Source organism: Hyperolius riggenbachi, chromosome 10, assembly GCF_040937935.1.
Source record: "Hyperolius riggenbachi isolate aHypRig1 chromosome 10, aHypRig1.pri, whole genome shotgun sequence".
Classification (NCBI taxonomy): Eukaryota; Metazoa; Chordata; class Amphibia; order Anura; family Hyperoliidae; genus Hyperolius; species Hyperolius riggenbachi.
In genome coordinates, this window is record NC_090655.1 from 232,084,649 (window position 1) to 232,532,148 (window position 447,500).

Sequence of the window (447,500 nt, forward strand, 5' to 3'; positions counted from 1 at the left end):
AATTCTGGGAGACTTTAACGCATGGGTCGATACACACTCTTCCCAATTTGGAACTGAGCTACTTCTCTCCATGAATGAACTGGGCTTCTCTCAAGCCATCAACCTCCCTACCCACAAAAAAGGACACACTGCTGGACCTCATTTTCCATTCAGAACTCCTAATATCCAATGTGGAAATTGATCCAGTAGTTTGGTCAGACCACCACACTGTCCACTTCTCCTTTACAGCACCGGCTACAAAACGCCAAGTGAAAGAACTAATAAAATATCGTTCCTTGAAAGGTTTGACACCCCAACACCTTCAGACAGCCTCAATCTAGGCGGACTGACAGATCACAACTTAGGCCTTGAATCCATGGTCCTTAAATATAACCACGATGTCTCAGCCGCTTTTGACGCCATAGCTCCATTAAAAATAAAACGTTCTGCACCATTACATCATGCTCGCTGGTTTGACAACTTTATAAAGGAACTAAAGAAACAGGGACGCAGACTGGAACGAAGGTGGCGCAAACACCAGTCCCCTGATGACAAACTTTCCCTAACTGCTCGCCTCAAAAAATATCAAACGGCGATTAGCAAAAAGAAGTCCTTATTCCTGTCTCACGAATTGCAAATGCAGCCAACAGACCTGCCCAACTATTCCGCACGGTTGACAGTCTCTGCAATCCATCTTGCAGGAAATCCAGCATCAGACCTTCACAGGAACTGTGCGAGAAATTTGCCCACTTCTTCTCAGACAAAGTCTCCTCCATACGATCTGCCATTCATTCACAGCCCAAGAAACCCATGCAGAGCTATATAACAGGTGCAAAAATAGCCTACCACCATGGTCTGATTTTAAAGTAATCACTGTAAAAGACATCTTGGACATCCTCTCAAACCTTCGCCAGACTACCTGGGATCTGGCCCCACTAAGTTCATGTTGAAATGCCCTGAACTTATTACACCGGCATTCCACAAAATAGTCAACGGTTCCTTACAAGAAGGGTGGTTTCCCTCTACTCTGAAAGAAGCAATCGTCAGGCCACTACTCAAGAAACCATCCTTAGACCCAGATGCTCTAAACAGCTACAGACCTGTCTCTAACCTCACCATTCTGGGAAAAGTTATTGAAAAGGCTGTCTACCTCCAACTTGAAGACAGGTTTTCCAGAAACAACATCCTTGACCCTCTTCAATCTGGCTTCAGGAAATATCACAGCTGTGAAACAACCCTCACCCAGATTTGCAATGATCTGCTCATTGCAAGAGACAAGGGTCAATGTTCCATCCTGATTTTGCTCGACCTCTCAGCGGCTTTTGACACAGTCGATCATGGAATCTTGCTCAACAGGCTACAAGAGTACTGTGGCATAGATGGCATTGTTCTCCAGTGGTTCAACTCCTTCCTGGCTGGCAGAACACAAAGGGTAGCCTTAGGGCCCTTCCTCTCCAACCCTGTACCACTAAAATACGGTGTACCTCAAGGCGCAATATTATCCCCTTTACTTTTCACCATATACATGCTGCCACTTGGAGAAATCATACAAAAACATGGCCTGACATATCATTGCTATGCTGATGACACCCAGCTATATTTGTCATTCAAACCTGGCATCACAGTCCCTACTCCACAAATAAACTCATGCTTAGCTGAGCTTCAGGAGTGGAGGAATATGAATTGGCTAAAACTTAATGCTGACAAAACTGAGGTACTTGTTATCGAGGGCCAGGGCTCAACAGCAAAGCAGCCCCAGTCTCAACCAACACCGCTAAGGATAGGGAGCTCAGACCTGAAAAACTCAGACTGTGTGCGCAGCCTGGGAGTACTGATAGGAAATTAAGCTTCAGGAATCAAATCTCAGCTGTTGTGAAACATTCCTTCTTTCATCTAAGGAATATTGCAAAGATTAAACACCTAATTCCTTCAGAGGATCTTCCAACCCTAGTCCATGCCTTTGTCACATCAAGGTTAGACTACTGCAACGCCCTCTACACAGGCCTGCATAAGAAAGACTTACGCCGCCTGCAATTAGTACAGAATGCCGCCGCAAAGCTGTTAATGAGCCAACCCCGCCATTGCCACATAACACCAACCCTGAGCTCACTCCACTGGCTACCGATAAAATGGAGAATTCTGTTTAAGATTGGCTTACTGACATTCAAATCCTTGCACAATCTGGGCCCTGGATACCTGGAGGACTTGTTGCAACTGAATCACACCCCCCACAATCTTAGATCAAAAGGACGCAACACTATGGTCACCCCCAGAGTCCACCTCAAAACCTTTGGAGACAGAGCCTTTTGTCATGCTGCCCCTACACTTTGAAACTCCCTGCCACACCCAATCAGGACAGCTCCATCCCTGGAAGCATTTAAGTCTAAACTGAAAACCTACCTCTTTAGTCTGGCATTCATGAACATCTGACTATCTCCTCCTGTAACACAACCCAGCCTGCAACTCTGTATTAATCTGAGACACAACTATGCGCTTTGAGTCCTATGGGAGAAAAGCGCTTTACAAATGTTATTGTATTGTATTGTGTGTCTCTCTGTGTACAAGAGGCAGTGTGTGTCTCTCTGTGTACAAGAGGCAGTGTGTGTCTCTCTGTGTACAAGAGGCAGTGTGTGTCTCTCTGTGTACAAGAGGCAGTGTGTGCCTCTCTGTGTACACGAGGCAGTGTGTGCCTCTCTGTGTACACGAGGCAGTGTGTGTCTCTCTGTGTACACGAGGCAGTGTGTGTCTCTCTGTGTACACGAGGCAGTGTGTGTCTCTCTGTGTACACGAGGCAGTGTGTGTCTCTCTGTGTACACGAGGCAGTGTGTGTCTCTCTGTGTACAAGAGGCAGTGTGTGTCTCTCTGTGTACAAGAGGCAGTGTGTGTCTCTCTGTGTACAAGAGGCAGTGTGTGTCTCTCTGTGTACACGAGGCAGTGTGTGTCTCTCTGTGTACACGAGGCAGTGTGTGTCTCTCTGTGTACACGAGGCAGTGTGTGTCTCTCTGTGTACACGAGGCAGTGTGTGTCTCTCTGTGTACACGAGGCAGTGTGTGTCTCTCTGTGTACACGAGGCAGTGTGTGTCTCTCTGTGTACACGAGGCAGTGTGTGTCTCTCTGTGTACACGAGGCAGTGTGTGTCTCTCTGTGTACACGAGGCGGTTTTATTGAATTTTCAGCAAAGGACTGAAAATACACACACACACACACACACACACACACACACACACACACACACACACACACACACACACACACACACACACACACACACACACACACACACACACACACACACACACACACACACACACACACACACACACACACACACACACACACACACACACACACACACACACACACACACACACACACACTATACAGCGCTGCTTAATATGTCAGCGCTATATAAATACTTAATAATAATAATAATACGTATTAGAGATAGTTGGTGTTTGGAGCAGGGAGTGTCTCCTGTAATGCCTAATAAGCAGAGTTTTAACCGCACCGCTCAGGCCCCGCTGGGCCGATTTGCATAATTTTTATTTATTTTATTTTTTTTGCTACACGCAGCTAGCACTTTGCTGTGTGCAATGCGATCGCTGCCGCTACCCGCCGCTATTCGCCGCGCCGTGGCCGCCCCTCCCCCCAGACCCCATGCGCTGCCTGGCCAATCAGTGCCAGGCAGCGCTGTGGGATGGATCGGAGTCCCCTTTGACGTCATCCCGCCCGTTGCCATGGTGACGGGGGAAGCCCTCCAGGAGATCCTGTTCTTTGAACGGGATCTCCTGATCTCCGATCGCCTCCGGTGATCGGAGGGGCTGGGGGGGGGGGGGGGGGATGCCGCTGAGCAGCGGCTATCATGTAGCGAGACTTTGTCTCACTACATGAAGAAAATTTTTTTAATTTTTTTTTTAAATGGCTTTGCTGCCCCCTGGCGGATTTTGATAAACCGCCAGTAGGGTTAAATCAAGTGTGACTGGTAGGTTTAAGGAGTCCCTTATAAAATGCATTACAGATTTCCAATATTGATTAACCATAGGACAGGACCATGTACAATGTATAAAATTGGCATTGGTGGATTTGCATTTAAAGCATCTGGTAATTGGTGACAGAAATTTTCGTTTGGCTGAAGGCTTGTTCAACAAATACTGGAATTGGCAGAGCCTGAATCGGAACATTGCACAGGGCTAATCTGCTTTACAAACTAATAATTGAAAGTGATTAATTGCACACAGGTCTGGTTCAGATACTGCTGATTATGGTCACCATAAATTGGGGAAAAATGAAGCAGAGTGCCATGTCTAAGTCAAGGCACACACACACAGTTTTGATTGGCCAATCACTGGCCACTTTTACCACCTCCATGTAGTATGAGGACCAACAGATTTTGAATACTATGGGCAGATTGTGCAGGTAAACACTCACACTATATGGACATGGTAAAATTGGCCAATCAAAATTTGATGTGTGTACGCACCCTTAACCACTTGAGGACCTAGGACTTTCTACCCCTTAAGGACCGGCCACATTTTTCCATTCAGACCACTGCAGCTTTCACGGTTTATTGCTCGCTCATACAACCTACCACCTAAATGAATTTTGGCTCCTTTTCTTGTCACTAATACAGCTTTCTTTTGGGGCTATTTGATTGCTCCTGCGATTTTTACTTTTTATTATATTCAGCAAAAAAGACATGAATTTTGGCAAAAAAATGATTTTTTTAACTTTCTGTGCTGACATTTTTCAAATAAAGTAAAATTTCTGTATACATGCAGCGCGAAAAATGTGGACAAACATGTTTTTGATTAAAAAAAACCCATTCAGTGTATATTTATTGGTTTGGGTAAAAGTTATAGCGTTTACAAATGGTGCAAAAAGTGAATTTTCCCATTTTCAAGCATCTCTGACTTTTCTGACCCTCTGTCATGTTTCATGAGGGGCTAGAATTCCAGGATAGTATAAATACCCCCCAAATGACCCCATTTTGGAAAGAAGACATCCCAAAGTATTCACTGAGAGGCATAGTGAGTTCATAGAAGATATTATTTTTTGTCACAAGTAAGCGGAAAATGACACTTTGTGAAAAAAAAAAAAAAAAAGTTTCCATTTCTTCTAACTTGCGACAAAAAAAAATGAAATCTGCCACGGACTCACCATGCCCCTCTCTGAATACCTTGAAGGGTCTACTTTCCAAAATGGGGTCATTTGTGGGGTGTGTTTACTGTCCTGACATTTTGGGGGGTGCTAAATTGTAAGCACCCCTGTAAAGCCTAAAGGTGCTCATTGGACTTTGGACCCCTTAGTGCAGTTAGGCTGCAAAAAAGTGCCACACATGTGGTATTGCCGTACTCAGGAGAAGTAGTATAATGTGTTTTGGGGTGTATTTTTACACATACCCATGCTGGGTGGGAGAAATATCTCTGTAAATGACAATTTGTTAATTTTTTTTACACACAATTGTCCATTTACAGAGATCTTTCTCCCACTCAGCATGGGTATGTGTAAAAATATACCACAAAACACATTATACTACTTCTCCTGAGTACGGCGATACCACATGTGTGGCACTTTTTTGCACCCTAACTGCGCTAAAGGGCCCAAAGTCCAATGAGTACCTTTAGAATTTCACAGGTCATTTTGAGAAATTTCGTTTCAAGACTACTCCTCACGGTTTAGGGCCCCTAAAATGCCAGGACAGTATAGGAACCCCACAAATGACCCCATTTTAGAAAGAAGACACCCCAAGGTATTCCGTTAGGAGTATGGTGAGTTCATAGAAGATTTTATTTTTTGTCAAAAGTTAGCGGAAAATGACACTTTGTGAAAAAACACAATTAAAATCAATTTCCGCTAACTTTTGACAAAAAAATAAAATCTTCTATGAACTCACCATACTCCTAACGGAATACCTTTGGGTGTCTTCTTTCTAAAATGGGGTCACTTGTGGGGTTCCTATACTGCCCTGGCATTTTAGGGGCCCTAAACCGCGAGGAGTAGTCTAGAAAACAAATGCTTCAAAATGACCTGTGAATAGGACGTTGGGCCCCTTAGCGCACCTAGGCTGCAAAAAATTGTCACACATGTGGTACCGCCGTACTCAGGAAAAGTAGTATAATGTGTTTTGGGGTGTATTTTTACACATACCCATGCTGGATGGGAGAAATTTCTATGTAAATGGACAATTGTGTGTAAAAAAATCAAACAATTGTCATTTACAGAGATATTTCTCCCACTTAGCATGGGTATGTGTAAAAATACACCCCAAAACGCATTATACTACTTCTCCTGAGTACGGCGGTACCACATGTGTGGCACTTTTTTACACCCTAAGTACGCTAAGGGGCCCAAAGTCCAATGAGTACCTTTAGGATTTCACAGGTCATTTTGCGACATTTGGTTTCAAGACTACTCCTCACGGTTTAGGGCCCCTAAAATGCCAGGGCAGTATAGGAACCCCACAAATGACCCCATTCTAGAAAGAAGACACCCAAAGGTATTCCGTACGGAGTATGGTGAGTTCATAGAAGATTTTATTTTTTGTCACAAGTTAGCGGAAAATGACACTTTGTGAAAAAAAACTATTAAAATCAATTTCCGCTAACTTGTGACAAAAAAATAAAAACTTCTATGAACTCACCATACTCCTAACGGAATACCTTGGGGTGTCTTCTTTCTAAAATGGGGTCATTAGTGGGGTTCCTATACTGCCCTGGCATTTTAGGGGCCCTAAACCGTGAGGAGTAGTCTTGAAACGAAATTTCTCAAAATGACCTGTGAAATTCTAAAGGTACTCATTGGACTTTGGGCCCTTTAGCGCAGTTAGGGTGCAAAAAAGTGCCACACATGTGGTATCGCCATACTCGGGAGAAGTAGTACAATGTGTTTTGGGGTGTATTTTTACACATACCCATGCTGGGTGGGAGAAATACCTCTGTAAATGGACAATTGTGTGTAAAAAAATCAAAAGATTGTCATTTACAGAGGTATTTCTCCCACCCAGCATGGGTATGTGTAAAAATACACCCCAAAACACATTATACTACTTCTCCCGAGTACGGCGATACCACGTGTGTGGCACTTTTTTGCACCCTAACTGCACTAAGGGGCCCAAAGTCCAATGAGTACCTTTAGGATTTCACAGGTCATTTTTGTTTCAAGACTACTCCTCACGGTTTAGGGCCCCTAAAATGCCAGGGCAGTATAGGAACCCCACTAATGACCCCATTTTAGAAAGAAGACACCCCAAGGTATTCCGTTAGGAGTATGGTGAGTTCATAGAAGTTTTTATTTTTTTGTCACAAGTTAGCGGAAATTGATTTTAATAGTTTTTTTTTCACAAAGTGTCATTTTCCGCTAACTTGTGACAAAAAATAAAATCTTCTATGAACTCACCATACTCCGTACGGAATACCTTTGGGTGTCTTCTTTCTAGAATGGGGTCATTTGTGGGGTTCCTATACTGCCCTGGCATTTTAGGGGCCCTAAACCGTGAGGAGTAGTCTTGAAACCAAATGTCGCAAAATGACCTGTGAAATCCTAAAGGTACTCATTGGACTTTGGGCCCCTTAGCGTACTTAGGGTGTAAAAAAGTGCCACACATGTGGTACCGCCGTACTCAGGAGAAGTAGTATAATGCGTTTTGGGGTGTATTTTTACACATACCCATGCTAAGTGGGAGAAATATCTCTGTAAATGACAATTGTTTGATTTTTTTACACACAATTGTCCATTTACATAGAAATTTCTCCCATCCAGCATGGGTATGTGTAAAAATACACCCCAAAACACATTATACTACTTTTCCTGAGTACGGCGGTACCACATGTGACAATTTTTTGCAGCCTAGGTGCGCTAAGGGGCCCAACGTCCTATTCACAGGTCATTTTGAAGCATTTGTTTTCTAGACTACTCCTCGCGGTTTAGGGCCCCTAAAATGCCAGGGCAGTATAGGAACCCCACAAGTGACCCCATTTTAGAAAGAAGACACCCCAAGGTATTCCGTTAGGTGTATGGCGAGTTCATAGAAGATTTTATTTTTTGTCACAAGTTAGTGAAAAATGACACTTTGTGAAAAAAAAACCAATAAAAATTAATTTCCGCTAACTTATGACAAAAAATAAAATCTTCTATGAACTCGTCATACACCTAACAGAATACCTTGGGGTGTCTTTTTTTTTCTAAAATGGGGACACTTGTGGGGTTCCTATACCGCCCTGGCATTTTACGGGCCCAAAACGTGAGTAGTCTGGAAACCAAATGTCTCAAAATGACTGTTCAGGGGTATAAGCATCTGCAAATTTTGATGACAGGTGGTCTATGAGGGGGCGAATTTTGTGGAACCGGTCATAAGCAGGGTGGCCTTTTAGATGACAGGTTGTATTGGGCCTGATCTGATGGATAGGAGTGCTAGGGGGGTGACAGGAGTTGATTGATGGGTGTCTCAGGGGGTGGTTAGAGGGGAAAATAGATGCAATCAATGCACTGGGGAGGTGATCGGAAGGGGGTCTGAGGGGGATCTGAGGGTTTGGCCGAGTGATCAGGAGCCCACACGGGGCAAATTAGGGCCTGATCTGATGGGTAGGTGTGCTAGGGGGTGACAGGAGGTGATTGATGGGTGTCGCAAGGTGTGATTAGAGGGGGGAATAGATGCAAGCAATGCACTGGCGAGGTGATCAGGGCTGGGGTCTGAGGGCATTCTGAGGGTGTGGGCGGGTGATTGAGTGCCCTAGGGGCAGATAGGGGTCTAATCTGATAGGTAGCAGTGACAGGGGGTGATTGATGGGTAATTAGTGGGTGTTTAGGGTAGAGAACAGATGTAAACACTGCACTTGGGAGGTGATCGGACGTCGGATCTGCGAGCGATCTATTGGTGTGGGTGGGTGATCAGATTGCCCGCAAGGGGCAGGTTAGGGGCTGATTGATGGGTGGCAGTGACAGTGGGTGATTGATGGGTGGCAGTGACAGGGGGTGATTGATGGGTGGCAGTGACAGGGGGTGATTGATGGGTGATTGATAGGTGATTGACAGGTGATTGACAGGTAATCAGTGGGTTATTACAGGGGAGAACAGATGTAAATATTGCACTGGCGAATTGATAAGGGGGGGTCTGAGGGTAATCTGAGCGTGTAGGCGGGTGATTGGGTGCCCGCAAGGGGCAGATTAGGGTCTGATCTGATGGGTAACAGTGACAGGTGGTGATAGGGGGTGATTGATGGGTAATTAGTGGGTGTTTAGAGGAGAGTAAACGCTGCGCTTGGGTGGTGATCTGATGTCGGATCTGCGGGCGATCTATTGGTGTGGGTGGGTAATCAGATTGCCCGCAAGGGGCAGGTTAGGGGCTGATTGTTGGGTGGCAGTGACAGGGGGTGATTGATGGGTGATAGGTGATTGGCAGGTGATTGACAGGTGATCAGTGGGTTATTACAGGGAAGGATAGATGTAAATAATGCCCTGGCGAATTGATAAGGGGGGGGTCTGAGGGTAATCTGAGCGTGTAGGCGGGTGATTGGGTGCCCGCAAGGGGCAGATTAGGGTCTGATCTGATAGGTAACAGTGATAGGGGGTGATTGATGGGTGATTGATGGGTAATTAGTGGGTGTTTAGAGAAGATAACAGATGTAAACAATACATTTGGGAGGTAATCTGACGGCGGGTTTGCGGGCGATCTAATGGTGTGGGTGGGTGATCAGATTGCCCGCAAGGGGCAGGTTAGGGGCTGATTGATGGGTGGCAGTGACAGGGGGTGATTGATGGGTGATAGGTGATTGACAGGTGATCAGTGGGTTATTACAGGGAAGAACAGATGTAATGAATGCACTGGTGAATTGATAAGGGGGGGGGTCTGAGGGCAATCTGAGCGTGTGGGCGGGTGATTGGGTGCCCGCAAGGGGCAGATTAGGGTCTGATCTGATAGGTAAAAGTGACAGGTGGTGATAGGGGGTGATTTATGGGTGATTGATGGGTAATTAGTGTGTGTTTAGAGGAGAGAATAGATGTAAACAATGGATTTGGGAGGTGATCTGATGTCGGATCTGCGGGCGATCTATTGGTGTGGGGGGGTGATCAGATTGCCCGCAAGGGGCAGGTTAGGGGCTGATTGATGGGTGGCAGTGACAGGGGGTGATTGATGGGTGATTGATGGGTGATTGACGGGTGATTGACAGGTGATTGACAGGTGATCAGGGGGGATAGATGCATACAGTGCATGGGGGGGGGGGGGGTCTGGGGAGAATCTGGGGGGTGGGGGGGGGTGATCAGGAGGGAGCAGGGGGCAGGGGGGGGTATAAAAATAAATAGCGTTGACAGATAGTGACAGGGAGTGATTGATGGGTGATTAGGGGGGTGATTGGGTGCAAACAGGGGTCTGGGGGGTGGGCAGGGGGGGGTCTGATGGGTGCTGTGGGCGATCTGGGGCGGGGGGGGGGAGAAAATCAGTGTGCTTGGTGCAGACTAGGGTGGCTGCAGCCTGCCCTGGTGGTCCCTCGGACATTGGGACCACCAGGGCAGGAGGCAGCCTGTATAATACACTTTGTAAACATTACAAAGTGTATTATATTACACACTTTATACACTTTGTATGCGGCGATCGTCGGGTTAACATCCCGCCGGCGCTTCCGTATGGCCGGCGGGATGTTGCGGCGAGTGAGCGGCGACAGGCGGAGGCGGAGGATCGCGTCACGGATGACGCGATCGCTCCGCCCATGCCCAAACAAGGACCGCCGCCATTTGTCAATACGGCGGTCCTTGCGGCGTCTGCTTCCCAGCCGCCATTTGCCTATACGGCGGTCGGGAAGTAGTTAAGCCTGGTACACATTTTCAGTTATGATTGGCCAATATAGCATGAGCATCCACAAATATTGAATTGTGCAGGTAAACTCTCTATTATACTATACAGAGGTGGTAAAATTGGTCAGTGATTGGACAATCATAATTGAAAGTGTGCAATGGGCTTTATACCAAACTGCTCTCCCCACCATCCTCTCTACCGTCATGTTCACCTGTCGTGGTGAGATCAGGTATTCCTGTATCTCTAACACTGGCATATTCTGCAGTACTGCAGTGGTGTGATGAATGTTGTTGTCAGGGAGGGGCCACACATACATTCCTGCAGTAATAGTAATGCGTGCATCATCCAAAGTTAGCAAGCCGCAGCTGACTGCCTGATATAGAAATCGCACTGTGCAATGTTTGGATACAAGACGCACACTTTTTTTTTTTTTTTTTCCTCCTTGCATATGAGAACCGCATTAGATGTGAAAGAGCCCATTGATTACCATGGGCTGTCATATCTGGTGCGATTCTGCCTGCAGGGAAACTTTGTGATCCCCCTCAACTGTGGGGGGCCGACTATTTCCTCCTACAGACACACAATTTACTAATAGCAAGATGTTTTGAATCAGGATGATACCATTTATTTGGCTAACTTAAAAGAATAAGAGTAAGCAAGCTTTTGACTTTGCAGACTTGCATCCTGTTTGTTTGGGCTAGTTGAAAACAACAAAAACACAGGGACACCAGGAGCCCTAGTTGAAATGCTAGGGTCACAGATAGTTACATACAGCAAAAGGAGGTGCCCATAGGATGTATATAAGTCTAATAGATCTATATGCGCGATAGATAGATAGATAGATAGATAGATAGATAGATAGATAGATAGATAGATATCTCTCTATATATAGATAGATAGATAGATATCTCTCTATATATAGATAGATAGATAGATAGATAGATAGATAGATAGATAGATAGATAGATAGATAGATAGATAGATAGATAGATAGATAGATAGATAGATATCTCTAGATATCTCTAGATATAGATAGATAGATATAGATAGATAGATATCTCTAGATATAGATAGATAGATATAGATAGATAGATATCTCTAGATATAGATAGATAGATATAGATATAGATAGATATAGATAGATAGATATAGATAGATATCTCTAGAGATAGATAGATAGATAGATAGATAGATAGATAGATAGATAGATAGATAGATAGATAGATAGACAGATAGATAGATATCTCTAGATATAGATAGATAGATATAGATATCTCTAGATATAGATATAGATAGATAGATATAGATAGATAGATATCTCTAGATATAGATAGATAGATATAGATAGATAGATATCTCTAGATATAGATAGATAGATATAGATAGATAGATATAGATAGATAGATATAGATAGATATCTCTAGAGATAGATAGATAGATAGATAGATAGATAGATAGATAGATAGATAGATAGATAGAGATATCTATCTATCTATCTATCTATCTATCTATATCTAGAGATATCTATCTATATCTATCTATCTATCTATCTATCTATCTATCTATCTATATCTATATATATCTATATCTCTATCTATTATAATATAATATAAATAACTAGGTAAGAAGAAGATACTCTTACCTGCTACGAAAATTGAAGACAATTGTGTAAAATATAATAATTTTTTTTTTAAACAAATTATTATATTTTACACAATTGTCTTCAATTTTCGTAGCAGGTAAGAGTATCTTCTTCTTACCTAGTTATTTATATATATATTGTGCATATAGATCTATTAGACTTATATACATCCTATGGGCGCCTCCTTTTGCTGTACATAAACATCCTGTTTGTTTGCAAGCTGATGGTACAAACAGCTATATGTATGCAACATCAAAAGGAGATGCATAGATTTTTTCAAGCATAAAAAACAAAACAAACGATGTATCCCAAATTGATGTTGCACGTATATAGCTGTCTGTACCATCAGCTTGCAAGCAAACAGGATTGAAGCCCGACGAAGGTTGCAAAGCCGAAAGCTTGCTTACGCCTATTCTTTTAAGTTAGCCAATAAATGGTATCATCCTGATTCCAAATATCTTGCTTTTACTGAATGGCTAACACGGTACAATATCCTACTGCTACTACAATTTACTAATATGATCCCTGAAATTAAAAGGACTCCTGAAGTGAGGGATATTGGAGGATGAATACTGGAATACCAGTTGCCTGGCATCCTGCTGATTTTTTTTTTGATTTTTTTTTTTGCATTAGTAGTGTCTGAATCACACACCTGAAACAAGCATGCAGTTAGAACAGTCAGAGCACCTGATCTGCGTGCTTGTTCAGGGTCTATGGTATTAGGCCTCGTTCAGACTATACGCGCTGCCATGTGCATTTTGGTGTAGAAAGCCGTTCTACCGTTCCCATCATATGCGCTGTTGTGAATGGGATCTGCAGCGCAGTGCATAGTAGCGCAGATGGCGTGCGATTGTATGCGTTGCGTTCCGATTGCACAGCCATCTCTGCTAAATGATCTGAATGAGGCCTTAGAGGTAGAGGATCAGCAGAATAGCCAGGAACACCACATTTAAAAGGAAATAAATATGTCTGCCTCCTTATCCTTTTCACTTAAGGCCGGATCCATAGTATAAGCGCTTTTGTGAGCGCTTGCGTTTGATTAGCGCTTGTTGAGCACTTGTTAAAAAATTGCTCCCAATCAGTTTCTTTAAAATCGCAGTAAAAATTGCAGTGATCGCGTACACGAAAAACATACGTGATCGCTGCAATTTTTCCGTGACTTTTTTACGTGCTTTTTACCGTGATTTTAATAAAAGTGAATGAGAGCGATTTTTTTTCCTTAGCACTCAGCGATCGCTAATCAAACGCAAGCGCTCACAAAAGCGCTTATAGTGTGTATCTGCCCTTTTTACAAAGCTTTTGTTATTGCTGAAGATAATCATTAAGTCCTCAGTTTGGGTTAAATAATATGCATTTGACAGTTTAACCTGTGTACTTTTTTTTTTTTTTTTTGTGAAAATGTAGGGCTATACCTGCTCTGCCAGTTCTGAGTCTTGCAGCTGTATTTTTTCACGAAGCCAGTCTGCAACAGGCACCCTTTAGTCACATGATATAGTTCTTTCTGCTGAGCCACACCTCCCTGCTGTTTCATAGGCTGTTGTGGCCTTGCAATAACTGTGGGACAATGAAATGAGCAGGCAGGGCAGAGTTTGCCGGGAAGGAGATGAGGATATTGAAATTGGAGAAGCAGGAATCTTGTGTGTTTTTTGTTTTGTTTTGTTTTGTTTTTTTACCAAAATGTTAACTTTTTAAAACACTTTAATACATAATTCATGCAAAGCAATATTCCATTACATAAGTAGCTATGCTGTAAGTGGGGATTTAATGCGTGCATTTGGGAGGTGGTAAAAGGCTCCTGCAATGTTGGATGGAGAATGCTTATCACTTTGATCACTTGATTTCAGGAGCAACTCAACACAGATCATGAAATATGTATAACATTTTATTTTTGACGGAGTATGGAATATGATTTTTTTTTTTTTTGCATTGATCTAGTAACAGAAATCTACCAGAGAGATGTACAGGTTCTCTTTGTTCCCGGGATTGTCCTTAGGAAGATCCCACCAACCCCCACCATTATCAGGTAGGTGGAACCGAGGTTCTAGAACTCAAAGTGCTTTAAAGGAAAACTAAGCTGAGAAGGATATGGATTTTTCTTTTTAAATTAATACCAGTTGCCTGATTCTCCTGCTGATCCTGTGTCTCTAATACTTTTAGCCACAGACCCTGAACAAGCATGCAGATCAGGTGCTCTGACTGAAGTCAGACTAGATTAGCTGCATGCTTGTTTCTGGTGTGATTCAGCCACCACTGCAGCCAAAGAGATCAGCAGGATTGCCAGGCAACTGGTATTGTTTAAAAGGAAACGTCCATATCCCTCTCAGTTTAGGCTCCCTTTAAAGGGGAACTGAAGAGAGAGGTATATGGAGGCTGTCATGTTTATTTCCTTTTAGACAATACCAGTTGCCTGGCAGCCCTGCTGATCCTCTGCCTCTAATACTATTAGCCATAGCCCCTGAACAAGCATGCAGCAGATCAGGTGTTTCAGTGGTTCAGACTTATAAGTCTGATCTGACAAGACTAGCTGCATGCTTGTTTCTGGTTTTAATCAGATACTACTGCAGAGAAATATACCAGCAGGGCTGCTAGGCAACTGGTATTGATTAAAAGGAAATAAACAGGACAGCCTCCATATACCTCTCTCTTCAGTTCCCCTTTAAGTCTTTATGAGATGGCCATCTTCTGTGTAGTCCGTTCCTGAGATATCATTTAAGTATGTTATTTTATACCCCTTTTTGTTTTCAAGGTAAAGAACACCATGTTTTGAAAGTTGAGGTTAAAGAAGAAGAAAAAGAGACGTATGTGAGGAGTGATCAAAACTCTGTGGAGGATGGTGACATGATGACAATTAAAGTGGAAGAAGAGGAGACCTATGTGAGGGGTGATCACCATTCTATGGGGGAGGGTGACATGATTGTAACTATCAAAGAGGAAGAAGAGGAGACCTATGTGAGCAGCAACTGGCAGTCTATGGAGGAGGGTGCAATGATGACAGCAATGAAAGAAGAAGAAACATATGAGTTGGGTGATCAGCAGTCCATGGAGGAGGGTGTAATAAAGTGGACAATAAAACAGGAGGGGACCTTTCTGGATATCAACGCAGGCAAGTATTCAGCACAAAAACTATTTAAATGTATTCTTCTAATTCTTCTAAAATATGCAGGTCAGCAGAAGGTGATGGAAATTCTACCCCCCCCCCCCCCCGACCTTCCTTACTTTGTATTCACTTACTCCCCTCTCTGACCCATTTCACTGTGCTACTCAAGGATATTCCCTCCCTCAAGCACCACTCCAATGCTTCTGTGTCTTACAGGGAGTAGTAAGAAGCCTAATAAAGAGGGTCTCTTGGGGTGGTGCTCTGAGGACAAGAGAGTAGGTGGTCTCTGGGGGCGGAGGCTCTGAGGGCAGAGAGTAGTTGGAAGCCTAGTAAACTAAATCCCTGGGGGCGGGGGCTCTGAGGGCAGAGAGTAGTTGGAAACCTAGTAAGGTAGGTGGTCTCTGGGGGCGGAGGCTCTGAGGGCAGAGAGTAGTTGGAAACCTAGTAAGGTAGGTGGTCTCTGGGGGCGGAGGCTCTGAGGGCAGAGAGTAGTTGGAAGCGTAGTAAACTAAATCCCTGGGGGCGGGGGCTCTGAGGGCAGAGAGTAGTTGGAAACCTATTAAGGTAGGTGGTCTCTGGGGGCGGAGGCTCTGAGGGCAGAGAGTAGTTGGAAACCTAGTAAGGTAGGTGGTCTCTGGGGGCGGAGGCTCTGAGGGCAGAGAGTAGTTGGAAACCTAGTAAGGTAGGTGGTCTCTGGGGGCGGAGGCTCTGAGGGCAGAGAGTAGTTGGAAACCTATTAAGGTAGGTGGTCTCTGGGGGCGGAGGCTCTGAGGGCAGAGAGTAGTTGGAAACCTATTAAGGTAGGTGGTCTCTGGGGGCGGAGGCTCTGAGGGCAGAGAGTAGTTGGAAACCTATTAAGGTAGGTGGTCTCTGGGGGCGGAGGCTCTGAGGGCAGAGAGTAGTTGGAAACCTATTAAGGTAGGTGGTCTCTGGGGGCGGAGGCTCTGAGGGCAGAGAGTAGTTGGAAGCGTAGTAAACTAAATCCCTGGGGGCGGGGGCTCTGAGGGCAGAGAGTAGTTGGAAACCTATTAAGGTAGGTGGTCTCTGGGGGCAGAGGCTCTGAGGGCAGAGAGTAGTTGGAAACCTAGTAAGGTAGGTGGTCTCTGGGGGCGGAGGCTCTGAGGGCAGAGAGTAGTTGGAAACCTAGTAAGGTAGGTGGTCTCTGGGGGCGGAGGCTCTGAGGGCAGAGAGTAGTTGGAAACCTATTAAGGTAGGTGGTCTCTGGGGGCGGAGGCTCTGAGGGCAGAGAGTAGTTGGAAGCGTAGTAAACTAAATCCCTGGGGGCGGGGGCTCTGAGGGCAGAGAGTAGTTGGAAACCTATTAAGGTAGGTGGTCTCTGGGGGCGGAGGCTCTGAGGGCAGAGAGTAGTTGGAAACCTATTAAGGTAGGTGGTCTCCGGGGGCGGAGGCTCTGAGGGCAGAGAGTAGTTGGAAACCTATTAAGGTAGGTGGTCTCTGGGGGCGGAGGCTCTGAGGGCAGAGAGTAGTTGGAAGCGTAGTAAACTAAATCCCTGGGGGCGGGGGCTCTGAGGGCAGAGAGTAGTTGGAAACCTATTAAGGTAGGTGGTCTCTGGGGGCAGAGGCTCTGAGGGCAGAGAGTAGTTGGAAACCTAGTAAGGTAGGTGGTCTCTGGGGGCGGAGGCTCTGAGGGCAGAGAGTAGTTGGAAACCTAGTAAGGTAGGTGGTCTCTGGGGGCGGAGGCTCTGAGGGCAGAGAGTAGTTGGAAACCTATTAAGGTAGGTGGTCTCTGGGGGCGGAGGCTCTGAGGGCAGAGAGTAGTTGGAAGCGTAGTAAACTAAATCCCTGGGGGCGGGGGCTCTGAGGGCAGAGAGTAGCAGTGTCTGAATAACACCAGAAACAAGCATGCAGATAATCTTGTCAGATCTGAAAATAATGTCAAACACCTGGTCTGCTGCAAGCTTGTTCAGGGCCTATGACTAAAAGTATTAGAGGCAGAGGATCAGCAGGACTGCCAGGCAACTGGTATTGTCTAAAAGGAAATAAACATGGTAGTCTCTATACTCCTCTCACTTGTCTTTTATGTCCATTTTATAACAAAACTGTAGCTAGTTATCCTGGAGATCATGCAAAATGCAGGGCAGCACATGGGGATGGAGGGATGAACTAACAGGACAAGGCTCCATGTGAAGGGGCAGCTGGTGTGGGAACCCCTCTGACAGGAAGAGATGTGCACCCCATTATCTCTTCCCCAGCACTCCTGTCACACACACATACCCGAGCTCTGTGAAATCTGTCCCTGCTAGAGCCACATACATGACTGCTGCCTGCACACAGGAGAATGAATGTTTTATAACTATATCTTCCCAATAGATGGACAGGATGTGGGGAGCCCCTCGGAGGGACGTCTCATCTCACCACCAGATGATAATGCAGAAGATAATGGCGTCACACAATATTCTGCAGGAGGAAACCCCATTAATGGAAATACACATCACAGACTTTACCATGAGGAGAGATCACCGGATCCCTCTAATCCTGAGGAAGCTTCTGACACATTGCATCCTGACACTCCAGGCCTACATTTGAGATTTGCTGATGCAAATGGGTCGTCTGATCCATGTAATGATGAGGAATCCTCTTCTGTCACATCAAATACTGTTACCCCTACAGGTGATAAGCAGAATATATGTTCTGAATGTGGGAAATGTTTTAGAGAGAAACAACTTCTTGTGTTTCACATGAAAAGTCATGCAGCTGAGCGTCGATATGCCTGCTCAGACTGTGGGAAATGTTTTTTCCATAAACAAAACCTTATTACGCATCAGAAAAGTCACACAAGAGAGCGTCCATTTTCTTGTTCGGAGTGTGGGAAATGTTTCATTCACAAAGGAAATCTAATCTCACACCAGAGAAGTCACACAGGGGAGCGTCCTTTCTCTTGTTCAGAGTGTGGGAAACGGTTTGTACTCAAGAAGGGCCTCATTCAGCACAATAGAACCCACACTGGTGCAAGGCCTTTTTCATGTTCAGACTGTGGGAAAACATTCACTGAGAAGAAATCCCTGCTTTACCACCAGAGGATTCACACAGGCGAGCGCCCTTTTATATGTTCAGAGTGTGGGAAAGGTTTCATTTGTAAAGGAGAACTTAACAAACACCAGAGAGTCCACACTGGTGATAGTCCTTATGTGTGTTCTGAGTGTGGGAAATGCTTCATACAGAAAGGAGACCTTCTTGCACACCAGAGGAGTCACACAGGCGAGCGTCCCTTCTCCTGTGTAAAGTGCGGCAAATGCTTTAGTCATAAAAGAAGCCTTCGGAAACACCAAATATTTCATACAGATGACCGGCCGTTTGCATGCTCAGAGTGTGGGAAAGGTTTTATCTGTAAAGGGGATTTCCACAAGCATCAGAGAATTCACAAGGGCGAGCATCCCTTTTCATGTTCAGAGTGTGGGAAAGGCTTCCTGAGTAAGGCACATCTGTTTACACACCATAGAATCCATACGGGTGAGCTGCCCTTCTCATGCTCTGAGTGTGGAAAAGGGTTCCTGAGTAAGGCACAGCTCTTTACTCACCAGATAATTCATACAGGTGGGCATCCTTTTTCCTGTTCAGAGTGTGGGAAGGGGTTCCTCAGCGAGTCACAACTTCTGACACACCTGAGAATTCACACAGGCGAGCGGCTTTTTTCCTGTTCAGAGTGTGGGAAAGGCTTCATTCGTGAAGGAGAGTACCGCAGACACCAGAGGATTCACAAAGACGGCCATCCATTCTCGTGTGTGGAGTGTGGAAAAGGGTTCTTGAGTAAAGCCCGTCTTCTGTCACACCAGAGAACTCACACAGGCGAGCGGCCTTTCTCATGCTCAGAGTGTGGGAAATGTTTCATTCAGAAATCGCACCTTTTTGAACACCAGAGAATTCACACTGGGGAGCAGCCTTATTCCTGCCCTGATTGTGGGAAAACCTTTACGTTCAGAGGAAGCCTAATTTACCATCAGAAAAGGCAGGCTTGCTGATGCTGGTGATATATCTGCACTGCTGTTTCATAGGTTGAATATTTCAGGAGGACCAAGGTTGTAAATTAATAAGGGTCAAAGAGCCCTTAATGAAAACCTCATCCTTTGGGATGCAAGGATCGGCTCAATCATTAGATTCCTAAAGCTCCACCCCCCTCAGCTGCTCTAAGCGTTGCCATGACCCACCTACAACTTAGCAGCCACCTGTTAGAGCGGGGTTGCCAAGCTAGAGGTAGGCTGCAGCAGTGCAGGTGGGCTTGGCCACAGAGCTCAGGAACACTTCGGGCCAAAACTGCCATGCTGAGGTAGGGAGAGGAGTTTCAAGATAACAATTTAGTGGTGAGTAACCCTAATACTCATCAATCCTTTCAGCACTAGTGCTGTTTTTTACATTACGGGTTTTGTTATTTTTGATCTTGGTACTTTTCAATAGAAAAATCTATGCAACAGACTCAAGTCCAGGCACAAATACTGCTTAAAACATGACCTGTACATCACTTCTTCTCAACATTAATCATCCTTTATCTATTTATACTTGACTAATTCCACCAAGGTTTGCCCAATGTCCTCTGAAGGTTGCCTTAACTTCTAACGTAACACCATTCCTGGGCAATTTCTATTTTTTTTTTTGCAAGCTTTGATTCGCTGCACATCTGGCATGTCACTGGCATCACACTGGACTTGCATTGTGCAATTTTTTTTTTATGTGACTCTTTTTTTTTTTTTCTGTAGAAAAGAAAGTGTGTGTGTGTATTTTTGGTTTTGTTTTTTCAGAATGGATGTGCAATTCAAGTCTTAATGTAAGTCTATGGAACCACAGAAAAATAAGAACCTGAAGTGAGAGAGATATAGAAGCTAACATTTATTTCCTTTTAACAAATACCAGTTGCCTGGCTATTCTGCGGATTCTCTGCCTCTCATACTTTTAGCCATAGACCCTGAGCAAGCATGCAGATCAGGTTTTGCCAACAAAAATCTGATTAGCTGCATGCTTGTTTCAGGGGTGTGATTCAGACACTACCGCTGTCAGAAAGATCAGCAGAACAGCCAGGCAATCTGCATTGTTTAAATAGAAATAAATATGGCAGCCTCCATATACTGATTGTTTCAGGTTCCCTTTAAACAAAAAAGAGGAAAATGGTCAGGGAAAAAATATGTACATTTTTTTTTCATAGAATTAATCATATACACAAATGGATTCAAAAGAAACTTCAACCCAAAATTGAACTTAATCCCAAGCAGTAATTGGTTCCCCCTTCCCACGAGAAATCTTTACCTTTTTTCAAATAGATCATCAGGGGCATTTTGTATGGCTCATTTTTGGTGAAACCCCTCCCACAGTGTGATGTCATGACCATGGCCCTGACAGTTTGCTGTCTGTTGCATTATGGGAAATAATGACTGCTTCCAACTGCCAAGCAAACAGTATCACCCTCTGTGCATGACTAATGTTATAAATACATTTTGCTACTTACATTATTTTCGCTACAGTTCCTGTTTCATTTCTTAATAGAACAAAATCATTTGATATAGTCCTAACAAAAAAAATGCGTATACATCAGAAAGTTGAATGCTAAAAAGATATCCAGATGAGTTGATGGATAATTAATGAGGATAAAAGCAAACCTAGAAAAAACAAAAAGGAAGTAAAAATGTACATATGTTTTTTTTAAATAGTACAGCATGGTGCATTATGTAACCAAGTCGAAACTGGCAGTATAAGGAGGGGAGCAATACACCCAGGGGTCAGTATCATTTTAAAGATCCAGCATTAAAGTATACCCAGATTGAGGAGGAGGGAGGAGGGGGGGCTAGAGCTACATATCTCCGTATTGGTGGAGAGCCTTTAAAAACACACCCTATTGTTGCAGCAAAGGATCCCTCTATAGCTATTTGACTCTTTGCGAGTAGAATTTGTTTCTTCTGGCTGTGGATGAGCACACCCAGACTAGCCTTGCACAAGCATGCCCAGTAGAATAAACTGCTCGTGCACAGAGGGAATAAAAGCTGTGCACATGCAGCTTCATTCTACTGGGCATGTACGGACTTTACTTGCACATGCCCAGTTCAGATGTGTTGGTGTACATCCAGGAATAAAGCCGGAAGAAACCCATTCTGCTGTTTTTCCTTTATGTCAAATATGTTCAGAGGGACCCAGTGCTGAAATGGTGGGTTGCAGGAGGATCTAGGAAGCGCCTGGGCTACCCAGAGGCTTTCTGCTACTGAGGGAAGTATGTATTTTTTTTCTTTTAATTTAGGCGTACTTTATAGATCTTAGGGTACATCTGCACACACATTAGATTTCCAACCGAGACGACCTGAAGCAGACATCTCAGCCCAATTTAGTCTATTGTGTGTATGTAGATTTAAGCTTGTAGAAATTAAAAGGAACTCAATATATCAGCCTCCATATGTCTCTCACTTCACATTCCCTGTAAACAATGCACATTGCCTGACTGTCCTGATGACCCTCTGCCTCTAACTCTTTTAGCCATAAACCCTGAACAAGCATATGCAGATTAGATGTTTCTGACTGAAGTCTGACTGCATTAGTCACATGCTTGATTCAGGTGTGTGATTCAGACACTTCTGCAGCCAAAGAGATCAGCAGAACAGCCAGGAAACTGGTATTGTTAAAAAGGAAATAAATATGGCAGCCTCCATATCCCTCTTACCTTAAGTTCCTTGTAAACCTTAGTGACTGAAAAGTGACATTATAGTGATAACCTGGCGGGTGAAATCATCTGCTGGGTTCATCTGTCTTTTGCTGACTGTTGATGAGATCTCCCCAATACAGATCCATGCTGTGTTCTTGCTTACATCTGGGTCTACCAGTTTCTGCATTCTCCAAAATATCAATATGTTCAAGAGGGGAAGGGGGACTCCTTGTCATAAGTACCCCTGAATTGAGGGAAAAAGTATTGAATGAAGCTCATGGTGGTCTAGATTGCCTCCTCCTGAGTGTGATCCATAGTGGAGGAAAAGGTGTCAGTCCATCTCGGTGAGAAGTCACATGGCTGCTAGGCAACGCTTACCAGGGGAACAGAAAGTGACTTGTAGTCACTTTTTATTGGGCTATCAGACAACGCGTTTCCCGGAGAAGACACCCTATGTTTCTTCAAGTCAAGAGAGTTCATGGTAAGCGTTGCCTAGCAACCGCGTGACTTCTCATCCCTCCTTACAGCCGCTAGCAACACTGTGACGGGCTAACATCTTTTTCTCCACTGTGGATTCCCTCCAAGGAGACCAATGGTCGTGTCTAGCTACAATGCGCCTCCCTTCCTGCATCCTGGACTCCTCGCTGAGGTCTCGTGCCTGCTGCTGACTGGAGAGCCCGTTCCCCGGCTAAGAGGGACACAAGCTGACTTATCCTTGCCAACAGCCACTAAATTCCAGGTGAAACCTGTCCTGGATAGGACAGTGTGATTGCAGCTTTCTGCCAGTCACAGAGTGCTTTTTTTTGTTTGTTTGTTTTTAGCCATGTTTATTGGACCACAGAGCTGCATGTGAGCATGTGGATTGCCTGATCGCACCAAAAGGGGATACTCCAAAACCCCATTCTATCGCTACACGTTTCCTGACACTATTACGGCGTATAACGCCAGCTGGGTATGGGGAGAAGTGATTAAACTTTTTTTTACAGGAAAAGTCGGAAAACTTTATAGAGCATAAAGGCTCCATTGAAGTCTGCAAGCTTGATTGTTCTATTGCATTTTTCTCCCAGTTTCTTTTTGCCAGGTGCTCTACCTGACTGTTGCATTGCATCCTCCAATCTGTCAGCAGTGTGTGAATCAAACACTACTGATGCAGGAATGATCAGCATGTTGCCAAGTAATTGGCATTTTTTTTTACAGGAAATAGATATGGCAGCCTTCATATCCCTCTCACTTCAGGTGTCCTTTAAACCAGGTGTCCTTTATTAAAAGTTTCCAAGCAAAAGAACCATTAACACCTGTAAAATCCCCTCTGATGAGGCCTAAAACACAAAATAATGTTACGGCGGTTAGCCTGATGGGGGAGCCAAGTTTTTTTCCCCTCCTAGATATAGCATTTTTCCATCTTGCTTTGTACCCCATGCATGTGCCTGTACTCTGTCACTCTGCATGCATAGCTTACTATATTACATATGACATCACTCTCCCACAATGCTCTTGGAAGGCACGCCTCGAGATTTATGCCTTAGCAGAGTCCCCTGAAGGACACTCCCAGGGATGTAAAATAATAATGTTAATGTATTGTATAATATGAAAGCAATCTGTACATGCAGACTTGGAATTTAGGTGTAGGCCCACTTTTATCAGATACCCTCAATGAATAGCGAGACTTTTCTTTCTTGTTGGGTGTAGAGGTTCTTCCTCTTCATCAGTGGCTGGATAGTGTACTGGTTAAGGGCACTGCCTTTGACATGGGAGATCAGGGTTTAAATCCTGGCTAGGGTCAGTACCTATTCAGTAACGAGTTAAAGACAAGACTCCCTAACACTGCAGGGTGGCCTCTTGAGTGTGTCCCAGTGGCTGCAGCTCTTAAGTGCTTTGAGCCTGACAGGAGAAAAGCGCTATACAAATGTACATATTGTTATTCAGATCATTCCCTCTCCTTTTTGCTGTAAGCTATGTGATATTTTCTTCTGTATTTTGCTTTGTTGTTCTGTTGTATGGATTAGATGAAATAATAATAATAAAACAGATGTGTGTTCTGTTTTTTGTGCCTGAATTGTGTCATTGTTCTGCTGGATTCACTGCGAAATAAAGCCACGTATTATTTCCAGGAAGTGTTCCCAGTCGTCCTGATGGGTTGTCACACACTCCATGCCCAGTAATAAGCCCCACTCTTCCTCATTTAATATTATTTTGTAATAAATAGAGATGGTCAGTGAGATCCAAATTATTTCAAGTTGATGCAGCATTATGCAAATTTTGTGTGCAAAGTTATGCAGCTTGAACATGAACCAATCAAATCCTGCTGAGGTAAAATTTGATTGGTCCATTTTCAAGCTGCATAAATTTGAATATGAAATTTTGTATAGTCTTGCATCAACTCGAAATTATTTGCATTTCATTGACCATCCTGTTAGCTCGATTTCATCGGAGGCAGCTACAAGATGACTTAGCAGAATAATCTGCAACCCAGGTTAAAGTTCTCCCCCAATCCAAGTGAATACCCTCTCCTCCAGCTGGGAGATACAGAACCACAAACACTTAAATTGGTGGAACAGCATCTGAAATCTTTATTTACAGGTCAATCTTATATACACCCTGATGTTAGGGAAAAACCAGATTAGACCGGAGTGCACATAGAAAATATTTGAAACAATAGCATAGACATGGTACAGACAGCAGAGACAATAGGATTTGTTATTCTGTAAACAACTGGCAGAGGTAGACTTTGTTACATGTGTTAATTTCTCAATAGACCAGGTTTTTTAACAACAATGCATGAATAGGTCTGAGTCTTCAGATCTCTGTCACAGTGGCTTGTATGGTAATATACCAACTGGGTATTGAAATACAGGTTTTGTATTCAGGTGCCTGGAACTTCTAGAGTGTTAATTATTAATGTATCTGTAAAGCACTGTCTGGAGGAATGTGCTGCTGACTAGTTGAAGCAATGATGTCATTTTTAAGAAATTGTGATGTGCTGTATATATTTTAATATCGGGGTGATTTAAGCAGCACATTATTACAACCTTTCAACCCAACCTTTGATCCCAACCAAGGAAAGGGCGGGATCACTTAGATACTATGCACAGCTCTATGTATGTTAGAGATCAATGAGTTAGTGTTGTCATTGGTACACAAATACAATATACAGTTTAAAGGGTTACACAACTACAAGATGAATTAACAGTAGTTAGCTTTGCTAGTATATCATCCTAATCTAGCCCTGCATAACTTAATGGAAAACTGAATGTGGTAAACTGTAACAGGTTGCCTAAAGCCACACCTCACCCATAAGGTTAGAACTCCTTAATGCATTTTGGGAAAAAAAAATGATCCTCGAGTGGGTCCAGGAAATGTCAGTTCATTATTGCAGAGTAGAATATTGTTCATTTGAAGGGTGAAGGAGGACGGTGAATTCATCACCACAAGCCCTCATGATGAATGCAGATGTTTTTCTGCCAAGCTCTCACTGTCTCGGGGCAAACAGACAGTGGCGGTTGAGAGCTGGCCGTGTAATCACCGTGGATACACCCAGTGCCTTTTTGTTAGCAGTTTCATTGTATGGCATTGGGCACCCACAAAAGAAATGGAAACAGATTTATAACAAGGATGTAGCAATTGCAGCCAGGTTGTAGAAGGCAGGGAAGGGCAGACTCAACTTCTCATCCCAGTTGAGAAACCTCACAGTTGCAACAGCAGAGGCGGAGTTCTTCCCAAAGGATGACACAAAAGAAAGGCTTGAAGCAGCCATCACCAACACAGGAGGAGGGCAGGTGCAGGAAGGGCTCATCCTTACAGCAGAGGGTCATCCTTCTAGGGCTGCATCAGTGCAGGAGAATCAGATCAGATGATCTCCAAAGTATTCCATAATCAGGTGATATCACAGGTAGGTCTCCAAGCGAACAGGTAATAAAGAACACTTGTGCAAGCAAAGTAGTAAAGATGAGTCAGACAAGAGTTCAATGTTTGTCAAACTGCATGAGCCAAGTAAATGATAGCTCAGTCTTGATCAAAGCAGTTATGTAGAGGTCCTCAATGGTAATAAGAAGTTAAACAGCTTAGTGGCTGTGTGCAACCTATTTACCACATGCGTAGCTATGTAACAATATTTTGGACAAAGGTTACTCTCTCTATTCTCGTCTCTATTCAAATTTCTTTTACTAACATCATACTTTCTGTAAATCCTAGTAATATAGAGTTCTGACACTTAAACACATTTCTCTGACCTTGCTTTATACAGCACAGTGTCAATACAAACAGACATATGGAGACAATTACAATCAAATCAACCAATAAGTATTTTACATGACATATTTGTCTCCACCCTCTCCAGGCATGTTAGAACACTGATGTGGGCCGGGTTATGAGGCTGTGTGATTCAGCCACTTGCAGGTTTAGTTGGCCCCCCATCTCACCCTGTGCACAGTGGGTGGTACAGGGAGTCAACGTCTGTTGTTCAAAATCCTCCCCAAATGCACCAACACCAGGGTTCGTTTCCCACACCCCTCAGATTGTAACCAGATACAGACCAGAAACCAACAAAGAAATTGCTGTAAAAGCATGTTAGAATTTTACCCAATTACAAGTGAAAAAAAAAATATAAGTATGTCACTTTGCTTAAGGGACTCATCACCACTAATTTCATACAAGTATTCAAACATTCACACAATTGTTTGCATTATTCTTGGCAATATGAATGGAAAACCTAGAATGAGCATCAGTTCTAGTAATTTGAGCAAGATGATTTTGGACACAATCTCTCTACATTACATTCATATCGGCATGAGTGCAAACTCAAGCTAAAAGTATTACATTTCATTCAAAGCAATTCCTACTTGAATATTTACAAACCCAATTAACCCATTGACAGCAAAACTGTTGTGTGCTTTGAATTCTCAGGTATATGCAAAAATACCTGACAAAAAAAAAAACCCACATGAAAAACAAAAAACTTCAGATGGAACATGCCTTTTCGTATGTTAATTTTTTATAACCAACTTTAAATTACAAATTTTAAGACATGTTACATCTGGTTCACCCGAAATAAATTGTTTCCTTTGCAAAACACTAAATTCAAAACATCACAATGGCCAGCAACTTTGTGCATGGGTCATTCATTATATGAGGTGAAAACCAATTACACATTCAATCTCACCTGCCTTGCTTCAAGACAATTTACAAACCCTCTCCTATAGTAGACAAAGAAAGACAACACATGCACATTTACATAACCACAGTCCGCATACCTTTTAGACTCCAACAATAATTTAGCTTTTGACTTTTCTGACTTTAGAAAAAAACGATCAATTTTAGACTCCAACAATAATTTAGCTTTTGACTTTTCTGACTGTAGAAAAAAACGATCAATTAAATTAAGAGGTTTATTCCTAACTCTAAAAAAAAATATTTGGATACTCTCTGTGCACAGACACATACACAAACAGACAAACAAGGATCTCCTCTCGTTTCTGTTTCCTGCCACTCTCCTCATTGCCCCCAGTCTTTTCAGGGAAGAGGAAAGAGAAAAAACAAAAGCATTAACACAAGTATCTCCCAATACATGGAGGGAGGGGGTGGAAACCTGCAACAACTCTGAGCAGATGTCCAGAGATGCATATTTAAAGTACAACCTAGCTGAAAAAGTGCAACCAGTCATACACAAGCAATTTAAATCACAGTTCCACAGAAACTACAGTGAGAGGAGATAGACAAACACATTTATAGTAATTAGAAGAAAAGGCTCAGAAACATCTAGTAGCTAGGCCAGAACATTTTGGAGGGACTGATAAAAAAAAGTTATCCTGCGGCCGCAATGCCCATTCAAAATGTCCTGGTCCAGAGAGACACCTGCAACTGCTGAGTGTCTCCGAGAAAAAAAAAAATGAAACTCCTAAATAGAGTTAGTCAGAAATAAGATTCAAAGCAAATTGTGGAACATGATTCTTTCTAAAACTTACAAATCTATATATCCGCATTAAACAGCATCACAGAATATGATACATCATAAATCAAAAATAACCCTTGGGAGTCCCCTTACCTTTGAGACTTTTCCATTATGCTAAGCTAACAAATCTATACAGTAACATGCAATCTTATATAACTAAAATTCACTTAAGCGACTATACAACAATATACAAGGTTTAGAGAGAATATTCACTTAGACACACAGTACTGCTTTCTTAATTGGGGCATCAGACCCGCTATTTACTTTAGGAATATCAGATTCCTGGGAGAGGCGCTACAGAAGCACTTTCCCTCCGGGTTCTATTAATCCGCTCTGACAGTATAGGGTGGTAATCAAAAAATAGAATTACTCACCCGATACTGTATATGGCGGATCCAACTTCTCGAAACCAAACTGTTAGCTCGATTTCATCGGAGGCAGCTACAAGATGACTTAGCAGAATAATCTGCAACCCAGGTTAAAGTTCTCCCCCAATCCAAGTGAATACCCTCTCCTCCAGCTGGGAGATACAGAACCACAAACACTTAAATTGGTGGAACAGCATCTGAAATCTTTATTTACAGGTCAATCTTATATACACCCTGATGTTAGGGAAAAACCAGATTAGACCGGAGTGCACATAGAAAATATTTGAAACAATAGCATAGACATGGTACAGACAGCAGAGACAATAGGATTTGTTATTCTGTAAACAACTGGCAGAGGTAGACTTTGTTACATGTGTTAATTTCTCAATAGACCAGGTTTTTTAACAACAATGCATGAATAGGTCTGAGTCTTCAGATCTCTGTCACAGTGGCTTGTATGGTAATATACCAACTGGGTATTGAAATACAGGTTTTGTATTCAGGTGCCTGGAACTTCTAGAGTGTTAATTATTAATGTATCTGTAAAGCACTGTCTGGAGGAATGTGCTGCTGACTAGTTGAAGCAATGATGTCATTTTTAAGAAATTGTGATGTGCTGTATATATTTTAATATCGGGGTGATTTAAGCAGCACATTATTACAACCTTTCACATCCCTAATAATAAAATAGAGCAGATTCTTCAAGGTATTGTCCTCCCTTTTGCACGCATACTGAACAAAAAAAAAGCATTTCCATCTAGCACTCCATTTCTTGCTCCACTTGTTGCAATACCAATATTATTATTGATTTATAAGTGCCAACATATTCCGTACAAAGTAAGAAACAAACATGGGGTACAAAGTAATACAGACAATGATATACACCAATATATGAAATACAGAATTGGTAATTACAAAGTAAATATGAATAATGTTGTAACAAAATCCAAGACGCAAAAAGGTAAAAGACACCTGTCCACAGAAGTAATCCATTAACCAGATTCCAAACTAACCACTATGGGCAAGATTAATGAGCTCTCCAAGGAAGTCGGGGACAAGATTGTGGGGCTGCTGAAGGTTTGGCAAGACTTTAGCCAAGCAGCTTGCTGAGAAGGTGACAACGGTTGGTGTGATAATTTGCAAATGTAAGAAACACGAAATAACTGTTAATCTCCTCCTTTGGTCTGGGGCTCATTGCAACTCCAAGAGGTGAGATCTTGCATGGAGTATGAGAACGGTGATGAAGTAGCCCAGGACTAAATGGGGGGGGGGGGGGGGGGTGCAGTACAGATGTGCTTTCGTATGGGAAAGCCTGGAAGACAGAAAGAACTGCTTCCATTTAGTGCTATATAAGGAAGTGGCCCTAATGAAAGAGAGGAGGTAAACTTCAGCTATAGGACACATGGGCCATCAGGGTCAATTTTGTCAACCATACAGCTGAAACACCCCATTGGAGGTTTTTAAATCAGTAAACACCGGGAGAGGTCAGTGTTATTGTGCCAGCATGTGCTAACAGAGTCTGGGATCTCCTGCAACTGCTGACAGAGGCCTAAGGAAATGCACCTTGCCACCTCTGCTGTCACTCCATGCAGCTCTCTCTGAAAGGGAAAGCAAGAATTTTTGAATCAGGATGATTACATTGATTGGCTAACGTAGAAGTAAAGGAGTAAGCTTTCAGCTAATAAGCCTTCTTCAGACTTTGTTCCTGTATACTAACAAGATTTTAGAACACACAGCTTATATACACTGAGCAATAAAAGGACAAACACATTATTTTGCAAACATTTATAAATGTCAAGTTAAGGCATCTAATGACATTTATTTATGTTTGAAAATTAATGTTTCTCTTTCTAATGTCCAGTGTATATAAGCTGTATATACTGATACAGGAACAAAGTCTGAAGAAGGCTTATTAGCCAAAAGCTTACTCCTTAACTTCTTAGTTCGCTAATAAATGCCATGGTATCACCCAGATTTAAAATTTCTTGCTTTCAGGCCTCATTCTTGTGCGCTTTTTTCCCCTTCCGAGTGCTCCCCTGCGTTTCTGGTAAAAGCACTTTTCTAAGTGCTTTTCCAGAGCAGTTTTGTAATTCACTCCTTGATGCAAGTCAGGAAGTGAACTCTTTGACCCGGAAAATAATAAATACAATGTATTCTTAAAAACCGAGAACGCAATTTCCCAATAAAGTGGTTTTGTGAGTATTTAGCGTTCTTCCTATACCTTCCATTATAGCAAAAACGCCGCAAAACCGATACAGGCACCACTTTGCTGAACGCACAGCGCACGAACCGCACCGATATGAACCTTCCCATAGAGATTCATTGCAAAAGCGTTTTGTGGGTGATTTTAAAAATCACATGCGCTTGAAAAAGTCCAAAAATGCCCCCAGTGTGAATGAGCCCTCACTGATGGCTAACACGGTAGAACACACTACTTCTACTCTGCAAGGTAAAGCTATCCTGTGCAATGATGCCTGCAGTTCCTCTAATCTCCACAAGATGGTGATCTCACTCCTACCAACAGGAAGACACAGCTAGGAAGCTATAGAGAGGGAGGAAGTAAAGAGAGGAGACATTGCTGGGACTGGTAGCAGAGAAGGTAATATATTGTATTTTATTGTCACCCAGAAGCCCCCAATAGGATCCGTAGGCTACCACCAACAGCTGCTGCACAGGAATTTCTTATATTTATTATATAGCATTAGCAAGTTCTGTAGCTCTATGCAGATATCTCAGAACCATGCTCATCAGTTGTCCCAGAAGCTTGCACTCTAACCCCAATTTGTATTGATTCTGACTAGGGTTGCCAGGTGTCCGGTTTTAGACCGGACAGTCCGGTTTTTGGCCGCTGTGTCCTGTCCAAAAAGGCATGTTAAACCGGACAATTAAGATGTCCGGTTTTATGCCTTTTGCCACTTGCCGCCAGTAACTCCGAAACATCCGTTCATCAGCCGTTTCGGAGTCACAGAGATCATTCTGCCCGATTAGCAATAGGGATTCGGGAAGCACTACTGTGGATATGGCACCGCCCCTGTTTGTCATCACATCACAATACTGAGATCCGCCTCCAACATGGCGGCCTGTACGGCTCCGAAGTTGCGACATGGTGATGTACGACATGCCGCGCTAACTTGTGTGCGCATGCGCAGTGTCTGTAGTGAGGCTGTCTCCTGATGGTGGGAGCGGGGTTTTCCTGCAGTTTGTAATTCGGCAAAACTGTGCAGGACTCGTCACCAGCAGTATGGCGTTCAACTTCGGATCTGCTACAGGGGCCAGCACTAACCCAGGTAGGAAGATAGTGAGAGATGGGGACACAAAGCTCGGGGGGTGTTGTACAGAAGCAGCACGCTGTCACACATCATGCTTGTCAAACCTTATGTTACTGCTGTCTCTCAACACGATTACAGCAATTGAAATACAGTTTGATTATGAAGTCAGTGTAGCCCGTTTTGGGTAACAGGCCCGCCACCCGTCCGCCAGCGCTGCGCGACCGCTGATTCGCTGCCTGGCTGTCAAAGGCACAGCCAGCCAGCTTACGCGGCGTAAGTTACGCCAGCTTAAGTACCGCCCCCGAGCCCGCGCTTCCCGACGTTGCTACGTGTAATGCTTGTGCATTTACTGGTGAAAAGCGGTCTCTTATTATGTGCATTTACTGGTGAAAAGTGGTCTCTTATGTGCATGTACTGGTGAGGACAGTTAGTGACATGGCTATGTACTCTGTAATGTGCTGCAGAAGATGTCAGTGCGATATAAATACTGTAAAAAACATTTTTTAAAAAGCCCATTGCTTAGCCCCACTCTACATAAAAGTGCGCTTCTGACTCCGCCCCTAACTCCACCCCCTGTCCGGTTTTCTCCATCAGCCGACCTGGCAACCCGAATTCTGACAAGCTGTTGCGTTGCTAGGATCTCCTGCCATAGAGCCAATGGCCTCAATGCCCCCCTCTGAGCACTGCATGTATAGTAATCACAGGGTACAGACCAGGGGCGGACTGACAACACATGGGGCCCCCGGGCAATAGGAGATTATGGGGCCCCCATACCAGTGTTTCCCACCTTTCACGTTATATTTTTACAGACTAAGATATAATAATTTATTGACAACAGTAAATATGTTATATTGTGATATTGTACACTGACAAAACCGCCAAAAAATGGGTGTGGTCACGCAACAGAATGTGGGCGTGGTCATGAGTGGGGCAAAATATACATGACCTTAGCAGCGGTGTAAAAGGTCTGCCGGGGAAGTTTGAACTCTGCCATAGTGTTTCCCCCCAAAATACATGTAATCTGACAGCATTTCACCAAAAATCCATGCAATTTGGCAGAGGTTCCTCCAAAATACAGATAATATGGCAGTCGTTCCCCCAAAATAGACGTTATCTGGCAGCAGCGGTTCCCCCCAAATACACATAATTTGGCAGCGGATCACCAAAAATCCATGTAGCATAGCAGCAGTGGTTCCCCCAAAATACACAGAATCTGGAAGCAGCAGTTCCCCCATTATACACAATCTGGCAGCGGTTCCCCAAAAATACACAATCTGGCAGCTGTTTCTCAAAATACACTTAATCTGGCAGCAGCAGTTTCCCAAAAATAGTTAATCTGGCAGCAGTTCCCCCAAAATAGGTGCCCCCAGTATAGGTAACCAGGTCAAAGGGTATCCCCAGTGGAAGTATCCAGGTCTATAGGTTTTCCCAGTGCAGGTATCCAGGTCTATAGGTGTCCCCAGTATAAGTAGCCTAATCTACAGGTGTCCCCAGAATAGATAACCAGGTCTATAGATGTCCCCATTTAAGAAAGCCAGGTCTATAGATGTCCCCAGTTAAGATAGCCAGGTCTATAGGTGTCCCCAGTATAGGTAGCCAGGTCTACAGGTGTCTCCAGAATAGGTAGCCAGGCCTATAGGTGTCCCCAGTACAGATAGCCGGGTCTATAGGTGTCTCCTGTATAGATAGCCAGGTCTTTAGGTGTCCCCAGTATATGTAGCCAGGTGTATAGGTGTCCCCAGTATAGCCAGGTCTATAGGTGTCCCCAGTATATACAGCCAGGTCTATAGGTGCCCCCAGTATATACAGCCAGGTCTATAGGTGCCCCCAGTATATGTAGCTAGGTCTATAAGAGCCCCCAGTATATGTAGTCAGGTGTATAAGTGCCCCCAGTATATGCAGCCAGGTGTATAGGTGCCCCCAGTATATGCAGCCAGGTGTATAGGTCTCCCCAGTATATGCAGCCAGGTGTATAGGTGCCCCCAGTATATGCAGCCAGGTGTATAGGTGCCCCCAGTATATGCAGCCAGGTGTATAGGTGCCCCCAGTATATGCAGCCAGGTGTATAGGTCTCCCCAGTATAGCCAGGTCTGTAAGTGCCCCCAGTATATGCAGCCAGGTGTATAGGTGCCCCCAGTATATGCAGCCAGGTGTATAGGTGCCCCCAGTATATGCAGCCAGGTGTATAGGTCTCCCCAGTATATGCAGCCAGGTGTATAGGTCTCCCCAGTATAGCCAGGTCTGTAAGTGCCCCCAGTATATGCAGCCAGGTGTATAGGTGCCCCCAGTATATGCAGCCAGGTGTATAGGTGCCCCCAGTATATGTAGCCAGGTGTATAGTGGCCCCAGTATATGCAGCCAGGTGTATAGGTGCCCCCAGTATATGCAGCCAGGTGTATAGGTCTCCCCAGTATAGCCAGGTCTGTAAGTGCCCCCAGTATATGCAGCCAGGTGTATAGGTGCCCCAAGTATATGCAGCCAGGTGTATAGGTGCCCCCAGTATATGCAGCCAGGTGTATAGGTCTCCCCAGTATATGCAGCCAGGTGTATAGGTCTCCCCAGTATAGCCAGGTCTGTAAGTGCCCCCAGTATATGCAGCCAGGTGTATAGGTGCCCCCAGTATATGCAGCCAGGTGTATAGGTGCCCCCAGTATATGTAGCCAGGTGTATAGTGGCCCCAGTATATGCAGCCAGGTGTATAGGTGCCCCCAGTATATGCAGCCAGGTGTATAGGTGCCCCCAGTATATGCAGCCAGGTGTATAGGTCTCCCCAGTATAGCCAGGTCTGTAAGTGCCCCCAGTATATGCAGCCAGGTGTATAGGTGCCCCAAGTATATGCAGCCAGGTGTATAGGTCTCCCCAGTATAGCCAGGTCTGTAAGTGCCCCCAGTATATGCAGCCAGGTGTATAGGTGCCCCCAGTATATGCAGCCAGGTGTATAGGTGCCCCCAGTATATGCAGCCAGGTGTATAGGTCTCCCCAGTATATGCAGCCAGGTGTATAGGTCTCCCCAGTATAGCCAGGTCTGTAAGTGCCCCCAGTATATGCAGCCAGGTGTATAGGTGCCCCCAGTATATGCAGCCAGGTGTATAGGTGCCCCCAGTATATGTAGCCAGGTGTATAGTGGCCCCAGTATATGCAGCCAGGTGTATAGGTGCCCCCAGTATATGCAGCCAGGTGTATAGGTGCCCCCAGTATATGCAGCCAGGTGTATAGGTCTCCCCAGTATAGCCAGGTCTGTAAGTGCCCCCAGTATATGCAGCCAGGTGTATAGGTGCCCCCAGTATATGCAGCCAGGTGTATAGGTGCCCCCAGTATATGCAGCCAGGTGTATAGGTGCCCCCAGTATATGTAGCCAGGTGTATAGTGGCCCCAGTATATGCAGCCAGGTGTATAGGTCTCCCCAGTATATGCAGCCAGGTGTATAGTGGCCCCAGTATATGCAGCCAGGTGTATAGGTGCCCCCAGTATATGCAGCCAGGTGTATAGGTGCCCCCAGTATATGCAGCCAGGTGTATAGGTCTCCCCAGTATAGCCAGGTCTGTAAGTGCCCCCAGTATATGCAGCCAGGTGTATAGGTCTCACCAGTATAGCCAGGTCTGTAAGTGCCCCCAGTATATGCAGCCAGGCTTGTAGTGTCTCCAGGAGGGGAGACAGCCAGTGAAGGAGGGCGATGGGCATAGCAGCGGAGAAGGGGGGAAGTTCCCCCCCTTCTCTCACCTTGGGGCCCCCCTTCCTGGCTCTCCCCTCCGTAATCTGCAAAGTGCAAACAGCTGGAAGCGGGTGACAGCGGGCGGAGACTTACCGCTGTTCAGCCACCGGAGGGAGCGCTGATCTGTGTGCCGCTAGTCTGGGCTTCTCAAGCCCACACTAGCTGCACACAGATCAGCGATCCCTCCAATGGGTATCCAAAAGGTATCCCCAGTGGAAGTATCCCGGTCTATAGGTTTTCCCAGTGCAGGTATCCAGGTCTATAGGTGTCCCCAGTATAAGTAGCCTAATCTACAGGTGTCCCCTGATTAGATAACCAGGTCTATAGATGTCCCCATTTAAGATAGCCAGGTCTATAGATGTCCCTAGTTAAGATAGCCAGGCCTATAGGTGTCCCCAGTACAGATAGCCAGGTCTATTGGTGTCTCCTGTATAGATAGCCAGGTCTTTAGGTGTCCCCAGTATATGTAGCCAGGTGTATAGGTGTCCCCAGTATAGCCAGGTCTATAGGTGTCCCTAGTATATACAGCCAGGTCTATAGGTGCCCCCAGTATATACAGCCAGGTCTATAGGTGCCCCCAGTATATGTAGCTAGGTCTATAAGAGCCCCCAGTATATGTAGTCAGGTGTATAAGTGCCCCCAGCATATGCAGCCAGGTGTATAGGTGCCCCCAGTATATGCAGCCAGGTGTATAGGTCTCCCCAGTATATGCAGCCAGGTGTATAGGTGCCCCAGTATATGCAGCCAGGTGTATAGGTGCCCCCAGTATATACAGCCAGGTGTATAGGTGCCCCCAGTATATGTAGCCAGGTGTATAGGTGCCCCCAGTATATGCAGCAAGGTGTATAGGTCTCCCCAGTATAGCCAGGTCTGTAAGTGCCCCCAGTATATGCAGCCAGGTGTATAGGTGCCCCCAGTATATGCAGCCAGGTGTATAGGTGCCCCCAGTATATGCAGCCAGGTGTATAGGTGCCCCCAGTATATGTAGCCAGGTGTATAGTGGCCCCAGTATATGCAGCCAGGTGTATAGGTCTCCCCAGTATATGCAGCCAGGTGTATAGGTCTCCCCAGTATAGCCAGGTCTGTAAGTGCCCCCAGTATATGCAGCCAGGTGTATAGGTGCCCCCAGTATATGCAGCCAGGTGTATAGGTGCCCCCAGTATATGTAGCCAGGTGTATAGTGGCCCCAGTATATGCAGCCAGGTGTATAGGTCTCCCCAGTATATGCAGCCAGGTGTATAGGTCTCACCAGTATAGCCAGGTCTGTAAGTGCCCCCAGTATATGCAGCCAGGCTTGTAGTGTCTCCAGGAGGGGAGACAGCCAGTGAAGGAGGGGGATGGGCATAGCAGCGGAGAAGGGGGGAAGTTCCCCCCCTTCTCTCACCTTGGGGCCCCCCTTCCTGGCTCTCCCCTCCGTAATCTGCAAAGTGCAAACAGCTGGAAGCGGCTGACAGCGGGCGGAGACTTACCGCTGTTCAGCCACTGGAGGAAGCGCTGATCTGTGTGCCGCTAGTCTGGGCTTCTCAAGCCCACACTAGCTGCACACAGATCAGCGATCCCTCCAATGGGTATCCAAAAGGTATCCCCAGTGGAAGTATCCAGGTCTATAGGTTTTCCCAGTGCAGGTATCCAGGTCTATAGGTGTCCCCAGTATAAGTAGCCTAATGTACAGGTGTCCCCAGAATAGATAACCAGGTCTATAGATGTCCCCATTTAAGATAGCCAGGTCTATAGATGTCCCCAGTTAAGATAGCCAGGTCTATAGGTGTCCCCAGTATAGGTAGCCAGATCTACAGGTGTCTCCAGAATAGGTAGCCAGGCCTATAGGTGTCCCCAGTACAGATAGCCAGGTCTATAGGTGTCTCCTGTATAGATAGCCAGGTCTTTAGGTGTCCCCAGTATATGCAGCCAGGTGTATAGGTCTCCCCAGTATATGCAGCCAGGTGTATAGGTCTCCCCAGTATAGCCAGGTCTGTAAGTGCCCCCAGTATATGCAGCCAGGTGTATAGGTGCCCCCAGTATATGCAGCCAGGTGTCTAGGTGCCCCCAGTATATGTAGCCCGGTGTATAGTGGCCCCAGTATATGCAGCCAGGTGTATAGGTCTCCCCAGTATATGCAGCCAGGTGTATAGGTCTCCCCAGTATAGCCAGGTCTGTAAGTGCCCCCAGTATATGCAGCCAGGTGTATAGGTCTCCCCAGTATATGCAGCCAGGTGTATAGGTCTCCCCAGTATAGCCAGGTCTGTAAGTGCCCCCAGTATATGCAGCCAGGTGTATAGGTGCCCCCAGTATATGCAGCCAGGTGTATAGGTGCCCCCAGTATATGCAGCCAGGTGTATAGGTGCCCCCAGTATATGTAGCCAGGTGTATAGTGGCCCCAGTATATGCAGCCAGGTGTATAGGTCTCCCCAGTATATGCAGCCAGGTGTATAGGTCTCACCAGTATAGCCAGGTCTGTAAGTGCCCCCAGTATATGCAGCCAGGCTTGTAGTGTCTCCAGGAGGGGAGACAGCCAGTGAAGGAGGGCGATGAGCATAGCAGCGGAGAAGGGGGAAAGTTTCCCCCCCCCTTCTCTCACCTTGGAGCCCCCCTTCCTGGCTCTCCCCTCCGTAATCTGCAAAGTGCAAACAGCTGGAAGCGGCTGACAGCGGGCGGAGACTTACCACTGTTCAGCCACCGGAGGGAGCGCTGATCTGTGTGCCGCTAGTCTGGGCTTCTCAAGCTCACACTAGCTGCACACAGATCAGCGATCCCTCCAATGGGTATCCAAAAGGTATCCCCAGTGGAAGTATCCAGGTCTATAGGTTTTCCCAGTGCAGGTATCCAGGTCTATAGGTGTCCCCAGTATAAGTAGCCTAATCTACAGGTGTCCCCAGAATAGATAACCAGGTCTATAGATGTCCCCATTTAAGATAGCCAGGTCTATAGATGTCCCCAGTTAAGATAGCCAGGTCTATAGGTGTCCCCAGTATAGGTAGCCAGGTCTACAGGTATCTCCAGAATAGGTAGCCAGGCCTACAGGTGTCTCCAGAATAGGTAGCCAGGCCTATAGGTGTCCCCAGTACAGATAGCCAGGTCTATAGGTGTCTCCTGTATAGATAGCCAGGTCTTTAGGTGTCCCCAGTATATGTAGCCAGGTGTATAGGTGTCCCCAGTATAGCCAGGTCTATGGGTGTCCCCAGTATATACAGCCAGGTCTATAGGTGCCCCCAGTATATACAGCCAGGTCTATAGGTGCCCCTAGTATATGTAGCTAGGTCTATAAGAGCCCCCAGTATATGTAGTCAGGTGTATAAGTGCCCCCAGTATATGCAGCCAGGTGTATAGGTGCCCCCAGTATATGCAGCCAGGTGTATAGGTCTCCCCAGTATATGCAGCCAGGTGTATAGGTGCCCCCAGTATATGCAGCCAGGTGTATAGGTGCCCCCAGTATATGCAGCCAGGTGTATAGGTGCCCCCAGTATATGCAGCCAGGTGTATAGGTGCCCCCAGTATATGTAGCCAGGTGTATAGGTGCCCCCAGTATATGCAGCCAGGTGTATAGTTCTCCCCAGTATAGCCAGGTCTGTAAGTGCCCCCAATATATGCAGCCAGGTGTATAGGTGCCCCCAGTATATGCAGCCAGGTGTATAGGTGCCCCCAGTATATGTAGCCAGGTGTATAGGTGCCCCCAGTATATGCAGCCAGGTGTATAGGTCTCCCCAGTATATGCAGCCAGGTGTATAGGTCTCCCCAGTATAGCCAGGTCTGTAAGTGCCCCCAGTATATGCAGCCAGGTGTATAGGTGCCCCCAGTATATGCAGCCAGGTGTATAGGTGCCCCCAGTATATGTAGCCAGGTGTATAGGTGCCCCCAGTATATGCAGCCAGGTGTATAGGTCTCCCCAGTATAGCCAGGTCTGTAAGTGCCCCCAGTATATGCAGCCAGGTGTATAGGTGCTCCCAGTCTATGCAGCCAGGTGTATATGTGCCCGCAGTATATGCAGCCAGGTGTATAGGTGCCCCCAGTATATGTAGCCAGGTGTATAGGTGCCCCCAGTATATGTAGCCAGGTGTATAGGTGCCCCCAGTATATGCAGCCAGGTGTATAGGTCTCCCCAGTATATGCAGCCAGGTGTATAGGTCTCCCCAGTATAGCCAGGTCTGTAAGTGCCCCCAGTATATGCAGCCAGGTGTATAGGTGCCCCCAGTATATGCAGCCAGGTGTATAGGTGCCCCCAGTATATGCAGCCAGGTGTATAGGTGCCCCCAGTATATGTAGCCAGGTGTATAGTGGCCCCAGTATATGCAGCCAGGTGTATAGGTCTCCCCAGTATATGCAGCCAGGTGTATAGGTCTCACCAGTATAGCCAGGTCTGTAAGTGCCCCCAGTATATGCAGCCAGGCTTGTAGTGTCTCCAGGAGGGGAGACAGCCAGTGAAGGAGGGCGATGGGCATAGCAGCGGAGAAGGGGGGAAGTTCCCCCCCCCCCTTCTCTCACCTTGGGGCCCCCCTTCCTGGCTCTCCCCTCCGTAATCTGCAAAGTGCAAACAGCTGGAAGCGGCTGACAGCGGGCGGAGACTTACCGCTGTTCAGCCACCGGAGGGAGCGCTGATCTGTGTGCCGCTAGTCTGGGCTTCTCAAGCCCACACTAGCTGCACACAGATCAGCGATCCCTCCAATATGTATCCAAAAGGTATCCCCAGTGGAAGTATCCAGGTCTATAGGTTTTCCCAGTGCAGGTATCCAGGTCTATAGGTGTCCCCAGTATAAGTAGCCTAATGTACAGGTGTCCCCAGAATAGATAACCAGGTCTATAGATGTCCCCATTTAAGATAGCCAGGTCTATAGATGTCCCCAGTTAAGATAACCAGGTCTATAGGTGTCCCCAGTATAGGTAGCCAGGCCTACAGGTGTCTCCAGAATAGGTAGCCAGGCCTATAGGTGTCCCCAGTACAGATAGCCAGGCCTATAGGTGTCCCCAGTACAGATAGCCAGGTCTATAGGTGTCTCCTGTATAGATAGCCAGGTCTTTAGGTGTCCCCAGTATATGTAGCCAGGTGTATAGGTGTCCCCAGTATAGCCAGGTCTATAGGTGTCCCCAGTATATACAGCCAGGTCTATAGGTGCCCCCAGTATATACAGCCAGGTCTATAGGTGCCCCCAGTATATGTAGCTTGGTCTATAAGAGTCCCCAGTATATGTAGTCAGGTGTATAGGTCTCCCTAGTATATGCAGCCAGGTGTATAGGTGCCCCCAGTATATGCAGCCAGGTGTATAGGTGCCCCCAGTATATGCAGCCAGGTGTATAGGTGCCCCCAGTATATGCAGCCAGGTGTATAGGTGCCCCCAGTATATGTAGCCAGGTGTATAGGTGCCCCCAGTATATGCAGCCAGGTGTATAGGTCTCCCCAGTATAGCCAGGTCTGTAAGTGCCCCCAGTATATGCAGCCAGGAGTATAGGTGCCCCCAGTATATGCAGCCAGGTGTATAGGTGCCCCCAGTACATGTAGCCAGGTGTATAGGTGCCCCCAGTATATGCAGCCAGGTGTATAGGTCTCCCCAGTATATGCAGCCAGGTGTATAGGTCTCCCCAGTATAGCCAGGTCTGTAAGTGCCCCCAGTATATGCAGCCAGGTGTATATGTGCCCCCAGTATATGCAGCCAGGTGTATAGGTGCCCCCAGTATATGCAGCCAGGTGTATATGTGCCCCCAGTATATGCAGCCAGGTGTATAGGTGCCCCCAGTATATGTAGCCAGGTGTATAGTGGCCCCAGTATATGCAGCCAGGTGTATAGGTCTCCCCAGTATATGCAGCCAGGTGTATAGGTCTCCCCAGTATAGCCAGGTCTGTAAGTGCCCCCAGTATATGCAGCCAGGTGTATAGGTGCCCCCAGTATATGCAGCCAGGTGTATAGGTGCCCCCAGTATATGCAGCCAGGTGTATAGGTGCCCCCAGTATATGTAGCCAGGTGTATAGTGGCCCCAGTATATGCAGCCAGGTGTATAGGTCTCCCCAGTATATGCAGCCAGGTGTATAGTTCTCCCCAGTATAGCCAGGTCTGTAAGTGCCCCCGATATATGCAGCCAAGTGTATAGGTGCCCCCAGTATATGCAGCCAGGTGTATAGGTGCCCCCAGTATATGCAGCCAGGTGTATAGGTGCCCCCAGTATATGTAGCCAGGTGTATAGTGGCCCCAGTATATGCAGCCAGGTGTATAGGTCTCCCCAGTATATGCAGCCAGGTGTATAGGTCTCCCCAGTATAACCAGGTCTGTAAGTGCCCCCAGTATATGCAGCCAGGTGTATAGGTGCCCCCAGTATATGTAGCCAGGTGTATAGTGGCCCCAGTATATGCAGCCAGGTGTATAGGTCTCCCCAGTATATGCAGCCAGGTGTATAGGTCTCACCAGTATAGCCAGGTCTGTAAGTGCCCCCAGTATATGCAGCCAGGCTTGTAGTGTCTCCAGGAGGGGAGACAGCCAGTGAAGGAGGGCGATGGGCATAGCAGCGGAGAAGGGGGGAAGTTCCCCCCCCCCTTCTCTCACCTTGGGGCCCCCCTTCCTGGCTCTCCCCTCCGTAATCTGCAAAGTGCAAACAGCTGGAAGCGGCTGACAGCGGGCGGAGACTTACCGCTGTTCAGCCGCCGGAGGGAGCGCTGATCTGTGTGCCGCTAGTCTGGGCTTCTCAAGCCCACACTAGCTGCACACAGATCAGCGATCCCTCCAATGGCTGAACAGCGGTAAGTCTCCACCCGCTGTCAGCCGCTTCCAGCTGTTTGCACTTTGCAGATTACGGAGGGGAGAGCCAGGAAGGATGGCCCCAAGGTGAGAGAAGGGGGGGGGGGAAACTTCCCCCCTTCTCCGCTGCTATGCCCATCACCCTCCTTCACTGGCTGTCTCCCCTCCTGCTCAGGGTTCTCTGGCGGGTGGCGGGCCCCCCCCCTGACCACCGGCCCTCGTTCCGTGCCCGAGTGCCCTAATGGTCAGTCCGCCCCTGGTACAGACCACCAAACTGGTTTTCTTGAACTGGAATTAGAAATATGTGCAGCCCCACCCCCTTTTGGGGGGGGGGGAGCAAATGGACTCACTGGATCTACCACACTAGACATGTCTCCAAGTGCAGGTTCTGCTTTATTCAATAGAAAACTCAGGACTAATCTTCTATAGGGGACCAGGCAGGGAACAGTTCTCCAATCGCTGCACCCTCTACAGCATGAAACGTTGTAATTGGCTGAACAGTGTGGGTGTAGTTTACTACACTCTATCTGAACCTAGTAGTTCAAGAGGGTGCTGTCCACCCAATCACATTAGTGGAATTTCCCTATGAGGTTTCCTGCTGGGTACCCTAAACTAGACTAGCGCCGAAAGCTCCCTAAATGGAGCACACTTGTTCAAATCGCATTTGTGTCCTCTGCATGAGAAATCGCATTACAACTGAAAACCAATGTAAGTCACAGGCACACTGTTTTTCTCATCGACAATGAATAGCTACTGTGGAATAACGCATGTGTTTAAACGCAGACAAAAGCACATACTGTCTGGAAGAAAAAATGTTTGCGGAAAAACTAGGTTGTTTTCTGCACTGATAAGTGTGCTTTCTGTCTTAGAGGTGAGCAGTGCTGGGGATTATGGGGCATTATTCAGTAACAGCAAGGGGTGTGTGTCTGAGTGGTTACTGTATCACTGTGTGTGTCAGCTTCCTATAAGCGGTCAGGATGTCACGGTCTTATTTCTCCATGCAGGAGTTGCAGTATTAAGAATTAAGATTGGCACAAGTATTACTCAGGAAAGCCAAGATGAAGAATCAGCCGCCCCTCACATCACCAGGTAAGACAAGACTTCCTTCTTGGCTGTAGATCAGCCCATTTCATTGTACTAAGTAGAGGGAGATTGTATTTCTTCTAAAGGACAGAGCGGTATGGAAGGACCACCTAGATCCCCCATAATATGATAATCACATAGAGACACAGTGCACATCCTGCTGGAGGTGGTGTAGACACACAGGGAATGGAAATGATTTGTATGATCAAACAGTATTATGCTATGTGACCTATTTGTTTTATATGTGACTTCTGTGAGGAGGATTCTGGCAAATGCAAGAAGCGGGAGACATTCCGTGATTGAGTTTTATGAACTGGTCTGTGAATCAGTCAGCCGTAGTAGTCGGTGAGCGCAATGTGTTACTTACTCTTGAGGCATGACGGTGTATGGAGACACGGTTTAACCACTTGCTGTCCCTAGGACGTGAAAATAAGTCTGTACACTCTCCTTCCTACAAAATCTTTAAAAAAGTGAACACTGTTTATTTATCTCTGACCTGATAACATCACTACAGAGTTGAAAAGGATTTACAGCAAACCCCTCTCCTCCTCCCAGGGAATTCAATGGCAGAGTAAATTAGTAAACAAGTCTGAAATACACATTCCAGGAGCAGATTATGTACATTGCTTAATTGTTACATCTAAAACATTATCAAAACAAATGAACTGTTAAAATAAACAGGAGGGATAGACAAATAAAATGTGTGGGTTTAATGTACAATCGAACGGTTTACATTAAAGCTATAATGTATGAAAGTGGATAAATTCTGTATTTGTTCACCTTTTTCCTTTTAAAATGCATAGGTAATGACAAATATGAGCCACAAAAAGCCTAATTTGTCCTGAAAATAACAATATATAGATCATTTAGTTGTAATAATTATTGATAAAGTTATTGCCAAAGTAATCAGGGCTGAGCTGAACTGTGAAAATTACCAGGGTAGTGAAGTGGTTAATCACAAGCATGGAGGAGATATAAAAGCACCTTGTGAATTGACAATACCACACTATTGTGTCTTTTGTTCTATTTTATTTTTTTCTGATGGAATCTAAAAGTAAAATGAGGCAACGGGGCCCTGTCCGTAAAGTGTCGAGGTTCAATCATTTAATTGTTGGGACTTCATTATAGGGCTGGTTTTTAGCACATATACAGTAATTACATACATATATTTTTAGATGTGTATTCTTTTCTGTTGAGCACTGTACTACATATACAATTGTCAACATAGAAACAATGTATTCAGTCAGTGTGTGTTTCCTACAGATGGATCCAGTAACAGAAACCCACCAGAGAGATGTACAGGTCCTCTTTATTCCCAGGCTCATTCACAGGAAGATCCCTCCATCCCCCACCATTATCAGGTAGATGGAACAGAGGAAGTGACTCCAAACTATACAAGATAATTATCTTCTATTTTTTATATGGGTGCATGCCATTAATTCTAATTAAAAAAAAATTATGTTCCATTCATATGTTGCTTTAGAGTGAAGAGCACACTGATTTGAAAATTGAGGTTAAAGAGGAAGAAGAGGAGACCTATAGGTGCGGTGATCAGCAGCAGTTTATGGAACAGGAGGAAATTATGAGAACAATTAAAGTAGAAACCTACGTGAGGGGTGATCAGCACACTGTGAAGAAGAGTGAAATGATGAGGACAATCAAAAAAGAAGAGGAGCTACATGTGAGGAGTGATCATCAGTCTTTGGAGAAGGAAGAAATTATGAACAGAATTAAGGAGGAAAAGGAGATATGTGTGAGGAGTGATCCGCAGTCTGTGAAGGAGGGTGACATGATGAGGACAATTAAAGAAGAAGAAGATATTTGCGTAAAGGTTGATCAGCAATCTGCTGAGGAATGTGAAATGATGGAGGTGAATAAAGAAGAAGAGATGTATGTGAGGCGTGATCTACACTCTGCAGAGGAGGGTGAAATCACACTGACAATAAAACAAGATGCATCAAATGTGGATATCAGTTCAGGTAAGAAATTTAAAAAAGCTGTAATTATTCCAAAAAAATAAGTCATTCAGTTGTGCCTGAGAGTTTAAAGGAAATATCAGGCATTTTATTGGAAATTAGATCTACTTACCTGGGGCTTCCTCTAACACAGGCATGGGCAAACTTGGCCCTCCAGCTGTTAAGGAACTACATGCATTTGCCTTTATGAGTCATGACTGTGGCTGTCAGACTACTGCAATGCATTGTGGGACTTGTAGTTCCTTAACGGATACCACAGTCGAAAAAAAAGTTTGCAGCGAGACTAACGGCGGCAGGACTGGCTAACGGTATGTAATTTTAACCCCCCCACACACTGCTGCAAACTTTTTTTTCGACTGTGGTATCCTTTAACCTCCCTGGCGTTCTATTAAGATTGCCAGGGCGGCTGCGGGAGGTTTTTTTTTAAATAAAAAAAAAACTGTTTCATGCAGCCAACTGAAAGTTGGCTGCATGAAAGCCCACTAGAGGGCGCTCCGGAAGCGTCATTCTGATCGCCTCCGGCGCCCAGAATAAACAAGGAAGGCCGCAATGAGCAGCCTTGCTTGTTCTGCTTACCTCGTCGCCATAGCGACGAGCGGAGTGACGTCATGGACGTCAGCCGCCTCCGATCCAGCCCTTAGCGCTGGCCGGAACTTTTGTTCCGGCTGCGCAGGGCTCGGGCGGCTGGGGGGACCCTCTTTCGCCGCTGCTCGCGGCGGATTGCCGCAGAGCGGCGGCGATCAGGCAGCAACGCGGCTGGCAAAGTGCCGGCTGCATGTGCTGCTCTTTATTTCACAAAAATCGGCCCAGCAGGGCTTGAGCGGCGACCTCAGGCAGTGATGGACGTATATAGTCGTCCATACCGCTAAGGAGGTTAACAGCTGGAGGGCCAAGTCCCACAATGCATTTGCCTTTATGAGTCATGTCTGTGGCTGTCAGACTACTGCAATGCATTGTGGGACTTGTAGTTCCTTAACAGCTGGAGGGCCAAGTTTGCCCATGCCTGCTCTAGCCCCTTGAAGGCTATGTGTTCGTACCCCCGAGGTCCCGTTTGTTTCAGATTCCGACCCGGCAAAGTTGGTATCTACTGCGCCTGGGCACAAACCTCCCGGTCACGTGAGTGTGATTGCGAGTGTTGTGGCCACCTGCTTGCGCAAGCAATACCTGCTTCTCTGAGTCGGAATCTGCAACGGACCCCGTCGTATCACACGGATGTCCCCAGTACAGAGCTGCCTTAGATCGCAGCACTGTACGGAGTAAATAGACAGTGGTTTCGCTGTCTAACAATCTCCTAGTGGCGATCGCCAGTGGGAGGCTAATGACGGAGCTGAGCTCCATCATCCAATCGGAGATGCATGCGCATCGGCGCGCGTGATCTCCTGCAAACCCCCGCCCGAGGACTTTACGCCGTTCGGCAGTCCTGGGGCTGCCGCTGCGGCCATGCCCGACGGCGTGACGCAGTCAGCAACAAGTTAAGGGAAACCTGAAGTGAGGGATATGGAGGCTGCCATATTTATTTTCTTTTAAACAATACCTGTTGCCTGGCTGTCCTGCTGATCATTCTGAATCAGTACTACTCATCAGTAGTGTCTGAATCACCTGAAACAAGCATGCAGCTAATCCAGTCAGACTACAGTCAGAAACGTCTGATCTGTATGCTTGTTCAGGGTCTGTGGCTAAAAGTATTAGAGGCAAAGGATCAGCAGGATTGCCGGGCAACTGGTATGGTTTTAAATTACAGGTTTTAGTTCGACCATAAAATTATGGACACCAATTTGAGTATAGAAAATTGCTTTACACTTGCTTGTTCTATTTCTTCACAGTTAACCCACGTGTGGGCTGTTTATCTTCCACCATGATGATCTTCTTTTTTTAAATTTGATATTTGCCCAGATTTGATCAATAAAATTCAAACAGTGCATACATCTGGTTTTGGCTTCAATATTTCTGTATCATTTTACTGACTGCAGGATTTTGGGTAAAACCCCATAATTAAGTTTCCAACAAATGAGGAGATACTGTACACTATATGAAAGACCCATCTCCATTCCTCAGTATAACATCATAGTGCCAACAAATGAGGAGGAGACACTGTACACCATATGAAAGGCCCATCTCCATTCCCCAGTATAACATCATAGTGCCAACAAATGAGGAGGAGATACTGTACACCATATGAAAGGCCCATCTCCATTCCTCAGTATAACATCATAGCACCAACAAATGAGGAGATACTGTACACCATATGAAAGGTCCATCTCCATTCCTCAGTATAACATCATAGCACCAACAAATGAGGAGATACTGTACACCATATGAAAGGCCCATCTCCATTCCTCAGTATAACATCATAGTACCAACAAATGAGGAGGACATACTGTACACCATATGAAAGGCCCATCTCCATTCCTCAGTATAACAGCATAGCACCAACAAATGAGGGGGAGATACTGTACACCATATGAAAGGCCCATCTCCATTCCTCAGTATAACAGCATAGCACCAACAAATGAGGAGATACTGTACACCATATGAAAGGCCCATCTCCATTCCTCAGTATAACATCATAGTACCAACAAATGAGGAGGACATACTGTACACCATATGAAAGGCCCATCTCCATTCCTCAGTATAACATCATAGTACCAACACATTAGGAGGAGATACTGTACACCATATGAAAGGTCCATCTCCATTCCTCAGTATAACATCATAGCACCAACAAATGAGGAGGAGATACTGTACACCATATGAAAGGCCCATCTCCATTCCTCAGTATAACATCATAGTACCAACAAATGAGGAGGACATACTGTACACCATATGAAAGGCCCATCTCCATTCCTCAGTATAACATCATAGTACCAACACATTAGGAGGAGATACTGTACACCATATGAAAGGCCCATCTCCATTCCTCAGTATAACTGAATAGTTCAAGCTAACAGTAGCCCAGCACCTGGCACCACACATATCAGCACTCTACAGTCCTGCTGCCTGCACACAGGAGAATGAATGTTCTGTAACTATTATTATTTTCCCAATAGATGGTGGACAGGATGTGGGGAACACCCCAGAGGGACATCTTATCTCACCTCCAGATGATAATGCAGAAGATAATGGCATCACACAATATTCTCCAGGAGGAAACCCCATTACTGGAAATACACATCACAGACTTTACCATGAGGAGAGATCACCGGATCCCTCTAATCCTGAGGAATCTTCTGACACATCACATCCTGGTACCCCAGATATTCAAGCAGGATTTCATGGAGTACATAGGTCATCAGATCAGGGTAGGGGTGTGGAAACATCTTCATTACACATAACTACACCTACAGGTACAGATCAAAGATTTCCATGTTTGGGTTGCGGTAAGAGTTGTAGTAATAATTCAGATCTTGTTTTACATCAGAAAGTGCATAGTGGGAAGCATCCATATTCATGTTCAGAGTGCGGGAAATGCTTTATTCAGAAGTCACACCTTCTTGAACACCTCAGAATTCATACCAATAAACACTCTTTCTCTTGTTCAGAATGTGGGAAATGTTTTACACGTAAAACAGGTCTTGTTAAACACCACAAACTTCACACAGGTGAGCGCCCTTTCTCATGTTCAGAGTGTGGGAAGGGTTTCATTGAGAAAAAATCCTTTCTTAATCATGAGAGAATTCACAGAGGAGAACGTCCTTTTCCATGTTCAGAGTGTGGTAAATGCTTCACCGGGAAAAGATCCCTTCATAAACACCAAAGAACTCACACAAATGACCGTCCATTTTCATGCTCAGATTGTGGAAAATGTTTTAATCAGAAAAAAACTCTTCTTAGGCACCAAGGAATTCACACAGATGAACGGCCGTTTTCATGTTCAGAGTGTGGGAAATGTTTCACTCGTAAAGAAACCCTTCTTGCTCACCAAAGAAGTCACACAGGGGAGTATCTGTTTTCATGTACAGAGTGCAGTAAAGTTTTTATACGTAAAGGAGATCTTCAAAAGCACCAGAGAATTCACACAGACGAACGCCCTTTTTCTTGTTCAGAGTGTGGCAAAGGTTTTACTCGTAAAGGAGACTTTCACAAACACCAGATAATTCACACAGGCGAGCGTCCCTTTTTGTGTTCAGAGTGTGGGAAAGGTTTCATTTGGAAAGGGGATTTTCACAAACACCTGATAATCCACACAGGTAAGCGGCCTTTTTCTTGTTCGGAATGTGGCAAACGTTTTATCGATAAGGGACACCTTCTCACCCACCAGAGAATTCACACAGGTGAACGTCCTTTTAAATGTCTACAGTGTGGGAAATGTTTTGCTCAAAAAGGAACCCTTCTTACGCACCAGAGAACTCACACAGGTGAACGACCTTTCTCATGTTCAGAATGTGGGAAAGGCTTTTCTGAGAAAGGGCACCTTCTTACACACCAGAGAATTCACACAGGGGAGCGCCCTTTTTCTTGTTTTGAGTGTGGGAAAAGTTTCACAGAGAAAGGTAGCCTTTTCAGGCATCAGAAAATTCACATAGGCGAGCATCTTTTATCATGCTCAGACTGTGGAGAGAGGTTCATGAATAAAGAAGCTCTTTGTATGCACCAAAGAACTCACACAGGTCAGAAGGTCTTTTCTTGTTCAGAGTGTGGAAAAGACTTCAGTCGTAAAGCTAATCTTCTTGTGCACTAGAGAAGTCACACAGGTGAGAAGCCATTTTCATGTACAGACTGTGGGAAATGTTTCATTCTTAAAAGAGACCTTCTTAAACACCAGAAAGTACATGCCGGCTAGTGTCCTTTCACTGTATAAATGCAGTATATTAACAAGCTACATTACGCTGACATAACTGTAATCATCCTTGTTACCTGTTCCCTCCTCTGAACCCCTCCATATATTTCACTGGGAAAGCTGCCTTCCATAGCTGTTAGCCATTACTGAGATTGGAGTGTTTTCCCCCAACAGTTGAATAGCCATCAGCACCCCCACAAGTGTGACAAGTCATCCTCTCTCTGGAATGAATGTGCCCTTGAGGTAAACCGAGCAAAGCAGTCAGGGTGTGAAAGATGCAATACTCTTGCATCCTGCTTTGTGCAGAGGAATCGCCACCAGGAGACTTTATATGCGCCGGGAGACTATGCGCCTGCGCATTCTGCTCCGGCCCACGTGGCGGTGATTGACAGCGCCGCTCGCTCAGGCGCAGTACAGGCTGACCTCCAGGTCAGCCTGACGTCATCGCCGGGGAACGGGAGCGAGCTCGGCGAACGGCTGCGGGGAGAGCTGCGGCAAGGGACATGCTGGGTGCTTGGGGCTGGAGGAAGCTCCCGGTAAGTAACACTTACTTTATCCAAGGTACCCTGATGACTCCTTTAAGGAGAACTCTGAAGGCCAAACTATAACTGTTTTTACAAACTAAGCTAGTAAACAGCATTGAAATTGTATTTCCAATTACAGAAATAGACTTTAAACCTAAAATTGCAGTATGAATCTCCCTTGTCCTCTTGTTACCTATTCTGCCTTTGCTCCTTTAGAAAAAGTCAGATCAGAGTGTTGCACTGCAAGCTTTGCCTCTGACTGTTTTATCTTCTCTAAACAACATTCTCTGCCTCTACCTACTGTGCCTGTGATAAGTCTTTTCAGCAGTAGTCAGGTTGGAGAGAGGAAGCGGAACACTCCTACAACACAGACTTTTGCTGAGCACCAAGACGCATACATTCTTTGTTATATGCAATGCTGGAGGGGAGGGCTGGAGGACACAGGTGTAGTACAATCTGTATAATAAACCGTGTGATTGATTGTAAACGTTCTTCATGATTTTTCTTTGTCTTTGTTATCTCTACTTGTTACTATTTTGTATTATTTTGCTTTGTTATTCTGTTGTATGAAAAAGAATAATAAAAAATAAAAAAAATAGATCAGACCTGCGTTCTACTTTTGTGCCTAAATTCTGAAACAGGAAACAAACCTGTCTCTGTCCCCATCAGGAAAAACTTCCTTTGCTTGCTGCCTAGACAGGAAGTGGATAAATCATTCTGATAGAGATGGTAACTTTAACTGGAATAACATATAATTATAGTAAATCTCAAGTGGAAATAAATTTTTGAAATGATTAATTGTATTTGTACTAAATGTAATATAACAAAACTTGTTCTCATATTTTTATTTTAATTTAAGGGCTTTATATTTTAGACAGCGGAGACACGCTGTTGCGTCCCCTATTTAGGATCGGGTGGTGTTAAAACTACACCACCACATCTAGCTTAAGCAGCTGCAAGTGCTACATATTTTTAACCACACATGGCCATGAACCAACCTGTGTGTCAACTTTTTACTGCCTATAAAGTTATCCTACCTGCCTGTGGCCCATAATAATGACATCTATACCAGGCACACATTCATTATTTTTTTTACCATCATACCATTAACTCCAAAGAACAATACCATCAGTGTATGGCAAATACAGACGGATTACGGATTAGTTCCAAATGTAGCGAGCAGTACAGACTTCAGGGTATTTCAATCAGCCAAACAAAACCAAATAGGAAAAAATTATAGCTCATTCAATTTAGGTTATACTCAAGTAGATTGGGGCAACTAACGGAACAGACAGCAAGCAAATAATATAAATTGTATATTTCCACATTCACAAATGACAAGATTACAGTGGGAGAGCTCTGCATAGCTTAGTTGTCTTTATCCTACACTCACTTGGCTCTGACATTGACCTGATGAAGTGGGCTTCCCTCTGTAACAATATCTCATCAATTGACCCTCCTCTAGAAAGATACAGAATTTTAAGAAGGCCTGCTACCTGTAAACAATTTGCATCTGCATTATGTAGAGAATGAACATGATCTATCATGTGACGTGCTCCCATGCCATTCCCTATAGATTCCCAAATCTCTGATACCCTCTCTGTCTGAGATGTCTAGAGAGTAACTGAGTACGTGGTATACACCTGGCCTCTCCAGAGCCTGGCTAATCGACTTAGCCTGATATCCCCTCTAAATGAGGTTGTCTGCCAATTCACATGCCTGAATCTCAAACTCTTCCGGGTCAGAGTTGTTTCTCTTGAGCCTGAGGAACTGGCCATACGGGACGGTGTCCTTTACATGTCTGGGATGGTAGCTGTCAAAATGTAGGAGACTACTGTGGCAGTGGTTTTTCCTGTATCCCTTAGTGGCGAGACAATCACCTATCACTTCAACCACGAGGTCCAGAAACTCAACCTTTTTGACACCAAAGTTGGCCACAATCTCCATGTTGATATCAATGGAGTTTAACCATCTCATAAATTCCTCAAATTCTCGCTGGCTACCATCCCAGACAATCAGGATGTCATCCATGTATCTTTTCCACAAGCAAAGAGAGTGCCTATACGGGTTGGAAGGGGACCAGATGACCCTTTTCTCCCAAACTGATAGAAACAGATCCCATAGCTGTTCCCAAGAGCTGTCTGTACCATTCCCCATTAAACTTAAAAGTATTATGTTCAAGTGCAAATTTCAGACACTCACAAATGTATTCGGCATACTCTTGATCCAGAATGTGGTACATTGCATCCAGCCCCTTCCCATGAGGGATCCTACTATACAGGCTCACTATGTCAACAGCGGCAAAGTGTAGGCCACTCTGCCACTCAAAACATTCAATCACCTGCAGGATGTCTACTGTGTCCCATACAAGAGACTTAACAGCCAAGGCATGGTCTTAACCTCATATCCAGGAATTTTGACACTTCCGTAGGTGAATCCACATTGGAGACGATAGGTCGCCCTGGGGGGTTCACCATTGTTTTATGTACTTTGGGCAGAGAGTACCAGACAGGAAACCTGGGAAAAACACTCCACAAATAGATCTTCGCCTATTTTTTTTTTTTTTTTTTTTTTTTTTTTTTTAGATAAAAAGCCAAGTTCAACCTCTCTTCTCAGAAGCATGGGAATTTAGACTTATCTTTTTCAATAGGGTTCCCCCTTAATTTTTCATAAATTGAGGAGTCCCCAAGTTGCCTGTCTGCCTCCACCATATACATCTGCACAGGTAAGACCACGATATTCCCTCCCTTATCCGCAGGCTTGTAAATCAAGTCTTTGCAGGATTTTAACCAATTCAAGGCATGTCTTTCCTTCTCGGTTATATTGGGTTGATCGACTGGATAAAGACATGACCTGACCCCATATTAATTTGGTATTAACAACAAAAAAAGAGTGACCGCCACTCAACGAACTATAAAAATACAAATCTTTATTGGTTAATAACTCATCCAATTCCCAGCTATTCCCCAAACTTCAAGACCTCCCCCCCATAAAAACTGCATCGGTAACTCTTTCAGGAGCGCTCCTAACCTCACATCCATCACCAGTTACACCACAAACACACAATCTAGATCGGCCGATCTTATGACTGACATCCTGTGGAAACTATGAGGTACAAAGGAATGTCCACTTCCACTGGGCTATAGACACCAACTCGTCTGGTACCTTGATCTTCAGCAGATCACCAAGAACCCAAAATGCAACTTCATTAGCAAGACAAAGTCCGCTTCTTTAAATCGCCTTCGTGGCCGGATTCTGCCTTAATTAGAAGCCGGCGGCTGAATGTTCAACCCAGCCCTGCCCGGCCAGCATTAGACAATACCAGTCATTCAAAACAGGTGCTCCTCTTCAAAGACGGCCACAAAGCGTAAACATAAGCTTTTACCTTTATGCTTGAATGTGAGGAAATTGTTCATGGATATGTTGCGGCGTCCCGCAACACCAGGTACCCGGTATGTGCTGCCCTGCGGGCGGACATTAGACTTGCGGTATCCGTGAGGTAAAGGAGCGTCCCATCAACCTTTTGCAGTAAGCCACGTGGGCGTGGCTTACTGCAAAAGGTTGATGGGACGCTCCTTTACCTCACGGATACCGCAAGTCTAATGTCCGCCCGCAGGGCAGCACATACCGGGTACCTGGTGTTGCGGGACGCCGCAACATATCCATGAACAATTTCCTCACATTCAAGCATAAAGGTAAAAGCTTATGTTTACGCTTTGTGGCCGTCTTTGAAGAGGAGCACCTGTTTTGAATGACTGGTATTGTCTAATGCTGGCCGGGCAGGGCTGGGTTGAACATTCAGCCGCCAGCTTCTAATTAAGGCAGAATCTGGCCACGAAGGCGATTTAAAGAAGCAGACTTTGTCTTGCTAATGAAGTTGCATTTTGGGTTCTTGGTGATCTGCTGAAGATCAAGGTACCAGACGAGTTGGTGTCTATAGCCCAGTGGAAGTGGACATTCCTTTGTACCTCATAGTTTCCACAGGATGTCAGTCATAAGATCGGCCGATCTAGATTGTGTGTTTGTGGTGTAACTGGTGATGGATGTGAGGTTAGGAGCGCTCCTGAAAGAGTTACCGATGCAGTTTTTATTGGGGGGGAGGTCTTGAAGTTTGGGGAATAGCTGGGAATTGGATGAGTTATTGACCAATAAAGATTTGTATTTTTATAGTTCGTTGAGTGGCGGTCACTCTTTTTTTGTTGTTGCTGATTATGTTTGGTGACCTGCCTTCCCCTTAATTGGGTGAACTTACCAATAAGGACCTGTGCACCAGATTACACAATTTTTTGTTAATTTGGTATTAACCTCCTTAGCGGTATGGACAAGCTCAGCTCGTCCATTTCCGCTGGAGGGCGCCGCTCAGGCCCTGCTGGGCCGATTTTCATAAATTTTTTTTTAATACACGCAGCTAGCACTTTGCTAGCTGCGTGTCTACCTTGATCGCCGCCGCTTGCCGCTGATGCACCACTACCTGCCGCGTTAGAGTGCCCCCCCCCCCGCCAGACCCCGTGCGCAGCCTGGCCAATCACTGCCAGACAGGGCTGAGAGGTGGATCGGGACTCCCGATGACATCACAACGTCGATGACGTCATCACGATCGTCGCCATGGCGACGGGGGAAGCCCTAAAGGAAATCCCGTTCAGAACGGCATTTCCTTATGGGAAGGCAGTGCGGCGGCGGCGGCGATCGGAGGGGCTGGGCGGACACTGCAGGGAGGGGGGAATCGTAGCTAGCGCCAGGCTAGCTACATGATAGAAAAAAAAACCCTAAAAAAATAGTGCTGCGCATCCACCCTGGCGCGTTTAATACAACGCCAGGGTGGTTAAACAATACCAGTTGCCTGGCATCCTGCTGATCTTTACAGCATAAGCAGTGTCTGAATCACACACCTGAAACAAGCATGTGGCTCATCTAGTCAAACTTAAAGGGAACCTGAACTAAGTAAAATTATTTAAAATAATCGCGGCGCTCAGGAAGTAATCCTCATACACACCTTGTTTAACAGACATTCATCTGCATATCTGACAATCATCTGCAGATCTGAAAATCCATCCTGGTTGATCTGATCTGCAGATGAATGTCTGTTAAACAAGGTGTGTATGAGTATCTGCAGATATCATAGACTATGAATAGACTATGAATGCATTTTGCAGGAATGGATCTTTTGCAGGAACAGATCTTTTGCAGATAATGATCTTTTAAATGTGTACAGCATCTTTGTGTGGAGCATCCTGCAAAGATTTTTATCTGATGGGGAGTTCAGCACTATAGAATAGACTGTGTAGGTGTGGCTCTTAAGGGGCCCATACACCTAACGATTTTCCCGCCGATATACAGCCGTTTTGATCACAGTGATCGAAACGGCTGTGAAATCTCCACGCACACCGCTGACAGAACGATCGATTTCCGTCCGAAATCGATCGTTCCTGTCTATTCCCGACGACCCATCCGTGCGGAAGATTTTTTCGGTCGCCGGCGGGTCGGGAGTGCGTCGTTAGCGGCATTCGAATGCCCGACGACCGACGCAATACAGCGGTAATACATTACCTGCTCCAGCCGGCGCAAGTCCCCTGGTCTTCTTCTCCGCTTCGGGCTCCAGAGCTACACAGAACTTCCTGTCCCGGCAGGAAGTTTAAACAGTAGAGCGCCCTCTACTGTTTAAACTTCCCCTGGACAGGAAGTTCAGTAGCCGGAGCGGAGAAAAAGATGACATGGGAGAGGCTGCTCTGCTGAGAAGCTCTGAAACAACAGACAAGTGTGGCTGGTGTGTGATCTGTGTGCACCGTGCAGTCGTCATCATCGGTTTCAGGCTGAAATCGATTCACAATCTGTTTGCAGTAAAGGTGGCCATATGATCCCTCTCTGATCAGATTCGATCAGAGAGGGATCTATCTGTTGGTCGAATCTGATGGCAAATCGACCAGTGTATGGCCACGTTTATACTACATGGAAGGGGGTAAAATTGGTCTGATATCTTTCAAGTGTGTATGTAGCATTAGTTCTGTGTTATATTTAACATTACTAAAACACATACAATTAACCTCCCTGGCGGTACGCAGTTTTAGAGGCTGCGTCCGTGGGAGTTTGTTTTTTAATAAAGTGGTTTTTTTTTATGTTTTAGCTAGCACTTCGCTAGCTAACTATGTCCCCCAAGCCCGCCGCACCTAACTAAACCCCCCGATCCCCGCCGGCAATATTTATCCCGCGAGAGCCGCAGCTTCACCATTCAGCTTCACTCGTTGCTATGGCAACGATCAGACATGACGTCTGACATCATCGACGTCACGCGCGGTCCCGATCCTCTCCATAGCGAAGCCTGAAGCTGATAGGGAGGCTGCGCCATTGTGGGATCCCTGGGGGGGGGGGGGTATGTATTACTTCGGCAATCGGTGGAGAGCGGTGAAACTTGGGGGACATAGTTAGCTAGCCAAGTGCTAGCTTAAACATATACAGGAAATTTTATTTAAAAAAATCCTCCCGGGGCCATATGATCCTCTGCACCGGCTAGCCTGAGCGTAGCTCGGGGTTACCGCCAGGGAGGTTAATCATGTCATATGTTTATTTTTACCCTAGGTTTCCTTTATCTGCACTATTAAACACTCAGCAGGGAGATGGGCTGGATCAGGTGATCTGTTTGTGCTGGGGAAGGAACTCCCAGTCTCCTAGCCATGCTGCGGCTTTCAATATATGCATTGTGAAAAGCACTAAGCTGTAATAATGGACAACGTTTTGCTATTTAGTTAGTTTCAATGGATTTTATTGGAAAAAATAATACTTAACAGGTTTACAACAGATGTATCCACATGTGTAACACACAATAGTTTCTACCTTCAACATTCCAAACATGAAATGATATGTCACAAATATGAAACCGTCTTAAAGTGAACCAAGCTCCAATTTTAGCACCCAGGGCATCTCAATCGCACATTAAAACATGCATGCCAACAATGGGGATCATCATTTATAAAAAAAAAACTTCAATTTTACCTTCCTCTTTTTACATTTAAAAAAGTTTAGCAGAGGCATTTTTATATATTATACTTCTCCTACTTCTGAGGCCTGCGGGCAGATAAGGACTGCTGTAATTATTCTATTGCAAACATTAGCAAAAAACAAGGAGCTGGGGTAGGTGGAGATATTGGACTCTATGCTTCAAAGAGTGTAGAGAAGCCACAGATGCTATCTTCACACCTTTCCCTGGATAAATAATGGGCAGCTCGAAGGGGAGAGGGGAATATGGCAGCTCCTACGGCTATTAAAAACCAGGACAAACTTCAGAAGAAAAAAAAAGTGTCGCTTGTTTCCCTTTAAAGCGAGTTTGAAGTGTCAATAAAAAAAACATAAAAACAGATACTCACCTAAGGAGAGGGAAGGGTCTAGGTTCTATAGAGCTCTCTCGATCCTCCTACACCGAGCACGAGTGTTCCCAAAGACGGCCGCTCCGTACTGTGCATGCGCTAGTGCGCGAGAATGTGCGCCCACGCATGCAACGTATAGAGCAACCGTGTTTGGGAACACTCGGGCGCCCAAAGATTGCTGAAGCCTCCCTCAGCAGCGGAAGTGAGCAGTCTCTGACCCATCGATCAGAGACTAACGGGGGGATTCAGCGCTGGAACGCGGGGATCATAGAAGGACCGGGAAGGCTCTATAGGACCCTGAGCCTTCTCTCTCCTTAACCCTTTGGGGACCGCTGATAGTAAATCCTATGCCGTACTTGTGGCTGTCTAAGCCCAATGCGGCGTAGGAATTACGTCGCCTGCCGTTTCCGCTCCCGACGTGATCGTGCGCACCCGAGAGGGGAGATTAAGGTGTCATATAACAGCTGACATCTCCCCTCAGTGATCAGGAGCCATCGCGATTGGCTCCTGATCATGTGATCACTACGATCACCGGCGGATCGTAGTGATCACCATTAGAGCTGCGGCAGTCTGAGAGGCAGAAGAGGATCCACTCGCCTTCCTAACATTTCCCCGGCGATCGTCACATACCTCCGCTCTGCCCAGCCTCTCTGCTCGCTCTGACTTAAGTGTCAGGTCCCGGCTTGATGACGTCATCAAGCCGCCATCCGGAACTGAGAGTCAGTGCAAGCAGAGATGCTGGCGAGAGCAGAGCCCCCCACATGTGAAATGGCCTGGTCCTGAAGAGGGGGGTAGGCAGCCAGTCCCCAGAAGGTGAAAGGGAACCAGAGACGAACGTTTCACACAAAAACATATCAGTCGATAGCTTGTAAAGAATAAATGCTCTACCTGATAATCTCTGGTGTGCCTTTTTGAGTGTTTTTTTATCTATTATTGCTCCAGGAAAAATCCAATATGGTCGCCGGCTCATATCCCTTCTACTTCCGGGTTATGAGTATTAATAAGTGCTGTCTAGGCTCTGTAAAACTATAGACAAAAAGGGCTGCTGCAGCCTTTCATCTGTGTGCTTTCAAATGTTATTATTCTGGTATGCTGTGTGACTGCCTGTAGGAAGTGTCTCTCATAGGAATTAAACTGCACAGATAATAATGATGACGACTGCACAGTGCACACAGATCACACACCAGTCACACTTGTCTGTTGTTTCAGAGCTTCTTTCTCAGCAGAGCAGCCCCTCCTATGTCATCAGAGCTCTGAGTATGCAAAGCAGGAAAGCTGAGCCAGGAGGGGGCGGGCTTGGACTTGAAAACACTTCACAGAAGACTAACTCAGCTATAATGATTCCAGGTCAAACCTAGACTGAATGCTCAGTCGGGGAGTCTTATCACAGCTGTTAACAGGCAGATTGAGCAGAGAAGAATGAAACTAAAAGCAGGGTAGGTGTTTACTGTCATGTTCCCACTGATAAATGTAATAAAATACATGAGGGTGCTTAGTCTCTGGTTCTCTTTAAGTGAGTGTGTTTGTTGTTTTGTGGACATTTTAGACTCCCTTTCCTTTAAGTAATTGGCAAAATAACAATTAAAGAGGAACTGTACTGAAAATAACGTAATGAATACAATTGCTTATTTTTTTTTTTTTTACAATATTCATTTATAAATGATTTAGTCAGTGCTTGTCCATTGTAAGATCTTTTCTCACCCCGATTTACATTCAGGTGGCGACATCTTTAGTCCTGTCAGGTGATCTCTGGTGAATGGCCTTTCAGAGTGTCCTATGCACAGAGGGAGATACTGCTTGATTGGCAGTCGGAAACAGCCATTATTTCCCACAATGCAACAAGGTTCACAGACAGCAAACTGTCAGAGCCATGACATTACACTATGGGAGGAGTTTCACCACATTATCAGCCATACAGATGTCCCTGCTGAACTATTTGAGGAAGGGTAAATATTTCTTGTGGGAAAAGGAGGTATTGCCTAATGATTAAGATGAAGTTCAATCCTGGGTTAAAGGTCGTGTTTAAGGATCAATTTATCTCAGTCACCTGGCAGTAACCCCTTCTAGCTCGGCAACCAAGAACGACACTCTTCTTGATAGCTTCTGGTTAAGTTTCTAGGTACTGATTAACCAGTCTTCGCACACTGCATTCCCTGCTGGGCTGCAGCGCAACACCTTATAGAATACCAACAGCAGTCCATAAACAGTTAATCCGAAAACAGTCCGACATAACATCTACTGTATATAATCATAAAAAGAGAAGAGAGAAAATAACAAACATGACAGACATGTAAGAACCTACATCCTAACTGCAGCCTGTAAGGTAGCAAGAGGGAAAAAGGGAGAAAAGGGAAGGAAAAGAATTGGAGAAAGGCCCCCCCCCCCCCCCCCCCCCCTCCTGAGACCCTAAACTTCTTTCACCTATCATTATTCTTACTGAGGTATTATTTACATGCCAAAGATGGAGGCGGGATCACATGGTAGTACAGTAGAGTCCTGTAATCCAGAACGCAATTAAACCGAAGTCTCAACCAACCAGCACAAATCGCCGGCAGTACTCACATTTAGAAGGCTAATTTCTTAGGCTGACTGTGGGTGCTGCTGTGCTTAACCACTTGAGGACCTAGGGCTTTACCCCCCTTAAGGACCGGCCACTTTTTTTCCATTCAGACCACTGCAGGTTTCATGGTTTATTGCTCGCTCATACAACCTACCACCTAAATGAATTTTGGCTCCTTTTCTTCTCACTAATAAAGCTTTCTTTTGGTGCTATTTGATTGCTGATGCGATTTTTACTTTTTATTATATTCATCAAAAAAGACATGAATTTTGGCAAAAAAAATGATTTTTTTAACTTTCTGTGCTGACATTTTTCAAATAAAGTAAAATTTCTGTATACATGCAGCGCGAAAAATGTGGACAAACATGTGTTTGATTAAAAAAAAACCATTCAGCCTATATTTATTGGTTTGGGTAAAAGTTATAGCGTTTACAAACTATGGTGCAAAAAGTGAATTTTCCCATTTTCCAGCATCTCTGACTTTTCTGACCCCCTGTCATGTTTCATGAGGGGCTAGAATTCCAGGATATTATAAATACCCCCCAAATTACCCCATTTTGGAAAGAAGACATCCCAAAGTATTCACTGAGAGGCATAGTGAGTTCATAGAAGATATTATTTTTTGTCACGGAAGTAAGCGGAAAATGACACTTTGTGACAAAAAAAAAAAAACTTCTAACTTGAAGTGTTTACTTTCCAAAATGGGGTCATTTGTGGGGTGTGTTTACTGTCCTGACATTTTGGGGGGTGCTAAATTGTAAGCACCCCTGTAAAGCCTAAAGGTGCTCATTGGACTTTGGGCCCCTTAGCGCAGTTAGGCTGCAAAAAAGTGCCACACATGTGGTATTGCCGTACTCAGGAGAAGTAGTATAATGTGTTTTGGGGTGTATTTTTACACATACCCATGCTGGGTGGGAGACAAAAAATAAAATCTTCTATGAACTCACCGTACTACTAACAGAATACCTTGGGGTGTCTTCTTTCTAAAATTGAGTCATTTGTGGGGTTCCTATACTGTCCTGGCATTTTAGGGGCCCTAAACCGTGAGGAGTAGTCTTGAAACGAAATTTCTCAAAATGACCTGTGAAATCCTAAAGGTACTCATTGGACTTTGGGCCCCTTAGCGCAGTTAGGGTGCAAAAAAGTGCCACACATGTGGTATCGCCGTACTCGGGAGAAGTAGTACAATGTGTTTTGGGGTGTATTTTTACACATACCCATGACCAGGGCAGGGCCCAAATGGGATGGCCCGCCCTTACCTTCAAACACACCCATAACAAAAAACGCTGTGACACCAATTGGCGAAAAAACGGCCACAGCTTTATTAAATTTCAGTTAACAATTGTATAAAAGCTCGCGCTCTGGAAGTCCCTTGACAAATGCCTCTGCTTCTTTCCTTGAATTAAAACACTGTACCAGCCACTAGCCTACCAAATTCCATCTTATTGTAATCCACATTTATTCCATTGTGCCATTGGCCAACCTCTGCTGATGTTGGCTCCATCTAATTGGCTCAGTGGGTACTTCCTTGAAGGTAGAAAAGCCGGCATTGTCAAGGGGCCCGCCTTCCGACAATTCCTCCGGCCTTCTACCCTCCTTTGGCCACCGTACCAGCCACCAGATCTTCGTCCAGCCGACTTCTGTATCTGACTCAGTGGATACGTCCCTGGGGTGAACCAGGAAAAGAGTGGGGGGGGGGGGGAGGTACCCTTTTGCACCATCCCTGTATCTCACCAGCCTACCAGCCAGAGCGACCTCTCCAGGGCACGCTCTGCTCCAAACATTGTTTACTCCTTGGCTCAGCGGCATGACCTGGCTCAGCGGATACGTCCCTGGGTGAGATCCCGGGAAATGAAAGGGGGGTGATACCCTTCTGCACCACCCCTGTATCACGCCTGCTACCACTCATAGTGGATGGGTACTTCTTGTGAAGACATACAGGCATTGTCAGGGGGCGTCCACCTGCTGTGACGAAAAGGTTAGTGATACCACATACCATGAGATATACATATTGCACTAGATGGAGAGTATGCCTCCCTTCCCCTGCCAGACCACCAGCGACGTTCTGACCGGTGATCATAGCGCGGGTGGGATAACATGTGCTAAAAGAAAGTGTGTATCCCTTCACCCCCTAGACCAGGGTTTCTCAACACGTGGTACGCGTACCCCTGGGGGTACGCAAGACCACTGCAGGGGGTTCGCATCGTTCTCTCCCCATTGTCTAAAGCTACATTGAAATATTCGTAGCACTAGCAGTCTCAGTCTCCCTGTTCCTCGCACAGCACTAGAGATGCAGGCATGTGGCCCCGCCCCTTCCCCCGACAGGCAGACTCGCAGTGAAGTTCCAGGCTTGTTCCAGCCCTCTGCTTTGCCTTCTCTGCATCAGCGGCTGGTCTGCAGTGGTATGTTAATGACAGGACATGTTTGTAGTGCGGAGAGTCGCTATGAGAAGTGTATGTATTGTTGTTTTTGCCTTCTGGTCCACTCTTTTTCTGGGAGTCAGTACTTTGTAGTATGACCCAGTACAGTGTGTATATATGTATGTATATATATATATATATATATATATATATATATATATATATATATATATTTCTTTCCATCTCCAGAGATTAAAGCTGCTGCTCTCATCTGTCACTGCCTTATCTCTGTGCCTCTCCTTCTCTGCCATAAACCCCCCCTCCTCGGGATTCCTGTTTACACACCGGACACACAGACAGGACCTCAGCAGTGCAGACACATGCTGGAATGAGATCTTGTATTGTCCTTTCCAAAAATATTCATCCAGGCAATCCACAAAATACACATTCTGATGTAATAAGTTGGATGCAGTCAGAGCTCCAAGCATTTTTCTGAGGGACAGTCTGTCTTTGGAGCACCCAATCCTTCTTTATTCCTTTCAGGACTGATGTACATTTTCTACTGAAAAATGTGTCAAAAGTAATTCTGAGACTTAAAGGAGTTATCAGGCATTCCAAAAGAAAATAAGTGGGACTTACCCGGGGCTTCCTCCAGCCCCAAGTTCCCAGCATGTCCCTCACCACAGCTCTGCCCGCAGCCGTTTGCCGCAGCTCGCTCCTGGTCCCCGGCGCAGATCGGCCTGACGTCATTAGCGCTGACCGGAAGGCAGAGGCGTCGAATGGCTGAAGGGAGAGCTGTGGCGAGGGACATGCTGGGAGCTTGGGGCTGGAGGAAGCCCTGGGTAAGTAGCACTTTTTTTCTTTTGGAATGCCTGATAACTCTTTAATGGGAAGAAAATATTTTTTACTTCCCTGGGTCTTCCTCCAGTCTCCTGTAGGGTCCCTCACCATCCTTCTGGTCCCCTCTATTGTGCTCCAGTGAAGAACGCGATCCAGCTGGGTCATGGACTACTGCACATGCATGGTCCAAGCTGTGTGCACTCTCCTATCGCACTTCACAGGCCAGAAGCTTTCTGCACAAGGGCAGGTACAGTCTTAATGAACTGTGCACAGCAGTCACAGGAGCGCAAATATTTCTTGCGTGTAGCCCGGACTCAGCTTAGTCATGGACTTTACAGTGCTGTCAGCAGCAAAATGGTAGGTCCCAGCCTCAGTCAGCACCCTCACCTGTCTCTCACCACCCATCACCCTCTACTAGCACACTCACCATCCATCACCCTCTGCCAGCCGCAGCCAGCACATTTACCTGTTCCTCACCACCCATAAGCCTCAGCCAGTACCCTCACCTGTCTCTCACCACCCATCACCCTCTGCCAGCCACCTCACCTGTCTCTGATCACCCTCACCAGTCTCTCCCCATCCAGCACCCTCAGCCAGACTCACCCAGCACCCTTATCCTCCCAAGCATGTGTGTTTGTTTTCATCATATAGCTTGCGCAGTCGCTGGGGGTACTTCGGGGAGACTGAGTAGCAACAAGGGGTACTTGGTTTAAAAAAGTTGAGAAACACTGCCCTAGACCACCAGCGACGTTCTGACCAGTGACCATAGGGTGGGTGGGTGGGACCGATTGTTGTACCCAGTTGGATCTCTCCTGCAACAGACTGAACTCGCTGCCTGCCTCCAGTTTTGTTCCCCTCACCTGGCCCACCTTCTTTTGACACCTAGCTAGGTCTACCGCCCTCCCCCTAGCCATCTGATCTCCCACATCCCCCAGCCAGACCATCCCTGGGCCCGCCCTGTCATGTGCCCTATCTCCTATGCTGCGCTCGGCTCCCGGGGCTTCTTGACCAGGGCAGGGCCCAAATGGGATGGCCCACCCTTACCTTCAAACACACCCATAACAAAAAACGCTGTGACACCAGTTGGCGAAAAAACGGCCACAGCTTTATTAAATTTCAGTTAACAATTGTATAAAAGCTCGCGCTCTGGAAGTCCCTTGACAAATGCCTCTGCTTCTTTCCTTGAATTAAAACACTGTACCAGCCACTAGCCTACCAAATTCCATCTTATTGTAATCCACATTTATTCCATTGTGCCATTGGCCAACCTCTGCTGATGTTGGCTCCATCTAATTGGCTCAGTGGGTACTTCCTTGAAGGTAGAAAAGCCAGCATTGTCAAGGGGCCCGCCACAGCACTTCGGGCCTGACCCTCAGGGCCGAATGCCCGCCCACCTATCGAGCGCGGCTTCCAATGCTTCCCTAAGCCCAAACAGAAAAATGTCATGACCTAGATCGTTGAGGTGCACTCCGTCGCCATTAAAATGTCCTGCATGACTTTCTAATAGCCTATGGCCTACTGCTATCCCTCCTACCCTGCAGATAAACTTTGACATATCCCTGTTTATTTTTGTTCTGGTGCGGTTCATCACTCGTGGGGGGACTGGGGGCCGCCACCTGAGTCTGGGAATTATTTCTGACCATACTAGCACTATGCCGCTTGCCATCCCCCGCACCTGATGACAAAGGGATTTGATTTCCTGCAATACCAGGTGTTTTGGGTTGTGTCCTATGTCATTGCCCCCAATATGTAATATTAGGATGTCGGGGCAGCCTCTCTTTTGGGCCAGGTTGGTGAACCTTTCTGCTAACCTGCCCACTGTCAGACCCGAGAACCCAAACCAGTGCACCTCAACGTCACGATTTACCTGTCCGAGGTTCCGGCCCCCTTCCTTCCTCCTGGCTCGACGCTCTGCCCTTACCACAAAGGAATGGCCCATAACCCAAACCTGACGCACCTAATTTCCTGTAGAGACAAATTATTATAAACAGACACAGCCAATTATCTGTCATGCCATGCGCATATTACATATTCACATCTCCTGTTATGCCTGGAATATATGTATATTTTTTTTTTCCTTCCCTCTTTTCTCCCCCCCCCCCCCCTCTCTCTCCCCTCCCCCCCTTCGTATGTGTGCCGCCTATACTGTCTCCACCAGCTGAGGTCGGATGTATGATTTGAATCTGTGGGACTCCCACCTCCCGATTTTCTTGATTAGTTCCTCGCCCAAACCCCATCTTGTGGCTTCCGTTGCTGCGCCGATGCGAAACGAGTGCGAACCATATTCGCCCGCCGTGCATCCGATGTGTGTTAGGCATTGGCGCAGTACTGAGCTGAATTGAAATCTAGATAGCGCTGCGCCATTACGGTGAATTAGGAGCGGGCCTGCCCTCTCGGGCCGCTGCTCCATAAAGCGCCTGTATGCCCGCACTGGGCATGACTTGCACGCTCCCACCTTTCCCAATTGCAGGGTCACCCCCCTGGCTCCCTGGTCCGTTTTGGATTTCGGTATGTGCACCAGCAGCCTGTCATTCGCTGCTGACACATCCCGTAGCTGTAGGCCCCCCTCCCTGTCCCTCCGGGGGCTCACGAGTTCCCCAATGCGCAGGGCACCATAGAACGCGAGGGAGAAGGCTAGTTGAAATAGGCAGACCTCGTACCAGTCGCGGCATGCCGTGCCCGCGGCGCCCATTAGTTTTTTAAGCAGTGCGTGTGTGATCGGCCGCCGCTTGTCTGCCAATGTCCATCTCCGCTTGCAACCCTTTGCTATCCGCCGCACCATGAAACCCTTCGTAAGGTCTACCCAGCCCCTTAATTTAAACAGAAACGCTAGCGCTGCTAATACCCTGTCTACTCCTGCCGTGGATCTCGCTGTGGTGCATGTATCGAAAAGGAAACACATCATTAGATCTTCCTTAGTGGCGAAAGCGCCGCTGTCATCAAAATACGCCTCCATGGCCACCCACCTGTTCCACACCCTGGAATATGCCTTCCAGGTGGCTGGTGCTAGGGACTGTCTTACTCAACCTGCCATCTGCTCGAGGCGATGTCCCACAGATGCGGGGGCATCGGCATGGGGTGCTCGTCTGCTTCTGGCGCCAATTCGCGGAAACGATCCAGCTGGAAACGAGACAGCGCGTCAGCAATCCCGTTGTCCACCCCCGGGATGTGCACTGCCCTGAAAATAATGTTGTAGCGCAGGCATTGCAAAACAAATTGGCGCACCAGATTGACTACCGGTGGCGATTTGGATGTCAGGTTGTTGGCCGCAGCCACCACCGCTGTATTATCCGTGTAAAACTTAACTTTCTTGTTCTGCAGGGAGGGGCCCCGTACCGTTACCGCCACTACGAGCGGGAAAAACTCCAGAAATGCCAAATTTTTTACCAAAGGGGATCCCAACCAGGCCTCCGGCCACTGATGAGTCACCCAGTGCCCTTGGAAGTAAGCCCCAAAACCCCTGCTGCCCGCGGCATCTGTGTACAAATGGAGTTCCTCATTCGTACTCCATTCCTGACGCCACAGGGTCCGCCCGTTGTAACTGGCCAAGAAAGATTGCCACACTCTGAGGTCATCCTTTGCCTCTCGAGTGAGCCTGATAAAATGGCGTGGGAGTCGCGCCCCTGATGTGAGGAAAGCCAGTCTCCTGCAGAAAATTCTGCCCATGGGCATGATTCTGCAGGCAAAGTTAAACTTACCTAGCAATGACTGCAGCTCCTTCAATGTTATCTTTTTGAGTTCTACGGCCCGGCTGATTGAGCGAGCGAGATCGCTGATTTTGTCCGGGGGGAGACGGTACTCCATGGAATTGGTATCGATTTCGATCCCCAAAAATTTTATCACCTCGGTTGGGCCCTCTGTCTTCTCCGGGGCTAGTGGGACCCCGAAACGTGAAAATATCCCGTTTAGCTTGTCCATCACGTGCTTGCATTCCCCGGTCCCCGGTGGCCCCACGCACAGGAAATCATCCAGATAGTGCACCAGCCCCTTGGATTTGCTCTCCGCTAGTACTACCCATTCTAGAAATGTGCTGAAAGCCTCGAAGTATGCGCACGAGATGGCGCAGCCCATAGGCAAACAGCGATCCACGTAGTAGCTGGCGCCGACCTTGCACCCGAGGAGGTGCAGACTATCCTGATGCACTGGAAGCAGGCGGAAAGCCGCTTCGATGTCTACCTTCGCCATGAGCGCCCCGCGGCCCATACCCCGGATGAGCGCTGCCGCTTTATCAAAAGATGTGTAGGTGACTCTGGCCAATTCCACATCAATCCCATCATTCACCGATGCCCCAAAGGGGTGCGATAAGTGATGGATTAACCGGAACTTCCCGGGTTCTTTCTTGGGTACCACACCCAGTGGGGATATTTTCAGGTCTGGTATTGGGGGCTGGGGGAATGGACCCGCCATCCTCCCCAATGAAATTTCTTTTTCTAATTTCAATTTTACCACCTCAGGGTATTGGTAAGCCGACTTAAGATTTCTGCAGTTGTGGTTCGATAGCTTTGCTGCGCATGGTATGCGGAACCCGTCCGCAAAACCCCGCTTCAGCAGCTCAGCATGTTCCCTGTTGTGATACCTATCTAGCCACGGGACCATTGCCTCGACGATCACTGGGGTCTCCCCTTTTTGTATTGGCGCTCTCTCCCCCTTGTGCCGTATTTGGCCTTTTAAAGCATCTTGTAGTGGGATGGTTATTTCTGTTGCAAAAGGTGCACTCGTGCTTGTACCTGCAGCCCACCCCCCATTGACAGTCTCCATTATTGAACTTAAAGCAAATTCCCCGTTTCTTAAGGGCCGACGGGCCGGCCCCGCTCTGAAAGGGGAAATGCTGTCCTGAACTCCCATTCCCTAACACCGATGGTTGTAACCTCTGCGTGGTCATAATCGTCAACCACAAAGTGACGTCTCTCTGGTCCCACGTCATGGCCGGTCTTACGGCCATGCGCTGCCGTAATTGATCATCGTAGCGCAACCAGGCCGTTCCCCCGAAGGCCCTATATGCTTCCCTAATGTTGTCACAATAACACCAGAGTGCTGGGCCCTGTTCTGGGAACTTCTCTGTTATTATTGTGGACAAGATAGCGAAGGCCTGGGACCAATTTTGGTGTGTTCTGGGGATAAGCCTATACCGCCTCCTCTCGTCGTCTTCCTCTTTCCGATGCTCCCTACCCTTTTCCCATTTGTCTATCTGGTATTTGTCTAGCGGGAGCAGTGTGAAGATGTCGATGTACTGTCTTTTTTGGACTTTCTCTTTTGTCTCTAGTGGTACGTGGGCTGCTAGCGGCCCCTCGTAACAGAGGTAAAGTGTGTTTTTTGCGCTGTCCGACACGGGTGGGTCGCGAGCCCCCCGGCCGCTGCGCTCATTTTTCCTTGCGGGGCGGTTGCTGTGCCGGTAGAAATGCTGTCGTTCGTGACCGGGCTTTGGTTAGGGGCCGCCTGCAGAGCCCCCGACAATTGCGGGATGCTCTGCAGGAGGGTATTTGCCTGCCTAACTACCTCCCTTATTGAACTTAACCAATCCACCGACTCCCCCCTTACATCATTATTATGCATTGTAAGACTTGTGAGTTCACCTGCTGTGCTGTGTGTACCCTGCGATGTGCTTGCACCGATCTGCGGTGCTCCCTGAGCTAATTGCTCCACGGGTGCGGCTTGCGTAGCGACTCCTCCCTGTGGCCCCTGAGCCATCTGCTCCCCGGGGTTACGCTCCTGATGCGCCTCCTGAGCTACCTGCTCCACAGAGGTGTTCCTGGATGGGACCTGTAACGGCAAGAGTAAAGAAGCAACCCCCTGCGACCACCCTGCTGGGTAGCCAATATTGTGCGCCCCCTGAGTCGTGTGCGGGTGGGCCTGGCTGCCTGCCTTCTGAACCGAGCGCGGTTGGGCCCGATACTCACCTCCCGCATGCTTGCGTCCTTGCTTTCTGGGGGGTTTCTGCCTGGCTTGCGCTGGGGGCCCTGGGACCGCTGGCTGGGGCCTATCCCAGGCGGGTGGGGTGGGTGCCGAAAAGTGGGGGGAGGGGGCCTGCTGGGACCTGACCCCCTTGCTAGGCTGTTCTGTTGGGGCTGGGCGGGCTGTGTATCCCCCCTCCCCATTGGAGCATGCTTCTTCCCCCCCAGAGGAACTGTCATCCCCCTGTCCCCCCTGCGGTGGGGGCTGTCGGAGCTTGCTGCCACTTTGGGGGGGGGGCTATCCCCCCTTGCGTAATGTGGCCCTGCACAGCTATGCGCCCTAACGGCTCTGACCCCCTTTAACTGCACTGCGTGTTGGGGCTGCACTTTTTCTCTTTTAAGCCCCTTACTGGCATGGCTGTGGTGGGAGGGTGGCATAGGCTCCCAGGCCGTTAGCGGTGACCCCGCAACGGCCCCGCTGCCTGGGGCACTCTTTGTTAGGCTGGAGCGCTCCGGCCGGCCGCCGCCATTTTGTTGAAGCCCCGCCGCTTGGGGGGCGCCATTTTGGTGGCGACCGCTGCAGGATGAAGCGGCGCCATGTTGTTGGAGCCCGTCCGTATTTTATCATGATTGTGCATTGTATTGGTACTTTGATCATTATTATATGAGTCATATCACCATGACATCCTAACTGTACCCCCTGCGATATGTTTTACTTGCTTTTAAAGGGACAAGTCCCTAATAAATTGTTCATACTTTATTGAGCTTTTTTGCATGGATTTATTATGATACCTTTTTGCTATATGGATGCTTTTCTTTTATATGGAGTTGGAGCCCGTCCGGGCGCATTTCCGGCCCGATCTCGTCCGGGCCTCCAATGCGGAGATGCGCCAGGCATGCGGAGGGGGGACAGGACGGCTCCGCTTCCAGCAAGCGCCGCTGAGCCGGTATGCGGTGCCCGGCCGCCCTCAGCTGGGTAAGCTTACGCCGCTTAGGCGGCGCGGGGGGTAGATCTCGTTCGCTGGTCCCCCTGTCGTCCCGAGCTGGGGGCTGGGCGGGCTGCTCTGGGACCTGGTGCAGAAGTCGGAGCAGCCAGCCCTCGCCCTGGTCGGAAGGTAAGGCCCGCAGTCTGCCGAGCAGTATGCTAAGGCCTTCCTCCATTGCCCCGGGACGTCTAGGGGAACAGCGAGCAGCGGAAACGGCAGGCGCGCTGGGAGCGGGGAAGGGGGATCGGGAGGCCCAGTAGAGTGATGTAGGGAGGGGGGTTGAGGAGGGGCTGCGGATGAGCCTAAGCAGGGACTGAGGAGAGGTAGATTGGGCTTAATTGCGCAGGGGGTTGGAGCACCCTGTGATCCTACGCTAGGACCCTGACTAGCTCCCTGCCTGTAGCCAAGAATGAGGAGTGAGGAGGGGTGAGGATGAAGCTGCAGAACTTACCATATCCAGGGGACCAGCGCTGTAACCGATTGTTGTACCCAGTTGGATCTCTCCTGCAACAGACTGAACTCGCTGCCTGCCTCCAGTTTTGTTCCCCTCACCTGGCCCACCTTCTTTTGACACCTAGCTAGGTCTACCTAGCCATCTGATCTCCCACATCCCCCAGCCAGACCATCCCTGGGCCCGCCCTGTCATGTGCCCTATCTCCTATGCTGCGCTCGGCTCCCGGGGCTTCTTGCTGGGTGGGAGAAATAACTCATTGGACAATTGTGTGTAAAAAAAAAATCAAAAGATTGTCATTTACAGAGGTATTTCTCCCACCCAGCATGGGTATGTGTAAAAATATACCCCAAAACACATTATACTACTTCTCCCGAGTACGGCGATACCATATGTGTGGCACTTTTTTGCACCCTAACTGCGCTAAGGGGCCCAAAGTCCAATGAGTACCTTTAGGATTTCACAGGTCATTTTTGTTTCAAGACTACTCCTCACGGTTTAGGGCCCCTAAAATGCCAGGGCAGTATAGGAACCCCACTAATGACCTCATTTTAGAAAGAAGACACCCCAAGGTATTCCGTTAGGAGTATGGTGAGTTCATAAAAGTTTTTATTTTTTTGTCACAAGTTAGCGGAAATTGATTTTGTTTTTTTTTTCCACAAAGTGTCATTTTCCGCTAACTTGTGACAAAAAATAAAATCTTCTATGAACTCACCATACTCCTAACGGAATACCTTTGGGTGTCTTCTTTCTAGAATGGGGTCATTTGTGGGGTTCCTATACTGCCCTGGCATTTTAGGGGCCCTAAACCGTGAGGAGTAGTCTTGAAACCAAATGTCGCAAAACGACCTGTGAAATCCTAAAGGTACTCATTGGACTTTGGGCCCCTTAGCGTACTTAGGGTGTAAAAAAGTGCCACACATGTGGTACCGCCATACTCAGGAGAAGTAGTATAATGTGTTTTGGGGTGTATTTTTACACATACCCATGCTGGGTGGGAGAAATATCTCTGTAAATGACAATGGTTTGATTTTTTTTTACACACAATTGTCCATTTACAGAGAGATTTCTCCCACCCAGCATGGGTATGTGTAAAAATACACCCCAAAACACATTATACTACTTTTCCTGAGTACGGCGGTACCACATGTGTGACACTTTTTTGCAGCCTAGGTGCGCTAAGGGGCCCAACGTCCTATTCACAGGTCATTTTGAGGCATTTGTTTTCTAGGCTACTCCTCACGGTTTAGGGCCCCTAAAATGCCAGGGCAGTATAGGAACCCCACAAGTGACCCCATTTTAGAAAGAAGACACCCCAAGGTATTCCGTTAGGTGTATGGCGAGTTCATAGAAGATTTTATTTTTTGTCACAAGTTAGTGAAAAATTACACTTTGTGAAAAAAAAAAACAATAAAAATCAATTTCCGCTAACTTTTGACAAAAAATAAATTCTATGAACTCGTCATACACCTAACAGGATACCTTGGAGTGTCTTTTTTCTAAAATAGGGTCACTTGTGGGGTTCCTATACCGCCCTGGCATTTTACGGGCCTAAAACCGTGAGTAGTCTGGAAACCAAATGTCTCAAAATGACTGTTCAGGGGTATAAGCATCTGCAAATTTTGATGACAGGTGGTCTATGAGGGGGCTAATTTTGTGGAACCGGTCATAAGCAGGGTGGCCTTTTAGATGACAGGTTGTATTGGGCCTGATCTGATGGATAGGAGTGCTAGGGGGGTGACAGGAGGTGATTGAGGGTGTCTCAGAGGGTGGTTAGAGGGGAAAATAGATGCAATCAATGCACTGGGGAGGTGATCAGAAGGGGGTCTGAGGGGGATCTGAGGGTTTGGCCGAGTGATCAGGAGCCCACACGGGGCAAATTAGGGCCTGATCTGATGGGTAGGTGTGCTAGGGGGTGACAGGAGGTGATTGATGGGTGTCTCAAGGTGTGATTAGAGGGGGCAATAGATGCAAGCAATGCACTGGCGAGGTGATCAGGGCTGGGGTCTGAGGGCGTTCTAAGGGTGTGGGCGGGTGATTGAGTGCCCTAGGGGCAGATAGGGGTCTAATCTGATAGGTAGCAGTGACAGGGGGTGATTGATGGGTAATTAGTGGGTGTTTAGGGTAGAGAACAGATGTAAACACTGCACTTGGGAGGTGATCGGACGTCGGATCTGCGGGCGATCTATTGGTGTGGGTGGGTGATCAGATTGCCCGCTAGGGGCAGGTTAGGGGCTGATTGATGGGTGGCAGTGACAGGGGGTGATTGATGGGTGATTGATAGGTGATTGACAGGTAATCAGTGGGTTATTACAGGGAAGAAGAGATGTAAATATTGCACTGGAGAATTGATAAGGGGGGGTCTGAGGGCAATCTGAGCGTGTAGGCGGGTGATTGGGTGCCCGCAAGGGGCAGATTAGGGTCTGATCTGATGGGTAACAGTGATAGGTGGTGATAGGGGGTGATTGATGGGTAATTAGTGGGTGTTTAGAGGAGAGAATAGATGTAAATACTGCGCTTGGGTGGTGATCTGATGTCGGATCTGCGGGCGATCTATTGGTGTGGGTGGGTGATCAGATTGCCCGCAAGGGACAGGTTAGGGGCTGATTGATGGGTGGCAGTGACAGGGGGTGATTGATGGGTGGCAGTGACAGGGGGTGATTGATAGGTGATCAGTGGGTTATTACAGGGAAGGACAGATGTAAATAATGCCCTGGCGAATTGATAAGGGGGGGTCTGAGGGCAATCTGAGCGTGTAGGCGGGTGATTGGGTGCCCGCAAGGGGTAGATTAGGGTCTGATCTGATGGGTAACAGTGACAGGTGGTGATAGGGGGCGATTGATGGGTGATTGATGGGTAATTAGTGGGTGTTTAGAGGAGAGAATAGATGTAAACACTGCGCTTGGGTGGTGATCTGATGTAGGATCTGCGGGCGATCTATTGGTGTGGGTGGGTGATCAGATTGCCCGCAAGGGGCAGGTTAGGGGCTGATTGATGGGTGGCAGTGACAGGGGGTAATTGATGGGTGATTGACAGGTGATCAGGGGGGATAGATGCATACAGTACATGGGGGGGGGGGGGGGTCTGGGGAGAATCTGAGGGGTGGGGGGGTGATCAGGAGGGGGCAGGGGGGGGGGATAAAAAAAAAATAGCGTTGACAGATAGTGACAGGGAGTGATTGATGGGTGATTAGGGGGGTGATTGGGTGTAAACATGGGTCTGGGGGGTGGGCAGGGGGGTCTGAGGGGTGCTGTCGGCGATCAGGGGGCAGGGGGGGGAAATCAGTGTGCTTGGTGCAGACTAGGGTGGCTGCAGCCTGCCCTGGTGGTCCCTCGGACACTGGGACCACCAGGGCAGGAGGCAGCCTGTATAATACACTTTGTAAACATTACAAAGTGTATTATACACTTTGTATGCGGCGATCGTTATGTTAACATCCCGCCGGCGCTTCCGTATGGCCGGCGGGATGTTGCGGCGGGTGAGCGGCGGAGGCGGAGGATCGCGTCACGGATGACGCGATCGCTCCGCCCATGCCCCTACAAGGACCGCCGCCTTTGGGCATGAGCTGGTCCTTGCGGGGTCCACTTCCCGGCCGCCTCTGTGCGTTAGGCGGTTGGGAAGTGGTTAAAGACTGGTTCCACGGCTCCAAGGTTAATATACTTTCAATTTAAATAGTTTAACATTTAATAAAAGAGTTCATAGTATGTACAGTGCTGCCCATAATTACCCATACTCCTGGGAAATTTTGACTTAAAGTTCCTTTTATTCAAGGAGCAAGTCATTTTTTGACGGGAAATGACACGTGTCTCCCAAAAGATAAGACAATGTGCAATAGGCATTATTGTGGGGGAAAAAAAAAAAAATTCTCAGCTTTTATTTACATTTGAGCAAAACGTGTCCTGTCAAAAATTATTCATATCCTTCTCAATAATCAAAAGAAAAAGCCTTAATTGGCTATTACAGCAATCAAATGCTTTCTATCAGAGGCGGCCTTTAGGGGTGGCAAGTTGGGCGATCGCCCCAGGCCCTGCACATGAAGAGGGCCCCGCATGTCATGCCCACCATACCGTGCTCATTTTGGTGGTGGTGAAAGAAAGGTCTACAGAAGTCTAACTGTTTGTGTTCTGAGCAGTGTGTCATTTACAAATACTCAGATTTTCCTATTTTGTTTTACACACCTTATATTTTGCACCAACCCCCCTTTTATTGCTCAGGTTTTCGTCTTCAGCATGCTTTACTGTACTATGCCATTTGCATTTTTGTAATGAATTTCTGCACTGACAGGAAGCTTGCCAAATGTCAGACTAAGGTAGCCTGCAAGAGCCTCGGCCTGAGGACCCCACGGGCATTTAGGTTAGTCAAGCATGAACTGGAACTAGAGGGGGCTCAGGCTGGAGCTTCCAGACTGGCTGGGGATTAGTGCTAGGTTTCATGGGGACCTAGGGATAGGTAGAGGCTGGCTGGGGAGCTAGGGATAGGTATAGTTTGATTACATTACATATTTTAATTGTTCCTATATTGAGTGGCTTAGTTTTTAAACAGTAATAAGGCATACTGCTTTAGAGGTGGACAAGTCCGTGACTGTGCTGATAAGGTACATGGCCTTCACTAATGGCTCTAGGCCCCGCATATGACACTCGCCCCAGGCCCCGCGTACTCTAAGGCTGCCTCTGCTTTCTATAATTGCAGACTAGCTTTTTGCATGTTACCACAGGTATTTTTGCCCATTCATCTTTAGCAATGAGCTCCAAATCTTTCATGTTGGAGGATCTTCTTGCCATCACCCTGGTCTTTAGCTCCCTCCAGATTCTCAATTGGATTCATGTCAGGACTCTGGATGGGCCACTGCAAAATGTTAATGTTGTTGACTGCTAACCATTTCTTCACTACTTTTGTTGTGTGTTTTGGGTCATTCTCATGCTAAACTGTCCACTGGTGCCCAAGGCCAAGTTTCTCTGCAGACTGCCTGATGTTGTATTTGAGAATCCTCATGTATTGCTCTTTTTTCATGGTGCCATTTACTGTGATTAGGTTCCCTGGTCCATTGGCTGATAAACACCCCCAAGGCATTATGTTTCCACCACCATGTTTGACAGTGGGGATGGTGTTCTTTGGGTTAAAGGCTTCTCCTTTTTTTATGCCAAATGAAGGAAACATCATTGTGACCAAACAATTCCATTTTTGTTTCGTCTGAGCATAACACAGAAGACCAGAAGTCTTCTTGTTTGTCCAGATGAGCATTTGCAAAGGCCAAGCGAGCCTGTGTGTGCCTTAGCTGGAGAAGTTGTGTCCTCCTTGGTCTGCATCCATGGAACCCAGCAGTGTGCAGTGTCCGTTGGATTGTCTGCCTTAAGACATTGCCACCAGTCGAACCCATATTCACTAGGATGGCCTTGGTGGTGATCCTTGGATTCTTTTTCACCTCTCTCACTATCCTCCTGGCTACCACAGGTGTCTCTTTTGGCTTCTGACCACGTCCTCTGAGATTTTCCACAGTGCGGAACATCTTATATTATTTAATAATACTTTGTACTGTAGCCACTGGAACTTGAAAACATTTAGAAATGGCCCTGTTGCCCTTTCCTGACTTGTGAGCAGCCACAATGTGCAGTCGCAGGTCCTCACTGAGCTCCTATGTCTTAGCCATGACTGTCCACAAACCATCTGCAGAGAGCTGCGGTTTCCACCTGTTGAGTAGAATAAAACAGCTGTTCCCAATTAACCAGGGTAATTAGGATGCTTTAGAACAGCTTGGACTATTTGAAATGGTGTAGAACTTTGGATTTTACCCCCCCCCAATACTGCCTCTTGTACATTGTCTTATTCTCTTTTGGGGAGACACATATGTCATTTCCTGTCAAAAAATTACTTGCTGGTTGAATTAAAGTAACTTCAAGTCAAAATTTGCCAGGGGTATGATTAATTATGGGCAGCACTGTATACAGAGTGGGGTATAGTACTGTATTAGCTAGTCCTTTTTTTTTTAACATTGAGTCTCAACCAGCTAGAAAGAGCATCAGCCAATCCCCAGTGGTACCAGATAACCAAAACTCTACTGTAATGAGTGTGCAGCCTCCATATCTCTCTTACTTAAAGAGACTCTGTAACAAAATGTTGAGCCTTATTTCTTCTATCCTATAAGTTCCTATACCTGTTCTAATGTGCTCTGGCATACTGCAGCCTTTTCTAGTTGCACTGTCTCTGTAATAAATCTTATCTTCTTTCCTCTGTCGGGCTCAGGCTGGAATGTGTGGAATGTGCAGCGCTGCTTGTGATAGGCAGAAGCTTTACACACCCTCTCTAAGCTCTCCTCTCAGCCTATCACACTCTGGTTAGCAGCCATGTCTTTTGTTTGTAAACACTGCCTAAAACTGGAAATTACAAGCCAGGATTGCAGCAGGGAGTGGCAGAAAAAGCACAGAGGGGCCCAGGAGAACATAATGAATAGAATGGTATGCTTTTTATTATAAGAATTTTAGAGTACAGATTCTCTTTAAGGCATGCTTTAACTGACAGCTGGATAAATTAAGCAGTTGTAATGTCATTGTTAAAGTGGACCCAAATTAAAAATACAAGATTTCAGAAATAAAATCTATTTTCTAAATTATAATAATAAATAGCAGCCTTTTTTCAGCTGCATGATGACAAATATAAAATATTTTACATTTATTGGAGGAACCCCTCCCTTCCTTTCAAATTGCCGGCATTTTTCCGGCAAACTGGTGGAGTAGATGGTGTCTGGCAATGGAGGAATTGCTAATGGCTGCCCCCAGTATAACCCTAGCTATGAAAAAAGAAGGGTGAAAAGCATGCACTGAAATGCTCATAGGTTTGAAGGAGTGTTTATTTATCTATGTATGTGTCAGAGTGGCGCAACTAAATGTTTTTAATTAAAAAAATGTTTGGTTTGGGTCCGCTTTAACTAACTATAAATATGATTGGCCCCGTGCAAATGCCATGGGGTAAAACGCTTCCAATGCCCTGAACACAAAACACACCAGCCTACATCAGTTTCATGGATAATCCAATAGTAAATTAGAAAAACTTTCTGAGTGGAACATCCTCTGCTCGCTGGACATAAAAAGGAACGGCACCTGTATACATTTTCTGGTGTTCTTGAGTTAGTCCATCTTCACTCTCACTGTGAAAAAGAAGACTCACTTTTGTGAACTGTCTGATGTGTAAGAAGAGCGGATTTCTGCTTAAAGTTTTTCCCACTCTCTGAATATGAAAATAGTTGCTCACCTGTGTGACTTCTCTGGTGATAAATAAGGTTTGCTTTCTCGTTGAAACGTTCCCCACACTCTGTACATGGATAAGGACGCTCACCAGTGTGAATTCTCTGGTGGGTGAGAAGCCAAAATTTACGCGTAAAAGATTTGCCGCACTCTGAACAGGAAAATGGACGCTCCCCCGTGTGACATCTCTGATGTCTAACAAGGTCTGACTTCAGTCTGAAACATTTCTCACAGTCTGGGCATGAAAAAGGCCGCTCGCCGGTGTGAATCCTCTGATGTCTAACAAGGTCTGACTTCAGGTTAAAACATTTCCCACACTGTGAACATGAAAAAGGCCGCTCACCAGTGTGACGACTCTGATGTCTTACAAGGTCTGACTTCAATATAAAACATTTCCCACACTCTGAACATGAAAAAGGCCGCTCACCTGTGTGACTTCTCTGGTGTGTAAGAAGACCCGATTTCCAATTAAAACACTTCCCACACTCCAAACACGCAAAAGGCCCCTCATCTGTGTGACTTCCTTGGTGATTAAACAGACTTTCTTTCTGAGTGAAACCATCCCCACACTCTGAACATGTAAAAGGGTTCTCACCAGTGTGAACTGTTTGGTGTGTACCTAGAGTTGATTTTTGGGTAAACAGTTTCCCACACTCTGAACATGTAAAAGCCTTCTGACCTGTGTGACTTTTCTCATGTGAAACAAGTGGTTCCTTTTCAAAATGGTCCAATTCAGATGAGGGAAATTCCATTTCATTAGTTTGTGTGAGAGTACATGGTTTACTAGATAATTGTCCAGAATTAGACTGATCAGATGGCCTGTTTGTCTCACAAGTTCTTGGGTGGACTTTTGGGGTACCAGGATGAGATCTGTCAGAAGATTCCTCAGGATTAGAGGGATGTGGTGATCTCACCTCATGGTAAAGTCTTTGATGTGTATTTCCAGTAAATAAGTTTCCTCCTGGAGAATACTGTGTGACGCCATTATCTTCTGCAATATCATCTTGAGGTGAGATAAGATGTCGCTCCGAGGTGTTCCCCACATCCTGTCCATCTATGGGGGGAATAATAATTGTTATACAACATGCATTATCCTGTGTGCAGGCTGCAGTCATGTATGCGGCTCCAGCAGTGAGTGATGTCACAGAGCTCTGGCATGTGTGACAGGAGTGCTGGGGAAAAGATAATGGGGTGCACATCTCTCCCAGTCTGTAACAGGGGTTAATGTTATTTCTAAGGTTGTGTCAGGATAGCTACACCTGAGAGATGATTGATCCTCTACTGCACTCAGCGCCAAACTGTTATCTAAAGAATCAAGTCCTGAATCTGAATATTAACTTAAGTAGACTATGGTCTGCAGCAGACTTAAACACTTGCGAACTCGCTGTCTCTGGTCCCTTAAGGAACTTAGGGTGTGATCACTAATTTGCTTACAGTGATCATGGGGTCAGGAGCAACTACCAAGATACAGAGCTCTGGTGTCAGTGTGACAGCAGAGTGAGTGGGTTGCAGCGGCACGGGAGCAGTGTGTGCGCGCAAACACAGAAGATGAATTCTACGCCCTGGCAAGGATACACAGGCAAAACCAGGGTGAAGACTTTAACTAGCGTGGTCCAGAAGTAGTTAAATTGTGGCAGTGCCCCTGGCAAACTGCAGACCTTTCTGGACCTTTTCTTCTACAGCAAGAAAACAAGCAAAATAACACCTAAAATCATTGTCATGCGTGTGCCCAGGTTGCCAGGAATGCATGGACCTTTCATATATTTTCACCTCATTTGCTGGGAACATGTTATACTGAGAAATGGAGATGGGCCTTTCATATGGTGTACAGGATCTCCCCCTCATTTGTTGGTACTATGATGTTATACTGAGGAATGGAGATGGGCCTTTCATATGGTGTACAGTATCTCCTCCTCATTTGTTGGTTGTATGATGTTGTAAGAAGGAATGGAGATGGGCCTTTCATATGGTGTACAGTATCTCCTCCTCATTTGTTGGTGCTGTGATGTTATACTGAGAAATGGAGATGGGCCTTTCATATGGTGGCTGGATAGTGCAATGGTTAAGGGCTCTGTTTCTGACACAGGTGACCAGGGTTACATTTTTTGCTCTTACTACTCAGTAAGCCAGCATCTATTCAATAAGGAGTTCTTTGGGCAAGACTCCCTAACACTGCTACTGCCTACTGAGTGCGCTCTAATGGCTGCCTCACAAGCGCTTTGAGTCCGACAGGAGAAAAGCTCTATACAAAAAAAAAAAAAAGGAATTATTATATGGTGTACAGTATCTCCTCCTCATTTGTTGGTGCTATGATGTTATACTGAGGAATGGAGATGGGCCTTTCATATGGTGTACAGTATTTCCTCCTCATTTGTTGGTACTACAATGTTATACTGGGGAATGGAGATGGGCCTTTCATATGGTGTACTGTATCTCCTCCTCATTTGTTGGTGCTATGGATGTTATACTGAGGAATGGAGATTGACCTTTCATATGGTGTACAGTATCTCCCCCTCATTTGTTGGTACTATGATGTTATACTGAGGAATGGAGATAGGCCTTTCATATGGTGTACAGTATCTCCTCCTCATTTGTTGGTACTATATTATACTGAGGAATGGAGATGGGCCTTTCATATGGTGTACAGTATCTCCTCCTCATTTGTTGGTACTATGATATTATACTGAGGAATGGAGATGGGCCTTTCATATGGTGTACAGTATCTCCTCCTCATTTGTTGGTACTATGATGTTATAGATGTTATACTGAGGAATGGAGATGGACCTTTCATATGGTGTACAGTATCTCCTCCTCATTTGTTGGGAATATTACTGAAACTGACATTATTTTGCTTGTATACCATTTACAGTGGTGTGAAAAACTATTTGCCCCCTTCCTGATTTCTTATTCTTTTGCATGTTTGTCACACTTAAATGTTTCTGCTCATCAAAAACCGTTAACTATTAGTCAAAGATAACATAATTAAACACAAAATGCAGTTTCAAATGATGGTTTTTATTATTTAGTGAGAAAAAAAAACCTCCAAATCTACATGGCCCTGTGTGAAAAAGTGATTGCCGCCCCCCCCCCCCTTGTTAAAAAATAACTTAACTGTGGTTTATCACACCTGAGTTCAATTTCTGTAGTCACTCCCAGGCCTGATTACTGCCACACCTGTTTCAATTAAGAAATCACTTAAATAGGAGCTATCTGACACAGAGAAGTAGACCAAAAGCACCTCAAAAGCTAGACATCATGCCAAGATCCAAAGAAATTCAGGAACAAATGAGAACAAAAGTACTGTAATTGAGATCTATCAACTGGTAAAGGTTATAAAGCCATTTCTAAAGCTTTGGGACTCCAGCGAACCACAGTGAGAGCCATTATCCACAAATGGCAAAAACATGGAACAGTGATGAACCTTCCCAGGAGTGGCCGGCCGACCAAAATTACCCCAAGAGCGCAGAGAAAACTCAGGCCACAAAAGACCCCAGGACAACATCTAAAGAACTGCAGGCCTCACTTGCCTCAATTAAGGTCAGTGTTCACGACTCCACCTTAAGAAAGAGACTGGGCAAAAACGGCCTGCATGGCAGATATCCATGGCACAAACCACTTTTAAGCAAAAAGAACATTAAGGCTCGTCTCAATTTTGCTAAAAAACATCTCAATGATTGCCAAGACTTTTGGGAAAATACCTTGTGGACCGTCGAGACAAAAGTTGAACTGTTTGGAAGGTGCGTGTCCCGTTACATCTGGCGTAGAAGTAACACAGCATTTCAGCAAAAGAACATCATACCAACAGTAAAATATGGGGGTGGTAGTGTGTTGGTCTGGGGTTGTTTTGCTGCTTCAGGACCTGGACGGCTTGCCGTGATAGATGGAACCATGAATTCTACTGTCTACCAAAAAATCCTGAAGGAGAATGTCCGGCCATCTGTTCGTCAACTCGAGCTGAAGTGAACTTGGGTGCTGCAGCAGGACAATGACCCAAAACACACCAGCAAATCCACCTCTGAATGGCTGAAGAAAAACAAAATGAAGACTTTGGAGTGGTCTAGTCAAAGTCCTGACCTGAATCCTATTGAGATGTTGTGGCATGACCTTAAAAAGGCGGTTCATGCTAGAAAACCCTCAAATAAAGCTGAATTACAACAATTCTGCAAAGATGAGTGGGCCAAAATTCCTCCAGAGCGCTGTAAAAGACTCGTTGCAAGTTATCGCAAACGCTTGATTGCAGCTATTGCTGCGAAGGGTGGCCCAACCAGTTATTAGGTTCAGGGGGCAATTTCTTTTTCACACAGCTCCATGTAGGTTTTGAGTTTTTTTTCTGACTAAATAATAAAAACCATCATTTAAAACTGCATTTTGTGTTCAATTATGTTATCTTTGACTAATAGTTAACGGTTTTTGATGAGCAGAAACATTTAAGTGTGACAAATATGCAAAAGAATAAGAAATCAGGAAGGGGGCAAATAGTTTTTCACACCACTGTATATTCTAGTCTTAGCGATGTGAAAACCTCCTGATTCTTTTTCACCTTCAGTCAATTTACACATCCTCAGTAGCAAGTGGAAATGTTACTATGTTAATGTTATTCAATGTTCATTACTCACCTGTATTGATATGCAGATGACATCCCTCCTGTTTAATTGCCCTCATCCTGTCGCATTTCTCCACGGACTGATGATCAACCCTCACATAAGTCTCTCCTTCTTTTTTAACCTCAACTTTTATATCAATACACCTTTCATTCTAAAACCACAAAATGATTGAAAACAACATTAAGAAGCTAAGAGCACAAAGATGGTCAGAATAAACAGAAGAATGTTTTTCCTCACACAGCATGTAATGTCCCTCAGTCACCTACCTGATAAAGGTGGGGGATGGTGGGATCTTCCTGTGGACAATCTGGGAAATAAAGAGGACCTGTACATCTTTCTGGTGGGGTTCTGTTACTGGATCCATCTGTAGGAAACACTCCGATTAATTCATTGTATCTTTGTACTTATCTGACGATGGGGGATCTAGGTGGACCCTCCATATTTCTCTCTTTTACAAGAAATGAAAGTCTCCTGGTGAGACTTACCTGGTGGTGTGAGGGGCGGATAATTCTCCATCATGGCATCCCTGTAGTGATCTTTGTGTCCATCTAGATACTTCCACTCCTGCACAAATAGTGACATCCTGAAGAAATTGAACCTCACGCACACAATGGGGTCAATTCACAAAACTTCTCATAAATGACTTAATTTTCTCCTGATTAATAAAAATAACCTTTCAGCACATTTACAAGCAAAATAATCACTCAAAGTAAATTGTTCCCGATTAACTTCACTTCAATATTACTTTTCTTAGCTTTATTATATTGGTTTTTTTCTTTTGCTATTTGGGAGCTTTAAAATGTAACATAGATAAGGTCAAAACAGATAAAAAGAGGTGAAAAAGCTTTGTGAAAGAATATCCATTGATGCAGTCACCATCGGACCCATCTCTTTTTGTTACTAGTAAATGCCCCATAATTCCCAGTACTGCTCACCTCTCCTGTCAGCAGCTCTATCATCTTATTTATGATCTCCAGGATCTCCTTCTCGTTATTTCTCCCAGGTATCAGGTAGTTAGGTGGAGGCAGTGTGACATGGGATGGGCCCTGGGGGTGGCGGCTGGGGGTCAATAGCTCACTAGATGTCTTCTTCACTACTTCATATTCCTATATAACAACATACAGTATCAACAACAGCCATATAATCCTCCTCACCTCTCCAGTCAGGTGTCTCCTTCATTAAAAGAGATAAGAGTGAAGTCCTCACCTCTCCAGTCAGTAGATAGATGATTTCCAATGTGAGGTTTAGCATCCTCTCAGTCACATGACTCCGGTCCTCCTCCTCCATCCTCACTTATGTGGTAATTTATACAAGAAGCTCTTCTCCTAAGATCAATCATAAACTGAGCATTACCTAAGCTGCAGGACTCAGGACTATATTAGGGTGGGAATATACAGTAATGCATATGCTGGATAACGCTTATTATAATACAATACACTATATAATAATAAAGCCCCTGGCCAGACTAATTTTTTTTAAGTATTTAGATTAGCAATCAGATTTAATTATATTGAAACAGTGGCAGCCAAGATAGGCAGACTGACTAGCAGTGTACAGAGTGCCTGCTGTTTATCCAAACTCCTCCCCCACCCTCTAGGATCCCACTACTTGTGCATTCACTCCAGTGTCACAGCTTGAATCCCTCACATGCTGATGTGTTGTGGGTGGCAATAGCTGTCCATGCCTCTTCTCCTAGCAGTCACACGGGTGAGATGGAGATTATAATGCAGCAGCCATCATTTCTTTTAGCAAAATGAAGGTACAGACAAGAAATGTATATTGCCGATGTGGTGAAAGATTTTGCAACCAGTTCCAATAATTTATAGGTATTAGTATGAGAAAGTGCAACCTAACCATTCACTTAAAGCTATACGTGTCAGAAAATGCAACTCAAACTAACCCTATTCTTACACAGAGCCCTCCCCTACCGATGCCTAACTAACCACGCACCCCCTCTGCCGATGCCTAACCTTAACCACCCCCCTGCCGTTGTCTAAACCTAACTAACCTTAACTGCTCCCCTCCAGCTGCAAACCCGGCATAAAAAAAATAAAAAAATAAATAATTGGTTAGGTGCCAGCAGTTGCAAATAACTACAGCCAGAGTAACTGCAAGAAGCTGCGCATGTTATGCACAGTCCGTGCAGCGCGCAGGCGCTGCACAGCAAGTTGCAAAATCTGTTGGGTCATGAAATCTTTCACCACACCAATATAGTGGGAGGACTCAGCAGATTTTTTAACAGTATTTAAATGTCACAGTGGCTGAATCCGGCATTGTGCAGCAAGTAATCAATGTTTTTGCTTTACTTCCTTACATTGAGCTTTGATTGGCAGATAAAGACATCCTGATCTGTGAATCACAATGATTTCCTGCAACTGATGTACATTAGAATATCGTTATACTGTAGTAAGCTCTGATATAGTAAACCTCTGGGTTTCAACTATCATCTATATGCAGATGACGCCCAGATTTACCTCCATACCACTGACCTCTCCACCACCACCATGGAGTAGGTATCCTCTGGCCTCTCGGCTATTTCATCCTGGATGTCTGCCAGGTTCCTAAAATTAAACTTGGATAAGACTGAACTCCTAATCTTCCCGCCCCGTGCTGCCTCACCACCCACTGACCTTTACATCACTGTCAATGGCACAATCATTCATCCAACCACACAAGCCTGCTGCCTGGGTGTCACCCTGGATTCGGCCCTCTCCTTCACCTGCCACATCCAAACCGTAGCTAGGGCCTGCTATTTCCACTTACGCAACATCTCCAAGATCCAGCCTTTCCTGACCCCAGACACTGCCAAACTCCTTGTCTATGCCCTAATCATCTCCCGCCTGGACTACTGCAACTCCCTCCTATCAGGCCTCCCTCAAAACCGCATAGCCCCCCTACAATCCATCATGAACGCAGCAGCCAGACTCATCTATTCCTCCCACCGCTCTGTCTCCACGACTCCCCTACGCAAATCCATTTATTGGCTTCCAATTCACTTCAGAATTAGCTTCAAGATCCTATGTTTGGCCTACAAATCCATACACAAGTCCTGCCCAACCTACATCTCTGACCTGGTCAGCAGATATACACCTGGCCGCCCACTTCGCTCCTCCAACAACCTCCTCTTAACCACCCCACGCATCTTGCACTCCCATGCACGACTGCAGGACTTCACTAGAGCTGCCCCCATCCTGTGGAACTCTCTCCCACTGCCCATCAGGCTCGCTCCCACCTTCAAAAAAGCACTCAAAACTCACTTCTTCAAGGAGGCCTACATTAACTCAACACTGCCCTAATCCTTTCTGCCAATAACTTCTTGCTGCACCCCCTCCTTTTGTGTCACCAACCCCTCCCTCTAGATTGTAAGCCTTTGGCAGGGCCCTCTCCCCTTGTGTATCATACTTGACTGTGTGCACTTTACCTAGAATTTGGAACTTGTAATTTTTACCACTACCACTCTAGTTTATGATCTGGCATTGTACTACTGTCTGCATTGTGTTGTGTATCTTTTTGCTATTACCTGTATTGTTGTATCTATTGTCTATTACCTGTATTGTTCTGTCACCCCTGTTATTGTCTGTAACCCTATTTATTGTACAGCGCTGCGTAATATGTTGGCGCTATATAAATCTAATAAATAATAATAATAGTAACCCCAGGTCCCCATCATGTGCCTGTATGAATATACAATCAGAGGTATAACAACAACCCAGGGCGCCTCCCTGCAAAATTCTCATGGGCCGCCAGGGATCCATTCCTCCCCCCACCCCACTAACAGCCTTTGACCCGACATCATTGCAGAGTAATGCAGGGAGCAGAGTAATACTTATCTGTGTGTCTCCTCCATGCATCACAGCCACACACACTCTGCTGCCATTTGCTGGCTCCCGATCACGTGACTCACATCGGTCATGTGATGCAGAGCTGGCGAATGGCAGCATGTATGGGCAGCTGTGATGCATGGAAGAGACTCCCAGTGCTGGAGCAGGTAAATATTAGGCCACAAGGCTATTCTAGGCGGCTGCTAGGGCCTGGAGAGAGTCTAGAGGCCTGGTGGATGTTAGCCCCAAATCACCAAACTAAAAAAGTCAGGTGACCATCAGCAGTGCACAAAAAGTGCTATCTTGCCTAGGGCCCTATTTGATCTTAATCCTTTTATGTGCTACTCTGCATGTGGGTGGGAAGAGGAGGGAGGGGATGCTGACCCCCAGAGCTATCAGCACATTTTTCTGTATCAGTTTCTATGTTTGTGTATCTGCAGGCCAGTCACAGTCAGAATGTGCCAATGCAGATATTGCAGGTAGACCGATTCCTTTTACTGTGAGATTATAAGAATACCATAGCGCAAAATTAAATAGAGAACAGAGGGAGCAGGCATGTTTAGTGGGTTCTCCTCATACCCACTACTCCCCCAGTTCTCCTCCGCCCCCTACGGTACTACCTACCGACCCCCCAAATTTACTTCCTGGTCAGGGTGGTTGGGCTGACTGCGCAGGTGCTGCCTGGAGGCCGGAAACGCTTGCGCACTGCTCCCAGTGAACAAGGACGTGAGCCGCCGGGCAGTGCCTGCGTAGTCAGCCGCGACCACCCCAACCAGGAAGTAATTTCGGGGGTCGATAGGCAATACATCAAATTAATCTGAGCTTTTTAAAACGGCACCCTGTGGTTGGCTGAAATCTGGGGTCCAGCATGCCACAATGATATATTTTCTGGATCTGTAGAACTACATCCAGCACAGCCAGGCCCGTTTTTAGGAGCCGTGCAGCCGCCCTGAGCGCTATTGGGAGGGGGGCGCTGTAATGGAGGGGGGAGCCGCAGCCGCATGGAGAGCAGCCCGACCTCTCCCTCCCTCCTTCTCCCCGGGCTGCCCTCCGTTCTGCCCCCTCGGAGTGCAGAGTGAGCGCGCAGGGAAGCGATATACACAGCTACTCACCTCCCTGGTTCCAATCGCCGCTCACTAGCTGCCGGTCTCCTCTCTGCATAGCCGCTGATACACACGCTGCTTCCTGCTAAACAGGAAGCAGTGTGTGCATCAGCGGCTGGGCAGAGGAGGAGACCAGCGGCGAGTGAGCGGTGATTGGAACCAGGGAGGTGAGTAGCTGTGTATAGCGCTTCCCTGCGCGCTCACTCTGCACTCCGAGCGGGGAGAACGGAGGGTGGCCCGGGGAGAGGGAGGGAGAGGTCAGGCTGCTCTCCCCGCGGCTGCGGCTCCCCCCTCCATTATGGGGGGCACCTACCTACCTACCTAACCTATACTGGGGGGCAGCTACCTACCTCACCTATACTGGGGGGCCGGGCACCTACCTACCTCACCTATACTGGGGGGCAGCTACCTAATCTAACCTATACTGGGGGGCGGCTACCTACCTCACCTATACTGGGGGGCCGGGCGCCTACCTACCTCACCTATACTGGGGGGCAGCTACCTAATCTAACCTATACTGGGGGGCAGCTACCTAATCTAACCTATACTGGGGGGCAGCTACCTAATCTAACCTATACTGGGGGGCAGCTACCTAATCTAACCTATACTGGGGGGCAGCTACCTAATCTAACCTATACTGGGGGCAGCTACCTAATCTAACCTATACTGGGGGGCAGCTACCTAATCTATCCTATAATGGGGGGCAGCTACCTATCTAACCTATACTGGGGGCAGCTACCAATCTAACATATACTGGGGGGCAGCTACCAATCTAACATATACTGGGGGGCAGCTACCTATCTAATCCTATACTGAGGGGCAGCTACCAATCTAACCTATACTGGGGGGCAGCTACCTATCTAATCCTATACTGGGGGCACTTAGTTATCTAACCTGTATTGGGGGCACCTACCTACCTAGCTTATACAGTTATCAACTATACTAGCTACCTATATTGGAGGCACCTACCTAACTTATACTGGAGGCACCTACCTATCTAACCTATGCTGGGGGCAACTATTCTGGCTACCTATATTAGAGGCACCCACCTAGCTAACCTGTACTGGGGGCAACTATACTGGCTACCTATACTGGAGGCACCTACCTGGATAACCTACACTGGGGGCAACTATACTAGGGCACCTATGCCTGGCTACCTATACTGGGGGGACCGATGCTGAGTGCAACTAGACCTGGCTAACCTATACTGCGGGCACCTATACCTGCCTCGCCCTGGGTGCATTTTAGCCTAGAAACTGCACTGAGCACATCATTGGATTTGTAGTACTACAGGTCTCAGCATGGTCCAAAAATCTTTCACTATCGCTCTCTGTTGCATCTGTGGAACTAAAAGTCCCAGCATGTTCGTCACTCCTCCTCTCACTCCTAGATTTCCAGAACTACAAATCCCAGCATGTCCCACTGACCTTTATCCTGTTCGTGCAGCTACAGTTCCCAGCAAATATTATCAGCGGAAAATATGTTATCATTACCTCCCGTGCTGCCAGTTCCAGCAATGGCTCCTCTAAGCATCCTGCCTTTTCACTCTCCGAACCGGGATTAGCTGTGCATGCTCTGCTCCAGGCGTTTCTGCAAGATCGCCATCTTCTGGAGAATACGAGAACTGCACAGGAGCTCCATGAAGCGTTAAATGGACTGAACGTTAAATAGGAATGACATCTATTATTTTAAGTTTGTTTTGTACTTCATAAGTCATCAGCTTCAGAAGTTGTAAGCATTTTCTCTAATTGGCTGAGTAACCTGGTTGGGACCACAAGAGGTTATCTGTGTTTTATCAAATATATGAGTGGTATACATGGGCACAGGAAGTGTGTCCCCTTTATTTTCTTCCCTCAGTGTGAGCGTTACTGTTGGTTCCCCTGAAATGTTTGGCTTGCTTCTAGCTACCATTGTTTTATTTACAGTTCATGTGTGGAAGGCCCGGTTCACATTGGGCAATAAAGCCAAACGGATCCGGTAAAAGGATTCAGTTTCCGCTTCACTGGATCCATAAGGCTTGGTCTACATTGGCAAATGGAAGCGTGAAAACAGATCTGATCCCCGGTCGATCTGGGCGGGTAAGGGAGGGTTAAAAATTGAGTACATTTGAAATCGGCGCCGGTAGACTTGGGCGCAGGACACAGCCGGTATATGGCTTCCTGCTTCTGCACAAGTCCGGGCCGTTTTAATTACTATTCCCCCTCCAGGCCGCCATGGATGGTAGGGAATTAAATAATTCGGTTTACAGCTATTGCTGGAGGCCGAATTATTGTGATTTTTAAGCAACCTCGGCTCCGTCTTCTGATGGTGCCAACGTTACTCAATGAGCGCCGCTATAGACTGATTCCTATTATAGTCTATAGCGCCGCTGGCTGCGCCCAAATCTAGCAGCGCCGAAAAGCACTGCTCCATTAAAAGTTACCCTGGCTTCCGTCCTCAATTGTAGCTGAGCGGTAGGGAGGTTTTCTTCCAGACTTCTACCCGTCATGTGACTACCAGCTTCCTCGTTCCGGGATGAAGGAGGAAGCGTAGTCTAGTCACATGATGCGACTTGAGACACAATTGAAGCCAGAAGAAGACGGAAGCCTGGAAGAAATCCTACCTGCCGCTTGGCTACAATTGAATACGAAAGCCTGGGTAAGTTTTAACCCTCCCTAACTAGGCCCGGTTTGTGTCCCCACATCCCCCCAGATCCCCCCCTGTGGATTTTGGCCCTTGGAACGGTCCGTTTCTTCATTAGTGTGAAGAATGGCTTCACAATGGCTGTTCCTGTGTCCCCCTATGTGGTCTGTGTACAGTTAGCCAATGGGAGCAGCTTAGTGAGGGAGTAAGGGATGGGCACAGCATTTGCCACAGACTGAAGTCTCACTCCATATGCTTACCCACCCCACACACACAAACTACCTACCTGATGCTTACCCACCCCACACAACCAGAACCCAAAGATGGCCACTTCGGGATCTGACCAGCCAATGTGGGAAGTGGCCAGGTAATGCAGCCCAATTCAGGAACTCTGGTGACATTTTTGAACTTTGGCTGTTCAAAACACAGTGATAGGACCCTGTCGGCCAAGTCCCAAAGAAGGCTTTACTGGAGAAGGAGAAGCTGTTCTTCTGTTTCCGCTCTGCACCTAAAGCCCCTTCGCTTAGTGTCCTTTTGTCCCTCCAGCTTGGCTATCAGAGCAAGGTTCATGACAGATGCCCACCTTGCCCAAGTTCAGATAGCCAAACTTTGCAGCTAGCCCACCACCTCCTCTCCACTTGGCACTTACACAGCCCAGTGGGTGGAGTAGACGGGACAAGGAAGAGTCACCACACAGCTGTAGCATGTTTGGAAGAGAAGGAGCAGTGTTGGCTGCCTTTTCACTGGGTGCACAAGATCAACCTGATTCCACCACTCTATGATGGCTAATCCTCCTCTCCCTGCTTCCTCCAGCCCCTCTGCACAATATGTGGCTGGGATTTCCTCCTGTATCCACTCCACCTTCGGTGCTAACCTACATTCCCATGATTTTTCTGTCCACCTCCCTAACCCTTTTGCCTATGCATGTAGGCTGATTTGACGTTCAGGTAGAAACTATGGTACACCTGGCTCCTCTGTTCCATCCCCCATTCCCTTCAATCTGTGTATGGCTGGCTGCTCCTCCTGACCTCACTCCACCTCCGGCCCCTCTGTTCCATCCCCCAGTCCCTCCACTCACTGTATGGCTGGTTGTTCCTCCTGTTCCCTCCATTATGTGTCTTCCTGTCTCTCTGCTCTGTGTGTGGTGGATGTTCTTCAGTCTCCAGTCTCTCTGCTCTGTGTCCTGTTCGCCTCTGTCTGCAGCTGTTCTTGTCCTTCCCTTCGCTCATTGCCACAGTGCGCTCTCACCATCATATTCAGGACTTGGCCTTAGGGTCTTACCATTAGTTCTGGCCAGGTTAAATAGAAAAAAAGAGCCCATTGGCCACATTAGTCAGTCACTTCTCATATTGGCCATCCAGATCCTGAAGTGACAAAACTTTGGGATCTGGTTCTAACACACAAATTAAAAGTCAATTTCTAAGCAGATAAAAATAATTTTAAAGTTAGACATAAAGCAACTAAAGTAAAACAACATGTAAAAAGTTTTTACAAGTTTGCTTTTCTGCAAAGGATTTTGACACAAGTTCACTTTAAACAGTTTCCAGTCCTCCCCATAATAGCTGCCCCAGTACTGTACAGTTTGGTGGAAGAAGGTTTTCGGATGTCCAGGATGACATCAAAGGCGTGGAGAAGGTTTCGCCTGCAGAGTCCAAGCTGCAGTGACATCAGAAAGCATAGGAGGTACAAACTGCAGAGTGACATCAGTGTGCGGAGGAAGTCTGAGTGTGATTGCAAGGCCCAAAGAAGCAGTCCAACACAAAGCGCTCCTGTATGTGACATTTGCATGACTCCGATCAAAGTTGGAGCCTGCCTTGCCATCAATCAGGGGTGTTGACCAATAATCTGGTCTAAACTGGGGATTGGCCAATATTTTGTATAACATGAACAGAACAATTTGCACACTGTACTTCTGCTTGCTTGAAGATTTATGTGCCTACAATTTGGTGGTAACAGGTACTGTTGCTTCTAAATTGTATGCACCTGCTTTTACCTCAATCAAACAAGCAGAATTCAAACAATGTGTAGATTATTCTGTGCGTGTTATTGTATTGTGGGTGGGCGGCTGGCCAGCCATTTATCTGTTTACCTGTTTGGGTTGACACAAGCTTCGGGGAGATTATCTAGTGAAGCACCTTTATTTTCTTATAATATTAGCACATCATTTTTTTCATTAATTAAGGACAGAAGGCGGGGGAGGTCCAGGTGTGAGGCAGGCTGAGGAGGAGGAGGAAACATCTTGTGTCCTATGAGAAAGAGAAGTAGCCGATAGGCCCTGAGGAATACTTGCATATCTCCAGCTTGTGTTCCTGTATGCAAAGTGTGGAGCTATAATCCAGCAGGAAGAGGAATTTCCTCTCCTACACTAAACTGGCATCCCTATTCTTCACCATTTATTTGGGAATATATAGAATTTAATTTCCCCCAGGATTCATTGCCGGACACTATTTTCCACGACTCAGATTTGTACTACAGTCAACCTCCTCATGCAAACTATGTATAAACCTGTACTGCTCTTCACCTCTTATTGGCTAGTTCAAGTCACATGGCTACCGAAAATATTGGATATAGAAAAAAAAAAGCACATGGAAATTTGGTTGCCCAATAATCACAATACTTAAATATCAGTACTTTTATTTTACACTTAATACACTACACTACTGTATTATTATTAAATTGTAAAATATCAGTATTAAATACCTATATTTTACTATGGCTAAACCCAACACAGAACCCTCCTGCGTGATGCCTAACCCTAAACCTCCCACCCCACAAACTACCCAACTGACGCCTAAACCTAAACTCCCCCGCACAAAGTACCTGCATGGTACACACACACACGCGCACTCACACGCACGCTCACACACACACGCGCGCTCACACACACACACACACACACGCAATCACACACACAAACGCGCGCTCACACCCACGCGCACTCACACACACTACCTACCAAATGCTTACACACACACACTACCTACCAGATGCTTACCCACCCCACACAATCTACCTACCTGATGCCTAACCATAAACTCCCCCTACACAAACTATGTGCATGGTGCCCCCCCCCCCCACACACACACACATATATACTACCTACGTGATGTCTAACCCTTAAATCCCCCCTGCACAAACTACCTACCTGAAGCCTAACCCTAAACTCCCCCTGCACAAACTACCTACCTGAAGCCTAAACCCCCCACACAAAGTACTTACCTTATGCCTAATCCTAAACTCCCCGAACAAACTACCAGCCTGATGCCTAATCCCCCACACACAAGCTTCCTACCTAATGCTTACCCACCCCACACAAACTACCCACCTGATGCCTAACACTAAACTCCTCCTGCACAATCTACCTACCTGAAGCCTACCCCCCCCCCCCCCATACACACACAAACTACTTACCTGATGCAAAACCCTAAACTCCCCCTGCACAAACTACCTGCCTGGCCCATAATACTAACTTCCACCCCCCTGCACAAACTACCTGCCTGGCCTCTAATACTAACTCCCTCCTCCCTGCACAAACTACCTACCTGATGCCTAATCCTAAACCCCCCCCCCCCCCCCCACACACACACACACAAACACACACACACACACGCCTAACCTCGACCTCCCACTGGGAATTCGCTGCCCCTCCCTTCCACCACAAGGAGAAAAAAAACATAATTTTTCAGGTGCCGCCATAGACCCCTATTGAAATATTGGCATTGAGGCATAATTAGGTCGTCTGTGTTGCCAGCTATTTATCGGGCACTGTGGCCGCTCCGATTACCCTTCAATGCCGATATTTCAATAGTCGCCTGAGGCGGCGCCCAAACTTCTGGCGCTAGCAAGCACCGAAATTGCCTGCTTCGCCCCATAGCTATCACTGACACATGCAACCACCCCCTCCCTCCCAACCCCATCCAGTAATAATAATAATAATAATAATATTTTTATAGCGCTTTTCTCCCTGGGGACTGTTCTCCTGCGTTCTGCAGTCTCAAAGGCTCAGGAGGAGAGGTGTAGTTTTAGCCATTTTTTGAAGCTGTCCAGAGAAGGAGCCTCTCGCACTAGACAGGAAAACATCTGTCCAGCCCAGATCTTCCCAAAACCACACATGCCTTTTATTCACACTGTCATGATTGCTTCCTGTATACAATTGTATTTTGCAAAGCAACGTTTTAATACAATACATGAAATGTACAATGCAGCATCAGTTTGTACATGATCCCCTTCAATAGAGTTCAACAATCATCAGTATAGCTTCTCTTTAAACAGATCCAGTCCCAAGCCGGCATTAGTGATCCCATGACAGCAGAGATGGTCAGTGACATAACTGTGCCTTGCAGGGCCGGTTTAAGCAACAATGGGGCCCCTGGGCAAAATAAACCTGGGGGGCCCCCCAACAGATACCCCGGAGCAAAAATTGGCATTAAGGGACCTTTTTTGCAGCTGGTATAGTCAGGGTTTGAAGCCCCAATCGGTCGGAGCTCCACATTCTGGCTACCCCAGCCTGCATGGGGGACAAGGGGTTAAAAAGTTTCAGGTGGGGGGACCCCGCATAATTTTTTTTAAAAAAATTCCCACACTGTAAACATAAAAAAAAAAATTGGGAAATTAGGAAAAAAATGCCAGGGATCTTCATACAGCCATATTGCGGCTGTATAGCGATCCCTGGCCAAAGCGCTGCGGCTGTGTATGGACCCCCTGGAAACCCCGTCAGGAAATGTATTGCTCTTTTGATACATGTAAAATTACACTACCGTTAGGTACTAAAAGTGACATTTACCGCATTTAAAAGTATACTTTTTTCCTTCAAAACTTTAAAATCGATTTTCTCAAAAACTATAAGGTCTTTTTGAAAAATTGTTTTTTCCTCTTATTCCCAATGATCTCCTTAACATATCCTGCAAATTTAGGGTTTCTAGAATTTAAGGTGGATTTGCTATTAACCATTAAAGTCGGCTGGTTTTTAAATGTGTATTTTTTTTCCTTTGAAACTTTAAAATCGATTTTTTTCAAAAACTATAAGGTCGATTTGAAGTTTTTTTTCCTCTTGTAGCCACTGGGGGCCCCTACAAGCTCTGGGGCCCTGGGGCAGCTGCCTCCTTTGCCTCTATGGTAGCACCGGCCCTCGTGCCTTGCATGCTGATTGGCTCAGAACTGGACCAATCAGTAGAAAGTGCATTTTATTAGCCCAATTCCAAAAGCCATACAATTTTCATTAAATCTGCATGCAAGTAGGAATTATTAACACCCCACTGACCATCTCTCCCTGACAACTTCTACTCTGAAATGGCTTTACCCTCCCAGAACAGATGTTTGTTCTGACATTTAATGATACTGTCTTTCCACAATGGAGGGCATCTCATGCACACAGGTGTCTTTGTGCTCAATTTGCTAGTGGATTTCTCAGCAAGAAACTGTCACTTTACTGCTGCAGAAATGAATACTCCAGTGCAACTGTCAGTTGCCATGGCAGTGTAATAGTGGCAATCTACATTAATTGTAAGTTACAAAATAACCTCATGGTGCCTGTACACTTATCCCTGCTGCTTCTTGATGTGGTTTTTCTTTCTTTCTTTTTTTTATTTTGTATTTGCAATTCTGCATTTTGTGATATTTGTTTTTGTTTTGCATTTAACCTTTTTGGTGTGTTTTAAAGCAAATGTACACATTCGGATTATTCCACGGATACTAATGAGTTAATTTCCATAAAATGGTATGTAACCAGCTCCACATTTGTATGCTATTTCCATTGACTTGCATTGCATGCGATTTGCATGTCCATTGTGAAAAAAAAGTATACATGATGTGAGACTTTTTTTTTTTCTGCAGAAAAGTCAGAAAATTGCAAAACAACATGGCAAATGCATTAGATGTGCAGCGAACGCAAATTCACAAAAATGCAATTCGCAGATGAATTCTGTTTGAAAGGGGCCGTTGTGGCAGTCATGATTGGGTATACAGGGACAGGAGAGGGTTGATCCAAACACCTGTTCTTTGTGTTACTGCAGCTGGAAGGACCGCCCTACAGGGGGCAGCACAATGGCTAAGTCGTCATCACTCCCACCTAGCTGTCTCCATTGTGGTGGCGGAACACAAAGTCCCTTCCATACAACGTTTCCAGACACCACATACGTTCTGAATATTTGAGGGGCACAATGAAAGTCTATAGAAATAGACTTTCAGAAAAAATTGGACATGGTGGATTTCCTGCTGGTCCACCTCATCTTGGGCTCAATGACAGAAGATGGCCCAGGCAGGGACACATTTTGTCACCATGACCAGTAATTGGTACTTTTGTGTGGAAACCCTGATAGCGACAGTGTGGGAACACCCTGCACTGTATGATAAAGCCCACCTAAGACCACATAAACATAAAGCAGGGGTAGGGAACATATGGCTCGGGAGCCAGATGTGGCTCTTTTGATGGCTGCATCTGGCTCACAGACAAATCAGGAAGGGTTCATTCACTAAGCTGCACTGCTCAAGCATCAAAGCTTAGAGTGACAGTGCATGTAAAATTTTCAAGGTAGGCACGCTACTGCTGTAGCGTGCACTACTAACTTACTCGCCCTCCTCCCAAAACTAACGGCTGCTCCAATTGTCCCACCCTGTACCCTGTCAAGTCCAGTGACTTTGTAGGACGAGATGCTCGCTCTTTGATTGGCCCAATAGGCTGTCTGTCACTTGAAAGGTAGCCTATTGGGCCAAAGTGCAGGGATCTTGTCCTGCAAAGTGAATCAACCCCCAAGTCAGCTAGCTAATTGTACAAGCTGTTAGTCAATATTTCTTCTGTCTGGCTCTTGGAAAAATTGCTGATGTTGCTAAAACCCAAGAGAAGCTGAAGACGTGTCGGACACGTCCACTGCCCATGGATCAACTGTATACACATCACCATGGCAACAGAGACATGAGCCCTCTGCTGTGCACTGTCCAAGTTTGAAAAATATTGTATGGCTCTCACGGAAATATATTTTAAAATATGTGGCGTTTATGGCTCTCTCAGCCAAAAAGGTTCCTAACCCCTGCTTTAAAGAGACTGTACAAATACAAAGTCCCCCTGGGGGGTACTTAATTCGGGAACGGGAAGCCTCTGGAACCTACCGAGACTTCCCCTGTTCTCTGTCCCACGATTGGGTCACTCTGGCCCACGGAATGCACAGCCGACAGTTTGTCAGGCTGTGCAATATTTACCTTTCCCTGTTCCAGAGGGGGCGCTGTTGCAGCTCTCAAATAGCCGATCTCAGTCAGGTTCGCTCTAATGCGCAGGCGCAGGAGACTTGCCCCTGAACAGTAGAGCAGGGCCGACTGGGATCGGCTATATCTGCCTATTTCCGAGCCGTTACTGCGCCTGCCTGGAACCGGGAAGGTAAATATTTACATGCCTGCTATTCAGGGAGCTCAATCGCTGCCACCGTGGGATGGAGTAGGATGGGGGAAGCCTCGATAGGATCCAAAGACTTCCCCCTCCCGAGGCGAGTACCCCCCAGGGGCATTTTTTTTATACAGATTCTCTTTAAATACTGTATGAAAAAAGCAGGACATTGTCACCAGGTCTCCTTTGCTAAAAACCCATGCCAATAATAATGGATACAAACATTTTATTTTGACAGGCACAGCAGATCCATTAAAAATGTACATTGGATTTGTTGTAAGTTTACCAATATTGCAAAATTTGAACTCTGCTTGGAGATTAGAAAAAAGTTTTTAGGGGCTCAGAGCTCTATGCTATTACAAAATTTGCACCATTTATTGACCTGATGAAGCAGCTGTTGGCCATGAAACGCTTTGTCAGTGTTTGTGCTGAATGAGTGTGCTGAATCTTGTGTTCAGTGAATCTTTCAAGGTAAGCTAAGACTTATCAATTATTTTACATTGTTACTAGTTCCTATCTATTGTGATCTAATTTCTTTTTTCAGCACCTCTCGGGGTTTTTCTTACTGTTCCTGTCTCTGTCCTGCACTTTTTATGCAAATTTTAATGATGCAACATTTTTATGCATAACAACGAAGTTAACTTACATGAGATTTTATATCATTAAAGTGACTCTGAACAGTAACTAAAATAAAACATTTTTTTTATTTTAGGTACTGTTCAGAGTCACTTTAAATTAAAATTTTCATGCAAATTTTCTGCATTTCCATTGACTTACATTGATACGCAAACTGCATGTCTGTTGCGAAAAAAGCCACCAAATATTTTTCTGCAGAAAATTTTCACAAATGCAATGCCATTAACTTGAATTAGATGTGCAGCGAGCACAATATCACAAGAACACAAATTTCACATGAATTCTGGGGCCTAACTCCGACCTTGTGCGAGTTCCCTGCTGTATTCTATAGGCAGCACTGTGGCATAGTGATTAGCACTCTCACCTTGCATAGCTGGGTTCCTGGTTCGAATCCCAGCCAGGTCAACATCTGCAAGGAGTTCTCCCGGTGTTTGTGTTTCCTCCAGGCACTCCAGTTTCCTCCAACATCCCAAAAACATACAGATAAGTTAATTGGCTTTCCCCTAAATTGGCACTAGACTATGAAGCATGCACTACTCTCGATACATAGATAGACCTATGACTATGGTACAGACTAGACTGATAGTGATAAGACAATATACTCTGTACAGCGCTGCGTAATATGTCAGCGCTATATAAATACTAAAAAATAAATCATATTTAGCTAGACTTCCTAGTGTTTGCCATGGGCACTACCTTACCTAGATACGCCATGGCTCCTCTGGGCCATGCATGGTTAAATCTATGCATTGTTTATGGACAAATAATCCTGACAAGATGTGGACTTAACTCCGCCAGATTCATGTACCTCCGATATCTCAGCTGTCTTTAGACAGCAGAGTTCCATGCCCCGATCAGGAGGCAATTTCATTGGCTCCTGTGATCACTTGAACCAATCACAGTGATTATAGGGTAAGAGCTCTGGTTCCAAAAGGGGCAGATTATTTTTAGTATTTATATGGCACTGACATCTTCCGCAGCGCTGTACAGAGTATATTGTCTTGTCACTTAACTGTCCCTCAGAGGAGCTTACAATCTAATCCCTACCATCATCATATAGGTCTATGCAAGTATCGTGCAGTGCATGTATCACAGTCTAGGGACAATTTTAGGGGGAAGCTAATTCACTTATCAGTATGTTTTTGGGATGTGGGAGGAAACTGGAGTGCCCACTGCCTGGGGCAAACCCACGCAGACACAGGGAGAACATACAAACTCCATGCAGGTAGTGCCCTGGATGGGATTCGAGCCAGGGACCAATTTACTGCAAGGCGAGAGAGCTAACCACTATGTCACCCTGCTGTCTGATGGTGCCTTCCCTAGCCTGGCAAGCTCGGCAGCGAGCTCTCATACATACCTGTCCCTGTGAGGGATAGAAACCACTTCTTCCTCCACTGCAGATGCGACATACTCCTGGCATGTCTTTTCAGTTCTGATCACGATATAACATGTGATAGGGATCCAGGAGACCATGTCAGCGTTACAGTGCCACCCGGTGGTGATGGAAGAATCTCTTCCACCACCCTTCTTCCACCACTGGGTGGCGCTGTAAACCTGACATGGTCTCCTGGATCCCTATCACATGTCATATCATGTGATCGAGTCCTAGAGGACCTGCCAGAAGTTCAGAGCCAATGGGGTGGAGGAAGAAAAGAAGCCATCTGGAGCAGATAAATATAAACTCTTACTGCCATGCACTCATTTGGCTCCACTAGGCAGCCAAACAAGATATACCGACAGAGGCTGCCACTGCACTCGCAGCTTCAAATTAAGCATTTCGTTTAAAGCTGCCATTGGGTTAAAACAGGCTGTTCTTTAATATTTACCTCACTGAAACATTACCCGTCCTCTAATTATAGAGGGAGACATTCCAGGCGTCATATCTGTGGTGGCAAAGAAGTTCTGACAGCAAAGTAACAATTCCCAGACTGACGTGGAAGAGAACGCTCACCTGTGCAATTCTCTGATATCGAGAAAGCCGCACCATTCCTCACACTCTAAACATCGACAAGAAAAATAAATGGCTACCTATTTGAACTTTGTAGTGTTCACAAAGGTATTCTCTCTCTGAATCATTTCCCACACTCTGAGGGGAAAGGAGAATATTCACGTGCGTATGAATTCTCTGATGTCCAACTTCAGGGTGAAACATTTCCCAAACTATGATCACGGTAAGGGACATTTACCTGTGTTATATTAGCAAATTCTCTGCTGATAACTAAGCTTTGCTGATTGAGTGGGATATTTCCAGCACTCTGGACATCTGAACATAAAGGACGACCACATGTATGAATTCTCTGGTGTTTACGAAGGTATGTTTTCTCACTGAAACATTTCCCACACTCTGAGCATGAAAAGGGCCGCTCGCCTGTGTGAATTCTTTGATGTCTGTACAGGTCTGAGTTCAGCGTAAACCATTTCCCACATTCTGAACAGGAATAAGGTCGCTCTCCAGAGTGAATTTTCAGATGTCTAAGGAGATGTGATTTTTGGGTAAACCATTTTCCACATTCTGTGCATGAAAAAGGATATTCCCCAGTCCGAGATTTGTGAACTCTCTGGTGATAAATGAGGTTTGCTTTCTGAGCAAAGCATTCCCCGCACTCTGAACATGGAAAAGGACGTTCACCTGTGTGAATTCTTTGGTGTGTAAGAAGAACCGATTTCTGACTAAAGCATTTCCCACACTCAGAACATGAAAATGGACGTTCGCCGGTGTGAATTCTCTGGTGTCTAACAAGATCTGACTTTACAGTAAAACATTTCTCACAGTCTGTACATGAAAAAGGACGCTGGCCTGTGTGAATTCTCTGATGCCGAAGAAGATAGGACTTCAGAGTAAAACATTTCCCACACTCCGTACATGAAAAGGGACGGTCAACTGTGTGAATTTTCGGGGGTGATTTTTTAAAGTTCTCACATTCAGGTGAAGGAAGTGGTTTTTCACCTTTTTGTGGAAGAGTACATGATTCACCAGATGATGCCCCACAGTTAGCCTGATCAGGTGACCTATTTGTACCAGGAAATGTTTGCTGGATATTTGGTGTAACAGGATGTGATCTGTCAGAAGAATCCTCAGGATTAGAGGGATCCGGTGATCTGTCCTCGTGGTAAAGTCTGTGATGTGTATTTCCAGTAATGGGGTTTCCTCCTGGAGAATATTGTTCAACGCCATTATCTTCTGCATCATCATCTGGAGGTGAGATAAGACGTCCCTCCGAGGTGCTCCCCACATCCTGGCCATCTATTGGGGGGGAATAATAAAATTAACAGATGATGAATTTGACTGTTTTATGTTTAAAGAGAACCTTAACTGAGAGGGATATGAATATTTCCTTTTAAACAATACCAGTTGCCTGGCAGTCCTGGTGATCTCTTTGGCTGCAGCAGTGTGTGAATGACATACCTGAAACAAGCATACAGCTAATCCAGTCTGACTTCAGTCAGAGCACCTGATCTGCATGCTTGTTGAGGGGTTGTGGCTGAAAGTATTAGAGACACAGGATCAGCAGGAGAGTCAGGCAACTGGTATTATTTTAACCTGCCTGGCGTTCTGATAAGATCGCCAGGGAGGCTGCGGGAGGGTTTTTTTTTAATTAAAAAAAAACTATTTCATGCAGCCAACTGAAAGTTGGCTGCATGAAAGCCCACTAGAGGGCGCTCCGGAGGCGTTCTTCCGATCGCCTCCGGTGCCCAGAATAAACAAGGAAGGCCGCAATGAGCGGCCTTCCTTGTTTTGCTTCCCTCGTCGCCATAGCGACGAGCGGAGTGACGTCATGGACGTCAGCCGACGTCCTGACGTCAGCCGCCTCCGATCCAGCCCTTAGCGCTGGCCGGAACTTTTTGTTCCGGCTACGCTGGGCTCAGGCGGCTGGGGGGACCCTGCAGCGATCAGGCAGCACACGCGGCTGGCAAAGTGCCGGCTGCGTGTGCTGCTTTTTACTTGAGCCAAATCGGCCCAGCAGGGCCTGAGCGGCAGGCTCCGGCGGTACTGGACGAGCTGAGCTCGTCCAGACCGCCCAGCAGGTTAAAAGGAAAAATCCATATCCTTCTAAGTTTAGGTTCCCTTTAAAGCAGAAACAAAACAAAAAGGGTTAGAGTGAGAAATAGACACACCTTCCACAATAAGAAGGAGTCACTGAAGACAGTATATCCCATTCCCTAGTCTAATGTTTATGTGCTCCCAAATAGTGAACACTGCAAATCCAGCGCAGGAGATTTGGGCATAGCCAGCACCACCATAGACCGTAATATGAATTAGGGCTATAGTGGTGCACACTGAGTTACTTTAGTGCCGTCAAAAGACGGAGCTGAAGTTACTTTTCAAACACTGTAATTCGACTGCCAGCAATAGCTGGAAGCTGAATTACATTATTCCCCACTATCCACATGGACCTGGAAGGGGAATAGTAATTAACACCGCCGGGACTTGTGCAGGAGCAGGATAAGCCATATATCGGCTGTATCCTGCGCCCAAGTCAACCGGCGGTGATTTAGCTTGTACGCCCCAAATAGGTACTTTCTTCACTTCTCCCTCCAACCGCAAGTGGCACCTGTTTTTGTCCAGGAGGCCATCAAAGAGTTCACTAGGAACAGATGCTTTTTCTTAACCGTGATCATTGTGCTCATTATACCCATTTCAGAGAATACCAATACAATCACAACAATACTCTTCTGTCTTCTACTACCTACCTAGTACTTTCTGGCAGACAAGGGCTCCTACTGCCAAGAACGTACTTAGGACATTTTTTGTCATTTCCTGGTTTGTTTTCAGCAACCATCCACTGCTGCAGACAGCATGTAAAGCTCCTAGGCAATAACCTCTGGGTCTCTGATCTCAAGCAGAGGCTCTTGATCGCCTGCCACATGACCCCAAGCACACACAGTGGGAGAGACAGAGCTATAATCTGCATTCAGCAGCTGTAACAGTGTAAAAAAATATCCAACATCCCTTTAGACGGACTGTCTTCTCCAGTCTTCTGATTCTATGTGTATGTGAGTCCTTTCCCTGCACCTCTAATGGGATACAGGGAAGCCTATCTTTATGTACTCTTCTCCTGCAAATGTATAACTTGATACATCTGAAGACCCACAATTCATTAGCAGGACAGGGGGACACTTCCTATTGACTGTGGCTGCTACTGTCTGTTATTCAGCACACTTGTAGGAGTCCTGGGTTACTTTGAGCTTTTTAGTAGGAGGGCTTTTTGGTCTCTTTTAGCCCCCTTTACATTCCTAGTGGTTTGGGTCACCCCGAGCTGCTTGGTTACTCTGAGGAATTGTGCAAAATACTGCTTTATTATTGAGGAGTGTTCAGGACAAGTGGGATACACCAATACATATCTGGTATCGTTGGATTCAGCAGAATAGTGGCTTTTACAAACAGTAACATTTTTGTCAGTAAATTTATGTCTTTAAAAAAAACAAACAAAAAAACAAAAAAACAAAAAAAAAAAACAGAAATTTATTTATCATATTTCACTCAAAAATGTTGTTATATCTCCAGAAAAAGTACTACATTTTGTTTCAGTGTTCAAGCCCAATTCATTGTGGAAAAAACAATATATAATATGTCCTATTTCATGTTGGTTTTTTGTCAAAAATCTTATTTCGTTCAAAATGTCTAAAAGCTGCTTGGCACTGGCAGTGGATGTTCGTGTTTAGGACAAATCAGCTGGCAGGGAAGGGGTTAATAGGTTATGGTTTCCTTGCCTAATCCAGTTGAGCTGTTGCCTTCTAAGCACTCTTCCTTCCTTTTGGAACCTTCTAAGGGCTGGTGCACACCAGAGCGGGTCTGGAGTGTTTTTTAAAAACGCCTGCAGGGGGAAAACCGCTTGGCTAATGAAAGTGAATGGGATGGTGCACACAAGAGCGGTTGGTTTTTTTCCACAAACGCAAACTTGGGGGCTGCAGCATTTTTTAGATTTCTAAGGCATTTCTGCTACACAAAAACACTCCAAAAAACACTAGGCATGTTTAGAAAATGTCTCTAAACATGTTTAGAATCGCTCTGAAATCTGCTTCAAAAACCTCTAGTGTTTTTCAGATGTGCTACAGGTTTTTGGTGTGCACTGGGCCTAACTCTGGGCCAGTTGTTCCACTACAATCCTCATGAGCTATTTGACCATGATACACTTCCCAGCTGGCTAATACTTGGGCTGATTTCCTGATGGCGGTAAATCCATGTGTAAGTTATTATCGTACCTTCATGTAAACTGAGTGGTTTGTAGAAACTTTACTTTCTGATGCAGATTCAGTTTCTGCTCATCCAGTGGATGCAACAACTGCCAACCAAGGGAATCTGAAGTGAGAAGAATATGGAGGCTGCCATACCGTTTTTTTTTTCCTTTTAAACAATACCAGTTATCTGGCAGCCCTGCTGATTTATTTGGCTGAATTGGTGTCTGAAAAACACCAGAAACAAGCATGCAGCTAATCTTGTCAAATCTGACCATAATGTCAGAAACACCTGATCTGCTGCATGCTTGTTCAGGGTCTATGGGCTTGCGGCTAAAGCAGCGCGGCTTAATGAGCCGTAGTTTTCCCCATGCACACCTTACATAGCAGTGCGCACTGCCATGTAATCAGTGTGCCTTCCTTAGTTACACGCCTTGCTTCCTTAGCAATGCGCGAAGCAATTGGCCATAACATTAACTGCGGGTGACCCCGCTTTTGTGAAGTATCACTGCCGCGATACTTCACTCACGCCCGCTACCGCATGTAAAACTGGCCTTACATTCTGAGAAGATCTATGGACTCTTCTACACCATTCGGCAACCTGCACATCCAGTTGTAGAATGAAAAGGAAAATGTGATTTTTTTTTTCCGGCATTTTTACTCACCTATACAGATATCTGGAGAACATTCTTCCTGTTTAATTGTCCTCTGTATATCACCCTCCTTTGTAAACTCCCACTCACTCCTCACATACGATTCTTCTTCTTCCTCTTTAATTTCAACTTTTACAACAACATGGTCTTCATTCTAAAACAATGAAATGACAGATAACCTCTTTATAGGAAGCCGTGATGGATTCAGACAACACTGAAGAACAATATCTCATGTAGCATCAACTTGTGGAAATATAGAGAGAAAGTCAAGAGCCCCCTGTGCAGTATTTTAAGACCAAGAGTGACGTTAGACAAAGTATACAGAGTTATACTCACAAGTGTAGGTTACCAATAGGCAACCACTCTTTGGGCGGGAGGGGAACTTAAACCCCTCCCCATAAGGAGATGAGGTGCCACGATTGTTATGTGATAAGCAGCAGCTGCTCCTGTTTTCACTGAGGAAGTGGGCTAAGACCCACAAAACGCATCACAATTTTTTGGGAGTAAATAATAAAAGAATTTTGATGACAGTATCTTGCTGACTCTTCTATGGGAAGGTAAGTTTTACTTACCTGTTTTCACTGTGTTAACATATTTTAATCTGATAGGCACCTCTGTTTCACCCGTATACATATTTTGTAGCATCAACTCCGTTTTTAACTTTGGCATCAACCTACCTGACAATGAAGAGGAATGATGTGATCTTCCTGTATATGATCCTGGGAATAAAGCTGACTGCTTCTCCTATTATCCAGTGATGTGAGGGGTGGCTTTTTCTCCACCATGCTGTCCTGGTAGAGGTTCTTGTTTTCCTCTAAATACTGCCACTCCTGCATGGAGTAAACACAGTAACATCCCCTATAAGAACCTGACACACACAATGATACAGTCACCATCACAACACACCCCTTGCTGTTACTGCATAATGTCCCTCAACCCCTTTCAATTCATTTTAATGATCATCCATGTACCCCAACACTTTTTTCCGGGGTGCTGGGGGGAACCTGCCCCTGCTGCTGGCATCTGGAGGGTCTGTACCTCCTTGCTCTAGAGTGAAGAGGCAATCCAGCATTAGGGGAAAAGGCAGGGCCAGCACCAGCTCACGCGCTGTAGCTCTTCCCTTTTGCACACGCACCAGTGTAATAATAGTATTACACGGCGCAGCGTGCGACTGAAGGAGATCAAGGTGTCGGACAAAACTTTGGTTCACATAGGGTGATGCTGTGCTGGACCAGATTCAGCAATAAGTCCAAATGTGCCCACATCAAATTTACATTATGTAGTACAGGCAGGGGATGGAACTGCTGGCGATCAGAGTGTGACGCTGTGCTGAATTTTATCTAGCAACAGCACCACCTAGCAGCAGAAAGTTTTACTACGTTGGACATTGGAGCTATGCAGGAAAATGCCAATGTGGCACATAGTCCGACACTGGAGCGGAATGGCTTAATATCCAGCACTGCTCACCCTTCCTGTCATCAGTTCAATTATCTTTTGGATGACTTCTAGAATCTTCTTCTCCTTGTTTCTCTCAGGTGTCAGGGAGTTGGGTGCAGCCACTGTGATGGTGGGAGGGCCATGGGGGCGGTTGCTAGGGGTTCGTAGCCCATCAGGTGTCTTCTTCACCACCTCATAATCCTGTGTAATAACATACAGTAATGGCAGTCACCATGTGCATTCCCAGAATCCTCCTCACCTCTCCTATCAAGTGTATGTTTTATCCATAAATAAAATGGACATCATGGGCTCGAATGTATAGCATGCCGGGGTATGCATTTAGCGCGCCATGTGACGCGCACAAAGGTTTACGCGCGCAATGGTTTATGTGTGCTAACAAAGTTTTGCATGCGTTACCACTACACATCGCATGCATTGTGCCGCGGTAACGCGCGCATAACTGTTAGCATGCGTAAACCATTGCGTGTGAACCTTCGCGCGTGTCACATTGTGTGCTAAATGCATAGCATGTCCGTGCTATGCATTAGCACGGCTTTGTGAATCGAGCCCCATGTGACCCTTACACACTGCCAATCCCTTCTGCCCTCAGAAACGTGTTTTATTAAGAGTGATGGGAGTGGTGCCATGTGACAATTAGAGATTGCCATTGAGGGGAAAATAGTTCCAGCTTGCATGAAAAATTAACACTATGGAGTAACATACTACAGGGGAACACTATGTAATGAAGACCACTATATGGGGGAAGCTGTAATTGGGGGAGTACTATAAGAGGGAAGGTGGAAATGGGAGAGCATTATAAGGGGGAAGCTGTAAATGGAGAGCATTATAAGGGGGAAGTTGTAATTGGGGGGAGTACTATAACAGGGAAGGTGGAAATGGGAGAGCATTATAAGAGGGAAGCTGTAAATGGAGAGCATTATAAGGGGGAAGTTGTAATTGGGGGGAGTACTATAAGAGGGAAGGTGGAAATGGGAGAGCATTATAAGGGGGAAGCTGTAAATGGAGGAGAACTATAAGGGGGAAGCTGTATTTGGGGGGGGGGGAGTACTATAGGAGAGAAGGTGGAAATGAGAGAGCATTATAAGGGGGAAGCTGTAAATGGAGGAGAACTATAAGAGGGGAAGCTGTATTTGGGGGGGGGGGGGGGGGAGTACTATAGGAGAGAAGGTGGAAATGAGAGAGCATTATAAGGGGGAAGCTGTAAATGGAGAACTACCTATATGGGGGAAGCTGTATTTGGGGGGGGGGGGGGAGTACTATAGGAGAGAAGGTGGAAATGAGAGAACATTATAAGGGGGAAGCTGTAAATGGAGGAGAACTATAAGGGGGAAGCTGTATTTGGGGGGGGGGGGGGGGTACTATAGGCAAGAAGGTGGAAATGAGAGAGCATTATAAGGGGGAAGCTGTAAATGGAGAACTACCTATATGGGGGAAGCTGTAAATGGGAGAGAACATCTGTTTGAGCAATATGGGGTAGCAGTATAGGAACACTATATTGGTGGAGTATTGTATGGGGGACACTATAGTAGAAGACACTACAAGGGGAACAGTATATGCGGGAGCTCTAGAGTGGGTGACACTATGAATTATAATTGGAAGTCTATAATGGCCCCCCAGCACACTTACAACATCCACCACTACAGTGCTCCAAGCAGGTGAAGAGTTCTTGCTCATTTGCCTAGATTCCTGTACTTTTATTTTGTACTCATTATCTGGTCCATACCACAGACCGGTGTAACCAAGCCCACTTTTTGTTAAAACATGCAGCATCATTTCTTCTTTCACAGCAGAAAGCTATGCCTACCACATACAGAGTGATGTCAGGTCTGTGACCTTTCCAGACTTATCCTCACCTCTCCAGTCAGATGTGTGTTTTACTAAAGCACACTTTAATTGGAAAAAAGTGATTTTTACTTAAATGGGCCATCTTCCAGCCCCCTTCAGTCTGTCAGGTCCCCGTTTCCTTCAGGTCCCCACGCTTGTGCCGCTGCCGCCTGCTCAGAAAGATCTGCTGCACAATCGCAGTCCTGTCTGCACGCCTCCTCAATCACGCTCCTGTCACTCGAAGAAAGAATTGTACCGGGCATAGCTGTGACTAGAGCTCCAGTCGTAGATCTTTCTGAGGGGGCAACAGCAAAACGGAGGGTAAAAGGAAAACAGAGGGACCTAACAAACTACAGTGGGCTGGAAGAAGCCCCAACTAAGTAAAATTCCTTTTTTTTTTTTCAATTCAGGAATGCTTTAAGAAATATAGTAGATTTCATGTGACCCTCCCAGAATCCTCCTCACCTCTCCAGTCAGCAGGTAGATGATCTCCAGCGTGAGGTTTAGTATCCTCTCAGTCATGTGACCCCATTCCTTATCCATCCTCATTGATGAGGTCATGTGCCCTTTACAGGAAGTGCTTATCTGTGATGCAATAATAAACCGATAATTATCCATGCTGTAGGGCACTGGACATTGCTAGGATGGGATATATTACGTGCTGCACAACATGGTGGAGGTGGACTAGTATCACCCTTGTCTGCAGAGTACTGTTATCAATCGAATGGGTCCCTCCCCGTACCACTAGATCAGCAACCTAAAGTAAACCTGTACTTAAAAAAAAAAAGAGCACGGGGGTGGGGGTGGGGGGGGGGGGGGATGTACCTCGTGAGGGGAAAACCTCTGGATCTTAATGAGGCTCCCACTATCTTCCCCCTTCTGCCCCGATCCAGCACTGGCAGCCCCTGAAAAGTGTGGACTCCAAGACCATAACAATCCTGTGAAAGCCTCACACAGGAGAAAATAGCCGACACTGATCGGATCCGCTCTACTGCGCAGGCACGAGGTGTTTGCACCTGTGCAGTAGAGCAGATCTGATTGGGCTCAGCTATTTCTGCCTGAGCCTGATTACAAGCCACAAATGTGCCTGCGCGAGGCTCTCTCAGGTTTGTTAAGGTCCTGGATGGTTCATAGGCCCGGCCCAGAAACTAGAGGACAGGGGAAGCCTTTAGGATCCAGAAGCCTCCCCCTCCCGAGGTAAGTACTTCCCCGGGGCTTATTTTTTTACAGGGTTTTCTTTAAGCTTCTAAAACTTTTTATAAGTACCTCACAATATATTGCAGCGATAGGGCTGCATTTGGGGAGGCCATGCTATATATTGTGGGGGGTTATGCTCAGCAGTGTAGCAATGGGGGATGAAGGTGGTGTGACCGCACTGAAACCTCTGGACTAGAGGGGCCCACAAGGCATTCTCCTTTAATCTCTATTAGCTGTTTATTTGTGTTATGCTGGCAATGTTAAAGTGTACCTGGGACAAAATGATGTAAAAGTTTTATGCATTCCTTGAGCTTCCTCCAGCCCCCTCCACACAGATCACTCTCTCTGAGTACATTTGAAATCGGCGCCGGTAGATTTGGGCGCAGGATACAGCTGTTATATGGCTGATCCTGCTTCTGCACAAGTCTGGGCCGTTTTTCTTACCATTCCCCCTCCAGGCCGCCATGGATAGTGGGGGAATGAAATAATTTGGCTTCCAGCGATTGCTGGAGGCCAAGTTATTGTGTTTTTTTTAGCAACCTCGGCCCAGTCTTCTGACGGCGCCGACGTTACTCACTAAGCGCTGCTATAGACTGATTCCTATTATAGTCTATGGCAGCGCCGGCTGCGCCCAAATATACCTGCACCGAAAAGGACTGCTCCGCTCTCTCGCCGCCGTCTTCTGCCTCCTGGATTCTCTGGCAAATGTCTCATCATCTTTGGTCAGTCGGGACCAGTCAGCGCAATCGCAGTCCTATTTTGTGTGATCCCCGCCACTGAGAGCATTCTGCGCCTATGCAGTAGTACTGTGCAGGTGCAGAATGCTCCCAACGATGGGAGCGCAGACGGGCCGTGCATTTGCAGTGCCCCGCAACTTGCTGCAGATAACAGGGCATTTACTGGAGAATCCAGGAGGCAGAGGACAGCTATGAGGGAACGATGTGCATGGAGGGGGCTGGACAAAGTCCAAGGTATGTATAAAACTTTTAAATGCTTTTGGCTCAGATTTACTTTAACAAACCATACTCCTCCCCCATTTACAACCTCTGACACAGCAGCTGTCCTTGGTAGGTTTTGGTGCTCCATATCAGTAATGCATAGAGTGCTTAAAGGGGAACTGAAGTAAGAGGTATACAGAGGCTGCCATATTTATTTCCTTTTAATCAATACCAGTTGCCTGGCAGCCATGCTGGTCAATTTCTCTGCAGTAGTGTCTGAATAAAACCGGAAACAAGCATGCAGCTAGTCTTGTCAGATCCGACTTTAAAGTCTGAACCACTGAAACACCTGATGCATGCTTGTTCAGGGGCTATGGCTAATAGTATTAGAGGCAGAGGATCAGCAGGCCTGCCAGGCAACTGGTATTGCTTAAAAGGAAATACACATGACAGCCTCCATATACCTCTCTCTTCAGTTCCCCTTTAAGTAGCCCAGTGTAGAACTTACACTGGTGCACATAGGTCTATAGCTACACCACTGGTTATGCAACATTTTAATTGTATGGGCCATGTTGTATATTTTTGAGGTAATGCACTCCATGATTTACCTATTGACTCACCTATTTCTTACTGGCCACAACCCCAAGAAATAATCAGGGCTGTAGAGCCACAAATCTTAGCATGTCTCATTAACATCTCCTTTGTTTTTGCCACTTGAAGTCCCAGCAGAAGGGATCAGTAAAGAATATTCTATTACCTGCTCTGCTGCTGCCAGTCTCAGCAATGTCTTTTCTCTTTTTCCTGTCACTTTACCTCTAACCTGGAACTTCCTGTGTGTATACTCCGCCTCTTCCTGCATGTGAGGTTTCCACCTTCTGGAGAATATGAGAACTGCAGCAAATAAAAACCTATATTTTAAGCCAAGGAGAATTCCACAGCAATGTTATATTAAAGGGGAACTGAAGTAAGAGGTATACGGAGGGTGCCATATTTATTTCCTTTTAATCAATACCAGTTGCCTGGCAGCCCTGCTGGTCTATTTCTCTGCAGTAGTATCTGAATAACACCAGAAACAAGCATGCAGCTAGTCTTGTCAGATCTGACTTTAAAGTCTGAAACACCTGATCTGCTGCATGCTTGTTCAGGGGCTATGGCTAATAGTATTAGAGGCAGAGGATCAGCAGGGCTGCCAGGCAACTGGTATTGCTTAAAAGGAAATAAACATGGTAGCCTCCATATACCTCTCTGTTCAGTTCCCCTTTAAGTAGGAATAACATTTCTTATGTATTGTTTAATCACTTTTACATTTATTTTGTCCTTCACAATTCATCAGCTACAGAAATTTGAATCTATTTATCTAGGCAACTGGCCACATCACTTATCTGGAGTCTGGAGGCAACTAGAGAGAGACTTATTATGATTTCCACTTCTTCTCCAGGCTGTTCTTTAACACAAAAGGATGCCCATGTAAGCAGATTCTTTTACATATTCTGGTATATTCTATTATATTCTAGTGATGTTCACTATTCAGTGATGGAGAACTTTTCAGAGCCCGAGTGCCCAAACTGCAACCCAAAGTACGTTTATCTCATCCAGGATGACAGCGTTTACAGTACTAAAAATGCTGTTTCAGCAATCCTTCAAGGCATATTAGATGCAATAGGAATAAAGTATTCTAGGATTCATTGCAAGTAACTAATAGGGATGAGTAAAAATGTTGATATTCTTTTCAAATTTATTTTTGTAAAAATAATGTAAAAATTTGAATCTCAAGTAAAAATGCTTTTGAAAATCATTTTGTAACAAGTTTGTGATTTTGGTCATTTTTGCAAATTTTCGCATTAAAGGGAGTGGGGTTTTTTTTGTGATTTTTCTGATTAAGGCCAGTTACACACCAGGACGTTGCGTTTAGGGGACATTATAGGGCACATAACGTGCCCCTAACGCAACGCCTGGTGGTGTTGGATGTGCGGCATCACGTGGTCCCGCCCGGCCAATCACCGCACAGAGCGGCCGCTCCAGGAAGTAAACACTGCACGTCACTGAGTGCAGTGAATATTAATTAGCCATGTGCCCGGCCGCTCTCCCCTCCTCCCCAACATGACTGAGCATGTGCAAACAGTCTAACGCGGCTTAGCCGCGTAGAACGCACAGCATGCAGCACTTTGCCGCGTTACAATGTAACACAATGTAACGCAACGTGGGCAGCGTGAACAGCCCACTTGTGTTACATTGCTGTGCATTGGGGGAGTGTTACAGGCTGCACTAACGTGCGCCTGTAACGTCCCTGTGTGCAAGAAGCCTTAAAAGAAAGATTTTTTTACGTTTTCCACGAATTTTCATGTCGGAAGGAAAAATCTGTTTCCTTTGACCATATTGCAAAAATATAATGTATTTTCACAAATATATTCTTGAAATTGAAAATAGCCTTTTGATGGGCAGATTTACAAGCAACACTGGTAACTAGGGGTATGATTGTATTAACATAAGACAGAGTACCTCAACGTACCTATAAACAGATTGCATTGAATCACGTTCTAAAACTAGTGTGTGAATGTGGAGGTTTCTACACAAGTCTCAGGTGAGAGAGGATAGCACTACAATATAGATGGGCCAGCCTCTGTGCCCAGTGATGGTGGTGCAAAGTTTCCCAATAGTATCACTTCTCTGGCCTCTGTTAGTGAGCACCCCACATCAGCCATGTGATGTACATACAGCTTTCGCCCAGACACTCCAGTTATTCAGCTGATTTGCCAGGTCATCAGGTGAGGCGCCCCTTCTGTGACTGGTGCTGGCAGTTAAGAGGAAAAATGGAGGCGGCGCACAGGCACAGGGTGGGCAGGAAGGCATTGGTCTCCTTGGCAACCCTTTTTTCTCCCATTTTGGGCCAGCCACACACCATGGCCATGGTTCTTGCCATTTGAAGAGAAAAAAAAAAAAAGAAGAAAAATCGAGTGTCCAAAATAGAGCATTATGATAAATATTCATTTTGTATGAATGAAAAGGGTACCACTAAGGCAACCAGTGTAATTGCAGGTGGGGAGATTAGACCAGTCCCCACTCGATCTCTGTAGATGTGGAAGATTAAAGTTTACCTGAACTCTTGTACAGGACAGAAGGAAAAAGGTAGATAAATGCACCCTGTGTGTATTTATAGAGTTTAGCCTGTTTAACCCCCCCATTTGTGTCTAATCACAAATTGTAATTTGATCCATCCTCCCCTGTGTCACATGACTGCCTATGGCAGATCAGCAGATAAGCCCATTTGAGAGCACAGTAAACAATATATCTGCTTCCATGAATCAGAAAGTAGAAACTGCAGATTTATATCAGCTATAACAAATACATGTTTTTGTTTAAAGGTTATTATGCTGTTGTGTATCTTTTAGAGCAGAGAGGACATTCTGAGTTCAGGTCCACTTTAAGGGGTAACACCCCTCCATCCAGGGTGGACTCAAAGTAATAAACAGTATTTGAACAGAGGTGCCGGATGAGAGTAAACCAGTTTTAAAAAGGTAGATAGTAGTGGACTCACCTCCTCAAATAGACTAGTCTTGGCTATCAAAACTGCCTCCAGAGGAGCTCCACTCAGTATTAAGCGAAACATGATATATTAAAGCATGCCTGAATTGACAGGGATATAGAGGCTGCTATAACCTCCACTACATGAAAAAAGTTAAACCAGGCCTCACTTGCCAGTATCAAAAATTCTTCTTTATTGTGAACAATTCAATCAGGAATGTGTATCAAATCCACTATAATAAAACCCATTAAAATCACCATAGGAGCTTCAAAAATGCCACAGCATACCCCCGCTTCCATACCTACTCCATGCACGCACACACGCCATTCATTCCATAAGCAGACAGTTTTGTGCACCTGTGACAACCATCAGCTCTGAATGAATGCAAGTACTGATTAAAACGCTATTGCTTAGGGCATATCAACCATTTCTTGACTTAGATGGCCAGTAAGAGAAGGCGCTGTTTCTGACTCAAGTAGTTGAACTAACAGTCCCAGTTCATTAGGGCAGCGCTATATGCATCAAGTAGGCAGTCCGGTTTCAAACATAAATCATTCGAGCTCTAAGGTGCATAATTCATCATGCTGGGTTAGTAAGTCTCTATATCAATAGCGATTAGTAGCTTTAGCATAGCAACAAATCATCATAGCTTGCATAGGCAGAGTGTCCAGTCCATAGTAGTCACCAACCTTACTTAGGGGGTCACCATAACCCTGGTTCCGTCACTCCCCTAGGGGTATGCGGTACCTCCAATCCAAGGATGGCTCACAGACTGCACAGTCCTGTCAGTGGCGGCTGGTGCTATTGATCTACCCGCACGCACCTGTGTATCAGTGCTCCCGCAGGGATCAGAGTTTGAAGCGGAGTGGAGTTGAAACGATGGGCCTCATGTAGCTCCACCCACCACCAGGGATATAGAGGCTGTTATATTTGTTTCCTCTTAAACAATGCACATTGCCTTGCTGTCCTGCTGATCCTCTGCCTCTAATACTTTTAGCCATAGACACTGAACATGCATGCAGATCAGGTGCTCTGAAGTCTGACTGGATTAGCTGCTTGCATGTTTCAGGTGAGTGATTCAGACACTACTGCAGCCAAAGAGATCAGCAGGGCAGACAGGCAACTGATATTGCTTAAAAGGAAATAATATGGCAGCATCCATATACCTCACTTCAGTTGTCCTTTAAGTTTAACATGATTAAATTTACGTCACGCCTATGTGGACATTGTTTAGACTCATATAGATACATTAATTGTATATTGTCAGTAAAATATTTAATGTTTCCTATAAAGTCTATGCAATTTGGGCATGTTTTATAATACTGTTACAAGTTGTGCATGAGACGTTTTCCTTAGAAGTTTTCAGAGCTTTTACAGATTTTATTTTTTTTATCGTTTTATATAACTTGGACACTTGTCATTCTAATGTAATATGTTTCTGAGGAGTTGCTCTTTCACTGGACAACAGTACAAGTTGTTACTATAATAAAAGTGACCTCAGGCAACGGATAGGATCACATATGCTCAGAGCACAATGTTTCTCAAGAGGCAAGGAGAGTATAAGCCAGAAAGCTATAAAAATGTTCATTTGTTTTGGAGTTGGATTCAGCAGATCAGTTGATTTGGGTAACATAATTGGCAAAAGTTTAATAGATGCTTATTAGTATCGGTAATTGGGCACCCAGCCTGTCTATTGGGCACTCAATGTAGTAGTAATAACTGATTGGTACAGAACTAATCAATTGAATACTGGGTAGGGAAGGAATAGAGGCGCAGATCATCTTGGAGGAAGGTAAAGGTACATACACACATCAGACTATAGTCTTTGGAAAATAACAGATCACAGACCAATCTTACGACCCTTCATGTAATATGAGGCCCAGTGCGCACCAAAACCGCTAGCAGATCGTCAAAGCGCTAGCGGTTTTGGGAGCAGAGAGCCAATATTTGCTGGGTGCACACCGAGCGGATTTTGTATGTGATCCGCCGGCCACATCCGCGTGGCTAATGTATCTCTATGGGCTGGTACACACCGGTGGTTTGAGGTTTTAAGCAAACCACAAACGTGCAGCAAGAGGCTAAAAACCTCAAACCGCCGGTGTGCACCAGCCCATAGAGATACATTAGCCACGTGGAGTTTCAAGCGGATGCGGCTGGCGGATCCGCCCAGTGTGCACTGGGCCTCAGAGCCATACCTTCACAGTCTTTTCTATGGAGCTGAACACCCCATCAGAAAAAAATCTTTGCAAGATGGTGCACACAAACATGCTGCACACACTCAAAAGATCTGTAGCTGCAAAAGATCTGTTCCTGCCAAAAATCCATTCCTGCAAATTGCAATGATAGTCTATGAGATCTGCAGATCATCATACACACATGATTTAACTGACATTCATCTGCAGATCAGATCCACCAGGATGGATTTTCAGATCTGCGGATGATTGCTTGATCTGCAGATGAAGGTCAGTTAAATCATGTGTGTATTATGATCTGCAGATCTCATAGACTATCATTGCAATTTTCAGGAATGGATCTTTGGCAGGAACAGATCTTTTGCAGATACTGATCTTTTGTGTCTGTACAGCATCTGTGTGTGCAGCATCTTGCAAAGATTTTTTTCTGATGTGGAGTTCAGCTCCATAGAAAAGACTGTGTAGAGTATGGTTCTCATACTACATGAAGGGTGGTAAGATTGATCTGTGATCTTTCATTTTCCAAAGACTATAGTCTGATGTGTGTATGAGCCTTTAGTGTCAGGCATTAGGGGTAGAGTAGGGGTGTGTGTGTGTGTGTGTGTGATGGTTTAGGCATAAGACACTAAGATGGGAGGGAAGATATATAAAAAAAAAAACACTTATTTTGCAACAGAATCAGTGTACAAACTTCTTGGAGAACAAATACATAACAGGGACATTCAGGTTATGAAGGCACTGATATGCAAACACGCATATACAAACATCATGTATACAACTTGTTACTTATAGTAACAATAACCTTTGCCCGTTTTAAGAGGTCCTTCAACTTTTTGTCTTTTCATTCTAAACTACAAATAAACTTTATCTAGCGTTAAACAAATTACAGGTCTGTTCAATTGTCAAAAGGAGCATCACTACTCAGTTTCCTCACATCGTGTTTGGCTATATACACTTATGTCTGAAATAGGAGGGGAGAGTTCAAGTAAGAATAGGTGTTGGGTAAATGTATAGAAACATATTGGTAATGTCAATTATCGATATCTTTAGAGACTTTACTAGTGGCACCACCCGATGCCCAACTCATGCAGCAACTCCGCAATACATACTCAGATTCAGAGATTTGTAACTACTGATCCAGGAGTGTTCCTTTATTTATTTATTTTTTTTTACTTAAACTTTCACAATTTCTTTAACAACAAAAACCACATTGGAAAAAGGTTTTATTTTTATTTTTATTTTTTTACACTCTTAAAAATAATAAAATGAATACTACATATACTAACATTTGTGTTTTCATTAGAAACATGTTGTACCCTCTTTCCTGCCAGTCCACATTTTTTTACATTTTGGCACTGCAATTATTTATCTGTATTATCTCATTTCTTTCATATGTTAACCAAACAAAATCAAGCATTATATTTTGAACAGAAATAGGGCTTTTTCAATCTTTTTTAATCAGTTATTTTAAGCGATATATTAATTTTACCATATGACTATTTTATTGGATTTACACCACTAGCATTTCCCCATTGGTGCTCTGTTCAGAGAAAGACCCACATCACCTACTGTTGTGTCCAGTAACACAGCCCCTGGACCTATATACTATATAACTTGAAGGATATTATTTCCAGCCATTCTTCCACTCTATATCTCAGCTCAGTTTTCATGTGATTGTTTATTTTATGATACTTACATGTTTGTGTTTTTATCTGATGATTTGCTCATCAATTATTATATTAGAAATTGCAAGAAAATACCAGGGTAGCATGGTGTGCGATTTACTTATGCTCTTATTCACTTTAGCCCCAACTCAAAAACAAAAAAGCAGCATACATTGCATTTGGGAATTAAAAAATAAAAAATAATCAAATCCCATTAAATTTATTTATATAGCCGTGGCATCCTCTGCAGCACTTTACAGAGTACATAGTCTTGTCACTCATGGGGATGATATGCAAATTTATACAGCTTGAAAATAGGCTGAATGAAATAAAGGTTTGATTCGATTTATTTTCAATTGGCATACATTTGGATCTCAAAAAAACAAAACAAAAAAGACAATTTTGCATCTGCTCAGAATTATTCACATCTTAAAGTGAACCTCCAGACTAAAAATCGACTCAGCAGCACTGAAAAGGCCTGGTGTTTCTGTAACCGTTTCACAGCATCAGAACTTTGTTTCTCTTATACAAGCCTCATTTTTAGCTGTACAGAAGAAAACTGCCCGGGCAGTTTTCCCCTTATGCTGTGCAAAGCATGATGGGATTTCTGATGTTGTTCTCGTTCTGCTGTTTTGGTGCAATTTTTTTTTTTTTTTTACATTTTGAAGCCTAGTGCCTGGGAGGAATTATCAGGACACAGGACAGTTGGAACTGTGTCTCATGCTCCCTGTCCCCTCCTTTCAACCAAGAAGATGGCTGCTCCCATGACAAAGATGGCAGCCCCCATGAGTCACAAACATTTGCCTGTTCTTTTAAAACAGGGTGGGTAAAAGATTATATTACCTATCTATTCTAATTAACATAACTAATGTAACTTAATGACAGTATGTTTGTTTAGGCTGAAGTTTCCCTTTAACCATGCATAGTCATGCAGCGTCCCTCAGAGGGGATTACAATCTAATCCCTACCATGTGTGTTATGTTAATCTAATGCTACATACACGCTTGAGATAAAAGTCTTTGGAAAAGGCAAGATCACAGACCAATTTTACCCCATTCCATGTAATATGAGAGCCATACTCTACACAGTCTTTTCAACTGAGCTGAACTCCACTTCAGATAAAATCTTTACAAGATGCTGCACACACAGATGCCCATACACACTCAAAAGATTATCTGCAAAAGATCTCTTCCTGTAAAAGATCCATTCCTGCAAAATGCATTCATAGTCTGAGATCTGCAGATCCTCATACACACCTTGTTTAACTGACATTCATCTGCATATCTGGCAATCATCTGCAGATCTGAAAATCCATCCTGGTGGATCTGATCTGCAGATGATTGCCAATTAAACAAGGTGTGTATGATGACTGCAGATCTCAGACTATGAATGCATTTTGCAGGAATGGATCTTTTGCAGGAACAGATCTTTTTGCAGATAATGATCTTTTGAATGTGTACGGGCATCTTTGTGTGCAGCATCTTGCAAACATTTTATCTGATGGGGAGTGCAGCTCCATAGAATAGACTGTGTAGAGTATGGCTCTCATACTACATGAAATGGGGTAAAATTGGTCTGTGATCTTGCCTTTTCTAAAGACTTTTATCTCAAGTGTGTATGCAGCATTAGTCTGATGCTACGTACACACATGCGACAACGATCGTTCGTTGAGAACGACGAACGAACTTTTAATTGATGAAAGAACGACCTAAGTAAAGATAGTTTTAAAAGGTGTGTAATGATCTGATCGTTAGAACGAATGTTACATCACGTAAAGCAACTATTGCGCCTGCGCATAAAAATGAGAAGTTTCACAGAGAAATAGTGAAATGCGCATGTCAAGCCTAGTACGAACGACCGTTTCCAACGATGTACTACTTTTGCAAACGATCGTCGTTGGTTAAAATCCGCCAAGACAGAACTTTCTTTTGTAGCGATTTGGCTCGTTCGTCGTTTGCCTTAATAGTCGGTGGTTCGTTTTTTGTAACGATCGTCGTTGGTAAAGATCGGGGAACGATCGTTACAAACGACTATAGTCGCATGTGTGTACGCACCTTAAGGCCAGATGTTTGGGTGGGAAGCCAATTAACTTATCTGTGCATTTTAAGATGTACAAGGAAATCAGAGTATCTGGAGAAAACACACACAAGCGGCGTACGAGAGGAATCAGCACAGGAGACATGGGCGCAGTATACAGCCTATATGGCTTATCCTGCTCCTGCACAAATTCCCATTGATATTAAATACTATTTCCCCTCCAGGCCACCATGGATGATGGGGAATGAAATAATTCGGCCTCCAGCAATTGCTAGAGGCCAAATTATTGTGTTTTAGAAGTCTGATGGCGCTGAAGTTACTCACTGCTGCGCCCAAGTCTCCTGCGCTGGAATGAAAGTGATTGCACAAGCGTGGGGTAAAACACATACTCCGTGCACACAGGTTCAAAATAGAGAGAATTCAGATTGCAGACTTGCAAAGTACAGACTGCTTAGAACCACCATCTTGCTGTAGAAGTAGAGGCAGGGTTTGTTATTTTTCATAACTGCAATAACTCATTGGCATGTGACATGCTTAGGAACCAAGTATAATGATGCTTTTACATGCTTATTTATAAGAAAGCTTAAGAAAATAAAGATTTCTTATTAATTCCTGAAACAAATAAGGCTAAACTTAAAGGATTGTCTTTTTCTCAGCTATAGCAGGATTTTGTTTTAAGTTTGTGTCGGCACAGCTGTCCTGACTTGTAGGCCCCATATAACAGGCACTAAGCTTTACTGTGGGTCCTGGCCCCCTACTGACCCCCACTCTCTGTTGTGGAAACATTTCCCACACTCTGAATATGAAATCCATCATCAACCTATGTGCGTTCTCTGATGTTTCCGAAGGCTTGAAGAATGACGGAAACATTTGCCACACTCCAAACAAGAAAAAGGACGCAAACCTGTGTGAATTCTCTGATGAATAGTAAGGGTCCCTTTCTGTGTGAAGCTCATCCCACATTCTGAACATGAAAAGGGACGATCACCTGTGTGACTTCGTTGGCGACAAAGAAGCTTTGCTTTCTCAGTGAAACATTTCCCACGCTCTGAACATGAAAAAAGACCCTTATTCGTGTGACTTTTCTGGTGATTAAGAAGGTGAGGTTTCTGAATAAAACATTTTCCACACTCTAAACATGAAAAGGGACGTTCACCTGTGTGAATTCTCTGGTGTGTCAGAAGCCCTGATTTCCGAGTGAACCATTTCCCACACTCTGCACATAAAAAAGGATGCTCGCCTGTGCTATTTTTCTGCTGAGCAAAAAGGTGTGTTTTCAGAGTAAAACATTTCCCACCCTCTAAACATAGAAAAGAACTATTCCCTGTGTGGATTTTCTGATGTCTATGGAGGTCTGATAATCCCCCAGCATTAGAGGGATCCGGTGATCTCTCCTCATGGCAAAGTCTGTGATGTGCATTTCCAGTGATGGGGTTTCCTCCTGCAGAATATTGTGTGACGCCATTATCTTCTACGGGAGAGATAAGACATCCTTCCGAGGTGTTCCCCATATCTGGGCCATCTATTGAGGAAATAATAGTTACAAAACAGACTTGTCCAACTGTTTGGATTTCCAGCAAGAGGAGCACAAAACATGGAGCAAAAATAAAATTATGAAACAAAAAATATTCATATCATAAATCCCTCTTTTCCCTATATAACAAGTGCAGTGTCATACCTCCCCATATAACAAGCACAGTGTCATCCCCCCCATATAAAATGCAGGGTCACCCCTCCCCCCCAATATAACAAATCCAGTGTCATTTCCCCCCCCCCCCACCATATAACAAATATCACCATCCTGCCTCCAGCATAACAACTGCAGCATACTATCCCGCTTATAATGAGTATAATCATCATAGTCCCCTATACAAGAGGGTCCCACCACCTAACAAATACAGCCTAACAAATACTCCATATAATAGGTGCCTCTATCACATCATGGTCTCCATTAGCCCAATTCCAAGCTTCTTACATACAGCTAAGGTAAACTGCATTACCTCAGAGAGAAAAAAGGGGGAGGGGGGAGAAGTCATCTCCTCACTGACAATCCCTGTAAACCAAACGTGCTTCTGAATGCATGGATGGCTTTTCAGGACCACTATGAAGACATGATTTAACCTGAAGTAATGTGTTATGAAGGATACTATGCAGACAGTATATATGCAGAAACTCTATAGTTGCCTGCATAATACCTGTTACCGTAGTAACGACCCCATTACCCATGTACCATGGGTTGTGCTAATAGCTTAACTCGTAGTACGCTGCTGGTGGAAGTGATGGTAATATTGCCATGCGCGGTCTGCACACAGTACTATTACTGCTGCTTCATGCATTCACCCCATGTGTTTGTATGTAGGAAAACATGCACGTTTTTCACAGCAACTAATGTTATTGCAGCAGAGATCACACAAAGAGGCAATGAAGTCTCTTAAAAATACTTTTTTTAAATCACAAAATATTGTTTAACTAAACCGCCGCATCCACCCCGCTGTACACTATCTAAATTCCCCCCAAACTCGCCCTCCCTCTCCCCTGCAAAATCCACAACTTTCTTGGTCGTGGATTTTGTTGCTGTTGGAGGCAGAGCTATGAGCCGCGGCTCTGCCTCCATGCCCGTCTGAGCAGCGGATCTCTGCCTTTCCCCGCCCCTCTCAGTGAAGGAAGACAGAGAGGTGCGGTGGAGAGGCGGCAATCCGGACGCGCTGAGAGGAAGAGCTGCGGCTCATAGCTCTGCCTCTCACGGAAGAGCTGCCTGGATTGCCCCCCAGCGAGTTAGGGGGGGGGGGGATTTAGATAGTGTACAGTGGCAGGAATGCGGCGGTTAGTTAGGGCTAACATGTTAAGCAATGTTAGCCCTAACTAAACCGGGGTGCCCATACATGGTACAATTTTTCATTTTCTTTCGATTAGATAATTTAGTTCGATTATTTTGTTAGATCGAATATATAGATTTTTCCAACATGTCTGATCCGATGTTTATTGAAAAAGAACCATGTTAATCAATGAGCTGAATCACACTTAGGGTGGTTCCCATATGCGGCAAAATAAATGTATCTGCACATGTGCAATCCTCATTGCTTACTGTCAGCTGACGTTGGAAACAAATCATCTGCAGCATTTATCACGGACCCAAGTGTGATCTCTCCCTCAGAGAAAATGTACACAGTTCTGTACTGCTGAAAGTTCTTTTCAGTATGCGAAAAATGCTATCAAGCGTGAACTGGACCATTGGTTCGCAAAAAACAAACGTGTAAATACTGCCTAAACTCTAAAAGGAGAATTGGTGAAAAAAATATGCTAATGCATTCATGCGTCAAAAAAAGGCACCTGGAAACTTTGGGGGCCCAGAGAAGACGATCTTAGAATATTGGTAAGTTTACAGATATTGTACTATTACAGTGGGAAAATGATAGTAAAATATTGGTAATCAATAACAATATTTTACTACTAAAAACTTAGAGAGACTTAAGTCTAAATTAAAAAAAAATAATAATAATGAGTTGAACTTATCTGGGGCTTCTAGCAGCGGCGACTTCCGCTAAGCTGGCCGGTCGCCGCTTCTTGGTGGCTACTGTGCATGCGTGGTCCTGAGCCACGCGCACCATGATCAAGCTCCCATGGTTGGGAGTGCTCTGCACATGCGCAGTATCAATTTCTGTGTAATGCACATGGTCAGACTGCTCCCAGCCGCAGGAGTGCAGTGAGGAAGCAAGTGGCTGGCCAGCTTAGCGGGTCACTGCTGCTGGCCGGAGGGACTTGGACCCTTGATGTAAGCACAGGAGGACTCCAGGGGGGCTGTAAGTAGCCCCAGGTAAGTTCAACTTCATTTTTTTTTTTTAGTACACTTTAGATTTCCTTCAACCCCATTCTCACTCTGAACCATCCCACTGGTGATTCCTAACCATAACCACAACCCCCCTTGGCTTAACCACTCTCCCCCAGCTTGCCTAACCTTAACAACTCCCCCCAAATGTAATGTTTCATTGTAGTGTTACTCACCTGTACTGTTATCTAGATGGCATTCCGCTTGTGTAAATGTCCCCAACTTCAGGTCACCCTCCTCCACAGACTGCTCATCAACCCTCACATAGGCCTCCTCTTCTATCTTATCAACCCCAACTTTCCAAACAGCATCTTCATACTGGAACCACAAAATAATGAATGCATCAAGAAAGTCTGAAATGCCATGTAACATGTAGAAATAAACATGTGCATCTATAAAACATATAATGTTTTCCTGTTGTGTGCTGCAGCCCCTCTGTAATTATCTATAATACAAATACTGATGAGAATTTTGTTTTGTGCAAATTTTTCTTTTTCCAATTGTAAGATCTAATAACCCAGGTCTATAAAATCACAGTTTATCTGCAGTCAGACCTCCAGTTAATGTTAATAAAACTGTGTTGCTCAGACATTAGGATAGCAGGGGACAGAGAATGTTCAAAAGGTCATAAATGTCTCTCTGTATGGTAGAGATGAATTGAAGTGCAGCAGCAGATTGCAGCTAGAAAGAAACATCTAATTGAGCTCATTTCACAATCTATCATCTTTTGTTCCACTTCACAACTTTATTTGTAGAACAGCTTAAATACAGCTCCCCCCCCCCCCCCCAAGAAAAGTCAAATCTTTAAACCTAGATCTTAACTTTCACAAACTTTCAAAAACAAAGAATATGGTATCCCAGGAACGCCTTATCTAGTATTAAGGCTATAAATACTGAACTCCAATACCCTTTGTACCATTTACCTGATAATGGTGGGGGTTGGTGTCATCTTCCTGTGTAAAATACTGGAGATAAAGAGGACCTGTACATCCCTCTGGTGGGTTACTGTTATCAGACCCATCTGCAAAAAAAACAAACACGAAAAGACTGAATACACAGTCTATATGACATTATCAGATAATGGGGAATGTAGGTGGATCATCCATACTGCTCTCTCCTTTACAAAAAATTAAAATGTCCTCTTACCCGGTAATATGAGGGGCGGCTGATAATCCATCATGACATCATTGTCGAGATCCTTGTGTCCGTCTAAATACTGCAATTCCTACATGGAGAAATAGACAGGACATCCTGACACCCTGAACCCTGACACACAATTATGCAGTCATCATACACACAGGCAAGGGTAGCTATATTCATCTCTCTGGGACTTACAGCACATTTGAACTGAGAGGGATATGGAGGGTGACATTTCCTTATTTAAAAAAAAAAAAAAGGCACATTGCCAGGCTGTCCTGCAGATCCTCTGCCTGTAATACTTTTAGACCAAAGCAATCGATTCGATCCGCACACTAGTGATGTGCCACAAAAGCTGCAAGTTTTTACGCATTTCACATTCTCCAGTGCTTACTCATAAGGTTATGAATAAGCACTGAAGAGTGTGAAACACGTTAGCGCATGTTGCTTCTATTGTATTTCAGATTAATACATCTCCGAGTCAGCATCATTGGGGTGCGGATCAATTGCTTTGTTCTGTGGATTGGAATGGCGGCCGTTGATGCATACACCTGGCGAGTCTGGATGGCCATGTGAGCTCAGCTGATTCTGTTCTTCTCTAATGCTTTTAGAAATGGACCCTAAACCAGTCATGGCTAACCTTGGCACTCCAGCTGTGACAAAACTACAAATCCCATCATGCCTTTGCCTCCCGAGTTAGGCTTAGAGATGTCAGAGTATTGCAATGCCTCATGGGACTTGTAGTTCCACCACAGCTGGAGTGCCAAGGTTAGCCATCACTGCCATTAACAAACATGCAGCTCAGGTGTTCTGACTAAAGTCTTTACCACATGCTTGTCTCAGGTTTCTGATTCAGACACTTTCCCACAATTCCCAGCACTGCTCACCTGTTCTACCAGCAGCTCAATCATCTTGTGGAGGACCTCTAGAATCTTCTTGTTGTTTTTTCTCTCAATTGACAGGAAAAGAGGTGGAGGCACCGTGATGGGGAATGGACCATGGAGACGGCTGCTGTGGGTCAATTGCCCACCAGATGTCTTCCTCACTAGTTCACAATCCTGTTTAATGACATACAGTATTAGTAATTTCCATGTGAATTCTCAGAATCTTTCTCACTTCTCTATCTTGCTATATTCAGAGCTCCTATTTTGTCATCTGGCTCCCATCTGTTATGTCTCCTAACCTTCTGCCTTGTGTTCGTCCAACTACCACCTATCTCTGACTACAAATTCTGCTAAAAAAATTGACAGTCTATGCATTACTAAAACTAGAGACACCACTGTGTTTCAGAATGCTTCAAGTGCCCACCACCTGGATTTCAATGCGCTTACCATTGACAGCAGCCTGAATTACAATGTCCGATTGTGCATACTCGACCCCAGGCCTGGATTTACCTCACAGGCTCCTTAGACTTCACCCTCCATGAACCTACAAACCCTGCTGAACTGGACTGCAGGTGTGCTGGTTGGCCCAGCTGTCACCTCTCCCTTACCTGTCATAAGTAGCTACAGGTGCCCCTTACTATTAGGTAGCCAGAAACAGGGTCGTTTCTTGGGCAGTGCGGGTAGGGTGACCGCCCTGGGCACGGACCGGCAAGTAGAAGAAGAGGGGAGCAGACAGAAGGACATAAACGGTAGGGAGCTGGTGACATGCGGTGCAGCCAAATGGAAGAAGAATGAATATTACCAGTGCAATCACCTTCTTCGACTCCTCCTGGGCTGCCTGCGCCCGACGTCATCACGTCAACACCGCGTGAGGACACCTGATGTCCTGTAGCAGTACTGCAGGTTGTCAGTGCGCGGCGTCCATGGAGGAGTCAGCTTTCCAGACTCTTCGCCTGTGTGTTTTCCTGGTCCCTACTTCCTCCTGGATGAGCGGCTGGTCACTAGTAAGTAGGTGGATCTACTTGTGACCTGTGGCTGTGTGACTGTCCCTAAAGAGTAAGGGTTCGCGAGTCCACGGGAAAGGGGGTGCAATTTGTACACCCTCGCCCTCAGTGAAATTTAGCCTAGAAACTGCCCTGGCCAGAAATACCCTTAATATTAAGTAGCTAGCAGTGCCCCCAAGTATTAGGTAGCTAGGGAAACCTCAGTATTAAGTAGCTAGAGGTGCATCTAACTGAAGAGAGATCTAATCAGTGAAAGGTCTAGAGCAGGGTGAGTAACCTCTCATGTACACTCATCAGGACTCTGCATAGGGAAGGAGGGGGCGCTCCAAGAGGGGAGTGAGCCGCCTTTCCATCATCCATCCATCCATTCCATCTATAGGCACGTGCCTACAGTGCCTTATGTTAAATCCGGACCTGCTCGACCCCAAGGACATCCTGTCCGCTTCCTCAGGTCTATAGTTCAGTGTCTTAAGGCAGCTGCATGCATGGACTTGGTGCACCTGTGTTAGGCCAACCTAACCCATGTGCGCAGCTGCATTAAGACAAAAACCTATACCTACAGGTAAGACTGTTTCATTAGCCACTCAGAATTGATTGCATAAAACCCTTGAGGTTTATATAGCGGGTTCTTTAGGGTTTTTTTGGGTTGGAGGATGTGATCCAAGCCATGTCGGAGAAGATTTCCTATCTGTGAGGAAACTATTCTCCACTTACCTGATACGGTGGTTGCTCATCAGCATCCTAGTTTTGTAAGTAGTATTAGTGTCATTTGTTATCCCATTGGTTGAAAATACTACATTATTTACCATCCCAGTATGTGAGATTCATCACCCAAATTTCAGCCACCCCATACCCTTCACTCAGTGTAGACTGTAAAGCCCAGAACTTTTATTCTAAAAAGGTAGCTTTCAAACTATCCAAAAACAGGTTATGTGGACCCGTGATGTAAGTTTACTGTTTTTTGTGGGAACTTGATTTTATGTTTTTTGGATTAAGTTTAAGGACAACCAAGGTGACATGTGGCATGTTGAGATAGACATGTGTATGTACAGCACCAAGCCCACAAATAACTAGGCTGTGTTCCTTTTTTCCTTTCTCTGCCTGAAAGAGTTAAACATCAGGTATGCAAGTGACCGCTTCTGTCAGGGTTGGCACCGGGTCGGACTGGGTCAGACTAGCATTACCCTAACTGATCATTACAGCTATAAAACTTTTTTCTGTCAGTAAATGGCTTCTGAGCGCAGGAAAGAGATACAAATGGTCAATAATTCATAGAATTGAGCTCTGGCATACTTCAATGAATGGGTCATTGAGAAGAAACAATGAAACAGTAAAAATGTAAAAACTAGAATTATAAAATAAAACTGTAAGATATATAAAAAAAATGTTTTAAGAGGAGGAGGATAGATACAATTGTTTTTCTTATGAGTTACATTTTCACCTTGGATATAAGACAGCCTTCTGACAATAAAAAGTTCTGAACTTAAGTTTATACTTACACCTTTTTGTATTAATATCATCATCTTTCTCACACATTGGGACACATGGGAGAGAGAGGGAGAGAGACTGATCAACCACAAGGCAAACCTAGGCAGTTGCCTAGGGCCTGAGAGAATCTAGGGGCCTGTGGGAATTCTAGCCTCAACCAAATCTTAAAAAACAAAAACACAAACAGGTGATCACCAGCAGTGGGCAAAGACTGCGGTCTTGCCTAGTGCTCCATTTCATCTGAATCCTTTTCTGTCCGGAGAAATTGGTCATCATTTACCTGGCGATATCCTTGGGATTGAATATGTGCAATCAGACCTTGGAATTCAGGCTGCTGTCAGATCAAATGCTTTATAGATCTTTGTTTTATTAACAGAGAGGAGTGATTATATGTGATATTCCCAAATCCCCCCCACCTCTCCAGCCCACTCTCTGTTTTATTAATTGAGTGTTTGCCTTCTTAAAACAGAAGATATTTGCAATAATTGAGCTTTTAGTGAGTGACTGTGGTCTCCCACAATGCATCACTACTTAATATGGAAATTATCTCTTGCAGGCTTGCATCCAGAACCGCTGCTGTATAGCAAACATATGGCTTATAAAATTTACAGAGTTACATCATCCTAGTAGCTTTGGGTCCTGCTTGGTTATTCTGTTATTAATTGAGATAAGAGTGATATCATAACACTCAGAATCCTCCTCACTTCTTCAGTCAGGTCTGTGTTTTATTAATAGTTACAGAAGTGGTGTCATGTGACCATCCCAGAATCCATCCTCCTCACCTCTCCAGTCAGCAGGTACATGATCTCCAGGGTGAGGTTTAGTACCTTCTCCATCATGTGCTTCTGTTCCTCCTCCATACTTGGTCATGCAATCTTTGTGGGAAGCTTTTCTCTGTGGAGGGATAATAAAAATCTTTCTAAAATTTAAGCGTAGTGATTCTGTGGTAGCTGCTGTACCACTCCCTTCTGGAGTCTGGACTTGGCTGCCGATATACTGTATGCTTAACCCCTTTTCTGTGTAAAGTAGTTACGCCCATCCACAGCTGCCTTTGCACTATTTCATTTGGATGCCAGGTTTGGCATCAGTCTAATAGACATCAATGCAAAATATTAGCACAATGCACCCCTTAATAGATAGACAGACAATCAGCTAATACTTACAATAAGCAGAGAAGCCCACACATCCTATAAGAGGTCGCATCTGAATGACGAACAGCTCATTTATGCAGAACCTCTAATAGGCTAACTACACACATTTCATTCAAAACAGATGCAATTCATATGCACTAATGACCCTAGTTTCCAAATGAACTGAAAATTAACATGCAAGCTTGAATACAGGAAGAGTACACCTTAAAGAGAACCTGAACTGAAAATAAGAAGTCAAAATAACCATACACAGGTCATACTTACCTCCTGTGTAGTCTACTCAATCTCTTTCTCTTCTCCTGGGCCCCATTCGTCCACTGTGATCAATGGAATTCCCCATCCTCCATTTTGAAAATGGCTATTACCCCATAACAGCTTCCTGGTCAGCACACTGTTAAACTGTAATATCACCCACTTGAGCCATAGGGAAACATTGACATTACCTTGCACATTCAGTTGTAACTGACAGCTGCTTATATACAACTGACAGCAACTGGTATATTTCAGTTCAGACAAAATATTGTCAGAACTAGAGATGATCTGAATGGTTCCAGGCGAACTCTAGGTGGTTCGCGATCGCATGCGAACTTTCCCGGAAGTTCAGTTCGCCTTCATAGTGCATCATTAAGGTCAACTTTTACCCTCTACATCACAGACAGCAGGCCCGTTGTAGCCCATCAGGCTACACTATCTGGTATAGTGGTGAGCATAGCTGCCTTCAAAGCAGTTGACCTGGGTTCGATTCCTGGCCAATGTATGTGAGGTTGCCTTTGACATCCTACAAATCCCTAAGCAAGCTAATTTTTCTCTTGGGTATATCACAATGGTACATGCTAGGCTGGCTTCAGCATGTAGTGTTGGTGGTATAGTGGTGAGCATAGCTGCCTTCAAAGCAGTTGACCTGGGTTCGATTCCCGGCCAATGTATGTAAGCTGGCTTTTGACATCCTACAAATCCCTGGAAGACAAGAGGAGAGAAGGAGGAGGGTGGAAGTTTAGGCCTGCAATTTAGCATTAAATGTGATTTCTGCCCTTAAAACACTGCTTTGCATCAAAATCAAATTTCTGGGACTTTTGACGTCCATCCCACTCAACCATGTCTCCCTCCAGGTGTTAGACCCCTTGAAACATCTTTTCTATGACTTTTCTGGCCAGCATAATTTTTTCTAATTTTCCAAGTTCGCCCCCCATTGAAGTCTATTGCGGTTCGCGCGAACAGAACTTTCGCGGTACTTTCGAGAACCAAAAATCAGAGGTTCGGGCCATCTCTAGTCAGAACTAGAAGGGATCACTGTAAGAAGAAAATGGTGAGCTTCTGAGAGGAATTGACAGTGAGATTAGTATGTAATATTAATTTGCAGCTACATCATGTGTTTATTTTACATAATTTTACTCGCGTCAGGTTCCCTTTAAGCTAGGGATAAGAAAACAAGGTCTCTTGCCTAATCAATCTCTCCTAACCTACCCACTCCTCAACCATCCCCAAGCCATTGTGTCCACTTACTGCTGAACTCTCCTAAATCCCGCCTACTCACTTCTCACCTACCTTCATAGTCACGGTGTCTAGCCCCCTTCTGGCCTGTCCGATCTGCTGCCTACACTAAATTACCCCACTGTTTTCCCACAGGTTATTCCTCATCTATACCAGAGCTTCCCAACCCTGTCCTCAAGAACCACCAACCGTATGTATTACAGAAAACCACAAACATTCACAGGTGGGGTAATTAGTGTCTCAGCAGAGCTTATTATCTAGCTCTGCAGATTTCCACAGAACTTGGTAGTACTGGAAGACAGGGTTGGGAAGACCTGATCTACACCTAACATCTATACTATCAATGCCCAATTCACTGTCACCTACCCAATTTTTATTTATCCCAGCACCACACTGCGAGCTGCAGATTTACCTATCCTACCAACCCCCCCCCCCCCCCCCCCTAACTTTCTACCGGTCCTGACTATGCAGGAGCTTCCTAAATCTGCAGAATTCCAATTTCCAAGTTTCCAATCGGAAATAAGCCTTTCACTGCAGAAATTGGAATTCCGTGAAAGGCTTATTTCCGATTGGAAATATACTTTGCTAAAAAAAAGGTCCATACATTTGCATAAACTCTGAAATATTTGCATCTCATTGATCATCCCTAAATATTAAGCAATCCAATACTCTAATATTACTCCAATCCGGTACTAGGGATGATCAGTGAGATGCAAATATTCCGGGTTCATGCCAAGTTATGCACATTTTTATTCAAATATTTGCAGCTTGAAAATAGACCAAGCCATTTAAACCTGGGTGGAACTTGATCCATTTTAAAGCTGCTTATATTTGCATAACAATTTACATAATTCTGTATGAACTCAGAAATATTTGTATCTCATTATACCCTGTGAGATAACAGTACCCTGGGGCAAAGCATATGCATTAAAGAGATACTTGAGTGAAAACAAAGTGAAGAGATAAAACAATTGTATCTATCCTGCAACTCCTAAAAATGACTTTTAGATATCCCACAGTTTTATGTTTTACCAGTATTTAAAAAAAAAAATTGTTTTTTTCTCAGCTGAATGCAACAGTCTGTCTGTGTCTCAGAGTGCTCAAATATATGGACTAATGACTTTTCTCTCTATCCTCTCCTGGAAGTATTTTATGGCTTTAATGCTTGGTACACACTAGCAGTGCTTTTCTAAGCACTTGTAATTTAAATATCTTGATAATAGAATGCTATGTGTGTGATCCCACTTGAAGGATGTGATTTTTTTTTTTTAATCCCTCACAGCCTTACATTAGCAAGAGCTTTTCAAATCACTAGCGCTTAGAAAAGCCCTGCTAGTGGGTCTCAGGCCTTATTCTTTTTTAGTAGTCCGACTGGGTCCCGACTGGAGAAAAAGTTGCATAGTAGAATATTAACTCTTTTTAGGAAGAGAAAAAAAAAAAAGAAGGCACAATAGCATATTTATTTGTGTGCTATGCACTTTACATACACATGTCTATCTCATCATGTCACGTTTCCTTTAACATGATTCTGGTTGGGGGGGGGGGGGGGGGCGCATTATTACTATAACTTATCTGAAACCTAAGGGTCCTTTTCCACGGGCAGATGATAGGCAGTGAAAAGCAGGGATGAGCTTCTGATGAATTCCAAATGGGTTTAATTCAGAATTCATCTGCATTATTACTGTCTCACCGTGTTCCAATTTGTGGTCATTGACTACCACGCTTCCTCCTTCAACCCGGAAGGGAGGAAGCAGTGGTAGTCATGCGACCTTGAATTGGAAGGTGGCGTGTGATACGATGTGATGGGCCGAAATTTCACATCGAAATTCGCATCATAGTGCGAAATTCCAGGGAAAATCGTAATTGATTTCGTATGTAATAGTAGTATTTCATAATTTCGCATAATTTTTTTGCGCAATTTTACAAAATGTTGTGCCGACTTTGGAAGTTAATAGCACAGCCCCATACATGCTATTGCTACCAAAATTGGTACATATGTTAAGGAGAATAGCGGGTACAAGCTGAAAAAAAATAATTTTTCAAAAAAACGTAGTTTGAGAAAATTAAAAATGCAAAGAAAAATGTTTTTTAAACCGTCATTTTTCCAAGTTTAAAAAACATTTTTTATTTGCATTTTTTAAAATCGATTTTCTCAAAAACTATACGGTCTATTTGGAAAAAATGTCCCTTGTACTTACTATTCCTTTTAACATAGGTAGCAATTTTGGTGTTAATAGCATGTATGGGTGCTTAGCTATTAACCTCCAAAGTCGGCACAAAATGACGCAACATTTCGGGAAAGTTACGTGAATTTTTATGCAAAATTATGAATGACTACGAAATCAATTTAGTTTGCAAATCATAATTACGTAGAGGCGTAATTGCGAAAATGTACGAAATCGTAGTTTTGCTGATTACGATCATCACTGAAGTTAACCCCCCACTCAGGTGCAGTTATTATCCAGATGAATTCCGAATGAAACCCATTTGCAATTCATCAAAAGCTCATCCCTGGGGACAGAGTCAGGACAAGGTCCTCCAGCAACCAAGGCTGAGCCACCAAGGAGTGCCCCTCCATCCCTCTCACCTCAGCCTTTCCACACTGATTGCTATTGGACTAAGAGGCGCCCCAGGGCCCCCAACACCTTAATCTCTAGTTATCTGGCTTGCAGTCACTGCCATGTAGCCCCTTTTCTTATTTCGCTCTGCTTCATACACAATAGGGGAATGATAGCTGAGTGAATTGTGCGCCCCCTCCTACACTGCGCCCTGAGGCTGGAGCGTCTCTCCCCTCTGTCCTGCCTGGGGAAAAGCCTCTCAGACTCTCACAACTGCTTGCTGCTGCCTGGTATCTGCTCAACGCTGCCTGGTAACTGCTTGCAGAGCACAAAGTTCAACTGCCCGTGGAAATGGGCCCTAAAAATGGTAGAGTGTGCTGTGTTTGTAGCATCCAATCATTTTAACAATTTCCTCATGAGGTTTCCCTGCTGGGTCACCTAAACCCATACTAGTGCCCAATCTTCTCACACAGCTTTGTCAGTATCACATTTGCTTGCACCGTGAGCAGCAAAATTATGTGGTGCTAAGTAACCAACGCAGCTCTGCCCACCTAGTCTGCTGTTATCTCACTCAACTAGGCGGCTTCTCAACATGTGACAGAGAGCAATTATTCATCAGATGTAGCTACAAAAGTTCACATAAAAAGGTGTACAATGTGTTGTCAAAATGATTGTGCAAACCCGTGGCTCAATACAGTCCAATGGAATCTGTTTAACTACATGTCCCAGCATCATGTCATACCAGCCTTTCTCTGAGGCCTAGATGTCAGCAAACACCTACCTCTGTGGTATGTACAACAACAAGCCTAGCTCCCAACTGTCTGTCTTTTGGGGGGAGTGTGTGTATTTCTCTACTAAAAAAAAAAAAAATTGTGTTTGACTGTAAACTTTATTCTCATCCTTTAAATTGATATTTTAATGGATGGATAGTGTAATGGTTAAGGGCTCTGCCTCTGACATGGGAGACCAGGGTTCGAATCTCTGCTCTGCCTGTTCAGTAAGCCAGCACCTATACAGTAGGAGACCTTAGGCAAGTCTCCCAAACACTGCTACTGCCTATAGAGCGCGTCCTAGTGGCTGCAGCTCTGATGCTTTGAGTCCGCCAGGAGAAAAGCGCTATATAAGTGTTTGTCTTTACTAATTTTAAAATGTCACTATGAAGGAAAATGAACCAGGATAGAAAGGACCAGTGTGGTCTGATTTATAAAACATTTTTCTTATCTAATCTTTATGGTATACTTGACTAGGGGCATGGTGGGGGCGTGAGCAGGGGTGTGGCAGGGGCGTGGATTAAGTGTCCCTCTTTCTTATCTCAAAAAGTTGGGAAGTACGCTATAAGTCCAATCTCTCCCCACTGGGTAGAGGTAAAACCCCATATTGTCCATTGCGCTCTCTGTGTTGGATGTAGGTATGATCAATAAGATGCAAATAATTTCATAATTTTTAATTGCATTAAAATCTCATGTAAATTATAACAGATCTCTCAGCCCCCTGCAGCCATCCTGTACCGCACCTGTATATTTAAAGATCCTCTGGTACCCCGCTGCGGCTCCGTTTCTTCACCGCCAACTTACAAGTCAATGGCCACTGCACCTGCACGGCCCTGGCCGTGCACATCCTCATTCACCCTCTCAGGTCCAGGAGCATCATGCACAGTACAAGAAAATCTCTACTGTGCCTGGGCAGGACGCTCCCAGCGACGGGAGTGCGAATAAAGACAGCTAGGGCCACGCAGGCACAGTGGACGGTGACCGGCAGAAGAGAAAGCAAGCCATGGCGGGGGACAAGAGGATCATTCCAGGTATGCGTGGGCAGAGGACAGCTGCAGGTGGCTAGCAGAAGCCCCAGGTAAGTGGAATTTTTTTTTTTTAGGCCTCTATTTCACGGATTGTTTGTTTATAGGCAGTGAAATGTCTCTCTCAGAATTTCTGGCTGCTGCTTGCTGAGCACACAGTTCAACTGTCCGTGGAAAAGAAGCCTCAGGGATTTTCAGGTCCACTTTATATGCAGTTTGAAACCAATCAGAATAACTTCCTGGCAATTTTTATAGGTCCAAGTTCAAGTAGCATAACAATTTACATGAAATCTGAATGCAAGGAGATTTTGCATCTCATTGATCAGCTTTCGGACTCTTTTCCACGGGCAATTGAACTGTGTGCTCAGCAAGCAGTTACCAGGCAACAGTGAGCAGTTCCCAGGCAGCAGTGAGCAGTTGTGAGGCCCAGTACACCAAAAACCTCTAGCAGATCCGCAAAACGCTAGAGGTTTTTGAAGCAGATTTCAGAGCGATTCTAGGCATGTTTAGAGAGGTTTTCTAAACATGCCTATCATTTTTTGGAGCATTTTTGTGTAGTAGATTTCATGTATTGTTACAGCAAAGCCATTACTGAACAGCTACTGTAATAAAAACGCCTGGAAAACCGCTCAGATCTACCATTTTTCAGAGCGGTTTGAGCTTCTCCTATACTTTACATTGAGGCAGAAACGTTTCTGCAAACCATAAAAATGCTGCAGGAGCCACATTTGCTAAAAACCTCAAACCACTGGTGTGCACCATCCCATTGAGATACATTAGCCAAGCATTTTCCCAAGCGACAGCATTTTTTAAAACGCCACCAAAAACACTTGGTGTGCACTGGGCCTTAGAGTTTGAGAAGCATTTCAGTGCCGATCTACAGCCCGTAGAAAAGAGGCCTTAGTTAGATGCATAGTTAGGACTACAAGACCTGCATGTTCTGCTAGAAACTTTAAATCTTTAAGTGACTCCCTGCATGCCCTACAGTCCCTTTTGCTCACATCTGTGGAACTACAAATGCCAACATGTCTAGCTGACTTCTCTCTTTACTAGTACTAGCAATTGTGTTCAGCACTAAAGTGATTACCTGCTTTTCTGCCAGTTCCAGAAATGCCACCTCTCTACTCCCTGCCACTTCACCTCTAACCTGGCAATTTCTGTCAGTGCTCCGCCTGTGTGTAAAAGGTCACCGCCTTGTGGACAATTAGATGCAAATAATTCCCAGCTGATGGATTATGTGAATTCTGTATGCAAATATAGGCAGCTTGCAAATTGACCAATCAATTTTTACCTTGGCAGGATCAGGCCTCCTTTCCAAGAATTGTTGATAGGCAGTAAAATTAGAGTTGGGCGAACAGTTCGGCTGTGTTAGCCGAACTGCAGCCGAACTGTTCGGCTGCCCAACCTGTCATGTCGCCGTGGCTCTTACTACTTCCGGGTCGCAATGACCCGGAGTAGTACGTCTGCGCTGGCCCGGCGGAGCGCATCCTAGATCGCGCTCCCGTTGCCGGGCACTCTCTGCGCATGTGTGTGACGTCATGAGTGACGTCACACACATGCGCAGAGAGTGCCCGGCAACGGGGAGCGCGATCTAAGACGCGCTCCGCCGGGCCAGCGCAGACGTACTACTCCGGGTCATTGCGACCCGGAAGTAGTAAGAGCCACGGCGACATGACAGGTTGGGCAGCCGAACAGTTTGGCTGCAGTTCGGCTAACACAGCCGAACTGTTCGCCCAACTCTAAGTAAAATGCCTCTCAAACTTTCAACTGCTCACTGCAGCACACAGCTCAACAGTTCGTGGAAAGGAGGCCTTAGTTGGTCCACTTTTAGGCTGCTTTCACAGTGGGACGTTACAGGCGCACATTAGAGCAGCCTGTAACGCAGCCCAACTCACAGTAATGAAAAATCAATGGGCTGTTCACAGTGCTCACGTTGCGTTACAGTGTAACGCTCGCCGTTCAATGAAAGTGCAGCATGCTGTGCTGGTGGTTTTAGCTGCGTTAAACTGTTTGCACATGCTCAGTAAGGGGAGAGTCTGCTATTGTTCCCAGCCACATGGCTAATTAATATTCACTGCACTGTAGTGTTGTCCAGATCGTTCGGATCTTTGATCCGGATCTTTTTTGTGAGTCGAATCATCCGGATCATCACAATAAATGATTTGGTTCACAGTGGATGTCTGGAAGAAACAGGAACTGTAGCTTCTGTGCACAAGCACGATCTTCCTGCTGCATCGTTCCCTTCCCCACTAGCACCCTCAATGTGCCCTCATTCTCCTGCACCTCTCACTCTGCTGCACCCCTGCTTCCCTAGTAAAATGATTCAAAGATCCGGATCTTTTCAATGATCCAATTCGACTAATCTGAATCATTGAAAAGATCCGGACTTCCCAGGATAGAACCTAAACGGCGCACCAAAGCATAACGCGGCTCAATCTGATGTCCAACTTAAACACCACCATGCGTTGCTATAGGGGCACATTATGCGACCTTAACGTCCCCTAAAACGCAACGTCTTGGTGTGAAAGAGGCCTTGGTCCTCTTTTTCACAGGCAGTTGTGAGAGTATGAAAGGCATTTCACTGCCTATCAACTGCTTGTGAAAAAGAGTATTAAGGCCTCTTTCACACTAAGACGTTGCTGCTGCCTGGTAACTGCTTGCTGAGCATACAGTTCAACTGTCTTTTCCATGAACTGTTGAGCTGTGTGCTCAGCAAGCAGTTACCAGGCAGAAGCAAGCAGTTGTCAGGCAGCAGCAGGCAGTTGTAAGAGTTTGGGCTCTATTCATAAAACATTTGCGGAAAAAAAAATCTTGGAGGGAAAACACCGTATCGGTATTTTAGACTTTTGTGTGCTAATTTATAAAAATGTTTACACTTGCGACAAAAGGTCGGGGAATTCCCGCACTAAACTAGCAGTACTAGCTGAGTTGTTACATTTTCTCTGTGCAGAGACAGTGTTACTATACAAGAGGCAGCCCCAGCATCCTTTTACATGTACTTTTTTTTTAAACTGCCTCTCCTTGCCCTGAATCTTCTCTGAAGCTGTCTATTAGTCTTTCTAAACAATCTATTAAATTGCCACAGCTTAGAAGAACTTCAAGAAATGTTCCACACGCAGGCTTTCTGATGTGAAATGTATCTGCAAACAGGTACCCATGGGTTAAAAAACACAGCCTTGGTATTCCGGGATGCATTTTTTGCTCTGCTCTCACTGCTGCTGCCTGGGGGAGATCTGTCTCTAGCTTGGCTATTATCCACTGGCTTATCGCATTATCTAAACATCCGGGATTCTTCGTTCACATTCTGCCTGTTCTAATCTTTATGCATTAACCTTCAGTGACACTTGTGATAATCACCGCATAAGGCGGTAATTTCCCGCACTGCTCAGGGATTGTAGCTTTTCATGCGGAAACAGCTTTTATGAATGGACACTTTCCTAAATGGTCGGGAAAGTCAGCTGTTTTGAGCATTACCGCATGTGGGAATGCTTTATGAATAGAGACCTTTGAGAGGCATTTCACTGCCTATCAACTGTCCGTGGAAAAGAGGCCTTAGTGGAACAAAGTGACAACTGCAGAGCAATGTGACTTACCATTTAACTCTAAAAGTATTATTTATAAGCTATAGGCACACTATGGGCTCTATTCTCAAAGACTTCCCGCATGCGGTAAAGTACATGCGGGAAGTTTGCAACCAAAATACCGTCAAGTTGACATTCTCAAAATGTTCCTGCATGTTTTTTCCGCATGCGGAAAAAGTGCGGTAAAAGTGCGGGATTCATGCGGAAAAATTTCCGCAAAAGTCGGTATTTTCCGCAATAAAAAATCAATTCTCAAAAATGTTCAGGCGCATCATTTCGTCGTTATTTACCGATTTTTTTCATCACCTACAAGTAGTAGGTGATATATTCCGCATCCCATTGACTTTAATGAAGTGTGGAGGCTTAAGGGCTGTGCTTGCTGGACTTTAATTTTTTTTTTAAACACTTTTTCATGCAACCTTTTTACCGCATGATTCCTGCATGATTCCCGCATGAATAATGGCTGTTTCCGCATCTTTTTTCCCGCATGCGGAAAACATGCGGAAAATATTAGTGAATGTGGAAAAAATGCGTAGTTTACCGCTGGCGGGAATATAGCGGTAAAATTTTGCAGGAAATTTTGGCTCTTTGTGAATAGAGCCCAATACACCAGTGTTATCAACTTTGATTACTGACACATACAGGTTAAACTCGAAAAATGAGAATATCGTGTTAAACTTCATTTATGTCAGTAATTCAACTTGAAAGGTGAAACTAATATATGAAAGACTTATTAAATGCAAAATCAGCTATTTAAAGCCTTTATTTATTATAATTTTGAAGATTATGGCTTACAGCTTATGAAAACCCCAAAATCAACATCTTAGAAAGTTAGAATATTGTAAAAAGGTTCAGGCTAAGTTCACAGTGGGACGTTAAAGTCGCACGTTAAAACAGCATTTAACGCAGAATAACTCACTGCAATGAAAAATCAATGCCCCGTTCACAGTGCATACGTTACGTTAGTGACTAACGCTGCACGTTAAGTAAAAGTACTGCATGCAGTGTGTTATACACGTTATTAGCTGCATTGGACTGTTTGCACATGCTCAGTAATGGCTTGGATGCATACTTTTCATTGCCTGTATTTTTTACTGTATCTGCTGTATGCGACGGTAACGAGGCGTTGCCACTTTTTGGGCGCGTTGCGTTGTAAGCTTGCGGTGCGACTTTAACGTGGCATCAAAACGCAACGTCCCACTGTGAATCTAGCCTCAATATTCTATGCTCTATTCACAAAACTTCTCATAAATGTCTTATTTATCACCTAATTGATTAAAATAACCTTTCAGCACAATTACAAGAAAAATAATCACTCAAAGTAAGTTGTTCCTGATTAACTTCATTTCAATATTACTTTTCTTATCTTAATTATATTATATTTTTGCTATTTGGAAGCCTAAAATGTAACATAGATAAGGTGAAAACAGAGGGAAACAGGTGAAAAAGCTTTGTGAGGCCTCTTGCACACTGCAAGCAATTCAGATTCAGATTCCGCTTTTTAATCTGTTTTTACTTCCGATTCAGATTCAGATTTGCAGTTTGCTCCTTGCACACTGCAAATCTGAATCTGAATCGGAGGTAAAAACTGATTAAAAAGCGGAATCTGAATCTGAATTGCTTGCAGTGTGCAAGAGGCCTGAACCATGCCCAAAGTGTCAGACTCTAATTAGCTAATTAATAAAAAAAAAACACCTGCAAAGGGTTCCTGAGCCTTTAAATTGTCTCTCAGGGCTCAAACACAGTGATTTGAAAAGCTAATGCAATGCTATGGGGGATTTTTAGAAAATCATATTGCTCAAGTGGGATCACACCCATAGCATTACATTAGCAAGGTCTTTTCAAATCACAAACACTTATGCCTCTTTTCCACAGGCTGTTGAGCTGTGTGCTCAGCAAGCAGGCAGCAGTGAGCAGTTGTGAGAGTTTGAGAGGCATTTCTCTGCCTATAAACAGTCTGTGGAAAGGAGGCCTTATAGTAGGGATGATCAATGAGATGCAAATTCTTCTGAAATTATGCAAATATTTATGCAAATGTATGCAGTTTGAAAATGGACCAATCAATTTAGGCCTCTTTTCCACAAACTGTTGAGCTGTGTGTTCGGCAAGCAGTTACCAGGCAGCAGTGAGCAGTTGTGCGAGTTTGAGAGGCATTTCACTGCTTATCAAACTGTCCATGGGAAAGAGGCCTTACAAAAGGCTTCAGGTGGGGCTACAGCTTGGTTCAGAATTAGGCCAATTTTCCATGGACTGTTGGGCTGTGTGCTCAGCAAACAGTTACCAGGCAGCAGTGAGCAGTTGTGAGAGTTTGAGAGGCATTTCACTACCTATCAACAGTCCATGGAAAAGAGGCCTAACGGACGGACATAAATTAACTTTTGCATGATATTTAAATTTTATTTTTGAGTTTCACCTGTAACTTAAATCTGCCTTCTTAAAGTGGTTTGAAACCCAGCATTTCTTCTTTGCTCTAAAAGATTGTTTACACTCAGGATATAATATACTGCCACATTTGTTTTTTTTAGTAGAACAGCATTCAAAGGGTTAAAACACAGGACTTACGGTACTTTTTCTCCTGCAGGGAAATCCGCATCTGAACTAGTGATAACCTTATCTTGTGTTTACATTCTTCACTTGCTACAATTAACTACTTAAGGACCAAGCTAATTGAAATCTACGCCTTGTTTTGTTGGCTACCTGGCTGCCAGGGTGCAGATTCCAATTCACCGCCGCAGCAGTCATCCGCCATTTTCGACGATCACGCCGCAGTCTCCCCACCGCAGCTCACTTGCTCTGCCTGTCTCTATGACGGCAGAGCCATGTGAGCCGGTCAGGATCCGAATTCATTGGCTCCTGGCCGTATATATCAATATAAGCAACTCCCATAGGCTTACATTGATAAACACGGTTAGGAGCCAATGAAAGCGGCTCCTGACCGGCTCACATGACTGTGCCGTCATGGAGATGGCAGAGTGGGTGTCCTGAGGATCCCGGCGTGCGGTGTGGATGGCGGTTGCGGGGTGTATATGCGGCAATTTTGTCGGTATTCCATCGTTATTGTACCAGTGGTCTCTGGTTCTTAAGGGGACAGAGACCGCTGGTACCACCCTGGCGTTCTGATTAAATCGCCAGGGTGGCTGCGGGAGGGTTTTTTTTAAATAAAAAAAAAACTATTTCATGCAGCCAACTGAAAGTTGGCTGCATGAAAGCCCACTAGAGGGCGCTCCGGAGGCGATCTTCCGATCGCCTCCGGCGCCCAGAATAAACAAGGAAGGCCGCAATGAGCGGCCTTCCTTGTTTTGCTTATATCGTCGCCATAGCGACGAGCGGAGTGACGTCATCGACGTCAGCCGACGTCCTGACGTCAGCCGCCTCCGATCCAGCCCTTAGCGCTGGCCGGAACTTTTTGTTCCGGCTACGCTGGGCTCAGGCGGCTGGGGGGACCCTCTTTCGCCGCTGCTCGCGGCGAATCGCCGCAGAGCGGCGGCGATCAGGCAGCACACGCGGCTGGCAAAGTGCCGGCTGCGTGTGCTGCTTTTTATTTCATTAAAATCGGCCCAGCAGGGCCTGAGCGGCAGCCGCTGGTGGTGTTGGACGAGCTGAGCTCGTCCAGACCGCTCAGCTGGTTTTAAGTGGTTAAGTAAATATTCTCTGTGCAGAAACCTCTTATATGGTTCCGAACACAGACAGCTGCTCAGAAATCATTACTGGGTACATTACAATATAAATACACCAGTTATGAATAAAATGCACTGGCAGCGGTCAGAGCAAATAAACTGAACTTTGAAAACTTATTTCGAAATGAGTAATAGGTACTTATCTGCTAGCTGGGCGCATCCGGCAGGTGGCGCTAATTACTATTCCTCCTCCAGGCCGCCATGGATAGTAGGGAAAGATGTAACTCTGGTGGAGTTTTGTCGCCACCTGCCGGATGAGCCCGGCTAGCGGATAAGTACCGAATAATAATACTTGTGCACAAAAGCAAATATGTAACTGTATGGGTTATAAAAAGTAGGAAAACACATTTTTATTATTGAATATTATGTCAGAGTTTAATACCACTTTAAGGGCTCTTTTCCATGAAAAGTTGAACTGTGTGCTCAGCAAGCAGTTGCCAAGCAGGTTGAGAGGCATTTCACTGCCTATCAACTGGTTGTGGAAAAGAGGCCTCAGTCTCGTTCAGAATAAATTAACTTTTGATGATATTCTAATTTTTTGAGTTTCACCTGTATGAATTATTCAGATCTTGAGGCCAGGTAGATGCAGTGTAAGTACTAATTAGGTGTTAGTAGTCCCAGGACCTGTAGAACTTAAAGAGACTCTGTAACAAATTTTTCAGCCTTAGTTCTTCTATCCTATAAGTTCCTATGCCTGTTCTAATCTGCTCTGGCTTACTGCAGTCTTTCCTAAGTGCACTGTCTCTGTAATAAATCAATGTATCTTTCCTCTGTCCTGTTTGTCGGGCTAAAGCTTGATTGTGTGGAATGTGCAGGGCTGCTTGTGATTGGTAGAAGCGATACACACCCTCTGCAGGCCCCCTGCATACTCTGAGTGACTCACACACTATGCTTAGCTGAGCCTATTAGAAGCTGGTTAGTTTGTTTGTAAACACTGCCTAAAACTGTTAATTACAAGCCAGGATTGCAGCAGAGAGTGGCAGAAACAGCACAGAGGGGCACAGGAGAAAATAATGAATAGAATGGTATGCTTTTTATTGTAAGAATATTAGAGTACAGATTCTCTTTAAAGCCTGGTACTGACTTTCAATTATGATTGGCCAATCACTGACCAATTTTACCCCATCCATGTAGTATAAGGCTTAGAACACATTAGCATTACGTTACTAAGCGCTTGTGATTTAAAAAGCTCTTGCTAATGTAATGCTATGGGTATAAAAATCCCCCATAGCATTGCATTAGCAGGAGCTTTTCAAACCACTAGCGCTTAGAAAAGGCTCCTAGTGGGTTTTGAGCCCTAAGGGTCAACCGATATTGACTACTATGAGCAGATTCTGTAGGTAAATCCTCACACAATATGGATGGGGTAAAATTGGTAAGTGATTGACCAATCATAATTGAAAGTCTGTACCAGGCTTTAGGCCTCTTTTCCACGGACAGTTGAACTGTGTGCTCAGCAAGCAGTTACCAGGCAGCAGCGAGCAGTTATCAGGCAGCAGCAAGCAGTTGTGAGAGTTTGAGAGGCATTTCACTGCCTATCAGCTGCTCATGGAAAAGAGGTCTTAGGGGCATACAGAGATGTTTTGCATATTTATCAGTGATGTATCATGGTATTTATTTCTTGCTCACATAAAGCTAAATGATTGCAAATACATTCTGTTTTAGGCCTGTTCTCCACTGACTGTTGAACTTTGTGCTCAGCAATCAGTTACCAGGCAGCAGTGAGCAGTTACGAGGCAGCAACAAGCTGTTACCGGGCAGCAGTGAGAGTTTGAGAGGAATTTCACTGCCTATCAACGGACTGTTGATAAGAGGGCTTAAGAAGGCAGATTTAAATGGTGGCTCAGGCCCAGTGCACACCGAGCGGTTTTTGATGTGATCCGTCTGTCAAACCGCTCGGCTAATGTATCTCAATGAGATGGTGCACACCGGTGGTTTTAGGATTGTAGCAAACCTCAAAAGTGCCTACTGCTGCATGTTTGCAGAAGCGTTTCTGCCTCAATGTAATGGATAGGAAAAACAAACTGCTCTGAAAACCGCTATTTCAGAGCAGTTTGCCAGGCATTTTTGTTACAGAAGCTGTTCAGTACAGCTTTTACTGTAACAATTTGTGTAATCTGCTACACAAAAACACAGCCAAAACCGCTAGGCATGTTTACAAATCCGCTCTAAAGATGTCTAGAATCACTCTGAAATCTGCTCCCAAAAACGCTAGCGTTTTGCAGATCTGCTAGCGGTTTTGGTGTGCACTGGGCCTCAGTCTGGTCCAGAATTAGGGCCCTTTCACATGAGCAGTTGATAGGCAGTGAAAAGCCTGTTGAACTCTAAGAACTGCTTGCTGTTGCCTGGTAAATGCTCGCTACTGCTTGGTAACTGCTTGGTGAGCACACAGCTTAATTGCCCATGTGAAAGGGCCCTAACTGACATAAATGAACTTTTTCAGGATATTCTAATTATTTGGAGTTTCACTGGTAATTTAAAGACTCAGGAACCCTTTGCAGGTCGTTTGGATTAATTAGCTGATTAGAGTCTGACAATTTGAGCCTAGAATATTGAACCATTTTACAATATTCTAACTTTCACAGATTTTAATTTTGGGGGTTTCATAAGCTGTAAGCTTTAATCATAAAAATGATAACAATGAAAGGCTTGAAATATCTCACTTTGCATGTAATGAGTCTATTTCATATATTAGTTTCACCATTCAAGTTGAATTGAGAATGAGCTCGCAACTTGAAGAAGGAGCATGTCGCTTTGAAACAGCGGGCTGTAGTTTCCTAGTTGGAAGCGCTGCCAACGTCTCCTGCTGTACAAAACTCATGTAAGTATACTTATGGCTAGCTGCATCCATGTGCATAAATTTGCATTCAAATTATAGATTAGGACTAGTACATGATTTACATCTGATTTGCATTCAAGGCATGTATTTAGCCCTGTGGGGCTCTGCATGCCTCTGTTGGTCTACAAATCAGTTGCAGGCAGCCTATGAGCGCTGTCATTTGTTCGGAGCAGTGCTTTTCAGCACTGCTAGATTTGGGCGCAGCCGGCACCTCCATAGACTTCAATAGGAATCATTGCTATTGAAACGCTCAGTGAGTAACGTCGGCTCCGCCAGAAGATGGAGCCGAAGTTGCTTAAAAACATAATAATTCGGCCTCCAGCAATCGCTGGAAGCCGAATTATTTCATTCCCCCACTATCCATGTCGGCCTGGAGGTGGAATAGTAATTAAATCGGACCGGACTTGTGCAGAAGCAGGATCAGCTATATACCGCTGTATCCTGCGCCCAAGTCTACCGGCGCCGATTTCAAATGTGCTCCATTTGTTTGATGTCTGAAATTGCCTTCAGCCTATTCTGGACATGTGATTTTTATTGCAAGTTTAATAAAACAGCTACTTTTCACTAAAGTGGTGCTGCTGCTGCTGCTGCTGATATTGTTTTTAACAAATAAAGGCTTTAAATTTCTCACTTTGCATGTAATGTGTCTATTTTATATATTAGTTTCACCTTTTGAGTTTAATTACTGACATAAATAGACTTTTACAAGTTTAACCTGTAAGCATAGTTTATTTTTCTTTCTCTTTTAGTGAGGCGTAGTTCACAGTGCTCAGTTGCGTTGGCGAAAAATCCTGTCAACTGACTGTCCATGCAAATCTATGAGGCTGTTCATATTCCTGCATTGTAACAGATCACGTTATTCTAACTCGCTGCTTGCAGGCTTTGTATTAAAGTCTATGTCCAGTCTCCTTTGCAGTTCACACTCATTTTAACATGTGCATTATGCAATGGACCACTGTGAACCTGGTCTGAGAGGGCTTTGTGATCTCTTTGAGCCCCTTATACTTTCCTAGTGGTTCTGGGTTACCGTGAATTATCTGGGTACTCTGTGCATTTTAGGTCTGTAATAATAATAACGAGGGATGCTCAATGAGATGCAATTAATTCCGAGGACTATTCAGTATTATGTAAATTTGGAGTGCAGCTTGCAAATAGACCAATTAAATCCGACCACGGTTGAACAGCAGGCATGTTAGGAATGGTCAGACAATTCAGGTCGGTAAGAGCATCTTTCCACGAGCAGTTGATAAGCAGTGAAAAGACTGTCAAAATCTCACAGCTGCTTGCTGCTGCCTGGTAACTGCTTCCTGTTGCCTGGCAATTTCTTGTTGGTGCTTGGCAAATGCTCACTGCTGCTTGTTAACTGCTCACTAAGTGCGCAATTTAGCTGCCTGCGGAAAAGGGGCAAGAGCGACTGATGCAGCACACAGGAAGGGCTGGTGCACACCAGAGCGGTTCTGAAGCGTTTTTAAAACGCTTGCAAGGGGAAAACCGCTTGGCTAATGAACGTGAATGGGATGGTGCACACTAGAGCAGGTAATTTTTTGCACAAACGAAAACTCAGGGGCTGCAGCATTTTTTTAGATTTTTGAGGCGTTTCTGCCTCAGTGTTAAAGTATAAAAAAGTGGAAAACAGCTCTGAAAAACGCTAGATCAGAGCGGTTTTCCAGGCGTTTTTGTTACAGAAGCTGTTCAGTAACAGCTTTTACTGTAACAATATTAGTAATCTGCTACACAAACGCTCCAAAAAATGCGAGGCATGTTTAGAAAACGTCTCTAAACATGCCTAGAATCGCTTTGAAATCTGCTTCAAAAACCTCTAGCGTTTTGCAGATCTGCTAGAGGTGTTTGGTATGCACTGAGCCTTAGAAGGCAGAAGGAGAATTGGTTCAAGCCTAGGAAGTAGGCATACATTCAAGTACAGATAGAGGTCAATGGTGGGCATCAAACTGGCATATGTCCACCAGGACCAGTCCAATGCAGCAGCAGAAGGGAGGTCTGACAATCCAGGTCAGCAACAGGTTTAGGGAGCAACAGGAAGTTCCCCAGTGCAGCCTTTCAGAGTACTTCTGGTGCTTAGGCAAACTGATGCACCCATGTACATGGGTAGACACACCTGAGCATGTGCCATTAGGCATGATCTCCAGCACACATGCCCACATGCAAGTGTAGGACAAGCCACGGCTTGGATGGGTGAAATAAAGATCCTGCATGCTCTTGTTTGTAGTGCATTAACATGCATTGGGGCAGGGGAAATTTACTCAGGACTGCCACTGTACTGGGTTAGCTTAGTGGCTCTGGACCAAGAAAGGCCACTATTATTATCTGGGGACAGACCTGCTTAACTGTAGTGTTTGGTAAATTTGTCTGTTTTATTTGGGGGAAAACTGCCTGGTTATGGTATTTGGGGGGGGGGGGGGGGGGGACATGCTTGCCTAGCTGAGTTATTTGGGAGACGAGCATCTTATTTACTTTAATAGGCAGACATACCTGCTTAAGTATGTTTTTTTTGCCTGCCTAATTTTGTTCTCCTGGGAAAACAGCCTTCTTAATTTATTTAGGGACAAGCTTTTTTTGCTTTTGGAGGGCTGCATATATCTGTTATTTAGATGACGTGGTCATGAAACTAGGTTATTTTGGGGACATGTGAATGTAGGATTTCCAAAGTGGTTGTGTAAAATTGTAAAATAGTACTGCATATACACTGTCTAGAGCCAGATCTACCAGTAGGCACTGTAGGCTCGTGCTTACAGGCGGTTACTGGCTGAAAGTTGGCTCACTGGCTGCCCAATATGCCCCCACTTTTCTAACATAGGAGTTGGCATGACAGTTTTTAGGGGGGGGGGGGGTGATCTGTAATTACAACTCTGCTGTCTAGTTTAACAGGTTTCCTGTGGCCATTTATATGGTAGTTACTGCCTTTTTTCTCTTCAGGAGGGAGGGAGAGGGGAGGCCCAAGCAAAGTTTTCTTTGGAGAAGCCAACTATTTTCTAGTTATGGCTTTCTTTATGCCTGACGTGCTGGGAGTTATGTCTGTGTTTAATCACTGAAAGTTTAGAATTTGATGGTGGGGAAGCTGGTGTCACAGAATGATGGGCATCTTGGCCCATATGCAATTCACTTTTGCTCCTGACTTTTCTCCTAGGAGATATCTTCAAACTTGTCAATAAGATGCCCTTTAAACCACCAGCAAGCAAAAAAAAAATACTCAAAATAATGTTTATAGTACTTTCTCACCAATTTTTTGGTACTTTTCAATTGCAAAGTGCTGAAAAGCTATTCTAAATGGAAGGTGACAAATTATCTTCTAGGAGAAAACTTAGGAAAACGTGTGGGGGGTATTATTGGATGTAGAATTGAGTTTTTTTTTTTTTCTTGGGTGGGGGGGCTGCTTGTGCATAACTGATTTGGGTGGCTTTGTAGGGGTATATGTGAGCTCTGTACATTGTTGCTGTAGTGTGCTACTTCCATTCTTTGGCACCCAAATGGTCCATGCCATTTGGGTGGAACTGAAATGCAGCTGAATGAGAACTTGACACATGGTAGAGTTTAACTCACTCTGAAGTGACTCCATGGGGGAATTGCCTGTCAACCACTGGTATCGAGTGATAACAAGTGCCCACGGGAGTAGCTGACATTAAAACTAACCCTTTCATCTTACAGGATTTTTCTTACATTCCATAATAAAATGCAGGAGAAAACCATGACAGGAATGGAAAGAGAAAATAAATATACAAGTATTTTAAAAGTTCCAATTTCATGAATGTTTAAACTCCATATATTTACCAGATATATTTTTAATTATTTAATGCACTATCAGATTTAGGCCATTGGGCATTACACAGGTTTTAGGATGGGTAACTGTGGGGGGGATTAGTACAGACCAGTGGCATAACAATAGACCCCCCTTTTTTTTTAAATTGCCTCTGTTTGCCCTGAATCTGCACTGAATCTGTCTATTAGTCTTTCTAAACAATCTATTTAATTGCCAGAGCTTAGAAGAACTTCAAGAAATGTTACACTAACAGGGTTTCTGATGCAAAAAACATATGAAAACAGGTACCCAATAGGTTAAAAAACACAGCCTGGGTATTCTGGAAAGCCTTTTTTTGTTCTGTTCTCACTACTGCTGCCTGGAAGATCTGTCTACATTAACTTTGCGGTTATCCGCATGCTTATCGCTTCTTCCAAGGGAGTGGTATTCTCCGTCTCAATACCGCCTGCTCTAATCTTTATGAATCGACATTTAGTGACGTGTTGAGATAATCACCGCACAAGGTGGTAATTTACCTCAATTTGAGCTTTTCATGCGGTAACAGCTTTTATGAATTGACATTTTGCTAAGTGCTCGGTAAAGTCAGCTGTTTTCAGTATTACCACATGCGGGAATGCCTTATGAATGATAGCCATTGACAACTAAGGGCAAGGAGAGAAAAAAAAAGTTCTGCTTTTTGCACAATTGTTCTAATGACTGCATCTGCTCGGCCACTGATAACGAATCATAAAAAGTTTTGCAGATGAAAATTTTTAGACAGTCCCTATTCATTGTGCAGCAGGCTCTTGTGTAGAGCACCCAGCTCCCAACCTCTCTACTCCTCCCCAAGTACTCTGTACTGTAGTGATGCTGAAGAAGTCTGCAGAGCCAGTTCTACTCCATGAGAGATGGACATAGTGAGTGTAATAAGCTGTGGCTGGGAGCACACTTGTCTGTCGGTTTTCTGTATGCATTTTCTGCACACCATGTGTGTCTGTATGTGTAAAAACATGCACGTATCACAGAAGCTGCCTGATTGGCTGAAGCCTCTTTCTCTCCTGTTTTCCCCTCCAACACCTATGTTCCTCTCTGATTAGCCAATATTTCTCATGCTGAGACAATGCACTTTCTATAGTGAAGCGCGGGCAAATCAGGCAGAGGAGACTAAGGGAGGAAATGACATCAGAGTTGGCTTAAAATTGCCACACTTTAAATGTGAAATGCTAAGGATTTTCTCTTTTTTTACTGTAGAAAAATCACTAGATAGTGCAATACATATGTTATGTAAGTAGAGCAAGAATTTATCTACTTATATACAGTACAGACCAAAAGTTTGGACACATTTTCTCATTGAAAGAGTTGTGTTTATTTTCATCACTATGAACATTGTAGATTCACATGGAAGGCATCCAAACTATGAATTAACACATGTGGTAGTATAGTACATAACCAAAAAGGATGAAACAACTGAAAATATGTCATATTCTAGGTTCTTCAAAGTAACTACCTTTTGCTTTGATTACTGCTTTGCACACTCTTTGCACACTCTAGGCATTCTCTTGATGAGCTTCAAGAGGTAGTCACCTGAAATGTTTTTCACTTCACAGGTGTGCCCTGTCACGTTTAATAAGTGGGATTTCTTACCTTATAAATGGGGATGGGACCATCAGTTGCGTTTAAAAAAACGCAACTGATGGTTCCTTAGTTGATACTACAAAACGTGTGATCGCTCATCACCTAGCAACTGTGATTTTTGCAAAGTGATTTTTAAAAGAATGTGCATTTTTGCACATCCCATTTAAGAAAAGTCACCCTAAAAATGGTACAAGCAGATTATTATTGGATTATCTCAAAACTGAAACGCTGCAGTGAGCTCACCCTCATTGGGTGACACAGCTCATCAGGACTGCTGCACTCCTCCCCCTCCCCGAGACAGTACGCTTCCGGGGTTGTGGGCATGTGCAGAAAACACCGACCCATCCGGTGATCTTCAGAGGCTGCCAGCAAGAGACAGAGGAAGGCTGGAGCTGCAGCGAGGGACACACCTGACTAATAGGAGCTGGAAGAGGCCCCAAGAAGGTAAAAAAAAGGTTTTCCCATTTGGATGACTTCCCTTATGGTGACCATGGTGCTCTCACAAACCGATATCACCCACAGGTTTTTTTTTTTCTTTTTCATTTTCTTTTTAAAAACAAACGGTACTTATCCGTTAGCCGGGCGCATCCGGCAGGTGGCGCTGTTGTAGCTAATTTCATTCATACTTAGTTAACGTAGTACTGTGTGAATGGAAGCGCCGCAGGTGGCGCTAATTACATACATTGATACGGCACGTAACTACAGTGTTAATGGGAACTAATATGTATTTCAAGTGGCCGGATTTAACAGATGAAGCCGCCACCTTCGTCTGTTCTTCTTCTTCTTCTCCTCCCCCTTTGCCCTCCTCTCGCTTCTATACAATGCTGGCAGCTGGGGGGGACGTGTGTCCCCCTCCCCCCACAGTCGTTCGTCGCAAGACAACAAGCAGGATTCCCTGCCGCGTCCAACGACTCTGGGGAGGCTGCCAGCATTGTATAGAAGCGAGAGGAGGGCAAAGGGGGATGAGAAGAAGAACAGACGAAGGCGGTGGCTTCATCTGTTAAATTGCCGCCACCTTCATTTTAATTGCATTAAGTGACAGTTCTGGCCACTTGAAATACATATTCCCATTAACACTGTAGTTACGTGCCATATAAATGTAATTAGCGCCACCTGCGGCGCTTCCATTCACACAGTACTACGTTAACTAAGTATGAATGAAATTAGCTACAACAGCGCCACCTGCCGGATGCGCCCGGCTAACGGATAAGTACCAAACAAACTTGTTTTTGTCTGGCTCATCTGTGCGTCTGCCCATCTTTCTCATGTTTGCATTTTTTGCATGCATATATTTTTACATGCATTCTTGTGTGTCTGCATTTCCTGCATCTATGCGCTCAACCTTCTACCTCATATTTGCATTTTTTGAATGCATGCATATTTGTTTGCATACATTCTTGTGTGCTTGCCTTCTGTAACCCTGTACCTTCAACCTTGTTTCCTTGTATTTGCATTTTGAGTTAGTTTATGCTTGGTGAGGGGATGATTTGTAGTTCGGGTGTGGTTCAGCCACACCCAGGATGGGCTAATTTGGAGGACTCGAAGCTCCCCTCTCTTCTGCCACACCCTTCTGACATCATTTTCCACCGCTCTCCAGTGACCAGGACGTTGCTGAGTGCAAACCAACCGCTTTGTAGATAATACAGGATATAGGCTTTAACATTTGTACTCTTTTCAAGATTTAAAACTAGGTGCTACATTGGTTCACTGGTGTTGATCTAATCCTTGCCATCAGCAGGGTGCCTACTTATTACCTGCCTTCTCCCAACACTCAGAGAACAAATGTGCATAAAGGTACATACACACATCTGATCCGGTCGTTCGGACTGGTTGTTTGGACGGCAAATCGGGTATGTGCACAAACGTTTGTTCGGCTGATTTTGTCAAAACCAGCCTTATTAGCCGAATGACCGTTTGTACACTCGCCCGATGTGTGTATGTACCTTTAGTAGAGGTCGTTTCTGGGCACATGGCATTCACACAAAGGCCTGGAGCAGCCTCTAGCATTGAGTACAGAACTGTCTACATTGTATTAGTAGAATTCTGTTTCAGTACATCTGCAATGCACAGCACAGCATGGTATATTCCTACTTTCTAGTATCCCCTTGGTGTATCCTGGACTTCAGGGCCATCTGCACTAGCGTCACTAGGGGGGTGCGGGGGGTGCGATCCGCACCCCCCTTGACACTATAAGAGAGGTGACAGGCTTGGCAACCTGTCTATAATGCCTCCTTGCAGACAGCAATGCTTGATGCCGCAATTTACAAGAGCGCATCTCTCTGTGCTACAGTGTACAGGCGGGGATCTCAGGCCACAGCAGTATGTTGCGTTTCCCCTTCTCTTCCCGCCCTCCAATCATTAAAGCCCTTCACTATGCTGGTGCCTCTCTCCATCCAATGAAACAGAGGCAGCCAGCTGTGAGCCCGACCACACATTCCCGGGAGACCAGCAGAAGCTGCAGGAGGAGCATGTCTGTGAGAGAAATGATCCTCCTTAGATTCCTGTGTGCATCTGCAGCCAGCCAGGTTCATATAAGCTGCCCTGTCTTGTGATCTTATCTTTATTATCGTTCCACTCTCTGCACTTTCTGGCCACTGTCCATCTGTAGTGTATCCAACACTCCAGTCTCTCTGAGGCTATGTTTCCACTGTAGTGTTACATTTTCATGTCCAAAATATCGTACATGATTTTTCTGATTGGTGAAATTTCGCATGCAATGCTGGGCATACACGGCGCGATAATGCGCCGGTATCGAGCCAGAGGCTAGATGCCGGTGCGTCCCCGCTTGTCTGAGCATGCACGCGGATCGATTCCCGCTCGTCCCCGTGGGCACTTCCTTATCTGTGCTTTGTTTTTTCCCATTATCCGCCCACGAGGATCGAGCCGGGAATCGATCCACGCGGTGATCGGACACGTCGGAAATTATCAATCAAGCCATAAGCGGCTCGATTGATAAGAAAATACACTGCCGTGTATGCCCAGCATTAGGGTAAATTGAATTTTTTTTTTGTAATCATTCATGTCATTACAGCTCTTATTGATTCATGTTTTCAATATATTGTCCGTTCCTGAATTACTCCCTTTTCCTTCCCCTCTCTCCACCCCCCCTTTTTTTCAATCCCCACCCTACCCCTACCCCGTCCTCTCTTCTCCCCCTCCCTTACCCCTTTACCCCCTCTCACCTAATTGAGATGGCTCTCCTCCTCCCCCCCCCGAGGCAACATAGCCTACATGCTTCTGCTCTTATATGCTTATCCATTTCTTCTACATCTGTACTTATAGTCTTTAATCCTCAAGACTCAGGTTTGCACACTAGTGTGTGATATGTCCACTCTCTGATTGCTTGTACGGCATTATTCTGTTATGGGACATTTGTTTATCCACATGTATTTGCCTCACCATGCCATCTTACCTTGTCTGTTTAAATGTTTATGTTTTAAAAAATTGTTAAGATACATTTTGCATGTAAACTTGTACGCATTTTATGCAAATTTTCGTATGTAAAAATTGGCATTAGTCAAACTGAACATAATCTGCCAAGTAACAGCTTAGTCGTGACGGCTGACAATTTCCTGTAACCATGCATTTAATGCGAATTTTCACACAAATCACGCGAACATTCAAAAAGCATTATAAGCGAATTGCGAAAATTCTCATTTAATGAAAATGGCCCCATTCACTACCATTTGTTGCTAAACTAATGCAAATTTTCTAAACAAAAAAACTTCAACAAAACGCTCAAGTGGAAACCTAGCCCGATTGTGTAGTTCTCGGCTGATGCTATTTTAGCACTCAGAGCAGGGCATACCCTACCCAGCCTGCTCCCTCCCCATGTCTTGCCCTGCCCATTAGTCATGTGACCACAACAGGGGAACAGACATGGCAGGTGGGAAGGTTCATCAGCTCCCTCTACTGAATCATACCTTTATATCCTGTAACACAGGCTGCCAGTCAGTACAGAGATGTGACATGTCACAGGCTCCCCTTACTATTATGGGCTGCATCACTGGGCTGATCACATGACTGAGGGCATGATGCATACGTAAACAAGCTAGACAGCTGTTCCTGGATTATAAATTGTTCACTATGATCATTTAGAATGGTTTGGAGATTCGGAGTCTTGAATTATTTACAGTAATAACAACAGAAGCAGCATGGTGGCGTAGTGGTTAGCTTTCTCGCCTTACAGCACTGGGTCTCTGGTTCAAATCCCAGCCGGGGCACTATCTGTACGGAGTTTGTATGTTCTCCCCATGTCTGTGTGGGTTTCCTCCCACATCCCAAAAACATACAGATAAGTCAATTGGCTTCCCCCCTTAACCACTTGCCGACCACCCACTACCTATGGGTGGCGGCAAAGTGGCACCCCCAGTCCCGCGGAACACCTGTACCTGGGGGACTGAATAGCCAGGGATCTCACGCATCCGCCGGAATTAGACTCCGCCCACCCGCAACATCACCCCGCCAGCCAATTTGCAGCGCCGGTGGGTTGTTAACCCCCGGATCTGTCGCGTTCAAAGCGTATACTACGCTTTGTAATGTATACAAAGCGTATTATACAGGCTGCCTCCTGCCCTAGTAGTCCCAGTGATCGAGGGACCACCAGGGCAGGAGGCAGCCCCCCTAGTAAGAACACAAACACTGATCCTGCCCATGATCGCACCACAGCACCACTCAGACCCCCCCCCCCCCCCGATCACCCCCTCAGAGCACTGTTTGCACCCAATCACCCCCCTAATCACCCATCAATCACCCCGTCACTATCTGTCAACGCTATCCTTTAGATCAGGTCCTAAACTGCCCCCTGGGGGCTCCTGATTACCCCCCCACACCCTCAGTCCTCCCCAGACCTCCCCCCGTGCACTGTATACATCTATTCTCTCCTGTAATCACCCACTGATCACCTGTCAATCACCCATCAATCACCCCCTGTCACTGCCACCCATCAGATCAGACCCTAACCTGCTCCTTGCGGGACCTGACCACCCGCCCACACCCTCAGATCACCTCCCAAGTGCATTGTTTACATCTGTTTTCCCCTCTAATCACCCACTGATCACCCATCAATCACCCCGTCAGCACCTGTCACTGCTACCCATCAGATCACACCCTAATCTGCCCCTTGCGGGCACCCAATCACCCGCCCACACCCTCAGATCGCCCTCAGACCCCCCCCCCTCCTGATCACCTCGCCAGTGCATTGCTTGCATCTATTCTCCCCTCTAATCACATCCTGATCACCTATCAATCACCCCGTCACCCCCTGTCACTGCTACCCATCAGATCAGACCCTTACCTGCCCACACCTTCAGATCGCCCTCAGACCCTCCCCCTGATCACCTCCCCAGTGCATTGCTTGCATCTATTCCCCCCTCTAATCACACCCCGAGACACCCATCAATCACCTCCTCTCACCCCCTAGCACTCCTATCCATTAGATCAGGCCCTAATCTGCCCCCTGCGGGCTTCTAATCTCCCGGCCAAACCCTTACCCGCCCCACCGCAGTGACAGAATTTTTTTTTCTGATCACTGCTGGTCTCTACGACTTAATTGTGACTGAGACCAACCGTTATGCCACACAATACGCAACCGCCAATCCAAGAAGCTAAAATGCCCAGCCTTTTCGGTGTATACCACTCCAAGTTTCCAAACGTAACATTTTTTGAGGCCTTCTCCTTAACATGGATCTAGTCAAAAAGAATGTATTGCGGTCTTATTGGTCTACGCACCACATGCCCATGTTCTCTGCTTCCATGTCCAGGTCACGATTTGAGAACATCCTGCGCTTCCTGTACTTTAGTGCCAATACAACCTGTCATCTAAGAGGCCACCCTTCTTATGACCAGTTCCACAAAATTCGGCCCCTCATAGACCACCCTGTCATCAAAATTTGCAGATGCTTCTACCCCTGAACAGTCATTTTGAGGCATTTGGTTTCCAGACTACTCCTCTCGGTTTTGGGCCCCTAAAATGTCAGGGCAGTATAGAAACCCCACAAGTGACCCCATTTTAGAAAGAAGACACACCAAGGTATTCCATTAGGTGTATGGTGAGTTCATAGAAGATTTTATTTTTTGTCACAAGTTAGTGGAAAATGACACTTTGTGAAGAAAAAAACAAAAATCAATTTTCCCGCTAGCTTGTGACAAAAAATAAAATCTTCTATGAACTCACCATACGCCTAACAGAATACCTTGGGGTGTCTTCTTTCTAAAATGAGGTCACTTGTGGGTTTCCTATACTGCCCTGGCATTTTAGAGGCCCTAAACCGTGAGGAGTAGTCTAGAAACCAAATGCCTCAAAACGACCTGTGAAATCCTAAAGGTACTCATAGGACTTTGGGCCCCTTAGCGCACCTAGGCTGCAAAAAAGTGTCACACGTGGTATCGCCGTACTCAGGAGAAGTAGTATAATGTGTTTTGGGGTGTATTTTTACACATACTCATGCTGGGTGGGAGAAATATCTCTGTAAATGGACAATTGTGTGTAAAAAAAAAAAAAAAAAAAAAAAAATTATCAACAAAGATCTAATTTATAGAGATATTTCTCCCACCCAGCATGGGTATGTGTACGGCGATACCACATGTGTGACACTTTTTTGCAGCCTAGGTGCGCTAAGGGGCCCAAAGTCCTATGAGCACCTTTAGGCTTTACAGGGGTGCTTACAATTTAGCACCCCCCAAAATACCAGGACAGTAAACACCCCACAAATGATCCCATTTTGGAGAGTAGACACCTTAAAGTATTCAGAGAGGGGCATGGTGAGTGTGTGGCAGATTTCATTTTTTTTTTGTCGCAAGTTAGAAGAAATGGAAACTTTTTTTTAATATATTGTCACAAAGTTTCATTTCCCGCTAACTTGTGACAAAAAATAAAATCTTCTATGAACTCACCATGCCTCTTAGTGAATACTTTGGGATGTCATCTTTCCTAAATGGGGTCATTTGGGGGTATTTATACTATCCTGGAATTCTAGCACCTCATAAAACATGACCGGTGCTCAGAAAAGTAGGAGATGCTTCAAAATGGGAAAATTCACTTTTTGCACCATAGTTTGTAAATGCTATAACTTTTACCCAAACCAATAAATATACACTTATTGGATTTTATTTTTATCAAAGACATGTAGCACAATAAATTTGGTCAAAAATTTATATAGAAAATGTTACTTTATTTAAAAAATGTCAGCACAGAAAGTAAAAAAAAAAATCATGTCTTTTTTGATGAATATAATAAAAACTAAAAATCACAGCTGCAATCAAATAGCACCAAAGGAAAGCTGTATTAGTGACAAGAAAAGGAGGAAAAATTCATTTAGGTGGTAGGTTATATGACCGAGCAATAAACCGTTAAAACTGCAGTGGTCTGAATGGAAAAAAAGTGTCTGGTCCTTAAGGGGTTTTAAGACTGCAGTCCTTAAAGAGGAACTCCAGCCTAAACAAACAAACTGTCATTAAGTTACATTAGTTATGTTAATTAAAATAGATAGGTAATATACTGTTTTAAAAGACCAGAAAAATGTTTGATTTCATGATGGTAGACATCTTTTTGGTTGAAAGGAGGTGACAGGGAGCATGAGACACAGTTCCAACTGTCCTGTGTCCTGAGCGCCTCTCCCAGTTGCTAGGCAACGTGAACAACAACATAGGAAATCCCATCATGCTCTGCACAGCATCAGGGGAAAAAAGCCTGGGCTTTTTTTCTTTGATGGGTGGAGCTTAGGTAAAAATGCAGCTAAAAATGATGCTTTGGTAAGAAAAACAAAGTTCTGATGCTGTGAAACTGTTTAAGAAACACCAAACCTTTTCAGTTCTGCTGAGTAGATTTTTAGTCCGGAGATTCACTTTAAGTGGTTAAAGAGACTCAGAGATCAATAAATGTAAAGCTCTGATACTTACCAAGGGCTTCCTCCCACCCCATAAACACGCCTGAGTCCCACGGCGTGCCATTCAGCTGCGGTGAGCTCCATTATCAGGCTCAGTGACGTCAGTCCAGGACTACTGCGCTTGTGTGGGAGGTCTGCGTGCGCGCAGTAGACCCTGACTAGCATCGACTGAGCCCGATAATGGAGCTCACTGCGGCTAAACTGCAGAAGGACAGCGTGGGACTTTGGCGTGTTTATAGGGTGGGAGGAAGCCCCGGGTAAGCTTACATTTATTGATCTCTGAGTCTCTTTAATTGGCCCTAGACTACGATGGACATATGACTATGGTAGGGATTAGATTGTGAGCCCCGCTGAGAGACAATTAAGCAACAAGACTATATGAACTCTGTACAGCACTGTGGAAGATGTTGGCAGTATATAAAATACTAAATAATTATAATAGACATTTGTAAAACAGAAAATTATTCAGTAAAGCATTAGCATGATTACGAATTGTTGTTTGTTTTATATATAACTAGTCACCTTAGCCCATTTAAAGGAATACTGTAGGGGGTCGGGGGAAAATGACTTACCCGGTGCTTCTAATGGTCCTGCGCAGCCACTCACCGATGCTCCGGCCCCGCCTCCAGTTCACTTCTGGAATTTCAGACTTTAAAGTCTGAAAAGCACTGCGCCTGCGTTGCCGTGTCCTCGCTCCCGCGGATGTCACCAGGAGCGTACTGCGCAGGCCCAGACCATATTGGGCCTGCGCAGTACGCTCCTGGTGACATCAGCAGGAGCAAGGAAACGGCAAAGCAGGCGCAGTGCTTTTCAGACTTTAAAGTCTGAAATTCCAGAAGTCAACCGGAGGCGGGGGCGGAGCATTGGGGAGTGGCTGCGCGGGCACAGGATGTCTGCGGGGGACCATTAGAAACCCCGGATAAGTTCAACTCCTTTTCCCCCGACCCCCCTACAGTATTCCTTTAAAAAACCGGCTAGGTTTGTCATTACTTCGCCCCGCGCCCACACACGCCCGTTCCTTTCTGGCCTCGTCCTCCTCCGGCTCTCGGCAACGTCGGCAGTGTCTCTGCATCTTGTCCCTGCACAAGCGCAGTGCAAAAAAGCACCGACACTGGGACAGACGCAGGGACACTTGCAAATTATATAAAGAGATCAATACAAACAATAAACTTACGAAAATAAAAATACATACTTTTTTTATTATTAAGTTTATTGGAGTTTATAACTACAAACACGTTATATAGGATGATATATTACATAGGTGAGACCATATACAGAACAATTGCAAAAACCATATAGTACAGAATTTATAGGTATACCACGAGCAAAGATTTTTAGATTTTGTTAAATTGATCTGAAGCAAAAATGTACCGCATGATATGACCATTTTGTTCTATTTGTTAGCATTTCCTTGTGGGTGTATTTTCTGTTTCATTTCTTAGCTATGAGGCTTCTAGCCGCCCCACAGACAACAGCAATTCATTTGGATCTATACAGACTTCATTTTATAATTTCTTACAGTGGATCCGAGATAAACTTTTACTTACTGCATAACTGTGCCTCTTAGGCCTCGTTCACATTCACGATTATTTTTTTCCTTCAAATCGTTCTGCTCTGCGTGGTATAAGCGCTTTTGTAAGCGCTTTAGCAGAGCAATTATTTAAATCACTTCCTGGCGTCAGACAGAAAGTGATTACTTTGCCCCCGGGAATGAATAAATACAATGTATTTATTTATTAAAGTGCTGGTGAAATCCTTCCATTCAGGGCAAATCGACCTGAAAATGGTACATGCAGCACTTTTGTCAGTGGCAAACAAACGGAACGCCCCAATGATAAGTCTCTCATTGGAAAGCATAGTGTAAGTGCTTTTAGGGCAATTTGAACAAATCATATGCGCTTAAAAAAAAAAAAAAACCCGCCTCGAGTGAACGAGCCCTTACACATAGTTTATAGGGCAATTCATCAAGTCAAATACTTTAAAAAAACAAAACAATTCCCTATAAACTAAACAAGCCTCGCCCACAGCTGCTCTAGTGCCTAGGCATTCTGAGTCTCATGTAACAAGTGCTCATGAGAGCTCAGTCTGGAGAGGAGGTGGTTTTTCCTGAAGGAGGAGGAGGCGTTACCAGCCAGAGATTTCAGTGCAAGGTTGCGGAGAAGGGAGGAGAGGGGAAAGGAGTTTTTTTTCCCAGGATGAGGGGTGGAGATGCAGAGCAGCTTGCCTATGTGTTACAATGACAAGCAGAATATGGCTTGCTCTCATTGTTTCACAGGGAGAAATAATCATATACTGCTGAAGCTGTTTGCAGCTAGATTTAACTTTACTTTAACCTTCCTGGCGGTAACCCCAACTACGTCAGCACTTCGATCGCCGCCGCCCCGCGCTCGATCGCCGCTATCCGCGTCGCAAGACAGACCCCCCCCCCCCTAGACCCCTGCGCTGCCTGGCCTTTCAGCGCCAGGCAGCGGCAAGGGGTGGATCGGGACTCCCTTAGACGTCACGACGTCGGTGACGTCATCCCGCCCCGTCGCCATTGAACAGGATTTGCCGGAGGCGATCGGCGGGGCTGGGGGGATGCTGCTGAGCAGCGGCTATCATGTAGCGAGCCCTAGGCTCGCTACATGATTTAAAAAAAAAAAATCAAAAAAACGGCTGCGCTGCCCCCTGGCGGTTTTTAATAGACCACCAGGAGGATTAAAAGGGAACCTGAGGTGAGAGGGATGTGGAGGCTACCATATTTATTTCCTTTTAAACAATACCAGTTGCCTGGCAGTCCTCCTGATCTTGTGCCTTTAACTTTTTTCTTTTCTTAGAAAGCAAATTTTATTCAGCAACTTTCAGAGAAATGACAAGATACAGTGTGCAAGAAGTTAGCTATATAAACAGATATACTGTAAAATGCAGAATAGACAGTCACAAGAAAACTGCATAAATCAAAGGGGAGGGGAGACACCCCTAAACCAGTGTATATAAAGTTCCAAAACTATTAAACATTATTCAAAGTCAAACGAAAACAGAGAAGATGCATAAGGAATGCATAGGATCAGTCCTCATGAGATCACAAAATGGTAAAGTACATAATTAAACCTTGTAAGAGTGTGTGTGTGTGTGTGTGTATCAATAAGGGAAGCCAACGTGATTAGCATAAAGCCAAGCTACTTGTACTTGACCATAGTCTTTTGAAAATGAAAGATCACAGGCCAATTTTACCCCCTTCCATGTAGTATGAGAGCCATACCTTCATAGTCTTTTCTATTGAGCTGAACTCCCCATCAGACAGAAATCTTTGCAAGATGCTGCACACACAGATTCTGTAGACATTCAAAAGATCATTATCTGCAAAAGATCTGTTCCTGCCAAAGATCCATTCCTGCGAAATGCATTCATAGTCTATGAGATCTGCAGATCCTCATACACACCTTGTTTAACAGACATTCATCTGCAGATCAGATCCACCAGGATGGATTTTCAGATCTGCAGATGATTGTCTGATCTGCAGATAAATGCCAGTTAAACAAGGTGTGTATGATGATCTGCAGATATCATAGGCTATGAATGCAATTTGCAGGAACGGATCTTTGGCAAGGACAGATCTTTTGCAGATACTGATCTTTTGTGTCTGTACAGCATCTGTGTGTGCAGCATCTTGCAAAGATTTTTTTCTGATGGGGAGTTAAGCTCCATAGAAAAGACTGTGTAGGTATGGCTCTCATACTACATGAAAGGGGGTAAAATTGGTCTGATCTTTCATTTTCAAAAGACTATGGTCTGATGGGTGTATGTGGCCCTAGGCAGGGTTAGAAGTTGGGAACATGACCATGCGGTACTCAGCTGTCATTTGGAAATCAATCCCCAATGCCCAAGTTATATAATGCTTATCGAAGGTTCCCCATAATGGAAGTGATGGCACAGAACCACTCCCTGAGTGTGGGTATATGTGTGGATTTCCAATATCTCGGTATAAGCCCCTTAGCAGCATTCAGTAAGAAGGGAATAAGGGATTTTGTTTTATAACCTTTGGCAGTTTGCTTGGTGTTATGAAACAGCAATGTCCATGGGTCTCTAGGTAGTGAAATGTCAGTGACCTTTGGTGTGTAGTTAATAACCTCTTCCCAGAAGGCGGTCAGGTTAGGGCAGTCTCACCATATGTGGCGATGCATTCCAGGACCTCCGCATTCCCTCCAGCAGCGGCCGGTAACCCCAGACTCAAATTTAGATAAGGTGCGAGGAGTATAATACCATCTAGAGAGCAGTTAATAATCAGCTTCCTGTATCTTAGAGCTGAGAGAAGTCACATGAGCTAATTAAAGGACCGTATCTTTTTCCTCATCAGTCAAGGTATTCCCAATCTCCACCTCTCATCTCTAATACTTATAGCCATAGACCCTGAGCAAGGATGCAGCAGATCAGGTACTCTGACTCAACTAACTGAGGTTTTACTAAATTAGCGATAGGCTTGTTTCAGGGTTATGATTAAGGAACAGAGTGGATCAGTCGGCACTTGCTGTGAACTGTCATTTATTCCAAAAGGTGGTAACATATCACATCATCAATAGTGTAACAAAGGTAGACATACCATAAAAGAAGGCTGTGCGGTGGTGGTGGGTACTGGGCACAGAGGAGCCTTACGGCCGTTTCGCGCTAAGCATGCGCTTCTACGGAGGCTGTAAGTTTCAGGGTTATAACTCAGACACTATGTATAGCAGAGGATCAACAGGACTGACAGCCAACTGGCATTGTTTACAAGGAAATAAATATGGCATCCTCAATACCACTATCACCCCCTGGTTCCCTTTATCCATTATTGAAGGCTAGCGCTTTCAGTTCACTTTAAGTCATATACCATATTTCATCCACTAAAAAGGCTCTTCAGATAGCCTGAAGCCACCAACACGCCTCAGTGTTCTCCCGAGGACTAATTAGGTGGGCGGGCCGCCCGGCTGTTTTGAAACCCCACCCACCTAGCACTGCAGGAAATCTCCTCTGCCTATCTAAGCTAGCCGCCCACATACACATGTGAGTGGTGCTCAGGGAGACTAGTTCTGTGTGACTCAAGGCTGGGGAGAGAGCCTAATGCTGGGCATACACGGGTCGTCCTTTTCTTATCAATCAAGCCACTGATGGCTCGATTGATAATTTCCGACAGGTCCGATAACCGCGCGGATCCATTCCCCGTTAGATACCCACGGGCGGACAATAGCAGGGAAGCAAGCGGAAGATAAGGAAGCGCCCCCGCGGGGACGAGCGGGAATTGATCCGGGCGGCCATGAGGACGAGCGGGGACGCGGCAGGAGTTGATCCGGCGGCTAATCGCGCCGCCGGATCGCTCCGTGTATTCCCAGCATTATGCTGCAGACAGACTTTCTCCCCTTTTCTCTGGGTGAATCCACACAGCGTTTCTTCTCTGTCCTGGCTGCATGAGTGTCAGCACTGCAGCAGCCAGTCCCATCCCTTCCAGGCAGCTCCAGATAGGATAGGACTGTGCACGGCAATGAGTTCTGCCGCCCTGCCCCCTGTCTCCCGAGTCCCGGTTGTTTAGCTCCTTTGATGTATGCCGCGCTGATGCTGGGGGAAGTTAAGAGCTCTGCACCCTTCCACTGGTATGAGACCTCTGCTAATGTCCACTAGAAGCGGGAGTGTTTTTTTCTATGATATAGTGCAGAAAGTGCACGAGGCTTTCAAGCTAGAGGACCTGGGAAAACAAATAAACAATGACTGCAGACAGCTGAAATTTAGATTATGAAAAGCAACAAAAAAAGAGGATTGGCTCTTGGGTGCATGAAAATAGATAAACAACTTTATTAATGAATAAATACCAAAATCCTAAAACTAGACCTATACACACAATCTAAATATATAAACATTAAAAATGTATATCACACAACTCCGCCACAAAAGACCACCAAGGGCTCAAGATCTCCATCATAACTATGGGGCTGCAGTCCCCAGAAAAACTAATTAGTAAAATGTTTTGGCTGGTGTAAAAAACATGCATAGGACCTTAATGAACATAGTTCTCCATTTATGATAATGTTAGGGAATTCACATGAAAAATGATGCAGCTAAGCCCCCCACTCGCAGGGGCTAATAATGCAGCAGATGAAACAAATGCACTGAAAAATGCTGTTGGTGTCCACAAAAATGCACCCCCCACTCGCAGGGATGGAAATGGAAGTGGTTTGTGAAACAAGCAGGCTGTCAACATGCTGTTAGTTATGATGTGATTCCAAGCAATGATGGATATGAACATGCAGCGCATGATATGGAGGCCGGTAACAACAGTAGCATCTGCAGCAGGGTTAGGAAAGCCATGCATAGGCAAACAGTATATTGAGATGGTGCCAGCAAAAATCCAGTGCTAAGGGTCCACTAGATTGTGATGAACATATGCCCAGAGCCTGGGTGCAGTAGTGGGGCTGATATCAACAAAGTAACAAAGTTCCAAAGGTAATATTGGAGGTCCAAGTAATGATGCATGTATGATGATATAGTTACCGATCCAGCTACCGTGATGGTGTCCAGAAGAAAAATGAAAATGATGGAGAGGAGTCCCAGGTGGCGGGGTGGCAGAGTTACCTCGCTGTAAGATAGCCTGACATGTTTCGCCGTTTCCTAACGGCCTTCTCAAAGGCAACCAGCGGAGAGCATATTACTAGGACGTCATGACGGCGTTCTTATACTAGCCGCGTTGATCCCCAGCCCCGGCCACGCCCCCGCGTGTTCCCACATGATGATTGTCAGTGTCGATGGAGAGGGCCATCTATCCACTCAGATTTATCGTAAATCCACAGCATCTAATGCCTATTTACACGCAAGCAGTGCGCATCCATCACATACTATACGTGGCATACCTACCGGACAATATCTACGCGTCCGGCGAAATTGCACTGATGATGTCACATTTGAAAAGGAAGCCAAATTCTTACGATGCCGATTTAAAGAAGTAGGTTATAAAGACCGTTGGCTCAAAAAAGCGTACAAACGAGCCAAATCAACCAATCGCTCCGATCTCTTACAAAAGAAGCCCAAGACCGTAGCTGATTTTAAGGAAACCCGTCCGATTACGCGATATAGTGACCAAAAATCGGGAGGTGGATGGCATTCTCCAGCGGCACTGGCATATCCTCACTAAGGACAGCATTATTAAAGAATTTGTTCCTTTTAAACCTCAGATTACATATAGACGAAGTAAGACATTAGGGGATTTGCTCTCTACAAGCCATTTTTTGGGGAAAAAAGGACCCGATAGTCATTGCAAAGTGAAGGGCACGTATAGCTGCGGTGGATGCGCTTATTGCCAATATTTACACATTGGAAAATCGGTAGTTTTACCCAATGGCCGCAGGTGGTATTTGCAACATTTTGTCAACTGCAATACCCCTGCGGTCATCTATCTGCTTTATTGCAGATGTGGCTGCTTTTATATTGGGAAAACTTCTCGTGCTCTAAAAGAAAGAATCAAAGATCATGTAGGAGATATCACGTGCTGCAATTTTAAATCCCCAATTTCCCGCCATGTTCATTTTGAACACCGGGGGGATGCCCGTTATGTTAGATTCATAGGACTCAATGTAATACATCGACATCCTAGGGTTGGGGGGGGGGGGATGTAGATAGAGCTTTACTTCAATTGGAGTCTCGTTGGATTTTTAACCTTGGAGCAACGAAAGACAAAGGCCTTAATGACAGCATTAACTACCGGGTCTTTCTCCCGAACTAGGCTTGTTGGTGAAATAAGTCCTCCAGCTGCTTTTCAGTCCTGCTCCCCTGCCTCTCATTTTACCATCTGTGCGTTCCCTGCTTCACCTGCCTGGAAGGGAAACTCTCTCCCTTTCTGGTCTCGTCCTCACTGTCACGCTTATATTGCCCATTTAGTATTATGGACATGACATCTATGCATGCCCATTGGCTACTTACTCATTTGCACGGCTGTCCATACTTTCTGTGTGTTACATTATTTAATGTATGCTCTTTTTTACATGGCCATAGCGGCTATTGTTTAATCACTCGTGGTTCACTCTGTTTTGCTGCGCTGGCCATTATGGGTTGTGTTATATGTTGTTGATATCATTGTTTTGATTTTTGTATTATATTTTGGTTTTTGTGTTTTTCGCCGGCTCTCCCCCGACCCTCTCCGCCCCCCTGCCCTCCCCATTTGGATGTGTCACAGTGGGCATCCGCCTTAGGATGTTCTCTTCCGGCCTCCGGGATGGAACGCATTGTTTGCGCTCCAGTGGCGTACTTCCAGACGTCTCCGCGCTCTGACGCGGAGCGTCCATGTGGGAACACGCGGGGGGCGTGGCCGGGGCTGGGGATCAACGCGGCTAGTATAAGAACGCCGTCATGGCGTCCTAGTAATATGCTCTCCGCTGGTTGCCTTTGAGAAGGCCGTTAGGAAACGGTGAAACATGTCAGGCTATCTTACAGCGAGGTAACTCTGCCACCTGGGACTCCTCTCCATCATTATAATTTTTCTTCTGGACACCATCACGGTAGCTGGATCGGTAACTATATCATCATACATGCATCATTACTTGGACCTCCAATATTACCTTTGGAACTTTGTTACTTTGTTGATATCAGCCCCACTACTGCACCCAGGCTCTGGGCATATGTTCATCACAATCTAGTGGACCCTTAGCACTGGATTTCTGCTGGCACCATCTCAATATACTGTTTGCCTATGCATGGCTTTCCTAACCCTGCTGCATATGCTACTGTTGTTACCGGCCTCCATATCATGCGCTGCATGTTCATATCCATCATTGCTTGGAATCACATCATTAACTAACAGCATGTTGACAGCCTGCTTGTTTCACTAACCACTTCCATTTCCATCCCTGCGAGTGGGGGGGGGGTGCATTTTTGTGGACACCAACAGCATTTTTCAGTGCATTTGTTTCATCTGCTGCATTATTAGCCCCTGCGAGTGGGGGGCTTAGCTGCATCATTTTTCATGTGAATTCCCTAACATTATCATAAATTGAGAACTATGTTCATTAAGGTCCTATGCATGTTTTTTACACCAGCCAAAACATTTTACTAATTAGTTTTTTCTGGGGACTGCAGCCCCATAGTTATGATGGAGATCTTGAGCCCTTGGTGGTCTTTTGTGGCGGAGTTGTGTGATATACATTTTTAATGTTTATATATTTAGATTGTGTGTATAGGTCTAGTTTTAGGATTTTGGTATTTATTCATTAATAAAGTGGTTTATCTATTTTCATGCACCCAAGAGCCAATCCTCTTTTTTTGTTGCTTTTCATAATTATTGTTGGCAGGATGCATGAAAAGAGTCTTTTTTTGATAACTAATATCATTATTAATTAACTTTTTGCTCCCAATCAATTCCGGGTTTCCTTTTCTGAGTAATTTACACAATGCGATTTAGATTAGCTGACTTGCTGGGGATGGAGGCGGCTGCTGAATGCTGTCTCAGCCTGCCTACTTGGTTGCAACTGCCCACACATTACTTGATTTTCAGCATCTGGGACTGGCAGATTCAATCATATCAAATATGCCAGAGATCAATCAGTTCTTAAAAGTTGGCCTAGGGTAGTAAAAATTAAAAAATCGGCTATGGCTGTGCTAGTTGGGCAAAGTCTGTGAAAAGTTGCCCACTGCCACAAAAAAGTAAATATGGAACATAGATCCAGTGTTGAAAGTATGTGCAGTTGGCTTGAAAGCACAGTGTTGTGGGTGGGGGTTGAGTTCACAAGCGTGTTTTTTTATATGGATGTTATTTACTGCTGGGGTGGTGGGTATTGCAGATAATGATACTGACCCCTGTTTACTATCTATCTACAATATCCCTCGACCCCAGCAGCAAATAACAACCATTTGAAATGCAACCCCCTCCTCCCCCCCCCTTATGAAATGCTACAAACACCCCTCTATGAAGTGTGAAATGAACGCCCACATTCAATGCAATGATCACCACAGTATGAAATGCAATTAGAACACATATATTCATTGTTCATCCCTAGGCTCTTTTAAAAGGGTGCTTCACCTGGCTAATTTTGATGAGCACCTGGCTGTCATCAGCTCGACTCCTCATCCTACTCCTATGCTGTAAGTAGCGATGCATTTCCCACTCGCACACCACCCGGCTACTTTTTCATGCCACCCGGCTACAAAAAAATTCTGGGGAGAACACTGCAACTAGAGGATAAGCACTGACAGGATGATACAAGCCTTATGCCACAGAAGGTCATGTAGCACTTTTGTGGTAGTTATATGGGCCTTCCTACTGCCACTACCAACTGATCCGGAATTCCCCTCATGTCGCCTTCATTTGTTAAATAGGAACTCCAGTGAAAATAATATCGTAAAAAAAATTGCTTTATTTTTACAATAATTATGTATAAATAAATCATGAATAAAAGCTTTCCTCTCCCTGATTTACATTCTGACATTTATCACATGGTGAAATTTTTACTGCTGGCGGGTGATGTCAGTGGAAGGAGATGCTCCTAGCTTTTTTTGGCAGTTGGAAACAGCTGTAAATAGCTATTTCCCACAAGGTAATGAGGTTCACAGATGGGAAACTGTCAGGACCATGGTCCTGACATCACACTGTGGGAGGGGTTTCTCCCCAATATTTGCTATATAGACCCCTCTGATGATCCGTTTGAGAAAAGTAAAAGATTTCTCATGGGAAAGGGGGTACTGATTGGGATGAAGTTCAATTCTTGGTTACAGGTTCTCTTTAAGCCAATGACCTCACTATTATGTTACTGCTACAATGGTCTCAATTCTGGCTATTTTTTCTTAAGCAATTCTGAAAGATTTTCCTGCATTTCCGAACATGCAGTAAAACGTGCGGTAAATGTATAAAGTGCGGTATTACAGCGGGAAGCATGCAGTAAAAAAATAATAGTAGTCTTTAATTGTCTTCCATAAGTTAGCATAGTCTTTGGAAGACTTTTTTTTTTTTTTGGAGGAAGGCGGGGGGGGGGGGGGGGTGGAGTATTTGGTTATGTAGCAACCTATGAAAACTACATTTATAGGCATCCCTTATGTATAAAAAAAAAAAGGCAGTTAATATTTGGAGTTTTATTTCTACTATTCTTTTCTAATACACAGCCTGAATAGGAACTCCACTAAAACAGCAACAGGAACTCTACTACATACTGCAAAAAGCATACAAATCGACTTTACTGCCAGGTGCAGGCAGGTCCTAAACTGATCGGTAAATTATGTGCTAACATGCCCCCTAATTTCCATGACAATAGCGATTTTCAGTAAAATTAATGCAAGTTCCGGCATAATTTACTGTATGCGGTAATTCATGACTAAAATTTCTTGCCCGAGGTAAAACATGGCTAAAACCTACCAGAAATGCCAAATGTCCTTACTGCATGCGGTAAATTATCATACATGCAGTAATTTGCTGGAAACCCTACCAGAATTGAGGCCAATGTAGCAGATATTATTGCTTGTCCTGGATTACATCTCCCAGTACGGCTCGTGTTGAGTTTTACCACTTTCTGTTCTTTTGGTTTGTATACTATGAAAAATGACTTATGTCAATGAGCAGCCAGTTATAAACTTCCAAAACTGAGTGAAGCTGAAATTGCACCTCTGCAAGCCTGGAACCTAACTTCTCTGTATCGCGTAAGGAATGCCTAGAACTTACTGTTGTACTACAAGACTAATTGCACAGAGCAGAAGCTTGTTACTCAATTCCTACACCTGCACTAATCCAGTGGCTGGCAGCGAAATAAAATGGCAAATTATGGCTGCAACTTCCCTAAACTTTCAAAAAGCGAAAATGAGCCAAATTCACAGCAAAATCAAGTTCTGGAAATTCACCTGCTCATCCTTATTTGTCAGATTCGGAACATGACAAATCAGATTTTCCTGTATGGCTTCTTTGATGCGAAGTAAGGCTTATTTTCCAAGTGAAACTTTTCCCACACTCTGAGCATGAGAAGGGACGCTCACTTGTGTGAATTCTCTGGTGCGTCTTGAGAGTTGACTTCAGAAAAAACTGTTTCCCACACTCCAAACATGAAAAATCACGCTTTCCTGTGTGACTTCCCTGATGATAAGTAAGAAGTGATCTCTGAGCAAAACATTTCCCACATTCTGAACATGAATAGGGACGCTCCCCTGTATGAATTCTCTTATGATAAGTAAGATGTGATCTGTCAGCAAAACATTTCCCACATTCTGAGCATGAGAAGGGACGCTCACCTGTGTGAATTCTCTGATGCGTCTTGAGAGTTGACTTCAGAAAAAACTGTTTCCCACACTCCAAACATGAAAAATTACGCTTTCCTGTGTGAGTTTTCAGATGATAAGAAAGAAGTGATCTCCGAGCAAAACATTTCCCACATCCTGAACATGAATAGGGACGCTCACCTGTATGAATTCTCTGATGCGCAATGAGAGTTGACTTCAGAAAAAACTGTTTCTCGCACTCCAAACATGAAAAATCACGCTTTCCTGTGTGAGTTCTCAGATGATAATTAAGTTGTCCTTTTAGAATGAAACATTTCCCGCACTCTGAGCATGAAAAGGGATGCTCACCTGTGTGACTTCTCTGATGAGTATTAAGTTGTGATTTCTGAGTGAAACATTTCCCACATTCTGAGCATGAAAATGGGCGCTCACCTGTGTGAATTTTCTGATGATTAATGAGTTTTGCCTTATATACAAACTGTTTGTCACATTCTGAGCATGAAAAATCACGCTTCCCTGTGTGAATTCTCTGATGTTCAATAAGGTTTCTTTTGTAAGCATAACATTTCCCACACTCTGAGCATGAAAAGGGACGCTCACCTGTGTGACTTCTTTGATGAGTAATAAGATTTGACCTCACAGTAAACCGTTTGTCACATTCTGAGCATGAAAAATCACGCTTTCCTGTGTGACTTCTCTGATGACGATTAAGATCACCTTTCTGGGTATAACATTTCCCACACTCTGAGCATGAGAAGGGACGCTCACCTGTGTGAAATCTCTGATGAATAATGAGTTGTGACTTTTGACAAAACTGTTTCCCACACTCTGAACATGAAAAATCACACTCTACCATGTGACTTCTCTGATGAGTATTAAGGTTTGATTTGTTCGTGAAACATTTCCCACACTCTGAACATGAAAAGGGACGCTCACCTGTGTGACGTCTCAGATGATTAATGAAATGTCTCTTCTGAATAAACTGTTTGTCACATTCTGGACATGAAAAATCACGCTTTCTTGTGTGAATTATCTGATGAAGATTAAGGCTTGTTTTCTGACTGAAACATTTCCCACACTCTGGACATGAATAGGGGCGCTCACCTGTGTGAATGCTCTGATGCTTAATGAGACTTGACTTGTAAGTAAACTGTTTGTCACAATGTGAACATGAAAAATCACGCTTTCCTGTGTGAATTATCTGATGACGATTAAGGGTTTCTTTATGAGTGAAACATTTCCCACAATCTGAGCATGAATAGGGACGCTCACCTGTGTGACTTCGCTGATGATACTTCAGGTGTGATTTGACAATAAAACATTTCCCACATTCTGAGCATGAAAAATCACGCTTTCCTGTGTGAATTATCTGATGACGATTAAGGCTTGTTTTAGAAGTGAAACATTTCCCACACTCTGAGCATGAAAAGGGACGCTCACCTGTGTGACTTCTCTGATGATACTTCAGGTGTGATTTGAGAATAAAACATTTCCCACATTCTGAACATGAAAATTCACGCTTTCCCGTGTGAATTATCTGATGACGATTAAGGCTTGTTTTAGAAGTGAAACATTTCCCACACTCTGAGCATGAAAAGGGACGCACACCTGTGTGAATGATTTGATGAGAATTAAGGTTACCTTTCTTAGCGAAACATTTACCACACTCTGAGCAAGAAAAACGCCGCTCACCTGTGTGAATTCTCTGGTGCCTAATAAGATTTGACTTCCTAGTAAACTGTTTGTCACAATGTGAACATGAAAAATCACGCTTTCCTGTGTGAATTCTCTGATGATTATTAAGGCTTGTTTTGTGAGTGAAACATTTCCCACACTCTGAGCATGAAAAGGGGCGCTCACCTGTGTGACTTCTCTGATGATAATTAAGGCTTGATTTCCGAGTAAAACATTTCCCACACTCTGGACATGTAAAGGCATGCTCACCTCTACTACTTTTCTGGTGTAAAACAAGTGATTTCTTTTTCCTCTTTTCACAGTCAGATGAAGGAAATGTCTTCTCATCCATATGTTTAGGAATACAAGATTTACCAGACGATTCCCCAACATTGGATGGATCTTTTGCTCTATCAGTAGTGTGAGATCTTGGCTGGATATTTGGGGTAACAGGATGTGATCTGTCAGAAGATTCCTCGGGATTAGAGGGATCCGGGGATCTCTCACGGTAAAGTCTGTCACGAGTATTTCCAGTAATGGGGTTTCCTCCTGGAGAATGTTGTGTGACGCCATTATCTTCTGCAGTATAATCTGGAGGAGAAATTGTCAGGTATATTATATCTTTATTATCAAACTGTCATTGTGGTTAAGTTATCTCAAGTAACTCGAATTATAATAATTAGATACAGTTTACATTCTTCTATGATTTCTAGTGTGTATTCAGTAGTGGGAGTCATAGGTAGGAAAAGTATACTGTACAGACCAAAAGTTTGGAGATACCTTCTCATTCAAAGATTTTCTTTATTTTCATGACTTTGAACATTGTAGATTCACACTGAAGGCATCCAAACTATGAATTAACATAGATCAGGTCAATGTCACACAGAGTTCTAGCAGCAGACACATCTCTAGAACAACTGTTAAGAGGAGACTGTGTGAATCAGGCCTTCATGGTATAATATCTGCTAGGAAACCACTGCTAAGGACAGGCAACAAGCAGAAGAGACTTCTTTGGGCTAAAGAACACAAGGAATGGACATTAGACCAGTGGAAATCTGTGCCTTGGTCTAATGAGTCCAAATTTGCGATTTTCGGTTCCAACCACCATGTCTTTGTGCATTGCAGAAAAGGTAACCGGATGGTCTCTACATGCCTGTATCCCACCGTGAAGCATGGAGGAGGAGGTGTGATGGTGTGGAGGTGCTTTGCTGGTGACACTGTTGGTGATCTATTCAAAATTGAAGGCATACTGAACCAGCATGGCTACCACAGCAGCTTGCAGCGGCATGCTATTCCATCTTTTGTTTTTAGTTGGACCATCATTTATTTTTTCAACAGGACAATGACCCCAAACACACCTCCAGGCTGTGTAAGGGCTATTTGACCAGGAAGGAGAGTGATGGCCTGGCCTCCACAGTCACCAGACCTGAACCCAATCAATATGTTTTGGGGTGAGCTGGACCGCAGAGTGAAGGCAAAAGGGCCAACAAGTGCTAAGCATCTGTGGGAACTCCTTCAAGACTGTTGTAAGACCATTTCAGGTGACTACCTCTTGAAGCTCATCAAGAGCGTGCCAAGAGTGTGCAAAGCAGTAATCAAAGCAAAAGGTGGCTACTTTGAAGAACCTAGAATATGACATATTTTCAGTTGTTTCACACTTTTTGGTTATGTACTATACTTCTACATGTGTTCATTCATAGTTTGGATGCCTTCAGTAAAAATCTACAATGTTCATAGTCATGAAAATAAAGAAAACTCTTTGAATGAGAAGGTGCGTCCAAACTTTTGGTCTGTACTGTACATCTGGTGTGGTGTATACCTCATGTAACAGTGTGCATTCTTGTAACACTCATGCATACATTTGTTTTGTGCTCCTGTAAGCAGAGACAGGGCACATCTTGTAGCTCGTGTAATCAGTGCTGACTCCCATCCAAGGACAAGTACAACAAACATGTATGTTCTCAATGTGGATGTCCTTGAGACTCACATGAATGTCATACATGCATGCTGATTATCGGTGTATAAATATGGGCTGAGAAAGCTCAGTAGACACACATACACAGAGACATCCTATATCGTATGCTTTAGGCTCAGGCTACTGGAGATGAAGATTTCATTTTTCAGCATGACCTGGCACCTGCTCACAGTGCCAAAACCACTGGTAAATGGTTTACTGACCATGGTATTACTGTGCTCAATTGGCCTGCCAACTCTCCTGACCTGAACCCCATAGAGAATCTGTGGGATATTGTGAAGAGAAAGTTGAGAGACGCAAGACCCAACACTCTGGATGAGCTTAAGGCCTCTATCGAAGCATCCTGGGCCTCCATAACACCTGAGCAGTGCCACAGGCTGATTGCCTCCATGCCACGCCGCATTGAAGCAGTTATTTCTGCAAAAGGATTCCCGACCAAGTATTGAGTGCATAACTGAACATAATTATTTGAAGGTTGACTTTTTTTTGTTTTAAAAACACTTTTCTTTTATTGGTCGGATGAAATATGCTAATTTTTTTAGATAGGAAATTTGGGTTTTCATGAGCTGTATGCCAAAATCATCAATATTAAAACAATAAAAGGCTTGAACTACTTCAGTTGTGTGTAATGAATCTAAAATATATGAAAGTCTAATATTTATCAGTACATTACAGAAAATAATGAACTTTATCACAATATGCTAATTTTTTTAGAAGATCCTGTATATATATATATATATATATATATATATATATATATATATATATATATATATATATATATATATATATATATATATATATATATATATATATATATATATATATATATATCCTCAATATATTTATTTACTGCAAACCCAACTGCCAGTCAGAAACAATTCTGCCCAATAGGAGTGTAGCCTTATACCAACCTATACCAAATGTTGTTACCACAACACCTTGTAACAAAACCATTAAAATCCCATGTCCCCAATGTTCAGGGCCCATTTCCACTATCGCGAATTCGCATGCGTTTTTCGCATGCAAATTCGCATAGCAATACAAGTGAATGGGACTGTTTCCACTTGTCAGGATTCCTTTGCGTTTTTCTGTGCAGAAAAAATTCGCATGGCAGAGCCATCAGAATTCGCATACCGCTATGCGAGCCGCATACAATGTATTTAATAGGAAATTCGCATGAGGTTTGGGTATGCAAATTTTCATGCGAATTCGCATAGAAACAATGGAAATGCACACCAGCACTGCCATGGTTAAATTCGCATACATCGTCATCCATGCGAATTCGCATGAAAATTCGCATAGACCCGCATGCGAAATTCGCATCCGCATGCAAATTTTTACCGCGGCGATTCGCACCGCACAAGTGGAAATGCAGCCTCAGAGTGCCTGCAGCCGCCATAAAGCAATCAAACACATGCACAATTCAAAGATAATGCCATAGTCCATAGCTCCTCCTCTGCAAGAACAATAAATCACTTCCCAAAGCACGGTGCTTACGAGTAATACTTGAATCCTCTCTCTATTTTATTCCTCACATTCACTCCCTAACCAGCTCCTGTCATCTCCAACTCAAAAACATATCTCGCATCTGACCTTTTCTCACTCGAGACACAACTAAAATGTTAATACATGCTCTTATATTATCTCGTCTGGACTATTGTAACATACTACTTTGTGGACTACCTTCTAACAGACTGGCACTGCTCCAATCAGTACTGAACTCAGCTGCTCGTCTCATTAATCTCTCTTCTCCTTCTTCTGCTGCCCCTCTCTATCAAGCTCTTCATTGGCTGCCAATTAACCAGAGGATCCAGTTCAAACTCTTAACCCTAACCTACAAATCTCTCCACAATCTCTCTCCTGTCTACATCTCCTCACTGGCTTCCAGATACCAACCCAATCGTAATCTCAGATCTGCACATGACCGGCTGTTGTCCTCCTCTAGAATGACCTCCTTGCATTCACATATACAAGATTTAGCACATGCTTCACCACTCCTCTGGAGTGCCCTCCCACAACAGATCCGTTGCTCTCCAACCTTTGTTACCTTTAAGGGCCCTTTTCCACCAGCGCGTTTGCGCTGGCTGAATCGGAAAGACGCAAACCGCTAGCGATTTTACAATTGCTATGGTTTGCTTTTTAACATAGGAATCGCGGTAGGTCATTTCCACTACCGCGATTAGTTTTTTACGGGAACGCGAACGCGCGGCGGAGCGATATTTGCAGCGATTTTGCTATGCAGTGCATAGCATAGCAAAATCGCGGCCGCAAACGTCGGGGAATCGCCGGTATTTGCGATTCAGCAATCGCTAGCGTTCAGCGTGAACGCTAGCGACTGCTAGTGGAAAAGGTTCTTTCAAAACTCCGACAAGCATATGCTCTACCTTAGGCCACTTCCCCCTTGGTCTAAAGTCAAGTTGCACTCCTACTAGATATCCTAAAAAACACTGCCTGTAGGTATGTTTATTGTATACTACCCTACCTATTCCATTTGTCTGTATTACTATGTACCCCATGTTTGTTTGTTTCTTTCTTTGTACAGCGCCACAGAAAATGTTAGCGCTTTAAATAAATAATAATAATAATATAGTTCAAGTTGCCTGGATTCCCGAAACTAACCAACCCACACAGTTCCTGGCAGACAGAGTCTCTCATGATGGGTGCCAACACCGGGGAAAGCTACAGCTGCTTCTCCGCACCAACAGAGGGCTCCCCCTCTCTCCACCACTCTCGGTTGTAATCTGGGATAGTAAGTATCGGTGAGGTTTGCAGCATGGCTTGCACAACATAGTGTAGACACTCCCCAATCAGTCCAGCTGGTTTATGCATTGCGCACATGTCATGCGCACTTCCTCAGAACAGATAGGTTTGGATTGAACAGTCGCTTTTTATTCGGGAGCTGACTCCGCCCACTTGGTACATCTTACCTAGTTCATTAACTCCCACATGTAAACGGGATAATCTCGTACATTTCCTTTTCAATAAGACTACTGTGTTTTCTAAACAATTTATCAACTGCATGCAGGGATCCTTTTTCCTTCCTCCACTGCAGAGCATACAGCCCCAAGTAGGCGAGCTCCAAGCAAACACAGTCCACCGCACTATATGGACATCAGCATCTTTTTTGCAAGACTATTTTCTTTTTAATGTCAGGGTATTCTTTTTAATATACTGTGTAACCTGCAGGGCTGTGGAGTCGGTACAAAAATCTTCCGACTCATCTAATTTTCATATTACAATCTTGTTGATTGAAAGTATGTAACATAAAATGCATCTCTTAACTGCCAACGCTTAGGAATTTTAAAAGACAACTGAACTGAGAGGGATATGGAGGCTGCCATATTTATTCCCTTTTAACCACTTAAGGACCAGGACCTATGCTGGTCCGATCTGTGCTGCGTGAGCTCTCCAGCCCACAGCACAGATCACTTTGAAGCCAGGGCGACCAGACTTCCCTCCCCCTTTTTCCCCACTAGGGGGATGTCCTGCTGGGGGGGTCTGATCGCCGCCGGCCATCTGCGTTTTGCGGGGGGGGGGGGGGGGGGCTCCTCAAAGCCCCCCTCCGCAGGCATTTCCGCCCTCACGCTCCTTACCTCCCTCTCCCTCATGCAGTGTAATGCGCAAGACGGATATCCGTCTTGCGCATCCTAGGATAGGCTTCCGCCTATCAGATGCCGGCGATCCCCGGGCAATCAGAGGCCGGGGATCGCCGATCTGCCTTACAGCAGCGCCATATGATGTAAACAGCGGGGGATTTGTTCCCCGCGTGTTTAGATTTTGCCGGCGAGCCGCGATCGGCGGCTCTCCGGCTGTTCACGGAGACACCCTCCGTGAACTGACATGGAAAGGCCTTTTCCATGGCAAACCACTTAAGACCTGCCGACGCCTATGGGCGTTAGCTGGTCGTTAAGTGGTTAAACAATACCAGTTACCTGGCTATACAGCTGACCTACAGCCTCGAATACCTTTAGTCATAGACTCGTTCACATATGTGTTTCCGTGCGCCTTTGGAAGTGCGTATGTCTGTGCAAGAACAGAAGGGTATAGACAGCCCTTCTGCTATTCACATGTCGCATTCAGAAATGCGCTGCGCAGCAGTACGATGCGCTATGGTGCGCTTGTGTACTGCTGCATGCATTCTGTCGGCAAGAACAGAGCTGACCCATTCACTGTCAATGGATGGGATCCGCAGTGCAGCGGGTAGCAGCGCAGATGGCGTGCGAACATACGCATTGCATTCCGATCGCATGGCCATCTGCGCTGCATAGATGTGAATGAGGTCTAAAACTAGTGCTTAGTATTGATAAAAGGTACAGACAGGAACAAAGAACATCTATCAGGCCCTAGCCAATGTAACTGTGGGTACATGAAAGAGTGATGTGCAGGTACTCTGCAGGAGAATGAGGGGATTCTTCCTCCGTTACACATTCTTCATGCACAATCTGAACCAGGTTTATGGGTGATAGACAATACCTCTGTGTTCAATGTGCACAACATTCTCAGTGGATTCCCTGCAGCTCTGTGGGAAGTGCATATGTAGAGTATAGTACTACTGTGTAACTTAAAAGTACACCTGAGACAGATGAAAGTTTTATACATACCACAGACTTCCTCCAGACCCTTTCAGGCTAATCAATCCCTCCTTTTTCTCGTCCGCCACCAGGATCTTCTGCCATGGGTCCAGGCACTTGAGCCAGTCGGGCGTAGTGCGCAAACACACACCCTGCCGCCAGGAACGTATTACACCTGCGCAGCACTATTTTGCACATGCAGAACGCTCCACGCAGCCGGACTGCGCTGACTCGCTGAACTACCGGGACTCATAGTAGAAGATCCAGGTGGTTGAAGAGGACAGCAAGGGACTGATTAGCCTGAAGGGGGCTGGAGGAAGCCTGCATATAAATAAAGAAGATGAAGATTATCGGTACTGCGAGTGCTTTATTCCAACATGCAAGACACAAATTGCAGTACACGTAACAGTGTTGCTTTAAAAGTCACATACCATATCTTGTGAAGTGAGTGATGCAGAAGGTGCTGGGGACAAGTTGCCTGATGCCCGTTTTGCGCTAAAAATGCGCTTCCACGGAGGCTAAGACCTGGAGCAAGCCCCAGGTATGTATAAAACTTTTCTTTTCATCCATCTCAGGTTCCCTTTAATTCGTAGTCACCAAACCAAATTTTAACAACATATCAAATTATTTGATTTCATGAGCAAAATAATTGCATACATTTGCATAAACAAGTATCAACACAGAATTATTTCATTGACCATCTTAATCATTGACCATCTCTATTAGTGATACAGCAACACATCAGGCTTTATTCTTACAGCATAGATGTTATTTAGTATATATAAAAGATTCCTGTGTTCACATCATATATACTGTACAGTCACAATCAGATACGTATATCTGAGTTTAAAAATACGGGGACTGTTTTATTGAAGCTGCACAAGTGACTATTTTTGATTGGTTTATTTCATTTTGTGGGCTAATGTTATGATCGCTTCTGCAGCGTTTACTGCTGACTGCACTGGTATTGCAAACCAAGCAGTTCTAATGTCATTACATGCATTTGCTTGCATAGTTTGGTTTGCACTTAAACTAGTTGCTGATTCCATCTGCAGTCGCTCTGAAGTTTATGACAGTTTAATATGCTTTTGTGTAAACAAACATTGTCTGCTGCAGTGGAGGGGCGGTCCCTTTCCTGCAGGCTGCATATCATTGTCTGCCTTTTCCTGCTATCAGCCTGTGATTAATTACCATTCACTTGTGTGGGAATCTGCAGGTCTGCTCCCATTGGATGACCTCAGTATAAAGAACTGCTTCCTGCAATGCCTCATGGGCTATCATAGTTTCAGACTCTATCTGTTACTCTGCTCGTGCCCCACCTCGTTCCTGGTCCGTGTGGACTGCGCTGACTCCTGCGAAGGGGTCAGCGAGTCCTCCTAGTTCTGCTCTTGTTCTAGAAGTTGCTACTTGCTTGTCTTGTGTCATATATTGGTTCATCGCCAATATATACGCATACTTGCGCATTTTGTTATTTTCCTTGTATTCGTGTTACGTTAATATATCAGTGTCGCTGATATATACGTACACGAACTGTTTATTTCCTGTGTTCAGCTAGTCAGTTTCCAGCACGTTTTGGTAGTTTGCGCGTATCGTGAACACCCGTGCTGAGCTAGTTATCCTGTTCCTGGTCCTGTTTGTGGATTGCGTTCATCTCTGCGAAGAGATAACGAATCCTTCTGAATCCTGTTCCTGGTCCTGTTTGTGGATTGCGTTCATCTCTGCGAAGAGATAGCGAATCCTTCTGAGTCCTGTTCCCTGTATTACTTCAGTCTTAGTCAGAGTTCCTGCTTATGTCATATATCGGTTCATTGCCAATATATACATATGTTAGTCAGACGTTACGAATAGTTTCATTGATAGCTGTAATTGTAATACGCTAGGAAAACATACTTATTGTATATTTATCTGTGTTACGTTCATCTATCTCGATCCTGCTATTTCCTGTCTCTCCTGTCCTGTCTTTGTGAGGCACGCCATCGCCGCAACGCATTGGCTGCCTCATTCCAGTCTGTCTGGTTTTGGACGCTTGCTGTCGCTAAGTAATCGCTAGCTAGCAAGCGTTCATTCTGTCTACCTGTCCTGATCTCCTCAGTCCTGGTTTATGCGCTCTGCGCTACCTTGCGCTGAGACGTTATTACGAAAGTGTTTGTGGCTGTTCAGATCTGCACCGGCTCTGTGCACCACAATCTCCTATTGGAGTCAGTGCTCTCCTCCACTAAACTGGGGATATCCTGATCCCTTGTGCTAGTGTGTGTACCTCCTTCACGTCAGCTTATGTGTTGTATGCTGACTGTGGAGATTACACCCCCAAGCTTAACAGCTAAGCACAGATATTACTGTATATATAATTCATGATGAATATTATCTGAGAAATATAATTTTATAATATTTTCTATTTTAAATACAGTTTAAATTCATTAGGAGTCAGTGCATTTTTTTCCCCGACTCTGACCCCAGGTACCCAAAAATTGCTCCGACTCCGACTCCACAGTCCTGGTAACCTGAACATAACTTTGCATGTCTATACAATCTGTCACATGTCTATAATGTCTATACTGTCTTTTTACAGGAGAACCGACTTCTCAGCCCTCCTTACAGCCGCCAGTGGCACTGAGACAAGCTGACAACTTTCCCTCTTCTGTGGATTCCCTCCAAGGAGATTAACGGTCGCGTCTAACTACACCGTGCATCCCTTCCTGCATCCTGGACCCCTTGCTCAGGTCTCGTGCCCGCTGCTGACTGGAGAGCTCGCTCCCCGGCTGCCATCTAAGAGGGACAAAATCTGACTTAGGCTGATCCTTACCGACAGCCACTACATCAAAGTGAGACTTGTACTGGATAGGACAGTGTGATTGCAACTTTCTGCCCGTCTCAGAGCGCTTTTTGTTTGTTTTTAGCCATATACATTACAACTAGACATCTTTTTCCATTTATATACTACCTAGTAAACCTAAGCCCATTTAAAAACGGGCTCTAGGTCTGTGTACCTGGGCACGCGCGCGCAACCGGACGCGCACACGCCCGCTCAACCCGCCGCCACATGCGACCGCCGCCGCTCACCCGCCGCACATCCGGCCGCCTGCTCACATGCCGCCCGCTCGACTCCCTGGCCCCGTCCCCGGCCTCCTGTCTCTGGGTCTGTGCTGCGCACATGCGCACTGCCTTGCAGCACGGACAACGCTACACAAAGACAGGTGTCCGCAGCAACAGTATCTCCTTCTCATTTGTTGGTACTATGATGTTATACTGAGGAATGGAGATGGGCCTTTCATATGGTGTACAGAATCTCCTCCTCATTTGTTGGTACTATGATGTTATACTGAAGAATGGAGATGGACCTTTCATATGGTGTACAGAATCTCCGCCTCATTTGTTGGTACTATGATGTTATACTGAGGAATGGAGATGGGCCTTTCATATGGTGTACAGAATCTCCTCCTCATTTATTGGTGCTATGATGTTATACTGAGGAATGGAGATGGGCCTTTCATATGGTGTACAGTATCTCCTCCTCATTTGTTGGTACTATGATGTTATACTGAGGAATGGAGATGGGCCTTTCATATGGTGTACAGTATCTCCTCCTCATTTGATGGTACTATGATGTTATACTGAGGAATGGAGATGGGCCTTTCATATGGTGTACAGAATCTCCTCCTCATTTGTTGGCTGTATGATGTTATGCCGAGGAATGGAGATGGGCTCTTCACATGGTGTACAGTATCTCCTCCTCATTTGTTGTTACTATGATGTTATACTGAGGAATGGAGATGGGCCTTTTATATGGTGTACAGTATCTCCTCCTCATTTGATGGTACTATGATGTTATACTGAGGAATGGAGATGGGCCTTTCATATGGTGTACAGAATCTCCTCCTCATGTGTTGGTGCTATGATGTTATACTGAGGAATGGAGATGGGCCTTTTATATGGTGTACAGTATCTCCTCCTCATTTGTTGGTACTATGATGTTATGCTGAGGAATGGAGATGAACCTTTCATATGGTGTACAGTATCTCCTCCTCATTTGTTGTAACTATGATGTTATACTGAGGAATGGAGATGGGCCTTTTATATGGTGTACAGTATCTCCTCCTCATTTGATGGTACTATGATGTTATACTGAGGAATGGAGATGGGCCTTTCATATGGTGTACAGAATCTCCTCCTCATTTGTTGGTGCTATGATGTTATACTGAGGAATGGAGATGGGCCTTTCATATGGTGTACAGTATCTCCTCCTCATTTGTTGGTACTATGATGTTATGCTGAGGAATGGAGATGGACCTTTCATATGGTGTACAGTATCTCCTCCTCATTTGTTGGTACTATGATGTTATACTGAGGAATGGAGATGGGCCTTTCATATGGTGTACAGAATCTCCTCCTCATTTGTTGGTAGTATGATGTTATGCTGAAGAATGGAGATGGACCTTTCATGTGGTGTACAGTATCTCCTCCTCATTTGTTGGTACTATGATGTTATACTGAGGAATGGAGATGGGCCTTTCATATGGTGTACAGTATCTCCTCCTCATTTGTTGGTACTATGATGTTATGCTGAGGAATGGAGATGGACCTTTCATATGGTAAACAATATCTCCTCCTCATTTGTTGGCTCTATGATGTTATGCTGAGGAATGAAGATGGGCTCTTCACATGGTGTACAGTATCTCCTCCTCATTTGTTGTTACTATGATGTTATACTGAGGAATGGAGATGGGCCTTTTATATGGTGTACAGTATCTCCTCCTTATTTGATGGTACTATGATGTTATACTGAGGAATGGAGATGGGCCTTTCATATGGTGTACAGAATCTCCTCCTCATTTGTTGGTGCTATGATGTTATACTGAGGAATGGAGATGGGCATTTCATATGATGTATAGTATCTCCTCCTCATTTGTTGGTGCTATGATGTTATACTGAGGAATGGAGATGGGCCTTTCATATGGTGTACAGTATCTCCTCCTCATTTGTTGGTACTATGATGTTATACTGAGGAATGGAGATGGGCTCTTCACATGGTGTACAGTATCTCCTCCTCATTTGTTGGTACTATGATGTTATGCTGAGGAATGGAGATGGGCCTTTCATATGGTGTACAGTATCTCCTCCTCATTTGTTGGTACTATGATGTTATGCTGAGGAATGGAGATGGACCTTTCATATGGTGAACAGTATCTCCTCCTCATTTGTTGGTACTATGATTTTATACTGAGGAATGGAGATGGGCCTTTCATATGGTGTACAGTATCTCCTCCTCGTTTGTTGGTACTATGTTATGCTGAGGAATGGAGATGGACCTTTCATATGGTGTACAGTATCTCCTCCTCATTTGTTGGTACTATGATGTTATACTGAGGAATGGAGATGGGCCTTTCATATGGTGTACAGTATCTCCTCCTCATTTGTTAGTACTATGATGTTATACTGAGGAATGGAGATGGGCCTTTTATATGGTGTACAGTATCTCCTCATTTGTTGGTACTATAATGTTATACTGAGGAACGGAGATGGGCCTTTCATATGGTGTACAGTATCTCCTCCTCATTTGTTGGTACTATGATGTTATACTGAGGAATGGGGATGGACCTTTCATATGATGTACAGTATCTCCTCCTCATTTGTTAGTACTATGATGTTATACTGAGGAATGGAGATGGGCCTTTCATATGGTATACACTATCTCCTCCTCATTTGTTGGTGCTATGATATACTGATGAATGGAGATGGGCCTTTCATATGGTGTACAGTATCTTCTCCTCATTTGTTGGTGTTATGATGTAATACTGAGGAATGGAGATGGACCTTTCATATGATGTACAGTATCTCCTCCTCATTTGTTGGTACTATGATGTTATACTGAGGAATGGAGATGGACCTTTCATATGGTGTACAGTATCTCCTCCTCATTTGTTAGTACTATGAGGTTATACTGAGGAATGGAGATGGGCCTTTCATATGGTGTACAGAATCTCCTCCTCATTTGTTGGTACTATGATGTTATACTGAGGAATGGAGATGGGCCTTTCATATGGTGTACAGTATCTCCTCCTCATTTGTTGGTGCTATGATGTTATACTGAGGAATGGAGATGGGCTCTTCACATGGTGTACAGTATCTCCTCCTCATTTGTTGGTACTATGATGTTATGCTGAGGAATGGAGATGGGCCTTTCATATGGTGTACAGTATCTCCTCCTCATTTGTTGGTACTATGATGTTATGCTGAGGAATGGAGATGGACCTTTCATATGGTGAACAGTATCTCCTCCTCATTTGTTGGCTCTATGATGTTATGCTGAGGAATGGAGATGGGCTCTTCACATGGTGTACAGTATCTCCTCCTCATTTGTTGTTACTATGATGTTATACTGAGGAATGGAGATGGGCCTTTTATATGGTGTACAGTATCTCCTCCTCATTTGTTGGTACTATGATGTTATACTGAGGAATGGAGATGGGCCTTTTATATGGCTTACTGTATCTCCTCCTCATTTGTTGGTACTCTAATGTTATACTGAGGAACGGAGATGGACCTTTCATATGGTGTACAGTATCTCCTCCTCATTTGTTGGTACTATGATGTTATACTGAGGAATGGAGATGGGCTCTTTACATGGTGTACAGTATCTCCTCCTCATTTGTTGGTACTATGATGTTATACTGAGGAATGGGGATGGACCTTTCATATGATGTACAGTATCTCCTCCTCATTTGTTGGTACTATGATGTTATACTGAGGAATGGAGATGGGCTCTTTACATGGTGTACAGTATCTCCTCCTCATTTGTTGGTACTATGATGTTATACTGAGGAATGGAGATGGGCCTTTCATATGGTATACAGGATCCCCTCCTCATTTGTTGGTGCTATGATGTTATACTGATGAAAGGAGATGGACCTCTCATATGGTGTACAGTATCTCCTCCTCATTTGATGGTACTATGTTGTTATACTGAGGAATGAAGATGGGCCTTTCATATGGTGTACAGTATCTCCTCATTTGTTGGGAACAGTTGGTAGTGGGGGTTGTACTTTGGTTAGCGTCTTATATAGAATACTATGGATTGATTTATTCTTCTCTTAACTGAAACATTTTTATGTGGTAATGAAACAAAATCCAGTAAAGGGTAACTTACCTGAGCTAATATCTACAGGGCATTTCTCATTTTTCCAAAGCATCATCACATGGTCTTGTTTGGAAAATTGATGATCACCCCTCACATACGTCTCTTCTTCCTGTTTAACTGTCCTCATTATTTCACCCTCCTCAGTACACTGGTGATTATTCCACACATAGGGGGACTCTTCTTCCTCCTTTATTATCACCATCATATTATCCGCCTCCATAGGCTGCTGGTCACCCCTCACATATGTCTCTTCTTCTTCCTCTTTAAAAGTCTTCATCAAGTCACCCTCCTCCATAGACTGCTGGTCACCCCTCACATATGTCTCTTCTTCTTCCTCTTTAATAGTCTTCACCATGTCAACCTCCTCCATAGACTGCTGGTCACCCCTCACATATGTCTCTTCTTCTTCCTCTTTAATAGTCTTCACCATGTCAACCTCCTCCATAGACTGCTGGTCACCCCCCACATAGGTCTCTTCTTCTTCCTCTTTAAAAGTCTTCATCATGTCACCCTCCTCCATAGACTGCTGGTCACCCCTCACATGCGTCTCTTCTTCTTCTTCTTTAATAGTCCTCATCATGTCACCCTCCTCCATAGACTGCTGGTCACCCCTCACATGCGTCTCTTCTTCTTCCTCTTTAATCCCAATGTTCAAATCAGTATGTTCTTTGCACTGAAACCACAAAAATGATAATATCAAAAATATTATTTGTAAGGCTGGAGTACAAGCAAATTCCTGTTGTCGGGGAAAGCATAGGTCAGATGATGGGTGGCGGCATCTTTACTGCTGGCAAGGTGCATCAGTATGGGATATTTGTTTGTTGTGATGTGAGCAGGAACACCACCTGGTCTCCCACAGTGCTCTGGGGCAGAAGGCTGCGTGACATCATAGCTGAGGCTAGGTTAGTCACACCATGCTTACATACATTGTCTCTGTGCTCTGTGTACTAGTGTGCTTTAGCTGTACCTGTGCTCTCTGCTAATGGCTGCCACCTTCTGTTTTAAAAGAGGCTTGCTCTGTTTTATGTGGGGGCGGGGCTTCAATTTGTGTGCAACTCCTCCAGCCACAGACAAGGAAGAGCCCCTTCTGACATCATATTCAGTCACCCACCAGGGACAAAGTCTTCACTTAAGGTGTAATAATGTATCATAAATAGAAAGACACAGGCATGCCATAGGCTAAAAGGTAGCCATACACTGTACAATTTTTTGCACGATTAAACATTCAAATGTCCGATCATAAATGAAAGCAAATTTAAACATTCATACTTGATATTATATTGATATTTAGGGCAAAAATGTATTGAAACACTGATTCACAAAGCTGGCCTTTAGTTGGTCATAATATAATTGATGACAGCATCGATTGAAAACAAAATGGAGTGATAATTGAATAGTGCATGGCCAGCTATAGATAGATCATAGGTTATCTCATACAGCATGAAGTCTTTTTTTGGACAGTGATACTCTCAAGTCCACATACCTGATAATGGTGAAGAATGGTGTGATCTTCCTGAGAATAAAGAGGACCTGTACATCTCTCTGGTGTGTTTATGTTACTGGTTCCATCTGTAGAAAATACATACACAGTGACTGAATACCTTGTTGCTGTATTATTAGGGGGGATGTGGGTGGACCTTCCATACTGCTCTCTCCTTTACAAGACATGAAAGTCTCCTCTTACCTGGTGATGTGAGGGGCGGCTGATTCTCCATCCTGAGATGCTTGTAGAGGCCCCCCTTGTGTCCTTTTAGATACTGCATGGAGAAATAGAGGCATTCAGACATCTTATAGGAACGTGATTATACATATAGTATATATATAGGCACCGGATTACACATATACATACAGTATACCAGGGCTGTGGAGTCGGTATAAAAATCATCCAACTCAGTTTATGAAACCGCTGACTGACTCCAGGTACCCAAAACTGCTCTGACTTCAACTCCTCTACTCCACAGCCCTGTATTACACACACACACACACACACACACACACACACACACACACACACACACACACACACACACACACACACACACACACACACACACACACACACACACACACACACACACACACACACACACACACACACACACACACACACACACACACACACACACACACACACACACACACACACACACACACACACACACACACACACACATCATTACCTGCACTGTTCACTTCTCCCATAAACAATTCTATCACTTTGTAGATGACTTATGATCTCTCCGTTCCTCTCAGCTGTCAGTGAGAGAGATGGAGGTAATATGAATGAAGCTTGCTGGTCCATCTATTAAGGCCTCTCCGGAGAGAGCCATTGAAGCTGGCCTATCAGCAGTCTGAGTCCTACTAACCTTTATCAGGTAATGAGTGATACAGTGGTGAAGTGGGATGCTCTCTCACAAAACTAGGCCAAGAGGACACTATCTTCATAGAGTTTGTATGTTCTACCCCCAAGGTACTCCAGCTCTGAGAACTTCCATCCCTGGAAACAACATGCCCCATGCACTGCCCTGCGGAGAATGACACATGGATATGCCTGCCAGAGCATTCTGTCTCTGAATGATACCTGCTTGTCTGTGTAATCTGCATGTCACAGTATCTGCCTGTCCACAGAAACATATTACTGATGTGATTATGGTGCTCTGGCATGCTGCACAATGCTAAAACAATGAGCAACCATTACCTTCCATAAGGGTAGATTACAGGTGCCCATCTTGTAGCTGCCCGTATCCTCCTAGCCCAGGCATGGGCAAACTTGGCCCTCCAGCTGTTAAGGAACTACAAGTCCCACAATGCATTGCAGGAGTCTGACAGTCACAGTCATGACTCATAAAGGCAAATGCATTGTGGGACTTGTAGTTCCGTAACAGCTGGAGGGCCGAGTTTGCCCATGCCTGTCCTAGCCACTGTGTCCAATCCTTGCTCAACTCCCCTGACCACCTCCTCCTCCATACTTCTCACCTAACCTCCCAGCCACTGTGCCCAGCCTCCTGCTGACCTGTCCTGTTCTATTCCTGATCTATTCTATATTCACCCGTTGTTAATCTATGACATCACCCAATGGGCTTGATTCACTAAACAGTGATAACTCATATCACAGCAGTTTTCGCACGTATTTTTGCGTTTGCACGCAATCGCAAAAATGCACGCAGCCGCAAATTTTCGCATTAATACGCTATCGTTTTCACGTGAAAATTCGCAATTGCGCACAATAATTCGCGATTGCGCACAATTCATGATTGCATGCAAAGGCAAAATGCGTGCGAAAACGGACGTGATATGCGTTATCACGGTTTTGTGCCAAGCCCAATGTGTACATCCCTCACTGTGGATACACAATCAATCGATTCCGGACTCAACCCTTGCACGAATAATCTTCAGAATTTATTGTAATAATGTATGTGGTTATACAGCAGACAAAAAAAGCACCACACCTCACTGTGGTGCATCCCTCACTGTGGCCTGCATACTTCTCATCTACATCATCGCTGCCCTGATCACTTGCCCTGTTAGCTAGGTACACACATTGACATTTTCTGGCAGATTTACTGTCAGGTCGATTATTTCTAACATGTCCGATCTGATTTCTGTTCGTTTTCCGATTGATTTTCTGTTCACTTCTATGTAAGATCGATCAGCCGCGCTTGTATGAGAGTGCAGCCTTGGGGTTCAGGGCTCCTGGCATTGAGACAGGAAGGGGGGGCGGGGGGCGGAGAGAGGCCACTGGAGGATCCAGTGGTTTCCCTGTACCAAGGTAAGCATCTTTCTTTAGAGAAAGACTGTGATAATAAAAACAAATTGAAGCAAGAACAATGTGAAGGCTGCCAATGTATTTCCTTTTAAAAAAATACCAGTTGCTTGGCAGCCCTGCTGGTCTGTTTGGCTGCAGTAGTGTCTGGATTACACCAGAAACAAGCATGCAGCTAATATTCTCACTTCTAACACTATTGTCAGAAACATCTGATCTGCATATCCTTGTTTAGGGTCTATGGCTGAAAGTACTAGAGGCAGGGGATCGGCAGGCTAGCCAGGCAAGTGGTATTGCTTAAAAGGAAATACATATGGCGACCGCCACATACCTCTTGCTTCAGTTGTCTTTTAAAGGCAAGATCCGAGGTGAAAAAAAAAAGTTCTACTTACCCGGGGCTTCCTCCAGCCCCTGGCACAGCCACAGCCCCTGCTCCGCTCCCAGCTGGTGGCCCGGGGTCCCCTCCGTTGGAGATGCCGACCTTGCCGGGTTGGCATCTTCTGCTCCTGCACGATGCACATGGCCGCGCTCACGTGGTGTAGCGTTCTGCCCAGTCACAGTACTTCTGTGCCTGTGCAGAATGCTCTAAGCCACGTGAGCGCAATAGATGCCATCCTGGCAAGGTCGGCATCTCCAAAGGATGGGACCCCGAGCCTCCGACTGGGAGCAGAGCTGCGGCGAGGTACATTATCGGCTGCCAGGGTCTGGAGGAAGCCCCGGGTAAGTAGAACTTTTTTTCTTTCACCTCGGATCTTCCCTTTAAGAGCTGCAAGGCTGTGATCGATTTACTTGCACACTGTACGGAAAAATACAAATCATCTCACGGAGTCCACAGTTAACTCATTTAGCTGGGCTGCTTCTGAGCACCCATATTACAGAGTTCTTCATCCATGGAGTTGTTGAAATACATGTCCCAGTATATCATACTGGCCTTTCTCTAAGACTTACATCTCGGCACACACCTGTCTCTGTGGTATGTAGAACTACAAGTCCCCTCACTTCCTGCTGTTGGCTGGGAAGGCTGCGCAGAGGTAAAACCCCAACAGGCCCATTGTTAGCTCTGTGTTGGATGTAGCACTACAAGCCCTGCACGCTCTGCTAGAAACTTTCTTGAATGTGTAGAAGTTTAACCCCAGACGGCCTGCATGCCCTCTAGTCTCTGCTCAAACATCTGTGGAACTACAATCCCAGCATGTCCAACTGACATCTCTGTGTGCACTACTAGCCCCAGCAACTGGAATCAGAAATTATCATTATTACCTTCGCTGCTGGTGCCTGCCTGGCCTCTGGCATGCAGGAGGAGGTGGAGCTACTGACAGGAAGTTCCAGGTGACACTGGGAGGTGAAGTAACGGGAAGTAGAGAGGAGACATAGCTTGGACTGGCCAGCAGAGCTGGTATGTAATAGGACACATAAGAGGCAAGAGCCAGGAGAGGCCAGGCAGCTGCTCAGGGCAAGGGGGGCTGAAGTTCTGGCACTTGCTGAAAACCAGAGCAGTTCCTGTAAAACCTGTGGCCACCCTCACATGACTGACTGAGGGAATGGAGGCGGCCTCTTCTGACGGAGCAGAGTCCATACAAGTGATCCCATGTGCAACAAAGGGCAGAGCCACCTGGTGGTGACTGGAGATACAGCATGTAAAGGCAGGAAAATGCTGCCAGTGTGGGGGAATAAGAGCTGAGCTTGATGTGTAATAAATGTTTTTATTTTTATTATTATTATTATTTTTTAGTATTTATATAGCACCAACATCTTCAGTGCTGTACATAGTATCTATACCACTTGTAGACCGTAGGCTTACACCCCCTAGCCCTCCGTGTAGTCCCCTTGGGCTGGCTTCCGACCCCACAGCCCGGGTCTGGCTCTCATGCCTCCTGAAAAATGGCTGCTTGAGCTTGCCGTGGCTGCACAGTCCGCATAGATGCGAGAGCCTGACCTGGGCTGTGGGGTCGCAGATGGCGTCCTCCGTGCATTCAAATTTGCAGCAGGTACTGAACTTTTTTTTTTTAATTTCGCCTCTTAAGTCCTTTAAGGGCTTGCTGCAGACCATACAACTCAGCACACAAGTGATTTCCCCCCCTTTTCTACCCACCAACAGAGATTTCTATTGGTGGGCTCTGATCTTTCCTTAGTCCAACGCCCCACCTCAGCTCTTCCAGATCCACCCTCCACGAACGCCTCGACTGGCAGGTAGCCGAGTACCTGGCCTTAAGTGCAGATACTCCGAGCAGCGATGAACCACTGGACTACTGGGTGCACAGACTTGACCTGTGGTCAGAGCTGTCACAATTTACCATACAACTTCTGGCTTGCCCCGCCTCAAGCGTCCTGTCAGAAAGTACCTTCAGTGCAGCAGGAGGCATTGTCACTGACGAGAAGTTGCCTTGGTCAAAAGTAAAAAAGTGTTCAGTACCTCACCTTTATTAAAATGAATGAGGCATGGATCCCAGAGGGCTACTGCCTGCCCAAAGACTAAGTCACTCCCCACACAGCACCTCTGCCTGCGGCGTGCTGATGCCTGCCCGAAGACTAATTCAGCCCCCACACAGCATCTCTGCCTGCAGGCCGCTTGACTGCCTTCACCACCACCAACAGGGTCCAGGACTCCAGGTGGATTCCTGAATTTTTAAGGCTGCTGTTGGCATTGGCCGCTACCAAAAATAATTATAATTTTTCTGGTGTGTGTACATGCTTAATTTTTCTGGCTGACTGCGGCTGCAACAACAAAACAAAAGGCATGTACGTGTCAATTTCCCTTCATGATCCGTTACCTTGCCAATGAAGTAATGACCTATAAGAGTGTCTTGGGGGGCACAGTCAAGATAATAAGGTCATTGCTTCATTATGGACAGACCAGATTTGATCAGCTGGACAGTCACTGTTGTTCTGTCATTGAGCTACCTCAGCCCGACCTTATGGGCTGGAAAACTGCCATCGCCTGCACTCTCACCATCATGCGCACCGGCATTGCCATCACTACACTACCAGCTGTTTGCGGTGCGTTACACAGTGAGTTTGGTCTGCAAGTTTGAAGCAGTACACTACTTACACTACCTGATCCATGTATACACATGCAAGATGTTTTAAAGAGAACCCGAGGTGTGTTTAAAGAATGTTATCTGCATACAGAGGCTGGATCTGCCTATACAGCCCAGCCTCTGTTGCTATCCCAAACCCCACTAAGGTCCCCCTGCACTCTGCAATCCCTCATAAATCACAGCCATGCTGTGAGGCTGTGTTTACATCTGTAGTGTCAGTCTCAGCTGCTCCCCCGCCTCCTGCATAGCTCCGGTCCCTGCCCCCGTCCCTTCCCTCCAATCAGCAGGGAGGGAAGGGATGCAGGCGGGGACTGGAGTTCTGCAGAAGGCGGGGAGAGCAGCAGACTGACACTATAGAGATAAACACAGCCAGCTCTGACAAGCTGTTTGTCAGCAGCGTGGCTGTGATGTATGAGGGATTGCAGAGTGCAGGGGGACCTTAGGGGGGTTTGGGATAGCAACAGAGGCTGGGCTGTATAGGCAGATCCAGCCTCTGTATGCAGATAATATTCTTCAAACCCACCTCGGGTTCTCTTTAAAACCAGCCTGGCGTTCTGATTCCACGGGAACGTTTTTTTGTGCATTTTTTTATCATGTACATAGCCTAGTGCTAGCTACATGATTCCCCCCTCCCTGCGGCGTCCCTCCCACCTCTCCGATCGCCGCCAGCGCAAAGACCCGTTCGGAAATTCCGCTCTGAACGGGATTTCCTTCAGGGCTTCCCTCGTCGCCATGGCGACGAACGGAGTGACGTCACAGGGAGTCCTGATCCACCCCTCAGCGCTGCCTAGCACTGATTGGCCAGACAGCGCACGGGGTCTTGGGGGGGGGGGGGGTCCTGTATCGCAGCGGCGAGCGTGTAGGACATGCAGCAAGCAAAGTGCTTCCTGCGTGTTTAAAAAAAAATGTATTCAAATCGGCCCAGCGGGGCCTGAGCGGTGCCCTCTAGCGTCTCTGGACGAGCTCAGCTCGTCCAGAACGCTAGGGAGGTTAAAGCACTTAATGCCTCCAATTTAGGAATGCAATGTGATTTCTGACCTTTAGGGATTTTAACCCTACTCTGCATCAAATACGTAATTTTCCCAGGGACTTTTGCCATGTATCCCACTCCGCCATGCCGCTACCAAAAAGAATAATAATTTTTCTGGTGTGTATAAATGCCTATTTATTCTGACTGCACTGCGGCTGCAACAACAAAACAAAAGGCATGTACATGTGTCAATTCCCCTTCACTATCGTTACCTTGCCACGGTGATGGGGCTTGCGTAACACAATGAAGCAATGACCTATATGAGTGTGTTGGAGTAGGGGAGTTTCTTTGTTCCTGGGAGATCCGAGGCACCAAGAAGTGGACGTGGTCATAGGTGGGGCCATGTACATGAACATAGCAGTGGTGTAACTTAAATATATTCAATAGGCCGTATTTCACATACTTAAGCCCCTCACCTGGCTTCTGTCTTGTTTTCGTCTGGCTGGCCTGTGCGCTGTACTTGGCTGGCAGTTATGCTGGGCTTGCTGGTGGTGATGCTGGGCTGCCTGGCTGGTGGTGATGCTTTGCTGGGGGCTTCACTGGGGTAAGGGCAGTTTTGGGCGCTTTGCTGGGCTGGGGGCTTTACTAGGCTTTGCTGAGCTGGAAGCTTTGCTTGGCTGTACTCTTTGCGAGGCTGAGGGGTTTGCTTTGCTGAGCTGGGGGCTTTGCTTTGCTGAGGCCCAGGGGCTTTGCTTTGCTGGGACCAGAGGCTTTGCGTTGCTGGGCCCCGGAGGCTCTGCTTTGCTGGGGCTTTGCTAGGCTGGGGGCTTTACTTTGCTGGGAGCTTTGGTTTGCTGGGGGCTTTGCTTCAGCATAGGTAGCTAGGTATACTGTAGATGCCTTCAGTATAGATAGCTAGGTATAGATGCTTTCAGTATAGATAGCTGGGTATAGGGGCCTTCAGTATAGGTAGTTAGGTATTGTGGCCTTCAGTATAGGTAGGTAGGTATGGGGCCTTCAGTATAGGTAGGAAGATAGGTATGGGGCTTTCAGTATAGGTAGGTAGGTAGGTCTGGGGCTTTCAGTATAGGTAGGTAGATATATGGGCCTTCAGTATAGGTAGGTATAGGGGCCTTCAGTATAGGTAGGTAGATATTGGGCCTTCAGTATAGGTAGGTATGGGGTCCTCAGTATAGGTAGGTATGGGGCCTTCAGTATAGCTAGGTAGGTATGGGGCTTTCAGTATAGGTAGGTAGGACTGGGGCTTTCAGTATAGGTAGGTAGGTCTGGGGCTTTCAGTATAGGTAGGTAGATATAGGGGTTGCCCGCCCCATCCCCCCGCACATCTACAATCACCAGCTTACCTCTGCCTCGATTCCAGCATGGAGCGCGCAGCCACAGACCTCTCTCTCACTCCTGCTATTTCCCCGATGCTCAGTTGGGCTTTAACTAAACGCTCAAGTGGAAACCTAGCCTGATTGTGTAGTTCTCGGCTGATGCTATTTTAGCACTCAGAGCAGGGCATACCCTACCCAACCTGCTTTCTCCCCATAGAGAGGGTGTGGGGCATGTCTTGCCCTACCCATTAGTTATGTGACCACAACAGTGATAAAAAAAACCCATGTACCCTTTGGCCATGTAGTAAGCAGACATAGCAGGTGGGAAGGTTTATCAGCTCCCTCTACTGAATCTTACCATTATATATCCTGTAGCACAGGCTGCCAGTCAGTACAGAGCTGCGACATGTCACATGCCCGCCCCCCCTACTATTATGGGCTGCATCACTGGGCTGATCACATGACTGAGGACTTGACGTGTAAGTAAACAAGCTAGACAGCTGTTCCTGGATTATAAATTGTTCACTATGATCATTTAGAATGTGTGGATAGTGGTTAGCTCTCTCGCCTTACAGCATCGGGTCCCTGGTTCAAATCCCAGCTGGGGCACTATCTGTACAGAGTTTGTATGTTCTCCCCATGTTTGTGTGGGATTCCTCCTACATCCCACAAATAAGTTAATTGGCTTCCCCCCTTAATTGGCCCTAGACTACGATGGACATATGACTATGGTAGGGATTAGATTGTGAGCCCCTCTGAGACACAATTAAGCAACAGGACTATATATACTCTGTACAGCAGGGTGGAAGATGTTGGCGGTATATAAATACTAAATAATTATCGAATATTTTAACAGACATTTGTTTAAGGCTGCTTACACACTAAGACGTTACAGGCGCACGTTAGTGCACCTGTAACGCTCTCCCAACGCACAGCAATGTAACAAGTGGGCTGTTCACACAGCCCACGTTGCGTTACATGTAACGCTGCACGTTCTCCGGAAAGTGCAGCATGCTACGGCGTTACAGCGGCTATAGCCGCGTTAGACTGTTTGCACATGCGCAGTGGGGGGCGGAGAGGAGGCGGGGAGAGCCAGCTACAGTAGCTGCGCACATGGCTACTTAATATTCACTGCACTGGCGGCCGCTGATTGGCCGGCGGGACCACGTGATGCGGAGCGTCTCGCTCCGCATCACGTGGTCCCGCTGGCCAATCAGCGCCACTCTGGGAGACATTATAGGAATCGAGCCGCCTAACGCGGCTCACTCTACCGTCCTCACTTGTAGCACCATACGTTGTGTTACGTGCACGTTATGCGACCTTAACGTAGCACCTAACGCAACGTCTTGGTGTGCAAGTAGGCTAAAGCATTATCATGATTACAAACAATAAACTTACCAAAATAAAATACACACTTTTTATTATTAAGTTTATTGGAGTTTATAATTATAAAACATGTTATATAGGCTGATAAATTACATAGGTGAGACCATATACAGGAAACGAATTGCAAAAACCATATAGTACAAAATTTATGGGTATACCACGAGTAAAGATTTTCAGATTTTATTAAATTGATCCCAAGCAAAAATGTACCACATGATATGACCATTTTGTTCTATTTGTTAGCATTTCCTTGTTGGGCATATTTTCAGTTTCATTTCTTAGCTATGAGGCTTTTAGCCGCCCCACAGACAACAGCAATTCATTTGGATCTATACATACTTCCTTTTATAATTTCTTACAGTGGATCCGAGATAAACTTTTAATCACTGCATAGTTGTTGCCCTTTACATATAGTTTATACGGCATTCCTCAAGTCAAATACTTTTTCTAAAAAAAAACAAAAAACAATTCCCTATAAACTAAACAAGCCTCGCCCACAGGTCCTCCAGCGCCTAAGCATTCTGAGTCCCATATAGCAAGTGCTCATGGGAATTCTGGAGAGGAGGAGGTTTTTCCTGAAGGAGGAGGAGGTGTTACCAGCCAGAGATTTCAGTGGCAAGGTGGCGGAGAAGGGAGTGGAGTTTTTTTCACAGGATAAGGAGTGGAAATGCAGAGCAGCTTGCCTATGTGTAACTATGACAAGCAGAATATGGCTGCTCTCATTGTATCACAGGAAGAAATAATCATATACTTTTGAAGCTGCGCTTGCGGGCAGAATGCATGCAGCAGTACACAAGTGCATCGTACTGCTGCGCAGCGCATTTGATGTGAACGGCAGAAGGGATGTCTATACCCTTCTGCCGTTCTTGCATGTTACCATGCAAAAAAACTTGGAGGAGAAATACGGAGCACGTATACCCCAGGAAATATAGATACAAACTCGTTCGATTAATAAAATATCATAATGTTTATTAAATGTATCAAAAAATAAAAAGAAATATTCTCCTAAAAAACAGGCGGTGGTTGATCAGACCACCCCGCACTCACACATCACACTCCATCCACATAGCGAACCTCAGCTCCCCCCAAAAAGACATCACAGTCATAAACCTGTAAAAAAAAAGGTATATTGGCCAATAGGATCCAGATGGTTCAATCTTTAGTACAAAATGACAGTTCCTTTGGGAGTGTCACTAAAGCAGTAAAGGGCAGCACTCCCCCACTCCGCAAGAGAACTTGAATATATCAATTAGAGCAGCAGCCAAGTAACGACTTCAGCAAAGCTCAGCTTTGGTACATAACAGGACACAACAGCAGGTGAGGGCAGCTTGTCAAGCATAGCTAGATACAACAGTTAGTCCAAGCGCTTAAGTGTCAGCGTAGCAGATGAAATGCTGACATTATTAGTATCAAGTAGATGCATATGCCTCCAGATAGATTTGGAGTGGTTAAATGACAGGAAGCCGACACTGTATGCAATTGAGCAAGCAAAGCAACAAAAGTTAGTGCAAACAAAGAGCCTGTGCTATACAGTACCGAGTCCACGGTGTCCAGCCTCCAGGTATAAAGCCACTGCATCCATGAGGTGTGTGATCCAAAGTATGCTCCATACAAATGCGGAGTAGTATTAGCGGAGTGCCGTCCAGTGACACGCAGATTGTAGCAGGGGAGATGGAGGGCTGAACGAGTCAGCCAATGCAGAGAGAGCGGGCGGAAGCATCAGGGCAGCATCCATCCACACGCCAAGCATACCACGTGTAGCCACGACATGTTTCACCGGACACTTCCGGTTTCCTCAGGTGGGCGTGGTGCAAGCATACATCACAGCATAAGCCCTGCATGGCCTATGAGAGGATGCCCAGCCAATCGGAGCGTGCAGCGCCCGGCCACACCCACCAAGGTAACCCTCACCAAGGAGGGCGGAGGAGAAGCCAGAGCGTCATCCCCCAAAAGGAGGTGGGAAGGGCGGGCACGGCAACACCACAACAGGAAGGCAGAGTCTCCAAGCCAGAAACACACGCGCGCTGACGTCACCGGAGGCGGCGCCTGACCCGCCCACATCCCCCACAGCGAGCCAACAGCCGAGAGAGGGTGAAAACACCCCATCTACGAAAAGAGGCAAGGAGGGGGGGGGGGGGGGGGGAAGAGGGAAGGGCGCAGCCGACAGGGACCGCCAGCACAATTGTAAAGAAAACAAAATAATAATAATAATAATAATTACAAAACAAAGAATCCATATATTCAAATTATCAGATTGGAGGCCCCGCTTAAATGAGCACATTGCTACAAGATAAAGTCAGACATCGTAACTAGGGGATATAGTAACTAATCCCCCCACATATAAACCCCAAAGGGGTGAGTGCCTTAAATGGCTTGTCATAGAGATAGAAATGCTTGTTATGTTTAGCGGGAATTCTAAAGGTGGAATGCTGCATCTAGTCTGCCCCAAGTGTGCCGCCAGGCGGAGAAGTGACAAACCCCAAATTTTTGACCGGCACAGCATAGAGCCTCCGCTCGCCTATAAAGGTAAGAAAGGACCATAACTAATGGATTCATTCAGACCCGGTGGGTCTGTTGCTCGTTAATCAAAAATCCATCTCTGTTCTTTTTGTAATAAGAGGCGGTCAAAATTGCCGCCTCTAATAGTTTTGTGAATGCGGTCCAGCCCGACGAACCGCAGTCTGTCATGGCTGCAGCCTTGTTGCACTATAAAGTGTCTCGCTACCGGAGTGGGGAGACCGGAGACACTTTTCGTTACAATACTATTAATGTGTTGAGACATGCGTGTTCGCAATTCATTTTTCGTCTTACCCACATAGAAAGCTCCACAGGGGCATGTCTAAAGATATACCACCAAAATTGTGGCACAATTAACATAGTGGTTAAGTTCCCAAGTCTCCCCACCCGGTAGCGAGACAGTTTTCCCCACCTTGATGTAACGGCACATGGTGCAACCTCCACACTTGTAAGTGCCAGTGACCTTGCAGTGTATACGGGAATTTACCTGTCCCTGAAAATGACTTCTAACCAAACGGTTACGGATTGAGGGTGCACGGCGATACGCTATCTGTGGTGAAGGTGGCACTATTTGATTCAATTTTGGATCATTTGTAAGGATATGCCAATGACGTCTGAGGATCCCCTCGATACGACTACTTTGTGCACAGTATTGTGTGCAGAATCTCAAAACTGGCGATTCACTTCTTTGAGTACCTCCAGAATGCAGAAGTTTACTGCGATCGCTAGTTTCAGCTCTGTGAAACGCACGTTTCAATGACTTGTCTGAATATCCGCGTGTGAGGAATCTCCTTCTGAGGTCATTGGCTTCATCCTGAAAATCACCCTCTTTTGAGCAGTTACACCTCACCAGCAGATACTGCCCGACTGGAATGCCCCGGACAGTATGTGCAGGATGAAAACTATCGGCCCGTAAAAGAGAATTAGTAGAAGTCTCCTTGCGATATAAGGTGGAATAAATATATCCTTGTTCATCAAGGCCAATGCGTACATCCAAAAAAGGAAGTGTCTGTTTATCTCATTGTAAGGTGAAATGCAAATTACGGTCATTCATATTCAACAGATCCACAAATTTATTAAGTGTATCAATGTCACCTGTCCATAAAACGAAGATGTCATCTATGTACCTGTGCCACGCAAGAATGTGGCACAGGTACATAGAGAGATCTTCGCTTGAAAAAATTCTCCGCTCCCACTCCCCCAGGTACAGGTTCGCATAGGACGGGGCACACGTGGTCCCCATCGCTGCGCCCTGAACCTGGAGGTAGTGGGATCCCTCAAATACAAAAATATTATTGTGTAGCAAAAATTCCAGTAGGGAAAGGAGAAGGATGTTATGCGGCAATCTCTGCATCCCCAATTCGCCCAAAAATGTGCCGACAGCCTCAATTCCCAGGGCATGTGGGATGCTTGAGTACACTACACAAAAGAAAAGGGATGTGTGCTGAGACCAGTCAACTCCTGACTTCATTACTGGCTGCCTCAAGTCTGCTGACTAATTAAAATGGCAAAGCGTTTGCATAATGCATTCGCCTACCAGAATGTGCAGGATCTAAACTATCAACCTGCCTTTCCTGCAGGAGTTGGCTATGAGTACAAGGCCTCTACATCGAGGGCCACAAGTAATGTGTCCAAGGGGACCTGTATACCCTCGAGCATACTCAAAAGATGAGAAGTATCTCGTGTGTATGATGGTAAAGACTTAACATGTGGCTGCAGATGCCGATCAATATAAATGCTTATCTTTTTCGTCAATGAACCTCTCCCTGAGACGATAGGACGTCCAGGTGGTTGATTTAAAGAGGAGCTGTTAGGTATAAGGTCTCAGAGAAAATAAACACATATATCAGTAGCTAAAGATTGGCTGTACTTACATTACATATGCATTTCACTGTCCACGTTTGGATTTCACAGAATTTGTATATAGTATATGCAGAGATAGATGCTCCTGACAGCTCATGGCAGGCTCCATGTTTTTCTGTCAAATGTGTCGTCATGTCCTGCCTGCTTCCTGATCACAGATAAGCTCCTACTTGAACAACACAGTGTGCAGTGAATATTAATGAGCCATGTGGCTAGGAACAATAGCTGACTCCTGCAGAGTACTCTGCCCCGAGATTTATCAGTGCTACACGCTGGACTGATTACAAGCTTCTGTAACGTCTCATTAGCAGCCGAGGGGAGGGCCCCAGAATGCTTTGCAGTTTAGTATGCGGCTTGCGTCCTTATGGGTCTATAAAAGACTTGCTGATAAGCACACATCAAAGGTAACTGAGATTTTTATCTTCACTAATGGCTTTTGGGCTTCCTTCTAAACTGTTTAACACAGGAGAATAGAGGTTTAAATTAGCTTCTGCAGCCTGACAGTTACTCTTTAAGCGTTTGTGTACTTTTGGAAGAGCATAAAATGTCGGAGTGATTGGATCTGCAACCTTCATGTATTCATCAATATCTGTATCGATCATATCGCGCTCAATTGCATTGTCAATGATCGAAAACAACTCGTGCATGTTACCTTGTCATACATGCTTCCAAATGCGCACGGAAGCACGTATGATGGGAATAAGGCCTAAGTCTATGACTAAATGTATTAGAGGCAGAAGATCAGCTGGATAGCCAGGTAACTGGTATTGTTTAAAAGGGAATAAATATGGCAGCCTCCATATCCCACTCAGTTCAGTTGTCTTTTAAAATTCCTAAGCGTTGGCAGTTAAAGTGAATGTTTACCGTTTCAAAAAAGAAAAAGTCAGATACTCACCTAAGGAGAGGGAAGGCTCGGTCCTAATGAGCCTTCCCTCTCCTCTCCCGGTGCCCGGACCCGCGCAGGATCCCCCGTGGCAGTGTTCGACCAGTTCGGTCAAATACTGCCACTTCCGCAAGCCGAAGGGAGCTTTCGGAAGGCTTCGGGAGCACTCGGGCCCCCGAGGACGCGGCCGCTCCATACTACGCATGCGCGAGCGCCCTTTATGACGCACTCGCGCGTACGTAGTATGGAGTGGCCCGTCTTCGGAAGCCTGAGTGCTCCCGAAGACCTCCAAAGTCCCTGCGGACGCGAACGGGGGAGCCAGCGCAGCACCGAGGGCACCGGGAGAGGAGAGGGAAGGCTCATTAGGACCGAGCCTTCCCTCTCCTTAGGTGAGTATCTGACTTTTTTTTTTATTAGCGGTATACATTGGCTTTAAGAGATGCATTTTATGTTACATACTTTCAATCAACAAGATTGTAATATGCATTAAATCCAGGAGATGAAGGAATCGAGTGCACACTAGAATGCTGCCTGTTATTCAGTGATACTATCCTTCAAGTGGTGCAACATCCAGTAAGAAACAGATTCTATCGCAAGTCCACAATAAGATAAAGAAACCAGGGGCAGCTCACTTGTACCATATAAAACGTCAAAACTTTTATCCAAAAATCTTCTTAGAAAAACAGCAGCAATAAGAACAAGTATAGGATACTTATCAATTCATACGGCTCAGGATACAGTGAAAGGTCAACGGGAGGTGCGGAGGAGTCATGGTCGACGATTGTTTCGCCCCACTATTGGGGCTTTATCAAGACCTAATGCCTCTGCCCCTACATCAGTGTATTGGCCAGGGATGAATATCTGGTACAATCGGGATGGATTGAGGTTAGATAACAGTATTGTCATATATATGCTTTTGTAAGAGGGGAAAGATCTGCCATAGTCTGACAGCTTGTGAACGTTTGACTCAAGTTGTTTGAAGCTCTAATGTTCTGTTTTATGTATGAATGTATTGTTCTCTGTCTGCTGCCCGCTCAGCTGATAGGCTAGACTAGGGGAGAGAGTGAGCCGCCCCCTGCCGCAAGTTAGATCCACTGAGCCGCCGCTGCACCGAGCCATGAACTGTGCACAGCGGGAGAGGGGACTGCTACACTGTCCGCAGAGGGGGATGACGATCACGGAAATTACAGTTTCCGTGATTTCGATCCCCAAACGGTTTATCGTTCAGGCCTACAGAAAACTGTCAGGACCATGGTCCTGACATCACACTGTGGGAGGGGTTTCTACACAATATCAGCATACAGAGCCCCCTGTTGATCCATTTGAGAAAAGTAAAACATTTCTCATGGGAAAGGGGGTATCAGTTACTGATTGGGATGAAGTTCAATTCTTGGTTATTGTTTCTCTTTAAGCCAATGACCTCAATTCTATTTTTGTGCTGGTAAAATACCTCATGCGGTGTTTTCCTTTTTTTTTTTTTTTCAATTCTGAAAGATTTTTCTGCGTTTCCGAACATGCAGTAAAACGTGCGGTAAATGCATAAAGTGCAGTATTTCAATTTTATTTCAAAATAATACTAGTCTTTAATTGCCTTCCATAAGTTAGCATAGTCTTTGGAGGTTTTTTTTTTAAGGGTGGGAGGGGGGGGGGGGGGGGTATTTGATTATGTAGCAACCTATGAAAAGTATATTTATAGGCATCCCCTATAAAATAAATATCCTGTTAATATTTGGAGTTTATTTCTACTATTCTTTTCTAATACACAGCTTGAATAAGAACTCCACTAAAACAGCATTAGGAACTCCACTACAAACTGCAAAAAGCATATAAATCGACTTTACTGCCAGGTACAGGCAGGTCCTAAACTGATCGGTAAATTATGTGCTAACATGCCCCCTAACTTCCATGACAATAGCGATTTTCAGTAAAATTAATGCAAATTACTGCATAATTTACTGTATGCGGTAATTCATGACTAAAATTTCTCACCTGAGGTAAAACATGGCTAAAACCTACCAGAAATGCCAAATGTCCTTACTGCATGCGGTAAATTATCATACATGCAGTAATTTGCTGGAAAACCTACCAGAATTGAGGCCAATGTAGCAGATATTATTGCTTGTCCTGGATTACATCTCCCAGTACGGCTCTTGTTGAGTTTTACCACTTTCTGTTCTTTTGGTTTGTATACTATGAAAAATGACTTATGTCAATGAGCAGCCAGTTATAAACTTCCAAAACTGAGTGAAGCTGAAATTGCACCTCTGCAAGCCTGGAACCTGACTTCTCTGTATCGCGTAAGGAATGCCTAGAACTTACTGTTGTGGCTTCAAGACTAATTGCACAGAGCAGAAGCGTGTTACTCAATTCCCACACCTGCACTAATCCAATGGCTGGCAGCAACTCAGACTTCCAGAGTTGCTGCCAGCAATGTGAAATACAATGGCAAGTTCTGGAAATTCACCTGCTCATCCTTATTTGTCAGATTCGGAACATGACAAATCAGATTTTCCTGTATGGTTTCTCTGATGCCAAGTAAGACTTGTTTTCCAAGTGAAACTTTTCCCACACTCTGAGCATGAAAAGGGACGCTCACCTGTATGATGCGTAATGAGATTTGACTTAAAAAAAAAAAATGTTTCCCACACTCCAAACATGAAAAATCACACTTTCCTGTGTGAGTTCTCAGATGATAATTAAGGTGTCCTCTTAAGAGTGAAACATTTCCCACATTCAGAGCATGAAAAGGGACGTTCAACTCTGTGACTTCTTTGATGAGTAAGAAGATTTGACCTCAGAGTAAACGATTTGTCTCATTCCTAACATGAAAAATCACACTTTCCTGTGTGAATTCTCTGATGACGATTAAGGCTTGCTTTATGAGTGAAACGTTTCTCACACTCTGAGCATGAAAATGGGTGCTCACCTGTGTGAATTCTCTGATGATTAATGAGATATGCCTTATAAATAAACCGTTTGTCACATTCTGAGCATGAAAAATCACGCTTCCCTGTGTAAATTTTCTGATGTACAATAAGGTTTTCTTTGTAAACATAACATTTCCCACACTCTGAGCATGAAAAGGGACGCTCACCTGTGTGACTTCTTTGATGATTAATAAGATTTGACCTTTTGTAAACCGTTTGTCACATTCTGAGCATGAAAAATCACGCTTTCCTGTGTGAGTTCTCTGATGACGATTAAGTTGTCCTTTCAGAGTATAACATTTCCGACACTCTGAGCATGAGAAGGGACGCTCACCTGTGTGAATTCTCTGATGATTAATGAGTTGTGACTTTGGAAAAAACGGTTTCCCACACTCTGAACATGAAAAATCACACTCTACCATGTGACTTCTCTGATGATAATTAAGGTTTGATTTGTTCGTGAAACATTTCCCGCACTCTGAACATGAAAAGGGACGCTCACCTGTGTGATGTCTCAGATGATTAATAAAATGTCTCTTCTGAATAAACTGTTTGTCACATTCTGGACATGAAAAATCACGATTTCCTGTGTGAATTATCTGATGACGATTAAGGCTTACTTTCTGAGTGAAACATTTCCCACACTCTGAGCATGAATAGGGGCGCTCACCTGTGTGAATGCTCTGATGGTTAATAAGATTTGCCTTTGTAGTAAACTGTTTGTCACAATGTGAACATGGAAAATCACACTTTCCTGTGTGAATTCTCTGATGACTATTAAGGCTTGCTTTATAAGTGAAACATTTCCCACACTCTGAGCATAAAAAGGGACGCTCACCTGTGTGACTTCTTTGATGATTAATAAGATTTGACCCTGATGATTATTAAGGTCTGATTTGTGAGTGAAACATTTCCCACATTCTGAACATGAAAAATCACGCTTTCCTGTGTGAATTTTCTGATGACACTTAAGGATTTTTTCACAAGTGAAACATTTCCCACACTCTGAGCATAAAAAGGGACGCTCACCTGTGTGACTTCTTTGATGATTAATAAGATTTGACCTCAGAGTAAACTGTTTGTCACATTCTGAGCATGAAAAATCACGCTTTCCTGTGTGAGTTCTCTGATGACGATTAAGTTGTCCTTTCAGAGTATAACATTTCCCACACTCTGAGCATGAGAAGGGACGCTCACCTGTGTGAATTCTCTGATGATTAATGAGTTGTGACTTTTGAAAAAAGTGTTTCCCACACTCTGAACATGAAAAATCCCACTTTCCTGGGTGACTTCTCTGATGGTAATTAAGGTTTGATTTGTACATGAAGCATTTCCCGCACTCTGAACATGAAAAGGGACGCTCACCTGTGTGACTTCTCAGATGATTAAGGAAATGAGCCTTCTGAATAAACTGTTTGTCACATTCTGGACATGAAAAATCACACTTTCCTGTGTGAATTATCTCATGACGATTAAGGCTTACTTTCTGAGTGAAACATTTCCCACACTCTCGACATGAATAGGGGCGCTCACCTGTGTGAATGCTCTGATGCAAAATAAGATATGCCTTTGTAGTAAACTGTTTGTCACATTCTGAACATGAAAAATCACGCTTTCCTGAGTGAATTATCTGATGACGACTAAGGCTTGTTTTTTGAGTAAAACATTTTCCACACTCTGAGCAAGAAAAGGGACGCTCACCTGTGTGACTTCTCTGATGATTATTAAGGTCTGATTTTTGAGTGAAACATTTCCCACATTCTGAACATGAAAAATCACGCTTTCCTGTGTGAATTTTCTGATGACGATTAAGGCTTGCTTTAGAAGTGAAACATTTCCCACATTCTGGACATGTAAAGGGACGCTCACCTCTACTACTTTTCTGGTGTAAAACAAGTGATTTCTTTTTCCAGTTTTCACAGTCAGATGAAGGAAATGTCTTCTCACCCATCTGTTTAGGAATACAAGATTTACCAGAGGATTCCCCAACATTGAATGGATCTTTTGCTCTATCGGTAGTGTGAGATCTTGGCTGGATATTTGGGGTAACAGGATGTGATCTATCAGCCGATTCCTCAGGATTAGAGGGATCCGGGGATCTATCCTCATGGTAAAGTCTGTGATGTGTATTTCCAGTAATGGGCTTTCCTCCTGGAGAGTGTTGGATGACGCCATTATCTTCTGCATTATAATCTGGAAGAGAAATTGTCAGATATATGATATCTTTATTATCAAGCTGTCATTGTGGTCACTGTAAGCAGAGACAGGGCACATCTTGTAGCTCGTGTAATCAGTGCTGACTCCCATCCAAGGACAAGTACAACAAACATGTATTTTCTCAATGTGGATGTCCTCAAGACTCACATGAATGTCATACATGCATGCTGATTATCTGTGAATAAATATGGGCTGAGAAAGCTCAGTAGACACACATACACAGAGACATCCTATATCGTATGCTAAAGGCTCAGGCTAAAGAAAGGTTGGTAAAGGATGCACTTTTATTTTGTGTAACTCAGATGAACAATGCTTAGCTATACTGTCAGATTCTTATTTTTTAATTTGAATGCTGATTATAGCCCTGCTCTGTGTATGTTTTTATATTCCTTTAATACAACTACAAGAATTCTCTAGTTATTTCATAAGGGATACCTGAAAAATTACAAATATATAAATATTGTTGGTATGCCAGTGGCTGAAAGCCCATGTTACTGACCCTAGGACGACTGACACTTCATTGTGTTTACTTGCTTCACCTATATTATATAGGAAATAACAAAATAAGACGTCCCTCCGGGGCATCATGTTCATCTGTCGGGGTACAAAATATCCAGCTATTTAAGATTGAATATATTACATAAATGTATGGGCTCCCTATTTTTATTAATTGCAAACCCAACTGCCAGTCAGATACAATTCCGCCCAACAGGAGTTTAACCTTATGCCAACCTATACCCTATCCTTGTCCATTCATATACTAATGTAGGGGACACTTAGTCAGATGCAGCTACCCAGTAATCTTATTGCAATTAACCTAAAGAGGTCTCCTCTGAACATTAAGGCCTCTTTTACACTTACTGCGTTGCCTCACTTGCACCAAACGCACCTTATTGCAATGGCCATTAAAGGCAATGGAACAAGTTACAATTCCTGTGATGCAAAGTGTCAGACGCACTCCAGCTGACGCAGAAGCTGCAGTCCGTTATTGCAAAAAAAAGCAAATGGTAATTTGCACATTTTGAATTTTTGTCATTTCTACTGTGTGCATGTGCAGATTGTCTTGCAATCTTGTTGATTGAAAGTATGTAACATGAAATGCATCTCTTAACTGCCAACGCATAGGAATTTTAACAGACAACTGAAGCGAGAGGGATATGGAGGCTGCCATATTTATTCCCTTTTAAATAATACCAATTACCTGGATATCCAGCGGATCTTCTGCCTCTAATACTTTTAGTCATAGACTAAAACTAGTCCTTGGTAAGAGTACTTGTTGAAGGTAAAGACCGGAACAAAGAACATCTATCAGGCCCTAGGCAAATTACAAATCAGATGTAATTTGATGATGTAACAAGGATGCCTGGCTGACAAGTCGACCAATTTTGGACCAAATTTTGTCAAATGATGAATGGAGATGGATCTTTCACATGGTGTACAGTATCTCCACCTCATTCATTGGGAACATGATGTTATACTGAGGAATGGAGATGGGCCTTTTATATGGCGTACAGTATCTCCTCCTCATTTGTTGGTACTATGATGTTATACTGAGGAATGGAGATGGGCCTTTCATATGGTGTACAGTATGTCCTCCTCATTTGTTGGTACTATGATGTTATACTGAGGAATGGAGATGGGCCTTTCATATGGTGTACAGTATCTCCTCCTCATTTGTTGGTACTATGATGTTATACTGAGGAATGGAGATGGGCCTTTCATATGGTGTATAGTATCTCCTCCTCATTTGTTGGTACTATGATGTTATTCTGAGGAATGGAGATGGGCCTTTCATGTGGTGTACAGTATCTCCTCCTCATTTGTTGGTACTATGATGTTATACTGAGGAATGGAGATGGGCCTTTCATATGGTGTACAGTATCTGTCATCTGCTCATTTGTTGGCACTATGAGGTTATACTGAGGAATGAAAATGGACCTTGCGTATGGTGTACGGTATCTCCTCCTCATTTGTTGGGATCATGATGCTATACTGAGGAATGGAGATGGGCCTTTTATATGGTGTACAGTATCTCCTCCTCATTTGTTGGGAACATTTGATAGTGGGGGATGTACATTGGTTAGCTTCTTATATAGAACTAGCTGACCTGAGCCTGCCCCTTGGCCCCGTCCTCCCCTGCAAGCGTCACTCCCCCTCAGTGTCTCTGTGTCCCTGCACATGCGCAGAGCGCAAACGGACACACACAGGGACTTGGGACGCAGAGACACTTAGGTTTTATTAGGTAGGATACTATGGATTTATTAATCTTCTCTTAACTGAAAATTTTTTATGTGGTAATGAAACAAAATCCAGTAAAGGGTAACTTACCTGAGCTAATGTCTACAGGGCATTTCTCATTTTTCACAAGCATCATCACATGGTCTTGTTTTGCAAATTGATGATCATCCCTCACATATGTCTCTTCTTCCTGTTTAACTGTCATTATTTCACCCTCCTCAGTAGACTGGTGATTATTCCTCACATAGGGGGACTCTTCTTCCTCCTTAATTATCACCATTATATCACCCACCTCCATAGACTGCTGGTCACCCCTCACATAGGTCTCATCCTCTTCCTCTTTAATAGTCTTCATCATGTCACCCTCCTCCATAGATTGCATATCACTCCTCACATATGTCTCTTCTTCCTCCTCTTTACTTGTCCTCACCATGTCACCCTCCTCCATAGACTGCTGGTCACCCCTCACATATGTCTCCTCTTCATCTTTACTTGTCCTCATCATGTCACCCTCCTCCATAGACTGCTGGTCACCCCTCACATAGGTCTCCTCCTCTTCCTCTTTAATAGTCTTCATCATGTCACTCTCCTCCATAGACTGCTGATCACCCCTCACATATGTCTCTTCTTCCTCTTTACTTGTCCTCATCATGTCACCCTCCTCCATAGACTGCTGGTCACCCCTCACATACGTCTCCTCTTCATCTTTACTTGTCCTCATCATGTCACCCTCCTCCATAGACTGCTGGTCACCCCTCACATAGGTCTCCTCTTCATCTTTACTTGTCCTCATCATGTCACCCTCCTCCATAGACTGCTGGTCACCCCTCACATAGGTCTCCTCCTCTTCCTCTTTAATAGTCTTCATCATGTCACTCTCCTCCATAGACTGCTGGTCACCCCTCACATGTGTCTCTTCTTCCTCTTTACTTGTCCTCATCATGTCACCCTCCTCCATAGACTGCTGGTCACCCCTCACATACGTCTCTTCTTCTTCCTCTTTAATAGTCTTCATCATGTCACCCTCCTCCATAGACTGCTGATCACCCCTCACATATGTCTCTTCTTCCTCCTCTTTACTTGTCCTCACCATGTCACCCTCCTCCATAGACTGCTGATCACCCCTCACATATGTCTCTTCTTCCTCCTCTTTACTTGTCCTCACCATGTCACCCTCCTCCATAGACTGCTGATCACCCCTCACATATGTCTCTTCTTCCTCCTCTTTACTTGTCCTCACCATGTCACCCTCCTCCATAGACTGCTGGTCACCCCTCACATGTGTCTCTTCTTCCTCTTTACTTGTCCTCATCATGTCACCCTCCTCCATAGACTGCTGGTCACCCCTCACATGTGTCTCTTCTTCTTCCTCTTTAATCCCAACATTCAAATCAGTATGTTCTTTGCACTGAAACCACAAAAATGATATTAAAAATATTATTTGTAAGGTTGGAGCACAAGCAAATTACTGTTATTGGGAAAAGCATAGGTCAGATGATGGGTGGCGGCATCTTTACTCCTGGCAAGGTGCATCAGTATGGGATGGATGTTTGTTGTGATGTGAGCAGGAACACCACCTGGTCTCCCACAGTGCTCTGGGGCAGAAGGCTGCATGACATCATAGCTTAGGCTATGTTAGTCACACCATGCTTACATACAGTGTCTCTGTGCTCTGTGTACTAGTGTGCTTTAGCTGTACCTGTGCTGTCTGCTAATGGCTGCCACCTTCTGTTTTAAAAGAGGCTTGCTCTGTTTTATGTGGGGGCGGGGCTTCAATTTGTGTGCAACTCCTCCAGCCACAGACAAGGAAGAGCCCCTTCTGACATCATATTCAGTCGCTCACCAGGGACAAAGTCTTCACTTCAGGTGCAATAATGTATCATAAATAGATAGATAGACACAGGCATACCATAGGCTGAAAGGTAGCCATACACTGTACTATTTTTTGCGCAATTAAACATTCAAATATCTGATCATAAATTAAAGCAAATTTAAGCATTCATACTGGATATTAAATTGATATTTAGGGCAAAAATTTATTGAAACACCAATTCACAAAGCTGGCCTTTAGTTGGTCATAATACGGTATAATCAATCATAGGATCGATTGAAAACAAAACTGAGTGATAAATGAACAGTGTATGGCCAGCTATAGATAGATCATAAGTTATCTCATACAGCATGAAGTCTTTTTTGGACTGTGATACTCTCAAGTCCACATACCTGATAATGGTGAGGAATGGTGTGATCTTCCTGAGAATAAAGAGGACCTGTACATCTCTCTGGTGTGTTTATGTTACTGGTTCCATCTGTAGAAAACACATACACAATAACTGAACACCTTGTTGCTGTATTATTAGGGGGATGTGGGTCGACCCTCCGTACTGCTCTCTCCTTTACAAGACATGAAATTCTCCTCTTACCTGGTGATGAGGGGCATCTGATTCTCCATCCTGAGATGCTTGTAGAGGTCCTGGTGTCCAGTGGGATGCAAACGTTTGAGCAACCTTTTTAATCGTCATGGTTTTACTGTATAAATCGTTGGTTGTTATGATAAAAAAATGACAGTTAAATATATCATATAGGAGACACACACAGTGATATTTGAGAAGTGAAATAAAGTTTATTGGATTTACAGAAAGTGTGTAGTAATTGTTTAAACAAAATTAGACAGGTGCATAAATTTGGGCACCACAAAAAAATGAGTGAAATCAATATTTAGTAGATCCTCCTTTTGCAGAAATTACAGCCTCTAAAAGCTTCCTGTAGGTTCCAAAGAGAGTCTGAATTCTGGTTGAATGTATTTTGGACCATTCCTCTTTACAAAACATCTGTAGTTCATTAAGGTTTGATGCCTTCCGAGCATGGATGTTTTTCTTGCAATGCTGTGTTGTTTTTCCTCCATGCAACACACCCAAATAACCCCCGTCCACAGCACCTTATTCCAAAATGAAGCTGGCTTGTCCAAATGTGCTTTAGCGGCTCTGTTGTGCTGTGGGCGGAGAAAAGGCTTCCTCTGCATCACTTTCCCATACAGCATCTCCTTGTGTAAAGTGCGCCAAATGGTTGAACGATGCACAGTGACTCCATCTGCAGCAAGATGATGTTGTAGGTCTTGGTGCTGGTCTGTGGGTTGACTCTGACTGTTCTCAACATTCGTTGCTTGTTTATCTGAGATTTTTCTTGGTCTGCCACTTCGAGCCTTAACTTGAACTGAGCCTGTGGTCTTCCATTTCCTCAATATGTTCCTGTGGAAACAGACAATTGGAAATTAGATCAGACATGTTGGAAATAATCGATCTGACAATAAATTTGACAGAAAATCTCATTGTGTGTACCTAGCATTAGATGTCACATTCACCTTTTCAGTTATCATCTCCCCCAACAACACATCATATACATTTACTGTCATGTATGACTGTGAATTGTAAACCTCCCATCCATCCTAGCACCACACTAAAAGATTCCCCCTTTTCACTTCTTTGGTCCATCACCAGTTTTTATTACCCTCATACAGTTTATCCTTTCCCACGTGCAACTATCACCCATATTCTTTCACCACCACCTCCATCTCTGCTTCCTCTAGTAATGCCCTTGATCCAACCTGCATTGTTACGAATAGGCACATATTTATCAGCACATGGGAATGTTAAAGCTATTCTGTACTAGAGTGTATGACCCCAGTTAGATATCTTATAAGACAATAGTACCCTGAGGGAGGGTTCATCTGAAGGGTGAGAAGAGCAAGGCAGTCACAAATTAGAATGCTCTTTGCTGCCTTGGGGGCCATAGACCCCATATGCCAGTAATCAGCCTGTTTTACATCAGATGTTTAAGCTTCGCCTCTTCACAGAGGATATCCTCTGTGACTAAAGTTAAAATCTTATTGCTGCATTAAAGTAAACCAGTAGTGAAAGAAGTGCCCCAAATGGACAGTTGCCTAGGTAGAGGCTTCTCCCAACTTCCTCCCCCTCGTCATTTCAGTGTTGAGACCCACACAAACCCCTCAAGACTCTAGCTTGTTCCGCCAAAGCCAAGCGGTGGCTCCGTGCTACTGCACAAGCATGAGCCATCCTGCGCCTTCACAGTGCGGCCACGCTTGTATGAGAGTGCTGCCTTGAGGTGCATGTGTCCTGGCATTGGGGGGGGGGGGGGGCACTGGAGGATCTAGAGGTTTCCCTGTACTGAGGTAATGCATCTCTTCACTGCCAATGCTTAAGAATTTCAAAAGACAACTGAAGCAAGAACAATGTGAAGGCTGACAATTTATTTCCTTTTAAAAAAATACCAGTTGCCTGGCAGCCCTGCTGGCCTATTTGGCTGCAGTCGTATCTGGATTACACCAGAAACAAGCATGCAGCTAATATTGTCACTTATCTGACACTATTGTCAGAAACATCTGATCTGCATATGCTTGTTTAGGGTCTATGGCTGAAAGTACTAGAGGCAGGGGATCAGCAGGCTAGCCAGGCAAGTGGTATTGCTTAAAAGGAAATAAATATGGCGACCTCCAAATACCTCTTGCTTTAGTTGTCGTTTAAAGGCAAAATCCGAGGTAAAAAAAAATAAAAAAGTTCTACTTACCCGGGGCTTCCTCCAGCCCCTGGCACAGCCACAGCCCCTGCTCCGCTCCCAGCTGGTGGCCCGGGGTCCCCTCCGTTGGAGATGCCGACCTTGCCGGGTTGGCATCTTCTGCTCCTGCACGATGCACATGGCCGCGCTCACGTGGTGTAGCGTTCTGCCCAGTCACAGTCCTTCTGTGTCTGTGCAGAATGCTCTAAGCCACGTGAGCGCAATAGATGCCATCCTGGCAAGGTCGGCATCTCCAAAGGACGGGACCCCGGGCCTCCGACTGGGAGCAGAGCTGCGGCGAGGTACATTCTCGGCTGCCAGGGGCTGGAGGAAGCCCCGGGTAAGTAGAACTTTTTTTCTTTCACCTCGGATATTCCCTTTAAGAGCTGCAAGGCTGTGATCTATTTACTTGCACTCTGTACAGATAAATACAAATCATCTCACAGACTCCACAGATAACTCGTTCAGCTGGGCTGCTTCTGAGCGCCCATAATACAGAGTTCTTCATCCATGGATCTGTTGGAATACATGTCCCAGTATATCATACTGGCCTTTCTCTAAGACTTACATCTCGGCACACACTTGTCTCTGTAGTATGTAGAACTACAAGTCCCATCACTTCCTGCTGTTGGCTGGGAAGGTTGTGTAGAGGTAAAACCCTAATAGGCCCATTGTTAGCTCTGTCCAAAAGACAACTGGTTGCCTGGAGAACAAGTGTAACAGGTAACCTAGACCTGTGCCTTTGCCTGTGCCCAGTCTCAGCCGGATTGCATCTACTGCTTTGGAAAATGTCCTTGCAAACAAAAAGACGGCACGCTACTGGCTGCAAATAAATTTGCTGTATTAGGAGCAGGTATAAACACTACATGTTACGGATATTACATCCTACTTCAGGTGTTAAACAGCAAATACAAATACATACACAATTTTAAATGCTCAGGAAGTGGCCACCACACCTTAAGTGGGCGGCTCCACCTCCTCCCACTTAACCCATTGTCCATTAAAAACACATCATAAGGTCATATGGCACTCCATGCAGACTACCAACTAAAAAAGCAAAAAACTGACCGTTATCCAGGCACTTCCACCAATGGACTGCCACTGTTCCACCTATAAAAAACATGCGATCGGCAACATGTCAATACTGGAAACATATACAAACGTACAAAATATTTAAATACACAATATTGCACTTAACAGTTTTTAGCAGCATCACAGAAAACATTTGAGAGGCAACCTCTCATTCATGCCTCTAGGGGCAACTACGTCCAACCTATGAATCCACCTCGATTCCTTCTGTTTTAATATTTTCTCTAGGCTTCCACCTCTATTAGGGGGACTCAATGATTTCAAATATGCACCACCTCAGCTGCACCGCACCATGACCCATGGCGCCAAAGTGCCTCGCAACTGAGGTGTCGTAGTTTTTTCTTTCACTCTCGGCGTACTTACTGATGGCCCTTTTATGCTCTTGTATCCTGGTCCTCACTGGCCTGGTGGTTTCGCCCACATACATGAGCCCACATGGGCATTTGAGCCCATAAATGGCCCATGGTGTGGAGCAATAATGTCTCCCTTTAATGGCAATTTTATGCCCTGTGTGGGGGTGCCCAATAAACTCTCCCTTTATAATACCATTACAAATATTACAGTTCAGGCATGGATGCGTCCCTGCCTTACCTGTACTGGGTTCTGCAGTTTGTGGGGCCGTATCAGTGTGTCTCACACTGTCTTGAATGGTCCTACCTATTCTAATCAAAAAAATGGGTTCATCTTTGAACAGTGGACCCAGATCCTTATCTGTACTCAACAGAGGCCAGAACCTGTGTATAGAGTTTTTGATTAGTGTAGTGTTTTTTCCTAGACTCGTGACAAATGGTACCCCTTTGGAACCTCTATTTTTTGTGGGTTTGTGTAACAACGTCGACCTATCAATGGCCAACAGCTCTTGTCTAACTCTTTCTATTTTGCTTATTTCTGCACAAATTAGGAGCTCAGTGCCTGACTAGCTTTCCAATAGTCCTCGTCATTGGTACAGATGCACCTGGCCCTAAGGAATTGCCCCCTCAGTATAGCTTTAACGACGTGGCCATGATGGTGGCTATCGTGTCGCAACAAATTGTTGTGATCAGTGGGCTTACAATACAATTTGGAACAAACCGCCCTTCCGATGCCTTGATAGAGACATCAAGGAAATGCACGCTTTCACTCGATGCCTCTAAAGTGAATTTAATGGTGAAATGTACTCGGTTCGCTTCACTTACCATCTCAAGGAGCAACTCCCTAGGGCCTTTCCATAGCAACAAAATGTCATCGACAAACCTAAAATACTGGAAAATGTGTCCCTTATACAATGGATTATTCAGAAACATAGAGCGCTCTAAGGATTCAACAAATATGTTCGCAATGGACGGGGCTGCAGGTGACCCCATGCTCGCCCCCTGGCGTTGTAAATATGTGTCTCCATTAAACCTGAAGTAGTTGGATTTAAGCGTCAATTCCAAAATATCAAGTAAAAAATATACTAGCCCATTGGACAGGTTAGTCTCCAATAACCTGTCTTCAATCACAGCTATAGCCTCATCCCGTGGAATCGCTGTGAAGAGGCTCTGAATGTCCTCTGCTAGCAACAATAGGGCGTCCAGGGGGATTATGCAGCTATTTATGTACTTTAGGCAGTAAATACAGTAAAGGCACAACTGGGTGTTCGATCTTTAATCCCCTTGCAATGTTGGAATCGATAACCCCATCTTCCACCGCAGATGTTAGCAGTATGTTTACTTTTTCTTTAATAGCTGTTGTAGGGTCATCCTCACATTTAACATAATGCAATTCATTTTGCACCTGTCAGAACCCTTCTTGCAGATAATCCTGCATGTCCTGAACAACAGTGCTCCCCCCCCCCTTATTCGCTTATGTGATGATAATATTGGGGTTATCACTGAGTCTCTTAAAGGCCTGTTTCTGTGCAAAGGTGAGATTTGAATGTGCATATTTGCTGCTGTCACACTTTTGCTTAATATCAAGTTTGACCACTTTTTCAAACAGGTCTATAGCTGGGAATTGTTCGTTAGGAGACCAGTTCGACCTCTGTAAATAGCATGACAATCTCAGTGGCGTAGCTATGGAGCTCAGGGCCCCGGTGCGAGTTTTACATTGGGCCCCCCCAAGCACTCTATACGTAACACTTGATACGGCGCAACAAAACCTTCCAAGGTCATCTACAGTTTTAGAGGTGCAAGAAGGGGATGGGGAACAGTGTGTTAATGATTACTAACGTTCAAAGCATCTATAGAAGTGATTATTACCACCACAGGACCAATAAACAGCTTATACTTTGGTTTAGGAAAGGCCCCATGGGGCCCCTCTGCCTCCAGGGCCCCGATGCGGTTGCTACCTCTGCAACCCCTATTGCTACGCCCCTGGACAATCTATTATCAGACAAATTCTCATGTGCTGTATCTTTAAAATGTGCCCTTAATCTGAGTCTCCTAGTAAATTTAAACAGCTCTACCTCCCAATCAAACATGGAATCGCTGTGTGTGGGCACAAATCCTAGACCTTTTTCTAACACAGACAACTCCGCTGGGTCAAGCGTGTGGGTAGAAATATTAATGATGTTGCTCACCTTGCTTAAGTCCTCTTTCTCAAATCGTATGTGTTCCTCTGTGGCTGTTGATATCTCTTGCCGGGGCCTGAGCTGCCGTTGTCTTGTCCTGCACCGCCTAACGCAGGCCCTGTCCCAGCATATCATACTGGCCTTTCTCTAAGACTTACATCTCGGCACACACCTGTCTCTCTGGTATGTAGAACTACAAGTCCCATCACTTCCTGCTGTTGGCTGGGAAGGCTGCATAGAGGTAAACGCCCAACAGGCCTATTGCTAGCTCTGTGTTGGATGTGTAGCACTACAAGCTCTGCTAGAAACTTTCTTGAATGTGTAGATGATTAAACCCAGACTCCCTGCATGCCCTCTAGTCACTCCTCACACATCTGTGGAATTACAACTCCCAGCATGTCCAACTGACATCTCTGTGTGCACTACTACCTAGGTTCTCAACATGCGGTACGCGTACCCCAGGGGGTACTTCTGATGGGTCCAGGGGGTACTCGGGCTTGATATACTTAACCAAGAATAACAAATTTAGAGACTTAGAAAATTATAATTCGTATTTAAACAACATCAAATTAGTATTTTAGCTAATTAAAAGCAATAATAAATGCTTGCACATTGTTTAGAACCAATTATCATGTACTACGATTAAATATATATTTGTCAAGGGGTACTTGTGATCATGTTTACTATGCTAGGGGGTACTTGGTGAGTACAGGGTTTTAAAAGGGGTACACACTTATAAAATGTTGAGAAACACTGCACTACTAGTCCCAGCAACTGGAATCACCAAATAGCATTACCTTCGCTGCTGGTGCCTGGCCTCTGGCGTGCAGGAGGAGGTGGAGCTACTGACAGGAAGTTGTGACACTGGGACTGGAGATGAAGTGATAGGAAGTGGAGAGGAGACATAGCTTGGACTGGCACTGGCAGCAGAGCTGGTATGTAACAGGCCACAGAGGCAAGAGCCAAGAGAGGCCAGGCAGCTGCTCAGGGCAAGGGTGGCTGAAGCTCTGGCACTTGCTGAAAGCCAGAGCATTTCCTGTAAAACCTGTGGCCAGTGCCATCCTCAAACTGAGGGAATGAAAGAGGGGTGGCGGCCTCTGCTGACGGAGCAGAGTCCATACAAGTGGTTCAATGCGCAACAAAGGGCAGAGCCACCTGGTGGTGACTGGTGATACAGCATGTGAAGGCAGGAAAATGCTGCCAGCGTGGGGGAATAAGAGCTGAGCATGAGGTGTAATAAATGCTTTGATTTTTATTATTAGTATTTAGTATTTATATAGCACCAACATCTTCAGTGCTGTGCGGAGTATCTATACCACTTGAAGACCGTTGGCTTACACCCCCCTAGTGACCAGGCTATTTTTTACAATTCAGGCCACTGCAGATGTAAGGGCTTGCTGCATGGCGTACAACTCAGCACACAAGTGATTCCCCCCCCCCTTTTCTGCCCACCAACAGAGATTTCTGTTGGTGGGCTCTCCTCTGATCTCTCCCGCAATGTTTGTGTTTTTTTTTTATTTGCTGTTAAAGTTTTTTTTTTTTTAATTTGTCTGTTTATTAATATTTTCTTTTTACACCCTCCCTCCCCCTGCCAGCCAATGACAGCGATCGGCTAACATAGGCATCAGCCTATGTGCCTTGTGCCTCCCCAGGGCACAGCCGAGCGACATGGCTGTCCCCAATACAGCACTGCTATAGATCACATTGCTGTACAACGCCTGTCAGCGTGACACTGTTAGGTAGTTAAAGGAGTCATCAGGCAAAAATATGGGTCCCCTGCTCTACTTACCCTGGGCTTCCTCCAGGCCCTTGCAGATGACACATCCCATGCCACAGCTCAGTTTTTGGCCCAGGGACCTCGCCGGTGCAGAGGGTGACCTCGAGGTCGTCTCTACAGCACCTGCGCGAGTGCCGCTGTCAATCAAGCCCACGTTGTCCGCGGTGTAGTGTGCAGGCTCAGAACTACTGAGGTGAGTGCTTCCATTAGTCCTGTTTTATGCCTATAGTAAGGGCCCTTTCACAATGGTGCAGTGCGGCATTTTTACTGCACCCCACTGCAGGGTAATATTAGTCTATGGGGCCTTTCATACCGACGTGGTGTGGTGTGATGCGATGGAAGTGATGTTTTCGCTGCATCCCTGAAGCAAGGGCTAACCTATGTTACCGTGCGGCTGAGTGGCGGACAAGAACTCATGTAAGTCAACGGCGACGCGTGTTTGTTGAAATGCCCGCCGGAAGTTTTATGCATTGCTCATTTGCGGATGTGTATTTTAGCTATACGCTTCTGTACACATGATCGCTTTTACCACAGGAAGTGAGCATTACTTACTACATTACGTACTAAGGTGGTAATCCCTGAAGACCTGTTTTACCGCTACCGCCAATCCGCAGTGTGAAACCAGCCTAAAGCCTCCTCAGACCATTCATATGGGGTTGCTTCTCATCCAAGGGAGTGGGCTCACTCAGTGTTGCCTAAGAACACAGCCTTGAATAAAAAAATGGTACCAAAATGTCCTCCAACAGTAACTTCCTTCAACCATCCAAGGACAATTTGATGAAGAACAATGCTTTTCCCGCATGATGGAGCACCGTGCCTTGAGGCCAAAGTGATGGCTAAGTGGCTCAGGGAACAAAACCGAGAAATTTTAGGTCCATGGCCAGGAAACTCCCCAGGCCTTAATCCAATCGAGAACTTGTGGTCAGTCCTCAAGAGGCAGATGTGACAACGCCCACCAATCCCGTCTTACTATGCCCAGTGCTATTCAGGTCTCATCCACTACAGGCTTCTGAAAGTGAATACACTGTGAGCAAAGTAAATGCTTAAGATTGGATGTGTGGGTGTGCCCACATATGATACAACCTCAAATGAATGTACAGTTGGTAAAAATTATCGATTTCACGCTGGAAATCCAGTATTTTGATGCCACCGCTCCTAAAAGGAAGAAAATGGTTATTTGCAACCTAACTAGCAAATCAACAATTTATAAAGATAAACAATGTAGTATTGTGTCTCTTCTGAGGACAGAACTTGATGTAATGAAGCAGCACATTTTGTAAATAAAAACCTGTATTTGTGCAACAATGAGGGCACGCTGGAACTAGGATCCTTCCACACCTGTGCTGCTGATCACCCTGGACAACGGACACCGCACTGCTGGCCACAGCCCGGTGATAGTTGCTGCACTGAGAAGGCGGGATAGAATAGAATCACTTTATTCGCCAAGAGTGCTGTTTGGCATACTCTGAAGTCTGAACTTGTTGTGGTACACATAAATGGCAGTACAATACAGTAACAAAAAGAACAGATGTGACATTGTCAGTATGATATAAGACAGTCGTGGCATTGTCGGTATGTGAAAATGTCCTTACTATCATTACATGTGCCTTTGGAGTTTTTTTCTTGTAAGTTTTTACTTTGTGAAATAAATGACCACCTATGGTAACACACTATGGAGCATCAGGGGCATTGCTAGGATCCTAAGAGATCCGGGGCACTTTTGAGCACTCCAGCTGAAAAATGGGTGTGGCCATACACCAAAATGTAAGTGTGTGGTCATTGGTGGAGCCAAAATTACATGAACTTAATAGTGGTCCGAGTAGGCCTGCTCTGCAAAATGTTGGATGAAGCCCCCCATTTCCAATAAAGGAAATCTGTAATTGAAAAAACCTCCCCTGGGGGGTACTCACCTCGGGTGGGGTAAGCCTTTGGATCCTATTGAGGCTTCCCCCGTCCTCCTCGGTCCCACGGCGGCGGCAAAAATCCTCCTGGAGCGGCGGCAATGTAAATATTTACCTTCTTGGCTCCAGCGCAGGCGCAGGATCCGCTCTTCCCACGGAGATAGGCAAAAATAGCCGATCTCCGTCGGGCCGCTCTACTGCGCAGACGTAAGTCGCGCTCACCTACGCAGTAGAGCGGACCCGACTGGGATCGGCTATTTCCGCCTATCTCCGTCAGAAGAGCCGCAACAGCGCCCCTGCTGGAGCCAGAAAAGGTAAATATTGCACGGGCCGACAAATTGTCGCCTGTGCGTTCCGTAGGCTGCAGCGAGATCGCCGTGGGACACAGGACGGGGGAAGCCTCATTAGGGTCCAGAGGCTTCCCCCTACTGAGGTGAGTACCCCCCAGGGGAACTTATTTTCAGTACAGGTTTTCTTTAATAATAATTATAAAAATGCAGCATATCACTTAAACATAACTAGGCAGAGTTACCTGGCTTCTGTGCTGGCTGGTCTGACTTTCTGCTGGGCGAGCTGGTCTGCTGCCAGTCCCCCCATAGCATTCCCTGACCTTTTAATGGGCCCCCTCTCATGCTCCCACGGACCTTCCATTGAGGCACCACAACTTCCCAGCATGCCCCCAAAGAATAAACACCGCTCCCTGCATCCCCCCATAAAGGCATCATAGCACCTAGTATGAAATCACAGTGCCCAATATGCCCACATAGAGGCACCATAGCACCCAGCATACCCCCCAATTGCAGTGTGCTGTGGTGCCATGGTATCATGTTGGGTATGATGCCTCTATGGGGCACACTGGGTGCTGTAATGCCATGCGGAGTGCTATAGTGCCATGCTGGGTGCTGTGGTACCTCTCAGGGACAAGCTGGGTGTTGTGTTGCCTCTGCCTGGGGGACATCCGGGGCACCCCAGAGTAGATAAGCGGCATGTGCCACTGATCTTTGGGGCTAAATGTGCCAGTAATCCTCCTCCTATGTCCACGCTGGCAAGGCAGGACGCTCTAGCAATCTGATGGTGATGTCGGAGATGTGGACTTTCCTTAGTCCAATGCCCCACCTCAGCCCTTCCGGATCCACCCTCCACGAACGCCTCAACTGGCAGGTAGCCGACTACCTGGCCTTAAGTGTGGATATAGATACTCTGAGCAGCAATGAACCACTGGACTACTGGGTGTGCAGGCTTGACTTGTGGCCAGAGCTGTCCCAATTTGCCATCCAACTTCTGGCTTGCCCCGCCTCAAGCGTCCTGTCAGAAAGGACCTTCAGCGCATGAGGAGGCATTGTCACCAACGAGAAGTTGCCTAGGTAAAAAAAAAAGTGTTCAGTACCTCACCTTTATTAAAATGAATGAGGCATGGATCCCGGAGGGCTACTGCCTGCCTGAAGACTAAGTCAGTCCCCACACAGCATCTCTGCCTGCAGGCCGCTTGCCTTCTCCGCCACCACCAACAGGGTTCAGGACTCCAGGTAGATTCCTGAATTTTTAAGGCCGCTGTTAACAGCGGCTGCTACCAAAAAGAATAATACTTTTTCTGATGTGTACATGCCTAATTTTTCTGGCTGCAACAATAAAACAAAAGGCATGTACAGTGGGTTGCAAAAGTATTTGGCCCCCTTGAAGGTTTCCACATTTTGTCACATTACTGCCACAAACATGAATCAATTTTATTGCAATTCCACATGAAAGACCAACAAAAAGTGGTGTACACGTGAGAAGTGGAACGAAAATCATACAGTCAAGAGGCCCATGGTTACTCTGGACGAGCTGCAGAGATCTACAGCTCAGGTGGGGGAATCTGTCCATATGAAAACTATTAGTCGTGCACTGCACAAAGTTGGCCTTTATGGAAGAGTGGCAAGAAGAAAGCCATTGTTAACAGAAAGCATAAGAAGTCCCGTTTGCAGTTTGCCACAAGGCATGTGGGGGACACAGCAACCATGTGGAAGAAAGTGCTCTGGTCAGATGAGACCAAAATGGAACTTTTTAGCCAAAATGCAATGTGTGGCGGAAAACTAACACTGCACATCACTCTGAACACACCATCCCCACTGTCAAATATGGTGGTGGCAGCATCATGCTCTGGTGGTGCTTCTCTTCAGTAGGGACAGGAAAGCTGGTCAGAGTTGATGGGAAGATGGACGGAGCCAAATACAGGGCAAACTTGTAAGAAAACCTCTTGGAGACTGCAAAAGACTTGAGACTGGGGCAGAGGTTCACCTTCCAGCAGGACAATGACCCTAAACATAAAGCCAGGGCAACAATGGAATGGTTTAAAACAAAACATATCTATGTGTTAGAATGGCCCAGTCAAAGTCCAGACCTAAATCCAATCGAGAATCTGTGGCAAGATTTGAAAACTGCTGTTCACAAACGCTGTCCATTTAATCTGACTGAGCTGGAGCTGTTTTGCAAAGAAGAATGAATGTATCCAGAATAAAGCATTATATATATTTTTCATGGATCTGTGAGGCCTCTGTGAACTTTTTTTTGGAAATGTGTTGTTTAGGCTTGGTGCTTAAGTTTTGAGGCCCATGGTGAGCTGGCTATTTGGGAGAGCTTAATGCTCCCTAGGATATTTTGCCAACTTGGATCCATTTTTGACTACTGCTTTCTAATAATTGTTGAGTCTTGCAAAGAAGAATGGGCAAGCATTTCAGTCTCTAGATGTGCAAAGCTGGTAGAGACATACCCTAAAAGACTGGCAGCTGTAATTGCAGCAAAAGGTGGTTCTACAAAGTATTGACTCAGGGGGCCGAATAATTACGCACACCCCACTTTGCAGTTATTTATTTGTAAAAAAATGTTTGGAATGATGTATGATTTTCGATCCACTTTTCACATGTACACCACTTTGTATTGGTCTTTCACGTGGAATTCCAATAAAATTGATGCATGTTTGTGGCAGTAATGTGACAAAATGTGGAAAACTTCAAGGGGGCCGAATACTTTTGCAACCCACTGTACATGTGTCAATTCCCCTTCGTTATCGTTACCTTGCCATGGTGGCTTGCGTATCACAATGAAGCAATGACCTATACGAGTGTGTTGGGGGCAGAGGAGTTTCTAGGTTCTCGGGAGATCCAGGGCACCCCTGGGCACCAAGATTGTGCAGCGCGGCGTGGCAAAAAATGAGCGTGATCATGCCGCAGAAAGTGGGCGTGGTCATAGGTGGGGCCATGTAAATTAGCATAGCAATGGTGTAACAAATGTATTCAATAGGCACTATTTCACATGAATAAGCCCCTCATCTGGCTTCTGTCTTGTTTTCGGCCGGCCAGACTGAGTGCTGTACTCGGCTGGCGGTTATGCTAGGCTTGCTGGTGGTGATGCAGGGCTTCCTGGCTGGTGGCGATGCTTTGCCTTGCTGGGTGCTGGGCCTGGGGATTTTCTGGGGGTTTCAATGGGGTAAGGGCAGTTTTGGGTGCTTTTCTGGGCGGGGGGCTTTACTAGGCTTTGCCGAGCTGGAAGCTTTGCTTAGCTGTGCACTTTGCTGGGCTGGGGCCCGGAGGCTTTGCTAGGCTGAAGGGTTTGCTTTGCTGGTCTGGAGCCCCGGGCCTTTGCTTTGCGTTGCTGGGCTCTGCTTTTCTGGGGCCCAGGGGCTTTACTTTGCTGGGGGCTTTGCTTTAGCATAGGTAGCTAGGTATAGATGCCTTCAGGATAGGTAGGTAGGTATAGGGGCCTTCAGTATAGTTAAGTATGGGGTCCTCAGTATACAGTAGGTAGGTAGGTCGGTCAGTATGGGGCCTTAAGTATAGGTAGGTAGGTATAAGGGCCTTCAGTATAGGTAGGTAGGTATAAGGGCCTTCAGTATAGGTAGGTAGGTATGGGGCCTTCAGTATAGGTAAGTAGGTTGGTATGGGGCCTCCAGTATAGGTAGGTATAAGGGCATTCAGTATAGGTAGGTAGGTATGGGGCCTTCAATATAGGTAGATGAGTATGGGTTCCTCAGTATAGGTAGGTAGGTATAAGGGCCTTCAGTATAGGTAGGTAGGTATGGGGCCTTCAATATAGGCAGGTAGGTATGGGGCTTTCAGTATACCTGTAGGTAGGTATGGGGCTTTCAGAATAGGTAGGCAGATATAGGGGCTGCCCTCCTCCACCCCTCACTTGTCCCCCCTCACATCTACAAGCACAAGCTTACCTCTGCCCCTCGATTCAGCATGGAGCCCACAGCCGCAGACCTCTCTCTCCCTCCTGTTGTTTACTAGATGCTCGATTGGGCTTTACCAAAAAGCTCAAGTGGAAACCTAGCCTGATTGTGTAGTTCTCGACTGATGCTATTTTAGCACTCAGAGCAGGGCATACCCTACCCAGCCTGCTCTCTCCCCATAGAGAGGGTGTGGGGCATGTCTTGCCCTGCCCATTAGTTGTGTGACCACAACAGTGATAAAAAAAACCCATGTACCCTTTGGCCATGTAGTAAGCAGACATAGCAGGTGGGGCGGTTCATCAGCTCCCTCTACTGAATCATATCTTTATATCCTGTAACACAGGCTGCCAGTCAGTACAGAGGTGTGACATATCACAGGCCCCCCCTACTATTGTGGGCTGCATCAGTGGGCTGATCACATGACTGAGTGCATGATGCATAAGTAAACAAGCTAGACAGCTGTTCCTGGATTATAAATTGTTCACTACGATCATTTAGAATGTGTGGATAGTGGTTAGTCTTGAATTATTTATAGTAAGAATAACAGAAGCAGCACGGTGGCATAGTGGTTAGCTCCCTCGCCTTACAGCATCGGGTCCCTGGTTCAAGTCCCAGCCGCGGCACTATCTGTAAAGAGTTTGTATGTTCTCCCCATGTTTGTGTGGGATTCCTCCTACATCCCACAAATAAGAGAATTAGCTTCCCCCTTAATTGACTACGATGGACATATGACTCTGGTAGGGATTAGATTGTGAGACAATTAAGCAACAAGACTATATATACTCTGTACAGCACGGTGGAAGATGTTGGCGGTATATAAATACTAAATAATTATAACAGACATTTGTATAACTGTATAAAATTATTCAGTAAAGTATTAGCATGATTATGAGTAGTTTGTTTTATATATAATAAATATAAACAACAAAATTACCAGAATAAAATAAACACACTTTTTTATTATTACGTTTATTGGAGTTTATAATTAAAATGTCATATAGGCTGATATATTACATAGGTGAGACCATATACAGGAAACAAATTGCAAAAACCATATAGTACAAAATGTATGGGTATACCACCAGCACAGATTTTCAGATTTTATTAAATTGATCCCAAGCAAAAATGTACCGCTTGATATGACCATTTTGTTCTATTTGTTAGCATTTCCTTGTTGGGTATATTTTCTGTTTCATTTCTTAGCTATGAGGCTTCTAGCCGCCCCACAGACAACAGCAATTCATTTGGATCTATACAGACTTCATTTTATAATTTCTTAAAGTGGATCCGAGATAAACTTTTAGGCTACTTTCACAGTGGGACGTTACAGGCGCACGTTAGAGCAGCCAGTAACGCACCCCAACGCACAGCAATGAAAAATCAATGGGCTGTTCACAGTGCCCACGTTGCGTTACATTGCAACGCAGCACGTCTATATAATGCACTGCATGCAGTACTTTACACGCGGCTAAGCCGCGTTAGACTGTTTGCACATGCTCAGTAGGTTTTTTTTTTTATTTTATGGGCGGAGAGGAGGCGGGGAGAGGCCGCTATGTAGCCAGGCACATGGCTACTTATTATTCACTGCACTTGCAGTGTTTACATCCTGGAGCGGCCGCGGATTGGCTGGCAGGACCACGTGATGCGGAGAGCTCCGCTTACGTGGTCTCCGCAGTGCCTCCGACAGAGCAGGCGCACCAAGAGCTGCTTGTAACGCGGCTCTTGGTAGCATCCTGCTCCAACACCACCAGGCTATGTGCCCTATAACGTCCCCTAAACGCAACGTCCTGGTGTTTAAGTAGCCTTAATCATTGCATAATTGTGCCCCTTACATTCCTCTAGCCAAATACGATTATTTTTTTATTTTAATACCCTAATTCCCTATTAAAGCGGACCAAACAAAACATTTTTTTAGTTCAAAATATTTAGTTGCACCACTCTGACACATACAAAGATAAATAAACACTCCTTCAAGCCTATGAGCATTTCAGTGCATGCTTTTCACCCTTCTCTTTGCATAACTAGGGTTATACAGGTGGCAGCCATTAGCAATTCCTCCTTTGCTGGACACCACCTACTCCAGCATTTTGCCGGATTCTGTCCCGGCAATATGAAAGGAAGGGAGGAGTTTCTCCAATAAATGTAAAATATTTTATACTTGTCATCATGCAGCTGAAAAAAAAACTTTTATTTATTATTATAAATTTAGAAAATAGATTTTATTCCTGAAATCTTAAATTTTTAATTTGGGTCCACTTTAACTAAACAAGCCTCACCCACAGGTCCTCCAGCGCCTAGGCATTCTGAGTCCCATATAGCAAGTGCCCATGGGAGCTCAGTCTGGAGGAGGAGGAGGCGTTACCAGCCAGAGATTTCAGTCGCAAGGTGGTGGAGAAGGGAGTGGAGATTTTTCACAGGATGAGGGGTGGAGATGCTGTTGAATCTAGCTGCAAACAGCTGTTGACGCTGTTTGCAGCTAGATTTGCTGTGTGAACTAAATTTTAGATGAGATGTATAGACAAGTTACTTGTTATAGTTTTTCATCTCAAATCCACTTTAAAGGGAACCTGAAGTGAGAGGGATGTGGAGGCTGCCAGATTTTTTTTCCTTTTAAACAATACCAGTTGCCTGGCAGTCCTCCTGATCCTGTGTCTCCAATACTTTTTTTTTTCTTTATTATAAAGCGTATTTTATTCAGCAACTTTCAGAGAAATGACAAGATACAGTGTGCAAGAAGTTAGCTATATAAACAGATATACTGTAAAATGCAGAATAGACAGTCACAAGAAAACTGCATGAATCAAAGGGGAGGGGAGACACTCCTAAACCACTGTATATAAAGTTCCAAAACTATCAAACATTAATCAAAGTCAAACGAAAATAGAGAAGATGCATAGAAATGCATAGGACCAGTCCTCCTCATGAGATCAACAAATGTAAAGTACATAATTAAACCTTGTAAATGTGAGTGTGTGGTAGTGGTGGTGGTGGGGGGAGGGGGGTGGAGATCACAAAGGGAAGTCAATGGAATTACCATTACCATATTACCATAAAGCCAAGCTACTTATACCCGAGTTAGGCAGGGATGGAAGTCGGGAACATGTCATTCAGTACTCAGCCGTCATTTGGAAATCAATCCACAATGCCCAAGTTATATAATGCTTAACAAAGGTTCTCCTTTACAAAAAAGTGATTTCTTCAAATTCCATAATGGAAGTGATGGCACAGAGCCACTCCCTGAGTGTGGGTATATGTGTGGATATCCAATATGTTGGTAAAAGCCCCTTAGCAGCATTCAGTAAGAAGGGACTAAGGGATTTTTTTAAATCTCCTTTGGCACTCTGCTTGGTGTTATGAAACAGCAATGTCCATGGGTCTCTAGGTAGTGAAATGTCAGTGACCTTTGGTGTGTAGTTAATCACCTCTTCCCAGAAGGCGGTCAGGTTAGGGCAGTCCCACCATATGTGGTGATGCGTCCCAGGACCTCCACATTCCCTCCAGCAGCAGTCGGTAATCCCAGAATTAAATTTAGATAAAGTGTGAGGAGCATAATACAATTTACTTATAGCCATAGACCCTGAGCATTTCTAAGATATGTTTGGAATGATCATTTCTCAGATCTACAAGAATTAAGGGCTATTAAGACCCTCTACCATTATTAGGCAGCTTTTCTATATGCTTAAGTGGAAGAAGGGCTGTCTATACCCTTCTGCAGTTCTTGCATGTTACCACGTCATATGCGCTTCCAAATGCACACAAAAGCGCGTATGATGGGAACAAGACCTAAGTCTATGACTAAAAGTATTAGAGGCAGAAGATAGGCTGGATAGCCAGGTAACTGGTATTGTTTAAAAGGGAATAAATATGGCAGCCTCCATATCCCTCTCAGTTCAGTTGTCTTTTAAAATTCCTAAGTGTTGGCAGTTAAGAGATGCATTTTATGTTACATACTTTCAATCAACAAGATTGTAATATGCAGATTAGAGGAGTTGGAGTCGATGAGTCAGTGGAATCCTAACCTGAGGAATTAAGAGTATTTTTGTACCAACTTCACACCACTGAATATAAATAATATAAAGTCAGTGTTTGCCCATTGTAAAATCTTTCCTCTTCCTGATTTGCATTCTGACATTTATCACATGGCGACATTTTTTGGCAGTTGGAAACCACTGTAAACAGCCAGTTCCCACAATGCAATGAGGTTCACAGACAGGAAATTGTCAGGACCATGGTCCTGACATCACACTGTGAGAAAAGGAACATATTTCTCATGGGAAAGGGGGTATCAGCTACTGATTGGAATGAAGTTCAATTCTTGGTTATGGTTTCTCTTTAAGCCAATGACCTCACAATTATGTTACTGCTGCAATGGCCTCAATTCCGGTAGCTATGTGTGGTAAATATTTAGCAAAATACCTCATGCGGCATTTCCCTGAAAGATTTTTCTGCATTTCCGAACATGCAGTAAAACGAGCGGTAAATGCATAAAGTGCGGTATTACAGCGGGAAGCATGCAGTAAAAAAATAATAGTAGTCTTCAATTGTCTTCCATAAGTTAGCATAGTCTTTGGAAGATTTTTTTTGGGGGTGTGTGTGTGTGGGGGGGGGGGGTTTGATTATGTAGCAACCTATGAAAAGTATATTTATAGGCAGCCCCTATAAAATAAATATCCAGTTAATATTTGGCGTTTTATTTCTACTATTCTTTTCTAATACACAGCCTGAATAGGAACTCCACTAAAACAGCAATAGGAACTCCACTACAAACTGCAAAATACATACAAATCGACTTTACTGCCAGGTACAGGCAGGTCCTAAACTGATCGGTAAATTATGTGCTAACATGCCCCCTAATTTCCATGAGAATAGCGATTTTCAGTAAAATGAATGGTAATTCATAACTAAAATTTCTTGCCTGAGGTAAAACATGGCTAAAACCTACCAGAAATGCCAAATGTCCTTACTGCATGCGGTAAATTATCATACATGCAGTAATTTGCTGGAAAACCTACCAGAATTGAGGCCAATGTAGCAGATATTATTGCTTGTCCTGGATTATATCTCCCAGTACGGCTCTTGTTGAGTTTTACTACTTTCTGTTCTTTTGGTTTGTATACTATGAAAAATTACTTATGTCAATGAGCAGCCAGTTATAAACTTCCAAAACTGAGTGAAGCTGAAATTGCACCACTGCAAGCCTGGAACCTGACTTCTCTGTATCGCGTAAGGAATGCCTAGAACTTACTGTTGTGGCTTCAAGACTAATTGCACAGAGCAGAAGCTTGTTACTCAATTCCCACACCTGCACTAATCCAGTGGCTGGCAGCAACTCTGAGACTTCCAGAGTTGCTGCCAGCAATGTGAAATACAATGGCAAATTATGGCTGCAACTTCACTAAATTTTCAATAAGCGAAAATGAGCCAAATTCACAGCAAAATCAAGTTCTGGAAATTCACCTGCTCATCCTTATTTGTCAGATTCGGAAAATGACAAATCAGATTTTCCTGTATGGCTTTTCTGATGCAAAATAAGACTTGTTTTCCAAGTGAAACTTTTCCCACACTCTGAGCATGAAAAGGGACGCTCACCTGTGTGAATTCTCTGATGAATAATAAGATTTCTCTTCACAGTAAACTGTTTGGCACATTCTGAACATGAAAAATCACGCTTTCCTGTATGACTTTTCTGATGATAAGTAAGATGTGAGCTGTCAGCAAAACATTTCCCACATTCTGAACATGAATAGGGACGCTCACCTGTGTGAATTCTCTGATGCGTAATGAGATTTGACTTAAAAAAAAACTGTTTCCCACACTCCAAACATGAAAAATCTTGCTTTCCTGTGTGAGTTCTCAGATGAGAATTAAGGTGTCCTTTAAGAATAAAACATTTCCCACACTCTGAGCATGAAAAGGGGCGCTCACCGCTGTGACGTCTCAGATGATTAATGAAATGTGCCTTCTGAATAAACTGTTTGTCACATTTTGAGCATGAAAACTCGCGCTTTCCTGTGTGACTTTTTTGATGAGTAATAAGACTTGACCTCCGAGTAAACCGTTTGTCACATTCTGAGCATGAAAAATCACGCTTTCCTGTGTGAGTTCTCTGATGATAATTAAGATTTTTTTCCATAGCAAAACATTTCCCACACTCTGAACATGAAAATGGGCGCTCACCTGTGTGAATTCTCTGATGAATTATGAGATCTGCCTTATAAATAAACTGTTTGTCACATTCTGAGCATGAAAAATCACGCTTTCCTGTGTGAGTTCTCAGATGATAATTAAGGTGTCCTTTTAGAATGAAACATTTCCCACACTCTGAGCATGAAAAGGGACGCTCACCTGTGTGACTTCTTTGATGATTAATAAGATTTGCCTTTCTAGTAAACTGTTTGTCACAATTTGAACATGAAAAATCATGATTTCCTGTGTGAGTTCTCTGATGTTGATTAAGTTGTCCTTTCAGAGTATAACATTTCCCACACTCTGAGCATGAGAAGGGACGCTCACCTGTGTGAAATCTCTGATGATTAATGAGTTGTGACTTTTGAAAAAACTGTTTCCCACACTCTGAACATGAAAAATCCCACTTCCCTGTGTGACTTCTCTGATGATAATTAAGGTTTGATTTGTTTGTGAAACATTTCCCACACTCTGAACATGAAAAGGGACGCTCACCTGTGTGACGTCTCAGATGATTAATGAAATGTCTTTTCTGAATAAACTGTTTGTCACATTCTGGACATGAAAAATTATGCTTTCCTGTGTGAATTATCTGATGACGATTAAGGCTTACTTTCTGAATGAAACATTTCCCACACTCTGAGCATGAAAAGGGACGCTCGCCTGTGTGAATGCTCTGATGGTATATAAGATTTTCTTTTGTAGTAAACTGTTTGTCACAATGTGAACATGAAAAAACATGCTTTCCTGTGTGAATTCTCTGATGATAATGAAGGCTTGCTTTATAAGTGAAAAATTTCCCACACTCTGAGCATGAAAAGGGGCGCTCACCTGTGTGAATTCTCTGATGATTATGAAGGTCTGATTTGTGAGTGAAACATTTCCCACATTCTGAACATGAAAAATCACGCTTTCCTGTGTGAATTCTCTGATGATTATTAAGGAGTGTTTTGTGAGCGAAACATTTCCCACACTCTGAGCATGAAAAGGGGCGCTCACCTGTGTGACTTCTCTGATGATAATTAAGGTTTGATTTTCGAGTAAAACATTTCCCACATTCTGAACATGAAAAATCACGCTTTCCTGTGTGAATTTTCTGATGATTATTAAGGCTTGTTTTATAAGTGAAACATTTCCCACACTCTGAGCATGAAAAGGGACGCTCACCTGTGTGACTTCTCTGATGATTATGAAGGTCTGATTTGTGGGTGAAACATTTCCCACACTCTGAGCATGAAAAGGGGCGCTCACCTGTGTGACTTCTCTGATGATAATTAAGGTTTGATTTTCGAGTAAAACATTTCCCACATTCTGAACATGAAAAATCACGCTTTCCTGTGTGAATTTTCTGATGACAATTAAGGCTTGCTTTATAAGTGAAACATTTCCCACACTCTGAGCATGAATAGGGGCGCTCACCTGTGTGAATTCTCTGATGCTTAATAAGATTTGCCTTTTTAGTAAACTGTTTGTCACAATGTGAACATGAAAAATCACGCTTTCCTGTGTGAATTATCTTATGACGATTAAGGTTTTCTTTATGAGCGAAACATTTCCCACACTCTGAGCATGAAAAGGGGCGCTCACCTGTGTGACTTCTCTGATGATAATTAAGGCTTGATTTCCGAGTAAAACATTTCCCACACTCTGGACATGTAAAGGGACGCTCACCTCTACTACTTTTCTGGTGTAAAACAAGTGATTTCCTTTTCCTCTTTTCATATTCAGATGAAGCTAAAGTCTTCTCACCCATCTGTTTAGGAGTACAAGATTTACCAGACCATTCCGCAACATTGGATGGATCTTTTGCTCTATCGGTAGTGTGAGATCTTGGCTGGATATTTGGGGTAACAGCCGATTCCTCAGGATTAGAGGGATCCGGTGATCTCTCCTCATGGTAAAGTCTGTGATGTGTATTTCCAGTAATGGGGTTTCCTCCTGGAGAGTGTTGGATGACGCCATTATCTTCTGCATTATAATCTGGAAGAGAAATTGTCAGATATATGATATCTTTATTATCAAGCTGTCATTGTGGTTACGTCATCTCAAGTATCTCTAAGTATTATAATTAGATACAGTTTACATTCGTCTATGATTTCTAGTGTATATTCAGTAGCGGGAGTCACAGGTAGGAAAAGTATACTCTAGTGTGGTGCATAACTCATGTAACAGTGTTCATTCCTGTAACACTCATGTATACACTTGTTTTGTGCTCCTGTAAGCAGAGACAGGGCACATCTTGTAGCTCGTGTAATCAGTGCTGACTCCCATCCAAGGACAAGTACAACAAACATGTATTTTCTCAATGTGGATGTCCTCGAGACTCACATGAATGTCATACATGCATGCTGATTATCTGTGACTAAATATGGGCTGAGAAAGCTCAGTAGACACACATACACAGAGACATCCTATATTGTATGCTAAAGGCTCAGGCTAAAGAAAGATTGGTAAAGGATGCACTTATATTTTGTGTAACTCAGATGAACAATGCTTAGCTATACTGTCAGATTCTTATTTTTTAATTTGAATGCTGATTATAGCCCTGAACTGTGTATGTTTTTATATTCCTTTAATATAACTACAAGAATTCTCTAGTTATTTCATAAGGGATACCTGAAAAATTACAAATATATAAATATTGTTGGTATGCCAGTGGCTGAAAGCCCATTTGACCGACCCTAGGACGACTGACACTTCATTGTGTTTACTTGCTTCACCTATATTATATAGGAAACGACAAAATAAGACGTCCCTCCGGGGCATCGTGTTCATCTGTCGGGGTACAAAATATCCAGCTATTTAAGATTGAATATATTACATAAATGTATGGGCTCCATATTTTTATTAATTGCAAACCCAACTGCCAGTCAGATACAATTCCGCCCAATAGGAGTGTAACCTTATGCCAACCTATAACTTTCTGCCAGTCTCAGAGCGCTTTGTTTTTTAGCCATATACATTACATCCAGACATCTTTGTCCATTCATATACTAATGTAGGGGACACTTAGGGCTGGTGCACACCAAAACCCACTAGCAGATCCGCAAAATGCTAGCAGATTTTGAAACGCTTTTTTTAATTTTTCTGAGGCCTTTTGCGGATTGCTGCTGCAGATTTCAGCGTAGCATATTTCATATATTGTTACAGTAAAGCTGTTACTGAACAGCTTCTGTAACAAAACTCTGATCTGCCGTTTTTCAGAGCGGTTTGCGTTTTTCTATACTTAACATTGGAGGCAGAAACGCCTCCACAATCCAAAAAATGCCTCACCCCGGAAGGATTCGTTTCTGCAAAACGCCTCCCGCTCTGGTGTGCACACCCCCATTTTAATACATTACCCTAGCGTAACGGGCAAAAAGCCGCTCGGTGTGCACCAGCCCTATGTCAGATGCAGATACCCAGCAATCGTATTGCAATTAACCTAAAGAGGTCTCCTCTGAACATTAAGGCCTCTTTTATGCTTACTGCGTTGCCTCACTTGCACCAAACGCACTTTATTGCAATGGCCATTGTTGCAATGGAACAAGTTACAATTCCTGCAATGCAAAATGACAGACGCACTCCAGCTGACACAGAAGCTGCAGTCTGTTATTGCAAGAAAAAAAAAAAAGCAAATGGTAATGTGCACATTTTGAATGTTTGTCATGTCTACTGTGTGCATGTTCAGATTGTCTAGCAGTTTACACGTGACTGAAGGCAGCTTGTCTCCAGTTTCCCTGTCAACGCAGTCTGCCAAATAAACAAAAAAGTGTATGTAATAGCAGGGCTGTGGAGTCCGTACAAAAATCATCTGACTCCTGTTTATGAAACCACCGACTTTGACTCCAGCAGGGCTGTGAAACTGGTACAAAAATCCACCGACTCCTCAGGTTAGGATTTCACTGACTCCTTGACTCCTCTAATTTGCATATTACAATCTTGTTGATTGAAAGTATGTAACATGCAATGCATCTTTTAACGACCAGCGCTTAGGAATTTTAAAAGACAACGGAAGTGAGAGGGCTATGGAGACTGCCATATTTATTCCCTTTTAAACAATACCAGTTACCTGGATATCCGGCGGATCTTCTGCCTCTAATACTTTTAGTCATAGACTAAAACTAGTCCTCGGTAAGAGTACTTGTAGAAGGTACAGACTGGAACAAAGAACATCTATCAGGCCCTAGGCAATGTAACTGTGGGTACATGTAAGAGTGATGTGCAGGTACTCTGCAGGAGAATGGGGGGGATTCTTACTCTATTACACATTCTTCATGCACAATCTGAACATGGATCAGACCATAGGCAATATAACTGTGGGTACATGTAAGAGTGATGTGCAGGTACTCTGCAGGAGAATGAGGGGATTCTTCCTCCATTACACATTCTTCATGCACAATCTGAACATTTTTTCCCCGACTCTGACTCCAAGTACCCAAAATTACTGCAACTGACTTCTCGACTTCGACTCTTTAGTCTAATACTCACCAGGGCTGTGGAGTTGGTACAAAATCATCCGACTCCTCAGGTTTATGAAATCACTGACTCCAGGTACCCAAAAATTGCTCCGGCTCCGCAGCCCTGTGTAATAGTGCGGTGCAATGCGGCAGGCATTTTGCCACATTGCACCAAGTGTAAAAGGACCCTAAATGATATTCTGCATATCACTTACATGTACGAAGCAAAACATGAGTGACTTTATAGGCTGTCCATTCCAATGACCTCAAATTGCTACATTTCTATTGGGATTAGTTTATTATTAAGGCCCCAAGGTTCCGGTGTAACAAGCTTGTAAATCCACTCACTTCCTAGGCAGAGCAGACGATTATCACCAGCCTACCCACCACCCAAACGGGGCACAACAGGACCTTTCTCCTCATTATTCTCTATATCTCTTAAAGAGGAACTGTGACCAAGGATTGAACTTCATCACAATCAGTAGCTGACCCCCCTTTCCCATGAGAAAAGTTGAAGAGAGAATCGCACACCACTGTGGAGGTGCCGGACCATAAGAGACTGATAGCAAAAAAATCAAAAAAGGTCCGCACACTCACGTGATCCAAGATCAAGGTTTATTCAACCAGCGTGACACAAGTCCACTCCATAAACCGACGACTCGTTTCGGGGCCCCGTGGAGTCCCCTTTGTCAAGGTACAACAGTACAGAATACCATTCTGTACTGTTGTACCTTGACAAAGGGGACCCCACGGGGCCCCGAAACGAGTCGTCGGTTTATGGAGTGGACTTGTGTCACGCTGGTTGAATAAACCTTGATCTTGGATCACGTGAGTGTGCGGACCTTTTTTGATTTTTTTTTTTCCCCATGAGAAAGGTTTAGCTTTTCTCAAATAGCTCATCAGAGGGGTCTGTATGGCTGATATTCTGTTGAAACCCCTCCCACAGTGTGACATCAGGACCTGGGCCCTGAGGCTGCATTTCCACGTGTGCGGTGTGGAATCGCCGGGAAATCACCGCAGACGAAATCGCATGCGGGTGCGATTTTGCATGCAGTTTTTCCCGCGATTTCGCATGGGGTGGTAGGTGGGCGATTTTAACCATGTCACTGCCTGTGTAAATTAACATTACCTCCTGTGCGAAGTCGCGGGGAAAAACGCATGCCAAAACCGCATGCGATTTCCCTATTAAATACATTGTATGCGATTTATGTGCAGATTTTTCCCTCACACAAAAACGCTCTGCACAACGCACAAGTGGAAACAGGCCCATCCACTTGTATTGGCTGTGCGAATCCGCATGCAGACAACGCATGCGGATTCGCTATAGTGGAATTGAGCCCTGACAGTTTCCTGTCTGTGAACCTTGTTGAATTGTCTGAAATAACAGCTGTTTCCAATTGCCAAGCAACCAGACAACCTTGTAGCCTATCGCAATGTTAGTGGGTGTGGTTATAAATAACGGCAGTTGGTGCTGTTTAGTTTTTTTCTTGTCTCCCAGTAGGAAACATGATGACGTGGCTGATTGTGGATCAAACAACATTAACAAATTACCGGTACATGGCGAATATCAATCATTTCTTAATCCATCTTCTATTTTTTAAAGGACCGCTGTCATAAACAAAAATTGTAACATTTAAAACACATATAAACACATACAAATAAGAAGTATGTTTCTTACAGAGTAAAATGAGCTATAAATTACTTTTCACCTGTCTTTCTGTCACAAAAGCAGTTAGTAGAAATCAGACAGAGCTGACAGGTTTTTGACTAGTCCATCTATTCATGAGGGATTCTCAGCATTTCATTTTTTTTCTTTACAAAAGCACTCCCTGAAGAGGATCTAGACAAAGATGCAGGCTGCCCCACCTACCAGTTTGAACACTATTCTGGCAGTTGAACTGAGCAACTGCTGTTCACCAAGTGCTTTTGAAAATAAAGAAACCCCTGAGAATCCTCTATGAGGAGATGGGCTAGTCCAAAACATCAGTTCTGTCAGATTTCTACTACCTACTGTAGGTGACTGCAACAGAGCATAAAAGTAATTTACAGAACATTTTACTCTGGGAGAAATGTACTTTGCATTTATGTGTTTTGGGGTATTTTAAATTCTACAATTTTTCATGATAGTGGCCCTTTAACTTCTCACTTTGGAATCTATTGATGTATTTATTTTCCCTTTTCATTTAAGTTTCTCTTTAAAGGGCAACTTTAGTGAGAAGACTATGGAGGCTCTCTCATGTATTTCTTTTTAAACAATACCAGTTGCCTGGCAGCCCTGCTGATCTATTTGGCTGCAGTTGTGTCTAAAAAACACCAGAGGGGGCCATCTTAGCCGTCAAAAAAGGTTTTGGACCCACAATTTCAGCCTAGTGTCAGATCCATAGTTCACACATTTCAATGTTTCTTCATTAGTCCAAACCTGGTGACCAATCTGGATACATTGTTTGGCCTCTCCTGTCCGCACCTCGATCTGTCATATACACGTTTATAGCTCCTGCATAAAATCTCCTCTGGATACCCCGTCTCCCTTAAGTACACATCCCTGAACCTCAAAAGACTCCAATGTATCACTATTTCACCTTAAGATATTGACCCATTGAGATTTCATTTTTGGGGGGATATTTAAAGAGGAACTGCAGTGAAAATAACGTAATAAAAAAAAGAACTTAATATTTAGAAGAATTATGTATAAATGATTTAGTCAGTGTTTGCCCATTGTAAAATCTTTCCTCTCCATGATACATTCTGACATCACATGGCGACATCTTTACTGCTGGCAAGTGAAGTCTGTGGAAGGAGATGATGCATTTTCGGCAGTTGGAAACAGCTGGTATTTCCTGCAATGCAACAAGGTTCTCACAGTGTGATGTCAGCACCCTGGTTCTGACATCACACTGTGGGAGGGGTTTCACCACAATATCAGCCATACAGAGCCCCCTGATGATCCGTTTGAGAAAAGGAAATAATTTCTCATGGGAAAGGGGGTATCAGCTACTTATTGGGTATCAGCTACTAATTGAAACTTCTTAAGTGCAGATAATGTGTTGCCTGCAATGGGATTCCTGGAGGTCTTTGCACTCAATCTATTCTCTTCAATTACTCTTCAAGTCATTTCTTCTGACTCACAGTATCAGTCAATCTTTTATTTTTCTTGTTTTGCTTTAACCCTATTATTAAATTGATCAGAGATGTCTTTGCCCCTCCAAACAAGGAGGACTTCAGAAGCCAGAGGACAGCGTGTGCGCAAAAGTATCAAAGACCATACATGTCCTGCCTCTCTCACAATCCAAGGTGGAGACTGGCGTAGGTTGTGACGCACACTGCCCCATTGACACCCCCCTTATTGGTCTGTAGTAAGGACCTGTTAACCATGAAGCTAGCACTGGTCAGCACAAATTGCAATAGCTCAATGATCGCATGACCTCTTCCCTGGAGAGACACAAGACAAGACACAGAAAATGTATATCGCACTATTCTCCTGGTGGACTCAAAGCTCCAGAGCTGCAGTCACTAGGATGCACTCTATAGGCAGTAGTAGTGTTAGGGAGTCTTGCCCAAGGTCTTCTTACTAAATAGGTGCAAGCTTATTGAACAGGAAGAGCCAAGTTTTAAACCCTGGTCTCCTGTGTCAGAGCCCTTAACCAGTAAACTATCCAGCCACTGCAAGGATCAGTACATGTGTATCTTCCAGGAAGCTGCTATCCCCACTTCGTGGGGGAAGGACGTGTATAAAGAATTCACCCCCACCAGTAGGTCCCCAGGCACCACCATGACCCCCCAATGAATTGCAGGAGGTCAGTGGTGTCCTGGACAAATGATGGTTATTTCCTGCCCATCCCTTTAAGGACACTATCCAGAAAAGAGACCACTTTTTCCAGGGGTCACCCTATCGGGCATCCAGGGGGTAGCCGTTTGTGCTTATGGACTTTGGGGATAAAGTACAGTATCAGGATTCCAAACAAAGATATTTGTATAAATGTATGCTCCTGGTTGGTTATGAAACCATATGTAAGACTACTAAACCCTTTGAGAACATTTTTCCATAATGCTCTGGAAGAGGTTGGATTGTAGCCTTTGGTATACCCCCCCGTTCAGATGGCTGTCTTTGGGCCTCGGTCAAATGCACCTCCTCAATCAAACTCATCATCACACCCCCTCAATTCCTCTAGGGCTTGTCTCTCACCCCGTGTGAGTTTGTCGTGAAGAGACAGTGGCTCCCAGTTCACCTTCTCTAAACCTGAAGCCATTAGATTCCTAAAAATCAAAATGTTTCTATTACTCACTGGGACGACCATTTCTGGGGCCCCCAAATTGCCATGAAAAGGCCCAGGCTCTTCTTCCAATACCATTGTATTCGCCAGGCATCATCTTTCAAGGACTTTAAAGCTGGCCATACATCTAGCGATACTGCAGCCTAGTTGACCATCCAATTCAATAATTTTATCAAATCAGATGAAATTTGGTGATGTAACAAGCATGCCTGGCTGACAAGCCAACCAATTTTGGACCAAATTTTGTCAAATGATGAATGGAGATGGATCTTTCATATGGTGTACAGTATCTCCACCTCATTCATTGGGAACCATGATGTTATACTGAGGAATGGAGATGGGCCTTTCATATGGTGTACAGTATCTCCTCCTCATTTGTTGGTACTATGATGTTATACTGAGGAATGGAGATGGGTCTTTCATATGGTGTACAGTATCTCCACCTCATTCATTGGGAACCATGATGTTATACTGAGGAATGGAGATGGGCCTTTCATATGGTGTACAGTATCTCCTCCTCATTTGTTGGTACTATGATGTTATACAGAGGAATGGAGATGGGCCTTTCATATGGTGTACAGTATCTCCTCCTCATTTGTTGGTACTATGATGTTATACTGAGGAATGGAGATAGGCCTATCATATGGTGTACAGTATCTCCTCCTCATTTGTTGGTACTATGATGTTATACTGAGGAATGGAGATGGGTCTTTCATATGGTGTACAGTATCTCCTCCTCATTTGTTGGTACTATGATGTTATACAGAGGAATGGAGATGGGCCTTTCATATGGTGTACAGTATCTCTTCCTCATTTGTTGGCGCTATAATGTTATACTGAGGAATGGAGATAGGCCTATCATATGGTGTACAGTATCTCCTCCTCATTTGTTGGTACTATGATGTTATACTGAGGAATGGAGATGGGCCTTTCATATGGTGTACAGTATCTCCTCCTCATTTGTTGGTACTATGATGTTATACTGAGGAATGGAGATAGGCCTTTCATATGGTGTACAGTATTTCCTCCTCATTTGTTGGTACTATGATGTTATACTGAGGAATGGAGATAGGCCTTTCATATGGTGTACAGTATTTCCTCCTCATTTGTTGGTACTATGCTGTTATACTGAGGAATGGAGATGGACCTTGCGTATGGTGTACAGTACCCCTTCCTCATTTGTTAGGAACATTTGATAGTAGACGAGGTACAATTGTTAGCTTCTTATATAGTACTAGCCGACCTGAGCCTGTTTCAAAACAGGCTCTAGGTCTGTCACCGCGGACATGCCCGCCCCTTGGCCCCATCCTTCCCTGCAAGCCGCGCGTCACTCCTCCTCAGTGTATCTGCATCCCTGCACATGCGCAGAGTGCAAACGGACACACACAGGGACTTGGGACGTAGAGACACTTAGGTTTTATTAGGTAGGATACTATGGATTTATTCATCTTCCCTTAACTGAAACATTTTTATGTGGTAATGAAACAAAATCCAGTAAAGGGTAACTTACCTGAGCTAATATCTACAGGGCATTTCTCATTTTTCATCACATAGTCTTGTTTTGCACATTGATGATCACCCCTCACATATGTCTCTTCTTCCTGTTTAACTGTCATTATTTCACCCTCCTCAGTAGACTCGTGATTGTTCCTCACATAGGGGGACTCTTCTTCCTCCTTAATTATCACCATTATGTCACCCTCCTCCAATGACTGCTGGTCACCCCTCACATATGTCTCTTCTTCTTCTTTTATAGTCTTCATCATGTCACTTTCCTCCATAGACTGCTTGTCACTCCTCACAAATGTTTCTTCTTCCTCTTTAATTGTCCCCATCATGTCACCCTCCTCCATAGACTGCTGATCACACCTCACACATGTCTCTTCTTCCTCTTTAACAGTCTTCATCATGCCACCCTCCTCCATAGACTGCTGGTCACCCCTCACATATGTCTCCTCTTCTTCCTCTTTAATCCCAACGTTTAAATCAGTATGTTCTTTGCACTGAAACCACAAAAATGATATCAAAAATATTATTTGTAAGGTTGGAGCACAAGCAAATTCCTGTTATTGGGAAAAGCATAGGTCAGATGATGGGTGGCGGCATCTTTACTGCTGGCAAGGTGCAGCGATATGGGATGTTTGTTTGTTGTGATGTGAGCAGGAACACCACCTGGTCTCCCACAGTGCTCTGGGGCAGAAGGCTGCGTGACATCATAGCTTAAGCTATGTAATGCTGGATACACACGGTGCGTTCCCGCACTCGATTTCCCGCTCGATTCCCGGCCGCTCAATTATTTCCGAGCATTTCCAATCACGTTTCGATGATTGATAGGTCGATTCTCATGTAAAGTATGCGGAATCGACCTTACAATCCATCGAAACACGAATCGGACATGTCGGAAATAATTGAGCGGCCGGGAATCGAGTGGCCAGGAATCGAGTGCGGGAACGCACCGTGTGTATCCAGCATTACTCACACCATGCTTACATACAGTGTCTCTGTGCTCTGTGTAATAGTGTGCTTTAGCTGCAACTGTGCTCTCTGCTAATGGCTGCCACCTTCTGTTTTAAAAGAGGCTTGCTCTGTTTTATGTGGGGGCGGGGCTTAAATTTGTGTGCAACTCCTCCAGCCACAGACAAGGAAGAGCCCCTTCTGACATCATATTCAGTCGCCCACCAGGGACAAAGTCTTCACTTCATGTGTGATATTGAATCATAAATAGATAGACACAGGCATGCCATAGGCTAAAAGGTAGCCAAACACTGTACAATTTTTAGTGCAATTAAACATTCAAATGTCTGATCATAAATTGCACGATTCCTGTCAAATTGCGATTTCGATTCACGATTTTGAATACGCAAGGATGGATCAGCACACCAATGGTGAGTATGAGTTCCCCTAGTATAGGTAGCAAAGTATAGGTGCCTCCAGTATAGTTTAGCCTGCTATAGGAAAGGTTAGTTTGCTATAGGTAAGCCAGCTATTGGTACCGCAGTACAGATTAGCCTGTATGGGTGCCGCACTACAGATTTGCTAGTATGTTGCGTACTACAGGTTAACCAGTATAGGTGCCGCAGCACAGGTTAGCCAGTGTACAGGTGCCACAGTAGTTTAGCCAGCACTATCCCAATCCTCTGCCTTCACCCTATCCGTGCACTATCCCAATCCTCTGCCTTCGCCCTATCCCTGCACTATCCCAATCCTCTGCTGTCACTGATCCCTGCGCTATTCCAATCCTCTGCTGTCACTGATTTCAGCGCTATCCCAATCCTCTGCCTTCACCGATCCCTGCACTATCCCTATACTGTGCTGTCACTGATCCCTGCACTATCCCAATCCTATGCTGTCCCCAATCCCTGCACTATCCCAATCCTCTGCCTTCACTGATCCCTGCATTATCCTAATCCTCTGCTGTCACCAATCCGTACACCACCCCAATCTTCTGCCTTTACCAACCCATCCTATCCCCCACCCCCCTCCCCAGTCCTCCATCATCACAGAAGTGGACCGCTGCTCTGTACATGAGATATAGAATATATATATATATATATATATATATATATATATATATATATATATATATATATATATATATATATATATATATATATATATATATATATATATATATATATATATATATATATATATATAGCACAGGTACAGGCAGTCACTCACCCGCAGCGCTCAGGACGGCCAGGCAGAGCAGCAGCACTGGGATCCGGAGGAGCGGGGAGCATGCTACTGCTACTACGCTCCATGTTTATCGGGCAGGTGGAGGGCAGAGTCTCCATCCCTAATTACAATCTGCGCTGGCACGTTACGCTAATCACACTGCCACGTTGCGCTGCCGCACAAACTTTTCAGAAAACTGATTGGCCGTGATACTCTCAGGACCACATACCTGATAATGGTGAAGAATGGTGTGATCTTCCTGAGAATAAAGAGGACCTGTACATCCCTCTGGTGTGTTTATGTTACTGGTTCCATCTGTAGAAAATACATACACAATGACTGAATACCTTGTTGCTGTATTATTGGGGGACGTGGGTGGACCCTCCATACTGCTCTCTCCTTTACAAGACATGAAAGTCTCCTCTTACCCGGTGATGTGAGGGGCGGCTGATTCTCCATCCTGAAATCCTTGTAGAGGTCCTTGTGTCCTTCTAGATACTGCCACTCCTGCATGCAGAAACAGGGGCATTCAGACATTTTATAGGAACCTGATTACACATATACATATATTATACCAGGGCTGTGGAGTCGGTACAAGAATCATCCAACTCAGACTCCTCAGTTTATGAAACCACTGACTCCAGGTACCCATAATTACTCCGACTCCACAGCCCTGTATTATACACACACACACACACACTATACTGTAGTCACTATACAGACATACTGATAATGACACATCATTACCTGCACTGCTCACCTCTCCCATAAACAATTCTATCACCATGTAGATGACTCTAAAGGTTCATACACACCTACCAACTATCTGTCCAACTATCTGCCAAAGTTGTCTGTTATGCTGGGGATACACGGTACATTTCTGTACCGTGTATCAACCAGCTGATCCGGCCAGCTGATAATATTCAGCTGGCCCGATCAAGCCGCTCGACTCCCGCTCGCTCGATCCCCGCCAGCGGACAATGGCGGGGAATCGAGCGCTGATAAGGAAGCGCCGGCGGGGACGAGCGGCAATTGATCCGCGGGGACGCGGCTGGGGTCGATCCGGCGGCTAATTGGCCGCCGGATCGACCCGTGTATTCCCAGCATAAAGCCCCATTCACACTCTCAACAGCTGTCTTTTATGCAGCACAATTGTCAAACAGCTTTTTTTGTGAAACAAATTGAAAAAACTAAAAAAAAAGTATTTTGCTATTGTTCAAAAAACTGATAAGACTGATAAGAAGTTAATCCAATAGTTGGATTGACTTCTTATGCTGGGAATACAAGGTTCGTTTCTGGATGTCGATTCTACTCTCGATCGTTTTTGCTGCTCGATTCTGCAGTCGATTAACTTATCTTTCGCTCGTTTTTCTTATCTTTTTCCATTCACTTCTATCAGGTATCGAGCAGCGAAAGAATCGAAAGGGAGATCGGACATGTCGGAATTTATCTATTGAACCATAATAATAATAATTCCTTTTTTTGTATAGCGCCTTTCTCCTGTCGGACTCAAAGCGCTTGCGAGGCAGCCACAAGAGCGCACTCAGTAGGCAGTAGCAGTGTTAGGGAGTCTTGCCCAATGAACTCCTTACTGAATAGGTGCTGGCTTACTGAGTAGGAAGAGCCAGGATTTGAACCCAGGACTCCTACATCAGAGGCAGAGCCCTTAACCATTACACTATCCAGCCACTATCCAACCATCCAATCACCTCAAAAAATGAACCGTGTATTCCCAGTATTATCAGTCTTATCAGCTGTTTGAACAATAGCAAAATACTTTTTTTAGTTGTTTTAACTTGTTTCACAACAAAAGTTGTATGGGGATCAACAGACAAGATTGGGAGATAGTTGGACAGATAGTTGGTAGGAGTGTATGAACCTTTATAATCTCTCTCCGTACCTCTAGGCCAGTGATCTGCAAACTTGGCTCTCTAGCTGTTAGGAAACTACAAGTCCCACAATGCATTGCAGGAGTCTGACAGCCACAGTCATGATTCATAAAGGCAAATGCATTGTGAGACTTGTAGTTCCTTAAAGCCAATGGTTCCTGATTTATTTAAAAAAAAGCCAGCTACTTCCCTAAGGAGAGGGAAGGCTCTGTGTCCTAATGAGCCTCCCCTCTCCTCTCCCGGTGCCCTCGTTGCAGCGGCAGCTCCTCCGTTCAAATCCCCCGCCGTGGAGGACTTCGGAAGTCTTCGGAATCGGAGTCCTCCCGAAGACAGGCGGCTCCATACTGCGCACGCGCAAGTACACGATAGAGGGCGCTCACGCGTGCGCAGTTTGCAGTGGCCCGTCTTCAGGAGCACTCGGATTCCCGAAGACTGCCGAAGCCTCCCTTCGGTGGCGGAAGTAGCAGTATTTGACCAATTTAGTTTAATACTGCTACAGGGGAGCCAGCGCTGCACCGAGGGCACCGGGAGAAGAGAGGGGAGGCTCATTAGGAATCTGAGCCTTCCCTCTCTGGCTTTTATTTTATTAACCCGGTTCCCATTCTCTTTAACAGCTGGAGAGCCAAGTTTGCAGATCACTGCTCTCAGCTGTTAGTGAGAGAGATGGAGGCAATATGAATGAAGCTTGTTCATCTATTAAGGCCTCTCCAGAGAGAGTCATGTATGCTGGCCTATCAGCAGTCTGAGTCCTACTAACCCTTGTCAGGTAACCATGAGTGATATGGTGGGGATGTGGGACGCACTCTCACAAAACTAGGCCAAGAGGACACTATCTTCATAGAGTTTGTATGTTCTAACCCCGTTTTCTGAGTTTCCTCAAGGTACTCCAGTTTTATGCTACATCCCAAAGACATACATTCATATAAGATAAGTGGAACCCGCTAAAAACGGCCTTAGACTATGTTAGGGATTAGAATTGTGAGCTCCTCTAAGCACAGCCAGTGACATCACTGTGTAAGATGTCAGCACTATATAAATACACTATAATATGAATAATAATAAAAGAATACAATTTCTATAGAAGCTCTGAGAACTTTTATCCATGGAAACAACATGCCCCATGCACTGCCCTGTGGGGGAATGACACATGGATATGCCTGCCAGAGCATTCTGTCTCTGAGTGATATCTGCTTGTCTGTGTAATCTGCATGTCACAGTATCTGCCTGTCCACAGAATCATATTACTGATTTGATTATGGTGCTCTGGCATGCTGCACAATGCTAAAACAACGAGACACCATTGCCTTCCATAAGTGTAGATTACAGGTGCCCCTCTTGTAGCTGCCCATATCCTCCTAGCCACTGTGTCCAATCCTTGCTCAACTCCCCTGACCACCTCCTCCTCCATACTTCTCACCTATCCTCCCAGCCACTGTGCTCAGCCTCCTGCTGACCTGTCCTGTTCTATCCCTTATCTATTCTATAATCACCCCGTTGTTAATCTATGACATCAACAAACAACTAGTCCACTGCGCTCTAACCAGAGAGAACCGTCCAGCACTATTCATATGCACATCCACCAGAGTGCTGCTCCTATCTTACTTTTGGGGAGTAAGTGATAGAACTGTAGAAAACAGAAGATGAAAAGGAGAACAAGGAGCACTCTCTAGTGCATTACAACTTTTAATATGCCTCTTCTCAAAGCAAAAGAATAAAACGTACAATGTTTACTAAAATCAGCGCATATCACACTATATAGTGTACATCACCGCTCCTTCAGATGTTAACACCGCCCTGCGCGTCTCCTCACTGTGGCCAATAGTGCGGGGAACCGACAGAATTCCAGCGCCGGCGGGAGTAGGGAAAGCGGTGGAGTCTCGGCAGCTGCCCTGCGCCTATTGCGTCATGACGCGTTTCGGCGTTCCACGCCTTCGTCAGATGACGCAATGGCGCAGGGGACGCGTATAAAAAGGCGTCTTTTTATACGCGTATAAAAAGGCGCCTTTTTATACACGTCCCCTGCGCCATTGCGTCATCTGACGAAGGCGTGGAACGCCGAAACGCATCATGACGCAATAGGCGCAGGGCAGCTGCCGAGACTCCACCGCTTTCCCTACTCCCGCCGGCGCTGGAATTCTGTCGGTTCCCCGCACAATTGGCCACAGTGAGGAGACGCGCAGGGCGGTGTTAACATCTGAAGGAGCGGTGATGTACACTATATAGTGTGATATGCGCTGATTTTAGTGAACATTGTACGTTTTATTCTTTTGCTTTGAGAAGAGGCATATTAAAAGTTGTAATGCACTAGAGCGCTCCTTGTTCTCCTTTTTAATCTATGACATCACCCAATGTCTACATCCCTCACTGTGGCCTGCATACTTCTCATCTACATCATCGCTGCCCTGATCACTTGCCCTGTTATGCTAGGTACACACGGTGAGATTTTCTGGCAGATTTACTGTTAGATCGATTATTTCTAACATGTCCGATCTAATTTCTGTTTGTTTTCCAATTGATTTTCTGTTCACGTCTATGGAAGATCAATCGGAAAACAATTGGAAATTAGGTCGGACATATTGGAAATAATCGATTTGACAGTAAATATGCCTGAAAATCTCATTGACAAAAAAAAAAAAAAAACTCATGACAACTAGCTGAAACTGAATGCAGACAAAACTGAAGTCCTGATTGGAGGGCAGCGCATGACAACAAATCAACTTAACTTGCAGTCTTCACCACTGGGAATAGGAGGCACGGATCTACACAGCTCTGATCATGTGCGTAGCCTGGGAGTTCTAATTGATGGGGATTTAAACTTCAGAACTCATATCTCTGCTGTGGTGAAATCATCCTATTTTCACCTTAAGAACATCACAAAAATCAAGCACCTTATCCCCCCAGAAGTGCTACCAACTTTAGTTCATGCCTTCATTACCTCCCGACTGGACTACTGCAATGCTTTCTACACTGGCCTTCCAAAAAAGGTCGTATACCGCCTACAGCTGATACAGAATACTGCTGCCAGACTGCTAACCAACCAACCCCGTCACTGCCACCTAACACCAGTCCTGCACTCCCTTCACTGGCTACCTATAGAATGGAGGGTCCTATTCAAGATCGGCCTACTGACATTTAAATCCCTGAATAATCTGGGCCCTGGATACATGAAAAATATGTTGCAGCTGTGTTGCAATCCCCGCATTCTCAGATTCACAGGTTCTAATAATCTAGTCATACCCAGAGTCCACTTGGAAACTTTTGGTCCCAGAGCCTTCTGTCATGCTGCCCCTACGTTTTGGAACTCCTTACCTCAACAGATCAGGACAGCTCCATCCCTGGACGTGTTTAAATGCAGACTGAAAACCCACCTGTTCAATTTGGCATTTGCAGAAATATAACTTTTGTTGTGTGAATGTTTCATCCTACTACCAATTACTGAATCTGAGAGAGCCTAAGCGCTTTGAGTCCTATGGGAGAAAAGTGCTACGGAAATGTTATTGTATTGTGTGCACCTAGCATTAGATGTCACATTCTCCCCCAACAACACATCATATACATTTACTGTCATGTATGACTGTGAATTGTAAACCTTCCATCCATCCTAGCACCACCCTAAAAGATGCCCCCTTTTCACTTATTTTGTCCATCATCATTTTTTATTATCCTCATACAGTTTATCCTTTCCCACATGCAACTATCACCGGAGTTAGATATCTTATAAGACAATAGTACCCTGAGGGAGGGTTCATCTGAAGTGTGAGTAGAGCAAGGCAGTCACTATTTAGAATGCTCTTTGCTGCCTTGGGGACCTTAGACCTCATATGCCAGTAATCAGCCTGTTTCATATCAGATGTTTAAGCTCCGCCTCTTTCACAGAGGATCTCCTCTGTGACCAAGGTTAAAATATTATTGCAGCATTCAAGTAAACCTGTAGTGAAAAAAGTGCCCCAAATGGACAATTGCCTAGGTAGAGGCTTTACCCGACTTCCTCCTCCTCGCCATTTCAATGTTGAGACCCTGACAAATCCCTCAAGACTATCTTTTTCCCCCAAGGCCAAGGGGTGGCTCCATGCTACTGCACAAGCATGGGCTATCCTGCACCTGCACAGTGTGGCCACGCTTGTATGAGAGTGCTACCTTTGGGGGCAGGTGTCCTGGCAGGGGGGGGGGAGGCCACTGGAGGATCCAGAGGTTTCCCTGTACCGAGGTAAGTATCTGTTTTTATTATCACAGTTTTTCTCTAAAGAAAAACTGAAGTGAGAAGAATATGGAGGCTGCCAATTAATTTCCTTTTAAAAAATACCAGTTGCCTGGTGGTCTATTTGGCTGCAATAGTGTCTGAATTACACTAGAAACAAGCATGCAGCTAATACTGTCAGTTAGGGTCTATGGCTGAAAGTACTAGAGGCAGGCGATAAGCAGGCTAACCAGGCAACTGGTATTGCTTAAAAGGAAATGAATATGGTGACCTCCATATACCTCTTGCTTCAGTTGTCCTTTAAAGGGAAGATCCGAGGTTGGAGATGCCGACCTCACCAGGGACATATCGGCTGCCAGGGGCTGGAGGAAGCCCCGAGTAAGTATAACTTTTTTTTTCACCTCAGATCTTCCCTTTAAGAGCTGCAGGGTGTGATCGATTTACTTGCACTCTGCAATTCAGAAAAATACAGATTATCTCACGGAGTATGCAGTTAACTCGTTCAGCTGGGCTGCTTCTGAGCACATATTACAGAGTTCTTCAACCATGGATCCGTTGGAATACATGTCCCAGCATATCATACTGGCCTTTCTCTAAGACTTACATCTCGGCACACACCTGTCTCTGTGGTATGTAGAACTACAAGTCGCATCACTTCCTGCTATTGGCTGGGAAGGTTATGTAGAGGTAAAACCCCAACAGGCCCATTGCTAGCTCTGTGTTGAATGTGTAGCACTACAAGCTCTGCTAGAAACTTTCTTGAACGTTTTAAAGTATAACCCCAGATTCCCTGCATGCCCTCTAGTCTATCCTGACACATCTGTGGAACTACAAATCCCAGCATGTCCAACTGACATCTCTGTGTGCACTACTAGCCCCAGCAACTGGAATCAGAAAATATTATTACCTTGGCTGCTGGGGACTGGTGTCTAGCGTGCAGGAGGAGGTGGAGCTACTGACAGGAAGTTCCATGTGACACTGGGAGGTGACAGGAAGTAGAGAGGAGACATAGCTTGGACTGGCAGCAGAGCTGGTATATGTAACAGGATGGGAATAGTGGCAACATTGCCCACATCATCCCCCCCCCCCCCCCCCTATTTGTGTAATACTTCCTCTCCTAGCGTCTCTCTCTAACCATTATCTAGTCCCCTTTCTTTTGCTGTCTCTTTTTAGTCTGTCTTTCTACCTATTGCCTATCTCTCCTTTTCACCTCCTCCTCTCTTTTGAGCGCAGCCTTCTTTCTCTTATCTACTTTACTTATACTGCACAACATAAACTTGCAGTTCATTCTTTACATATTCCTCCTCTGCCCATATAGACAGCCATTTGCTGGTAAAGATTAAAAAGATGATTATTATTATTATTATTATATTACGGAGCTACAACATAATAACCACTCTATTCCACAATTTTCACATTCTCCAATACTCGCATGTAGGAAGAGGCGGAGCTAGTACTGACAGGAAGTTCCGGGTTAGAATTCAGTGAGTAGAGAGAGGAGGTATTTTGTTTGGACTCGCGCCAGAAGCAGGTAATAATGATATTGACTAATCCCAGTTGCTGGGACTAGTAGTGCACAAATAAATGAAGATGTCAACTGGACATGCTGAGATTTGTAGTTCCACAGATGTGTGAGGGAGGGACTAGAAGGCATGCATGGAGTCTCGGGTTATACTTCAAAACATTCAAAAAAAGTTTCTAGCAGAGCGTGTAGATCTTGTAGTGCTAAACATTCAACAGAGAGAGAGAGAGAGAGAGCAATGGGTGCGCTGGGGTATTACCTCCACACATCCTTCACAGCCACCAGCAGGGAGTGATGGGACTTGTAGTTCTACAGGGTAGCGCATGTTAAACTGACCCTGCTGATACTCACAAGTGTAAGTATACAGGCAGACTGTGACCATTTACTGTGTGTTTCTTATGCTAGGTACACACTATGAGATTTTCTGGCAGATTTATTTCCAACATGTCCAATCTGATTTCCGATCATTTTCCGACCGATTTCCGCTAGAAGTGAGTGGAAAACCGTTGGATATCAGATCGGACATGTTGGAAATAATCGATCTGATAGTAAATCTGCCAGAAAATACTGTGTACCTAGCAATACTCTTTCCCTGCTTTACCCGACTTCTCAGCAATTTTTGGGTACCTGGAGTTGGGAAAAAATGCACTGACTCTTAATGAATTTAAACTGTAATTAAAATACAAAATATGATAAAATGTTCTCTTTCTCAGATGATAGTCATCATATATAATATATATACAGTAATAGCAGTGGTTTGTCCACAAAAATGAAATAAACCAGTAGTTGCTTGTATTAATAATAATAAAGCAGTCACCGTATTCTTAAAGTCAGATATACGGTACATATCTCATTGATATGTGTATGCAGGAATCTTATTTATAATAAATTTCTACTGTAAGAATAAAGCCTGATGTGTAGTTGTGTCACTAGTAGGGATGGTCAATGAAATGCAAATAATTATCCGTTGATGCAGGTTTGTGCAAATTTGTATGCAAATTTATTCACTCCCTTTGCTCATGAAATCAACTAATTTGTTGCGTTTTTAAAATTGGGTTTGGTGACTATTAATTAAAGGACAGATGAATTGAGCGCGATATAGAGGCTGCCATATTTATTTCCTTTTAAGCGATACCAGTTGCCTGGCAGACCTGCCAATCTATTTGGCTGCAGTAGTGTCTGTATAACACTAGAAACAAGCATGCAGCTAATCTTGTCAGATTTGTCAATAATGTCAGAAACACCTGCTATGATGCATGCTTGTTCAGGGTCTATGGCTAAAAGTATTAGAGGCAGATAATCAGTGGGATAGCCAAATAACTGGTATTGCTTAAAAGGAAAAAAAAATATGGCAGCCTCCATATGCTGCTCTCTTCATTTGCCTTTTAAAATTCCTAAGCATTGGCAGTGGTGAGAGGTCTTTTATGTTATAGCACGGTGGCGTAGTGGTTAGCTCTCTTGCCTTGCAGCGCTGGGTCCCTGGTTCGAATCCCAGCCAGGGCACTATCTGCAAAGAGTTTGTATGTTCTCTCCGTGTCTGCGTGGGTTTCCTCCGGGCACTCCGGTTTCCTCCCACATTCCAAAAACATACGGATAAGTTAATTGGCTCCCCCCTAAAAAAATTGGCCCTGGACTACAGTACTTACACTACATAATATAGACATATGGCAATGGTAGGAATTAGATTTTGAGCTCCTTTGAGGGACAGTTAGCGACAAGACTATATATATATATATACACTGTACAGCGCTGCGTAATATGTCGGCGCTATATAAATACTAAATAATAATAATAATAATAATATACTTTCAATCATCAAGATTGTAATATGCACATTAGAGGAATCAGAGTCAGAGTTGGTGGAATCCTAAACTGAGGAGTCTTGAGTTGGAGATAGAGGATTTTTGTACCGACTTCACAGGTCTGGCCTGTATTGCCTGCATGTGCTGCCACATGGGTAATGCTCATTCGACAACAAATGCAGGCATCACCAGCTTTAATAAAGGCTGGAAGAACACACACAGCAGGGGTAGTTAGGGGATAGTTAGAGGCACAATTGGACTAGCCAGCATCTGCCTGTAGACTTCCTGTTGTAACAGGCAGCTGGGTTGGCCTTCACGCACCACCCTGTATATACTATGTAAACCTCAGAGAAAGGCAAGTATGACATGCTAGGACATGTACTTCAATAGATCCCAAACAGATTCCTCAGGATTGTACACTCATGTGGCCAACCACTGAGGACCTAGTATGATGTGAACTTTTGTAGCCACAGCTGAAGTGTAATATGTGCTCAGAAGAAGCCCAGCGAAGGAGCTAAAGGGCAACTGAAGCAAGAGGGATATGGAGGCTGACATATTTATTTCCTTTTTAACAATACACATTACCTGGCTGCCCTGCTCTTAGACCCTGAACAAGCATGCAGCAGATCAGGTGTTTGACATTATTGTCAGATCTGACAATATTAGCTGCATGCTTGTTTCTGGTGTGATTCAGACGCTTCAGCAGCCAAATAGATTAGCAGGTTTGCCAGGCAATGTGTATTATTTAAAAGGAAATAAATATGGCAGCCTTCATATACAGGTCCTTCTCAAAAAATTAGCATATTGTGATAAAGTTAATTATCTGTAATGTACTGATAAACATTAGACTTCCATATATTTTAGATTCATTACACACAATTGAAGTAGTTCAAGCCTTTTATTGTTTTAATATTGATGATTTTGGCATACAGCTCATGAAAACCCAAAATTCCTATATCAAAAAAATTAGCATATTTCATCCGACCAATAAAAGAAAAGTGTTTTTAAAACAAAAAAAGTCAACCTTCAAATGATTATGTTCAGTTATGCACTCAATACTTGGTCGGGAATCCTTTTGCAGAAATGACATGCTTCAATGCGGCGTGGCATGGAGGCAATCAGCCTGTGGCACTGCTCAGGTGTTATGGAGCCCCAGGATGCTTCAATAGCGGCCTTAAGCTCATCCAGAGTGTTGGGTCTTGCATCTCTCAACTTTCTCTTCACAATATCCCACAGATTCTCTATGGGGTTCAGGTCAGGAGAGTTGGCAGGCCAATTGAGCACAGTAATACCATGGTCAGTAAACCATTTACCAGTGGTTTTGGCACTGTGAGCAGGTGCCAGGTCCTGCTGAAAAATGAAATCTTCATCTCCATAAAGCTTTTCAGCAGATGGAGGCATGAAGTGCTCCAAAATCTCCTGATAGCTAGCTGCATTGACCCTGCCCTTGATAAAACACAGTGGACCAACACCAGCAGCTGACATGGCACCCCAGACCATCACTGACTGTGGGTACTTGACACTGGACTTCAGGCATTTTGGCATTTCCCTCTCCCCAGTCTTCCTCCAGACTCTGGCCCCTTGATTTCCGAATGACATGTAAAAGTTGCTTTCATCCGAAAAAAGTACTTTGGACCACTGAGCAACAGTCCAGTGCTGCTTCTCTGTAGCCCTTCTGCCTTCTGCCGCTGTTTCTGGTTCAAAATTGGCTTGACCTGGGGAATGCGGCACCTGTAGCCCATTTCCTGCACACACCTGTACACGGTGGCTCTGTTTGTTTCTACTTCAGACTCAGTCCACTGCTTCCGCAGATCCCCCAAGGTCTGGAATCGGTCCTTCTCCACAATCTTCCTCAGGGTCCGGTCACCTCTTCTCGTTGTGCAGCGTTTTCTGCCACACTTTTTCCTTCCCACAGACTTCCCACTGAGGTGCCTTGATACAGCACTCTGGGAACAGCCTATTCATTTAGAAATTTCTTTCTGTGTCTTACCTTCTTGCTTGATGGTGTCAATGATGGCCTTCTGGACAGCAGTCAGGTCGACGGTCTTACCCATGATTGCGGTTTTGAGTAATGAACCAGGCTGGGAGTGTTTAAAAGCCTCAGAAATCTTTTGCAGATGTTTAGAGTTAATTAGTTGATTCAAATTATTAGGTTAATAGCTCGTTTAGAGAACCTTTTCATGATATGCTAATTTTTTGAGTTAGGAATTTTGGGTTTTCATGAGCTGTATGCCAAAATCATCAATATTAAAACAATAAAAACAATAAAAGGCTTGAACTACTTCAGTTGTGTGTAATGAATCTAAAATATATGAAAGTCTAATGTTTATCAGTACATTACAGAAAATAATGAACTTTATCACAATATGCTAATTTTTTGAGAAGGGCCTGTACTTCTTACTTCAGTTGCCCTTTAACTGTGCACTATGTGGGATGACCTGCATTTTGCTGTACAGAGGGCAGCTGCTGCCTTTCTCTCTCTTCCTCTGACCAGCAGGACCTCAGCCCTACAACACTATATCACTCATGTTTACAGTGACAAGAGTTAGATGCGATAACCGACAGCGGGAATGGCCGGCAATGACTGTTTCAGCTGACGATTGTTGTGTGTACAGCTGCTGATCAGTATTGTTTAGGCATTGAGCATGGTTAGGGATCTGACCTGTCCAAGCTTTCGGTATCACACTTGCCAACCAATTGAAGCTGCGCTGTCGTCCTCAAATCGGCGTCCCTCTGCCCCTCTCCATAGCAACAGAACACAAGGCTAGGGATGTGTCTGTACAGCATAATTCTCAGATTATTGCCTGAAGGACCATTTCCCAATCTCTGATGAGTGACAATTCTCGCATGTGTGTTCTTGGCTTCAGACCACTGATAGGCCAGCAGAAATGGCTCTCTCTGGATAAGGCCTATTAGATGGACCAGCAAGCCGCTTTCTTATTGCCGCTCTCTCACTGAGCAGAACAGTGGGAAGATCAGAAGAGTAACTTACAAGGTGATAGCATTGTTTATGGGAGAGGTGAGCAGTGCTGGGAACTATGGATCATTATCATTGAGTCTGTATAGTGACTGTAGTGTGTATGCTTCTCCATGCAGGAGTGGCAGTATCTAGAAGGACACAAATACCTCTACAAGGATTTCATGATGGAGAATCAGCTGCACCTGACATCAGCAGGTAAGAGGAGATATAATATAAAAATATCCACAGCGCTATTTATAAAAAGTAATGACTCCTTATTGTAATGTAACATATAGCACAAAATAATAGATCTCTCACCTATTGGCACCTATCCTCCTCCAAATCTAATGTCGCCACTTGCATGCAAGCCTCACTCACACCCTCACTGCAATGAGTACGGGAATTGTTCCCTGGATGGGACACAGTATAAGAGTCAGCAAAGGGGAAGAGAGAGATGCCCCCTAAAAAGCACCACATTGACAATACAGTCATTTTGTAACCAATATACCACAATCTTTATTAAATTCCAACCACAAACATAATAAAAACAATTAAAAATCACACAGGGCTGGTGCACACTGAGCGGCTTTTTCAGCGTTTCTGCAGCCGCTTGCGGGTGCGGATCCGCTTGGGTAATGTATCTCAAAGGGGTGGTTCACACCAGAGCGGGAGGCGTTTTGCAGAAACGCATACTCCCGAGGTGAGGCATTTTTTGGATTGCGGATGCGTTTCTGCCTCAATGTTAAGTATAGGAAAAACGCAAACCGCTCTGAAAAACGGCACTTCAGAGCGGTTTGCGAGGCGTTTTTGTTACAGTAGCTGTTCAGTAACAGCTTTACTGTAACAATATCAGAAATCTACTACACCAAAAACGCTTCCCAAAACCGCAAAATGCTAGCTGAAACGCTACAGAAAAATAACAAAAAGCGTTTCAAAATCTGCTAGCATTTTGCGGATCTGCTAGCGGTTTTTGGTGTGCACCAGGCCCGAAAGTGATAAATCTGGTGTCCATAAATGTACAATAGTTCACGATGATTGAATAATACAGGTTCCCCTCTCAAAAATTGTATTGTAACAAATACACAATCATGTGCAGATAGAATTATATAAATATAATATTATATATAATGATCAGTCTATTAAGTCAGTAATTGGATAAAGTGCATATAGTGCTGACAATATATGAATGAATACAAGTCCCAAAAAAGGGATAAAAAGACTAATTAAATTGTAGACAACAGCAATAATGATGAAGACCTATAACATAGTATGTGCAAAGCAGTGGGCTATATAATAAAACCACAGCTTGCGTGAAAGAGGAGGAGAGGGGACACCAGTGGACCACCAGAGTAAAGCCATTTGTTTGATGGGACACAGTTTAAGATCAAACAATTCCACCTAAAAGCTTGAGCAAAAAACTATAAAAAATGTAAAGGAGACAGCGGTATGAAGGGTCTACCTAGATTTCCCCCAATTTTATAGCAGCTATGAATTCAGTCAGTGTGTATGTGTTTTCTACAGATGGAACCAGTAACATAAACACAGCAGAGAGATGTACAGGTCCTCTTTATTCACAGGAAGATTACACCATTCCTCACCATTATCAGGTATGTGCACTTGAGAGTATTACCGTCCCAAAAAGACTTCATGCTGTATGAGATAACCTCTGATCTATCTATAGCTGGCCATACACTATTCATTTATCACTCAAATTTATTTTCAAAGCATTGTAGTATATCTGACTAGGGATGAGCGTTCTGAACATCAATACTTCCTCCTTCACAGAGGAAATGGCTGAAGAGCTGGAGCGCACCATGGAGGGCAGCACACAGAGGTGGCGTCAGGGTGAGGTAACCCCTTCTTCCTCGGTCTGCTGTGCTTGAAATTTGTGTTGTTTCAATTCACTTGGAACAGCGTTTGGATTCAGAACACTCATCCCTACAACTGACTTAAAGTGGTCTGAAACTCTGACATGACATTCAATAAAAATGTGTTTTTCTACTTTGTATTATTCATAAACTTATATTTGCTTTTATGCACAAGTAATATTGTCTGTCTATAAATAAGTTTCCAAAGCGTAGTTTTTTTTGCCCTGAAAACTGTCATTGCATTATATTCCAACTGCTTTTTATTATATATTAAAATATTCTAATGAGTTGTTCTTAGCTCTGTGTGTGCCTGAAGCAGAGACACCTTCTCAGAAAGTGTTTTTTACTTGTTACAAAGGTATCAACATTGGAATGTAAACAAAGATACTGTTATCTCGAGTTTGGATGCGGATTTGAAGCTGAATAGCAGGAGAAAGTGCTTTGTTTAACCATTTCAGCGATGTTCTGCTAAAATAAATGTCTGGGATAGTACCTTTCAAGCTGTGAGGAATCTTTTAGAGCAAAGTAGAAATGCTGACTTTCAGACCACTTTAAGACCAGCATTGTAGATCAATCTTTTGATCGATTGTAACCCTTCATATTGATGGTTATAACAATCGGAAGTGTTGAAATCCACTTTAATTTATGATTGTTTAGATATTTTGTCTAATCGAATGTCTGATTAGGAAAATGGTACATCTGTATCTATCTATCTGCTTGATTCACTATTCGTAACATGCTGCAGTGTTCTCCCCAGAATTTTTTTTCCAGCCAGGTGGCATGAAAAAGTAGCCGGGTGGGGCTACTTTGAGAGAATGCAGGGACGGTGCTTCTCTGCACAATTCTGCTTACAGCGTAGGAGGAGGTAAGCCGATGACAGCCGGATGCTCACCAAAACTAGCTGGGTGCAGCACCCGGCTAAAAGGGCCTGGGGAGAACACTGCTGCAACAGTGCAAGTTACCTCTTCTCCTGCATGCTAATAAATGAGCACGACTTAATGATCCCTCGGGGCACTCTACGTGTTAGTGGTAGTGATACGTCACTGCTGAGTGGCAATTGAACGGTAACGCACGCTATGCTGTCACCAACCCCCGAGAGATCATTTAGTCATGCTAATTTATTAGCGCGCAGAAGTAGAGGTAACTCGTGATGTAGCAGCGTGTTTCTTATAGTGAATCAAGCTCGATGATCTATGGTACATTAATAAAGCAGACCCTGGTGGGCGACTGAATATGATGTCAGAAGGGGCTGTTCCTTGCCTGTGGTTGGAGAAGGAGTTGCACACAAATCGAAGCCCCGCCCCCACATAAAACAGAGCAAGCCTCATTGTAAACAGAAGGTGGCAGCCACTAGCAGAGGGCACAGGTACAGCTAAATGACACTATTACACAGAGCACAGAAACACTGTAAGCATGCCGTGACCAACATCACCAGGCTATAAAGCCCACACACTGGAGCAACTGTAATGACATATTGTGGAGTGTAGTACATTATTCAGGATATTCCATTGGTATATTAATTATTCTGGTTTCAGCATCATAAACACTTCCTATATCTATATTTTGCTGTATATTGGTATACAACCCAGTCTTCCCTGTGATGCTTAGCCTAGGCTATGATGTCACACAGCGTTCTGCCCCAGAGCACTGTGGGAGACCAGGTGTTGTTCCTGCTTCCTTCACAACAAACATCCTACAGTGATGCGCCTTGCCAGCAGTAAAGATGCCGCCACCCATCCTCTCACCTGTGTTTTCCCCAACAACATGAATTTGCTAGTACTCTGAGCTTACATACAATATTTTTTTCGTATTATAATTTTGTGGTTTTAGTGCGAAGAACATACTGTTTTAAAAGTTGATATTAAAGAGGAAGAAGAAGAAACATATGTGAGAAATTATCAGCAGTCTATGGAGGAGAGTGACATGAGGACATTTAAAGAGGAAGAAGAAGAGACATATGTGAAGGCTGACCTGCAGTCTATGGAGGAGAGTGACATGATGAGGACAATTAAAGAGGGAAATGAAGAGACGTATGTGGAGAATAACCAGAAGTCTATGGAGGGGGACATGACTGGGTCAATAAAACAGGTGGATTGTAAGCAAGACATCCACACAGGTGAGTAATGAGCACTACATGGGCCACTTGTTTACACTGTATTTTTATTTCCACAAATAGATGTGAACATTAAAGGTGTCAGACGATAAGGAAATTTTCCCATCATTAAGATGGAATCTACAGCAACAAAGTTAAGAATTTGTTTTTAAAAACGTGCTTACCATGCCAAGTTGGTTTTCATGGTCTTTGTAGATTCCGTTTGCTTTTTATTTTTCTTAATCAAAGGTTCATCTCCATTCCTCAGTATAACGTCATAGTACCAACAAATGAGGAGGAGACGGTGTACACCATATGAAAGGCCCATCTCCATTCCTCAGTATAACATCATAGTACCAACAAATGTGGAGGAGATACTGTACACCATATGAAAGGTCCATCTCTATTCCTCAGTATAACATCATACTACCAACAAATGAGGAGGAGATACTGTACCCCATATGAAAGGCCCATCTCCATTCCTCAGTATAACATCATAGTGACAACAAATGAGGAGGAGACACTGTACACCATATGAAAGGCCCATCTCCATTCCTCAGTATAACATCATACTACCAACAAATGAGGAGGAGATACTGTACACCATATGAAAGGTCCATCTCCATTCCTCAGTATAACATCATACTACCAACAAATGAGGGGGGGATACTGTACACCATATGAAAGGCCCATCTCCATTCCTCAGTATAACATCATACTACCAACAAATGAGGGGGGGATACTGTACACCATATGAAAGGCCCATCTCCATTCCTCAGTATAACATCATAGTACCAACAAATGAGGAGGAGATACTGTACACCATATGACAGGCCCATCTCCATTCCTCAGTATAACATCATAGCACCAACACATGAGGAGGAGATACTGTACACCATATGAAAGGTACATCTCCATTCCTCAGTATAACATCATAGTACCAACACATGAGGAGGAGATACTGTACACCATATGAAAGGTCCATCTCCATTCCTCAGTATAACATCATACTACCAACAAATGAGGGGGGGATACTGTACACCATATGAAAGGTCCATCTCCATTCCTCAGTATAACATCATACTACCAACAAATGAGGAGGAGATACTGTACACCATATGAAAGGTCCATCTCCATTCCTCAGTATAACATCATACTACCAACAAATGAGGAGGAGATACTGTACACCATATGAAAGGTCCATCTCCATTCCTCAGTATAACATCATACTACCAACAAATGAGGAGGAGACACTGTACACCATATGAAAGGTCCATCTCCATTCCTCAGTATAACATCATACTACCAACAAATGAGGAGGAGACACTGTACACCATATGAAAGGTCCATCTCCATTCCTCAGTATAACATCATAGTACCAACAAATGAGGAGGAGATACTGTACACCATATGAAAGGCCCATCTCCATTCCTTAGTGTAACATCATAGTATCAACAAATGAGGAGGAGATACTGTACACCATATGAAAGGTCCATCTCCATTCCTCAGTATAACATCATAGTATCAACAAATGAGGAGGAGATACTGTACACCATATGAAAGGCCCATCTCCATTCCTTAGTGTAACATCATAGTACCAACAAATGAGGAGGAGATACTGTACACCATATGAAAGGTCCATCTCCATTCCTCAGTATAACATCATAGTATCAACAAATGAGGAGGAGATACTGTACACCATATGAAAGGCCCATCTCCATTCCTTAGTGTAACATCATAGCACTAACAAATGAGGAGGAGATACTGTACACCATATGAAAGGTCCATCTCCATTCCTCAGTATAACATCATAGCACCAACAAATGAGGAGGAGATACTGTACACCATATGAAAGGCTTATCTCCATTTCTCAGTATAACATCATACTACCAACAAATGAAGAGGAGATACTGTGTACACCATATGAAAAGTCCATCTCCATTCCTCAGTGTAACATCATAGCACCAACAAATGAGGAGGAGATACTGTACACCATATGAAAGGCCCATCTCCATTCCTCAGTATAACATCATAGTACTAACAAATGAGGGGGAGATACTCCATTCCTTGGTTTAACATCATGTTTCCAACAAATCGGGGGGGGGGGGGGGGGGGGGGGGGGAACAGAACAGCATATGAAAGGCGCATCTGTATTTATCTGTATTATATGGGGGGGGAATGACACTGCACTTGTTAAATGGGAAGAATGACACTTGCATGTGTTATATGGGGGGAATGGCACTGCACTTGTCATTAGGGATGCAACAGTATGAAAATTCACGGTATGATAACCGTCAAAAAAAAACCTGTGGTATGACAGTATTGCAATATACAGTATTACACAATTATTACACAATTATTCTCATTACAATTACCCTTATAAAAATGAGAACACGTCAAAGCTGAAGAAATACATAGATAAATCCACCCTGTATGTATTTATAGAGTTTAGCCTGTTTAATTCCCCCTCATTTGTGTCTAACCAGAAGTTGTGATCTGCACACGCACTCTCTCTCTCTCTCTCTCTCTCTCTCTCTCTCTCTCTCTCTCTCTCTCTCTCTCTCTCTCTCTCTCTCTCTCTCTCTCTCTCTCTCTCTCGATGTAGGCTTGGTAAACATCTAACCAGACTACATCTCCCAGAATCCATTGCAGCGTGTGGCCACCAGGGCTGTGGATTCAGTACAAAAATCACCCAACTCCGACTCTTCAGTTTATGAAACCACCCACTCTGACTCCATTTCCGACTCCAGGTACCCAAAATAACTCCGACTCCTAAACTCTGACTCCACAGCCCTGTTGGCCACCACGCAGTACAATTCCTGCAGACAGGAAAAGATAGGAGGATTCCAAATGGGTTGGGGCCATAGGATCAGCACCCTTTAGTTAAGTAATGGTGCTCCCCCTGACCCCCAGAGTAGCACACATTACAAACCTCTCATTTTGAAAGTAAAAAAAGTTCACTGCATTTTACTATGCACCTTAAAGAGACACTGAAGCGAAAAAAATTTATGATATTATGATTTGTATGTGTAGTACAGCTAAGAAATAAAACATTAAGATCAGATACATCAGTCTAATTGTTTCCAGTACAGGAAGAGTTGAGAAACTCCAGTTGTTATCTCTATGCAAACAAGCCATTAAGCTCTCCGATTAAGTTAGTCGTGGAGAGGGCTGTTATCTGACTTTTATTATCTCAACTGTAAGATAACTGTTTACTTTTTCTCTGCTAGAGGAGAGGTCATTACTTCAGAGACTGCTCTGAAAGACTCATTTTGAATGCTGAGTGTTGTGTAATCTGCACATATTATAGAATGATGCAATGTTAGAAAAAACACTATATACCTGAAAATAAAAGTATGAGAATATTTTCTTTGCTGCTAATCTTCTAGTAATTATTCATAGTACACAACCAATTCACTATATCATATTTTTTTTTTTTCGCTTCAGTGTCTCTTTAAAGTGTACAAGAGATGCAGCATAGTGAAAGTTTTATACATACCTGGGGCTTCCTCCAGCCCCATCATGCGCACGGATTGCTCCCACTTTAGTACCGGGTCCCGTAACTTCGGCCATGAGCATGCGCAGTTCGCTCCCTCCAGCGGAGAAAGGTACTAAACAGTCGCAGTACTATTTTCCGCCAGAAAGAGATGGAGGAGCGCACTGTGCATGCATAAAACTGGTCGCGACTGGCCGAGGATACAGGACCCGGATAGAGGGAGAAGACTGATGATGGCGGCGTGGGAGCGATCCGTGCGGATGGAGCTGGAGGAAGCCCCAGGTATGTATAAAACTTTCACTATGCTGCGTCTCTGGTTTCCTTTAAAATATATCAGAGCCAAAAAATATAATGAAAATGGGGGGAGTGTACATGTATTGGGTGCAGTCCTGGGCTGAGCCGCAGCAGAGGATTTCTTTAAAAAGGAGGGGGATTGAGGAAAACAGGGGGGGGGGGGGGGGCATGAGGACTCATGACACATAACACAGACCTACATACATCAGGCAGACATCACTCACACACATACATCAGGTAGACACACATACATCAGGTAGACACACCTACATCAGGTAGACACACCTACATCAGGTAGACACACCTACATCAGGTAGACACATCACACACACATGCCATACACATATACACCGGCTGCCTTTATACAAACACAGCACCTCTCATACAGCAGTATTGCTTATCTGCTGTCATAACTTCAGCTCCTCCAGATGCAGTCAGTCTCTCTCTCTCCCCTTCCCCCTCTCTCTCTCTCTGTCTCTTCCCCCATCCCCCCCCCCCCCCCCCCCAGGTGGCAGTGCTTATTTTCATGGGGAGAAGAGCGCTGGACATTCATTTGAACACTGAACTGTATCAGTGTTATGTCAGCTCTGCAGTCGGGGAAGGCGAGGGCTGCGTGCATCAAGCAGGAGGGAGAATAGGCTGTAGCCTTATCTCATTTAGTATATTTATTTTGGTAACATTGACCTTGTGTCTCCCCCTCTGCTCTTGTGGTACAGGCCACAATAAAAAAAAAACAAAAAAAAAACAAGCAGATACATTGCTGGTAAAAGATCTGCGCATGCGCTCCAGCCATGGCCGCGTCATCACAGAACGCGCATCACCACCCAGCGCCTGCACACACAGTATGTCGGCAAGCCTCCCGCAATCAGGAACTAGCTTTGGGAGCTTGCTTTCGTAATGGAGGGAGACAGAGAGCAGGACAATGGCGGAGCGGTGGCGGGGGATGCAAAAATACAGCCAAAAAACAGTATTTCCTAAAAGTGCATGGTATGATTACCGTGCATTTTAAAACTGTGGTATACCGTCATACCGGTATACCGCGGCAACCCTACTTGTCATATGGGGGCGGGGGAATGACGCTGCACATTTATATGGGGGGTGGGGGGGACAGATTAGTAGTTAGCAGAGGATGAGATTTAGGCTTCTTGGGGATATTGTCCTGTAGGGGAACAATGGAGATGCTACCAGGAGAGAGTGGACTGCTCAGTGTGCAGTGTGAGTTGGTGACTGGCCTGGATCACATGACCATCACTCAGGCACTTATAATGTAAATATGTTTGTTTCCTATTTAATGTACAGTAATCATGTGTAATAAGTTACCTCAATTGTCTGGCTTTGGATTTGAACTCTTGGGTATATTTTTACCCCAACGGATGAACATGATGCGAAGAACACCTCAGAGGGATGTCCCACTTTGTTAGGTCCTGTATAAAAAAAAGATGAAGCAATTGTGGAGAATACTAAACACAATTAAGTCTCAGTCCTCGTAGAGTCGGTCAGATGGGCTCTCAGCCACTGGCAATCCAACAAGATGTACATTTGTAGTATCACAGATCTCCCCTATGGAATAACTAGAGTCTTAGCCTAGAATATCTATATGTAAAATGTATTATTGTAGTTTATATACAAAATTACACAGAGCAGGGTTATAATCAGCATTCAAATAAAATTGGTCATCTGAGTTACATAAGAGTCCATCCATTAACAACCTCTCTTTAGCCTGAGCCTAAACCATACGATATAGGATGTCTCTGTGTATGTGTGCCCACTGAGCTTTCTCAGCCCATATTTATACACAGATAATCAGCATGCATGTATGACATTCATGTGTGTCTCAAGGACATCCACATTGAGAACATACATGTTTCTTGTACTTGTCCCTGGATGGGAGTCAGCACTGATTACACGAGCTACAAGATGTGCCCTGTCTCTGCTTACATGAGCACAAAACAAGTGTATACATGAGTGTTACAGGAATGCACACTGTTACATGAGTTATGCACCACACTAGATGTATACTTTTCCTACCTGTGACTCCCGCTACTGAATACACACTAGAAGTTATAAAGAATGTAAACTGTATATAATTATAATACTTAGCGATACTTGAGATGACTTAAAGTGTATGAGAGACGCGATTTAATAAAAGTTTTTTTATACATACCTGGGGCTTCCTCCAGCCCCATGCTCACGGCCGCCGGAGAGATACGGAGAGAGTGCACTTCTCTTGTGCAAACTGGCCGCGACTGGCAGAACTTACTGGACCCGAAGCTGGAGAAGACTGAGGACGGCAGCGTGGGGGCGATCTGTGCGCATGGGGCTGGAGGAAGTATACAACTTTTATTAAATCTCATCTCTGATTTCCTTTAAATACGATGACAGCATGATAATAAAGATATATTTATGACAATTTCCCCTCTAGATTATAATGCAGAAGATAATGGCATCAGCCAACATTCTCCAGGAGGAAACCTCATTACTGTAAATACACATTACAGATGGTACCATGAGGAGAGATCACCGGATCCATCTAATCCTGAGGAATCTTTTGAACGATCATATTCTGTTACCCCAAACATCCAGCCAAGATCTCACACTACCGATAGAGCAAGAGATCTGTCCAATGTTGGGGAATCATCTGGTAAACCTTGTATTCCTAGAGAGATGGGTGAGAAGATATTTCCTTCATCTGACTGTGAAAACTGGATAACCAAATCAGTTGTTTTGAACCCAAAAAGTTGCACAGATGAGTGTCCCTTTGCATGCTCAGGGAGTGGGAAATGTTTCACTCAGAAAATAAACCTTCATTATCATCAAATAACTCACACAGGAGAGCGTGATTTTTCATGTTCAGAATGCGACAAACAGTTTACTTTGAAGAAAGATCTTATTAGGCATCAAAGAATTCACACAGGTGAGCGACCCTTTTTCTGTTCAGAGTGTGGGAAATCATTTGGTCGAAAAGAACATCTTAATCGTCATCAGAGAAGTCATACAGGAAAGCATGATTTTTCATGTGCAGAATGTGGGAAATGCTTTGCTTATGAAAAAATTCTTAATGCTCATCAGAGAATTCACACAAGGGGGCATCCATCTAAGGATCAGAAAATTCACGCATATGAGCGCACTTTTTCATGTCCAAAATGTGACAAATGTTTTGCTAAAAAATCAAGTCTTAATTCTCATCAGAGAAGTCATATAGGAATGTGCAATTTTTTATGTTCAGAATGTGGCAAACAGTTTTCTGTGAAGAAAATGCTTATAAGGCATCAGAGAATTCACACAGGAGAGCGTCCCTTTTCCTGTTCAGAGTGTGGGAAATCATTTACTCGGAAACAACACCTTTATTCTCATCAGAGAAGTCATACAGTAAACCGTGACTTTTTATGTGCAGAATGTGGGAAATGCTTCACTCATAAATCAAGCCTTAATTGTCATCAGAAATCTCACACAGGTAACTATCCCTATTCTTGTTCCGAGTGTGGGAAATCATTTCTTCGGAAACAACTGTTTGATTCTCATCAGAGACGTCATGAAGGAAAGTATGACTATGCATGTTTAGAATGTGACAAAAAGTTTACTATGAAGACCAATCTTATTAATCATCAGAAAACTCACACAGGTGAGCGCCCCTTTTCATGCTCAGAGTGTGGGAAAAGTTTCACTCATAAAGCAAACCTTAATTCTCATCAGAGAATTCACACAGGTGAGCGCCCCTTTTCATGCTCAGAGTGTGGGAAATGTTTCATTCAGATAGCAGGCCTTACTGAGCATCAGAAAATTCATACAGGAAAGCGTGATTTTTCATGTCCAGAATGTGACAAACAGTTTATTCGGAAGGCAAGTCTTATTTGTCATCAGAGAACTCACACAGGTGAGCGTCCCTATTCATGCTCAGAGTGTGGGAAATGTTTCACTCTGAGAGAACTCCTTTACCGTCATCGGAGAATTCACACAGGTGAGCGTCCCTTTTTATGCTCAGAGTGTGGGAAATGTTTCACTCAAGAAGCAACCCTTAATGATCATCTGAAAATTCATAGAGGAAAATATGATTTTTCATGTTCAGAATGTGGCAAAAAATTTCCTTTGAAAAAATATCTTCTTAGGCATCAAAAAATTCACACAGATGAGCGTCCCTTTTCATGCTCAGAGTGTGGGAAATGTTTCCCTCAGAAAGCGTACCTTAAGTCTCATAAGAAAAGTCACACAGCAAAGCAGGAGTTTTCATGTTCAGAATGTGACAAACTGTTTACTCTAAAGACAAATCTCATTCGTCATCGGAAAAGAAGTCACAGGTGAGCAGTAGGGATGATCAATTAAATATTTCCGAGTTCAGGCAAATTCATGTCAATGTTAATGCAAATATATGCAGCTTAAAAATAGATCAATCAATTTAAACCTGGGTGGGTTTTCAAGTTGCATGTATTTTCATAAAAATGTACTTAATCTTGCATGAATTCAGAAATATTTCCATCTCATTGATCATCACTAGTCAGCAGCCTTTTTTTTATGTTCAGAGTGTGGGAAATGTTTTGCTTAGAAAGCAAGACTACTACCACAAAATCTTGTGCAAACTCACGCGCTGACAAGGCCTCCGCAGCCCCCACCCTTTACCCTCCAAGCATTCAGTGAGACAGCTCTCAGCACAGCGAGGACATGGCTGTGCAATAAGATACCTGAGCTGCTCTCCCTTTTTCAGCCTATTCAATCACCGCTGCTCTGCCTGCTTGTAATGATGGGCAGGGTGCGCGGGGACCTTGTCAGCACGTGAGTTCGCACGATAATTTATGGCAGTTGGAAAGACTGGGGCTGAGGGGAAAAAACAGTATTATACCAGCAGTTATTTAGTTTATTTACGACGAGTGACCAGGCTCCCCATATGATGAGTTTATAGATACAGAAGTCCGCGTGAATGCAGGGACTGACGTATACGGTATTCAGTGTCATATGGATCTTTAAAGGGCCATTCTACAGATTGAAACAAATGACACTGTGAATATTCTGTAGGACTGATAACTACTGAGGGAGTGTTTCAGAATGTAATGTTTTGTAGTAGTGGTCCTTTAACTATCATATGAGAAGTTCTACAGTATGTGGAAGTGGAATGTTTCATGAGAGAATTCACACTATGGAGCATCCTTTTTCAGACACTGCAAAAGGTTTCAGCCAAGCTGAGAACTCTCTTAAACAACAGACTCAGATCAGTGTTAGATTTCATGTTCAGAGAGTGGGAAATGTTTCCATGAGAATGGAATGTTTCATAGAGCAGAGAGTAGGAAAAGCTTCCATGAGAATGGAATGTTTCATAGAGCAGAGGTCAGTAGTCACCCAGAGGAAAAGCTCACAGACAGGAATTGTGGTGTCTGTCATGCTGGGGCCACAAGTCAGGACAGCTGTTCCCACATATAAGCTTAGGGCAACTCCACCATAGCTGGGAAAGTGACAATGCCTTCCCTCCAGCTTTATACATTGCAGGGATTAATGGCAAACATTATTCAGTTTTCTCACAAATAAACATACAATACAGGTTCTCTAGCAGAGACTGTGTTCTGGGTTGTGTCAGACTTGCTAGTAGCCAGTGGATTAGTGCAGGTGTGGGAATTGAGTAACATGCTCCTGCTCGGTGCAAGTGATTAGTCTTGCAGCAGGACAGTAAGTTCTAGGCAGCCTATACACCTTACATAGAAGCCAGGTTCCAGGCTTGGAGACGTGTAATTTCATCTTCACTCAGTTTTGGAAGATAACTGGCTGCTCGTTGACATAAGTCATTTTTATAGTACACAAACCAAAAGGTGGGAGGGATCAACAAGTGGTGGACTGGGATATATAATCCAGGACAAACAGCACATTCAGACCCCAAATAAGGTCTGTTACATTGCAACAGTAACATAATAGTAAATACTGTCATTCCAATATCACAACATAAATCAGAGCCAGAACATAAATGACAGGACACGTTATCTGGACTATAGGAAACATAAGCAGTAACCTCCAGTGATGGCGGATATCTTGCTACTTTATGGTGCTTGTAGACCCCAACACATGTTCCTATCACAGTATTACCATCCTCTCCTTGGTCTTGGAGCAACAGAGCAGAGGAAGAGTACTTTGAACAAGGGTGCTTTGCGAGGGAGGAGGATAGATTTTACTTGTCCCCTCGCTCCCAAAAATTTGTGTGTGAGGATATTTCTTCATGGCTGATAAGACCCAAGGGGTAATCAATCTGCCTTTTTTGCCTGGCTGTCATGGTGAGCTTTTGGCTTTAGTTGTGTTTGAGTCACACGCCTGAAACAAGCATGCAGCCAGTGGAATCAGAGCAGAGTCACAGTATCTGACCTGCATGCTCATTCTGGGCCAGTGACTTCTAGCATTACAGGCAGAGCACCAGCACTGAAGTCAGGCAACTGGCACTGTTTATGATTGAATGAAGATGGCAGCCTCTTGCTTCCCCTCACTTCAGGTTCCCTTTAAATCTTCACAGTAAAAATCTATATGTATTTGAGCCTGCAGGGATGTTTTGTCAGCCTCTTCCCTGACAAACGTGATGGGCAAGAATTAAAGGGACACTTAAGTCAAACAAAAAAAACGAGTTTTACTCACCTAGGGCTTCCAATAGCCCCCTGCAGCTGTCCGGTGCCCTTGCCGTCTCCCTTCGATCCTCCTGGCCCCACCGGCAGCCACTTCCTGTTTCGGTGACAGGAGCTGACAGGCTGGGGACGCGAGTGATTCTTCGCGTTCCCAGACACATTAGCACCCTCTATGCTGCTATATGGTATATGATATATGCTATAGCAGCATAGATGGCGCTATTGTGGCCAGGAACGTGAATAATCACTCGCGTCCCAAGCCTGTCAGCTCCTGTCACCGAAACAGGAAGTGGCTGCCGGCGGGGCCAGGAGGATCGGAGGGAGACGGCGAGGGCATCGGACAGCTGCAGGGGGCTATTGGAAGCCCCAGGTGAGTAAAACTAATTTTTTTTTTACTTAAGTGTCCCTTTAAGTAGTGGCTGGATAGTTTACTGGTTAAAGAGACACTGAAGACTCCTGAAAATCATCTTTTTATTTAAAAAAAAAATGTGTTTAACATGTTGGCTCTACCTAAACCGCCGCATCCCCGCCGCAGAAATCTGACTAAATCCCTCCTAACCCCCCCCCCCCCCTCCCTCTCCCCCCGCAAAATACACAACTTTCTTGATCGTGGATTTTGCTGCTGTTGGAGGCAGAGCTATGAGCCGCGGCTCTGCCTCCATGCCCGTCTATCAGCGGTGGATCTCCGCCTCTCCCCCGCCCCTCTCAGTGAAGGAAGACAGAGAGGGGTGGGGGATAGGCGGCGATCCAGGCTGACAGATGCGCTGAGAGACAGAGCTGCGGCTCGTGGCTCTGCCTCTCACGGAAGCTCTGGCCGGATTGCCCCCTGGGGAGTTAGGGGGGATTTAGTTAGATTACAGCAGCGGGGATGTGGTGGTTTAGGTAGGGCTAACATGTTAAACACATTTTTTAAATTAAAAGATGGTTTTCAGGAGACTTCAGAGTCTCTTTAAAGGCTCTGACACAGGAGACCAGGGTTTGATTCTTGGCTCTTCCTGTTAAGTAAGCCAGCACCTATTCAGTAGGAGATCTTTGGCAAGACTCCCTAACACTGCTATAGCCTATAGAGGGCGTCCTAGTGGCAGCTCTGGCGCTTTGAGTCCGCCAGGAGAAAAGCGCAATATAAATGTTCTGTGTCTTCTGAATACCCGATGTGCCATATTACAGCCTATATAAATCAGGCCCAGTATGTCCCAGAAAGGATCCGATTTAGAAATCATTATACATTTAATTTATCATATTACTTTTGTCACTGTCATTACCAATTCTGTATTTTGTCTCAAATTCTGTATTTTGTATATTGGTGTATACCATTTATCTGTATCATCATGTACCCCATGTTTTTTTTTTCTTCCTTGATGTGTACAGAGCCACAAAATATGTTGGCACTTTATAAAGCGAAACTAACAATTCTACATTATGGAAATCCTTGCTAAGGGTATACCCATTATTTCTGTACTATATGGTGTTTGCAGTGAAGGGTATATTGGTTACCTGTGTGTGTTAGCTTATATGGGGTTGATTCACTAAACAAAATGGCGCGAGTAACCTCCTTTTACTCGCTCTATTTCCACAGTGTGCCTTAAAGGACAACAGAAAAGTAAGTGTGAAGAATATGGAGGCTGCCATATTTATTTCCTTTTAAAGGAAACCAGAACCGAACAAATAGCACATACCAGCAGCTCCTCCTGCCCCCCTCCGTCTGCCGCCGTTCTTAGTTTATACATGCCGGTGTCCGGCGACTTGATTGAACTTTGACCTGGACATACTGCACCCTGTGCGCGCAGTATGTCCTTCCCTCTTCACTTCTGACCGGCGCATAGTGCGAGGCTCAGAAGCGCGCTGACTCCTCCGTGCTGCGTGTGTGCTCCATTACACCAAGCGTCACATGCTAATCATGTATAAACTAAGGATGGCGGCAGAGGGAGGGGGCAGGAGGAGCGGCTGGTATGTGCTATTTGTACTCTACACAGTGCAGCTATAATTGTTACCAGAACCGTTCGGTTCTGGTATCCTTTAACTGAGAGGGATGTGGATGTTTCCTTTTAACCTGCCTAGCGTTCTGGACGAGCTGAGGTTGTCCAAAGAAAACTTGCTGGAAATGTTCTGGACGAGCTCAGCTTGTCCTCCACTTTCCCCTCTCACGCCAAGTCTCGTAATGTAACTGTAAAGAGACGGGACTTTGCGATGGAGGAAGAAGTGCTGCGCTGGAGAGGGCCCCTGGGTGAATAGTTCTATTTGCTCAAAGGGCTTAGGCAGGGAAGGGGGGGGGGGGGAAGCGAGGATGGGGGGGAGGGGTAGAGGCCACCCGCACGCTGCACAGAAGGGGGATCCCCCCGCCTACAGAGGGGGATCCCCCATCCCAAAAGTCAGGATCGAGACAGGGGGGGGGGGGAGATCGAGAGGGAGGGGACATCTGGCACCCTATATACCTGGCTACACCTGGCACCCTATATACCTGGCTACACTCCTGGCTACCCTGACATCTGGCTACATGTGGCTCCATATACACCTGCCTTCACATCTGGGTTATACTCACCATTGGCGTGCTGATCCCTTGTCGCGTACCTTGTCCGTGTACGGATTTTGCTTCTCCCTCAGCGATGACATGTCCCCCGCCAATCGGCGTTGATGACACCAGGGTCACACAGCGTCAACATCTCACTGCAAACATTTTTTTTTTAAGTTGAATTCAATACAATAACCTGTATTGAATTCAATATTTTAAAAAAATTGATTGCAAAAAAAAAAGTTGAAAATTATTGGAAATTAATTGAACCACTTTTTGCACGGAAATCCTGGGGAATCAGAACGCCAGGGAGGCTACACAATACCAGTTGCTTGTCAGTCCTGCTGATCTTTTTGACTGCAGTAGTGGCTAAATCACACACCTGAAACAAGCATGCAGCTAATTCAGTCTGACTTTAGTCAGAGCACCTGATCTGCATGCTTGTTGAGGGGTTGTGGCTAAAAGTATTAGACACAGGATCAGCAGTAGTGTCAGGCAACTTGTAATATTTTAAAAGGAAAAATCCAAACCTTCTCAGTTTAGGTTCCCTTTAAACAATGACAATTGCTTGGCAGCCAAGCTGATCTATTTGGCTGCAGTAGTGTCTGAATAACACCAGAAACAAGCATGCAGCTAATTTTGTCAGATCTGACAATAATGTCAGAAACACTTGATCTGCTGCATGCTTGTTCCAGGTCTATGGCTAAAAGTATTAGAGGCAGGGGACCAGCAGGATAGCTAGGCAACTGGTATAGTTTAAAAGGAAACCAGTATGGCAGCCTCCATATTCTTTTCACTTCATTTGCCTTTTAAAGGAAATTAAAATATTCAAGCTCTACTTACCTGGAGCTTCCTCCAGCCCCTTGCAGCTGACATGTTCCATGCCACAGCTCCACTCCTGGCCACTGGCTCCGGGGTCCAATAGGCTGCCAGTCATTTGACAAGCAGACTACTGGGCCAATCTAACTACCGGGATCACGTCCTTTAAAGTTACTAGACCTGCCGGGGCTCAGGGAGGAACGAGTGGAGCGCTTGTTATTTGCAGTGATCCGGCGTAAGTTAATAGCGATTGCTATCCTGCACTACCCGCAGCATCCTGTGATTTACACGCGCTACATGGCTACTAGCGTACAGCCAATTACATTTAAAATGAAGGTCCAAGGTGAATAAAATTCAAAAATCTACTTACCTCGGGCTTCCTCCAGCCCCTCTCAGCCGTCCTGTGCCCTCGCCGCAGCTCCGTTCCCCGCCGGTGGTCCGGTTCTGCGCTACAGAGTGAGCCTCAATGTGTCACACTAACCTTATCCGGACTGTACTGCGCAGACCCAGTAGTTCTGCGCCTGTGCAGAACAGTCCGGATAACGCCACTGCGACTCCATGAGCCGCACACAGGAGCGCAGTAAGATGCCGACCTGGTGATCATCTGCACCGGTGGGGACCGGGAGCCACCGGAGCTGCGGCGATGGCACAGGACGGCTGCCAGGGGCTGGAGGAAGCCCGAGGTAAGTAGATTTTTTATTTTTATTCATCTGTGGAAATAGTGTGAGTAATTGGAAGTTACTCGCGCTATTTTGTTTAGTGAATCATCCCCATAGTGCGTGTTTATAAACATAGATTACAAGAATCTTGTACAATATGTAATAATAAAAAAAAAATTGTGTGTTTATATACAGTATATATAAAAGTTTACAGTTATACAGTTTATATACAGTATATATAAAAGAAATGTTAGCATGTAGTTCATTTTGTTATTATTTTTATATCTATATATGAACAAAACAGTTCATAATAATGCTAATGCTTAACTAAATAATTTTCAGGCTATACAAATTTCTCTGTTCTGAAAAAAAATACAATAAAATTGTTTTTATAAAGTTAAACGGTACGGTAATTTCATGAGAACATAAGACTATAAATCTCCATTCTAAATGTGAACATTTTATCATCCAGGAACAACTGTTTAGCTTGTTTATTTACACCTCTTGAGATTTCAGAAGCACCACTCGCTCTTACTGTGATGGGTTAAAGGGGAACTGAAGTAAAAGGTATACAGAGGCTGCCATATTTATTTCCTTTTAATCAATACCAGTTGCCTAGCAGCCCTGCTGGTCTATTTCTCTGCAGTAGTATCTGAATAACACCAGAAACAAGCATGCAGCTAGTCTTGTCAAATCTGACTGTGGTTAAAGTCTGAAACACCTGATCTGCTGCATGCTTGTTCAGGGGCTATGGCTAATAGTATTAGAGGCAGATGATCAGCAGGGCTGCCAGGCAACTGGTATTGCTTAAAAGGAAATAAACATGGCAACCTCCATATGCCTCTCTCTTCAGTTTCCCTTTAAGGTGGGTGTTATCCGCTGCCTGAGGTCATTAATAATAGAAGCTGCTCATACTCCTGGCTTGTGTGAAAAGAACTCTCTAGAAACACATGGAATATCAACATATGTGTAAATAACTATGTTTGAATAAGTGTAAAAAATTGTGTTAAAGAAGGATTGAACGTCATTCTAATCTAATCAGTAGCCGATACCTCCTTTCCCATGAGAATTCTTTACCTTTCCTCATCATCAGGGGGCTCTGTATGGCTGCTATTGTGGTGACCAGGGCTGTGGAGTCGGTACGAAAATCCATCGACTCCGACTCCTCAGTTTAGGATTCCACCGACACAGACTCCGACTCCTCTAATTTGCATATTACAATCTTGTTGATTGAAAGTATGTAACATGAAATTCGTCTCTTAACTGCCAACGCTTAGGAATTTTAAGACAACTGAAGTGAGAAGGATATGGAGACTGCCATATTTATTCCCTTTAGTCATAGACTAAAACTAGTCCTTGGTAAGAGTACTTGTAAAAGGTACAGACCGGAACAAAGAACATCTATCAGGCCCTAGGTAATGTAACTGTGGGTACATGTAAGAATGATGTGCAGGTACTCTGCAGGGGAATGAGGAGATTCTTCCTCTATTACACATCTGAACATGGATAAGGCCCTAGGCAATGTGACTATGGGTACATGTAAGAGTGATGTGCAGGTACTCTGCAGGGGAATAAGGAGATTCTTCCTCTATTACACATTCTTCATGCACAATCTGAACCAGGTTTTTGGGTGATAGACAACACCTCTGTGTTCAATGTGCACAACATTCTCAGTGGATTCCCTGCAGCTCTGTGGAGAGTGCATATGTAGAGTATAGTACTGCTGTGTAACAAAGTAAACCTGAGACAGATGAAATTCAAGTTTTATACATACCTTGGGCTTCCTCCAGCCCCCTTCAGGCTAATCAGTCCCTCGCTGTCGTCCTCAACCACCTGGATCTTCTGCTATGAGTCCAGGTACTTGAGCCCGTCTGGCGTAGTGCGCATGCACACACTCCGCCCCCGGGAGCGTACTACACATGCGCAGCACTATTGTGCAGGTGCAGAACGCTCCTGGCTGTGGAAGCGGCATGCGTCCGGACTGTGCGGACTGGCTGAATTACCAGGACTCCTAGGAGAAGATCCAGGTGGTGGAGGTGGACAGCGAGGGACTGATTAGCCTGAAGGGGGCTGGAAGAAGCCCCAGGTATGTATAAAACTCTTCTTTTCATCCTTCTCAGGTACCATTTAATTTGTAGTCACCAAACCAAATTTTAACAACATATCAAATTATTTGATTTCATGAGCAAAGAGAGTGCGTTTGCATAAATCAGCATCAACACAGAATTATTTCCATCTTATTGACCATCTCTATTAGTGACACGGCTACACATCAGGCTTTATACTTACAGCATAGATGTTATTTCGTATATATAAGAGATTCCTGTGTACACATCATATATACAGTCACAATCAGATGTGTATATCTGACTTTAAAAATACGAGGACTGCTTTACTGAAGCAGCATAAGTAACTAATTTTGATTGGTTTATTTCATTTTTGTGGACTAAGCACAGCTATTACTGTATATATACATTATTTTTAATGACTATTATCTGAGAAATAGAACATTTTATCATATTTTCTATTTTAATTACAGTTTAAATTCATTAGGAGTCGGTGCATTTTTTCCCGACTCCACAGCCCTGGTGGTGACACCCCTCCCACAGTGTGATGTCAGCACCTAGGTACTGACATCGCACTGTGGAAGCCTTGTTGCATTGTGGGAAATAACAGCTGTTTTCAAAAATGCAACATCTCTTTCCACAGACATCATCTACCAGCAGTAAAGATATCGCTATGTGATGTCAGAATGTAGATCAGGGAGAAGAAAAATTTTACAATGAGCAAACACTGACTAAATCTTATAAATAATTATTGTAAAAATTAAGCACTTTTTTTCATTACGTTCTTTTCACTGCAGTTCTTCTTTAAAGTGGATCCGAGATGAACTTTTACTCATTGCATAGTTGTGTTCCTTTCCTATTGTTTATAGGGCATTCCTCAAGCCAAATACTTTTTTGTTTTTGTTTTAAAGCTCTAAATCCCTATAAACTAAATAAACCACTCCCACAGATTTTCAGAGAGCCAAGGCACTTTCAGACAGTAGCAAGGGCTCATGGGAGCTCAGTCTGGGCAGGAGGAGGGGGAGGTATTACTAGCCAGAGATTTCAGAAGCAGAGGGGAGGAGGGAGGATTAGTTTTCTTTGCACAAGATACAGATAAGCCTGCCTCTGTGTAATGTTTACAAACAACATGTCTGCTGTCGTATCACAGGAAGAAATATTCTTATTCTATTAAAGCTGTTTGCAGCTAGGTTTGCTGTGTAAACTATCTAAACTTTAGCTAAGATATATAGACAAGTTACTTGTTATAGTTAGTTTTTCATCTCGGATCCGCTTTAACCCTCCTGGCAATTTACTAAAATCCGCCAGGGGGCAGCAAAGCCGTTTTTTAAAAAAAAAAATTTCATGTAGCGAGACAAGTTCTCGCTACATGATAGCCGCTGGCGATCGGAGACCAGGAGATCCCGTTCAAAGAACGGGATCTCCTGGAGGGCTTCCCCCGTCGCCATGGCGACGGGCGGGATGACGTCACAGACGTCAAAGGGGACTCCGATCCACCCCACAGCGCTGCCTGGCACTGATTGACCAGGCAGCGCACGGGGTCTGGGGGGGGGGGGGGGGGGGGGGCGGCTGCGGCGGCGATCGGATTGCACACGCAGCTAGCAAAAAAAAAAAAAAAAAAAAAATGCAAATTGGCCCAGCGGGGCCTGAGCGGTGCCTTCCGGCGGCATAGCCCGTGCTCAGCACGGGCTTACCGCCAGGGAGGTTAAGTGATTATCAGCAAAGGAAGCGCTTGCAGTCAGGCAGTGGTCATTGGGTGAGTATGGGGTCAATTCATGAAATTGTGCTGCTGTAGCAGTGCGCCCATACACTGGTTGATTTCAGCCATCAATCGATTCTATAGAATCAGAAATCGATTTTATCAATTTCCAGTCGATTTTGATCAATTTGATCTGACAGGATGGAAAATCTAGGTCAATCTGCTGCGAGAGTTGCATTGGCTCTAATGGTCCAATAATGCATTTAGATCGATTTCCAATAATTTCATTTTGAAATCTATTGTAAATCTGTTCCTAGTGTGGCACACATCAGATAGATTCCTGTCAGATTGGACTTGATAGGCATCGGCCAGAAATTTATCTGATGGTCGAATCTGCTGCAAGTCTATAAGTGTATGGCCACAACAAAAACAACTTGCGCAGGCTATGCGCAGCCATGCTGTTTACTTAGTTCACATGCTCCTTTAACTGTTGCGCACTGTGAAGTATCGCGACCACGTTATTTCACGAACGTGGCCGCTACTACACTAATTAACGTAGTAGCGGCCGTGTTAGTGAAGTATTGCGGTCATGATACTTCACAGAGCGCGGCAGTTAAAGGAGTGCACATAAATACTGGTAAGTAAACTGCATGTGTAATTAAGGAATGTACGCTGCACAGCAGGGCCGCTTCTTGCGCTCGCAAGTAATTTTTTAACTTGTGCTGCTGCAGCAGCGCAGTTTCGTGATTCAACGCCTTTGTCAAGGCTAGAAAAAGTGGGCAGAGCCAACAACAACCAAATTTTTACATAGGAAAATTTAAATTGCAGCCATTCTTACACTTAAAGGCAGGGCTCTCAAACGTTCCTATTCAGGAAAGTATGTGTAGCCTACAACAGCCAATCAGAATTCAACTATTGATTTTCAAGGGGAATATTTAAATTGCTGCCATTCTTACACTGTTAATGGCAGAGGCCTCAAACCTGCTGCAATCGATCATGGGTTGACTGGGGATCAAATTCTGAAAAGGGGGTGGAGCCACAAACAGCCAATCAGATTTGATTTTAATTGAATTGAATCTGTTTCCATGCTCACATTATTTATGCTGAGGTACCCAAAGCTCACACTTGGTCATTGACTGACTGTGTGTCAAGGTCACAAAAAGTGGCCGGACCCCAAAACAACAAGATACAGACTCGGGCAACGCCAGTTCTTCAGCTAGTTCTCTATAAACAATGCTAGTTGCCTGAGCTTGCAATGATGTTTTGTGTGCCTCTTGCCTAACATGATGAGCAGGAATCAGTTTTGTGAAAACCCCACGTGCCATATTACAGCCTATATAAATCAGCGCAGTGTTAAACTGACCTGCATTAGCACAGAGTCTTCCCTTAAAGTGAACCAGAGACGAAGCACCCTCATGTATTTTACCATATATATATCAATGGGAACATGACAGTAAACACCTACTCTGCTCTTGGTTTCACCACCAAACTCCTCATACATGCTCTCATAATTTCCAACCTTGACTACGGCAATGCCCTTCTGTCTAGTCTCCCTATGACCCAAATTGCCCCGCTGCAGTCAGTCATGAATGTGGCAGCCAGAATTATCCACTCCTCCCCTCTGTGAATCCCTCCATGATCATGATAGATGGGGCAGGGTAATGCCACTGTCACAAGTCGTCTCTCTGAAGGTATTGGATTTCGCCCTGTGGAACCCAGGATGGGATGGTCTTAAAAAAAGGATACTTGCATAGGTAGAGACAGCACAAGTGCTCTGAACCAAGCAACACCTGTCCTGTATATGGGTGAACAATAAATTCCCATATCCTGAAAATGCACAGATCAGGCTTATAAACTTCTCAGCCCATATCCACAGGTGCTGAGAACTGCTTGCAAAAGAGACATCAGTTCCACATAAAAGCAATTAGGTTTACCTCGCAGTCTTCTCTCATGGCACCCACCCTAACCTCTCAAGTGTTACCCCATTTGCTTAACCTCCCAGGCGGTATGATTATTTCCAGATTTTAGGATTTTTTCAGCACATTTCAGACCCTAAAATCAGGGGAAAAAATGCCACCAAAATGCCTGTCAATGATCCAATCACATCTGCACCAATGGATTCGACGTGCAGTGACCACCCCTGGAGTCACAGGGATTGTGCATATCAGTTGAAAGGGTCCGCACTGTTTAAAACATAAGTATTTATTGAAGCTCTTTAAACATCATAGGCAAAAGACAAATGTGTGCCTGGTCATTGACGCACGGCGTTTCGGATATAATCCTTCCTCAAAATGGTTCCAGTACACACTACCAGTCTGATAACCAAAATGCCTGTAGCAGCCCCAGCATTTACTCACCTCCCTGGGAATCCCCCCCCCCCCCCCCCAGGTGGCACAGTAACTCTGTAGTGAAATCACTGATGGCGATCTCACCAGAATGATTTAGAGCCTCGGAGGACAGGAAGGAGAGCGGCTACCGATGCCTGGATACCCCGGGAGATGAGTAAAAATGCCCGCTGCGAGTTATACTCTGCACTGAGCTCCCGGCGGCTAGCCCAAGCTTACCGCCAGGGAGTTTTAAGGGGAAAAAGTATGCTATGTGGCTTGAGAGCTTACACATACATAAGCTTAGTCTGTGTATTTGCTGGAGGTGGGGTTTTTTTATTTGCTGGAGGTGGGGTTTTTTTTGTTACCCTTTATACACAGGACAGGTGTTGCTTGGGTCAGCTTTCTCTAACTATGTGAGTATACAATGGTCTTAAAAAGAATATCCGAGGTAAAAAAAACATTAAAGTTAAAGAGGGCCCTAGGTGGGCTCAAAAAATGCAAAAAAATAAGAATAAAGTAGACTACCTGATCCACAGGGCTGAGCGGATCAGATAGCCACAAAAAACGCTGCTCCTGTGTGCTGCAATGGCCCACTTCCACGACTTCTGGATCACGACGCTGCGCTGTCTCTCACAGCGTGCCGGGAGAGGAACGCCCCTAGCTAGTGTTTTGAACAGGGAATTCCTCTCCCCTGTATTTACCTCCAAGTTAGCCCCGGTTCACATCTGCGTTTTTTTGCGGAATGTATACTGTACAAACGGAACGGTCCCTAGATCGCAAATTGCTGCAGGCCTTAATTTTCCAGACTGTTCTGCCCAGCGGAAGGGGACCGGACAAAGAAACAGACTGTTCCACCACTTCCACGGTGGATGGAGATGTGGGGGCGAGAACCTGAGCGGTGGGAGGGTGAAGCCGGCAGGTGGGTGAGGGAGGGTAAAATACACACCTAATGCTCTTTTGAAGCCGGCGTTAGAGGCTTCCTTCTTCCACGCCATGTGACTAGTAACATGACGCGCTGTGTAGTCACAGCAGAACAAGAGGAAGCCTCTACGGATGGCTGCAAAAGAGCATTAGGTATTTATATTTGTTGGCAAACTGAGTGAAAACTGATCCGATCGAATGTTGATCAGATCAGTTTTCACTTTCCGTTTGGCAGTGTGCACAGGGCCATCCGGATCCGGTGAAGCAGAGACCGGATCCACTCACCAGATCAGTTGCCTCTTGCTGCTAAACTCGGGGGGGCTATAGTGTGGCGGGATAGAGATTGGCGGTTGGTTGACACAGAGCCATGTCATTAGGCAGAGGACATGCCTCTGTGTCCCATCTGACCCCCCCCCCCCCCCCGAAGATCCACCTCAGGTTCTCTTTAAGCCTTACCCAATAATCTGCATGGACATCCGTTTGGCCACAATCCAGTCCAGTATGGGTTACAACTGGAAGAAGTTGCCTTTTCTTGAACCGGATCTACTGTGCCCCACACATGCGCAGTCTCTCAATGGCGCCGCTCTGGCATCTGCACAGCACAGAAATCATTTAATTGATGAGCCAGAGCAGCGTAAATGAGACTTGTGCATGCACAGGCCAGAGGAGATCCGGTTCAAAAGGACAACAGAGGCATCTTGTCTTCTGAGAGCTCACATACAGTAAGTTACTCCCATTTATAGCCCAAGGAATCGGGTAAAATACCTGGCAAACACATTGCAGTTTTTAGTTATTGTCTGATACAAGACAATTAAAATTTTTAATGGGGAGGTAAGTTCACCTCTAGCTCCCATTAAACTTTTTTTTCTGTAGAACATTTTAATCTTCCTGGCACCTGTCTTACCCTTTATCAATTGCAAATTGTCCACCCCTGGAGCCTCTGACCTACAGAAAGCGACTTCTAAACCCGAGTGGGCTCGGGTCTAATCTCCCCACTTGCCAATACAGTGGTTTGAACTGTTGTGGGCTCTCGATTTTTCTTTTGTCTCTAGAAGCTGTATCTCCAGTGAGAGATGATCTGTACATACATTGTGGCTGAGTGCGCATATTTCCTTTCTGATCTCTTGGTGTAACAAGGAGTGACCCTTTCATTTCAGCACAATGCAGTTATCAACCAACTATAGTTTGTAGCAGAAAATCCACACAGTTTGTGACAAAATGTACAAGAATATTTATTCAGGAGTTGAGCAGTACAAGGGATTTTATTTTGTCTTCTGGCTCTGTGCTTGAGCCTTAAGTACTTTCACCACGATCTTCTGTTCCTCGATGAGGAAGGCCCTCTTGATTCTGTAAAAGAAGAATTTTGTCAAAAAGACATTCTTTAAACTTAATGCAAATCTATCAGAAACCTGCGAAGCAAAAAACAGTGTGTGAAGCCATCTTAAGTTACACCTGTATGTGTGTTATATAACCCTGTAACTGACTGGCAGGCAACTGGTGAGGAGGACAGCGTCACAACTAGGGATAAGGAATGGTCAATGAGAGGTTAAAGTGGATCAGAGATAAAAACTTTTACTCATTGCATAGTTGTGTTCATTTGATATAGTTTATAGGGCATTCCTCAAGCGAAATACATTTTTTGTTTTAATACTCAAATTCCCTATAAAAAACAACAACTAACCAAGCCTCGCCCACAGCTCCTTTTGTGCCTTGGCACTTTTAGAGCAATGTAGCAAGGGCTTATGGGAGCTCAGTCTGAGCAGGAGGTGGTAAGTAGCCAGAGATTTCAGAGGCAGAGGAGGAGGGAGAGTGCAACATACTTACATTAAAGAGGAACTGAACTCAGAAAATGTAAAAAGAGCATTGAAATCCATGTAAGAAATTCCAGGCAAAAACAGTACAATAAATGTACAAAAATGTGTTAACTATATAATATACGTTTAATCCATAAACCCCACCCCCTGTGACGTTGTCTGCCGCGGCAGCCCTGCTAGCTCGCAAAGGGCATTGGGAGAAGACCTTCTGTTTATGCAAATTCTGCCTTCCAAGTCAATACCTCCTGAGACGTTCTGCTGCTATTGTTGACAGTGCACATCATCAGCAGGCGCTTCCTGTGAAGACCGACATCACAGCTATAGCACACACATCCCTGTCCCGTTCTGTGCTGCTTGCTGTCCCCTCTGCCTCCCCATTGCAGATCAGCGCTGCCAGCTGTCCCCAGAAGACATTGGCCAGTGCAGTGTGTGCGGGGACAAACCACTTTTACCAGAGGGGAGGGGATTTGGTACAAGCTGCTACTTGTAAAAATAAATATACTTAGATCAGGCTGGAGCCTGATATACATTTCCCATTCCCTCCTGCTTGGGCATTTACAGCTCTGCTGTCTAACAAGCTGATAACAGAACTGCAGAGTCCTAGAATGTAAGCACGTCCAGCTTCCCCCCCTCCCCCCGGGAAAGTGAAGAAGCTAGGAAGAGGAGAGATACACAGACACACGTGCAGGGGAGACAGTGTGTTAGAGTGCTGTGAGCTGGAGGTGCTGCTGAATGTATGCAATATGTGTATGGACCTGTGTATGAATGGTGGCTGCTTGTGTGTATGCATTGTGTGCTGTGAGTTGGAGGTGCTGCCATATGTATGCAATGTGTGCATATGTATGGACCTGTGAATGAATGGCTGCTTCCACGTATAAAACGCTGCTTGTGTATGGTGTGTGTGTGTGCGTGCGATGCATGTACACATGAGATACATAGAGATAGAGCTATAAATAGAGATATATATTGTACTTATATAGAGAATGTTTCACCCTCCCTCGTGTCCAGTGTAGCACCCCTCTTTCAGCCCCATATAGAGCATGGCCAATAACCCCCCCACAATATTAAAGGGTGGTTGATATAATCAAAGAAGTGGGTCCCCCCTTTATCCACTCCTCCCTCCCCATCCCATAGTCGGTTTTGTGACACCAAGAAACAGTTTATCTCGGCACCTGAAGTGTAGCTCATGAGTTGGGCACTGCTATAGTCCACGGCATTTGCACAGGGTAATTCGGGTACTGACCCTCGGCGGACCCCAAATTACTTTTCCCTCCAAGTTGCTATGACTTGGAGGGGGAATCATATTTAGCGGCTCACGCTGCGCCCAACTCACCGCCATAGATGGTGAACTAGCTGCAGTGTGTGCTGATCTTTGTTACCTCAATTATATACAGTATAAGCTGTTATGCTGGGCATACATGGTTCGTTTTATATTATCAATCGAGCCCCGCTCGTCCCCGGATCGAGCGCGGTATCGATCCGCCGCGGTGATCGGCCACGTTGGATATTATCAATCAAGCCATCAGCAGCTCGATTGATAAGAACTATCGCGCCGTGTATGCTCAGCAAAAGGTGTTAAGCTGGCCATACACTGGCCCGATTTGCCGCCGTTTCGACAGCAGATTCGATCACTGGGATCGAGTCTGCTGCCAATTGTTCGCGCTACACGCCGAATTTCGATCCATTCCGTCCGATCCCGTCGATCGCGCCGTGCGGAAAATAAGCGTCGATCGCCCGCGGGTAAAGAGCGCATCGCTAGCGGCGTTCGAGTGCCCGACGACCGACGCAATAGAGCTGCAATACATTACCTGCTCCGCCGGAGCGACTCCCGGGTCTCCGCTCTTCTTCTCCGCTCTGGTCTGGTCTCCGACATGCTTCCCTTCTTCCTGTCCCGGCAGAAGGTTTAAACAGTAGAGGGCGCTCTACTGTTTAAACTTCCCCCAGACAGGAAGAAGGGAAGCAAGCCGGAGACCAGACCAGAGCGGAGAAGAAGAGCGGAGACCCGGGAGTCGTGCCGGCGGAGCAGGTAATGTATGTGGGATGGGGGGAAGCGGCGGCAGCACCACCACCAAATCTGTTTGCAGTAAAGGTAGCCATACGATCCCTCTCTGATCAGATTCGATCAGATAGGGATCTGTCTGTTGGTCGAATCTGATGGCAAATTGACCAGTGTATGGCTACCTTTACTCTGTGGCTGTACTGATAGTAAACTAGCTGCAGTGTGTGCTGATCTCTGCTACCTCCAGAATGTACAGTATAAGCTTGTACTCTGGCCCTGTACTGATAGTAATCTAGCTGCAGCATGTGCTGATCTTTGCTACCTCCACTATGTACAGTGTAAGCTGTTACTCCTGTTACTCTGTGCCTGTACTAATAGTAATCTAGCTGCAATGTGTGCTGATCTCTAATTTCTCTAATGTGCACAGTATCATCTGTGACTATGTGCCTGTACTGATCGTAAACTAGCTGCAGTGTGTGCTGATCTTTGCTACCTCCAGAATTTACAGTATAAGCTGGTACTCTGGGCCTGTACTAATAGTAAACTAGCTGCAGTGTGTGATAATTCCTGCCACCCCCAGTATGTACAGTATGAGACAAGACACATTTATATTAGGCCTGAAAGATAAATTGAATTTAAATCGAAATCGCGATCACCAAGATCACAATTTCAGAATCGTCAAAGCGGCAAATATCGCGATCACGTCATTTCCACATGGGGAAGTTTGAACAAGTGGCTTCAAACTTTCCTTAAGTACCAGTGCGTGCGGCCCGCAGCGTTGGACATACCTTCCATCCTCTATCGCGCTCTGCCGCCTCTTGTGCTTGCCAAAACTTCGGGTTCCTGTATGTCACATGATATACAGGAAGTATTCCGTGCATTAGAGCCTGCAGGAGGCAAAGTGGATAGATGGGCATCGCTGGACTCGTGCTGGAAGCTATGTCCAAAACTGATGCAACTTGGAGGACAGAGGAGGCACAGAGAGAGACACAGCAGACACAGAGGGGGCACACAGGATACACAGGGGGCACAGAGAGAAACAGTGGGCACAGAGACACAAAGGAGGCAAGAGAGAGACCCAGAGGCAAAGGGGGCACAAGGAGAGAGGGGGACAGAGGGGGAACAAACAGGCACAAAGGGGGGGGAACAAAGCTTGATTTGAAGGAAATCGTGAATCGAAATCGTAATTTTGGACAGAAATCGCTCAATTCAATTTTTTCCCAAAATCGTTCAGGCCTAATTTATATCATGCTTTTTTTCCTGGCAGACTCAAAGCTCCAGAATTTCAGCTACTAGGACGCGCACTATAGGCACTAGCAGTGTTAGGGAGTGTTTGCCCAAGGTCTCCTACTGAGTAGATCAAGCTTACTGAACTTGAAGAGCCAAGATTCTAACACAGGTCTCCTGTGTCAGAGGCAGAGCCCTTAAGTACACTATCCAGCCACTACAAGCTGCTACCCTGTGCCTGTACTGATAGTAAACTAGCGCGTGCGTGCGTGTGTGTGTGTGTGTGTTGGGGGGGGGGGGATACGCCTCTGGCAGGTGTAAATAGAGCCTAAGAGAGGTTTGGCGCTTCACAGTGTAAAAAGGACTGAACAAGTTTTTCCCTGAAAAAACATGAATACATATATATATGCTTCACTGTTAATGCTTCGCTCTATATAAAACTAAACAAATGTCCACTAAAAACATATAACAGTCCTTTTTACACTATGAAGCGCCAAACCTCTCATAGTGTTATGTGAACTGATAACGAGAGGGGGAGATTGTGTATCTAAAAGGGTTGCTTTTTGGCAAAAAATGTTTTTCCTGAAATAAGCAAGAGTGAAGTAATATCAGTGAAGCATATGCGTGCTGTCATTTTTTTAGTGGACATTTGGTCAGTTTTATAAAGAGTGAAGCATTAACAGTGAAGCATATATATTTATTATTTTTTGGGGAAAAAGCTGTTCAGTCTTTTTTACACTGTGAAGCGCCAAACCTCTCTTAAGTGTGTATGTGAATTGATAACAAGAGGGGGCCATCGTGTATTTAAAAGGGTTGTTTTTTGGCAAAACAACGTTTTTCCTGAAATTAGCAAGAGTGAAGTAATATCAGTGAAGCATATGCGTGCCTGTCATTTTTTCTTTAGTGGACATATGGTGAGTGTTATTAAGAGTGAAGCATTAACAGTGAAGCATATATATTTAGATATGATTTTTTTGGGGAAAAAACCTGTTCAGTCTTTACACTGTGAAGCGCCAAACCTCTCTTTGGCCTGGTGCACCCCAAAAACCGCTAGCAGATCCGCAAAATGCTAGCAGATTTTGAAACGCTTTTTCTTATTTTTCTGCAGCGTTTCAGCTAGCGTTTTGCGGTTTTGTGTAGCGGTTTTGGTGTAGTAGATTTCATGTATTGTTACAGTAAAGCTGTTACTGAACAGCTACTGTAACAAAAACCGCCTGGCAAACCGCTCTGAACTGCCGTTTTTCAGAGCGGTTTGCGTTTTTCCTATACTTAACATTGAGGCAGAAACGCATCCGCAATCCAAAATCTGCAGCAGCCCGGGAGTATGCGTTTCTGCAAAACGCCTCCCGCTCTGGTGTGCACCAGCCCATTGAAATACATTACCCTAGCAGATCCGCACCCGCAAGCGGATCGCAAACTGCAGCCGAACCGCTCTGGTGTGCACTAGGCCTTAGTGTGTATGAGAGCTGGGAGGATCACCGACCTGAATCACGAGTGATTCAAATGAGGCATAATTAGCCCATGCACTATGTACTGGTAGGAGAAGGGAGGCTGGCAGGGGGTGGTGACATAAGAGTGGATTCCCTCTGTCAAGCTACCTACAGGAGAGGACAAGGGTGGCTGGATGATGTAAGAGAGGATTCCCCCTGCGTGACACTTACAAGGAGGAGAAGGGGGGGGGGGGGGGGTGTTTGACATAAGAGTGGATTCCCTCTGCAGTTTTACCCCCCTACCTCTGCCGGACAGGATATGAAAAGGGAGAGCTGCATGACTACAGGACACAATATGGGATCTGGCACAAAACGAATGGGGAGAGCTACAGGATGACAGCACAAAATCTCACACTGCAGGAGGCATAGTTAGAGAAAAATACTTTATCAAGGCATGTGCCCGTACAGTGCAGGGCAGCAGCAGAAGCCACAGCTGTCACTTTCCTGTAACAGGGCGACTAATGATGACCTGATGACACTGGGCTGTAAATCTCATTCTGAGGGCGTGAATGGGCATGTCTAACTCCAACTGTAACACTGCCCACAGAATCACTCTGCACCTCCCATGGAGTGAAAGCTGCAAAATGGAGGGAGAGAGCTGCAAAATGGAGCCTGCCATTCTCTTTTATTCATAGTTGTATTGCACAAATATATATATACTTTTATATTGCCCTTCACAAGTGTTTTGTGTCTAATCATTAATTTGAAAGGGATAAGGAAGCTCAATTTATTGACTTTTTTTTGGTTCAGTTCCTCTTTAAAAGGACTGTATTATTAAAAATATTTACATAGAAAATGTAGATTTCTCCCAAGTATACCATATGTGTACATTCTTTTTCCCCCCTCTTGCTGTCACAGCAGTGAGAATCTGACAGATTTGGCATGTTTTGTACAAGTCCATTTCCTTATCTGGTATTTATTTACAAAAGCACTGAATGATCCTTCCTCAGTCCAATTGCCAAGACAGTGTGCAAATGAATAAGGAGTCTGACCGGCATCTTTATATACAGTGGGTTGCAAAAGTATTCGGCCCCCTTGAAGTTTTCCACATTTTGTCACATTAGTGCCACAAACATGCATCAATTTTATTGGAATTCCATGTGAAAGACCAATACAAAGTGGTGTACATGTGAGAAGTGGATCAAAAACCATACATCATTCCAAACATTTTTTACAAATAAATAACTGCAAAAGTGGGGTGTGCGTAATTATTCGGCCCCCTGAGTCAATACTTTGTAGAACCACCTTTTGCTGCAATTACAGCTGCCAGTCTTTTAGGGTATGTCTCTACCAGCTTTGCACATCCAGAGACTGAAATCCTTGCCCATTCTTCTTTGCAAAACAGCTCCAGCTCAGTCAGATTAGATGGACAGCGTTTGTGAAAAGCAGTTTTCACATCTTGCCACAGATTCTCGATTGGATTTAGATCTGGACTTTGACTGAGCCATTCTAACACACAGATATGTTTTGTTTTAAACCATTCCATTGTTGCCCTGGCTTTATGTTTAGGGTCATTATCCTGCTGGAAGGTGAACCTCCGCCCCAGTCTCAAGTCTTTTGCAGTCTCCAAGAGGTTTTCTTCCAAGTTTGCCCTGTATTTGGCTCCATCCATCTTCCCATCAACTCTGACCAGCTTCCCTGTCCCTGCTGAAGAGATGCACCCCCCGAGCATGATGCTGCCACCACCATATTTGACTGTGGGGATGGTGTGTTCAGAGTGATGTGCAGTGTTAGTTTTCTGCCACACAGCGTTTTGCATTTTGGCCAAAAAGTTCCATTTTGGTCTCATCTGACCAGAGCACCTTCTTCCACATAGTTGCTGTGTCCCCCACATGGCTTGTGGCAAACTGCAAACTGGACTTCTTATGCTTTCTGTTAACAATGCCTTTCTTCTTGCCACTCTTCCATAAAGGCCAACTTTGTTCAGTGCATGACTAATTGGTTAAGGGCTCTGCCTCTGACACAGGAGACCAGGGTTCGAATCTCGGCTCTGCCTGTTCAGTAAGCCAGCACTAATTCAGTAGGAGACCTTTGGCAAGTCTCCCTTACACTGCTACTGCCAATAGAGCGCGCCCTAGTGGCTGCTGCTCTGCTCTGGCGCTTTGAGTCCGCAAGGAGAAAAGCGCAATATAAATGTTATTTGTCTTGTCTTGTCTTGTCTAATAGTTGTCCTATGGACAGAGTCTCCCACCTGAGCTGTAGCTCTCTGCAGCTCGTCCAGAGTCACCATGGGCATCTTGACTGCATTTCTGATCAGTGCTCGCCTTGTTTGGCCTGTGAGTTCAGGTGGATGGCCTTGTCTTGGTAGGTGTACAGTTGTGCCATACTCCTTTCATTTCTGAATGATCGCTTGAACAGGGCTCCGTGGGATGTTCAAGGCTTTGGAAATCTTTTTGTAGGCTAAGCCTGCTTTAAATTTCTCAATAACTTGATCCCTGAACTGTCTTGTGTGTTCTTTGGCCTTCACGGTGTTGTTGCTCCCAATATTCTCTTAGACAACCTCTGAGGCCCTCACAGAGCAGCTGTATTTGTACTGACATTAGATTACACACAGGTGCACTCTATTTAGTCATTAGCACTCATCAGGCAATGTCTATAGGCAACTGACTGCACTCAGATCAAAGGGAGCCGAATAATTATGCACACACCACTTTGCAGTTATTTATTTGTAAAAAATGTTTGGAATCATGTATGATTTCCGTTCCACTTCTCATGTGTACACCACTTTGTGTTGGTCTTTCATGTGGAATTCCAATAAAATTGATTCAGGTTTGTGGCAGTAATATGACAAAATGTGGAAAACTTCAAGGGGGCCGAATACTTTTGCAACCCACTGTAAATTCTTTCCAGGGAGGACTTTTGTACAGAATACAGAAGATACTGATAAACCCCCATGAGGAGATGGACGAGTAAAAATGTGTCAGATTTTTACTGCCTACTTGTAAACAACAGCAATACACAATAGGAAGAGTGTTATTTCGAGTGCATTTTACTCTGGGAGAAATATATAATTTATATGTATGCATTTTAAATTTTAATTTCTTTACTTTGCAATAGTGGTACCTTAGAGTGTACATAGAGACAAAGTACTGCTGCATTATGCTAGGTACACGCCATACAATTTTCTGGCAGATTTACCTGCCAAATCGATTATTTTCAACATGCCCAATCTGAATTTCAATCGGTTTTTCTAATCGATTTCCATAAAAGTGAATGGAAATTGATTGGAAAATTGATCGAAATTCAGATTGGACAAGTTGGAAATAATCGATCAGGCACGTAAATGTGCCAGAAAATTGTATGGTATGTACCTAGCATTACACTTACTTGGGGATTCCTCCAGTCCATGCAGGCTGATGGTTACCTTGCTGTCCTCCCTGGCTTGTGTGTTCTGTGGTCAGCGCCCCCTGCGGCCGGGAGCTTTCTGCATCTGCGCAGTGCTACTGCATAGGCAGGCAAGATGTGGGCGATGAAGCACGACTGACCAAATCACTAAAACTGACCACGGGACATCGCAGAAGCCTGGATAAAATCTTTCCTCACCCCGATTAACATTCTTAAATGTATAAATGCTGGTGACATCTTTACTGCTGGCAGGTGCAGCTCTGCAAAATGTTTACTGTATATTCCAAAGTCAGTAGAAAAACCTGCCTCCCAGAATGCTCTGAAAGGAAAATTCTGCATAGCTAAACAGCCTAGGCTAAGCTTTACTGGGAGGGCGGGGTTACATACCAATATACAGCAATATATTGATACAGGAAGTGTTTCTGATGCTGAAACCAGGATAATTAATGTAAAAGTTATTTTAATGGCAAGCAATTATTCCAAAACAGAAAATGAATGAACCAAGTTGGGAAGCTAGGTTTTTTGAATGGATGACGTTTTGTAAAAATGGGCATGTTGAAACTGGACATGCAGCGCAGATGAAGAATCACCCATATGAATGATCTGTGCATATTTACAGAACAGCAAAGCACATGTAACTTCATAAAAAGCATTGAGAGAAGCCGTTACCTGTCACGAACACATTTAGCACACATGGACCCTCCATAAGCTCTGCTGACGTGCTTCTTGGTCTTCGACAGCCTCATGAGCACCTTAGGTCTGACTGCTCGGATCTAAAGATATATCAAAAATATAACAGCAAATTAGGCATAACAGCGAATTAGGCAATCAAGCCTTGGTGGAGAATCTGGACACTTGCAAATAATGTTCCATTTGGACAAGAATTGCTTAAAGGAAACCTGAGCCCCCCCCCCCCCCCCCCCCCCCAAAAAAAAAAAGAGAGTCTTGCAGGGCTGTGGAGTCGGAGTCGAGGCAATTTTGGGGAGTCAGGGTCAGGAGTTGGATGATTTTTGTACAAAATCCACAGCCCTGTTAAGTATTAGACTAAGGAGTCCGAGTCATTTTGTGTACCCGGAGTCGTGGTTTCATAAACTCGTCAGAGTCAGAAGATTTTTGTACTGACTCCACAGCCCTGGATTCTCGGCCAGAACATCCACCTAGCACCCACTGTTGCCACGCAGGGACCCCCGTAACATATCCGACAAGAGCTTGAGGATATTGAGGCTTGGCTCTTCTTGAAGTGTACCTCAGTCAGAGGAAAGAATCAGCTTACCTGGGGCTTCCTCCTGCCCTATGAACTCTGTTGACTCCCTCCCCATCAGCTATCTTCCTCTGTAAAAGGCCCAATAATAAAGCTTCAGTGGCGGAAGCTTGGCACATGCTGTGGGAGAGCAAAGGGAGCATGTGCGCAGCCTGACTGAAGCCCTATTACAGGGGGCTATTACAGTAAAACTGAGCCACTGGGGAGGACAGCAACGGAGGCAACAGAGTTCATGTGGCCAGAAGACCAAGTAAGTATCGATTCTTCACTTTACTCCATCTCAGGTTCCCTTTAATGCACGAGAGTGGCCACACTTCGCCTTTGCGAGTACAGCCTTGCTTGTGCATGAAGAGAAGCACGGTCGTGACCTTCAAAAGGGTCCCAGGCAGCGGTGGTGGTCTGGAGGATCTAGAGCAGTCAGTCTTTAACCTTTTCGCCCTGGAGGAACCCTTCGAATAATTTTGGGATCTCATGGAACCCCTGTATTAGCCGAGGGAATTTGTTTCACAGTTAGTACAATCTTTAAAAGAAGGTGTGGCTAAAAACTTTATAAACAGCCTCTTTGTTAAGCCCCATTCCATGTTCCTCCTCAATAGTGTTCCCTGTTATACAGTAGTAGCCTGTGTTAATGTTTCTTATTATACTAATTGTGCTAATTTATACTGACTCCCAACTGGGGCAAGAGAACCACAAACAAGGAATCAAAGCAATTTAAAATAATATTTTGTGATTGCTTTGATTAATTAAAGCAGACCAGAACTCAGAACTTCCTCTCTGCTCTTAAAGATAAGTAACAGCATAATAATATTTTAGGAAAAGCATTTCTTTGCTACAGCTGATACAAATCCTGCAATAAATCTGCTGCATGTACTTCCTGCTTTCATGGAAGCAGGCATAGGGTTAACATAGGGTTTACCCTCTACTAATGATAATATAGGGTAAACATCCTGTGCTCTCCCCAAAATGTTTTCCCAGCCGGGTGGCATGAAAAAAGTAGCCGGGAGGGGCGCGACTGGGGGAATGCAGGGCTGACGCAGTTCTGCTTACAGCTTAGAGGTTGAGGAAATGGACCAATGTTAGTCTGGTGCTTACCAAAATTAGCCAGATGGAGCCCCCGGTTAAAAGAGCATGGGGAGAACACTGCTTTGTTAACCAATTAGCTGCTCTGCCATGGCAGCCAGCTGACTCAGCTGAGATCAAATTACATCTTGTGATTGGTCACAGATGAGGGTGAGTTAGAAGAGACTTAACTCGCTGAATACATAGAGGGTGCATTTTCCTAGGTTTTCCTTCTGTCCTGTTCAGGTCCACTTTAACGGTTTATTACTTATGGGCCTCTAAATCCTCACACTTTTGCTTTGCTCAATATTATGACACTGCTCTGTAAAAAAACATTTAGAATGATGAGTAGTCTTGTGAACTATTGACCTGTCCTCTGGAGAGAAGAAAATACAGGGACTGACAGTTGAGATAACAAGCTTCAGAAGAACAGAGCTCTCTGTGACTTTGAAAGTCATGGAGCTCAATGGCTTTTTTTTGCATAGATAACTGGAGTTTCTTAACTCTTCCTGTACTGGAAACAATATTAGACTTATGTCTCTGCTCCTAATGTTTTATTTCTTAGTTGTACTACACATACAAATCATCTTTTTTTTCTGCTTCAGTGTCTAGAGACTAACAACATTTTTAGCCTTCTTTCTTCTATCCTATAAGTTCCTATACCTGTTCTAATGTAGTCTGTCTTACTGCAGCCTTTCCTAGTTGCACAGTGGCTGCATTATCTCTGTTATATAATCTAATCTTTCTTTTGCTGGCTTTGTCGGCTGAGGCAGGAATGTGCTGCTCTGCTGTGATAGGCAGAAGCTATACACACCCTCTCCAAGCCCCCTCCAGGCTCTGTACAAGTCACAGACTGAGCTTCTCTCAGTCTATCACATGCTGGTTAACAGCCATGTTTTTTGTTTGTAAACACTGCCTAAAACTGGCAATTACAAGCCAGGATTGCAGCAGGGAGTGGCAAAAACAGCACAGAGGGGCCCAGGAGAACATAATTAATAGAATGGTGTGCTTTTTATTGTAAAAATGTTAGAGTACAGATTCTCTTTCAGATCCAGTATTCCATGAGCTCAAAGGATACCTGTACACATGCTCAGTTCTGGTCTAAGTTTATTATAACATGTACATTACTTTATTGTAGGTCAGATAGGACCCATTGTTTTCCAGCTTGCCTGTTTATATACAGTCCCTGCCCTTACTTTGATGAGAGCTGAAAATGCTCATCACTGCTACCGACAAAATATTTCAATTAATGGAACGTAATTTCAAGAAACCCTTCTAAAAACCATACATGGATTCTGCTATAAGCCAGAAAGCTCTTTATTGGATGTGACACAGTACAGCACGCATGTGAACGGATCTGTTTGTTCAGTTTCGGCGGGTGGGACTGAAGACTCTGCAGCACAAAATTTTTCCAGATACAGAGTGTCGACGCCACAGATGCCAATGGAATCTGTGAAAGCCTGTAAGAATAGACAGTGTCCAATCTCACTAGGCTGGTGCAAGCTGCACGCATCTTGCCACTTTTTACTCCCATCTTCTGTCGCTGCTGTTCGGGTCCACTGAAGGGTAGACGTGCCAGTATACAGACCAGAGCCACGGCAGAAGCATTGGTTTCCTCACTGCATTGCAACAGACCAATAGGAATCCTCTCACTAAGGGATGTGTGGAGGAAACCCATTCAGACACGTGGAGAACATACAAACTCCAAGCAGATAGTGCCCTTGCTGGGATTCGAAGCAGAGACCCAGTGAGAATGCTATCCACTACACCACATTGATGCCCGTGCAATGCACTTGGACACTGCAGGGACCACAGAGTATCCTGACCTGAGCGGACCTGCTGCGAACGCACTGCTGTGCATCCGGGACAGTGTGAACCCAGCCTTAAGGCTCGTACACACACCAAACAAAATGCACAACACAAACAGACACGTCTTTCAACACACTGACCAACTAAACTCATTTACATACTGTGTGCGCGCAAGCGTCACGATAGTATGCACATTAGCATTCAGTTACAACACATCGTTCAAAACGCAGCCACCTGCACAATATCAGCCCAACTGTCGTGTGAGTTGATCTACAGGATGGATCGGGCAAGCCACCTGATATCACTCGCTCTTGTTTTCCACACATATGTGGAAAAATCATGCCCGATTGTCCAACAATCAGACGGTTTAGCGTGTGTATGGACCTTCAGAATAAAGTAAACATCATAAACAGGACATTATGGATTATCTGCCCTATTTGCTTATCAGTCAGTGGTGCTGAAATTACAACTGATGCAAAAGCAAAAGACACACTTACACCACGGAGTCTTCCTGGGCAGATGCCACATCCGGATTTAGGGGCCTTGCCAACTTTCTTGGTGTACAGGTAAACTATTCTGTTTCCTGGAGTTCGTGACCTACAGAAAAAGAAGTGGTTATACAAAAGCTGTTAGAGTAATCATCAGAGATCAATCGTATGCTTTTTTTGGCTTGCATGCAAATGGTACACAGCCTGAAATTGAGCTAATCAACGGCACTTGCCAAGTCTCCATTTCAAACGTAAAAGGTGAGAGGATGACAGTTATTTCCATTTAAACAAAGCACATTGCCTTGCTGTCCTGCATCTAATACTTTTAGCCACAGCCCCTGAACAAGCATGCAAATCAGGTGCTCTGGCTGTAGATGAACTGAATTAGATGCAGGCTTGTTTCAAGTGTGTGATTGATTTACACCCTACTGACCAGAACGACCAGCAGGATTTCCAGGCAACTGGTATTGTTTAAAGTGGACCTGAACTCTTGCACAGGACAGAAGGAAAACATAGAAATGCACCCTGTATGTATTAAGAGAGTTTAGCCCAGGCATGGGCAAACTTGGCCCACCAGCTGTTAAGGAACTACAAGTCCCACAATGCATTGCAGAAGTCTGACAGCCACAGTCATGACTCAAAGGCAAATGCATTGTGGGACTTGTAGTTCTATAACAGCTGGAGGGCCGAATTTGCCATGCCTGTCATTTGATCCCTCAGCTGTCTGCCACAGCAGAGAGCTAATTGATAAACACAGGATGTCAACAATATTTCTGCTTCCATGAAAGTAGGAAGTCCTCACACATTTATTGCAGGATTTGTATTCAGCTGTAACAAATGTTTTTCTTTAAAGGTTATTATGCTGTTTCAGGGTTTGAGGTTTTTTTTTTTATAAAGTTAACCTGAAGTGACCCTAATGTGAAAAAACTAGATCCATTACCTAACGAGGGATGCTCCAGAGGTTTCCCGTGCCCTCCTGGAGACCAGCGTGGCTGCCTGGGACCCTGCTGAAGAGTGTGACTGTGCTCCTCTTCCTGTGTGAGCGGGGCCACGCTGCACATGTAGCACGGCTGCATCTGCACATTAGCACTGAGGAGCTTATGCATGAACTCTAGCTTACTGCACAGGCGCGGCCGTACTCTTGCAGGCGCAGTATGGTAATGCACATGCAGGAAGAGGAGCGCAGTTGTGATCAAAATCCAAACAAAGCTCTTGGCAGATTTTCGTAGGGGGTCTGTGCGTGGCAATGGTGGTGGCCAGGAGGGCGTAGAAAGCCTCTGCAGGATCCAGAGGCTTTCCTCTTAAGTATCTAGTTTTTATAATTATTTTTGCATCGGGTACACTAACAAAATTTGCATCCAAGCCAGAAAAATTGGCATCTCTGTATCAGATGCAAAAAATAAATTACAGAATAGTGAAATTACTTACAGCCGGGTTTTATTTGAGGTCGTATTGTAGGACAGCCGACGACGGTAGGTCAGGCGTGGAGCCATGTCTGATATCTAGAGTAATAAAAGCAAAATGGTGAATAGGACATTTCAGAACAAGTCTATAAATAAACCAGACATAATATAAGTCATAGCGCACATATGAAGTCCAATATGAGCCTCAAACCCAGACTGTATAAGTCTGATGTTATCCCTTGACAAGCTGTCACAGGCCTGGTGCACACCAAGCGTTATGGTAGCGTTTTCAAAACCGCTGCCGCCTATGAAAAGGCTAGGCTAATGTATCTCAATGGGAAGGTGCACACCAGCGGTTTGAGGTTTTTAGCAAACTGCAAACGTGGCTCCTGCAGCGTTTTTATGGTTTGCAGATGCGTTTCTGCCTCAATGTAAAGTATAGGAAAAGCTCAAACCGCTCTGAAAAATGCTAGATTAGAGCGGTTTTCCAGGCGTTTTTGTTACAGTAGCTGTTCAGTAACAGCTTTACTGTAACAATATATGAAATCTGCTACCCAAAACGCTCCAAAAAAACGCTAGGCATATTTAGAGAATCTCTCTAAACATGTTTAGAATCGCTCTGAAAATCTGCTTCAGCGTTTTGCAGATCTGCTAGAGGTTTTTGGTGTGCACTGGGCCACAGTCCGTGATGCAGATAGCTTGTAGCATGTGTACCACCACCACACCCTCAAGATGGTGCCCTCACCGCTATATGTTGACCCTCTGCAAGATTGGGTCAGGGGCATGATGAGTCACAGGAAGTGAGGAAACTGGTAAAGCCAGGATGCAAGTATGTGGAACGCACAGATCGGAAGTGAGGTCAGTGTGATGCTTGACAGTTGAAGCCCAGTGGGACGGTGCAGCTGAGAGCCTGCCAGATAGTCCACGATCGGGGGTTGACCACGCAAAAACTCAGCACTACATTTTAAAGTCATGAGCATGTGAGTGTTCCATTATAATAATTTTATACAGTTTACACTATGGAGCCCATTTGTTTTTTTTGAAGTGCTTTTGGGCACCCCCTTAGTGCACGTTCACTTTAGAGAACTGCATACATAACAATTCTAGCACAACACCCTGTACAGCACAAAGTGATAAGATTGGCCACATAGTGTGGACTTCATTCACTTCAACCTACTGGAAACCTAGCAGTTGAAGAGGGTGAATAAACTAGCACTGGGTCCCTCTCCCTATCTAAAGGGGAGGGGTTACTTCTTGCTACTTATACTGAGGGGGCTACCTCTGACTACCAATACAGGAAGTGTATCTATACTGGGGACTACTTGGGGCCAATACTGGGGGTACCTCTGGCTATGGTTGCTGGAGAGTTACTTAATACTAGGGGGCTGGAAGGTCCAAGGTGATTTAAAAAAAAAATCTACTTACCTGGGGCTTCCTCCACCCAGTCAGCCGTCCTGTACCCTCACCACAGTTCTGGTGGCACCCAGTCCAGATGCCAACTTCACCAGGTCGGCATATACTGCGCTTCAGCGTGCAGCTCACAGAGTCGCACTGACATCATCCGGACTGTACTGCGCTGTACAGTCCAGATTACATCAGCGCAACTCAGAGAGCCGCTCACGCAGGCACAGTGGGCATCTTGCACCAGAGGGGACCCCGGGCCACCGGCAGGAAACTGAGCTGCAGCGAGGGCACAGGACAGCTATAAGGGACTGGTGGAAGCCCCAGGTAAGTAAATTTGTTTTTTAATCACCTCGGACCTTCCCTTTAAGATTGGTGTATGTGCGTCCCATGATTTCTAGCTACGCTGCTGATGGGTCCTGCAGGATATCTGCGCTCTGGAGTCAGAGCATTCCCCGGTCTCCGGCCAGGCTGACATTCCTGACTCGCTGCGCCCCTATCCCCCCGCGCATGCGCACAATATAGGCTCAGCCAGAGCGGCACCGGCCCGCTCACCGCACTGCAGCGTTTCCCGGTGCCATCGCCTCACCGCTAACCAGGATTACCCCGGATTACACATCCAGCTCACACCGCTACACAGAGAGGCAGCCATACCTGGTGCCGCCGTCACCGGAAGAGGACGGAAAGGGGACAGACTTTTCATTTGTCCCGCCCCTTTACCTCCGGAGACCCGTAGTACAGGAGCTGTAAAGAGATAAGTGCTGCCCTACGTCATCAAGAAAGACACACAAATAACAGCATGTATCTTACATGCAACGTATAGTAATGATTTTATTTGAATTGTAAACCAATACTGCGGTGGAAAGTAATATCGCACCCCAAAGAGTCAAGGATGACTGAAATGACGCCTCATTTCTCTCACGTCTTCTTCCGACACTGAAGCCATTGAGCTATGCCTATCCTATAGTACTGCTTTATAAGTGGAAAGATTGTATGTGAAAACATGTCCTCAGCTGTTATTGCCATGGGGTGTCCTTATCAGAGCGCCGTGATCCCAGCAAGACCATGCAGAGCAATATGAAATTAACAGCCACCAGTCCCTTACGCTTCAGTGTTCACATTGGGATCCTCACATCGGATCACCCAAGATGGGTGCATGCTGCACCTGGTAAGTTGGGCACCATCATAGGATGCAATTAGGCTATAGCGGCACCAAACAAATAATTTGGGCACAGCTGTAATTAGCATTTTTACATATAACATTCACTCTGCTGGCTCTCATATACATGGAGGTGGTAAGATTGGTCAATAAAAACTGGATGTGTGTATGCACCCTAATGCTGGTGATACACGGTACATTTCTGTACCTTGTATCCAGGGCCGACCCGCTCATGAGGCGGGGTGAAACTTTTGCCTCAGGCGGCACATTTCAAGGGGCGACATCCGCCCGTCGGTGGGTGCGGGGAGCCGGCCGCCGAGCTGGAGGGGTAGCGGGCAGGACGGGGGTATTGGGCCTAGCGGCGGGGAGGGGGGTCGGACACCCCCCCCCCCCCCTCCCTCACCTAGGTCCCCCGATCTGCGCTCCCCTCCAGCCTTAAATAGATCAGAAGCAGTCGCTACTCGTAAGAGGCACGGGCGGGGAGGACTCACCTCTTCCTCGCTCGATCCAGCGTGCGCTCCACTGACGTCACTTCTTGCAACGCCGCCCACTGTATTGTAAGTGGACGGCCGCGACGTTGCAGGAAGTGACGTCAGTGGAGCGCACGCTGGATCGAGCGAGGAAGAGGTGAGTCCTCCCCGCCTGTGCCTCTTACGAGTAGCGGCTGCTTCTGATCTATTTAAGGCTGGAGGGGAGCGCAGATCGGGGGACCCAGGCGAGGGAGGGGGGTCCGACCCCCCTCCCCGCCGCTAGGCCCAATACCCCCGTCCTGCCCGCTACCCCTCCAGCTCGGCAGCGGAGGGGGGGGGGGGGGGGCAGCAGCAGCAATAATTTTTTCAAAATTTGCCTCAGGCAGCAAACAGTCTAGGGCCGGCCCTGCGTGTATTGACCAGCTGATCCGGCCAGCTGATAATATTCAGCTGGCCCGATCATGCTGCTCGATCCCAGCCGGCGGACAATGGCAGGGAATCGAGCGGTGATAAGGAAGCCCCGGTGGGGACGAGCGGCAATCGATACGAGCGGGGATGCGCTGGCTCGATCCGGCGCATAAAACGTGCCGAGTATGCCCGGCATTAAAGGGAACCTGAAGCAGTAAAATTATTTAAAATAAACACATGAAGTAGCTGCAAATGCATATTACATACTATCCTCACTTTCAGCTCATCTCAGAGGCTCACCATTTTCTTCTTACAAAGATCCCTTCCAGTTCTGACAAGATTTTGTCAGAGCTGAAATATACCAGTTGCTGTCAGTTACAACTGAATGTGCAAAGTAATGTACATTTCCCTGAGGCTCAAGTGGTTGATATTACAGTGTCCAATGCCCAGGAAGCTGTTATGGGGTAATGGCCATTTTTAAGATGGAGGACGGAGAATTCCATTGATCACAGTGGACAAATGGGACACAGGAGAGGAGAAAGAGATTGAGGAGTAGACTACACAGGAGGTGAGTATGACCTGTGTGTGGTTATTTTGACTTTTTATTTTCAGTTCAGGTTTCCTTAACCTTCTTGCCGGTTATCCCGAGCTCAGCTCGGGATAACCTGCGCAGAAGGATTTCTCCGGCCCCGCTGGGCCGATTTTCAAAATTTTCTTTTTACTGCATGCAGCTAGCACTTTGCTAGCTGCATGCATATCCCGATTCGCCGCTACCCGCCGCGCCACCCCCCTCCAGACCCCTTGCGCAGCCTGGCCAATCAGTACCAGGCAGCGCTGTGGGGTGGATCGGGATTCCCTCTGGCGTCCGTGACGTCATCCCGCCTGGTCGCCATGGCAACCGGGGAAGCCCAGCAGGAAATCCCTTTCTGAACGGGATTTCCGGCTTACTCTGATCGCCGAAGGCGATCGGAGTGGGTAGGGGAATGCCACTTGTCAGCGGCTATCATGTAGCGAGCCCTGGGCTCGCTACATGATTTAAGAAAAAGAAAAATTTAAAAAAAAGTGCTGCGCTGCCCCCTTGCCGTCAGAATTGGAACGGCAAGGGGGTTAAAGAGAACCAGAGATGTAGAATTTTTTTTTATACATACCTGGGGCTTCCTCCAGCCCCATAAGCCTGGATCGCTCCCACGCCGCCGTCCTCCGCTGCCTCTATCCGCCGGCACTAGATCCCGTACTCCCGGCCAGTCGAGGCAAGCGCACTGCGTAACTGCCGGCGGACGCGGCCAATTGTCCACATCACAGGGGCTCCCTCCATATACGTACGCATGTGCCTCCATACTGCGCAGGCGCATGCGTACGGATATGGAGGGAGCCCCTGTGATGAGGAAAATTGGCCGCATCCGCCGGAAGTGATGGGACCCGGTACCGGCAATAGAGGCAGTGGAGGACGGCGGCGTGGGAGCGATCCAGGCTTATGGGGCTGGAGGAAGCCCCAGGTATGTATAGTAACTTTTCCTATTTTTTAGTTTGCTTCGTCTGTGGTTCCCTTTAAGGGCCCTTTTACACTTAAAGGGGCGCTATGGCAAAAAATAAGTACATTTTTTCCAGAGTAAAATGAGCCATAAATTACTTTTCTCCTAGGTTTCAGTCACTTACAGTAGGTAGTAGAAATCTGACAGAAGTGACAGGTTTTGGACTAATCAGCAGCATTCCTATCATTGGGCGCAGGGGGGCATGGTGCACCAGGTGATTGACAGGCAAGGGAGTGTCGCCAAGCCCTCCAGCGGCAGAGTAGGAAGGAGAGGCAGTGGGGACAGAGGTGGGGAGGGGGCCAGAACCACCCCCTCCCTCACCTGAGTCCCCTCCTCTCTTCCCCATACCCCCCCCAAAAAAAAACATAGCGGCAGCAAGGAGGCATGGCGGGCAGAGGATTACTTACCTTCTAACGTCTGCGTTCCAAGCGCTGGAGCACAGCGTCCCCTCGTTACAGGTCTCCACCTTCAATGCCGCCCACTGTGCTTCCGCTAATCAGGAAGCACAATGGGCAGCATTGAAGGTGGAAACCTGTGATGACGGGAACACTGCGTTCCAGCGCTTAGAACACGGAAGTTAGTTGAGTAATCACCAGCCCGCCGCGCCTGCTGAGCCTCCTTGCCGCTGCTATTCTGGAAGGGCAGAGAGCAGAAGGAGGGGACCCAGGTGAGGGGCTTTCTGGCCCTCCTCCCCACCACTGTCCCAACTACCCCTCCTTCTAGCACTTCTTCCCCTCCTGGGGCAACTATGCTGGCTACACACACTGGGGGCAACTATGCTTGCTATACTGGGTGAAGCTATACTAGCTACACTGGGGGCAACTATACTAGTGCAACTATATTACCTATACTGGGGGCAACTATACTACGGACAACTATACTACCTATACTGGGGTGGGGGCAACTACATGGTGGGCCATTTATATGGATACACCTTAATAAAATGGGAATGGTTGGTGATATTAACTTCCTTTTTGTGGCACATTAGTATATGTGAGGGGGAAAACTTTTTAAGATGGGTGGTGAGTCTAGGGATGCTCATTCGGATTCCACGGAAATGCAATTTCCGAAATTCCGATCGGAAATTGCATTTCCGCATCGGAATGCGGAAATCGGTAATGCAAGTGCGTTAGGCGGATTTCCGCCGGAAATCGCGGAATTTTCCGCCGGAAATCGCGAAAATTCCACCTGACTTTAACATTGATTTTCTCAAAAACTATAAGTTCTTTTTGAAAACTTTTTTTTTGCATCTTGTTTAGAAGATTCTGTTTGGGGTTTTGCTAATAACCGTTAAATTCGGCAGATTTTTACTTTACTGTAATGTAGAATGCAGAAAATCTGCTTCTGCCTATTTTCTGCATTTACATTACAGGAAAAATCCGCCGACTTTAACGGTTAGTAGCAAAGCCCCCGTAAGTCCTAGAAACACCAAATTTTCAGGGTTTATTAAACTGAATCTTCTGAACAAGATGCAAAAAAAAGTTTTCAATATAGTTTTTGAGAAAATCAATGTTAAAGTCGGGCGGAATTTACGTGATTTCCGGCGGAAATTCCGCATTGGAAGGTGGAAATTGGTAGCGGAAAGCGGAATCGGTATTTGGCAATGGCGGAATGCGGAATTACAGTGGAATCGGAAATTGGCATTTCCGACCATCCCTACTTGTCAGGACAACAGAGTGTTTTTCTGTACAGGAAAAATCTGCACAGCAGAGCCATCAGAATTCGCACACCGCCTTGTGCATGCAATGTAATTAATAGGAAATTCGCATGCGTTTTCGCTATGCGAATATTACATGCAAATAAGCGTACGTTTTCGTATAAAATCAATGTAAGGGCCGTTTTGACTAGTGCGGTGCAATTTCTATGTGGTAAACACATAAACGAATTCACATGCACATGCAAATTTGAATGCAAATTTTTATGCAAATTCGCATGTATTTTTGCGTTCCTGTATAAGGATGTGAATTTAACTATATCAGTACCTGTGTGCCCTTACATTTATTATTCGGTATGCAAATCTGTATGCATAGAACGCATGCAGATTCGCTGTAGTGGAAACGGCCCTAAAAGCACACAGGTACTGACATGGTTAAAATTCGCATACTTACTAACATATGCGAAAACGTGCGCAAATGCGTTTCTGCATTTTCGCTAACAAACTCGCATTGCACAAGTGGAAACGGGCCCTTACAGTATGCCTATAACCACTACGCTGGTATACTCTACGTATGCTGGATACACACGTTGCGTTTTCCCGTGCGGTTCGCGGGATCGATTCCGTCGATTCGATTATTTCCAACATGTTTGATCGTGTTTCGATGGATACAGCCGTTGATTTTGAATATTAAGTATGCAAAATCGACGTCTGTATCCATGGAAACACGATCGAACATGATGGAAATAATCGAAACGACGGAATCGATCCCACCAATCGCACGGGAAAACGCAACGTGTCTATTCTTTGACAGTATAACAAAATGGTGGATGTGGTCCCCGACAACCTGGGAGTACATACCTCTGCCCTCAATGCTGAAGATTATGAATTATTACAAGCCAGGCTGGACTTTTGTAGGAAGAGCTGGTATAAATCAGAGATAGTACACCTGTCATCAAGAACAGCTGAGACCCCCTCACACATCCACCTGTATATAAACCAATGGGCTCAATTTTTTATAAAGTCAAAGTCGCATTTATCATTCAACTTATGGTGACAACAACATACCCCACACAAAACAATAGTCTGGCTACATAGATTCATTAGCAAAGTTCTGCACCTAAATATGTAACGTTAATCTTATAATCATTAGAAAATAAAGCTCCTCATAATCACAGTTGGCCAGTGCAATGCCTCATCATGGGACAGACCAAATGATTTGCATAGCTCCGCCTCCTTCTGACTGTATTAAATATGGCAGCCTTTCCATCTCACAGGCCACGCCTCCTCTGCCCTCAGACAGCCCATCCCAGGACTCAAGTCAGGTATGGACTATGGACAAGGCAGAGAGCCGTGATATACAGGCGGCGGGGAGCCCCAGAGAGTGGCAGCATCAATGTAAACAGCCATCTAGCGACAATCTGTGTGTCGCTAGCGTGACGGTTTTTATAAGGCGGACAGCAGAGCATGGGGGTGGGGCGGCTGGGGGCACAGTATAAGGACACAGAGGCTGGTGATAGTATGCAGAATGTGCATCTTTGTCCTATATGAATTGCAGAAACCCACCTTTGGCTCTCTTTAGGGCCCGTTTCCATTATCGCGAATCTGCATGCGTTTTCTGCACACAGATTCACATAACCAATACAAGTTAATTAGCCTGTTCCCACTTGTCAGGACAACAGAGTGTTTTTCTGTACAGGAAAAATCTGCACAGCAGAGCCATCAGAATTCGCACACCGCCTCGTGCATACAATATAATTAATAGGAAATTCGCATGCGTTTTCGCTATGCGAACTTTCCATGCAAATTTGCGTACATTTTCGCATAAAATCAATGTAAGGACCATTTCAACTACTGTGGTGCGATTTCTATGTGGAAAAAGCATAAACGAATTCACATGTGCATGCAAATTTGTATGCAAATTTTCATGCAAATTCGCATGCGTTTTCGCGTTCCTGTATAAGGATGCGAATTTAACTATATCAATGCCTGTGTGCTTTTCCATTTATTATTATGTGTGCGAATCTGCATGCATAAAACGTATGCAGATTCCCTGTAGTGGAAACGGGCCCTAAAAGCACACAGGCACTGACATGGTTAAATTCGCATACATACTAACATATGCAAAAACGTGCGCAAATTTGCTGCAGGTTTCTGCACGCAGATTCGCATAACCAATACAAGTTAATTAGCCTGTTTCCACTTGTCAGGACAACAGTGTTTTTCTGTACAAGAAAAATCTGCAGAGCACAGCCATCAGAATTAATAGGAAATTAACATGCGTTTTCGCTATGCAAATTTTCTATGAAAATTTGCGTACGTTTTCGCATAAATTCAATGTAAGGGCCTTTTTGGACTAGTGCAGTGCGATTTCTATGTGGAAAACGCATAAACGAATTCACATGGGCTTGCAAATTTTTATGCAAATTCGCATGCGTTTTCGCGTTCCTGTATAAGGATGCGAAAATAACTATATCAGTGCCCTTTGTGCTTTAACATTTATTATTAGGTATGCGAATCTGCATACATAAAACCCATGCACAGGGCCGGATTTGGGGAAAGGCCCCCAAGACTGGTGCCTAGGGCGCCAGAATCCACCAGAAGGTGAGGGGCGGGTGGTGACAGGTTGACTTCACCTGTCACCAGCCCTGAAATCTGCTTCCTAAGTCCGCAGCATCCACATCACCGCTGCTACACAGCGCTTCCTGTTACAGCGCTAATCCTCTTCCTGCTCAGCCGCCCCTCCCCCTTCCCAGAGAGTAGGAGCCGGTGCGAATGTCCATCTTCATCCTCTCTTCCCCCCTCAGTCACTCGCAGAGCGGGAGTCAGTCACCGAACTTTCAGCGCTGAAGATTCCTCTGTCTCACTGTCACATGTAAGAGACGCTGACTGGATTGAGAGATGCACTGCAGAGGCTGACACTGACCAGTGAGACAGAGGAATCTTCAGCGCTGAAAGTTCAGTGACTGACTCTCGCTCTGTGAGTGACTGAGGGGGGAAGAGAGGATGAAGAAATCCGCACCGGCTGCTGGGGGAGGGGGGTCGGCTAGAGGTGATGGGGACAGAATCGGGCTTCCTACACTTAGGGGGAGGGGGGTTACTTGTGGACGGCATTTGGCAGCCTATACTAAGGGAGGTGGGGACAGCATCTGGCCACATATACTGAGGGGGAACATCATCTGGCTACCTATACTAAGGGGGGCACCATCTGGCTACCTATACTAAGGGGGGTGGGCAGCATCTGGCTGCCTATAATAAAAGGGGGACAGCATCTGGCTACCTATACTAAGGGGGGCAGCATCTGGCTACATATACTAAGGGGGCAGCATCTGGCTACCTATACTAAGGGGGGGTGGGCAGCATCTGGCTACATATACTAAGGGGGGCAGCATCTGGCTACCTATACTAAGGAGGGGTGGGCAGCATCTGGCTACATATACTAAGGGGGGCAGCATCTGGCTACCTATACTAAGGGGGGGGGGGGGCAGCATCTGGCTACCTATACTAAGGGGGGGGGGGTGGGCAGCATCTGGCTACATATACTAAGGGGGGCAGCATCTGGCTACCTATACTAAGGAGGGGTGGGCAGCATCTGGCTGCCTATAATAAATGGGGGGCAGCATCTGGCTACCTATACTAAGGGGGGGGGGCAGCATCTGGCTACCTATACTAAGGGGGGGGGCAGCATCTGGCTACCTATACTAAGGGGGGGGGGCAGCATCTGGCTGCCTATAATAAATGGGGGACAGCATCTAGCTACCTATACTAAGGGGGGCAGCATCTGGCTACCTATACTAAGGGGGGGTGGGCAGCATCTGGCTGCCTATAATAAAAGGGGGACAGCATCTGGCTACATATACTAAGAGGGGGGAGGAACACAACATTTGGGTAAGGAAGAAGAGGGTCCCAGGCAGCAGTGAGGGGTCTGAATATGCTCAGTACAGGAACAGTGGACAACAGGATGATCTATTAAAGGACAACTGTAAAGAAAGGGATATGGATGCTTTCATATTTATTTCCTTTTAAACAATACCAGTTGCCTGGCAGCCCTGCTGATTTATTTGGCTGCAGTAGTGTCTGAATCACACCAGAAACAAGCATGCAGCTAATCTTGCACAGATCTGACAATAATGTCAGAAACACCTAATTTGCTGCATGCTTGTTCAGGGGCTATGACTAGAAGTATTAGAGGCAGAGGATCAGCAGGATAGCCAGGCAACTGGTATTGCTTAAAATGAAATAAATATGACAGCCTCCCTATCCATCTAGTTACAGTTGTCCTTTAAGGTATTTTTTGTGTAATGTTCACTTTAAGACTTTTTGCTTGGGGAAAGGGTAAGTTTGGGGGTGAGATGTTGGTAGCGGTGGTGGTGGGGATTTTTTTTTGGGGTCACTTGTGGGGTTCCTATACTGCCCTGGCATTTTAGGGGCCCTAAACCGTGAGTAGTCTGCAAAACAAATGCCTCAAAATGACCTGTGAATAGGACGTTGGGCCCCTTAGCGCACCTAGGCTGCAAAAAAGTGTCACACGTGGTATTGCCGTACTCAGGAGAAGTAGTATAATGTGTTTTGGGGTGTATTTTTACACATACCCATGCTGGGTGGGAGAAATCTCTCTGTAAATGGACAATTGTGTGTAAAAAAAATAATCAAAAGATTGTCATTTACAGAGATATTTCTCCCACCCAGCATGGGTATGTGTAAAAATACACCCCAAAACACATACTACTTCTCCTGAGTACGGCGGTACCACATGTGTGGCACTTTTTTTTTTACACCCTAAGTGCGCTAAGGGGCCCAAAGTCCAATGAGTACCTTTAGGATTTCACAGGTCATTTTGCGACATTTGCTTTCAAGACTACTCCTCACGGTTTAGGGCCCCTAAAATGCCAGGGCAGTATAGGAACCCCACAAATGACCCCATTTTAGAAAGAAGACACCCCAAGGTATTCTGTTAGGACTATGGTGAGTTCATAGAAGATTTTATTTTTTGTCACAAGTTAGCGGAAAGTGACACTTTGTGAAAAAAAACAATACAAATCAATTTCCGCTAACTTGTGACAAAATAAAATCTTCTATGAACTCACCATACTCCTAACGGAATACCTTGGGGTGTCTTCTTTCTAAAATGGGGTCATTTGTGGGGTTCCTATACTGCCCTGGCATTTTAGGGGCCCTAAACCGTGAGGAGTAGTCTTGAAACCAAATGTATCAAAATGACCTGTGAAATCCTAAAGGTACGCATTGGACTTTGGGCCCCTTAGCACAGTTAGGGTGCAAAGAAGTGCCACACATGTGGTATCGCCGTACTCAGGAGAAGTAGTATAATGTGTTTTGGGGTGTATTTTTACACATACCCATGCTGAGTGGGAGAAATATCTCTGTAAATGGACAATTGTGTGTAGAAAAAAAAAATCAAACAATTGTCATTTACAGAGATATTTCTCCCACCCAGCATGGGTATGTGTAAAAATACACCCCAAAACACATTATACTACTTCTCCTGAGTACGGCAATACCACATGTGTGGCACTTTTTTGCAGCCTAACTGCGCTAAGGGGCCCAAAGTCCAATGAGCACCTTTAGGCTTTACAGGGGTGCTTACAATTAGGCACCCCCCAAAATGCCAGGACAGTAAACACACCCCACAAATGACCCCATTTTGGAAAGTAGACACTTCAAGGTATTCAGAGAGGGGCATGGTGAGTCTGTGGCAGATTTCATTTTTTTTGTCGCAAGTTAGAAGAAATGGAAATTTTTTTTTTTGTCACAAAGTGTCATTTTCCGCTTACTTGTGACAAAAAATAATATCTTCTAAGAACTCACTATGCCTCTCAGTGAATACTTTGGGATGTCTTCTTTCCAAAATGGGGTCATTTGGGGGGTATTTATACTATCCTGGAATTCTAGCCCCTCATGAAACATGACAGGGGGTCAGAAAAATCAGAGATGCTGGAAAATGGGAAAATTCACTTTTTGCACCATAGTTTGTAAACGCTATAACTTTTACCCAAACCAATAAATATAGGCTGAATGGGTTTTTTTTTTAATCAAAAACATGTTTGTCCACATTTTTCGTGCTGCATGTATACAGAAATTTTACTTTATTTGAAAAATGTCAGCACAGAAAGTTAAAAAAATTATTTTTTGCCAAAATTCAAGTCTTTTTTGATGAATATAATAAAAAGTAAAAATCGCAGCAGCAATCAAATAGCACCAAAAGAAAGCTTTATTAGTGACAAGAAAAGGAGCCAAAATTCATTTAGGTGGTAGGTTGTATGAGCGAGCAATAAACCGTGACAGCTGCAGTGGTCTGAATGGAAAAAAAAAGTGCCTGGTCCTTAAGGGGGTTAAAGCCCACGGTCCTCAAGTGGTTAAAACTATAATGGCTGAAAACTAAGAAATAATGAATTTTTTCAGTTTTTTTCTTATTCTTCCTGTTAAAATGCATTTACAGTAAAGTGGCTCTTAGCAAAATGTACCCCCCAAAGAAAGCCTAACTGGTGGCAGAAAAAACAAGATATAGATCAGTTAATTGTGACAAGTAGTGATAAAGTTATAGGCTAATGAATGGGAGGTGAAAATTGCTCGGATGCATAAAGTGAAAACGACTGAAGGCTGAAGTGGTTAAGGTAAATGATGTATGTAGCATCATTTTTTTTTTAAAGGGAAACTAATTTATTATGCAGGGAGTTAAAATAAAAAATGGCTGTAAATTAACATCAGGACTAGGTTCCAGACAGCAATCGTGCAGCCCACATTGTGTCCAAAGTCCAACCGCCGCACAACTGGGACATGACAGTTTTCAGCCCAGACACCTCCAAAAAATTATGCAGCAATTGTGTTTTGGGTTAAATATAGGCAGTATCAACACAGCAGCAGTGGCCTGTGGCACCCTGGCAGTGGGAGCAGCACAGGCAGCAGGAGCAGGGCAATGCAGCAGCAGGTGTAACGTGTGCCAGGCCCAGCAGTATGCCGGACGTGGCACGCTACGTTGGTACCACAGCTGTAAAAAAAATTGTGAACCAGGCGGCTTAGTTAGTCATAGTAAGGCCTCTTTTCCACGAACAGTTGAACTGTGTGCTCAGCAAGCACTTATCAGGCAGCAGTGAGCAGTTACAAGGCAGCGGTGAGCAGTTGTGAGAGTTTGAGAGGCATGTCACTGCGTATCAACTGTCCATGAAAAAGAAGCCTTAACAATCAGGAGGATGAGGTGGTGGTAAAGCAGAGATAGTGATCCCCAGCCACTTCATGTCCCCCTCTTGCCAACAACAGGGAAAGACTTGCCCAACAGGGTCTGGCGGCGGTTTTTCCTTGCACGGGAAGCGGCTGCTTGAACAGGCCTCAGTGTCGGCAGGAGTGGCAGAGGGGGTTCTGTTCTGGTGCAGAGTCTGACCACTACCAGCTTGCTTCAGCCAGATGATGTGGGGTACTTGTACTTAAATAAAATCAGCTTTGGACTTTAAAGCAAATCAGCACGAAGTGACAGACAGCAGAGGAGAAGACAGTGCACACTAACTGTCTAACTACACAATAATACAGTAATCCTGTATCCTAACCCAGTGCTGTCCAACTGGCGGCCTGCGGGCCGCATCTGGCCCGCCAGGCCTTCTGCTGCGGCCCCCCTGCTTTGGCACTGTTAGTTCCCGAGTCCCCAGAGCTGAGGGGACTTTTTTTTTTTTTTAAATCTTTTTTCCCCCCATGTTTTCCCCCATACCTTGGCTGCTGTAATTTGAATTTACAGCCCCCCTCCCCGTGCTGCCACCGCCGCCTCACCTCAGAATAGATTGGCGGCGGGCAGGAGATAGGAACCAACCACACCGGCGCATGGCAGCCGCACGGGGGACTTAAAATGCTGGACGTGACAGATGATGTCACTTCCTGCATTTAAATTCACCGCGCGGCTGCCGTGCGCTGGTCTGGCTGTTTGCTATCTCTTGTCAGTTGATCTGAGGTGAGGCGGCGGCAGCAGACGGGGGGAACGAAGGGAGGGGAGCGGAGGGGGGCTGTAATGATTCCATTGTAGCAGCCGATCTGAGGTGAGGCGGCGGAAGCAGCACGGGCGAACGAGGGGAGGGGAGCGGAGGGGGGCTGTAAATATATAGCAGCCGATCTGAGGTGAGGCGGCGGCAGCAGACGGGGGGAACGAAGGGAGGGGAGCGGAGGGGGGCTGTAATGATTCCATTGTAGCAGCCGAACTGAGGTGAGGCGGCGGCAGCAGCTTGGGCGAACGAGGGGAGGGGAGCGGAGGGGGGCTGTAAATATATAGCAGCCGATCTGACGGCATTTTGTATCCTCAGTGTATTTTGTGGGCAAATCTGCAGCCAGTCCTCAGTGCATTTTGTGGGCAAATCTGCAGCCAATCCTCAGTGCATTTTGTGGGCAAATCTGCAGGCAATCCTCAGTGTATTTTGTGGGCAAATCTGCAGGCAATCCTCAGTGTATTTTGTGGGCAAATCTGCAGGCAATCCTCAGTGCATTTTGTGGGCAAATCTGCAGCCAATCAACCAATCAATGCATTTTGTGGGCAAATCTGCAGCCAATCTGAATGCGTTTTGTGGGTAAATCTGCAGCCAATCTGAATGCGTTTTGTGGGTAAATCTGCAGCCAATCTGATTGCATGTTGTGGAGAAATCTGCTCCCAATCTGATTGCATTTTGTGAGGAAACTGCTGCTAGCTCCCCCCCCCCCCGTGCGGGGGGGGGGGGCCTCCACCATGTGGCCTGGAAAAAAAACGGCCCTCCATGCCCGCGAAGTTGGACAGCACTGTCCTAACCTATACTGTAGCTAATAGCAGGCCAGCAGCAGGCCTGGTCTCTGTGCACAGCACACACAGAACCTAATAGCAGCTGCTGCAGGCCTGCAGCACTAACTGACTGTCACTGAATGAAATCAAGCTAGCTACCTAATAAACAATAGTGTAGCGAAGGTGTTAATCACTGAAAAGCTTTAGGTTTATCACTGTATACAGCACTTGCTAGGCCAGGCAGCAGCACTGGAGCATGTCTCTCAGTGAGTAGCCACACAAACTAGGATGAGATTTCTCATGGCACCCTTATATACAAGGGGGGGGGGGGCTGGCCAGGGTTCTGCTCTGTGATTGGGTGCTAGGACTTAGGCTGGGAGCCCTCTGATTGGCTCAGTGAGGTCAGGAAGGGCTGGCCAGGGTACCCTTCTGTGATTGGTTGCTAGGGCTTAGGTCAACATTTTCTCATGCCCCTTTTAGATATAGACCCTCATATAGTGGTCTTAGCTGAAAGGATGTTCAGTTTACTTAACAAAACTGATAAAAATGTGTGCACATAATGAGGGTGTATTTTACACTGTGACTGTGAAAGAGGCGTGCATTATACTGCACACACGTTGGTTTGAAGAAAATGTATTCCATGGATGACACTGCTTATGCAATAAATATAGCAGAGGCCTAAAGATTAAATCCGGATTGTGATCAATTACATCTGCCCGTTGCTTTTGAGTCTGTTGTGATATGGCTACAATAGGAGAGTTTTAATGATTTTAATTGTCTGATTTATGGTTATTCGTGTGATAATAACAAATTGGTATACTCTTGAATAACTCAGGCTTCCTATGGTATGATATAGCGACAAGTTTTGTTCCTATGCGGGACGGGGGACCAACATAGTGGCGTGGGAGTGACTTCAAACAGTGAGTGGGTGAGTAGAAAGAACAATGCTCTCACATTCACGGGCGTCAGCTGCTGCACACATGCTGGATTCTCAATATAGGTTATTGGCCACTTCAGCAGTGTTTTATCTTGCATGTGTATGGGGTATAAAAAGAACCTGGGTCAAAAATGAAATCCTTTGCTAAGGAGAGGGAAGCCTCTGGATCCTCCAGAGTCTTCCCACGCCATTCTCCAGTCCTCTGCTACTGCCTGGGACCCTCCTGCACTTTGCGACCATGATTGTTATGCAGGTGCGTGCCTTCACTGCACCTGCATGACCACACCCAGGCAGTAGCAGGGAGCCGCTTGTACATGAGTTGCTCCAGCTTACTGGGCAGGCACAGCGGTGCTCACACATGCACAGTATGGACGTGCTCATCCTTGAAGAGGAGTGCGGTCGCGTGCTTGGTAACCAACAAGAGCTGTCAAAGGCTTCTTAGATAGGCATTTGAAGGAGAAATGGTCCGCACTTGTCAGTGAAGATTTCCTTTATTAATGGACTTATCCAAGAACATCCAGGGCAAACATCAAATAGCTGACATGTTTCGGACTAACCGTCCTTAATCATAGATAAGCATTTCACATTTGACCCAAGGTTCACCTTGGGTACACTTTAACAGTGCATAGTAGTAGCATAGCTAAACATACAATATCTGGAAGATATCAATCACCGGTTCTACCCACTAATCTAAAGCCTGGTACACACATCTAATTTTTATTGGCCAAATTTAACTACTATGTAGTATGAGAGGGTACCTACACATCTGTTCATAGTATTCCAAATCTGTTGGCCCTCAATCTATATGTGGTAAAATTTGCTAGAGTATACCAGGCTTAATAATGCATAGCAAACTTTAGCATAGCATGTATTTGATCAGTAGACATTTTGGCTGATCAAAAAGATGCTCTCTGACTCTAAAGCAGAACTGTAAATAGATTAACAACAAACTGCTTTACTTACCTGTGGCTTCTGCAAGCCCCCAGCAGCAGTCCTGTCCCGCGCCAGTCCTCCACACACCTCCGTTCCTCGACTTGTAAGTCAAGGCCAGCACAGCCATGCCAAAAACTTATCCTTTCTAGATGTTCCTGTCTACAATTGCGCTATTGCAGACTGGAACGCGTAGAAAGGATACGTGTGGCTAGAGTCATGCAGGCGCAGTGGCCCGGCAACAAAACCGAAAGCAGCTGGCGGCGGGAGAACGGAGGCTCGTGGAGGATCGGTACGGGACAGTATGGCTGCTGGGGGCTTGCAGAAGCCCTAGGTAAGTGAAACAGTTTGTTTTTAATCCATTTACGGTTCCGCTTTAAAGGGAAGGTTCAGGGAGGGGATTCAAAAAAATAAAAATAAATTTCCACTTACCTGGGGCTTCCTCCAGCCCGTGGCAGGCAGGAGGTGCCCTCGCCGCCGCTCCGCAGGCTCCCGGTGGTCTCCGGTGCCCGACCCGACCTGGCCAGGCCGGCTGCCAGGTCGGGCTCCTCTGCGCTCCATTTCCTGGGACTTCTGCGTCCCACGACGGCGCGCTGACGTCATCGGACGTCCGCCGGGCTGTATTGCGCATGCGCAGAACTACTGCGCATGCGCAGTACAGCCCGGCGGACGTCCGATGACGTCAGCGCGCCGTCGTGGGACGCAGAAGTCCCAAGAAATGGAGCGCAGAGGAGCCCGACCTGGCAGCCGGCCTGGCCAGGTCGGGTCGGGCACCGGAGACCACCGGGAGCCTGCGGAGCGGCGGCGAGGGCACCTCCTGCCTGCCACGGGCTGGAGGAAGCCCCAGGTAAGTGGAAATTTATTTTTATTTTTTGAATCCCCTCCCTGAACCTTCCCTTTAAGTAATTTTTCAGGAGATCAGTTAGTTGTGCTTTCATTTTGAGCTTATAGAGTTGTGATTCACTGCCAGCTGTATGCTCCAAAATTAAATTCCAAAAGCATGTTGAACTTACACAGGGCTTCTAATGAGGGGTTGGGTTGTTGGACACCATTAGAAGCACCGGGTAAGTTCAACTCATTTCCCCCTGACCCCTCTACAGTACTCCTTTAAGAGAACAGCCTGTACAAGCAGATGTCCCTGGCTGCAGAAAGTGGGACATCTGCTTGTACGGGCTGTTCTCTCATACAGCCTTAAAACCCAGGTGAGACCAGTCCTGCCTTTTCTTTATCCACCTGTGTCTGAGCGCTTTCCTTTTTTCCTTTTACATACTAGTTGAGGATGTCACTTCCTGACACACCAGTTTCTGGAAACCCTCAAATGGACACATGTAATACCAAAATGTAATAGAAGAAAACTGAAAGCAGCTTAGTTTTTGTTTTTATTTACAATGAAAAGTCATTCAGTTTTCATCAACATTGACTGTCTGTAGACCTGCAAAGAAAAAAAAAAATATTATTGCCTAGTTGACAATGTCCACAAATGACAATTACTTTCCTTTATTCTACATTAAGGATAAAACCACACAAGTGCTATGACTGCCACAGGAGAAGGAATGGAGATGTTACAGTATCTCAAAGCAAATCTTGACAAACTCACCTTAGGGAAGCCTTGCCTCAACCTTGCGGTTCCAGTGCTGGACCCACTAACATTTAACAAGGGCTTGTTGAATAGGTTCGCATGGCGCAGTAGCACAGAGCAGCTCGTGCAGCCTTTTGCCCCGTGCACAAGGGGTCAGAAGCGGTGGTAAATCGATAACCGATAGAGCTTTGTTGCATCAAATGAAGCAATGCTGCGTTTCAATAGATTTTTGTTAGATTTCATGCTGAAATCAATTACAAGTGTACAAGTGCAGTGTGTGGAAGGACTGAATCATGTATAGCCCTCTCCAATTAGATTATGATCTGAGAAGCCACATCGCCCAATGTATGGCTGACTTATTACACCAGGCTCTTCTGGACAATAGTACAGACATACAGGGCTGTGGAGTCGGTCCAAAAATCCACCGACTCCGACTCCTCAGTTTTGGATTTCACCGACTCAGACTCCTCTAATTTGCATATTACAATTTTGTTGATTAAAAGTATGTAACATGAAATTCGTCTCTTTACTGCCAACAATTAGGAATTTTACAAGACAACTGAAGTGAGAAGGTTATGTAGACTACTATATTTATTCCCTTAAAGGTTCGTATACACGTCCGATAAAGATCGTTCGTTACGAACGATTCGTGACGTTTACACGATATTCAAATTAGACGGAAAAGATCGTTCGTAATGAACGATTGTGTACACACGTGAACGATATAAGTATAAAGTACTGAACGACGAACGATTAAAAAATGCGTGCGCAAACGGAAGTGACGTTATGACAGGCAATAAGAACATGCGTTATCGGACGATCTTTGTACACACTGCAACGATTGAACGATTATCTTTCGAAAAAATCCGCCGGGTTGGATCGGTCGGATTGAACGATAACGGTCGTTATCGTCCCAAAAAACGATCGTTGGAAAATTTGGAGCGCACGATTATCGGTCCAATTGTCGTTATCGTTCGTTTTTGAACGATCGTTATCGTACGTGTGTACTCAGCTTTAGACTAAAACTAGTCCTTGGTAAGAGTACTTGTAAAAGGTACAAACCGGAACAAAGAACATCTATCAAGCCCTAGGCAATGTAAGTGTGGGTACATGTAAGAATGATGTGAAGGTACTCTGCAGGGGAATGAGGAGATTCTTCCTCTATTACACATTCTTCATGCACAATCTGAACAAGGTTTATGGGTGACAGACAACACCTCTGTGTTCAATGTGCACAGCATTCTCAGTGGATTCCCTGCAGCTCTGTGGGGAGTGCATATGTAGAGTATAGTACTACTGTGTAACAAAGTAAACCTGAGACAGATGAAATTAAAGTTTTATACATACCTGGGGCTTCCTCCAGCCGCCTTCAGGATAATCAGTCCCTCGTTGTCCTCCACCACGATCTTCTGCTATGAGTCCAGGTACTTGAGCCAGTCGGGTGTAGTGCGCATGCACACACTCCGCCGCCAGGAGCATACTACACCTGTGCAGCACTATTGCGCAGGTGCAGAATGTTCCTGGCTGTGGGAGCGGCATGCGGCCGGACATCGCTGACTGGCTTAATTACCAGGACTCATAGCAGAAGATCCGGGTGGTGGAGGACAGCGAGGGACTGATTAGCTTGAAGGGGGCTGGAGGAAGCCCCAGGTATGTATAAAACTTTACTTTTCATCCGTCTCAGGTACCCTTTAATTTGTAGTCACCAAACCAAATTTTAACAACATATCAAATGATTTGATTTCATCAGCAAAGGGAGTGCATACATTTGCATAAATCAGCATCAGTGCAGAATTATTTCCATCTCATTGACCATCTCTATTAGTGACACAGCTACACATCAGGCTTTATTCTTACAGCATAGATGTTATTTAGTATATATGTTACAGCCAGAACCCGAAGTGTGGCCACTTCTAGTTCTGGCCGGCCACTTCGGGTTCTGGCCGGCCAATGCGCGAAGTGGCCGCAGCGCAGCGGCCAATGTTAGAAATGGAATGTTTCCTTTTAATATGAATGTAGTTTTCCTGGCCGTATGTAGCAAAAAAAAAACAAAAACAGTTCGTTCATTGAATGAAATGAAGCTGCCCGGCTTCTGCTCCGCCTCCTCTCCTCCGCCCCTGCCCCTCTCTCTCTCTATCTTCTTCGGGCAGCCGGCGCAGTCGTTCGTGGCGCCAGGAAAGCAGAGCGGGGAGGCTGCAGACATTGCTTCTGCCAGCCCCAGCTCTGCAGGGACGAACGACAGGATTGCCTGCCGCTACGAACGACTCTGGAGGGGACACGCATGTCCCCCGCTGCCAGTGTCGGGGAGAAGAGAGAGAGAGAGAGAGAGAGAGGGGCAGGGGCGGAGGAGAGGAGGCGGAGCAGAAGCCGGGCGGCTTCATTTCATTCAATGAACGAACTGTTTTTTTGCTACATTTGGCCAGAGACAGCCAGGAAAACTACATTCATATTAAAAGGAAACATTCCATTTCTAACATTGGCCGCTGCGCTGCGACCACTTCGCGCATTGGCCGGCCAGAACCCGAAGTGGCCGGCCAGAACTAGAAGTGGCCAAACTTCGGGTTCTGGCCGTAACATATATATATATAAGCAAAATCCACAACCAAGAAAGTTGCAGGGTAGAGGGAGGAGAGTTTGGGAGGATTTAGATAGATTTTAGCGGCGGGAATGCGGCGGTTTATTTAGGGCAAAGATGTTAACCACATTTTTTACATAAAAATATCGTTTTCAGGAAACTTCAGAGTCTCTTTAAGTAACTGAATAAACAAGCCAAAGAAGTAGTGGCGGTTTCTCTGCTGTTCATCTCCCTATGCAAATTACCTATAGCTGCGTACCAGAGCACAATTCATACTGGCAAAGAAAGAAGGTGCACTGATCATGCCACTAGCGGCACCAGATCAGCTGTGAGACACTGTAGTGCCAGCCTGCTGTCCATTTTCTACATCTGTTGCAAAATCAATTTGTGGTCAGACTGAACTATAGCCCATGGTTGAGTTCTGGATAACCGGGCCTCTACTGTATGTCCTACCTTGTACGTTAACCCTTTTATCTATTGTGCAGCGCTGCGTAATATGTTGGCGCTATATAAATACAATAAATAATAATAATAATAATAAATAATATAAGAGATTCCTGTGTACACATCATATATACAGTCACAATCAGATATGTATATCTGACCTTAAAAATACGGGGACTGCTTTATTGAAGCAGCACAAGTAACTAATTTTGATTGGTTTATTTCATTTTTGTGGACTAAGCACAGCTATTACTGTATATATACATTATTTGTAATGACTATTATCTGAGAAATAGAACATTTTATCATATTTTCTATTTTAATTACAGTTACAAATTCATTAGGAGTCGGAGCATTGTTTCACCGACTCCAGGCACCCAAAATTGCCCGACTTCACGACTCCGACTCCACAGCCCTGGAGACATATAAAATGGCTTTTCAACTCAAACCAACAATACTTCTCTCCATGTGTGCGCACTCTGTCTAGATCAGGCATGGGCAAACTTGGCCCTCCAGCTGTTGGGGAACTACAAGTCCCACAATGCATTGCAGGAGTCTGACAGCCAAAGTCATGACTCAAAGGCAAATGCATTGTGGGATTTGTAGTTCCTTAACAGCTGGAGGGCCAAGTTTGCCCATGCCTGGTCTAGATGTTTCCAACAGGTAAATTCATCACGGCTCTGCCATTGCTGACCCTTTGTCAGAAAGGTTATCCTCCCCAATGCATAGAAATGTGCAGGGAAGCTGTGGCAAGATTAGCTACCTGGTCTGCACAGCTAGGTCTCAAAATCTTTCTCTACATCTCTGGTGGTTGTATATGACATCACATACAAAACAACCAGTGTAATTAAGTCCTAAATAGTCCCATAGTTGTATTTTCAGTTATATAGACTGTTCTTTTTTCCCATTGCACCACTCTGCCATATTTTCAGTTTACAAACCACACACTGTATGTTAAAAACTATAAAACAGAGTAGAGCTAATGACCCTTTGAACTTCCCTGCAGCAAAACCTTATCACAACCTGTCTATTCCTTGGTTTAGTGTTTCTGAAAACACTACTGTATTGGACCCAGAGGTTCCATGAGATCAGAGAAGCTCTTTTGCATAGATAACTTAAGTTTAACTCTTCCTGTACTGGAAAACAAAATGACTTTTCTTTGCTGCTAATGATCTATTTCTTAGCTGTACTACACATACAATTCATAATATGGATATAGGAACTCCCAAGTGTGCTCATTTTGCGGAACAACCTGCTATTAGGGGATTACTGGCAGTCGGTCTGAGATTCTCCCCTACAACCTGCCTCAGTAAGAAGTGCTGGAGAAATACAACAGATCTCTTCAGCTGTAACAGAGATGGTTGTTATTAACATCCCTAGCGTTATTTCCAGATTGTCATTTTTTCACAAGCTTTTAGACCCTAAAAACGAGAAAAAAAAAAAAAAAAAAACTACCACAGAGCGATCTGCAGCAGCTCCTGCATATAACTCACTCAGGCGCAAGATTACCACTCTGATGCAGATTTCCCTCCCGAGCCTGACACACACTCTGATGACACTGATGTCATGTATGTATGTATGTGTACAGTGCGACTCCTGTCTCAATGTGAAACCACTGTGCTCCTTCTCAGGTAACGAGTGAAAATGAACTCACTACCTTGTCCCCAGAAATCTCATTTTATCTTAACCATTTACTGTAAGTACTATCAGTCTCTGGCCCCTTATGGACAGAGACCTGCTGGTATAAAAACAGGGCTCACCGACGTCACGCTGCAAAGACCCATCGCTCTCCCTTCGCTGAAGCCCACTCTCTCGGCAATTGCTATGACAGAAGAGCCCCGTGAGTCGGCCAGGAGCAGATTTCATTGTCTACTGATCCTGTGATCATTGTGATTGGCTCATAGTGATCACAGGGTCAGGAGGCAATGATATCTGCTTCTGGCCAGCGCATGGAGCTCTGCTGTCATACCAACAGAAGAGCGAGAGGGCTTCAGCGTCAACAGGGGCGCAAAAGGCAAGAGTGGCGGGTCCTTGTGGCATGACGCCGGTGAGCCCTGTTTTCTGATCAAAAAAATCTCTGGTCCTTAAAGTGGACCTGAACTCTTGCACAGGACAGAAGGGAAACAGAGAGAAATGCATCCCGTATGTATTCAGAGTTTAGTCTAATTCCCCTCATCTGTGACCAGTCACAACTGTAACTTGATTCCTCGGCTGTGTCAGCTGACTGGCATGGCAGAGAGCTCATTTGTAAGTATAGGATGTTAACATGTCTGCCTCCATGGAAGCAGGAAGTAGACACACTGCAGATTTATTGCAGGATGTGTTTCAGCTGTAACATAAAAATGTTTTTCTTTTAAAGGCTATTATGCTGTTGCTTATCTTTTAGAGCAGAGAGGAAGTTCTAAGTTCATATCCACTTTTAGGGGCCAGAGACTGCTGCTCCAGAAGTGGTTAAGCGATAAACTATTAGCCAAAAAAAATCACAAGAGGGCCAGTGCACACTAAAAAGCGCCATCATAACTGCAAACGCTCAGCACTTTTTGCAATTTTTTTTTTTTAGAACGATTCTAGGTACGAGTCTAGTGATTTTCTACTCATGCCTAACAATTTTTTAAGCTTTTTGGAGTTGCATTTATTTTTTGTTACAATAGAGCTGTTACTGAACAGCTTCTGTAACAACAAATGCTTGGAAAAAAAAAAAAACGCTCTGATCTAGCGCTTTTCAGAGCGATTTTCCACTTTCCTATATTTATCATTGAGGCTGAGTCGCCTCAAATCAGAAAAAAAAAATGCTGCAGGACCTGTATTTGCGTTTGGGGAAAACCGCTCATCACTCTGGTTTGCTCCATCCCATTCAAATGCATTAGCCAAGCGCTGTTCAAATCGCTGGCGTTTTTAAAAGTACTCTTGGTGTGTACCAGCCCAGATTTAGCGTGACATTCTCTGTGAGCATGCAGTGTCAAATTGCTAGACAGGAAAGACACATCTCCATTAGCATCACAGCATGTAATGCAGGATGCATTCAGGGAATACATAGGAAAAACATTTACAATACCTTTGTATGTAGTAACTGGTACATATGTGACCAGTGTGTACAATTTGTTGGGGGAGTCCTCATCTTCATTGCGTTTCCTGGACAAACGCACCCGAATACGATATGGAACATTTCTGAACATAGAAAATGCACACAAATTACAACATGTAGCAGAACTGATAAGTTACTTAAGCGTGAATGGACACAAGCCTCATATACTCGATCCCTCCGGCAGGAGTTTGGGGCAGATTCTGTACAGATGCGTCACTCACAAACCTCTAGACTATCGGCAATCTTATCAATTAGCTTCAGTGTAAATATGCCTTCAAATGACATTCCATGTCATGACAAGTGACCAGTCCTTAGGTTTCCTATTCGTTTGTTTTGTTTAATGTTTTAGAGCAAAAAATTAATTTTGAGGTTCATACCACTAATGAAACTCCATTATAGCTAACAAAAAAGGCAATTCCACCAGTTCACGGCGTACATAGCAGGGATTAATGGCAGGAATTATTTCAGCTTGCTAACATGCATGTACACAAAACAGTTATTCCACGTAACTCTTAACAGAGAAGGAAATGACCAAATGTCCTGTCAGTGAATTGGTTTAGGTGTAGCAAATAAGTAACAAGCTCCCGCTCTGTGCAGATAAATGCTCCTGCAGCAGATCGGGGGATTCTAGGCTTTTCCAACTTCCACAATTTCTCTACAGGTTTTCCTTAAAGGACTCCAGCAGTGACAAAGTAAAGCAATCTTTACTTACTAGGGGCTTCTTTCAGCCCCTAGTAGTCTTCTGGGTCCCTCGCTGCAGCTCTGGTCTTCTCTGGTGTCACGCTGGCCAGCTGCAAAGATCGCTGTCCCATCGGCAGGTTGGTGGTTCTGTGCATGTGTGGGCTGGCAGCCGTGCACGAACTCGCCTGCGTGTTTAGGCGCATACTGCACCTGCGCAGACTACTGTGCAGACGCTGTACACCCCCAGTGACATGCACGCATGGGCATAAGCGCCATTGGGTCAGGGAGCTGTGTGGGGCAGCCAGGACACTGGGGAGCACAAGCTGCAGCAAGGGACCCAGAAGACTTCTAGGGGCTGAAAGATGCCCCTGGTAAGTAAAGATTGCTTTACTTTGTCACTTTGGAAGTACTTTAAAGTGTATCTGAGATGGGGGGGGCACAAAGATTTTTACCTACCTGGGGCTTCGCCCAACCTCTTGTAGTCTGCCAGCTCCCTGCATGTTACATTCCATTGTGTAGCTGTCAGCCAGATTAAAGTCTGCAACTCGACTCGCAGGCTACTGCGCATGCACTGTACCGGCCGCATGTCACCTCGATCGAGCTTCCAAGGCCGGGAGCGTTCTGTGCATGTGCACATACTACAGACTTAAATCGGCACATGTGCAGAAATCATAGCCACAGGAGTCCAATCAAAGAGGTGCACAGCCCGGAACACGTGCAGTAGCCCCTGGATTATAGACCTTAATTTGGCTCCAGCAGCACAGCTGATTGGACCAGGAGGACACAGAGGAAGCGGAGAGATTACAGGGGCTGGAAGAAGCCCCAGGTAAGTAAAAATCCTCTTGTCCTCCTTGCCCCAGGTTTACGTTACCATATTATGACCTAAAATAATGCTACCAAGAGCAAATCTCTCAGGGCTGGGGCCCACTAGCTGCCACGTTTCCGATTCAGAAATCACTTGCGATTTCTGAATCGTGATGTACCCTGACTTTAAGCATGATCAAGATTTGGCTACTCCCAAACGCTGCATGCAGCCGTGCTATCGCAATGCTACAGTGCTACCACTCTCATAGGGTTCCACTGATTTTCCGATCACCGGCGCTGCAGGAAACCCTGTAGTGGGTTCCATCCCTTAAAGAACTGTAGTGAGGTATATGATGGAGGCTGCCATATCGATATCCTTTTAAGCTATACCAGTTGCCTGGCAGCCCTGCTGATGTATTTGGCTGCAGTAGTGTGAATCACACCAGAAGCATGCATGCAGATAATCTTGTCATATCTGACAAAAATGTCAGTAACATCTGATCTGCTACATGCTTGTTCAGTGTCTATGGCTAAAAGTATTAGAGGCAGAGGATCAGCAGGGCAGCAAGGCAACTGGCATTGCTTAAAAGGCAATAAATATGGCAGCCTCCATATACCTCTCACTACAGGCCTCCTTTAAAATTAAATTGCACAAGCCCTTACAGCTAACACCAGAGTTCGCCAAGCCTGTCCTCAAGGCCCACCAACAGTACATGTTTTGCAGGAAACCACAATCACAGGTGGAGTAATTAGCATCTCAGCAGAGCTGATTAACTACCTTTGAGGATTTCCACATAGCATGCACTATTGGTGGGCCTTGAGGACAGGGTTGGGGGAACACTGGTTTACACAAGAGCCCAATAAAAAAAAAAAATCACCACATTGTTCTCTTTAGCTTATACTCACCTGATTCCTTTGGCCCATACAGCTTTATTCAGTCTTGTATCAATGCGTACATCAGGAGTGCGCATTTCTTTCACTGCAAATTTACGGATCTCCTTCAGAGCACGGGGAGCACGTTTCTTGAAACCTCTGGAAAAAAAAAAAAAAAAGTTTGGCTATCTTTAAGAAAGCAACAGTTTTGCCAATATTACAAGGTTAACATTACTAAACACCCTATAAGTGCAGTCAGTGGTTTCATAAACTGATGAGTCGGATGACTTTTGTACCGAAGCCACAGCCCTGTGGGAAATGCATCTGCTCTCCAAGAAAAATTGCGGGCATCACAAGAGTGCATTCTACTTAATGCAACAAATCCAAAGGATCAGTTGCAGACTCACACGTGAACAGAAAATAGGATCTGATCGATGTCAGTTTTTCATTGCAATTGAAGATGCATTAAAAAAAAAAAAAAAAAAAGTCAGTTTTTCGCTGTAATGGGAACCGAGAATAAAGGAATAAATGAACAGCGTGACACCACTGCCACAGTGGGGCGTTGCAGTGACATAACATGACTGATTGTAACATGGAAAGACGCACTGCAATGCAACACTTATGTGACGTTCACAGCGTGTGCAGTGGTGTGATTGAGTGCTGCAACTGACTATATGCTTCCCTGTATGCGATGCAACGCGCACATAGTGTGCAGTGCGACTATTCGATTCCTGTTTTTCACAGGGAAAAATGCAAGTCCCAATGTGACCTTAGCCACAATCAAAGAGAAAATAAAAAATAAAGATCATACAAATATGGGAGGAAACCCAAGCAAACACTGGGAGGACAGAGAAACTCCATGCTGATAGTGTCCAGGCCAAGGTTTGAACTGGGGACTCACTGCTGCAAGGCAAGAGGGCTGTCCACTACGCTCTAGGTTCTCAACGTGTGGTAGTATAACCCAGGGGATACTTCTGATGGGTACAGGGGCTACTCTGGCTTTACAGTTCTCAAAAAGGTAACAATCCTACATAAAAAATACCAAATTACCATTTTAGCTATTTAAATACCATAGTAAACTTTTGGAAAGTGTTTTAGAAACAATCACCATGTACGACTTTTAAATATCTGTCAAGGGGTACTTGAGAATCTTTACCATACCAGGGATACTTGGTGAGCAATTTTTTTTGTGTGTGTTTCTTTTTTAGGGGTACATACCAATACAATCTTGAGAAACATTGCACTACGCCACTATACCTCTATTCTGCCCCGTGCAATCACCATTAATGTTTTGCTGCACCCCCTTACAGCTCCTGCCCGAAGTTAGGAGGCTGGGTGACATCTAATGGTGCTACCTTACAACTCAGCAGTCCTGCTTAGAATCCGACTCCTGCTGCCACAGTGTGACACACAGCAGTCTCATATCAGCATAGTTACAATAATTCCTGGTTAGCACCAGCAGCTGCTGATTTTACAGTGTAACTGTGGGGCATAATCAAAAATCGATTCTTTATTTTATCTGGTAAACAAGTAATAAGGATGCTAACCAGGCAATCCAAAAGTTAAAATCACTATTTTCTTGTTGAAGAATGATCATACTCCAGTTTACCCCACTTATTTGGTACACAAAGGAAGTTGCAGGGCATGCTGGTTTGTGCTTATTTTGCTTCTCTAGTTCCCCTCAGACTTAGAGGCTCTGAAGTCTCATAAAAATCATGTTTTTACATTTAAAAAAATCTCTAACATGATTGCCCTAACTAAAACGCTGCATCTCCGTGGCTGAACGCTAACTAAATCCCCCCTAACTTCCCCCCGCAAAATCCACGACTTTCTTGGTCGTGGATTTTGCTGCCCCGGGAGGCAGAGCCTTCAGCTGCATCTCTGCCTCAATGCGCGCCAATCTGCGCATATCTCCGCCTCTCCCCCACCCCTCTCAGTGAAAGAAGACAGAGGGGCGGATGGAGGCAGCGATCCGCGCTGATAGACACGTGTAGAGACAGAGCTGCAGCCGAAAGCTCTGCCTCTCACGGAAGCGCTCCCCGCAACATGCCCCGGGGAGTTGGGGGGGGGTTAGTTAAAGTTCAGCTGCGGGAATGCAGCGTTTTAGTTAGGGCTATCGTGTTAAAGAGATGTTTAATATAAAAACATTTTTATGAGACTTCAGAGTCTCTAATGCAGTCTGATTGGCTGAAGCCTATTTCCCTCCAACACCTCTCTGATTTGCAAATATTTCTCATGTTGAGACAATGCACTTCCTATAGGGAAGGGCAGGCTATGCATACACAACAAGGCAGAGAAGAGTAGGTCAGAAAAGGACATCAGGATTGGCTTCAATATAGCCACACTTAAATGGGAAATGCTAAGAAGGATTTTCTATTTTTTATCGTAGAAAAATCACTAAAATCAAAATGTGGACAGTACAATACATATGTTAAGTAGAGTAAGTATTTATCTACCTAAATATGTGTTTTCTCCTGAGATAGCATGGCTGACCACTCCTCTAATCACTGCATGGGAATGTTATTGAACACAACATATGCATTATGTGCTTAAACCATAACGCATTCATTTGTATAGTCAATTTAATCTCATTTCACACAACCCAATGTGCTAACAATACCATGCTATGACACTTACATTCCATGGATCCGCTTGTGAATATTGATGGTATATTCCCTGGTGACTACCTCATTGATGGCAGAGCGGCCTTTCTTTTTCTCACCTCCCTTCTTGGCTGGTGCCATCGCTGTGGAGACAAAGAACAGTCAGTAACCTCATATAGAGGATTCTTCCGCTGCAAATGAATGGTCTGCGCTTGATTTCTTCAACGGGGGAAAATCTGGGGGTACATAGCCTAAAATATTCATTGGCCTCTATTCACAATGAGTCAACTACTGAAGTATGACCACGTTCACATTCACAATGTTTTCTGCCTGAAATTATAATTTTTGGGATAAGTGCAGTTAAAAGTGTGGTAACGTGTCTGAAAAAAAATAAAATAAAATCATTGTAGACAAAGAGATGAAGACAACAATACATTTATACATACCTTGGGCTTCCTCCAGCCCCATCCACATAGATCGCTCCCACGCTGCTGTTCTCAGCCGTCTGATCGTCGGTACCGGGTCGCGTCACTTCGGCCAGTCAGAACCAGTCGACACAAGCGAAGTGCGCTCCCTCCGTACTGTGCAGGCGCCTGCGTAAGGCAACAAGTACATTTTTACGCATTACGAGTGTAATGCGTAAAATTTTACGCATTACACCCGTAACGTGTAAAAATATACTTGTTGATGTCTGCAATAGCTTCCTGCACCAGCAGGGATGCGTACAAACGTACACATAGCAGCCGGCCGACTCACAGTCGGCAAAAACAAAACTAGCTGGCAGCGGGGGACCAGAGGAGCCATGAGTGACTGCGAGGGCACAGGATGGCTGCAGGGGGCTGGTAGATGCCCTAGGTTTTTAGGGTCCTTTTCCACTAGCAATCGCAATCACAAATCACAAACGCCAGCGATTGCGATTTTTCATTAATTCTGTTATGCGATTGCGATTTTCATTTGCATTGCATCATTGTAAAAATCGAATCACTGTAGTGGAAAATACTTCTCGTGATTTCTATGATAAAGTAACAACCCTAGCGATTTAAAAATCACTAGCGATTTGCGATTCAGCAATAGCAATCGCTCTAGTGGAAAAGGGCCCTTACAGTTAAGGTTCCCTTTAAGTGCCACACAAAAAATGTTATTCATAATGAAAAAGTGTATGGTTTCATTGTTAATACTAATTGTTTTTAATCACCTGTAGGTATATCCAGTTCTATTTAGTCTAGAGCCTTTTGAGCGTTGATCATTCACTTTCATTACTGCATAATCCCGTGTGGTAGGCACAGATCATGTGGTACTGCGCTGAAGCTTTTTACGTAGGCACTGCGGCAATTTTAATACTTTGGGCGCCCCCCGTCGCATCAAGTGAAGTACGCAAGTCCCCATAGACTTTCATGGCCCTTGCAGTGGGGGAAGTGGCGGGGAAGAGTACAGCGGTGCCACACATTGTGCAAGGGGCCTTAGTGTCTAAGAGTTAAAATACATGAACTATTGACCTTTTTTCTCTCTCCCCTGCCCTTAGAAGTTGTATTGTGCCAGGAAAACTTTCATGGTTGTTATTTGCTTATCAGTGAGGTTTAATATATTCCAGACAGAAGCTGTCACTTGCATGCCTGAAATGAACTATTTCAGGCAACAAAATAAAATTAAAAACAGCCTAGTTATTAATGTTTTGCACTGTATATACAGATGTTTATCTCATCATGTCAACTCAGGTACACTTTAAGGTAGCCATGCATCAGATGATTTTGCGGGCTGATCGACATTCTAATTCGACCAGAACAGACTGGTTACTTTCATATACCTTAACTATTTTCCCACATTTTTATCTAGCTATGAGTCACGCAAGAATTCACCTGCTAAAGCCATGATTCCCACACTCTCTGGGAAATACAGAACATGTTTTCCATACTATTACATAAATCAATACTACAGTATGTCAATGTTCTAACATCTTGAAAAAATAACATTCATAAAGCAAAAATCCTAAAAAAAAATGAAAACTAATATTTCAAAATACCACTGTGCATCCTTTGGAGCCATAGCCATCACCACTGTGCATCCTTTGCCAACAAATTATCCATTATCACCACGCATCCTTGAAGCACACAGCTAACATTATTACTGTGCATCATTGGAGCCATAGAAAACACATTATCACTGTGCATCCTTTGCCAACCAGGGCTGTGGAGTCGGTACAAAAGTAATCCGACTCAGTTTATGAAACCACCAACTCCAGGTACCCAAAATTGCTCTGACTCCTTGACTGACTCCACAGCCCTGTTGCCAACACATTATTACTGTGCATCCTTTAGAGCCACAGTCAACATGTTATCACTGTGCACTAGAGACCTCTCAATTCAGGTTCTGTCTAATGCTAAGCATACACGGTGAGATTCTTCCTCATCAATTGAGCCGCTGATGGCTCGATTGATAATATCCAACAGGTCTGATGACCCGCCGGATAGATTCCCCGCTCGATCGCTGCGGGCGGACAATAGCGGGGAATCGAGTGGCTGATAAGGAGCGCCCACGGGGACGAGCGGGAATCAATCCGCGCAGACGAGCAGTGACTCGCTGGCTCGATACTGGCGCATAAATGCACCGTATATGCTTAGCATAACAGCCAGAGACTGCATTAGGATATCAGCAACAGTTCATATCTAGTCCCAGCACCCAATGCATCCCCTTCTCTATACACATACCTACACTTAACTTTCATTAGCCTCCAATCACAATACATGTGCGGTAAAGAAATTTCCTACAGCAGTAATTACTTTTTCCCCGCATTCACAAAAATGTTTCAGAGTGTGAGTAAAGGTCAGTAAAATAGTGCGGCAACATGGCAGTAATAGCAAAAAAAAAAAAAGTCACAGTAAACATTCGTTAAAAATGCAGAATAAGTGCGTAAAATATTGTTTTCTGTGGACAAATTACAAAGTCTAGCACACACAGCTCAAAAGGCTCTAGACTACATAGAGCTGGATGTACCTACAGGTGATTAAAAACAATTAGTATTAACAATGAAACACTTTTTCATTATGCATTTTATTTTTTGAGTGAGACTTAAAGGGACACTTAAGTCAAACAAAAAAAATGAGTTTTACTCACCTGGGGCTTCCAATAGCCCCCTGCAGCTGTCCGGTGCCCTCGCCGTCTCCCTCCGATCCTCCTGGCCCCGCCGGCAGCCGCTTCCTGTTTCAGTGACAGGAGCTGACAGGCTGGGGACGCGAGTGATTCTTCGCGTTCCTGGCCACAATAGCGTCATCTATGCTGCTATAGCATATAACATATGCCATATAGCAGCATAGAGGGTGCTAATGTGTCTGGGAACGCGAAGAATCACTCGCGTCCCCAGCCTGTCAGCTCCTGTCACCGAAACAGGAAGTGGCTGCCGGCGGGGCCAGGAGGATCGGAGGGAGACGCCGAGGGCACCGGACAGCTGCAGGGGGCTATTGGAAGCCCTAGGTGAGTAAAACTCATTTTTGTTTGTTTGACTTAAGTGTCCCTTTAAGTCTAAAATAACTTTTTTTTTACTGACATGTTACCACACTTAAAGTGGACCTGAACTTTTGCACAGGACAAAAGGAAAAGAAAACAAATGCTTCCTTTATTTTTTTTAAAGAGTTTAGCCTGTGCAATTCCCCCTCATTTGTGTCTAATCACTAGTTGTAATTTGATCTCCCCGTGTCACATGACTGCTTATGGCAAATAAGCCCATTTCAAAGTACAGGCTGTAAACGATAGGTCTGCTTCCATGAATCAGGAAGTAAAAACTGTGCTGATATATTTTAGGATTTGTATCAGCTGTAACAGAGAAATGTTTTTGTTTAAAGGTTATTATGCTGTTCTGTATGTGTTAGAGCAGATGAGAGTTTTAAGTACAGGTCCACTTTAACAGCACTTTTTCCACAAAATATAATTTCAGGCAGAAAACATTGTGAATGTGAACATGGTCATACTTCAGTTCGTATCTCATTGTGAATGGAGGCCAGGCTATGTGCACCCGGATCTCACCCATTTGTGTGTACCTCCCCTGGGCTGTGGAGTGTTGCAGCACTGCATACACTCACTTATCCACCTCCTTGATCTTCTCTCCATCATCACTGGGGTGCCTGTTGGATCACAGGGTACAGACATCCCAGCAGCGATCAAGAGGACACAGGAGAAACATGCTAGCAGATAGATTCAGTTTTATCAGTCAAGCATGCCTGGAATGAGTTTTGGCACATACAGGACTCAAAGTAGGAGGAAGACAGTACACAATGAACAGCAAAGTGGCTACATGAGCGGATCATCAAAGACAGGTCATCTATTAACAGTTTATCAGTAGCAATAAAAACCAAGCTGCAGCAACTGCAGCAGTAGCCTAAGAGGGAAAGTGTTGCATGAAGAGAGTTCAAGAGATTGACAGCTGAGGGGAAAAAGTGCTTCTATGAGTTGAGACCTTGATGGAGATGGCTCGAAACCTCTGGCATGATAGGTGAGCATACACTCCATTGCAACACTCTGAACAGCCCAGAGGATACACATTTTAGATGGAGGGAGACCTGCCGTGTTCCGGTGGGTCATCCTGAAATTTACCACCACTACCACAGCACACCTGACTGCCCACTTTCCAGCGAGATTGTTCCAACTTGCACAATAACTATTATAGATACAATTGATAATTGCACCAAATATTCAGTCACAATGGTCGAATTTGCCAGGGATATCAATACATGGCACCTTTCAGCTTGTTTCTTCTCGTTAGTTGCTCTTCGCAGAGATAGCGTATTGGTCGAAGCGCAGATCTAGCAATTCATAGTATACGCTATTACTGCACTCGTCCCCCCACGCATGCGCGCAATACAGGCTCAGCCAGAGCACCGCAGCCCCGGTCGCCGCGGCGCAGCATTCCCGGGTGTTGCCGCCTCACCGCTAACCAGGATTACCCCGGATTACACATCCAGCTCACAGCGCTACACAGAAGAGCAGCCATACCTGGTGCCGGCGTCACCGGAAGAGGACGGAAGGTGGAGGGGCTTGTCACTTGTCCCGCCCCTTCACCTCCGGAGACCCGAAGTGTGGGCGTTGTAATGAAAAGTGCTGCTCTATCTACGTCATCAACATGCGCTGTAATGCTACCAACGAGTGGTGAACTTCTGAAGTGCGCCCCGCCCCTCTCCTTCACGTCACACCTGTGCAGGTCTGGTTCTGCTGAGTACTGGGTGTCTCTCCGCCTGATCCCCTTACCTGGCCGCTATCTAACCCGCCGCCTGCAGCTCCACCTGCTCGCTGTGATTGGTGGGGGTGGGAGGTGAGGCTGACCACTTTCCAGCAGAGCTACCCCACCCATTGGTTAGTTAGACACCAGGAACGTCTATAGGGCTAGGGACAGGGGACCACTAGACATCAGGGAAGTCTATATGGGCATGGGAGACCACTAGACACCAGGGAAGTCTATATGGGCTATGTAGACGAGACCAACTAGACACAAGGGAAGTTTATATAGGCTAAGAAGGAGAGACTGCTAGACACCAGGGAAAATCTATATGGGATATGGAGGGGGGGACCACTAGACACCAGGAAAGTCTGTACAGGGGAGGGGAGACCACTAGAGACCAAGGAAGTTTGGCGCTAGATTAGTTTAGGGGATCCAGCAGGAAACCTCATAACAGTTCACCAATCACAGCACGCTCTTACTGCACAAAACGTGATTGGCCAAAGAGCGCATTCATAGTTTACTTCAATTTATTAGAAACCTAGAGGTTTAAGAGGGTGCAGTCCACCCAATCACGCTATCAAAATTTCCCTATGAAGTGTCCTGCTGGGTCCCCTAAAGTAGACTAGGGCCGGAAGCCTATATGGGCTAGGGAGTAGACACCAAAAGTCTAGTTTAGAACAGGAAACCACTAGACACCAGAGAAGTCATTATGGGCTAGGAAGGGTGACCACTAGACATCAGGGACGTTTATATGGGTTAGGCCTTGTTTCCATCTGTGCGCTTCTGTCCACTTTTTATCAGCACATCAATGTTACAGATTGATACATGTTGCTGAAGAGCAGACAGAAGCGGATAGAAGCGCACAAATGGAAACAAGACCTTAGAGAAAGGACCACTACACACCAGGAAAGTCTATATGAGCTAGGGAGGGGAAATCGCTAGACACCATGAAAGCTATATCGGGGAGGGTGGGGGGACCACAACAGGGAACTCTAAATGGGCTAGGGAGGTAGAGGAGGAAACCACTTAACACTAGGGAAAGCTGCATGGGCTATGTAACTGGGACACTAAAAAACAGGAAACACTATAGTTGTCATCATTCTTCTGTACTGTTCTGTTCCTGTTAGTTAAAACTGACACAACAAACACAGATCATTTATATTGCGCTTTTCTCCTGGAGGACTTAAAGCACCAGAGCTGCAGCCACTAGGACGCGCTCTATAGGCAGTAGCAGTGTTAGGGAGACTTGCCCAAGGTCTCCTACTGAATAGGTGCTGGCTTCCTGAACAGGCAGAGCCGAGATTCGAACCCAGGTCTCCTGTGTCAGAGGCAGAGTCCTTAAAGGGATACTGTAGGGGGGTCGGGGGAAAAATGAGTTGAAGTTACCCAGGGCTTCTAATGGTCCCTCGCAGACATCCTGTGCCCGTGCAGCCACTCCCCAATGCTCTGGCTCCGCCTCTAGTTCACTTCTGGAATTTCAGACTTTAAAGTCTGAAAACCACTGCGCCTGCGTTGCCGTGTCCTCGCTCCCGCTGATGGCACCAGGAGCGTACTGCGCAGGCCTAGTATGGTCTGTGCCTGCGCCATGCGCTCCTGGTGACATCAGGGGAAGCGAGGACACGGCAACGCAGGCGCAGTGGTTTTCAGACTTTAAAGTCTGAAATTCCAGAAGTGAACCGGAGGCGGGGCCAGAGAATTGGGGAGTGGCTGCGCGGGCACAGGATGTCTGCGGGGGATCATTAGAAGCCCCTGGTAAGTTCAACTCATTTTGCCCCGACCCTCCTACAGTATCCCTTTAACCATTACACTATCCAGCCAGCCAAAACACAAAACTGATGAAAAAGTACTGGACACGACTGAAACGTAACTGTACAGATTTTCATCTGGAATAAGTGTTGCTGTATATTGAAATGCAGGGCGTGTGGGAGAATAGTGTAAGACGGCTCTGCATTCTCTCTCTGTACAGGGGCTGTGAGGCTGCACAATGGAGTCCCTATACCGGATACCCTTCACCGTACTAGAATGTCCCAACCTCAAGCTGAAGAAGCCATCCTGGCTGCATATGCCCTCAGCAATGACTGTCTATGCTATGGTGGTGGTCTCCTACTTCCTCATCACTGGAGGTGAGATAGTAAAATTGCCCAGACACACATTGATTTGCTGTAGATTCGATCACGCTGATCACATCAAAAATCAATTGGTGCAGGGGTTCTCAAATTAAGTGCTGCGGCACCCTGGTGCACCTCGGGCACCTTTCAGGGGTGCCTCGGCATGCATCCCCATCCTTTATGTAATACCATCAGGTAATGCAACCGTGCATTGATATACAATGTGGCTGCATTACCTGCTAGTTAACCTTTAGTCCCCGCAACCATTTTTGAAGTTGAACATGAGAGGAATCATGGTGCCTAATAAGCATCACTAGCTACCTGGAGCGGGTCATCGCCTGATAAGGGTCATAACGGCATTTCGGTAGTTGTTTTTGCAGAGGGGTGCCTTAAAAAAATGTCAAAGCCATCAAGGGTGCCTTCACCCAAAAAAGTTTGGTAACCACTGAATTAGTGTATGGACATCTTCAGTAGTATCACGAATGACTGACTGCTGTTGTTAAGCTATTGTTGTCCTCTTAGTGAGATGATCACCTACTTATCCATCCTTCTTCATAGAATAAAACAGGATGGTCTGCAAAGGGTTAAGCAGCATGTTTGTAAAGCGCCCATCCAATTAGCTTTACTTTAAAAAGATAGTGATTGTTTTTAGTGATGCTTATTAGACATCTAGTTGGACATTAACCTCCCTGGCGGTCTGATTCCCACGGCCCTGCGGCCGCAGGAAGGGGTTTTTTTTTGCAATTTTTTTTTCTATCATGTAGCTAGCCTAGCGCTGTCCCTGCGGCGTCCCTCCCACCCCTCTGATTGCCGCTGGCGCGCTTGCCCATAAGGAAATCCCGTTCTGAATGGGATTTCCTTTAGGGCTTCCCCCGTCGCCATTGCGACGATCGCGATGACGTCACCAACGTGACGTCAGAGGGAGTCCCGATCCACCCCTAAGCGCTGCCTGGCACTGATTGTCCAGGCTGCGCACGGGGTCTGGGGGGGCTCTAACGCGGCGGGTAGCAGCGAATCGGCGGCAAGCAGCAGCGATCGCGGAGTACACGCAGCTAGCAAAGTGCTATCTACGTGTAATAAAAAAAAATACGCAAATTGGCCCAGTAGGGCCTGAGAAATCCTCCTGCGCGGCATAGTCGAGCTCAGCTCGGGCTTACCGCCAGGAGGGTTAAAGGACAGATGAAGTGAAAAGTATGTGGAGGCTGCCATATGTATTTCCTTTTAAACTATACCAGTTGCCTGGCAGCCCTGCTGATCTATTTGGCTGCAGTAGTGTCTGAATAACACCAAAAACAAGCAGTAGTTAATCTTGTCAAATCTAACAATAATAGCAGAAACCCCTTGTCTGCTGCATACTTGTTCAGGGTCTATGGCTAAAAATATTAGAGACAGAGGATCAGCAGCATAGCCAGGCAACTTAAAAGAAAATAAATATGGCAGCCTCCATATAGCTATCGCTTCAGCTGGAAGTAGGTAAGTGGAAATACGAGCCAGCAGTGGTCTGAGGTCAGCAGTAAGGATGCCCAGACGCAACCTTAAAGGGGCACTATGGCGAAAAATTGTAAAATGTAAAATATGTGCAAAGATATACAAATAAGAAGTATGTTTTTTCCAGAGTAAAATGAGCCATAAATTACTTTTCTCCTATGTTGCTGTCGCGTACAGTAAGTAGTAGAAATGTGACAGAAGTGACAGGTTTCGGACTAGTCCATCTCTTCATGGGGGATTCTCAGGGTTTTATTTATTTTCAAAAGCACTTAGTGAATGGCAGTTGCTCTGCCCAACTGCCAAAAAACTGTGTAGCAAGCAGGGAAGCTGGCCAGCATCATTGTTTAAATCTTTTTTAGGGAATATATTATGAATAAAAGTCTTGCTGAGACTCCCCTGTGAAGAGATGGACTAACCCAAAACCTGTCGCTTCTGTCAGATTTCTACTACCTACTGTAAGTGACAGCAACATAGGAGAAAATACAATTTATGGCTCATTTTTCTCTGGAAAAAAAATACTTCTTATTTGTCTATTTGCATATATTTTACATTTTAAAATTTTTCGCCATAGTGCCCCTTTAACATTTAAAAATATAATGCTCCCATTGGGCTCATTTCCACTTGTCAGGCCCACTTTAATGCCCTCTAAATTACTGAACCAGATAAAAAAAAAAAGTTAAAACAGGTTTTACGTACACTACTAAAGGAGTATATAGACCCCTTGGTGATGTATTTTAGTTAGTTACGTTACCACTACAGTTACGTTAGTTACGTTACCACTGCAGACAGAAAAATCACACATCCACGATGCCATCAAATTCAGACAACTCTAATAAATGCCTTTCATATCCATGGGGTAAGCAATCGACATTTACTAGATTTCTGATTGGCAACTGCAATGCCAACAAATGCCAATTGCAGGCTAAACACAAAGCAATTATGATTGTACAGCATTGCCATCCTACCTACAACTGTGGAGTGAGTGTGCCAGCCAGATAAAATGTAATGTGAGTTGATTAGTGTAATGATTAGCGCAAGCAAGCATTGCTTCCTGTTTGGATCCCGGCCAGTGGGGTGATGACCACATACTAACACAGTAATCCCCGAAGGCCTGTTTTTTGTGGTTACGGTGCCGTCAGTACTCAGTCTGAAGCCTGCCTTATGCTGGGAATACACGGTTCATTTTTAAGCTGATAAGATGGTTGGATAGATAATTTCCGACATGTCCGATCTCACTTTCGAATCTTTAGCCGCTCGTTTTCTGATAGAAGTGAATGGAAAAAGATAAGAAAAACGAGCGGAAAATAAGAGAACCGAGAGCTGAATCAAGCGGCAAAAACAATTGAAAGCAGAAACGAACCGTGTATTCCCAGCATTAGCCTCTCAGAGTTTAATCAGTTCTAGTTATGTATCATTGAGAGTAGAGTTCAGTATGACTGCAGAGAAACTGGGATTAGAGCCCTGAGTTCTTAGCCGTTAGAGTGAGAGAGTAGAAAAAAAAGAAACACAGCCTAGTTCTAGGTTTGGGACTGTACATACACATCCTTATCTCATGATGTCAGAATATTACGTACAGTATGTATGAAACCGTTTTTGTCTAGATTCTACGAGCTATAGTGTTCCTACAAGTCTAAGCAAAAAAATTGCATGTATAAATAATCATGGATTTTAAAGGAATACTGTAGGGGGGGTCAGGGGTAAATGAGTTGAACTTACCCGGGGCTTTTAATGGTCCCCCGCAGACATGCTGTGCACGCGCAGCCACTCACCGATGCTTCAGCCCCGCCTCCGGTTCACTGTGCCTGCGCAGTATGCTCCTGGTGACATCAGCGGGAGCGAGGACATGGCAACGCAGGCGCAGTGGTTTCCAGACTTTAAAGTCTGAAATTCCAGAAGTGAAACGGAGATGGGGCCGGAACATCGGTGAGCGGCTGCGTGGGCCCAGGACATCTGCGGGGGACCATTAGAAGCTTTGGGTAAGTTCAAGTCTTTTTCCCCCGACCCCGTACAGTATTCCTTTAAGTGTAATAGAGATGTTCATGGGTTGCAGAAAAGGGGCAAGAAGCATCTGCAATCTGTCAGAGCAAACATATCTTGATAGGCGGATGAGGACTCTGTTGCTAATTTTGTTTGCAAGTATGCTTACTGTGGCATTGATATCATTATCTTAGCTCTACAATAGTGTCAAATAGTAGCTACCTATTTTCAGAACAAGGTCATCAACACCTGTATACTTTGTTTGTGAAAGGCTAGACTAATATATTTCTAAATATGTATCTTACCTACCAGATATTCCTATGCCTACAATACTGAAAGAATCATGACTTGAAGCAGACCTGAACTAACTGCAGCTTAGAGCATTTTGTATATTTACTTAGTGTAGAGGAATCCATTGTTGTGTTTTTCTGTTTTTTATTAATCTTATGTTTATGTTTTTCCTTGTTTTTCTCTTTGACCTCTAGGGATCATTTATGATGTGATTGTGGAACCTCCCAGTGTTGGCTCTATGACAGATGAACATGGACACCAAAGACCAGTGGCTTTCTTGGCCTATAGGTGAGAGTGATAGATGGGCAAATTCAGAAGTCAGGCAGAGTACATGTCCTAAAGGTGCGGTCGTTCTGCCGACAGTAGTATGTGAGTACAGGCTGTCGGCAGACTGATAAGATCCGCCAGGCAGATCAGTCAAAAACAGTCTAATCAATCTGCCGACAGCCTGTACTCACGTACTACTGTCGACAGAACGACCTCGCTGCGGGAGGGTCTGACGGACCCCTCGTTTGTTACAATAGTGCGTGTGTACACACCTTAAAAGATAACTGTACCAAAGAGAACAAAGGAATTACTCTATAAGAGCACTTAGGGAGGAATTTGATTCTGTGTTAAAGTTTCCAAGTGGTTGGAAATGACTGCAAGTTCTTTCTGTTTCCCGCTTAGGCGAAAATTGGAAGTGATAAACAGGCAGCCAATCAGAGACTTAAAGTGGACCTGAACTCTTGCACATGAAAGAAAGAAAACAGAGAGAAATGCACTCTGTATGCATTTAGAGAGTTTAGTTTGTCTAATTCCTCCTCATCTGTGACTAATCACCACTGTAATGTGATCCCTCCCCTGGGTCACATGACTGCCACGGCAGAGTAGCTAATTTGTATACCCAGGATATTGACCTTATGTCTGCTTTCATGAACGCAGGAAGTAGACAGGCAGACTGCAGACTTATTGCAGGATTTGTATCAGCTGTAACAAGAAAATAATATTGTTTGTCAAACACCTGCGCCAATAAGGCCTGTCAGCTGCTGAATGGATAACAGTATCCTTGTGTTACGGAAAAAAAGTCTATAATAATGTTCAATCCACAGCGCTATTGTGAAGTAATAAAACCTCTTTATTAATTAAAACAACAAGCAGCATGCATCTTCTGGGTCCTTAACCCTTTTTAAACCATCAATAATCAACAAGCATGCGTTACCCAAACACACTATTCACTGCAGTGAATGGAAAGAGAAAAAACTGGGCCCAAAGCAAAAACATGCGCTGAATCAAATCTTATGAATGAATGGTTACCCAGTTTATTGCTGATCTGCAACTTGACTGTGCAAGATTAAGCAGCTGCTTCTGTACCGTAGACATGTCACAGGACTTCTATCATTTGGATTTATAGACACTCCATGTACACATATAACTATATATCCACATATCCATATAGGATTACTTAACGACCGCCTAACGCCGATAGGCGGCGGCAGGTCGTAAGTGGTTTCCCATGGAAACGACCTTTCCATGTCAGTTCACGGAGGGTGTCTCCGTGAACAGCCTGCGAGCCTCCTATCGCGGCTCGCAGGCTAAATGTAAACACGCGGGGAAGAAATCCGTAAAGCATATCGGCGATCCCCGGCCTCTGTATGGCCGGGGATCGCCGGCATCTGATAGGCTGAAGCTTATCAGAGGCGGCGCAAGACGCATTGCCGTACTGTGCTGCCCAGGGAAAGGAGGGGAGGGAGGGAAAGGGAGCGAGGCTGGGAATCGCTGCAGAGGGGGGCTTTGAGAAGACCCCCCCCCGCTAACCACAAATAGCCGGCGGCGATAAGACCCCCCCGGCAGGACATCCCCCTAGTGGGGAAAAGGGGGGGGGGGGGAAGTTTGGTCGCCCTGGCTGCCACACGATCTGTGCTGTGGACTTGAGAGCCCACGCAGCACAGATGTGAAGAAACAAGCCCGGTCCTAAGTGGTTACCTCTGCCTCTACAATTGTTGGAACAGCTGCTTTTAGCTTTTTGACAGGAGATTGTTTTAATAGCTATGCACAGCATATTTTTTGTTGTTGATATACAACTACCGGTATTTTTTAATTTTAGAAGATTTGATTCAGCGCATGTTTTTGCTTTTGGCACAGTTTTTTCTCTGTCCATCTAAAGTCCATTCACTGCAGTGAATAGTGTGTTTGGGTAACGTATGCTTGTTGATTATTGATGGTTTAAAAAGGGTTAAGGACCCAGGAGATACATGCTGCTTGTTGTTTTATTTAATAAAGAGGTTTTATTACTTCACAATAGCGCTGTGGATTGAACTTTATTGTAACAAGAAAATGTTTTTCTTTAAAGGTTATTATGCTGTTGCTTATTTTTTTAGAGCAGAGAGGAAGTTATGAGTTCAGGTCTGCTTTAAAGAGACTCTGAAGCGAGAATAAAACTTGCTTTTTCCCTTATATTCAGCAGGGGCATATTTGCCCCTGCTAAAACGCCGCTATCCCGTGGCAAAACAAGGGTCTTTACCCCCACAAATCCTCCCCTGCAAAATCCACAACCAACTTGGTCGTAGATTTGGCTGCTCATGGAAGCAGAGCTATGAGCTGTAGCTCTGCCCCATGCGCGTCTATCAGCAGCGGATCTCCAGCTCCTCCCCCGCCCCTCGCAGTGAAGGAAGACTGAGAGGGGTGGGGGAGAGGCGGCGATCAGCGCTGATAGACGCGCTTAGAGGCAGGGCTGCGGCCGTTAGCCCTGCCTCAAGCAGGAAGCGCTCCCCGCACAGCACGGAGGGGATTTGGGGGGTAAAGGACCCCCGTTCTGGCACGGGATAGCGGTGTTTTAACAGGGGCAAACACGCCCCTGCTGAATATAAGGGGAAAAGCGAGTTTTATTCTCGCTTCAGACTCTCTTTAAGCATTCACCAATGTTCCTACAAGTCAAGAAAAAAAGAAATATTAGCTCAGTCAGTGAAGCATGTAGCTTGCATATGTGGATCTTACAAGGCAGTAGTTGTACACACAGTAAAAAAAATCCTAAACTCAATCCACATGAAGCCGGCGGATATGCATGACGCCTCAAGTATATACAGTTATTGTTGGTGATTGAGTCGCTAGCAACTGTTCTCAAGAGATAGCAACTAGCTTCTGTGACTGGCGCAAGTCACTGCAAGTAGTTAGTATTGGCAGTGACTAGTTGCTTTGACTGGCTACTCCACTGAAATGTATTTAAAGGACAACTGATGTGAGAAGTATATTGAGGTTGCCAAATGTATTTCCTTTTAAAATATATCAGTTGCCTGGCAGCCCTGATGATCTATTTGGCTGCAGTATTGTCTGAATCACACAAGAAACAAGCATGCAGCTAATCTTGTCAGATCTGACAATAATGTCAGGAACACCTGCTCTGCTGCATATGATTGTTCAGGGTCTGTGGCTAAAAGTATCAGAGGCAGTTGATATGCATGGGAGCCAGGCAACTGGTATTGCTTAAAAGGAAATAAATATGGCAGCCCCATATCCCTCTCACTTCAGTTATCCTTTAAGCTTCAATGAATAATTGTAAACAATCACTTTTATGTCTGCATAGTATGATAAAGCACTTCATAATCTATCTAATACGGAGAGAGCACCGTCTAGCTACTGTTGATGTGTGACTTTGTGACATGACTCACTCGTGAGGTTGGTGTGCAATTTTTTTTTTTTGCCCCTCTTTCTCCAATTTGTCTGTTGCAACCAGTTTAATAGTATAAGGACACAATTATTAGAAAAAGCTAAATCTTTCTTTCCGCAGCCACCTGGGAAGATCCAGCGATTCATGTTTTGTTTTAAGTTTTGCTTCACACGTTGCCAGGCCGTCATACAATGAATTGGCATATTTTACATTGCACCTTCAGTTGTCCAAAAACATTTCTGTGACCCTAACTAGTTTCTGTGCATCATTGCCTTGTGCAATGATGCACAGGAACTAGTACCTCTGTCAGGCCCCAAAAATGCCTACTGAGTTGTTCTAATACAGCTACAGCAAAGACTGGGTGAAAGAATGCTTATGGAAGGGAGACGTATACTGCAGTGTATCCTTGTGTGCTACTACAATAAGGAAGCGTGCACTTGCTTTGGAAAGTTGGTTGCACGTCATGTCACTACTGTATCCACTATAATAAAACCCTTAAAGGGATACTGTAGGGGGGTCGGGGGAAAATGAGCTGAACTTACCCGTGGCTTCTAATGGTCCCCCGCAGACATCCTGTGTTGGCGCAGCCACTCACCGATGCTCTGGCCCCGCCTCCAGTTCACTTCTGGAATTTCTGACTTTAAAGTCAGAAAACCACTGCGCCTGCGTTGCCATGTCCTCACTCCCGCTGATGTCACCAGGAGTGTACTGCACAGACACAGACCATACTGGGCCTGCGCTGTGCGCTCTTGATGACATCAGCGGGATCGAGGACACGGCAACGCAGGCGCAGTGGTTTTCAGACTTTAAAGTCTGAAATTCCAGAAGTGAACCGGAGGCGGGGCCGGAGCATCTGTGAGTGGCTGCGCCAACACAGGATGTCTGCGGGGGTCCGTTAGAAGCCCCGGGTAAGTTCAACTCATTTTCCCCTGACCCACCTACAGTATCCCTTTAAGTCTCTGTGTCCTCCATCTGCCGCCTGTGTCCATTTCAATACCACCGCTATTTCAGGTTCCTGATTGGCTGCTCGTGAGAAGGAGTGCAGACTGTTTGTGGAGGGGGGAGGAGACAAACGTACGGGCAGCCACGTGTTCTAGCACACACTATTCTAACAGGCCTAAGGTCTAGTAGAAGAATCAAGAGTCATCCACTTTGGCAGACATGCACCATTCCTAGAGTACGGATAGTCACATCCTGTGTGGAGAGACTGTGCTGTGATTAGTGAGCTCTGTACAGTATTTTGTGTTATGATTCTGGTAACATAAGTGTGATTGTGGAAACCCATTGACTGTATAGTATAAGGGATGTGTGTAATGAGTACATGTGTTTCCTCTGCAGGGTGAATGGTCAGTACATCATGGAAGGACTGGCCTCCAGCTTCCTCTTTACAATGGGAGGATTAGGCTTCATCATCCTGGATCGATCCAATGCACCAAATATCCCGAAGCTGAACAGATTCCTGCTGCTGTTTATTGGCTTTGTGTGCGTCCTGCTCAGCTTCTTCATGGCTCGAGTCTTCATGAGGATGAAGCTGCCGTAAGTTCTGTGCTCATTTACTTTTCTGCATCATGTTTGCCATTAAAGGATAACTGAAGTGAGAAACATATGGAGGCTGCCATATTTATTTCCTTTTATAGAATACCAGTTGCCTGGCAGTCCTTCTGGTCTATTAGGATTCAGTAGTGTCTGAAGGATGTCAGAAAAAGCATGAAGCTAATCTTTCAGATCTGACAATGTCAGAAACATCTGATCTGCTGCATGCTTGTTCAAGGTCTATGGCTAAAAGTATTAGAGGCAGAGGATCAGCAGGATAGTCAGGCAACTGGTATAGTTTAAAAGGAAATACATATGGCAGCCTCCATATCTTTCTCACTTCAGTTGCCCTTTAAAGTGAACCTGAAGTGAAAAGAAACATATGAGATAATGAATTGAATGTGTAGTACGGATGATAATTGGCCACATCACTGCACATGTATAAACACTAGCAGGAAAATAGATGTTTAAGGACAAGTGAGGGGGCATAATAAATCTATCTTTACTTACCTGGGCTTCTTCCAGCCCCTAGAAGTCACGTGTATCCCTTGCTGCAGCTCCGGTCTTCCCCTAGGTCCCACTGGCAGCCTCCGAAGTATTGTGACCCCCTATGGGTTTGTGCATACATACATTTTATTCCTGTGTAATCTAGAATCTGTAGCGCCCCCTGTTGGCGTCCCTTTTCACTATAATGCCTCAGTATTACTGTCTTCCTCAGTACAGTGCCCCAGTGCAATGAGTAAATGGAAAGGGGTGGTCACATTATAGGGCGAGGAGGGAAGTTCAGGGATCCTAGATGTGGCCTTGACTGATGTGTTTCCATGGAATCTAGTATTTGTTATTATGGTAGTTCCTACAGCTAGCAAATTTGGCTCTCCAGCTGTTAGGGAACCACAAGTCCCACAATGCATTTGCCTTTATAAATCATGACTGTGGCTGTCAGACTCCTGCAATGCATTGTGGGACTTGTAGTTCCTTAAAGAGAACCCGAGGTGGGTTTGAAGAATGTTATCTGCATACAGAGGCTGGATCTGCCTATACAGCCCAGCCTCTGTTGCTATCCCAAACCCCCCTAAGGTCCCCCTGCACTCTGCAATCCCTCATAAATCACAGCCACACTGCTGACAAACAGCTTGTCAGAGCTGGCTGTGTTTATCTCTATAGTGTCAGTCTGCTGCTCTCCCCGCCTCCTGCAGAACTCCGGTCCCCGCCTGCATCCCTTCCCTCCATGCTGATTGGAGGGAAGGGATGAGGGCAGGGACCGGAGCTATGCAGGAGGCTGGGGAGCAGCCGAGACTGACACTACAGATGTAAACACAGCCTCACAGCACGGCTGTGATTTATGGGGGATTGCAGAGTGCAGGGGGACCTTAGTGGGGTTTGGGATAGCAACAGAGGCTGGGCTGTATAGGCAGATCCAGCCTCTGTATGCAGCTAACATTCTTTAAACACACCTCGGGTTCTCTTTAACAGCTGGAGAGCGAAGTTTGCAGATCACTGCCCAAGAATATTACATGTGTAACAATGTGTTATCTGTTTCTTTCCTTTCTTCCAGGGGGTACCTTATGGGCTGAAGCTTGCATATCCACAACACTTTGCTGCTTTAGAGCAGTAATGATGGAAGGAACAGAATATCCACACTGGAAAGAGATGTAGAAATTGTGAGCAAATGAGAAAAGAAAACTACCAAGGAGGGCTTTTCCTCATATTTGCTGACAACAATCTATTTTTGTACATTTTTGTTCACTGCGTTGTGTTTCTGGTTCAAAATAAAACCAAACTTTTTTTTTTTTTTTTTTTTAATTGTAGTCTTCAGCCTTCAGTCATTTTCACCTTATGCATCCGAGCAATTTTCACCTCCCATTCATTCGCCAATAACTTTATCACTATTATCACAATTAATTGATGTATATCTTATTTGTTCCGCCACTAATTAGGCTTTCTTTGGGTGGTACATTTTGCTAAGAATTATTTTTTTCTAAATGCATGTTAACAGGAATATTAAGAAACAAATAGAAAAAAATAATTATTTCTCAGTTTTCGGCCATTATAGCTTTAGAATAATACATGCTACCATAATTAAAACCCACATATTTTATTTGCCAATTTGTCCCAGTTATTACACCATTTAAATTATGTCCCTATCACAAAGTATGGCACCAATATTTGATTTGGAAATAAAGGTGCATTTTTTTCAGTTGTGCATCCTTCACTATTTACAAGCTTATAATTTATAAAATATTAGTAATATACCCTCTTGACATGCATATTAAAAACATTTCAGACCCTTAGGTAACTATTTATGTTTTTGTATTTTTTTTTATTGTAATTTTTTTTTTTTTTTAGTTAAACATTTTATTTGGGTATTTTTTTGGGTGTTGGAGGTAAACAGTTAATTTTCAATGTAATGTATTGTGTTTGTGTGAAAAAAAATATATGTACGTGTAGTTTTACTATTTGGCAACAAGATGGCCACAGTCATTTTTTTTTTCTTATTTATTCCATCCTGCAAGCGAGGGTGCAAGGATGACATGGTTTTTTTTTTGTTTTTTTTTCTGTTCAGAAAGACCGCGGCTTCTCATAGAAGCTGTCTGTCTTTCTAACGGGGACTGCGTTCCCATTCATTGATCTCTGGGCTAACGGACGGCGGCACGGGAGCGCGTGTGCGATCTGGTGCAGCCTTTTGGACGTAAGAGCGGCGTCCAAAAGGCTAAAATGGTTAATGCCATGTATTCTTATAGCAGCATTGAGTACATGAGGTTGATACGTATGTTTGGGAACTCAGGATGGCCATTCAGTAGGTTTTACTGATTTTTTTTTCCAATGCTGTGGGGTGACTGCATCCTGAATCTACACATGCTTTTCTTTGGGCCCACAAGAAAATATTAGCTGAAGATTCACTAATTTCCTTTCAGTTGAAGTGGGATAAAACTCTGACATGACATTCAATAAAAATGTGTTTTCCTACTTTTTTTTTACTACCCATACAGTTACCATATTTGCTTTTGTGCACAAATAATATTGCCTGTTTACAAATTACAAGGTCCCAAAGTACAGTTTATCTGCTCTGAAAGGTGCCATTGCATTTTATTGCATAGCTGCTGTATTTATATATTAAAATCCAGTAGTGACCATTTCTCACCTCTCTCTGCTTCTCAGCTCAGAGCAGTTCAGTTTTAGCACACTGCTGGCTGTATACTAATTGTAGCAACAGAGGAATGTAAACAAAAGATAATGTTATCACTTCAGATGTGGCCAGAAGTCCAGAAGCTTTCCACTGAAGAACAAAGTGCATTGTTTAAAGAGACTCTGTAACAAAAAAAAAAGTCCCCTGGGGGGGTACTTACCTCAGGTGAGGGAAGCCTCAGGGTCCTAATGAGGCTCCCCCCATTCCTGTAGCTGCAGGAAATCCAGCGCTGGGTCCCCCAAAGCGTCCTGCAATCCTGGCTCGACAAGCCTGACAAGGGTTTATATATCTACCTTCCCTGGCTCCAGTGGGGGCGCTGTTGCGGCTCTCAGCACAGAGATAGGTGGAAATAGCCGATCTCTGTCGGGTCCGCTCTACTACGCAGGCGCAGGTGACTTGTGATTGGATGTTTCCGCCTATCTCCAAGCGGAGAGGCGATACTGTGCTGGAGCCGGGAAGGTAAATATTTACATCCCTGCTATTCGGAAGGGCACAGCGAGACCGCCGTGGGACATAGGAGGACGGGGGAAGCCTCGATAGGATCAGGAGGCTTCCCCCTACCGAGGTGAGTACCCCCCAGGGGAACTTTTTAAAGTTACAGGTTTTCTTTTACTGCTTGAATGCTGTTCTGCTACAATTTTTGTGGTAGTAGATTTTATGCTGTAAATAATCTTTTAGTACAAAGGAAATGCTGAGTTTCATACCACTTTAAATTTCATTCAGGAGATGTTTGTTATAAAGTGGCAGAAAATCAGTTTACTTTGTTTTCTCCAAAACTGTTTAAATGTCTTTACATCACTCACTTTATATCATTTTCATTAAATGCAGAGATTTTTGTTTTCAACCATTTACTTTGTAAAGTGGTGAAAACTAGTAATTTGATGAAAGTGAACGCATTAAATTAGTGAAGGGACCAGGGATGCTCAACACGAGTTTGGTCTAATATGCAATCCTATTGGTCGCGTTGCAAGCCTCACACCGGCGCTCCTCCTCCTTCTGGCTTGAAGGGGGAAGTGCCCGTAGTGAGGCTTGCAATGCATCCAATAGGATGTGTGCAGCCTTTTTGGAACACAGGGAGAACGGCAGAATTATAGGTAATTAACACCTTATATCCCCGCCGCGCACCCGCAGCAATTAATCTTCATTTGAGTCACGAGTAACCACTGGTGGTTACCGTACTTGTGATTACTCATGTTGAGCATCCCTGGACGGGACAAAAGAACCCTCCGGTTTTGGTAAATACCAGACAAGAAAGTGTTGTTTTTGAGGACAGTTTTGCACTTAGCAGGGAAATCAGTCTAAGGCCTGGGACCCACTAGCAGTGCTTTTCTGAGTGCTAGTGATTTCAAAAGCTTCTGCTAATGTAATGCTCTGAGGGATTTCTAGTGGGTAGCACGTAACATTGCATTAGCAAGAGCTTTTCAAATCACAAGCGCTTACAAAAGCGCTGCTAGTGCGTTCCAGGCCTAAATGTTATATACTGCACTCTTGTTTTTTGGGTGCAGTGGTTGCAAAGTGAGAGGAAGGAATGAGCAAGAACGATATCACAGAACTGAAAGAAGTGTGCAGGGGTTTAGACTGTGTAAGCCGCTGCCTCCCTTCTGATGCATTCCATGCTGCTCTCCAGCATTCTCCTGGCAGGTGGAGTGCTTCTATCACTGCTAAGCGATGTTGTCATAGTTAAAGGACACTGTGCTGGCTGGTCACACACAGTCATAACGTCCCTGAGTTCCCCACACTAATATGCAATTTTCAGTCATCATCATTCTAAAGCCTCTCATGCTGTGCATACACGGGTCGATCCAGCGGGCGATTAGCCACCGGATCAACCCCCGCCGTGTCCCCGCTCGTCCGTGGGGATCGATCCCTGCTCGTCCCCACCAGTGCTCTTTATCACCCGCTCGATTCCCCGCTATTGTCTGCCGGCGGGGATCGAGCAGAGAATCTATCCGGCAGGTCATCGGACCTGTCGGATATTATCAATCGAGACATCAGGCTCGATTGATAAGGCTGCACAACTCCCGTGTATGTCCAGCATTACACACGCTAGATAAAAGGACCATTGTTCTCACATACCCTCCCCACTATTCAAGGTCTCTTTTAGACATGAGGTTGATTTGCCTGCTTCCCAAGCAATATAGCTTCCCATCTGCGACCCCCCCCCCCCCCAATTTGGGTGCAATATAAATGCAGCTTAATTACAGTGGTAGTAACACCACGACTGCACCACATGATGGTCAACGCTGGGGGGGGGATGTGAAGGCCTGAAGAAGGGTCTACCCAAAACAAGTTGACGTTGTTGCCTTATGAAACCATTGCATTTCATGATATGCCTTTTTGCACCTGTTCATGGGATATTGTGCACAGAGATTAAATCTTTCTGAAGAACTGTGAACTTCATGTTTTGCACATTTTTTGATACATTAAAACCATTTTTTTGTCTCTTTAAATGCTTCATTTTTGCATATATCCTTGTATCTGTGTCTATACTGTTGGTGTAATGGCGCACCATTAAAGATATGTTTTTTGGTCTCCCAATTAATATAACTACAGTGGGCTGCCATCCAATCACAACTTACTGAGGCACAGTGGATATTGGAGCTAAGCAGGAATGACAGCAATTCCATGTCATTGGATGATGGCTGTTCAGCTCTGGGGTGAGATTACATGCATCAAGTTGCACCTTTTCAGTGCTGGATTTCCCACAAGGCAACCGAGACCCTGAATGGCAAAGTGTCAAGTGGAAGGGAGTCTGCAGAGAGATGACACCTCTACACTACAGCAACGCATCATCCTCACTTCCGTATCCATGACTTCAGCGACGGCCTCTCATTATGTAATCAGGGGGTACTCACAGAACTACTTAATACTGCCTAGGCCTGGGACCCACTGCAGCGTTTGCTGTTTGTTGACGTTCTGCAAAGTGCTATACCAGTTGATCCCTATGGGGTGGTTCTACTCGCAGTGTTGTGATCACATTTTGGGGATTGCGGTCAAAATCTCAGACTTCCGTGATTTTGCAAATCACGGGCGATTTGCTATCTGTCTCAAAGCACCACCAGTGGGTTCCAGGCCTAATACTTACCTGATACCAACATCTATGGTACACCTGGCTACCGTATATTCCGGCGTATAAGATGACCCCCAACTTTTCCAGTTAAAATATAGAGTTTGGGATATACTCGCCGTATAAGACTACCCCTCTTCCAACGCACACCAAATTAAAATTAAAAAAATCATGTATTGGTGCTGTGTATAAACAGATACTGGTGCTGTACCGTATGTGTTACCCAGTATATAGTCCAATGACTTGTTGCATTGGTCAACTCTCCTTGTCTACCTGTTTATCAGAGCGGTATGGAAGAATAGATTGCGCTCCCTCAGCAGGGAGATCTGAGAGGTGGTACCAGGATAGGGCGTATCACCAGGCATCAATGACACCCGGCGTATAAGACGACCCCCAACTTTTCAGAAGATTTTCAAGGGTTAAAAAGTAGTCTTATACGCAGGAATATACAGTACCCACTACTACTGATTAAAACAAATACTGTTGTGGTCCAATAAAAGATTAAAACAATTTAAATTATCAAACGGCTCTGCAACTGCAGGCTGTACTGCTACACTGAGAGAAGCTCGGCCACAAGCAATATTCAGCAATAATGTTAATTATGAAAGGGTTCCCAGTACAGGAACAGAGAGACTTATCGGGGAACCTCTGCACTATTTATATAGCTGATGCGTACACAAATAAAAGCCGCCTGGAAAAAAGGGCGCAGGGGATTGCCACTAGCAGAATATCGTTAAAATTAGCAATATTCTACTACGGAATTCTGATAGTAAAATATCTGTAAACGTACCAATATTTTCTTGGGGCTAAACCTAACCCTCTTCTCACACAGAACCCTCCCTCTATTGCTGCCTAACACAGAACCGTACCTCTACCTATGCCTAACCCTTAACCAACCCACCTGGTGGCTCCTAACGCCCTCACCTGTGGTGCCTAAACCTTAACTCCCCCGCAGAACTGCGATTTACAACAATGACTGCGATTTACAACAACAGGCTTCCGGTTATGAAAATTGCGGCATTACATAGCGGGTGCGGAATGGCACACTTTTTGTAGCGGGAAGCCTCAGCAGCTGCGATTTTATCAGGCGCCTCCGGGATCCCAAACATCACTTCATTGCCGCAAATCGCAGTGGCTCCCAAGCCCAGCGCCCAAATTTCCATTCTTTGCCTTAATTTTCATAGCAGGAAGCTCGGCAGCCATGATTTTAGTTGGTGTCCAATCTTCACTTCATTGCCACAAATCACGGTGGCTCCCAGCACCCAAATTTCAATTCTTTGCTGCTATTTGCGGCTTTTATAATGGACTCCTATGGCGGCGCCCTTTTTTTTTCTATTTTGAGTGCTGACATTCTACAGAAAATATAAATATTCTATTGATGCACACAAGTTTTATGCAGCTTGAGAACTCTTGCACAGGACAGAAGAACATAGAGAAATGCACCCTGTATGTATTTAGAGAGTTTAGCCTGTCTAATTCCACCTCATCTGTGACTAAGCGCAAGTTGTAATTTGATCCCTCAGCTGTGTCAGCTGGCTGCCACCAAGAGATAGTGGTAAACACAGGATGTTAACAATATGGCCCAGTGCACACCAAAAGCCTCAGATCTGCAAACCCTAGAGGTTTCTGAAGCAGATTTTCAGAGAGATTCCTAGGCATGTTTAGAGAGATCGTCTAAACATGCCTAGTGTTTTTTGGAGCGTTTTTGTGTAGCAGATTTCATATATTGTTACAGTAAACTGTTACTGAACAGCTTCTGTAACAAAAACGCCTGGAAAACCGCTCTGATCTAGCATTTTTCTAAGCGGTTTGAGCTTTTCCTATACTTTACATTGAGGCAGGAACGCATCTGCAAACCGCAAAAATGCTGCAGGAGCCACGTTTGCTAAAAATCGCAAACCGCTGGTGTGCACCTTCCCATTGAGATGCATTAGCCAATCGTTTTCACAGGCAACAGTTTTCAAAATGCTACCAAAAACACTTGGTGTGCACCAGCCCTAAGTCTGCTTTCATGAAAGCAGGAAGTAGACACACTGCAGATTTACTGCAGAATTTGTATCAGCGTTTTTTTCTTTAAAGGTAATTATGCTGTTGCTTATCTTTTAGAGCACAGAGGAAGTTCTAAGTTCAGGTCCAGTTGCCTGGCTATTCTGCTTGATCCTCTGCCTCTAATACTTCTAGCTATAGACCCTAAACAAGCATGCATCAGGTGTTTCTGACATTATTGTCAGATCTGACAAGATTAGCAGCATGCTTGTTTCAGGTGTGATTCAGACACTACTGCAGCCAAACAGATCAGCAGTGTATGCGGTGCCTGCGGTGTATGGGCAGCCGAGGGATCTCTCTAATCAGATTTGATGAGAGAGATTTGTCTCATGGTCGCATCTGCCAATCATCGCTAGATCTATGGCTACCTTCAGAATTGTTAGCGGTTCTTTTTAGAGTGTGACCTTACCAACCCAGACAAGACCAAAGTATTGGAGTGAGAACGGCTTCTCCTCGCTTGCCTTTTACTGTGGTTGTTAGTGCTGCAACCCATATTTGTGAGTGTGTCTCCTTCACACTTGCTGCGTTACCATTACATAATTACTACACCAACCAGGCAACTAGAGTGTCTTGTTTTCTGGAAGGGCATTTGGAATACTTTCCTTTACTGATACATCCTGCTGCCAGTGGAGCATCTCTGTGTTGCACTTCCTCAGCAGCATCCTTTCAATGTATAATATACTGTAAGTTATGGAACAGCTGGAAGCCAAAATTCTGAAGCTGGGGGGGAGGGGGGGGGTGGTAGTGTGTGTGTGTGTGTGTGTGTACAGTGTGTGTGTGTGTGTGTGTGTACAGTGTGTGTGTGTGTGTGTGTACAGTGTGTGTGTGTGTGTGTGTGTGTGTACAGTGTGTGTGTGTGTGTGTGTGTGTGTGTGTGTACAGTGTGTGTGTGTGTGTGTGTGTGTGTGTACAGTGTGTGTGTGTGTACAGTGTGTGTGTGGTGTGTGTGTGTGTGTGTGTGTGTGTGTGTGTGTGTGTGTGTGTGTGTGTGTGTGTGTGTGTGTGTGTGTGTGTGTGTGTGTGTGTGTGTGTGTGTGTGTGTGTGTGTGTACAGTGTGTGTGTGTGTGTGTGTGTGTGTGTGTGTGTGTGTGTGTGTGTGTGTGTGTGTGTGTGTGTGTGTGTGTGTGTGTGTGTGTGTGTGTGTGTGTGTGTGTGTGTGTGTGTGCGCGCATAGTTTCACGTACTAATGAACACAGACATTAAAGTAATGGTTAACAGTTAACCCGTTTGACCGATAAAACTAAGGGTGGCCATACATCTAATGATGATGGGTAGATTATTATTACACCAACAGACAAATCGCTCTCTACATCCACCTTAAAGGACAACTGAAGTGAGAGGGATATGGAGGCTGCCATATTTACTTCATTTTAAAAAATACCAGTTGCCTGGCAGTCCTGCTGATCAGTTTGGCTGCAGTAGTGTCTGAATAACACCAGAAACAAGCATGTGGCTAAACTTGTCAGATCTGACAATAATGTCAGAAACACCGGATCTGCTGCTTGCTTGTTCAGGGTCTATGGCTAAAAGTATTAGAGGCAGAGGATCAGCAGGACAGCCAAGCAACTAATTAATATGGCAGCCTCCATATACCTCTCAATACAGTTGTCCTTTAAGCCTTCATTTTACACTTGTACAGCTCTGCAGTGTCCTGCTCAATATTTCAGCAGTTGCAGCTTTACTGTTGTTTCAAAGTTTCGCCTCCTTTGGACAATGTTTTATCATTCAACATTGTCCATATTAAACTGCCAAACAAGCTGTTTTTCATGTTTTTTATTACTACTGTCCTAATAGGAATGTGTTCGTTTTGATAATGCACTATATTTGTAAAATAGGTCAAACAATATTTCCTTTTAACATCCTTAACGGCCCATTTCCACTTGTGCGGTGGGAATCGCCGCGGTAAAAATATGCATGCGGATGCGAATTTTGCATGCGGTTATATGCACATTTTCATGCAAATTCGCATGCGATTTCGCCTGGATGACGATGTATGCACATTTAACCATGGCAGTGCCTGTGTGCTTTTCCATTGATTCCATGCAAAATCGTATGCAAATTCGCATGAAAATTCGCATACCAATACCGCATGCGAATTCCCTATTAAATACATTGTATGCGATTCGCATAGCGGTATGCGAATTCTGATGGCTCTGCCGTGCAGATTTTTTCTGCACAGAAAAACGCAAAGGAATCCTGACAAGTGGAAACAGTCACATCCACTTGTATTGGCTATGCGAATTCAGATTCGCTCTAGTGGAAACGGGCCCTGATATGTGCAGAAAAGCTCTCTGCTCCTGACCATACACGGGTTGATTATAGACCAACATGCAAAGCCTATTGTTTCCCATCTACCTGGAACTTCATTAGGTAGCGACTGATTCTCACCCTAAACAGGAATAAAACTACACTAAATCGATTGAAAGTGAATTCATCATATATGTTGAAGCAACAGATTACTGGCAGATTGTTTGGATAGACCAAATCCAATTAAAAAATATTATGTGTATGGAAGCTTAAAGGTTCAGCACGAGTATAATAATGTTTACTGAACTATTAGAACATCAGATCTGTGAGGTAATCCCTTTCCATCAATCTTCCGCATATGAGCTCACAGCTGGAACACAGCAATCATATTGCGGCCCCATAGCTGTGCATCATTAGGGTTAGGAATACCAGCTTTCATCTACTGAATACACTGAGAACATTTTACACCCAAATGATGGACAGTAGGTCTCTTTTAGACGGGAGGGTGAACTGCGCAGTTGTTGGGCAGTTCATCGCCATGTTTGCTGCCCACGAGAGCCATTCAGGTGCAATTTAAATGCAGCGGAATGGCAGCGGTTGTAATACCATGCATGTCAAGCACTGACACACCGTGGTGTTACCCATCAGCAAAGAACCGTGACATGTTGGGTCTGAAATGTGACTATGGGGGCCGCCCATCAAGCGCCAATAGCAAGCGCTAACAAGCACCCAGCTGTTGCAGTAGAGCAGCTGACAGGTGATAAATTCACCGCCTGTCAGCTGCCCCGCCTAACTCAAGCTGTGTACGCAGTTGTTAATTCACTGAGGCCGCTGCCTCCCTTCTGATACGCTCCATGCCGCGTTACAGCTTCTGACACTTCCGCTTTCACAGCGGACATTTCGGTTTAGTAAGCAGAAGTGACAGAAGATGGAAAGCAGCATGGAACATATCAGAACGGAGGCAGCAGCAAAGGTGAGTTAAACTACTACTTTTCACAGTTAAGGAAAGGTGGGGGGAAAGGATGCGCCTCCCTAAACATGTTGCAGTTGAATGGTTAATCACACAGGCATACACCGCCTCTGCCAGACTGAAAAATGCATGCCCTGCATCCAAGACAAGTGCTAACATTTATTAAACTAGGAGGAACTTTAGCTTCCAATATAGTTTGCATGCAAAGTATATTATATTAGACACTTGTGCCACGGTGAGGCAAACCTCCAGGAAAGTGACCGAACCTAAATTTAAAACCTTGGGAGCAGCTAAGAAAAAAAAATGTGTAACTTACATTTGGTTGAACAGCGAGGAGAACGCCAGCGCATACCACTAAGGCTGCATCTGAAATGACCACCAGCTCAGTGTGAAGCACCTAAATAGATTTTCTGCACACTTCGCATTCAATTCAGATGCAAATCATATGCAAATCTGCTACTACTTATCATGCAAACAGGAAACTCAGGAGGAGGGGCTGGGAGCAGCTAACCTGACAGTTACATAGTTACAAAGTTAAGGAAAGGTGGGGGGAAAGGCTGCGCATCCCTAAACATGTTGCAATTGAATGGTTAATCGCACAGGCATACACCGCCTCTGCCAGACTGAAAAATGCATGCCATGCATCCAAGACAAGTGCTAACATTTATTAAACTAGGAGGAACTTTAGCTTCCAATATGGTTTGCATGCAAAGTATATTATACTAGACACTTGCGCCACGGTGAGGCAAACCTCCAGGCAAGTGACCTAACCTAAATTTAAAACCTTGGCAGCCCAGCCCCTCCTCCTGAGTTTCCTGTTTGCATGATAAGTAGTAGCAGATTTGCATATGATTTGCATCTGAATTGAATGCGAAGTGTGCAGAAAATCTATTTAGGTGCTTCACACTGAGCTGGTGGTCATTTCAGATGCAGCCTTAGTGGTATGCGCTGGCGTTCTCCTTACTACTTTTCACAGTTTTCCAAAGTAAATTGGTGGAAAAAATATCCCTGCGCTTAATGAAAATGTTTACCATATATTCCGGCGTATAAGACGACTGGGCGTATAAGACGACCCCCCAACTTTTCCAGTTAAAATATAGAGTTTGGGATATACTGACCGTATAAGACTACCCCTCTTCCAACGCACACCAAATAAAAAAAATCATGTACTGGTGTTGTATATGACCAGATACTGGTGCTGTACTGTATGTGTTACCCAGTATATAACAGTATATAGTCAATTTACTTGTTGCATTGGTCAGCTCTCCTTGTCTACCTGTTTATCAGAGCGGTATGGAAGAATAGATTGCGTTCCCTCAGCAGGGAGATCTGAGAGGCGGTAACAGGAAAGGGCGTATCACCCCGCAACAATTACACCCGGCGTATAAGACGACCCCCAACTTTTCAGAAGATTTTCAAGGGTTAAAAAGTAGTCTTATACGCAGGAATATACAGTAAACGTGACTGAATAAAGAGGCTGATTTTCAGCCTCTTTATATCAATCATACATCTCCCCAATGAAAGTTTACTGAAAGGAGATGACTTAAGCCCGATGCACAATTTTGATTGGCCAATCACTAGACAATTTTACCCCTACTAGCAAGCTCCCAGCCAGTGAACAGAGCAGCTGGCACCGCTTTTAGCTGCTCATGGAAAAGAGGCCTGAATCTTCATCTAAAATTTTGTTGTGGGCCCAAAGAAAAGCATGTGTAGAGTGCAGACTCAGTATGCAGTCACGACACAGTATAGGAAAAATCAGTAAAACCTACTGAGTGGCTATCGTGAGCTCCCAAACGTATCCACCCCATGTACTGTACCCAATGCTGCTATAACATTACATGGCATTAAACTAAAATTAAAAAAAAAAGGTTTTGGTTTTATTTTGAACCAGAAACAACACAGTGAACAAAAATGTACAAAAATAGTTTACTGTCAGCAAATATGAGTAAACGCCATCCTCGGTAGTTTTCATTTGACATTTGCTCACAATTTCTAAATCTCTATACAGTGTGGACATTCTTGTCTTTCCATTATTACCGCTCTAAAGCAGCAAAGTGCTGTGGATATGCGAGCTTCAGCCCATGAGGTACCCCCTGGAAGAAAGGAAAGAAACAGTAGTATTCTAGGGAACATAATAATAATAGAAACTTGCAGTGCTCTCACCCTACGTATGTCATCATTCCTTTCTAAACAAAGCCAAATGACTCAGTGCTGAAGATCCACTATAAGGCCTCTTGCACACTGCATGGATTTCCGATTCAGATTCCGCTTTTTAATCGGTTTTTACATCCGATTCCGATTTTTACTCTTTACTGCACACTGCATTTTTTGATCCGTTTTTCTGTTGAATGTATTCAGGGAAAATCGGAATCGGAAAACGGATTTGCAGTGTGCAGGGAGCCTAATAACTATTACTGGATGCCAGAGAAGCTCATCAATCAGGGACACTTCTATACAGGGCTGTGGAGTCGGAGTTGGAGTCAGAGTCGAGGAGTCGGGGCAATTTTGGGTACCCGGAGTCGGAGTTGCACTCGGAGTCGTTGATTTCATAAACTGAGGAGTCGGAGTCGTCTGATTTTTGAACAAAATCCACAGCCCTGTTAAGTATTAGACTAAGGAGTTGGATTCAAGGAGTCGGAGCCATTTTGGGTACCCGGAGTTGGAGTCGGAGTTTCATAAACTGAGGAGTCGGAAGATTTTTGTACCGACTCCACAGCCCTGCTTCTAGGGACTATGAACTACCTCCCCCATCTGCCCATCGCACTATACTGAGGACAGCAATAATGTGGCATTATAGTGATCGGACAGCGACAGAGGCGCACAAATATCAGATTTTTACAAGTTCAAAAATTGCAGTGTATAATTTGCACATATCTACTGTGTTCTGGCCACACCCCTTCATCATGGATCACTTGGCCACTCCCACTTATTGTTGTCATGTGCCCCACTGGCTCTCACTCAGTCAGCTTGTCCTTCCTTCTAATTTTCACATGGTGAGAAGTAGACATGGTAAGTGAGATGTAAATAATTTAAAGTTGATGCAGGATTCTGCAAATTATGCAATAGGATTAAAATGGTCCATTTTCAAGCTGCATACATTTGCATAATCCTGTATCAACTCGGAAATATTTGCATCCAACTGACCATCCCTTGTGAGGAGTATTCGTTAATTTCAGCATCAAGGCTATTTTCGTGTTAAAGGGAACCCTATGAGAGAGTGATAGGGAGGCTGCCATACTGATTCCCCTTTACCACTTGCCTGGCAGTCCTGCTGGTCTCTTTGGCTGCAGTAGTGTCTGTCTGAATCACACACCTGAAATAAGCATGCGGCTAACCTAATCAGACTTGAGTCAGAGCACCTGATCTGCATGCTTATTCAGGGTCTATAGCTAAAAGTAAATGGGGGGGGGGGGACTTGGGGAAAGGTAGTAGGGCCAATTCTATTCCTCCTCCTAATCACCAGGTAATTTTAACCCTGACTGCCACTATTGTTCCACACAATTAAATCGTGTACTAATCAGCAGGTGAAAAAGGATGATTTTTTATTTAATCTCAGGACTACAAAGCATTTAAAAGTGTGTTGAGACACATCAATTAAAATCAACAGCGCTGTTGCACACAAACAATGACACACATAGACATAGCCAGGCAGACACAACCTGCAGCTGCACACTCCTAACCAGGGGATGGGGTCCCTACAGAAAGTCCATATCTTCTATGGATGACCTCTTATTAGCAACATACACCTCCATTACTGCAAGGAGCAATTCAGTTGATCAGGCGAAAGCAAAGTAAGCAAAAGCAAGAAGCACAAGGTATATCCAATGCTGGATCTCATATAGGCTTTTTTGCACACTATTCAAAGTGTAAGCAGTTCCAAGCCTCATAGATATTCCCAAGCATAGGGTAAGCACTTTCACTGTATACTCACAAATCACTTATGGTTGCTCCCATAGGATGTTTTGATTGGTTGGAGCGATTCCCTGATGATTACTCACACTAGAGGGTTATGGAGGAGTAGCTCAAGAATGTTCATTTATGGGGGCCCCCCTGCGAATGCTTGCGCAGCATATACAGTCCGCTCAGAAAACTCCTCCAGGTAAAGGTAGGCGGAGCTGAAATGTACAGGCTTCAACCACATGTGTCCAGCAGCACATGTCGGATCACAATTTACAAGGTACCCGGACCGCTGTAGCGTCAGATGCCAGCCACCAATCCAGGCTCCAAACAGCAACCGCGTGCTCACTGGAAGTCACTTAGTCGGACCGCAGGGTTGCCTTTGCCTCAGCTATCAGCGTGTGTCACCAAGGCCGACTAGTTTCGTCCGCATCACTTCTGGACTTCCTCAGGGCGTGGCTATGGAGCAGCAGGCCAATCCTTGATAAGGTACTCCTGGCTTCACCCTCCGCGCATCGATTGGTCAGGAGCGCTGTGTCCTTCAAGAGGAACCTCCTCTCGATACATCTGTCTCCCGTGCTGCCGCTCTGTAGCTTATATCGCACTACTTGGGAGTTTGCAGATCTAAAGGGAAGCTCCGCAGTTATCCTCACAGAAACAACTTAGTGAGTTCAAGCATTTCCTTTACATGAGAGTATATATTAATTAATCAAGCTCGACTAAGATTAAATCCATTGAGTATAGATGCAAACTATGTATTGCAATAGAGATTCAAAGCAATACTTTCTATAAAAGGTATAGGGTAGATACATTTAGTTGGCTTGGAATTTAGCCATCCACATCTTCAATCATACCTCATAAACATTCTCAAAAGGGAAAAGAAAAACAAAGAAAGACTAGGGGAGATTGATTCACCAAACTGGCGATCAATCGCCGATCGATCACCAGATTGTCAATCATAATGGTAACAATCAGATGGCAATAATTACATGAAACCATCTAATTATCCTTTTGGATGAAAAAGATGTGAAATCTTGCGCTGCTAGGGCAGTAGTCAAGGGTGGCCGAATGACGTCACACTTTAGCTGCTCCTCTTAGAGCCCGGCTGTCAGAGGCTTGTTATAAGAGACAAAAAATAAAAGGAGGAGGAGCGCTCCTAGTGTAACATCGCTTTATTAAAACAATTGCGCAAAATAAAAATTCACTTACTAGATGTAAGGTGAATACAAGCATGTAAAATCCTTAAAAGTCCTTCCTTGGCGATCGCACCTCAGACTGCCGTGGCCATCGGAGTCGAGAGGGTCTGATGGAAAGTGACCCTGGATGCCCCAAGAAAAACCGTGTGCTGGCTGCGTTATAACGCGTTTCGGCGTTCCACGCCTTCATCAGATAACGCCAGGGTCACTTTCCATCAGACCCTCTCGACTCCGATGGCCACGGCAGTCTGAGGTGCGATCGCCAAGGAAGGACTTTTAAGGATTTTACATGCTTGTATTCACCTTACATCTAGTAAGTGAATTTTTATTTTGCGCAATTGTTTTAATAAAGCGATGTTACACTAGGAGCGCTCCTCCTCCTTTTATTAATTATCCTTTTGCCCAGGGGATGGAAGTAATGGAAGTCTCGACTGTCCCAACAAGAAGTTTTTATAGAAAACTCCTGAGAGAAAAATCTACATTTAAGCCATATGGTTGTCTTCATCTCAGCCTATACATCCACATTGCTTCTCGCTGTAGCAACCTCTCCTCACTTCTGGTTGCACGTGTGGGTACACTCAGGCTATCAATGCACATCGCTTAAAGGCCCATAATAGAACTATTATGCATCTCATAGAAATTTTCTGCGATAGGTGATTTTCTCTCACCACTCGCAATATTACCGAGGTGTTCGAGCAGACGTGCCTTGAACGCCCTAATTGTCATACCCACATAATATTTGTTACATGGGCATATGATCAAGTAGACTATCCATGTTGAGTTACAATTCAGAAAACTTTTTACTTTGAACTCCCTCAGATTGTCCTGAGATGAGAACTTGTCCGTCCTCATTACAAAAGGACATGCCTTACATGATCCACAGATATACAGTACATACCTGCTGGAGGTGGGATACGATCCTCCCTCCCTTCTCGGTAACTCTGACTGAACTAGGACATCTCGTAAATTTATCGCTCGACGAGCTGTTATCAGGGGTCTTGGACCCACGATAGTACTGATTTTAGGGTCCAGTTGCAATATTTTCCAACAATCCTGGAGGACTTGTTAAGTTCACTCCAGTGTGCATTAAACTGTGTCACTATCCTCACACTACCTTTGCCTTTACCTCTCTCAGGACGAGCACGGGGGCAGAGAAATGACTCCCGATCAGTGCGAAGTGCTCTATTATAGCTTCGCCGGAGTGTCCTATGTGGGTACCCTCTCTTACGAAACCGCTCATACATTTCGTCATCCTCTCTTTTAAATTGCTCGACATCCGAGCAATTCCATCGAATCCTTAAGAACTGTCCCGTGGGGATCCCCCCAACCAAGGACCTCGGATGATGGCTCGCCGCATGGAGGAGGGTATTACCTGCAGTTGGCTTACGAAAAGTTTTTGTTGTCAGTCTGTTACCCACCTTGACAATTTCCAGATCCAGGAAAGTGAACAAAATTACCAAACTCCTCCGCAGTACCCCTCCACACGACGAGCACATCATCGATGTACCTCAGCCACAGGGACACACCCCCACGGAACAGCTAATTCTGATATACCTCCTGTTCCTCCCAAACCCCCAAATGGAGGCAGGCGTAAGCCGGAGCACATGCTGCCCCCATGCTCGTCCCCTTCAGCTGGTGATAGTAGTAGTAGTCTATGGCTAAACGTGTAAAGACACAGGGCCAATAAGACAGCCAGGTATTTTTAAAAGGAAATCAAGATGGCAGCCTCCATTTCTTTCTCACCTCAGGGGTGTTGGAACATTTTCAATGAAGGGCACAGGAAAATCCACCAGTGAATTAGTTGCAACCTATCATTGTACTGCAGTAAGCAGGACATCCTGAGTGGTTCTACCTCCCCATGCCATGTCAGCTGAGACATGTCACGTTCATTATAGGTACAGCGCCAGGCAGGGGTTCCGTTGCATTTATCCCTTGTCCCAACCGCCACGGACCCGATCGAACATGTCTGCCTGACATCTTGCAGCATGTCTGATTAATGCATGTGACAAATTTTGGACCAAAATTGGTCGCATCGTCGATCAGGCATGCTTTTCACGGCACAGATTTCTATCGATTCGATTATAATAATCAAATTTGATAGTTGATCGGCCGCCAAGTTGCCTGATGTATGGCCACCTGTAGAATTCTACTTCATGACAAACATGATGCAGAAGAGTAAAATGAGCACAGAACTTACGGCAGCTTCATCCTCATGAAGACTCGAGCCATGAAGAAGCTGAGCAGGACGCACACAAAGCCAATAAACAGCAGCAGGAATCTGTTCAGCTTCGGGATATTTGGTGCATTGGATCGATCCAGGATGATGAAGCCTAATCCTCCCATTGTAAAGAGGAAGCTGGAGGCCAGTCCTTCCATGATGTACTGACCGTTCACCCTGCAGAGGAAACACAGGCACTCATTACACACATTCCTTATACTATACAGTCAATGGGTTTCCACAATCACGCTTATGTTACCAGAATCACAACACAAAATACTGTACAGAGCTCACTAATCACAGCACAGTCTCTCCACACAGGATGTGACTATCCGTACTCTAGAGGAATGCTGCATGTCCGCCAAAGTGCATCTCCTACTAGACCTTAGGCCTGTTAGAATAGCGTGTGCTGGAACACGCGAAAGCTGTGTCTGTTTGCCTCCTTCCCCCTCTGCAAACAGTCTGCTCTCCTTCTCATGGGGACCAACCAATCAGAAGCCTGAAATAGCGGCTGTATTGACATGAACACAGGCGGTGGAAGCAGCGACTTAGGAGTTTTATTTTAAAGCATACAGTGGTGATATGACTTGCATTCACCTTTCCAAAGCAAGTGTACACTGTACTTAAAGAGAATCTGTATTGTTAAAATCGCACAAAAGTAAACATACCAGTGCATTAGGGGACATCTCCTATTCCCCTCTGTCACAATTTCGCCGCTCCCCGCCGCATTAAAAGTGGTTAAAAACAGTTTTAAAAAGTTTGTTTATAAACAAACAAAATGGCCACCAAAACAGGAAGTAGGTTGATGTACAGTATGTCCACACATAGAAAATACATCCATACACAAGCAGGCTGTATACAGCCTTCCTTTTGAATCTCAAGAGATAATTTGTGTGTTTCTTTCCCCCTGCAGTTCTCATGCACTGAAGTGTCAGGCTGCTCTTTTCTTCCTGCAGAGTGCAGACAGCTTTGCCTTTGTCTGTAATTCCTCAGTATGTGAAAGCCCAGCCAGCTCAGAGGACGATTTATCCAGCTTGTAAAAGATGAGAGAAGAGAGAAGCTGCTCTAATCTAAATAATACACAGGCAGTGTGCAGAGAGGGGGGAGTTCATAGCAGAACCACAACACTGAAGAACTTGGCAGCCTTCCAGACACAGGCCGACAAGTCTGACAGGGGAAAGATACATTGATTTATTACAGAGACAGTGATCGTATGAAGTGCTGCAGTTAGCCAGAACACATTAGAATAGCTTTTGGAACTTGTAGGATGATAAAAAACAGGATGCAATTTTTGTTACGGAGTCTCTTTAAGGTGCTTCCTTATTGTAATAGCACACAAGGATACACATGCAGTATACTTCTCGCTTCCATAAGCATTCCCTCATCCAGCCTTTGCTGTGGCTGTATCAGAACAACTCAGTAGGCATTTTTGGGGCCTGGCAGAGGTATGAACAAGGCAGTGATGCACAGGAACCAGTTAGGGTTACAGAAATTTTATAGAGCAGTTTTTGGACAACTGAGGGTGTAATGTAAAATATGCCAGTTCATTGTATCACGGCCTGGCAACGCAGTGCCGTTCTGCTTCTGTGACTTGAGTAATGTGTGAAGCAAAACTAAGTATGTGAATTATCTCCAATAATATACTGTCTGTAGGCAACAGCACATGAATCGCTGGATCCTCACCGGTTGCTTTGTGAAGAACATTTTACAGATTTCAAATAATTGTGTCACTGTATCATTAAACTGGTTAACACCAGACAAACTGAAGGGAAAAAAAATTAAACCAGTAAATCTGATTCTCTGACAACAAAACAAAACACAGCAAAAAAAGCATTGTAAGAAATGGGCTGTATGAGATTCACAGCTTGCTTTTGTTCCAGAACCATGTGCTCTGCATGCAAGGACACACCAGAATTGCATGCACGGATACACCTGCGTGCACCCACACAGGATCGCACACACAGATACACCTGCATGCACCCACACAAAATTGAAAGGACAGATACACCTGCATACACCCACACAGATACACCCGCGTGCACCCACACAGAATTGCACGCACGGATACACCTACGCGCACACACCACATAATCGCATGTATGGACACCTGCCTGTGCACACCACAGAATCGCATGCACGGAAACACCTACCTGCATACACAACATAATTACATGCACGGAAACACCTACCTGCATACACAACATAATTACATGCACGGAAACACCTACTTGCATACACAACATAATTACATGCACGGAAACACCTACCTGCATACACAACAGAATTAGAGACAAGACAAGACAAATAACATTTATATTGCGCTTTTCTCCTTGCGGACTCAAAGCGCCAGAGCAGAGCAGCAGCCACTAGGGAGCGCTCTATTGGCAGTAGCAGTGTAAGGGAGACTTGCCAAAGGTCTCCTACTGAATTAGTGCTGGCTTACTGAACAGGCAGAGCCGAGATTCGAACCCTGGTCGCCTGTGTCAGAGGCAGAGCCCTTAACCATTACACCTTCAGCCAACTGCTGCTGCACGGAATTACATGCACGGAAACACCTACCTGCATATACAACAGAATTACATGCACGGAAACACCTACCTGCATATACAACAGAATTACATGCATGGACACACCTATGTGCATACACCACAGAATCACATGCACACACCACAGAATCGCATGCACACACCACAGAATCGCATGTACGGATGCACCTGTGCGTGCACATCACAACCCCTGCCTAGAATGCGAATGTCACCTCCACCCAAAGCTGTGAACATGCAATTTAAAACTTGAGCAGTTCTAAATCGCGTGGCACCGCTACACGGGTGGAAACACGTGTGTGGGGGTTAGTTCCAGGAAAGTATTCAGTCCAGTCGAATACTTAGAGGATTGGGAACAGGAGGGAACCCGAGGACAACAAGCAGCTCTCTGGCCACTCAGTAGGAGGTAATCTTTCATTCACAGAGGGGACACTCAGATCTTCTCGGTTTATGGACGTGGTTGAACTGTGCAGGCACCAGAAGGGCTCACACCTGTGCAGTAGCAAAACCACACAAGTACACAACTTTGTGTTACTGCACAGGCCGTACTTTGTACCTGCATAGAGGAAAGGGAGTACAAGCAGCATTCAATAGTGATGTTGAATATTGTACAATAGGTCCCAGCACAGGAAGACCGGGGAAGCATCTGGAATATCCAGAAGATTCCCCTACTGAGGTGAGCATCTAACTCCCCCCCCCCCCCCCCCCCCCCACTGACTTCAGGTACCTAATAAGAAGTGTACTCTAAAGTCTGACTTCTGAATTTGCCCATCTATCACTCTCACCTATAGGCCAAGAAAGCCACTGGTCTTTGGTGCCCATGTTCATCTGTCATAGAGCCAACGCTGGGAGGTTCCACAATCACATCATAAATGATCCCTAGAGGTCAAAGAGGAAACGTGAAGTAAATTAATGAAAGTTATTTATAAAAGCGAAAAACAACAAAATCAAAACAAAACAAATCAATGGGTTATTCCGAACGGGTCTCCCTAGTGTGGCTCCTTGATCTATGCAGGTATGGCCTGTCCCGCACACCCGCCGTGCCGCTCACTGTCTCAGCACACTTCGAGTCCGCCCACATCCTCTCATTGGCTGGCCGGTTTATGGTGACTCATATACGCAATCTAGGAACTGTACTGTACAACTTACCCTGTGAGTTGACCAGGAGAATAATTGCATCTAAAGGTCCATGCACACATCCAATTTTTATCCGCAGATGACTGGCCAATTTTACCACTTCCATGTAGTATGAGAGCGTACCTACACAATGGGCCTGATTCACAAAGCGGTGCAAAGTGTTTGCACGCCTGTGAAAAGCCCTTTATCACGCCTAAACTCACGCGTGATAAAAAGAAACTCGCGCGCAATCGCGCGGCGCACGGTGCAGTGCGCGCGATGCTCCCATTAAACCCTATGGGCGCTGCGCGCGGAGTTGCGCGATTGCGCGCGCAAATCTTTGCGCGCTGGACTTTGCGCGCGATAAAGAGCACAAAACGGTGCTAACTCAGTGGTGCAAAGCTTATCACGCCTAAAGTCTTTTAGACGTGATAACTGAGTTATCACCGCTTTGTGAATCAGGCCCCATATGTGCATAGTATGGTATTTAAATTCTGTTGGCCCTCATACTACATGGAAGTGGAAAAATTGGCCAGTCATCTTCAGATTAAAATTGTATGTATGTATGGTGCCTAAGTTTGGCGGGTATTGTATGTAACCCACATACTGTGACTGTATATGCTGCAACTTTCGGATCTGTGCATCTACTGCTGTCTTGCATTCAAACAAACATATTGGTTTATCATCTGTGTATCCTTCATCGCTTGCTTATTGGTCTGTCGATACGGATTATGCTGGGACACCGAGTTTTGGCTGCTATGATTTGCTCAATCATCAATCTGTCTATAGCTTGAACAAAATCACATATATACCCATTTGGATGCTTGGTGAGTGTTTTGGTTGTGGCGGTGCCGTGGGGGTGCTCGGGATGGCCATTCTGCATTTTTAGTAATCGTTTGTGTTTTTTGCATTCTTGAATAGAATGATGGCATTTTACATTTGAATATTTTGTAAGGCTGATTTTTTTACTTGTACTCCTCCATTTAATTACCCTATTGTTTACTTTTATTCCAAGCTAAAGGGCATTCCAGTGACAGTCCGGCGTGTGTACAGTCTGTCGGCGGACTGATACGGCTGTTTCTGAAAACAGCCATATCAGTCTGCAGACAGACTGTATACACGCCGGACTGTCGCTGGAACGCCCACCCAGCGGGAGGTGACGACGGACCCGTCGTTGCCTCCAGTCCGGCGTGTGTACGGTCCTTACGGCTGGCAAACAACCACATGACCAACTAATAACAGGTTGTTTGCCAGATCTAAATAGAGGATCAATCTGACCAACTATTATGCAGGTTGGAATGTGTGTACAACTCTTTTGAACAACTTTGTTGTTTTTTAATGAAGACATGTTGTACAGTTTGTTATTTAGCTTGCACACATAGTATTTAAGTGAGTTGATCTAGTTGGTTGGCGCGTGTACGTACTTGTTAGGTTAACAACTTGCTGTGCGGTTGGCTGTGCATTAAGTTGGACGTGTGTATGAGCCTTAAGAAAAGATACAAATGCACGGTAGCTCTACCAGAAGTCATGCATGTTTGTCTGAGCTGCAGGTACCTTTCTATGGCGTAAAGAGCAGAGGAGAAGCAGGATGCTTATACAGAGAAAGTGTACAGTGTTAAAGCGGGAGTGTCACCATAAAAATCAAATTTCAGCAACAACTGGTCTGAGTGTATTAAGTGATAAAGATGCTAATCCTGCATTCAAAACTTTTTCTGCTGTTATGGTTTGGAGTTATCACATACTTTAGGAGCACTGGCCCTTTAGTAGTTGCATGCTAGGGGTTCTTTTTTGTCTATAATATATTCCTCCTTTTTCTTTTTATTTCCCTGCCTAGCTGCTTATCTGAAACATGATCCTCTGCTCACTTGTGTTTACAAGTAAGGCAGAGGTGACTCAGCGATTGGAGGAGAAAAGAAAAAAAGTTGAGGGAAGAAATTACATTGGTATTTAGCCTCAGCTGTGGGCAAAAGACATGGACCCCACCAGGAACAGAATTCTCTTAATTTACTATATACAAATATGTGTTATGTAAGTAGATCAAGTATCTATCTACTTATATGTGTGTTTTTTTCCCTGGCATAGTATGGCTGATCCTACTGCTTTAATAAAGTGTATAGGCTATGTGTGGATGGTGCCAGGCTGCATCAAGTAATGTCACACTAACCAATTACAATAAAAGAGTGCCTTTATTGTTCAAATTGACATAAGCCAATGTTTGGGACATCAGGATTATTGCTGTCCTGCTCCTTGTTAAAGGGGCACTGTAAAGTCCTGAAATGTTGAATTATCTATGGTAAAGTCAAAGAATAAAAGGCCCATTTGATGAAAGTGCTGAAACGAAAACAACCAAGAAAAAGTTCCATTGTGGCACATAGTTAATTACTGGAGTTTTGACAGTTTTGTAAGATATTGGATGCTTATGTACACATATGAACATAAAAGTCATCAAAAGTATATTGCCTGTAAGGAACTCATATTATTATATTACAGTTTGACAATTTTGTGGATCTGACATACAAAATCTAGAGTGTAGCTGACTAATGCCAACGATAATCCATAACGTGCAACAGTGGAGAGGCAACAACAGAGACAAGAATTTTTGACAAAATAATGGACAAAAGTGGAGAAATGCACACCTGTTGCAGCACATTTGCTACTATGAAAAACCCTTTCCTGTCAATGCAATAGTCAACAAGGAAGATGTTGAAAGTTTGCTTTTTCAGTCTGTTGAGAGCTAAATAAAGTTATCAACCTTGCAATAATTCTAATGAAGAAATGAAGGTGAGGCACACAAGCTCAATCAGTGTCACCTGTTAGCATACGACTTGATCCTTATCCTTTGGGTGACACTGCAATGCTCAAGTGATGTACTCAAGGCAACAGCTGAGGGACACATCTGTTTCTATAGAGACAGGAGGAAGGAAAATAGCACAGCAGACAATAGAGTGGGCATCAGCAGGTGAAGTCAGGTGACACCTGTACACACACTAGCCCCATGTAGTGTCTACTTAGCTTTACAAAAAACTTGATATGTTTTTGCTTTGGACATAGTGCTATACATATTTTTCCCCTAGTTTTACTTAAAGTGTAACTGTTGGGTATAAAATCAATTCTTTATTTTTACCTGGTAAACGAATAATAAAGATGCTAACCAGGCAATCCAAAAGTTAAAATCTCTATTACTTTTCTTGTTGATAAATGATCATTCACCAATTTACCTGACTCTTATTTGGTACACACAAAATTTAGTACACAAAAAGGAAGTTGCAGGGCATGCTGGGTTGTCCTTTTTTGCTTCTCTACTTCCCCCTCAGACTTAACTAATGCAGCCTGATTGGCTGAAGCCTCTTTCCCTCCTGTTTTCCCCTCCCACACCTCTGTTCCTCTCTGATTGGCCAATATTTCTCATGCTGAGACAATGCACTTTCTATAGTGAAGGGTGGGCAATGCATATACAATCAGGCAGAGGAGAGTAAGGGAGGAAATTACATCAGGATTGCTTGGCTTCAAAATAGCCACAGTTAAAATGGGAAATGCTAAGAAGGATTTTCTATTTTTTACTGTAGAAAAATCACTAAAATCAAACTGTGGACAGTGCAATACATATGTTATGCAAGTACAGCAAGTATTTATATACTTATATATGTGGGTTTTTTATGAGATAGTATGGCTGACAGCTCCTCTTTAATGTATTCCTGCATGGATTGGGAATGAGTAGCTGCCTCTGCTAAATTTATTTGCACACTCTGGAACTCACATGCTCATCTTAGCTTCACTTACTTAGGAAGTCCCTAAGTGTGAACATCTATCATAGATACTTGCTCCAGATCGCTGCTGAAATCTACAGAAAATTGATGTGCTGAGTATGGAAGGAATAGATTCCTTCCTGAATCAACTCCTTTCACAGAGCAATCAAATGTTTTGCTATATCGGATGGTAATCTGTAAGTGTATGTCCAACCTTACTATTACTGTAGAGGACAAAGAATTGCAAAATCTGCCCTGCAAGCAATACGCTATTACCTTACTATCTCACCTCCAGTGATGAGGAAGTAGGAGACCACCACTATAGCATAAACAGTCATTGCTGAGGGCATATGCAGCCAGGACGGCTTCTTCAGCTTGAGGTTGGGACATTCTAGTACAGTGAAGGGTATCCGGTATAGGGACTCCATTGTGCAGCCTCACAGCCCCTGTACAGAGAGAGAATGCAGAGTCATCATACATTCTTCTCCCACCCGCCCTGCACTCCAATATACAGGAAAACTTAGGCTAGGTTCACACATACATGGGATGAAAATGTGTACAGTTGCATTCCAGTCCAGAACATTTTCATCCATTTTGTATGTTAGTTTTAACAGACATGAATGGAACAGACAGAATATGATGACAACTATAGTGTTTCTTGCTTTCTAGTAGCCCACTACCATAAATACCATCTAAAAGTCAACGCGCTCTGGTATTTCAAACCCTAAAACCAATAGAGAGTGCGCTCTCAACTGAGTATAGCAAGTACTTCACAGAATCATAAACAAAAAGTCCAGCGCACATCCTTTTAAAACCAAACTATCACAGTCAATCATTTCACTGTTGAGGTTTGAAATAATTGAAGCTTCAGATGCCGACAGTTGTCATCAATCCACCACCAGATAGCACCCAACAGGAAACAGACTCACCGATTAAATCAGGGCTGTGGAGTCGGTACAAAAATCCACCGACTCCGACTCCTCAGTTTAGGATTCCACCGACTCCTCGACTCCGACTCCTCTAATTTGCATATTACAATTTTGTTGATTGAAAGTATGTAACATGAAAAATCGTCTCTTAACTGCCAACGCTTAGGAATTTTAAAAGACAACTGAAGTGAGAAGGATATGGAGACTGCCATATTTATTCCCTTTAGTCATAAACTAAAACTAGTCCTTGGTAAGAGTACTTGTAAAAGGTACAGACCGGAACAAAGAACATCTATCAGGCCCTAGGCAATGTAACTGTGGGTACATGTAAGAGTGATGTGCAGGTACTCTGCAGGGGAATAAGAATATTCTTCCTCTATTACACATTCTTCATGCACAATCTGAACCAGGTTAATGGGTGGTAGACAACACCTCTGTGTTCATGTGCACAACATTCTCAGTGGATTCTTTGCAGCTCTGTGGGGCGTGCATATGTATGTGTAACAAAGTAAACCTGAGACAGATAAAATTAAAGTTTTATACATACCTGGGGCTTCCTCCAGCCCTCTTCAGGCTAATCAGTCCCTCGCTGTCCTCCTCTGCCACCTGGAACTTCTGCTATGAGTCCAGGTACTTGAGCCAGTATGGCGTGGTGCGCATGCACACACTCTGCCACCGGGAGCGTACTACATCTGCGTAGCACTATTGCGCAGGTGCAGAACGCTCCTGGCTGTGGAAGCGGCATGCAGCCGTATAGCGCTGACTGGCTAAATTACCAGGACTCATAGCAGAAGATCCAGGTGGTGGAGGTGGACAGCGAGGGACTGATTAGCCTGAAGGGGGATGGAAGAAGCCCCAGGTATGTATAAAACTTTTCTTTTCATCCTTCTCAGGTACCATTTAATTCGTAGTCACCAAACCAATTTTTAACAACATATCAAATTATTTGATTTCATGAGCAAACATTTGCATAAATCAGAATTAACGCAGAATTATTTCTATCTCATTGACCATCTCTATTAGTGACACGGCTACACATCAGGCTTTATTCTTACAGCATACCGTAGATGTTATTTAGTATATTTAAGAGATTCCTGTGTACACATCATATATACAGTGACAATCAGATGTGTATATCTGACTTTAAAAATACCAGGGCTGTGGAGTCGGAGTCGGGGCAATTTTGGGCACCAGGAGTCGGAATTGGAGTCGGAGTCGTGGTTTCAGAAACTGAGGAGTCGGAGTTGGGAGTCGCATGCTTTTTGTACAAAATCCACAGCCCTTTTAAGTATTAGACTAAGGAGTCGGAGTCGGAGTCTCAGCAATTTTGGGTACCCGGAGTCGGAGTTGGAGTCGTGGTTTCAGAAACTGAGGAGTCGGATTCGGAGTCGGAAGATTTTTGGACCGACTTCACAGCCCTGAAAAATACGGGGACTGCTTTATTGGAGCAGCACAAGTAACTAATTTTGATAGGTTTATTTCATTTTTGTGGACTAAGCACAGCTATTACTGTATGTATAAATTATTTATGATGACTATTATCTGAGAAATATAACATTTTATCATATTTTCTATTTTAATAACAGTTTAAATTCATTAGAAGTCGGAGCATTTTTTCCCGACTCCGACTCCAGGCACCCAAAATTGCCCCGACTCCGACTCCACAGCCCTGGATTAAACAGTGTCCACAATCAGACTGGTCAAATATCGCATGATTCCAGGATGCCTCAGTACCTCAGGTCCTGGCTCCACTAGCTGTGTTCACACTTCATGTTCCAAGTACCTCAAATAAAAACTTTCCATAGCTTAATCCAGTTTAAAATCAACAGTACTTTATTAAAAAAAATTGCACTCACATGTTGCCAGTTGTATTTCGCATATAGAGTTTTTTTTCCCATGGGCTTTCCCCGGTTGCCAAGCCGGGCTATGCTGCACTTTTCGCATGTCACGTGGCCCTGCGTTCACTGCTTACTTCCTGGTACATCCAATCCCCGCCCGACTAGTTTCGTCACTCCCCTCCTGATGAGTCACAAGGGAGTGACGAAACTAGTCGGTCGGGGAATGGACGTGCCAGGAAGTAAGCGGTGACGGCGGAGAATGCAGGACCCCGTGACACGAGAAAAGTGCAGCATAGCCCGGCTTGGCGACGGGGGAGAGCCTACGCGAAATACAACTGGCAGCATGTGAGTGCAATTTATTTAATCGGTGAGTCTGTTTCCTGTTGGGTGCTATCTGGTGGTGGATTGATGACAACTGTCGGCATCAGAAGCTTCAATGATTTCAAAACTCAACAGTGAAATGATGGATTGTTTGTGATAGTTTGATTTTAAAAGGATGTGCGCTGGACTTTTAGTTTATGAGCCAACTACCATAGCCTGTATAGACTTCCCTGGAGTCTATTGCCTCCCTAGCCCTTTATAGACTTTTTTGGTGTCTAGTAGCGCACCCAAATTTAGAGTTCACTACTCTATAGGCCCCCCCATGTATATACTTTCCTTATGTCTAGTGATCTACCCTTTCTAGCCCATATAGACTTCCCTGCTGTCTAGTGGCCCCCCTCCCTAGCCCATATAGACTTCCCATGTGTCTAACTAACCAAAGGGGTAGTTATCACTGATATCACTCAGGCAGCCTCACCTCCACCTAGCGGTCACAGCGGGCAGGTGGAGCTGCAGGCGGCGGGGCAGAATGGGGGATCAGGAGGAGATCTCCCTGTCTGAACTCAGTAAGGACCTGCACACACAGGTCTGATGTAGCGGTAGCGGAGACCACTGGTAGGCAGCATTACAGCGCAAATTGATGACGTAGGGCAGCACTGGTCATTACAGCGCCCATACTACGGGTCTCCGGAGGTAAATGGGTGGGACAACTGATAAGTCCCTCCTTCTTGCCGTCCTCTTCCGGTGACGCCGGCACCAGGTATGGCTGCCTTACTGTGTAGCGGTATGAGTTGGATGTGTAATCCGGGGTAATCCTGGTTAGCGGTGAGGCGGCAGCACCCGGGAACGCTGCGGCGCGGTGAGCGGGCCTCCGGTGCTTTGTCTGAGGCTATATTGTGCGCATGCGCGGGGGGTTAGGGGGGCAGCTAGCCGGGAATGTGAGCCTGATCAAAACAGTGCCCAGGAGACTGATGTAGAAGTGCAGCTACTGCGCTGAGCAGGAAGTCTGGTAGCTCTCTGCACCTGGTTTGTGTCAGGGTTGTTGTAATTCTCTTTGCCCAGTGCTTGGATAACTCTTTTAGTAGTGATCCTCTTGGAGAATAAGTGAGTTTTTGTGTGAAGTTTCTTAAGACTTGCCATAAAGTTTTAATCTGTCTGAGAGAAAAAGATCTGTGTCGTGTTTTTTTTTTTACATTCATACCAGTAATTTTTAAGAATGTTTTTCTCTTCTTGCTGTAGTTGGCCATTGCTTGGAAATTTACACGACAGTTGCATTGACTTGGAATATAATTAAAATGTCCTCTCTATGCTATGCTAAACATGGCTGAGTAGTTTGCTCATGGCTGCCTCAGCTGAGAATCTAGTGCAGGTGTCCCCCAAAGCTCTTTTGAAGATCTGGACCGCTGAATCTTTGTAGCTAGGCAAGTTGGAGTGACCCAGCAGGAAACCTGATAGGGATTAGATTTCCAAACAGCACCCTACAATTTAAAGAGAAACACCGACCAAGAATTGAACTTTATCCCAATCATGAGAAATCTATTCCTTTTCTCAAACAGACCATCAGGGGGCGCTGTATGACTGATATTGTGGTGAAACACCTCCCACAAGAAACTCTGAGCACCATGGTACTCCTGGCAGTTTCCTTTCTGTGAACCGTGTTGCATTGTGGGAAATGGCTGTTTACCGCTGTTTCCAACTGCCAAAAAAGCATGCAGAGGCTACATCACCTGCCAACTAGAGATGTCTGTGAACGGTTCGGGAACCGTTCGCCAGGCGAACCCCTCACCCTGTACTACTTCTGGGTCACTATGACCCAGAGTAGTACAGCTGCGCTGGGCCGGTGGTGCATGTCCTTGATCGTGCCCCTGTTCACGGGCACTCTCTGCGCATGATGGTGACGTCACGCTCCTGCGCAGAGAGTGCCCGGCAACAGGCGCGCGATCAAAGACGCTCACCGCCGGCCCAGCGCAGCCGTACTACTCCGGATCATAGCGACCCGGAAGTAGTGCAGGCCCATAGAGATTCGCTGGCGAACGTTTCGCTCGCATCTCTACTGCCAACAGTAAAAATGTCACCATGTAATAAATGTCAAACTGTAAATCAGGGATTTCAAAGATTTTACAATGGGCAAAAACTGACTAAATCATTTATACATAATTATTGTAAAAATGAAGCACTTTTTTATTACATTATTTTCACTGGAGTTCCTCTTTAAAGTGGACCTGAACTCTTGCACAGAACTTAAGGAAAACCGAAATCAATCCTGAATGTATTTAGAGTTTAGTTTAATTTCTCATCTGTAACTAATCACAAGTGTACTTTTTTAAGCTGTGTCAGCACGCAATCCTGACAGTCCTCGGCAGAGCAGCTATTTTGTAAACACATGTTAACCCTATGTTTGCATGAAATAGACACACTGAAGATTTATTGCAGAATTACTATCAGCTGTAAGGCCCCATTCACACTAGAGTGCTTTTCAGGCGATTTCAGCATCGCTGGAAATCGCTAGCGTTTTGAAAAGCGCTTGCGCAGTGTTAGTCTATGTGGCTGTTCTCATTTAAGCGTTTTGCGAATTTGCAGCGATTAGCTGAAATGCAAACTCGTAGCCTGCAGCATTTTCTGAGCGATTCTGCAGGCTTATATTGAACTAGAAATCTCTAATTGCTGGAAAAAAAACGCTTTCTATACAGTGAAAAATCACTAGGAAAAAACGCCAGAAAACCGCTCAGCGTTTGCGTTTAGTGATTTTTGTGTGAATGAGCCCTTAAGATTGTTCTGTTATCTTTTAGAGCAGAGGGGAAGTTCTGAGTTCAGGTTCACTTTAAAGCATTGTAACTGGCCTCAATATTGTGGGCGTAGTATTTAATTACTACAATCTATCTGAAACCTGAACACCACCCATCACGTTAGCGTAATTTCCCTTCCTGCTGTGTCAGCTCAACTAGACTGCCTCCAAATCTTTTAATGTCATTGACCTCCCCCAAGCACATTGTTCTCCTTCCCACCACTCCTGCCAAGAGCTGCTCCGACATGCGTCACACTGTAGTCCCAACAGAAACAGTATGTGTTGCCCTGCTATTGCAGAGTAACGCATCTTTACATAATGTCTCCTCAAACTGCCACTGGATTGAGTACAGAACCCTGCGGGAGGCAATTATGAGCATTTTTTCAGGGGTTCCGTGGACTGCTAAAATAAACAAAAACCAACACTTACCTGGGGCTTCTATCGGCCCCCTGCAATTGTCCTGTCCCACGCCGTCCTCCTACGAGCCTATGTTCCCCGCCGTTGGTCCTGAGCATCATCGGGAGTTTACTGCGCAGGTGCAGTGTGACATTTTCTTGTACTGCATCTGCGCAGTAAGCTCCCGGTGACGCGCGCGGGAGCGAACATCCGCGCGGCCAGTCTTATTAGGTGCTTGATTAGACTGGGACTGGTGGCGGGGAACGGAGGATCGAAGGAGGATGGCGTGGGACATGACAGCTGCAGGGGGCCACTAGAAGCCCTTTAAGCACCTTAAAAGACTGACGAGCAATTTTTTTCAGGAAGAAGTACATTTTATACTTATGAATTGTAAATTTTACAACTTTTTAGGTTAGTGGTCCCGAAATCTTGGAAAACCTTTCAATGAGAATTTAGATTATGTATCAGGTCGTCCTCCCTAATAGAATGCCAAGTGTACCGGGAGTGGCTGGATAGTTTACAGATTAATGGCTTTGCCTCTAAAACAGGAGACCAGGGTTCAAACCTCGGCTCTTCCTTTTCATTGGCGGGCGATTGGCCATCTGGTCCTTGTTATAATCGGATTGGATGATAATCGGTGCAGAAATTAATTGCATGTCCCTGCAAGATGTAGGGCTGACATGCTCGATTGGGTGCGCAGCGATAATGGCGTGCAATATTGGGACAAGTAAACTCAGTGGAATCCCCAGCACTGCCACCCAGTATAAAATGTGCCCCATACAGCACATGTGCAGCTTAGTTAGTGTTTTGACTACTTACTGGAAATGTTAACCGTTAAAGAGACTCTGTAACAAATTTTTCAGCCTTAGTTCTTCTATCCTATAAGTTCCTATGCCTGTTCTAATCTGCTCTGGCTTACTGCAGTCTTTCCTAACTGCACTGTCTCTGTAATAAATCAATGTATCTTTCCTCTGTCCTGTTTGTCGGGCTAAAGCTTGATTGTGTGGAATGTGCAGGGCTGCTTGTGATTGGTAGAAGCGATACACACCCTCTGCAGGCCCCCTGCATACTTTGAATGACTCACACACTATGCTTAGCTGAGCCTATTAGAAGCTGGTTAGTTTGTTTGTAAACACTGCCTAAAACTGTTAATTACAAGCCAGGATTGCAGCAGAGAGTGGCAGAAACAGCACAGAGGGGCACAGGAGAAAATAATGAATAGAATGGTATGCTTTTTATTGTAAGAATATTAGAGTACAGATTCTCTTTAAATAGTACTGACATGCTTGTTTTTTTATTTTTAGTTTTGTCTGCATCTGGACATTACTGATTATTCAAAATGTCTGGCAGGTATGTATATGAAGGGATGTCTATTTTAGGGTTTGGGGATGGGTTGGTTTCTTATGACAACTTTTCCATTGATATTCTGTGTTTTTATGTTATTTTAGACTATGGTGCAAAGCAACCTTTGCAGGCTACAAGCGAGGCCTTAGAAACCAGCGGGAACACACAACCCTGCTGAAAATTGAAGGTGTCTATGCTCGAGATGAGACTGACTTCTACTTGGGCAAGAGATGTGCTTATGTATATAAAGCAAAAAAGTGAGTAGTTGCAGTTTTTGTCCATATTGAGATATTTTTGGCACTGATGCTGTTACTCTTGCACATTAAAAGAGTAGTCTGACATAGGTCTTTTCCTTTATATGCCCAGTGGTAGATAAGCAAAAAGAAGATATCAGCAGCACCGCTACAGTGAAAAAGATAGCTCTTTTATTTGTGCAGTAAAATCATGTAGCAAAAATAGAGCTGAAGGCAACTACAGCCCGCTGTTTCGAAGCGACATGCTTCTTCTTCAAGTTGCAAGCTCATTATGAGCTTGCAACTTGAAGAAGAAGCATGTCGCTTCGAAACAGCGGGCTGTAGTTGCCTTCAGCTCTATTTTTGCTACATGATTTTACTGCACAAATAAAAGAGCTATCTTTTTCACTGTAGCAGTGCTGCTGATATCTTCTTTTTGCTACTTTTGAACTTGCTGAGCAACAAGTTCTGATCAGCTAAAGCACGCTTGTCTCCATTCAGAGTGCCGGGTCAAACTACTTGCTTGCAGTGGTAGATAAGAAAACGTGTCTGCACTAGACAGTGCTGTTGCCAATGAAATCGGACACGGCGTCCTATTAAGATCAGTGTTGGACTGTGTCCGACTCTGCTGCAGGCCCCACCCCCTTTGCACTGCTCCAAGTAAAAAAAAAAGTAAGTTATGTGGGTGCATCTAGGGCGATCGTAGGGGCACTGCTGCTGACTCTGGTCCAGCACGCAGTCCCTCCGTGTGGACCAAATTGTTGGACAAAGTCTGACACTTTAATCCCCTCCATCAGCACAGAGCTCTGTGAGTCAGCACTGGCCCCGCCACTGACGCTGGGTCACCTCAGCACTCTACAGCCTTCAGATCCCTGATGCTGATCTTTTTCCCTAGTCACCCATGTCCTTCCAGCACACAGGAAAAAAGTGTGGGGGGATGTGATGTGGGTGATCAGGGAAAGAGGATTGGAAAGGGTTAAAGGGAACCTGAAGCGAGGAAAATAATTTAATATAAACACATGAAGTAGCTGCAAATGAATACTAAATACTAACCTCACCGTCAGTTCCTCTCAGAAGCTCACCATTTTCTTCTTACAGTGATCCCTTCCAATTCTGACAATATTTTGTCAGAACTGAAATATACCAGTTGCTGTCAGTTATATATCAGCAGCTGTCAGTTATAACTGAATGTGCAAGGTAATGTCCATGTTTCCCTATGGCTCAAGTGGGTGATATGACAGTTTAACAGTGTGCTGACCAGGAAGCTGTTAGGGAGTAATAGCCATTTTTAAAATGGACGACGGAAAAAAACATTGATCACAGTGGATAAGTGGGACGCAGGAGAGGAGAACGAGATTGAGTAGTAGACTACACAGGAGGTAGGTATGACCTGTGTAGGGTTATTTTGACTTTTTATTTTCAGTTCTTTAAAGAGATTCTGAAGCGAACAAAAATTGCTATTTTTACCTGCTAGTTCGCATCAGTAGACTCATTAGATGTAAACCGTCGCAAAACAAGGGCTTTAGACCCCCCCCCCCCCCTCAAATCCCAGGCAAACATCCACGACCAAGGTGAGAGGCAGTGCATTCTGCTGTAGTTCTGCCTCTCCGGGGATTGGGGGGGGGGGTCTAAAGCCCTCGATTTGTGGCGAGGATGCAGCGGTTTACAGCTAATGAGTACTGAAGTGAACTAGCAGGTAAAAATAGAGATTTTTGTTGGCTTCAGTCTCTCTTTAAGGCATAAGCCATTCTGCTCCCCGATGTTTGCAATTCTAGCAGGTGTCACACTTGTTGAAACTGCAGGTGTTTTGCCACAATATGAAATCGCATTCTATAGAAAATCCTCCATGCTGCCCATTGTTCCTGCGCCATACCTAATTAAACTTCCATTATCTGCTAGCGCTTCACTAGTCCTTAGGGCCCTTTCACACTAGAGGGCTTTTTTGGCGTTTTAACGCCATGGCCAAAGTTGGCGTTTTCCAAGGTAAAATGAAAGTCCATAGACTTTCACTTTACCTTTCACATCTAACGCCGCGTTTTGGAGCGTTGCGTTTCAACGCTCCCAGGCGCTGTTTCTGGGACTACCGCGGCGTTTCTCATTACAATTGATAGTAATGTATTGGCGTTAAAACGCCTTAAAAGCGCCAGCAGCCAAAACGCAGCATTTTAGCCTTTTACCGCTGCCTGTAGTGTGAAAGAGCCCTTAGGAAGCTTCCAGAAGTACTCATGTCTCTGGGTTCTTCAGAACCCAAGTGCATCAGTACTTCACATGCGCAAGTCCTGGCTCATGCAAGTACAGTATGGATGTGCTTTTCCACTAAAGCACTCGGAGACAAGTATGTCCAAAGCCTTCTGAGGTGTCCTGAAGCATTGTTCCACCTAGCAAATCAATAAAGTTTGACCAGGTACGGGCCTGGTAATAACGATGGCGAAAATTAATCTAATTGGCTCAGGGAACATATATACCCTTTCATTAACTAGTGCTGCAGCAGGTAGTGCAGGGGCGTCCACAGGAGCACACCTGATCGTGCACATCTGTGCTTCAGCTTAAAGAGAACCCGAGGTGGGGATCTTAGAATAAAATCTATACACAGAGGCTGGGTCTAGCTATAGTGCCCAGCCTCTGTTGCTAGTTGAATCCCCCCCCAAGTCCCCCCTGCGCTCCGCTCTCCCCCATAAATTATAGCCACGCTGTCAACACGCAGCATGTCGCAGCGGGCTATGTTTATCTCCCTAGTGTCACTCACACTGCTCCCCCGCCTCCTGCAGAGCGCCGGTCCCCGCCCCATCCCTTCCCTCCCCGCTGATTGGAGGGAAGGGATGTGGGCAGGGACTGGAGCTCTGCAGGAGGCGGGGGGGAGCGGCGTAAGTGACATTAGCTAGGTAAACATTGCCCGACGGCGCGGCTGTAATTTATGGGCTAGAACGGAGCGCAGGGGGGACTTAGGGGGGATTCAACTAGCAACAGAGACTGGGCATTATAGCCAGACCCAGCCTCTGTGTATAGATTTTATTCTAAGATCCCCACCTCGGGTTTTCTTTAAAGACTTAGATGTACTTCTTCGTGGCTTGCCTGTTTTTACAGAGGATATAAACAGCGCCACATAATATATTGGCGCTTTATAAATTATTAATAAAAATATACCGTAGCTGAGACCTAAAGTGGTTACATTACAAAATAGTCTATTGATGCACTATACAAAGTAATTTATTAAAAATGGACATGCACTTTAACTCCTGCAGCCAAAGCTAAGGCTGTTTGATCTGTGTCAAGAGACATGAGATTGCATATATGGTGCCCATACACTGGCAGATGGCCAGCAGATTTGACCATCAGATCTGTCCATTGATCCCACTGTACTGTACACAGATTTTAATAGATTTCAGCTTGACATTTCACATAGTGTGGAGACCGGCTGAGGGTCCGTGCGTCATCCAGGAATCTAATGCTGCTCTGGCCACTCAAGTGACTACTCCCTTTCCAGCGAGATCAGCTGGTCATTGATTGAAATGTTCTTACTTACATTTATACGTATTGCTGTTTAAAGCACACCTGAATTGAAAGACGTATGGAGGCTGCCATATTTATTACCTTTTAAACAATGCACATTGCCTGGCTGCCTTGCTGAGCATCTCCCTTTAATACTTTTAGCCATTGACTCTGAACAAGCATGCAGTTCCCAACTAGACTTGCAACACTCTGCTCTGCGGCCTCCCCACCAACCGTTTAGCCCGCTACAGTCCATCATGAACTCTGCCACACTACTCATCCACCTCTCCTCCTGCTTCTCCAGCCCAATCCCCTCCGTCAGTCCCTTCACTGGCTGCCAGTCACACCTCACCTACTTCTCCTTCTGCTTCTCCAGCCCAGTCCCCTCTGTTAGTCCCTTCACTGGCTGCCAGTCACACCTCACCTACCTCTCCTCCCGCTTCTCCAGCCCAGTCCCCTCTGTCAGTCCCTTCACTGGCTGCCAGTCACACCTCACCTACCTCTCCTCCCGCTTCTCCAGCCCAATCCCCTCTGTCAGTCCCTTCACTCGCTGCCAGTTACACAAAAGATACAATTTAAATTCCTTACTCTTGCCTACAAAGATCTACACAACCTAGCGTCTTCCTATCTAAGTAAACTTATTTACAGATACTATCCTACACTCAGTCTCCGCTCTACTAACCATATTCCCCTGTCTTCTTTGGTCACCTCTTCTCACTCCAGCTTACTAGACTTCTCTCGATTCCCCCTCTCCTCCTCTGGAACACCCTCCCTCAACACACCTGCCACTCATCCACACTTAATCTTTTTAGGCACAATCTGAAAACTCACCTCTTGATGCTCTCCTACCTAGGACACTTTGGCCACTGACCACAATTTCTACCATCTCATATGCAGCTTCCTTTGTCTACTGTCCTATCCCTTAAACCTTTAAAGTGTACCAGAGATGAAATAAAAAGTTTTATACATACCTTCCTCCAGCCCCATGTTCACGGCTCGCTCCCATGTTGCTGTCCTCCGCTGCCTGCAGCTCCGGTATCGGGTCCCGTTAGTTTTGCCAGTTGTGGCCAGTCTGCGTAAGAGGAAGTGCGCTCTCTACGTTTCTCTCCAGAAGCCACCACTTTTCATCGATTGGGCATACTGGAACACTTAATTCCCTCTCGATTCTATAAAAGTATCGATTTAAATGGTCGATCGTACAGCCAAACCGCTAGATGTAAGGCCACCTTTAGACTGTAAAGCCTTATGGCCAGGACTTTCTTCCCCTTTTCTCACAATGCTGTGTAATGTGTATGCATATCTCCCACCCCTGTATTAAAAAAAAAATAAAATAAATTAATTGTAATTGATTTGTTCACTGTGTCAGCTATAATCCACCATTGGGGTCGATTCTTAAAACATTTTTCGGTGGTTTTTCTTCTTAAAACATTACCGCATTCGATAGTGCAGAAAACAGCTGACTTTACCAAGCACTTAGGAAAATATCAATTCATAAAAGCTGTTACCGCATGAAAAGGTGAAATTACCGAGCAGTGGGGTAAATTACTGACTTGTGCGGTAAATACCTTAACATGTCAGTAAATGTCAATTCATAAAGCCACGAAGCAATACCGTCTGCTTTGAAGTGGTGAAAAGAATGAGAAGTCTGTGCTGGGAGCCGTGACTCACAAGCAGAAGCAGACAGCTGTGACTGACAGGAGCAGGGAGAAAATAGAAACAGCCCGCCGCCTTCTGCAAGTCTGAATGTTGGAATCTGATAGGACTCGCAGCCTTCGCCGGCGGGACGAGATTTTCAACCCCCCAGGCAGCAGCAGAGCGAGATCGGAACAAAACTGGTATCCCCTGAATACCTTAAGAATCAGGAATTCTTTATTTCGCCAAGCATGACTGGGTCATGCCCGGAATTGGGTTTGGCACAGTACAGATAGCTCCGAAGAGAGAGCAATAGAACAGAAATTGTATTACACTATATAATACAGAGGACAAGCATTTACATTCACATTATATTACACTAGCATTTGCCTTACATGCAAGAGCAGCAGTTATACAGTACCCGTACAAGGACAAAAAGACAAAGAATGGCCTATCATTAGTTATTGTGTGCAGATGGGAGTGTGTGGAGGGAATTGAGGAGGCTGACGGCCACGGGAAAGAAAGAGTAACTGTGTCTGGAAGTCCTTGTGGCGATGGCCCGAAGCCTCCGTCCCAGTGGGAGCTGACAGAAGTAGCGGTGGCCCGGGTGAGTGGAATCGTTAGCGATCCTCAGCGCCCTCGATTTCAGCCTTCCCTTGTGTAGGAGGTGAGGGGGGAAGAGGTCTCCCAATGACCCTCTCCGCTACCCTGATGACTCTCTGAAGTGTGAGCCTGTAGCTAGCGGTGGCGCCAGTGTACCAGACCAGGATGGAGGAGCAGAGAATCGATTCAATGGTGGCAGAGTAAAAGCTGGTCGAGATCTCTGGGGCCATGCCGAACTTCCTCAGCTGACGAAGGAAGTAGAGTCTCTGCTGGGCTTTCCTTTGGATGGCAGTGATGTTAGGCCTCCAGCTGAGATCACTGGAGATGGTAGTGCCCAGGAGGCGGGCACAAGGCACTCTGGCCACTTCCGTACCGTCAATGTGAATTGGTGGAGGGGGGGGTGCGGACTTCCGGAAGTCGACGATTAGCTCGACAGTTTTTGTAGTATTCAGCACTAGCTTGTTCTCCTTGCACCATTGGAAGATTCTTTCCACCTGCTGGCCGTACTCCTGGATGTTGTCCTTGGTGATGAGACCGACAATGGTGGTGTCGTCGGCGAACTTGATAACATTGACTGAGTCCGCCTTAGATCTGCAGTTGTTTGTATAGAGGGAAAACAGCAGTGGAGACAAGACACAGCCTTGAGGGGCACCTGTATTCGTGATCATGGTTTGTGAGTGGATGCCACCCAGCCTGACAGTTTGGGACCTGTTGGTGAGAAAGTCTGTGATCCAGAGGCGCAGGCTTGGGTGCACACCAAGTGTGGCTAGTTCTTCCTGTAGGATGCGTGGACAAATAGTGTTGAATGCCGAGCTAAAGTCCAGGAGTAGAATTCTGGCATACGTGCCTGGTCTATCAAGGTGGTCATAAATGGACTCCAGGCAGATGTTAATAGCGTCCTCAGTTGACCTGTTCGCCCTATACGCGAACTGATGGGGGCCTAGAAGGGGCAAAGTGGAGATCTTGAGGTTAGATAGGACTACTCGCTCCAGAGTTTTCATTATGATGGACATGAGGGCTACTGGCCTGAAGTTGTTCAGGTCGTTGACCTCTTGAAGCATCTGGGGACTGTGCCTTCACTTAGTGATCTGGTGAAGATGGCGGAAAGGATGGGAGCGAGTTGCCTGGAACAGGTTTTCAGGCAGGCTGGAGACACGCCGTCTGGTCCCGGCTGTGTGTTTAACCTCTTGGGTACTTGTTAGTAGCTAGTGGGGAAAATACCTAAGCATGGCATGTGTAAAGTTTCTTGGAAGTTAATCTAAGCTGTGGCAATTAAATAGAATGTTAAGAAAGACTAATATACAGATTCAGAGCAAGCAGAGGCAGTATAACAAAACCTGTACATCTAAAGGGATGTGGGGATGCCTTGCACTGCCCACACTGCAGGGAACAGCTTGTAACAATGCAGAGACACTCCACACTGCTCTGCTGTTACCGCAAAGGTTTTTTGTCAATGGACTTTGGTAATTTACCGCACTTCTACTGCACCTGTGAATTATGAATTGGGCACAAGTCTAAAATGCCAAATGCGGTATTTTCCCACCCATTTTTTATTTTATTTATATTTTTTGCATGGCCTTTTATGAATTGAACCCATTGTCTTGTATCAACTGTCCTATTGTTGATATTGTATTGTTATACCCTGTATACTGTTGTACAGCGCCACAGAAGATGCTAGAGCTATATAAGTTAATAATAATAACAATGCGCTCTGGCGTCTCGCAAGATTAGCCACATGCTTGTTTCAGGTGTGTAATTCAGACACTACTGCAGCCAAAGTGATAAGCGGGATAGCCAGACAACTGGTATTGTTTAAAAGGAAATAAATATGCAGTCTCCATAGCCCTCTGTTCAGTTTCCCTTTAAATAACCCTTTCTGCAGCCAGTTATCTTTTGTGACAATGTTTTTGTATTTATGTAAATTCCACTTGTATCTGTTTTCGGAATTGTTGAAATGTACTTTCTGCTATTGCTTTTTAGTAACACAGTGACACCAGGTGGCAAGCCAAATAAAACTCGTGTAATCTGGGGGAAGGTGACCAGACCTCATGGCAACAGTGGCATGGTCCGCGCCAAGTTCCGTTCCAACCTACCTGCTAAAGCAATTGGACACAGAATCCGCGTGGTAAGTTCACTATAAGTGTGTGTGTTAGTCAGACTGAAATGTGTGCAGCAAAAACACAGCAGGCCAAATTAAAAGTAATATACGGTACAGCCAGAAATTACACTTTCATTTTTATGCTTCTATCCTCTTGTAACATAAATGTTTTATAGCTACCTGCTGGCAGGGCTATGGAGTCGGTTGAGGATTGAGGAGTTGGAGTCGGTTGATTTATGTACTCATTCCATAGCCATGCAAGGGCTGTGGAGTCGAAGTTGAGGAGTCGGAACAATTTTGGGTACCTGGAGTCAGTGGTTTCATAAACTGAGTCGGATGATTTTTGTACCGACTCCACAGCCCTGCTTGCCGGCTCCTGAAAACCTGAAGCTGCATTGCTGCTGGTTTCCAATATGGAGATTTGCTACATCAAATAGTGTATTCCTACCTTTAGCTTGAGTCAACATCATATTTTGCTGTTAATTATTGAGCTTAAAGAGAGTCTGCAGTGATTATGGGGAAAAAAAAAAAAACTTTCCTAAGGTGTGAAGGCTCTGGGTCCTATAGAGCCTTCCCATTCCTCCTACGGTCCCCGTGTTCCATCGCTGGAACCCCGTTACCAGTTTCCAGCCGATGGGTCGGAGAATGCTCACTTCCGCCGCTGCTGGAGGCTTCGGCAATCTTTGCGCCACTCTGAACTGTGCATGCGCGAGCGTTCATTTTCTCACATCCGCAGTACGGAGCGGCCGTCTTCAGGAGCACTCCAGCTCCCAAAAATTGCTGAAGCTTCCAGCAGCAGCGGAAGTGAGCAGTCTCCGACCCATCAGTCGGAAACTGCTAACTGGGATCCAGTGCTGGAATGCGAGAACTGTAGGAGGAGCGGGAAGGCTCTAGAAGACCCAGAGCCTTCCTTCTCCTTTGGTGAGTATATGTTTTTTTTTGTTTTGTTTGGTTTGGTTTAGTTTCTTTTTATTATCACTTCAGACTCTTTTTAAAGGACACCTGAAGTGAGAGGTATAAAGAGGCTGATATTGAATTCCATTTAAACAATACCATTTGCCTGGTGTCCTGCTGACCTTTCATGCACCAGTAGCGTCTGAATTCCACATCTGAAACGAGCATGCAGCTAATCCAGTCACACTTCAGTCAGAACGCCTGATCTGCTGCATGTTTGTTCAGGGTCTATGGCTAAAAGTATTAGAGACAGAGGATCCGTAGCATTGCCAGGGAACTGGTATCCCTTAAAGAAATAAATATGGCAGCTTCCATATCCCCCTCCATGCAGTTGTCCTTTAAAGCAAACCTGTGAAGTTTGCTGAAAGAAAAATGAGATGCTTAGCTCAGGAGGATCCTCCAAAAGCTTCCCCCCGTCTTCCTCCACCAAGCTGTTGGAGAACATGAATTGCAGAAGTGCTGCCACAGTGCGCCTGCCCAATAACACGGACACGTCACGCTTCAGTGGAAGTCGCTGGGCCTGATCGGGTCCATGCTATTGCACAGGCACATCTGCAGCAGCAGAAACCAGGCTAGGCTTTTTCTGCCAACTCCCAGTCTGTTACTGTGTATGTGGAAGCCATTGATGAGCCTTTGCTGACTGCTTTGCAGAGGGGACAATGCCAGAACGGCCCTTTGGAAGAGGAAGGGGGAAGCCACTGGAGGGCCCAGAGGCTTTCCTCTGCCAAGGTGAGCCACTTGGCACTTCTCTTCCCTACAGGTTTCCTTTAAAACGAACCTCAAATTAAAAAAAAAAAAAAAAGACTAGACACTAACCACTGTAGAAGAAAGCCTTTGAAAGATACAGAGGCTTCCCTGGTGCCAATGACCCTTTTATTGCTAGCCTGGACCCTCTTTGCAGCCGCGCTCTTTCAATGTACAGGCGCCAGTAGGGTATGCACATCTTCAGTAGCACTAAGCCACTTGTGTATGGTGGTAAAGGCAGCACACAACAAGCGGCTCCCTGCTACCATTCAGGTACCAGCTGTACTTTGTGTCTGCGCAGTGCAGCCATGCTCATACATATGGGGGGGGGGGGGGGGGGGCATAGCCAGCAAAGCAGCCGAGTGCAGCCAGCAGTGCAACCATGCTGGTACACATTGAGGAGCACCATTCTTGTATACATTGGGGAGCAGTTCAGCTGTTCTTGTACACCGGGTTGCGCAGCCAGCATTGCAACCATGCACATACACAAAAGGGGGTGTAACAGTGCTTGAACACAGAGGGGGACATAGCAAGCATTGCAACCATGCTTGTACACATTGAGTGCAGCCAGCAGTACAGCCGTGTTCGTACACACAAGATCGCACAGCCAGCGGTGCTCGTACACACGGGAGCGCAGCCAGCAGTGCACTCATACACAGACGGGTGCGCAGCCAGCAGTGCTTGTACACACAGGGGAGCGCATCCACCAGTGCAGCCATGCTTGTACACACGGGAGCGCAGCCAGCAGTGCAGCCGTGCACTCGTACACACAGGGGAGCGCAGCCAGCAGTGCACTCGTACACAGAGGGGAGCGCAGCCAGCAGTGCAGCAGTGCACTCGTACACAAAAGGGAGCACAGCCAGCAGTGCTTGTACACAGGGGAGTGCAAACACCAGTGCAGCCGTGCTTGTACACACGGGAGGGCAGCCATGCTCTTACACAGAGGGGAGTATGGCCATGAGCAATGTCAGACATTATTGAATATTGTAAGAAGGGCAGGAATGGAGGGGTGTAGGGAGATTAGAAAGTCTCTATCCGGAGGCCTTCCCCTACTGAGGTAATTATTTTTTTTTATTTTTTCAGGTACCCTTTAACAATGTTTGCAGAACAGAAATACTTTGCAGTGTTCTGCTAAGTGGTAGAGAGAATATAGTCATGCTGTAGACAAGCCTTGATTGACTCCTTCCACTGTGTATAATCGAATATAAACCAAACTTCTTTTTTTCTTTTTCTCTTCAGATGCTGTACCCTTCAAGGATCTAAACAATCCAAATAAAAGAACATTCTGGATCTTTTCTCATAGTTATGAAGTTTTGTCGTTCATTGGCTGTTATTGATGGTTATGAGAGAGTCTGTGTGAGTTGTGTGATGTGGCTATAAATCAATATATTTATAGCACGCTGATTGCTGGAATCTCGCCTTTTTCACTTAGCTGGTGGGATATTGAGGAGGCACTAATGCCTTGCTTCAAAGTGTTCAACTGTGCGGCTTCCCTTAGAGCAGTGGTTCCCAACCTTTTCCGGCCCGGGGAACCCTTTCTGACCAAATGTTTCTCCGGGGAACGGCGGGGGGGGGGGGGGGGGGATGTTTGCGCGACCTAGTGGACAGTGCCGTGCGCAGCAGGCTATTGGGGGGGGGGGGGGGGGGGGGGGGGGCTGGGGTGCGGCTGCATAGCTAGCATAGTTGCCCCAGTGTGGGAGGGAGTTTAGTTGCCTCAGTATAGCTAGTATAGTGCCCCCAGTATAGCCAGTATAGTGCCCCCAGTATAGTGCCCCCAGTATAGCCAGTATAGTGCCCCAGTATAGCCAGAATAGTGCCCCAGTATAGCCAGTATAGCCAGAATAGTGCCCCCAGTATAGCCAGAATAGTGCCCCAGTATAGCCAGTATGGGTAGGTGGTGCCCCCCGCCCGTCCCCGCCGCTGTTATTACCTTAACAGCTGCCGCTCTCCCCTCTCCAGTGCATGTGTTTATTCAAGGCAAGCAGCGTATCTCCCGGCTACTCTGTGATGCGACAGGAAGCAGGGCAGCGGCTTCCTGTAGCGGCGATATGTATCGTCGTTACTATGGTAACCGAGCCCCGATTCCTGCGCATCACAGGATGCACTGGAGAGGGGAGAGCGGACGCTGCTAAGGTAATGGCAGCGGCGGCCGCGGGGACGTGCGGGAGGGGGGGGGGGGGGGAAGAGTGAAAAATGCTGCCTTAGAGGACCTGTACTGTAAGGAGTCTTAACTGTTATACAGTAGGTGCATATTTTATTGCGTGTTTTAATCATTAACCTCCCTGGCGGTAATCCTGAGCGTAGCTTGGGCAACCCGCTGGGAGCTTTATGCAGAGTATAGCGCGCAGCGGGCGTTTTTACTCACCTCCAGGGGGATCCAGACATCGGTAGCCGTTCTCCTTCCTGTCCTCCGAGGCTCTGAATCACTCTGAGATCGCCGTCATGGATCTCACCAGAGTTACTGCCTCACCCGGAGGACAGAGGTAAAATTACAGCGCTGGAGCCCAGGGAGGTGAGTGAGAGCAGGGGCTGCTGCCGAGACTCTGGCGACATAATTTTTTCCAGATTTTAGGGTCTTAAAATGTTTAGAAAGGCCTGGAAATAATCATACCGTCAGGGAGGTTAAAGGAGCACTCCTCCTACTTTAGTTCTCTACAAGCTCATCACACAGTCTGGTATTGAGGAGCTGCTAGAGTGCCATTACCACGTTTTGCTGATACTCCTGTCTCTGTATTGGAAGATTTTCTTTCTCCAATCCTGAATAATGCAATAAATTCTGCTATATCACTACAGTGGCTCAAATAGGAGACTTCCAGGACTACTTACTGCTACTCAGGGGACAGCTATGGCTACCTAATATCTAGGGGGGCACATCTTGCTACCTGATGCTGATATGTATTGGCACATGGTTACTTAAAGCAGACATGAACTCAGAACTTCCTCTCTGTTCTAAAAGATACGCAACAGCATAATAACCTTTAAAGAAAAACATGTCGGTTACAGCTGATATAAGTTCTGCAATGAACTGCTTTCATGGATAGTTAAAGGGAAACAAACCTGTCATCCTCCATATACCTTCCACCTCAGGTTCCATTTAACAATAATGCACATTTCCTGGCTGTCCTGTTGATCTTCTGCATCTAATACTTTCAGCCATAGAACCTGAACAAGCATGTATATCAGATGTCTATGATCAATCTGACCAGATTAGCTGCATGCTTGTTTCAGGTGTGTGATTTAGACACTACTGATGACAGAAAGAGCAGCAAGATGCCAGAACTGGTATTTGCCTTATGGTTTCCCACAAGGGGGAATCATCAGACCACTACTCAAGAAGCCATCCCTAAGGTGGCCATACTTCAGGCAACTTGGCCGATCGACCATCCGATTCGATTATTATAATGGAACTAGTAGACCTAAGCCAGTTTAAAATTGGGCTCTAGGTCTCTCTCACTGCCACATGTCAGCGCATGCACGCACCCGTCCTCTGCCCGCACCTCATTGCCCTGTCATCGTCCTGTCCCAACGGCTACAAAGGCGCAGTAGCCAAAACACACGGGACATGGACAGGAGGATGACACAGAGACAGTTAGGGTTTTATTACATAGGATTAGATGGAAATTTGTGCCACCAAGTGCATGCCTGACCGACAATGCAGTCAATTTTGGGATGAAAATTTGTTACATTCTCAATCGTGCATGCTGCAAGATGTTGGCCTGACTTGCTCGATCTGGTGTGCGGCGAGAACGGCGTGTGATTTTGCAACAATCCAACGAACTTGACAAAACCCCTGGCGCTGTCCCCCATAATGAAGAATGTGATGTTGACCATCCCACAAACCCCGATTAAACCCCCCCCCCCCCCCCCCCCCCAAACCGCTTGTTCCTTGTAAAGTATATATTACCTGTTCTCGGCCTCTGCTGCTCCGGGTGCATTCATATACGCACGCCCCACATGGTTTCCTTCTTTACTAGGAAACCATGTGGGGCGCATGTATGAAGAGATAATCCGGAGGCAGCGGGGGTCAAGCTGAGGCTGCAGACAGGTAATATTGGTATATTGTACATGGGGCACCGGGGGGACATTTACATTAGGAGGGCACAGTGTCGATACGGTGCACAAGACCGATTCCGGATCGATTTCAGCATGAAATTGATAGGGAATTGGCCTGTGGTGTATGGGCAGCTGACAGATCTCTCTTATCAGATTCGATCAGAGAGAGATTTGTCTCTTGGTCGAATCTGCCCATACATCGCTAGTTGTATGGCTACCTATAGACCTGTCTCTAACTTCTCCCCTTTCTGGGGAAAGTTAATGAAAAGCCTGTCTATCTCCAACTCAAGCATCCTTGACCTTCCTCAAATAAAATAAAAGGGTACTTGGCTGATCTTCAGGAGTGGCTGAATAATAACTGGCTAAAACGAAATGCTAACAAAACTGAGGTCCTTGTTATCGGCGGTCAGTGCTCGACAGCAAAGCAGCTCCAGTCTCGGCCTCGATAGGGAGCTCAGACCTGAACAACTCAGACTTTGTACGCAGCCTGGGTGTACCGATTTGATAGGGAATCGGAGGGGAACCTAAACTGAGGATATGGATTTTTTCTTTTAAAATAATACCAGTTGCCTGGCTCTCCCGCCCATCCTGTGTCTCTCATACTTTTAGCCACAGCCCCTCAACAAGCATGCAGATCAGGTGCTCTGACTGAAGTCAGTCTGGATTAGCTGCATGCTTGTTTCAGGTGTGTGATTCAGCCACTATTGCAACCAAAGACATCAGCAGGACTGCCATGCAACTGGTATTGTTAAAAGTAAACATCCATATCCCTCTCAGTTAGGGCCCTTTTCCACCAGCGCGTTTGCGCTGGCTGAATCGCAAAACCGCAAACCGCTAGCGATTTTACAATCGCTACGGTTTGCTTTTTAACATAGGAATCGCGGTAGGTCATCTCCACTACCGCGATTCGCTTTTGTCGGGAACGCGAACGCGCGGCGGAGCGATAATTGCCGCGATTTTGCTATGCAGTGCATAGCATAGCAAAATCGCGGCCGCAAACGTCGGGGGAATCGCCGGTTTTGCGATTCAGCAATCGCTAGCGTTCAGCATGAACGCTAGCGATTGCAGGTGGAAAAGGGCCCTTAAGGTTCCCTTTAAGCTTCAGGAATCAAATTTCAGCTTATGAACCCTAGTTCATGCTGCCTTCACATCACAGCTGGTGGTCCCTGCACCGCATGCAATTAGTACAGAATGCTGCTGCAAGGCTGTTAACTAGCCAATCTCGTCATTGCCACATAACGCTAACCCTTCACTCACTCCACTGGCTACTGATTAAACGGAGAATTGTGTTTAAGGATTTAAATGTCAATAAGCCAATCTTAAACATCTGGGCTTAATACCTGAAGAATTTGTTGCAACTGCATTACACCCCCACAATCTTAGATCAAAAGGATCTAATAACTGTCACCCCCAGAATCCATCTCAAAACCTTTGGAGACTGCCTTCTGTCATGTTGCCCCTACACTTTAGAACTCCCTGCCACACCCAATCAGGACATCTCCATCCCTGGAGGTATTTAAGTCTAAACTGAAAAGCCACCTGTTTAGTCTTTAGTGTGGTGGGGGTGTCTCAGCACTTTGCAGGGAAAAAAATATAGGAGACAAATACGGGAGCCCAATAGTGTAGTATATTAGTATGCAATTCAAAAAAGGAATTTCAATAAATTACTACTCACAAAAGGGGGTTGCAAGGGCAACCAACCGTAGGAAGCAGGTGGAGACCATAAACCCAACTCCACTCGGGGTAGTCACAGCTGGGACCTGGATCTGGTTGCTCTCCTTGGAAAAGTAGGGACAGGTGTCCACTGTGGGGCACCCACAGGTGGTCTGTCACCACCCCTCAAACACAGATGGTTTAAGGGTATAACTATGCACAATTAGAGGTAAAGAGGCACCCTGGTTGAAATAAAAGCATCTAAAAACAGCTTAAAATCGAGGAAATAATATGACGTGGCTTACCTCAATAACGAAATCTTTGTATATGACAAAAGATTTTTATTTAGCACAGGCAATGCGTTTCGCGAGTCAAAGCCCGCTTCATCAGGCCAATAAAAGTGCCTACAATAGTAAGAGCTCCTCAGTATAACTGTATCGACAGCGTTATAGGTTAATACAATTAATATTTATGCATTACACATTTATATCCTAATGGTATACATACTATTGTGGTTAAATGAAAAACAAATGATTCGATAGATCTGTCAATCGGAAAAACGATTTTTCATAAAAGTAGATATAACCTAATTTAAGGATCTGGACTGCTGATTTAAAAAGGGAGATGGTATATATGCAAATGCAGTGTTCACCTGCATTTGAAAGTGTGTATATAATGTTTAAAAGGATCAACAGTCCATATGCCCAAAATTTCCATGTGCTGGAGGAGGTTTTTATGACAAAAATTAAAATCTAAAGTTGTAAAAAAAATGTATGTAGATAAAAATAAAAAGTACTAGTAATGCACAAAATACATATACAAAAATCTTTTACTATTGTAGGCACTTTTATTGGCCTGATGAAGCTGGCTTAGACCTGCAAAATGCATTGCCTGTGCTAAATAAAAATCTTTTGTCACATACAAGGATTTTGTTATTGAGGTAAGCCACCTCATCTGTTTTTAGATGCTTTTGTTTCAACCAGGGTGCCTCTTTACCTCTAATTGTGCACCTGTTTAGTCTGACATTTATGAACACCTATATCCTCTGTAACACAGTCAAGCTTGCAACCTTGCAATGATCTGAGACATAACTGAGTACTTTGAGTCCTAGGGGAGGAAAGTGCTTTGCAAATGTTATTGGATATTGTATTGCTTAAAAGGAAATACATATGGCATCCTCCATAATCCTTACACCTGGGTTCTTTTTAACATCCTGTGTTTACAAATTAGCTGCTCTGGTGGCAGAGGAAATTCCTGAGCTGACAGCAAATTACGATGATCGCACAGCTCCTGGCTACTGTTCACAGTAATGGGATGTGGCTTGATGACATCATCAAGCTGCATCCCGATACTGTGAACAGTAGCCGGGAGCTGTATAGCGTAGGTCCAGTATATTGGGTGAACTATCGCTGACTAACCGATACTGGGGCTTATACTCACCATTGGCACGCTGATCCCTCGTCGTGTTTCTCCAAAAGTTTCCCCAGTGTCTTCTTCCATTGGAGAATTTGCTTCTCCCTCGACGATGACTTGTTTCTCAGTGATCAGTGTTGACACCAGGTTCACGCAGCATCAACATGTGGCGGCAAACTTTTTTTAATTCAATACAATAACCTGTTTTGAATTAAATATTGAAAAAAAGTAAGTACACAAAAAATACTTGAAAATATAAAATTAATTGAACCAATTTTTGCACAAAAATCCTGGTACTACATGGAGGTGGAAAAATTGGTCAGTTATTGGCCAATCATAATTGAAAGTGTGTACCAAGCTTCAGGGTCGTCCTGCTGAAAGGTAAACCGTCGCTCCAGTCTGAGTTCATGAGTGCACTCTAGAGCAGGTTTTTATCCAGGATTTCTCTGTACATTGCTGCGGTCATCGTTCCCTATATCCTGACTAGTCTCCCAGTTCCTGCCGCTGAAAAACATCCACACAGCATGATGCTGCCATCACCATGCTTCACTGTAGGGATCATATGTTCCTGGTTTCCTCCAAATATGACTCCTGGCATTTACACCAAAGAGTTAAAACTTTGGCGTCAATTCACCAGAGAGGATTTACTAAGAGAAAAAAGGTAGGTGGTTTATCTCATGAGGTATTTTAACACTCTGGAGTCAATTCACCAGTGTGAGAGGACAGAGAGAAAAGTGTTGGATAGCAGGGGATAATGGAGAGATATGCATGAGGAAAGTGTGAGAAAGCAGAGAGTTAGGTAATCGGTATTAATGATTTACATGGGATACTTTTCCTCTCTGTAAGCTTGAAAGTGAAGCATTGTGGGTAGGAGGCGGAGTTTTACCACTACGTGACCAGAGTATTCCCGCCTTTTACTGCCGGATCATATCATAAATCATATCACGAGTGAGTCTGAACTTCTTCACCACCTCTGCCTCAGTAAAATTATCAAGAACTGTTCTCTCACGAAAAATACGAGGGGCGATTAAACAGACCCTCCTCCTGCGCCTTCGTCTCCTCATAATAGAAGCAAGCTCTAAGGCCTAGTGCACACCAGAGCGGTTCGGCTGCATTTTGCGATCCGCTTGCGGCTGCGGATACGCTTGGGTAATGTATTTCAATAGGGTGGTGCACACCAGAGCGGGAGGCGTTTTGCAGAAACGCATACTTCCGGGCTGCTGCAGATTTTGGATTGCGGAGGTGTTTCTGCCTCAATGTTAAGTATAGGAAAAACGCAAACCGCTCCGAAAAACGGCACTTCAGAGCGGTTTGCCAGGCGGTTTTTGTTACAGTAGCTGTTCAGTAACAGCTTTACTGTAACAATACATGAAATCTACTACACCAAAAACGCTTCACAAAACCACAAAATGCTAGCTGAAACGCTGCAGAAAAATAAGAAAAAGCGTTTCAAAATCTGCTAGCATTTTGCGGATCTGCTAGCGGTTTTTTGGTGTGCACCAGGCCTAACAGAGTAAGCTCAAAAGGCTCCATCTTCCACAGCAGCAGCTGCTGTGTGAAAACCACGATATCTCCAGGGTCATTCATGGGATAAAGAGATGAAAAAATAACGAATGGCCACACCCCCTTTCTTCCCTGATGAATTGTGATTTGGAGAAAAACTAACTACTAACTATCACTTATTTATCTCATACTTATCTCACATTTATCTCTTGCATTTCTCTCTGTCGATATTTTCCCCTATACTTCTGGAGAATTGCTATTTGGAGATATCACAGGAGGTAAATTACCTCCCAAGAGATAAATAGGTTGGTAACCTCTGGTGAATTGACGCCTTTGTCTCATCAAACCAGAGAATTTTGTTTCTCGTGGTCTGAGAGTCCTTCAGCAAACTCCAGGCGGGCTGCCATGTGTCTTTTACTAAGATTTGGCTTCCGTCTGGCCACTTTACCGTACAGACCTGATAGTTGGGATTGCTGTAGAGATGGTTGTCCTTCCAAAAGGTTCTCTTCTCTCCACAGAGGATCTCTGGAGTTTTGACAGAGTGACCATCGGGTTCTTGGTCACCTCCCCGACTAAGGCCCTTCTCCCCCGATCGAAGAGTTTAGATGGCCGGCCAGCTCTAGGAAGAGTCCTGGTGGTTTCGATCTTCTTCCACTTATGGATGATGGAGGCCACTGCTCACTGGGACCTTCAATTCTGCAGACATGTTTCTGTATCTTTCCTCAGATTTCTGTATCTTTTCCCAGTCAATCCTGTCTCAGAGGTCTACTAACAATTCCTTTGACTTCATGCTCGATTTATGCTCTGACATGAATTTGCATCTTGCTTTAAATAGTTTATGTTGTGCAGACACTAGTATAGCTACACCCTGCAGGACTTAAGGTCCCATGGGCGTAGATATGCATCTATGGCTTCTAATGCATGGGGTGCGTGAATATGCGCGGACGTGACCTCCCCCTGCAGCAGAGTAGTGATTGCTGAACGGGAACGTGTTTCCATTCACAGATCAGAGTCTCGTTAGTGAGATGCCACTGGTCATTCACAAAACAAAAGTAAAAGTCACTCTTTTGTTCTACTTCCTGTGTACTGTTGAGTACAGGATAGTGTGGGGACATCTCATGGCTTGTAATTATTGATCAGACACACAAAAAAACCCAAAACAGAAAACATCTTTTTTATTTACCTTTTATTTCCAAATAATATATATTCGCCATAAATTGTACTAAGAACATAACTAAAATGTTGTGATAGCCAAATAATATATATTCACCATAAATTGTACTAAGAACATAACTTAAATGTTGTGATAGCCAAATAATATATATTCACCATAAATTGTACTAAGAACATAACTTAAATAACTTAAATGTTGTGATAGCCGAGACTAACGGGCAAATAAAATGTTTGGGTTTTGTTTATAGTAGCATTGCTTATTTTAAAACTATAGAGGATTAAATTGAAGAAAGTGTATTTTTTTTCTTTTTTGTTTTTGTTTTTTTTTTCCCTATAACATGCATAGAAAATAAAGTATTTACTGAAACCGGGTATCACCTACAAAAAGGCTCATGAAAATTGCTCTTATCCATAAGCAGAAAATAAATTAGGCCAGAAACCTACTAGGAGCGTTTTTTTTTTTTTTTTTTATCGCTAGTGATTTGAAAAAGCTCTTGCTAATGCAATGCTATGGGGGATTTTTTATAAAATCACATCATTTAAGTGGGATCACACCCATAGCATTACATTAGCAAGAGTTTTCAAATCGCAAAGCGCTCAGAAAATCGCTCCTAGTGGGTTTCTGGCCTTAGGCTGGGAACACACTTGGCGTTGCGTGAAAGGTTGAGTTTTGCTGCATATGCATTTGTGCGTTTTGAGTGCATTTGCATTTTGAACATGGCTTTTTCTAGCGTTTTGCTTGCGTTTTAATGCATTTGCGTTTCAATTCACACATATAAATCGCTAATGTGTTTACATGCATTTTGTATGCGTTTTATGCAAATCACTAGGAAGTCAACAGGAAGCGGAAAAATATCAAACTTGTGTTTTTTTATTTTTAAACACATGAAAAAACGCATACAAAATGAAATAAAATACTATACCTCTGTGTCACAACTGACATACATTAGGTGTATTTTGGAAAAATATGCAACATGTTCAGCGTTTTCTAAAACGCACATTGCAGAACACAAACCTATGCGTTTTTCATGTGTCCCATTGACTTACATAATACGCATTAATGCTAGCGTTTTATGCAGTGCTAGTGTTTCTGCCTAGTGTGTTCCTACCCTTAGTGGTGAACTAGTTAAGGTTACACAGAGCCTTTTACACCCATGTCGTGACGCAACAAATACTTTAGACCTTTGGAGGTGATAAAAAGCTTGCAGTGTGTGCAATATGGCCACACTCGTACACAAATAGTGGCGTGGCCACGAGAACATAACCAAGCTCTTGTCAGATGGGTTCAGAGGGACCCTGCCCAGAAACTGTGGCTCGTGGGTGGATCGGAAAGCCTCTGCACTATCCTCTACTGAGGTAAGTATTAGTTATTTTTCAGTACAGGTTCTCTTATACTCAAGGTGCAGTATAATATGGGTGAAGTTTGCCCATATGGACAACCATTATTCTTATATTACAGAGCTACAACATAAAAGTCAAAACAAGTAAATTGAATATAGCTTCTAGGACAAGCCCCTCTGAAAAATTGTTCCAGTGTGAAGCTATGTGGATGTACCGTCTGATGTTTGTTCACCCACATGGCCTTAACGCTATTTTTTGTTATTTTTTTTTTTTTGTAGTGTGGCTATTCCCTTTTCCTGCTTCTGTAAGATGTGGATCCCTTACTTCTAGGATGTCAGTGGGATATACAGGGCTATTACGTATTTTACATGGGTTCCCTCCCTGGGTGGCAGACGTGTGAGCTGAATGATCGTAGTAATAGGGGATAGGTGAATGGGCGTTTGATAGGGGGTGTCACAGGAGCCCTAGTGGCTGACCGCACTTAGCCTTCTAAACGGTGCCAGCGCACGGATCGTGCGAACTCTGGTCGCAGTCAATGCGCAGGAACCGTTAAGAATTAGCCGCAGACAACTCAGAAGGGAGCCTGTGAGACACGGGTAATTACAACGTACACACGATTCCACGGTATCTGCCACCACCACTGGTATGGGCCAGTGGACCCGATTTACTGACTGACTAGTCCTGCGAATAAAACGGTTAAACACACGGTATTCTGTCTAGCCAACAACAAACAAACAGTAGCGTATCTTCAGAGACCCGGGATCAGTTCTGTGTGTGCTGATAAGCAGGGTAGCGGAACAGTGAATGACTTGGAGGAAGTCTTTTATTCACAGCAATATAAATAATTAATATATACAGACAATTATTAAAATCAACAATTATTAAAACAGTAATAGCCAGTATAAAAAATAAAAGAAGGGAGAAAAATACTTAGTTCCTGGAAAGATGTCCTTTTTGTGGGAAAAATCAGAGTTCTGGGTTTCAATCAAAGTTCAGAGTTCAGACCAGGTGGATGCCAGCATATCCTCAAGCTGGCACCGATGAGTTCAAGATGTTTTCAGGGTGGAGGACCCTGAGTTTGGCTCCTCTGCCATTCTTATGCCCCTGATTCAGTAGGAGGGAGTGAGGGCGGGCCCACACAACCCCTTAGAACATGAGATGAGTCCTCCCCTTGTCCTGGGGGCCAGAAATCATGCCTTAACCATATATGGGCTCTATCTCACAGAACCGTACAGGTCAGGGCAGATTTACTAATATTTTCAGGTCTGCCTCGATGTACCCAGCAGCCTGATACCAAACATGAGGGGTGGGACCCTTGTGGTATCAGCAGGGCACTTTCGAACTGCCTAACTGGCAGTCTTTCCCTCAGAATGGTCTGAAATTTCTTCAGAACCAGCGCCAGATAGGGCCAAGCCTGCTCTGTTAGTTTGGAGGGTCTGCCAGCCTGGCAACACAGAAAATATGATACATATAGCAGTTTATGGAATATGAGATACCCCTGGGATTTATACCAGGTCATTCCCAGGCAAAAGGCTCTTTGAAGTTTGGGGCAGCTAGCTAGGTATCAGCTCCCCTGCTGGGAGGGAGCCAGAGGGTCTGGCTTTTCTCCCAACTAGATTGCTTCTGTCATGGTCTATACCTGATGGATGGGCCATCAGCACAGCTTGAAGCCAGGGACTCTCTGGGCCCAGGCTCATTAGCATATCAAAAGAGCCATCCAGCAGTTGGGCTGGTGCTATCTCTCTGCTGAAAAAAGGACTTCAGCTGCCCCTACACACTCAACCCAGATTGTATCGATTTGAAGCGCAATCGATGCAGAGAATCGAGTGCGATCGCTTTTCTTCACGGGCGGTTACAGGACGCGCCTGCGGCCCCGCAACCGTCCGTGACAGGGGGATTTTATGAGATGGTTGGCGTCAGAAGGGGAGGAGTTAAGAGCAATTTTTAAACTAGCTGTTTAGCGGGTTATGCTTTAGCTTTCCCCAAGAGACATTCTTTGTCCTCCCTCCCTGTCCTCCTTCCATCCCCTCCCTGAGAATTTATACACTGGATCACCATGGAACTACTGTCAACTCCTAATATGATTAACATTAGCAATGAAGTTTGTTGGGGGCGAGGCTAAGGATACATACAGCATGTGAGCCCGCCCCTCACTTCTGCCCTGAGAAAGCTTACATTCATGGTGGGCAAAACTAGTCAGCAGTTTTTGCGATTCCTTGCTCTGCTGCCCACTAAGCCCGGCTCCCGGAGATGCTCTTCAGGCAGGCGATGCTCTAACTCAGATTTTGGTGGAGACACACAGCCGCTGCTCCGATAGCTCTGTGAGTGACTCTCTACAGCTCCTTAGTGTTCCGAAAGAGGATGCATTGCCTTAAAGGAATACTTAAGTGAAAAAAAAAAAGATCTTTACTCACCCGGGGCATCTTTCAGCCCCATGAAGCTGTATGGTGCCCTCGCAGCCCCGCTCCGATCGTCCTGTCCACGCCGCCGACAGGCTGGGAACGCGGGTGATTCTCTGCGTTCCCAGCCGCTATGTCACCCTTTATGCTGCTATAGCGTATATACGCTATAGCAGCATAGAGGGTGATATAGCAGCTGGGAACGCGGAGAATCACCCGCGTTCCCACCCTGTCGGCGGCTGTCGCTGAACCCGGAAGTAGCCGCCGGCGGGGACAGGACGATCGGAGCGGGGCTGTGAGGGCACCATACATCTTCATGGGGCTGAAAGATGCCCCGGGTGAGTAAAGATCTTTTTTTTTTTCACTTAAAGAGGAGCTGTTAGGTATAAGGTCTCAGAGAAAAAAAACACATATCAGTAGCTAAAGATTGGCTGTACTTACATTACATATGCATTTCACTGTCCACGTTTGGATTTCACAGAATTTTTATATAGTATTTGCAGAGAATGATGCTCCTGACAGCTCATGGCAGGTTCCATGTTTGTCTGTCTCCTATGAAGCCAAATGTGTAGTCATGTCCTGCCTGCTTCCTGATGATTCACTCACACAAAAGATCCGTAATGATAAACACTACTGTGCAGTGAATATTGATTAGCCATGTGGCTAGGAACAATAGCGGACTCCTGCAGTGTACTCTGCCTGGAGATTTTTCACTGCTACCCTGTTGTAACATGAGCCTGTACTTTCTCCCTAGCAGCCAAGGGGAGGACCCAAGCAGCCCCAGAATGCTTTGCAGTATGGTATGCGGCTTTTCGTCATTTTGAGAGATTGGGTCTAACAGCTTTGCTGATAAGCACACATTAAAAGTAAGAGAGATTTTTAACTTCAGTATTGCCTTTTTGGCTTCCTTCTAAACTGTTTAACACAGGAGAATAGAGGTTTAAATTAGCTTTTGCAGCCTGACAGTTACTCTTTAAGTATTCCTTTAAGAGGACCTATTCTCCGTAGCCTATACGATGCTGGTTGGACTGTGCTGTACCATCAGAAGGGATGGCTTTGCCTAGGAGAACTCACAAAGAAGCATGTGATGTGATCAGTTTGATCAGCTGATAGATTTGTAAGGTTCTTGTTTGCTGTGATGACTTCCTTATCCCATGATCTTTACCTGTAAATCAGAGCCTTCTACACTTAATCAGTTGCTTTCAGTTATAACTGAAAGGACAACTGATTTTAAAACTAATGCCCATGTTTTCCTGTGGCTTATTTTCCACTATACGCAGTTTAACTGACAACTTTTCACAATGCATTGCTACGTAAAGTTAAAACATCAATTTTTCGGGGTATAGTTTAAAAAAGAGGCCTTACAAATCTATCAGCCGATCAAACTGATCACGTGAGTCTTCTCCATGAATTCTCCTAGGCAGGGCCATCCCCAACCATCAGCAGACCAGGGCCGGATATGTACTCTTTACTGCCCAATGCCACTGTCACCAGCCGCCCCTTCCCCCTTCAGTATAGGTAGCTAGATGACACCTCCCCCTTTCCCTCCAGTATAGGTAGCCAGATGGCTCCCTTAATCCCTACTTTTCCCACCCCCCTTTCAGTATAGGTAGCCAGCACGCCTTCACACTGCAGCAGCCATCAGTGTTACTCATTTCTCCACTGCGCTTCCAGTGCAGAATCTTCCTCTTCCTTTCCGTCTCCAATGCTGCCCACAAGTCCATAGCCGCTGGGCACAATACAAATGTGCACAGAGAGCAAGGTGGCTGCTGCACAGGCAGCTAGCAGCAGAGTACCGTGGATCTCCCTGCATTGCAGCATTTGCAAGCTTGCAAATGCTGCACCAGTTTAGCCTGCTGCTTTGGTGCCCTTGCTCCTGTGGTGCCCTAGAGTCTAGACCATGGCCAAGTGGCCTTGGCCTAAATCCCGGCCCTGCCTGGCAGTCCAGTGAGTTCACAATTACATGTCTGAGCCTGCAGCTTGCTTGTCATGGAGCTTTCTTTACTTGACTAATTACGGCAACCTACATGGTTTTTAGTGTGCTCGTTAACCTCGTCATGGAAATGACTGCTCGGATGGCAGGCTGACCTTGTGACATTGCATTGGCAGATTTGCCGTCGGTTTGGGTCTGTGCAACCGACGGCAGCGGATGTTTGTGATATATTGCTGTCGCATAATCTTTTAACCTAAATCTCAATTTCAGCAAGCCAGCCAACGTGCACTAAACAGTTAACCTCAGCTGGACTTTTTGCAAGTTTGTGGGCAGTAGGAGTGTGAAAGTGACGGTGTGAGTGCAACAACAGCGCTGTAGTATTTAAAGTATTGATGCTACTTCTTATTGAGTTGACACACAAAACTACTATTTATCCTGTTTTTTTATAATAAAGATACCTTTTACAAATATATCTGTGCAGTATAGAATATATTTTTATTGCATAAGGGCAGAAGTGCTCTGCAGTCCCCATGTGAGAGGGGTTAATGACATGAAGGATTTCTGTCTATGAGGCTCTTTCTTTCCCAAATCCCTTTCCCTGAAGTCACTCTATACCACAGTTTTCACATTCTCTAGATCTGGCATGCAGGAAGAGGTGGAGCTTCTAACAGGAAGTTCCAGGTGAGAGGTGAAGTAACAGGAAGTAGAGAAGATACCGTGTTGCCTGGGACTAGCAGCAGTGCACAGGTAATGATATTTTAAGATCCCATTTGCTGGGACTAGTAGTGCACACAGTTGGGACATGCTGGGATTTGTAGATCCACAGATGTGTGAGGAGAGAACAGAGGGCATGCAGGGAGTCTGGGGTTATACTTCTACACATTCCAGAGAGTTTCTAGGAGAGTGTGCAGGTCTTGTAGTGCTTCACATCCAACACAGAGCTAGCAATGGGCCTGTTGGGGTTTTACCTCCACATCCTTCACAGCCACCAATGGGACTTGTAGTTCTACATACCACAGAGACAGGTGTGTACTGAGATGTGTCAGAGAAAGGAAGTATGACATGCTGGGACATGTAGTTCGACAGCTCCAAAACAGATTCCACAGGATTGTGGACTCATTTGGCCAACTATTGAGGATCTACTATGATGTGTACTGTTGTAGCCACAGCTGAGGAATTATGTAATACTAGGTTGACTTAAGCCCATTTAAAAACGGGCTCTAGGTCTCTGTCCCACCGGCAGTCAGGTCATGCCTGAGCACCAATCCGCCCAGTTCCCTGGCCCCGTCCTCCTGTCCCAACACTGTCTGTGCTGCACATGTGCAGTAACGCAAACACACAGACACAAGAACAGGATGATGCAGGGACAGTTAGTGTTTTATTATATAGGACTAGTAAAAATGCCCGCCCGTTAAAAAACGGGCGCTAGGTCACAGCCGCTACCCCCTGCAATGCGTGCACATACGCGTCCTGCTTGCTTGTTCCCCATCAAGAGCTCCAGACTGATCTATTCACTTGCACACTGTGCAGCAAAATGCAGCTCACCCCACAGAGTCCACAGTAAACTCCTTCAGCTGGGTTCCTTCTGAGCACATCCTAAACTATAAAATGCAAGTGTCCCTGCGTCATCAACTGTCTGAAGTATATGCACATAGGGAGCTGCTTGGCAAATGGAAAAAGCTGTTACTTCCCACAATGCAATGAGAACCTCTGTGAATAACACACAGCAAACTGTCAGATCTGGCCCTGTGTCCTAACTGCCCTGGCTGCGCACATACTCAGTACAAAAAAGACAGGGACACACAACCATTCAGTTGATGACGCAGGGCCACTTGCATTTTATTGTATAGGATGTGCTCAGAAGGAACCCAGCTGAAGGAGTTTACTGTGGACTCTGTGGGATGAGCTGCATTTTGCTGCACAGTGTGCAAGTGAATAGATCAGTCTGGAGCTCTTGATGCTTTAAGTTCATCTTAAAAGACAACCTCCAGCATATGGTCTGACAAGATTTTCAGTTAAGATTGGGGATAGCTGATTGATTACCAGCATATGAACATATGGACAATAGAGGGAAGGGGGATGGATGTGAGGGGTGTAGTGGATACAGGTTGGTGTTAGGCTGCATTTCTACTTGTGCGGTGCAAATCGCCGCAGTAAAAATGTGCATGCGGATGCGAATTTCGCATGCGGGTCTATTCGCATGAGGTTTGGGTATGCGAATTTTCATGCGAATTCGCATGGATGCCGATGTATGCGAATTTAACCATGGGAGTGCTGGTGTGCTTTTCCATTGTTTCTATGCGAATTCGCATGAAAATTCGCATACCCAAACCTCATGCGAATTTCCTATTAAATACATTGTATGCGATTCGCATAGCGGTATGCGATATGCGAATTCTGATGGCTCTGCCATGCGAATTTTTTCTGCACAGAAAGACGCAAAGGAATCCTGACAAGTGGAAACAGTCCCATTCACTTGTATTGCTATGCGAATTTTCATGCGAAAAATGCATGCAAATTCGCGATAGTGGAAATGGGCCCTTAGGGTAGGGCAGGGATTTTCAACCCCGTCCTCAAGTAACCCCAACAGTGCATGTTTTGCAGAAAACCACAAACATTCACAGGTGAGGTAATTTAGTGTCTCAGCAGAGCTGAGACACTAAATTACTGCCCTGCTCACTTGTCCTATACAGCATCACCTTTTCACCCATCCTCTACCCCAGGGCTTTTCAACCATGTCCATAACCACTTGCCGACCGCACACTCATAACGTGCGTCGGCAAAGTGGCAGCTGCAGGACCAGCGACGCAGTATTGCGTCGCCAGCTGCAGCCTAATTAATCAGGAAGCAGCCGCTCGTACGAGCGGCTGCTTCCTGTCAAATCACGGCGGGGGGCTCCGTGAATAGCCTGCGGGCCGCCGATGGCGGCTCGCAGGCTAGATGTAAACACAAGCGGAAATAATCCGCTTTGTTTACATTTGTACGGCGCTGCTGCGCAGCAGCGCCGTAAGGCAGATCGGCGATCCCCGGCCAATCAGCGGCCGGGGATCGCCTCCATGTGACAGGGGACGTCCTGTCACTGGCTGCACAGGACGGATAGCCGTCCTGTGCAGCCCCGATCACCGGGGGAGGCAGCAGGTAGGAGAGGGAGGGGGGAATTTCGCCGCGGAGGGGGGCTTTGAGGTGCCCCCCCCACCACCAACAGCAGGCAGGAGAGATCAGACCCCCCCAGCACATCATCCCCATAGGGGGGAAAAAAGGGGGGCAATCTGATCTCCCTGCCTGCACCCTGATCTGTGCTGGGGGCTGCAGAGCCCACCCAGCACAGATCAATCAAACCAGCGCTGGTCCTTAAGGGGGGGTAAAGGGTGGGTCCTCAAGTGGTTAAAGAGAGTCTGAAGCGAGAATAGATCTCGCTTCAGACCTCATAGCTAGCAGGGGCATGCGTGCCCCTGCTAAAACGCCGCTATAGCGCGGCTTAACGGGGGTCCCTGTCCCCCCAAACCCCCTCCGTGCAGCGGGGGAGCGCTTCCTGGTTGGGGCAGGGCTAACCGCCGCAGCCCTGCCCCATGCGCGTCTGTCAGACGCGTATCTCCGCCTCTCCCCCGCCCCTCTCAGTCTTCCTTCACTGAGAGGGGCGGGGGAGAGGCGGCGATGCGCGTCTGATAGACGCGACTGGAGGCAGGGCTGCAGCCGTTAGCCCTGCCTCCAGGAAGACAATCCCCACGACCAACTTGCCGACCATCTTTTGCGGGGGGTGGGTTGGGGGTGAAGGGACCCCCGTTTAGCCGCGGCATAGCGGCGTTTTAGCAGGGGCACACGTGCCCCTGCTATATATAAGACCTGAAGCGAGATTTAGTCTCGCTTCAGTGTCTCTTTAAGTACCACCAACAGTGCATGTTTTGTGGAAATCCACAGAGGTAAGTACCTCTGTGGATTTCCACAAAACATGCACTGTTGGTGGTACTTAAGGACATGGTTGAAAAGCCCTGGGGTAGAGGATGGGTGAGAAGGTGATGCTGTATAGGACAAGTGAGCAGGGCAGTGATATGTATACAGCCACAGTGAAGGGTAGATACATTGGGTGTAGTACAGATGAGGGGTAGGATGTGTAATAACAATGGGGTGATATAGTATAGAAAAGGTCAGAAGTGGCTGGGAGGAGAGGTGAGTAGGTGGAGGTCAGGAGAGATTATTATTATTTAGTAGAGATGAGGAAGGGTTAAGGTCCATACACAGATTAAAGTTGGTGCGCACAAATGAGTTGCTAAAAAGACATTACCTAGCAAAAATAATCAAGTAGTTTAAACGATGTTGTTCTTTCACACCGATGTTCCAAATGATTGTTGTTTGAATACTCCACGTGCAAGCGGGAGTGACATTTCACATGATTTGTGCACATGCTCTGGAACAAGGTTATATGAACGACATTGTACACACCGACCGACTGCACAAAATCTGCCCAATAGTCTGGATTAAACTCACAGTTGGATTGGGCAGAATACTTGATATAGGTCACTCGTCATTGACATGTAGCACCGTTTGGCTATGTATTTTATAATGATTGTCATCCGATCTGGGGATATGTCATTCATCAGACATTTCAAATGACTTTTATCTAACATGTGAACAGGGCTTAAGACACAGTGGCTGGGAGAACAGGCAGGATGTGAGAAGGTGAAGGTCCGGAGAGGTGATGTGGGGGATACAGTATCTGGCAGGAGAGGTGAGTGTGAGTAAAGGTGATATGGGAAAGGGGGAGCACAGTGGCTGGGAGGACAGGCAGATGTGGGAAGGTGAGGGTCCGGAGAGGTGATGCGGGGGATACAGTATCTGGCAGGAGAGGTGAGTGTGAGTAAAGGTGATATAGGAAAGGTGGAGCACAGTGGCTGGGGGAACAGGCAGGATGTGGAAAGGTGAGGGTCTGGGGAGGTGATGTGGGGGACACAGTATCTGGCAGGAGAGGTGACAGTGAGTAAAGGTGATATGGGATAGGGGCAGCACAGTGGCTGGGAGGACAGGCAGATGTGGGAAGGTGAGGGTCCAGAGAGGTGATGTGGGGGATACAGTATTTGGCAGGAGAGGTGAGTGTGAGTAAAGGTGATAAGGGAAAGGTGGAGCACAGTGGCTGGGAGGACAGGCAGGATGTGGGAAGGTGAGGGTCTGGAGATGTGATGTGGGGGACACAGTATCTGGCAGGAGAGGTGAGCGTGAGTAAAGGTGATATGGGAAAGGGGCAGCACAGTGGCTGGGAGGACAGGCAGGATGTGGGAAGGTGAGCGTCTGGGGAGGTGATGTGGGGGACACACTATCTATATCACAGTATCAGTATATGGTTCCTATTGGTAGGACCTGAAATAACCTGAGTTACAGACTACCCAGCAAGCTCATGGTGGACCAGAACTCAGTGTGGTCCCGAGTCCCGTGGCAGATTCTCTTGTGTCCCAGAGAGGGGGGAGGCGCTAAGATCAAAAATCAGAAGATGCTGATGAAAATTGACTGAAAGATGTCATATTCCAATGGATGAATAGTTAATAGGACACAAGCACACACAGTTGCCTTGAAGCGGTGACCCCCCACTCGCAGGGGTCGTTAGTGAACGATATAATCCTGAGAAAATGTTGTCCAGAAGAGGCCACAAATAGATTCTTAATTGAAACAGAGGATATTTCCTTGATGGCAGAAGCACTCCAGCCGTTAGATTATATCATCAAACATAGCAACATGTAGCATATGCAAAGACTCAAAGTCTGTTGTTGATTAGGAAGGCATGTGACGGTGTTCCAGCATATGTATAGCCAGGCATAAGCATGGTAAAGCACAGGCACAGCAGGACAAAAAGCCTCTAGTAAATAGTTCATGCAGTGGAAGCAGAGGCATAAGCGTGTTCAGCCATAAAGTGCAGCATGTATAAGTCACACGGCCATAGAAGTGGCACCCAGCATAGTTACCAGTCCTTCTGGGACATGTCCTCCGCAACACCAGCTGGAAAAGGATCAGTCATGGGTCAGGGATGATGGTGGAGAAGGAGCCCAAAAGCTGCTATACACCTGACATGTTTCGCCGCCCCTGGCGGCCTTTTCAAAGGCAGAGCAGCAAAGTATGGAAGGCAGGACACCATAATGGCGTTCTTAAACCTCCCCATGTGACCAGCTCCCTCCTCCCAGCCACAAGTAACGCCCCCCGTTTCGCCTCACCACAATCAGGGAGGCGTGGGCGCATCGTCACTGGAGCGCATGACGCGCTCCAAGGCCGCAGAGCCGGAAAGCCGTATGCGAGCATGCGCCAGAAGGCGGACGCTCACAGACTCGCACCACCCACACAGGAGGCCCAATCATGCACCCGGGTCGCCGCTGGAACGCAAATGCGTCTCATCTCGGCGAACCCGGAAGCAAAAGGCCCCCGGCTCGGCAGCCACATGACGATCGCCCATTTCAGAGGGGTCAATGGGGCGAGGCAGAGGGGGGAGGAAACATGAACTTTAATTACAAATTAAAGAGATACATATATACACTAAACCTAAAATAAAACACAAAAACAAAAAAAGGACAAAAACACATATATATCACACCAAAAAGGTAACCACAGAAGAAGGGGGAGCACAGTGGCTGGGAGGACAGGCAGGATGTGGGAAGGTGAGGGTCTGGGGAGGTGATGTGGGGGACACACTATCTATGTCACAGTATCAGTATATGGTTCCTATGGGTAGGACCTGAAACAAACCTGAGTTACAGACTACCCAGCAAGCTCATGGTGGACCAGAACTCAGTGTGGTCCCGAGTCCCGTGGCAGATTCTCTTGTGTCCCAGCACTCTCCCCCCCCCCCCCCAATGCCAGTATACTGTATATAGCAGAGTATGTGCACTGCTGAAGCAGCGCTTCTCTCACCTCCTCTGTTGGGCGATGTGTGTCCTTCTCTCACCTCTCCCTCTAGTGCCCAGCATCTTCTCCTGCATCACGTGATGATTATACGCAGTGTGAGGAGAGTGAGATTGTGGGCTCTTGAAGGAGAGGTGAGAGGATGGCGCACGTTACTCAGGGCAGGAGGGGATAGAATAATGGCTTCTGCTCTGCACATACTGTACTACATATAGTGGGCTGGAGGGGGCGCACTAACACCACCAGGGAAGCCTTATGGGGAGAGGGAAATCCCTAGACCACCAGGGAAGTTATATTGGGGAGGGAGAGGGGCCCATTAACACCACCAGAGAAGCCATAATGGGTAGAAGTGAGAAGAGTATAAGAGCCATTGGCCTCAATTCACTAAGCTTATCTCTTGTCTTTAATAACTCTTCTAGAGCTGTTACCATGGTGATAAGGCATGTAGTATTCAGGAAACATTTTACCTCAAGCAAACCTAAAGTTAACTCTTCTGTCTTTAAGTTACCTCTTCAATCCTTAAAATAACTCCAGAGTTAAAGACAGGCTGTTTATTAACTGCATGTGAAAATAACTACAGAGGAGGTAAATTAACTACAAAGGAGGTAAAATAACTACAGAGGAGGTAACTTAACTACAGAGGAGGTAACTTAAGGAATGAAGAGATAAGATAACTCTCTCTTATGTGGAGGTAAGTTTTCTCTTGCCTTATTATCTCCAGCATGATCTTAGTGAATTGAGGCCATTGACTATACAAGGTGATAGAATTATGTATGGGAGAGGTGAGCAGTGCAGGGAATTATGGGTCATTACCAATGTATCTGTCTAGTGATTGTATCATATGTGTGTCACCTGTTCCTATAATATGTCTGAATGCCTCTATTTCTCCATGCAGGAGTGGCTGTATCTAGAAGGACACAAGGACCTCTACAAGCATCTCATGATGGAAGATCAGCCGCCCCTCACCTCACCAGGTAAGAGGAGATTTTAATTTCTTGTAAAGGAGAGACCAGTATGAAGGGTCCACCTACATCCCCCCCAATCATATAGCAACAATGCATTTAGTCATTGTGTATGTGTTTTCTACAGATGGAATCAGTAACATAAAAACACCAGAAAGATGTACAGGTCCTCTTTATTCACAGGAAGATCACACCATTCCTCACCATTATCAGGTATGTGGACTTGAGAGTATCACAGTCCAAAAAATCTTCATGCTGTATGAGATAACCTATGATCTATCTTCAGCTGACCATATACTATACAATTATCACTCAAATCTATCTATCTATCTATCTATCTATCTATCTATCTATCTATCTATCTATCTATCTATCTATCATTCATACATACATACATACATACATACATACATACATACATACATACATACATACATCCTATCTCTCTGTCTGCCATACATACATACATACATTATTAAAGCAGAAGTCAACATCTATGCGCTTTGAGTCCTATGGGAGAAAAGAGCTTTACAAATGTTATTGTATTGTATTGTATTGTATTGTATCTTGTCCCTGGCGGGCAACTGAATATGATGTCAGAAGGGGCTGTTCCTTGCCTGTGGTTCCCTTGCCTGCCCCCCCCCCCCCCCCCACACACACACACAAAATGATGCAATTCTCTTTGAAAACAGAAGGTGGCAGCCACTAGCAGAGAGCACAGGTACAGCTAAAGCTAAAGCTAAAGCACACTATTACACAGAGCACAGAAACACTGTATGCAAGCATCACCAGGCTATAAAGCTACTAGAGGAACTGTAATGACATATAGTAGAGTGAGTACATTATTCAAGAGACCCATTTGCATATTAATTATCCTGGTTTCAGCATCAGAAACACTTCCTATATATCTATTTTGCGGTATGTCATCCCCCCTTCCCAGTGATGCTTAGCCTAGGCTATGATGTCACACAGCCCTCTCTGCCCCAGAGCACTGTGGGAGTCAGTTGTTGTTTCTGCTCACATCACAACAAACATCCCACAGTAATGCACCTTGCCAGCAGTAAAGGTGCCGCCACCCATCCTCTGACATGTGCTTTCCCCAACAACATGAATTGGCTAGTGCTCCGATCTTATAGACAATATTTTTTTATATTATAATTTTGTGATTTATAGTGTGAAGAATATTCTTATTTGAAAGTTGAGATTAAAGAGGAAGAAGAAGAGACTTATGAGGAGAATGATCAGCAGTCTATGGAGGAAGGTGACATGATGAGGACAATTAAACAGGAACATGAAGAAACTTATGTTGAGAATGATCAGAAGTCTATGGAGGAGGGGGACATGATTGGGGGAATAAAACAAGAGGAATATGAGCAAGACATTTGCACAGGTGAGTGATGTGCAATGTATGGACCACTTGTTTACACTGAATTTTTAACCACCATAATAATGGCCCATATAAATTTCTACCTCTGATAGTCTAAGGATAATGTGGGCTTTATACCATTTAGACAGGCCACAGACAATCTTAGGAAAAACTTTTGCATTGTTGCCCATGCTCAGTATCATAAAAATCCTTAAGTTCTTTTAGCTCTTGATCTTGAGAAAGTCTTTGAATTATGATATGGCGGTTTATAATGTTCTCCGTATTCCAGAAAAGTGGGCTTTAGGGGGTGTCCTCAATTGGCTCACACTCCATTTACTCTACTCCACAGACTACCCTGAAATAACCCGGTGGAATCTCATCATCCTATCAATATTAAACGTGGTATGAGGCAGGGTCGCCCGTTGTTTCCAGCTATTGTGGCACTTGCTATTGAGCCCCTGGCTTCTGTCTTATGTGCAAATCCTTATATCTCAGCTTACACCATTCCTCCCTATGAAAAATAAAATAAAATAAATTCAGTTTATTGCCCACAATGTTCTGCTAACTCTTATGAACTCAGCGATCTCTATCCCGAATCTTCTAAATACGTCCAAACTGTTTGGGTCTATCTCTGGCCTAAAATGAAACCTAGAAAATCAGAAGCCATGTTTTGTAATTATGACGTTGACGTGAGGAAATTGATTTCTCCTAGCTTACATATCAAGTATCCAACCACATTATGTTCAATATCTAGGGGTCAAACTGTGCAATGATGTCTTCTTAATATACACTGATCAAAAGATAAAGGGAACTCAGAAATAAGACATCCTAGATCTGAATGAATGAAATATTCTTATTAAATATTTAGTTATTTACGTAGTTGAATCTGCTCACAACAAAATCCCACAAAAATTATCAATGGAAATCCAATTTTATCAACCCATGGAGGTCTGGATTTGGAAGCACACTTAAAATTAAAGTGTAAAAAAACACTGCAGGCTGATCCAACTTTGATGTAATGTCCTTAAAACAAGACAAAATGAGGCTCAGTAGTGTGTGTGGCCTCCACGTGCCTGTATGACCTGGGCATGCTCCTGTTGAGGTTGTGGATGAGGGATCTCCTCCCAGACCTGGACCAAAGTCTGTGGTGCAACGTGATGTTGGTGGATGTCCCAGATGTGCTCAATTGGATTCATATCTGGGGAGTGGGCGGACCAGTCCATAGCATCAATGCCTTCATCTTCCAGGAACTGCTGACACACTCTAGCCAGTCTAGCATTGTCTAGAGGAGGAACCCAGGGCCAACTGCACCAGCATATGGTCTGACAAACAAGGGGCTTTGAGGATCTCATCTCAGTACCTAATACCAATCATGCTACCTCTAGTGAGCACATAGAGGGCTGTGTGCCCCCCCCCCCCCCCAAAGAAATACCACCCTTCACCATTACTGACCCACTGCCAAACCGCTCATGCTGGAGGATGTTGCAGGCAGCAAAATGTTCACACTGTCTCCAGTCATGCCTGTCATGTGCTCAGTGTTAACCTGCTTTCATCTGAAGATCACAGGGCACCAGTGGCGAATTTGCCTGCACGTTGTTGAGCTGTAAGCACAACCCTCACTTTTTTAAATGTCGGGCCCTCATGGAGTCAGTTTCAGTTTGAGAAGACACATGCACATTTGTGACCCGCTGGAGGTCACTTTGAAGGGCTCTGGCAGTCCTCCTCCTGTTCCTCCTTACACAAAGGCATAGGTAGCAGTCCTGCTGCTCGGCTGTTGTCCTCCTATGGCCTACTTCACGCCTCCTGATGTACTGGCCTGTCTCCTGGTAGTGCCTTCATGTTCTTGACATGACGCTGAAAGACACAGCAAACCTTCTTGCCAAGGCTCGCATTGATGTGCCATCCTGGATGAGCTGCATGACCCGAGCCACTTGTGTGGGTTGAAGACTCCGTCTCATGCTACCACTAGAGTGAAAGCACAGCCAGTATTCAAAAGTGACCAAAAAATCAGCCAGAAAGCATAGGAAGTGGTCTGTGGTCACCACCCGTAGAACCACTCCATTAATAGTAGTGTCTTACTAATTGCCTATAATTTCCTCCTGTTGTCTATTCCATTCGCACAACAGCATTTGAAATTGATTGTCAATCAGTGTTACTTCCATTTGAAACGTAACAAAAAATGCATCTGGTAGGGGAAGTTTAACTATTTATGTCTGATCCTTGTTTGTTTTTTTTTTGTTTTTTTTTACCACGACTTTTTCTGGAATTACAGGTGAGGTGAGCCACTCTGCCGTTCATTAATTTTACACAGGGGAGTGGAGGAGAGATGTGGGGGACGGAGGACCATACAGGGGGAGAAGGCAGGGAGTCGCTGATGTTGCGGCGGGTTGGCGTTCGAATTGGCAGGCGATTGTAAGTCGGGGACTCCCTGTCTTTGCAGTATAAGACGCAGGGACTTTTTCTCCCCATTTTTGGGCAGAGAAAAAGTGTGTCTTATATTACTAAAAATACGGTAAATACACACATTTGTTTTCTCTATACTCTAGATGCATTAAAAATAGTTTTAGGGAAAAAAATCAAGTTGACTCCCCTTTTAAAATATATTTTGTTGTGTCAAAATGAAATGAAAAATCAAAAACTTGCTTTGTTTTTAAGCACTTATTGTTTTTTTTTTTTCATGTGTAAGATTAAATATTTGACATCAGAAATAAAGCCCTATCCATCCAGAAAAAAAGCAACACCAAGATTGTCTATTTTGGCAACAGAAAAACTACGATCTGTGAAAGTGTCACACTCACAAAAGCAAAATAAAAACGATGCTCCACTACTGGGAGCTGCTTTCACTGGTGGTAGATTGGAAGTTTCAGGTTTAACGAATTAATGTATAGGTTTCTGGGATAGTAACGTACCTGCTTTTGGTGGGACCTGGTTGCTACCCATATTAGTTGTAGGTATGAATGTTGTAGATTGTGGATTTTTTTGCATCTCTGATGGAAGAAATTGTGGCTAAGATTGTGAATGGTAAGAGCTGAACTGTGTGAGTTCGAGTTCAGCTTGTGATATAGAGCGAGTCTGAATAGCTCCTCCTGTAAGCACTGCAGGGATTAGGAGAGGTATTGTTAGTGTTTGTGAGGGGTGAGTGGTGTGGTTGAGAGGGACCCGGGTGCTGGGCCCTTATGAAACATGTAAGCTGGTGCTATGGAAAGGTTGGGCTGGTGAACAGGGCTGTGTGGTTGATGTGGAGGTGGTTTGGGTATCCAATTCTGTGATTCGGTGGAAGGACATTTATGATCTGTGTTTTGCAACCACTTTCGATGTTTTGGGCGGGATGGTATTGGTGTCTACTGAGCTTTTTTAGCCCATATTTATAAACAGATGCATGATGTATGACATTCATGTGAGTCTCAAGGACATCCACATTGGGAACACACCTGTTTGTTGTACATGTCCTTGGATGGGAGTCAGCACTGATCACACGAGCTACAAGATGTACCCTGTCTCTGCTTACAGGAGCAGATGAGCTCTAAAAGTGAGTGGAGTCCAAGAAAACAAGTGTATACATGAGTGTTACAGGAATGCACACTGTTACATGAGTTATGCACCACACTAGATATATACTTTTTCTAACTATGGCTCCCACTACTGAATTCCACTAGAAGTCATAGAAGAATGTAATGTAAACTGTATCTAATTATAATACTCAGAGATACTTGACATGACTTAAGCACAATGACAGCTTGCTAATAAAGATATAATATTTCTGACAATTTCCCCTCCAGATTATACTGCAGAAGATAATGGCGTCACACAATATTCTTCAGGAGGAAACCCCATTACTGGAAATACACATCACAGACTTTACCATGAGGCGAGATCACCGGATCCCTCTAATCCTGAGGAATCTTCTGACACATCACATCCTGGTACACCCCATATCCAGCCAAGATCTCACACTACTGATAAATCAAAAGATCCGTCCAATGTTGGGGAATCGTCTGGTAAATCTTGTATTCCTAAACAGATGAGTGAGAAGACATTTATTTCATCTGAATGTGAAAACTGGAAAAATAAATCACTTGTTCTACCCCAGAAAAGTCACACAGGTGAGCATCCCTATGCTTGTCCAGAGTGTGGGAAATGTTTCACTCACAAAGCAAGCCTTAATACTCATCAGAGAAGTCACACAGGACAGCGTCATTTTTCATGTTTACAGTGTGGCAAACAGTTTGCTCTGAAGAAAGATCTTATTAATCATCAGAGACTTCACACAGGTGAGCGTCCCTTTTCATGCTCAGAGTGTGGAAAATGTTTTATTCAGAAAGCAAGCCTTAATTATCATCAGAGAATTCACACAGGTGAGCGCCCCTTTGTATGCCCAGAGTGTGGGAAATGTTTCAATCAGAAAGCACACCTTAATTCTCATCAGAGAATTCACACAGGTGAGCGTCCCTTTGCATGCTCAGCATGTGGGAAATGTTTCAATCAGAAAGCAAGCCTTAATTCTCATCAGAAAATTCACACAGGTGAGCGTCCCTTCTCATGCTCACAGTGTGGGAAATGTTTCATTATAAAAGAACACCTTAATTTACATCAGAGAATTCACACAGGTGAGCATCCTTTTTCATGTTCCGAGTGTGGGAAATGTTTCACTCAGAAAGCAAGCCTTAATTATCATCTGAGAAGTCACACAGGAAAGCTTGATTTTTCATGCTCACATTGTGGCCAACAGTTTTCACTGAAGAGAAGTCTTATTAGTCATCAGGGAATCCACACAGGTGAACGTCCTTTTTCATGCTTAGAGTGTGGGAAATGTTTCACTCACAAAACAAACCTGTATCGTCATCGGAGAACTCACACAGGAAAGTGTGATTTTTCATGTTCAGAATGTGGCAAACAGTTTACTCTGAAGACAAATCTTATTATTCATCAGAGAATTCACACAGGTGAGCGTCCCTTTTCATGCTCAGAGTGTGGGAAATGTTTCATTCGGAAAGAACACCTTAATTCTCATCAGAGAAGGCACACAGGAAAGCGTGATTTTTCATGTCCAGAATGTGGGAAGCAGTTTACTCTGAAGAAAAGCCTTATTGCTCATCAGAGAATTCACACAGGTAACCGTCCCTTCTCTTGCTCAGAGTGTGGAAAATGTTTCACTCAAAAATCAAACCTGCGCAGTCATCAGATAAGTCATACAGGAAAGCGTGATTTTTCATGTTCAGAATGTGAAAAACAGTTTACTCGTAAGTCACATCTTATTATACATCAGATAATTCACACAGGTGAGCGTCCCTTTTCATGCTCCGAATGTGGGAAATGTTATACTCAGAAAGCCAGCCTTAATTCTCATCAGAGAACTCACACAGAAAAGCGTGTTTTTCATGAACAGTAACAGCGGCCCTTTTCATGTGCAGAATGTGGGAAATGTTTTATTGTTAAGTTAGATCTTTTTAAACACCAGAAATTTAACATTGAGGAGTGTCCTTTTTCATATTTATTTTGTGGAAAATGTTTGAATCTGAAAATCCAGCTTTTTTTTTGTGTCACCAGAAAACTCACATAGATGAGCATTCACGTTCATGCTTAGAGTGTGGGAAATGCTCCTGTGAGAAGACATTCCTTCACCGACACCAGAATTCACAATGAAGAGCAGTCATTCCCATGTTCTGAATGTGGGAAATGCTTCGCTCAGAAATAGCAGTTTTTCAGACATGAGATAATTCACTCTGCAGAGCATCCTTTTTCTTTTTCAGGCAGTGGAAAAGCTTTCAGCCGAACTGAGAACTGTCTTAAACAACAGACACAGATCAGCATTAGATTTTATGTTCAGGGAGTGGGAAATGTTTCCATGAGAGTGGAATGTTTCATAGAGCGGAGGTCACTAGTCACCCAGAGAAAAAGCTCACAGACAGAGGAATTGTGGTGTCTGTCATACGGGGGCCACAAGTCAGGACAGCTGTCCACACACATAAGCTTAAAGGGGAACTCCACCATAGCTGAGAAAGTGGCAATGCCAGCTTTATACATTGCAGAGATTAATGGCAAATGTTATTCAGTTTTCTCACATATAAACATGCAAAACAGGTTCCCTCAGGCCTGAGACCCACTAGAGAGCTTTCAGCAGTGATTTGTGCTTTCTAGCCGGACATTTCACAAGTGCTTAGCTGCTGAAAGTAAATGGCTGTGATCCAACAGGAGTGATTGCAGTTTGCTGAAATCACAATCGCTCTGTATGCAGCATGTTTGCAGTGATTTCATAAGGGAAAGCAAGACCCAAAATAACTTTCCCAGAAATCACTTTGCTTCTAGGTGTCAAAATTGTTCTCAAAAGCACAAACATTATTAAGAGCATTTTGCTATTGCAAGTGGGTCCCCGTCCAGAGTGTGTGTTCTGGGAGTTAGGTTAGTGCAGGTGTGAGAAAGGAGTTCCAAGTTCCTGCTTTGTGCAAGTGATTAGTCTTGCAGCAGGACAGCAAGTTCTAGGCAGTCTACACTCCTTACAGAGAGGTCAGTACAGAGAGGTCAGTTTCCAGGCTTCCAGAGATGTGTAGTTTCAGCTTCACTCAGCTTTGGAAGTTGATAACTGGCTGCTGATTGACATTAGTCATTTTTTATAGTATACAAAGCAAAAGTGCAGAAAAAGTTGGGGAGATCAGCAAGTGGTGGACCGGGTGATATTATACAGGAGAAGCGACAAACCCAGACTACCAATAATGTCCGCTACATTGTAACAGTAACGTAATAGTGATTACTCCTGTCCTTTCAATATCAGGACATAAATCAGTGCCAAAACATAAATGACAGGACACTTTTCTAGACCAATGGGAAACAGCAGCAGTAACCTCCGGTGATGGCTGATATCTTGCTACTTAAAGGATAACTTTAGTGAGAGGCATATGGAGGCTGCCTGTGCCAACGTAAAAAAAAAATGTAGTTTGCCTCGGGAGCTGCTGACTAGCTTCTACACTGCTATGGAATCTATCCTTTGCTCCTCAGTCATCATCTGGTATGCTGTCGCAACGGCTAGCGACAGACATAAACTGCAAAGATTCATTAATAATGCGGAAAAGATCATTGGATCGCCCCTACCACCTCTCCATCTCCTCCACACTGCTAGGATGAGGAAGAGGGCCACCAGGATTTCCTGTGACCCCTCCCACCCTGGCAGCTGCTCATTTGAGCCCCTCCAATCTGGTTGGCGCTACTGAACTATCCCATTCAGAACCGTCAGGTGCAGGAACGTCTCCTTCCCCCAGGCAGTTCTTCTGTTGAATGCCAGCCTCCGGACTCTAACCTAAGTCTGCACAACTCCCAGCCACCCACTCCACATGTTTGCCTCAAGTGTTTCTCTTCTGGAAATGTAACTTGCACTATTGTAAAGATGTTAATGTGTTGTCAATGTTTTGTAAATGTAGCCGTAAATGTAGCATGTACTACTGGATAACTGTTAAGGACTGAGTACTTTTGCCTTCACCATGTGAACCACAAGCAATTCCGAGTATAGCATCTTCATACATGGCAAATAAATTCCGCTTTCTAAGTGTCTGACGCTACTTCCTGTTTATCAGGAAGTAGCGTGTGGCACTTAGAGATCGGACCTCCACTGTGGAACACATAGAGGTATGCCTGTGTTCCTGCCTACCGCTGCTGCCACCTATTAATTGCTGGAGGGTGAGCGCTGAGAGGGAGAGCCTGAGGTGAGGGGGGGGGGGGAGTGGCCCCCCGACGTAGGTGGCCATGCTCTCCCCTCATCATGCTGCGACCCCTCCTGCCCCCCAAAATGGCACGGGGGGGGCATCCACATTTTTGCAGGGGAGCCCAGTGATTTCTAGTTACGCCCCTGATGGCAGCCTCCATATCCCTCTCTTTACGGTTGTCCTTTAAAGGACAGCTATCACAAAAAATAGTAACATTTAAAATACATGCATAAGAAATGTAATTTTCTCCCAAAGCATAATGCACTATACATTTTGTTTCTTTTATGTATCTTATAGAAGGATGTGAAAATCTGAGAGATTTTGGACTAGTCTATCTCATCATGGGGGACGCTCAGCTTTTTCTATATTTACAAAAGCACTTACTGAATGGCAGTTGCTCAGTCCAACTGCCAAAACAATTTAGAAACGAGTAGTGATCTTTGCTGGGGAGTGCTTTTGTAAAGAGTAAAGGTAGAAGAATCAAAGTCTTGCAAAAGTAATACCTTTTTAATGACTAACTGATAAAGTTAAATTGAGCAAGCTTTCAGGTATCTAGTCCCCTTCTTCAGGCATAGAAAAGGGCTAGATCCCTGAAAGCTTGCACAATTTAACTTTATCAGTTAGCCATTAAAAAGTATTCCTTTCACAAGACATACATCAAGTCTCGGAACATCTGAGCAGAGTAAGAGTTACTTTGAACAAGAGTGCTTTGCAAAAGAGGAGGCTGGATTTTGCATGCCCCTCCCCTTATGGGATGGGATTCCGCCATGGCAGATAAGGGTTTGTGTGACATAAAGGATGGGTGATTTTCAAAACCGAACCTGAAGTGAGAAGCATACAGAGGCTGTCATCTTCATTCTCTTATAAACCATGCTGGTTACCTGGCTGTCATGCTGAGCTTTGTGATTTAGTTGTGTTTGAGTCACACGCATGCAACAAGCATGCAGCCAGTGGAGTCACAGCAGAGTCACAGCATCTGACCTGCATGCTCATTCTGGGCCAGTGACTTCTAGCATTACAGGCAGAGCACCAGCACTGAAGTCAGGCAACTGGCACTATTTATGAGGCAATGAAGATGGCTGCCTCCGTATTCCCCTCACTTCAGGTTCCCTTTAATTCCTCACAGTAAATCTATATGTATTTGAGATTGCAGGGATGTTTTGTGAGCCTCTTCCCTGACAGTCATGTGATGGGCAAGAATCACTCTTGTGAATACCCGATGTGCCATATTACAGCCTATATAAATCAGGCCCAGTATGTCCCAGAAAGGATCCGATTTACGGTGACCATACATCAGGCGACTTGGCAGCCGATCGACCATCCGATTCGATTATTATAATCTGATCGGATGAAAATTGGTGCTGCCAAGTGCATGCCCAATCGATGATGCAACAATTTTGGGCTGAAATTTGTTGCATGATTTGGTTGGACATGCTGCAAGCTGTAGGCTGACTTGCTGTATTGGGTGCATGGCGGTAATGGTGAGCGATATCGGGATGAATGCAACAAAACCCACAACGCTGTCCCCCATAATGTGCAATGTTCCCCCCGTCCTGTGCACTATACATTACCTGTCCGTGTCCGCCGCTGGCTCCGGGCGCAGTCCTTGGTTCATCCACATGACCCACGTGGTTGCCGGAGTACCGTGGGCGCATGTGACATTGCCCACATGTACGCCAGCAAGCACGTGGGGTGTAGGCAAATTAGGGGAACAGCGTCGAGGTGGCAGATACGACGTCACAAGGCCTAGTCTGGATTGATTTCAGCCTGAAATTGATAAGGAATCGGCCTGCGGGGTATGGGAAGCTGACAGATCTCTCTCTAATCAGATTCGATCAGAGAGAGATTTGTCTCTTGGTCAAATCTGCCCATCAAGGCTAGATGTATAGCTATCATTAGGGCCCGTTTCTACTGTCATTTTGGATGCGAGGCGATTGCCGTATCACCTCGCATCCCTCCGCAGGTACTTCCAGTTGTCAACCGAATGCGGTGTTATGCGGCTTCCCATCGCTGGCTATGGCATCGCGCCGGATCACGTAGGTAAATTCGTGTCAATGGAAACTACTCCATTCACGTGAATTGGTTGTAGTTTCCTTGCGTTGCAATGCGGAGCGGTTTCTGTAAACTACAATAAACTTATATAAAAATAATCTAAACCATGTGTGTATATGTAAAACAATTGATAATGAGTCTGTATTTTATGATTATTGTTTGTATTTCTGTAAAACAAGCAAAAGTTCACAATCGTGCTAATGCTTAATTGAATCTTTTTAAGTTATACAAATGTCTACGTTGGTAAAAATACAATAAAATATTCAAAAAAAGTGACGCTTTCATTAAATTTTAAGACTCTAAATCTGTATTCTAAATCATCACAGTGAACATTTTAGGATCCAGGAACAGCTGCCTAAGCTTGTTTATTTCCACCTCTTGATATTTGAGAAGCACCACCCTGCTCTTACTGTGTTGTGTTAGTGTCACAATCTCACCTCGGCCAAGTTTCAGCAGTGCATCAGCGATCCCCGGGAGAAGAGTTTCCAAAGCGGAGACAACATGTCACTGCATCTTATATACCAAATACAGGTGGAGTCCACGACCTACGATCTCCTGCCAATACGAACCGCCAACCCGCCACAATGTCAGGACTCCCCTGTATTGTTCCCATGTGTCTACCGGTTCCCCCTTGTGTTCTCTTTAATCCCGTCAAATAAATGAAAGCAGCGGCAACAGCTCAACTAATCCATCGGAGTCTGTGGCGATCAGAGACCTCTCATCTCCCTTACTGCTCCCCTAGTTCCGGCTTCTGCTGATGAAGTGATCAGCAGAAGCCGGCACTGGGGGAGCAGTAAGGGAAAAGTCTCTGATTGCCACAGGCTCCAATCGATTAAGTGAGCCATCCTGCTGCTACCACCTTCATTTATTCAGGGGGAGTGGAGAAGACATGGGAGACACATGAGGTACATGGAGACACAATATTTGGGGGAGAACATCTGCAAGAGGCTCCTGGACCATGAATGCACCAGGTTTAATATATTTTTTCTTTCCCTGGTTTTTGCCCTCTAAACCTAGGTGCGTCTTATAGTCCAGAGCTTCATATATGCTGAAAAATATGGTACATTTACAGTCTCAGGTCCTACTGTACATTGTGGTGATGAGGGCTTTAACCACTTGCCGACCGCGCACTTATAACGCGCGTCGGCAAAGTGGCAGCTGCAGGACCAGCGACGCAGATCTGCGTCGCCGGCTGCAGGCTGATTAATCAGGAAACAGCCGCTCGCGCGAGCGGCTGCTTCCTGTCAATTCACGGCGGGGGGCTCCGTGAATAGCCTGCGGGCCGCCGATCGCGGCTCGCAGGCTAAATGTAAACACAAGCGGAAATAATCCGCTTTGTTTACATTTGTACAACGCTGCTAACAGTAGCAGCGTTGTACCAGATCAGCGATCCCCGGCAAATCAGCGGCCGGGGATCGCTGTCACATGACAGGCAGGAGCCTGTTAGAGGCTGCACAGGACAGATCCGTTCCTGTGCAGCCTCCGATCTCCGGGGAAGGGAGGGAGGAGAGGGAAAGGGGGAATCCTGCGGTGGAGGGGGCTTTGAGGTGCCCCCCGCCAGCCACACGAAGGCAGGAGCGATTAGACCCCCCCCCAGCACATCATCCCCCTAGTGGGGAAAAAAAGGGGGGCGATCTGGTTGCTCTGCCTGTTGTTTGATCTGTGCTGGGGGCTATAGAGCCCACCCAGCACAGATCTTCTAAAACAGTGCTGGTCCTTAAGGGGGGGGGGGGGGGTAAAGGCTGGGTCCTCAAGTGGTTAAGCAGTGGGTGCTGGGCACTTAACGGTCCTCTACGGAAGAAGCATGTTAGGTCAGTCTTATTGTCATAGTCTGTATGGGATTGAGGAAGGAAATAAGCAAGGTGATTGCATTGCAACCTATTGGTGCCTGGATTCTGTTTTCTACCATACATTGTGGTGGTGGGAGGGCTTGGTGCAGTGGGTGCTAGGCACTAAATGGGAGCCTGACAGCCGTTTCACACTTCTATGCAGGGGCGCCTCTAGACTTCTGACCCTCGTGCCTCCTTCTGTCCCCCTGTGCCTCCCTATATCCCCCTGTGTGCCTTCTTCCTTACATGTATTTTCTTTCTTACATGTATCTTCTGGTGAAACACTGCCGCAATAAAGTGTAATTTCTGGTGAAACGCTGCTGCATTACAATTTTTTTCTGGTGGAACATTGCCGCATTACAGTTATTTCCTGGTCAAATGATGCCACATTACAAATATTTTCATGGGGGGAAAGCGCCATGGGGGTGGGGGAGCGCCAAAGGTTTTTTCGCCTGGAGTGACAAAATAGCTAGAGGTGCCCCTGCCTAACAGTCTTGTGAGTTACTCTCGCTTCTTTAGAGACCAAACAGAAAAAATGTGTTGTTTGGTCTCTGAGGAAGCGAGTGTAACTTGTGAAATGGCTGTTGGGCCGCTCTTATTGTCATTGTCTGTATGGGATTGAGGAAGGAATAAAGCACAGTGATTGCATTGTACCCTATTGGTTCCCGGATTCTGTTTTCTACAAATTAGACTTATGGATTTATTGCTGTCTGGAGCCACAATGGGACGCCTCAATTGGACGTCCAGTCAGCATCTAGTGCTGATCTATCTGTTGTTTCTTTTATATTGACAATGTATGGTAGGATTTGAGACTGAAATGATTTTTCCGACCTTTCACTCAAGTGAACTTGCAATAATTACAAGTGCAACAGAAGTGCCGGCGTACTGTTTCTTTGTCAAAATTTATATGAAAGTTTTCAGCAAAGGAAGCAACAGAAACACTTATAGTCAGGTAGTAAAATGTAAACCTCCTGTGGGATAGTAGAAGCCTCAAGAAGAGCGGACGTGCACACAACTGTGGAAAGATAACATAATTGAATGGCGAAAACGTACAAACTGCATACAGACTGTGTCCATGGAAAGGAACTATTTTTTTTCCACACTTTTAAAAATTGAATGTTGCATTTGAAACATATACACTGCGTTCCAAATTATTATGCAAATTGTATTTGAGTCATAAATATTAAATATTTTGTTTTTCAATTAAACTCATGGATGGTATTGTTTCTCAGGGCTCTTTTGATCACTGAAATCATTCTCGGACACCTCTGATAACTACACTGCTCAAAAAAAGAAAAAGAATGCAAAAATTATAGATCTGAATGAATGAAATATTCTGATTAAATTCTTCATGCATTACATAGTTGAATGTTCTGACAACAAAATCATACAAAAATTATCAATGGAAATGTATCAACCCATTGGGGTCTGGATTTGGAGTCATTCTCAAAATTAAAGGGGAAAAAAACACTTCAGGCTGATTCATCTTTGTTGTAATGTTCTTAAAACAAATCAAAATGAGGCCTGTATGACCTCCATACAATGCCTGCACATGCTCCTGATGAGGTTGCAGATGGTTTCCTGAGGGACCTTCTCCCAGACCTGGACTAAAGCACCTACCAACTCCTGGACAGTCTGTGGTGCAATGTGGCTTTGGTGGATGGAGTGAGACATGATGTCCCAGATGTGCTCAATTGGATTCAAGTCTGGGGAATGGGTGGGCCAGTCCATAGCATAAATGCCTTCTTCTTGCAGGAGCTGCTGACACATTTCAGCCACATGAGGTCTAGTATTGACGTTCATTAGGAGGAACCCAGGGCCAACCGCACGAGCATATGGTCTCACAAGGGGTCTGAGGATCTCATCTGGCAGTCAGGCTACCAAAGCCGAGCACATAGAGGGCAGTGTGGCCCCCAAAGAAATGCCACCCCACATCATTACTGACCTACTGTCATGCTAATTGCTATAATATGTTGCAATCAGCAGAATGTTGTCATCTCCAGAGTGGACTCTGTCAAATGTGCTCAGAGGAACTCACACTCTAATCCTACCATAGTCATAGTCTAATGTTCTACCATATTATTATTATGAATTTATATAGCACTAACATCTTCTGCAGCACTTTATAGGTCACGTAGTTATGTCACATGCTGTCCTTGGAGGAGCTCTTAGTTACAGTGGCTTGCAAAAGTATTTGGCCCCCTTGAAGTTTTCCACATTTTGTCATATTACTGCCACATTTTGTCACATTACTGCCACAAACATGAATACATTTTATTGGAATTCCATGTGAAAGACCAATACAAAGTGGTGTACACGTGAGAAGTGGAACGCAAATCGTAGATTATTCCAAACATTTTTTACAAATCAATAACTGCAAAGTGGGGTGTGCATAATTATTCAGCCCCCTGAGTCAATACTTTGTAGAACCACCTTTTGCTGCCATTACAGCTGCCAGTCTTTTAGGGTATGTCTCTACCAGCTTTGCACATCTAGAGACTGAAATCCTTGCCCATTCTTCTTTGCAAAACAGCTCCAGCTCAGTCAGATTAGATGGACAGCGTTTGTAAAGAGCAGTTTTCAGATCTTGCCACAGATTCTCGATTGGATTTAGATCTGGACTTTGACTGGGCCATTCTAAGATATGGATATGTTTTGTTTTAAACCATTCCATTGATGCCCTGGCTTTATGTTTAGGGTTATTGTCCTGCTGGAAGGTGAACCTCTGCTCCAGTCTCAAGTCTTTTGCAGACTCCAAGAGGTTTTGTTCCAAGATTGCCCTGTATTTGGCTCCATCCATCTTCCTATCAACTTTGACCCGCTTCCCTGTCCCTGCTGAAGAGAAGCACCCCCAGAGCCTGATGCTACCACCACCATATTTGACAGTCAGGATGGTGTGTTCTGAGTGATGTAAAGTGTTAGTTTTCTGCCACACATAGTGTTTTGCATTTTGGCCAAAAAGTTCCATTTTAGTCTCATCCGACCAGAGCACCTTCTTCCACATGTTTGCTGTGTTCCCCACATGGCTTTTGGCAAACTGCAAACGGAACTTCTTATGCTTTTCTGTTAACAATGGCTTTCTTCTTGTCACTCTTCCATAAGAGCCAACTTTGTGCAGTGCACAACTAATAGTTGTCCCATGGACAGATTCCCCCACCTGAGCTGTAGAGTCACCATGGGCTTCTTGACTGCATTTCTGATTAGCGCTCTCCTTGTTCGGCCTGTGAGTTTAGGTGGATGGCCTTGTCTTGGTAGGTTTACAGTTGTGCTATACTCCTTCCATTTCTGAATGATCGCTTGAACAGTGCTCCGTGGGATGTTCAAGGCTTTGGAAATCTTTTTGTAGCCTAAGCCTGCTTTCAATTTCTCAATAACTGTATCCATGACCTGTCTGGTGTGTTCTTTGGATGTCATGGTGTTGTTACTCCCAATATTCTCTTAGATAACCTCTGAGGCCGTCACAGAGCAGCTGTATTTGTACTGACATTAGATTACACACAGGTGCACTCTAGTCATTAGCACTCATCAGGCAATGTCTATGGGCAACTGACTGCACTCAGACCAAAGGGGGCTGAATAATTACGCACACCCCACTTTGCAGTTATTTTATTTGTAAAAAATGTTTGGAATCATGTATGATTTTCATTCCGCTTCTCACGTGTGCACTACTTTGTATTGGTCTTTCACGTGGAATTCCAATAAAATTGATTCATGTTTGTGAAAGTAATGTGACAAAATGTGGAAAACTTCAAGGGGGCCGAATACTTTTGCAAGCCACTGTATGCTCTAATTTTTTTTACTATAGGATTGTTTTGGGGAAGCCAGTTGACTTATTAGTATGTTTAGGGATGTTGGAGAATACGAAGTGCCTGAATGAAATCCGGAGGAAGATAGAAACTCCATGCAGATTTTGCTCTGGCCAATGTTCAAACTTAGAACCCAGCACTATAATACAATAGTGCTATCCACTGTATCTCTATTCCGCTCATATCTATCTGCTCATGCATGTCATCAATTTTGACCTTCTACCACCGTTCTTCCCTCCATTCTACTTCACTTACTCACTCTGTAACAACATTACTGCTGGTTGCTAGGGGTAACTAGTTCCTACACACATCGTTCTTCGGCCCCAGCAGCCCGAATGAATGGCAGCCTGAAATGAAGTAATGTGTCCTGGCTGAATATGTTTATGTTCTAGCTGGGCTTTGTTTTTACCTACACAGACTGAATGTCGGTACTAGGGATGATCAAAGAGATGCAAATTCTTCTGAGTTTATGCAAATGTATGCATATTTTTATGCAAATGTATGCAGTTTTGAAAAAGGAACAATCAATTGAAACCCAGGCTTAACCTTCCTGGCGGTAAGCCCGAGCTGAGCTCAGGCTATGCCGCGCAGGAGGATTTCTCAGGCCCTGCTGGGCCAATTTGCATACTTTTTTTTTTGCAACACGCACCTAGAACTTTGCTAGCTGCGTGTGCATTCTGATCGCCGCTGCTCCGCGCTGATTCAACGCTACCCGCTGTGCTGCCCCCCCCCCCCGCCCGTGCGCTGCCAGGCCAATTAGTGCCAGGCAACGCTGAGGGGTGGATCGGGACTCCCTTAGCCGTCACAACGTCCATGACGTCAGTGACGTCATCCCGCCCCATTGCCATGGCTTCTTTGAACGGGATTTCCTGATCAAAGATCACCGGAGGCGATCGAAGCGGGTGGGGGGATGCTGATGTACAGCGGCTATCATGTAGCGAGCCCTAGAATTTAAAAAATAAAAATTAAAAATTAAAAAATAGTGCTGCGCTGCCCCCTGGCGGTTTCTAATAGACCACCAGGAGGGTTAAAGGACATATCATACTTTAAAAATAAAAAAATCCAATTTCCTGGGGCTTCCTCGAGCCCCTGCCAGCCATCCTGTACCCATGCTGCAGCTCTGCTCCATGCTGGTGGTCCGGGGTCCCCTCTGGCGCAAAATGCCGACTGTGCCTGTGCGAGTGGCTCTCAGAGTCACGCTGACATCATCTGGACTGTACCGCACCGGCGCAGTAGTTCTGCGCCTGCGCAGAACAGCCCGGGTGACGTCAGTGCGACTCAGTGAGCTGCACAGTGGAACGCAGGAAGATGCCAACCTGGTGAAGTCGGCATCTGCACCGGAGGGGATCGGGAGCCAATGGAGCTGCGGTGAGGGTACAGGTTGGCTGCCAGAGACTGGAGGAAACCCGAGGTAAGTTGATTTCTTTTTTTTAGACCCTCGGACCTTCCTTTTAAATTGATTGGTCCTTTTTCAAGCTGCATATGTTTGCATAAAAATTAGCATAAACTCAGAAGAATTTGCATCTCTTTGATCATATCTAGTCAGTACACAGAGCAGATAAGATGTTCTGTGTCCTTCTATACAAGCAAAATATTCTGCTGAAAAACCCAGAAGTGTTTCTTCTCTAGAAATGTTCTTTAACCTCCGTGGCGGTACGCAGTTTCAATGTCTGCATCTCCGGGAGGATTTTTGCCTATAAAATGTTATTTATAGTCTTCAGCTAGCACTTCGCTAGCCAAATATGCCCCCCAAGCGTCTCCGGTCCCCTCTGAGCCCCCCAAGCGCCTCCGGTAATATTTACCCGTCCGCGATCCCACGAGAGCTGCAGCTTCTCCATGCAGCTTCACTGTCGCCATGGCGACAATCAGACATGATGTCATGACATCATCGACATCATGCGCAGTCCCGATCCTCCCCATAGCGAAGCCGGGAGCTGATTGGGAGGCTGCGCCATCGCGGGATCCCTGGGGGGTACATATACTGGCGGCGATCAGAGGGGATCGGAGGCACTTGGGGGGCATACTTAGCTAGCGAAGTGCTAGCTGAAGACTATAAATAACATTTTATAGGCAAAATCCTCCCAGGGCCATGCGATCCCCTGTGGCGGCTAGCCCGACACTGTGTCGGGCTTACTGCTAGGGTGGTTAAAGAGCAACTTTGCATATCCAATCTTCTGGCTAAACAATGGTTCTCTATATATTGCAAGAATTGAATCCCTAAATTTTTACACACTCTTAAGGTGTGCGCACTCGTAAATTATGCGCGCCAGCGCAACACCGCTAGTCAAGTATCGCGGTTGCGGTGCTGTACTAGCATTCATAATTTATCTTGTCTCACCAAAACACTGTGCTTATCTCTAGAATGAGTTATAAATCACTAAACTATAGTACCATCTCATTATGTCAGTCCTTCAATGTCATGATATACCAACTCCAGTCCTATCCTAACATGCGGTAACATATTTGCATATCTCATAATGTTTGTGAAAAGTATTCTGAAATGAAGACTGTCCGGTTTGATAATCTGATCGTGCCATGTGAAGGCCATAATACCTTAACTACTCTACGACCGCTCCATGCCAAGGGGAATGGCCGCAGCGGCAGCCCCAGGACTGCTTAACGTCAATTGCCATCAAGTCCTGGGGCCGGCTACTGCAGGAGATCGCGTGCATGCTGCGCGTGCATCTCCTGCATGGGGGGCGGAGTTTTGCCCCGCCTTCAGTCTCCGAGCGGCGATCGCCGCTCGGGAGACTGTTAGACGGCAAAACCACCGTCTTTCTACTACGTACAGCGCTGCGATCTGCAGCAGCGCTGTACTGGGGACAGCCGTATGACACGGCTGTCCCCCTGAGGCACAAGAGAGTGATCGGCTCTCATAGGGTGAAGCCTATGAGAACTGATCGCCATGATTGGCTGGCTGGGGGAGGGAGGGGTTTAAAAAAATGAATAACAAAGTAAATAGTAAAAAATATTTAAAAAATAAATGGGGGTTGGGGGCGATCAGACCCCACCAATAAAGAGCTCTGTTAGTGGGGGGAGAAATCACTAGTGTGCTGTGATGTGCGGTCCTGCAGCTTGGCCTTAAAGCTGCAGTGGCCAATAACCAAAAATAGCCTGGTATTTAGGGGGGTTTAGCACTGTGGTCCTGAAGTGGTTAAATTGTTCTGTGGTAGCATGATGTTGGGACTTGTAGTAAGGGTGCTGTTTATATTTGAGGTGCATAGTGGCAGCATGTGCTGTATGGCATACAGAGCTAGATCATCCACAAGGCAAACCTAGGCAGCTGCCTAGGGTCTGGAGAGAGTCTAGAGGCCTGGTGGATGCAACTAAGCCCCCACCATATCTAACTAACATATCTAACTAAATACCGTAAGCCATGTGACCATCAATGCCGGGCTAAAAGTGTTATCTTGCCTAGGGCCCCATTTCATAGTAATCCTATTTTGACAGCTTATGGTTTAAATCATGTGAAGTATTCTATAGTGTGTGTGATTTTTTAGTGTGTGTGTGACAAAAAGGCTAGAAACACCCCTGTATGCTCTAAAGGCTGATGACTCAAACATTATGCTGACTGCAACTTGCATCCACTATTTAGGAAAATCGGAGAAATTCGGCCGGATGGAGCTGTGGGTTCGGGTTCGGCTTCGGGATTCGAGGATGACATGATTGGGCCAATCAGAAGTCCTCCTGCCGAGGACCTGGCAACCCTAGGAACCAATCAGAGGAGGGGAGCCTGACCCTCCCCTCCTCTATATAAGGCGGCGGCCATGTTGCGGAGCCACGCACTTTTGTGACTGCTGCTGGGTAAAGTTTGGCCGAACGGTTCGCCTGCGAACGGTTCCATGCGAACTTCAGTGGTTCGCGTTCGCGTCCCGCAGGCGAACTTTTGCGGAAGTTAGGTTCGCCCCATAATGCACCATGAGGGTCAACTTTGACCCTCTACATCACAGTCAGCAGGCCCAGTGTAGCCAATTAGGCTACACTAGCCCCTGGAGCCACTCCCCCCCTTATAAAAGGCATGCAGCGGCGGCCATTACGCTCACTCGTGTGCCTGCGTTAGTGAGAGTAGGGCGAGCTGCTGCAGACTGTCTCTCATAGGGAAAGATTAGTTAGGCTTAGCTTGTTCCTGGCTGCATACCTGTTCTGTGAACCTGCCACTGCATACCTGTACTGTGAACCCACCACTGCATACCTGTGCTGTGAACCCATCACTGCATACCTGTTCAGTGAACCCAACACTGCATACCTGTTCTGTGAATACAATGTGCAATAGTACCTGCCGGCCACAGAGTTATTTCAATTATTGTGGGGAGTCCCGTGCGGTAAGAGGTCCATCAAACCCCTCATGAAAGTTCCAATCAATCGTGCAATCCACATAGGACTCAACCCTCCATAGATGATTCAACTGGTGTTTATTGCATTCATTAGCGGTGATATAGCACACTGACAGCACAACGTTTCGGGCAGAGGCCCTTTCTCAAGTGCTTTCTCAAGCACTTGAGAAAGGGCCTCTGCCCGAAACGTTGTGCCGTCAGTGTGCTATATCACCGCTAATGAATGCAATAAACACCAGTTGAATCATCTATGGAGGGTTGAGTCCTATGTGGATTGCACGATTACCTGTTCTGTGAACCCACCACTGCATACCTGTTCTGTGAACCCACCACTGCATACCTGTTCTGTGAACCCACCACTGCATACCTGTACTGTGAACCCACCACTGCATACCTGTTCTATGAACCCACCACTGCATACCTGTTCTGTGAACCCACCACTGCATACCTGTTCAGTGAACCTGCCACTGCATACCTGTTCTGAGAACCCACCACTGCATACCTGTACTGTGAACCCACCACTGCATACCTGTTCTGTGAACCCACCACTGCATACCTGTTCTGTGAACCCACCACTGCATACCTGTTCAGTGAACCTGCCACTGCATACCTGTTCTGTGAACCCACCACTGCATACCTGTTCTGTGAACCCACCACTGTATTCCTGTTCAGTGAACCCGCCACTGCCGTCACTACACAAACAGCTGTTTGCGGTGGGTTACACAGTGAGTTTGGTGTGTCAGTGTGAAGCAGTACCTTAATTACACTACCTGATTGATGTATACACATGCAAGATGTTTTAAAGCACTTTAGGCCTGTCATTTAGCATTCAATGTGATTTCTGCCCTTAAAACGCTGCTTTGCGTCAAATCCAGATTTTTCCCGGGGACTTTTGGCGTGTATCCCACTCCGCCATGCCCCCCTCCAGGTGTTAGACCCCTTGAAACATCTTTTCCATCACTTTTGTGGCCAGCATAATTTTTTTTTTTCAAAGTTCGCATCCCCATTGAAGTCTATTGCGGTTCGCGAACTTTAACGCGAACCGAACCTTCCGCGGAAGTTCGCGAACCTAAAATCGGAGGTTCGGCCCAACTCTACTGCTGGTACTGAGAGATTCTCCAGTGCTGTGCTGTGTCTGAGCAAGTGCTTTTCACTGCTAAACCTAGCGTTTTGCTTCCTAAACACCTCCTAAACACATTTATTGTTGTCTTATATAGTTAGCTAGTATTTTGATTGTTTTTAGTCAGCTAGTGTATAGTGTATACTGTGCTAGGCTAGTGTTAGTCTGTGTGCAGGCTAGGCCTGCTAGCCTAGGTAGCCTTAGCCTACTACTAGCTTAGGTAGGTTAGGGATTCTAGTTAGTTGTGTACTTAGTAGTACTAGTTTAGTTAATTATTACTGCTGTAGTCTGTTACTTTATTAGTTTCAGTACTGTGTTAGTTAGTTACTAACTGTGACAGGCCACACTTTTCACTTTTACTGTGTGATTTTATTATCATCTGTAGTGTGTGTAATAAATAAGAGTTACAACACATACAGGCCACCACCAGCATCCGTTGTGAGTGACCTGTGACTGTCTGTCGCCTGCCCGAGCCTATTGATTGATTGCGTCTGACCGTGTGTGACCGATTGTAATTGTCACCGACTGTCTGCCGCACGACTTACTTGTAGCGTAGTATGCTAGGTGTTTCTTAGTTACCTGCGTGCGTGCGCACTACTACTAGTGTCTACTACTACACTACTAGTCTACTCTTACCCGTTCACTTATTTTTTTTTCACTTTTACTGTGTGATTTTATTATCATCTGTAGTGTGTGTAATAAATAAGAGTTACAACACATACAGGCCACCACCAGCATCCGTTGTGAGTGACCTGTGACTGTCTGTCACCTGCCCGAGCCTATTGATTGATTGCGTCTGACCGTGTGTGACCGATTGTAATTGTCACCGACTGTCTGCCGCACGACTTACTTTTAGCGTAATACGCTAGGTGTTTCTTAGTTACCTGCGTGCGTACTACTACTGCCTACTACTACTACTAGTCACCACCAACACAGACTTTATTAAAGTTTACACCCTTTCCCGCCCTCTTCTACTTATTTTTTTTTACTGTATTTGTATAGTGCACAATGACTGGCAGAGGTAGAGGTAGAGGGCGAGGCACCACCAGGAGAGGCAGTGCCATTGCAGGAGCCACTGCCAGCAGCAGCAGGTCTGGGACTGGTCCGCCGCCAGCCACTGACCGCAGGGAGGAGGGAGCAGAGGCGCAACAGCAGCGTGTTGCGCCCATCTTTGAGACGGGTCGTCGCCCACGGCCCATTGGGGAGAGTCAGGTGCAGGCTGTGGTGGAAATGATGGCGGGGCAGGAAGCCACCTTTTCCAGCCAAGCCTCCAGCACCAGCGAGACCAGTGCCACCAGCAGCACCAGCACTCCTGTCCGCAGCAGGCCTCCACCAGCGCTTGAGGCCATGGTCACGGTGACCCCATCGACCAGCCTGCCCTCAATGAGCACGCTCTTCTCCCCTGAGACTGTGACCATGTACAGGGATGTTTTGGAGAAGTATGAGTTGGAGATCATGGAGCCATCCAAGGAGGAGGAGGAGTTTGAGGTGCAGAAGTTTGTTGTTGGCGCTGAGGAGGAGGGGCGTGATGCAGGGGATGTTGGGGTAGAGGAGTTGGTTGAGGCGGGCTCACAGGATATGTTTGGGGTTGATGATGATGACTTGATAGATCCTCCCTATGTGCGACCAGTACCACCAGCACAGTTGGTTGAAGGCAGCTCGTCATTGGAGGAGGAGGCGTCTCTGGCACAGAGGCGCGGCAGCAGCAAGGCGGCCAGCACAGGGCGTGGAAGGCAGGAGCCACAGCCTGCTGCTTCAGTCGCTACCACCACCCGCAGCAAACCTCTAACTACAACCAAAAAGGCACAATCCTCCAAGGGCACCCAAAAACCCCAGCCCTCAAGCTCAAAGAGCAGGTTGAAGTCCCCAGTCTGGTGGTACTTCACCAAGTGCCCAGTGGACCCGACCCGTGCAATTTGCAACAGTTGCAATCTCAGTCTCAGCAGAGGTCACGATATCCACAAATTGAGTACCTCGTGCTTGCAGACCCACTTACAGAGCAGACATTTTGAGGACTTTAATGAGTTGGAGAAGCTCATGCAAAGTGGTGCAGGCAGTGGTCAGAGCCAGACAGCCACTGCACAGATTTTAGCAGCAGCAGCAGCAGCAGCCGACCCTCCTGCCCATCCAGCAGCAGCAGCAGCAGCCCCTCCTGCCCATCCAGCAGCAGCAGCAGCAGGAGCACAGCAGCAACTCACTCCCACCCCCCCAGGCAGCCAGTCCTCAGTGGCCTCATCAGCTCCCTCCACAGTGGCCTCCTCATCCTCCCGTGCAGGCAAACGCTGCCAGACCCTGCTCAGCGAAGCATTCCCCGGTGTGACTAAGGTGCTGCCTCCCGCCCACAGGCGCATCCGGTTGCTGAATGGGTTGCTTACCCGGGCCATGTGCTCCCAGCTCCTGCCATATTCCTTTGTGCAGGAGGGGAGTGACAACAGAGCGCTGCTGCAGGTTGGGATCCCTGCCGCCACTATTTCTCCCGCAGGTCGATCCCAGCACTGCACCGCTCTGCCATGGAGAACGTGGGCCGCGCGCTGGATCACACTGTCAGTGCGCGGATCTACATAACCATGAATTCCTGGAGCAGCCAGTTTGGGACAGAGCGCTATCTGTCCTTTACAGCCCACTGGGTCAGCCTGGTGGAAAGCCCAAGCGAGGAAGCAGCAGGTCCATCCTCGGGCGCAGCAGCACCAGTCGCCCACTACGTGGTGCCACCGCGCGGGGTCAGGGGAGAAGCAGCAGCTCCCACCGCCAAGCGATCACGTCTCTCCAGCAGCGTGAAGGCCCGCCACTGCCAAGCGCTGCTGGAGATGAAAAGCCCGGGGAAAAACTCCTTGACGGCATACAACGTGCTCCAGTACCTCAGGGAGCAGGAGAGGACGTGGCTGACCCCCAGAGGCCTCACTGTGGGATTGGTGGTGTCCGACAATGCCGCCAACCTGCTGTCTGCCATCAGCAGTGGAGACTTGCTCCACGTCCCTTGCTTGGCCCACGTCCTGAACCTGGTGCGCATCTACCTGGGGATGGAGGAGCTGTTAGAAGCGGCACGGAAAATTGTGCGCACTTTCCGCCGCTCAGCAGCTGCCGCAGCAAAACTGGCAGACATCCAGCAGCAGGAGGGCCTGCCACGACACCGCCTCATCATAGATGTGCCAACTCGCTGGAACTCCACCCTGGCGATGTTGGAGCGCCTGGTTGAGCAGAGGAGGGCTGTCAACTGGTACATCTATGATGCCACTGTCACCGGCAGCAGAAGCAGCACCACACTCCAGCTCCTCACCAACGCGCAATGGGGGCAGATGCAGCAGGTCTGCTTGGTGTTGGCTCCCTTTCTGCAGGGAACCAACCTGGTGAGTGAACAACGGGCATCCCTCTGCCAGTGGGTGCCCTTTGTTTGTCTGCTGGACAGGGCACTTGGCGATTTGGTGGATTTGGGAGAGGAGGCCCTGAAGCAGCTGGAACAGCAGCCGCCTGTGCAGTCCACTGCTCCGCAGGTATTTGAGTCCCTGGAGGAGGAGGAGTTGGAGGTGCTGGACGTTGCTGCTGGGGGGGAACATCGGAGCGCAGCAGCAGTGGTGCGAGGGTGGAGAGAGGAGGAAGAGTCTCAGGGGCAAGAGGAGGACGCTGACCCTGATGTCTCTGTTAGACGGTCCACCCTGTTTCCCATGGCAGCGCACATGCTGCGCTGCCTGCGCACAGACCCCAGGGTCAAGCGGATGCAAGCGAGGGAGGACGCCTGCATCAGCATGATCCTGGACCCACGGCTGAGGGGGAGGTGGGATCAGTTTCTGCCTGCCAGAGACCGTGAGCAGCGAGCAAGGGAGTTGCAGGAGATCCTTGTTCGGCGACTGGAGGAAGCCTTCCCCCCGCCTTCCACTCCCTCTGTCCCTGTCCAGCAGCCAGCAGCCAGCAGCACAGCAGCAGGTGCCTGCGGCCAGCAGTAACGTCAGGCGCCCAGGAGACCTGCTGTCATTGACGCTCGGTGTGCACTGGGCCTCATACATTGCTGAATAAAAAATGTAAAGGTAAATTTTTGCGCGTGAGATAAATATAACGCTTGCACGCTACCTGCACTGCCAGCAGCGTAGTGTGCACTTGTGTCCACTTCCTGCTTTCATGCAAGCAGACTTAGGGTTAACATCTTATATTTACAAATTAGCTGCTCTGCCAAGGCAGCCAGCTGACACAGCTGCAAGATCAAATTACAGCTGTGATTAGTCACAGAGGAGGGGGAATTAGACAGGTTAAACTCTCTAAATACACACAGGGTGAATTTCTCCATGTTTTCCTTCTGTCCACTTTAACCTCTTGAGGACTGCAGTGTTAAATCTCCCTAAAGACCAGGCCATTTTAGGTAAAAATGGGCCACTGCAGCTTTAAGGCCAAGCTGCAGGGCCGCACAACATACCACACAAGTGATCCCCCCCCCCCTTTTCTCCCCACCAACAGAGCTCTCTGTTAGTGGGGTCTTATCGCTCCCCCAGTGCTTGTTTGTTTTTACATAAATATTTTTGTTATTTTTTAATAAATGTTGCTATTTTTTTAAAATTTGTTTTATCCTAGGCTCCCCCTCTCTCCCCCCAGCCAGCCAATCACTGTAATCAGATGTCATAGGCTTCAGCTGATCGCAGCGCTGTACTATGTAATTAGACAGCGGTTTCGCCGTCTAACAGTCTCCCGAGACTGCCGCTCGGAGACTGAAGGCAAAGTTCAGCTTCGCCCACCAACAGGAGATGCGCACGCAGTCTGCGCGCGATCTCCTGCAAACTTCCAGCCCAGGACTTTACGCCGATCAGCGTCAGGCGGTCCTGGGGCTGCTGCTGCTGCCACGCCCGTCGGCGTGACGTGGTCTGCAAGCAGTTAAAGGATACCCGAGGTGACATGTGACAGGATGATAGACATGGGTATGTACAGTTCCAAGCACACAAATAACTATGCTGTGTTCCTTTTTTTCTTTCTCTGCCTAAATGAGCTAAACATCAGGTATGCAAGTGACAGCTTCTGTCAGGGTTGGGACCGGGTCAAACTGGGTCAGACTATCGCATAACCCTCACTGATAAGTAATTACAGCCATAAAACACTTTTCTGTCAGTAAATGGCTTCTGAGAGCAGAAAATAGATAACAAGGGTCAATAATTCATAGATTTGAGCTCTGGCATACTTCAATGAAGGTGTCATTGAGCAGAGACAATAAAACAGTCACACACATACTCACGTGTTTACACCGGCAACCACGTGGGGCATTTGTATGGATGGAGAACAGAGCCCAGAGCCAGTGGCGGTCACGAACAGGTAATGTAAAGCGCTGGGGGAACATTGAACATTAGGGGGGACAGCATTGGGGGCTTCATTACTTTCAGCACTCGCCCCGATATCGATTGCCATTCCCATTTCACACCACGATAGCCGATATCTTGCAGTATATGCGTTCCACATGCTTGGCCTGGAACTTGTTGCATTGTCGAATGGGCACACACTTGGTTGCACCAATTTCTAATTCGATAATTATCAAATCGGACGGTTGATCGGCCAACCAAGTTGTTAGATGTATGGGTGCCTTAAAGGACAACTGAAGTGAGAGGCGTATGGAGGCTGCCATGTTGCCAGGCAGCCCTACTGATCTATTTGGCTGTAGTAGAGTCTGAAACGCACCAAGAAAAAGCATGCAGCTCATCTTGTCAGATCTGACAATGTCCGAAACATCTGATCTGCTGAATGCTTGTTCAGGGTCTATAGCTAAAAGTATTAGAGGCAGAGGATCAGCAGGATAGCCAGGCAATTGGTATTTCTATGCTGATGACACCCAGCTATATTTGTCATTCAAACCTGACGTCACAGACCCTACTCCACAAATAAACGCATGCTTAGCTGAGCTTCAGGAGTGGATGAATATTAATTGGCTAAAACTTAATGCTGACAAAACTGAGGTTCTTATCGAGGGCCAGGGCTCAACAGCAAAGCAGCCCCAGTCTCAACCAACACCGCTAAGGATAGGGAGCTCAGACCTGAACAACTCAGACTGTGTGCGCAGCCTGGGAGTACTGATTGATGGGAAATGAAGCTTCAGGAATCAAATCTCAGCTGTTGTGAAACATTCCTTCTTTCACCTAAGGAATATTGCAAGGATTAAACACCTAATTCCTTCAGAGGATCTTCCAACCCTAGTTCATGCCTTCGTCACATCAAGGTTAGACTACTGCAACGTCCTCTACACAGGCCTGCATAAGAAAGACTTACGCCGCCTGCAATTAGTACAGAATGCTGCTGCAAGGCTGTTAACGAGCCAACCCCGCCATTGCCACATAACATCCACCCTGTGCTCACTCCACTGGCTACCGATAAAATGGAGAATTCTGTTTAAGATTGTCTTACTGACATTCAAATCCTTGCACAATCTGGGCCCTGGATACCTGAAGGACTTGTTGCAACTGCATCACCCCCCCCCCCCCCCACAATCTTAGATCAAAAGGACGTAACACCTTGGTCACCCCCAGAGTCCACCTCAAAACCTTTGGAGACAGAGCCTTTTGTTATGCTGCCCCTACACTTTGGAACTCCCTGCCACACCCAATCAGGACAGCTCCATCCCTGGAAGCATTTAAGTCTAAACTGAAAACCTACCTCTTCAGTCTGGCATTCATGAACATCTGACTATCTCCTCCTGTAACACAACCCAGCCTGCAACCCTGTATTGATCTGAGACACAACTATGCGCTTTGAGTCCTACGGGAGAAAAGTGCTTTACAAATGCTATTGTATTTCTTAAAACAAAATAAATATGGCAGCCTCCATATACCGCTCACTTCAGTTGCCCTTTAACCTTTCTGGAACAGATATTTGTCCTGCTATTCAAATACATTATATTTCCACAGTTGTGTGCACATCAGCTCTGCCTGGAATTATCTCACAGGAGCTATTTTACTCCATGACTGCAAGTGCTTCTGTTGCTTCCTTTGCTGATAACCGTCACTTTAAGATTTGTCACACACATTCATACATACTTACACATTTAACTACTTCACATTTATTCCAGCAGAGCCATTTTCACATAAGACAGCAGTATGATCACTTTTTATTAGTAACGACCTCAGGAAGCTTACCCCACTTACCCACCACAGTAAGAGCGGGGTGGTGCCTTTAAAATCTCAAGAGGTGAAAATAAACAAGCTAGGCAGCTGTCCCTGGATGATAAAATGTTCATGATGATACATTTAGAATGGAGATTTATAGTCTTGAAAGAGTTATTTCACAGGAGCATCAATTTTTTAAAAAATATTTTATTGCATTTTTAACACCAGAGACATTTGTATAACTAAAAATTATTCAACTAAGCATTAGCATGACCATAAACTGTTTTGTAAAAAAAAAAATCAAAAAAATAAATAAATCACAAAATAAAATACATACTCATTAAATCGTCTGATATATTCACACACGTTTTATTCATGTTATAGAAGTTTATTGGAGTTAATAATTATAAACACCCTAAACAGGCTTAATATAGATAAAGTCATACACAGGCAACCAATATACCCTTCACCAGCCAGGATTTCCATAATGTAAAATGATGTTTTATTTCTTAGGCTTAGTTCCCCCTATGAATGCTGCATAGCCCCCCGCACTACAATGCAGGGATAACACGAGGCACACTGCATGTTATACAGTGCATGTTATTTTGCATACGAGGAGGTCACAGTGGTAACCCACTTGGTATGCACACGTTATCCTTCAAAGGTCCATCATTATCTATTGTTTTGTTAACCACCTTAGCGGTATGGACGAGCTCAGCTCGTCCATTACCGCCAGAGGGTGCCGCTCAGGCCCTGCTGGGCCGATTTTGACCAAATAAAAAGCAGCACACGCAGCCGGCACTTTGCCAGCCGCGTGTGCTGCCTGATCGCCGCCGCTCTGCGGCGATCCGCTGCAAGCAGCGGCGAAAGAGGGTCCCCCCAGCCGCCTGAGCCCTGCGCAGCCGGAACAAATAGTTCCGGCCAGCGCTAAGGGCTGGATCGGAGGCGGCTGACGTCCATGACGTCACTCCGCTCGTCGCTATGGCGACGAAGTAAGCAAAACACGGAAGGCCGCTCATTGCGGCCTTCCGTGTTACTTTTGGCCGCCGGAGGCGATCAGAAGAACGCCTCCGGAGCGCCCTCTAGTGGGCTTTCATGCAGCCAACTTTCAGTTGGCTGCATGAAATAGTTTTTTAATTTAAAAAAAAAACAACCTCCCGCAGCCGCCCTGGCGATCTTAATAGAACGCCAGGGTGGTAGGAGATATTAACTAAAAAACCTGTGGCCAATGACTCAGCCCCTTGAAGTCCTCCTGGTTCCTTGCTGTTATTCTGCACTGTTCCATTCCTCTGCTGTCCGCCTCTGAATGCCGTATGTGCGGCCCCGTGCTTGGTACCTCCATCATCGTGCTCCTGTGGCCGGGAGCATTCTGCGCTTGCACAGTAAGCAAGAATTGCTACTGTGCACGCACAGAACGCTCCTGGTAATTGCAGCGCAATGGAGGTTTTCGGAGGGGGACAGAAGAGGAACAACGCAGTGCAGAATGATGGTAATGAACCAGAAGAACTTTAGGGGGGTTAGACAAAGCCCCAGGTACGGAACTGGCCACTTTCATCTTCAGTTAGGTAACCCTTTAAATAGAGCTGGCCATTCACCTATACAGGCTTCAATCTGAATGGCTTTATTTGTATTAGTTGTGGCTGTGCTGTTGGGGATTTTATGTTTTTTTTTTACATTTTTATCACTTTTGATCTATGATACTTTAATGCTGTAAGGTGAGGGGAGGGATGCGAAATAGCTGATCTGTACATGGACATTGTATTCACTATAAAATGATTGTCCTGTCCTCCTCAGAATCCTTTCCCAGAACTGTTAATATTCATTTCAGTTTCAACCTAATACTGGCCACAAAACTTTTTAATGTTATTTTCTTAAAGAGAAGCCGAGGTGGGTTTGAAGATTATTATCTGCATACAGAGGCTGGATCTGCCTATACAGCCCAGCCTCTATTGCTATCCCAAATCCCCCTAAGGTCCCCCCTGCACTCTGCAATCCCTCATAAATCACAGCCACGCTGCTGACAAACAGCTTGTCAGAGCTGGCTGTGTTTATCTCTATAGTGTCAGTCTGCTGCTCTCCCCGCCTCCTGCAGAACTCCAGTCCCCGCCTGCATCCCTTCCCTCCCTGCTGATTGGAGGGAAGGGACGGGGGCAGGGACTGGAGCTATGCAGGAGGCGGGGGAGCAGCTGAGACTGACACTACAGATGTAAACACAGCCTCACAGCATGGCTGTGATTTATGAGGGATTGCAGAGTACAGGGGGACCTTAGTGGGGTTTGGGATAGCAACAGAGGCTGGGCTGTATAGGCAGATCCAGCCTCTGTATGCAGATAACATTCTTTAAACACACCTCGGGTTCTCTTTAAAGCAAACCTGTAAGTTTAGCTAAAAACCAAAGTGAGACACTTGCCCATGTGGAGGGAAGCGTCTGGATTGTCCACCCACAAGCCCACCGGTGCTGTGCTGGGTCCCTCCATACAAACAAGACAAGAGCGTGTGTGATATGTTCCCGTGGCTGCGCTCCCCTCCGTGTACAAGCCTGGCTGTACTGCGCAGTAAGCTGATGCTGCACATTCATGAGTGGCTTTGTGCTACTCCTCAGGTGCAGCCATACATGTGCAGCACAGCCATGCCCATACACAGAAGGGAGCCAACAGAAAAGGGGTCCCCAGCCAGCAGCAGTGGGGTTAGGGAGGAGACAGAAAGTCTCTGGTTTATCCACAGGCTTCCCTCCATGAGAGTAAGTATCTACCGGTAACTCTTTATTTTTATTTTTTTAAACGTACAACTTCACTTTAAACCCGAGTTCCCCAACCCTGTCCTCAAGGCCTACCAACAGTACAAGTTTTGCAAAAAACCACACAATCACAGGTGAAGTAATTAGTGTCTCAGCAGAGCTGATTAACTGTCTCTGTGGATATCCACAAAACTTGCACTGGTGGTGGGCCTTGAGGACAGGGTTGGGGAACACTGCTTTAAACTGTAGATTTTAAAACAATTACAGGCAAATCCAAAAATGTACAGGCGTTCAAGCATTAAACAATCTGTTTCAATAAAACATACGTTTTCCAGTTCAACAACCACATTCAATCACACTCTCTTTTGGTTTGTACAGTGCTGCCCATAATTATTCATACCCCTGGCAAATTTTGACTTAAAGTTACTTTTATTCAACCAGCAAGTCATTTTGTGATGGGAAATGACATAGCTGTCCCCCAAAAGATAATAAGACGATGTACAAGAGGCATTATCGTGGGAAAAAAAAAAAAACAATTCTCAGCTTTTATTTACATTTGAGCAAAGTGTCCAGTCCAAAATTATTCATACCCTTCTCAATCAATAGAAAAGTCTTTATTGGCTATTACAGCAATAAAACGCTTCCTGTAATTGCAGACCAGGTTTTTGCATGTCTCCACAGGTATTTTTGCCCATTCATCTTTAGCAATGAGCTCTAAATATTTCAGGTAAGAGGGTGCCATCACCCTGATCTTTAGCTCCCTCCACATATTCTCAATTGGATTCAAGTCAGGACTCTGGATGGGCCACTTCAAAAAGTTAATGTTGATTTCTGCCAACCATTTCTTCACCACTTTTGCTGTGTGTTTTGGGTCGTCATGCTGAAATGTCCAATGGTGCCCAAGGCCAAGTTTCTCTGCAGACTGCCTGATGTTGTCATTGAGAATAGTCATGTCTTTTTTCATGGTGCCGTTTACTGTGATTAGGTTCCCTGGTCCATTGGCTAAAAATCACCCCCAGCATTAGGTTCCCACCACGTTTGATAGAGGGGAGGGTGTACTTTGGGTTGAAAGCTTCTCCTTTTTTTTTTTTTTTACGCCAAATGAAGGAAACATCATTGTGACCAAACAATTCAATTTTTATTTTATCTGATCATAACACAGAAGACCAGAAGTCTTTGTCCTGATGAGCATTTGCAAAGGCCAAGCGAGCTTTTGTGTGCCTTATCTGGAGAAGTGGCGTCCTCCTTGGTCTGCATCCATGGAACCCAGCAGTGTGCAGTGTCCATTGGATTGTCTGCCTTGAGACATTGCCACCAGCAGAGCCCAGATTCACCAGATATGGCCTTGGTGGTGGTCCTTGGATTCTTTTTCACCTCTCCCACTAATCCTCCTGGTCAGCACAGGTGTCACTTTTGGCTTCCGACCATGTCCTCTGAGATTTTTCACAGTGCGGAACTTGAAAACATTTAGAAATGACCTTGTAGCCCTTTCCTGATTTGTGAGCAGCCAGAATACGCAGCTGTAGGTTCTCACTGAGCTCCTTTGTCTTAGCCATTACTGCCCGCAAACAAACTGCAGAGAGCTGCTGTTACAGCTGTTTCTAATTAATCAGGATAATTAGGATGCTTAGAACAGCTTGGACTATTTGGAATGGTATAGAACTTTGGATTTTCCCACAGACTGTGACAGTTTGTGAAGGTGTATGAATAATTTTGGACTGGACACTTTTTTCTCAAAGGTAAATAAAAGCTGAGAAATGTTTTTTTTCCCCACAATAATGCCTCTTGTACGTTGTCTTATCTTTTGGGAGACACCTATGTCATTTCCTGTAAAAAAAAATTACTTGCTGGTTGAATAAAAGTAACTTTAAGTCAAAATTTGCCAGGGGTTTGAATAATTATAGGCAGCACTGTATACTATAAAAAAACGACTTATGTCAATGAGCAGCCATTTATCCACTTCCAAGACTAAGTGAAGCTGAAAATACATATCTCTGCAAGCCTGGGACCTAACCTCTCTGTAAGGAATATAGACTGCCTAGATATTACTGTCCCACTGCAAGACTATTCACTTGCACAAAGCAGGGGCTTGTTACTCATACCCCACACCTTCACTAATCCATTGGTTGGCAACAACTCTGGCACTCTCAGAACAGAGTCTCTGTTAGGGATCCTGTCTTGCATGTCTATATGTGAGAAAACTGAATAATGTTTTCCATTAATCTCTGCAATCGATAAAGCTGTAGGGAAGGCATTGCCACTTTCTCAGCTGTGGTGAAGTTCTCCTTTAAGCTTATGTGTAGGGACAGCTGTCCTGACTTGTAGCCCCCGTATGACAGACACCATGATTACTCCCTCTGTGAGCTTTTCCTCTGGGTGACTACTGACCTCTGCTCTATGAAAAATTCCATTCTCATGGAAATATTTCCAACTCTCTGAACATGAAATCTAACACTAATCTGTGTCTGTTGTACAAGTTCTCAGTTTGGCTGAAACCATTTCCACTGTCTGAACATGAAAAAGGATGTTCTGTGGTGTGAATTCTCTTATGTCTGAGAAGGTGCTATTTTGGAGCTAACCTTTTCCACATTCAGAACATAACAATGGTCGCTCACCAGCGTGAATTCTGTGGTGTCTGCAAAGGAATGCTTTCTCTTTGAAGCATTTCCCACATTCTGAGCATGTAAACAGATGCCCATTTGTAGAATTCTCTGATGCGTATTGAGATTTTTTTCCCCAGAGTAAACTGCTTGTCACATTCTGAACATGAAAAATAAGCTTTCCTCTATGACTTTTCTGATGACAAATGAGGCTTATTTCCCAAACTCTAAACATGAAAAGGTGCACTCACCTGTATGACTTCTCTGATTAGAAATTAAGATATGCTTTCAGAGCAAAATATTCCCCACAGTGAACAGGAAAAAGGCTGCTTACCTGTGTGAAGTCTCTAATGCTTAAAGGACAACCGTAATGAGATGTATATGGAGGCAGCCATATTTATTTCCTTTTAAACAATACCAGTTGCCTGGCAGCCCTGCTGATCTATTTGGCTGCAGAAGTGTTTGAATAACGCCTGAAACAAGCAAGCAGCTAATCCTGTGAGATCTGACAATAATGTCAGAAACACCTAATTTGCTGAATGGTTGTTCAGGGTCTGTGGCTAAAAGTATTAGAGGTAGAAGATCAGCAGCATTGCCAGGCAACTGGTATTACTTAAAAGGAAATAAGTATAGCAGCCTCCATATCCCATATGGCGACAATATTATTTTTGAAAATAAAAGGTGTATTCTTTAATTTTGTGTCCTTCACTAATTACAAGCCCTTACTTGTAAAAATAACAGTAATATACCCTCATGACCTATATATTAAAAAAGTTGAGACCCTAAGGTAACTATTTATGTATTTTTTTTGAAAATTATATGGTAACTATGGGAGAGTGAGGGAGATAAGGGGTTAATTTTAATGGGGAATTAATGTATTTTTATTTGATATTACATATGTAGGGTGTAATTTTACTATTTGGCCACTAGATTTCCCCCCAGTTTATTCCTGTACTGTGAACAGTACACAGGTCGTTTAGCGTGTGCGCTTTCACTTTTATCAATGACCACTGGCATCTCATTAATGCCAGCGACCATTGATCACAGGCACATTGATCAGTATATGGGAACTGTGTTCCCATTCACTGATCAGTATACTACTACATTGTCGGGGTAGGGAGGTAATGGATGCACGCATTTACATGTGTCGTGCATAAGAAGCTGTAGATAAGCATCTACGCCCGTGGAACAGTACATATACTGCCGCAAATGTGGCTAAGGTGTACTTTCTGAGTGAAACATTTAACATACTCTGAGCATTAAAAGGGACGCTCACTTGTGTGAATTCTCTGATGCTCAATAAGATGTGACTTCAAAGAAAACTGTTTCCCACATTCTGAACATAAAAAATCACGCTTTTCTGTATGAATTCTCCTATGACGATTAAGGTGTGCTTTCTGAGTGAAACATTTCCCACACTCTGAGCATGAAAAGGGACGCTCACCTGTGTGAACTCTTTCATGCTTAATAAAATCTGACTTCAGAGAAAACTGTTTTCCACAATCTGAACATGTAAAATCACGTTTTCCAGTATGACTTTTCTGATGATAACTAAGGTGTCCTTTCTGAGTGAAACATTTCCCACACTCTGAACATGAATAGGGACGCTCACCTGTGTGAAGTCTTTGATGCTTAATTAGATCTGACTTCAGACAAAACAGTTTCCCACAATCTGAACATGAAAATTCACGCTTTCCTGTGTGACTTTTCTGGTGAGCAGTAAGGGTTGATTTGTGAGTGAAACATTTCCCACACTCTGAGCATGAAAAAGGACGCTCACCTGAGTGAATTCTCTGATGTTTACTAAGATTTGACTTCAGAGTAAACTGTTTCCCACATTCTGAGCATGTAAAATCCCGCTTTCCTGAGTGAATTTTCTGATGCTTAGTAAGCTGTGACTTCCGAGTAAACTGTTTCCCACATTCTGAACATAAAAATTCATTTTTCTCTGTGTGACTTCTCTGATGACGATTAAGGTGTGCTTTCTGAGTGAAACATTTCCCACACTCTGAGCATGAAAAGGGACGCTCACCTCTGTGAATTTTCTGATGCTTAATAAAATCTGACCTCAGAGAAAACTGTGACCCACATTTTGAACATGAAAAAACACGCTTTTCTGTATGAATTTTCTGATGAGTATTAAGGTTTGATTTCTGAGTGAAACATTTCCCACACTCTGAGCA

General features: G+C 45.0%; 14 protein-coding genes and 1 long non-coding RNA gene across 25 annotated transcripts in view; 6 read left to right on the forward strand and 9 right to left on the reverse strand.

Annotated features, from left to right (window-relative positions):
- Nucleotides 1-24,146, forward strand: part of LOC137534767 (zinc finger protein 605-like) — a 40,992-nt gene extending 16,846 nt beyond the window's left edge. Inside the window, exons 3-5 of the mRNA XM_068256403.1 lie at nt 14,346-14,433; nt 15,157-15,513; nt 17,838-24,146. Of these exons, the coding sequence (XP_068112504.1) occupies nt 14,367-14,433; nt 15,157-15,513; nt 17,838-19,486 (2,073 nt within the window). The 5' untranslated portion in view covers nt 14,346-14,366 and the 3' untranslated portion in view covers nt 19,487-24,146. The remainder of the gene's footprint in view (nt 1-14,345; nt 14,434-15,156; nt 15,514-17,837) is intronic.
- Nucleotides 24,147-31,009: 6,863 nt separating this feature from the next.
- LOC137534766 (oocyte zinc finger protein XlCOF6-like) lies at nt 31,010-51,037 on the forward strand. The gene is made up of 5 exons (XM_068256402.1): nt 31,010-31,057; nt 43,163-43,247; nt 44,505-44,602; nt 44,725-45,220; nt 48,265-51,037. Exons 2-5 carry the CDS (start codon nt 43,217-43,219, stop codon nt 49,893-49,895), a joined length of 2,256 nt encoding a protein of 751 aa, XP_068112503.1. The 5' UTR covers nt 31,010-31,057; nt 43,163-43,216; the 3' UTR covers nt 49,896-51,037.
- Nucleotides 51,038-77,358: 26,321 nt separating this feature from the next.
- Nucleotides 77,359-111,407, reverse strand: LOC137534769 (zinc finger protein 271-like). The gene is made up of 7 exons (XM_068256407.1): nt 111,368-111,407; nt 108,941-109,060; nt 106,661-106,831; nt 105,871-106,023; nt 105,206-105,347; nt 100,690-101,607; nt 77,359-78,857 (listed from the first exon to the last, which is right to left on the reverse strand). Exons 2-7 carry the CDS (start codon nt 109,034-109,036, stop codon nt 78,103-78,105), a joined length of 2,235 nt encoding a protein of 744 aa, XP_068112508.1. The 5' UTR covers nt 109,037-109,060; nt 111,368-111,407; the 3' UTR covers nt 77,359-78,102.
- Nucleotides 111,408-145,658: 34,251 nt separating this feature from the next.
- On the forward strand, nt 145,659-388,705 carry LOC137534811 (large ribosomal subunit protein eL33-like). Of its 2 annotated transcripts, none has more exons than XM_068256467.1 (5): nt 145,659-145,669; nt 377,609-377,656; nt 377,755-377,907; nt 385,588-385,732; nt 388,643-388,705. In XM_068256467.1, the coding sequence occupies exons 2-5, from the start codon at nt 377,646-377,648 to the stop codon at nt 388,664-388,666; spliced, it is 333 nt and encodes a 110-aa protein (XP_068112568.1). In that variant the 5' UTR covers nt 145,659-145,669; nt 377,609-377,645; the 3' UTR covers nt 388,667-388,705. The 2 variants fall into 2 exon arrangements, with proteins under 2 accessions (XP_068112568.1, XP_068112567.1); XM_068256466.1 differs by lacking the exon at nt 145,659-145,669 and adding an exon at nt 373,846-373,885 and having other exon boundaries at nt 377,611-377,656.
- On the reverse strand, nt 170,479-188,034 carry LOC137536428 (zinc finger protein 585A-like). Its single transcript, XM_068258628.1, has 4 exons — nt 187,964-188,034; nt 187,763-187,848; nt 186,289-186,952; nt 170,479-173,186 (listed from the first exon to the last, which is right to left on the reverse strand). Exons 1-4 carry the CDS (start codon nt 187,992-187,994, stop codon nt 170,560-170,562), a joined length of 3,408 nt encoding a protein of 1,135 aa, XP_068114729.1. The 5' UTR covers nt 187,995-188,034; the 3' UTR covers nt 170,479-170,559.
- LOC137536897 (zinc finger protein 420-like) lies at nt 204,856-210,376 on the reverse strand. Its single transcript, XM_068259077.1, has 6 exons — nt 210,107-210,376; nt 209,888-210,016; nt 209,509-209,782; nt 205,948-207,156; nt 205,131-205,837; nt 204,856-204,975 (listed from the first exon to the last, which is right to left on the reverse strand). Exons 1-6 carry the CDS (start codon nt 210,374-210,376, stop codon nt 204,856-204,858), a joined length of 2,709 nt encoding a protein of 902 aa, XP_068115178.1.
- Nucleotides 212,020-218,659, reverse strand: LOC137536432 (uncharacterized). The gene is made up of 3 exons (XR_011024559.1): nt 218,407-218,659; nt 215,059-215,100; nt 212,020-212,666 (listed from the first exon to the last, which is right to left on the reverse strand). It is a non-coding gene; the product is annotated as an uncharacterized lncRNA (long non-coding RNA).
- Nucleotides 226,478-251,109, reverse strand: LOC137534774 (zinc finger protein 585A-like). Its single transcript, XM_068256418.1, has 5 exons — nt 251,066-251,109; nt 244,500-244,578; nt 244,301-244,386; nt 241,904-242,396; nt 226,478-233,663 (listed from the first exon to the last, which is right to left on the reverse strand). Exons 2-5 carry the CDS (start codon nt 244,528-244,530, stop codon nt 230,965-230,967), a joined length of 3,309 nt encoding a protein of 1,102 aa, XP_068112519.1. The 5' UTR covers nt 244,531-244,578; nt 251,066-251,109; the 3' UTR covers nt 226,478-230,964.
- LOC137534777 (zinc finger protein 665-like) lies at nt 251,147-270,775 on the forward strand. Of its 5 annotated transcripts, none has more exons than XM_068256424.1 (6): nt 251,147-251,191; nt 256,350-256,477; nt 256,579-256,657; nt 257,963-258,048; nt 260,140-260,425; nt 266,614-270,775. In XM_068256424.1, the coding sequence occupies exons 3-6, from the start codon at nt 256,624-256,626 to the stop codon at nt 268,488-268,490; spliced, it is 2,283 nt and encodes a 760-aa protein (XP_068112525.1). In that variant the 5' UTR covers nt 251,147-251,191; nt 256,350-256,477; nt 256,579-256,623; the 3' UTR covers nt 268,491-270,775. The 5 variants fall into 5 exon arrangements, with proteins under 5 accessions (XP_068112525.1, XP_068112528.1, XP_068112526.1 ...); XM_068256426.1 differs by lacking the exon at nt 251,147-251,191 and adding an exon at nt 251,649-251,689; XM_068256427.1 differs by lacking the exon at nt 256,350-256,477 and having other exon boundaries at nt 251,148-251,191.
- LOC137534810 (large ribosomal subunit protein eL34) lies at nt 282,986-299,754 on the reverse strand. Its single transcript, XM_068256465.1, has 5 exons — nt 299,729-299,754; nt 297,699-297,772; nt 296,280-296,379; nt 292,323-292,426; nt 282,986-283,125 (listed from the first exon to the last, which is right to left on the reverse strand). The coding sequence occupies exons 2-5, from the start codon at nt 297,761-297,763 to the stop codon at nt 283,041-283,043; spliced, it is 354 nt and encodes a 117-aa protein (XP_068112566.1). The 5' UTR covers nt 297,764-297,772; nt 299,729-299,754; the 3' UTR covers nt 282,986-283,040.
- Nucleotides 316,277-332,621, reverse strand: LOC137534808 (large ribosomal subunit protein eL31). Its single transcript, XM_068256463.1, has 5 exons — nt 332,538-332,621; nt 327,589-327,697; nt 324,985-325,110; nt 322,564-322,676; nt 316,277-316,342 (listed from the first exon to the last, which is right to left on the reverse strand). The coding sequence occupies exons 2-5, from the start codon at nt 327,693-327,695 to the stop codon at nt 316,311-316,313; spliced, it is 378 nt and encodes a 125-aa protein (XP_068112564.1). The 5' UTR covers nt 327,696-327,697; nt 332,538-332,621; the 3' UTR covers nt 316,277-316,310.
- On the forward strand, nt 332,637-345,604 carry LOC137534796 (oligosaccharyltransferase complex subunit ostc-B). Of its 2 annotated transcripts, none has more exons than XM_068256453.1 (5): nt 332,637-332,742; nt 334,727-334,883; nt 338,819-338,912; nt 343,609-343,806; nt 345,359-345,604. In XM_068256453.1, exons 2-5 carry the CDS (start codon nt 334,745-334,747, stop codon nt 345,375-345,377), a joined length of 450 nt encoding a protein of 149 aa, XP_068112554.1. In that variant the 5' UTR covers nt 332,637-332,742; nt 334,727-334,744; the 3' UTR covers nt 345,378-345,604. The 2 variants fall into 2 exon arrangements, with proteins under 2 accessions (XP_068112554.1, XP_068112553.1); XM_068256452.1 differs by having other exon boundaries at nt 332,670-332,853.
- Nucleotides 357,234-373,887, reverse strand: LOC137534793 (oligosaccharyltransferase complex subunit ostc-B-like). Of its 5 annotated transcripts, none has more exons than XM_068256451.1 (5): nt 373,604-373,823; nt 370,327-370,483; nt 365,961-366,054; nt 362,612-362,809; nt 357,234-357,414 (listed from the first exon to the last, which is right to left on the reverse strand). In XM_068256451.1, exons 2-5 carry the CDS (start codon nt 370,463-370,465, stop codon nt 357,396-357,398), a joined length of 450 nt encoding a protein of 149 aa, XP_068112552.1. In that variant the 5' UTR covers nt 370,466-370,483; nt 373,604-373,823; the 3' UTR covers nt 357,234-357,395. The 5 variants fall into 5 exon arrangements, with proteins under 5 accessions (XP_068112552.1, XP_068112548.1, XP_068112551.1 ...); XM_068256447.1 differs by lacking the exon at nt 357,234-357,414 and adding an exon at nt 359,253-359,842 and having other exon boundaries at nt 373,604-373,868; XM_068256450.1 differs by lacking the exons at nt 357,234-357,414; nt 370,327-370,483 and adding an exon at nt 359,253-359,842 and having other exon boundaries at nt 373,604-373,887.
- A 14,806-nt stretch (nt 388,706-403,511) lies between the features above and the next one.
- LOC137534780 (oocyte zinc finger protein XlCOF7.1-like) lies at nt 403,512-420,285 on the forward strand. The gene is made up of 5 exons (XM_068256431.1): nt 403,512-403,618; nt 410,646-410,724; nt 410,840-410,925; nt 411,886-412,102; nt 415,858-420,285. Exons 2-5 carry the CDS (start codon nt 410,691-410,693, stop codon nt 417,465-417,467), a joined length of 1,947 nt encoding a protein of 648 aa, XP_068112532.1. The 5' UTR covers nt 403,512-403,618; nt 410,646-410,690; the 3' UTR covers nt 417,468-420,285.
- A 24,329-nt stretch (nt 420,286-444,614) lies between these two features.
- LOC137536898 (zinc finger protein 585A-like) overlaps nt 444,615-447,500 on the reverse strand; it is a 44,381-nt gene continuing 41,495 nt past the window's right edge. The window contains exon 11 of the mRNA XM_068259078.1: nt 444,615-447,500. This exon is cut by the window's right edge and continues 638 nt beyond it. Within this exon, the coding sequence (XP_068115179.1) occupies nt 446,577-447,500 (924 nt within the window). The 3' untranslated portion in view covers nt 444,615-446,576.

Excerpts from the sequence above, each read along its gene's own strand:
- LOC137534777 (XM_068256424.1), top strand. The coding sequence starts at position 256,624 with ATGATGGAGAATCAGCTGCACCTGACATCAGCAG. Across the intron at positions 258,049-260,139 it reads CCATTCCTCACCATTATCAG|TGCGAAGAACATACTGTTTT; the intron begins GTATGTGCACTT and ends TTGTGGTTTTAG. Across the intron at positions 260,426-266,613 it reads TAAGCAAGACATCCACACAG|ATTATAATGCAGAAGATAAT; the intron begins GTGAGTAATGAG and ends TTTCCCCTCTAG.
- LOC137534811 (XM_068256467.1), top strand. Across the intron at positions 377,908-385,587 it reads TATGTATATAAAGCAAAAAA|TAACACAGTGACACCAGGTG; the intron begins GTGAGTAGTTGC and ends ATTGCTTTTTAG. Across the intron at positions 385,733-388,642 it reads TTGGACACAGAATCCGCGTG|ATGCTGTACCCTTCAAGGAT; the intron begins GTAAGTTCACTA and ends TTTTCTCTTCAG.
- LOC137534766 (XM_068256402.1), top strand. The coding sequence starts at position 43,217 with ATGAAGAATCAGCCGCCCCTCACATCACCAG. Across the intron at positions 44,603-44,724 it reads CCATCCCCCACCATTATCAG|AGTGAAGAGCACACTGATTT; the intron begins GTAGATGGAACA and ends ATGTTGCTTTAG. Across the intron at positions 45,221-48,264 it reads AAATGTGGATATCAGTTCAG|ATGGTGGACAGGATGTGGGG; the intron begins GTAAGAAATTTA and ends TTTTCCCAATAG.
- LOC137536428 (XM_068258628.1), bottom strand. The coding sequence starts at position 187,994 with ATGGAGAATCAGCCGCCCCTCACATCACCAG. Across the intron at positions 187,849-187,963 it reads GCCGCCCCTCACATCACCAG|ATGGAACCAGTAACATAAAC; the intron begins GTAAGAGGAGAC and ends TATTTTCTACAG. Across the intron at positions 173,187-186,288 it reads CCCTGTAGATATTAGCTCAG|ATTATACTGCAGAAGATAAT; the intron begins GTAAGTTACCCT and ends TTTCTCCTCCAG.
- LOC137536897 (XM_068259077.1), bottom strand. The coding sequence starts at position 210,376 with ATGGAGGAGGGTGACATGATGAGGACAAGTAAAGAGGAAGAAGAGACA. Across the intron at positions 209,783-209,887 it reads AAGATGAAGAGGAGACATAT|GGTGACATGATGAAGACTAT; the intron begins GTGAGGGGTGAC and ends TCTATGGAGGAG. Across the intron at positions 205,838-205,947 it reads GTGTGGGAAATGTTTCACTT|GGTCAAATCTTATTAATCAT; the intron begins GTGAAAAAATCC and ends AATAATCATCAG.
- LOC137534780 (XM_068256431.1), top strand. The coding sequence starts at position 410,691 with ATGATGGAAGATCAGCCGCCCCTCACCTCACCAG. Across the intron at positions 410,725-410,839 it reads GCCGCCCCTCACCTCACCAG|ATGGAATCAGTAACATAAAA; the intron begins GTAAGAGGAGAT and ends TGTTTTCTACAG. Across the intron at positions 412,103-415,857 it reads TGAGCAAGACATTTGCACAG|ATTATACTGCAGAAGATAAT; the intron begins GTGAGTGATGTG and ends TTTCCCCTCCAG.
- LOC137534793 (XM_068256447.1), bottom strand. The coding sequence starts at position 370,465 with ATGGAGTCCCTATACCGGATACCCTTCACTGTACTAGAATGTCCCAAC. Across the intron at positions 366,055-370,326 it reads CTACTTCCTCATCACTGGAG|GGATCATTTATGATGTGATT; the intron begins GTGAGATAGTAA and ends TTTGACCTCTAG. Across the intron at positions 359,843-362,611 it reads TTCATGAGGATGAAGCTGCC|ATCTGCAAACTCCCAAGTAG; the intron begins GTAAGTTCTGTG and ends GCTTCCCTTTAG.
- LOC137534810 (XM_068256465.1), bottom strand. The coding sequence starts at position 297,763 with ATGGCTCCACGCCTGACCTACCGTCGTCGGCTGTCCTACAATACGACC. Across the intron at positions 296,380-297,698 it reads ACCTCAAATAAAACCCGGCT|GTCACGAACTCCAGGAAACA; the intron begins GTAAGTAATTTC and ends CTTTTTCTGTAG. Across the intron at positions 292,427-296,279 it reads GCCCAGGAAGACTCCGTGGT|ATCCGAGCAGTCAGACCTAA; the intron begins GTAAGTGTGTCT and ends ATATATCTTTAG.
- LOC137534774 (XM_068256418.1), bottom strand. The coding sequence starts at position 244,530 with ATGGAGAATCAGCCGCCCCTCACATCACCGG. Across the intron at positions 242,397-244,300 it reads CCATTCTTCACCATTATCAG|TGCAAAGAACATACTGATTT; the intron begins GTATGTGGTCCT and ends TTGTGGTTTCAG. Across the intron at positions 233,664-241,903 it reads CCCTGTAGATATTAGCTCAG|ATTATAATGCAGAAGATAAT; the intron begins GTAAGTTACCCT and ends TTTCTCTTCCAG.
- LOC137534796 (XM_068256453.1), top strand. The coding sequence starts at position 334,745 with ATGGAGTCCCTATACCGGATACCCTTCACCGTACTAGAATGTCCCAAC. Across the intron at positions 334,884-338,818 it reads CTACTTCCTCATCACTGGAG|GGATCATTTATGATGTGATT; the intron begins GTGAGATAGTAA and ends TTTGACCTCTAG. Across the intron at positions 338,913-343,608 it reads GTGGCTTTCTTGGCCTATAG|GGTGAATGGTCAGTACATCA; the intron begins GTGAGAGTGATA and ends TTTCCTCTGCAG.
- LOC137534769 (XM_068256407.1), bottom strand. The coding sequence starts at position 109,036 with ATGACCTCATCAATGAGGATGGATAAGGAATGGGGTCACATGACTGAG. Across the intron at positions 106,024-106,660 it reads TTGAACTGATGACAGGAAGG|GAGTGGCAGTATTTAGAGGA; the intron begins GTGAGCAGTGCT and ends TACTCCATGCAG. Across the intron at positions 78,858-100,689 it reads AGAGTGTGGGAAATGTTTCA|AGTGTGGGAAACTGTTTACC; the intron begins GTGAGAAAACAT and ends TTACATGTTCAG.
- LOC137534808 (XM_068256463.1), bottom strand. The coding sequence starts at position 327,695 with ATGGCACCAGCCAAGAAGGGAGGTGAGAAAAAGAAAGGCCGCTCTGCC. Across the intron at positions 322,677-324,984 it reads GTATGGGCCAAAGGAATCAG|AAATGTTCCATATCGTATTC; the intron begins GTGAGTATAAGC and ends TTCTATGTTCAG. Across the intron at positions 316,343-322,563 it reads ACCAGTTACTACATACAAAG|GTCTACAGACAGTCAATGTT; the intron begins GTATTGTAAATG and ends TTTTCTTTGCAG.